The following is a 466,746-nucleotide window of genomic DNA, read 5'->3' as shown; positions in this document are numbered from 1 at the left end:
GTCAAGATATAAAATGACCACATAACAAGGCAATGTTTTATATAGCTAGTAAAAGAAAAAAAAAAGAAAGAAAAATACAGGGCAAGTATGCTCAGAAGTTCAAACAGGGTAAAAACAATGTGGTTGTAGCAGATTAAAAATGAATAGGTACATGAGTGAAAAGCATAAATTTACACTAGCTAACAATTAAAGCATTTACAATCAAATATAACAAGATCAGAGATGAGGGCTTTGAACTGCCTCAGTGGCAGTAAATAGTTTAAGTTTACACCTCATATATATGCAGCTTATGATCCTGACAGCTGCCTTTTATATTTTTGGAATTCTGGACATGTTTTATGTGTTAACGTTTATATTTATCATATTTACCACTGCGTATTTTATAGTATTTTATGACTATTTTATTCTTAGATTGTCACACATATTCTTCTCATTATGGACAGCTTAAAAGCAAATGATCAAAGTTAAAACAGCAGAACTAGAGGTATCGCCTTACTTGATCCACACATTTACACACATCTTTTGCTTTAAAATGTGGTGCTTACGTTAACCTAAATGTATTCATTTATTTATAATTAGATAGCTGAACATGTTTGGTAAAAAAATAAATAAATAAGTGAACATAAAAATACATCAGATTCAAATTCAGTCTTTCTGCCAGTCGAAAGATAATTAGCTTCCATCTACTTTGATAAGCTATGGAGCTATGGTTTCAGTCATTTTTCAAGGAAAGATTTTAAAGCATTGCTGGTTCTCAGCTTCCTAAATGTAAGAATTTGCAGCTTTTCTCTGTCAAATATGACAGTAAATGAAGGGTCTTTGGATTTTGGACTGGCATGCATTTTCCAATTTTTTTTATTTGTTGACATTTTTAGACTAAAATGTCAAATGAATTGGCAGATTGAAAAATAAGTATGAGGCCTAGTCTGTGTCTTAAAATGTGTACTGTTACAGGTAGTATCATAAAAAATAAATTTTCAAACACCAAATGTACAAGTACTGATGATGATGCAGCAGATAAATGGGCTATCAACAATTAAATATATATATTTTAACACTGGACTTTCATCACTGATACATCCATGTGTGACAGCTAAGATGTAGTGGAGAAGCATATTGACGTAACTCATAATTGAGGATGCACAGCACTAGAATGAACTGTACAATCCCTTAGCAGCATTTCATCAATAGTGTCAATAGGAACTTGTGTGTACACTCCTTTTTTAAACCCTTCATTAGTCATGAGCTTTTATTTTCAAAGCGTCACCCCACAGTTTCCGGTTTGGTGCAGCTGTCACCGTGTGTCTTGCCGCAGCTGAGAACGGTTCAGCTCATCCCGCTCTGCACTGTGGACCAGCCGCAGCAGCAACAGCAGCAGCAGGGACATTTTGGCTCAAACCGGGCTGAAGGTGGTGTGCTGAGCCCCGGGGCGGGTCCGCAGCTCCGTCCCGCTCCCGGCACGACACCCTTGAGCCAAAATGGCACACTCATCCCGGGTAACCTTGTCAGAGCTCCCTCTCTGCGGCTCAGACTGACAGCTGCGGCCCATTGATCCGCACGATGCAGCAGAGCAGCGTCAGAGGTGATCAATGCAACGGGATGTTACAGTGATGTGTACAACCCACCCAACCAGCTAACCCATCCTTATCCTCACACGCCAAATTGTTACTGATGAAAATCAAGCCGATACCAACCTTTATTTCAAGATTTATTCATAAGTGCTGTATAAATAATTCACAAAAACCCTTGAACTTACCTGAACCAAAGGTGATGTAATGAAATAACTCAATATTACTGTGACCAACAGATACAAACTAATTATTAAATCAAAGATAACATACAATAGACAGCAATCCATCACCTTAGTGAGGTTGGAACTTCACATTCTGTCATTTGTATTTATTCAATTAAGTATTTAAAATAATCCCCCTTCTACCAGATGCATCACAATGACACTTACTTTTTGAAGGGGCACTGTTTAATTTTGGAGAAGAAATTCTAACTCTAATTCTAACTTATATTCACAATATGAATGAGGTTGTAACACAAACCCAGATTTTGTTTTCTATAACTAAATGAACAAGCTGTTCTCAGGGGAAAATAAGGTCCCCTGAACACTGTTTGAGGCTAGAAAGCTGGCAGGGTCCGCTGCTTACAAAGTAAAACAGTGTGTAAGATACATATAGCCCTGTTCAGAAAAGTTTTCCATCTGATACCTGTAAATAGTTGTCGTTTTAATTAAATTCAGTGTAGTTTTAAAATGTAACTGTGGTTGTCTGCAGTGAAAATCTATTATTATTTACCCCCCAGACTTAAGTTACACAACAGCTCAGATATCTATGAATTCAAGGAAGTGTAGAGGAAGAGGCCCTCTGTCGGGCTCCTCATAAGCTGTTTAGTTCTATTTATAAAATGTGCATCACTTACAAACTTTACATATAAAAAGGAAACACAAGACTGCTGACTTTGTTTCCTCATTAGCTGTGGATATTAACTCTTCTAGAGCCCAAAACAATAAACAAATCTGAGGAACCAAGTAGACAAAAAGGACAAACATTAATAGCCCAAAAATGTTTTATTAAATTCATAAATCACCACTATACTGTAAAGTGAATTCTTTATTCACTTTCATATACAATCTCTTAAATACTAGCCATGTTTAACCATGTAGAAAGCTTAGTTGAGTCCTCGTTTCTCGGCGTGTCCACAGCCTACTGAAATCAAAACCTTCTGTATCTGCGCGCTGTTGTTGAGTTGTTGTGGCAGGCTAAACCCGAAGTGGTTCACGTCTCCGGAGATGATGCATCGCACCTTTAACAACCGTTTCCCCACAAGAGGAAATGCCCTTTGTGAGTCCAGTATGGAGGTAACAAAAAAATTGAAACGGTTGACAGAGAAAAAACAGGCTTCGTCAGTTTGCTTCATTCTTTGAGGCTTCATCAAAGTTCTCCACAAGATCTGCGAGAGAGAAAACAACAAAGTAGATCAAGGTTTTGTTCTGAGAGCAGACGCAGGGTTTGATCAAAGTGACACAGACAATTTGTCAAACAATTAGAGATTGAATTAATTTCAAACAACGTCTTTATATCTAACATTCTGAAGCTGAAGAGTTGCTATAAACCTGTTGAAAAAAAATGATGCAGTGCAAAGTCCTTATTGGCTTGGCTGGAAAAAAAAGAGAAACCAGCTGTAACAGATGAAGTGTTTAATATATTTCAGAAATAAATCCTTTATTTAATCTACAAGGTGACGTGTTCCAGAAGCATTAGCATTGTTTTATTAAAAGCCCCATAAAGCCTGAGGAGAACATCTTTAAATTGTCTCTGTAAATTAAGGCAATGATCATCTACCTGGTACATCGTCGTCCTCTTCTTCTGCAATTTCCTCCTTGACTGCTTTCATGTCCATGGCTGCAAAATATATAAAGAGAATCAGGAGTGAATTAGAAGTCGAGATGAAAATTGGCATAAGAAAGTTTTGTGATAATAACTGCAGGCTTTAGTTAACATAACATGTCCCAAATACATGAACATGACATTTTATTATCTTTGGTAGTTGCTCATCAGTCTGTACTCTACAGCCATATCACAAGATCAGTTGTTTTGCCAGGTGGAAAAACTTGTCATTTTTCCTGTGTGTTCTTTAGTGACTTCATATCCATCTACATGCAAATCCCAAGGTCAACTGCTTCATAGTCAGTTATCTAGATTCTCAAAAAGTGTGCTGGATAGCTGAGAGGACGCTTTAACTGGTTCACATCTCAAAGTCCGGCTTCAGCGCTAGATTTCATATCAGGACTGAAGCTGGGTTCATGTCCAAACTGGAAACCTTGATGAAAATCATTTAGAGTAGTTGTTAACTTTCCAGGTCTGGATTTTCAAGTTTAATAATCACATAAAAAAGGAGACGCCAGGGCATCATAATACCGACAGAAGGGCTATAAAACAGGTAAACCACGGTAAACTGTTTTTGATTTCTGTTTACCACATTTTATAGCCTTTGCCAACGCTACAGTGGTGAATAAAATAAGGACTGCAAATTCAGTTTGCGATCATCATAATGCGAACAAATACTTCACCCCTTTAAGTTACAGGCTTCATAAGTTGCCATTATATACATAAAAAAAACTTCTGATAATTTTCTGGCAGATTTTTTACTCTTTCCTCAAAGGCTTATGGTTCTCTTCAGATTTCATCGCTGTGAAACCTTTTCCTCCAAGTCATATTTACAGACTTAATCTCCACTGGTTCTCCAGTGATTCTAAACAAACAAAGGGCTGCTGCACAGAGCCGTCAAACAGATCTGCTCAAGTTCACTGATACGTTGATGGCAGCATATTCAACTGTGTGTCTGTTTGAAGCAAGCAGAACCATGACTACCTTCTTTTGATGCACAGGTCATTTATATGTCAGTAGGGTGTATCGTTTGTCCACATGGAGCCCTGAACTCTGGTTGAAAGCATTCATAAAATCTACTGACTTTTCTAAAAGCCCACAGAATACGATGATGATCGCTGATATAAGACGAGGATCCTGACATTGTGACAGTGAGTATTTATGCACATGTTGTTGTAAGTGTACTCACATTGCCGTGGGAACTGCTCGGCCAGCTTGCGCAGGCTGGTGAGGCTGTCGGCTCCCAGCTGGCTCAGGATGCCTGGCAGCATCTCTGTCAGCTGTTTGGTCTCAGCGTGGCCCGTGATGGCGAAGGTATTGGCAGAGAGAGACGCCTGCACTTTGGGATTGTTGAAGTGGATCACTGTCCCATCATCTTTTATCATATTCACCTGAAAAATACAAGCAAAAACTATACCATCAGAATTAAAGCCACTAAAACCTGACAGTATGTATGTTTGGACACCTAATTAAGTTGTGGCATATTTAAGGGTATATAGCATCAGACACACTGTCTTTAGAGTCTTTGATTGGATAAAATAAACCATTAACAGTTTGAGACAAATTAAATACTGTGCATCAGGTTAGTATCTTTGCCTTTAGTGCTTTGATTTAACTGAAAACTTTGTGGGAGCTTTTTGAATAAAAGCTCTCTAAAAATGAACTAGATGACATGAGAACGCTGTCATTAGGCTCTCCCAGTCTTTTATCTCTTCTCATCAGGACTCCCGACAAGTCAAAGCAGTACAGCTACAGTCAAACAAAATGACATTAGTGTTCCTTTGATGGCTCACCTCTTCTATCCCTGCAATGTTGTTCACTGCCAGTTTCTTCAGTGAGCCCTGGAGTTTTTTGTCATCAGCTGTCGCTGTCTTGTGAACAACCTTTTTCTTCCTGCGGGCAGTTCCCTGAGGGAAGAAGGAACAGGTGTGGTTGTCAAAAAGGAGTAGATAGCTGAATTGGGCAGAATGTCAAACACATTGTAATACCACTGGGTCACATTATTTTTTCAAAATGCAAATGGTTCAGTTTTTCCATTCTATCTTGGAGACAATATTTACTCATTTCTAGCTGTTGACAGTGACGCATTTTCAAACACAAGATTATAAATAGTTAAGACAACATGTAAGGAAAGGGTGGCTGTTTACTTAGGTTTTAAAGTGTTTGAAGGTTTAGTAATTTGACTTACACCAGCTTTTACGAAAGCCGTTTGTTTGTTTTTTTTTAACCCAAAACAATGCTGATACTAAGCTGTATGAATGCCATACATTTATATACTTAATAATGCTGTCTAAATAAGTTGAATCAACCTGAATGCCTCCAGTGAACCACATTTAGTGAAGCTCTACATCAAAAAGAAGGTGCTCCTGATGTATTAGTGAGCAAAATGCTGTAAACAATAAAGGGAAGTGATTACCTAAAAGTCCACATAACACATGCTTATTTAAAGTCCATAAACTTAGAAAACTGTTATCATCATGGCTACATAATTAGATACAGAGTCTCTGTATGAAAAGGGGTCTTTTACAACTACATTTCCTCTAGTTTGAACACAAGTATGAACATATTAATGTCTTCCTTCCTTTGCATGAAATAACTTTCCATAATGTTGGCTGTGACTAAAAATAGGCATATTTACAAAGATCTTAAAAACCATACATTCTTACTGATAAACTGATCCAGGCTCAAAAATGAATGTTTGAGGAGTAACTCTCTTTGTGACTGCGAGTTACCAACAGTGTGTAGGATCCTCTTATTGGTTTTGGTGAAATTCAAATTGAGTAAATGTATGTCAATGTGGGTGCAGTCTGGAAAATGGCAAAATGCTTCAATCAGGGCAAAAATAACAAATAACGCCACCTAGTGTGAGGCTGATCACCACACAAAACACTTGAACAAAGCCATGGAGGCCACAGATGGATGCCCCTCATAAAGGGAATGCTGAGGTCAGGGGGGGACAGTGCTGACAGATGCTGAATGCCATCACACTCCTTAAAGTAAGCAACAACTGAACTAGCAACACTAGACATATAACAGTGTGAAACATTATTGCACTAATAGTGTGAAAAGATATTCATTAGTATGTCCAAATAAATAAAAAAAATTAAAAAATAGCAGACTGTACCTTTCCACCTATCCGGACCTGTGCCTGAAGTTTGGCGAGCTTCTCTTGGTTCATAGTGTTCTGCTGGAAGAAAAGAATAACACGTTATGATCATATTACCAGGCTTAATATATATAAAAGCAATGGACAAACAGAAATTACAGGTTTCACGGGTGAGAAACCAGCATATATTTTTTATTGCGCACGTGATTTCAAGTTGAAACGCGATAGACAGTACAAGTTGGGCAATCAGAGCTATATTAATCCACATTTCCACACATCGGTACTAAGAGCTAGCAGACAGCTAACAGATCAAATGACAACTATACTGAAGCCATACTGACGGTAGACCAACATAAATTAAGTAAAGTGATAAAGAAAAGTATCTGGAACCAAATTCCAAAATGTAATTTAGCTACGACTAACGGAGCTAACTGCTAACTAGTTGGGTGCCGTTAGGTAACTAGCAAAAAGGCTAATTTAGCATAGTGGCTAAAGGAACAAGATAAACGAACTGGAATTCTAGTTCCTGGCGAGGAAAACAGCGGACGTCGATTACAAATCAAACGATGAAACAAAACAACTCAGATGTAAACCACAAAATGAAATCGTTTTTTACCTTTTAAAAGGAATTAACTGACAATCGGTTGGACTGTTCTTGCTACTAATGAGACTGGAGCAGCGCAGCTTAAACCCGCGTCAAGCAGCAGCAATAAAACACACTTCCTTCAAAGAATGTCAGAATAAAATCAGCATGTCTCACAAACGGTATATTTATGACTTATAAATAGAATGTGTTAACTCGTAAGGTGGTAACATATATATCTTATTAAATTCATTTGGGAATGACACGTTAAATACCTGATTGAGTATGCTTGTGAACTATTTTTCTGGCTTTTAAACGTTTGTTTTCATGATAGTTTCCGGTTGTTCTCTTACTTTTCGTTGTCTAACTTGACCATTAAAGCCGCAGACAGGAGCACGCGGTTATCTGGATATGACGTAATGCGAACAGCCGTGCTGACCAATCGGAAGAGGAGGAGGGAGGGGCACACACGCGACCTTATTGGACATTACTTTTACTGTGAAATTCCACTAGTTGCACATCCGGGTCTCCGATTAACCCGAACAGTCACTGCAGCTACCTTGTAACCAATAGCTGTGTGGAAAAGGCCAGTCAAAATGCAAACGTTTCTTGTAAACATCGCATTATTTTCGTCTCTGCAGGTTTTGTTGTCTTTGACGTGTTTTCAACAGGTTGTCGACGCAGCCAGCGGGAAAGGTGAGTTCATATTTTGAGTTGATTTACATTCAGGAGCTAGCATGAGCCGGCTAGCTCCCCGCTAGAGAAGAGCTAGTTGTCTTTGTATCAGCATCCTGGATCACAAACCTGTATCCTGGAAAGGTAATTTAATAAGGGAGACGAAGCGTCCATTAATAATGATAATAATGATAATAATTTAATAATAACTAATACATCGATTATTAATCTCCACCTTTTCAGATGCCGCCAATACTACTTTACAGTCATGCCATCTTATTAGTTGAACGTTAAAGTTAAATGTTATCATTTTGAGATTGCATTAAGATCTTTACTCAGCCACAAGCATTTATAAAAACATAATTTTCCCCCTATTATATTCAGAATATAATCAATATGCGTATATTGAATAAACAACTTAAGATGTAAATGCATTAGACACATATGAATTAATGTGCAAGAGTACAAGTTGTAATCATTTACAAGCCATAAAAACAACTTTACAGGAAGGTGCATCAGTGTCACTATTTTACAAATTACAAGCATAGAAGTATGACTGGACAATATGACTGGAAAACAAATGTATTACAGATGCAACAGACTATTCCTTTATTTATTATTGGTGATGTTTTTGGTTATTTTCAAGATGAATCGATTAGTTAAACTTTTTAAAGTGGGGAAAAAAGATCATCCTAGTTTCTTAAAGCTCAGGTTAATGTCTTTAAATGCCTTGCTTTGCCAGAAACAAAACCCATACATTTTTAGAATAATTATGTATCATGTGTCAGAATTTTCTGCCATTTTTACATTGAAAATGACTATAATGATTAACTAGTTATCAGTTATCAGTATTTTTCTATTGATCAACTAATCGATCGGTTGTCAACCATCGCAGCTCATAATTGTATTAACTGTATCAAGGGTTGAATCCCATTGCAAGGAGAAAATGAAGTGCACTACTCAAAATTAGTAAGGGCTATGCCTGCATATGTGCATGTGCAATAAAAGTCATTTTGAATATGGTGCATTATTCATTCACAAAACACAAAAGAAAAATTCCAATATGTCACAGGAGTGTTCACACAAGAGTTCTTATCTCCCTTCATATTAAATTACCACCATTCATTTGTGTTTGTCACAGTTTGCTCACAGTTCTTTGTATTGATGTGTATTCAGGGCAGACCCACCCTGTTGTAGAAACATAATACTAGCTACACAATGCGAGTGTGCTCAATAATCCTTTCTCCCCACAGGGTTTGGAGATAACATCCACTGGAGGACGCTGGATGATGGCAAGAAGGAAGCAGAGGCCAGGTCAGTTCACACTTCCTGTCACCTTTTGTGCAAACATTCACCTCGAGGGAGGCCTAAATCCTCCACGTCTGCATTTCCACTCCAGACAGACATGTTGATACCAGTCGCTTGTTGTTGATGATTTTTCATCACGAGGGTTTAATTATTTTTTACTTAAGTGTCAGTCATGACAATCAAAGTAGTTTTCAGTGTTCCCTTGCTCACATATGATCTTGACTCATTTTTCTTTACGTGTGTCTGCAATGACAGTGGGCTGCCAATCATGCTCATCATCCACAAGAGCTGGTGTGGAGCCTGCAAAGGTAAAAGATTTTTTCCCCTTTCTTTATACAAACACGAGGTCAGGAACTTTACTGTTACGTCTCAAAAAACCTGTTATGTGCCCACTCTATCTGTGTGTAAATGACAAAAAGCCATTACTGAAACAAATAGTTAATAGATAGATAATAAGCAAACAATAATTTGTTTGTTAAAATAATGACATTTTTTATCAAGACACAGGACCAGCACTGTATTGTGCTGATATCCATTATGATTATGACAGGATTTGATGTAAATAGAAGAAACTGTAAATGATAATTGCATTGTGTTGCCTCCACAACAGCACTGAAGCCCAAATTCGCCGAGTCCAAGGAAATCTCCGAGCTTGCACACAACTTTGTCATGATCAACCTGGAGGTGAGGACATGTTTAATGTATTTCTAAGTTAATCGGATTATTATTTTAAATCAGTTGTAATTTGGGGATGATTGTGCTAAACTGAATATACATGTACGTTATCAGGGGGATGAGATTTGTTCCCAGGCTTGTAGATGATAAGTTATCTCCTATTTGAACAGGATGAGGAGGAGCCAAAGGATGACGCCTTCAGCCCCGATGGTGGATACATTCCTCGGATTCTTTTCCTGGGTACGGAGGGGGTTGAGTCACGCTTCATGTAAACAGTTTGTGGGATTCCTTTGGACAGACTAATTGCACAGTTACCCCCGAAAAATATGCTGTGCCCGATAAGAGTTTCAGTCGGCTGGACTTGAGTTTCACCGGCATGTTTTTGTCTTGATGACAGTACAGTTAAAAGGCCAAGATGTTGCACTTTTTTTCAGAATTTCTCAGAGCAATTGGAGGCAAACCACCTCAATGATTTGGAAAGTAACTGTAATTCCTAGTGGAGAACACATAGATAAAGATATTGAAACAAGAACATTTCAAACGTGTGTAAAATAATTAATAAAAGGTAGAAATAATCAAGCTTTGATTGGAGGAATGCAAAATCAAGCATCAAATATCACCTGTTTGTTGTGTTAAATACAACATGGGTGTAGTGTGTAAATATTAAAGAAACACATCACAGGAATATTGTGCCTCAGTGTAGAAATGTAATATTAAAGTACTTGAGAAATGAATGTAACATCAGGCTTAAACTAAATTACTTCCCAGATTCGATGGTTCCTTTAGTGAAAAAAGCTTGTTGTGTGTTGTTTATCTGATCTTCCTTTTCCAGTTAACTGAATATAATATCTTTTATTGAAAAAGGACCCTCCCACCAATAACCAATTATTTGATAGACGAAAGTGAATCGGCAGCAAAACATGCACAAAATGTTCTGCTTCCAGATTGTCAAATGCCAATATTAGCCGGTTTTCTTGGTCCTCATTGATAATAATTGATTTTGGACTAAAAGCTGGACAAAACAAGCAATTTGAAGATGTTAGATTGGGCTGAGAGTTGCTAGGAGCATTTTTTGAACCAGAATAATTAATCACCCCTGAAATAATTATTGAGATACTTTTATTAAAATAGCAATAGGTAGCCCTGTATTGTTTGGATTGCTTCAGATTTTAAGAGGCTGGGCTTTGTTGGCTATTTGAATACTTCAGTTTCAACTTCAGGGAGTTGTTTAATTATTTTCTAACATTTCATTGACATGAATAATTTATGAAATAATCCAACCATAACCCAAATATTTTGGAGAATTGATTAAGAAAACAATGACTAGTTGCAGCCCTGTATTGTTTTGTTTGAGTCAGCCAGTCATTTGCTGGTTTTCTTAGTCTTCTATAATAATAAGTTGATGGCTTTCTAATTGGACTTTGGGGAGTTTTTGCAAAGAAATGTAATTATTGACGATAACACTTGTCAGATGAATTTGTAAAGAGTTTGGATTTCAGCTGTGTTTTGCCTTGACCAAACCCTTTATTCGACCCTTGCAGATCCCAGCGGCAAAGTCCATCCTGAAATCACCAACAAGAATGGAAATCCAAACTACAAGTATTTCTACAGCAATGCAGATCAAGGTAACATCCAGATTATCATCATTTACCTGGAAAATCGGATTTTATGATGCAATACAGCTGCCTTGAGCTCAATGAATATGTAAGTTCCCTTTTTTAAAAGTAGCTGATGATGATGTTTTTTTGTTTTTGTTTTTCTCATCTTCCTCTTGCTAAGTTGTGTCTGGTATGAAAGAGGCTCAGGAGAAGCTGACGGGCGACGCCTTCAAGCACGGTCACACTGGAGACGAGCTGTGAGGAGGTGGACGCGGTCAACAGGCAGTAAGGGCTACACTTCCTCCACCTGAGGCGGTGCTTCAAAACGCCCTGTAACATCCCCAAACAAACCTCCACCTCCCACCCACTAATGTGTGAGGGTCCGTCTCACTGACAGAACAAAGCCAATCATTAGAAAGGACCTCGATTCTCCAGTTCTGCTTTTTGTCCTGTGAAGTTTTTACCAACACTACAACTCAATTTCCTGTCACAGTCTGTGTTTTAAAACATGTATATTTGTAACTACTGTTAATTAAATGCCATGTACTGTACCAACTGTCTGTAGAGGATATAACCAACTCAAGCTAGCCAAGTTAACTGTTTCTAACTCGCACTTGATGTCTAGAAATTGCCAAGTTTTCAAGTAATTTGCCTTTTTTGTGTCACCGGGCAACCACGAAAGTGTTTATTTTAGACATCTTACACTGTAGACGACATGAAATTCATCTTAACCAGTAGAATCATGTTTCACCGCCAACAGCAATGACACTCAGTACTTCCTATTAGACAAGATAATATTTTAACACCCTCAGTGATGTGCTTCCAAAGATCCTCTACAGTATGTTCAATCTATCTGTGACTTTACCATGAACTACAACATGGACTCTGTACTTCTCTTTTTTCTTTAAGATATTATTCATTGAATCCTGCCAATGTATGTATACTTGCTGTAATAGCTGTATCTACATAATTGTTTTTTCTTTTCTTTTTTTTTCAGTTCTGAGTTCTGTTTAACTACTTGTGAAGTGACACCACCAGGGCTGCAATTAATGATTATTTTCTCGATAAATCGATTAGTTGCTTTTGATATAAAATAGCAGAAAAGGGATGATCAGTTGACCTTGAGGGTCTTGTGTTGTCCACAATGCAAATATATTCAGTTTACTGTGGTAGAGGAGTAAAGTAAACAAGAAACATTGACATTTGAGGAGCTAGAGTCAGAATTGGTTTTTTTTTCCCCTTAAAAATTACTCAAACTGATCAAGAGATTATCAAAATAGTTGGTGCTTCATTTTAGAGCGTAAACTAATCGATTAATCGTTGCAACTCTAGACACAATTCTTTTTTTCTTGTCAGCCTTGTTAAACTCTTTGAATGAGGGATGAAAATTGGTTAAGTGTCTTGATGTATTTTATACATGTACACAGCCAAGTGTGCAAATAAAGTTTGTTGTACTGAGTTGTTTGTGTTTATTGTTGTCCTGGCATATTTACAGTGGGATAGGATTTTTTTTTGCATTTTATGCATTTTTAATTGCTCAGGAAATAATCCATGCATGGACAAAACAAATCAGGCTTATTATTAATTTAAGGCTATATACTTAAAAACATAAAATAATAAGTCCAACAACCAACAAGTAAAATGTCACAGATTTGTCCCCCTTCTGTTTCTGCCATTACAGCCTCTTATAGCCAGGTGAAGTCAGAAAAGTCAGTGAGAGCTGAAGGCTTAATGCGACATTCCAACATTCCAGGGGTGTATTCATGTTGGAATGTGGAAGCAACTTGGATTTTTTGTCGTTCAGAACATTTTAAACATGTTGTTAGTCGTTTCTGGTAGTTGAGTGACAAGGAAGAGCACAATGTAGACTCAGCAACTCGTGCACCAAAATGTTCTCAGACTTGACAGGGTGTTCATGTGAATCTCTTTTCCGATTATTCCATCACAACGTGGATTATGGGCCTGTGAGTGAGTAGAAGTGGGGAATGTTGAGCCTTGGCAGAAGTGTACACTTTACCAAGTGCCAGTGTAGTTATGAGAGAGATGCATTCACGACACAGCTGTAAACAGTACATCAAATTTTATTGTCTATCCAACAACAGTGATCCCTTATGGTTTGTCAAACAATATGTGACTGCTGCGAGCAACAGTAGGTGGAGTCACCATTTAAACTCAGTTTGACAGTGATTTAAATAGTGCTGTTACATTAATGCGAGTGCATTTATTCATTTAAGACATTGAATTGCAATTGATCCCATTCCAGACACAGTCTTATAAATGGCTTATTCAGGAAAGACGCTTCTTTCATACCGAGCCACATCTCAGAGTAAAAATGTCTTACAGCATATGATTTTTCATGATAAAATAAATTACAAGAAAAAAATAAGCGTGCATTTCTAAAAAAAAAAAGCCTCATATCATGACATGCTAACAGCGCTAACAGACTAGAACAACTTGACAAACATAAGGAATGTTGGTGGAACGAGAGTCATCCTTTGCTAAAGGCATTGAAAGATAAAACTCTGCATTGCATGGATGAAAGGCTAGAGCACAAAGAAGAGTTTTGAGAAAAATCACAAGGTAAACAAACATGGATGTGAACGTGGCCAAAAGCTCTGACATCTTTCCACCGTGAGGTCATTTAAAAGATTTTAAAATACAGGAGGGAAATAAAATGAAGCCCGAGAGGGAAAGAAATATTGCTACAATCTCTATAATTACACTAATTACACAATGCTGCTGCTGCTGTAAAATCAGCAACACTTTCACATATAAAAAAAGCCTATAAAAAGCTGTGTGACACATCTGCATATTCAAAATGACACAGCAATAAAAGTGTGATTAAAACTCTGATTGAAAGTTTAAGTTGTGCACATTCAGAACCAGTGTTGACTAGGTTTACTGCTCAGACAGACAAGCAGCATCACGAGCTCGTAAGATGCAGCTACATCACGTGATCATTGCTCAAAGAGGGGGTACAAAAGGTTTACACAACATCTGGAATTAATCCCCAGCTCTTTAGCAAGCAGGAGGCCTCTCCGGTGTCAGAAACTACATTCCACATTTCATGGATATCTTTACAAGATTACACTGAAACGCTGACGTGCTTAATTCCATCTGTGAACCCGCTTGGCTGTCGATTTAAGAGGCTCTATCCATCCGCCCCCGTTTGTGCTGGTGTAAGTTTGTCCAGTTTGCTTCTGAGGATATGAAAAGGTGACTGGAGGAAGTGTGTATGTATGTGTGTGTGTGTGTGTGTGTGTTTGAGGGGGGCAGGAGGAACTTAAAACTTAAAATCTTCCCTGCTTGGCGTCTCCGATGGCCCCCCAGACGTCAAAGACAAACTCGTCGGGGAAGGCGAAGTCTCCGAGGGTCTCGTCCAACGCCATGGCGAATTCATCCGGGTTCTTCTTGTCGCGGCCAACCTCAACCATGGTAGCAGCTGGACGGAGAAAAGTAGAATACTTCAAGTTCAATTAAGAGCCAGGAAATCCTTTCACCCTCAGGAAAAGCTCTTCATTTTATCAGTGAAGTATTCCCATCTGCGCCATCAGCACAAATAACGTCCCCTGTACAAAGCTGTTATTTTTCTAATCTATTTGTATCTGTTTTCCAGCAGTGGGTTCCATCTCCAACAGTTGACTCATGATTTCACGGACGTCCTGAACATTAAAAGTTTGTCCATATCAAAACTAAGGATACGGCAAACAACCAATATGAAGGCTCAGCTACAGCAAGTAGCCTCGGCGACTGTTCTCACTCTCAGAAACGGGACATTATGGTACTTTATCTGTCTTTGAAAACTAAACAAATACTGAAAATTGCTGGTGCAACTGAAAGACTGCAGAAGTGAAGTTAAACAAGCTGTCGGGATAGCAACTTCACAAATTTGTGTTTGAGGGGCCACATTGGCTAAACAGAGACTGAGGGATTGTATAGAAGCATTTTGGATACACAAGGAATGACCAGGGGGTTGTTCAAGAAGACATATCAGCAAAACTTGCTAATAAAAAGTTGCTGTTATTCATTATTTTCTTCTGTATTATTAGATTACTGTTTTATCTCCGAAAGGCAGCAACTGTTGAAAACACAAGCCAAATAAGAAGTGTTGTGGGGACACAGTATTTCACAGTAAGAGTGCATAATATACATCAGGGTTAATACTTTCACACCACTCACCGAGTTCAGTGTCTCTGATGCCCATGTAGCTCTCCAGGAGGTCGTCCACTTTCTTCACCGCCTTCTCCTCAAATTCTGTTGGCTAGGAAAAAACACAAAACAATTCAGATTCAATCATTCAGTTTCTCAGCTTTAATGTGTTTTTGTTGCCGTTATGTTCTTGCACCGCAGTAATAATATAATTCGGAGATCAATCTCACTCTTTATTATCCAGATCTGGGGGACAAACAGTGCGTGTAGATTAGGTGATAATGTCAGGAGAAGTATACACCGCTTTTATCAATCTTAAATAACCTTAAAGATTATATCAGGAGCAAATAAGAGACAATCTCTGAACAGTCTTTATAATAGTGTCAACAGTTCCACATCCAAAATATAATATGTAAATGCACAATAAAGAGTGCCGACCTGATCCTTTCTATGGTATTTTAAGAAGTTACATCCATCTTCACTGCTATGTCATCTTGCTCAATGTCCTGCCAACAGATTGGCTCACAAGTTGTAGCCCATCAACGCTGAAGGCTACTGTGCTTGACGAGCATAACAGGATTCAGGCACGCTTGACGTCTATTATGACAACCATGACCAGTTCCCGTTAGGCCGCTGAAAATGCCCAAAGTCACAAATCAAAAACACAGCATCCATCTGCCTTGTCTGACTTGTCATTGCAACTGTGATGACATTCATAGAATTATTGCTTTAAAAAGCAGCAGCTTCATAAAAGATTGTACTTCACACTATGATCGTTGAATTTTCACATCAGTCCTCGCTTCACGCGCATTCTGAACGTACAGATCAAACACGTTCTGTTACGACCCTTTCTTCCACCGATTCCCTTGAGAGCCTCACCTCGTCCTCTACAGTAGCTGGGCCCTTGGAGCGAAGTCTCAGCGTCCCCCTCCCTGTGCCGATCTTGTTGTCACTGGCAGGTTTGGCACCCTTCGACCTGGGCTCAAGCATTTCTATTAATCAGAACAGAACACAATGTAACATAAAGTCAGGTTTATTATTATTTACAGTCATGTTGCTGAACGGACATCACACTCTTTGCTGCTTGATCGTTCGCTCGAGCTCTTTATCAGTCAAGCTAAGAATTGTGTAGAGTTCCCAGGCGACATGCATTACTGTTTTTTTTATCTACGTATATAATCACAAGTGAACATACTCTTGTCTTATAACATTTTACTGAGAGAAAAGCAGCACTGTCTCACCATAATTTTAAACAAAGGTAAGATTTGACCTTTTCAGAGCATATCTCAATGTTCAGTGTTTTCTGTTTTTCTCATCATGCAAATGAACTCATGCATCCTTGTGTCCTGGCCCCCATGCTGACAAACGCTGCAGCACAAGATTCTCCCTGGATGTGTCTACTGACTGAATGCTGAAGGTGAACGTGTTGTCCTTTTACCATCTGGGGCAGTTATGCAACATGTTGCCTCACCTACACTTTTTCTGCATCTTCTTTTTTTACTCACCAAAAGCCTTCATGGGCTCGACCAGTTTGAGGGTAAAGGACTTGTCTCTGGGCAGCTCCTTGAGCATGCGGGCGACCTCATAATGTCGCGTCCCGACGATGTTCCGTCCGTTAATGGACTCTACGTGGTCACCCACACAGATAACCTTCACTCCGTCCGCAACGCTGCCGTCTTTGATACGCTGCGGAGAAAAGATTGAAAGAGAAGAAATGTAATTAAAGTAGGAGAAACAGCACACAAGGCAAAAATACAGATCAAAATAGGAGAGGAAACAAACCAAGAATGGGTTTGACTGTTCATCTGTGCACAAAACATCCAAGGCAATACTTAACGACTCTACTGTATTTGCTCTTTCATCATGTTATACCAGAACCGCTTGCATGGCAGAGTACAAAAATAGTTATTAAATTAGCTCCCATGAAAAGTTAAATAGCACTGTTTGTTTCTGTTCCAGACTTCAAACACTTTAAAAAAGGAAACAAACATTTGTGATGCAAATATATCCTCCGTACCAGCTTAGGAGCATCTGCACTGCACAGCTTTGAGAGTTTATAAATATGAATAATACTTTCCTGGGCTTTTTCTCCACAGGAAGACAAAATGCTTTATAGGGAGGCATTTCATTTCTTTTGAATTAATTTCTTTTGAGATAAAGTTAAAAGTAGACCTGATAAATGCAACTTGATCTGCATTTTACTCCTCAATAGGTGACTTCATGAGATGGTGTAAAAACATCTTAGCTGCATCAGATGAGACTTTTTAGATTAAGACGATGGAAGACATGAAGCAGTTTAATCCTCCAGACATCAAAGGTTAAACATGAATACAACAGTGGAAGTTAGCCCAGCTTGTTTGATATTCTATTCAGAAGAAGAAGCAGCATCTTTAACAGTTCAAATACTATAACACCTATCTGAGCACCGACCTGAGGCTGCGGTGTCTCATAAACACTGGCATCTAATCTGGATGCAGTGCTGTACTGCATCACACGATGGCACATGTGAGCACTTTGTTATGGTGGAGTAAAATGACTGATACCAAATAAGCTCATTACAGGAGTCCACATCAACAGAAGGAACATACCAAGAAGAATTATGATTTCCACTCAGAAAGTGAAAGCCTTTGAATATGGTATGAAAACAAGTTGAGCTGAAGCAAAACATCCATTAACAAACTGTTGATTTGGACATGCTGTGATATCCACAGTAAGGTTATTGATCTTGAATCAAAATGCCCAGAAGGTTTCTCTTGAGCAAGAAACAGCTGTCTGAATGATGGAATTAATATTCGACTTCAAAGCTGCACTCTGTAGCTTTTGAGCTTGTATTACTATCTTAATAATATTGGAAATATGGCTTTTCTGTTTGAATTTCCTATCCTATAACTACACAGTGCACCCTTAATAAACCTGCATTTATTTACAGCTTCATTAAACAACAGAAAATCAAGCGCTGCCAAGTATAATAATCAGATCATCTTTTAGGAAAACTTTGAGAGACTGCTCATGTGTCGTGTCAACAAGCGATTCTGCCCTGGCAAGTGTTGGTGCCTCTGAAGTTCCTGTGATGTTGACCAAAAATGTCAGCTTTTGTTCTTAAAAATAAAACTTGAGTTGAGAGGCTTCTTTCTGCTGGCATGTGAATTTTTGTAGGCTATTATATTTTGTTTCATGTACACCATATGTTGATTTATTTAATGCTGAGTTAAATGAGTATAAGGAGTATACGTAGTTGCTAAAGCTACTTTTTTCGCAGTAGTTTGTTCACACTACTGCCAGGCTGAACCGCATGTAGTTTTACAAGCTACACTTGCAAAGTAGCTTCTCCAACACTGTACATTAATTACTTTGTTTACCTCACCTCATTTGTGCTTACACATTTTATGTAACCTGACACCACTGTGACTAATGAAGTGAAATCAAGGCCGACCAGTTTCTACTCACCTTTATGAAGGCGTATCCCGCTCCGTTGTCGGTGATGGTGAGGCCGAGAGCGTCTTCAGATTTATAGACCTCCACCTCCTTCTTGATCCCTTTAATGTGGGCGAAGATGAAATCCTCGAGACCGATCTGACCACCCAGCAGCTTGTCCATGTCGATCTTGTGGGTGTTTAGGGTGCAGAACAGGATCTGAAAACACACAGGCAGACATATAGCAGGCTGGTATACACTAAAATGTGCAAATATAAAGAAATACACAGGGGCTGGGCAATATATTGGTGTTATCTCAGTTTTGTGATATGAAACAAAAAAACATCAGTTTGTCTGGACAGGTGATCTGAGCAGAGGGGGAGTGAAACTATGAATCTACAGGGGATATCACACTATCGCCTCTTGGCAGTTCACAGCGATATTATTAAACACAGTGGCCAGGGCTTGCTGGTTAGCATGCTTACTCCAGTAAACACCTCTACAACACAATACATAGACGTCTTTGACATAATGTCAACACGAGTTTCTTCACGCTAAACAAAAATTCTGGCCTTACAAATCCTTTACATCACCTTACACTGAGCTAGAGCTAGTTTGACAGTCTAAAAACTTTCTATCAGGAACTGAATAAAATGAAAAAACACTGCTCATCATTTGTCTTTTAGAAAAAAAAGAGGATGAAAGAGGCCCTGCTGTGAAGGAAAACCCCAGAAACGCCTGCGCCTTTGATATACAATCAAAAAAAGAAAATCATTTTTAGCCACAGTTTGAAAACTGAGCCAGACTCAAAAATAAATGTGTTTGATTGCAGATGACAGAGCACTGCTTCAGTATGCTAAATACAGGAATCACCAGGGAGCTCCGTTTTTATCGCAGCAGCCAAGTAACGCAGTTATGCCCTCTGCCACCCCACTCGTTTCATCAGTGTGTGTTGTCAGAGCTGTGTTCTCAGTCCTGAGGCCGGGCCAGCCTGTGATGAAGCAAACGGGGAAGATGACCTTTCCTCCTGAGCCAGATCTGTTGAAATCTGGCTTCACACCTTGTGGCTGCCACGTCTTGGCAGGACGGAGGGAGGGAGGAAATATGATCTCCAGGAACACGATACACGGTTGGCCTGATTTAACAGCACTTTAAACAGAGACTGGACAGTGAAACCAGCAGCATGAGACCGGTGGATGTGAATCATTTATTCAACTCTAGAAGGACATGTAGTCTTACTTTTAGATTTACTGATATAAGTTATGCCCATATGCAATTTCTGCTCCAATTTTGGTTGTTGGATCAGCTTCCTGGTAGGGCCTTTTCAGAAATACCCACAGGATTTGCAGCTAACTTCCATTAGAGAGGGATTGATTCATGCTGGTTCATCAGGAGGATGACCTTTGTGCACCAATCAGGCTCTGGCAGCGAGGCCTGCCTTGTTTGGGCCTTGTTTTTTTTCCTGTGTACCAACAGGCGCTGTTCACTCACACATAGGCAGACATGGCCTCATGCGTTGCCTTGGGTTACCAGACTATAAAAGAATGAGATTATAATGGAGGGAGGCCGCGAGAGGAGAAAAGAGGAGAAGAGGAGGCGACGACTGAGGCGAGGGAGGGGTGTACTGTAGCTGAAATTCATGGCTCTCTCTCGTTCCTTTCTTTTTCCATAACAGTCTCCCCCTCTTGCCTCCCCCCTTTAGGCCAGGGCATTACCCAAGAGCGAGTGGGAGGAACAGCAGCGGACGCCTACACCCGGTTACCAAGGCTGCCGACTACATTAAGCACGTTCTCTGCGACAGGCAGCTCTCAGCACTCCTCTCCTCCTGCTGGGCTACCAGCCGCAGCGTGTTCACGCCGCCGGCCGGGTGCAGCTGGGATGCAGCGAGCAGTGTCACACTCTCTCTCTCTCTCTCACACACACACACACACACACACTGCAGTGTCAGTGACTGCTTCTCCTTCTAACAACCTGACTCACTAAAACAGACACTACACCTCCCACTGCCTGTGCCACGCTGACCAAAACCTTGATAACCACATTGAAAAGGGCAAGTGAAAGGAGATGCACTGCAATCTGTTTGGAGTCAAAGACAGCACTATTCATGGGTCAATGCCTTCATAAATTAATAAAGAGGCACAAGAGGAGAAAAAACAGACATAACAGACTTGAGTTTGGAGTAGAGCTCAACGACGTGCAAAAAAGGTCATATTTCGATTATTCTAACAGACCAATTTCAGAGGGAATGACACATTTTCCATTGCATTTTTACTGAAAAAAAAGAAGTGATGACATTTGTCTGTCACCAACAAACATGTTCCCCAACGTGTGCAGCACCAACAAACACTAAATTCATGAGGGTACGTTGCTACTCATTTTACTTTTATCAAAAAAATACCAGTTCCTTGCAATTTGGATTTGGATATATTGCACTTGGCCTTTTTGTGATTTTGATAATCTATTGATTAAATGTTCAATCCTAGTTTGGAGCTAATAATCACTAAGTAATTTGTATAGATGCAGCTTAGTTCCTCCATCCCCCTCCAGTTTTAGTTTTTGAACACATAAAAATGCTGTTAGTTTGTTCTTTATCCACAGAAAGTTATTATCAATATTTCCAGACAGAAGTGTTTGTGGTAGGGACCCATTCAGCTTGTGAAAAAATAATAACAGCTCTTTTCTCATGATCTGAAGCCCAAGGAGGAGCTGAAGGAAACACATTGTTCTTGTCAGTGTTAATAAAAGACTCGTGATGAATATATTACATATTGGTTGAGTGTGCAGTCTCTGCCACAAACACTTGTGATTTGTTTTTGTTCTGATTACGTGTTCATCTCAAAGTTGCCAGCACCGCCGTACATGCTGGGCACAAAGCTTTCTTTTCTTTCTCCTCACAAATATTTTTATTTCAAGTTGTTTGCTGGTGAACACAAGATGTCCTCTACTTCACTGTGAGGACCATTTTAAGCGGAGGAGGACTTTTGAGGAAAACAAGCCGTTACATCACACAGCAAAGGCTATGAATTTAATGTATGAGACAACAGTTTAAACAGTCAATCTACAATGAGATGAGATGCGTTAGGATCTTTCTGATTCAGCTCTGATTTGTACCTTACTTGATTACAACTCCACTATATTTTAGAGGTAAATATTGTACTTTTGACCTCAACACATCTATTTTCTAATTGAGGATTTTCCGCATGTATATCACACTGTAAATTCATACCACATACTACATCTTATATATGGGATAACATAACTTAATAAAAATAACACTTCTTTATAGATATACAATAGTAAAATTCTATAAAAACATGCAATAATAATAATAATAATAATGCTGTGCATTTGGGATGCGAAATATTGATTTTCTTTTTCCCCACCTAAACCAATAATAACCTGCTCCTAATAGCTAATACAGATAAGATAACCAATGGTTTCACATTTCTTTTAAAGCTAAACTAACCTGTAGTTCATGCACACCTATAGGTAAGAAAGGCTGAGATGTACTGTGCAAATATGGATGATTTAATACTCTATTGCTCTAATTGGGGCTGGGCGATATGGCCTTAAAATTCTAAATGACATGACAAATGACATCCCTTTACTGTAATGCAGCCTTTAAACCAGGAAAGACAAAGCTAAGTTATGTCATATGATGATATCTAACATCTAAGACAATCTACAGTCTCATGTCACAATACGTAATATTGATAAAAACGTTTACTAGTAATCGAGTATAATCAAACACTGGAGTATTTTTACTCATACAGGAAACAGGGTAAGAGAGGGGGGTCCCCTGCAGGGCCTCGGCACAGGGGTCGCGCGCTACTGACTGAGCTAAGCGGCGTCCCAAGCGACAAGTTGATTAATTGATAGGTGTATAACATAGATCAAGACAACTAATCATCTTTCTTTCATCTTAGACTGTTGGTCAGACAGAAATCATAAGTCATGAATAAAATAGCTGAAGATGTTACCTTGGGCTCTGGATAATTGTACAGGGTATTGTTTTTGCAAATTTATGGCATTTTATAATCTAAGTGACTGAATGGTTTTAAGTGTTCAAATGAGAACTCTATTATTATATGTAACATTTTGAGGCACTTTTGTTCTTTTAGCCTGTATTAATAGTTCCTCATCTGTAATAATATACTGCCATTTCACAAAATGAGGGGCTTTGTAAGGCAGACATGGTACAATATTTTAACAGTATAAGAACTGATAGTGAATCTCTGAAATCTCCGCCTACGTGTATTCTCTTCAGAGATCACTCCTCCTGCCTGTGTTTGAGGAAAGTAAAGGCAAGACAAATACAGACTTTAATTGGATATCCCTCTGACTGATGCCCTCCATTAAAGCAGTGTTGACCAAAAGCTTGGGAAACCTGTTTCGTTGGCAACTGAACCGCTGTCCATAAACAGCCTATTTTAACAGAGGAAAAGAAGGTTAGAAAGATTAAAGAGACTTATCATACTGTGGGGGATTACTCAGGTGTAACAGCAAAATAATGTTTTTTTTCCTCATTTTTTCCTGTCTTCATCTACTGTTATCTCTGTGTCAGATGTTTTTATTAGTTAACAGGGAGTGCTGATGTAAGCTGTGTGTGTTGTGGCGTGGCTCCGTTCTCAACAGGATATCACATTCATCAGCATTTCAGCGTGTGCAATCATTAACCTAAATGCGGATGTGAGAATGACGGCAGAGAGGTGTTTCATACAGGTGGCTCAGAAAAGTCACTAGTTATCATTTTCATTTGTGATGTCTTCAAACTGCTCCTTAAAAAAAAACAAAAAAAAACAAAACACAAAAACTCTTAAATTACCATCATAAATGACAAACAAAAGCAGCAAATCTCCATATTCAAGAATCTGTAACAAGCACATGTTGGACATTTTTCTTCTTGATAAATAATTTAAACAACTAATTGTTTATCAAAATAGTTGCAGATTAATGTTATTTTGATAGACTGATCAATTAATCAATTTATTAGTGCTGCTCTAAAGCAGAGCATATCATGAAAGCTTGTCTTGAATGAGCCTGACAGTCGACTGAGGTTAATGTGTTTCATTAAGAGTGAATGTGATCCTGTTTTTCATGACCTTGGACATTAACGCTAATTACATCAATTCTCACAGTGAAGGAAACCTGATATGTCACTCGGACATGTGACATAAATGCCTTCATGTGACAAGCAAAACCTTCAGAGTTTTTAATGGACAGATCTCTGGGTGTCTATTAGTTTCAAGTCACATTTAAAAAGGAAGAATGTGTGATGACATTCTGCTCACTATAAGGCTCCTGTTATATACCTGCCATCAACAAGCGTCTCAAAATGCATCTCGAGTGACCACGTCGCGATCAGACCTCACTTCCCTGCTCTATACGCAAATCAACACTTACACCAACAACAATTGCACACAATGTTTTCTCCAGTAAAGAAAGAACTAAACGTATAACTTTTGCTGAATGAACAAGAAGGCCCAAGTAATTGCAGTTCATAGTTGTGTAGTGTAGTTATAGTTTTACAGTTACAGTTTTATGTTTATAACGTTTCTCCTCAATACTTAGCTCACAAAATTCATGCATCATGTTAAATGCTGACGTTGACAGTTGGAGTTATTGCAGTTGTAACAGACGGTGTGTTCAAAAACACCTGGTAGGTAAGAGAGCCAAAACATGTAGTTTGCATGACAGTACACCAAAAGTAAATCACAATGTAGAATCCGTTCTGCTTGTTGTTTGACATAAGATGCCAGAGTAGGCTGTCCTTCAATGTGGCCCAAGACCAACGTCGGCATCCTGACACCTTAACAACCACTACTTTCTGCATTGATGCACTGATTAATAGCAGCTATAAACAGGCTCAAATATGTTTATTACCTTGCTTTAACTGCAGCTAATTTACCGAGCATACAGGCTGAACAACATAGATAGCTTTTATAATTAGTGGCTCATGTGAAGAGCAGCGGAGAGAAACTCTGCTGGATGATAGTAACACTGGTTCAGCCGGAGGTGAAGCTAAACCTGAAAACTAACCTGACCAGGACTAGGCTAGCCTGACAGGGTAAGTTTCAGGTCAGACTTACATGAAAAGATATTTATGATAATGATGCAGAATCACTGAAGTCAGTCAGACAGTTGTTGATAGAGATAAATTGAAACAAGAATGAAGTTTTAAGACCATTTCACACAATAAATCACATGTGACATCATCACACCAATCACAGACAAGTGATAACGAATATCAGTTTTCTTTTTTTTTATCCACGGTTGTCTTGTCTCCATTTGCCTCCACATCGATCCTCAAAGGGACCAATGGGAACCCGAACTCGCCTCTGAAAACCTGCCGTTGTTGTTCAGCTGTCGTCAGTGCCGGGACAACGCACTCCTCTGTATCGCTGCCGATAAACAACCAATTAAATCACTATAAAACCAGATCCGGACCAGTCAGTGGCTAGTACACACACACACACACATACACCTGGGGTCTGTTTCTGCTGCTTCACACTATCCTCGTTAGTGTATGTGCACAATCAGGCATGGAGAGTTCATGCTCATTTGCTTGTCACATGTGTAATGACTCACAATTACCAGTAAACCCATTCTCATTGGAATCATGTTGCAGGATAATCTTAGAACATGTTATTAGGCACTAAAACAAAGTATCTGTGATTCTTTATCATGCAATGGAGTAATGATGGGTTTAAGTGGTCAAAAAGACATTTAAAAAAAGAAAATCAAAGATTCAAAAGAATCAACTTGGAAAACAATTAGAAAGCTTTCCTTTCTAATACAATAAAATCCGCCCACACTAATCATTTACGTCCATTAGCATACCACTGGTTTGCATGTTTTTCCTCTCTTCAGCACATCATATTCTATACTTATACTTAGTATACTTACTATAATAGATGAGGCTATAAGCTGTGTAAAGGTAGAAAAAGAGGGCAGAGCCATTCTTCTGGATTAGAATGGAGGCCAGTCAGATAATTACATTCTCAATTTATTCTACGTATCTCATTTTACAAGTCTCAGCTACATATCAATTTATATACATGACGTCAATTGTTTCTGCTGATGTCATTACTACTGTGTAGTCATGCAATTTTTGTTTTATTCATGTTTTTTATTGAGTGGTTTCTTTATCTGTAAAATATATTCAGAATATTCTAATATTTTCTTAACATTCCAATTTAAAAGTCTGAATATCGAAGTTCATTGCTCTCTGAAAGGTTATCATCGTTCATTATCATCGTTCACCATCAGTGGCACAAATTTGCCTCAAAGTGACAATAATATTATTTATTACCGGTGACATGATCTGTGTACAATGCAAAATCAGATTAGTCTACATGAAGAGTTGAAAAAACAGATAAATTGAACACTAAGTTACTTGAATGATGATAAAAAAAATCTAAATAATCATTTTAATTGTAGTGCTCCACTGGCCCAACAAAATCCAACCCATACAGAGGCTCCTAAATGGCAAAAATGTAATAATATAAGTTTGAATAGATTGTTAATCTTAAAAAAAAAACAAAAAGACAAACAACTTGAATTTTAATTAACATTTTCTCATACCAGTATTCTGTATTTTATTTTTGATACATGATAAATTTGATGAGCAATTCTAAGATACTGTACTTTCTGATGTATTTTAGCTTTGTCAGTTAATACATTCTTAATTTGTTAAATTCTTACTTGTGGAATCATTAATGACTAATCATTAACACCTCTATGGTCCAGCCCAGAAATGACATGCCTTTAAGTGTTTGCTGGACTGATTTGGGCGTTGTTTCAGAGCTGAGATGGATTTGAGGCTCTTGCTGAGAAAAGTCCTCACTTCACATTCTCTTCATACCAACAGATTTAAAGATAAATCAACAATCCGCTAACTGAGACAAACTATTTAATCTCAAGTATGTGACATTTAACATCTAGGTCACCTTAACTGTAATTCACCCAGACGCTTGCTTGGTTTTTACCCCATCGAGGAAACATTTGCAGGAACTAATACAAACAACTCAACTCAAGCTCCATCAAATGAGATTGTTTCACCTAATCCCCCCCCCCGTAGGTAGCACAACTACCTACAAAACATAATCAAGACGTGTGGCTCTGTCACATGATGACGGCCACAGCCTAGAAATTCAAACTGTAGGCAAATGGACGTGCGCTTTCGAGCAGGGATCACGTTCGCTGCAGCAGGTGGACGAGAAGCAAAGTCACAGAACCACACCTCAAACTCTGCAGCTGCAGGGCCAATAACCAGACTTTGACCTGAGCTGAGAGCGCACATAAAAAAGGTCCTATTCTTCATCTTAAGGCTGCAACATTACATCCACTGCAATAACACACACACACAGTGTTCTGAATTTACATATTATATGTGCTTCTACTGGATTGTATTTGCTGTTATTATGACCAATGCTGAGCTGTACTGTAACATATGGACGTGTGTTGACACCCACGGATGACACATATTGCTTTAATGCAATGAGATGTCAGTTTGGACAGAGATTAGAAGTCTATTAGAGTAAACAATGCCATCGTTCATTACATAATTCATATCATGCTCAGCCAAGTAGTCAGCGTCGCAGAGCCACTGGTTCACAAACAACCACAGCTATGGCTTCTGGGTGGATACATGCAACTATTCTGTCCTCGCAATTTACTTTACTGTTAAATCAAAGAAGTAGAAGTGTGACAGAGCAGAAACAGAATAGCTGACATCTTGGATATTAAGAGAATATATTTGCTCTTCTCAGTTGTGTCAATTATCACGATTGGGACTGTAATCATCTTCAAATGTCTTGTTTTGACCACAACCCAAATATCAAGTTTTCTGTTGTAGAGGAGTTAAGAAACTAGAATATATTCACATTTAGAAGGCTGGAAACAAAGAATCTACGTTGATAACTTATTAAATCAATTAATCATTGCAGCTCTAATTACAATGTGTGGGTGGGCAGGAACTCTAAATGCTCACAAGCAAGGAAAAGGTGGTCTGTTTATTTGAATTTATTTGTGCTTTTGTTTTTATTATGCTTAAATGATCCATAAAATGTTCTCAAAGTCTTACTTTAAGCATTTTGAATCGCCTTGTGTCTGAACTGTGGTATACTGTGTCCCCCTTAAATTCACAATGATGAGCATAAACTGCAAAATGTGAAACTGAATCAATAATTTATACTGATAAAATGTGTAAAAACAAGTCAGTGGTGACTTACTTAGAGTGCTATTGAAAATTGAGAGTAAATTACTATGAAATTGAGAGTTGAGTTCGAGCTACCCTCGACTGAATCCTCTGTGGGACGTGCCAAACTAAAAGCAGTGTCTTGAAATGGAACTTTTCACTAGTTTACATTTTACCTAATTTCATTTACAGCAATTTGTGAGCTGAATTATTATGTAAATCACTATTTACAGCTTAGTTACCTACAGCAATTTTCTTATAAAGATGCAAGTCTATACAAGAGCTAAAACAGATGATGCATTCAACAAAATGTCTGACGCTCAGCTGGAAATCTTCTTTTCAGCACATTTTTGAGAACAGGCTGCGTTTGACAGTCATGTAATGAATAACACATCGGGCACTCGACCCTCCACACGCTCTTCACCAAACACTCAAAGGAAAGGCAGAGTAGCAACCTTCAATACAGACTGAAATGTGCCTGTAGCCTTGAGTATCAAAAACTATCATGTAATGAGATTTGGCACCAAATGCTTGAGCTTGTTACTGTCTTCAAATTGATTATTTTGTCCAAAACCCAAAGAAAATTAATTTTCAGTGACAGAAAAATTTGGAAACACTGAAACCTGAGAATAAATGACAGTTTAACTTTAAGAATTGCGGTTTAGCAAGTGCCATCACCTAAACCTAGAGTAGTCTAAGACAACAGTCCTGCAGTAAATCCTACCTGTATAATGGTCAGTTCTTGTTCCAACCGTTATAGCGACATGCTATTTCAACTTTGTGGACATATGGAGGCTTTAATTTGTGCTGCTTTTGACCTGTGTTGAGTCACATTTAGTCTGCCCTCACTGAAATACATTGAGTGGACAAAATACTCCCAGCAGGATGAGAAAAAAAATACAGTTTGGATATCCACAGCGAAACTAAGAAATCATACTGACACCAGTACCTAGTACCAACCCAATTAACACATAGAAATAACAAGTCTTTCGCTGACAGCGCTGTCGTCTTTTTGTGAGACACGGGTCACGTCGTGTCAGCATGGGCACCACAGTCGTATGGGCAGCAGAGTGAGGTCCGGTGGGTTTTCATGGAGGGAGGAGGCCCAGGGCAGAGCTGCTCCGCTGGGTCCTCCGGGACGCCCCTGGCTGTGGCCGGGACAAATTATGTAGTTTGATTTTAGGCTTTGCCCACTGAGCCGGACGTGAGGGACTTCCTGTGATAAAAATTGTGGAGACCCACGACTGACATTATCACATCAAACTCTGTCTTTCTGTCTGTCTGTCTGCATATATCTTTGCGACAGATTTCTGAATAGGTCCTCAATGGCACACTTTCTGGATCTCCACCAAACATTGCTACTGTGTTAACTATTATGACATCCCTTAAACATTTCAGTCATTGTTCAAGCAAACATGTCTGACGCTTGCTTATAGGCAAGTGTTTCTTTGCTTTTGTTTGTCATTTATGATAGTAAATCAAGAGTCTTGGTTTGACAAAATAAGCTATTTGAAGGCACCACTTCAGGTTTTGTGAAACTGTTATGTGTAGGGCTGAAGGATATGTTAAAAAAAAAAAAATCAAACTGTGATTATTTTTGCCAGATATTATGATCCATGATCATGATGTTGTGACATTTGTTGGGGTTTTTACCAAAAAAACATGTTTTATCTATTCATATCTCGAAAGCAAGATTTTTAGTCCAGGGCATCTCTGCAGTGATGAGTGATGAGCTTTTTTCACAATTGTCTGACATTTTACATCCGGATGATTAATCAATTCAGTAATAAAAAACATCATCAAGTGCAGCCTTGTACATATGTGTTGACATCTGGATCATTATTCTTATTTTGCTACCTGCTTGGGAGGCTCTGAAGCATCATTTCAGCAGGGACATTTTTCTTCTCATGAGGTGGCAACAACAAAAATAAACACCAGTGTGATCCCTCAAGTACTGATCCTCTTTTGTGTCCCTTCACCGAGGAGTCAGAGGTCAGCTATCGACCAGTTCTACTAGAGCTGGTACAAGATCAATGCTCAAAGATGCTTGAGCAGGGTAGTGGTGGCAGAGACGGGGGTTTGAATCCGGTTTACCAATGCAACCTGATGAAAAGAAGCTAAAACCCCAAATCTCTTGAGCCTCTCTAGTACTTGTCATTAGGAAAAGAACATGCTATAAGGCAGTTTCTGTACTAAAACAAGTCTAGACAGAGTCTGAGCAGTCCTAATTAGTGTTACTGATGGACGTGATGGAACAAATACCCATGGAAAAATGGGTGGGTGAGAGTTTGAGGCTCTAGTTTCACTGATCACATGGACATCAATACGTGAAGCTGTGCATGTGAGTTGACCACTACCACTAAGACAAATTCCTTTCCAATAATTGCTCCTGTTGAATGAAGTGATTGTATCTCTGAGTTTTAAAGCGGAAGGAAGTTCACGTCTTGCAGCTCTTACACCACATGGAGCTGATCACAGGCTGCCCCACCAGCCTATCAAGTCATATCAAAGCTGACAAAAGCCAAAACATGCCACTCACGCTTTCCTTTGAAAAGAAGAGCTTAAGTAGTCTGGGCTTACGAGGTCACAGAACCTGCTTTTGTTTACAGAGCGTCCTCGTACACATGCAGCTTTTTGCGCTTACTTGTTCGTAAACGGACTGCTTTACAAGCATGAAAAACCATCTCAAATCAGAGGCTGCATGAATTTGTCAGATGTGCAGTGACAGCGTAATGAAGATAAGACACAGACCTCTCATACTCCGGCGGGGCTGAAGGTGTGCTGGCTCATTCAGCGTTGGCAGGGCGTGTCACTGCAAACTCCAAATAGTTTTGGTTTAACTGAACCTTTACTGCTGCTGTTGATCTTGCAGTGTTGGAAGTATCAAAGATTTTTCTTTAATTATTTTATATTCAATCAAGTTTAGTCCATCAGTTCCAAATGTAGGGGTCATGCTCCCTCCTAAGGGTCACAACATAAATCTGAGGGGTTGTGAAATTGTTGATAGGGTAGAAATGACAAAATCAGGTTGAAAAAAGTAATATTTTGGTTGTGAACAGCTGATCATTTGATATTTTTTGGGCTCAATCAGTTATGAAGCCATCTGAGAGGTTTAACAGACAAATGTTATAGCTGGTATCAGGGGACCAAGCTAGAACCGGCTGACAATAGGTTGTATTTCATGAGGTTATTATAATTATGATCTGAAATTGAAAAGAAACTAGTTGACACAAATATCAGATAAATGTAGTGCGGTTAAAGGTGGCATAAAATGGAGATTATTTGTGAGATTATTACTAGGGTAGAAAAGGAGAAAATCAAATTACAAAAAGGAAGATTTCTGTAAATAGCTCATCAGATAATCTTAAACTGTTATGAAACCATTTAAAATGGCTTTTTCTATTTAGTGAAACTGCGGACAACTCAAGATCACCTGAAATGAGGTAAGGGAGCCAAACTAGACACTGTTTCACAATGGGTATCATTTGAAAATGAAAAGAAACTAGTTGGGTAAATGGAATGGTGGCATAAAATGGAAATACTCAAGCACAAGTACATTAAAGCTGTGCATAAGGTAGAAGTAAAAGTATAGAAACAAACATATCTGTGGGAATACTTCACTTCGGTCGGTAAAATTGAGCTTTGACACCACACTGAATCCCTTCCATGATTTTTTTTTTTTTTTTTTTTTTTTGCTTTAACAACAGGTGTGATCTTACCTCAGGTGGACTAATATTAAACGCCTCTGCTATTTTCGCGTACAACTCCTTCACGTTGGTAAATCCCTCGATCCTGCCGGTCGGGCTTCCGTGAGCCAGCTGCGTGTGGAAGACCAGTTTGGGCCGCAGGTTGGCAGGTGGAGGCGGCAGCCCCGCTCCGTTCACGGCGGATTTACTCAAGCTGCCGGCACCTGCGTGTCCGCCGCTGACCTCCTCGTTGTCCACCAAGTGCTCCTTCGTCGATTTGTTTTTCTTTCTCCATGGTCCCAGAGGCATTTTCTGTGTTTTCGGTTCACTTCTCGACGTGGGAAAAGAAAAAAAAAGTCCGAGCCGCTGCTATAACATTGAAGTAGCTAACCTGTTGCGTTCCAAGCCCAACCGTCGTGTTGTCCTTATTTACTTCCTACTTTTCCTCAAAATTCTTCCTTCCTTCCTTTCCTCACCTGTCTGCAGCTCGGATTTGACTTTGTTCTTCGACAGTGAAGTCGGCCCTTCGCTCGCCGGCGAGTTAATGTTGTGAATATTCAACAGGTAGGTGGTGGTGAGAAGGGGATAAACTCTGACACAACCTGCTGGCTGCTGGTCCTCCTCGGCTAACAATAGCTGCTCTGTTTGTCTCGCAGCGTGTCGTGGGACGCAGGCGCAGTGGGACGGGCCCGGGCTCAGCACGGCAGGAGGTTCAGTCCCGGAGCACCTGTGCACCCTCACAAGGGGGACCATCACTTTAAAACAATTATTCAGGTATTTTTTTAACAACCGCCGTAAGACAGTATCGGTCAAAGTGGCCGAAGAGTAAACCTAGACACAGAAAAAACTGGTTTCTCGGTCAGGACTTTGGCCAAGGCGAATAGCATCCACAGGTGCAGCTGCACATTTAAGGCCCCAGGTTAGACTACTGAGCTATTTCTAAAGAAAAGTACATACAAGTCATACTGAGTAAAAGTATAACTATCATGCTGAAATATAAGAAAGTCACCCAGAGGTTATTTTACATCTGACTGCTGCTAAACTAATACAATTTTTGTCATCTGAAAAATAACAGTTAAATAAATGTAGAGAATAAAAGTACAATTTTGAGGTACTTGCACTGACTTATAGTCTACCAGTTACTTTACTTTACTTTATGTTATGAAAAACACTGTTTACGACAATCCCAGGAATTTTGAATATCAGATGAGATAATCAATTGATTGATAGTAAACAATTTATACAGACATGTAAATATGCATAATTTGCTATTACTTTTGATACTGGAATACTTTATACATAAGTGCAATTAATTTCAATAGAAGTAGTTTGGTTAAGTGTTAAGTAACATAAAATGAAAGTACAAAGAGATAATTGCACTATTTAAGTAATGTACTTAAGTAATGTGTTTTTTTCCTCTCATAAAAACTGCTTCTCTTCTGTTTCAGATACCACACTTGAATCCAACACAGATTCACATTAGGCTGGCACACTCACACAATGAGGAGGAGCAGGTGTGTTTGCTTTCCTCCCTCCCCGGATAATAGTGACTCATCGCTTGCTCAGATCTCTTTTGCACATGTGATTTATACACATCTTCACTGGCAAAGGGAACAATTTGTGGAGCCTGAGGTCAACATCTTTCTTCTTTGTTTTTGTGCAGACATACAGATAGATAGATAGATAGATAGATAGATAGATAGATAGATAGATAGATAGATAGATATGTAGTGCAGCTTTGCAACAACAGCTTATATTTGGCTTTAATAGAGCCCAAACACGAATCACTACTGTCTTAAATCTTGCTCTCAACTCAAAAACTTATGGGTGCAGATGTCAGCAGCTCAAGTGGCCCTCTCAGTCTAACATGGACCCCGCGTCTGTGGGCCCCTGAGCCATGATGAGTGATGTGGCGTCCCCTTGTGGGAAAACGTAAAGGCCTCTGTGTTGGCAGCTGACAGCCAGCAGCTGAGACCAGGCAGCTATATTTACGCATAGTCATAGTTTTGCCATTTGTAAGAATTCAGTTCAGTCAAGGTGCTGATAATCTTTGCACGTCAGAAATTTGACTGCAAGTTATTACAACAATTATTCAAATATTCACATTTGGCTATAAAATATAACAATTTTCTGGTTTGTTTAAAGAACTCGATTTTTGCACTGATGATAACTATGGCAGAGCAGTGATCACTTTAAAGTGATTATTGTAAAAATGAGCGGTTCACCCAAAACCCTAACCCTGTTGGTAGATGCACCTCAATTTGACTGCAACATTCTTTGAAGGATGATAGCATGGCCTTCCTTTAGCATTGTAAAATTAGTCTGGTCCACAGGAATCTTCCTACATGCATCACCAGCTCCCTCTAATCGTACCCTTGTGTCAAAAAGCCCCGCTCCCCGCCAAGCAACCTTGACAACACTGGGGTTGGTTTTTCGTGGGGACGGCCTTGTCACGCCACTGTGACGTATTCGGTCTGCAACTGTGGGCTTCGAAAGATGCGGCCCACGAATTGAGATACAGTTATTATCCACTCAGCTCCATGCTGATGGAAAGTCAGGTTAAGTTTCAGTTCACAACATTTCTTGACCTTCACAGCAAAACAGCATTGCATCATCTTCCTAAATAACAAAAGTAGATGGGGACTTATTTTAGAATATACAAAACAGACAAAAAACTGAACTGAAAATAAGGAATGAAATGCAATCTAAGTCTAAGAAAACCAGAGATCCCACAATGATCGGAAAATACTTCATTTACACTGTCGATAAGTGTTCAATCTCATCTATCCACTTCATACATGGTGTGCACTATAAGGCTTTTAGCTCAGCAGCTACAGTGAAGATTCCACTTAAAAAAGAGTGTAAATATCATCTTTTCAAATCAGTTTGTTCTCTGGGCTTCCAGATACTTGGATTATGCTGGATGATCTGTTTGAAGCCATTATATGTTTTTTGTTGTTGCTGTATTTCATATTTAGTAGAATGCTGCAACAGTTTTGCTGTGCGGCTCCAAAATGTTTTTTCAACTAAAAATTCACCCCATTTTCCTTCAGCATTAAGACTAATTTTCCTACTTGAGTGAACTGCTCCTTTAATAAACTGATTATCTAATGGAGGAGGGTGCATCAAGGTTCTCCCCATAACTGAAACAGTTCAAGATCACTTCATGTGGAAATATTTATTTGAAAATTCAAGTTCAACATATTCACATGTCAGATTCTAAAATGCACACAGAACGATCCAGCTCATTCATCAGCCACTTTCCTCTTGAACAACCTGTACAGATTTTAAGACAGCCTTCTAAATCAAGGGCTCTTCTTTATCATGACAAAATAAACATGATTGACAGTTAAAAACATGTCAGTAACAAAGCATGTCAAATCTAAATAAGAGCAAGAAAATGTACTGTTGGCACTGCAATTCTTCCCAGGATCACTAGGATGTTTTTGGCAACTGAACTCATTTACTACCAAATATTTCTGACAAACAAAAAAGATAAAGTGATTGTGGCGAAGATCCACGTACATAAAATGTGTGACTTTCAGATATCGTCGACCCAGACAGTCTACCACTTCCATCTATTTGGCAGCATGCATGGCATTTATAAAAAAACACCACATAGCTCAAAAATAGAAACTGCACATTCGTGAGTAGGAGGTCCATCTGTGAACTGTCAGAACTGTCCTTGTACGTGTGTGTGTTTGTGCGAGTGTGTTTGGTAACAAGGGTGAGCGCTGTCATGCAGTTATCTCCCCCAGTCCTTCGTCCTAGGTGGGTAAATGCCGTTTCAGGACATCCTTGGCATTTCCGGGCAGCGTCTCGGGAAAGTTAACGTCGAACTCCACCACCAGATCCCCTCTCTGCTCGGGGTTTTTGGGGAAGGGGAGACCCTGTCCGGCTACAGTCTTTCTCATGCCAGGCTTGATGACATCCGTGATCTTCATGTTGCACGTCTTCCCGTCTATCGTGGACACTGTGACTGAGCATCCGCACAAGGACTGAAAAGACAGAAATATAAGAGTCAGAGGGAGAATGAGGAGAACAGCAACCCACACAGGATCTAATCTTGGCGGAGAGAACACATGAGTCTGTTCTCTGGCTCAGACTGGATTTATAGATGTGTAAACTAAAGCTGGTTGTATGGTTGGAATGAATAATATGTAGTTAGTAAGAATGTCATTAATTAATTTAATTACATGAGGTAAAGTTTAACCTGGAATCAACAAAAACATAATTTCCCTCTTATCTGAAGTGCTGTTTATCCATCTAGATTGTTTTGGTGTGAGTTGCTGGGTTTTGGACTAATTGGCTGTAGAGATGTCTGCCTTCTCTTGAATATAACGGAACCAGATGGAAAAATACAAATGCTCAACAGCGATGTTTCTTTCCAGCAATCATGACCCAATTATTCAAGATCACCCACAGACTTTGTTGAGAGTAATTTAATTTAGGAAGTCATTTTTTTATAACACAGCTACACCTGCCCACCATATCTTTGCACCAAAAGTCTGCTAATGGAAGAGAGGCTAGATAGTGAAGCTAACTAAGCTAGCTACCCTAACAGCTGTGGAGGTTACCATGAAGTCCCCCAGGAAGAGCTCCAGTGACGTGATGCACTGAGGCCCAAAAATACTTTTTTCCCATAAGCTTACATTGTAACTGGAGCCATTTGCTCATTCAATAATATGTGAAAAGCCTAGATGAGCAGCATGATTTAATCTATCTTATCCCCATTCAAGTTAGTCAGGCACTTGACTGGAAATAAGCCAGTTTGTTCGGGGAAAGCCTGTAGTGCACACACTCTACGGGCACAAAACTACATCTGCCAACTGTGTAATTGTGCAGAAGGAAGCGTGAATCTACTCATGGACAACATACAGGCTAGCTAACTGAGTTAACCAAGCTAGCTAAAGTAACAGCTCAACTGAGAAGAACAACAAGGCTGTCACAAGTACAACACAAGCCATGAGTGCTGTCTTGTTCCATTACATTCCAGAGGAGGCAGATACCGTATCTCTACAGCTGATACCTTCAGAAATCTGAAACTCACACAAAAACAATCTAGATGGATAAGTAGCTTTCAGATACGAGGATGTGGATGTGAACTGTTCCCTTTAATCTTTAATCTGCCAATACGTAATCTTTGCCATTTCTTTTGTAGCCAATATATTTTTTTTTACATGATAAGATAATGTTGAATATGTTGGCGCATATCTCGTAGATGGTGTGGAAGTTGCTCTAATTCTCACAAACTGATTTCCTCTCTTGATGCTCCCAAACTGCCTTAGAAATCTTCAGTTCTTCAGTTATAAATACTACTTGATGCTCCTGCTACCTACCTTGAATTGGGCGTACTGTACCATTAATCCAAACATGTTTGACATGCGTCGACATCGGATTACTAATTGGAATTCTCCCCAGTCCTCAACAGTGTCTGCTGTATTTTTATTTACAGACAAACACAGGACCGTTGATATTTGAACAATGAGCAAATGATACAGCTGTTTTGACAGAATAACTTTAACCGACAGCGTGTAATTATTTCCGCAGCTAGGGGTCTCTCAATCAAAACGGAAAACAAAAGGCTAGTTTGAGTTAGCGTGGGATCATGGGAGTTGTTGTCTTCATTGTTAAACAACCGCATTTGCTGATGAACATCTATCCGCTGTCAATCAAGCAGAGATGCTCATGGACAAAGTTTTAATCACATTACGTGAAGTCATATTTCAGCTTCCTCTCTCACTTTCTGTGCTTTCTGTTACTCAGGGTTTGAACATTGCTGGAGACATTTGGGATAATGTGATTACACATCTTATCAAAATACATAACAAAGGTCTAGTTGTTCTCAGACATTTCAATATTGTATACGAGGCCTTCATTTAATAGCTTTTCCAGAGCTTTTTAACCACTACCGATCACATCAATAGTGTTCAGTAGTGGATGGAGATTTCTCAGCCGTGGTGGAGATGACTCAGCTGTCATCAGGTGAGAACAGGTGGTGGTAATCTCTCTATTCAAAGATTGCCCGTGGTGCTGGATGCAATCCTAGATCCTTCTCTTGTTGATTTGATGAAGGAAGTGCAGTGGAAAGCTCTGGAAAAATCTCATGGTGTGGTGGTCCTTGCGTTAAGATTTTATCATACAACAAAGTCAATAACTAACTGTGAGATTATTTATTTATTTATTTTCAAATTGTCTGGCATCGTTTTCACACAAAAAATGAGTAATGTGCAACATTTGATATGATTAAATGTTTGATTTAAATATGAGATGATTCGGTGAGATCTCTCCTGAGAGTAGGAGGAACCATATAAGTACATCTCGCAGTGTGTGTGTGGGTGGGCGCTGCCTCTCAGCCCCCCCTCCGTGATACAGCTTCTATTTCTCAATGCTGATGATCTACATTACATAAGAGCACAGCAGAAGTGTGTGTGTGTGTGTGTGTGTGTGTGTGTACACTTCAGTACTATACCCATTCAGTATGCCTGTTCTTTCCAGGGAAACAACTGTTGAGGCTACCTACAGCTTATTGATTGTGACCAGGCTTTTAGGAGCATCCGCGCTTTAAAGCGGCACTCCAAAATAAATGTGAGCCTGTTCTGACTCTGCCCTGCATGTGACTAATCCATCTATCAGACTCTAATAATACTGCTACGCTCAGTCAGAGTGGATGCCGAAATAGAAAACCCCTCACCTGTCGTAAGCTCACTCGGACGGGATAGACAATGTTCGAGCCCTCCCGCCTAAAGTGAGGATGTGGCTTGTCCTTGATGACGAAAACAATGTCAGCAGGAATCGTGTTGGGCGACTCGTCTCCCTCCCGCGGGAACGTGATCTTTGTTCCCTCTTTCCAGCCCCGCTTGATCTCGATAGTGAGAATCTTATCCTCAGTTCGCATGGTCCTGCCATCTGGGTTTAGCCTTTTGCGAGAGATTTTCATCCTCTTGGTGCAGCCGTGGAAGACCTCCTCCAGGGAGACCCTCAGTTCGTGGATGATGGCCGGGTCCTGCTTCCGGCGTTGCTGCCCGCCGGGGCCGACGTGCCCATCCCGGGGGAATCCGTTCAGGTTGAAGCTGGTGAAGGAGCCAAAGGGATCGTTCCCATCCACCTCCATGTCCTCGTCGTCTCGGCCGTTGGCTTTACGCCCGAAGAAGATCTCAAAGGGGTTTGAGCCCCCAAAGAAGGTGGCGAAGGTGGCGTGAGGGTCACCATGGAAGGTGTAGGTGAAGTTGCTGCCTTGTCCGTCAGCCGTGGGCCCATTTCCTCCCTTTAAACCTGAAGGGCAACAGAAATGAGTCAGTCATCCAAAAATGGAAACTCAGCAGTAGGACAGAGTATGCCTATTGTCATGTCTATTTTGACAATAGGGAAGCATGATCCAATACACAGATTGGGTATCGGCCACAAAGTGATCACTCCACATTTAAAAAGTCCAATGTGTAGGACTTAGGAGAATCTAATGGCACATATGAAAAGAAAATTCTATATGTATTCAGTAGTGTTACAGAATTTGGCACAATCCCATTTCCAGTTTAACCCTACCCTTTGTTTTCGTGTACTCTCTCGCCACTCAGAGCAGAGTTACAAGGGGTGGTGGTTGAAACCTCCTTGTATGAAATGGGACAACCCTTCCAGACCCACATACATCATCACTTGTCATCGACAAGAGAAGCAACCAGACATTTCCAATATGCTGTCTTCAGCTGTGGTGATTCCTCTTGTGTTACTATGGGAAGCCTGGTATTATCACAATGCCATTTGCCATTTATCTGAAGGAGATAGAAAAGCACAGGCGCTCGCAATCCATTCACAGCTTCACACCATCGCTCTTGTCATCAAATAAAAAGGAACACTGCTTCATTATTGAACCACAAGCGGTGTTTTACAGGCTAACATTGGCAAGCCTCGCTTCTGTCCTGCCAGTCTGCACTGACATTAGAGGAGTAAGTGCAGCAAATCCGCTGCTGGACGTCAGTTACATTTCAGGTGTCACATGCCATCAAAGATAGGGATGCATCATTAGCTAGCTAGCTAACTGGCTACTGAGATATCAGCAAACTGGGAGCGATTGTTTTACACTTGTTATATAGAAAAGCGACTTCCCTTGACTTAGTTTGAAGCGGTTGTGTCTGCAAACACCCCACTAGATGCCACTAAATCCTCCAGACTGGACCTTTAAAAACAGTTCATTAGAGCTGGAACGATTATTGTTTCATCAATAAATCAATTATTTTGACAACTGAAGCAGAAATATCAAACATTAAATGGTTGCATCTTCTCACATGTCACACAGACTCGTCTTTACATTATTGTTTACAGAACATGCTTATGAGTGTTGGTCAGACATAAAAAGACTTCACCTTAAAGGGGCACTATGTAGTTTTGAAGAGGAAAATTCAAACATATTAATATTTACAATACTAATGAGGTGAAAGCATAAAACTATATATATAATATATATATAATACTATTTTTTTTCCATAACTGAATAAACAAACACTGTTTGAAGCTAGAGAGGTGGCGGGGTCCGCCAAATATAAATAAGTATTACTGTATAAAATTGTGTTGTCCATAGTTGATTGCTGACTCTTATTCCCTGGTAATGAAATACTGACACTTTGGCTGGTGGAAGGCCTGACCAACAAACCGAAAACAAAAGTGTCAGTATTTGACAACCTCATAATTTTTGGAAAAAAATCACAAGATGTTTTATTTGTCACTGTCATCAAAACATTCAGTGTTTAGTTTTAATTAATTCAGTCACGACAGCCTGATGCCTCAGTTTTTAGCACCATAGCAATCCTTATGTTCTGCATTATGTCGCCTTTCTAAAAAACTATCCCAATTATGAAATGTGATGTACAGATTTGGAAAAAAGAGCACTGGTATTGAGGTATTAACAGTCTTAAAAAAGTGGATCAACCCATGGTGTTTTTTTTGTTTTGTTTTTTAAATAAGAAAGTCAAGAACTTCAGTCTTTGGTGGACAAATTCTGAGACTATATACACTCAATATCTTTCATTTTTAGATATAGCAGTACATAATATCACCACCACCAGTACACTGTCACTAAAACAAAGCACACAGACGATCTGTTAGTTGCATAAACCTTTAAAGGAGCCATATTGCAACACATCTCCAGGTTTCATTTTGGGATTCTGTCACAAACACTCACTTTACCGGTGGAAATAAGAACACATTATTTCACTTTTCCATCTCTGATGATGTTCAGTATGTCAGCATTTGTTGAAGGGAATTCACCAAAAGACTGAACATTATCTTCAATCTTTTGAGATGTTGAGATGATTCTCTTCCTCACATCCAACATGTTTCCCCACCCATAACCATCTGGACTGAAAATGACACCTTTACTCTCATATTCTACAGTATAGGTGACTCATACTGCACATTAGGGACTTTCACATGACACAGATATCATTTGTATGCCACATTTCCATGAGAATCTGTGGGAGAATATGATGACAGGCCTTCAGCAGGTACTGTAGATGGCCCTCATAGCTAATCCTTATAACAAAAAGCACAGGACTATAATGTACTGAACAGCTGTTTTTTTTCTTATTCTTTTCAGGGCCTGCTGGCTGCAGTGAGTGACTTGAATTGAAGCCAGCTGTGTTTTGCATCCATGCAGGCTTTGTTAAAAAAAAAAAAAAAAGAAAGAAAGAAAGAAAAAAAGAAAAGAAGAAATGTAATTCAGTGAGAGACAAATCACACATTACCTTCCTCCCCGTACTGATCGTAAACTTCTCTCTTCTTCGGATCACTGAGGACTTCATATGCCTCCGCGATCTCCTTAAATTTCTCCTCGGCGGCTGCAGACTTGTTTTTGTCCGGGTGCCATTTCAGCGCTTGTTTTCTGTACGCTTTCTTAATATCCTCCTCGGTGGCTCCTTTGGAGATGCCCAGCGTTTTGTAGTAATCTTTACCCATTTTTTCCTCCTCGCCTATCCCCGACAGTGAAATGGGAAGATGAACAGGAGGAGACGAGCCCTCGATGGGGGGGGGAGAGAGAGAGAGAGAGAGAGGAGCTGGACCGGGTTCTGGTCGACGGATGGCTCGTCGGCGGCGGAGAGGCGGCCTCAGTCCGGACTGATGGACAGGGAGAAGCCGCAGACGGAGACACGGTGCGGGATGAAAACCATTTAGAGGCGGTTAGTCAACGCCGAAGACCTCCTGCTATTTGTCCGGGACTGGGTGACCCTCTTTAAATAGCTGCGGCTCCCTCTCCTGCATCCACAGCGCCAACGTCAAGTTCAACACGAGAACTGGATCTGGTTCCGGTGTGTGTGTGTGTGTGTGTGTGTGTGTGTGTGTGTGTGTGTGTGTGTGTGTGTGTGTGTGTGTGTGTGTGTGCGCGCGTATGTGTCAGCTGTCTGCCGGTGGTAGAGAGAATAAATAAATAGATATAGGAATAAAGGTGCTTAAAGAAAAATGTAGCTCATCCTAGTAGGTGCGTACAAGCTTGGATTTTAACATGATCATCACAGCCGGACTAACCTGTTGTGGGCGCCCCCCCATCACCACCACCAGTTCTGGGCAGGTCACTTTCAAAAATGAAATATTTTACATATTGCTAGTTACATTCACTTTAAGGTAATATTACATTACAATATTGCTGTATGTAGAGTAATAAATGACTCAATACACTGCCTTTTATTTACATAAATGTATGCACAACCTCTATTATAGAACGATGCAATAGCCCACTGGCCTTGGACACCTTGATGAGAAGGCAGACAAAGGATCAAAGTTGGATATATTATGAGATAGGAATAAATATTTTCATGCAGGCTCAGTCATATGAAACATAATATGCCTATACCTTCTATAATGTAGCCTATAATGACACAACAAGAGCAAAATCTCTTTCTCTATGCCTTTTTTTTTAAATTATTTTAGTCCACAGAACAAGCAGCACATTGGGCGTATGTGATTCAAAAATGTCTACTGAAGTTTGCTGGGAGGGTTAGGCTTCATCATTCGGCCGACGAAGCACGTCTCATTTCAGTCACACACTGACTTAACAACTCACACCGCTTTTGTCCACAGCGGACGCCATAATTAGCAAAAAAGAAAGCAGCTTTAAATTTAGGACAAAGGTGAGAAACTCACAAGTGCTATCTTTCTGTTAAACGTGTTAGACTGTGATGACAGGAGCAGCCTGGTTTACAGATGTTTTAACCTCTGTCAGGAAATTAAGACATTTTGAACACAATGGTAAAACACATACAAAGTAAAATATATATATTCTGTAGCCTATACAGTATACTATAGCCTGTATTTTCCCTTTGAATTGAATATTTTAGTGTTTTGGTTTTATCACACCTTCAAAATCAGTACATAAAAAGCTAACAAGTGAAAGCAGCTAATTTTGAATTAGTTAATGAATTAATTAACTGTAACTTCTGTAAAGTATGTGTGTGTGTTTCATTTTTTTGTTCTACTGAAACAATAGTACATTTTTCTTTCCTCATCACACTCAGTCTGTGTGTAAACCTCTGTCAGCAGGCCCTCATGTAGAGGAGAGGTCACTGATGGTGGTGATGCTGCAGTCTGCTCTCTTGCAGCCACAGCGCCACCTGCAGGGCCACAGAGGCGGTGAGTTCACGTTGAAACGCACTGACATTGAGCTCTGCCAATGGCTGTGAGTCAGCGCCGCTGCAGACCTGCGGTGCAATAATCTCTGATTGTTATCAATGCTGTGCTCCTCTCCCGTACAGGACCTGCAGCGGATCATTCAGGGTGCACTTTATAGATCCCAGTTCTTCGTCTGAGACTGATCTGTGTTCAGACGAGTCATGGATCAATTTCGTGGCTTGTTTGCCAAGCTGGACCAAAACGATGATGGATTCGTGTCTGTGGCGGAGCTCCACGACGAAATGAAGAGGCATGGGATCCTGTCGGCGGATGGCAAGGTCCAGGTAATAATCATGATAATCAAATCTGATTTAATCCATTCATTCATTAATGTGCTGTGAGTCACAACAAACCTGCTGATTGAAGAGGTGTCTGTCCCCTCCCAGACCATCATTGACTCTTATGACAAAGACAAAGATGGCCTGCTGGATTATAAAGAGTTCCTCAGATACTTGATGGACAGAGAGAAGAAATGGAAAATTCACTTCCATGACCTTGACAAGAACAAGTGTGGTGAGAGCCGTGCCTATGGAAAAATACTGCATGTATATCTACATTTGTCAAGGAAACACTTGTAAGAGAATGCTATGGTATACAATATTACACGATAAACAATGCATAATGATGATAGTTAGATGTGTTTTATTGAACATTACACCTCCTGTTCCGATATCCTTTTAAGGGGGTGTAGAGGATTAGTAGTCCTACTTGTGCAAAATCTTAATAAACTCCCATAAATGTCCATTCTTTGACAATCAAGTGCATTGCCAAGGTCACACAGGAAAGAAACTCGTGCATAGGACGTGTTTATTGTAAGCAACAATAGCTCAGTTTACTGCAGTGTGACCGTTGCACTCCTAGAGTTTACAGTATCCCATTTCAGGGAGCACAATCTACATGACAGGGTATAACTAGGAGGACAGTCTCAGTATCTGTTTGTAATTGTGTGCATTTCTTCTCTGATCAGGAGTGATTGACCAGGAGGACATCATATGTTTGTTTAAGGAGTTAGGAGTGGTCATATCAAAGCCGAATGCAAAACAAATTATTCAAATGTAAGATTTTTTTTTGCCCACTACCTCATGGATTCATTGTTGCACTAAAACAAACACTCACTGCTGCAGATTTCGCACACTCATAAACAGGTTTTGTATTTCCGTTTTATTAGTTATATATGTTTATATAAATGCTTAACTATCAGTTATACACATCATTTTGCCAGTAACTTTTATGGCTTACCACGTGCAACTTGACTTGACAGAGAATAAGTGACCTGAGACCCGACTTCAACACGTGACTTGACCTGATGATGGAATGTAACTGGGTACATTTACTCAAAGACTGTGCTTTAGGGGCTGGCACTCTACTTGAGCATTTCCCATTTCTGCTTCTTCACACTTTACATACCACTACATTTATATGATAGATAACTTTAGAACCAAAGTAGCACATTTTTGATGACATATCTTTTATCAGATTCAAATAAAACCCCATTGATTCTGATAATCAGGAAAAATTAAAAAAAATCCAGTGAACGCCCAGGCCAGCAATCGCTTGACTAGTTTATCAGTACAAATTGGATACATACATGTAAATATGTGTATAATTTACTTTTACTTGTACTCATAATACTAAAATTGCCTTGATACTTATGTATATGTAATATCAGATAGTTCAAGACTTTCACTCAAATACTCTTTGTATGGCCAACTTTGATTTTTATATTTAGATAATATTCTCACAGCACATCTGTACTTTTACTCAAGTATGACTTTGGGGTACTTTATACAGCACTGCACAAATTACTGTCTGTGTTCATTTTATGTTAAACTGCCATGATATAGATGCAAATATAGACGGTAATGGTGATATTTAAAAATAAAATATCGATATCGTCATGATAGCGTATAAATAGAATGTCGCCTCTGAAACCATTTTCAGTTTCTCCCTGTTCTCACTTTGTCATAGTGGGTGGCAGGTGTGCACCATAATGCTGGTTTCATTAAAGTGTTTGGTGTCATTGTTATTTTTTTATGCTTTTGTACTGTTACGGTTATATTCTCTCTCTCCACCTCCAGACACTTGTATTTTGAGTGTAATTCATTCAATATACAAAATGCTCAATAAACTAAGTTAAAGATGGATTTGACTCAGTATCACTATTATTTTCTTCAATTCTTCTATAGATACCCAGATGATATAAGTATGTGAATTCTTCAGGCCGTGTTAATCGTGGTGTGAAAAGCTTATATTGTGACAGCCCCACATGGGACTTGACTTGAACTTGAACTGTCAGAGATGAAATGACTCGACTTGCTCGAGACTTGGACCAAATGACTTGAGACATGTGTCTGACCAGCAATAAGCCATCAAGCCTGCAGTTACACAAGAATAAATGAATGGTTTGTGTCCTGCTCTGTCAAACATGAGTTACATAGAACTGAACAATAAACACAGCACCAGCAACACTTACAATCTTAGTGTGTCTCTTAGCAGACAAGGTTTGGTGACAAAATACACAGCTGGTCATTAAGAGTCTTCATGACAGTACGCCATGAAGTCAGTATTTGCTGTACCTGTTGTTTGTGTGAACACCAGGATGGATAAGGACAGCTCGATGACCGTGGACTGGGATGAATTCCTCCACCATATCATCCTCAACCCTGTGGACGACATCAGGGAGCTGGTGTCCTCCTGGAAACACAGTCTGGTAAGATCTGGTGGCCACATTACTCCAATCCTGTAACACTTCACTAAAGCAGAGGTTCACACAAACTGTGACACATTCACTGTCCACTTCAGCATGAGTAATAACACAGTGTTTAAAGGATGACGAATGTAATTTTTAATTTCTTCTGTCTGTAGGTTTTTGATGTGGGTGAGAGTCGTGCGATGCCCATCGAGTTCCCAGAGGGGGCGTCTGGTTTGGGTGCATGGAGGACATTTGTTCTCGCAGCAGGACTGGCCGATGTTGTCTCCCGAACTGTGACGGCTCCCATCGACCGACTGAAGACCCAACTTCAGGTCAGCTCCGCTGTCAAGAAGCACACGGGTGGATTTATTTGATTTTACATAATTTGACAAATTTATGGATGTTTGATTCGAAACAAATATCCAAAGATGTGTTCTCCAAACATCTGGTATTATGACGGTCATCAGTGGAAAAAGTAAATTACACTGAAAACACATACAGAAACACACCCAGGTATGCATGGGACTGGCTTAACTGTAACTTTCTTTTTTAAACATCACTTTGGTGGCAGTGGTTGAGTTTTGGTTCCACAGATTCCATGGAAGCATGATGAGTTTGGAGCTACAGTGTTTCTCACACTGAGCATGAGGTTTTGACTGGTTATGTGTTCTTTCTTGATCTAAAACATCACACAAAGTCTATTTATCTTAATAATTTAAGCTCAAAGTTGCACTGATGAGCTTTCAGGGCTTTCATTCAATTCTCAGAGTCTAACCGGTTTTATGATCAGAAAATAAGAGACCATCTTGTGAGGGGGTCACACCAGCCGACGCCCCTCAACATGTTGTCATTCCCACCCATGATGACTCCTGTAATGACTCCCACACAGTGGTCATTTTACATACATTATTACACAAATACCCTGTTGGGTCGGACCACACCTCATCTTCAAACTCTGCCCCCATTTGCATCTCAACTACAGACCCGTTAAGTCTTGAATGTGGGTCTGGCATGCATAGTGGGGGGCAAATGGCCCCTGCAGTACCCCCAGCTATTCCACCAGGTAACTAGTAGGTGATCCTTTGTGCTGAGATTCTTGCATTACATTTACTGTTGCAAAAGACGGAAATTACTCCCAACGATTAAACTCACGCACAAAGTAATTTCAAGGGTAATTTGGAGGAGCATTTCATATGTGATCTGATATTCTTTCATGTGGTCTGGATTCTGTTCTTACACCTCCTTGGTAGGTATTTTTATAAGCCAAAGAATGAACCAGAATCACCTTGATCGATGTAACAAATGAGCTGGTGTTTCACTATGAAATTGAGCGCTGACGCTGTTTTACATTTCTGTGTCGAGCTGTAAAGAAAGCTGTTATCAGCTAGACAAGCTTGCTTTACATAACTCGTCTTTCCCTGATAGTGGAACAGCGTTCAGTTTACGGCAGGTGATATATCAATAACCCATTCAATCTTCATCAACAATAATGTACAGGAGATGTACCAAGCAAAGAGTACAAAGTGATCCAAAGGTGAAAAGCAGCAAACATACAAACATTTAGAAGTACACTCAACTAGAAGTCCTGCATTCAAAATCTGTGACATATATTATCAGCCATATTTTCCAAAGGGTCATTGTCAGTGTTTTAATAATATGTGTGATGTTTTTGGTTTAATATTAGTGTTTATTTTGTATTTTACTGCTGTATATTGAAGGTTAAGATCATTGTAACAATTTTGTATACTGTCTGGTAATTTAATCTACAGATAATGCATAATTATGCATGAGGTCGTCATATGTTTTAGGGTCACTGTCCAGTGAGAAGCACATATTTCTATAGAAAAAGAATGATCATAAAAACAGACCGTTTTCAGCTTTGTGATGATGCATTAAATAGCTTATTCATCTTAATAGTGGTATCATTTCTCAGCCCATGAAGGAACATTCCCTCCGTGACTAGTGACTACAGCTTTCAAACAAAATATAACTGTGTATTTATGAATTGTTTATCAGAAGGCATAACATAGCTGCGCATTCACTGCATCTGTCTGTAAAAGTGATTCATATGACACTATATCCTGGGTGTTCTGTAGGTTCATGGATCCAAAGCCTTCTCTCAAGGCTTTCAGGAGATGAGGGCAGGCGGTCTGCGGTCGATGTGGCAAGGCAACGCCGTCAATGTGCTCAAAGGAACGCCACAGTCAACACTACAGTGTCTCATCTACGCCCAGGTGAGACAGCAGACAGACTCTCTGTATGAATTATAGACGCACCGGTTTCCTATTTCTACTTGACAAACACACTGAGAGCTTCTCCTCTCCATACAGATGAAGCTGTACACCCAGAGCAGAACACAGGAGACGCTGACGGTGCAGCAGCGCTTTGGACTGGGGTGTGTGTCCGGCGCCGTTGCTCACGCTGCCTTCTACCCTTTAGAGGTATCAGAGATCAGTGGCAGGTCTGAGTGCTTTAACGTTTCTGTCCTGTTCTGTTTTCTGTCGTAACAGCTGAACATAAAAAGTATTATCTCAGGTCACCCATGATAATAGAAGTTGAATAAAAATCTCAGGGAATCTTATATCATATGCACTTGATCAAAAGTACGAGTAGTTTATACATATATTTACATGTATTTATATATCGTCTACAATGATCCATTGATTATTGTGTTTTTCAGCATTTTTCTGATTGCTGGATATTTCTTTCTATCTTGTTGCCAATAAAATTAATTAATTGAAAAATGCAGTTCTTTGTCTCTGATGTAACAGGCAATCTAAACAAAGTCAGTTATAAAACTTAAGTTATAAAATAGATTTAGTGCAGTAAAAGTACAATTTTTGCCTCAAAAATGTTGTGGAAGTTTAAAGCAGCAGAAAAAGCAGCAGAAAATGGAAATGTAGAAGCATCTCAAAATTGAAGTTAAGTACAGGAATTGAGTACAGATGTATGTAGTTAAATGTCTTGACTGAATGTGTGTATATGTCATGTAAATTGATGGCGAAGCGCACATTTTGACTTTGATTGAGAAATTCTTTTAATCAGCGCCACATTTTTTTAAATAGTAAATGTTTAGAATGAGACATGTGCAATTTAATTGTTATCAATAATATGAACAGTGTGTCAGTTGTAAAATGTATCAATGGAGGTTTATTTTCATAATCTCATAATCTTTCCTCTTTTTTTCCCCTTCAGGTATTGAAGGTGAGGTTGAACCTGCAGCAAGCTGGTACTTATAACGGAGTCATGGCATGTGCCCGATCTATTTACAGACACGAGTCGATGTCGTCCTTTTACAGAGGATTCAAGCCGAGCATCCTCTGCATGATCCCCTACGCAGGTGTGGAGTGTGCAGTTCATCAGGTGAGACAGAACAACAGTCAAAAAGTCATACATATGGTTGTGAGGAAGATGCTTTCATTAACTGTTTGTTTTGTGATTTCAGTCTATCATGTGCTGGGCAAAAAGTGATCCAGCCTACAACAGTGACTCCAAACTGTTCCTCTTCAGTTTCGTGGCCTTTGCGTCAGGACAAATGACCAGTTACCCTCTGGCAGTGATCAGGACTCAGCAGCAAGCACAAGGTAAACATTTGCATTTTCCCTGACCCATTATTTTTTAGCAATTTGAGACGCTTTATGCATTTAATCTGTTTGCTTTGTTTTCCAGCTTTCAGCTCAGATTCACGTCCAGCTTCGGGTGTATTGCAAGGACTTGTAGGGATATATGAAAGACGTGGACTGAGAGGATATTATAATGGCATGGGAGCCAGCTTTGTCAGGGCGATCCCCTGTGCTCTGATAAACTACACTTTGACTAGAAAATTTGAAAATGTGTTTTCTTCAATGGAGTCTTGAATGTAGCAAAGGGGTTGCTTTCTTTAATGTAATGTCACTCTCGGTTCTGTTAACTTTTTTTTTCAGGGATTTGATGAGGAACACAGAAAACTAAAACTGTGAATTTCTAGTGTGTAATGATAACTGTAATCTTCACAAATGGCTGAAATTGTAATTCATGTCTGACAGATATGAATTATCATGTTATTCAACTGCAGCTTTTTTAAAGCTTGACTTAAGTGAATGGTTCACCATTGATCAGGAGATGTGGTGAAGTTTTTAAACACACAAAACACCTCACGAAATGCTGATGCATGGTTGACTTGAAACTTACGGTGTGATCAAGATGAAAGTGGGCTGTGTAAACAAGCATGTGTGGAAATGTGAGCTGTACAATAAAATTTTATTTCATAAAAGGAATCTTCTTTTCTATCATTTATCTTTCATTAACTTCATGTGAATATGTGTGGGGTAACCATTTTCTATAACAAAATTAAGACATTGAGGATTTTAAAGGAGACTTATTATTCTCTTGTTTTTTTCCCCTTTCCTTCCGTGTCTTATTTAAGTTGCTAGAGGTAAAAAAACATCAATGTCTGCAACAACAGAAGCCACTCTCTCCCACAGAAAACACTTCCTGAGACACCTCACCAGCAGTCCCGCTTTTAAATTTGCATTTACGTGCACATTTTAGTTGGATTACAGCCATAGTTCGACTATGTCACTCACTGAGCTGCATAGTCGAACTATGGCTGTAATCTGACTAAGATGTGCATGTGAGCACTCTGACAAATCAGTGCGTTTACATGCACAGCTTAGTCAGGTTACAGCCGTAGTAATCATAGTGTCATTTTCCGAACCAATGCCTTGTGGCTAGTTTAGCCTGTGGCTCAGCTGTTATGTTGTTGTAAGCAGTGCTGGCTCAGGCATGTGTGATCTGCCCAATCACAGGAGTCTGGGTATTCGGGAGAAGGGCTTTAAAGGCACAGGAGCTAAAACAGACAGAGGAGGAAGACAGTGCCGCAGCATCGGGCAGTGTGAGAAAACTGATGTGTTTTTTGAGCACTCAAGCATCAAAACTTTTTAAAGAGTTAGGAAAAGGTTGCTAACATTCCTATTTCACAAATCAAAACCATTGTTCAGCCAGGTTTGACAAACAATATGGAACTGTGGTAAGAAATTCAAATCAGTTTTGTATCTGTAATAACAAACATGAGAAAAGGGGATTGATGCAGTGACAGATACAACCAATTTCTTGTTGAACCAACCATAAAGGGTATTTTTCTTAGCTAAATATGATGAATTGCTGCACGATAATTCAATTGTAAGTAATAAATCTGACATTCTGTTCATCATGTATGATTACTTTGGCTTTTCTGTAGATTTTGAGTCTAATAAATATATACGCATTAATGATGTTTAATGACAAATGCAGCAATTTGGTCTTCATTAAAACCCCATGGAAGCTCCACCCGGCATGGCGAGAGACCAAACTGTTCCTTGTGGTGCGTAATCCCGCGAGAAATCCTTCAAGAGCGAATTTAAAATGACACGTCAAATTATTAGTAAACCCCGAACCTAAGTCCTACCCCTGTTTTAATAAAACATAGAAACATTACGGCTGGATTTGCAACTGAAATGCTGCAATTCTGGCGCAATCGTAGTTCTAAGGAAACTGTTTTGACAGTTATCGCGAGACGTAATTTGACCGCGAGTTTTCCCATCCACATCCTGCGAATGTAACCCGCCATCTTGTCGTACCGAGGAGGAGAACAGCAGAAGATATGGCTGACTACAGCAGCGTGGCTCCCCCGTCCTCTAACGCCGGTGGTGGTATGAACGACGCTTTTAAAGACGCTCTCCAGCGAGCACGACAGGTAAGAAGATTATTAGCGCAATTATTATGAAAATAATTTCGAAGTCGGGACCAAAAATCGAGTTTCTCTGCTTTCTACCGTAACATACGGAATCGCGGCAGGCTATGCTATGCTAAGCTAACGAAGAATGACTTGCTAACGTTACGCCACACTGCAAAAAGCGAAAGCAGATGTGATCACAGAAGCGATCCTTGCTGTGTGTGTTGATTCAATTGAACAAAACATCAGGTATTGTAAAACCAAAGCTTCGTATTGTTTGTGGATCAGTGTGGAAGTGGAAGTATTCGCCCTCCTTTGTTGGTCCCGACTTCCGGGCAGAAGTGCAGGCCGCAGACAGCGTGCATGCTAAAACGCAGCAAACCTGACCAGCCAAGAAAGCACCAGAGTCGATGTTTAAGTTTAATGTTGTGTGTTTCAGATTGCAGCGAAAATCGGTGGTGATGGCGTTGCGGCACCCCAAACAAATGAGTTTGGCTACGGAGGCCAGAAAAGGCCCCTGGAGGACGCTGGTGGGTATTTTCCCATGCCTAACCTGAATATCGGTCAGTGACTCAAATCGATTCAATGCAAGTCTTGATAGTTGATGCTTGCCTGTGTGTGTTAGCAGATACTAAAATGTATTTTCTTAAATTATCTTAACAAAATTAAATGTACAGTAACTATTTTCATGTAAACGTTAATTTTATCCAGTATGGAAACTAACCATACAATCAGTTAATTTGTACGTTATTTTGCTCAGTTACAGCCTGTGCAGATTGTTATTAGTGCATGTCTGTAGAAGTGAATGATATTTTCACTGTCTGTTGTCGAATATATAGCTATGAAAATGTATCAGTTGGCGTCGCGATATGTGATAACATGATTTAATGTATGTATATTACATACAATATATATATTGGGGAAGTGATAGGCATTTTGTCTCAATAGACAATCTTAATCAAGAAGATACAGACTGGGACAGGATTCAGTATAAACCAGGTGAGAGAATAAGATGAAATGAAACAAACAAGGCTAAAGGCAAAATAATTTGGATGCAGTTAATGTGTACGGTCTGTGATGAAAACTCATGCACCACGCTGAGAAGCTGATGTATAACCCCAACCCTAAACTTATCTGAGACCAGAACACATACAGAGACCACGATTTTCACAGTCACATCAATTACATGACAACAGTACATTAGATCATTTTAAGAAACCTCAGAGGCAGAAGGTCTTGATTGCATACCACTTACCACTGACTTTCCAGTGTAAAGAGGCAAATCTAGGCAGAAATCATGAAGGCCAAAACAGCAGTCCTACATTAAGTCACCCCTCCCCCATCATGTTTGGTCATGTTTAGAGTTTAGTTTGTGGTGCAGTTGAATTGAATTATGCAAAACGCAGAGCCTTGTCCCAGGTTCTGTATGCCTGAAAAGATTTGCACGGCAGCGAAGCAGTTATACTGCACCACAAACAACCTCAGCCTCTGAAGGCAAATAGACAAACCCCTTTTGAGCATTTTCAACAAAAACGACAATTATAATCTTAATGGAGGTAAGACTTGCTGTAGGCCTGTTGAGTTTGACTGCAATAAACTGGCAATTGAGAGTACATCTCAGCTCTGTATTTCAACACCATTTGCCTTAACCGTTTATATTTCAGGCATTGTTGATGATATATTTTAAGACTGAAGAACATTATTGCTAATGTGATTATCAGTATAATGACAGATACTTATGCTTGTTATTATGTTCTGTTGTTACAGACCAACCAGAGACAAAGAAAGTGGCTACAAATGATGGTACGTGACCTCATGAAATAGTTGGAGTTAAATATGTAATTTTTGATGATTCTCTACGGAAAGTAAAAAGCCCAAAGAGAAGCACGAATCACAGATTTGGTGCCTGGGTTTAACTTTTATTTGCTGTATACTTTCCCTCCTCATGCAATGTCTTTTCCCTGCTTCCCCAGCCTTTTCAGCGATGGGAGGAATGGGTGGCCCCCCAAGGTGAATACAGTCAATCAAGTTACATTGAGTATTTCTTCCTACCACTTTTGACTGTTTGAAAGAAAGCTGACCTTGATTTGTTATGTTGTTTTCAGGTCAATATCAGAGGAATTTAAGGTTCCAGATGGCATGGTTGGATTCAGTAAGTGGTTAGGGTTAGGGTTAACACTTAACAGTGAGAAATGGTTCAGTAATGTCTATATTAAACGCTTGGAGGTCACGCTTTTTTTTTTTTTTTTTTTTTTAATATAGTCATTGGAAGAGGAGGTGAACAAATATCACGCCTGCAACAGGAATCTGGTTGTAAAATACAGATTGCACCTGGTAAGATCTGTTGCTGATATTGTGGATGTCACTGATGCCAAGAAATTATCGTTCTTTATTGTTGAGGGATTGCAATAACAGTTTTTTTTCTGTGTTATAGACAGTGGAGGAATGCCAGATAGGTCAGTGACGCTAACAGGAGGACCAGAGTCCATCCAGTGAGTTTGTTTTTAATTTAAATCTCAGTTTTAAAGATTGTGTTTTCTGTTGGTTTTCAATCCTCAGTGATGATTTTTTTCACCCATCAGGAGTGCAAAGAGGCTACTAACAGAGATAGTTGAAAAGGGGCGACCGGCTCCAGCGTTCCATAACAACGACGGCCCAGGAATGACTGTCCAGGAGATTATGGTCCCTGCTTCTAAGGCTGGACTCGTCATTGGAAAGGGAGGAGAAACCATCAAAAGCCTTCAGGTCAGTGTCAATTAGTGTTAGTGAGTACCAGTGTTTCGTGGCCATTGGATGCAGGACCCATTTGGCCTATGCACATCTGATTGCATGTTTTTGGTTCTTACGTAATGCAAAGTAATGTTGATGCAGTTCATGTGTATGGTCTGTGATGAAAACTCATGCACCACGCTGAGAAGCTGATGTATAACCCCAACCCTAAACTTATCTGAGACCTGAACACGTACAAAGATGATAGAGAGACCAGTTTGTACAGTCATCGATTATGATGACTGTAAAACATGAGAATATTGATTATAGTTTGGTATTTGGTTTGTTTTAAACAACAGGAAAGAGCTGGAGTTAAGATGGTCATGATCCAAGATGGACCCCAAAACACAGGTGCAGACAAGCCACTCCGCATTTCGGGGGAGCCCTTCAAAGTTCAGGTGAGTCCTGTCCCATGTGACCGTTGCAATTGCAACATTATAGCAGTTCATGATGAAATAAAACATTCTGTGAGCTAGCTCTGCTTTCATTTCTTCCCCAGAGCCCAAATGCTCTCTTACATGCCTCATTATTTGTCTCCATGGAGATCAGTGGAGTAGTGCTCTGATTAAATGTGCGTTCTTTTCTCTTTAGCAAGCCAAAGAGATGGTGATGGAGCTGATCCGAGATCAAGGCTTCAGGGAGCAGAGGGGGGAATATGGTTCACGAGTTGGGGGAGGCGGAGGAGGAGATAGCTTGGATGTGAGCATTTGAGAAAAATGTAATTTATCAATTTAAATTCAAGGGTGTGAATTTGTTTAAACTTGGTGTGTGCTTTCTTTCATTTAGGTCCCTGTCCCCCGGTTTGCAGTAGGAATTGTGATTGGCAGAAATGGAGAGATGATCAAGAAAATACAGAATGACACAGGCGTCAGGATTCAGTTTAAACCAGGTGAGATATTATGAAGACAATCTGAGCAACGGCCATTGTTAAGCAAAGTAATGTGGATGTGGTTCATGTTTACGGTCTGTGATGAAAACACATGCACCACGCTGAGAAGCTGATGTATGACCCTAACCCTAAACTTATCTGAGACCTGAAAACGTACAAAGATGTTGGACAGACCATAGTTTAACAGTCATTAATTTCAAGACAATGGTGCATGGGTTTAATTTAATCCCAGCAAGAAGAAGTCTTAATAGTCTGTAATAGTCCTCTTTTCTCCCTACAGACGATGGCAGCACACCGGACAGGATAGCACAGATCATGGGTCCCCCTGACCAGGCGCAGCATGCAGCAGAAATTATTTCAGATTTGCTGAGGAGCGTCCAGGCCGGTGGGCCTCCAGGACATGGTGGTGGCAGAGGCCGTGGTCGTGGGCAGGGGAACTGGAACATGGGCCCCCCTGGTGGCCTGCAGGAGTTTACCTTCACTGTTCCGACCATGAAGACTGGCCTTATCATTGGAAAAGGTAAGTGACCCATCAGTAGCAGGATTCCAATTTGTTGAAGGCTGGGCAATATTCAAGCAAATCCAGAGTAGAAAACGACAGGAATCGGGGGCGAATGTCACTTTACAGAACACTGAGTGGGCAAAATGAGAAGCATTTGAGTAGATGTTTTTTCTGAACTCCTCAGGTGGTGAGACAATCAAGGGCATCAGCCAGCAGTCTGGAGCCAGGATCGAGCTGCAGAGGAACCCTCCTCCCAACGCTGATCCCAACATCAAGATGTTCACAGTCCGCGGTTCCCCTCAACAGATTGACTACGCCAGGCAGCTGGTGGAGGAGAAAATTGGGGTAAGAAGTCAGGAGGATTACATTTGATAAACACGTATGTATGCAGACTTAAGCTAGTTTACCAGGAGTGCTTATGTTTTTAGGGACCAGTCACTCCAATGGGTGGCCCACACGGACCCCCTGGTCCACATGGAGGTCCAGGCCCCCATGGTCCTCCTGGACCCCCTGGACCCCCTGGTGCTCCCATGGGCCCGTACAACCCTGGCCCATACAACCAGGGACCTCCAGGACCTCAGTAAGTGTAGTGTGTTATTTGTTATAACTCATTTGTAAAGCGATATGGTCTTAGGGTAACATGATAATATATCTCAATACTGAAAAAAGAAATCTTTAAAATCATTTATAAATGGTCATTGGTGCTTTTCTCAAAGAAATTATACAATGAGGTTATGGTTTACATAACCATCAGTAATGTAGATGTAATGACTAATAACTAAAGGCAAGTATCAAAACAAATAGAACAATCTGGTCAGTACTGACACAACATCAATTTACTGTAATGCAGCTTTTAAAACAAGGAGAAGACTTATTCTAATATTGTTATCCAAAGTCTAAGACGATGGATAGTCTTGTGATGCCAATATAATATCCACATTTGTCAAGCTCTGACTTTGACAAGTGTAAAGTTGCGCAAAGCTGATGGATTTTTTTTTTCTATTTTCTTTCATTAGTGGTCCACCTGCGCCTTACCAGCCTCAGGGATGGGGCAATGGTTACCCACACTGGCAACAGGGACAGCCTGATCCAAGTGAGTGTCTGCTACCATTTTGACAGAAAATTTAAAAGCTCTTCTAAAAGCATGATTTTTATGTTTGGGCCAAACTCTTTTTTTTCTCGGCCTTCGTTTGGTAACCAAACTTCTTGGTTGTGTCCAGATAAAGCAGTAGCTGATGCCAACGCGGCGGCGTGGGCAGCCTACTACGCTCAGTACAGCCAGCAGCCACAGGCTCCCATGACCCCGACGAGTGGAGCCCCCGGCACAACTCAAACCAACGGCCAAGGTAACTGAAGTGTTTCTGAATCAGTGCCCGCTGCAGGAACTGTTTAGGGGAGTGTAGTGCAGTGTAGCCTACTAGCTTAACTTTAGTAGACATGTCGTATGCTCATGTCTTTGTGGTGTCGGTAACAGGAAACAAGTTGGTTTCACCTTGAAAATGACTTTGCTTTTGCAGAGCACCTTCTTTTTTTTCTTTTTAAACTTTTTTATATTACTCCAGGGACAGGATAGTTTTCCTCCACCATCCCTAGGCTGACAGCTCGACCCAGGCAGGTGGAGGACAAACTGCTGAGAATGATTCACTAATTACAAGTACCGTTCTTTTTAACAGGTGACCCACAGGCTGCAGGTCAGAGTGGACAGGCAGATTACTCCAAGGCCTGGGAGGAATATTACAAGAAAATGGGTATATGAACGTAGCTTCAGTGTACACCTATTAACACAAGACAGTCTAAACAGCCACTGGGCATTCAATCGGCTTCTTTTTCAGGTCTGGGTATTTTTCAGTACTGCTGGCCTGCTGTGGATCGTTTTCAGTGTGCATCCACTTGGTTTCACATTTAACGCCCGTGCTGTTTAGACTGCAACACTTTTGACTATCTACAGGACTGAGCTGTCGACACAGAACCACCTTTTTTGAGCTTAGAGTAGTTTATTCTCTAGATTATGTCAGGGTCTTTCCATGTGCCATGAATGTCTTATTACTACTGAATGTGTGTAGAGTTAAATGATGCAATGAGTAGGGTCAGTAATGTCAGTTTGTTTCTAATTTCATTCAGCACTTGGATGCATTGACACATTTTCCCTTCTCTTTGCAGGTCAACAGAGTCAACAACCTCAGGACTACACAAAAGCCTGGGAGGAGTATTACAAAAAACAAGGTGGGTACTTGTCAGATCAGATTTTAAGCCAGGGTCGCACTTAATTCATTTTACTTCCTCATATCAAATTTTCTGTGTAAAACTACTGTGAAGGGTGTATTAGGTAATAACAGAGGTGGGGTATACATTTAAATTTTTCTGTGCATTTGTTAAAACATCAAATACATAAAACAGTTGATCATGTTCATGATGAAAACACAATCAGTAGTTGGAGCTGGAGCTATAGTTCATTTTGGAGCCTGTTAGATATATTTGTGGCCCGATATTATCGGCTGATATTGTGTTGTCTGATATGCGCCGATATTAAAACTTCCTTTTTTTTACAGAGCATAATGCAGAAAAAGATGCTTGGGATAATGGTAATTAAATTCCTAGTGAAGTTTATTGTTTCAATGCACTGTTACTTTGGTCAAAAATATCCTGCCTCCATTTCGAACACCTTTGTCACAAACAACCACATTTGCAATATTTGTCTTAACATCATGAAGTTTGAGTAAAAAAAAAAAATGTAAATAACATTGATGTGAGGCAAATGATTGCAGGAATGAAGTGTGATCCTGGTGTTAAGAACCCGGGGTATTTTGATTTTTTAGATTTGATTCATAACTGTCTAGACATTAGCTGGAAATGGGAATATCCCCACCAAATAGGCAAATTAGTTTTGGACAGTTTGTAAGCAGGGTCCAAAATTAGCACCTGTCACTTCCCAAACACTAGAGAGATCCATGTTGGCTGACAAAATAAACTAGGTTTGTCACCATTTATGGGTATTGAAAATTATCATATGTTTGACCATTTTCCTTATCAACTCGAAGTGTGATCCTGATGTTAAGAGCTGAGGGTGCTAGATATGTTGGTCAGTAATTGGTAGACTGGAGCAGGAATCAACCCAACTAGGAAAAAAGAACATGATGGAGGTATGTTCAAAAGAAGAGATGGGTGGTTTTATGGCAGTAATGAAACTATAATGAGTAGCTGTGTTTGCAGCAGGTTATTTTTAATTATTAATGACATACTTTGTATGTTAAGAGGCCTGTTTGTTTGCCTTTTTTAAGATGGGGTGTTACTGTGAGGGGCAGTCAAAATTGCAAGTCATTGTTTAAGCTTTTAATGTTAAATAATGTATCGCCTTTTCTTTGAGGAAAAAAAAATTATGAAGTTACCCATCTGACAAAAAAATATCTAGCATAAACTGGATGATAAACATTTTTATGTCTAATACAATAGAAAATATAAAGTTCATTAGATTCAGATCTGTATTTGGCTCTGTATCAGTGTACCCACCCACGGTAACCAGACACCTTAATACCTAACATGTTTTGGGTTTTGTTCATCCGTGAACATCCTCGCATTGCTCCCTACAAAATAGATGAAAATGCAAAAAATTCCCTACTTTGCAATATTTAAGAAAATGTGAAAGTATTGCAGAGCCGCACCAAAAGTAAATAGGGTCTATTATGGGCTGAGATCCATCCTCCATCCAGGTTTGGTGGAAATCTGTTTGGTAATTTTTATGTAAATGGACACTGGTGACAACATTACACCTTTGGTGCAGGTGCAAAATAAGGTTTCTGAGGTAGAGTGGTGTTCTGTGTACATGAATGTATTACATGTTGAAGGGCGGCTGTGCTCAACCAGCAGCCCTCTGTAGTAGAGAAGCTGCTCTCCCAGCTGCCCAACAGAAAGGCAGAAGGTTTCTGACCCGTCACCCAGAGAAAGTGGTGCTGGGTTCGTTCACCTTCTTATACCTGTCAATCACCAGCTCAGATTTTTAACTGAAATAACTGCTGAAACTTTGTGAATGTTTAATTAGTTGGGATATATGTATAGCTAGTTAATGGTCCACATTGAAGTAAACATCTGTAAACGTTTCCATAGAGGACTTGCCAGTGTACCAATAGACTCTCTCTGTTTTTCCCCTCCAGGTCAAGCGGCCCCTCAGGCCCCAGCAGCAGCTGCAGCCTCCCAGCCTGGAGGCCAGCCGGACTACAGCGCTGCCTGGGCGGAGTACTACCGCCAGCAGGCCGCTTACTACGGCACAGCCAACCCTCAACAGATGGGTGCAGCACCACAAGCCCCTCAGGTACACCCCTGCTAAGAATCTGCCCTCCACATCCACTGAATACTCAGTTGTTTTGTGTCCTAACCCGCTTTCACTCCGCAGGTTTTACAGGGTTCCAGTGACTGAAGCAGCTTTACACACTTAACCAAAACTGTTTTCTCCCTATACAGGATTTTAACTTTTTAATTTTGGGAAGCTGAGTCCACTGTTTCTGCTGTTAACATGCAATGTATCTTCTATGTATTTTTTTGCACAGGGCCAGTAATGTGAAGTGGACATAAAGTAAATGCTACATTGTCGAAACAAAATCCTTTGTTAAATGTTTGGATGCAGACGCCTTGATGAAGATCTTAAATTTCCTTGGTTTGAAAGTGTTTCACATAGATGGCAGATTTCCCGGCGAGCACGTCCTCTTTCATTTTTTTTCTTTTTGTTTTTGTTTTTCTTGTAAATGCTTTGTTTTTAGTGAGGTAATTATACATATGGTCATTCCAGCCCTGTATCTACATTAAATGTGGTTAGAACTCATGTTTATTAAACTGTAGACATTACCATGTAAATCATCTCAGTTTTAAAAATGCTATTGCCTGTTGTGTTTTTGCAATAAAACAAACTGAAACCTCCTGTGTTGGTAAGTTGGGGTGGTTTGAAACCAAAGGGGTTGAGATGAAATTCTGTATGTTTTTGTTTTACTGGGGGAAAAATTTAAAAACGCAGGCCATGTTTTGGTTTTATTGTCCAAAAAGGTTCACTCAAAGTTGTGCTGTCCTGTCTCTCTCCAACTGTCTATAAGGCTCTTAGAAACATTATGTGCGTGCGATGATCCCGAGTGATTTCAGACCAACAACCGTCCTTGTTGATAGACGTATATATTTTTCACACCTGTTTCCTGACATTGCTCTGACTGTAGCAGTAGACAGATTGTTTGTCATAAGAAAGCTGATAGGTATCTCTGTACCGTGCATTAACTGCGTTGCTGTGGCGCCCTTCTTAATTTTGCCTGGTTTGCTGACATTGTTGAGGTAGTATGCACTGTATTTTGCCTTGATAGACACTTCCTCCTCCACAGGCGAGTTTAGAAAAGTGGTAAGCAAGTATTTTTCTTAACGTGGTTGCAAGAAATGTTGCATATTTTTAGTGTTACATCTATATTTTTTTTTTGCTGTTCTTTCTCCAGGACAGTCAGGTAAAAATTGCCACTGTATCGAAAAATGCATTGAAAAGTTTGTCTTGCCCGTTTTGAAATTGCGAACTAACTCTCATGTATAAATTTGTTTTTTAAAAGAATGTTTTTTTAATATAAAAACATTGCAAAAGTCGTTTTGCTGTGCCCACTCTGTTAGTGTTTATCCAATATAAGAAGATAGATGTTGTAGGGTCGAGGGTGGCTAAGCAGTCGTCATCCATCAGTTGAGCCCTCCTATACTGTAAGTACAAAACTGTGACTGACTATGAGAGATACCCGCCTATTTTTGATGCATTATAAACTGCAAACGATGTAGTATTTTTGTCAAATATTGCCATTTCCCCCCCCTGTCTCTGGGTAAGTATGAAATGTTCTGAGGAGAGGAATAATAGTCCTTTAGTCACATGTTTCTGAGACTTGTCTTGACTTTGACTCCATAAAACTCAGTCTTTGAATCTTCACAGTATGTTGATGCTCTGTAGATTGTTTGTGTAGGTAGTTGGATTTTCTTAACTGAGGGTTTGAATGTCAGCACTCTGTTACACTGTTGGTAGGAACTGTGTAAGGATGTCCATGTGGGTTCTCTTTTGCGTTTTTTGAATTCCTTGATCTGCTAAGTGCCATTGTCTAGTCGAGACTGTTTTTTTTTTTGTTTTTTTAATGCCATTTATTGCAAAATATTGCTTAGAACAAGTCCTCCTGCATAACTCCAGTGTAGCATGCTTAGGTTTCTGCTGTTTATTACTTTAATGTCCTATATGAGCATGTGGAATGCTAGTAGTGGAAGTGCTTCTGACTAGTTCAGTATTGATTCTGACATTTTCTGAATGAGCACTGTTGTAAAAGGCTGTTAATTTCTAAGACTTAAAAAAAAAAAAGAATTATTTGACTGCATTGTTCACTGATGGCAAACAGTGCAATATATCTGATCTTTGCAGTGTCGTCCCAGACCTTGCACCTTAGGTTCTGCTGCAATAACACAGGTAAGCGAAACCTAAGGAAACCAGTGTTTTTGTCCAGTGACATGACCGATTGATTATACATGCAAACGAAATGCTTACCTGTGTCTTTAACATGCCTCAATGCATTCATGCCTAGTCGTAAAGCTATGTCCAGGATCTCTAAGCCCTTTAAGATGACCTGCTTTCATGAATGAACTGCATGATATGAGCTGTATGACTTGTTACCGAGAAAAAGTGGTTGAATAGGCTCACTGAGGAAATGTTGTCATTGTCGTATGTGCTCAATATTTGATACTAGCCTTAATTTTGCATCCTGGTAAGTCTGACTGACATGAAATCGATGCTCTAGACAACTCTGATTCTGGTTTATTCAACTGCATGCCATGCAAACTGCTGTCAGAAGTTAGCAATGTGCTCAACAGTTAGGTCAAAATGGTGAAATACATGAATATATTTCTTAATTTCTGTCGTGGTGTGAATCTGCCCTCAAGTGCAGTGCAAACCTACTATTGAAACGCTGCTGCCTTCACTTCTCGCTCACAGTGTTGGAGGATGCTGCAAGCTTAGGTCATAGAATCAGGCCCTGTCGTAGTTTGTCCCCAAAATGGAGGAATCCTTTGAGTCATTCCCACTGCTGAACGTAGACCGTTCAAGAGCTCCAGTGATAAGGTAAAAACAGCAACGCAATGAAATTTAAATTCTGTGATTGCAAACTGTTGGTCAGATACATGTTTTTCAGCTCGGACTGACTGTTTTTATTGTCTGATGGTTTATAATCGCTTCAATGCCTTTCATCAGTAACTGTTAGTCAGTCAGTAGGAATGTGCTTTAGAAAGTTGGATGAGGACAGGAACTAATGAACTTTCAATCACATATGCACTTTTATTGGCAGTAAATCTGGGGTTATCAGTTTAAAATCACATCTCTGTAGTTTTAAAGGGTCACTTATTGTTTGAGGCTGTTCACTCTGTACATGTAAGATGCTCAGTGTTTCAACACAGAGGTCGTGGGGGTGTAGAAGACTTAACAAGGAGCATGCCTTAGAGGTAAAAAGGTTTCATGTGTTGTGTATATTATCAAAGCTATTGGTTTTTGTTTTCTGAATTAACTGTTCTGATTTTTTGAAATGTTGCCATGTTCATTAATAAAGTTGTAACAAACAAACTAGACTAATATACACGAGTTTTATTTTAAACTGTAGAGGGTGACACAAACTTTATGCCTCTGCAATAGCCATGGCTGGAGGCATTGAGGATATTTCTTTAAACGTTGGTACATATGTGCACTGGAGGATGAACTGCTAACAGTTGGTCAATGTTGCTGTGACCTAATTGCATCCTGTTCTTTTGAACATGTCTAAAAAAAAAATGTGGAGTGACTGTCTTCAGATTTTTCCTTAGAATTCTGACTTAAATTCTCAGAAGCTGAAATCCTCCAAAAAAGGTTCTGGCCATTATTCAGTGCCATAGCTTAGGAGCAGCAACTCACCTGGTTCATGTGGGCATATGACCACAATGCTGTAAATCTAGTTTAAAAAGGAAAAACAAGTGCAGTAAGTCATTTTTTTTAAATTTTATTTGTACACAAAAACAAAGTGAACTCACAAATGTAAAACTTTCTTCCCTGTGTTGCCAAAATAAGATCTTAAAACAAGAAAAGACCATTACATGACTATGTAAGAAAAGGAGGGGACAAAATCCTGAACCTTTAGTCTGAAGCTAAAGTCTGAATGAGGATATTAAGTTCCAGTGCTCTTAACGCCGATGGATTTCAGAAGTTAAACAGGATCTTCTAAAAAACAATTCAGTATTGTCATTTTCAAGATTGATCATTCAATTTATACTGTATGTCTGCAAATGGCACAAAAAGCCCAGTGTCAGTTACTGGAGCCTACGGTGATGAGTTAAAATGTTTACCCAACAAGCTGATTATAACCCAGTTCTGACAAGTTATGTTGGATGATAAATTAAACAAGAGTCACATTTATTAAGCTTGAATCAGTCAGATAGGACTGGATTTTGTCCCCCATCAATCACATTAGGAAGATTTCAAGGTACACGTGGGCATGTTGGTGTTTTAAGAACGATAGCAAATAATCTGAACGTATCCTTCAAAGGGCAACTCCACCACTTTGAGTGCATTTACAGGTCTTAGAGTACTACTGCATATGTGTTGAGTATTAAAGTCTTGTTTAGCTCTGGAAGAAGCCGTATGCCATCTGATAAATGTTGCATTATGGGAAATTGGTGATCAGTTTTATCAAAAGCTGTCCACTGGTCCTACAACATTGTTAAATGCATTATGGACAGTTAAAAGAAATGGATCAAAAATTGATGCAGCAGCACTGGAGGTGACATGTTAATTTTACGTTGTCTTGAGCAGCATCCCATAAGCAATTTTATCAGCTTCCTCTGGAGCCACAACAGGCGCAGTAGTCCTCAATTAGACCTGTAAACACACTTTAAAAAATGGCTAAAATTGGTAGCAATGTCCTTTTTAAAAGGAACATCCTGCAGTAAATCATCTCTAAGGAGTTTTTATTTTTTATCTTTAACACATTCCAGTAGTAACTCCACTGCATAAAGCGTCAATGTTGTGCATGTTCTGTACATGGCAGTGACTGAGCAATACAACAATAAATGTGTCGCAGTCTTCCTCTTCAGACTGACATTCAGTGATGACCACGAGGTTTGAACGTGTGCGTCGACAGTAAGGCTTCCTGTGTGTTTGCCCATCATAAAAATCAGAGCGGTACAAGTTGTTTAACAGCTGTAGGATTACATAATATTGGTGTATAATCTTTTATTTCCTGTGGCTGATAGTACACTGGGATTAAGAGCCTCGTGGGCTGCAGGCTGCGTGTGCTGGACTTGAAATTATTGCATGAGGCTTTGTGAGTGCCAAAAAAACCACAACTTTCCCTTTTACAGCAAGTCTGAGTCATTTTACATTTCTCTGTGCAACATGTGCTGATAACAAAGAACATCTAATGGTTTTGCATTGCTGACGTTCAACAAGATGTGAAAATGCATTTAATAAATCTATATCTGGTAAACATCTATTATATAACATTTGTATTCATACTATTGCATGTTGGAAGCTGATCACAATCCACTGAAGCGAACAGGTAAGACTACAACTTCTAAAAAATAAATCCTGCATCATTTCGCTGTATAGTAAAATAAATAGTGTAAATATTTTCCTTTTTCACACAAATTGCTCTTAACAGCAATACATATGCCTTAATTCACACAGCGTAATATCTACAGCACGAGAATTAATGCCAGTCTCACAGCAAGTTTAAATTACAAATACTATTGCTATGATATTGAAAACTAACGTGCACTGCCATGGCACAGTGACAGGAGGAATGGGGAGAGGAGATGAAGTGAAGGCAGACAACTGGTACAGTTTGTATAGATCCACAGCAGTGAGAGCGCACAGCATGATGGGAGATGTGATGAGTGGATTTCAGACCTCTGTGACATTTTTACATTAAAGTTTTTGAGTGAGTGTTTGGTTTAACCAATTTTATGCACCAGGCGGGTGAAGAGTCAAGTCATTCAAACCTACCTACAGATAGGTTCTTTGGTCTGACTTCATCCTTGAATAACTGCTGAGATCTCCATGCGTGTAGTGTTTTACGACCCCAGGTCTGTTTGGGGGATGAGTTCTCATTTCTCATTGCACCTGTGCCTCCAGCAGGGCACTGGGCACCAGCTGTACCTGTGGAGGGTTGCAGCTGTTGACGGGACGCAGGGCGTCGGCTCCCAGGTAGGCCAACAACAGTTCAGAGCGCCGGTGCAGCAGGTGGAGCATGTCTTCTGCTAGACTCTCCACTGAGGAGTAACGCACTTTGTCCAGGTCGAAAATGTCCTTGAGGAAGTGTAGCACCTGATCCTGAGGAAGAAATAAACAATTTGTGTAGAAGCGTTTTCGGGGACAGGAACACTAAAAACGGCGGCCTCTGTGAAAGAGGACCTCCTCCCCTGAAGATAGCAAAGATTTCTCTGGTAACAAAAACACAATTATTCTCGGTTTCAGATGGTTTCCTAAAAATGAAAACATATTATATTTCACTCCTGCCAAAACATTCCCCTTAATCCAACACTGTACCTTTAAATGCTTTAAATTATTGAATCAGTTTAGATTTATTTTAAAATGAATACTTTTCGAGAAATAATCTACAAAACCTGAAATCTGTGTGTCCTACGTAGATACAATGCTAACCTCAGGAGTATGAAACAGGGAGCTTGCTTAGGTAGAAACATCAGTTGTGACATCAGCAAAAGTAAAAACCCTGTTAGAAGAGCATTCTGGCAGATATCACAATATTTTCCGGTGCTGAGACTGACCTTGAAGAAGCAGCAGAAGTCGTGCAGGGAGCTCTTGGGCCCCAGGAAACCCCAAGCGAGAACGGGGCTGATCTGTTCACACACGGCATAGAAATGGGCAATGAAGCCGTCCGCCACCTGCGAAACAACAGAGATTGCTCGAAATGTCCTGACAAAAACGGATTGGCAACTAATATATGCAGTAATTATTCAGTTGTCTGTGGAATCAGTAAAATGTAGGATTTGAGATAAAGGAGACAGAAGCAGTGAAGCACCGAGACTGATATCTTAAGTGTTTATCCAGCCGTCACAGGCCTGCTCTTGTTCATCAGAAAAATTTTGATGTACCTTCATGTGCTGTCTCTTCTGCTTCATCACTGACCAACAACTTGATGCCACTGCCTGTGAAATACATACAGATTTTTTATCTTAAAATTAAAACTCAGTATCTCAGAAAAGAATAAAAAGTAGTTTTGTAACCTTCGATTTGGCCTTTTCAAACCAACTCTACATTTTCCATACACCAACACAGCATTCTTATCTGGAAAGTTTTAGTATTATTCTTCTGTGGTATGATTATCATCATAGTGCTGCAATAAATCACTGAATTTGTTTTCAGAAGATTCATTTCCCGAAGAAATCTGACTCACTGTCTCCTTGAAGGAGCTGTTGAGCCAGCGGTTGTTGATCACGTTCTGGATGGAGATTGGTGGATTCTCCAGGTCCTCGAATGAGTCCATCAGGATGAAGTCTAGCACTATATCATAGAAGTTCAAGTGCTTCACCTGGAGAGGAAGAGTATGAGACATTATAAATGAGAAGAAGAGAGGTTGTTTATTCAAACTTGTCACCAGACAGACAGACATTACCCCTCGTGTTGCCAGCTCCACCTCTGTGTTCTCCCAGTGCTCTGTGTGCTCCAGGAAGGAAATCATCTCCTCAAACACTTCCTCGAATCGGTTCGGGTTCTGAAAACCAAACGATGACTGTTAGAAAGGGAAGCACTCGTTGAAGGTGTATCATCTTCATTAGTTGTGGCTTCAGTCGTACCTTCTGAGCTTTCACAATAATGGAAGACAGTATTTTCTTTCCCGTTTCGGCCAGAAACATCCTGGTCGTTCTCTCGCACAAAATGAGCTGGAGAAAAAAAACACTTTACTCCAAACAGATCCTTTATTTACTTTATGGGTACAAAAACAGTGAATACTAGAATTCTACACAAGTTTGTGCATTAAACGGCTGGTTTGCTGCTTTTCTGTCTATATATACATTTTGTTTATATGGTAAAAAACAACTGAAAACAACCATCCACTTTTTATCTATAAGATGTAAGGTTATACTGTACCTGACATGCCTGCCGCACACAGTGCAATTTTGCAAGGAAATCTACATCCCCAAAACAGTCCAGCATCTCAGTCCTGAAAAATAACACAAATTGCGTTATCACACAGCTCGTTCCAGGAATGTCAATTCTCTGTAATTCACGTCTATTAGAGTGATTAGTTTAAGTACCGCAGCACCCTGCAGGAGATCTTTCCATCCTCGGCCAGCTGCAGCGCTTCCTCGTAGAAAGGGTGATGACCCAGAGCCAAGACGCTCCTCAGCTCTCGGTGCTCAGACAGCTAATACAAAGACAGACAGAGATTATGGTTGACTGAATAATGATCATTCAATCCCATTCCTGGTAGAGAGATTAACAGTGAAATGAGATGCAGCCAAAGCTTCTTGTTCTTAATGCAGTATGTTCCTCTTAGTCTTGAACATTCATGTAAAAATAGTAAGCTTTCAGATTTTGATGGCTGACATCAGAACATTTGAAGACGTCAAAGAGGTACAAACATTTCCAAAATGTTTTTAACTGATGCTTTACAAAGAGATATCAGAATGTTTACATGCACAAATTACATTTTTTGGCCTTATTCATGATAAGGCAATAACTGTACAAAGCTGTGTACACGACTAAAGGAGATGAACGTTGCAGGAGCTGTGCTGTTCACATTCGTCACAGCTTCTGTCTTTCATTCGTTCAACCACCTTCTTGAAAAGGTGGGTGTTGCGATATTTGTGCCAATCCAAAAATATACTATCTTTGTTTTCCATAATATCTGAAAGTAGCTGTGTTTTTTTTTAATTACGACCAGACTATTTAATTCCCCCCGTATGTCACAAAATGTCACAAACTGCTGCAATAACCCCATTTAGGATCCTGAATGCGCTGTATTAGGACGGCACAATAAATCTTTTCAGCATCAACATCGCAATGCACGCTTCAGCAATAGTCACATCGCAGGACATTCAATGTCAAGTTTAGCTAATTAACTCAAATACATCCTTCTACCATTTTTTGCTGAATGATACACAAGAGCAAAAATCACAAAGTTCCCATTTTCCATGACTAATGTATATATCGCAGATAACCAAAATACTGCAATGTCAGTCTGGTCTGCTACTGTGCAGCACTTCACCTGAACAATACCAGCATTTTCCACGTCTCAATTGGAAAAATGCTGCATTTGAAGGACCAATTCAAAATATCCAAATGAAATATGCCCTGACCCTTAACAAATCCCAGATACATTTGGAATATTAGTGTGTATGTAAACAGTCACTGTCTGTATTTTCTTTGGACAGATAAACCTCATGTAATGTGCAGAGGTCATTTTTTGTTGTTTTGTTAAAGAACTACGAGGCGTCTCAACTTCACTAATAAAATCTGACGGTCATGTGACATGACATCACCAAAAAGAAAGTCACTTGCAAGCAAACCTTGACGAGGTTACTGGGAGCCGCAACATTATCTTTAAGACCATAGAGATATAATAGAGATGCCTTTAAGTTTATTTGCACTCTTATCAACATCCTTAATATTTGGGCTAACAGAATCCTTATGATGGGTCATGTCTGACATCTGTGCTTCTGCTGTTATTAGTTCTTCAATTGAGCTGTTTTGAACTCTGTTAGAAAACTGTCATCTCCATGTTGTCGTGCTTTGTGGAAACTATAGTGGAATGAGCTGCAGGGCTAGAGCTGCATAGATGCTGCATACTGAGGAATGCTGAAAGTCTATTTATAGTGACTCACTGAGTATAAGTGACCCAGTTTGACTGCAAGGAGCTCTGCCTGTTAAACATTTACTGGTTTGTGGACATGAATACATTAAATAACAATTTATTTTTTATCACTTTTAAACACATTTACTTGACTGTAGCTCCAAGTACATTTGATACCATTTACATCAAACAATGTCTTCTGTACATTCAACACCCAATCCTGGTAGACATAAATAGCACCTTCAGCTTTCAGCAGGGGGGCACATTAATACCTTTATATGAACATTTGGTCAACATTTCAGCTGCATTTCAAGAAATTTGGCTTCAGTGAAAAAATCAATGATTTGTACCCACCAGTTTATTTTAGTAAAATGTGGGTCAAGTACACCAGTGGCACCGGATACTCAGCTCGAGCCCCCACGCTGACTTAACGATTTAAGGAGATCAGCTGAGTCCTGGTAAACACCGGGTGGTGAACTTACAGGAGGATGAAAGCTATTTGAATCAAACTCCTGCTGTGAACTGGTTGTAGGTGTGAAGCTTGCGGTTTGAGATTTAGATGTTTGTTTCTCTTCCTCTGCCACTCTGGTGCTCAACTATGCGACTATGGAGCATGTTATTTATTATAGTACTGTTCACTTTAGTTTGAAGACTCTACACTAGTATTACAGTTTAAACATAAGGTCATGGTCAACATAAGTTGTTGCCATTTTATAGACTGAATTATTAATTGATTTATAGTATAAATAAGCCGCAGAATAGTATATAAGGAAAATAATCATAGCTGCAGCACTACAGACTGCTCCTCTCACCTCAGCAGCAGACACAAATGAGTCAGTGGAGGCGATGCTGATGCTGTCCCTCAGACAGGCGTCGTCCAGATCCTCTCTGCCCAAAATGTCTGCCATTTTATCTGTCATGGAGAATAATCCTTATGATGTGTTGCATAACACAGTGATGTACGGGTGCACATATCATTAAACCCAGTGGTTATCATGGATATTACATAATATTGTGAATAAATAGTGACTCACCCTGGCTGTTGCTGTGGGATGAAGGCTCTGACATGCACAACACTCCTTCAAACTCCTCCTGGAGGCTGTAAGCTCTTTGCAGCAGAGACTTCAGCCTGTGGATGAACTCCACACTGATGACATCCTGAACACAAAAACAGTCAAGTTCAACTATAGAAATATGACTCATAAAGCCCTGAAGCGGATCCTACTTTCATCCACCTTGGTGTTGTGGTGAAAACCGCCCCATTCCTTAACTTTGCAACATCGGACCAACTCTCTTCTTGAATTTGTCATGATGGTGAGGTCTGGGAACCGAAATACAGGGGTTTGAGGATTATTGGTTCTTCAGGATAGTATGAACTTAAAAGGGCTACACAGACTAAGACCAATCACTAATCATAACGTTCTGTAAACAGTGGCACCAGCTGTGTTAGCAGCTTAAGAAATTGGATGGTTTTATGTAATTCTTCAAAGACGCGAGGAGTTGCAAGAGTTTTCATCTTTTGAACACAAATTAGATTTATTATGGCATGAGTCAACATCAATTATCCTGAAGAGCATCATAGAAAACATCATTCAAATTGAAAGGAACTTCAGAGAGCCCATTAGTGCTAAAGTCTGTCTGCAGTATTTGATGAGCAATTTGCATCTAATATTACCCATTTAATACATTCTATAAAAAACAAAGACTGAGTTATTAGAGTAGACCATCTCAAAAGTCTTTCCTACATGCCATCAATTAGCAACATTATTTTGGAGAGAAATGCCCTAAAAATCAAATTTATTGAAGGCCCTGTGGATTCAGAAGGATTTTGATTCACTGTCAGTATTTATATGATTCATTGAATCTGTTTGAAAGTGATTCCAACTATATTGTTTGCCACTGTCGTAGCTGGGATGTAGACTCCGCTATTCACACATCACATCTATTGTTATTGGTGTGGACACCCCATAAAGCTTACTTTGTATGTTAGAGGGATTAATACTTTTTGTATTAAAAAATAAACAAAACAAAACACCACAAACAAAAACAAACAGTTACAACCTACACCACTCAAACCCTATTAAGTCTTTCAGGGGTTCCTTGAGAATCCCCCGTGACCTAATTATTAAGAAGCTTTCTAAAGAGGCACACCAGAGCAGGGGATGTCCTTTGCAGCAGAACTGTCATTATGTTTGGGTGCCTGAGCCTTACTATTTGACCCATGCTAATCCAAAACCTTTCCAACCAGTTTAGCTAGCTAATGAGTTAACTGTTATACAATCTAAACTCTGACACCAGTGGGTTGTCTGGTTATTCATGTATGTGACCTGTAGTGCAGCTTTGTGTGCAGTTTATTCCTCTGTACCTTCCTCTGGTATGAAAGGTAAGTACACAGATAAGAGAAGAGAAAAAGTTGGCAGAGCTTGAATCAATACACCGTCTCTGTGGACCCAGGATGAGGAAGATGCTGCCAATTATTTAATTAATTTATTTACTTAGATATTAATTTCCTCATGGGCCAGTTACAGTTTGAACACTATCAATTCTTACAAAATGCCTCCTGACAAACATCTGAAATGCATTATTTGGCTGACTCCTAATCATAAGTGTGATGGTGTGTTCACCTCCATGCCCTGCTCAGCGATGGTGTCTCCAGCACCAGTTTTGACGGATGCACAGCTGGCGTCGTCATCGGCCTGCCTGCTCCTAAATGTCAACGCTTCCTCCCACCGCCTCAGAGCCTCCTCAAATAAATCCATACCTGCAAACACACACAATCTCGTAAAACAATCGGAAGCTCAAAAGCTTCATATTGACACAAAACCTCAAAAAATTGAAATAAATAAATAAATTCTTCCATCATTTCAACAGATTTATAGTGAGGCTCATTGTCCTTCCCATTTACAAACACTGGGGTAACATAGCGTTAAAGTATCTTTACCCATAAGGTAGAGGTTTTCAGGTGTGGTCACAGGTAAGTTGACCACACTGCAGATGTCAGCTTCCCCTGCTCGGTCCCAACAGGTGGATTCATTTGCGCAGGTGCTGCTGCTGGAGGAGTTCATGCTTTTTACCTGCAAAGCCACAGCAGAAGAACACAGATCACTTTCAAGTAATGGAAGCAGCATCTCAACACAAACTCAAAGCAAGTCAACCCCGTCAACTCAGCATGTTCAGTGTGCTTTGACTAGGGTTGCACCACGCTTCATCGTTGACAGCTGAGGCTTCTATTGAGGTTTTTGAATGAAGCATCAAATGTCTGTATCTTATTAAATAATCACCCAAAAAATAATTACATAAAATGAAATTTAAAAAATGGTGTCAAAGCTGAAATAGATTCTCTTGCTGCCCTGTCAAAGATCGAGTTTAAGCAATTCTGAAGAAAGATGTCTTTGTACGAGTACCTGGAATTGATGGCCTGGGACTGAGACTCAACTTTCATGCTGCGCAGCTTTCAAACTTTGGTTTGGAACTCGAATAGCAAAGTAATGAATGAAGCTTAGAAATGAAATGAAACTATTCTGGACAGCCCAAGTGTTGCTGTAGGTCTACACGTAGTTTGTATGATTTTGTTTACTCATTAGTTCAGAAAATCCATGGTAAAACTGTCCAAGGATATTTTGGCCAATAATATCTAAAAAATATATACATAACCCACCATCTACAGTGCACATACCAAATATTAAATTCTTTTTGACCACTTAATTAATTCAACTCTCGACTGTGCTGTACCAGGTACATGACAGCAACAAAGAGGACTGGTTTGGACAGATGGAAGCCATCATTGGACTTAATTCTGCCCATATAAATATATGGTATTCTACTTTGTCTTTTCTTAACAGTTGTAGCTTGTTATTGCATTATTTTTCTGGGTTTGGAGATTTCACATGAAAAACTATCTTACTGAGGCCAGGCTCAGCAGAGACCCAGACAGCTTCCTGTAGTCCCCTGTCGTGAGAACCAGACCAGAGGAGCAACCATTCTTGGAGTTGAGGGTAAGAGTGATGTTTTGACTGGTGTTATCTGGGCAGAGAGTTCAGAGATAACTTTGATGAGACAGATGTGAAAACAGGCATCACACAGCATGAGCATGTAGCAGAGTTACACAATGAATAAACAATGTTTTCCAACTTCATGACTCAAGGTTCACATCACCTCTGCCCTGTTTTAATAATTTACCCTCTGGCTCACCTGCTGCCGAGAGCTGGTTTATAAAAACAGCTTCCAGTTCTGATTATTTCTTACAAAACAAATTCACACTCAAACTACATTGTAAAGTTGTATAGTTTGTATATTTACTTTATACAGCATCTTTTTGGAGAGATTTCCTTTGATTTGCTGAAATTCAGAGAGTGCATGGGGGCCAGCAAGGACACATTTTGATAAAAAAGCAACAGTAAAAAAACTCTGTAAACACACTGAACATCTAAAGAGCCTCAAGAAGTTACTGAGGCTGGGTGTCACACAGCACTTTGTTATGTTCTGAACACTGATTTCTGACTACCTCTATCCATGTTTATTATTCTGTTCATGCTGTATAATATGTTAATTCAAATGCAATTCCCTCCTGGGTCAAATTCCAGATGTATCAAATTTTTTCAAAATATTCAACTACTATACTACTATATTTGACTCCATCTGATTCTGCATTTCTGTAAATTTCTCTTTGGAACTCTAACCCCCGGGCACAAATCTTCCTAAGTGAGATTAAATGAGTTAAAGCATTCAGTTTATGTTGATACAGGAGCTGTCCAACATGCAAGTCTGATTACATCACAAACCATCAACTGAGCTAGCCTACCAAGAAGAGATCACAGGCCAGAAAGCCAGCTATGTGAGAAGAAAAAAATATCTGTGTCAGTGAGTTTTACCATTCTCTACTAAGGCTGGGAAGGAAAATTCAAAGCCAGCCTGCTCCCACTGAGGCGAGTGAGTCTTTTTTCTGCCCTTCCTCCTCTGGAAGTGACGTGCAAGGAAGAGTAGTGAGACAGCACCGAAGGCAGTGGCTGCCACCAGCTTCTTGGTGCCTGTGCTGACACTCACCTGGAGGACAAGTGGAGGGAGAAAAGGTTTGATTTAAAATATTTATGCATCTTAAAAAGAAGACTGAGCAGAAACTTGCTTTTCTTCTCGTTGGGGCAGGCCAAGAAAAAAGGAAGAAAAAATCTGATCAAACCAAAAATCATAATTTGTATTTTAACGTTCTTTAAGTTATCACATGCCTTTTTCCGACTGAGGGAGTCAGTCACAAGTTTTCACTGAAGAAAAATAAAAATGATGTGATTTTTGCTGGAGTCTGTACCAAACAAGCTTACTGCCTTACGTCTGGAGAATATGATTTATAGCGTCTCTATAGCATCACAATTTTTCATGTATAAATCTATGTGGTGCCACAATTTAACTCCCACAAAAGAACCACGGCTCCAGCAATATTGCACCTGGACATACTGCAATTTCAATACTATTTTAAATGCTTCTGGCGCCCTAACTCCAACTAAATAAAATAAGTAATGATTAAAAAACAAAGGCAAGACAAAACATTCCTTGATTGTGAAATTAAAGCCGTCTAATGTCTCCATTAAAGAAAGATAGTGATATGACGACTAGGGATGCATGATATTATGATAACGATGATGACTACGCATCTCGGCATGATCAGTAGCTAAAGGACCAAAAATGTCCCCATGAGGATTGGCATTTTTTTTACAGTTGTAAAAACATTTGTAAAAATAGTTTAACACATGTTCCACAAGTCTTAACAGAGCAAATTTTATTAGTGCTATGTAATCTTAAATCATCCATGTTAGCCCACTTCAACTTAGTTTTCAAACATTCAGATGTGCATAAACTACAGGTTAGGAACATTTTTAGTATAAAGTACAAAAATGTTAAATTATTGGATATCTGATCAGTATCGGCCATGAGAAACAGTTAATTATAGGTTATCAGTATCAGCTGAAAAAATGCGTATCATGCATCCCTAATAATGACCAGTGAAAAGGTTGGGAAAAAGAACAGGAGGGACTACATCACACACAACACAGAGTATATTTCCTGTCTAATGGGAGTTCATCTGAGGATGGATCACTCAAAATATTCTGGAAAGCAATGATGTAACAAACAGAGCTGAGAACCAGCTACCAGTCTGTCATTTAGATTTCAAAGAATCCATTTCAGATAGCGTGCATGGCCGGGGGGGCCCGCTATAGATAGAAACACTGAATGGCGAGGGAGATTATCCCCACAGACACACTGCTGCACATTCTCTACAACTGAAGATTACATAAACACCGATTTAGGAGCGATGACAACGGCCATAATATTGACTTTTTTGAAAATAGACTGGGATGACTGAATGGTGGTACAGGCCTGCAGTGTTTCCATGCTGTTTCCATTCCTGCTACTCATACATGTCAGGCATGCTCCTACCAGATCCAAATCTGCTACGTGACTGTGGCCACACACTGTCCTCATGCACTACTCATAAACACTGTAACATGAGGGTCCCTGAGAGAAAACATTGGCAACTATCCAGCAAAGGAAAGGTTAAGCTGAGTACAAACAGCATTCACTTTACTTATTGATAAAAAAAAACTGACATAGAGGTCAATGTGTAATAAAAAGTCTCAGATATTGGACTGTGTTTTCTAATTTCAAATCCCAATTTTGGAATGTGCCCTTTCAGAACGATCACATTCAACATTGTTCATTTAACATAAGTTTTAAATGAGCTTTTAATTGTGTTTTTAAAATAGTTGTGCTTCCAGTTTGGTTAAATATCCATAGACACATTATTACTCATGTATGATACTAACGTTTTATTACAACAGTATTCCAACCATGCAGTCAATATTCATGCTCATGGAAAGCCAGACCCTGACTTTTGGCTGTCTTCTATGCTTGTGTCAAATGAACCCTTTTACACATTCTTATCAGCAACAGTATCAAGCACAGCTGCTGGCCAATATCATTCTATAATACAAAGGTTGTAGCTGACTGCTCAAACATGCAGTAGTATCGTACATGTAAATAGACGCAGACAGAGACCTTCCTAACCAGCTTAGAGGGAGCACAGTGAATGGACTTGTACCAAATTCAGTCACATCTGACCTTCAGACAACTCACTCTGCCACATGCAGATGCATGTCTGATAACACTGTGATTACTTAAGAACAACAAGGACACAAGAAATGCATTGTGTAACATAACTGGTTAAAAGAAGGTCAGTAAAACTTTGGGTGGGCAGGTCTCTATGTTTGTTACACCTACAATTTGCCAGTGGCCATGTTGGAGACAGTGTGGCTCTTCTGACACAACTCACTCACATCATTTTGGCAGAATATTACTGTTTTGGGAAGTCCCTTCAAGTTTATTGATACTTGATACTATCTCTGTATTTCATTTAAAGAAGATGTAAGTAACTGATTTTAGTCCAGCTATTTGTTCAGGCTGACGATAGGGCCAAATATGTCAAACTGAAACAGAAACACAGTCAATGTTTGCAAAACAGTGTAAAAAAAAAAAAAGCAAGAGAACCTGAAAGTGTAACTGTGCCATCAACAATCTCCCCTCTTATTAATTCCCAAAAGAAAACTGTTGACCAATTCCTACACATTTCAAACACACCCTCACCTGTGCCAGGGAGCCGTACACGGACAGCGGTAAGTCAACCATGCGCAGGGCAGCAGCTTTGACAGACAGCTGGGAGCTTGTGAGGGTCTCATGTGTCATTGTGGCGATCTATCCATGACTTGGCAACTTTTGTATCCTCATCACCATTCTGCTGGACCTGAGGGGGATGACAGGAGCGAGTGACATGCAAGGATTAAACCTGGGCGGCTCAGGAGGGATATAATGACGATATTACATAAAGCCTCTGACATATGTGCAAATGCTTGACCTGTGTAGAGGTTGGCTGATCAGCCACTTAGATATTGTTAAAACATGTTCTGATTATATAATACATTTCATCAACTTCCCCAATTATTACTTGCACTAAAACTATCATGAAAGAATTGACCAACCCAGTAAGTCAAATGCATTAGTCATGGACAATTCATCAGTACACCCAGCAAAGGTATGGAGTGCAAAGGTACTTCAAACTGTACCTTACAATAAACCTGCCTGAACAGAATGGCAGTCTGAGTACAGAAGAAAATTAGAGGCTTCATCTTCGTGCAAACACGGTATTGCCTTCTCTAAACAGTCACACACGATAGTAGGGAGCCTATCCTCTAAGCTGCTAAATATCCACCTGACAAGACAACATGCAACATCCAATTAAGTTTACACAAGAGACTCAACGCATGGGTGATTAATACATGTGATGCGAATTATACATGTGATGTGAATTCACAACCTGACAAAATGTGGATTCTATGTCTCAAAAGCTCAAAACTGCTCATTAATGGTACACTGTGTAGGTTCAGGGAGGAAAACATCTTATTAAGACAGTTAATATTTACAATATTATGAGGTAATAATACAAATTCAGTTTATTGATGTATTCCGACAAGCCATCCTGGATGAGAATAAGGTCCCCATAACACTGTTTGATACTAGAAAATAAGCTTCTTAAAAGGGTCCTGCTAACATACACAAAATGCACCTCTAAGTAATGTTAGAGTTTTTGTGATTAATGTTATAAGCCAATGTATTTCAAGTTTGCATTTTGTTAAAAGAGCAAAATGTAGTTTTGGAGAATAAATTGAAATATCACACAAGGCTGGGGTCATAACACAAACTCGGAAATATTGAACTGAATAAACAATCTGTTCTCAGAGGTAACAAATACAGTCCCTGGAAGATTGTTTGAAACTAACTAGAAGGGTGGCAGGGTCTGCCACACATAAACAAAGTAAGGCAGTATGAAATTGTGTTGTCCTTTGTTTATTCAATGTATTCAGTCTCTAAAATGAGGAGAGATTGTTTATTCAGTTTGTCAGGGCTTTAAGAAATAATTAGTCAAGGAAGATCTTTCTCTTCTGGTTACACTTTCTTTCCAAAACTACATATCTCACTTTCAACGTAAACGACACATTACATCTCAACACTGGGTTTGCATTTGAATTAAGACAGGCTGTCTTAAACCATAGATATGCTACTGACAAGTAAACAATACAAAATAATTATTTTTTCCCTTTTTTCCTATTTTTTCCCTGAATTTCTGCATTAAACCAGTAACAATCCAGTACATCAAGATTCAAAACAGACATTTTTAACTTGCAAAAGGCACTATAATTTGACATTATTGAGAGTGCATTGAGTATTGAGCACGAATGTTACACCACAGTAGAAATACTGAACATTTATTTCCCTTATTCAAGTTATTTAATCTTGTTTCTAGAGCCTTATTTTCAGTCAACTTGTAAGTTATGCCATTTTATTTTACATCACTAGTCTAATATGACTGATAATATTTTCTACAGTGTCTATTTAATGATGTTTTTATACTTCTATATGCCTTATGTCACACACACACTGGATTCGCCTCTCTTGTATACAATAAACTTGCATTGTCTTGTCACAACAATGAGTGAAACATCCAAAGTTTCAGCTCTCATTCACAAGCACAATACCAAAACAACTCTCAGTAAATTAGCTGTTTGTTTCAAGGTTTTCAGAGGGTGTTTTCGGGGAGAAAAACCACCGACATGAACAAAAGCAGCACCCCTTCTCTACGACAGTCTGTCAGGTTCGTCTTATCAGCACATGGATAGAAAAATGATAGTACTCCACTGTTATTGGCCTGGCTGAGCAGCTAAACGGCTAACTTACCTAACGAGGCTAATAACGGTTAGCAGTGTTAGCTTACTTTGTCACAACGGCGTGAACTAAACAGTCTAACAAATAAACTCGCCAATTCATGTGAGTATTTTCTAACTGAATATGACAAGCTGAGTGTAAAGACGATATCACCGGTACATTTGAAGGTTTCCTCCACAGACTCTGCCCCCGGTGGATCCGCCGCTCCTCCCGCTGACCTCAGCTGCTGCCGAGTGAAGGACTTCGGCGGCGGCGCGCGCCCATCCAGCGTGGCTTTCAAAATAAAAGCATGCTCCCTGTCATCTTTGTGGAGCTTCTGCGCCTCCACTCGGCTTTCTCGGGTATTACAGTGGAGGCTTCCATCACAGAGATAATATCATAAACATGTAAAAGTCCAAGAGCATGCGCTTACATTTCGTCCTCTTCATTGTTTCAATAAAAATAGAAAAAGATGAGAAAATAATGAAGAACAGAGTTAGAGCTGATGATTTACTGTGGTAAGGAGACCGGGGTAAGTTGAGCCAAAGGGTAAGTTGAGCCATCCCTTGTTGCTAGGAAACGGTTAAAAAAAAAAAAAAAAAACATTGATCATGTGACCAAGTATTTAAAAGGAAGGCACCTTTTCATGGACTCTGTGAAGGTAAGAAACACATGGGTAAAGTGGTTAGACATCTATATCCAAAAAAATACTTTTCACTCTTCAAAGTGAATCATAAGTTTCATGAGAATTGCGTTTAGACCAAAATAGATCATTTTAAATTTGTTTTATACATCGATTGTGGTATCAATGAGCTATAACATGGGGTCATAAACCTAGCATAGAAGTGCAGCATTTTAGCTGCGGGGACTAATAAAGTCAAAATGGTAGCTTTGGTTTAAGTTGGGCCTCTGGGGTGTGTATTTTGGCTGTAGCCTGTATGTCTTAAATATTAATCAAGATTCTGCATTTGCATAATTACAGAGTGGACATCATGCCTCATGTACAAGCAGGGGAGCCACCACTGATGTTCTTGAAAGAGCCACCAGTGAAGTGAGAGAAGGGAAGTCTATTGGAGCAGCAGCAAAGGATGCCAAAATATACAGAATGACACTGACGAGGTACATTGACAAAAAAGAAAATGTACCTTTGAAAAAGACTACTAGGCTATGATGGAGTGGCAGAGGCTAAAAGGATTCTCTCAGATGGCATGGAGTCTGAACTTGCCAAACATATTAAGAATCTCGCAGACCAGTTTCATGGGCTTACAACCCTCAAATGCAGAGAACTTGCCTACGAGTTTGCAAAGCGAAACAACAAATAATTGTTGTAGTCTAATTCGAAATGAATGTGTCCTCAAAAATGTAAAATCTGTGCACTGTCTCTTTTCAGATACAAGTTCCCTCTAACCATGATCTATAGTATGGATGAGACAGGTGTAACAGCTGTACAGATGCCAAAGCAAATTGTGACACAGATGGAGAAAAAGCAAGTTGGCTCAGTCACATCTGGTGAAAGAGGAGAGCTTGTAATGGTAGTGTGTGCTGTCAATGCTACAGGGAGCACAATCCCTCCAATGTTCATATTCCCGCGTGTCAAATACCATGAGCACTTTATCAGAGGAGCGCCGACTGGATCGATCGTGACCGCAACAAAATCTGGTTGGATAAATGAGGAGGTGTTTTGCGTGTACCTGGAGCATGTTATCTAACAAACACACTGCTCCAAGGATCATCCACTACTACTGATCCTTGACAACCATTCGTCACACGTCTCACTCAAATCAGTGGAGATAGCGAGGGAGAATGGGATCGTGATGCTCACTTTGCCACCTCATACATCCCATAAAATGCAGCCCTTGGATGTATCGGTCTATGGGCCATTCAAGACATATTACAACAAGGCCATGGACAGTTGGATGCGAACCCACCCGGGACAAACTGCTTCCATTTATGCCATCCCAGAGATTGTGCATGAGACCTTCCTCTCAGTAATGACACCAAGAAACATCGTGTCAGGATTCAGGTCCACTGATATCTTTCCTTTCAACCGGGATATCTTCCCACAGGAAGCACCATCCATGGTCACAGACAGACCCAACCCTGACCGGCTATCTACCCCAGCTGACCTACCTGCACCAGCACCTAGTGTCACAGGACCTGAGTCAACCTGAGTTCACAAAGGTGAAGACACAAATCTTGACTGACACACCTCAGAAGTTGTTGTCGGAAACAAGTCACAAAGAAAAAGAAAAGCAGAAGACTTCTCACGAAACGGGTGCAAAAAAACAAAAAAAACAAAAAAACAGAGAGTGACACCAAGGCATAGCACGGAGCTCCCAGCAGTTTGTATTCCCCTGCAACCTCAACAGGTGGAATATTGAGTAAAGGCGGAGGTGGGATATGGCTCAACCCAAGTTGTGCCACAATACCACTATTTTATTCAATTATGTTTACACTCATTCTGTTTGTTTGAAGGGAAGCACAACATCCTGAAATATATGTAGATATATTAGTTAGCGACAAAACTATGATTGCCTTGATGTAGTAATCCTAAATATGAAAAATTGATCATCTTACCCGTCTCCCCTATGTATTTGCCCACATGCGAGGAAGTGGACCCTTGTACTTGACTGTTCTTACACAGGAATAAGACACAACAGCTAAGAAAAAGGACAATAAATCTGAACAAATAGGTCAAGAACAGACATGGCTATTATCTAATGAGCACAAATGACCAGCAACACAGGCATAAATGAAATGTCTATATACAGTGTTTCTGACAAAATTAATTGTTAAATAAACACTTGGTGAGTCATAAATATGCAGTGAAATCAGAATACTCACCTTGTAAGTAAAATGACGGGATACAATATAAATTGCACAATGGGTGAGTCACAATAAAAGCATCTTAAGTAATTTTGTGCTAAAAGTCCAAATGATGAGTCAAAGTCGGGACCCTCTCTCGCTACCACAGCATTCTTTCTTTTGATTTACCATCTCATAAAAATGACTTAGTAACATTTATTTTACTCACTAAGACAACATTTTTACGTATTGTGCCTTGATTTTGTCTTAGAAAGTCACAAATATGCTTTGCCATCACATAGTTTTTTTTTTGTTATTTCTTCCGTTTGGGACAGCCTGTCACAAAATGCTCGTACATCACGCTAGATGGCGCTTGGGACGGGTTTACTGTATATTGCCCTACTATTTTCATCACCAGGTGACCCTTTTTGTCCCAGCCCTGTTATCTTTAATTTAGGAGAGAACTATTCAACAGAAGCTATTATTATTATTATTATTATTATTATTATTATTATTATTATTATTATTACCATAGTCACAATACTATTGGTTATATCTGCCATCATTGTTGTAGCAGATTTATTATTCTTTTTAAGACAACCTAAGTAATGTCTACCGATAATAGTGCTCATAGTGCTAACACACAAACACCTTTTTGTAAAAGTAGAAAGGGCATAAACGTATAAATGTAGTGTAATGTTTACAGTAGGATGGGGAGGGTTTATGATTTTCTTTAACCGGAAAAGGGGCGGAGACAGCTGTAACGTTAGCAACCACGCTGGGGACAGGAACGGTTACCGTTAATGTGAAGGATTGCCCTTTGAAATATGCCTGTAAATACAAACTGAACCCGTGTCTTACACATCAAATACAACTGGATCTACCTGAGAGCCGTCGTTTCTCTTCATCGTGCAGGTAAGGATCGAGGATGCCGTTATTTATGGATGCTAGCTAGCTGCTGCTGACTCCGGTGTATAGTCACTGTGGGATCGTCGGTGATCATGTAATACGGAGACGATAGCTGGCTAACGTTAGCTAGCTAGCTAGCATGCTACCAGCGAGATGGTTATCAATAGCGAACAATCTCTGCTCTAACGTTATTAAATGTGGCTTAATCCACCCGACGCTTGCTTGTTACGCCAGTACACGTTTTGTAGCGAGCTTGCAAATCTAAAGATCAGTCTGATGACTAATTATTGGCGACAGGCTAATGCTAACAGCGAAAGGTTGCTAGTCAGCCCATGACGCTGTCAACGCCTCGCCTGTGTTTGACAGCTCACTTTGAGCAGTGGACAAGGCCAAAGCCTCGCACATCTGTAATTTACGCTGTCTTTATCTTCAGAAGTCTAAACTGGCTCAACTTAAGCTGAAAACCCGGCTGAAACAAATTGGCAGTTAGCTAGTGTATTTGAAATGTCGCACTCTGTACCTAGCTAACATTAGCTGCCAGGTAATGTTACACTTTCAATATGATGGCTGATTTGACTCTTCTGTGGAGGCTCTAGTTGTTAAACTGTGCTATTAACGCACTCAGGGTTGCTATTTGTGTGGTCTTGCAGCGTTAGTGCACCACTCTTTATCGTCCAAGTTGACTAAGCTAGAGGTTAAAACTCAATTTGGCAACATCGGGTTCATATGCACCGCCAGGTTCAAGTCAACGCCCCACCCTGACTGTACCTCCTCTTTGTGCAGAATTAAACCTCCTGGAGGATAATTACGGTGGTTGTGGAGACAGTATTGTGGTGAGGATACTTTGTGATTGTGAAGGAGTGAGGATAGAGATTTTCTTCTTCACCAATGCGTGGAGGGCTTGGCAGGAAAACCATCGGCTAAATCGATGTTCCTGGTGCTTACTTTGAGTTGTTATAGTGACTGTGCACTATTCGAGGTAAAGTGAATGTATGTGAATTTCAAACAAACTGAATTTCTTAAAGTCCAGGACATTATAGGGGCCTGTGTTGGAAACTAAATAAGCACTAGTTGATGTAAAGTTGTAACCTAGTTGTAAAGTGTAGATAGCATTGATTACTTGAGGAAACAGCTGTGTGGACTTCACGGGGATCAGCCTCTTCCAGTGCTCATGCTGATCTCTCCCCCTGGTGTGTCATCTGGATACATGTTGTGTATGCGAGCAGGCAGCAGCATATGTGAACCCCAGAATTTACACGAATAATCACTTAATCAATCACAAATGTGCTAAATATAAGGTGACGTGATGTCTCCTGTGCTTTTTCACACACATTTCCATATGTATTTGTCAGCAAAAGCTGTGCATCTCAGGTCTGAAGAAGCAAGAGGTTTTTGTGGGGAAATCCGCTGAATCACGTACAGTACAGGAGAGCGCTGCTGACACCACGCCACTGACATCACACCACCGACACTTGGAAACTCCTCGAAAACCCAAATGTGCAAGGGCCTCACATTAGCCTTACCACGGGCAAAGTGGTCACACATTCATGGATGGGGATACTTGTGAATGCAGACATCTTAAGATTATCAGATGGTTGTTATGATCAATCTGGTACACATTGACAGCACAGACAAAGAGTGAAATATTAACATCTGTATTACCTCCTGGAATGCATTTGCTGGTTGACAAATGGGTTATCAATACATGAGTGTGCATTTTATGCAGCTGAGTATATTGCTGATCAAAGCTGGCCAGCTCTGGAAGTGAGAGTCGGTTGCAGAGCCAGACCTTCCGGAGGAATAACCTCCCAGAGTCACATCACATTCTGCACTTATCCGGAGCCATTCACTGAAAGAAAGACAATTTAGAGATTATTTTGAGACTTTTGAGATTAAAAAGTTATTACTCTTTACTCTTGTTAATGAACCGGACTGCAGCAATGATCTGTTTAAGTGACTGCCATTGTCACGTGTTTATGCGCTGTAATTTTAATGGAGGGGAAATCAATGTTTCTACGTGAACAACATTACAGAGAGGAGAGGGGAAAGGAAGAGAGATAAAACTGGAGGCGCTTGTGTGTGCTGAATTTAGTGATAGACTGGAATTCATATACACAGATACGCACCAGCAGCGCCTGCCATTGCTCGCTAGCTTATGGGTAATGTGCTGTAAAGTAATGTGGATGGGGTGACTTAATGCTTCACTGGTGGTGCACACCATTCAGCACCCACCATTGCTGTGAAAATGTATCGGAAGCGACTCGGGGACAAATCAGCAAGGACGAGGCAGCCGAATGCTGCATTCAAGGACTTCATAGCAACAGGCTACAAAGTGAAACAGACCATTACCTTGAGAAAACTTTCGGTCTATTTCTCTGGGTTTGAACATTGTTGTAAACATTTGAGATAATGTAAGAGTGTAGCCCTTTTGCACATTTTAATGTAACATATATCTTTTAAGATATGTGATTTCTGCTTAGCTATAAGTGAATCCACTGCCCCTCTAAAGGCTACCCGAGGCAGTTTATGAGCTTCTGTCCGTTTGAGTAGGAGGCTGGGACTGCGGCATCCTCAAGCCTGATAATGGAAATCCCCTGTAGTTTCCTATCATCCCTCTATTCAGGGCTTGTATGTCTTGTCTAGCTTCCTCTTTTCATACACATTGGATAGTAGAACTACAGCGGGATTCTATCTGAAAGGTATAAAGTTATTAACAACAGGTTGGTTGGATTGTACACCGGATCACACAGAAAAACGACTGAACAGATTTCCACAAAACTTGGATGGAGGATGGGTCTCAGCACAGAATAGATTACCGTTGTCTGATGGTGTGGATCCTGGTGTTTTTTGTCAGTTTCTCAGGGAATACTGCTGGATAAAAAAAAAAAAATCAGGCGTATTACACAAGTACTCTGTAAGTGAGTACAATTTGACTGTCAGCATCTGGCAGATTTTCATATAGTTGATCTGATGTTGGACTAGGCTTGAGTGAATTCAAGAGGAATGTTGGAGGTTTGCACTAGTTATAAAAGTACAGCTGGCTTCTTGACTCATTATTTCCACCACTCATTGACTGAGTGTTGATTGCTGACTGGGTGTTGGTAACTATAATTTTAAGTTCACTGAATAACTGAAAAGTAACTTTGTTGATGTTGCACCTGCACACACGGCAGTCAGCGATCAGACACTTGGATAAGGTGTTTAGATTCAGTAATGCAGTTTCTTCCGGGGCTTTAGAGTACCCATGTAACGACAGTCAGTATTACTTCCTCATTTCTCCTCATTGTCTGTTTATAGATTCACTGGTTGAGCTTTGGCGATTAGCAGAATTGAATCATTGAGCAGTGTCTCCAGAAGATTTGTTGTAACTTGTTCATTGGCTCTGTTTCTTTCTGCACTGTCAGCACTCAAATCACTTATGATTCAGACGGCGCTTGTTCCACATGAGTTGTTGCTGTGGTGCTATGTGCTTCCTGGTGTGCCAGTGGCTGATAATAAGCGGAATTTGTCAGTCATCCAGGCATGGAAAAACTTTAGATTATGTGGTGACTCAGGTTATATTAACCTGACTGTTTTATTTCCTCTGTGAATGTAACTCCTTTTTTTTATCACACATGTGGTCGAGAAAAACATTCATATAAAACAAGATGCATTGTTTTCAGAACTCAAAGGTCACAGTCAACTTGTGAACTCATTTCGTGTTTCTTCCTCCATCCCTCTCATTCTCTCTCCGTCTCCCTCAGCCCTGTAGGTGAGTGATGCCGCCGGCGTCCAGCTGTGACTGCCCCCACCTGGACTGCGTGGGGGAGATCACTAAGGAGGAACTTATTCAGAAATCCCATGTAAGTGGCCCTCCATCACGACCCTTTCAACTGCCCGACTCACAACAAGCCACTCTTAAAGTCTTAGAGTCCGAAGTAGATGGGGAGCTTTTTTAAACATGTAAATAAACAACCAAAAAAAACCCCAAAACAGACTGTCATTACTGCCAGCTACAGGGGCTAGGAAGCTCACCGGCTCATAATCTGCAAGTGTTCATTTCAGCACAAACGTAAATAGATAAATCATTTAATATTATGTCAATCCTTCCATCAGTTTTATGCCAATTGTTAGGGTTCAGGCTGCATGAATTCATTTGAATAATTTCTATTTCTATTAAATCGCAATCTATGTGATATTTAAAGGGTTTTAAAAGTCCTAAAAACTTGGTCGACTTGGCAAAAACTTTTCAATAATGTTTTTTTTTATATATATATATATATCCTCGCCGTGTTTCTGCTGATTCATTTTACAACATGTGACTTTAACCTGAGCTTCTCTTTGTTTTTTTAGGGCCAATGCCAAGACTGTAAAGTTGGAGGACCAAATTTGTGGGCGTGTTTAGAGGTAAGACAGTTCTCACAAGGGGGGAAAAAAAAAATAATTGACAATAGATGTTTTATGCGATAACATGTTTTTACTGTTTAGTTTTTTAGCACCCTGGTGTCTACATCTTCTGTTTGTTTTTCTCTCTAGAATGGCTGCGCGTATGTAGGCTGTGGAGAATCTCACACTGACCACAGCACTGTGCACTCGCAGGTGAGAGAGGTCAGACCTGACCAAAGCCTTTCACCTGGGAAATATTAATTGATACATAGGAATGAGCGAGAAAGGGGTGAAGTCTTGAAACTTTGACTTTGATATTGGTTTAAAAAAAAAGAGAGGTTACAAAAATAGGAGTCAGTAGAGAAGCAGGAGTAGGAACAGATGAAAGGACAGGACAGGACTGGAATACCACTTTGGAGTCCCAGGAGGCATGACTTGGAATAAGACTGCCTCCAGCACTGCTTTATTTTTAACATTCTTCTCTAACAGCCAGCACGTGCATCTTGTAGCTTTTTGAAGTGCAAGAATTGTTAAAAGACATCAAGCCAACTCTGTCTTCCTACACCTCCACATTCGGTGCAATTTCAGCTGCGGATCATCCATTATTAATTGCCATTCCTCTGGGAAGTGGGGGAGAATCAGTAATACTGTCAGTTCCATGGTTACAGTATCTGCCCCTCCCGCCTGCTCTAAAGCTTTACTCAGCCTCTGGTGTTGACTAAGGCTTTTCTTCCAGCACGCCAGGGCCAAGTGGGGTTAGAAGACGAGGAGGAAGAATATGAAAGCAAACATGTAATTTTCTTGGCCTATTAGAATACGCATAGCTGATCTAACCATTGTCCAGGAAGGGTCTGTTTGAGGGCAAACGTCCTCCGAGGCAGAGCCCTCCACACAGATGAAAGACCGGTTTTGGACAGAGAGAGTGCTGCAAAAAAAAAAGAGATGTAATATTAGCTGACTGATCTATCAATCTGCTTATCCAGGACGTCTGTCTGTGCAGAACACTAGCCGCCTTTTCTGTTTGTTGAGAGGACGCCGTCTTTAAATCTTGTAAGAAAGAAGGCCATGCTTAATTAGTGCTTTGGAGGCCCTGGGGGGGGGGGGGGGGTGCATTTAATCTCTTGACTCTACAGTGAGAAACGCTGCTTCTGGATCAGCTCACATGCATTGTCCTAGGTTACTACACTAAGAGTAAACATGAGCGCCTGTTTTGAAGTTAGAAGTTGCTGCTAGATCAGCTAATATCAGAAGCTCGACCTCTCTATGTGCTTTTGAAAACCAAATGAGATGTGTAATTAGTATTTACATACAGATCATATTTCAAACATCATTATGCATCAGAGTGAACTTCTGAAGCAAATTCAGCCAATGGTAAACTTTGGAAATCATTCCTCATGTTGCAGATAGAGGTTTGGAATGTTACCACATCCTTAAAGTTGCTTTTAGGCCACCAGTTCTTGTCTCATAATAGCAGATTTGCTGGTCTGTTCTTGAGCTACCTGACAGTAATAGTGGCTGTTCACATTTCTCAAAGCAGAAGCATGATCCATGCAAGTATGCAAATGCAAGTGCCAACACCTTGCCCAACTGGCACAAATGTGCACCCCCCCAGTGAGCATATTCTACATGGGCGCTCAGGCACAAGTGGAGGTTACAAATGTTGGTCCTTCAAACGGGCAAATTTGAGCTAATCAGAGTGTTTTCTCTCAATTGGACCACCATGGGGCGAACAGCAGGAGACAAATAATTTTTCAATCCTGTGGAAATTGAAGTTTGTCTTTTTCAAAAATAATTTTTCAACTTGAGAAAGTTGCCATTTCACATAAGCATAATCAAGTATAAGACTACAAAAGAATGCAACTAAAACGACTACACACCAAACTGTCGTGTAAGTTTTATTATTGGTTTCAGGCAGTAATATCTTGAATGCTGATGGCTGGAGAGGAGACATGGTATGGTTTTGGAGGCAAAACCAAACCCAACATGCCTTTCATTAGGAGATCACACTCTGAAGCAGGTGCTGAGTCAAAGTTGGTGGTGCAACAACACAAGTGTTTTCCACTGCAGTGCCTTATTTAGTATTTGTGAGCACAGTATAAGTTGTTGACACGCTCAGACAGGTTTTATATCATCTTCATCTCCCAAGTTTTATTCTCCATGTGAGTGTGTGCAGAAAGGGTACTTAAGATTTGTTTTGCTTGGATACAATGTTTTTTTTTTTTTTTTTACAGTATCATGTTGAACCCTGTGAACCCTAAACCAGAAGTAAATCAACATAATAAATTATCCATACGAGATCTACAGAACATTATGTGGGCAGGTTTAACAACACCCTCTAAGCTCTATAAATCCAGCTTGTTATTAATGCCCTACCTAGTATACTTTCCTTCATAAATTATTTAAGCTGAGGAGTTTCATGGCCGCGCTCAGTCTGGTGTGTCCCCTCTGTCAGCTCTGCTCTGCCCCACTGTGTGAAGGCTAATGCAGCCCTGATGAATAATACAAAGTCTGTTGGTCGGCTGCCGCTCACGTTCAGTCTCCTGTCGACCTGCCAGACAGCCGGTGTTTGTCAGAGCAGCAGTGGGTCAGCAGAACTCGGCCATGTCTCAACAGCAGCAGAAATCTATGCTGCAACCTTCACCTCTACCTGAAGCTGAGACGTTCAGCTCAGAGCCACTGAGTCTACCATCTTGTTCATAGAATGCTAAACACAGGAGTGTTTTTTTTAAAATTTTTGTCTGTCTTTATATTTAGGAGGGTAAGGGAATTGATTTTGTTTACTTGTAAGAACTCTTATAGAGCAAGTGAGGACTAGTGATCAATGACCACTTCAGAATATACTTTAAATTAAAATGAAAATAAATTTACGAGCACAAGTACAAAAACTACTGTTGTTCCAGCTTCTCTGTTGTGTGGATTTGGAGATTTTCTTTGTCTTATGTGACAATAAACTGAATATCTTTGGGTTTTGGACATTTGGTGTGACAAAAGTAGGGCTGCAACTACCAATTAGTTTATTTGATAAGTGAATTATCAATTTATCGAGAATATTTTCATGATTAATGGATTGATTTAATATATAGAATGACAACAAAGTGTAAAAAGTTGTAAAGTAAAGACTTTATATTGCTTTATTTGTCCAACCAACAGTCTAAAAACCAAATACTCTTCATTCACTGTCATACATGACAGATAGGTGCAAATTATTACATATAGGAAACTTGAGCAGGCAAATGTTTGACATTTTTGCTTAAAATGTCACATTTCTGCCTAAAATGACTGAAGTGATGAATCGATTACCAAAATCTTACAACTAACTTTTTGAGTGATCCACTAATTCAGTGCAGCTCTAGAAATAAAAGGCAAATAGAAAATGTGTGCACCTGGCATATGTAATTGTAGATCAAAAATTTTTACCCAAAAAAAGAACTGTAATGGCTGGAAAAACAAATGTAAGGAAAATACTACTGGCAAGTATGCCGACTATGCACCTTATAGTCCATTCACATGGTGATAGACTAATAACCATGTGATTTATAAGCCCTGAAACAGGACCCTGCTACTTTCCAGCTGCATCCCAGGCACCTGTATGCAACTTAACAGAGTCTTTATTGACTGCATATGGCAAGCAACTTGGCACCAACTTAAAGCACATGTTAGTAAAATAACATTTATTTATATTGGTGTTCTTTTTCAGTTCTGACTGACACTGACGGTACAGCTTCATAATAATAGAAAGTCCCATGGCATTCTGTTAAACCCATTTAACAATAATGGCAGTCATATCAGGTCAGTACTCAGGTTCGGTCAGTTCACATGTTCAGGTATTGTAATTTATCAGGAAGGAGAAAAAAAATATTAAAACATTTCTATATTGTATGACATAGGTTTCCGTCTCATCAGCAATATACCAGACCATATACTGTAGATTGGTATTGGTGGAACAGAAAGTGGTAGCATGAGACATGATCTTATTTTGGCTGTCATCTTGCATGATGCTTGATAGAAATTGTCTTGTTTTGTTGCACTGTCAGCAGTGCCAAACTCCTCCATAAAAGTTCACTTTGTGCACTGTAGATTAGACTGATTGCACAGGCCTAGCTGCCAGCAGGCGCACCTGCACGTGTTCTATAAGAGCAGAAACCTGCTGATTGTCTAAAGATGTGTTGGTAGATTGTGTTGAAGATAAAGAAGCATCTCATTGATAAAAAGTGGGATAAGATGTGCTTTATCCGCTCTTCTTTTGATGAATGTTGACACTGTCGTCTTGGTTGATTTTGCTCAGACGGTCTGATGTGTCTATTTCGAAAATGACTTTTTTTTTTTCTTCAATAACTTTGTGTGCAGGAGACGAGGCACAACCTCACGGTGAACCTGACCACGCTTCGAGTGTGGTGCTACGCCTGTGGCAAGGAGGTTTTCCTGGAGCGTAAACTAGGTCCTCACTCTCCCCACGCAAACACCAAACCCCTCCCCTCTCCACAGAATGCTGGTCAGGTAAGAACCAGGTCCACTCAAACGCACATCATCATTTACTTTACGTGTTAGAGCTGTAGTTTAATCATAAACCAGGTTTAATGTAGAGTATAGATTAAATGCAGTATGTATGTTGTCTTGTTCACTGCATTATCTCTTGGTTACATAACTATGTGCTCTCATGTGTGATAACAACCCAGAGTAACAGTCGAACTGTCGAATTGTATACTGTTATTCATTTACTAGATGAGCCTTTGATAATGGGGTCTGTTTGTTCTGTGCTGTTGCTCCAGGATAACAGCAGGGCCCCTGGGAGCCCGACCTCTCTGAGAGTGCCCCCTAATGGAGGCTGCGAAGACCTGGACATGGAGACAGAGGAGGAGGATGAGCTGCGTGCGAGAGGTCAGATAACCACAAAATGAATGACACAAATGATTATTATCGATCACGAGAGACACATTATATTTGCAAGGAAATGCTGACTTTGTAAGATGATAGTTGTTCCCAAATGTCAGCTACAAAGTTAACAAACACTTCCTGAAACAAATGCCTGAATGCGGCGAATGAAGGCTGCTTAAATGTACCTGTACCTGAATGCAGCCATGCAGAACTGTCTAATCTACAGTTACAGTGCTGCTGCAGTAGACACACACATTTCATGCCCACATTATCATTAACTCATCATTTATAATATGAAGTCAGTGAGGTGTGTAAAATTTAATTAACTTTTATCAGCTTCTAATAAAAGTATGGAAAAAAAGAACCTTGCACAGATGATTTGAGGTGACACCTCAAGCACAGAAGCTCAGTGAGTTGGTTTAGTTCAGAGCACAGTTTACGATATCAATTAATAAGAGCAATAAATGGCAAGACGAGTGTTTTTGAAGAACCTGAGGCACCGAGCAGAATTTCAACTTCAAAGGCAGACGCGCAATGACTAAATGGTTTTCTTGCTCTGTCTCAGTTCCTTTGCTAAAAGTTGTATTTGAACAAACTACAACGACCATAGCCAAAACATTCAAAATATCATTTGAAAGACAAACAAAATAAACCAGTTGACGTTTCACTGTGATTCTGAAACAGGTTTGTCAGATGTTTCCTCTGATGAGACCAGAAGAGCCTTACTGCAAAAACAGGCAACAGAAAGTCACATGCTGCCTCTAAGCAGGACTGCAGGCAATATAGCTCTGCGGGTTGACCAAGCACTAACACTTCAGTGCTGAGTACCTCCGTCCCCTCTGGAGCCACCGATGCAAACAATGTTTTCACTCAGTGCTGTGAGATGCACACAGGCTCCACCAAATGACATATGTTATGTTGAACCTCATGCGGTGCAGCTCAGGCTTTGGCACCATCACCGCCTCGGTTATTTTTGTCACAAAATACAGATCATATGAGGTGGGTGGAGTAGGAGACAGGCTTTGCAAGACTAATAATGTTCTCCGCAAAGTAAGCTGGTCACGTGAAATTGGAGGTTTTTATACCGTGAAGCACGCCTCCACAAGAGGGTGAAGGAGAGCTGGCAGGTGGCATGCAGAGGGAGAGACATGAGGCAGAAATGCTGCATGAGGTGAAAGGGAAAGGTTCATGCTGGCAACATAAAAACAACAGGAAGTTAATTATTATGGCGCGGCTGATTGTAGCTGCTCATCAACACGTCCGACATGGGGGAAGTTAAGCCTCTTAGCCTCAATTGCCACAATTTGCAGAGTCATAGCTCAGTCAAATCTCAGCACTCTCATACACATATTTTTCAATTTGTTGTGAGTTACATTTCCCAAGGATATCACTGACGATGTAATAAATCGGTGTGGAAATCATTGCAGAGAAACCCTTTTAACTCTCCCGGTAACTCTAGAGCTCGCCTGCAAATTATCAAATTTTTTCATTTTCTTCCATGTGGACGTAATCCAGCGATAGCCGCCTGTACATCGATGGGTACCTTGCAAATAGAAACTGCTGATAGCTAATTCAACATACTTTTAACGGTACCATTTCCTAAAATTCGCAAATTGTAAGAATATCAACTAAAAATGTTTTTAAATTATCAAAAATTCCCCAACTAACCAACTAGTCATGGTCCAAAGCGCCCATGCTAGTGGTGAAACACTCCCCCCGATGCCCCAAGCTCAATATCTTGAGCGCTAGCTGTACAGTTTACTGTGCTAACTAACTAACAGCGGCTACAGTGTGCAGTAATTAGCAGTTAGTGTGGTGAAATGCAGTAGGTGAAATTGCACCTATACCCTTTAAATAAGATTGAAGATTGCACTTTTTCATATTGCTATTTCAATTATATCTCAATTAATCCTGCAGCCTTTCACAATATGTAGACAAATGTAGCCTCAAAACATAAAGTTATACTCTCTCTTCACATCCCCCTAAGCATTATAGCAACCAGTTTTAAAAGGTATAGCATGATTATACACTGACTGAAAGAATACTAGCTGGATTGACAGAATCGATTTATATGAACTGTTAAGTGGGGTTTTTGGGGCAATTTGGGACATTTTATCGTGTCTGAAGTGAACTTTAAAAATCTTTGTATGAGACGAATCAGCTGTCACTGCCTTGGTCAGAAAATTAATATTGGAGACCGCTGGCCGCAGTTGCTGATTTACAAGACAGCAGGTAGCCACTTTTCCTGCTCTAGCTGTAAAATATAAATCTTGGAAATGGAATTGGTCTCCTTAACAATATAGAGGCTCTGGTTGCCATCAAAATTTACAAGCATTTGATGAGTGGCTTGTTTTAATTTCCCCGGTGTGTTGTGTCTCCCTCAGGCCTGACAGGGCTGAAGAACATAGGCAACACCTGCTACATGAACGCTGCCCTCCAGGCCCTGTCCAACTGGTGAGACATCCGTTAACTTACATTCTGTCCCCTGCATTTACCCGTCTGCCCCGCATCACCTCTCTTTGCAGTTTTTTCCTGTAACTTTCCGCTGACTACCCACACTTTCAACACGCTCCTTTCTCATGAGCCATTTGCTGTTTTACTCACCGCCTGCCTGGTTCTTGTTGTCTGTGAGTAAAGGACCGAGGCTATGCTCATTTGGGAGAGTGACGGCTGAGCGAAAATTGCTGCAGTGCACCATTTGAGATGGCAGAAATGGCCTTTTGTAGATCCCTGTAGGGTCTTCAGTTACAAATGAACACCAACTCTTTCTTACATCTCCTCCTCCGTTGCTTTGCTCTTCCCGCTATGTCTTTTTATATGTCTCCCTTAGCTGTTTCTCTCCCAGTCTGCTGCATTTTTTACATTTTTTTATATTGAACTGCCAATCCTTCTGGCTCATTCTTTAAGATTGGATTTTTTGGTGTGGTCACTTAAATTATGGCTCAACTGCAGAGCCCTGGCCTGGGTTATTACTTACTCTGTACCTCTTACTTTTTATTTATTTTTCGTGAAACAGCTTCCTCCTTTTTTAATACTATCTACCCAGGGGCTGGTACGTTTTTTTGTTGTTTTTTTTAAAAATTAAACTGATGATGCTTCGTCTGGATACAAGTCAAAAAGGGGGAAAAGATGTGGGTCAAAATTTGCAATCTAAATCACATTCCAAAAATAGGAGGAAGTGAGTCACGCAGCTGTGGAAGGAGGGACATTTTCTGAAACTTTCTCTTTGATGTCTGTTTGTGTGAGCGCCGCTTCTTTCACTTACTGTCGGGTCATTATTCAGTTCCAAGGACTTTTCTCCTGCCAAGGGAAGGGAACACTCCATGCCTTATTCATTCTGCAGTTTGTCTCTTTCTTGCGAATTCCTGTCCGCTCCGTATCCATCAAATAAAATCCCCTCAGCTGTTTTTCTTTTCAGCTATTTCCGATGTCCCTCAACTTTCAGCTGCATGTGGATTTTTTTCAGTGGCCCTGGGAATTTGTGATATTACTCGGCGAGTGAAACATGGTTTTATGACGCTAAATGAATCAGAAACACGGGCAGAAGACGGCATTATGTAGAAATGCTGAGCTTAAACCTCTTGGATTTCCTTTCCTGTGTGTCATTTTCTGCCTTTGTGTGACCTTCATGAATGTAAAAGCAGAACCACACTGAAGCTAAGATGCTTAAAAAGTCATCTGCAAACACAACAGATTGTAATTACATTACACTATCTTGTACTTCTCTGAAATATATCTGCTTCTCTTTGCCTTTTTGAGGATTATATGCAGGTTTTTGAGAATTAGCCACTGCATTACAAACTTTTTAGTAATAATAATCAATCTCTTCAGGGACAGATGTTAAGTAAAAGCTAATTTGGTGCTCGCATATGATCTGTTTATGCCCCTTTTCTTTCCACTGCAGCCCGCCCTTGACACAGTTCTTTCTTGAATGTGGCGGCATGGTGAGGACGGACAAGAAGCCCGCGCTCTGCAAAAGCTACCAGAAGCTAGTGTCCGACCTGTGGCACAAGAACAGGTAGGTGATGTTGTTTAGATCACACAAACCTCTAAGTTTGCGCCCAAGCCACAGTTGGTTTCAGATGCAAATGCTGTGGGCACTTTCATTAATTCACCATGTTTAGAGTATGACGCTAAAGTGATGGTACTGTAGCTTTGCTGCTGAACTCCTTAGCCACAGTTTTTTTTTTTTTTTCAGCTAGTCTTGATTATAAACTCTGCATCCCACTAGACTTTTGATTGTGATATCCATGTATGACAAAACTCATTAAGCAGACTGTGTTTTGTCACTTTACAGAGTCTCCTACGTGGTCCCAACCAACTTGTTCCAGGGGATCAAAGCCATAAACCCCATGTTTAGAGGGTATTCTCAGCAGGTGGGTCACTGCAGATGGTGAAATGAATGTGCAATAAAAGTGCATCTGAGCACGTTGATAATATATTTATAAAACATGGAGACACTCTTCACACAGTTAGAGACGTGCTAGACAGCATGGTTGCAATTTCGTTTCATTTATGCGTTGGAGGATAATTAGCTGATGTGTTTTAAACGAGTGGGATTTTTGCTTTTACCTCTGTGGTTTGCAATTGAGTGAACATGAATGTAAAAGGTTGAAATGATTACACTGTTGCTGGAATGTCATCCTGTTTTGTAGTGATGAGTAGGTTCTCAAAATGTGTCAAAGACTTGTGGGTAGTGCCTTATTTTTTCAGCAATGATAAGGCCACTCAGTAGAGAGGATACCTCCGCAAACAGCCACCTGAATACACCTGATTTTGTTCATCGAGATTTATCCATTATTAGAATCTTTATTGGAATCTGTCTCTTTTTGTGGATTTGCACGAAAAATGAATGGGGTCTGTGTGTGGGCGGAAACTCATCCTCCATTTTTTGGTTTGGTGAGCTGCAATGATAACTTGATTAGTTGACTGAAAGAAAATGAATTGCCAACAAGTTTTGATAACTGATTAATTGTTTGAGAAATTATTCAAGCAAAAGTGTCAAAAATGTTGCCACCTGCAGTATGTTTAATGTAAGGATTTCCTGCTTTTCTGTCAGTGATGTCTTTGGGTTTTGGACTGTTTGTTGTCCAAATGAGGCGATTAAACCCCCCCCCCCCCCATTTAATCATGAAAATAACCAGCAGATTAATCAATAATGAAAATAACAGTTAATGCAGCCCTATCATTTTCCTGTCACTAAACTTATCCTTAATGATTCTGTGCTGAGCTGTAATTATGATGGGTCTGACGCTCAGCCATAAAGTTGTCCCAGATCTTATACAGTCTCTCCCTTTTCTCTTCCACTCCATATCCCTCCGTGCTCATTCCTTTATAGAAATTACATTACCTCCAACTCAAATCACTCGTCCAGATAAACTTAGTCCTCTACTTTGCAATTACAAGCTTCTGACTTTCATTCACACACAAATGCACACATTAATCGTTTGATTTGATTCCAGGTGGTGCTTAAAAGAAAAAAAGATTTACGTGTCATAGATATAAAGAAAGACTACTCTCTGGAGCACGTCTTGTCTTTTTCCACTGTCTGTAAATAAGGGATTTATAAGCCTGAGTGGTGAAATGATGAAAAGGCCTGTTTCCTCTTGGCTTGCCAGAGTTTGTTCAGAGGAGTTAGCTGAGGAATATTCATTTGTCACGCTATGCTGGGCTGCACAGCCTTGGAATTAGCATTGCTATGAATGAAGTTAACATTCCAGGTCCTGGGAGAGGAGCGTTCATTTGGCTGGAGAGGGAGATTGGATGCTGGGGCTCATTAAGTTTGATTACACATTCATGAGCATTTGGTTTCGGATTTTGTGATGCAGAATCAGGATAAACAAGGAGGTGAAGTGGTTGTTGTTTGTAAATTGGAAAAAAAAATAGCTTTGGGAAAGCTTGGCTGTGTCTGTCAAGCTCGATTATATTTAGGCAGAATTAGTGCTGTGCTACATTTCAATGTTCTTTTCAGGGTGAGGAAATTAAGTATTTTTTTCACAGGCTTCAGGAATCAAAATAGCTGCTAAGAACTCTAACATTTTCCCAGCTAGAACTAATTTGCTACCTCAACTAACATTTCTTGTGATTTTCCCCTCTTTGCCTCCAGGACTCCCAGGAGTTTCTCCGCTGCTTGATGGATCAACTTCACGAGGAGCTGAAGGAGCCGCTGCCCGAACCCTACGACCAGTCCAGCGGCATCACCGTGGACGACGGCCACGAGGAGGACAACCGCAGTCAGTCAGACAACGACTTCCAGTCATGCGAGTCGTGCGGTAGCAGCGACCGGGCCGATAACGAGGTGCAGGGCGGGAATGTGCTAATAGAAGACACCAATGAGGCCGAGATGCTTATTCCTGAGCAAGATGAGATCCAGGCCAACAGGGAGTGGCAGAAGGAGAAGAATATGATCAATGACTTTTACCGCTCCGGAGTTAATGGAGTTATGGGTGGTAGCACTGGAGTGGACATGGACAAAGATGTTGACACTACCACTGAAGCCACACCAATTATCAGCAGCCAGGGAGCCATCAAGGTTCAAGGCAGAACAACAGGTAATTGTGGACATTATGAAGCAGAATGTCGAGCTTTATTTTTCCGCTTACTTATTCTGCATCAAATTTGTACTTTTAAAACTCTAATATGTAGCCTGTTCTCAACAAGATTCCTTCCCAGACATCCAAATGTCAACCAACAACAGACCACAGAGTCCAGTCCCGATGGAGGGACACATTCCCAAAATGTCCAGCAGCCCGCCCAAGGCTGCCTCAGGCTGGCCCAGCCTAAACCCTGCACACAAGAAAGGTACTTCTGCCTGATCAGAGGCAGCCATACCAAGATTCAAAGCTATCTCGTGCAGATCTTTGCTGACATACTGTTAAGCACTACCCTCACATTTCTCCCTCTCTGCCTCTGCGGTCTCTCAGCAGTGACCACATTCTCCCCACCAAAGAACAAGCGGCAGAAGAAATACCGCAGCGTCATCTCAGATGTGTTCGATGGGACCATTGTGAGCTCGGTTCAGTGCCTCACCTGTGATCGGGTTAGTGCGGATGCTACGGTGAATTTTTTGGTCTTACATGAGATAATGGGTTTGCTGAGAGGGTAGGATGGACAGTAAGGGGTGCACTGGAGGATGGGGCTTAGCGTCAAGTTATTTCAAGGTCCTTAAAAATGAATTTTGGGAAAGAATCTACTTCAGTGCTTTAGTTTTCACAGCTGCATTACAGTGAATTGATGTAGTATTCTGAATTTACCAGCTTGTTGTACTTGTTCTAATGCTCATCTTGACCCACCTGATCATAATTTCCACATTACTGATGATTATTTCTTAAAGATCCTGTTGCGTTGATATTTGTGATAGTACCAATAGTTATCCTCAAAGTCAAGTTTTTTTTTAACATATTGATATCTATAAATATGTTGTATTGTGATATAGCCTAAAATATTGCAATATTATTTGAAGGCCACATCACACAGCTCAGCTTTACTGTGTGTGTGTTCTGTTGCTGTCAGGTGTCTGTGACCCTGGAGAACTTCCAGGATATCTCATTGCCCATCCCGGGGAAGGAAGACCTGGCCAAGCTCCACTCCTCCACCCACCAGACCTCCTTGGTTAAAGCCGGCTCCTGTGGGGAAGCTTATGCACCGCAGGGCTGGATTGCATTTGTCATGGAATACATAAAGAGGTGTGTTGACAACACGGACACTGTTGTTGTTGTTTACATGCACGTCAAGTGTTTGTGGCTTTGTACACTGCCCTTTTTATCAATACCAAACCGTCTGTTTGTTTTTATTCCTAGTTGGTTCTGGGGTCCAGTGGTTACACTACAAGACTGTCTTGCAGCTTTCTTTGCCAGAGATGAACTAAAGGGTGAGCAAGTGGGTGGAAATCTGTTCTGCCAGCACAAACATCAAGATTGATGTCTCAATAACTGTGTGTTTTTTGTTTTCTAGGAGACAACATGTACAGCTGTGAAAAATGCAAGAAGTGAGTTACTAATTCTGAACTGGACAATACACAACAACAGAGAAAATAAATATCTGCAGCTGTAATGATTGCCCTTTATTCTTCATCTTTTTTTCCTCTTAGATTACGAAATGGCGTCAAATTTTGTAAAATGCAAAGTTTGCCAGAGGTATGGCAACAATTCTTTTTACTTTTCATCATGAAGAAACAAAAATCTTTTCTCCTAATGTCTTGAACAATCAGATTTCTAAAATAGAACCTCTGTGTGCAATCTTCTGCTCCAGATCCTGTGTATCCACTTAAAGCGCTTCAGACACGAGCTGATGTTCTCCACCAAGATAAGCACCCACGTCTCCTTCCCGCTCGAGGGCCTGGACCTGCAGCCCTTCCTGGCCAAGGACAGCTCCGCCCAGACCTCCAACTATGACCTGCTGTCAGTCATCTGTCACCACGGCACTGCCAGCAGTGAGTGGGCAAATCTGCCTTCGATTGGCACGCACGAGTGTCCTGCATTCATTAGCCCACAGAAAAATTTCACATGTACTTGTTAGGTTTATGACTGCTGCCGCTCTAACACGTTCCCCCTGTCTGATCCCAGGTGGCCACTACATAGCGTACTGCAGGAATGATGTGAACAATCTGTGGTATGAATTTGATGACCAAAGTGTGACTGAGGTGTCTGAGTCCTGCGTCCAGAATGCTGAGGCTTATGTGCTCTTCTACAAGTAAACACACACCCACAAGACTGGACATTTTAACATTCACTGTGCTGCTTTGATTTTCATAACCTTACTTTTGATTATTCCGTTGCAGTAGTGATTAATCTTTGATCTGTTCCTGTTGCAGAAAGAGTAACGAGGATGCACTGAAAGAACGTAGGAGGGTGTCGGGTTTATTCAGCATGATGGAGCCCAGCCTCCTGCAGTTCTACATCTCCCGCCAGTGGCTAAACAAGTTCAAGACCTTTGCTGAACCGGGCCCCATCTCCAACGACGACTTCCTGTGTTCGCATGGAGGTGCGTGTGACTATGTTGTCGTCATACTGAAATCACTCGGAGGTCACCCTTTCTTCCTTTCCCTGCGCAAACGCGTTGCGCTCTGCCGTCTCTTAACACGGCTTCTGCTTTCATCCTTGCCGTGGATTTTCGTCTTTGACAAAGCAGAGTATTCCCTCCACAACACTGCAGACTTCAAAGGGGGGTTTTATGTCTCTTTGTGCAGATGATCCTTCTTTCTCGTTTTAGCAGGGAAGAGGGATGGGTTCTAAAAGGGTTTGTGCCAATCATGTTCCTTTCTTTTCTGCGCTCTGTTCAGGGAGTGGTGGAAAATATGAAATTGAAAATTAAGGAGGAAAGAATGAACATTTGTGCTAAAGCTGTTAGTATACATTGGCCGTGGGGAATGTGTACAGTTGTGTAAATAAGCATGTAAAGGTTGCCCGAACCATGATTGTTTTATTTATTGCAGTTTATTTCAGCTTTCTTTTTACGCTTGTAGAATAATAACTCATTTGAATATAAAGACTTAAAGACACTGAAGGACTAAAGCAGATAATTATTGGATATTCATTTTTCTTTCAAGCTTTGCCTTTCATTCTACGGTTCATTATCTTATCCCGCCACAGTTTTTCTGCTGTAGTAAATTGTTGCTGGTTTTCTGCACCCACACAATTTGACGCTGTGTAGTCTCTGCTGGTATAGAGTGTGAGCCTCAATGTTTGTTTCATATTTTTGCTTAACTGATGTTCTGCCTTGTAGAGCGAGCGCACCATGTCCAAGGCACCATGTCCTGTAATGCGGCGGCTGTTTCCAGTCATTCCTCAACTGACTTTATCTATATAAAGACATAATAATTCAGTTGAGCTGGCTGTACTTGTTGGGTTGGGGTCAGGTTAACATCACACAGGTTACTCATCTCTTGTTCCAGGTCAAGTTGACAACTAGAACTGCTAACCCAACAAATTAGTTTGAATAAACAGCAGGCTCTCCCAGGTTCATCTTAAAACTGAAGGTCCTTCCCCATCATAAACTTGAATTAAAATTAATTAACATTTAGTGATCCTGTGTAAATGATTATCAGAATATAATTTAAAGAATTGAGATTAGAGTAGATTAGCTTCACTGGTGAGGAAAGAGGAAAGGATAGAGACGAATATAGGATAAATTAGTCCTCTAATGTAATGTTTTTGTCATACAAACCCTTAAGATGAGAGATTTCCAGTCACAAATCATGTTCTTAGTGTCAGTTTGAGAGTTTCTTTTCCAGTTCTTTTATTGGAGGGATTTTTTAGAGGCTTGAAAAGGTGAACGGGCCAAAGATTAGAGAAAACTGAACTGTTTTGTGGTGCAGAAATATGTTTTATCATGATGATAAAATTCAGATTTATCTCTGGACCCCTTGGGCTGGCCTGACCCCCAGGTTGGATACCACTGATCTAATTATAGGGACTGAAGGCAGGAAAAAAGGGGAAAATATTAGATTAATATTAGAGATAAACACACATTTCCTGCAGTTTCCTGTGAAATGTGGTTATCAAACACTTGTGACAAATGCATGTAGTTAATCGAGGCAGGATATTTATAGTTTTAGCTTTAAAGGGGCACTGTGTACTTTTGCAGGATAAATTCAAACTCAGAGTTTTACTGTTTTACTATTTACAACTCAGAAATATATAGTTTTTTTTCACATGACTGAATAAACAAGCTGTTCTCACAGGGTTAATATGGTCCCCCAGAACACTGTTTGAAGCTAGAAAGTTGGCAGGGTCCTCCACATATAAAAAAAGTAAAACAGTATAAAACTATGTTGTCTTTTAAAGTCCATTTGTTTATTCAGTCATGAAAGCAAAGACTTTGTTCATTTAGTTTGTTTAGATATAAAAAAAATCAATTTCCCTCCTGATTAAAATTTCTTCCCCGAAACCACATAGCGCACCTTTAATGTCCTAAATGACACTGATCAAACTTTGCTGGTAATTCTATAATTATAAATTACTCAAAGGGTCTTTTCTGCATTATGTTTTTTTTTTTTTTTTTTTAAATAAAATCTGTGCTGTACTGCCCGATGTATCTGGTGGGCTCAATAGTAAGGTTGGAGCTATGACTTTAGTGTAGTTGAACACAACAGCAGTCACAATGTGTCACACTGTTAATGTCTGATGGATGTTTCAATGTGTCCCATCAGGCGTGCCACCCAACAAAGCAACATTCATCGACGACCTGGTGGTAATGCTGCCACAGAACGTGTGGGATCACCTTTACAGCAGGTACATACAGAGCACACGCCGACTGTGTGCGACTGGCTGGAGGCTGTAAACATTGTCACATCTCCCATTACTCAGTGTGCTCACAGTTGCAGTGTGGTTCCCTTTGTGGCGTTGATTTCATCTGTGTGAGTTAATGTGGACTGCTCCCTGCAGGTACGGAGGGGGACCAGCTGTCAACCACCTGTACGTTTGCCACACGTGCCAGATCGAGATAGAAAAACTGGAGAAACGACGCAAGTCAGAGCTGGACATGTTCGTCAGGGTAAGGCTTCTAACCATATGTTTACCGGCGAGGAAGATGAGAGCTGTAGCCATAGGTAAAAAAAAAAAAGATGGTGTGAGTGATAATGGATAGAGTGTGAGCGTGTGTCTCTGTGCAGCCCAGTTCACATGGGTGTGTAAAGGCCTATTCTCCTGTCTATTGAACCAATTGATAGGCTGCATGTGTTGGTGCTCTTCACCCCAGCAGGAGATGAGAGGTGTGAGCCTGATGAAAGCCTTATCATTAATGCATTGGGACAGATGCAGCTGTTATTGGCGGCTCAGGCTGCCCACTCACACAATGGCTGCTCAGAGGGTGTGTGTGTGAGTGCGTGTGTGTGTGTGTGTGTGTGTGTGTGTGTGTGTGTGTGTGTGTGTGTGCTCGTGCATGCACGTGTGTGTTTTAGAAAGAGCTTCAATAAGATAACAAGAGAAGCAGGGATTGTGTCGTTTCCAAGAGAGATGAAATTGGTGCAGTGTTCTGTTAAGTCTGTCTTCTAATTGGAATAACTACCAGAGAGAATTGATTAGGTTTTCCATCTCCTCTCCTCTCAATCCTTTCATCCTCACTTAATATATATTTCTTTTACCCCCCCCCCCCGTGTTTCTCTCCCCTCTTGTCTCTACTGCTCACTCCTCCCCCATTTCCTCTCTCCCCCCTCTCCCTCCCTCTGCTCTGTAGCTGAACAAGGCGTTCCAGGAGGAGGAGTCTCCAGTGGTCATATACTGCATCAGCATGCAGTGGTTTCGTGAGTGGGAGGGCTTTGTCAAAGGAAAAGACAATGGTAATTGGACAGAAGTCTTGCCTCTGCCTCTGAGTCCTGTTTAAATGTCTGATTAAAAGGCTGAACGTTTCCTCCTGTTCTGATATCAGCTGATGACGTATCAGGGAGAAGCTGCCTTGATTATCTTCAATGTTCTCTCGCAACAAACAGCATGTGTCAAATCAATACATTTTTATGGATCGGAGAATATGGCAAATTAATGTTTTTTATGAGGGACATCCTGATTCTCTCGTTCCCAAAAGCTGCTCATGTTCAAAAGAAACTGTGAAATCCCATTTCGTCTTTTGATTTATCTTCAAAGAGTTTGCTTCAGTCCCCCGAGTCAAGTTTCCCTTCTGCTACAGCAAAAATGAAGTGTCAAAATATATTTCGGTTGCTTGCACTCGCTCTAATTTTTTTATTTTTTTTTGCTCTGTATTGTCATATCTATTTATAACGGCTTACATCTGGCACTGCAGTGAACGTCTTTTTTTCTCTGACTTCTGCTCCTCTAATGTTTGTTTTCTGTCTGTAGCGAGTGGGGAGCAGAAATTGCTTTTCATGGTGTGACAAAAACATTTGACATTTTGACATCAGTGCCGTTTGAAACAATTAGGATTGATAAATAAGCGTGTGTATTACTTTTGGATGTAATTATGATGACTGATTGTCTTTCTTATCTCCTCTTTAAGATCCGCCGGGACCCATTGATAATTCCAAGATTACAGTGAACAAGAATGGCCATTTAACACTCAAACAAGGTATTATTATTATTATTATTATTATTATTATTATTATTATTATTATTATTGTTGTAGTATTGTGTTATTTCTCTTCTTTTATGCTGCAGAAAGATGTTTTGAATCTTTGTTGGAAGCATGAAAAAGAAAAATCGAAACTGATTAACTCAGGATGAATAAATAATATCCTAGAATTGGAGAAACATTTTTGTTAGAACAAGTCTTGAGGAGCCTCTGTGGAAAATTAACTGTGTTTGCGCCCTGCAGGCGCTGACTCAGGGCAGATCTCCGAAGAGACGTGGAACTTCCTCCACTCGATCTACGGTGGCGGTCCACTGGTGACGGTTCGGCCAAACATCAGCCACCAGGAAGCAGAATCGTCACAGTCGGAGGAGAAGATCGAGGTGGAGACACGCTCCATCTAATCAAGCACTCTACCGAAAAAGACAACGGAAAACATTTAATAAACGGAAAAAGCCTTTTATTTTGCACTTGACTTTTATTTCAAAAGCATTCGAGCAAAGGACCTCATCTTTACCGCAACGTGTCAGCCTAGGAGAGCTGACGGAGGGAACTAACATGTCTGAAAAGGGATTTGTCATGTTGTACAAATCTGTATAAAGAGCTCTTAAATTTCGATTAGCACTGTAGTATTCATGTGTCAGATTGTTTTCAGAACCAAGCATTTAAATTATGTGCAGCTAAAAAAAAAAATTCCACTGAATGCCATATTTCTTTTTTTCTTTTCTTGACCAAACGAGCACATACTGTTCTGTATGTCCATGTGTCATGTGTCGCTGATATTGATGAATCACAATACATCTTGCTGTAGATATATATCACACATTTTCCTGTTGTAAGAGAATAATGTTCAATGAGTGATGAGGAGAGCAAAATGTGACACTTAAAAGTGATGAAAATCATTAAGGTTATGAAGGGACTAATGACTGAGTAGTCTCAGGAATTAATTTTGTGTTTTGCACTGTTCTGTAGACGTACAAATAGGCATGCTCACACGAATGTCTGGTTTGTATTTGAATGTACCAGTACTGATAGTATGTTGGTCAAGACTCAGCACTTGGGTATTTATCACAGAAGGGAGTGATTTAATATGATGTTCATAGATCTTTTGTAGAAAATATGTGGCAGGCGGAGTCTGTTAAGAATGCATGCTTTAACACTCGATCACAGTTTTAACATCACATGTAACTGCATGTAAATGCAAAGCTGCTCATACAATGTTGCACGTTAATCACAATCTGGATCTATCTTCACTAAATTGTACAGCTACAGATGGCATATTACAGTATGTAATCAGCATCATCATCATCAGCAGCAGCAGAAATCTAATTAATTAAAGGCATTATTTTTGTGTATGGGCATGGTGTTGCTTCCTGTGTTGGCTGATAGGGGGCAAGCAGAATCCTGTACTGTGATTTTTTTTTTTTTTTGCATATGGATGTCACTTGAGTAAGATCCATCCTGACTTTTGCTGGCTGACACTATTAAAACTTGATGAAAACATGTCGAACATTGTGGGCATCTTGATTTGTGTCACCCTGCCATGATCTCTGCTGGCTGGAAAGGTTCTTATGAGAGAAACGAGGGGCAAATCAGAAAAGTCAATGACACAATTTATTGTCTAGCATAGAAAGTGTCAATTTATAAGCGTCAGTTAAGCGAGGTGACCCAAGAAGTATGTGACCGATTGCACTCTCGGCAGGGGCGAAAATGTACAGTATTGTGTTGCATTTTGATGAGCGCGGTTGAATCGGCTCACACACCCCGACTAGTTGACTGGATTGAAAACATGGCTGCGGCCGAACGTGCAGCAAATTTACGGAAGTGAGGTATGTGTAATTCTTGAGCTACAAACGTTATTTAGAAGTGTGCCTCCAGTTCGGTGCTTGTAGTACAGAATATGACAAAACTTTAATTTATTAGCCCACCAAAAACGTCCATGAGCGGCATTGTTGGAAGTACACAAATACATCGGCAAAGTTATGCGCGGAACAATCAGCTAGCTTGGCTAGCTAATATTAGGCTGCAGCGGCTAGCCGTAGCTGCTAACTGGTTACCAGCCACCGTTACACCGCTTGGTTGCTAACCATGCTTATTCTGCCCGTGCGCAGCAGCTGAAATGTAAACCTCGGCGAAATACAATGTTAGTAGCGATTCCGTCATTCAGTGTGTATTTTTGGTGTACTTAATGGCTGTATCAGTAGTCGAGCTAGTTTAGCTAGCATGTAAATAAGCTAACGTTACCAGAGAGGCTATAGCCGAATTCGCCACGATTCTTTTCTGCACGATGCAGTTAACAGGAAAACTAGCCGGGAAGAACTAGCGAAGGTAACGTTAGCCAACTTGGCTAACTAGTCGTTCGTAAGAAGATAAAAAAAGAAAATTATCTCGGATAGGTTGTTGTGTACTTGTTTGGCAGGTGTCTTGGGTAGCGTTAAAGATGATATTTAAATATCACGGGTGCAACAGTCTGTAATTCAGTGTCTCAAGCGTTAATGTTTTATATTTAGCCCTGAGAGCTAACGGTAAGTTAGTTTGCCATGGTTAGCCCGCTAAACAGCAAGCTAGGTCAAGTAACGTTTGCTTGGAAGTTGGTCCATGCTAACGTTTAGCATGCTCGCCAGCTCCATGGATCAATTTGGTTGTTTTGCCTGAACGTGTGATCGGAGTTTTAATCCTGAACTTTAGAGTTCACCTGCTGCAAACTAGTGTTAACTTAACAGGCAACACGTGCAGCTGCAACCTGGTGAGGTGTAGTTTAACATCACTGTCTAGCTTACAACTTAGTCCACATTGAGCTCCCGGCAGCTGATTAGCTGGGATGTAGGGATTTGAGCGATTCTCATCGGTATGTATACCAACACCACTCCGTGGATTTTTTGTTGCCAGTAGGCCCCGTGGAAGTGTTGAACTGCAGGTCAGCAACAGTGATGAACAGTCCAAAATGACGGTAAAACGAAGCTTTGATTGGTTTTCATAAAACACATTTCTGAGCCCAAACTCTGTTGCGGACTTTGGCTAAGCTGGTTTGCCAACAATAGCCTTCTCACTCAGCTTGCAAGATGTGTGTTTACTCATGTAGAGCTGGAGTTTACAGCCTTAATTGTCAATGAAACCAGTGTTTGCTTGTTATGGCATATGTCCCACATGTAAGACCTGGTCTGTCATGATGATAGTATTGTAATCAGCACGTGTTAACATAACCCCACAACCAAACACGCGCTTTAGTGAAGAACAGGAAGTGGCTTGATAGAGTCACTCATGGGTCATGTCTAGATATCTGCAAAGACTGATCACATATTCTGACTATGACACTTTCAATATGTATGGATAAATTGCCATCTTTTAGTATAAGTTGTTATGAGAGAATATTGCATTAGGACTATAAATGTACTAGGTCAAACCCTAGAACTACTGATTAACAGTACTTTAGTACATATAGAGTTATGTTATTTGAAAAAGCAGGGATGATTCTTGTATTTTCTTCAGTAGAAGTTATCACAATTAAGTGATATTTTGTATTTCATATAAACATCTGACATTTAACATCTAAACAGTAGCTGCTCAGTGTCCATTCTCAATATATGCTGGTGTGTGGTCGAAAGTTGTGGGTCCTGACCTTTTTGACACCATAAAACAAAGCAATGTTCACTTGCGACTCCTCATCAGACACTGTGGCCTGAGTGTTGACATGAGTTATGAACAGTTCAAACAATGAGTCGGTTGTCTGTATCAGATTTTTGTACCCATTTTTCTTTTTCAAGTTTTCAACCTTTGGCTTAACGTTTATAGTATCTATCCTTTTGGGAGCCTATGTTGTGACTTATGATTTCATCCTAATTCACTATACACTCCACAGCCTAAAAAGACCCCTGTCATTTCTAAAGTTTGTTAATAATTGGCCCTCAAACCGAAGATTTTTCGCATGTTAACTCGCTAACAGTGTGGACTGGAAAAAAAGAAGCAATCTATCCCACATGCTGTCTAACCACTGGCACTATTTTACGACATTCCTGTCATTGCACCTCCGTTGGGTATGTTTTAAATTAGCTGAGCCTATGCTAAAATAGGGTAGTCATTTTCAAAATAATAAGAACGTGCTTTAAATTGTTTATTCTGAGCGGAACTTTGATTCTAATATTTCCAACGGGCACCTAAAGGCAGCATTAAATGTTTATTGATTCATTATTTGTTGAGGCTTCCAGCTTTTTTAACAGCATGTTAATTATTGGGACATGGAAGTGTGCGCACATTTTTCACAGTTATTCAGCTAAACTGTAACCCTGATCATTTTGAAGTAGTGATTAGTGAGCTAGATTTTTGACAGTAGGTTAGATGTGTAAGCTTAATTAGTTTTGTCAATTTGAGTTTCAGGGTGAGTGCTCAGTCTAAATAACCTGCCCCCTGCTCCCCCATCTGTGTTTCTTTCTTTCTCTCTCTTATTTTATGCATGGACAAATCACATTAGCTTTCTCAGCTGGAGACTTTAACAGAGTGTGAGTAATATGTGCATGTGGTAGTGCTCATTTGAGGTGACCAGTACGTTAACTCCTGACAAAATACTCTCAAATATTTGTAGCTTTTGGTTTTGATATGGCTATGTATAAAAAAGGAAGGGATTGTCCCAAGAAAAGCAATGAGGAGCTTCTAAAACAGATTTGACAGAGATCATCTCATAGGTTGATGTACTTGGAATTAATGTAAATGGGCACCATGTCCACAATGCTAATTGATGCAATAATTCTCTCCTCTACAACAGGAGACTCTGACCATGTCTCATCTTTTTCAAAGGACACTGCGCGACATCATTTCCCCTGAATGTCACTTTAATATGACCTTTACTGTGTCTCGTTTTTATTGTCCTCTGTCGTTAGATTTATTATTTGGAGCTATCATCTAGAGGATACTTTACTGGTGAGAGAGCGAGAGAGAGACAGAGAGAGAGAGCTAGCTTAAGTTCCCCCTTCTTTCATTGACTGCATGTTAAGATGCACAGAGATAACTTTATAACTAATTACTGTATACTGAGACTAAAACTCAACGATGATTAGACTTGCAGTTAAAGACTTGCCCACTGAACTGTGGAGTTAATGTTTGTAAAATTTGTCTGACTTCTTTGTAGTTCTTCACACAGCAGCCTTAATGTAATCTCTATTACTTGAGGGGATATTTGTGATGTGAATGCTACTTCGCTATAGTGTTTTTATTCTTGAGTGACTGCCAACCATTGTGGTGCTTTCTGCTTCTTTTTCAAACACATTAAGACATTTCTGTGACCTTTGTCATTGTGTGTGTGTGTTAAATAAATTACATTGTAATCATAATTTTCTATCTATGTATATGAAAATAATTCCACTTGTATATTGATGAGTAGCCCCAGCTAGTGGCTCACCAACAACCTTAATGTCAGTGAGATAGAAATAAGGTAAAGATGTTCACAAGAGTAAAATTGGTAGCATTTGGATTGTGTCAATTTTCCAGTTCAGACCGTAAGCTAGGATTTCTGTTCTGATGCACAGTAATGTACTTCATCTGCGGGATACCTCTGGCAACACAGAGCCAGTTGTGGAAGCCTTTGTTATGCCTTAAATTGTGTCAGGAAGTGAATCGTCCTGTCCTAAGCCTCTATAGTTGTCCACACTCTAAGCCTGTAAGCCCAGTGTAGGATTGTTGTTGTTGGAGCATTTCAATTTTTTTGTGCGTTGTGATAAGTTGTGGACGGATTGCAGCCTGTTGGTCCTGTGGCACACCTGTCATAAAGAGATAAACAACCTGCAGTGTGTGATGACAAACCTATGTCTGCAGTGTTATCTCTGCTGAATAGGGTGTGAGAATTACTGTGTATCTTCTGTGTCAGAAATCAGTCAACCAGTACACCGTTTGTATTCTTTGTGTGACAGAATAAGCAGTAATCTCTTCAGGGAGGGAATAAATATGCCTCTCTGAAACACATGCGTTCTGCATCATGACTTGGTTATTTGATTATGTATGGTTTCAATGCAGATAGTTTGCCTTTTTCTAAATCAGCTGCTTGCCAGCTTTGGGAGCTTTTCATTACTTAAAGTGTTTGCTGCGCTGTAGTCACCTTTTATCTCTCGAGTTACAATGTACATACAGATGAGTATCACAGCTGTGACATTTGAAGTGTCAGAGGGAGACTTCTTCTGCCAGTGTAAGATCTCCACCTTTTGTAAATGTAGGTGGAGAGTGTGTAATTTGTACAGACCTGGTATGTGACATCAACTTCTGCCTGTGGACAGACGGTGTTGCTTAGCTACAATGACAGGGGAAATCAATACCCCTCTTGAGTGAGCTGAGAAATGACCCAAGCGGTATTTAACAAAGGCCTCTAGGTGAACACTTCAGTTTGAAACACCCTGGGGTACCATTCACGGGTTCATCGAAGCTTGGCTGACCAATCAAACCTATAGCCGTTGCATAGGTTGTGCGATGGTGTTACCATTGAGCTGTAAAGGTTTCAATGATTGTTTTGTCCTAATGAAGTGTATGTATCTGTCTGTATGTGTTCTGCAGGTGCCCACATTCTGCTGCAGAGGAGAGAGCACCAGGATGAGGAGACTGTAGGCACCCGCCGTAGTATGGCCGCGTCCCGTTCCTCGCGCGTCACAAGGTCGTCAGTGGGGCTCAATGGATTGGATGAGAACTTTTGTGGTCGAACCCTCAGGAACCGCAGCATCGCCCAGCCGGAGGAGACCTCTGTGTCTCCGCTACCTCGTGCCCGCTCCCCCAAGAAGAAGCAGGACTCGAAACAGGACTCGAAGCAGGACGTCAGGCAAAACTCGAAACAGGAGTCAAAGCAGGAGTCAAAGCAGGACACCAAGCAGGAGTCAAAGCAGGAGTCAAAGCAGGACACCAAGCAAGAGTCAAAGCAGGACACCAAGCAGGACACCAAGCAGGACACCAAGCAGGAGTCAAAGCAGGACACCAAGCAGGACACCAAGCAGGACACCAAGCAGGACACCAAGCAGGACACCAAGCAGGACACCAAGCAGGACACCAAGCAGGAGTCGAGGCAAGACTTTAAGCAGGATGCTAAGCAGGACACAAAGCAGGATGCTAAGCAGGACACAAAGCAGGACGCCAAGCATGATACAAATCAGGTTGCCAAGGAGGACAATCTGCAAGATGGTCAGCAGCAGGCCTCTTTGCAGGCAAAGGTAACTGACTCAAATGCTTTTCCTGCTGAGGTGGAGCAGTGGACCAGCTCCAGAAAGCGAGGCGTGTCCTGTTTAGAAAAAGACATTAGTCCTGAGAAATCAGAGAACTGTGATAGAGGGAAGGGGGCACAGGATGTCAGCCCTCAAATCAAAAGGGCCAAACGTTGCTCCCGCTCTGGAGAGTCTCTGGGACACGAGGAGGACTCTGAGCTTTCAAAACCCGAAGGTCCAGTCTCTGTCCCAGAGTCGAGCAAGGATAACAGTTGTGGAGAATTTCCCAGCCAAAACTCTGCTAATCCAGCTCCTGCTTCACCGGTCCTCAGGAAAGAGGATGGTGAGCTGATGGGGGGGTCGGCAGTGGATGGTCACATGGACTGTGACAGGCCAGCTCAGCCCCCAAATGCTCACAAGGCTTCTAATGGACTCAGAGAGAATAAACCGGAGAAACCTAGCACACTCACTGAAGAGCGTAGTGCAAATCCCACCTCTGCCACCAACTGCCCGTCGCTGCTCAATGGCAGTCAGACAGGGACTCCTTCATCCCCAGATTCCGCTGTGCCTTGTAGAAACTCTGTCCCTGTGCAGATGGAGGTCTCTGGCACAGGAGAATCGGCAGTCTCATCTGTGCTGACATTTGAGGCCGTTTCAGAGGATCCTGTCCCTGACTTGATAGTGGCCAAGGAGCAGGAGGTGGAGGAGGTCGAGGTTGATGTGGTGGGCGACTCACTGTGCCTGGCCCATGAGGAGCAGGTGATGGAGAGCGAGAACAATACCAATGGCCGGCCGCTAACACCGGTGCAGGAAGCTGCTGCCTCCGCCTCCACTTCTGTAACCAACTTGAACAGTAGTCCAATCATCAACAACAGCAACTCAGGAGAAACTACACCCCCACTAGTAACAACCCCCTCCCCCACAGAGCCAGGGTGCAACCCCTCAATATCCAGCACGCCCCCCTCCTTCACAGAGCTCTATGAACACAGATACACCCTGCGGACTTCACCCAGGAGGGCTGCCAATGGTGGCAAGGCCTCCTCCTCCAAGCTCAGCTCTCCTCCCAGAGACAATGGTCCCTTGAGGGAAGAGGGGGAGGAGGTGGTTGGACTGGAGGAGGACTGCCCTATGGTGGAGGAACCTGCTCCTTCAGACTCTGTTGGCCCCTCTATTGAGGAGCTGGTCTCCGTGGATCCAGGAGACAGGGCAGGTTATGGTGAAGGTTTGCCTGTGGAGCGCAGAGAGGCTCAGTCAAGCAAGGAGGTGACACGGAGCCAGGCTACAGAGGAGGAGGAGGAGGAAGAGGAAGAGGAGGAGGAGGAGCCAGATGTGTATTACTTTGAGTCAGACCACCTGGCTCTTAAACACAACAAAGAGTATGTGGGAGCTCCCTGGGGATTCTGCTCTCTCCTATTGTTGATGTACCTCTCACACATGTTGATCACTACATTCTGTGGTCATTGCATCTTCGGTTTTGAATGAACCACAGATGCATTTGAGTTGAGGAGGATTTATATGAATGTATTATATTTATGAGCTAGTTTCCTTTTTAGATTGTTTCATTAAGAGGCTTGAAAAGGTCAAACTTTACAGTATTTCTTAAGAAACAAAGATTAGAGAAAAAGGAGTCATAGTTTGGTGGCGGAATGACATTTCTCTTCTTTCTTGCACTTTTAGTTGTCTCATAGGTTCTCATATGTATTTATCAATTCTGTCATAAGTTGACTGTGTTAATTAAGAACATTTGGTTCATTGTGATGAATGCACAATTTAGCTACAAAAATCTTAATGTTACCATTATGGAAAAAAAAACCCCAACCTTTTTAGCCTTTTTGGTCAGCAGACATTTCTGATTTTTAGATATACATTTATCCCTACCCAACTCAGTTTGGGTCCAGGTAGTGCTCCTGTGTTTTGTTTTTGGTTTACATGAAAAGAAACACTGAATTGGCCTATAAATGTCTTGCTTTTTACACCACCAACGCATAGACAGAATGTGTAATTATCAGTTATTTTGGGAGTCTATCCTTACATGTTCACCGGTATTACTGTAAGCACCAACTATATCTCCTGTCTTGTTGTTCAGGTTTTGCATGTTTCAGGTAAATTTCCACCTTCAATCTGGGGCTGGAATTGTGTGAATTAGTCACCAATTGTCAGATTGGATGTTAAGATTGCTCTGCTGATTGCCTCTGTAGTGTCGTTTCTCAGAAAGATGAGTTGTTTTAGAGGAAAAGGATTTGTCAGTGTTGCGCTTTGTTCTTCATGTTGTTGTCTGTTGTCATGGGATGTTGATGTTGGTGGACAGGTCCCACGCTGCGCTCAGTCAGGCTCTACTAACTGCACTGTGGCAGGTCAGCTGATTCATGATGCATCTTCATAGGAGGAGGGGCAGAGGGCTGTGGGGGCTCCATCATAAGCTAAGGTCCTTTTGTCTTTGACACCAGTATTGGTGAGTGTTTTAAATTTGGAGAATGGCCTCAGAATAAGATTTCACTGCTCTCGTATTTCAGGGTAATCCGATCAAGTTTCTGTGACATGCCAAGTCTTAAGTTGTGCTGAGTAAGAAGAATTCTGAAGGCTCAGATCAATAAAGTGAGGAGTCATTTTTAGGCAGAATGACAAGGCATTTCTGGGTTGCTGAATATGGATAATTGACGTTGAAAAGATTAATGATGTCCATAAAAAATATCTTGCATTTTCAGCTTACTGCTCTGTGTATCTTGATACACTTCCTTCTAACTTTAGCATGTAAATATTTTAAAAAGTAAACCCCTATCTTTGATTATGTTGCATAAACAAAGCAACAATTTTCCCAGACAGTTTTTTTTATTTTGCACCAGTGTCAGTGGACCTCAGGCCCAGTAGGTGGCAATGGAACACCAGGCATGTCCCTGGACACCTGGTGGGAGCCCAGAGAGCTGAGATCCAAGCCAAGTTTTCCTTATTTTGCTAAAACAGATTAATGCACAGGTCATCTGAGAAAGTCAGAGTGCTTTCTTTTACAGAGATCTTACATTTGAATCAGAATCACTCCAGTATGGGAAATGATGTATGTTTCAGTGCCATTGTTGCAGAGACAGATTTACAGTTTGCAGGGTACTTAATGATCCTGTGCAAGGTCAACAGAGCTTCAAACAGTGCCAAAGGAATGGTCGTCTATAACTAATGAAGTGATATGAGGTTAAAAACAGTTGACTCGTTTGACCGTCTTGCTTGTAGGATTTTTAAACCACCGGCAGCTGTTGAATAAATTGTGTCCTGTGCATTGATTTTCGTTCATGTCCTGTTAGGCGAGATTGATCCACTATGCTTCACTGAGCTCCTGCATTAGGGTATAGCCATGTAGGGTGCTGCCACATTCGTGTCAATTCTTCCAGCTCTGCTCGCACTGTCAGGCCTCTGAGTCAGTACCACACTTAGTCATTGACAGCTCAGTTTGCAGATCTCCAGTTGCCCCAGAGGGTGTGAGTGGAAAGGTCAGACTTCTTCAGCGCAGAAGGCTCCTCAAGCGCCACAAAACCCAAGTGTTTTGTCATGCAAGGGTTTTGATAAAATAATGAAATCAGAGCATGTACAGGTACAGATCAGAAAGGGGATAACATGTTTAAAGTGTGTTTTGTCCTTTCCATCTGAATGTTCATTTACCATCTGTTACACTCTCTCTAAGCAACTCTAAAGGTGTCTGCCAAAGCAGCTGTTTTGAGATGCATAATTTCCAGCCACTGCCACACAAATGCCTGTAAACACAATAACTGCAAAATGGGTGGAAAGGATTGGAGAACAGTGCATGTCTTGAGCAAGCGTTTAGGCTCTCAGCACCGTGGTTGAATTATGCATGGTCTGTGGTCTAAAAGTTTGATGCACTGCAGCATTGCAAGTGTCAGGTTAAATAATGTAAGCAGTCCATTCCTTCTACCATTGTCTAACCTTGCCTCCCTCCGTGTCAGTTATCAGAGGCTGCTGCAGACCATTGGAGTTCTGGAGGCCCAGCGCACACAGGCCATCCTGGACCTGGAGACGTTGGCGCGTCAGCAGAGGGAGGCGCTCGCCAATCCCATCAGTTTTGTGGAGCAGCTGCAGAAACGGGTAACAGACCTGTGTCCTTGTGTTTTAACTACACTCACTGTCCTCTTGAATCAGTTTCTGTTGACACTGTTTCTGCTTAAAGGCCATTGCCTCCCACATTATGTAAATGGGAAGGACAACATTTTTTTAAATGCCTCTGTGTATAATGTAGTCAGTACAACACCATCTCTAACTCTGTGCGTAATAACAAGCATATAACTAAATTAACACATTTCTGTCAATTTCACAAAATGCTGAACTCATTTTTTATAAAGGTGGATGTTATGGCAAGGCTGTTATATTGGACTGCATCAGATTTTTACAGGTATAAATAGGTCAGTGAGTGAATGTTTTAATGTGTACAACAAACAATTTCTGCGCAGGAGCTGTATAAAATGTGCAAGTTGATATTTAGTCTCTCTGCATCAACCTCTCTTGGAGATATGGCACGTAATATCTTGTTCTTGGTTTTTGCCCAAGGAATACCTTGCTAGATGAGACATTGCTTGAATAAATATTTGGGAGCTTGTAAATTTCAGTGTGCAGGCTACCACTCCTTTCTCACTGTATGACTCAGATTTGTCTCTGCACCTGTTCACAACTGGGTCAGGATGTGCATGCTGTCCACACTTTATACTTGAGATATTTTGTGAGTGCTTAATGCAATACATTCAGAGCACCTGCTTTAGGCGTTAAAGCAAGCATTTTTTTTTATTTATCAAGCATTAGGTGTAGGTATATCAATACAGCAATATATGGTATCACTTCCTTCTGTGATACGAATAGCGTTATACATGGGCCAATTATCGTTGTTTTTGTTTATTATTATTATTATTATTATTATTAGTAGTAGTAGTAGTAGTAGTAGTAGTAGTAGTAGTAGTAGTAGTAGTAGTAGTAGTAGTAGTAGTAGTAGTAGTAGTAGTAGTACTTTTAATTCTGCTGCTTTGAACAGATTTCCCTGACAGATTCATTTCCCAGGGTCGCTACTTCATAAAACCATGTAGTGTAAGCTTCTGTAAACATAATTTAATTAGCATTTAAATTGCATCTTTGACTGATTTATGTCTATTTGTCATTGCAATGATGACACACACGATTCAGTCTGTGTGTGTGTGTGTGTGATACAGAGCCAGTAAACCAAGACTTTTGATAAACTGTACATTGTTCCATCTCAGTTCATGTCAGATTATGTGAAACTGACATCACAATGCAGTGAATAAATACAGAAGTCCTGCGCTTTGACTGAAGAATAAAAAATACCCCTAAAAAGGCAAACAGTTGTAGTGATGTTTCAGTAGATGTTTGGCTTTTAATGTATTGATGATCACAAAATCGTTACAATGTGATAGTGTTATTATCGGGCAATGTATCGCTTATCCTATCATATTGTATAGGTCAGTTTGTTTGCACTGAGAAAAAATATGTGAATTCAAAATGGGAAAATGAGGCTGCTAAATATGTGCTGAGACCTTAGTGTAAAGCTCAGTATGAAGATGAAGCACTTCTACAGCACAACAAACAAACTTAGAAAATGTCCTAAAACAACTAAGTTAGTTGTACAGTGCCTGTTGTTTTCTAACCTTGTTGGAGTCTGATTGGTAGACATGAAAAATGATTTTGTTAATGGCTTGTGACCTTCGGTTCTTGTGCCCCTCAGGTGAATTTGGGCTTGCCGTGTCCTCAGCGGGTGGTCCAGCTCCCTGACATTGCATGGGAGCAGTACACCTCAGGCCTCGGTGACTTTGAGAGAGAGTTCTGTGACAAGAAACGCAAAACCAGGCGGCTAAAGCTGATCTTTGACAAAGGCATGTATACATTTTATGCGTCTTATTCTTGATGTGTATATTTTGAAATCAGTAACAATAACTAAATCAATAACACAAGAGCAACTCTTCTGCCATTCAAAATACAAATTCTGCTCATTTTCGTCCCTCAGGTTTGCCTGATCGACCAAAAAGTCCTGTGGAACCCAAGAAGGAAGGCGAATCCTCCACCATGTACTCATCTCTGCCTACTAGTGATGCTCCAGAGAACAACAGGCAGACGCAGGTATGGCTCTTCCTCCTTACTAAAGTAATCTGTACAACACAGAGAGCTGTTGTCATCTCCGATGTGATTGTTTCCCAACATATCATTATTCCAGAAGCAGCTACATCTCTTCCTTACTCTAGCTGGTGAGTCACCAATATCCTGCAGGTTAGCCCACAAATCATCAGGTTACAACCATTTTTCACTACCTGGCTTCCTCTAACCTCATCTGCCCCATTCTAGCTCCTCGGCAGAGTTAGCATGCAGCACACGTGAGCACAAAAGATGGTATCTATGGAAACGTGAGGAGCCTGCCTCTCCCACATCTCTGATTATGTGTTATTCTTGGCCTCTGTTATGCATGTGGGTCCTTTCCCATATTAGATGGCCAGCCAGGTTTTGATTTTAATTGATTGTTGGGATTAGACCACACCAAGCAAACAAGTCCTTGATTATTTCTGTTGCTCCCTGTGTTTATTTGTGCAAACGCATTTGCATTCTCCGGGATTACTCCCCTGAATCCCACCAGGATTTTATTTGTCAGTCAAAAGTGTTTTTCTGTGTCTTCCTGATGACGCATCTCGTATCACATCTTTGCCTGTCAAATTTATGACAGAAGACAGATTCAGTATGCCAGGCAGTTCATGTGCACAGATCTCTTCAAATGGTGCAGTTCCCATTATTTTTGTATCGTCTTAGTCTTTTAACATGACTGTCACTTCATGTTTTCTTGACAGATGATCAGGGGGAGGATTTGTCACCCAAACAAGCCTGACACATTTAACCAGCTGTGGACTGTGGAGGAACAGGTAGGTAGTAAATGTTAAGATGTTGCACTATATTTTATCAGAATGACATTATTCACCAATAAATAGCCAAGTATGTGGAGGAATGCGTGATGACACAAGAATTGAAACATATTTAGGTTAAGGATGTGGATTTCTTTCATTACACCATTTCCTAGATAGTTTACCTTTGCCAAGGCTCCTGGATCCGTCTCTTTTCATGGAGCCACACCAAAAACTTTCTGTGGTGTATTCTGGGCTGAGACGCATCCTTGTTAAAATCTGTGCAGTAGTTTTTGTGTAATCTTGCTGACAAACCAACCAGCAAACAAACTGAATAGGGTGAAGACATGACATCCTTAGTGGAAGTAATAATGTTTGAAAATACATGTTTCTTGTCTGCAAAACTATTTTCAAATTGTGAAATTGAGGGCTTTGAAAATAAGGGCTAAAATAGTTTTTTGTTTTATAAACAACCCAAATGTGTTATAATTTGTGCTATCCACCTTTTTTCTTACGCTGTATAAGACTGGTATATAATCAGCATTGGTGACTAGATACGTTAAACATAGAATCGTTCATGCAGTAATTTATGTCCCTGTACTTGTTGGTAACCTGTTGTTTTGTACATCTTGATAGAAAAAACTGGAGCAGCTTCTTGTTAAGTTCCCTCCTGAGGAAGTTGAATCCAGAAGGTGGCAGAAGATTGCTGATGAGCTGGGCAATCGAACAGCAAAACAGGTGACAAAGAGTTCATCTATGCTTAGGACATTTGAAAATGATAAAAACACAACAAAACACAGAACTTGCTGGTTGTACCTGTCTGTCAGCATGTCCTGACATTAACAAACGTGTCTGTATTGTGGAAACATGCTGTTAAATTGCAGGAGCGCAGAGTGCACACTTTTCAGTGCTAAAAGGCAAGGAGTGATTTGTGTGATAACTGCACCCCCTACAAGTACCTGGATCACACATTGGCGTGACCTCAATTACTCCAAGCAGCTGTTCCTCGGTTGGAAACCATTAACACAGCCATTTTCCTGTTAAACATTCCAGGTTGCCAGTAGGGTTCAGAAGTACTTCATCAAACTGACAAAAGCTGGTATCCCTGTGCCTGGAAGAACACCCAACCTGTGCATGTACACTAAAAAGGTATTTACTGAGCCTCTTAACCAGAGTGAGTCACTGATGTCATGTAAACAAATGGTTTTCTTCTTTAATGTGGAGTGTCTTTAAGTAAGGACTGGGCCATTAGTTCAATATTGTTGCAGTGTTTCCCACAAATAGACTTCACTTGGGCAGGTTTCAGATGTGCACCTAGCTGGTGCTGATGTCATTTGGTACCATGTTGGTTTTGATCAGCTACATTATTATCAACAAGCCTCCTCCACATGTTGCTCATCTGTTGTTGCAAAAATGGAGTAACGAGGGAAAAGATCCAAACGAAAGGAAACATAGCAGACACAGGAGGACAGGGCGAGCAGGTGTGTGTGCGTTGAGAGTCCAAATGTGGTGTGTAGTGTGGGGGTGGGGAAAGGACTGAAGGGGAAAAAAACAAGGTAAGCAGAGAAAAGTAGCTGTTGGTGTAGAAAGATATTTGACTGTTGTCATTCCTGTTAGAATTTGTCTCAGGCTTTTCTTTCTGAATTCGATGAAGTCAACAGATGTTCATTTTCTTTTTAATTTTGATTGTCTGAACCCGACTCAAGCTTGACACATCAATCCAAGCAGAGGTGCTGACTTTGTAACACTGTCACACAGTGGTTACCATGGGTTACAGCTTGCCTGTTTATGTCACATTTAGATATTTTTATGCTATATTTTCGCCAAAGAACTTATGACTGAACTTGACTCAAACATGCACAGACAGAAAAATAAATAAAAACATGACACACAAGCTGACAGCATTGGTTCAGCAACATCGCCGACTGCTTACCGTTATTCACCCCCAAGTCCCACAGCAGACCATCCATGCATGCAATCGCCAATACATATTATCCAGAGATCTTTCACTCACCTACTCTATCTCTGACCCTCACTTGCCACACTACTGAGGACAGGTCAGACAGTATTGCAATTTTAATTGCATAGACCAAAAGGGAGAGATGAATTCTAATAAATAAAAAAGTAGGGTACATGTTAAATTCACGCACACACATCAAGATAAGTGAACAATACAAGTAAATTCTGATTAGAAATTGTTTTTAAAAAGATTGTAAGATTGATATTAGTTCCACATTACACATTTATTCGTTATTGTAAATGGAACTGAATCATGGTTATTATTTTGAGCTTGGCCTACAATAGTAATTGAAAGATTAAAATACAAAAATAATTTCTTCTTTGTTTGTTTTTAAAGGATTTGTGACCTAGATATGTACTGACTTTACTCAGTAAAAATATATAAAGTTACCAATGTGTGCTGATACAGACATATCCCTGATGAGATTAAAATTGATAGAAAAGCCGGTGGATTTGTTGGGCTTAGATATTGACATCATTTTGCAAACTGTAACGTGCAATTTGAGCTTTAGTTGTTTTTTTTAACAAAATCTGTTGCTATAGTTTTTGTTAAACATGTGGGAAGATATTTGAGAGAGTGCACAACAGTGGAAAACAGTTCATTGTATTGAGCAGTGTCATCAATTCTTATTTAGTCATGCATTTACCACATAAAGATACATCAGTATTGGAAAGCTTCTTTTTATTATCATGATATTGATTTCATCTGTGCAACCCAGCCCTACTGTAGAGCATCTGCGATGTGCTATACTTTTAACTATGTACTTATAGTAGCTTTTATATTAACTTTAAAGGAATTAAATAACAATCCATTTTTAATGAGACCTGTTTAAAATGGCCTGCTCTTGTAACTGCACTTGTTTAATTCCTCAGGCATCCAGTAAGAGGCAGCACCACCTCAACAAGCACCTGTACCGGCCATCTACTTTCCTCACCTCCTATGAACCTCCTGTCTTCATGGACGAAGATGATGAGCGCTCAGCATATTATGGCAGCGTGCAGGACCCCTCGGCTGATGACTCGGTAACTTGAAGCCTCAGTGCTCTTTCTTTTTGTTTTAAAAGCTATTTTTGGACTCACCCATCTCCAATGCATTTGTCCTGACAAGATTATTTTGTAACTGATCTGATTCTTCCGAATTTGTTGTGTCACCGATCATGAACCAGGTCTGTGCATTTGAGTTAATCATAAGCTCACATTTCCTCCTTTATCTCACTGTCATGTGACCCTTAAAAGAAAGACAAGGAGAAGCTGCATATTATGTGCTTTGGGGAGCTTGTTTTTAATACTTGACTGGTCTGTTAAATTCCATCCAGGAAGACAAAGAAAACAAACACTGCTCTCTGCTTTGTTACTTTCGTCTGCTTTCCTATGACAGACTCTCACTCTGAGCTCCACTTTAACACCTTTGGATAAAATAAGCTGTTTGTCCCTTGATCATGCACGTCTCTTCCCTTTTTTTTCTCCCCTTCAATCGTAGCAGCGTGTACTGTTGAAAATCAGAGCAGGGGACCCGGCCGGCCTTGCCTCTATTTCCATTTGAACTCTGCAACTCCTGATGCTCGCTTTTGCTCAAGCGCTGACATTTTCTTTCTCTCCTTTTGAAGTCGGTAACCTTTAAGTAAAACCAGGTCGCTGTGTCCTACTGTGAACACAGGCTGCCAGCTCCACCAGCGCGTTAACAAAACCTCTGCTGCTACTGGTATGAAGTGTTGTCTGCATGGGCCACAGTAATTTCTCACATCACCAGATTGTCCTGTAGGTTTCAGGAAGGAACAAAGGTCTCCTGAGGGCAAAAACTTCTGCAGCTTAGCAGGATTCTCACAAAGACGTTTCCTGTTTAAAACCGCAACAGTTAGTCAACTACTACTATCAACTAATTTTGATTAGTGATTCATCTTTTCAGTCATTTTTCAAAGCTCGTCAAACATTTGCTGGTTCCAGCTTCTTTAATGTAAGGCTTTGCTACTGTTCTTCTTCATTTATTGAACTATGAAGCAAGGAAACTCTGCCTCTCTGTTTGTTATTTTCCTCAAGACTTCATTAATCTGACCTTCTTCGCACCTGGCAAATCTGTTTGCTGAGGACCAAAGGAAATACAGTGTCGAATTAGATGAAATTGGGCCATGCAGCACATTCAATAATGATACATTTTGAATAAATTGTGCAGCAGCAGGAGCATAGCTTTGGTGCTCTGACTTCGGATATGTAAACAAAATGGAGATGAGCATTGTGCAACAACTTGCTGTAGTAACACTTGGCAGTGACAAAAAGAAACAAAAGCAAACGTTTTCATGCACCTGGATGAGTTCAATACAAGTTTTCTATTTTTCAGTGAGAAGTGATTTTAATGAGATTTTAAGTTTCTGTTGACAGTTGTAAGCTAACATTAGCCTCAAGGCCTAGAACATTTACTGTTGCTTGGCAGCACTGTCACCCACTGTCACTGTCACGATGCTCTCTTATTGGTTGTTTTGGTCCAGCTTGGAAAGTACCACTGTAATCATCCAGATTTTACATTGTTTACATCAAACATGCCTGTGACCGGTTCAGGAGGCTTAAAAACTCATATTACATGAAAATCTGTCCTGAGCAAGTTGCTACAATTTTGTAGACTACACAATGAATCAATTACTTAAAGAAAAGTTAAAATAATAGGCAGATTAATCAGTCATGAAAATAATTGTTAGTTGCAGCCCTCCTCCATGTCAAGTCGTAAAGAATTTTGTGTAAAATCAAATGTTGCACCTACGACATCTCCTCAAGAAGGTGGAGGTTATATTGTGGTGCAAGCCAATAGGTGTCTCTGAGAACCAGCTCAGAAGGTCTCTGCTTAGTGCAACATTGCCGCTCAGAAGAAGAAAATCAAGATTAGTGATTGTGTATATGTTGCTGCTGTTCAGTTTTAATTAGATTAATACTGGCAGCAAAATTGTTCACAGATCATTAAACATTTTGAGAATATCATTGTCATATTGGATCCTGGAGCCAAAAAGAAAAGTTTTGTCTGTCCTGTTGCCAGCCAGTCATCTGCTCTCTGTATCTGTCTTTCTGTCTGTGCACCATAATGTATGTGTGTGTGTCTTTCGTTTCCTTACACACCAGGACGAGGAGGCAATACCTGTGGAGTTGAGAAATTTGCCAGAGTACAAAGAGCTTTTAGAGCTGAAGCGTCTGAAAAAACAGACGCTCCAGGAGATCCGGGAGGACAAGGTCGGGATGCGGCACGTCGGCTTCAAGGTGAGGACACACTGTAGTACAACACGCTGACTACATTACAGTTACATATACATGAGATCTCAGTGTGTGTTAGAGTAATGAAATCACATGCAAGTCAAAGGGTTTATACTGTAATTTGGTCAACCAAGGTTTATGTCCAGGTTACATGCTATATGTCAATTTTAAGAGAGTGAGTTGCATGATTGCTCTGTAGAAGAGCAGATAACAACACAGACAAGTGGGAAATAATCTAAAACTTGGCTCTTGCTGCAGCAACTGAAATAAACTGCTAAATCATGGCAAATGCCCATTTTATTTTTATTTGTTACAATTCATAGCTTGAAATTGGCAGCTTGACTAACATTTAACATTATTAATACTTAAGTACTTTACTTTGTTTGTGTAGTATTCCCTTAACTGGATTCCTACCTTGTATGTGAGGTATATAGAATTGTGAGACTGTCAAATGTTATTCTAAGAAATCAAAATTTGCTGACGATGATCATTAATCACTTTCTCAAAGAAAGGTTTTAATAGTTTAATAATGTTCCAAAATTATGTGATAAAGATGTTTGTTTGTGTCTGTTTTGTGCAGTGTGATGTCTGTGGCATGGAGCCCATCCAGGGAGTGCGGTGGCACTGTCAGGACTGTCCGCCCGACAACTCCGTCGATTTCTGCTCCAACTGCTCCGACTGGTGAGATCCTCCACATTTGTCATGACACTAAATAACCACATAGGGAACGAATAGTTTGACATACATTTGACAAATGGATGATATAGATTATAAGACAATATATTTCTTTATTTTTGAGAATGACCAACGTGCATCAATCAACATTCAAAAAATGTAAATACACCTGAGCTAGCTAGATTTTCTAATTAGAAAGAGGGGCGATATAGCTGATTGTGAATTGAGTACATTTTTATATTTTGCATATGTCAATGTTTAAACCCAATTTGGTTAAACAAACAGTTTCTCACATCCACACTGTTATATTCACGGATGTAGCTTGAACTGTACAGCCTGGCTGTGGTAAATCAGAGAAGCGCTGCAACACCAGCAGGCCGAGGTGGGCAAAACACAGAAAACAAAAAAGAAAGAAAAGATCTGCATGTGGTCTGGTCAGATTAACAACTGAACAGATCTATATCTATACTGCAATATAGTTTTGTTCCCTTGAGTTGTAGTAATATTAAAACATGTGCTCTGTGCTCTGTTTTTTTTTTTTTTTTTAAATAGAGGAATAGATAGAAAAACATGGTAAACTTAGCAGGTATTGATCACACAGCACAGTTAAAGTGAAATCGTTAAGCTGCTCTTTAAGTGACATCTATTGTATCTTATTTTACAACAGGGTCATCAGACCAAACGTCCCCCACCAGACAGTTTCACTCACGCATTTTTCCTTTTTCCCAGCTTGTTCAAGACCGAGACCCACAAGCCTAACCATCGTTTGGAACCCGTGCACCAGTCTGACACCTTTCTGGACAGGGACTACTGCCTGCCGCAGAGCACAGGCTACAACTACCTGGACCCTAACTACTTTCCAGCCAACAGATGACAGGGTCCCAGGCGCCTCTAGCTCCAGGCTCTCTCCACATATCCCACAGGCCACTCTGTGCATGGCTCCATCCTCTAAGTCTAAGATAACCGCTTAACCCGCCGCCAGGCAGGAAGGCCAGCCGGCAGGCAGTCAGCCAGGGGCCTCAGAGCAGACCATGGTGCTGCTGGTGGGGGGGTGCTGTTGGTAAACTGGCCTCCCTGACTCAAGCAAAGGGGCTGCCACGTTGGTTCCTCAGAACAAGGGGGGCCCCGCTCCACCTCAGCCAGGTTAATCAATGGATCTGTGATTTGAAACGATACACTATTTTTAAAAAAACAAACAAAACAAACAGAAGGCACGCTGACATTCCCGAGCTCTGTGACTCCAGGAGGGCTGTCCCCTTCCCCCTCTCCCCCTCATCGCCCTCCAGTTACCTCCCTGTGCTGCTTCGAAACTGGAGAATTGACCATCGGTCTGGTGAAGCGCCACCTAATGGAGATTATATGGTCATAGTGGACTGTGAAGTCATCAACTGAGATACACATAGGTGGCTTGTATGTGTGTCTGTGGTCTCCGTGTTATGCAAGAGTGAAAAAACGTTCTAGCTAGGTATCCGTAGATGAGTATTTATGAGTCGCAGCTTCCTCAGTGGGAGTTGCGGCCGCTGCGAGAGAATTTAGGCGGCGTGGAACTTGATGTCGAGGTCGGCGTGTTTTCAGCTGCAGACTGTAGGAAGTTCTGCCGATCCACATGACGTTCTGCAAACAGACCTGTACTTTTAAACGGACCGGCACCATGTTTTCAGCGTGGTGCCTGTCCTACCACTGTCACAAAACGCTGCTCTCTATCCCCCCCCCCACCTCTCAAACACACACACACAGACACACACTTTGATCTGTATTTCCTTTCCCTTTGCTCTCTCCACTAAAACATGTCTAACAAGGAAGCACTACAGCACGGAGAGCAAATGATTTTGAAGGCAGGTGAATGGGAACGAATGGAAAGTCACACAGGACTGTGTTTTTGTTTTCATCTTTTTCTCCTTCCCTGATGTGTGCCGTTGTTGATCATGTTGAGTGTACAAGTATATGGTGAAAAGTAGCCAGCGCTAGTTGCTGTGTGCCATTTTTAAAAAAGAAATTAGTTTTTTGGGGGGTGGTGGGGGGGATTCCACCTCTGAACCTGGCCACAAGTTCTCCCTTCCTGTGTGGCACCATTGACCCACATTGTCCTACATTATTGATCCAGTCATCATGCCTCTAGATCTTCTTTAATTTTGCAGTACACTTTAAAAGGTCCATTTAAAAGATTGTATTTTTATTAATCTATTTAAAAAAAAAATAATTGAGGCAGAGGTTGGTGCCTCCACAGTGGAACAACCCACACAATTTTATACACATAGATTTTGTTGTGCTTGAGTAGACACCATTTTGTATGGTTTTCGTCTCCTTCCCTCACCCCCTTTGCCCTGCTTCAATATCTGTGTATAACAGTCTGTTCTTATGTAAAAAAAATAAAAAATAATAATGTAAAAAAAAATGCTAGAGGAGAATTGTGGAAATAAAAGTATGTGAAAATAGTGTTTCTACACCTGTGGTTCCTGTTTTATTATTAATCACAAAGCTCACTCAAATTTCAATATTTAGCACTGTACTGATTTGTTTAATTTATTTCAGCAAAGGTGTAGGTAAAAATGTCTGGTTTCACTTTCTCTGAGGAGCGTTTGGGCTGTTATTTCAATTTGGATGTCTCTGTTTTAGACCCTTAACACATTTTGTTAGTTTGAACAAGTAATGACCGATTGATGTTTTTATATGGAATCATTGTTTTCATCAAGACTAACAACGTAGGTTGAATCCAGAAGAGCTGCTGCTAAAATGTTGGTGATACATTTTCATATTAACATTTACACTATGATCACTGTTTAAAAGCAAAATTATATAGAAATGTAACGGTTGCTGAGTGCAACAACACTAGTAAACACAAACACCAGGTTTCAGACGAGCTAACTTTCTAACAGCAGCTACAGTAAGCTGTTGCTCTAGCAACAGCAAAAAATGCTGTAGTCACATAGAACAAAAGCGATCATAATGCATGGCTGGACTGAAAGACTCCATTCTCCCTATTACAAGACAGTGTGCAGTCACAATGATTTTGAATGTTATTTTAAGGTAACAGTGTTACTCTAGGTGACCTTGCTGCAATTTTAATGAGCGCCATGACTGTCCTTTTCAAGAAATGACCTATGACAAGTTTTAGAGCCAACGCACCTGTCACTATGACATTTTCTGCAGCTGTAATTATTCTCCGTAACTAAGGAAAAGACAAAAAAAATGTAAATATGCACACAAAGAATTATTTTCCTGGAATGTCAGACTGGTTCGAAGAGCCCGAGGAACGTATGGCTTTGTAGATATTGGCTAATACTGGCCTATCAAAGATCGCATTGATACCCGATTTTGCCAATATGGAATTGTGTTTTTTATAATTTAGGAGGCAGAAAAGGATGCTTGAGGTTATTATTATTATTATTATTACATTCCCAGTGATGTTTGCTGTTTCAGGACTTTGACATATTTGTTAAAACTGTAAAATATCCACCTTTGTTCTAGATCTTTGTCACAATCTTTGCTAAAATACTGTGAATGTCAGCTGATGTATCAATATTGGAGCTTTTTACCCTCTAAAAACAGGAGCAATGTTGGCCCCCAAAATCCATTTCTACTGCTTATCTTTAACTACCAAAGTATGTTCGTGACCAACAGCTCACTTAACCAACTTTTCTTCCCGATTAAAAAAGACTGGAATTCTGTTTTTCGGTGTCTGAAATAGTGTCAGTCTAAAAAGAAAAGAAAACATTGCATTCACGCTCTGATGTGAGTTGAACGTGTTGTACTTTATTTCAAATAGTGCTGAAAAGGAAAAGATGAATCAAATGAGAACTAAAATGGTTTAGAAACCAGGCGAGAAAAAGTTCTCTTTCCATATGTGCTCCATACTGGCGGCTCAGGTGCTGCAGTTAAAGGTCGTTTCGTTTGATCCACATCTTGTATCAGCTGAAAGGTGCACACACCCAGATTTTGTTCTCTTGCATTTTAAATGGGATGCTAAAAAATAAATTCTCAGCAACTTTTTTTCTTGTGATCTTCTCACCAGCAGATGGGGCTGTCAGATCAGCTGTGACCATCGCCTGTCCTCACACACACACACACACAAAACACCAAAGCACACACTTGGAAATCCTCCATTTAGCAAATGCACTGGCTTTATTGAATGTTAAATACCAGACTCAAACAAGCACCTGTACGATGAGCTTGAAAACATATAAATGCGATAATCTGTAATACTCTTGTCTGCTTTTTTTTTATTCAATGCAGTTCAAGTTAAGCTTGATTGATTCTTGCATGCTTGTTACAATGAAAAAACACAATGCTGTGCCTGAGAGCATGAGCGCACACACACACACACACACACACACGCTGACATTTCCACTTTCGAGCATGGCGGGAGCCCTCTCTCGGCTCCTCTGGGATTTTGGCAGGGTGGTGGGGGAATGGAAGGAGGGACTTCACATTTGACTAGAAACATGCTCTCAGTCACAGCAGGGGAATGCTTTTTTCTCAGTACAGTTATCTGACCCGGTCCGGCAGCTGGCAGCATATATTGAGTTCAATGCGCGCGAGAGGCAGAGAGGGAGAGAGAGAGAGAGAGAGAGAGAGAAGAGAGAGAGAAGAGAGAGAGAGAGAGAGACAATGCGAGTAGGTGAAGCAGAACGTGACAACCAGACGCTTCATCAGTGTCAAAGTAGCAGAAAAAGGTTTTCACTGATTTGCTTTTAAGGGGACATGCATACCACTGAAGCTCAGCGATGGAGTTCTGCTGCAGGTGTGTGTGTGTGTGTTGGAGGGGGACAAGAGTGAGTCCCTGTGGAGAGAGAAGATGTCTCCACATGTGGACCTGGCGGGTGGCAGAGTTTAGGGGGCGGGAGGAGATGCAGATCAGAAGGTCTCCATCACCTGGCAGATCTGGGCGAACACTTCTTCCGGCGACCTCTCGGCGTCGATCTGCAGACAGGGGGACACGGCGAAGCCTTTCAGAAAACATCAGCGTCTCAGCGTGCAGTCGAGGACATCAGTCTGCTGCAGTGCTGCCTCACAGCAGACTGATGACCTCTGTATCTACTGTGGCATTTAAACTCTCTCACTCACTCACTCACACACACACACACACACACACACACACACACACACACACACACACACACACACACACACACACTCAGCACCTGATGTGGCATTTAAATGTTCAAACAGCCCAGTTCAACCCCAAACAGAAACTCTATGATTATCTGCTGACCCCTCATGTCAGTGGAAACAGTTAAAGGCATCAAAGACACAGCGTGCTCCGCGCTCCTGAGCAATCTGCACGTGCGCGTTCATTAAAGCGACGATCGAAAATGAAAACCTACCATGTGCAGGAGCCTCTTGCCTTCGTAGTGAGATGCCACCGCCTGGCTGTCACTGCAGAAGCTCTCGACCCTCCTGAGCAGGACGTCGTCTCTGTCTGAGCCGGCGTGGAAGGTGGAGGTGGAGGCGGATCTGCCACGGCACCGCAGGCGACTGGACATGGTGTCGGCCGAGCAGCTCATCAGGAGCACCGCGCTGGGCTCCCCCACCTGGCAAGAGGGCGAGGAAAGTCAGCAACAGAGGCTACATCGTCCCCTGCTACTGTACGTCCCTGTGCCGTTTAATCTGCGTCCATCCACAAAGTGACATTTTGCCTCCACTCGTTGCCGTTTGTGCGAGGCTCGTCATTATCACAGTGCACACGTCACCTCTGTTTGTCTTGAACCCCCCATTTCCTGCCATTATGTCCACAATTTTTTCTCCTGTATTACTACATGAGTCACATCTAATTACACTTCCACTCTGATGTCGGTTCTGCTCGTTACACGTTTCAACAAGTTGAGTTTTGTTTGTCTCTGCGCTTTTTCCTGATTTCAGTGCTTTTCCTGAGCACTTGTCTGCCGTCTGGCCTCGACTAACAGTTGCTGTCATCGTCGATTAATCTGTCTGTGGGTTCCTCGATGGATCGATCAGTTTCTTGGTGTGTAAAATGTCAGAAAATGTGAATCATGGTCTTACAAATGTATTGTTTTGTCACATTTAAAGGGGCACTATGTGGTTTTGGAGATGAAATACAATATTTGTGAGGTAATGACACAAACTCTGAAATGATTATTTTTCTGCCATAACTGAATAAACAAGCTGTTCTCAGAGGAAAATAAGGTCCCCAGAACACTGTTTGAAGCTAGAAAGGTGGCAGGGTCTGCCACATGTAAACAAAGTATAACAGTATGAAGTTGTCTCGTCCTTTAAGGTCAATTGTTTTTTATTTAGTTTGTTAAGGCATCAACTCTTCCAACTGCTTTCCCAAAACTACACAGTGTACCTTTAAGAAGGTGGAATCAGAGAATTTTCCTTTTTCTATTCTTTGAAAATCACTTCAACTGATTCGTCATTCATCGAAACAGTTTGCAGATTGACAGTCTGGCGCTCTGACCTTGGCCTCATACTCCTCCACCCGTCTCAGGTCTCTGGGGAAGCCGCTGACCACCACACCTTTCCCCTGCCGCACCGACGACGCCACCGCCTCACACAGCAGCTCCAGAAGCGCGTCCTGGAGATTAAAACACACACGCACGCACACATACACACACATCAGCTATCATATAAACCACATTTGATGCTTCATGTGCGAATATGCAGGCGTTCGTGTGTGAGGCCCGGGGGCTCCTCCAGGGGGCCCTAAAGATTCAGACTGAAAAAGGAAAGCACAAACAAACAAAGTTGACTTCTGGCGAATGTGCAGAATCCTCTTCAAACATGCACAGGCAGCTGCAAATGATTTTATCTTTCATAGTAGTCATTTTCGTTATGGTTTCCTCGCTTCAACGTCAATCAGTCTTCCGCACATACAGTAAAACTGCAGGTTCAGGGGTTTTGGGTAAAGCATCTGCTACACGCTCATGTTATGAGAGACACATGATGGGTAATGAGTTTTAGGAATGAATGAGCAGCTAATTATTTCCCATGCAGAACCCTCCTGTGTGTTAATCAAGCGTGCAGACAGGTATGCACTGACATACGATCAGTCATTGAGCATAAATTCTTAGGTTAATTATTATCGATTAGGGTTGACCAGATATATAAAAAAAACGCTTCTCAGTCCTCACCAGCGGCACATGCTGCAGCCCCCACAACGACCGTAAAGCTGCATCAACACGCCTGTGAAACAGCCCAATCAAACTTGGAGTGTTAGGATGATCGCGGAGGGAGGACTTCATAACGGGACTGTTTTATTACACTGCAGCAGCTTTAGCCCACTCCGCCTCGTAATCTGGCAACTGAGGACAGGAAACATGGAGAGAGATGGAGGAGGGACTGTTTGATTGCTGTAACAAAGCCAAACGGGACGATGATCGGATATCTATCTGGGCGTTCTATCCTGTGTGGCGGTGTCAAAGAGTTGAGCCTGCAAACACTGCAGGCGCCTCACTCCACTCATCTACTCCGCCTGATGCTTTTAAAATTGTCTGACCGAACCCAAAACTAGACATCCTGATTCTGGCCACTTTCATCAAAGGTCAACTGGGAGATGCTCCGATCAATAAGCCCCCCGCTGACCAGTCGACCACCACTGATTTTTGATTGGTGTCGCTCAAGTTAAGCCCTTTACTGGCTTTTTCAAGTATTTTTTGTTTTACGTCGATCTCGGCCTTCTAAAGACAAAACCCACAGGAGTGGAAAGAAGAAGGAGAAGAAGAAGGAGGAGGGAAGTGGTTCCACTTGTTTATGTTTTGAGACGATGCGACCCTATTATTCATGACCAATCCCTCAACCCGGGCTGAGACCCTGAGCCGAGAGAGAGATCTATCAAATCATTCGGAGCGTCCGCCCGCAGGAAAATAAGCCACCGGCGTACACATGAAATATTAAAGGCTTTTGGCTTCAGCTCAAAACATGAAGGTGAGAGTGGATCCATTCCTCTGCAAACTCCATTTCTCTGTCTGTGCAAGTACATTTACAAAAGTACAAAAAGTACTCCATTACAAGTTAAAATGCATTTAAAATCCCACTCCAGAAGTATCATCAGTGTAAAAGTACTGCTAATGGAGCTTGTCGAGGCGGAAGTAGTTTTAACTACTTTGTATTATATCAAGTGCAGTAAAGTTTATCCAGTATCCAAAGCTTTATAATGTACATGTGAGGATAAATATGACTTCATGTGGCTGGAGAGAAGATGAGTAAGTTTCTCATACACAGCTTTTGGGGAGTTTTATTTCTCTGAGCCCCAAATATAAATAAATAAATACGCACATACATATTATTGGGCGAATGTCTCAAATGGCCCAAACCAGACATTTGTTTTTTTCTTACATTGTTTTCTATAAACAAATGTTTAGTTTTTTTGGTTTATATACAAAATGTTTTTCATGGAAGATCTTAATCTGATTTTTGTTATTGCAACAGTCAGATAAACGTAGTGCAGTAAAGAGTAGAATATTTGTTTGGAAGTGCCGTGCAGATTGGTATCTAAAGGGTCACATAAAGTGAAAGTAGTCGACTGTGACGTGTATCCTGGGTAAGTGGCTCTTGGCAGAACACAGTGCTGTTCTCTAAAAGGGTTAGAGCAGCCACATGTGAGGTCTAAAGACTCTATTTTACCTGTTTTTCCATGTGCTCTCTCTCTTTCTATCCCTCCTATTCTCTCGCTCTTTCGAGGAGGGTAAAGGAAAATTTTGTGCCCTCTTTGTTGTCTGAATGTCTCCCGGAAGTCACAGTAACAGGCGAAAAAAATGAAGAGTAGTTCGGTTTGAACGTTGGATTAATGTAATTAATGCAGAAATGTTACATAGGATATCATTAAATCAACAGCACAGAGTTTTACGGATGCTCGCCAGTGAGCCGGTGAGGTGTGATTTTTTTTCTTTTTTATTCCTCTATTTTTGTATTGTGTTGTTCTGTAAACCTGCCGGGGGTTAACTTCAGTAATCCCAGCAGGGGATTATTCGCTCCCTATCACTGATTCTCTCTCTCCATAACTAACTCTCTCACACATCATACAAATAAGCAGCGACGATGTTGGCGAACACACGGGACGCGACCTGAATGTGCTGTAAGGAGCTTAGACAGCCGAGCTTTGGCTTTCCTCCACTGAGACGACGGGAAGTTAGAAATCTGCTCTGGGGGTCTTTATGTTGCCTTTTCAAATCTGTTCCATGGATCCGTTTTTTTTTTTTTTTTTTCCTCACTCAATTACAGCGGTGTCTAGACAGTCAAATAGATTTGTCTAAGACTCAAACATGCAAAAAATACATTTGGGGAAAACAAACCACTGGTTTATTTCCAGAAACAGTATCCAGATTTTTGTAAATGATCCAGAGTCAAATCAAATGTTGTCTTTTGAAGTGCCAAAAATCCCGATTAAGGGGCAACCTTCATAACAAATATGAGTGATCTCATGAATCCAGCTGCTACAGTACAGTCGTTTTGTGCAGACTCACGTTTTTGTTTTCTTTTCGAGACTACAGCTGAGTTGCCAGAGATTCGTTGTCTTGGTAACTTATAGAGAACTCAGAGAACCTGTACAGAGGAAGCACCTGAGTAACAACCGCTGTCAGAGCGGCCTCGCAAAGGCATTAAATCATCTGTGACTTTTATTTACCTTTCCTGTGGACTAAGGAACTGAAGCAGTGACAGTTTTCTTTTTTTATTATTATAGAGAGGATAAAGAAATCCAGCAGAAGCCTCTAGAGGAGTAATACATCACACAGTCCTTCTGCGGCTCCAGAATTAAGTTTTTCAGTCCTAGTAGCAGAAACGTGTTGACGCCGTCTCCACTCGGCTCCACCGTCAAACAGGCAGCAGAAAACAGGAGACAGCGTAAATGACTCAAACTGACCTGAAAATCATAGTCGCACTGGGAGGCTTGTGACATGTGTGTAAATGTGATTGGCACAGTTTTTGGAAATATGGTTTTCCTAAAAAAAAAAAAAAGCCTGGCTGATTCAAATCTCTGGCTTTTTAATCAGCGATTCTCTCACAAAAATGTATCTTACAGACTTCAACTTATTAAGCAAAAATTGTAGCGCTGCAGTTTTCAGCCAATGTTCCACAAACAGGAGTTAATCGTGCTTTTGTTGGGGACTATTTTCAGAGGCGGATTCAGTCACATTTGGAGCTCTAGTGAGTGTTTCTGGCAGCAGAATGGTGTGTGTGGGACTGGAAATAAACAACATCGGTCACATTCACGATATTGAAGGAACATGTCACCAAGTGCAGCAGCGCGGCTCACTGACGTGTTCTTTTAACGGACGCAAGGGGGTAGGTTTGATTTTGACATTGGTGGGGACATAGCCACTTTATCACATTTATAAAGTTAATAATTACACATTTAATATTTTGTAAAAACATAAAAAACACATTTACATTTGAATTACATTACAGTGTTATAGCCTATGTTGAGGCCTCAGCTGTAACTCCACCTGGCCTCTCCCTGAACCAGGCCTGCAACCAGGCAAGACTGCTGCAGCACTCTAATGGAATAACACATGATGCCAGCCTGACATTAACTTTGTACGATGCATTACCTTCTGTAAATAAGAAGCAGTCAAACATATGCAGTAAAACATTTTATATAGCACCACGTCAAATGTATCCAGCCCTTCCTTGAGCTACAACCTGGCCGGGGGTCCTCTGTCACCTGATAAATTAAAAAAAAATATTGATGCTATGAGCAGTGACACGGCAGGACTCAAATCTTGAAGAAGATCAGTAGTCTTCACTAGACCTACTTTTAATATTACAACTAGCTAACACTGTGTCCTTATTCAAGTTCACCTGCTGCTGTGACCCTGCCACTCCACCGCTGTCTGATAAAGGGGACACGTCCATACCGTCCACAAGCAAGTGGAGCTCATCGATCGATTCATCGCTGGTTTTGGTCCTTTCACAAGATTTGTTGACAATAAGAAATAGATAATATTTGCCAGCCTTACCCTCGAGATAATAATTGTGGCTCTAGTGTTTGAAGGCTGCCGTGGCTTGTTGAACATAAAGACCGTGGATCAATAAATCCTTTTTGGACAGACAAAAGGCAAAAAAAAAATCCAGACAACAGTTAGTCGGGCGGAGTGAATACACAGGCTGCCAGAATAAATATTCTGTTTAAATCCGTTACATGTGCAGTCCAATCAATATTTGTGACTCACTCTGGCCGAAAGACGCTTAGGAGAGCAAACAACACACACATACACACCTTTGAACATCGTGGAGCAGGGGTGTGACAGCTGGCTCATGTGTTTTGACGTGAAATGTCAGAGTCTTACACCGCGCAAGTCAATTCAAAGTCTCCCAGACAGCCACAGGTTTGTTACTGAGGATTAATATTCACCTGGAGTTAAATACATCAGGCCAGGAAGATTAACCTCTACCTGCCACAGCGCAGTTATTATTATTATCATTCGATTTAAGTGCCATTTGGACAAATGCTATTATTATTATCATCATGATGTTTTTTTTTTTTTTTTGGCTAATTAACTTGTGTGGCCCGTCCTCCTCCAGGTCAGCACTGAGGAGGTGCCTCGAGCTGCTCTGATTTGATTTGATTTCCCACTGTTACGATGCTGATATGCTCATCCCAACACAGTTCGCTACAACACCTCCCTATGTATGCTGTATTTTTAGCTTTTTGTTCATTTACCTGAGATCTGATGCTCCAGCATGTGTTTGTTATGAGGTGATCAGATGTACAGAATAATTAATGGGGACTTGGATTGTTTGAAACCTCTGCCTGCTGCTCGCCAAGGGTGTTTCCGACTGAAACACCAATGTTAGTATGTCTTAACCATTATGCCAAGCTCAAAGTGCAGCTGTACAGTCAATAGTCCAGGTGTACATTCTGACCTGAAGTCAGAGACCAATCATTAGGAGTTATTCCTCGAGGGACTGTGAATGTCTGCAGGTATTCTCATGGGAATCTATTAGTCGTTGAGCTAATTGACGGCGGACTCAGAGACTGATGGTGCCATCCCAGGAGCTGCACTGTCACTGTGCTGAAAATGTGCAATTATGATAATGAATGCTGTACACAGCAGACCCACGTCAGCTGTGTATAGCTGGCTGCTGAATCCCATTACATAAATATTAAACTTCACTGTATTTCTGTCCCGATTATACATTTTTACTGTATAATCACTGCTCCTTCACTTGGATGTTTGACCTTCACTGTGCAGAATGATGTATGTGCAGAGCAAAGATTGACACTTGGAGGCTGTTTCTCTGTGCTTACATTAAACCTGAGTGAAAGCGATCTGGACGTGTGAGTGGGATTAAAACCTTCAGTGAAGATGCACTGAGAGTGGTGAGCACCATCTCATTACACAGGAGTAGATAGTTTTAATAATCTGTAAGATAACTAAAAAACTGCACTTTTTAAAAAACTTTTTGTGGAAATAATGCACTTACTTAAGTTATACTTAATGTTTCAGTTTCCTCCTACTCTACGCTTCAGTTCAGAGCAACATTTAGAACTTTCTACACCATCTCATTTGTCTGACAGCTGCAGTAAATAATAAAAATATTTGATCAATTTATGAAATCTTTGTTTGAGATTAAACTACCTTCAGTGTGCTCCAGCTAAGTCAGCTGTAGCAATAATCACCTGTTATACTTCTTCTGTTTTTTTTTTTACAGTTCACTATAGATTCTTGCTCATGTAAAAGATCTTGAAAGTTATTTCTGTCAAAGTCCGCACCAACAGAAGCTCATCTCTCCCACCTCGTCAGTAGCTCCATGACTTTGTGACATCACACTACGTTACAGAGTCAAACATTTGCATAGTTTACATGCGTAGCCTCTAGTTTGGCATGTAAAAATGGATTTAGCACTGCTGGTCCGTTGTTGTCAGCGGTGCTGGCTCAGGCATGTGTGTAATGGCCAATCAGAGGAGACCAGGAATTCAGGAGGGGGGCCTTAAAGAGACAGGAGCTAAAGCAGAGTGTTTCAGACAGAGGGGGGATACACTGCAGTACTGGACAGCACTGAACCTATTCTTGCAGTAACCCAAAAATAAAACTACAAACTTGAAAAGGAGAATAACATTTCTCCTTTGAAGTATCGGTGATGATGATGATAATTTGATAAAATAACTCTCTCGTAGGGACCATTTGACTGAACAAGTACTTTAGTTTTATGTTTTAAGTACACCCTGCTGGTAATGCGTAAATGTAATCATGAAAGCAGGACTTGTACTTGAAACGGTATTTTTAGAGAGTAGAATTACTACTTTTACTCAGGTAATTATGATAGGAGTAGTTTTTCCATCGCCAATGTCAAAAACTGCCATGTTAGTGTCTTGAACAGTCTGCTGGACTGAGGTCGACTTTCTGCCCTGATGAATATGTATATATGAAGATGAATATGTGTTTTCCTCTGAGAGTATTTGGAGTAGCAGATAGATTTATCTGGTTTACACACTCTGTCAGCAGCTGCTTCCAGCTCCAATATGGGCTCAGACAGCCATGCCAGCTCTGTCTGGCACACTATGTGCAGATGTGCAATCTCAGTAAAAAGCCATTTTGAGCACTCTTGACTGTATAATAATCAGCCGCAGCCCTCCGTCTTCTATTAGTTTCATTAGGCTCTTGGCAGAAAAACATGTTCTATAGCATCAGTATTTTCACAGCATGAGAGCTGCTGCGCTTTCAGGACTTCTCTGCCTGCACGTCCTCTTGATCTTCTTCACCTGTCTGTCTTGAAATAATAATTTGTAAGATCTTATTTATGAAAGGTGTTATTTTGTTGGCGGAGCCTGCTGCACTGTGCTCGCTGCTGTCATGTTGTTGCACCGATGCAGAAGAGATCACCTGCTAATCAGACAGCGTGGGTGGTTCTCTGACATCTTTATTGTTAGATTTCACGTACAAGCCAAAATACAGTCACTGAGCCCCTTCGTGAATACCGCAATGTAATGCTCCAACAGAAATGATTGGCGAAATGTACTACTTCTATAAACATACACATTTAAAAAAAACTCTCTTTCATTCCTGAAACATAACTATTGTTATCCTGCAAAAAAAAAAAAAATCTCAGAAGTGCACAATACATTTTCTTAGTGCTGTAAACTCAATTCCAGCTTAATTTTTCAAAACTGCTACCTGAGTGTTCCAGTTGGAGCTATTCTACACTTAGGATGGACATTGAACTCTCTCAGGTAAATCCCCAGAACAAAAGATGACGAGCTGTGTGAGAACAATATTGTTCTATGATTAAAAAAAAAAAAAAGTCGAGGCAACCCGACCTAACTACAACTCCCAGGGTGCGTTTCAGCGGGAAACACCCAGAAAGTTTAAAATACCGATGTATTTGCCACAGCTGATAAATTCATTCATTGGAGTTCAACAAGTGCATCGAAGAAGTGTTTGAAACTAACTGCCACTCTGATTGACACGATCATTCTCGATAGCAATGCCAACCCAAGGCTCATGGGTATTGTAGGATTTAGATCTGTCCACCAAAGTGACAGAAAGACTTTGAGTTTTGGCTACGCCTGGTGTATCTGATTATCGGCTACAGTGTCAAAGTTAGAAGCGTTGGGGCCACAGACCAGGCAGCTGTATTTGATGCGTTTGGTGTGTGAATGCACTGGTGTGTGTGTGTGTGTGTGTGTGTGTGTGTTTGTATGGAGGGACGGGATCAGCAACAACAGCTATATTCAAAATGTGAAAACAGGACAGGAGCCATCGCCCTCTTCGCGGCTCCGCAAGTGCAGCTGGTTGCATCGTTGATAGTGGAGTTAAAGAAGGACACCGACCTCTGGCAGCTGCTCTCCTCTCTCCAGGACGTCCCGCAGGTGACGCCCTCTGTCACTGTGAGACTGCAGCTCCGAACACAGCAGGTCACCGAGAGCGACGCGACGCAGGCCGAACCTCTCCTCCATCCGCTCGCACTGCAGAGATTTCCCTGAGGCTGGACCACCTGGGAACATTTAGCACGCATGCACACACGCACGCACACACACACACACACACACACACACACACACACAAACACAGGAGAAATGAGTCCATCCTCACAGACAAGTAATCACCAAGACAGAATAGAAGTCAGGTGATGGTGATGAGGAGGGAAATTGAGAGGTGAGACACGAGCATGAAAGAGGGAGGCAGGAGGAAATAGATGGCATGTATGTGTGTGTGTGTGTGTGTGTGTGTGTGTGTGTGTGTGTGTGTGTGTGTGTGTGTGTGTGTTTGCACATCGCAGGTATAAGTCATTGTGAGGGGTAGAAGGGCAGGTTATCACAGTTGAGTATATCTCACACATGTTCTAGAACATTTATACGTGTGAGGTCCTCTCATTAATATAACACTGTCCCGCACACCTCACCCAAACCTAATTAGTAATCATACTGAAATGATGAAATGATCTCTGGTTGAAATTAGGTTCTTTAACTTTACACCTAGTAGGTTGATCAGTATATAGAAAATGTGCATAGTAATTGTGTAGTGAGACGCCTAGTGGCAGGAACATGAGTCATGCAACTGAGATATAGTCTGTTTATAGCCTGACGTTAGCTTCTTACTTCCAGCGATTTCATTTTATGTGGTGTTCATCCGTAAAGATCAATGTAAGTATCATAAACGAGATTATTCTCGTCAAAGTTCAAAATCCAATAAAAAAAAAATCTTGTGAGCTTTTTTGTCGATGTAACCAGGGCGATGCTAGCTTCCGGGTTAGCCTACGAAAACACATCATCCCTACAGCGCTCTACGGCAGTGACCTGTTCTGGTGAATACTGTTTCTCTCTAGGCTTCTCTCTGTTCATGTCCGAGTGCTGCTTGAACAGAGGTGGTTGAAAATACTCTTAGTTATCCAACATCCACCATTGAGCAATAGGAAAAATAGCAAAGGAGCAAATAATACCGATAAATACCTGTGACTACTGCAGAGTCACTTGACCTTGGAACACACTGCTGATATGTCCCTTTCCCACTGAAGACAAAATCCAGATGTTGGTGGGGTTTTCATCCAGTGCAAGAAGGGTGAAGGACAAATCACTCGGCAACTGCCGTCCCCATTAGTTCTGCAAGTGACGCTTAATCAACAAAGACTAAAATCTTCAAGATCACTTCCTTTAACTGACTAATCAACAATGCAAATAATCATAATAATACTTGCAGCACTAAAATGTGCAGTTAGGTAACTTAACCTAAACTTGAGTGCAACCTAACCCTCAAGTGGGCCTTTGACAAAACAGGCCTTGGACAGAGCAGGAAGCAAAACACAGTTTCAATAATCACCCACCATTTAGTGATTCAGCTTTGGTCGATTTCCTTTAAAGAATTCAAAACTGTTTCAGCGACCTCAGCGGTGTGTCTACTCCGCTGCTGTTCCTGTGAGGTCTGTAGGTGTGTTATGGCGGGTTAGCTGTATTACATGGCCATGCAGCTGTGTAAAGCACTGGCGGGAAGTCGTGATCTATCATAACCAGCCCTGAGCCCAGTAATAAAACACAGCGCTCGCATTCATCAGTATCCTCCTCGAGTGTATGACCCTCTGACAGCATTCAGAAACAAATATCATTTCTTCTGAGAGAGCAGACAGATATGAGCTGGACTCGGTTCGCCCGGGGACGGCTGCGACCGCCGGAGAAGGTCCATAAGTAATCGAGGAGAAGAGGGCAGTTAAGGATTCATTCATTCAGCACAGATTCGCTGGACCCAAAACCGCCGCACAGCCTCCTCCATGCCTGCTCGTTAGAAGTATTCCTCTGCGGCCTGACGCCTTTGTCAGGAAGCAAAATAATGATCCACCACGACTAAAAGCCCAGAGAAGCTTGTTAGTGTAGTCTGTAAGGTCAGACTCCGCCGTCTGAACTGGATCTGTGGCTAGAGACGGTTTTCTCTCCCTGAAACCATTTGAAATTTAGATCAACCGGCAGGGAGAATAAAATCTTCAGACAAGATGATGTGTATTTTTGTCTTGTGCTCAGTGTTGAATGTGCTAAATGCAGTTACTGACTAGGATTTTTTTTGCAGGTTACTCAGGACATGAGGGATCGTTTCAGCTTCACTTAAAACTGAAACATCTGATTTAACTGCCTGTCTGCTGTGTGGTGCTGGGCAGGCCTCAAGGATTTTCTGAGCAGTTTATTCATCATTTCATTTAGCTGAAAACTGCTACTGAAACGAGATTGATGAGAACGGTTAGCATACTTTCCAACCCTCCCAGTTTTCTCGGAAGACTCACTCTTTTATTTTTTATTGCCCTCTCCTGGTTTCCTCCGGGGGTCACAAATCTCCCGTATTCCTCACGATTCATGGTAGATCTTTATACTTTTTCCTGCTTTCACTCATCTCGTTTTCAGGCATCTTGTCCTCCTCGGTGAGCGAGAGACAGACAGAGAATCAGAGAGGAGAATGTATATCCAAACAAATTTCAAAGGGGCTTGGAGAGAAGAATTCCTGTTTCTTATGCAAACTTTTAAAAAGACAGGGGCTGTGAACTGCCGCGGTGATTTTTCTGTCAATCATGGGCGTTTGTTGAGGACGGCAAGTACATAAAAGTCACATTAACCATTTAAGATGCGGAATTTGATTGTGATCTTCTGTATATTTTTCACTTCCAATGACCCCATCTACTCAACACATGGTTATATGAACCAATGTCAGTAAAAGCTCCTGAAAAATCGTATGTTCAAATTCATCGCAAGGGTCATAAAATCATGTATAGTCCCTTTATTTTCCTGTAGAAATGTTAAAATGAAACCATTAATCTAGCTTTACTTACAGTATCTTCAAAGTGTCTCGAGCACTTTGAAAACCCAGGTTACAAAGAGCTTCGTTACAAGGAACAACTGCAAGGACTAAATGATGTAGACTAAAACTGTCGCTGTCTGATGTGGTGAGCACAAACGGTGACTTAACTGTGACTCATCGTCTGGTGGAGAGGTGCACCGCGTCAAGTGAAATCCTGCCTGTGCGACCATGTTCGTGTCACCTCATGGGATAATTTTCTTTCGTTCCGGATGTGGTGCTGACTTTGAAAACACCGTCTCAAGAGTCCCTGACACAGCATGAAATAAAAAGTTAATGTCCTCCTCGACCAACCCCGTCGTCCCCTCATCCAAACCTGCTCCTTCTGCTGCTGACGCTGCTGATCTGTCAGACGCGGCTCTTTAGAGCTCAGAGTCACTCGCTGCTCGTCTACCTGCTCTCTGAAATGCTGATGAGAGGCATCTTAAAGGACTTAAGTAGTAATATGGAGAGGAAAAATAGCAGTTCATTTCGGGGCTCTGGAGTGACGGCTTAACATCAGGGGCCTTAAAGTCATTTTGGCTGAGGCACTGATTGTTGCCCAGTCTCCACCGTTGTCTGCAAACAATGGTAATGTTCAAGGTTGGCATTTGTACCCAATGGGCCATATTACATTCACATCATGTGCTTATCAGCCACCTGCCGGAAGTTGGCGACGTCATTACAAGGCAACAAGGCTGCAAAACAGGCGAGCGCAGTTCGAGTCACATATTTCACGGACGCCTGAAGAGATTTCCAGACGTTTTTGTGGCAACAAATCTTGTTGATTTCGATGCCTGATAGTCTGATTTTCATGGGAGGTCAGACTATCTCCTTCCGTGAGCGCGGAAACGTGATGTTTTCCAAACCCCAGCCGGGTGATTTTTGTGCGTATACCTCAACAGAGCACGAGCACAGAGCTGTGACAAAAGGGAGATGGACAATTCAACCTAAATAAGCATGAAGCTGCAACATAAAGAAGCGTCCATCTGTGGCTCTGCATGAACGTAACTTGGCTTACATTTATTGCACAATTTGGTGCAGGTTTTGGGGGTTGGTGCTGTTAAACTTCCCCAGCTGCCTCATTGTTCATCTTGCCAATCACCGAACACTTGCTGAACGACACGTTAGAACCAGTGAATGAATTAAAAGAAGTCTAAATTACGAGCTCTCGTTGACACCTCATAGTCACATTTCTGCTCTTGAAACTGTTTTCATTTAATAGATGGGCTCTAGGTGGTTTCACTTCATGTGGGTTTACCCATCCAAGACCTGTAATAAGTGTTGGAAAAGTTGGGAGCGGTGTTCTGTGGAGGTGGTTCAGAAAAAAACGATGGTGCCTGAGGGAAATGCTAATGTGAGGCTTCCCTGCTGCCTGCGCTTTCAGCCGTATCTCTTTTTCACCCCCTTCACGTCTCTTCCCAGCGCTCTCCCTCGAAAAAAAAAAACAAAAAACATTTTAGCCCTTTTAATCAGACTTGCATTTGAATCTTGAAAACCCTGCTGCCGGTGTGAAAAAAGTAATATCAGTTGTTTTATTGATGTTCTGGACTGATGCAGTCACAATTCGGCACTTCGGTGGTTTCTGAAGTGTCGGAGGCAGCCGCTGCAGTTCAGTGTGAAGGGGGGGAAAAAAAAGCTGGTGTTATTCTGTATTTTTCCTATTGTGCCATGGGAAAATACCATAAAATATGAATTAGTCCTTTTCTCAGTACTTTCTGACTACCTTACATGGTCTGGTGCTCTTAGCCTGAGGCCTATTGGTTCCCACAGGAGACAAGGCTCCTTTCAAACAGGAGTAAACAGACAGTTTATCAGGAACTACTTTCAGCAGTGGATTAATTCACATTTTCCGTCAGGTCGGATGCAAGCTGATGTGGAACCAACTGTGCTGATAATAATGAAGACAAACGTAACGCCAACTCAATCTTAAGAATAAATGCGGCACGTTAGGTTTTGGCAAAAAACAAAGATCAGTTCAAACTTTACGTTTCTGGAAGTTTAATATTCTACTTCTCTCTTGTCACAACTCTGTGCTTACGCTCCGCTTAGGCACAAAAAAACGCTTGTTTACGGTTGGAAAAACATCTTTTTCTGGTTTTAAAATACCTCTTCGTTGTTGATTGGCAGCCTCCTCACCTCTAACTCCACTGCCACCCCATCCACCTCCTGACAGTTAATAAAGATGAAATGATAAATCTCTATGGAAATGTCGCCTATGACACGTTCAAATATTGACATATAGGTGGTTTGCAGAACCACTGTGACTGTGGGCTGACTGTGGCTCATTAACATGCTTGTGGACAACCGAGGAGCTCTACGGCACAGAGTAATAACATATCAGGCTCGGGATACACAGACAGTAGCCTTCTAGTAGGATTCATTAATGTTGGATTTTGGTCTTATCAGGAAATTTATTGGCAACAGTAAAAAAAGAAATAAAGAAAAGTCATCAGTAAAGAACAGCCTCAGGAGTCCTCAGCTTCTTCGACTTAGTAAATGTTGGAAAAGCAAACTCTCTTCAAAGCAGAATCAGTCATCTCTACAGAATCCAGGCCTGAATCAACGCAGCCCTCGCTCGCTGCCATTTCAAAGAGCATTTTTGCATTTTCCCTTTTATGTTTATTCCACTGCCAGAGATAATGAGTAACGTCGGAAACCGACGACAATGATGACAAAAAATGAAGTATCTCAGTGAGTGGAGGCGAGAGCATTGCCTTGTCTGCAGTCCATTTGTCGTTTGGACTGATTCAATTTTTTTTTCTACATAAAAAGTATTATCTGCTATCAGTGAGGGAAAAGCTTTGTGTAACAGGAAATGATGCATAAATCAAATTACTCGAGAGATCTTTATTTCCACTACGGTTCTCTGCCCCCTCTTCCATGTTTCATTCCCGTCTCCTGCTCCAGCTCCGTCGAGCACAATCCATCTTACACTCACGCTCTTATTGAGGACGGCGCTGTGATGGAGCTGTTTGGACATGGTGGGACGGTTTTGGTCTCTTAAATCTGAGCTCCAACCTACCCGAGCGTCAGTAGAGAAACCAGAAGGTGAGCAGAGTGCAGACATCTGCCAGTGCACAAAAAGCAGCGCACAAAGTTGACGCTGTCAGATGAGCATTTAGCAGCTAAAGAGCTTTCCTCTGTTTCTCCCCGGGCTGCTCTCCCTCCACACCTGCGCCACATCACTGTTGTCCCCCCAGTGTTCCTCCCTATCGGCCCGTCAGCTCCCTCCCCGGCTCATCGTGTCTCTGTCCTGCCTTCCATTAGCAGACTGAACCACGCTGCCTCGCAGCATACTAACTGATCACATGAACACCACTAACTCTGCTTCCAGAGGACGGAAGTAATGCAGAACATTAACATTAACATCTGCTGCACCTGAGCCCGTGTGTTTTATGTGTCAATTTACTTTTATTTTTTACTTTTATTTTACTGTAAACCCATAAACAAAATGGCAATCGAAGCTAGCTAGCACAACATTTATCTGATGGCGTTTTCGTGGTTGTATGTTTGTATCAAAGGTGCAACATGTAAGAATTTTGGTTCAAAAAGTTGCGCAAATTATCAACAAGAAGAGAGAAGAAAGAAAAAATAACAGCGTTGACACCATGAAGTCTATATATTGTTTTGCAGAGATGGCTACTTGAGTTATCAGTGCTAGCTAGCTAGCTCCGCCCTGGCCCAATACTCCTATGAGAGCAGTGTCAACATTAACCCTGATTCCCAAGAGCCCAGCCCAGCCCTGCCCCGACCACTAGCTGCATGGCTAATTCAGCTAACTAGCTACAAGCAGCTACAGTTAGCAGCAGTTAGCTGTCAGTCTGGTAATAAGCTGCCCCCTGTTGGTTTGAACAACAGGTATCAACAGGTGGCCAACATATCACACCTTTAAGCTCAGTATTGGTGTTATTTGAAAATGTAAATAAATTGGTGCAAATACTGGTCACACATATTTTCGTGAGGCTGTTGCCATTATAATTAGATAATGCCAGTGGTGGAGACAAGGTCCCTAGTCTTAGTCTCGAGCACATCCAAGTTACTGGTGAGAGTCAACTAATTCAAGTCAGTTAAAAAAAAAAAATGTAACGTCAGCTCTGTAGTTAGAATAAAGTAAAAAATAAAATGACTCACCCACCAGCAGCAGCATGATACATTTTCACAATAAAATCGACAAAAAATGTGCGATTTTCAGCTGTGACTGAATGTATTTAGACTCCACTTAAATACTTGATTCTGTTATCATGAGTCGCCCTCACTGTATCATTGTGCACTGCAGCTCCCCTCTACAAATTATAATCAATGTCTTGTTTCTGGTGATGAACTGCTTTGAAACAAGCTGTGAATTTGTACAAGAAGTTTTATGTCATAATTTTTTTTAAATGTCTTAATCAAGTTTCCATCTGTTGACTGAAATGAGTGAGGCCCTCTGAGAACAGACCACTGTTGATTGCCCCCTCCGGCTATGCTCCTGTAGGCAGCTTTTTCATCAGAGCTGCAGTCTGAGTTCAGATAGCTTGAAACATGCAGAAAAATGTCAGAGTGGCTGATAAACAGATTGGTGTAATTCTGTCTTTTTCTGCTATTCTGTATGAGGCCAGCCCAGCAGTCAGCAGCTGCTCATTATTATCCAGTCTGTGTGTGTCTGTGTGCGCTTTCAACTCCATCTAATGAGGAAGACTTGAGTAGTGCTGAGGAGTGTGTGTGTGTGTGTGTGTGTGCGTGCGTGTGTGTACATACCTATTATGAAGATGACCTTTGGTTTCTTCTGTTCTGTACAATAACCTGTCAGGGGAAAGAATATCATGGTTTAACATGTGGTGAAGATCATTTGTTCCAATAGTGTACTGAAGTAGCAGATCACGGCATGGTTAAGCTAGATTTTTGATCAATATGTTTATAAATCTGGTAGTCAGAACAAAATACTTCCTACTCATATATCATTTTTTGGATATGAAGGAAACCTTATCCATATTTTAATTCTTGTTAACTAGGATATCTAGGATGTCTGCAGAATGTCTCTTGTATTACTTTTACTTCTGCAGACTTCCTCCAATGCTGTTGTTGAGGAACTAAAACGTAAACACAGTCACTGAAAAAAATGAATGCAAACACTTAAATCTTTATGAACCGATCAGTTTTTCTTTCAAGACCTGCACTACTGTGCCTCTGGCGTGTGTCTATTGTTTGTCCATTATGATACCTCACCCGCTTCAGTGTAACGAAAGCCGTGACAGCTTTGTGGTCGTGGTATATTACATGGTTGTCTACTGTTAATGGGCTGTTTCTATGTTTTTTTTGTCATTGGTTTTTAAAACAATCTGCAGGGGATTGTGAGCTTTAGTTTGCCTGGTAAACACACCGACCTCTTCGGCTGTCACAGCTGAAGTGTCTCTGGGCTCGTTAGGTAAAGCAGAAGAGGCCTGTTGTTCACAATGTGAACCTGCTCTGCCAACACGTTCCAACTCATCTCAGCTCATGAAATTCGGCAGCTTGGTCAGTGCCCTAAAGCTTGAAACTATGATGCTTTACCTGAGCACCCAGCATTAGTTTATCAAGGCTCCGCAGTCAACTTAACACTGTAACGTTTCCATTATGGTGGGTTAGACTTTAAAAATAAAGGCTCCGGGGTCAAGTTTGCAACAATGCATAACATAAAATGTCCGATGAGATTTTCAAAATGAAGTTTGCTGACAACTGCTTCGCGTTGTATGATGACATATTATTACTTTTGGAAAGATATTTACATAGTCATAAATACGCAGCCAAAAAAAACCCAGTTGGGGTCAGAAAAAAGATTGTATTTCAAATTAAAACAATTTAAGGCAGTTATTTCAGTTATGCAACTCTGAGTGACCCTGGGTGGAGCAGCAGGAGACCTGGCAGGAGGCTAAAGAAGTTGGTGTGTTTATCAGAGAAACTACATCTCATAAATGGCTATCAGCATCGCAACCAATCGAAGGCTTGAAAGAACAGCAGTGGGATCTGTAATGATGCTAAAATGATGGTAACTGGAGCATTCCCACAATTAGTAAAACAGCAGTAGGAACAGCAACAATGGATAATAATGGAACACGACATGAGTGTTGCAGATCGTGCTGAGAGTTTTGCTGTTTACAAAAAGTATTCATCCTTATAAACGCGGCTCATGCAAATTTTTCAGCCAGCGTGTGGACTTAAAAATGCAGTGTCTGTGTGCCTTTAATCAGGCGGGTGTCTTCCTCCTCCTCCTCCTCCTCCTCTCTGTCCGGTGCCTGTGGCAAGGTGACGTTAGCATAGTGACAGCTAGCTGACGAGATTAACATCAGGAGTAACAGTGAATCAACAGACGAGCCCTCCTCCATCTCCATTACACAATTGATACTGTTGATGTAAGGCAACTGTGATGAAAACACACACACACACACACACACGCGCACAACCACAGGACTGCCTGGAGAAGTTCATTCAGACATCTGGTTACATGACAGATGTGGCATTTACTGAAATGGAACAATATGCCTGTGATGAAATGCTGAATGAAGTCGGCTGCTGGTTTATGGAGGGAAGACAGAGAGCAGGTAACTGCTACTGTAATAAAACTCTGGTTGATTAGATGTGGCGTTGTGTTCTGTGGCTCATATGGGAAGGCAGGGAGCATGTTGATGTGTATGTGGTTTGACTGTTTACACTGTTTACACAGTCAAAATCAATCAGTCCATCGACTTACTTTCCGTGGTTCCTTCAGCATACCCAGTTTCTTCCTCCTCCTCAACCTGGATAGAGAGAAAGATTTAGAGGTTGTTCCATCATTTCTGGCTTATTCAAAAATTGAGAATAGAGGTGGAGTGGAGTTAAAGCGAGGCAGGGCAAGAACTCTGGTTGCTGACAGCTAGGTAGACAGCTATATATCATTTTAAAAGTCAGAGTGTATAAAAATTCACACCCCGGACAGTTGTCATGAACAGATTTAGCTGTAGAAACCAAAACATCATCATCAATATGTTTATTTTCTGCAGTAATTTTTACCTGGGTCCATGGCCACTATTCTCAAACTGTGGTATGTGTACCACTGGTAATACATGGAGATAACTGAAATTGGAATAAGTTCATTTAAAAACATAGAGTTAATACCATCAAAATATTGCAGTATTTCAAGTGTTTTCTTTCCCTCAGTGTTTCTGTTTCAGCCTGCTGCACAGTCGCATTGTGTGCATACATCACGCATGATTATTCAAAAGCTGTAAACTCAAACATTGATGACAGGATAGTTAGCAGAGGTAGAATGAAAGATTGAAAAGCAAGACAAACATGGGAACAGACGGGACCTGTCAGCGAGAGAAGTGCAAGCAGCGCTGTTGAAACGTTAGTTGATGAAGGTAAGCTGAGCCTAGTATTTTCTGAGGTGGTGCACAGAGTCAAAGGTTTGAGAGAAACAAGGGTCGTTGAGGATGGACTCACTTATGAAGCCGGCCTCGTGTGGCCATTAGAGAAACTGCAGTTTTTGGCTTTTGTTTATTTAGCCCCTAAGGTTGCCGCTCGATTAAGACCCAAAGCATGACGCGTCCTTATACTTTTGGCCACGAAATGCTGTGAAAATTGGGCAAGAGTAAATCGAACAACTGACACAGAGAAACTGTCTAAAGAAAGCGCAGAGCACTGAGTGAACCCTCAGTCTCCCTGGAGCAAACACACACACTGAGCCTGGAGGAAGCCTGAAACTCTCAGCAGCCTCATTCGCTGAATCGTCATTACATAGTTAGAAACACGTCCCAGAGTCAAACAGGGCACAAAACACTGGTTAAAAGACATTTATCTGTTTCGAAGGGAATTCTGATTCATTCGCCTTAAGAATCGTTCATATATTTGAGACCATTTTTAAAATCTCATTGCTGCAGCTTTCCATAGTTATCTCTTCAGCTTTGGCCATTTGTATAATTCTGGCACAAACAATCTGATGATGAATCTTGTGTTAGCATTCAAAAAATCAGGAATTCTTAAGATTTAACAGGCTGATAGCACACTGATATTAATAAAGGAGTAAAAGGTACAAACAGAACGATTACACTGAGATCACTGCTGAGTGTCCAGAGCAGGATATTATTCAGAGCCATGACAGAGATAAGAGCAGAAATAATTTTACCTTTTTTTTTTTTAATAAATGGAGATAAATTTTTCCCTGAGGGTGGAGATGGTTCAAAATTGAAATGTTCATGAATCAGTTAAAAGGCACACAGAAACAGATCAGTCATGAAAACACCAAGCTGTGAGAGAAGAGAGGGAAAGTCACGAATACAAATCAGGTTTTGTGTTTCGAGTTTGTTGCCAGGACGCACAACTTGAACGTCCCCTTTAAACGGTGATACTGATGTGTTTTTTTCAGTACAAACTGGGATACGGCGGCATTATCTAACACAATCTAACAGTGTTTGCTGGCAGTAGAAACTATCAAAATCGTGCCACACATTTACAAAAATCAGGCTGGGAACATATAATCTACTGTCTCTACTAGCCATGTCTCTCAGGCACGCCGCTACGTGCTTCATCACCTCAATGTTTCATGTCACTTCCCACCGAAAAAGCAATTGAATGTGTGAAAACGGAGCATCTGACTTCCTGTTTGAGGGAAAAACATCTAATATGCGCATAAATGCAGCATGAGATTACCGTCTGCCGACTTAGCGCTCATGGAAAAACATGTTATTATTCTCATTTTCATACTTTGTCCGAATAATTTGGGTAACAGGCAAGGACGCACATCCTGTCATTATATATCAGGTGCAAAAATAATACTGAGGAAAAAAAATACGTCTGCTCACTGAAAAGATAAAAAAAAGTTTAATACAGCCCTCATCAGATGGAATCAGCATGTTAATCCCTATCTTCATCTGCATAAGCATGAAGGCATGAGATTGACTTTCACAGCAGATATCAGTTACATATCGATCAACAAGATGTCACTGGTTTCCTGTTTCCTGTCTATTCTTGTAATGACAGATGTGCCTAACTGCCTTAACCCAAACTATGATCTCCCTCCAAACCTTCCCAAAAAGTTTTTGTGACCAAACCTAACCAGACTCTGACAACGGTGATTCCGTACCAAAAAGGTGCAAACAAATAATCATTCATCATTTCAGATACTTTGCTTACGTAAAAGTACTAACTAGGAAGATACAAAATTCTTTCACTCATTACCTACTTCAGTGTGAAAGTCCTACCAGCATCATACTTTTGTGACAAAACACCCCTGCATGATAGTAACAGAAACTCATTATTTTGTTTCCATATTGACCCAAACCTTGTCCATAAAACACTCAAAAACAAGTGCTAAAGTGGCAAGACTGCCTGCAGAATGAGCAGGTTTATTAGCTATGAATCAAGAGGTGGAGGTTGGCGGCCATATTATGAAGGCTCATATTACTTAATAGTGGCGTTGCGGAGTGTAATATAAGCCTTTTTTTTTTTTTAAAGATTGCTATTTCATGGCCATTTAATAATGGAACACTGTGTTTTGGACTAAACATTTTACTGGAACTGATCTACTGAATGGTTAGGAATAAGACACAACAATATCTGATGCATGAAATTTCGAGGCGCTTCATTAGTGAGTCGCCAAAAAAACCATTGTAAATGCTCATTTGAAATGCTTGGCATGAATAAAATCACAACAACCTCAGCTTTTTAACAATATATGGCATGAGTACACATTTTACCTGAGGAGTTGTGTACATCGTCTAGGTGTGGTTGTTTTGCCGTGCAGATGAGCTGGACAACCCAACTTATATTGTCTTGGAGCTGGAGGTGCATCAAATCAGTTAAAATGCTAAAAACTGTATTGGATGATTAAAGCGGGCCTCAGTTTCTTCATCCAGTAGCTACTCTATACCAGGCGGAGTGTTGGCGTAGCTCACTGAAATAATTCTGTGTGATTTTTAATTTTCTGTCTTCATTCTTAGACTGCAGCCAAATAATGAAACTGACTTTTTCTTGTATTTTACAAAACAATTTTCAGTGTAGGGCCGGCTGACTGTCAGTGCACTAACAGCTTGGTATCATGCAGACAGACGATTGCAGGCAAAAAAACAAAAAAACCCCCCCACAACCTCCCTTGACATTTCTATCTATTACTGGCTCCGACCTCATGCTGCTCTGAAAACTGACTTCTAATGGTTGTGATTTAGACGTGTGGCTGCTGGCAGAGGGGTCACAGTGAAGTGGAGACGCGGTTACACTCAGAGGAGACCCAGAGCGAAGTGAAGCGGAGCTCTGTTCGTGTTAAATAAATGCCGTCAGTGTGGGGGAGTGCTGGGTGCCAACGACGAGCCAGCTTGGCATGCGGGTACACCAACTGGTCGGATGAGTCAGAGAGAGGGAGGAACACATGCCCAGCACGCATTGCTTACACGTGACGGAGACTAGATAAGCGTATAAACACACACAAACACTAGTTTCTTTATTCCCCGGGGAGTCTATGTTCGTATGTGATACACACAACACATGTCATAAACACACGCTCCTACGCAAAAAATCCATAAAACAACGGCTAAAGTCCGTGTCCATGTTCGCAGCTCAGTGATGCTGCAACGCTCTTTACACACCGCGTGGAGCAAAACTGTTGAACGGATGCAGGCGAGACAGCGTTTCCTCTTTCTCGTCCAATTACTGCCGAGATATTTCCCTCAGGAACAAAGTAATGGACCAATGACTGACAGATCATCTTCTCCTCAGTTCCTCATTAGAATGCAACATTGTCAGATGCAGTCTAAAAAAAAAACTAGTAATATTAAAGAGGCAGCTATTTCCATTTTATGCTACGATATACTTCCAATCCTCTAAAAGACAAAACAAAAAGGAATGATATTGTTTTAAAATATCTATTTAGTAAAGGTGCAAGTCATCTATATAAATAGTAAATGAATAAAAGTTTTAAAGTATCTGATATTAAAAAATACTTCAGCATCAAAAGTAATTTTCCTTTTTTTTCCAAATCCCCTTGCTATTGACATATATTAATATAAAATATCCTACTTTGGCCATGCTGCAGAATGTAATCTGCAAAATAACTAGTAACTACAGTTTAGTTATATGTAGTGGATTAAATTACAACATTTGCCTGGTTAAAAGAGTGGAAGTATGAAGTAGCAGCAAATGATAAAATGATATTTGAGTAAATGTACTTAGTTACATTCCAGCACAGGGTTGTGTAAAGACATGTAGTTTGTACTCCACTTTATGTTGCTAATAAAATAGAAATGCATTTATGATAAATAAGTCCCCCAAATTATGTCTGTGATAACTTTAGTTAGAAGTCACTTTGCAGCCTCAGTTACTCATACATCAACTCAGCTAATGAACTAATAAATAACGATGCAGTCTAGATAATGTAAATACACAACTACTACTAAGAAGATGAACTGTTCGTCCACAGGGAAGAGTGAGTTTTCTCAGCAAACGTGGAGACTGTCTGGAATTTAAAAATAAAAAATAAAACCAAACGAGCAGGGCGGCGACATTATTTATCTCTCCAATATTCGCTCCTGCTATTATCCCCCCACATCAGACTCTGAGCGAGTCACCTGTGCGATCTAATCAAATAAGCTGCGGCTGTCGCCCTCGACTCATTAGATTCAAACCTCAGGACAAAAATATTGAACTGTCATGTCTGTCAAAATGAACCTGGAGACGCTCTGGGGTGCTGAAAAACTCATCATCATCAGGCAGCAGCTCCGTGACGTGCATCACATCTTGCTACCATGTAGCGAGACGAAACAACGTAAAAGACGTAACAGACAGAGAGGGAGACTGGAACAAGGACAAGAGGCGTGTTAGTGTCTCATATCTGCAATCATCGTAATCATCTCAATTGAATTATTTTTAATTTTTTCCATCCTAAATGTTGCTATTCCTTGTGGTGCGTTTAGGAACAGCTGGAACAAGTCCTACTGATTCTATCTTTAAGTTCAATAGTCTTTGAATTATATAATTATGATGTGAGGTTCAGTTAACTTTGACCAGAAATGGCTGCTAGAAAATGTCCTTCAACTTTTCATTTTTAATACTTTGAGTACATTTCAGAACCTGTACTTTATTACTTTTACTTAAGTAAACAGGTTGAATCAGTACTTTAAAAGAGTCTTTTTTAAATTTTTTTTTGTAAGTATCAACACTTCTGCTTGAGTAAAGAGTGTGTGTACTTTTGACTTTTTTTAAAGATGCATACTCGTAAATGCCACGTTTGTTAAACTGACACGTTTACATCGTTCACTTTTGGCCAGATATTAATGGAATAAGAAAAATATAATGTCAAATAATGACATGGACTCAGAACCACACAAGATGTTGTCTCATCGGGACTGAACTGGAAGCAGTAAAGAGCAGCATCTAATTGGAGGGAAATATTCATGAGACCTGACACCAGAAACCCAAAAATAGCCTCTCGGCCCTTCTGTCCCGCTCCTCCGCCACCTTCTGTGGATCAGCTCGCTAACGAAATCCGTCTCCTCCTCATATCTGAGGCCGCAAATACGGGATGACAAGGCTGCCTGCTGTCTTCGTTCCACTTCACAGAAAAGGGTGTCGCTGCTCGCCACAGGAAGTGCTGCGCAGTGACGTCGCTGCCTTCAACGAGCTGGCTGCTGTTTTTGTTTTGTTTGCACTCTCCTTGTCCTCGAGCAGCTCTGTCGCTCCCACTTACAACGACTGCCGCTGTATTTTATAGATAGACAGACCAGGCTTTATCCTGGCTCTGAATGTGTCTGGATGGGGGTTAGTAGGTGACACTGGTCATTAACAATCAACCAGTTCGGCTGTAATTTTATTAGGAAATTACAGCCCGGTCTAGGAGACCAGGAGACCTGCAGCAGGGCTGACAGGGCTGTTGGCTGACAGGTAACATCCAGCTGTGAGAGTAATTGTGAACAAGGCTGGTGAGTATTAAACACTGTGATGAGCTCCGTGGACAGTAAGAGAAGCATATTGAGGCTGAGGCTGAATAACCGCAGCCTTTGATATATTAAGTATGGGCAGCAATTTAAATTTCACTTTGAAAAAAATTCCATTTGTATTTGACAGATGTTTCCTAAGACTGGAACATGCAATATGGACAACAACCAGGGGCGGATAGTAGCTAAATGCATTTACTTGAACTGTACTTTTGCAATAGCTGTGGCTGATTGCTATTTTCAATTTTGGCCGATTAAGATTATTTTCTGTGCTTCTCCTTATCCTTCTGAAGCAAATACAGATTGCATTGCACTGCACCTCGAAACACTGTGGAGCAATAAAGAACCTGCGTCAGGCAGAAAGCCTCCAGATAAAAGAACAAATCCTTGAGCCGGAGACATTAAATGGAAGCTAAACAGAAAAGCTGAAGAGCACAAGGCCGAGAGAGCTGAGCACTTTGTTTGCAGACACTCGGAGGAGGACGGGAAATGAGACGGAGGGTCAGGGATGTGCTTCGCTGCAGCGTCGCGATCGTGTGGAGGAACGATGCTCGTCTGCACCCTCACCAAGTGTTACACAACAGCGTTCTCTAATTCCGGACATGTGCTTCGCTGAATCATAGAGCCTTTGAATTCACTTCACCACTAGCCATTTTAGAACATTTTGCAGACTGTCATTAATGTTTGGGAATTGGGAAAAAAAAGAGAAAAAGGGAAGGCAGGAGATGTGGAAGAGGAGTGTGTGCATGTTACTTTCAGTGATTCAAAAGAATGGGGTAGAAATGAAAAAAATAAAGGACAGTGAAAGGACGATAAGATTGTTATCAAATTACCGCGGATGAAAATAAACATGAGCACGGTTGTTATAAAGATGACTGAGGTGAATGGACAGAATTCAGATGACATTCAGCTCCTGCTCCAGCCTTAAACACATCACACTGAGGGAGTTTTTGGCTTCACTGCCTTGCTAACCACCGCTGAGGTGTGTTGGTGTGTAAAGTTGCTGTTGTTTGGATCAAACTACATAATGAAAAAAATGTCATTAATTCAATCGTGAATTCTTACCTCATCGTACTTGTAGGCAACATCTGCCAGGCTGCTGGTTTCCCCCAGTACACTGAGATCCAGCTCACTAGGACCTGAACACGGGAAAGCAGAGCAATCATCAGACTGTGATGGAACCAGAGATTCTGTTCAGTCACTTCTTATTGTGCTATATAGTTATTTTAAAGGAGGGCGCATGAGTGTCGGCCATTCCAAGATGCAACTGTGTAACTAAAGATTTTGAAACAGATACTTTAGTGACCTATATTCTGTAGTTATCACTCATGCAACATTGATCCTCATTTGTCTTATGGGCAATTTAGTTCCAGCCGTCACAAGTGCCACATTTAATTAGTCTCCATAATGTTTTATGTAACACTTGTCCTCTACATTCAAACTTTCAGCATTTCAACTAATGATGTCTTCTGACGTACTTCTGTATTTGGGTAGTTGTCTTGGAGCCCATTGTGATGTCTTCTAAATGTATTTGAACAGTTCAAACCCCAAAGACGTTTTGTATATAATGATGTGCCCCTAAATATGCGGCTTTACATTATATTGCTAACTTTGGGCCCAAGGCTGTAAACAAAGGTTGATTAAACACAAGACAAAAGAAAGGAGCAGATCTTCATATTTAAGAAGCGGACAGAATCTTCAGGATCTTTTAATAAATAATAACTCTTGAACTGTTTGGTGTACAGGTTTTGGGCTGTATTGACAGGTTATAAGCTGATTTTTTCCTCCAAGCTTACAGAGGTTCTGTAAACACTTCTGGCTTTAATCCAAAGAAGGCTGGACACAGTGAATTCATTATTTATTTTGCATACATTTTTTGTGCAAAAATGGGAGAGAGGACAAAGAAGAGAGAGTGGGTCACTTGTCTCGTTGGCTCTTGTAGGCTCTAGGGCAGGCTTACAAGATTTAGGACAGAGTTTGGACAGGTCAAAGCACGACAAAGCATGTTTTGTCACCATTTAATCATGGAATACTGTGTTTTTGACTTATATTACAGAAATGGACATTCTCTAGTAAGAGAGGAGTTTTTTTTGTTTGAGCTTGATTAACTACTTAAACACCCAGACACTTTAATGGTGAGCTGACAAATCTTTCTACATGCTCGTTTGTTAGCTTGTTTGTTTGTTTGTCGACTGTGGCTTGCTGATGTGGTTTTATCTTGAAATGATTTGTATGAACAGAATCACAAGAATCGAAGCGTCGCATGGCATGACTATACACTGAGAGTGAGGCGTTTGCCCATTCGCTTCGATGGGTTTTGTATTGCTTGGTGAACTAACTGATCATACTGGACATTTTGATTTTACAAACGTGGATTCATAGTTTTCAAAGGTCACACCTCATGTCTAGAAAATGTGATTATAATCATACTCAGAACAAGTCAGGTCTCGTTAAAGATCAATCATGAGTACAGCAAGAACATCTCTGAGGTCTTCATTTCACATGTGCTGTCAGCTGCCACATCACATCACAGTAAATGATAATCACTGATTTACTGTTCAGTCTGTGCAGCACAATTTAAAGAGGACCATAAAATATCTATGATCAAGGTTAATTTTGGCCTCATTGACTCCTGAACCTGAACTGAACTGGAACGTCCTGATGGCAGAGAGCTGCCGAGGGGTGATGCTGTGACAAATTCTAACACGTAGCATCTTCGTTCCCTCTGCCGGGTGGAAATGGGTCGTGAATAACACTTCCCCTCGGCAGATTTTGTTTCCTGCACGCCAGAGCCCCGCTGAATAGACAACTGGGTTAGCGTCTGCGAGGATGCAGCTTCAAACGATTCCAGAGAGGTGGCAGCTGTGAATTCCTTACATGCATTATGTCGGGAGACCTCAGAACGCACTGGATTTGCAGCGAAAATCAGCCAACAACAACAACAACAACAACAGCGGTTGGCACCCTAAGCATCAGCAGCATGTCACCTCTCCCCTTGGAAAGTGAGGGGCTGAGGTATGACGACGTGGACACTTTTGCTGAGGCCCGGTGATGTCAGGTGGCCGAGGCTGCAGTCGTCAGCAGCACTTCGGTATGTGCTGCTGCGATAATCGCCCTCTCTCCTGTGAAAATGCGCCACTGGAAGCAGCAGACGGACCTGGAGGCAAGAGTTTGCTCCGACCGCTGCCAATCTGTTTCTGTTTCCCACAGCTTTTTCTTTACACTCTTCTGTGCGAGCAGATTGATGCAATTTACCCTTCCTCTCTGAGAGGATTCAAGGGTTGAAGCTGCAAGATCGCACACATGTGGCCCAGATATCTGATTTTTCCCATGCGTGTTTCCAAGTTTGCGGGTGCAGAAATGGACCTCTTAATCGCCCTTTCAGAACGCACTCCACTCTGGGTGGAACACCTATTGAGAGGCTCCATTGTGCAGAAATCAAATGCAGAAGGACGTCTTGACAAATGCACAGATGTCACGCGGCTCTTGGATGCAAAGTGGGCTACGTAACTGCTGCATAGAAGTAGTGATTTACTGATTTCAATCTTCAGTAAATCACGACCTACATGAGGAAAAGATCTTCTGTAACAGCAAGTAACATGTTATCTTAAAAAAACAACATCATTCTCAAATTCTCCATTTTTGACATTTCTCGAGCTGTCTCGAGTGGTACAAGTACACCTGCGGCTATTTGGTGGTTCAGTGTCCTGTCACGACTGCACTCAAGCAGGCGGAGAGGAGCTGTGGGAGTGTGTCAGGTAGCTGTCAAGTAGCACAAGGCAATTCCGATGTCAAGGATCACTGGAAATCTTGTGGTCCAAACGTCTCATCATGATGATCCCGCGTGCAAACTGTCTTTAACCGTCCATTAACAGCTCCGTTTGGCCGCTCACTCACTGAGCCGGTCTTCTCGTTGGGCAGGAGTCCTCCTCTCGTCTCTGTCGGAACACGTTTTCTCCTCCTGAACTATTCTGGGGTGCCATATGTTCTCTCGTGGTGATTCTGCACCTCGTGACACGGACCTCAATTCCTTCCCGACTGAGTCTGTTTGGGCAAATCTGCTCCAAACTGTCCATCACAAAAAAAAAACAAAAAAACAACACAGGCGTCGCGTTGATTCGATACTAATAACCATCGTACATGACATATTCTTCCTACGCAGACTCCCGCTGTGCTGCAACTGTGCCTGAACATGGCGAACCATAAACATTAAACAGGCCAAGTAGATTTATGAAGCCCAAAAGCACAAGTTGTTCTGAGAGGGCTTTATGATCTGCACAAACATTAGACCATCAACACATAGAGGAAATGAAAAAAAAAAAAAAAAAAATACAATCTGGCAAAAAAGTAGAGGGACCTCGGGCAGTAAAGTCGCAAACCATCTTCTAAAATGATCAGATTTTCTAACATGTGGCACAGCATTTCATCAGTACGCCATGCTTCATCCACTGAGCTGAAGGGATGGTTTATTATATTCTAATAGACACACATTGAAGACACACACTGGTCGGCTGTGTGTGCAGCTCTTCATTTCAAATCCAATTGACATTTCTGACAGAGCTATAAACAAGAAACCCAGAGTCTTGGAACAGAGTCTAGAGCCTGATTTATGACAGCCCAGTTGCCAGGATAAAATGTTATCAAACGTATCATAGGGAGAAGAGGGGTGGTGGAGTTACAGATGAGAAGGCCAAATCAGTGACTGCAGTTTGGGACTGTGCATTGCAACATTCACAAGTGTGACACCGCTGGGTATTTTCAAGGAGCCTCGGGACATTTATAGATGTGTTTGTGTGTTGATGAAAACTGTCGAGACGTCTCCAGCCACTAACGAAGTGGTTTCTGTATGTTAACCTAACCCGAGCATAAACACATCGTAGTCACGAGAACTTGAAGAAAGGCACAGTGTCAACATATCTGTGGTTTGCAGTAATGTACCATTGCCAACATTCTGACAATTTAACAGGGTTTAACAGAGGGGACCCAAAATGCAAGACAGTGAGGCAGAAATAACCGAACAAAAGCTGAAAATCCGAACCCATAAAATCCAACAAAAGGCAAATCTCCAGAAATCCAAGAACGGAAAACAAGGACACTTGGAGAATTTTGTTTGGTGGTGCGCGTCGCCATATTTTGTTGCACAGTGTGATTCCCCCCGTCACACTGAGTCACACTAACGTCTCCATGCAGGCGCGTCGTTCAACACTGGTAGTCTGCTGGATAACTACAGTGTACTGACCGGGATCATATACTGTAACCAACGTGTCGCTGGAGGATAACGTCTGCTTGCAGACAGCTGAAACAGCTCAACAAAGCCTCACACTGCCTTTATTGATTTCTGTTGAGCAACATAGCGCTGCGTACCCCGCCATAAATGAAAATTTACTCAACAGTAGGTATCGCGGGTTACTACATGTGTGAAGTTAAGGTCTGCGTTTTTTGGAAAAATAATGAAGATCATTGTTTGCTTTTAGCTTCCTACTATAAAAAGTCCACCCACCTTCTAAATAACCTCCTGTAAAACAAGGAATACTTGTTTTGTGTTGATTAGTGAGCTTTAAATATGCTGGTGCGCAAATTTTTGTCACCTTTAGCTGGACTAGCTGCTTCACCGTGCCGGTCCAGTCTCAATGCTAAGCTACGCTAACAGGATTTATCAGAGAGACGTGAGGGATGTATTTATCTCCTCATATAGCACTCGTCAAGAAATCAAATAAGTGCGTTTCCCAGAATATAGAACTATTCCTCCACTAAACATTTAAAAAGGGAACTGTATCAAAAATATATCATGGAACTTTCAGGTATCTGTCACAAAATCACCCAAATCAATTAAAGATTTCAACCAGTCCTTTTCCAACTGATTGCCTACAAACGTTGAGCAGCATTTTATCAAACCGAAATGTGCTCCAGCGATACAAAGAGCGGCCTGTGCACCACAAAATACGTGGGATTTCTGTTCTCCCTTTGGAACGATTACACTCTACACCTACACTTGATTATCATGAAAATTATGACTGTTCTGCTACCAACAAAAACGGGCGTCCTTTGCCAGCTCAGCTCTGTGCCAGCGGTAACATTTTTCTAAAGCCTCTCTGATGTCTATCACTTATGAAATCGCAGCAGAAACACCTGCGGAGCGCTCACCAATCATATCTGTTAAACCAGCATTCAGTCGAAGAAGGTCAGGAATCCGTCTGGCATATTTTTCAAACGGTAAATCATCCGGTCTTACATTATTCATATAGTTTCCGTCTCGACCATCTGACTGAGCGAAGATTCATTCTGTCGAGCGTTTCTGGCAGAGCGTGGCTGACCCTGCTGCGCTGGTGGTAGGTGGGCGATGTTCATGGTTTCTCTCCTCTCGTGTGTGGATGTTTCTACACTGAACGCGTGTACCAGTAACTCTGAAGGAGCAGTAGAAAAAGCCCGGAGAGGATGTTCTTCACCCTTGACTGCTGGAGTTTTGGTGCACATCCGTTGCATCACGTTTCATCATCCTTTGGCCCAAAGATTGGCTTTCTTCCATGCCTGTCTCTGGCTTTGGATTCTGACTTATCCAGGTCAGGCAAGTCATGAAATTAAAACGATCTTTCATGGCGGAGTGCTGGGGATGAACTGAGGAGTCTCACAGCCTGAGGGAAGAAGCTGCTCTGAAATCTGGGGGCAATCACGGCAATAAAACAAATTTAACTTCGCCGTCGTTTCACCACAAATATAAATATAAATATAACAGTTATTAAAGCTACTACAAGGATTTTTCGTGGCAAAATCTCAGTTTATACTGAGGCAGGGACACTCCTTTATGGGGCCCTAAGCGGAATTTGATTTTGGGCCCCCCCGTCCCAGCTAAATGCACCGCCCACCCCTACACCGCCAGTATTAACTATATCTTGTGCCTGCTCCTGCGTTTGTCCATTGTACATCTAACACAACCATTATCAAGGCTTACAGGTGAGTTGGACAGTAACAAAAACCATCAGACAATGCATTCACTGTAAGCAGTGAGTTGGGGCTAATGAATTAATCAATTAATTATTATATATATTAATAAAATCACAGATCACTAAAGTCTTACCTTAGTATAAGCCACTGATACACTTATTTTTCAGATTTCTTATCTGACATATTGAAGTGGCAGATGGTAAATCTGGGACTGACCCGTTACCAAGGAACTCATTTTCCATGCACTTTTGATCCAGATCTGCAAGGCAACTTGTAACTGAAGTTATCAAATGAATGTAGAGGCAATAAATATCTTGTTGCACAGTTATTAAACCTCTCTGAACAACAACAAAAAAACAACAACTCCAGAGTTGTGTCAGTGTTTTATAAAAAGCTGTGATCATCTCACCGGCTGCAGGCTCTTTGGAGGGAAACAGCTTGTTGTCCAGCGTCATGCTGATGTCACAGAAGACCTCCTCTTCATCTCGGTCAGCATCCAACTGAGACGAGAAAGTGAAACAAAAATCAGCTTTGACGGCGGTGAGAGAAACACAGACGTACACAGGAGACATATGCTCAGTCTGTTCGGCCAGCGTGACCTCCAGAGTGAAACTCATTATAAAATCATGAGAAACGAGCTCTGATGCAAACTACGCGCTCGGGTCATTTCGCATTCGACTCACTCTCAAAAGCTTTCATGACACTGGATTAATTAGAATCCTTTCTGTGTCAATTGGTCTCGGACTTTATTCAAAGGGGCCGGCTGGTTGTCTTTTGCAAGTACAGTACTCGTAAATTGAGCATGAAGAATCTGCTCTGGGAGCAGACTGGAAGCTGATTGAAACCGACTTCTCCTCCTCCCTAATCTGCTCTTTGGCTGTCGCTCTGCTCTCCTCAGGGGCGACGACAGGCAGCTGAAAGGCGATCTTGTGCATACGAAAGCGGATAAAATACAAACAGACTGGACATAATGCGCCTTCAGGTGTGCGATTTCTCACCAGAGACAAGTAAAACCAAATAAAGACAATGAATGAGCGTCAGCTGTGGGAGTGGAGGTCAGGAGAAACGTAAGATAAGGATAACAGCGGCAACAACCAGCTTCCTCCTGGGGTTTCCATGGCAACAATCTGAAAAAAAAAAAAGACAGACCGGCGTCTGCCGTCGACTGCGTAGGAGAGTCCCCCACGTCTACCTAGTCCACCTACAGGAGAGGAGGAGAGGGGATCAGACTGAGGATTCCCCAGAGAGCGTGGCATTCGAAAAACCCATCAGAACCTCTCAGTCTCAGCTCAGCTCCGGCAACATGAGTGGAAAAGCTGTCACACTGCAGTGTCTTTAGAACCAAAATGTGTTCCTACTTCAACAGAGAGGCTCTGTATAATCCATTTACATTTTACAAGAAGCCTTTAGAGAGAAGTGTCACTTCTCAAGGACAGATTAACAGCTTTAACTTTTCAGAGGAAGCCTCGACCGTCCTCAGAGCGATTCCGTATCGCGACTGTTTCTTGGGGTCGAGGACAAAGACAGGGCCCGACTGTCTGAGTCAATGTAATCGACAAGATGTCTCTGTGCGACATTTGGGCCTATCCATCATGATAACTTCACCTGTAGCGCAGCAGAGCAGCGGGTCTTCGGGATGATAACCAAACGTACGCTGCATCCATCCATCTAAATTTGAAAATATGTCGGTCCTGTCAACCAGAACACCTGCATTAGAAACGTTACTTTACTAAATGTGATGACATCTAATAATTTACTGCGGTATAACAGTCAATTATTTCCCATGCATAAATGTTTGCCAACTTTTTTGTCTTGTAGTTGGTTGAGGTGGAGGTGATTATGGATTAATGGATTAATCTGATGAAAAAATGTCTATTTATTCTTATATCACAGTCACAATAGAACAGAGCTGGAACGTCCAACAGTCAGAGCCTCAAAATGATTTAGGTTAAGACAGAAAATCCTCATAACTGTGCTGCTACACTGCTCCGTGAACTCCGACACAGTGACCTACGATGTTGTACATATTGTAAATAACCTTCTAAAATAAACAGTCCTTGTATTTTGTTGAATATTATTTTGTATTTTTTGTTGATCCTCTTTTCTCCCTTCTTTTTAACTTCCCCACGCCTTTTCTGCAATTGATAGATCCACTGTGTTTGGGCTGCAGCTACACAGTTTTGTTTTTGTTGCAGGTTATTACCCAGTTTCCACTTGTAAATCTAAAAACATCTCGGTGGACTCTATAATCTTATGGATGCCGTTATACTGCGCTGTTAGAGGGATCCTGACCCCTGCGTACATCGGATGTGTGCACTGAAGTCCGGGCAGGGAGGACCGACTGGGTCACAGTGACTTTCCCCACGCACAGATTTGGCGAGTCTGCTGCCATTTTACTGCTGTTAGCTTTTTATGACATTCCCGTGTGGGTGGAAAGGCTTTTTATTTTGAGCGTTCATCCGGTAAAGAATCTTTTTTGCTGTCAGACTGTGAACGGGGAGAAATGTTGTGGATCACGTACTCGTCAAATTGAGCCGAAGTTACTTTCTTTCCTTAACGGGGATGTTTTTCTTTTCATTTTTCATTTTTAGTGAAAAATGTGTTGTTTTGTCTGTTTTCTTTTTTGTACTCTTATTTTTTCTGTTGAATCAAACTTGTGATTGTCAGCCTCCTCCTGTTTTTAGTGAACTCAGGGTTTAACCAGCTCTCGGTGATGGATCATCTTAAAACTGACAGGGGGACCATCAATCGTGTCTTCAGCCGTTTGCGTCAGAAGAGTCGCTTCACCCTCACGTACTGAACATTCACAGTAAAAAGTATAAAAAGATTTGCATTTTTGTGAGGACCACTGTCAGGCGGTAGCGAGGTAAAAGCCCTCATCCATTATCGAAGAGATGTCAAAGAGGGAGCCGGAGATTAAAGGAGCAGAGGAGTCTTACAGCTTTGAGACAACTTCACAGCAGCAGCGCCTTCTGGACTTTGCAACTGTTCTGAGGAGAGTGTCTGGTGATCCGTTTGATCATCTGAAGGACGTGAGCTGATGTTCTTTGAGAGCTTGAGGAGCGATTCTTACACTCCTAATCGATGTTACGTAAAGCTTCACGTCAAAAGATGTAAATATATCAGATTTTGCTGCTATTAAAGGCTTAAAAAGATCAATATCAGGTTGTTTCCAAAGCGAGCAACATCTTGATATTCAGAAGACAGTTCATACTTATTATTTACAAAGCCTGTATCTCATTTATCTTTCAGGAATAATGAACAAATAGCTCGTGAGCGCCCCTGGAAAAGATAAGACACTCGACCACGCGAGGTGTTGTTTGTTTGTTTATGTCTTCGAGTCATCCAGCAGCACTTTGGGAGGAAGCTGAACTCTGGCAGGTAAAGTTTAATTAGAACTGGACCTTTTTTTCTCCCCCCTAGAAATGCAGGACATCACCGACCGAGGCCACAGCAAGCTTTTATCTCTCACACACCGAGGCTTCATTGTGGACGTGTGTGTGTGTTTTGATAAGCTGAGTCATCCCACGTGAAAAAAACAAACAAACAAATAATAATAAAAAAAAACACTTTTGTTTTTGTCACTTTTTACACATACATCTTGTGTTTCAGATTTTCTCCTAATGACAGAAACAGGACGGATGAAATTAATGAAATATGAGTCACTGTGATTGGTCTTTTATAGAGTTACTCCCTCAGATATTAGACCTGACGTTTAAAATGAAACAGTTCCCTTCACAGAAAAGCCCTCTGCTGAGCGACAGAAATTAAGCCTCAGAGGTTATTGCATTCATTAGTCAGGAAGCTATTGAGTCCTTCTCTAGGGATAATTACTGAAGAGCAGGAGGAACTCCAGTTAGAGGGTAACAGTTCACCCATTTTACAGTGGTTGGTTTTGTTTTAGTTCATTAGAGGACGGTTGCTGTTCAGACAACAGAACTACGCAACTGAAAGAAAGTTGAAGACATTTTTGTAACGCATCTTTAATAAGACTATTTCTTTTTAACATTTATAGACTACATTACAAATCAATAATCAAAAATGGCTAGAGATGGCTTTCTGCAATAAGCTAATTTGTTTTTTTCCTTCTTAAGAAACCCATATTTCTGTGCAATGTAACCAGTTTTCCGATTGTGTTCTTCACATGTGGTGAGAATGACAAAGATTTCAGAGAGGAATAATAATAATAAAACTGCGAGAGCAGAGCCCAGTCTCTGAGTCTGTGTGCCATTTGCTGCTGAGCTGATAGTGTGCGATGAGTTTTTAGAAAACAGCTGCCTGCAGCGGCCAAAGAAACGCTGTGGGAACCAAAACTGTAAATGTTTTGGTCAGACAGATGAGACTCCCCACAACAGAGTGCAGCTGCAGTCTCAGGTGACAATTCTCTGTAGGTTCATCAATACGAGCGACGCCTTTCACATTCCAGATCATAAAAAGTGTGATTAAAACTATTTTAATGTTTAATTTACCAGCACTCCCTGATATTTCCCAAATAGACTCGCAAAGTAGCCAACAAAACAAACAAATGTGTTTCCCTGCAGGACCTGAAGCCCGGGTCGGACAGAGATCGATCACTTCAGGCACGGCCAATTCAAAAGTGAAGCAAAAGCATGTTTTGGGCAAAACAGCACAGTGTGCCTGTGAAGCAGGGACCAACATATGTAAATACAGTGACGGCAAAATCTGCGACTGTGCTTTGTGCTGAAAAGTTGAAAATATTCGAACGTCCTGCTTCCAGTAGCGCCTTCAAATGCCTCTTGGTGTGCTCACGGGCGGAGATGTCTTTATATTCATGACTGCTAAACGTTTTTGATGGTGCATGTTCATTCATCTTGCAGAAAGATGTTCCTTCCGTTTTTTTTATAGCACAGATGGACAAATGCGTCATTATCTCCAAATGGACAGAAATTAACCAATTACAGACACAATAGACCTCAAGGGGCGATTTATGACGAGTCATCCATTACACAGCTGTATGGTTTTATCCGTTAATGAACCACAGTGTTAATCTGTCCACTATACGGGATTTATCATCAGTGACAGCACTCCGATGTCTCAATCAATTTGTGCTAATGGAAGACAGACCGTTGAAGAAAATCCCACCGCTCAAGATTTAAGTGGACACAAGCCTTCCGTCGCTCCACCTGAGCAAAACTGATGTTTTCTCTGCCGGCTGTCGAACAGAGCACGCCGAGGTCTGTTCGCACCCGCGAAAACAAACACAAACACGATGCACGCCCAAGTTCAGTGGGATCAAATGTGGCATGAAACAACGTGCTGTTGTTTAGCAGCTCGACAGCTGCAGGTGCAAAACGGCAAGACACACTTCTACAGGTGTCAGCCGAAGGAAAGGAAGAAAGAGAAGTGTCAACGCACAGCCTCCGACTGGGAATCATCCACGCGGCTACTGTAAATGCGGCTGAAAATATACATATGAATACAGATCCTTTTACTCTCTGAAAGGCTCTCGTGATTTGTCGTAGAGTAATTGAGTTTTTTTTCCTCCGAGCCTGTGATTGCAGGGGTTTGACGAACAAGAAGGTACAGGGAGCGACGCTGCGCCTATTGATCTCCACTAGGAGGAGAGTGGCGACAGCAATTTACACGAGAGACAATCCGTCAATAAGCTCTCCGAGTGTTCAGATCACTGGGCGAGGACTGCAGACTTCCTTTGCTGAGACTCAGCCAAGTCAACCTTGTTTTTTCCTAAACCAGTAAAATAAATAATAATAAAAAAAAACTGTTATGGGCCTCAAAAAGTGGGTCTCTCAATTCACCTTATTCCTCACCCCCATGACGCCCCTTACTACCCAGTCACCTAATTAGAACTGGTGTTTCCCACGGTAACAGTAACATAAACAAAACAGAAGTATCTCTGGTGAAATAAGAATAAGGGAGAAAAAAAAACGAGGTTTTCAGTTTTCAGTTAATACAAAATAGATACGTCACACAAACTAGTTTCACTGGATGAAAACGGCCAAACGTGAACAGGAGAGCGTTTCTGCAGTCAAACGATGGCAGTTTTCTTGCGAACCCTAAAAGATGTTGCTGCAAAACTCCTCCATCACACTCATGATCTTAGAAGTCTGACGCGGTTGCATAACAGGTTACATCACTGACACGATTTCACAGCGAAAACAAAACACTGCTCTGCTGTGGGAGTTACTCAAACTCCTTCACTAAAGAGGCGAAGCGCCTCAGCGCCGCTCAGTCAGCGCGGCGGGTCGTGGTTGGTCGGCTCCGCTGGGAGCACAGAGAGGATGTGCGGAGATGTGCAAAAGGTAGCAGGCTGCAGGTACCTTACCTCGACTTTTAGTTTTACATCGGTTCAAGTGGGAATAACAGAACAGTTTTAATGCGCAATGTCAACAATAGTCCAGTCATTTTTGTTTATATGCTGTAGGTTTCTCCTCGCAGCGACCTGGTGGGACGCTCGGTGGAACTACAGACTTGGACCATCTGCTGTGGTGTCATCGTTGAAAAAACCCCCGTCTGAAGTTTTTCTTAGCACAACTGTCTGTTGCCTTTGTCGGAGTTCAGCTTCTTGCTGAGGTGACTCATTTCATCACTCTGTCGGGAAAAGGCTGACACAGAGGCCTGCTGGGTAATATTAACCTCTGTTGATTACGGCGATCCAGCGCGTGTTTGTCTGTGGGAAGAGAGCTTCACCAAACTGGGAAGAAAAGAACAAATCCAACGCTGACTTGACTTGACAACTTTATCTCGGGGAAATTATTTATTTTCAGTCAACAGCCGAGACTAAATAGCCGCTTTAACTTTCCTCTTCCTTTGTTTGTTTGGGGGTGTTATTGTTATTTAACTGGAAGAAAAAGCTGCTGAGAAACGTTCCATTTACAAAACTTTGACAGCCGACAGCTGATTTAACAAGCTGTCAAAAATAATGGATGAATTGATCTGAAAATGTACGCAAACTTCTCCTAAAACGCCGATCACAGTGTAGGCCAAAGTCAAGTCAAAGCTTTTCAACAGATAAGCATGGAAGAGCATTTATGATCTCAGTTCGTAGCTATTTTGTTGTCATTTATACCTGAATACTGTGTTTTGGAGACAACAGCTGTATTTTTTGCATTTTGTATTTTTGACACATCTGTGAGTTGTTCACACTTTTTGTTCGCTTGTTTGTATGTATGCAACATAAAAAGGCTTTCTAGCAATGGATTTAAATATACACTTGAATTGGCACGTTAGCATTTTTAGTAATCATCAGTTTCAATCGCTTAAGTAAAACTGCCCCAACTTCACTAAATAACAAATATAGCAGATAAAATAAACTTGATTTCTGATTCTAAAATATGAATGTTGTCTGGTTTCTTTCCCTCCTATGATTGTTAACTTACACTCTGGGCTTTGGACCGTCGCTTAGACAGTGCAAGATATTTTATACCATCTTGGGCGTGAAAATGTGTGATTTTCTGACATTTCCTGGACCAACAAATGAATTAATTAGTCAAGACTATAATAGTCATGATTAGGAGATAACCTATAGTGAAATAATTCCTAACAGGGTGGAAGAACTCATTAAAGCTACTCAAATGGCTTTAATTGAGTCATTTTTGTGTACTATGTGTATTTTACTAGTACATAAGCATGCATTACATTGCGTAGTCTACACATGATTGAGTACTGAGTACAGTTTGGATCAATATCTAAACCTTTCACCTGTATATTTATAGCAGACGAGGCTGTTTGATCAGAAACGAGCCAATGAAAACCTGATACATGAACAAAACCGTGCAGCAGGCGAGGGTTTGAAGAGGTGGCACTGAGCGCTGAGCAGAACAGAAGAGGAGTTGGGGGTAATTTAGAAACAGAAACCTCTTTGATTGAATGCTATTGATTAAGCATTAAACATCAACGCTAATAAAGTAACTTCGGTCTCTTTCCACCACTACAGAAAGCAGAAGAACTTTGTCTTAGATTTTGCAAAGTGACGATTTAAACCAAAAAAATCTGTTCAAGAATACCAGTATAGAGGAGCACCCACTATAATAGGATGCATCTTGGCCTGCGCGTGCACTTCTACAGAAAAAAAAACAAAAAAAACAGATGGAGGAGTGAACGTACATTGAGGCATATTTCAGAAAAACACTGAAAACACATCAGAGAGAGGCGAGACTCATGGACCGTGAACGGTGAAGAAGTGAGAGAGAGCGGGGCAGAGGGGGCAAGACACGAAGGAAAAGATAGAAGAAATTGGAAAAGATATCACACAGGTGAAAATGTGTGTTTGTGCAATAAAAATCCAGACGCAGATTTAAATCCAGTGTGTCCCAGACTTGTTAAGTGTTGTTTGCTTCACTGCAGCATCGACCAGAGGAGGCTGCAGACGGGGGAGCGAGCGCTGAAAACACAAACTGCGGGCTCAGACTTCTGGAGGGCATCTCATTATATCTTCACTCTTTCCAACTATAGTATGAGAGCCGCTGGAGATTGCGGCGAGCGTTTGATTTTGAGATGCCCCCCAGACAACAATCTTAAAGCCCGTCCTTCTCTCAGCAACACGGCAGAGGGGTTATTCACTATTCCCTCTGCTGCAAGAAGACGACGCTGCGCTGAGACTCAGACAGATCAATAAGACTCCTACAAGAAGAGTGAGCAGCCACTTCCTGCAGGAGCCGATAGCTCTATTAGCACCCGCTTCACACATACCGAGGGTGACTCGATGCCCCTCTGCAACAAAGCACACATAGTAATGAAGATCCCAGTGGTCTCCAATTAACACTCGGTCCTCTCGTCCAGCAGGGACACACTGAATTTGAGCTCACAAAACAAGAAGGACAAACGGGAGCCTGCTGGGGTCTCACTTTTGTGAGATGCAGGATAATGATCAGTGTTGATCTTAAAGGATAGATTCACCCATAACTAAAAATGATCATTATCTTCGCGCCCCTGCTTCCTGTGTCATTATACGTGACAAATCCAGTACCTCCTGCGCTGGCGGTTGCCACTGGATGGAAAGTCGAGCAGCGGGACAATGAAAAACACAGTGCATGCACACTATCCCGCAGGCCTTACCGTAACTATAAGGCCCCTCTCCTGGAAGTATTTGACCAGAGGAATGGTGTTCTGTTTGAAGTTGGTCAGGCGGCGGTCGATGGCCTTGGGGTTGTCGTCCGGTCGCCCCTGCTGCTCGGCTCGTTTCTGCAGCCGCTCCTTCAAACGGTGGTTGGTGCAGGCCAGGAACACCACCAGGTCAGGAGTGCAGATCTATGAGGAGAGAGGAGACGTGGCAGACATGACGGGCGAAGCGAAACGGCTCTGATTGACTCTCATTCATATGTGAAGTGCACAATGGTAGCCGGAGGGAGCTCGGTCTCAGAGCTGCGCCACAGTGGTGGAACTAGAGAAGCAGCTCGGGGTCAGTCTCTTTCTTTAAACTGAATGCACTCGGGTCAAAATGTCAAAACTGCCATTCACGCTAGTATAAAGACTTCCCTCTCAGTCAGCTCTGAAGAGACTGGATATTATATTTCTTTTTCATCAGTTTCTTTTTTTGTATTTTTAAGTGAGTCCACCACCTGAATTTCACTGCACTGAATCGGTGTGGCGACGACCTGAGATCATGGGAATGAAAATAGCTTGAAGAGGCTCCACCGCGGATGCAACTTTAACACGGTTGGGATTACGAGTCAAACAAAATGACACTGTACTTTCGCAACAGGAGATAAGAACACCATTAGCTGCCACACACACGCAGATTGTCTTTGTGTTGTCAAAGTCGTTTTTTTTTTTTTTTTTTTTTTGTGACACAACCAACAGCGAGTGACATTTTAAGGTGCGATCACACGTGCAGCCTTTCTCTGTAACCGTGACGGCAGTCTTCTATTTAGAGACCAGACGTGAGGAGGAGCGGAAGGAGTTATGAAGTGCAACTCGTCAGCTCAAGACGCAGCATTCCCTCAAATCGTCAGCGTGTGTGTGTGTGTGTGTGTGTGAATAACGCTGTGATTATGCACTGCTCTTTGTTGCTATGGCTGCCACAGCCTTAAAGCTTCAGCTTCGTGGTGCGATTCACCTCCTACTGTGCTGCACACGTTTAAACAGTTTGATCCTGAGTCTGACTGATGCGCACAGATCTCAGTATCGTCCCTCAAATGTGGTTATAGGATATTTTAGTTCCATTCCATTTTCTGTAACCACTTATCCTTTGCGGGCCGGACATAATCCCAGCTGACACTGCTACATTGGAAAAGTTGCTTGTTTATCACAGGACAACATTCACGCTCACATTCAAAACTACGGCCAATTTAGTCTGATTTACCTGACTTGCATGTCTTGTCTTTGGACTTTGGGAGGAAGCCGGAGTAGAGAGAACACTCAAACTCTGCAAAGGACCCCGCCCCACCCGGGTCTCCAACCCAGGACCTTCTTGCTGTGAGGAAACAGCACTAACCACTGCCCTCTGATTGATTTAACGCTTAAACATGAACATTTATTGCTCAAAATTATATCAGTGCGCTGAAACAGTAATAACTTATAACAATAACTTTTGCTGCTGGGCAGGTAATGCATAGTGGGTTTTCTCAGCTTTTATTGCAAAAATCAGCTGACCTTTGCTGGTGGAAACAATGTTGAGGTACGGCAGCCCTGAGGGTCAGAACGTAACAACATTTCAGAAATCACGACATTTCAGAGTTCGGACAGGGGGACATTTAATAGTTCGCAGAAGCAGCAGGAGGAAGGGTGTAGGAAGCTAAATAATGTTTTTCTGTGGATGGGGTCAGCAGCACAATGTGTTTGTGACACATACAAAAAGACAGTATCAGTTTAAGTGTGCGCTATCTTTAAAACAATTCCACCGCTTTCACTTGCAGTTCGACGGCCCTTCTAAAATCTAAATATTATATATATCCATCAAATGTTGTTCATTGCGGTGAACCTTTTGGAGAAGTTGACAGAATTTGACTCAACAATTCAGCAGGCTCTTATGTTTTTCATTTACTTCAGTTTTTTTCTTTTCAGCTCCCAAACGTCTTCAACCAGAGAGGGATAAATAGAGAGTGATTTTAATTATTCTAACAATTAGCGATCGGATTCTGAGCCAAGTTATCTTGTTCAGATAGGATTAACTACAACCGGCTTCAAGTGACTGTTGCCAAGGTATGACAACAGAAAACAAACAGTAACTATCCTAATTTGTAGGAAAAGGTCAGGCGGCAGCGACGGCGCTGACTGAGGCCTGAGAAATAGAGATTTAATCTATCACGCTCCAACGAGCTTCTGTTTCACAAAGCCCAGCACACAAAAACATTCCTTAGTAACCAACGCGTGCGTAAACTGAACAGGCTGACGCAAGCGCGGGGTATTTAAAGACCATTGAAGGATGCTGTTATCTAATGCGAAGCAGCATCACAGCAGAAACACCCTGGTTTCTATGGCTCTGACCTCTTCTGTGAGGCACCTCCAGATGTTTAGTGAAGTGTTGAATACGCTCCTCATCTTGAACCTGGCGACTACTCGGCGAGTTCACCACCGCCGGGAACTTTCCTCCATAAAAAAAACATCAAGAGCGGGTTATTCATATTCACCCACTGTCGTTTGTTGTCCTGCTTTGTTTGATGAAATGAGGTCCCCGGAGTCTGCATTTGATCTGGCGCACCGCCAGAGCCAAAAATAGCTCCATCGGTGTAGTTTACTGAGGTGAAAGCTTCTCAGTTTAAAGTCCTTTTTTAAAAGTTTTTTCTCCATCGCACTGTTCCTGTGGAGCAGCAACCATATACTACAGCTTTACAGGCTTATCATCGCTGAAATTACTCCGGAAGTGCGTTATCATCACATCACGTAAGACTATTTTCAAAAGCCCTTTCAGTACCGGTCGTTCTGCCGGTGATACCATCTCTCTTGCTTGAAAGCCAGGAAGGACTTGGTGGGCTTCCTCTCTAATCAACACACACAGATGCCTCAAAATGGTGCATGAGCAGGCAGATCTTCACCTGAACATGACAGCTAAAAAAGAAAAAAAAACTTTTTAAAGACGTTATGCTAATTGCACTCGATCAAAGACGAAAAAAAAAACATGACGGCAGCAGTTCAAACAATGCAATGCTAAAATGTGGCCTCCTGTTCTGATGCAGACGAACACCCTTCATGAGGCAAAATGTACTGTCGCCAGCAAATGTTAGCCTTTATTAACATCTTAAGGATGCCACATTCACGCATGCGATGTATTTTGTTTGATCGTAACCACTCTGTAAACTTTTCTGCATTGGGTTTTTGATAAGATTCGCGCAAAAATTGCTTAAAAAACGATCTTATTACTGCAGTTCAAACTTCATTTAATCACGACGGGCTCCTTCCAGACATTGCTCTTATTCATACCATTTAAGGTTGCTGTACATGAAGAAACAGCTGATTACAGGCATCCGTCCAGACTACTGTTTGCCTTCGGTTAATGTTATTTCTGCCCTGCCTCTCTAAGCATGCTGAGCTGCTGACGATCAGACGTCTCCATCCGTCTCCATCCGTCTCCATAAACCCGAGCGTTCTGGGGTCGTTTCCTCTTTATACGACATCTAGCAGTTCCCATGGAGGACTGCAGACTCTTCATCTTCAGACGTCTCTGGGTGGTTTGAGTGGCATTCATCTTACTTGTCCAAACGAATAGACAAGCAAACACATCATTTAAATCACTTTCTCTATCGGACCCAGTGGACGTTCATTATGTGTGGTGCAGGCAGCTCGGCTCACTGTGTGGCTGTAACGGCTGATTTCATTATCGATTCATCCGTAGATGAGTTTTCTCAATTCGATTCTCATTGTTTGGTTTGTAAAATGTGAGATTGTCCAATCCCTAAAACCCTACAGATTTTCAACTAAGGGTCTGTAGATATAAAAGGCTCATCAAAGATAATGAAAAAACAACAATTCTTGGTTACAGGTGGGCTGGCTAAAGAAGCAGCTATACAAACTCATAACAGAGTAAAATGCAACACAAGATATACAAAAATCGGAATAAAACAGAAGAGCAGGTGTTCAAACACAACATGTCAGCGTTAGTACTATCCTAATGATGCCATTCAAGTCAACAATGGATACAAATGTTCTCCATTAAAGCAGCCAGAGTGAAGTGACGCTGAAAAAAGGATGAACCTCACTCTTAACGTTTTTCTTGCTTATTCCAAGCGGACATGTGTCTGGTTGCAATGCCACAGAAAATGAAAGGAATTAAAACTTTCTCTCAATAATTAATAGGCTCTTTATAAGCTTGCTAAAAGCAGAATTACATAACATTACTGTCTTTGAAACTTTCTCCTTAAGCTTCTAGAAGTCTGTCTCGCAGGAAGAGGTGGCTGAAGCCATGTGCACTTGCAATATGCATTAATTAGTTCTTCTCAAAGCGTAATGTTTAATTTCTCTGGGGTGTTAGTGAGTGTGTCGGGAGAGTCCAGAGCGTCTGCTGCTGCTGTTTTGTCCTCTCCGCTACAACCATGGTTGATGAGCACTTACATCTGGCCTCACAACAATTTTCATGATCAATTACTGTCTTGATTTGTTTTTTTTATTGATGGGTACAAAATAGTGTTTTGTCTGACGAACAGTCCTTGGTGACAGTAACCAACGCTTGTTGGGCATTTTCCTTGATAAACCACTTTGTCTGATTGGCCAATTACCTACATTGATAGATAGATGTGCGTGTTGTGGATTTAGACACCTGCACAGAAGAAGATTGTGTGTGTGTGTGGCGGGGGAGAACAGACTGATGGACTGACACCATCGTAGTCGATAGAGGTGGAGGTAAAAAGGCTGCAGGGGAGGATCAAGGGATAGACGGTCTCTCCGGGCAGCTATAAAGAGGAGCAGGGCTGCTGTGCTGGCCCACAGGCGCGGCTCATAAATGGCTGCTGTGAAGTTGTAAAGGGCAAAGTAGCTGCATGGGGTGAGGGCGAGACTAATGAAAATGGATGCTGCGGGTCCCCAAGAGGATCACTCGGTCAACCCCAGAGCTCACACTGCGATGGGGAATATAGGAGCCCAAAATAAAGCGGTGGCGCTCCTCCAGCTTCAGATGCAGTGTCTTACTATTCCATCCATCTCCATCTGTTTCGGCCCCTCATCTTGAATTGCAGCAACTGCATCAGCATGTCTTCTTATGGTCTCTCTGTTAAGCTCCCCGCTTGGCCCGAGACCACAGAGGTGCCAAGAGAGTCCCAGTCTTAAAAGTTGCGCTGCTGCTAATGATGAAGAAAAACGTCTTCAAGAGCTCCACTGGGACTTTAACAACAGCATGACAGGTTAGCCTGGAGGAACATTTGTGATATAATTAGCTGGGGCTGTTTAGCGTCTGTCCACTATAAATAACATTGGTCTGTAGAGTTAGACAATCTATTGATGTCATTTTTCTAAGCATAAATGCCAAACCATTGCTTGTTTCTGTCTCTCAAATGTGAAGATTTCCTGCAATAATTTGTCTTCTATGAAAGATTCTGGTCTCTGGGTTTTAAATGGTTGTAAGGACAAACAAATCAATTGTAATACATCACCTTGAGCTTCTGCAACATTTTATAGACCAAATAATTATTTAATTCACCCAGAAAGTATTTGACAAATTAATCAGAAATAATCACTGATAAGAGCAACCTGCAACTATGAGTACAGTTTAGGCAAACCCCATCAAATCTTATTCAGTTAATGAATATTAATGTTCTCCCACTTTTCTTCCTAAGTCCATATGTTTCATTAATGTAACACCTTTTCGGTTCCTTGAGAGAAACTACCGCGACCTAGATGTAATGTGACATTACCAAGAGCAGATAACGTGGATTTGCACAAGATTTTATTCAGTCTTTGATAGGACAGCTGACTGGAGCTGGACGATCTTGTAAAGGACTGACACGAAGTTGTCAGAGCAAACACAAAGCTTTGTCTGTCAATCAATGTGGTAATCAAGGTCTTCCTTTCAAGATGAACAAAACCTGTGACCCTTGACCCCTTGTAATTTTAACACTTACCACTTACTATACAAAAAGTGGTTTCTATAAAAGTACATTAAGTACATACTCATTCATTGTCTGAGATCACGCTACCTTATTCTGCTCATTATGATACGAACCGCAGACTCTCACTGGCCGACAGCCACTACTGGTTTGTCAGGGGGCCATTAATCATCACTGTGTTGCCTCGTTCTGTGACAGATGTCAACATAATAGAAGACATAATAAGATATGATGTGTTAGTTGCTGAGCTTTAGACCGAACCAGGCTAGCTTTTGTTTGTGCTATGCTAAGATAGGCTAGTTGCCCCCTGACTCTGGCTTCATATTTAACACACACAAAGGCTCAGGTCACCCAAGAACGTTTAATTAGACTTCCAAATGTTTTCAGACCAAATTGATCAACTTACGATAGCATACGTTTTTCACAGGGGTTGTGATGCTCGAAAAATGTATCCACTGCTTTAGAGTTACTTCTTTTACAATGCAGGCAGTATAGGGAAAGTCCTTTTGGGTCCTTTTTTTCCCCTGGTAAAATTTTCTTCAAAGTGTTATGCTCTTCCTTGGGGCTTACCTTTACCAATAGGATAGTACATCCTGTATGAAGCCTGAGAGGTGAAAATAGGAAAAAAGTGGTGGAAAACCTGGTACATATAAATCTATATTTCCCCCTGAGTTCTGCCTCTCAGGCTATATATAGGTTGTTCTCGTAAATCTTATTGCTCTGAGGGATAATGCCACTGAAGGTGACTCGGATGAGCGTATCAATACTTTCATCAATTCACATCTTCTGTGGTGGCTGCACCGTAAGAGAATGGGGTTCAAAGAAAATCAGGCTGAGACAATAAGTGTGAATCCAAAAATAGGATTTTTTTGACTCGCAATAACTGCAACAAATGGTCTAATCCCCGACAACATGGCACCTAATTTGTCAAAGCATTCCACGGTTATTTTCTCTCGTTGCTCCTGAGCTGCACAGAAGCCCCTTTAATAACCAGTTGTCACTTAACTCCATTGTAAATCCCAAGGCTGCTGTATCCGTGCATTATTGGCTGAGAGGTCAGCAGCTCCTGTCCAATCATCAATGAGTGTATGAGCTGTTTTTGAAACTGTTGCTGGGACACGGTTATAAATACAACTGTATACACGTGTTATCTACATGATTTAATCACCAGTGAACTTCCTCCGATCCTTATCTAACCCCGGGGACACATTTGCAAACTGTCATCAGCTCCTTTTTGCAATCCTTTTACACAACAATTTAAATAACCTTGTGACAATAAAAACAACTATACTGCCCAATTTATGTGATTATCTTTTACGAAATGCAATTTACCAAATTACAAGATGAGAGATGGGACAACATTTTAATTATGAACAACAAGGATACTTTAATGGGAAAATTCCTGTCAGTGAGTCAGCCACAAACCGTTTATTTTTTTTCTATTTAAATTCTCAGCTGATGTGGGGGACGAAGAGGGTGGGTATGCTTAATCACATCAAATCTGCTACTTATTTGAAACAGCTGGAATTGCTGATAATAACCATAGTAATAGCTCAGTTGTGAGCTCTATCAATGAGGGGGGAGAGTGCGATTGTGTGGGTTTTGTATAGTTAGAAATCCCTCTCTCTGTACATGAGCCAGCCACATGTATCATTCGCTTTCTTTGTTTGGTCTCCCCGTGCAACTCTCAGACAGGGAACGTGCACTAAGTGGAATCTGCTGTCAGGCAACGTGGGCCGGGAGACAGCAGCAACCACATTACGGGCTCTCATTACGCCGAGACTTGGCTTCTCCACAAAAAGAGGGAGAGAATGTACAATTACCGGAGAGACGAGACACTATAACGAAGACATGAGAGGGGGTTAGCTTTCCACAGCGGTTAGTGTGATGAGCCTAAGAATCCATTCGCAATGCCTGCAACAGTTTGCTGTGCAATACATCAGGTTCAGCTGGCGATAGCAGCATGGACGGCTAGATGAACAACGTGGGGAATTTCCCCCTTGGTTACTGATGAAGGCAAATTAATAGCGATCTGAAGGTTTTTCTGATTTTACATGCTAGACATGGGTTACGACAGTAGCCAGAATAAATAATGGTGAAACAGAGAAAAAAAACTTAACCATCATCAACATGTGAGTGATAAACTACTGAGCAATATGCCGATATGACACTGTAAGATAAGAAACACAAAAATGTGAGGAGCTACTGAGGAGCAGGTAAGAAATGAACCGGGAACGACTTGATAGTTAATGATTCGTTAATGAGTAACTCCCCAGTAATTGTGATTTGAAGACTATTATGTAGCTACTAATGAGTTACTGGAGAGCAGACTGGGAGATCATATAGTAGTGAGTCATTACATAAAGATTAGTTCATTAATATCTGTGTATCAACATACTGACCACTTGTTTTTGATTAACCATGAACAAACCTCTGCGATCCATCTAGAAAATCATTAGCAGAAAAGTAAGTGAATATGCACAAAGACAGCAGCATTTAATTGCAGTCATCACAGAATGTAAATGTTAATGTCCCTCATATCTGCAGGCAATTATTCCGACTTAATTGTTTGAACCGTGACTCAAAATTTGACTCACGCTGGTTTATTATTTCACATTATTGTTTATAAAGAGCAAAGTCAGCGCGGCAATTAAAACCTTAACTGCAAACTGTGAAGCGAGATTCCCAAAGCAGACAGAGAGCATGAAGCAGTTATGGGCAATAATAGAGTGTGTGTTTCTATGTGCATGTGAGTGTGTCTCAGTTGTGTGTGTGTGTGTGTGTCTCTGTGTGCATTTTCTTGTGTTTGTGCTTTCCCCATAAATAAGTTTGTGCGACTCTATTCAGGAGTGTGCTTGTGCGCATGCTCTGCTATATAGTCACGCTGATCTCGATCTGTGTGTGAGGCTGTGTGCGCTTGTCTGTCTTTGTGCGTATGTAAGAACATAATTGATTGTGTGCATATGTTTGTGTGTGTATGTATGTGGACAAACTCAGTAAGTGGTGTGAAATGAGGACTGAGAAACGTGAAATGAGAGACAGATATTGCCCTCAGTGCCATTTGCTAACATTACTGACTGGAGCAGACGGACTCTATAGGGCCAGCTGATTGCCCGCGGCTGTCTGCGGTAACAAGCCATTTACATGTGTTAACTGGAAAGATGAGGAGATAAAGCAGCACCCCATCTTTTACTGAACGTTATCCCCTGAAGAGCCCTGCAGACTGTAATGCTGTTTGATAAATACATTCATGCTCCACTTCAATGCTTCCTACACGTGGCTGTTGATGGATACTCTCACTACAGGAGGACTTAAACCAGCTCTGTGCTGCAACTTTGGAATAGTGGCTATAACAGGAAGTGCAGGTCATGCCTGAAAGCCCTGAAGGCCTTTTCACACACTGAGGGGCACACAGGAGAAAATATTAAGCCATGAAAACCTGTTATTGCAGTACTGAGTATTGGAGCCGTATCGGCATCTGTGATTATTCTGTTAGATTGCTGATGGAATAAAAAATGTACCCACTGAGCAAAAACAGTGCAAAAGGTGTCTTTTCAACGTCTTTGACCACGTTGAAAAGCCGTCCAGTGACATTCAATATTGATGTCTCAGTGATGTCCTCACAGGATTCAAAATGAGAGTCTTTGCAATGTAGTTTGAGACATCTTTCCAACTTCAGTTCACAAACTTTTTGTGGCTCAAAATATATTTTTTATGAAGGCCAAACATTACTTCACAGAGCAAAAGATTCAGTGAGGATTCAAACCCCAAGCATCCTCCACAGTAGCTTGTTGAGGCACCCCGGTCAGCTCATCTTTATAATAGACCACATTTTGTCAACCAACCTTGGAACCTCTGCTTATGTGATCGATTGGATCACCAAAACCTGGCATTTTAATAAAGTGCATACCTCATGCAGCCTACTGAGGTTTAGGCTCAGGGTTCAAATCCACCCCATGGAACCCCAAAACAAAAGAATAGCTGAGCAGGTCAAATATCTTAGAATATAAATTAAGTTTGGATCAACACGTCATTTCATCTATAAAGTCAGAGCTCTCTCTGTCTCCTCCGACCTCCTGTTGCTGCTTTACAAAAAAGCAGAATTCAGCTGATCTTTGTCTCTCTGTGCTGTCCCGCCTGCTTCTTGACCATGTTGGCAATCTCCAACAAAAACCAACCCAACAACATCCTCATCATCTGCCTTCCTACACTCAATCCCTCAGACGTGAACCATCACGCCTTGAACTCACAATAGCAAATGACACTCCATCAATCAACACTTCACAGTTCTTCCATCTGGTCGGAGATACATGACTAGAAAAAAAAAGGGAAAGGAGGAGTTTTCTCCCTTTCTACCAGAAAAGCTTTGAACAAACTGTCACACTGTCACTTCTGTGATGAGATGTTCGAATGTAGACATGAAGATTTTATATGAATGCTTTAAATCTGTATCAGTCATTTGGGGTCAGGAGAAACTACAAAGAAAGTCAGATCCTGGAGGGACTGGACCATGAAGACAAATTCCAAATTTTCAGGCACACAAACCATTTTTATGATATTAAAGCCAACTGAACAATATACATTTTAAAAAACATTTTCACTTTTTCGGCAAATTACCCTCTTGAATTACAAAGCACCCCCTGTAATTTGGCAATGGCTAAAAGATCACTTTAAGCACTCTGGAATTCAAATACTGTGCAAACGAGACACTCGAGATTCTGACGTCCTTTCTGCTTCTCGATCTGTCTAATACTGCTAAAATTACCAGATTTAAAGGTCAGAATTTACTTGGACTGACCCAGATAGACCCCAACCACTCTGAAGGTCGCTGAGTGCCCATTTAAAAGTTGATAAATGTTAAGTGGGTTTAAATGTGATAGAAGATCGATCCTTTTAAAAGCAATCGACCGTCACGTCACAATTTGGCCACATGAATGTAAATGATGAATTTTACATTGAGGGTTCCTGCTTTGTGGAAAAAAAGCATGGCTATGAAATATACAGATTCTGTTTAGTCAGAACAACTGTTCAATCATTTTAAATTGGTTTAATGACTCTTTATAGAGAACGACTCTTTACAATACACTATCATCATGTCTTACACAACTGATCACTTATCACTTATCACGTGCTTTATTGATCCTCGGAAAATGGATCAAAACATCCCGAAAAGGGCCGGTGCAGGTATTTCAAGTCTCGTTCAAGGGCACATTGGTAGGACAGAAGCTCGACAACTCAAAGATTGTGAGCCAGTCGAAGTGTAGAAACCTTTCTGAGCATGCGAGTTTCAGTTCATTTCATGAATTTTGAGCAGTGACTGGGCCGCATAATGGACAACCAGCATTTCACTTGGCAATGTGAGCATGAACGGTGTGAAGACAAGGTCGACACGCATAAAATATGAAACTCTCAACAATTGTCGAACTGTCTCTTCCATTACATCATACTGTCAATGGAAAAATCTTTGCAAAAATGTGGGATAACGGGCGTTGGTGATGGCATTGTTGAACTGCCACCATTGCAAATCAAAATCCATCTGACGAGACTCTGGCAGAAAATGTTTACAGACGAGGTAATGTGTTGAGGTTTTGTTTGCTCACTTCCTTACTCACTCCCTGACTCCACCTCTCAGGTGACCAACTTAAAAGCATGATTACCTTGAATGAATTGCCTGTCGGTTTGAATATTGCTGGAAATGTTTGGGGTAATGGAAGGACACAAGTCAACAAAATACACACACTGGCCGGCAGGTCGAAAATGGAAGTCGAGCTTTAATGAGGTAAAGTCCAAAAGTGTGAAGAATAAAATGGCAGGTGGCAAAAGCTGGCAACAAATGGTGAGGCAAAGGAAAATACAAAAGTCATACAAAAACCTGAGGACGAGCCAGAAAACCACTGGGAAATCAGGAACACAGGGACAACGGATTGATGAGCGGGAGCACAGGAACACAGGAGGGGAACCAGAACACTAGGAGCAAAGGTGAGGAGGAAGTACAGGGAATATCCAACCAAAAAACCCGAACCATGACGCCATCTGCCTATGTAAACATGTGGACCCTACACCTTTTAGAAATAATAACATGCATAGCTGTCAACCTCGAGCACTGAAAGTGTTCATGTTCAACCAACACTGATGTAAAATAGCTGCAAAAATATTATAATTGGTTTCAATGTTAATTTGTCACAGTTGGGAAGATGGCACAGCCCTGACTGTAACCCCTCCATGCTGTGCAGCATCTCATTTCAAATACATCGAACCCTGTTGGTGTGACTCAAACCACGGAGCGACCGAAGCTGCCATCCTTAGATCTCATGCTATTGAACGTAAAAACTGAGGGATAGCAGCTCCAGCATATGGCGTGCGACCAAACCATTTACATATTTGGCCTCCAGCAGATGCCACTTGAATCGCTCTTTATGTGAACACAGATAAGAACTTTGACTGTGTCTACATCACACAACAACCTCAGTGACTGAAACTCGTTCGGATCCCAAAAAACTCCATGTTCCAGCTAGTGACACGTTAAATCTGTGTGTGGAGCGGTGAACGGAGAGAGGTGAATGGTAGTTAAATGTCCCATAATGAGGGGTACGGAATCTCGGTTCTAGATGCCACAATTAAACTACAAAATAGTTGCACTTTCACTTTCAGTCTTGGGGTGGTTTCACTCCTGAGTCAACTGGAGAAGCAGTCTATTTTTGGCACAATTCTGGTGAAGTGTGAAAGTCGTTACCTAAGGTCCTGATCCACGCGAGAGTCGTTACTACAGGCGTGGCTGCCTCAAGAACACCTTGTGAAAGCCAAACAGATTGTTGGCCTTGTGGGGAGAGGACATTTTATGAGCATCTGAAAACTGCTAGAGGAACACACAGCAGGGGGCATGCCAGGTACGCATGATCATATGAAAGCAATAGCAAGTGTATTTATTTACTGTGTTTTCAAATTGCTTTCCAGTCTTAGCGACCACTCAAGGCGCTTTACAACACTACTCAGCATTCACGTATTCACATACTCATCCATACACCGGTGTCAGAAGCTACCTTACAAGGCGCTACCTGCTCATCAGGAGCGACAACCATTCATACACACTCACACATCGATGGAAGAGCCTGTCGGAGTCAAACTCAGGTCAGGTCCAGGAAAGCGGCCTTGAATCCAGCGTAAAAAAGGTGGTATGGGATTTGCTTAGAGTTAACTCACATGTTGTCCTAAATATAATATAATATAATGTAGATATAAAAGACAGCTGTTCCACATGCTTTTCAGCAACTTTTTGTGGCTTAATAGAGTCATTAACAGTAGCAATTGGTCTAGGGCCCAATCCCATTGCAAGTTTTACCCCTACCCCTTGTTTTTGGGTGAACCACTTGTTCCTCAGAACAGGGTCACTATGGGTGGTTGAAGTCTGCCAAAGGGACAACCCTTCAAGATTCTCAAAAGTCAACAGTGGATTTCAACGGTGTTAACATGATGACTGGACTTTTTAAATGTGGTGTTTTCCGCTGTGATTTCTCGCGTCTCTGTGAATCCTGGTGTTATCACAGTGCCATTTTCTATTTCTCTGATGGAGCGCAGCCGCTCGCAATTCATTCAACCCGTCACGCTATCAATCAAGTCATCGATTAAAAAGAGCACTGCTTCATTAACCTGGCGGCTAACATTACATTGATATTAGAGGAGCAGCACCAAGTGCAGCAACTTACACTGCTGGGCTTGGGTAAAATGTCATGTGTCTTATATCATCAAAGGGGGTGATGTGATCCTGCACAAATCGGCAATAACAATGACCGTGACATTGGAAAACTAGCAGCGATTGTTTTATGCTTGTGACAAAGAAAAGGACCATAATACACCAAAATGACAGAGTTCTCATAAACCTCATGTCTTGTAGCCCTAATTTGCCGTACCCCTCCATCCCAACAAGAATAGGGACAACCCACCAATTGATGTGCAGATACAAAACAAAGAGGTAGGGCTTAGTGGAAGGGGTGTATTGGGATTGAACCAGTGTCTACCTTAACATTTGACTGAAGAAAATATTAAGATACCAAACTATTTTCAAATGTCAGCCAGCAACTGAGAGACCATTTCTATAGTCTGTATAATCTTAGGGAGATTCCCTCTGCTTCTGAATCCTCTGACAGGAACTCACCTGATCTTCGAAGGACAAAGCCTGCCCAACGTCTCGAGGGAACCCGTCTATGACGATGCCACTAGCCTCTGGGATCTTCATGATCTTCTGCTTGATCTCAGTTATTGTCGTTTCCTGGAAAACAGTGAACACAACATGATTCTTAACTATCATCCCCAAGCCTGTAAATATCAGAAGAGCAATAAGGAAAATTTCTACCGCCTATCAACAAACAATCACCATACCAGCAGGAGTTTGATGGATTTTTGATCAGCACAAATACCACAACTATTACCCAGACGCCTTCTAAATTCAGATTTCACATCGCACAAACATTAGGGCGACTGGTCAGTGTCAGAACATTTCGGCTTCAAATTATAAAGCATGAAGTTGTAATTATAGCAACAGTCTGCGTCTCCAGCAAGAGCATGAAGGAGGAGATTAGTTTTGTTAATGTTGTTGCAATTCCCAGCGTAGATTCACCGAGGCTATAAATTAGTTAGAACTCCTCGATAATGAATCATGAGCGCTGAATGTGAGTCATAAAATGGGAAGCTTTACAGCACATCGGAGAATTCCACATTAAAATCGTTCTGTTTATCCAATTATTCTTTCATATATCTGAATGCAGCAGAACAACTGTTTTGACTGTGCCCGTGGCCGCAGCGTGCCATCATCCTTTAGCATCAATTACTTCCTCGTGGCTGGAGGAGGTCAACGCGTTCGAATGTATTTCTCCAGGCAGAGTGCATCATGCGATATGGCAGAGATACGTGAGCAATCCTCAGATCTATAAATAACGTCCGTGGCCGTGCCCAAGACGCAGACGTTTAATTTCCCCCGACTAACATAATAAGAGCAGTGGCCCAACAGACCTCGCGGAGATTAAAACTAGTCGAGATACTATTGAACAGATTAATGCATACATGAGAGATAAAATGAGATAAGACGATCTAAGAAAGACTTATGATCCACTGCGTGACAATCATGTCCGATGATCCGTTACACTCGTACAGCAGACAGACAGCTGGAGAGGAGCGTCAGCAAAATTGCATTAGACACTCAACATTGTATGGTACATTGAGATGATGCAAAATGATGATTAATAAATGACAGAAACTGTGATAGTCTCACAAGCACATTTGCACAACTACTGTACTTAAAATTTTGAGGTCCATGCACTTCACTTGAGTGTTTCCATTTTCTACTCTTTCATACTTCCACTCACATTTTGGAGACAGATTTTATACCTTTACTCCACCACATTTATTCGATAACTTTAGTTACTAGTTGCTTTGCTTTCCATTTTTAATTCATTTTTATTTTACCGGCAAACGGACGAGAAAAAAGGGCACTGACCCGCAGTATACAGTGCATACATACATGCACAATTTAATCCTTTCTTTGTTCTTTTGTATTGCTCATTTAACATCAACTACTAAAAGACTTTTACTCAGTATTTGTATTTGTGACTTTTTTCTGTTACAAAAGTATCATTTTAACACAATATCTTTACTTTTGGTTACTTTTGACAACAATCTGTTAAGTTTTTTGCAAAAAATAATGTACATGTACAGAACGTTCACTCCATAGCATTTTCATTGCGCTATGTGGGGAATACAATTCACACTCTGACACTCAGAGTCCATTTTGGCAGCAGTCAAAACCCCAAACATAATCATTGTTATAAAATGCAATAAAATGTCAAAAAAAAGTCAACTTACTTTTGATACACTAACTGCTCCTGACAATTAGTATAAAGAGTATTTTGCGTTATATATTATCTAGCATTGTTTGGTACCAGCTTTGGTTTAACTGTGCAAAAAAGGGAAACTCACTTAGTCATATCATGTAAATGTATCTCTAACCAACTTTTTAAAATACTGAATCTCGCCAAACTGTCTGAACATTAATATGTTTCCACCATCTGAGTATATGAAAGCAAAAGTGCCGTCAGTCTTTAATTTTAGACTAGACTGCCTGTCAGACATTCATCCTCCTGTGAGGAGACCTGTGGGATTTCTGCTGGAACAAAAGTTCAGAAATATGCTGAGTCACATGACCTCACAGTGAGTTACAGACAAACAGCAACGACTTCACGTTGATTTGCCTGTTGGCAGAGAGTCGGTGAAGCGATGCTTAATGTCGTGCTGCGTTTTGAAACATTTGCAGCTAGAAGGACAAATGCATGGATGGATGGATTTTTTTTTCTCAGAATACTTACAGAGATAAAATGTCTAAATTATACTACGTCTTTAAAGCAATAGGTTGACATTTCGGGAAGTAAACTTATTTTTTTATAGGTTTAGAAAACAGATGGTAGAAAGGTGCAGGTAGGTGGATTTATTACCTTTGGATTCAGACAAATTTTCCCTCTGTCATTAAGTTGAGCTGAGCAACCTGTGGCTTGAAATTTACAAGAAAAATATGAGTGATATCAATCTTCTTATCTAACTCTGAAAGTACCTACAATTGACTAACAAATTAACACATTTTCTGATTTATCTTATTGACTTGAAGAAAGGCATCAATCATCCAACACTTTATTAAAGGGGCTATGTGTACAGATTAGCCACCAGTTGGAAATCGCTCCAAATAAGTGTGCAGTGTCTCACTAGAGTAACCGTCAATTGCCGACAGTTGCCAGGTAGAAATACAGTATGGAGGCGATTTACAGCAACTCCGATCTTAACTCTTAGGGTGCACTCGCACTTGGCAATCTGTACCATGCCCAAGCACGTTCAACGCGTACACTTTCTTGGCCCAGTCACTGTTGGAAGAGATGTGCTTTGGCATGAACACAAGCACGGGTGCGCAATGTGGACATGAAGTATAACCATGTGTATTACGGCACCTTGCATGATCAAGAAATCCAGGAATGTACACAACATGGCCAAAACGACACAAAATAAGTTACAAAAAAGTCAGTAACGTGATGTGTTGTTCTTGACTGTCCTGTAACCGCGATGTGAGGTGATGAAGTGGTATAAAAGAGTAAGATAAAACCTATGAAACCTTGGGCACCACTAAAAACAATCCATGACTCAGTGCTATGCCAGTCAATCGCTTTACTATACTGTATTTACAAAAACAATCTTATCAGCAAGGTTCATGCCCAGAAATACTTTGCCTCGTCCTCTCCTCATTACATACAGAATCATTAAGAAGCCAAATTCTAATCTGCTTTGCTAAACTAATCACAGCCGGAAATTAAATGCCTAACAGCCACGAGTCACTTTATCATATCTAATATTTCTGCAGCTCGGCCTCCGTCGCTGTTTATCTCACTGGTTCCTCGACTGGCATCTGGTAATCTCCCAAAAGGGAGAAGGCTGATCTCTTGCTAGGTATGCAGTGGAGGAATGGTAATTGATGAGGCAGGCAAGTTATTGAAGGTTATTCATCAGGGGACAGGAGCTTAGAGCTGTCAGTCACGAGACAGGCGTGGGCTCGCAGTCACAGACTTGAACCTCGCTGATCACTGATGCATCATGGTGCTCGTGTTGACAGCGCAGACGGCTCACTCAGGTGTTTTTCGTTATGTTAATCAAAGTAATTCCACGTTAAAGATTAGATAAATCCCTTGATAGATGTGTTTTTCCTTGTGGGGACTGTGTTTATTCGATAGTTTTGCAGCCCAAAACCACTAACCAAAGGAGCACTAATGACACACATTACCCATCAGTCTACACAGGGGACATTCTGGACACAGTTTGTTATAAAACTAAGGGCTGTGCTAAAGCCAGAAGAGGCTCACAGAGACTATGATTCAAGTGTGACTGACCAGGATGAAGATGGATGCATAAAAGATTGAATTAAGGGCTGTGCTGTGGTTTTGCATCTTCAAGTCAATTTGAAATCACTAATATGAGACATGATCACAGAAAGTGTCAGATCGTATTTTGAAATCGTCCATGATCATGAGCAGCAACAGCCATTTGTGAGTTTTGTGCCCATGAATACTGGTAACAGCCTCTGGTCTATTCTCAAGACCACAAGAGACTCTCTCTGCCGCTGGGCCCCCAAACTATAAAATACTCTTCTTGGATCGTTTTTGTGGATTGGACCTCATTACTCTTCTTCTTTGTTTTAACATTTTTTTTCTTTTTGTCAGTTGATCTCGGAAGAAATCTTGAACGTTATTTTGAAAAAGCGTATATCGACTAACTGGTATATGGTACTGGAACTTCGACATCACTGTGCTCAAAAGGGACATATTATATTTTTCACTCTGTTTACTACATTTATTTGATTACTTTAGTTACTGGTTACCTTGCAGAGCAATCAGATTAGAAAAAACACAGATTCCAATAATCAGAAAAATATGAAATATCGGATATAGTAATCAGCCAGGTGGGTAATCAATCCATCAGTGGTATACAGTATATTGGTACATACACGTAAATATATGTATAATTTTCTTCTACTTGTCCTTTAACGGTAAATGCAGTGCCAGAAAATTACTTTTGACACTTAAGTATGTTTAATATCAGATACTTTATGACTTTGAGTGTGGCAGACTTTCACATTACAAAGAGAATGTAATATTTTAACAGGATATATTCACTTTTACTCAAGTATGATTGTTGGGTAATTTTCACTGATGAAGAGTAAAGTCGATTTGTAGTTAATGGGCTTAAATTAAACAAAACCCCAAAACAGGGGCGGCAGGAGCTCAGTTTGTGTGGACTTTTATAGGATGCTGGAGGCGTGCAGGCTCAAGACAAGCAGGGACCAGTCTGTGCAGAGCGTGGTGGTGGCTAGAGAGGTGCCCCTTCACCTCCCGTTGAGCAAGGCACCAAAAACCTACCTGCTAGTGCGCCTGACTACATGGTAGCCCACCGCTCTGACACCTCTTCATAAATGAATGCATGAGTTTGGGTCCTGTTTGTGCACATGTGCGTAAATCAGGCTTGTGTGTGTGTCTGTAAAAAAAAAACAACAGAGTGAAGAAACTGAATCCCGCTGGGAGGATTATTAGAATACGTCTCCTTCTTCCCCTTTCTGGTTATTTATAGCTGTGGCTTCGTCCTCTCTCTGTCCTTGGATAGGCACAAAGTTGTAAATTTCGCCCATATTAAACTAGGGAAGGGCATCATATGTATTTTCTATACAGTGTTTGAATGAGTGGAGCACAAACAACCACAGGAGGTCTGTGCTCATTTTCCTCCCAGACGGAGTCATTATCTTGCAGAGAAGGATGCTAATAAGACGGATAAGCAGCCCTCTCTCCAACACGCTTGTTATTTGGATGCTGCTAATTAGTCCCTTATTACATTCATACTGTGATAATGACCTGCGAGTGACTGGACACACTCGCCGCTCATCCTTCCTCTAATGCCCTCCCTGTCTCACACACACTGTCCCCCCCATCACCCCCTCTTCGGTTTCTCTGCTACCTGTGGTGCCAGCTCTCCGTTGGTGATGATTTTAGCGATCAGGCTCCACTTTCTGTTGCTGGTGGCATTGTGTATCATCTTCTTCCTCAGCAGCTCGCCCACGGACACATACTGGAAGCCGTAGCGCTCGGCAATCTTCAGGCACTGCGTTCCTTTGCCGCTGCCAGGGCCACCTAGGCACAGAGGGGGAGAGCTGTTGATGTTTTGGGAGAGATTTTGTTGTGTGTGTGTGTGTGTGTGTGTGTGTGTGTGTGCGAAATGTGTCTGTGTGAGTGTGAAACATTTCGTGTGTGGGTGTGTTAGCGTGGGCACATTTATGTGTGTGTGAGCGTTAGTAAGAGAAACCCAGACTATGTGAGACTTGTGTGAATGTGCACGACTCCACTTGTGTTTGCACATTTATGTGTGTGTGTGTGTGTGTGTGTGTGTGTGACTGCGTTGTGTGTGTTTTGCAAGTGTATGCGGGGGAGAGGGACGTGGGGGGGGGAGATGACAGACACAGGTATGTGTGAACCTCCTACATTTGCAAAGAAATGGTCTCTTTTTTTCTCCCTTTATAAAGGCATGGAGAGGAGCGGCAGCAGGAGAAGACAGCTCTCTGCTTGATACTCGATAGTTTGGTAAACATCGTTTTGAACAGAGGGCATGTTACCCTTCGTTCTGACATTGTTTTAGTCTCAGCAGAGTGGAATTTAAGCAAAACATTATAAGAATTCCTTCGAATGCAAGAATCAAAGCCACAACAAGTCGATACGTCAGACCTAATCTGGTAATTAGCAATGTGCTAGGCGTGTATTAGCACCTGTGTAAGCTACGTGAATAGGCAACTGAATCTTTTACTCCACACATTCAAAGATGCTGCTGTTAACATAGAAATGTCAACTGCTTCAAAACTGCTCCTGGTTCGAAGCCTGGCAAGAGTTGAGAGGAATTAGCTGGAGTCTGAGCTGTGTGGGCAATGTGTTGCGATTATTCTCTTAGCGATGACAAGGACAGTGTGCAGCCCAGCACAAAAATCATTACAGATCAGTTATCACCATAAAACAGATAAATTATATGGTCAGATTGAATTAAGATAATTTTGAGTATCTGTTAAGTTACTGTAATGTGTACTTGAGGATCTTTAAAGTATTCCTACAGGTATTCAGTATCTGGGTTACAGATCATGTGTGAGGTTTACAGCTGGATAGGTTAGGATAAGTTCACCCAAAGGAAATTGTTTAAGACAGTCAACACACAGAAGATTTCAGCTTAAAACAGGGTTTAAATACTGTATTTTCTAATTAATTTGCAGTCTCTGGATATTTGGATTATGCTAGACGAGCTGTATGGAGTCATTTTGTGTGGTTTATTTTCTCAAGTGGCCATTTAATTCAGTTGTTTAGTAGAATGCTACACTGCTGTTTTGTTGTGAAGCTCAAGAAATATTTTGTGGACTATAAAACATCACATGACTTTCTATCAGCGTGGGGGTGAGTAGACAATGACTGAATTTTCGTTTCTGGGCAAACTGTTCCTTTAAGGCCTCAGTGTAAGTGATGCGTCGACTATGATCAAGTTGATCAAGTTCTATCGTGTCGGCTTCTTTAAGTGAATGACAGAATCTGGCTTGCAGCTGAGAGGTGACTTCATCTTTCTTTTTCTTGTAAATAAGTACAAGAAGAGCAACACAACGATCTTTTCACCACAGTTTTGAGAGACTGTAGCTGCCTTTGTTGTTTTCTATTTGATTAAACCATCTCATTTAGCATTTAGCACAAATAAACGAGCCAAGCTCACTGAGACTTTTGCATCTTGTACTGGTAACCGTCAAGTGCACAACTGTGCATGCTTTGCCATGAGGCACTAGACAAATGATGGGCAGAGATGAGGCGAACAGCAGAAAACAAGACGAGCGAAGTCCACGCGCGCGGAATGAACGGAGGAACTGAGCCATAACATCCAGCCATCCTCAAAGAGCCATGATTACCACCGCTGCTCCGTATGCCTGTCATATCATCAGATCCCCTGAAACCTCCTGCCCCCCGTCAAACTCGCCGGAAAACCCCAATCCAATGTCAGACATGCAGGTGCTTACATTTTTTTCAATCTTCTTAAAAAAAAATCTGTACATTATGCCCAAGTCAGCCAGGTGTGCAGAGGAGTGAACTCTGAATTACTGGTCTCAGCCTTCGCACAACTACTTCCGTCTTTTTCCATGTGTGTAATCAAGTGCAACACAATGAAAGCCTTCGAGTAGAGACGGTCCAGAAGTGTGCACCTTTATCCATATTCATGTGAACCATCATGTCACACCCCTTTCTCTGACAGCCCTGTTATGGTGGGACAACACATCACGCGACCTAGTTCTTTAGAAGCATAGTGAGGCCTGTAGAGAGACACTTTATTATTTATGGATACTTTGTGGAGAATTAATAAGAAGGGAGCTTAAACTGAATATCTACTGACCTTGTTATTTAGTGTTGCTGCTTAAAATAGTTACGGGGAATCAAGGGTGTTACCCATAATGCTGTGTGGACTTCAGTGGGATAGTCTGTTATTTTTGGAATTACACCTGTCGAGAGTTAGACGAAAAGATCAATATTACCCTGAGATAAATATGAAGCCACGACACTGTTGATCTTGCTTGGCATATAGGCTTTATATGAAGGAGAAAATACCCATCATTATTTTTTTTTTTTTTTAACGAATATTTTAATTTACAGGTTAGCTGCTCTCCCTTTTAAAGACGTTGGGTTATGCTAAGCTAACCATGTTGTTTCTGTGGCTTCAGATTTTGTAGACAGACATGAGTGGTAATGATCTTCTCATCTAACTCTCAGCAGGGGAGCGAAGTGAGTAAGTGCATTTTCCCTTTAAGATACATAAATAATCCAGCAGACTGAGCTTTACAGAAGTGATTATCATACCACTGTCACGCCCTACCTTTTGTTTTCTCTGATAATTGTATTTTCACATGTAAAGGAAATTAACAGGACACATTTTTCACTGCATTATTTCTTTGATTATCGCCCTGTTGACACAACAACAGCTGTTGTGGCTTAATGGGTTGAGAACAGGACTCTGATGATTCTGAGCCTGGCGTTCATATCCTGTTTTGCGCATAATATCACACTGATCAAGCTGGTGTTTGTGCGCTACATCCACTCAGTATTTTCCTCTCTGTCAGCCGTTAGTCGATGGTGAAGTTTAGACAACGAGAACGATATATGAATATGACATCACACAAACGCCGCAAGATGGTCATTGAGCGGCATTATTCGTGATGTTCCAGGAACGACACCAACACAGCGACATCATATCGTGGGTTCATTCCGCTCTTTATGACCCGTCACGGCGAGGAGGCGCAGGTGCAACCAATAATGTTAACGATGGCTCAGTTCAGTTTAGGGGCACGATGATCGCTATGAGGCGTCTGCAGTAATAGAACCCCCGAAGCTTAATATAAAACAGCCATGATTCATTACTTTGACTTTACTTTTCAGAGTTTTTCCTCTAAGATAATCATGTCTTGTGATCCCTGGGCATCCCTGGGCAGTCATGGAGATGCTGCGGTGTGAGGGGTATGCGTATGGGTATGAGTATTTTGTAATTTTCTATCCAGTCCACTCCCGACCTCCTCGTGACCACACAGGTCTTTGCGAGAGTGACTCTCTCTGCAGAGCTGACAGACGAAACATTTGCCTCGATCCTCCGAAGAGATGACAGCTGCTGCCATCCTGCTTTCCCTCTTTTAAAATAGGCCACAATGTGCTCACAAAGACGAGATAGGGACTGGCTTTGTGCTGCGAAGACAAATAACAATCATCCACACCATGGACATGTCCAGGTACGCACAAAGATGCACAACGCGCCGCAGCAGAAGGCTGTCAGAGGATTTTCTTTTTTAAAGAGCTTTTTAACAGGCCGGAAAGCCTTAAATAAACTGTTTTTCAAGAAGGTTTTTTAGACATCAGCCTTTTCCTATTCAGGCCAGCCAGTCCCATTACTCTGATTATGCGGCTGCCGAGCTTAATTTATAAGATTAATGAATGTATATGACAGGTTAATGCAGGCCCATCAAGGAAATCAGATTAGGAGAGCGTGAGTGTCTGACACAGTGAGTGACACGCAACAAGATCTGCTCCGCTGATAACGACAGAGAGAGAGAGAGAGAGGAGGGGCCACGTTCAAAATACCAGGAAAAAACATGCTGCGTGCAAACACACACACACACACACACACACTGACTCTGACAGTGACTCGTAGATTTCCCATTCAGGCCACCTATTTTTAGATCATCAGCGAGGCACATGTAAACTTCGTGTTTTTGCTGACATTTATATATAAATGGATAAAGCTCCCATCAGAAGCATTAAAGAGGCACTGATTACAGCGTTTTCCTGTGTTTACAAACACAGGGAACTTTAATACTCTGACCTTGGCCGTCTAATGGAAAACATGGGGTCAGCAGGAATCCAGATGAGCACTTCAAATCTAAAACATCGGATTAGTAAACAAACTGTGTCATTGTCGCACCGTGCAAAGGCGCACGTATTATTTATAGAAAGCCGAAGTCACTCCCCTTTCCCGTCGACCAAAAATATGTATGGTGGTGAATGGAGGGAGACAAAAAAAAAGTTTGCCCCCATTTGAACTGTGCCTTGAACTACACATTGATGGTAAGCAATTTAAGAGATTCCCACTGAGAAAGTCGCCGTTTGTTATTAAATTCATCACGTACGAGTCTGCGAAAGACATAAATAGGAAGACTACACACGCAGCAGTTGTGATCTTTGGTGTCATCTTGGCTGACACTCCATGAAGGATCAAACTGTCTCTCTCCTTTGACTACTGCACAAATCATAAGGTCCCGTGGTGCAATGTATGTGTGTGATTGTGTGTACTGGTCCGTTACCGATGACAAGGATGACTTTAGGTCGTGGTCTGGACGGATCGAACACCTCGTACTCCTCTATGAGCTCCGCTGTCTCTGACAGGTCCGAGTCGCTCTCGATGGAAAACTGGCTGATGGGAGGCAGGCGGTCATACCTTCTGTAGGGAAAATTGGGACTGTCGGGCAACACTGTCACACACACACACACACACACACACACACACACACACACACACACACACACACACACACAGATTTAGAACCAACTTGTCTGTCATATTGATGAAGATATTTTTAATCAGTAAATCTCTTAACATTTAGTGAATCATTCATGCTGTACGAGTTCGACGCTGTCAGTCACTTTATAAATGCAGATGTGACTTTATTCCAAATCAAGTTTCATAAAAATAAATAAATAAATAAATAAATAAATAAATAAATAAATAAATAAATAAATAGCTGTTTTATTAATCTGAGACGAAACTGAGATGTGAAAGTGTGATGAATTCAATGTGTCATTCAGTTTGGTAATTATACTGCTGTCTCTGGTGATCACAGGATTCAATGTAACACGTTTTCAAAAGAAAGAAAGCGTCACTGCGTGCTGCAGAGCTGCCATAATGCACATGTGGAACCATTATCATCTCTTGCTGATGGTGGTATTGATCACACAATTTTTGGTTGAATCCTAGGAGAAGAGATGCTTTTTTTTATGTGACTGATTTAGAAAAAGAAACTCTGATTTTGCTCTTGCTAGGATGAAAACATTTTTAAAAAACACTGCAAATTTCTCTTATGTTGTCCGGCCCGGCTGTATCTTTCTCTTGCCCTTTTTGACATTTCTGACACATTGGACAATCAATCGGGCAGAGATGAGAATAATTCACGAAGTGAGAGCAGCGGTCCGTCCAGCAAAAGCTTTCTGACGCAGCAGATTTGAGCATCAGCTAACAGCCGAGAGGGGAAACGCGGGTCACAGGAATCTCTATCCCTGATTAGGCTTCGGTTCCCAGCAGCTAAACCTTGCAGCTGGCAGAGCTTTCAGACATCTTCAACAACATATTAGGAGAAGTGGTTTAAATGTGAGTCTGCTCTCGACGCTCCTCGACTGTGAAGACTTCGCTTTTACAAAGTCTGTATGCTCTCGTATTTGTTGTATTATAGTAGGCCCTGTGCACATTACTGCCTCACTTCGCACAAATCATCAAACAAAGAAGTTAATGTTTGCCTTAAAATAGGCCCTAATAAAGCAATGCAAATGGGAAAATAAGCATATGTGTGACTGAAGTCGGCTGTGCACATACCAGCTATGTTTTGCATCTCTACTTCTTCCCGCACTGGTCAGACAGGCTGCTAAGCTATGAATGGAGAGCCTTTTGGTGTCGCGTAAATGATTAACCCCTGGGGTTTTACTGCGCTGTAACGTGCTGTCTACAAATCCACAGGTCAGTGAAGGCAGCACAGGCATGTTCAACGACGGAGACCAGCACTCTGAACTTTTGAACATCAGAAGCCTCCCAAACAACGGTTGGAAGCAGCAGTAGTTGGCGCTTTGGTGCCTTTGTGGGCGTCCTGGTATCTGAACAAGCGCTTCTGGCACATTTTGGAAACGCATCTGAGAGTGGTGACGCACGCGCAGAAAAAAAACAAACAAAAAAAAAAACTTCCCATCTCACCGCCCTCCAACTCTACTACCGCGAGTATTTTCAAAAGCGGCACGGCAGTTTTCACAAAGTATCGACAATGGGGCTCACGAGCGTACAGTACAAATGTCAACACCCTTTCCTGTTCAAACAGCGAGCCAGTTTGCGTGGGACAGGAAGACTCACTGCTGCCGGTGTTCTTAGAGAGTCCAGTGCCAGAAAATATAGATATTTTGGCTCTGAGCAGAAATACTTTTCTTAAAAAAGATAGACAGTGCTGTACAAAAGAAAAGACAAACCAGACATGGCAGATAAAATAACAATATGAAAGAGAAAGATCAAATACCACGGTATAAAAAAACGATATGAATAAGAACAAGATGTAACTACCAGAGAAGAACACGTCAGGGGAGAGAAGTAAGGTCTTATCTTATCTTGGGGCCTTTCACTGCTCACCGTTTCTGAAGAGGGACCTGCGTGATTGGCCACCGTTGAGAGGGGGAAGTGACTTCTTCTCCTGGCCTACAAAAGTATCCCACCGCACCTTGTCTGGTCCTCCGAGCTCCCTGACTTTCTTCAGACAGCCCTCAAGGTAGTCGATGGGGTCGTCGGGACGGTAGTACATCAAACCTGTCAGCAGGCTCTGGAGAAAAAAAACAACAGAGGAGAGGGATGTGACGAGGTAGACGGGGAGGATAAGAGAGAGGGAGGAGATGTTTGCTCGACATCTCTGTGTGATGTGCGGTTCTGTGACAGCGCGGCGTGCAGGGGAAACGTTTAATGAGTTGAAGATGTGAGGCGCAGATCTGGTTGCCTCGACTCGTTTCCACGAGGAGAACGAAAACATCTCATTTTGTCAGAAACCCGTGAAATTGAACTCAGCCTGGCAAATAAACACAGAGCCCACAATGATGACCTGTTATTGTCCTGGTAGAAGTACGGCGACGGAGATGAATGTGAGAACCAGGTCACAAAACACAAGTGGAGTGCGTGTTAGTGTGACATTTGACCCTGGGTGTTTTAAAACAATGCCTTCCTCTGGGACTTCCTTCTTCATCTCCACCCTCCCCACCAACAACTCAGTCAGCAGCATGAACACATCGAGCGATTCGATGTGTTCATGCTGCTGATTGGTGGTGAATACGCACTTTAAATGGGGAGCAGTCGTAAGCGGTAGAGTGAAGCCGTCGTTTTTGATGATGATGGTGTGTCACTTGGCTGCTCAGCGTAATTTGAACATGCTGTAAATAAACAAACAGTGATTGCTTGCATAGATTAGCTGCAGTGCACTTGGGAGCGAGTCTAATTAAATGGATCGGCCAATTAAAGATCCCCCTAAGGATCGTGATGGATACTTCATTAATATGTTTCTCCATGAGCTGTCTATATGATGTTTAGCCTCCTCTGACCGAGCACATCGCGAGCTCACAAAACATTCATTTTGAATTATTGTCCAGATCCGAAGAGTCCAAATAACCATATGAATGACGAAAGAAGATCTATTAGCCTTTTGATTATATTTCATGTGATAGTGAAGCCTTACGCAAACACAAATGTTTCACTCATGTGTTTGAAGAACTATGTCGTCATATGCCAGACTGTAGTTTACTGGATGCAAAACTTCAAGCTGATCTACTGATGAAAATGCAGCAAGATGCGATGTCAGTCTACTGCAAGGATGGCGTACCCCGCCACTAACAGAGATTCATAGAAAGGTCTTAAAAGCAACATTATATAACTTTTTTACCTTGAGAGAAGACAGTTGTTTTTAGAAAGATAATATGTATCATATTAATGAGGTAATAACTCAAAATATGAAGTATTACCTTTTTCCACAACTGAATAAACAAGCTGTTCTCAGAGGAAAACAAGGTCCCCAGAACACTGCTTGAAGCTAGAAAGGTGGCAGGGTCTGCCACATATAAATAAAGTGAAACAAGTTGTCTTGTGTTTAAAGTCAGTTTGTTTATTTAGTTTAGTTAAGGAATAAAAAAAAAGATATTTCTCTTCTGATTAAAATGTATTCCCCCAAAACTGCAGAGTGCACCTTTAAAATAACAGCTTCACAATCATGCTGATGCCACAGTGTCTTGTAGCAGGGTGAGTGGTGTCTCTGTCTCAGCCACTGTGCCTCCCATCACTTGTTTCTGCACTGTGTAGCTTCAGTGAGAGGGTCGGATCACAGCGTTACATACGTGTTCACTTCAACAGACAAGTTTTCAACACGTAACACTGATATGACGTAGTGAGTTTTGTCTGAAGTTAGCACCTACAAATCTGACAAACTGTTACAGACCCGAGATTTATGGTTACATAATGTTGTTTTAACGAATGTGGATAGAAGTACACGGCTATTATGAAATCACGAATAGCTTCCAAAACAAGGTTTCATTTCATGGATATTTGAGGAAACACTTGGACTGCGGTGGTCCTCACCCTATGAAGACTGTTACCGACTTTCAACTCACGTAACCCCAAAGTGCCACGATGAAAACAGAGGTTTTCTGTCTCTTTCCACTCAGAACTCATTTGAAGACACACTTCGCCTCTCGTAAACACACTCGACACAATCTATCTGAGGGCAGATTACATCACTGGTACAGGAAATGTGATGTAAAAACTATTCCCCAGTCTAAAATATTGTATTTTCTTTCCGACTCTTAGATATTTACTCATGGCCCTCTTGGGGCTCAGGACCCCCAGGTTGAGAAGCAAGGGTTTAATAGAGAGTTTAATCTGGAATAATTGTAAATTATGACCTGTTCTTCACTTTTATTGTATAATATTCCTGTGAAGACTTCATTTTAGACTAATTCTCATACTTAATATTATTTCCCTGCCTGTCTACCTGTATATTGCTAATCCTCGTTAGGTTAAGATGATATTTTTGGCACCATAATTTAATTTTTCAGACTGTGTCACGGTGCTCATTTTCATTAAACACGTTGAATTAATGCAGGTCTCCAGCTGAGGGCTTTCAGCCTCCTCGCGTCAATGACAAGCAAGTCATGCAAAGGAGAGGAGGGCGGTCTATTTTGTTTAATCACACTTTGACTAATTATGACTTGATGTTACTGTAAAAGCGCATAGTAGGGAGTTTGTAGCAATAATCCTCAATCGCCTGTTTATGTTAAACAGCAGTATAAATCCAGAAGTAGCGTCCAGCCAGACGCGCACACAGAACAAGATGCATTAGGCATTAAGAGGAGATCTTTGACGCGACTCTTAATGGCGTTTTTCCCAGCGCGTCGCAGACAAACATGAATGTTCGTGTCATAATCGCACCATCTGCACACAGCCCGACCATTCAGCGCACACCAGCTCTCACCTCAAACAGTTGAGGTATCTCCCGCCGCGCCAGATACTCCTTGGCATCGTTGGTATTCATCTCCAGTCGGATTTCCTTTTGAAATCACAACTTGTCCGGAGCGTTTTTCTTTTCTTTTTCTTAAAAAATAAAATAAATAATGTTCCCTCAGACGCCTCAGTGCCGCACGGTGATAATCTTCGGCGAACGAGCGAGCTCCGCACAGTTTCCTCCTCAGCGCATTTTTGCCTCGTGTGTGTGGACTTTACAACTGGATTCCTGCAGGCGATGCCACCTCGCCACCCTCCTCTGTGATGCGGATGCGTGGCTCGTCCGTCTTCCCTCCTACAGCGCTGCGCTCGCAGCACGCACCGTGTGTGCTTTGACGTTGGCACAGAGGTTGCGCGCTGTGCCAAAAAGCGCACGCAGCACCAGTCAACCTGGAAGCTGGGTGGGGAAATGTTTTAATGACATAGAACAGACAACAAGTTTTTATAAATGAGAGGAATAATCCTCTTGATGCTCATGGGCAGAGGTAGAAGAGGTACTCAGATCTTTAAAAACGAGAAGAGAAAGCGCACTAGCACTCTGTAGAATTACTAGAAATACAAAAATATCGCATCCAAATATAGTTTAAGCACCAAAAGTGAAAGTACTCATCATGCAAAATGACATATTCAAAAAGATGTTAATCACTTCAGTGCTGAAGCTGGCAAAGCCACTTTAAACAGTTTATCTGCTGATAGATAGATAGATAGATAGATAGATAGATAGATAGATAGATAGATAGATAGATAGATAGATAGATAGATGGATGGATTGCCTCTGAATTGTAGATGGGAGACACTGATTGAATGTAACTAAGTACATTTTCTGTAAAATTGTATTCTGATACAGTCTCTGATTACGTCTTACAAAATGTATTTAGTAACCTAATCCAAATATCACAATATTAAAGTGATGTAACTTGATTGCATTCCATTACATTTGGATTAGCTCAATACCAACATATGCAAATAAAGAGAGACAAGAAATTGACTTGAGACCGACTGGTGTGGTGTGAGACTCATCAAATGTTATCATGTGTGCACATTTGCATGGTTATACACTAGTATAACACTCTTTATTTTAAAATAGTAATCCTGTATTAATCCCCATTTTTTACTGATTGGAGCTATAATCTCGTTACATCTTTATTTCAGCTACCTTGTTTTTCAAACCTGATTATGTAACCCCATTACTTCCCAAGCTAGCATGTAAATATATGTATAAGGTAGACTTACTTGTACTATTGATACTTAATTACATACAACATCAGATACTTTTACTCAAGTGCTTTTAATATGAGTGACTTTAACTTCTGACAAACTAATATTTTAAGACAATGTCTGATTTGCACCTTAAAGGGGCACTATGTAGTTTTGGTGAAGAAATTCAAACTCAGGATTTGAACATTTATGATATGAATGAGACAATAATTCACCAAGATTTTTTTTCCATAACTGAATAAACAAGCTGTTCTCAGAAGAAAATGAGGTCCCCTGATCACTGTTTGAAGCTAGAGAGGTGGCAGGGTCCGCCACATATAATCAAAGTAACACGGCATGAAATAATGCTGTCCTTTAAGGTCAGTTTGTTTATTCAGTCAAGCAAACAAAATGTTTGTTCATTTAGTTTGTTTGGACATAAAAAAAAAAGTCAATGAAGATCTTCTCTGCTATTTGCAGTTATTCTCCAAAACTACAAAACTGCCCCTTCATCTGTTTTGGTGTCTGACAAAACTCTACGCATGTGGAACGCTCACTATGTATTTACAACTTATCTGACTGTATTTCATTCTCTTTTTTTGTCAAGCTGCTGTTTCAAAGATCAAGAATGGACTTTCAAGCACAAAATTTTGACACTATTTTAAGAAGTTTTGTTGCATCACAGATTGATACAAACCAAAACACTGACATTAAACACTGCAGCTTGATAAAGCAAGATGCTTTTTTTTCAGCTGCACGTCATCACTTAACTTGCATAACAATGTATATCTTTAGTTTGTGTTTTACATGGAAACAAAAGTTCAAGAGTTGAATTCCACTAGTCACATGATCAATGCTGTTTTAGGCAACAGGGGAGCAGGCCAGTTTGATTTCCTGGTTTGTCCCATAGGATTTGATTCTTATAGGTCAGTAATCCTCTTGACAACTGGACAGCTGACTCTGAGGCTCCTGGTTGGTTATATCACAGAACAACATCAGATTAGTTCTTAAGTGCGTTAGAAAGACAGGATGACCAAGGATGGCCACCACTGGGAGTCAAATTCTAATTTATGGAATCTAAAATGGAATAATCATTATATTTATACGACTGAGAGCTGTTTTGTTGGTGTACTATCCCTCCTATTTTCATTTTCTAATGTGATGTGTTCGGAAGAGGGCATTACTCTGATGAGCTCTGTGCAGGCAAAGAGACTGATGCTGCAGGTCAAACAGCAGCAGAAGGAGACGTACAAGGGATTAAATGGTTGGCAGGCCTTACATGTAACGGCACCCCGCTGTGTTTGTCAAAACTGATTTCAATGCTGCCTTTCCAGCAGACTGTCTGCTTGCTGTGCTTTTAATGTTACATTAGAATTGCGTGAAGCATATGGTTTTTTCATAACTTCACCTTGTGGCGCTGCTTTAGTGGTAGTATGGCAGTCAATTTGACATCTGTTGCTGATATCCATTTCACTTCTTATTATTAAGGCCTTTACCAATTAGCATTGTAATAGAAGGCTGTCAGTGTGATTTGGCATCTAATCTGTTTTCTTCTATCATCAGTGCATCAGTCTTATGACCAAAAAAATATTTCCTGAATTAGACATCCAGTCAAATGTGAACTGTATGTATCATGCTTAAAAATGATTTGCCAAATAACTGTAACCACTCAAAGAAACCACAACACCAGGACATATCATTATAATACCACACTGAAAAACACAAGAAATGTGTCCCTTAATTGGTCACAAAGAAAAAAATAAAGTAAAAGGAATATTTTTCCTTATGAACTTTGTTTGAACAGTTTACAAACAGAAATGTAACCAACAAAACTAGAGGGAGACGTGAGTCTATGGGGAACAATTAGCAAGATCCTTATAAAAAATGTTCCATTATAGCTCACTGATTAGTCCTCTGTACACAGACAGTCCATTCAACAATGTAATTCTAAGTTGGAAAACAATTAATGATTAATCAGAAAATGAAAAACTAGTCATGTTTTATGATCAATGACATTTATAGAAGCAAATTATTTAGGGGATTGTTTATTGTTTATATTGTTTTGGTATATGACCCTCAGATAGAGAAGCTTACTGAGATTTATTTTGAAAAGCCATTTTAAAAATTGATGTTTTTAAAATTACCGCCACATTTTCCCTACCGAAGCTTTTATTCTGAAATGTATCCTACCGGAAGCAGTTGCTGGGCAGAGTCGCCGGTTTTCACTTCCTTGTTGCTGACAGCTAACAGTGCTGCACAATGAAAATACTCACGTTATGGAGCCTTTTTTCCACATACTTATTAGCTAGCAGCCTTAACATCGAGGTGAGTGCAAATTTCATTCTCGCAAAGCCATGAATATCCCACAAATGTATTTGTCACATTTAGTCTTACCTGAAATGTCGTTCCCATGTTAGCCTCTGGTGCTGTCATGCTAGCTGTTTTGGTGATGGCTCTTGCTGCTTGTACAAGCCGAAACAGATTTTAGAATACATTTACTTATATTTCTCCACGCAGGATAATGCAGGACAGTTCTTCAGCAGTGGCCATACCAACAACTGGGCTGTTCTGGTGAGAATTCATTGATGTTTCATTTAACCGAGAGGCCAAATAGAGAGGCGAATTTATTGTCTGTATAACCGATGGCAGCTGCAGAAACATGCGCGTGCCTGATAAACCTTCCACAGACAACTTTTGCCTCATTTGCCTTATATTTTTTGATATACAGGTGTGTACTTCCAGATTCTGGTTCAACTACCGTCATGTGGCCAATACTCTGTCAGTCTACAGAAGTGTTAAGAGGCTGGGCATTCCTGACAGGTAACTGATCATTGTCAAGTCTTGTTATTCATTATTTTATTGTATCATATTTAGATGGTGGTGAAGGCATTGAGGTACTGGACAGAGTAAAAGCACTGCATGTCCATCAAAATGAATGAATTAGTTCATCAAGCTCTTCTTCAATATGCACATTTATTTGCACAATCATTTCTGGCTGCTCTTCCTTAAACGTGGTCGAGTTGCAGAGGGCAACAGGAAAAATGGAGAGAGACAGGTGGGTTCAAATGTGACCAAGATCCCTGCTGTACCTGAACTGGGGATGTTGAGGATACAATACAAGGGAGGCTCCTGTTGGAGTGTCCTTAGCTAGAAGTATGCATATGCACTAATCAGCCACAACATTAAAACCACCTGCCTGCTTGATATTGTGTGGATTCTGCTTGTAAAGCCAAAGCAGCTTTTAACTGCCAAGGCACGGCCATAATACCTCTAAGGGTGTCCTTTGGTGTGGTGTCTGGCACTGGGACATTTGTATTGGATCCTTTGGATCCTGTATGAGGCCAGATTGGGGGCTTGGGGCCCAATTGACACCTTGAGCTCTTGGTCATGTCCCTCAAGCTATTCCTGAGCAGTTTTTGTGTTGTGGCAGGGTGCATTGTCCTGCTGGGGGGGTCGCTGCCATTAGGGAGTGCCGTTGCCATGATGAGTTGTATTTGGTTCACAACAATGTTTGAATGGGTGTTGAGTGATTCGAGTGGTAATTAACAGAGATGCCAGGTCTAAGGCTTGTCAGTAGAACGCTGTTGTGGCGAGATCATCAATGTTACTCGCATCACCTGTCAACGGTTTTCATGTTGTGGCTGATGTGTATGTTTTTGATCGAACGCTTTATAATGATTTCACATATTAGTATGTCCTGAAAGACATGAAACTTGATATAAACTTGAAATGTATACATTTTTAGACAAAACTCATGCAGCAGAATTGAATACCATTGAATACCGCTGCATCTCTCGTCTGCACCAATACTGCTGTGTTACAGCTCGGTGGAAACGTGTTTTTCTTTTTCGTTTCGGTGGGTTCCTTGAGACAGCAAACTCACCAACTGTTGTCTGTAGCTCAAGTGGAGTGATTCAATCACTGGTTGTGACACACTGAAGTTGCAAGACACTTAACCCTGAATTGCTCCACCTGTGTGTGTGTGTGTGTGTGTGTGTCAAAGAAGAACTGTTAAATTGTCTGTACAGTGATAATGATACATAACTCGTCATCACACTAATGGTGTAACTTTTGCTCAACACTATCTTACACTAATGGTGTAAGATAGTGTTGAGCATAAGTGCATCATTGGTCATTCCACTTATCTTCTAATGTCCTCTGTCATTTTCTCTTTTTCCAGCCACATAGTGCTCATGCTGGCTGATGACATGGCTTGTAACCACAGAAACCCAAAACCTGCCACAGTGTTCAGCCATAAGAACATGGAGCTGAATGTGTATGGAGATGATGTGGAGGTGGACTACCGAGGATATGAGGTTGGTTCACTTTTACAGTCAGACAGCAACACTCTCAACTGTGGAAATATGTTTCTCAGCAGCTCAATGTGACTCTTTACAATCTGTATTGTATTGTATTTACCAGAGTCAACACACAGGCTCTTATAATTTATTGAATGTTTACCCTTATAGATTCATTGGTGTTTAATTTTGACTGTTAGACTGACTTTTAGTCATCTTGTCTATGTTTAAACTTTTGATAAACATCAGGAAAAGTAGTTTCTGGGAAAGTCCCTATTCTAATGTAGTGTTAAACTGCTTTGTAAATCTGAGAACTATATAATATCACTCATGTAGACAAGTATTTCACAGGTGTAGTAGAGAACTCGAGGGGGCTTTGATTGTCATTATTCGTCCAGTGTTTGCCTAGTCTATTTAGCAGGAAATGTGTAGGCAGCTTTATATCATATGCATTCTCAAATAGAGGATAGTGTTTTGTTTATTATGGCACGGAGAGCCCTTCTTGTGTATCCGCTCTTTATCGCTGTTTGTTTTAGATTATTTACTTTGCTTTGTGCTGGCTTTTTAAAATTGTATAAACACTGCGCTGCTAATTCATGTTTGCTGTCAAACTGTAATCATGTGCAAGAATATCTGATAAAGGTAAGAAGGAGTGCTGGAAGAAAATTATGCCACAAGTAATTGATTTCACTGTTTAATTAAACGATAAGTGAGGCAGTTACCTTAATCTCCTGACACCACTTTTTGAAATGAGTTAGTGTTTTGACTGGTGAGATTATGTTTACGTTATGTTTTTTTTTCATGGTCCAATCTGCTAAGTTTCTGTGCGTTGAATTACAAATTGCGCATAGTTTTGATATGCCTTTATGTTATCTGTCCATGTTTCAGGTGACTGTGGAGAACTTCCTGCGTGTTTTGACTGGAAGGCTGCCACCCAGCACTCCGCGCTCCAAACGCCTCCTCTCTGATGACCGCAGCAACATCCTCATATACCTGACCGGTACAGCACAAATGCACAAACTCTCCACTGAATCTGTTCTCTCTGTTTACAGTGGAAACAGACAACTTTCACTCTCCCCTGAGTGGTTCCAAGTGGTATTATCATTGGTGCTGTGTTTTTGCGAAAGTGGCTTTCCACAGACTGCAACCACCAACAACACAGGACAAATTCATGTAATCAATAATGGAGACCTGAAAGCAAATAGAAATGGTGCTAGGCTTCCAGTATGTCCAGTGGCAGATAAAACTGCATCTCTGAGGTTTATAAGGATGATGCGATGCTGATGGTCTTTTTCTATAAGCATTACATTGTAAATCATAATTTTCTTATTTTTTTTCTTATGTTCTTAACCTATTTTGCTAGGAGCTAATTTAATTTTGAAGCATTTTTTTCTTCTGTACTCACTTTTCCTACAGTGACCAAACCTCTGCTTAAGTGAAAGACTTTGATTTGAATTTCAATTACTCACAGAGACTCAAACACACTCTATTCCTTTCAATTATACATGTAGGTGAAAGGAGCAAGACTGTAGGAAGTTTCATTTAGTCTTTTAATCAATCATCTCATCAATTCATTTAATAGATGGTCTGAACAATAGCTGCAGTCATTTCCCTAAAGGTTAATGTTTAATTGATTAACGTTAAAATAGAGTTGGTCTTTGTTCAAAGTGTGGTATCCCACCTCCTTTATAAGACACTACACTCTACTAAGTAAGAGCACGAGGTTTCCTTATTAAGAAACTGTAACAGTTGTATGGCACTTCTCAGACAGAAGCTGTCTTTGTCTTTGTCTCTGTTGATTTTGAAGCCGCACTGAAAATATAGCATCTTATCTTATTTGATTTGATCCTGTATAGGAAAGGGAAACATCTGTGCAGAACAATTAAGTTGGTCCAGAAGTTAAACTCATACAGACATTGACAGAATTATAATGTGTTATGATGAGATTTTTGTTTGAATTGAAATCCAAATGCCGGAAAATGCTGCCACAAACCACATATTCATTAGTATTTTACATTATGTCTTTCAAGTTAAGTCTGTTTTTACCCTCTAGTGATGTATTTTAAAGACGTATAGTTGAAAAAGTGCATTTTATCTAACCCTCTCTTCATCTCGTGCATCTGTGGCAGAATGTACTGTTCTCTGCTGTAACAGAGTTTCAGTCATTTCTCCCACACAGTACGCTCTGTTGCACTTCCCTTTTCATGTTTTCATCTTGTTATTTTCCTTTCTATATCATGTTTTGCATTGTGAATCAGAGAAGAATGAATTATTTATGATGTGTGTCTGTTTAACAGGCCACGGCGGGAATGGTTTCCTAAAGTTCCAGGACTCTGAGGAGATTAGTAACGTGGAACTAGCGGATGCGTTTGAACAGATGTGGCAGAAAAGGAGGTAAATAAACTGGAAATATACATAGATGTTGGATTGAACAGGTCCTTGTGACATAACATCAAATACTGTGTCTCTCCTTGTCAAGTCCACTTCACTTCTTTCCCCTGAGGGCCAATTAGCTGTGCAGCATGTCAACAACAAATTGAGGGCATGAAACTTCTGGATATGAGCATCTTCTCTGGAAGCTTCTTTGGAAAATGTTCATGTTCATGTTGTTCTTTAGGGAATTAAAATATAGGTTGCAACAGTGCTTTGGTGCTAAAAGGTGCCGTTTCAAGAGGTAATTTAAGACTTTTTCTAAAAATGTAGTCTTTGCTTGACATTCTGTTATTGCTCCAGTGATGAAGAATTGTACTTACTTCACACTTCGATTTGACTTCAACAGCAACAGAGCACACATCGTTATCACTGTTGTTTCCACCTGAAAAGGTCAATGAACAGTAGCATTCTGGGATTTAAATTAAAGTCAGTGTATTTACGTTGAAATGTACTCGTATTCCTTATGCAGGGCTGTTACAGAGTACCTTAACACCAGATTTGAAGGCTGTGTTTCATCCCATCATCTCAGATGGAACATTTCTAGTGAGTTGAATATCTACACACTGAGCATCACCGAGGAGCTCTGATGCACTTGTAACATAACGCAGCGTTTGCAAAGGCTGGAATTTGCAAAAAGTGTTATGCATGTCCAACATGGCTGGAAACACATTGATTTGAAAAGACATAATTTATACCCTTTCTAAGGCTCAAATCTTCACTGTACTTGCTAAGTTAAGTGGACAGAGTAGGTACAGAGATCGACAGCACGTCAAGGGTATGTCCTTTTAAAGCAATTTGGAATCTCTGGGAGCGGTATGGAGCCAATTTTAAGTTTTTTTTCTTGGTTACCTTAAAACAAGTCTGCAGCTACTTCAGTTGTTCAGTAGAATTCAGCAGCGCTATTTTGCTGTGAAGCTCCAGACATTTTTTGCGGACTGTAAAACTTAACCCAACTTTCCATTGAATTGGAGGTGTGTACATGCACAGGGAATTTTCATTTTTCTGGGGAACTTTTCCTTGAATATAAAAGACATCAGTTTTATCAGCTTTTATAAACTTTATTTGACAAAATTCTGCCAGTTGTTTAAACTGCTTTGTTTCACTTATCAAATTAATCAAACACATCTCCTAATGCTACAATAGAGAATAAATTACTGCTATACATATATTCACACAACCTCTTGTTAGGGAGAGACGTTTTCTTTTCATAAATGGATCGGTTGCTTTTTCAGGTGTTTCATTGTTCAATTGGTGAATAGCGAGACACCAAATGAACAAAAAACAGCTTTCTGCTCTCAGCACCTCTATTGTCCTCCAAACCCATCAATAGAGAGTGTCTGGGTTACAGTCAGTTACCCCAGGCTGCTAGATAAAAGCTTAGTGACGCCAGCTTTGATGCTGATGTGATAATTGCAGGCTTGAACTGCCAAATTACAGTCACCATAGAGACTTGGCCACCTTCCTCCATCGTTCACAAACCACCTCAGTTCAGTCAACTGGATATAAAAGTGTCATCATGCATCATGCCTAAACAAGGGGAAGAAGTTAAAGTGAAATGTCTCCTTATTAGAGGGAGAAAGGGAGGAAGGGGGGGAGAAGCTGAGTGTGTGGGCGTGTTGGAGGGACTGAATGAAGCTGTTCTGGGTCACCATGGCAACTGCAGTATGAAAAATGGTTGGAAGGTTTGTCTGACACCAGGTTTTATTGGAACAAATACATGAGTGATATGCCAGCTGTGCCTTTTCTCATTAGTCCGGTTAGAGAATGTAGGTATATTATCCCTTGTGTATGTGTTTGTGTGTGTTTATGTCCAGGTACAATGAACTGCTCTTCATCATTGACACCTGTCAGGGCGCCTCCATGTACGAGAGGTTCTACTCTCCAAACCTCATGGCTCTGGCCAGCAGTCAAGTCGGAGAGGACTCCCTGTCGGTGAGTTGCGTACCCTCAGCCTAAGGAGATGAATTAGAAGCCAGTCTGTCAGGTTGTCTAAGAAGCAGTGTGGTTTGAAACTGAAGACGAAGCTTTGTTCACGTGTACTCCCACCATAGTACAAATTCTCCCACTCTAAACATTTAGTCTCAAATTTCTGCATTTTTTTTGTCCTGTCTTTAATGGATTTGGGGGAAGTCTTAGCTTAAGCTAATCCAGTGTTACCCAAGATGGTTTTAGTTAACGTTTTCTCAATATATTAGTTTCCTTCCTGAAATCTTCTTTTGAAAGAATAAAACTGAAGACATAGTCACCAATAAAAGCAAAGAAACCAGGCAGCATAATGTTTGAATCAAATAACAGAGACAGGGTCATGTAGCTTCAGTCTCAGTATTTTAGCTCAATATCATGAATGAAGCCGACAAGTGCACTTGAAGGATCTATTTTCTTTTAGTGGAGATTAATTACTGTTGTATTCCATGTACTATTTACTGTTTATTCCATTGCAACACAATCTCTGAGTAAAAAAGCAGCATAGTTCCTCAACCCATGTCTGCAAAGCACGAGACATTAAAACCTCTGTACATGTTGTGGTGATGGCAGTTGCTCATTATGACACCCTCACTGATTTAATTCCTCCCACACATTAAAAACAAAGCGCCGTCACAATTCTTGGACTGTTTCTGTTTGATCGGCAGCTGGAGGTTGGCCCGTGTATTCATTTGTGTGTCAGTCACAATGTCAGAATTCACAGGAATTATTCTTTAGTGATGACATACAAGAAGAAAACACAAGAAGATAAAAAAAAACCAAAAAACTGGTTCTGACTGTTAAAGAAATACCACCAAAGCATCTGTGCTGATTGAGTTCTGCTGGATATTGAATATTTATATTCTTGTATTTCTGTCCTCCTGTGATTTTGTAGCACCAGCCAGATTTGGCCATAGGAGTCCATTTGATGGATCGCTACACCTTCTACCTTCTGGAGTTCCTGGAGGACATCCATCCTGCAAGCAAAACCAACATGAATGACCTGGTGAGGATGTTCTTGCCTTTTACCCAACATCAGAGAGTGTACTTGTATTTTTAGAGTGGCGCCCGTATCCTATCACGTTCACATTACATATTTATGTCCTGACTGTCATATTGGGAGGTGGAGGGGGTGATGGTGAAGCTACAGGCTTGATGTGGGCTCTACAATGCGGCCAATTTAGTCCTTTTGTCTAAAAGAAAGACAAAGTTAAAATATGAGATTATTATTGAATGAGGTAGATAAGGGGGATGAGCATATCCTAATGGAGATAAAAACAAACCTTTAACCTGTGTCTTAAATTGTGCAGGTGCTAAATTAAAACAATGAGATGGCAGAGTGTTCCCGATCCCTGAGCCTCTGTTAATTAAACCCAGCTCTAATCAAGATGTTCTACAGATAGGAGGCCTGATGTTCTAGTTATTTTGAGTGATTTAATTTGTTAGCAAATGTCAGATGTGTGATTCTTATAGGTTTTATTTATAGGGTTCTGAGAAATTGTTGATGGGCCTTTTTCTTGTGGAAGACTTATTAAGTAACCCCCAAGAATTGTTTGAATTTATTGATGTATACTAACTGTTGGTTGTAGCCCAAAAATAGAGCAGAAATTATTGCTGTGGCAGAGTGACTCAGTTCCTGTAAAATCTTCTGGAGTTTGGTACCTACAGTAGATGTGAGATAATGGTTGTCCTACACTGTTCTCCTAGTCTAGTGTCAGGTATAAAGTTTCTGGCCAGATGAAAGTCACACAGGGCTCAGAGCACTTGAAGCAGAATGTCTGACACTGTGTTAAGGTTCTGGGCCTTTGACACATGACGGTGGTGAGTACATGCTGCTCCAGGCCATGGCTCAATCTCAACAGCACCTCCTTTTTCATCTTTTACACTTCTGCAGTGATCCACTTGCCCCGGGAGAGCACTCCTCATCCCCACCACCTTCCCTACCTTACTTCACCCAGAGTTAGAATCAAAATACTTGAAATCCTGCCTGTGGCACTCAGTCCGAACTCAATCAATTGCGCTGTGACTAAAGCTTATTATCCTTTCCAATTTTCCTGTTTCTGAAGATGCACTCTTTGTTCTTGTACCATTTTTGTCGAATTAAGGATTAATTCCATGGATTCCCCAGATGAGCCCACCAAGTTTTCTTTCTCTTTTTAAAATCCAGTCTACAAAATCTTCCCCTTTGTTGAAACAGAAATTGCCTCACCTCCCCATTAAAATCCCCCACCAGTCTTGTGTTTTTTCTTAAGTCCTGTTTGGCTGATAGAGATAACGTTCATTTCACTTTAATGATTTTATTTTCCTTTCAAATTGAGAGCCCAGTCAGAAACCTCACTGGTGAATCACACCCTTAAGAGGATTAACCCACAAGTGGTAACATACCAGGCTCTGAAAGATTTGTAATTGACGACGACATGCACAAATGTCGGGCTCCGTGCCTCTAATCTCCTCCGCACACTGTCACATATTTTAACACCTCCCACTGCAGCTTGAGCGATGTTTGACTACAGCTGGCTGCAAGATGCAGTCTGCTATCCGTGGAATGAAAAGTAGGAGACACAAACTCTTAAACACTCCTCTGTAGCCTGGTAAAGTGACTTACGACATATAATCAATGCTTTGAGCTAAAGCTTTGGACCGCAACACCAGAGTGGATATTATTATTGTTTTAGTTTTGTCGTCTGAGTGGCTCCAAAGGGAGTAGAGGCTGTTTGACTGTGAATGCTCCAGATATGCAGTAATTCAGAGATTTGTTGTCAGCTATTAAACTGATTGCTGGTTATTTTGCTAATTGACTGATAGATTTGCACACTTTAAGGGGAAAACGAGTCTCAATTCTGATTAAAGCTTCTTACATGTGAGTATTTTCTAGTGTCTTTGCTACTCTGTGATAATAAACTAAATACTTTTGGGTTCCAAGATTTAAACAAGCCTTTTGAGGACATCATCCTGGGCTTTGGTGTTATCCAAATTGTTCACCATTTTCTGATCATTTATAGACAATGAGAATGAAAATATTTGTCGGTTGCAGCCCTACAATATGCTGTCAGTTGCTCTGAGTCACGTATTTGTTTTGTCTGCTTCCGCAGTTCAAAGTATGTCCCAAGAGTCAGTGTGTGTCCACTCCAGGCCACCGTACTGACCTTTTCCTGAGGGATCCAGGAAGTGTACTCATCACAGATTTCTTTGGTAGCGTGCGCAAAGTGGAGATCACCATGGAAACTATTGACTTGACCGACCCCATCGAGCAGGTGGAGCAGAGGTAAGCTGAGTTTGTTTGTTTGTCTTCTACCTTCTAACGTGTCCGTATGGCAGCTGGTGCACATGGCAGTGCAGCGGCCGGTAGCTTCTTTACATTCCATTTTTGTTTCCATTTATCGATTTCCTTACACTTATCTGCACTGGAGAAGAAAGTGTGGGTTTTGGATTAAGAGCAGAGAACTATAAAAATGTAATTTTTTTTCATTTGTTTTGCACCCCTGTGCTGTGTGATGATGATTAAATCACCTTGGGCCATTCATATAAAACAGATAACAGCTATTTGAAGAAACCCACATTGTTCAAACTGTATTTTGCAGTCATGAATTTTATAGATGTTTTTATTTAACGTGGAAACCATCAAACTCCCTTCCAGTGTTTAGTTTATTCATTCATTTAGTGTAAAAATGGTTAACATGAAAGCAGATATAAATGGTGCGAGGAACCCAACTATATTTTCTCAGGAGATTTTATGCCTAGTGGCAAACAAAATTGCTTAGTGAAAAGGGAAGTTTATAGGAAATCTAGTTACTTCATAAGTTAAACCAAAAACCTTGTGTATTAATAGTTTTTGCAGAGTTGCTAAGCTTTTCAACATGAGAAATGTTGAAAAACACACTTTGATACGCTTATTATTATATTAAACCCTGAATGAAGATAGATAAACCTTTTCATTGCAGTACTCTTCTATTCCCCTCAAAACAAATCAGTGTCTACCTTGAAATATCTTCTAACAGCCTTCTCTTTCAGTGAATGTTTTACTTGATTTATACCATTTATTAACTTTTTTTAAAGGCCAAATACATGAGGAACTGAAAGTAACACAAAGATATTAAAATGCTCTGCTAATATCATTGCAGTGCAAATACTTACAGTAATTCGGGTAATTTAGCTGTACAGTACAGTAATGTTTGAGGTGGATTAGTGACAACCTGGACGTAAAAGCCTTAATTGAGGTCAGTTTCTGTTTGTTTTAAGTGAAGTGCTTTGGGCGAAACTCATTCTCTCTTTGGTTCCCAACTAACTAGACTTCGATTTCTATTTAGAACTCGTCACATTAGTGATATTGATTTCTCCATTAATGATTTGTTGAGTGGCCTGTTTCAGGGAGAGTAGACCACACATTGGGCTTTGCTATGGCTACCCTGTAAGGCTGACCAATAAATGATTATTTAAGGTGACAATAAAGCTAATTTAGATGGTGTTCCTTGTTTTTTAATCAGTACCAGCACTTCTTGTTCAATTTCACAGTAAAATGATTAATTGATCCCCATCTAGCCTCATCAGGCTGCTGTTCTGTAATTCTTTGTAAGCGGTGTTAAGCAAGCAGCAGCATTTCTGATGGATTATCTGTGGCACCATCCTGCGGTAAACTGGCAAAGTGCATTCAAGTTGTATTAAGCACATTCCTTCATTGCATCAGGTTGACACGTGCTGTGATAAATACATTTGGTCACTAGATGGCTGCAGAGAGCCGTCAAACTATTACAAATCATCCCCTCAGAATCCTCTGTAACTGGGGACATATTGTTTGCTTTCTGGTATTGGCCTGCTCACCGACACACTAATCCCATAATAAGGACGATCACCAGGCGTTTCAGGAAACACACAGATGACGCACCGCTATGTAAACAGCCATCCATATTGACTCAGATTGCGGTGCTGTACAAACAGATGTGATGGAAATTAAAACTTTATTCACGATTACGCTCCCTCTACTTCTATTAATTTCATTAAGCTGGGATTTAATTGTGCCACCGGGAGGTATTATAGTTGAAGAATCTTATGTGGTTGGCTGCTAATTAGTAATTAGAGGTAATCGCCACACCGATTTTACTCTTTGGCTGTTTTGGCCTCAGGCTACTTGAGTAATTTCACACAACTTCCCCCATTACTTTATTATTGATTGCCCAACACATTAGGCCTACTGATCCCGAATGCAACAGAGAAACACAGCCCTGGTGTTATCGAGCGGCTGTTGGCCTAAATCAGTCCTAGAGAGAGTCGTTTTATCTCCAATTCTGATGTAAGAAACCAGCAACCCCTTGATTCATTTGATGTTTAATGGAGTTAAGTTTATTCCTAGAGCTCCAATAGCATCTTTTTCTTTTTTTTTAAGGGATGATCGATAACAATATTATGAATGTTCAAAGATATTAGAGAGGCTAAGTACACTTTCAGTAATTGTGTATGTTTCCATAGAATTGCTGGATAATGTCACACTTGTATTCACTGCTAATTTGAAAGGGAGGTTTGGTATGCAAGGACATTAGGCAGAGAAACCAAGGCTGTTGTCATGCTCTTGAAATAATTTCATTCTGTAATGTGTTGCCAGAAGAATTGAAGAACTGGTGTTTTCAAGGTGACTGTGGAACCAGTGTGAAATATGTGTAGTTCAATACACATAATGATGGTTAGGCAGTGTCCCTTGTGAAGCGAAATTAGAATAGACCACTTGATAATCCTACAAGGTCCTCCTCTGCAGGTTCTATTTCTCTCATCCAAGAAATTGACTGAATGTTGTTGTCAACAAGCTTGCATCTGTCAGGTTAGCTCAAAAGCAAAACTCCTCGTCTTCAGCTGTTGCACAGAACTGAAACTCTGTGCTGAGCTGATGAAATTCAGTGACAGAAGAATCCAATGTCATGCACAAAAATGTGTGTCTCTCTGGACTTAAACCCTGGGAAAGACCAGCAGCATTGCTAGAAACAGTGTAACTAAATGGGGCTGCAATTATGACTGAAATGTGGCTAGTGAGCGGTGAAAGCAGAATTGAAATACTTAGACAATTAATGGATTGGTCTATCCACAGACAATGATCTTTGAATTGGTTAATCAGTGGGTTGTGTTTCAAGAACTCTTAAACACTGCCAAAAATGTGAGGATTTTCTGCTTTGTCATATTTTATATGAGCTATTTCTAAGTTGTCACCTCAGGCTCTAATTATAATCGGCTTTTCTCCACTTTGTTTTTTTTTTTTTTTTTTAACAATCAATTAATTGGGAGAATAATCTTCAAATTAACAGTCATGACAGTAGCTGTTGTTTGTATCCCACTCACAGTCATCATTCCACCTCCTTTAAAGAAATAAAAATAAAAATTAGTCAGGCTTTTGTGTGCAAATTCAGATCTGAACTTGGTTAAACCCCAAGCCAACTAATCTGGATCTTCAAAAACACAATCGCTGATAAACTACAGAAGCCGGATCTTTATTAGACCCCTGTCTGGGCACTACTGGTACAACTTTACCAGTGCTATTATTTAACTCGAATAGCGTTTCATAAGACCTGAAAAATGGGTTGTAGTGAGCTCTGTGAGTTCCCGCAGAGAAGAGATCACAGATGCCCTCTGAAACAAGCTGTTATTTAATATAGCACTGCTTTAATCCACTTTTGTCAGCTTGTTCGGCCACTCAGACAAGTGGAGGAGGATTTTTAGAGAAGATGAGAATGTGTTCTAGTGTGTACGTCGGTCTCTTTCTCATTCCCTTTCTTGCCTTCCCCTCGTCACTCTCATGCCTCTCTTATTCTCTCTTCTCCTCTCACCCATTTGTAAACGGCCGGTTTTTTTCCTCAGAACAGGCTCTTCCATTAAGTGAATTGCACTTGATGGAGAGGACATTTTAATGGACCCCCTCAATCCTCTTCATTATACATAGGCTTAACAGTGTAATGACATCGTCTGGTTACTCACTTCCAGCCATAGGTGCTTGTTGACCGAAAAGGGACTTCCTGTGGGTTACAAGGCTCCCAGTATGATATAATAACAGCTATCAAATTAAAGGTGAATTCATATCCCATCAAGCTGTGCAGTAAATTAAGTCTGATTTGTGACCTGCAGCACTGTGTAGAGCCTACAAAAACTACTTGGGTCATTAGTAGAGCAGATGTTAAAAGGAAATTTATTTGACCTAAAGATGGCAGCTGGAGACAGCAGTGATATCAGAGCTGGAGGTGGGGAATGTGGGGAGGGGCAGCCACATCCATTAGAATCAGCTAAGTGGATTAAAAAATCCTCTTCAAAAAAAGAATCTCTTTATGGAAAATAAAGTGGAAAGTGGTTTGAATTGAATTAGAGCTCATCTCTTGTGCTAAGTGAAAAGAGGGGGAATCGGCGGTGAGACATCGCTGCTCTCACCGACATGTTTCCAGCAGCAGAACGAGCTGGGAGCTCATGGGGGGCTCAGCGGGAGATCGTCTCCAGGCCTGTTTTCTTCTGTCTCTGTTCCAGTCCGTCAAAGCAACTTCTGCCCTCCCGCACAGACATGGTGAGAAGAGGGAAGGGGCAGAGAAATGGAGTTGAATGGAAAGGGATAAAGACAGGAAAATAAAGAAGGAAGGGCAAGAGAGTGTAAGCCCCGGAGAAAAATGTGATGTAGCTCAGTGAGAAGAAAGAGACAGGAAGAAAAAGGAGAACAGGTTCGCTTCACACAGTGAGTGGTTGGAGGAGAGCCATGGTGGTTCACTCGAGGATATATGGCCCCAGTTTGTCAGCTGCTGCCTGACCTGAACTTTCTTTGATTAGCTGAAGACAGCCACTCAGTTGAGCCTCCTCTCAACAGTGAACTTTAGCTGAGACTCCTTGATCAGATTGTGATGTTGAGGTAATTCAGTCTTTCAGAAAACAGAGAGAGAGAGAGAGAGAGAGAGAGGGAGAGAGAGAGACTGTTAGTGTTCACAGAGTTGACAACATTTCCCAAGAGGACACAGAACGAGGGTTGCAATCAATCGTAGTTTAAAATGTCAGTTTTGTAAACGTGACGACCTAACTACATTTATTGTTTCGGATCTCGCTGTAAAAAGGAACATTATGGAGTCTATTATGAATAAAGGTTGTACAGCGAGGAAAATTAAACACACCAAAGCAACTGGCCGACCGCAGGTGTAACAAAGAAACATGGCGTGGCAGCTGATGTCACATAGCAACAAGTTCTGGCAAAGTTACACATGCTGTTACAGTATAACACCTACGCAAGAGAGATTTTCAATTTCTTTCATCTTTGATCTGAGTTCATGTGTATTTTTTTGTACCGTTTCTATTTACTGTTTTATTTTCGTGCCAAAAGGCAGCAAATGTTAATAACAAAAGTCAAAAAATGCTCTTTGTGACTAAATGCATCCATAATGTTGTGAAATCAATGCTTTATGATCGTGAAATCCTAAACTCAGCTGTCAAACATATGCGTCCAAAGCGTCCGATTGATGACTGCAAAGGCCATAGCTTATAAAAACCATTTTCATACTCCTCAAACCATTCACTGACCCCTTGTTCCCTGTGAATGAGGGCATTGCCATCCTAGAAGAGCCCAATCCCATTAGCATAGAAATGTGTCATCAGAGGATAAACGTGATCATCACTCAGAACAACTTTATATGGATTTGCAGTGACCCTTCCCTCTAAGGGGATCAGTAGACCCGAACCGTGCCAGTAAAATGTCCCACACAGCATAACAATGCCACTGTTTGCTTTTTTCTCCACCCATTTTTTTCAGGGTTTTTCTTTTCATTTATCACCCGTCTTCCGGTAACATAGTTTGGAGCGTACAAGTTTGGAAAACAAAGAAAATCAAAAGAAAAACACATAAATTACGTAATATCTGGACGCTTCCTCTAAGAGCTATCAGGCAGCAGAGCTATCATACACTTATCATTGTAATAGGTATGGAGTTGTTCCAGAAAAGACATTAATTCTTTCCAAATTCCTCAGGTTTGTCTTTCAGAGCAAATTCTATTTTTCTTGGGTGGATGGTACCCGGAGAGTCATTAAACTAATAGTGCACTGAAGGTGGCTTCTTTTGTTTTTCTCCGCTGTAGTTGTAATTCATCTTAGTTGCAGATATTGCTAAAACTGAAGAAAGCTGACACCAAAGAATCATGATGTAATCAAGATGAGTGAATCAGCCAGTTGTAGCCAGAATGGGAACTATTTCTGGACTTTTAATGTGAAAAACCCAATTTATGATTTCTGCTGACAAGAGAAACTTTGACAATATAGCTTCACAGGATACATACAGTTTCGGTTTAAATTTAAAAATAAAGATGTCTTACTCCCAATAAATACCAATAAAAGACCAAATCAGTAATGGTCTTGTCGGCTTCTGAATACTTTCTTATTTTTAGACTGTCTGTTGCGCTCATTCTCATGCCGATTTGTTTGATTTCTAAACAGTAAGTAAGGATGAAACAGCTGAACACTGTAGTGTTAAGCAAAATAAATTGCCTTTTTGTTTGGGATACTATTCTCAGATGTAGATTTGGTGCTCTAGTTGGTATTAACAGCAGAAGGATGGTGTTTGTGGGATTGACTCATAATGAGCCACAGTGTTCATGTGTGTCATTTATGCTTATTTAATCAGTTGTTGGGTATCACTGGAAGAAGGAGAGCCCTGTGTGTTCTGTATCAGAAAGGTCACAGGTTTAATACATCCTGCCCCACATTAACCAATGTCCATCTATCAGCTGCCATGGGAAGACCTTTTTCACTGTCCTGAAGCCAGGCACTTAACCTCAGCGTACTCCATTAATATAAAGTTGCTGTAGCTAAGAGCATTACTTCAGTGCTTCAAATCTAAATTGATTTATTCCTAACACACAACTCGCACGTTTTGTGGCCAGGTTTCATTGGGTAATGAAAGGCCCAGAGTAGCCCATCTTTCATTTTGAAAACTGAGCCGTGTTCTTGTTACATCAGGTTATTCTTCTTTGTATACAGGCCTCTGATACAAGGACACACACACACACACACACACACACACACACACACACACACACACACACACACTCCAGAGAAACATGAAGCCTTAAACAGTGAACTACAATATAAGGTGACAACACAACACATTTCAATTAAATGAATGCACTAAAGTACTTCAGCGGAGTACACTTTGAAGGTTAAAATACTTAAAAAAAAATATAATGAAACAATTTGGGGATGATTCAGGCCAGAGGTGAAAAAGGTTAGCCTGGAGCCCTGCCTCATTTCTCTGAGCTTCTCCAGCCTTTACGAGGTTACCAATAGCAGCTTTTATCATGATACATCAAAATTTCTCATTGAACTGTTGCTATCGAATTGCAGTTTGGCAAATGTTGCTGCCTTGTTTTGACAAGGAGTAAGAATGCCTAGAAAAAGACAATATTTCTGCAGCTGCTCATTGATTTTGATACTTCATTTAAACGTCATCATGAGTCTGGCATTGTTTCTTGACTGAAATCCTAAATTGATGGAGGTTTAGAGAAGAGTCCTAGATTTTAGAGAAAATTACCTTAATTTGAAATGCATTACAATCAAAAGTAGACCCGTCCAAGTGTTTTTTTTGACTCTTTGTCATTGAGCACCAGGGTCTGTGTAAATACTGAGTACATTAAAGTCTCTCACTTCTCGGCATGCTTTCTGACTGACCCACTCTGGAAGCCCTTTTTCTGTAGTTTTTGTGGATTAAGCTAATTCAGTGCCTCACTGCTCATGCCACACTAAAAGCTGAACCAGAATTTTGTATTTACTTTAACTGGCAAAGAGCTGCCAAGATGAAGCGCCGTCAGAGTAAATCAGAGAATTCTTAGAGGATGAGGCACCGTGGAGAGCTGATGTTTGCTGTGTAGCATCAACAACAAACATTGGCTGCATTTACTTGTTTACCTGTTCAACAAATATAACACCAACCCTGTGTGAGTATCAGAGCTGACTGTGAAGCTCACTCTTACTGCACTGATTGGTTTTTCTAAAATCCAACTGAACGTCAAAGTGCACTGTGGGAAGTAAAGGGTGCCAACGAGGTTAGAGGTCTACTAACACGTCTAAAATGGTAAAACTCTGGTTAGTAAGTTGCCTAAAATGTAGATTTTGTGTGTAGTATCACTCCATTTGTCTTTTCCTGAAGGCTTTTGTGATATACACAAGATCCATTCTGCTCACATCCATTATTATTGAGATGGTTTTGACTCTCATGGTTCCACAGGATGATTATTTTTTCATTTATCAAGAGAAAGAAAAGTGGATTCATTTGCATCAATTTGCGCTGCATATCATTGACTCGGCTCTGAAACGTTCTGTCAATCACACACACCTCGGCTACACGCTCACTGCCAACAGAAACACTGGAGTCTGTTCCTCTTCCTGACAGCTTCTCTTCATCACTGAATGACGGCAGCCCACATGACAAAAGCTCAATCTTTCCAAAGTGCAGTTTACTTAGTTCAGGTAAATGCCAATGAGTTCTGTTTTGTGTGTGATTTGTCTTACAGTCCTGTGAATGAAGAGCTGCAAAAGGAGAAGAACTCGTATGTGGACCAGCTGCCACTGTCTGAGATCATCCATCAGGTAAGAGACACACAGCAGGGTCTGTTGGGGATACTCGAAACACATCAACAGGCCGGCGCAGACATTCTTAACATCCATTTTACGAGTGATTAAATGTTTAATATTCGTGTTTGTAATCTTTATACCTTGTGCGTAGGCAGCCATTTATTAGTGCTCCTGTGTTTCTGTAATTTGAAGTGTGTCCATGCTTGTCCTTAATTTGGACGCGGAAGAGAAAGTTATATGCAACATCCACCAACTGATTCTTTGTGTCGTTTCCATGGTGACAGCTCTAAGTGTGAAATGTAAGTGCCTCCTGGTCTCAGTGTGGAGGGGCCACCGTGAAATTCAGCAGAATGGATAGGCAGGATTGTGGCGAGAAATTGTGCATTCACCTCATTCCCAAATGGATTGTGGCTTTCAGTCGGCCCGACCTTCACAAATGAACACCTATTCCTCCTCATTGCACCTTTAGTACATGTGCTCTGCATTCAAAACAGACATTCTCGGGTCCTGTGTCGTTCTTGTAAGATTTTCCATTATGAACCTATTAAAAATACCATTTCTGTGCTTCCTCTTCAACTTGTGCTTCTGAAAGTAAAGAAGTCACATTAATCTTTGCCACAGGCAGGAGCACACACAAGTGTTGCTTACATTTGGGGTTCAGATGCCTCTGAGAAAAATACTTGGAGATTAATTTGATGTGGATGTAAAAACATGACCTTACACAGTATTATACAGTGCAAAATCCCTTGAATGCTGCGATTATTTAGTCGATCAAAAGAAAATTAATCACCAACTGTTCTGACAATCAGTTGATTGTTTCAGTCATTTTTCAGCTTTTCTTTCAAAACTATGACAGTAAATGAAGACTATCAGGATACTGGACCATAGGTCGGGCGCAAGAAACTATTTGAAGATTTAATTTTCCACATTTTGTTCATTATATTTGATAGAGTGAAGAATTAAACAATGCTGAAAATGATCAGAACAAAAATGAATAAGGAAAATAACTGTGAGTCTGTCAGAATTTATGCTGTAGTAGTATTGGATTTCACTTTGACAGTTTCAACAAAAACAATCACATTTAAGGTCAAACATTGGAAGTATTTTTCAGAGCTTTTTAATGAATTGCATTTAATTGCATAAGTGTTTCTGTTCTGTGGTTCGGCCACCGCTTACATTCAAACAGTACTAATCAATCATAGTTAGCCACTAGCTGGTAAACATATCATGCGGCATTTAGCAGGTAAAGAGCCACATATTTCCCACAGGAGTTGTCAGGGATAAAAATCAAGCAAAAAAAAAAAAAAGTTGGGCTTTCATTCGCCAGGTGTACAAAAACACAACCCCATGTCTGTTTGATGTGCTGACATGCTAGCACATTAGGCATAACCACTTTATACGGATACTGCTGTGAATGGTAGGTGATGCAAGTTTGAGCATGTTTGTTTCAGTTTATGTTGTTTTTCTACAAATGCTGTAAGCTTACACCAGATGCAAAGATGTATTCAGCGTTTTTACTGTTTTAAGCAGTTCAGATACCTTGAAAAAGTGATCTGATTACTGATTATTCCTTTAAAAAGTAACATAGTTACTTTACTGATTACTTGTAACTAAGTTACTTTATCAACACCCCCACCGCCTCAACATAAAAATGACAGCCGGTTTTGCCAATACTCGCTTTATTGGAAGTGCATTTCTAACAGTAACTCCAAGCATTGATAGTAGCAGGGATCTTGTTTATTATGGCGTGAAACGAGGGCAAGTCAAACATGTTTAAGGGCAGAATTTCCTCTAGAACATACCGCCCGACCAACTTCTACAACTCTCCCACTCTTACTTGTTTTGCACCGAAGTCAAGCTTTTGTTGTTTGGGTAGTTCCTTCATGCAGAAGTCGACGCCGTGGCTCGCAGCTCTCTGCTTAACACCACCTGCTGCGACTCCAAATGTTTCTTCAAATTTGATGTTGTGTTTTGAAGCTTGGTGGTACTTTGTCGCCAGCACAGAGTGTACAACAAGCCTTAATATTCTCATCTTCAGCTGACACAAATATATATTTTTACTGAGGAAAATGACAAAAATAATAGTAATGCACAGTTACTTGAATAAGTAACCTTAATTCAATTACCGGTTTGGAAATATTAATATTAGATTACTCGTTACTGAAAAAAAGTGGTCAGATTAGAGTAACGTGCTACTAAGTAACATGTTACCGGCATCACTGGTTTTAAGCCCAGAAAAGGACAATTTGTTTTTCAGAGCTGAATCTACACTAACTCCAGGATAGCTGTGTACCAGAAATTTTTCTATCTATATTCAAGTTTAATGGGTATCTACCACTAAAGTTTGTAGTGCAATCTCAGCGTCCTGTCAACAAATACAACTTTTTTTTAAATAGTTAAGTAGTTACATCTTCCACAAAGTCTTGGCCATAAGCATGCTGTCTAAATTTTATCGGATATCATCTTACAGATACTCTGATACCTGAACTTTGCCCATTTGCCCTTTGCCCATATTTGACAATAATGTCTGTCTCCACTATGAAGACAGATACTGTACTATTGGTGTTGATGCCAAAGGTCAGATCCAGAGTGAGTGATAACAAAAACAATGTGAATTCTGAAAAAGAAATAAAAATAAAAACACAGCCCTGCTGTTGGAAGCATCTCTGGCTGACACTGACATTGGTGAGAACAAAGGAGTCACAGTCAGTCGGCCCAGAGAAATGAAGCTGACCACCAGCCTGCGCTTGGTCAGACGCTTATTGAGTATCGTGATGGGAAATGGGAGGGGTCTCCACACCCAGCGGCACTCTGGGAAATTGATCGCCGAGGATTGCCTCAAAATCCTGGCAAACAACGGTCCAGTTTTAGATCTGATGCCCGCTGCTCACATAAGAGTGCCCATAAAGTGTGACTGTAATTTTCAATTCACTAAAGCAATCGCACTTTTGAAAGCTCACTTGCTCGCTCACAAACAAACACACCCCATTAGGCCTACACCGTCTGCCACTTGGCTTCATATCTTGGCTTACTCTGTCTTTTGTCTCTTTCCCCCCCTCCTGTCTTTTTATCTTTATCCATCTTTCTCTATTTTTCTGTCTACCCCCCTACTCTTTTTAAATGCACCCACACGTACAACACACAAACACACTCGTCAACCTGATGACCCCTGCCAGAGATTTCGATTATCGGCTCGCACTCCTGCTGGGTTGAAGATGGGAGTCCTGAAAGACTGACTCATCTCTCTCCCCCTCACCGTAATCCATCTGCACTGCAGCAGAATGACCAATGTCCGTAAAGCCTATTGACAGCTCTCCTCTTTTTGATTAGCTGTCATATGGTGCGCACAACTCTCTGAGATATCTTCATGCCGCTGTGGCAGCGCCTTTTGTTGTCCGCTGATCAGATGCACTCATCTGAAGAACTAGATGTGATTGAATCTCATAAGATCCGATGTCTAAAATATTCCCAAGTGGTCGGTGGTTGGTTTCAATCCTGCCACCCGCAAAAAAAAAAACAAATCTTCCCTCTGTGTTTATCTTCTAAGAAAAACATTTTTCCATTTGCCAGCAGACCATGCGACAGCTTGTAAATAGAAAAGTCATCAGAGTGACTGACAGTGTGTATATAAGGCTACGCTGTATGCCGTCTGTACACAAACTTCCCCTCATTGTGTGCATGGGTGTGTGTATGTGAGGCGTTGATTAATGCCCTGCCTGTCACCATTGGCAGTTGTCTTGCTAGTGGTGACAGGGTGACTCCCCTCTTCCCGCCACCTTCTCCTCCCAGCCTCACACATCTCATCACGTTGCCAGCGCCTAATCACAATATGTTCAGTTCTGGAAATAACTAGAAGGAGCTCCTTTTTTCCCCCCACTCTCTTGTGTATTCTGCTTTTTTTCCTATCTCGCTGCTCTGAGTTCTAGTCTCTGGCGTCAAATTGTTATTTGTTCTTTTGCCAGCTTGAAGCCACACCATATGGCTCTGGAGAATTGAAAATGGATGAACTGAAAATGAATGCCTTACCTCCTTCCCGTGCTCTCGCCAGATCCCCCTTTTCCTCACTCAGCCTGCAACACTGACACTTTTCAAAAGTGGGTATTGGAGTTGTGAGGCCAAACCCTCTCAGACAAGCTCCTTAATTAAATTAAATATCATTTAGGTCATGCCAAGTCATTACAAATAACATCGTCTCAAAAAGCAAATCGTGCTTTATGAGAGAATAATGCACCCTGAGCAGTGATTGCCCCGGCGCGCTCGCCATGGTTTTAAATGTCCCGGCAATACAGTGGAGTGTCCTGGCAGTGCACAATGGCTGCTGTTCTGTCACGCAGCCTCGCACAACATAAATTTGCAGCAGTTTTGACCTTGGCGTGCTGGTGTTTGGCAGGGCGTCTCAGACCTCCCTCAACGAACATTAGCATCCTGCGTGGCCATATTAATTAGCTCCAATCAATCAGGTGGGTAGCCGTTAATTGATTTTACTTGTGAATTGAATTCGCAACACAAAGCGCGTGTAATGGGGGGCTGGCTGCTTCAGTCCCCGTCCTTGGCAGTAGGATGTGAATGTTTCTGTCAGTGAAGGTCAGCGAACACTCGGCTCTTCCCTGCTCCTTGCTCTCGTTTCTGTGCATATTTTTTTTCCCCTTTCCCTCCCTCGTGTCTGCTTTTCTTTTTTCTCGTCAAAACATGTAGATGATCAAAGTAGTTAATTAATTCAAGACTGTATCAGTCATTTATGTATTAGGCTAACAGATAAAAAACCAAAACAAAACAATTTTAACAGATTATTTGTTTGAGTAATTTATCAAGCAGACATTCCAAAGGTTTGCTGGTTCCAGCATCACAAATGGTTGGTGGTTCCTGGTTTTCTCTAGTGCTTTAGTGTCTGTAAATTAAATATTTTGGGTTTCAGTCGACTGGTCAGACAAAAGAATCAGTGTGAAGAAGTCACCTTTGTCTGTGGAAACTTGTCATAGAGACTTTTAACAATTTTTTCTTTCTTTTTATATTTTTTCTTTGCATTGCCTGTTCAGAATACTTTTTAAAAAAAAATGTAGTATAGTTATCATTATTATCAAACAAAAAGTATAATTTGACAGCACAACACTAGTTTATGCATAAGCAGCCAGTCTGGCAATTTAATAGATCCATCAAGTGAACATAACATGATATTAGGATTATATATACATATTGTTATATTCTTTAATTATATATTGCAATCCCATCTGATGAAAAAGAAAAAAAAAAAAATTTTTAGTTATATCATTTTCAAGAGGTGTTGGAATAGAAATGCCAAAGTTGTGTTTGATGTCGGGTCAAAAATGGCTTGAGAATCACTTGTTGATCTTTTAATCTGCTGGCTGAAAAATCTGAAATATGGCTGTAAATAAAGTCTTTTTCCTCTAGAGCAGCAGTGTTTTTAGTGGCCTGCTCAGTGCGTATGTTCAGTGGCCACTTTATTTAATAAACCTGTAGAAAAACAAAGCTCGTCCATGAATTCTACAGTTACCTTTACTTTTCATTGACTCTATCAGAGAAGTTTTAACAGGAAGTTGTTTATTATTGAGCTCGTAGTTTGCATAGGTGTTAAACCTCTACTGCATTATATTGAGAGCACTTTCCAATGTTTCTGCAGAAAGTTTCACCACTGTTCAACACCACCACCCCTCATGACCTCAGGTATGAGCATATTGTTGAACTTTGGGAGGGCCGAGGTTCAGGATGTGGAGAGGGCCATCTGCTGATCGAAAGGTCAAAGGTTTGATCTCTGGTTTAAGCTCCATGTCGGAGTGTCCTCGGGCAAGATGTAACTAAAATTGCCCTGGATGTGCAATTCTGGATCTGTCCCATTATGAGCCAAGACCCATCCATTATTGAAAATCAGTGCAGTGGGTTTTGTGCAATCATGCTGATGGAAAAAAAACAACCAACCAACTGACACTGACAAAAACATAACCTCCTTGTCAGAGTTAATAACTAAATTTAAGGGATCCTCATCAATAAGATGTGTTTTACAAAATGTACATTCTATACAGTAAACAAATGACTATTTTATATATATAAAAAAAAACCAATAATTGTCAAATTACAGTATTTGATAGTTATAATGGTCATAAGTTGTTTAATTAGAATGGTTATCACCCTTTTCCTCGGATTTTATGTCGCCAGCTTCTCCTCTATTGTCTCTCTCTCTCCCCCTCTTGACATATGCTTCTCGATCTGCCGACTGTGCTGACGTGGCTTCCTGTCACAGTCAATCCGTCTCTCTCTGCTCTACCTCACCCAAGGGGTTCACACTTTCTCGCACGCATGCACGCGCACACACACACACACACACACACACCTCTGCCTACAATTGTCACGGAGGTCAACTGCCCTCAATGGCCTCTCGCTCCCGGTCGTCCCTTGTGAACAGCACAGCTTCGTCCTCCAGGTGTTTAACCCTCAGGTCCTCTACTCGTCTTCCTGTCGGCAACTTTGTCACCAAGGCTGTAGCTGAAAAGATCCCAGCTCAGATTTTGTTATGCAACACAGATCTGATGCATGTAGAGTCGTGGAAGCAGGGAATAAAACCACATTGAATATGTGATTTAGAACACATTTGTGCTGTCTGAAATCAGTGGCAGTGTGATGGCAGCCCGAACTGTCAGCTCAGTATTCATCTGATTATGTCAATGTCTCAGTGGGACAGATCACTGTTGTCATGCCACTGTGTGCGCTTGACCGGATAACATGGAGGACAGCAGCTCAAGCATGCTGGCAAATTTAATTGGGATTTGGGGAGATGCCTCTGTTTCAGCTAAACTAGAACAGACGGGTCAAAATCGACCAGCGTACCAAACTGTGACAGGATTCAGCTAACTGTGTCAGGAAAAAAAATAAAGCCAATCTGCATTTGTTGCTACACAATGTGCAACTTACGGTGAGCAAAGCCATGATTTGGGTAATTTATAGTTTTATCGTTCATCTGGTCTGTTGAGTTATTGCAGTTTTAAGTTACAGTTACCGCAGTTTTCACGAAAAGGAAATTAAAGTTACTGTTGCACATTGACAGAAACTAATTTAAAGGTAAAAACTGTTTGCTAGCCTAACCCAGGTTATCTCAGAGCCAAGACTTTGTTGCTTGTTGCCAACTTTGTGATGTTGAGTTATGTACTTTTAGTTTTACTTAATCAAAACAATAAAAACTAAAGCGACCCAATTGCATACCATGTGTTAACATTTAAAAATAGTTGAATTAACTCTCTTTAGAATACAGACCAATCCATATTTTGCCTCTGACCTTAAGTACTGTTTATCCATGTAGGTGGTTTTGGTTTGAGTTTCTGAGTGTTGGAGATTTTGGCCGTGGAGATGGCCGCCTTCTCTGAATGATATATACCTAGATGGCGCTTGGCTTGTGGAGTTTAAAAAAAAAAAAACATTTGAAAAACTCAATAGCAGTGTCTCTTTCTCAAAAGCCCTTGTTGTGAGCAGTTTTATGTTGGAGCTCTTTTCTCTATGTATCAACCCCCAGAGAGACAAGTGCATCTACTCATGAACGGGCTAATGTTACATCGCAGCTGAAAATGATGCAGTTAATTTCTACATCCAGTGCTGTCTAGTGCATAAGCTTCTCATCCAAGCAGGGGCAGACTAGGGATATTTCAGAGACAAGGTAAAAATCAAGTACCTCAGCTAAATGTAGTCTGACAACAGTGCGCAGAAAGTGGTGACACATATATTGATGTCACTTTATCTACCATAGGTGTATCTAAGAGGGCCCTTTTCTGGCCATGGGAGGCAATTGCCTACCATGAACCCCAACCTCCACCCCCTGAGTCCATCAGTGTGTGGAAGAGTAGATGCATGCTTCCTTCTGTGGGGTGTTTCAGTTGGTGGTTGTAGTTATGTAGAAAGAAAACATTTCCAACAAACCGTGAAACCGCTCACAACATGGTCTGTAGATAACTTGGTCAAGATTTCTGGAAAGAGACATTGCTACTGAGTTTTTCCAAGTGTATTTTTTGGGGGGGCTCTTTGAGCACCACAAGCCACACAGTGTCATTTAGTTCTGTTATGTTCAAGAGGAGGCAGACGGTTCTATGGCTGAAACAATTAAAATTGATAAAAACACCACAGGCGAGAGGGAAAGTCATGTATTTCTGACTGTCCTTTTTAGCAGAAAATGGTACGTTCACGTTGCCTTCATCCATGATAAGAAGTTGATTGTGACAATAAAGCTTGTAACTCAGAGCTATTTTAGGACTGAACACACTTTGACACGCGTTAGTGAGATGTTCCCTTTAGTTTCTCGCACTTTGTCACAAAAGCGCCATTGAATGAGACGCTGGAAACATCCCATTATGCTTTGAGCCTTATTGTCTCTGCTGCTCACTGAATGACTGTTGAAGCTTTTCCCATCACCTGCAGCTCGGGCTCTGTCAGGCATTTTCTACTGTAGATATTGTGTCTGTGGGAAAGGTGCCTGTAACCGCCTGGAGGTTTCACAACATGATTGATGTGCCACAGTTCCTATTGAGGTCTGAATTTGGCTTCAGTCTTCCTTTTTTTCTGATTTTATTTCAAATGTGGTTATCGCCTCACATTGCTGGCCAATACAAAAGTGAATATAAGCAGAATAACTAGCTCCAGTACTATCAGCAGTGTGAATGCAGCTTCATATCAGAACCTAGGACCTTCAGCCCCGACTCTGTCAAACAACATGCCTGTAACTCAGAGTGCAAACGTCTCGCTGTCTCTGCTTTTGCATCCTGGATGGCAATGAGGCTCTATTGATTTGACTTGATTGAGCTGTTAAATAAATTCAGAGTCAGACGTAATCCAATTTTTTGTCTTTCCATGTTTGGGTTCCAGAAGTTGGAAGCGTTGTTGTGTAACCTTGGATTCGGACTGAAAAGGCAGCATTGAGATGACTGTACCCGACACAGCCACGCAGTTCCTGAAATTGACTTTTCGCCTCACTTACCAAGAATTATAAAACTAATAGGAAATTACAATAATGTTCACTGGCAGAAGTAATTAATATTCATTATTCTCAGGAACATGTAATCATGTCTGTTCTAAATGCTATTTCATGAATAGAATCGGGTGCGGTGTGTAACAGCGTGTGTTATGCAACAGGTCAAGTTCATCATCATAACCCTTCTCCACGAGTTGAGATAATTCTGCATTGTGAAGCGGGAGTGTTACAGTCAGCATTTGAGAAGCCTCTTTGGTTTCATTGGCTGATGGATACAGAGTGTGCGGTGGTCAGAGAGAGGGGGAGAATTTGACAAACAGAAAAAAACTGAATATAGCTGAGGTGTTTTAAATGTCAAGGTCTCAGCCGGCGCTCAGGATTTTAGCTGCCAAAGATGCATTTTACTGGCAATTTGAGCTTGTGGGTGGTAACTTCCGACACTGCACATATTTGACCAGACTCTGCAGTGTGTGCCAGTCTCTTACTTGTTCTGCAAGGAAGTCCACTGGTACATATGCCCATACAGCAGTTCTCATTGGAAAGGATATACAGCAAAATATGAAAAAATTAGATGCCAGCATGGGTTGGATAGAATCAATTTACATATCAATTGCAAGACAGTTTGACAGTTTCAACACTAAATGCCACCAGTCATTAAAATTATAGTATTACATTTATTATATTAGTTAAATAGTGCCCACAGTACCAGAACAGTTCCTCCCCTCCAAAGTTTTCTTCCATCTTTCTGTTGCTGTTCTGAAACAGCTGAACCGTGCAGAAGTTTGAGATATTTTTGTCTGCTATCATAAACTGTATTAATTCATATTTAGCCACTTCAGGGTAGAAAAACCTGTGAACAAATGTTAGCAAATTGCCTTCTAATCATACAGTTTTGGCATCTGTCACCAAGCAGACATGGAATTATGAATCATCCTTCACAAGTGAGGAAAGAGCTTGCCACAAACAAAAAGAAAAATGAAACCGAAAAAAACAAACACAGAACTTCTTGGTATTAAAGGTACAACATGTAAGAATTTTAGTTTAAAAGATGCAAAAGTGAATGAAAATCAAAGCCAGAATGTGCTGCCCCCCATTTGTATCTTTTTATTTTTGTATTGTCTGCACCAGCATCTGATATAAGAATACTGAATGGACAGAGGACTTTTTTTTCTTTTGTTTCTATTTTATATTATTTGTTCTGTGTTGTATTTCTTTCCACCTGATGAATATAATTGCAGGGCTGGATGTCATGAGACATTTTTTAGATTACGGGTTCAACCAGAGTTTTAAGAACTGATGGCGGAACCCCCCCTTTCTTTCTCAGTACTTTGAGGAATATGGCCGTTCCATGTAAAAAGTAAAGAATAGTAATTATGTAAAAATATCTCTGGAAAAATGTGTTTTTATATTTAAGTGGTAGATTTTTAAGCAAAAGAAATTGAACATTTTCTAACAATATCAAACATGAATATGCAAGAAAAAAATGAAGATTTTTTAGATAAGAGTGGTAAATTTACAAGGAAAAAAAATCAGACATCATCTGGGATCACTAAATAATACATTTGCAAGAAGAAGAACAGAAAAAATGATGTGTTTGTGTATGTATTCATTGTATAACATCCCCTCATTTTTTAAACTCGTCACACAAACGGCAAGTGTCACACTCACAGCTTAGTGACAGTATTGAACACGGCTCATGCTGTATCTCTTCACAGACCAGATGCTTAAGATAACATAATGAATGCTGGCTAAAAACTATTTTCTTACTGTTGAATCAGATTGCAAAGTGTAACTTGATTTGTTCCTCCACTACAGGAATAATACATCACAAGCAGTGGTGTCTGTTGTGTGAGGGAAATATCTCAGAATATTACTCCCATTCTCAGGCTCTGCATTTATGTTTTTGCTTGCTAACACGCTGTCAGAGAGGAGTATCAAGGTGTTTTAAGTAAACGCTTTGTACATTTAACCAATGAAATTGAGCCTCTTAAATGCTCTCTTATCATAAATGACTGCCCAGCAACTTTAAAATATACCTGAGACTGGCAAATGAAAAGTCAGCATAAAACACCCATTTTTCAGTAATTCCAGTTGTTCTGATGTTACCTGGGGGTAGCGAGTTTATAGGGAACTGTCTATTGCCCAATAAAATGATAGTACTCCATTAAAGTAACTCAGAGCATCATCACTGTGTAAAATGCTGTTTAGCACTGGATTAATTGATCCGCATGCTGTAAGACTGTGTAACTTATCCGGTGGCCGTCGTCAGAGTTTAGGGATAATAGTCAAACCCTGACCCCTGACCCTGGACCGAGCTGTCACACCACCGTCTAATCCTCCAGGATCCGTCAGTCTGCTGTCAGCCCGGCTCCGACTCCTACTGCAGTGTAAGAGTGTGTGCATTAAGCCGATATTGATGTAACTCTGAAAGTGTCAATGTACATTGGCCGCTGTGGCTAGAGAAACCCAGTTCTCGTTAGTGTTTGTGTAGCTTTACTGCGCTGAGCGTCGTCCTTACGTTGTGTGTACAGTTTGTGACTCAGGCCGACTCGAGTGCGCTCTGTGTGTTCATCCTCTCTGCCAAGTCTTGGGGGTTTTTGGCTTTGGGGGACGCCTTTTCTGACTGGTTATTTCTTGACTGGATAATGGCAGCTTGTGTAGCGAGGGATAACAGAAATCTCTTAAGTGCGTCTTCACAGCCTATCTATAGCTTTGTCGCCAGCGGAGGAGTTAGGAAGATTTTTTAGAGGTTAAATCTCATCTCTCCGCAGAATATTGCCGGTGCATTAGCATATAAATGTGCTCCTTGTGAGATGCATGTTTAATATGGGAGAGATTTAAAAGTATAATCATACACAAAGTGATGATGTGGCAGTGAATGGGACAAACACAAGACAGGGGAGGTGTACTGATGAGCTTTACCACCCGCTTTTTGTGTGAACCTTTTGTGTTTGTGTGCGTGAGACAGCAGATAGCGCGCATAAAGTGTGCGTAGAGATAAAGTGAGTGTATATGTGATTCTACGCTCGCCTGCCTGTGTGAATGACAGAACAATCAGCGGTGGCCTCAACAGGCCCCCCCAATCCCCACCTCACATCACCTTAACTCGCCTCACCCCCCTTCTTTTCTCTACTTAGAAACCGAAGCAGAAGGACTGGCACCCCCCTGATGGCTTCATCCTGGGCCTGTGGACTCTAATCCTTCTGGTGTTTTTCAAGACGTACGGCATGAAGCACCTCAAACATATCTTCTAAAGGCCTCGCACGCTGGATGTCTGAGGACATGAAGCTGCAGACGGGGAGCTTTCACTGACGGGATATTAGAGGCAAGGTGCAGCTTGTGACAGGCTTATTTTCCTTAAAAGGGAAAGAAGATGTATGGCCCCCCGCACCTGCTGGGCCAGAAAGTGTGCGATGCAATTTGGTGCCTTTAGATTCTTTTGAATGATTGTGTATTACCCCAGATGTGATGTGAGAAGGGACAAATACTCAAGTAATGCATCAGATATGTGAAGGCTGTTTTTTTTAAAAAACCATTTTGTGTCAGTTTTTGCTTTTGACAAGGACTCATATTTATCGCTTTTGGTGTCAAAAGTTCTGTTTCTGTCAAGCCATTCCATAATTGTGTTGATTTGGTTAAAAAATGCACTGAATTGAGTCAGCAGATAAGAATTTAATTTATTTTCGAGAGCATGCCGCTCTGCATATTTTAGCAGCAGCTTTTTTTTTTCTCGTTTAAGTGCTACTCAGAACGTCTGCTCGGTCACAAAGAGAGAATGTGGGACGAGGGCTGGCTGATTGTGAGTGGGCTGTAGAGAGATTACTATTTAATGTCTCCCTTGTCCATATACATTACACCCCTTGACCGTCATATCACGCTTGTGAAGGATAACAATCACACATAATCCCATCTTGCATGATGGACCCATCCACTCTTCCCATTCACCAAATTGCCCTCCCTGTGGAAACATCCATTAGCTCTCCAGCCATGTACTCCACTGATTGTATTCCGGGTGATGGACAGCTATTTCCCCGGCCATTCCACGTCTCGCACTACAGCAGCGATAAGTGAGTGATAACCTAGTAAGCCGCTGGCCGTCCCACATGAATCTCCTCTGTGCCGGGACGCGTTTTCCTCCCTTTTTCCGTCCCTTTCCCTCCATGTGTAAACCACTTCGCATTAGGCTTATTGTTGTGGGGGGGAGTGACTGATGCTCAAAGCATATGGATTGAACCTGCGGTAGTTTATCTTTGCTCCATGGCGTGAGGATCCGCCCATTGGGTGCCCGCTGACACTCTCCCTCGTGGCTGAAGGGGAAAATAGATGGAGTTGGAAATTGAACCATGTGTATTGGGAAGGCGGCTGCTGCGTCAGCCACCAAGTACCTTTTCTTATGCATTATTTATGCAATGCTTATTTCTTCCTCCTTCTCCTCCCGGTGTCTTATTTCCTGTAATCTTATTCTTCTCTCAGAGAAAGCAAGCTCATTTTATTTCCTCAGTTGGTCGGATTTTGATACCCTGAATAAAGATGAAACACTGGATCACAGAGGAATGTTTCCACCTGTTTTATTATCATATATTGAGTTTCCTTAATTACTGTTTCAAACACAAGATCTCTTTTTTCCTGTAACAGACCCTTGAAGATATGGCTGGCAGAGCTCAGGCTAAGCTTATTTTATTCCACAAAGACATCCTTGAATTCGGTGCTGCTTGAGTTGACTTACACATCTGCTCTGTTGTTTTTCTTTCTGGAAACATTTCAAACGATCCGGGGAGGTTTTTAAATGTTGTTTTCTTTCTGTTCCAGTCTTGCGTTTCAAGAGACAGCCGTTGGATCCGAGCCTCCATATAGAGTACAATCGGTGTACACCAGCCTGGCAGCAGGTACGATAGAAATTAAAGCAAGCCGATCTCAGGGGGATTTGTTTATTCGTAAACCCACTTCAAAATTGACTCTACCTCCTCTGTCCCCCTCGTTCCTACTTCAGCACTCGCAGATGGAATTGAATATACTCAACCTTGCAGTGCGGCGATGTACTCTCCCGACTCCTCTGTCACTATGGTTTCCCTATGCTAATAAAGATCAGTGTCTGTCTTCCTTCACACCTGACTTGGTGGAGAGAAACCAGTGACAGGACAATATTAGAGCAGCCATCCCCACAGAGGCAGAGAGATTTCAGGCGGAGGAGTCGGGCAAGATGCTCTGAATGTGTCACACAGGTTGTTGAAACAACCAACGGCGTCGGGATTCACCAGCAAACACACACACACACACACACACACACACACACACACACACACACACACACACACACACGTACGTTCGTCGTCTTTTAGAATTGTAACAACGTCGACATTAGTCGCATGTGGCAGCCTGCTAAATTTAATGATTTAAGCAAAAACAAACACAAGCACACACATGCTGTTCCAGAGACAGTGCGTGTGTGTATTTGTGTGCGCGCGCCTGACATGTTGTTCAATTTCCATGGAAACTCTGGATTTCCCACTGCTTGCCTGTCAGTGAGCCTTTGTAATGTCAATCATTCCCAGCAACGATAACAGTAATTTTAGCAGTCAGATTTTTTTTTTTTTATTCTCATCTGGAACAAAAGCTTTGGTATAAAGCATGCTCAGTGGTGTGCTCACTTACCGAGTTTCTACATTTGAAATGCAGATTTTTCTTTAAGTTTGAGTAAGAACACAACAGACGCGGAGAGACTGTCACACTCTGAGCGCTCCGACAGACAGGAAGCCCTATGTTATGAACAGCCTTCTCTTCTGTGTCCAGATTGAGCTGTTTAAAATTCATGCACTTCTGCAAAGTTATTTTAAATGAAGCATGAACTAAGAAAGCAAAGAGAATGTAAATGAAGGACTGCAGAAACAAATAATTTTGATATGTTGAACCAAGTGATGCATATTAAAACTTAGAGACAGTGGTACATCATTTAATCCACGGCTGTTTCCAAGGTCGAGAATGGACTTGAATGACTTCTTGTTGTGACTGGAAGTGCTTGGAAATGCTCATTCCATGAACAGAAAATGTGATCCTTTGCTCATGGATTGAGTCAAGTTAGTGTCAACCAAACATTTTCTGGCTCTGTGTTAGGGTGAAATGGAAATGGTTGGATTTTTAGACTCGTTACCTACCTACACGAGATATTTTAAGACCTGACCTTGGTAAATGGGGTTTTTCACCAGTTTTCATTTTCAAGTGTCTGCAGGTCTGCAAAGGTATTGATTTCAGTGTCCTTTTCAGTTTCCTTTACAAAAGTCCCTTCAGCCAAAAATGAATATTTGTAGTATATATAGTAAAGATTTGTAATCCACAAAAGATTTATTTATAACAATTACATTAAAGCGTTCTCCTTAACGACTGAAGTAGATGGGGACTTGTTATGATTTGTTAGAAAACAGCCGACTGAACACATAAAATGAAAAACTGCGGTCGAGCCTGTGCAGCCGCTTCAGACGGGGTGCATAGCCGAGCAGGTAAAGTGAAGATTCCAGCTGAAACGTGAAGAATAAATAACAATGTTTGGAAATCAAAGTGACAAATCTCAGAGCTCTCAGAATCAGATTGTGCCCAGACAAGTTGTATGGAGCCTTTTCATGTTTTTTTTTAACATTGGTTTGTCCCCATGTACTTCAGATGTTACCCACCATTCTGGCATTAATGACAAAATTTACATTTTTGGGTGTCCTCATCCTCTCATTATTTTCTCTCTTCCTCTTTATGTGTGACATTGGCTATAAAACATTGGATCTGTATCCGATTGCGAGTTGTCAGGGGACAGTAATAAACTAAAGATGGGATTACTGTCACAGTGGTTTCTACATTAAACACACAGGAGGCTGTTTAATCCTTGTGTGTGTGTGTGTGTGTGTGTGTGTGTGTGTGTGTGTGTGTGTGTGTGTGTGTGTGTGTGTGTGTAGTTTCAGTCCAAACCAGTGACCGTAGCAAACAGTGTTACCACCAGGAAGCTCATTTACTCAAAATAGGCAGGTTTTATTTTAGCATTGTCTCCAGTGAACTGAAAATATTTGAAGTCGGTTAATCCATCTGTCCAGTTTTGCAGCTCTTAAAATTCGACTTGAATTAAAGACCTTGTTCCCAGACCAAATAATTTAAATGTGAATTAAAAACATGATGATTAATAACGAAAGCCCTTGTTGGTTTCAGTCCTGGTATTGTGATATCTGTTGGTATTACTGTACTTCATCAGGCGAAGATAAAGAGAGAAACATTTAGCTGCCCTGTTCATAGTTTTTGACACAATAGCCGACCTTCAATCATCCTGAGTGCACATTAAGTTATGCACATTTTATTGAACTCACTTGTCTAATAATTGAAGTGTTCATGACACCCTGTGTTTCACTCGGTTTCCTCTCATCATCCTTCAGTGTTGCCTTGATTTATGTGCCTTACCTTCAGGTGATGTAACAGTACTTTTTGTTGGTTCCACCGCTCTGTTATGAATGCGGTCAGGGATCTGTTTTTTTTTTGTTTTTTTTTGCTCTGGGGAGTAATGGCCTTGTAGCTCGGCCTGTCTTTCATGATTATTTCAGTATGACACAGCCTGTTGTCACAGCCAGATGGGAAGAAAAAGATTGAGAAGTAAAGATGGCAGCCGTCGCCAGTGGAGGGTGAAGGTGAGTCACCGGCCTCCCATCCTTCAGAAAACCTGTTCTGGCTTCATTTCTAGGGGCTATATATAGAGAGACTGCATTCAAATTTTACTTCTTACATTTATACCGTCTCTTCACTGTTACATACTCTACAGAAACTGCAGAATGCACAACTATTTATAAAACATACTTTATTGAGTGGAATGATACATTTTCATTATGTGCAAAAGGAAAAAAAAAATCAACATCAGAGCCGAAATGATTCAATCAACGGCGAATTAAATGACAAAAATTGATAGCTGATCAATTAATTAAAGGAAAAGTTTGATATTTTCGGAAATGCATTTTTTTATGCAGAGAATACAATGTTCAGACTGAAATCCTGAAATCAAGAAATAGTCCAACACACAACCCCTATTCAAATACTGAATTTATCTGTTTTCACTTCATGCTAAGCTAAGCTAAGCTAACCAGCTGCAGCTCCATTTTTATCTAGTAGTCTTTTTTCATATTTGTTCTATTTTGCTTCCTGACTTGTGCTACTTACTGCTTTATCTAGTTTCTCATTTCTACATTAATTTTACTACTACAAAACGCTAACGTGTATTCTTTGTATGTGAAAACCTACTTGGCAATAGACCCGATTCTGATTCTCACCCTTCAAGAAAAGGTATTATTCATATTCCCCAAAATTTCAAACTGTTCCTTTAAGTCATTTATAAAGCAAATTTCAACATTTCACCTTGTCAAATGTGAGGATTTGCTGCTTTTCTCTGTTTTGTATCTCCTGAATTGAATACCTTCAGGCTTTGGACTGTTGTTTTTACCAAATAATCGATCTGAAAATGTCACCTTGGGCTCTAGGAAGTTGTGATTGGCAGTTCTTACTATTTTCTGACATTTTCAGGACTAAACAATTAATCAAACAAGAACAGTCTGTCCTTGCAGCCCCGAAAAAGGATTCAGTTAATTAGGAAAAAAAAATGTAAGTAAAAGTGCTTATCACTTTGCTAATACAGACCATTGTGCACAACCATTGCAGATGAGTCAACATCTCAAGAAAACAAACACGCATCTTTGTCTCTGTGTCAGCAGCAGGACTCGGACCTGGACAACACACAGAAAAGTTTTATATGGTATCTTCATGTTGGTGAATCATAAAGAATGTTGCTCTGGGACCATCACTTTTACACGTCTTCAACAAATTCTGCTTCAGATCGAATGTTGTGACTGAATGTTTAGGTACAGGAATCTCTAAGACAAGAGATCAGGATTCGTATCACATTTGGAACATACTTGTTCTTCTGTTCACATGTTAATTTTACACCAAGTTCACTCATTATTTTCTGCTGTCTGCTACTGTTTGGTTTAGGACAATGAAAATACTTGACTAGGTTTAGGGAAACATGGTTTGACAGGACTACTGACAAACGTTTTCACTGGTTGCACTGGTGCGCCAAACTTGTAAATTAGGTGCATCCAACAATAATAAATAATATTTTTTTTCAAAAACAAAAATCAGACCTGCTAAAGCTCAGCTCACCATCATCATGTTACAGCACAGTATCTCCTCTCCTGCAGCTGTCTGTGATGCACCTATGTGTCTGACCCACGGCACCTCCCTACTCATTACTCACATTACAGAGATGAGGGACTTAGCACCTGGATGTGTCATTAAGACAACCATCCGTCTCTTCGCTTTCACCAACCTGACAACCTGATTCTTATTCATGGAGTAGGGACAAGAAGGGAAAATAGAGGATCTGAGAGAGAGGAAGGGGCAGTCTACAAGTACAATATACTCCATCAAATGAGAGAAGAGTGCACATGAAACACAATCTGGAGCGAGAGAGGAGAAGAGTGACAGATCACATACTCATCAGTTCAACAAAAAAAAAAAAAGAAAAGAAAAGGAAAAAGGTGTAATTCTCCCGCTAGGCGATTCAGGCTCACGGAAGCAGCAGCAGCAGAACAATATAGTAGGATGGATGCCGCTGATGCATCCCTGCACTCGATCTTAATCTCCCACTTGTCTTGTGTGACACAGCTGTGCATTTACATGGAAATCCAGCTTGTAGCTATATAAATCGCGCTATTAACTGGTGACAGGAGCCGACAAAGCTTTATGATACATACGCGCGGGGCAGGGGGGAGGCGCACACACATAATGTTAACACACTTGTCGTTCAGCCAGCAGGCGCTGCGTTTCAAAGTTTGACATGGGCGACACTTCAGTGAGCGCACACACCTGAAGGGCAGCGGAAACTAGAGTCGAGAAAGCTCTGAAGGCGTTTGAGCCGAGAGACGTGGGTCTAATGAAACTTATCCGACTTGACCTCTTCACTTAAAACCGCAGAAGAATATTTAATATTTTAGCATTCTACAAGGAACTTTTAACTTTTAATCTCCATTTAATACTGATGCCTCTGTATGACGAGGGTGTGGTACTTGGACCCTGACTATGGAACAGATACCAGTACTGGATTCAATTCCTTTTTTTGGTACTTCACTCTCCTCTGTGGTGACAAAATTGTCATTTCAGTTGTTAAAAAAATAAGTTGCCAAATAAGAGTTTGAAGACCTTGAAGTAGCTTACCAGCTTTTTGTCCTGGTACCAACCACATGTTGTAGTTAAATAGTTACATTATGTTATCACCATGCATCCTGCAAATAAGTTGTGTTTAAAAAAGCAATATGGCTTTAAAAATATCAAGCATCTTTCTTTTCATTTCCCGTGAAAAACAAACATACCCAGATTAAGGTCTTTGACACAATGCTGTGGTGATTTCTCCTCTTTTGTCCACAATGGGCACCAGAATCAACTGAAAATTAAAGTTCCTTGTAGCAGCTTTACCTCTAGCTGGAGTGTTATTAGTATTCACCGTGCACCGTCTCCAGCACTACATTGTTAAAATGAGCATTGGAATGGCATTTTTCTTTCAGTGAACTGTGAAGAACGAGTCCTGCACAGATCTTCGAACCAACAGAAGCTTTTGTGACGAGCCCAAACTCAAGTTTGGATCCTCAGTGATCCCTCTGGTAAACAAATGCACACTCACACACGTACGCACAAAGACCAGGAGGATCCACAGTTAAGACACTGCATGCATGCATTGAGAGCGTGTCATGATGTCGCCCCCTCGTACGAGCCTCACAAAACAACTGAAAAAAGTGGTTCACCTCCGTAAACCAAACGCACCGCCGGAGCTGCAGCGGTGGAGCTGGAGAAATGTTCACCGAACCCAGACTTCATGTGTGTTTACTATTTTGTGGCCTACTTCATGTTTTTTCACCTTTTTTTTTTTTTTTTCCAAAGGGTCCACTAGCCCTCACTGCAACTGTTCCCTATCCTCAGGCTTTTCTGAGATGAATCTCTAAAAGCAGTTTCTTCGCCCCAGATGCCGGTCACGTCTTCTGAGGCACCAGGGGCGCCGATGTGACTGCCCCCTCCAGCGTCCGGTTGGCCGGGAGCGGCGGGGGGCTCCAGTCCGGCTGGTAGAAGTGGATGTCAAAAGTCCGTGCCCAGTTGGCGAAGACCCTCTTCTCTGTGATGAAGCGGTGGTGGCTGCCCCGCCGCCCGCGCTCGTGAGAAATGTACATGGCGCACTCGTCCGGCCCACGTGGCTCGTAGTAGTGGTAGGGGACGGAGTGGTGCTGAGGCTCCCTGCAGTGGTGGTGACAGAGAGCAGACAGTTGACATTTAAAAACGCTTTAATGAGTCACTTGAGTTTCATGTGACACCACAGAGAGTTTTTCCATTTTTGAGGTGCAGGAGGGGGATTTGATCTGCATTCACTTGTTTGCCTTTGGAGGGCTGACGGCGCTAAATTTAGCTTGCTTTAATAACATTCAAATGCCACCTGCAGCCGAACACAATGAAGAAGACAAATGGAGACGCGTCGCTTCAAAAAGTGGCTCAGTGATGTTTCAGCATGAATAATAAAAGTTCATACAAAACTGGAGTTCAGGCAGGAATTGAAGCCATTTTGTAGTTGCATGTTCCACACAGGCATATGTCAAAATGAAGGCGGTCCATATTAAAGCAACATTATGTAGAAATTGGTTCGTTGTGCAATGTGGCGCCCCCCTCAGTCTATCCGTGCAGCACCACTGTCGCAAACACAGACATAATGTAGGCGCTAACTACAAAGAAAACTTGTGACATCATAACAATGTTACGTGATGAAAACTTGTATTTTGAAGTTAACGTGCACGTAACGCTGTGATCCGCCGCGCCCACTGAAGCTACATAGTGCAGAAACAAGTGATGGGAGGCGGAGTGGCTGAGACAGAGCTGCCATTCCCTCCACTACAAGACATCAACCTGATTGTAAAGCTGTTAGTAAGATTAAAAAAATGTTACATAATGCTGCTTTAACATCCAGTCTCATACAACACTGAGCTCTAAATCCTCAAAGAGAAATGTAATCTTCCAGCGTTCTCCTGTCTCCAGCTTTGTCTTAGCTGGTACATTTCGAATGTTTGGTTTTCTTTGATTCTGTGATAGAACAACCGAAACACCAAACACAACTTTCCTTGTATTCACTGAAAAAAAACAAACAAGCACACAGATTCAATATGTTGTAAAATATCGACACAGAACAAACGAAACACTATTAACGTAAAACAAACAAAATATGTTCCGTGTGTATTCTCCTGTTTGTTTTTCGTGTCTTTCTTCTTTTTACTGTATTTGGGGGGGGGGGGAGCGTTTCAGTTGACAGGTGTATAAACGCTGAAGTGCAGCGCACCTGGAGCTTGTACCTGATCGAATGCTGCAGCACCAATATGACTCTGATGTCCAGGTCAACCCAATACAGTAAACTCAACTCAACTCATGCATAGAAACTAATCATGAAAACATATTTTTGCTGTGTGGCTGCTACAGCACTGACTGAAAGTTTTGACACATTATAAAAAGATGACTTAATTACTGAACACATCAGCCGCCTGCCCTCTTTCCATTTGTTTAAATTAAAGATTTATATGTAATAACATTATTTGACTGCCTCCCATAGAGTCATTCGTCTTCATAGATTTTTAATTTCCCAGTATCTGTACATTTTTCCACTTCCGTTTCCATTAGTTTAATCTGTCGGCCAATTCTGGTTGTGTGGCCAGTCAGCCAGACCTTCACACCTTCAGACATCAACTGCATGTGCTCCGGACTTGATTAAATGTTCCCTCTTATCTTGTAGCAAAAATCAAAATAATCCAGCTAAGGGAGTAAGTTATGTTGTATTTTCTCTCCTCTTTAAATGCTTCAGTAGCATAAATGAATAAATGATAGTTAATCATAGGAAAGGGGGATATTTTTATCTCAGGACAAGTGGTGTTCTCTCTCGTATGCATGGTTTTCTTTCAAATGCAGACCGCCCTGTTTATTTATTGAAACCTTCAGAGACTTCTGATTTTCCTTGAAGCCTCGGGTTCAACTTAATGTTGTGCTGCTTTTGAAATATGGAAGATCATATAGCAAGATCTTCCATTTGTCTCTTCGTCTTCATGTTGTGCGTGACAGACCTCGTTTTCTTGAAACTTTTGTGACCATAAATCCATATCAAATAATACAATGTCATGAAAATCTGACAGGGATCGTCTCACATCATTCCCTGGCCTCTCTGCATGCATTGGTAGAGAAATGAACAGCCAAAGAGGTGGCCCACTGTGTATCAACATGTTCAACTTGCAGTAACTAAGGCTTTAGACACAGGGCCTCTAAAAGGAGAATTACAGGTGCAAAGAAGTGAACTAGCTCTCTGTGAGAAGTAATGAACACAATTTCCTTCACGGGTCAACATGTTTTTCAAATGTGTTGCTCTGTAGGAAATAAAAAAAGGGAAGGATGGTACTTTCAAAAATCAGCCAGCAGCTTCACAACATGGAGAACCATTCAAGGAGGTGAATTTAAAAAGAAGCAGAAAAGAGGAACCTCAGTTTGATCGCATCCAGTAAAATCTACAGTCCTCAGTCATCAGCAGAACTAAAATGATTGCCGAGTATCAGCCTAAGCCGAGTTTGTTCAAAGAGACGAAGCGGCCCGTCCCTCTTCATTATCGCCAAGTTTGAATTTGTGTTTGAAAAACCCAAAATAATAAAAAAAAAAAAAAAAAAAAAAAAGATTCTGTGAATCAGTCAGGGCCGAGAGCAAAGATATACGGACAATTTTACAGTTTGTTCTTTTTATTGAGAGCTCTAATAAGATTTGTTCCTCGTCCAATAAACTCCTCCAATTAAAAAGTTCTGGCGGGGACGGATGAGACGCGCGCCGTAATTCAAACCATTAACTTCTGCTAATGAGGCCGGGTGAGTTTGTTGCAAGGAGCAAGACAGAGTCACAACCGGCTGCGTATCTCGTAATTCTTTGCCTTTCCATGGCGTCTCTCTGCCAGAACTCAGTGTAAAGAAATCTCAGCACCGCCAGCCAACTACAAAATGTGGAATCCTAAAGAGGACAATGTACAGGGAATATAGGGGGAGAAGTCTTCAACGCAAGAACAAAAAAAATCCTTTCGCCTAATACTCAATTGCCATGGCAACAAGAAGTCAGTCTGACCTGGATGCTTTCTTCTGCATTTTGGTATTTCTTTTTTTTTTTGTGGTTACACAGAAAGTTAGCGTCACTCTGTGGTGAATTATTTGGTGATTTTTTTGAAGTGACATGTCAGTGTCAGCCATGAAAGTCCCTGCGACTAATGAGGACACTTGGAGAAACTTTATCTCAGTTATCATTGCTGCCAAGTTTTAAAAAAATGTGTCTCAAAATTTAACAAGGTCTTTTTTTTGTTCCAAAAACGGAAGGATTAGATCATTAATGGCTTGAGGAAAATGTTCGCCTTGGGCTCAGTGGTTGAAAATGTTGGTTCACTGTTCCTCTGTGACATTAAATATCAGAAACCAATCAAGTTTTAAAGCTCATATAATCTGTGTCTTTGAGTTTTTGGTGGTTTGGATTGTTCAGGCAACCAGACAATGGTACTGAGTCTCTGATTCAAATGTTTCTGTATCCTGATCGGTGCAAAGAAATAAACATTTTCCTTCTTTTCCACTTCAAACCAGTGGTTAACACCATTAGCACGCTAAAATGAGTGCCTATATGCTGGAGTTTTTTTATTCTTATTATTTTTAATGGTGGAAACCATCAATTAGCTGACTAGTTGTATCTGTTCACATTACCAGTACACAGATTTGTCTTTCTGTTTTAGTTTTTCTGTCAACTTCTGATCAGATCTGGAAATTCATGTAAAGTAGGTGGGAATTTGAAAATGAAACTGCTTCAACTGATTTCAATGTAGTTGCTTGATGAGGTGAAGTTCAGTCTTGATTGACTCACAGTAAAAGTAATCTCATGTTGCTTTCAAACTCAGTCAGGTCTGGACGATACTCCTTGACTAATTTGTTTATAGGGACCCAGCATTTCCTGCATGTGCAATCACTTGGTAACAAAAAAGGCAGAAATCTCGTGTAGAACCGAATTCTATAGTTGGCACCATAGGCCATCTGTCTCGACCGGAATTAGACGGAAAGCTAGAAGTCTGACAGAAACTAGCTGGAAATTAAACGGCATCATCAGCAGAAGTTAAGCACAACCCAGCTGGGAGTTTTCTGGTCATGGGTTTAAAACTTGTTTTTTGGAAAATAGCTTAATATTATTATAATATTGGGGTAATTTTCAATAAATTTTGAGGCACTTATTTTGGTAATTGGAGGTCATTTTCAAATGTGCTACTTGATAATTATCCTCAGCTTACCCGTGAAATTTGCAGAGCGAGTTACCTACATCGTCATGCAGCTGAAAAGCAAAGCTGGATTTCTCAAAGAGTTAACATTTAAGACGCAAAGGAAAACATTTTGACTTTACTTCATTAGCCAGTCAACATCAGTAATGTTCCCACTACCAATACAACTAATACTGCAGCAGTTTATTAGCAAACAAACGTTGTATGGAGGAACAAACCTGTACATGCGAAACCTTCAGTATGACCTCTGTGCGCCGAATGATAAACATTCAGTGACGTTCATTCTTGTAGCCAAACACACATTTTACTCCTGAAGTGATCTGACAACAGGAAGATAAACTGCCTGTGATGTGATGGAACCCCGACATAAAAAAATAAACGGTCAGTCAGTTGAAGGTGAAGCAGAATGTCGTCTTTATCGAGTTTGTATTAGCTTTAGAGTAGATGTGTCAAGAGGAGTCGCTCCAGTAAAATAACGTGTTGTTATCCCTCATGCAAGTACACCTCTCTCACATAAGTTGCGTTCCAGTTCATGGGCAGGATCTTCAGAGGTCCGCATTTCCATTCTGAATAATACAGAGAGCGAACAAAGCCCGTCTTATCCAAGAAATACAGCTTTCTTTGGCCGGCTGAAACTTTAGAGAATACGACTTCTCAATTGTTAGAGGTTGTTTGTCGGGGTCTGCAGAGGACGAGGGACTGAAAATTGGGCTGTGGGGATGCTGTGTAAGTGTGACGGACAAATTAATTTAACCAAACAGAAAAGGGTGGATGGAGCCATGGGGAACACAGAGGCAACTCTTAGAAGTGTAGCCATGGATTAGAGCAGGTGAGCTGATGTAAAATTCGCCTCCCAGGCTCCTGCAGACAGAGGCCTTATCCAAACATACGCATATTTTTCCAAACAGGTATAAAAGGCGAGACTGCATATGGGGTTGAAAAGCATGTCGGGTCAGCAGGAGGCAATAAAAAGTCTACTTCGGTGATACGTCGAACAGCAGAGAGAAGAAAAATGATCCAAAACTCTAGAAAAAAACTCTAAGTTAAAGGATAAGTTCAGCCAAAAAATGTAAAATCAGTTATTATCGGTTTACTGCCTTATTTTTCGTCTCACATTCAGCCAATTTAAGCATTCCCCAAACATCTCCAGCCACACTGAGATTCAATTTATCAGCCTGCCTGAATATATTTACAATTTTAATCTTTCTCATCAGGCAGCGGGGCTGCTCTGGTTTTGTATACACTTGAAGCAGCAGAAACCTTTAATGATGGTACTTGCGGTCGAGCCGGCGATGATGTTTTTACTTTCAGCCTCACTGTCTCACCTGCAGAAGTCCGGGGCGACCATGCCGTAGACGTTGATCCTATCGCACAGCTCCAGGGCGATGGTCATAGTGAACCAGCCGGTGCTCAGCCAGGAGTTTGATATCCTCCTGCAGAGAGGAGAAGGAGAGAGAGATGACAGCTGGGTGGATTTCATGCGTGGGAGACCACGAGGATGAAAGATGTTCCGTATTTGATTTTTTCTGAATGTGATTAACTGGGAAGATAATCAGAAAATCTCACATCCATGTATGATGGCAGAATAAAGATTTGTCTAAATCCGGAGGTCGATTTTGCCTGACTGCGAGATCGTTCAAGTTCCCTCACAGCTTCATTAAAATACAGATCCATCCTACGTATCGACTGATACAAATGAACCCTGTCAAATAATCAAACCCCTAATCAGAAAGTCGCCCGGGTCTGCATGTGGAGCAGATAGCTGAAAATGACTCAAGCTTCAGCTGCTTTCGGATTGCAGTGTTTTCAGACATGCCCTCAAAGAAATGAGCACTAATCACAGCTTTCAGAGATATGAAATAAATTTTCCTTGCATTAGAAAATCTCTCTAAATCTCGATGTCTGTCAGCGTACTGTCTCTCACAGGGCCTCTGTCAGATGAACAAACAGTCCAATCCAGACATCCATACAGTTTTTAAGGAATTCCTTGTTGGTTTTAAATTGATTCAATGGAGCTCTGGAGTCATAAAACTTTCACCACTTTCAAAGGACCTTTAAAAGTTTCAGTTTAAAGTGAAAATAACAGAACTAAACACAAATTAGTAAAGCTTCGATTCTGGAGGGTTAAATGAATAAATAATAATGCAGCTGAAACACACCGTAAGTGGAACACTATAAAAAATATGTTGTGTATATAAATATGTAAATCACACAATGCCAAGTTGGTCGGTGAAACTGGATCATACTTATGAATAAAATGTCCTCTGACTGCTCTGACCAAACTCTCGGCTATTTCCTGAGTTTCCTGATGGACACATAGCTTTACATGCTGCTGGAGTAACCACAAATTGCTGCTAATTGCAGCAGTTGTTAGCGAGTTTGAAACCTGGGATTTGTATTACGACAGTGTTGCACTTTAACCAAAGTATCTTTACATCTATTGAATGGATTGCTGATATTTGTCTATAGATATTCTAAAACTTAAAGTCCTGTAGTTTGCAGATGACATGACTGTCATTGGCTTGATCTGGGATAGTGATCATTCTGTAGACAGATGTGAGGTCAAACAGCTGCAGATTTATGATTTATGCACCGTGCATAGTCTTTACATTGTGATGAGATCAAAACCTCCATGGATCGACACTTCACAATAGTCACAATTAGTCATAATTGACCCTCTATTGTGGTTTGAGGGGTTGACAGTCTGTCCTGTCAACAGTTTTACAGACATCTCTAGTACAATGGTGGGCTGCAGAGGAATTTCTCACTACAATACCTCAAGTGTCCAACTGGAATAATTGGAAGCGAGGCTGAGCAGCGCCAAAGTATCTCGGTTTAAGTAAGACATTCATGCTATGCAGTCAAAAGGCTGCACAGAGGGTGTATGTCCTGCGCCTGCTCAATAAGTTCGACCTGCACCACGATCTGATGATCCAGTTCAGCCGAAAAATCCAGTCCGGTCCCTGCACATCCATCACTGCCTTGTTTGGTTCAGCCACCAGAGAGGACAGTAACAGACCACAACACGCTTTCCTCCTCTGGTAGGAGCTTCAGAACACTTGTAAGCCAAAACAACCGGACACAAGAAGGTTTCTCCCCACAGGCCATCATTCTGACAAACACACAGTCCAACTGAGTGGAAAGTGTTTCGGAGATGTTGAACTTTTGACGTGAATGTGCCGAACACATCATCATCATCATCATCACCACCATCTTGTTTCTGCTGTTTACAATCACCTCAACACAAACCCAAAGGACGCACCACGTGTTTATGTATATTTGTATATAAATAAATGTACATATATCCTTTAATTTATGTAGCATGAAGGACTCATTATGTAACCCTGTGTTGTATAATGACAGTTAAATTACCTTGTGCCTTGTACGCACACACACACACACGCACACACACACACACCTTTTTTCCCCATTTAGTACTGCCATCAGGTCAAACTTTACAGCTAGCCGACACTTTGGTTTACAACCAAATACCTGCTAAATGTGTCCCATCAGCCTAAGCTGTACTTTGTTTTTTGCAAATATTAACTCTGATGGCTAACACTGTAAATATGAACTGCTCAATGTAAGCCAGATAGAATTGTCCCCATGAACATGCTGTTGATAACATTTAGCTCAAAGTGCGACTCTGCCAAAGTGCAGCCTCACAGAGCTGACAGAATGGCTACTGGCTCTTATTTTCACAATGCGGTAATGACAGAAAACTTCCTGATGTGGCCACGGCTGTAATCGCTGCCAAACACAGCCAAGCGGGAGGTTTAGCTGTTGTGGTCCAAAGCACTCCTGGAACAATCAGTATTCATCAAACCAATTTATAAATTAGTTTGAGTGAGAAAATGCATCACAACTCGGCTGGTTCCCTCACACAGTGTGAAAATATCCAAGTGTGAGCTGATGTAAAAAATTCAGCAGGGATAAATTTGAGTCCTTCGGCTGAATCGGGCACAGCTGTGCATCTCGTCACGCTCCCCCTGGTGCACAGCTGAACCTTGTCTTGACTGGGATTGTGACTGGTGACCAGTGGATGTAACCATGCATCATTTATCAGGTGTATTTTCAGATGGCCCCGCTGGAAATATTGAAAAAAACGGTGGTGAGGTTTATAAGATATAAATAACCCCTGCAGACTTGATTATAATTCATCCAACAGAGTCATTCCCCAAGTGTGACTGTAAAGTTGCAGTTCGCCAGCAACAAGCTGCTCACCATATGGGATTAAACTAAGAGTGACGGAAGAAAACAAAATGAGTTTTACTTAACCAACTGTGTTTACACCAAATTAACTTCTTCATTCATTCAACCACATATAGTGGTGCCATCTCAGTCGTCAGTAAATCACTGCCGCATTAATTTTGATGCGTTAGTACAAAATTGGCCTACATGCTGCAGTTTATTTTTGGACGATGAACATTTAGCAGAAAATGTGCTGAGACAAAGGGCACAAAGAGAATGGAGAGGGATTCACTTCATGAGCCATAACAGTGATTCCAGTCCAGACAGTGCGTCAAATCATTTTGATTTCTGTGCTCTGTAGGATGCTTTGACCTCAGCGCTAACACTGTCATGCCAGCATGCTTACAATGCTGATGTTAAGCAGATCGCCTAACCCAAAACCTTTTTAACATGATCCCATTCTCAGTTTAGATTTCTAACATTTGCAAATTAGCAGTTAAATGTTTTATATATTTAGTATGTTGTCATTCAAAAAAAAATATTACATGAATTACTTTGATAAAGTAAGGTGAGTCCATCCTGAAGGCTATCTGTGTGCAACATTTGAGGAAAGTTTGGAATTAAAACAAAGGGGTTGCCTTTCCTGTCATATTTATGTTTTATCCTGCTATGCAGTCATGCTAATGCATGTTGCATGTTAGCACAGTGAATTATGAGCTAAATTCAAACTGTGATGGCAAGATTGAAAGCACAGGTAGAATTGAAGTTTAAAAAAGCACTAGGAACGTGGCTCCAAACAGAAACTGAAATGTCACCTGCTTGGCCTGCTTGTGGCGGTACCATGAATGTGTTTACCAAACTTCATTGCAGTCCATCCAGGAGTTTCTGAGGTATCTCAATCTGGACCAAAGTAACATCAGCTAACAGAAAGACCAACCGTGTTTGTTGGCGGAAAAACAATTAGACTTAGTAAACAGTGCTGAAAATACAACTAAATAAGTCAGAACCTGCGCTGGTTCTTGGCTATAACTCATCGAATTGTTAAACTTATGTGATATGAAGAGGCAGAGGTTCAGACCCTTGCTTAAGAGCTGTTTGACAGAATGAGTTCCTGATCCCTCGACCACCTTGTCACACTGCTGCTTTCAGAAAGCTTGTTCTCGTCTGTTCCCACACATAAACACTAGCCTCCACAGCAGCTGAGGTTTTGACTCGGCAAGACAGAGAAACAAAGCTGCAGCCTGATAAGAAAAGTCTTGACAAGAACAACCAGGCAGGCATCTCGACACCGTGCTCGCCTCTGGTTGATGAGGGTGACACATTTGGGGAGTGGAGGATTTACCTGGTAGTTTAGAAATGTGTTCAGAATTTCTCTCTTTTAGTTTCTCACAGATAGAACAGTGTAGGGAGGACACATGGCAGGCAAGAATCCGTCGAATAAAAACCTTGTTTAGCATTTGTGTTTTGAACATTTCCCCTGCTATGGGATGCTGGAATAGAAACACATCTACCTGGGAAGCTGTAGGGGAGTGAGGAAATGTTCCCATAGTATTGAAAGGATTCCAGGTGACGTTATAGACAGGACCACAGAGTGTGAGATAAGCTCTCTCGTCTTGGGCTGGCAAGGATTCGTGTCCACACCTCCGTTCATTTTTTCAATATGCTAGTGAAGTGCTGCAATGTTGGGCAGCCTGTCAGTCTAACACAGGCAGTCCCCAGGACTATGAGCGTAAGCCTTGGTGGTTCTGAGTCCCGCTCTGCTCCGCTGTCATATGGGGTTCCACAGGGTTCAATTTTAGGGCCCCTGCTTTTCTCACTGTACTTGCTGCCCCTGGGTTCCATCCTGAGAAAACATGGTATCTCTTTTCATTGTTACGCTGATGATACCCAGATTTATATGCCACTGAAGAAGAAGGACGGGTTTTCCTTGAAACCACTTCTGTTATGTCTTGAAGACATTAAAGCCTGGATGTCTTTGAACTTTTTAAAATTTAATGAAAATAAAACAGAAGTGATGGTGTTCAGTCCCAGTGGCTCTTGTGAACCACTTCCTGTTGACTTGGGCCCCTTGCTGCCTTACAGGAAGCAAACAGTTACAAACCTGGGTTTTAAGATGGACAGTGATTTTAAACTTGACCGGCAAATCGGTGCAATAGTTAAGTCCAGCTTCTTTCACCTTAGGCAGCTGGCAAAGGTGAAGCCCTTCCTTGCACAAAAGCACTTTGAAACAGTAATCCACGCCTTCATTACATCGCGGCTGGATTACTGTAACGCACTTTATCTTGGAGTCAGCCAGTCCTCCCTGGCGCGTCTCCAGTTAGTTCAAAATGCTGCTGCTCGCCTCCTGACTGGAACGCGTAAGAGGGAGCACATTACTCCCATTTTAGCCTCTCTCCACTGGCTGCCTGTGCACTTTAGAGTCCATTTTAAGATTCTTTTATTTGTTTTTAAATCCTTAAATGGTCTCGCCCCGCCTTACCTCTCTGAGCTGCTCCGCCCATACACTCCTGCCCGGTGCCTCAGGTCAGCTGATCAGCTGCTCCTGGAGTTACCAAGGGCCAAACGGAAGCTCAGAGGGGATAGAGCCTTCTCTGTTGCTGGTCCTAAATTGTGGAATGACCTCCCGTTATGTATTAGACAAGCCCCTTCACTGTCCGTTTTTAAAAAACGTCTTAAGACCCATTTTTATTCCTTGGCTTTTAATCCAGCATGAGACTCTGTTTCTGTTTTTGTTTTAATATTATTTTAACATTGTTTTATCGTTTATTATTGTTTTTATATTGTTCTTTGTTTTATATGTCTTATTTTATGTACAGCACTTTGTGTCAGCTGCAGCTGTTTTTAAAGGGCTTTATAAATAAAATTGAGTTGAGTTGAGTTGAGTCCTCATCAGAAAACGACTGCAGGTTGACAGTGAAAGCAGCATATTACGACCCATAGTTATGTTTCTTTCGGTGGTGACCTCTAGTGTCCATAGTTATTATTGAGGCAGCAAAGGAGGAAGTCAAACAAAGTAGTACAAAGAGCGACGAGTCTGTATATATAGAGAGATTTAAACTAACAGGACTTTAGAGCACTGTTCCTGTCCAATGTGAAGAGTCAGCGGTGAATCATTATAACTTACTGACATTGTGAAGTTACGTCACATAACTGAAGTTACATAAATATCATACTCATTTCAAGCCAAACCATGATGTTTTCCTGAACTTCACTGAGTGCTGTTTGTGCCTAAATCTAACCAAACTGAGCACACGACGAAGGTCCTGTACACCTGTTGCAGGTACGCTGCAAGGGTCAAGCTGTTTCAGAAACAGTGATGCATGCTGTTCTGGTAGTCATCAGCAATCAACCTATTCAGTCGTTCAGGGTACGAGTTTGTGTCAGTCTAACACTGGTGCTGACCTTGAAAAACGAAGAAATCGATCGCCATGAAATTGCACAACATTTGCAACAACTCTGGTGTCACATCACTGGTTAAAATATTAACCAAATCTACACAAAACAAACGTCAGAGTCAACTAGGATGCTAACGTGTTATTGGTGTAGATTTATACTACTAATAGTTTACTACATAGTTATGGATCAGAATTTTGTATGGGTTTAGAGTTGCACAAAATTACCACGTCTATAAAAAAAAAAAAAGGGAAAAATAAGGTATTGTGTGCCAAAAGTAGTTTACATGTCGTGGCCACGGTTCCACTGAGGAGTTGCTGTCCTGGGGAGGTCACTGGGGAAGTGATTATGGAAGTGCTCAGTGCGCGGTGCTCAACATAGTCCCTAAATCTTTTATTTCTAGCCATTCCTGTCTTGCTGAGAGGATTAGCGTCCTGTTATCATGGGAAATGACAGTTCCAGTTGAGTGCCTCGACACGCCAGAAGTATTCACGGCAAAAATTCGTGCAAGGTATCATGGAGGCTAGGAATACAGTGGATATAACATGGAGTGGGATTTCAGATCAGGCCCTGGAGGGTGCCGCTTTCCACAACAACTTTCCTCCTCAATCCCTCCGTTATTTCACCCCAGTCCGACCTTTAACACAAAACTGTGTTTGCTGGAAAAAAATGTCCACAAGCAGTCATTTCCTGTTGTTTTACTGTCTGCAAGAGCTGAGCGACAGCGTGATGAAAAGCATCAGAGCACTTTCCTCCAACCATCGTATTTATTAGAGTCTGTCCATGCACGAAAAAAAAACCAAGAAGTGACGTAATCGCAGCCGAAGCACAGAATTCTCATTTTCATTTAATTAAGACAGGACCCAGGTTGTCTGGAACATGCTGATTTGTTGTGACGTGCAAACACAGCCACTGCGCTTTTAATATGACAACAGCCTGCTACCTCACTCACACACACACACACACACACACACACACACACACACACACACACACACACACACACACACACACACACACACACACACACACACACACAATCCCTTTCCAAATTAGAAAACTTCCAAAGTTCAAAGCAACAGCATTTTGTCACCAAGCAATCTGTGGTGGATGCGCGGAGGTCTTAGTCAAGAGGCATGCAACTAATCTCACTTAAGAAGTCTTGCTCATTTCCTTGTTTATGAACATGCTGATGAATAATGTGGTGTGAAATGTCAACCTCTCAGCTTCAATGGCTGTCTTTAAAAGGACTGGAAGCAAGCTGTGAGTGCCAAGACGGATTCATCCCTGTGAAGGAGAACACCGCCGTTCCTCATGTTTGCACAGTTTGGTGCTGCGAGTCTGGCAAAAGCACCCATGTAATGAGTGTCTTAATTGTTTGTTGATCCTTGACTCTTCACATTTTTATTTCTATTAAAAAACAAAAAAAAAGTGAGATCATTTTTCAAACAGCTCATTTTCCATAGAGATGACTGTACTTGATACGACTGAAATTACTTTGAAAAGACATCATCTCAGCTTGGAAGGCAGAGTGCTCCAGTTTTCTTCTTTTTGAGAAAATCTCACCATAGATTCGGCGTTTGAGCAAACAAATCAAGACTTTTACTGTAAAACAGGAGCTGATAAGAGAGCGAGAACTGTGCTGCTCGGGTTTTTTTGATGTTGTTTTGTACCGATTTCTAAAGAGGTCGGTGTGTACTGACAATGAGCTCATTTTAATGACTGCTACGCAACTGCAGAAGAGGTGAAGGCCGCGGGAGGGCTGGATGAGGCGTAATTAGTAAAAGCTCAAACACATGCTGAACGTCATTACCAGCTACTCTTGTGAGGACATGTCGCTGAAGCGTATTAGTGAGAAGGAAAAAAAAACCAACAACATGTGAATCATTACTTGAAGTGAAGGTCCAGGCTTTCCTTTCTTTTGCTTGTCAAACTAAGAACACCAGCGGGCACTTAAAGCGTGAGGTTTATTCATATGCGACACCTTCAACCTCAGTGGCTACAGTGATTATATGTTGCTTGATGTTTATTTATTTATTATTTTTAAAGGCATCTTACTTCCATCTGTATCTACAGCCTCCTAAAATGCGAGAAAGCCAAACATAAAGCCGCCGTTTCTTTTGTTTGAATCCTGTTTCCATGCGTGCTTTCTGCATAATTTCACCCCATTATGTCTTTTCTGATGTTCCTGTTTTCCGTTTGAGCAGCAGGGCTGAGTACCAAACTCGGGACTTTTAAGTGTACCGACGGAATTATGTCAGTGCTACAGACTAGTGATTCATGATAACTCTACTGGTGCTAAATTACTTGAGAGCACATCTTTACAGTAACATTATAGAGAGAAAGACGGTGGGAGCCGTCTCCAGAAAACTCACATTCCTGACCCACATGCTGTTTAGATTAGATCTAATTATTAGATTAGATGAACTAGGTATTAGATTAACTATTATTTTTTGAAGAATTTACTTTTTTAGAATGTTGGTATGAAACCAATATTATGTGAACGGCATTCTGTGGAAACATTACAGCAGGCTTTCTTTGATTCCAGAATCGATTTTATATTACAAGCACTCAGCCCGCTAGCTCGATGCTAACACATAATGGGAATTCCCATTAACATTGAGGTTGCCGTAAAAGTATATTTAAAAATAATACATTTTAATTGACATTAATTCACACCCAAAACAATGTGTGTGTGCTCATATTCACAGCCATATACTGTATTCAATGTGTTTTGGAAACAAAATTATAACTGCTGACTTCACATGATTGATTCAATCTGCTGCTGTAGCTTCAACACTGAGTTGCTACAGTCAGCTCAGGGGGTCAAAATGTGAACTCAAAGTTTTCCAATCAATTTAAAATACAGTCATCACCAGTGGAGACACGGTGTGCCAGGAGAGGACAGCATCTTCAACTTTTCTCTTAGATTCATTCTTATAGCACTGGGTTGATGAGCAGGAACAGCCGAGTGCAGCAGTTTGCTTCATAAAGTACTTCATTTTACAGATTTATGAACGGTGCATCAAGATGCCACTGAAATAAAACTAACTGAGTGACTGACATGTGATGTGCATCGTTAATGGAAATAAGACTTGATATATCAAGTCTAGAAGTGAATGATCCAACTGGTTAGAATGGATAGAACTTTTTCTGCTACTACAAAGTACCGCAAAAAGGTACCACTGGGGAATCGGTTGAAATGTAAGCGGTAGCCAAAATGATGGCGCAGCAGACTCTCTTCTGCTTAGATTTGTTTCCATTTTCTTTTTTCTTTTATTTGACAGTAGATGGGCCAAGATATGCAGATATATATTACTTACTCTGAACAAGATTGTTGACCATTTCTGGCTCATTTCAAGCATTTAATAACCACAGGAGATACAAAAACCAGCAGGCTTTTGCTGTCTGGTCTGAGCACAAAATAAAAAGCACTGGTGAAGCACATTTCGCTAATGATAGCTCAGTTCCATCAAATGCCCCAGTAAGCCTCTGCAATGAGTCAGCATGCACAATACAACCTCGTCTACTTTTTATACAGCCCAGGGCGTCGCTTTGTGTCGGAAAGCGGTGGGAATATGAGGGCTCAGACAAAAAGACATTTTCAAAATGGTCCTCAGCGTATGGAACTTTTATGCACTGTATGAAGTACAAGGTTTGGGTTGATGATACTGACACTGTTTTATGAAGTACCATAAAAAAATAAGGCACAATGATCAATACTTTTGTAACACTTGCCCATCTAATGTATTATTATCTGATTTACAGTGTGAACTAATCATATCATTACTATCATCATCTAGAGAAAAATGAAAAAAAACTTTGATCATTTTGCATCACAATCAACAGCAACCAGTCACAACTGCAGGTGCTGATGGAGAGCAAACCATTTCCTGGTGCAAGCTACTTTTCAGAACAAATTATGCCGTGATGATGATGATACAGTGATGGGGACAGAACTGGTCATTTGTGAAATGTTGCCACTATTCAGTTGCCACTAAAATAGCAGATCTTGTGATACAATATCCCGTCACAGCGACTGCAGCATGATGCCACTTTTTTTATGGTTAAATCCAGTGTTGCCACAGTTACCTTGAAAAAGTAATCGATTACTGATTACTGATTACCCCTTTACAAAGTAACATAGTAACTTTACTGATTACTTGTTTTAGGCTTTTAATTAGGTTACAAGTTACTTTATTAGTTACATTCAGTAGGGGCTGAATGTAACTAATAATATAACCCCCTGCCACCTCAGCATAAACATTCAGCGTGGCCTTCAGATTCCTCTCCATCTCTGCATACTCCTTCTCCAGGTAGGAAGAAAAAGATGTTCTGTGAGACAGCACGGCATTGATAGTAGCAGGGATCTTGTTTATTATGGCACGAAACGAGGGTGAGTCAATTGTGTTTAAATGCAGCATTTCCTCTAGAACATGCCGCCCGACCAAATTCTACAACTCTCCCCCTCTTACTTAGTTTTGCACCGAAGTCCAGCTTTTGTTGTTTGGGTGGTTCCTTCATGCAGAAGTCGAGGCCGTGGCTTTGCTCGCAGCTCTCTGCTTAACACCACCTGGTGGGACTTGCTCTGTAACTTACCTGTGCTGCGACTCCAAATTTGACGTTGTGTTTTTGAAGCTGATAGTGCTTTGCCGCCAGCACAGAGTGTACAACGAACCTTGACATTGTCATCTTTAGCTGACACGAACTCAAAATAATGACTGTATTTCCAGCTAGAAAACGCACGTCTCTCTCCTCCCTCCATTGCTGTTTGTGTTTGTGTCGCTGCGTGGTGTAACATGTGAGTTGTCCTCATGCTGAAAATGTGACTTGTCACATACGTGACATCACCCCTCGAGATGCAAGAAGAAAGCAAAAATATACATTTTTACAGAGGAAAATGACAAAAATAATAGTAACGCAAGTAAGTCACTTTAATCTGATTACTGGTTTGGAAATCTTAACGCTTTAGATTACTTGTTAAATTTATCAGATTAGAGTAACGCGTTACCGGCATCACTGGTTAAATCACACCAGAGCTTTTCCTGCAATGACAAACCAAAATGTCTGCTGTGATGGTGGTCTGTTCGCCGGTGCTGCTTTTGCCCCTGCACACCTCTGGTCCACCTACACAGGTGATTTCACTTTGGCTCATTAGTCATTAGTCTGTGTGGGTGTCCACAGTCAAATCCACAAGTTTTAACTGGATTTCTGTCGGGTGATTATGAGGAGATGGTACATCAAGATAAAACAGCAGCCGGCACCGATTCTCCAGTCTGGTGTCATAAAAAATTGTTGCAGAAATATGATGATGCAGTTAAAAGAGCTCCAGTCAAACCTTAAATGATGGCTGATGGATGAAAATATGACACCTCTCATAAATTTGAGGGGAACGTTCTCGCTACTCTCAGTTCTGATGTTTGGCTTGACGCTGTCTATTTAACGGATGTGTCATGCATGAACGTCATTCATTTGTTCTGTTTCCATTCCATTTCCATTCCTTTTATATATTTTTCCAACTCAGACAAAGTTTCTTAAATTTTCATTTCTCAATCTGAAAATACTTGGAAATTCTTTTTTCCTGTGTGAAACCAAATGTTACTGTTTTTTCAGGAGAAATAAAACTTTCAACAGAGTGAATTGTTTTGTTTTTTTCCCCCGGAAGAATTTTTATTTTTCATGTGGCAAACTGGGTGAAAAAAATGTTTTTCCAGGAGAGAATTTTCTGTATTTTCTCTCCAACCAAAACTTTCTCTTTCACACAAAAGAATTGTCTTTTTTTGCCCCACCATTCTGAGAGCTATCAACACAGGTTTGCAACGATAATCTTTCCAAGTTTCCCTAATTTCTGTGAGGAAAAATTACAGGAGAAACATTTTTATTTCCTGTGTGAACCCGAGTGAAGGAGAACTTTTCTTTTTTCTCTCGCCAAAACCTTTTTCACTCTATTTCGCACATGGAGGAAAAACTGTTTCTTCTGTATGTTATCACAGACGGATGGATGGATGGATGGATGGATAAATAAATAAATAAATAAATGAATGAATGAATGAATGAATGAATGAATGAATGAATGAATGAATGAATGAATGAATGAATGAATGAATGAGGAACTTAGAATGATGAGCCTGGCAAACTTTTTCCCAGCAGTTCTCCAGCTTTAAAACACAGGAGAGAAAAACTTTAGCTCAGACTCAGAAATGGAGAATTAGATTTAGAATGGATCACCAGAAAAGAAAAAAAAAAAAAACAGTCAAACAAAAAAAATCCATTTTCACCTGCCCTTCAGGGCTTCTGTAGACAGCTCTTTGACCTTTTGTGATTTGTATTAGCTTCATGAGTTGGAATTTGGTGACATCTTGTATGTCCCAGCAGAGATTTGACCTTGAAGCTGAGCAGCAGCTGAAATAACAATAACACATGCATGGGCGTGCATGGCCTTTAAAGGTTACTCTTACACTGCGCTGTGGGAGGGAATTTCTCGGTAAATGTGTCTTCACTTTTTGTGAGGTGTGTTTCTTAATTGGCTCTTCAGAGTATTCGTATATGTCATCGTAGGAACAGATAAATAGAGGCTTGGGTCTGTATCTAATCCCTTCAGATCCATTTTCAGGCTCCTGTTGTGGCCGCTCGTTCTCCGCTGCTGCAGCTGTTGCATCGCGCTCTGCTGCACCGCGAGCGTCTCTTTTCCTCTTTCTGACCTTTTTCTCGCCACAGAATCGTTTTCCAGGCTCGAGCTGGCATTCCCCTCTTTCTTTTCTTTCCAACAGCAGGTACATTTGCTTTTTAAAAAAGGGATCAAACCTGTGATCTTTTGGTAACCGAACGATCTCTCGCCTGCAACCCACACACTTTGCTCCAGCGAGGCACACCGCTGCTCGGCCCAAAAGCATCTAATATAATCCTGACAGTGCAACACAGCAGGGCTGTTAGCGGTTACAATAAAGCATTACAGGCACATAAAACACTGAATTGAAAAAAATGGTCATTTGAAAAGCTAATTTGCCTTTAATCACCGGTTGAGGCTCACTCTGGTTTAGCAATTTAACACAGAGGATGCAGAGGGACACCTGTTTTTTTCATCGCTCCTCTGCTGGTGTTATTAAAATGGGTGGATGTGACAACATCCCACACCATCTTAATTACCTTCACTGAAATGGCTTAACCCATAATCACAATTGCAGGCTTGCAGGGTGCGCGATTGTGCAGCTGATTACCCAGAAACTCTGCTGTTAACGGGGCTCGAAGACAGGAGGATTCATTTTATATAAAAGGTAAAACATATTCCCATTTTTTACACTGATCCACTCCCCTTTAAACTTTTCTTTAATATTAGCTAGAACTTCCAGGCTTTCTGTCTTTCTCTTACCGTGCTCCACAGGGCAGAAATGACCTCAAACAATCACAGATATGAACGCTCACTGCTATAAAGGGGAACAGCGTAACTCAAGCTGCTCGCTCACTGTTACTATTGACCATGATTGTCGACAGAGATCCTGAGGAATGGATGTTTGACTGCAGGATACAGTAGATGTCAGGGGGGAATTGTCGACTTGAGGGCTCAGGTTGAATAGCGCAGTTCTCAGCTGATGAGGGCTCAGACAAAAAGGGAAAGTGTTTGGTGTGCTTTCATGAAGCATTAATGGCCACAGGACTGAGAACTTAGCATGGACTTGTTCAACTGGATTCCTTTTATCACTGTTCAGCTTGAGAGAAGGTGCCGCAGAGAAAAACGCTGTTTTCTAACCCATTTGCACATCACATGTTCCTTTTCTGTTCGATATGTTCATGTTGAGCTTTGAAATATTTCTTTTGGTGATGCATTCAAACAGTTGCAGGAAACTGTAACATCTGGGACAGGAGTCATCTTACTGATGTCTTTCTGGCTTGATTGATCAAAGAGCAACACAGACTGTTAGAAGAAACGGTGTTTTTTCGACAGCCAACCCTCATATCTTTGATTTTTGGGACTCCCTGAAAGCGCTGAAAATACCATATTACTAACTGCTATGGCTGTGTTTCTATGGAATAACATTTAAAAAACGACAAACTACATGTTTATAGCTGCACACTGAAGTTAATTGGTTACCTAGTTTAACCTCTCTCTGCAAAACTAAGAAGTCTATCATATAAGCAAGGATCTCAAAATCATAAGCAACTTATCAGCTACAATTATGCAAAATGAGAAGCTTCTAAGTTCTCTGTTATTATCTCATTAATATTGTAAACATTAAAATTTAGAGTTTGAATTTCTCCTAAAAAAACAAAAAACAAACAAACATTTAAGAACATTAGCTCAAGAACTGCAACAGGAACTGAAGAATAAGTTGTTGTGTGTACTGTGTTGCAGAATCAACCTCTCTACTGAAGTTAACATGCTAGCCAGCTAGCAGGGAGTGCAGGCAGGAAGTCCCTCCTCCCAGGGCCTTAAAAACTTGTCTTCCTGGTCGTCCATTGCTGACTGACAGCCCGACTCAACCACTCGCAGCACAGATGAATTTGTTTGAGTATTAATTAGACAGCCAATTCTCAAATATTGCACCTTTAAAACCAGGAAGAGACAACAATCAAATTGAAATATACACAAATTCTAAGACGACATCTGGACATTTGGACTGTTTTGTAATTATTAAAAGTACCCTCTCTCTGTTGTTATTCAATAAACAAACAGTTAACGTTTTTTAATCATCTCTACAAGCTGATTTTCATAATGTTTTGAAATTAGAGACACAGCTGCCTTTAAACGTGAGTCAGAGCTGGAAGTGGATTCCAAAGGCATTGAGGTGCATGAACTGTGCACAAGAATGAATCACTTGAGGTGCAAATGACTTATTTGTAGCACAAAACACCACAGAGGAGCTTACTGAAAGCACTGTGAATATTGATGAACTGCATGTTGCTGTACATGTTGAAGAAGCCATGAAGCTTTAACAGAGTGAAAAAAAAAAGTCTCGCCCGTGTTTCTCTGAAGGTCGTGATGTTGACACAAAGAACTGGCAGGAAATCTTCCTTTGCTTTCACAGTTCTATGTTAGACGGCATGTTGCACTTGTTTGTGTTTTTCATGTCCTTGAGCGCAAATAAAATGAATACACTCGTACGCTGGAGTTTGACCGGACAGTGTTTCATTCTATTTGCACAAATTCTCAAAAAGAACACTGAAAGAAATCCACCAAGAACCCTACGCTCTTATCCACCACTCTGAACCAGGCTTCAAGTGTTCCTCATGGTGCAGCTCGTATGAACAGGACCAGGTGCCTAGTTTGTCCAATCCTTAAAAATAACTGCATGTGTAATAAGTAAAAGACACTCACAAAATTCAGAGCACGACTATAATACAATAACATCACCAGGGTCATTAAATATCAACTAACCGAAAACACCCCAGTTCATGTCATGGACTTAAAACTGACAGTTTGAGATCATTATTCTTCAGAGCTCACGGTGAAGCTGTCTAGTTGCACATATCGTCTGACCAATAGTGTGAATTGTAAAGATATCCAGCTGACAATGATGTAAAACTGAATAAAAGCAGTACGTTCTCACATCTGAGAACCTTGAAGCAACAAATGATGATTGTATCAGTGGCGCTGGCGAAACATGCTGTCCTCACATGACTTTGTATTTTGTACAATGTGATCGTGACACCCCGCCATCATCCCCTCACCTGTCCTTTCCCGTCTCCTTCTTGAAGAGCTCGTCGAACTGCAGCATCTTCTGCCAGGAGATGATGTAGACTTTGAGTTTGGGCAGCACCTGGTTCATCAGCCTCAGGTTGTTGTACACCAGGCCCTTCCCGTCGCGTCTCATGTAGCTGCTGGGGCCCCAGAAGATGAACACGGTGTCCTGGCTGGCGTTGAGCAGCTCGTGGCGACTCCGCAGGACCCGCTGCATGCTGGAGTGAGCGATGACGCGCAGGGAGGTGCGGCGGCCGACGTCGCGGGCGTAACCCCTGGCGGTGGGGGCATCGTTCATGCGGATGACGCACTCAGCCCGGTCGATCTCTTCACCCCGGCCGCCTCCAATGAGGTGACCCGAGCTGGTCACCAGGGCGCAGGTCTGGCAGTGCATCCTGAGAGGCTGATTGAATGAAGCGAAACAGTGGGGAAAAAAAAAAAAATGAAGTAAACAGTGAAAAATAAACATCCTTGTACAAATACACACCGTGCATCAAAACATTTGGCCTCCTCCCTCCCTGTGGAAGCACCTGCAGCACCACGAGCAGAATTTTTATGGCACGTTGGTTTTGCAGCATATTTGTTATAAACTCTACAAAGTCTGCTTTTTAGAAGTCAGAAATGCTCTGAAAGTTCTGTTTAGCCCAGGTTTATACAGAAATATGCAAAGCAGACAGAAATGCACACCTAGGGGAACTTTGGTATAAAGCTTCGCTGTGTGTTTGAGGCAGAAAATGCTCCATTGACAAATGGGTAGCGACAGAGCCTCCGGGGGATATGTAGCTTGTCATATTGCTTCGCGATTGGTGGAAACCCCAGGGTCTTACAAAGGATTCACCTTAAATCTGTCTCCCACTCGCACACAACAAAGGAACGTGTGTTTACCTCCAAAACAACAGCTCAGATGCAAAACAGTCATATTGAATTCTAATCAAGTACGATTCAATAAAGTATTCAGCACGTTATATGTTTATTCTAGGACAGATGCTGCTGATAACTACATAGTACACATGACGAGTATGACTTAAATAACCAACCATATCAGCTGAGTGCTTTATCTTTACTTCGTAAGAGTAACCAAACATGTTGTTGTTGTTGGTTATTGCAAACAAATCATCTAAACAGCAAGAAAAGAAATGTTGCTCCTTTGCCTTTGACGTTTATTTTTGTTGCATCTCTCCTAAAGATTTCATTGTTGTCTTTATTTTTCCAGCTCCTGTTCTTTGTTTGTTTCTTTGCGCTTGATTGCTCCAAGTTGTAATCTCATCTTTGTGGTCCTCTTTTATCTTGTATTTTTTAAAATCTTCAGGAATAAATTCTGGACGAAACACTAACAAATCTTTGCCATATGTTGCGTGACAAAACCCAGAACAGAGGTTGAGATAAGTCTATCAAAGTTGAGCTGAAATGATTATTTATAATCAAAATATCGCGTTGCAGCTTCTCACTTTTGAACGTTAACCTGTTTTCTATTCTTCTACAATACCTCAATAAATCAGATATCTTTGGGTTCTGGACTTTCATGACTCGTGACAATCTGTTTCTCACATTTTACAGACCAAATTGATTAAAGGCACCGTATGTAACTTCTGCCGCTTGGGGTCCTTAATTTAAAACAATGAAAACAAACATAATTTGATGACATTGTGAAGTGGTTTGGGATCATGGGAGTTGTTGTCATCATTGTTTAACAACCACTATCACAGATGGAAATATATCTAATGTTTAAAAATTGTATTCATGTTGCGTTTAGTCTCGTTTGCCGACTTCCTTCCTCGTGCTCTGACAAATCACCTGATATTTCCCTGGAAGTTTTGGCCATAAATGACCAAAGTAAACACAAAGTTAACTACGGAGGACTGAAACTGCCCAAATGTGTCAAGAAATGTAACAAGAAAATGCATAAGTTTGTGGAAATAAATAGGGGGACATGCAAAGGGAAGATGGCAGAGAAATAATAAATACATTTCTAAATTGTTGTGTGTCACATACTGCAAATGAACCAATGTCTACATTTATTTTCTATATCACTTTTGGGTGCATCATTTTAACTCAGCTGTTTTTTCCTGAACATCACTCAGGCGTCCTCTGTGGCTCTCAGAGACGCAGCCACTGGTTGAAGCCACAGTGTACAGTGAACATGTATAGTTCATCAAGTGTGTAGCCTCCTCCTCTCAACAATACGCTCATGTGAGGATGTACATGCACATGAATCATTAACTTTGGACCTCTCTGTGTATGTTAGGCTGCTCTATATGTTGCTGGTGTGTGTCTGCCACACATCTTTTTATGTATGCATGCATGTGGGTGTGTCGGATTTTTTCCTTGCTGCCACAGAGACCCCTGCACTGAAAATCAATGATATGCAAAACCAGGCCTGCAGAGCCCTCTAATGTGCCCTGAAATATCTCCCCAGCAGAAATATGTTGGTTATTTACATTCCTATAGCCGTGACAAATTTGCATTTTTGTGGCATTAACGAGAACAAATGATTATAACGGAACGTGTGTGTGTGTGTGTGTGTGTGTGTGTGTGTGTGTGTGTGTGTGTGTGTGTGTGTGTGTGTGTGCACGCGCGTGTCTGTGTGTGCGCCTGTGCGTGTGTATTTGAGGGGGGAGGAGATGTGTCATCATCATCCTCATCTGCTGACTTTGACTTAGCGGCAGATTACCGACAGAGGAGACTCATCTGGTTAATGAGACCTCGAGGAGCAGTGGGAGACAGATGGGGAGGGAGGAGGAGAAAGAGGAGGAGACGGAGAGAAGAAAGGGTGAGAAAGTGGTTACAACAAGGGAGGAAGAAAAATGGCGAAAGAGAAAGAGATATATGGAGGCAGGGGGAGCCACCCCGGTGCCAAAGTGTTTGATGAAATGTTGAGCTAATGAGGTCCTGGCGGTCTACGCCATCAACAGCAACAGCATCCCAGCCCCTCCCTTCTCCCCCTGCCCGACCCTCTCCCACCTGGCAGCGCCTTGACAGCCAATCTGACTGTCGAGCTGCGGCACCAGTGGAGCAGGTCAGAAATCCCATTTTCACCCAGAGGCTTTTAAGTGGCTCCACAGACCCTATTCTCTCTCTTCCTCTGTCTCACTGAGAATTTAAGTGGGGCCTTGCTGGCCAGAATTGGCCTCTTCAGGGAGCACGGTCAGGCTATTACCAAGAAATAGGCTGGATGGTCCGTACAAGGCTCTCCATTTGAGCTGGAATTACGCGACCCGTCCGACGTGGTGTTTTGGGTTTGAGGCAATGGAGTCGAGGTAGTTTAAGTCTCCTGACTCCTAAAAAACAAAACAATTCATTTTAAAAACTGGATTTATCCCCCCACGAAACTCCAGTGGAAACCGCGCTCTGCTCATCGATTCATAGAAATAAATGCTTCATAAATCAAAACACATCTATTTTTAATGTACTTGAAATCGCTGGCTTTGTTCTTTCTAACACAACAAAACACCTTTGATCATAATTAAAGGATTGACTGTGTCGTAACAGCGGGTGTTACAGTTCTGTAAAAGTGTACTCCATCAGTGTCTCTTCCCATCAGCTGATCAAAGCTGCAGTCACTGATGTAACCCACATGAATATACAGATAAATAACGCATTGTGATTAACATAAGTTGGTTTTTTTTTGTCTTACTGGAGGCATAAGAAGAGACCAGAAAGTCAGAAAGCAACACATTTTAGGAAATGTTTTTCAGGTTTTCACTTAAAAAAAAAAAAAACACTAATCTCTCACTCTACGGTGGAGCCGAAAAAAGGGACTTTTCTGAGAAGCGACCCTAAGACAGTTTTTGAGAATACAAAACTATTCCTGGAATCTGTTCCATTGTTAAATTCACAATGAAGCAACAAGAGTCCTTGATTCTGTGAAGTCTGGTTACAAATGAATTAGAGCCATGTGCCGACTTTGGCAGGCGTCACGTCCATTCTGCCAATTAAATAAGAAACCACACTGAACTGTGTGTGTGTGTGTGTGTTTGTGTGTGTGCGTGCGTGAATGTGTGCGTATATGCGTGTGTGTATAATTCTGAAGTATTTGTCTGACACTTGAGTAGTCAAATGTCATGCTACTTTGAACACATCAATCTACAGCTACTTTTCAAACTTAAAGTTTGTGTGCTTTCCTTGTTTCCCTCGAGGCTTAATAGTGCTTACCTGATGTCAAGCTTTTTATATGAAGTTGCTGCTGATCATTATCACCACCACCTTATTGCTACCTTTACATTCAGACACAAGCTTTACAAAATGTCTTTGTATATGGATGTACAGAAATAACTGAATATGCTCTATGTTTGTGCAGCATTAAAAATAACTACAAAGTCTCCTTTTATCATGCAACCCTGTGTTGTATAATGACAAATACATTATCTTGTCACTCAAGTTTAGTCGGGGCCCCCAACACATTTAGACGTCTGTGAGGGAATTAAATCATCCAATATTTCACCGTAAAGTAAGGATAAGAGAAAAGTCTCAAAAATAAACACATACAGAACTTTTTCTTCATATTTCCTCTTCTATTAATCTTGAGAGGAGCCGTGTAGATTTATCATCTGATAAGAGAGGCCCGACACCTTGGTTGGGAACCGCCCGACCAAAGACACCGACTGTATATGAATAAGTTAAACTCCCTCCACCTCAACCAGCTACAACAGTAACATTCTGTTCACACATTAATGCATCAGCACACTAACGTTGTGTTGTGTGTTGTGTATATAATCATATAACAGTTTAACATATACAGCTGCTGTAACATTAATACACAACATATATCTCATGTGAGACATGAACAGGTGCATGCTTTGGAAACAAATGTCCCATTTCCCATTGACAGTAAAGACCGATCAATCTTTTATTTGACTGCCAGAAGAGTGATGTTTATAGAATATGTGACAGTTGTAGGGCTGCCATCGAACGCTTATTGTTAATCAATCTGCCAGTTATGTTCTTGGTGAGGTGGTATATGGTAATACGATAAAAAACAGAAGAGAAAACAGACTAGAGATATAAAAACATAAAATACAACACAAAGAGAGTACAACTGATTAAAATGACATAAAAAAAATCCTGGATCTGTCGCTTATCATTATCAGAACCAAAGTAAGTGGGGTCTATTCTGGGCTGAGGCCCATTGTTCATGCAAGGTTCATGTAAATCTGTTCAGCAGTTTTTGTGTAATCCAGCTGATGAACCAACCAACAAACAAATGGACACGGGTGACAACATAACCTCGTTGGTGAGTCCAAAGAGAAGAAAATGAACTGAAAGCCGTAAAAAACACAACGCATAATAAAACACAAAACAATGTAAAATAGGCAAAAAATGTCCTCAAACAGATTTAATCATCAAAAAGCAATTTAAAAAAGTGTTTTTTTAATGGAGATGGCAGAGTTTTGCAGCCCTGATCTCCTCAGATACGCAGCTCTCGGAGCTCTGACTGCAAAAGCGCGACCATTTTATTTATTAATCTCGACATTTAAATAACCAGTTGGATTAATCTTTTGGTCTCTAAATATCTAAAAATAATGAAAATGCCCATCACAGTTTCTCAGGAAAAAAAAGAGTCCTAAAGCCAAAGAAATTCAATTCAATTCAATATCGAGAAAAGCAGCAAATCTTCACATCTGAGCGGCTGGACAGCGGTAAGCTGACTATTTACTTACTTATTATCGCACACGAAAAAAAAAAAAATCATTTTCTATTTCATGGTGTGATTTCCAGCCTAAGAGGGATGAAGGGTAACCTTGTCCCACTTGTGGAGCATACCTGGAGCCTGCCCTGCTTTCATTAAGCCCATCCATCCATCCACGGTGGCCTAGTAAAAACTACAACAACGCCGGCCTGCTGACAGGCAACAGCCAGTCACATCTCTGCCGCGCCCGCAGGAGCCAGAACCGAGACAGCGTGGGCCGCCCTCCTCTGCTTCCTCATTCTGTCGGCATCCGAACCCTTCCCCTGCTAGCAGCGCGCCCGTCCTTCACAGGGCTCTATGAACCGTCACTGTCTGCCCAAACGCTCACCCTGCCTGACATCCTAACCCCTGGAAAACACGCCTGTCAGCGCTGCAGGGGTTAACCTTGAGAGACCACCCGGGGGAAGCAGTGGGTGAGTGTTTGGCCGAGACAGTTCTAGAGAGTGCCTGGGTGTTGATTCGAACAAATAACTCTCGACACTTTAGAATATGTTTCCGGTGTTATTAAGGCCGGTTTGGGCATCATGTGTGAGTCAGAGGACTGCAGTTATCGAGTGGCATTTGAAGACGGAGTACAAGGGGGTGTGATTAGGGAACAGAGAGGAGCGAAAGCCTCATTGAATCACACATTATTACTTTGCGATTGTAGCCGGAAAAGATGGTGCAGTTCGTTTGGCCTGATTGGCTTTGCAGTAGGCGCTCCGAGCCCTTCGCCGCCCATGGGTAACACAGGAAATAATTGGTGGTTAAAACTCACATGGGTCTTAAGGGGGCATGAAATCAGCTTTAATTTCTCACCCTCCTCCCCCCTCCTCCCCCCCGGGTCCCTTGAGGAAAAGGCATACTTACACTGCAGCGAACCATTACGCTTGACGTATGCCATGCCCCCTCGGAGCGGAGAAATAGCATTCGAGTGTTGTTATTGATTTCATGAGGCTGAATGCAGGAGGGGAAGGGGGATCGAGCGAGGGCTTAGCGAGGGTGCCGGATCTTCAAGGATGCGAAGGATATGGCCGGTAAATGTGAGCGCTGAGAAGCGGCAATCATCCGACCCAGCAGGATGCAGTCTGGTTGTCTGGCATCGCCCAGAAATACCACAACAAAAAAATGGGAGCATTTTCAACCTCCTCCGGGCTGACCTTTAGGCTCGTCAAAGACGCCTTTGTTTTCTGTAGCGTCCTCAGAGAGAGGACTTTTATACATAGGCAGAAATGAATGCTGGCCCGAAGCAAGTCCTGAGAAAATAAAAGAAAAGGGGAAACACTGACCTCAATCTACACATGAACATCTTTGATTGCGTGTCAGCTCGATCATGGGTTGCTCACAGGGTCTGAATGCGACACTTGTCCTCCTTATACCTGATGGTCACGCGGTCCAGCACCGTATGTGTGAGGGAAAACAAAGCAGCAAAGCATGTTTTGATCAGATGATGCTCAAAGGCACTCCCTGCAGCAGCACAGCAATGTTCGCTACACGTGACCAAAGAATAGAAACAAGATTAACGCTGGATTTATGCTCAGGGAGGGGAAGCCAAAGCACACAATGTGGTTTGATTCTGAGGGCAATGGCAAGATTATAAAATGAGTACTGATTACTTTCTATACATATTTTAAAGACTTAGATTGTTATTACGTCCAGCAAGATTGTGGGTCAACAGCAACACAGTGTGTAACTGTTTTGTGAGACCTGATGACGGGCAACCCGCAAAGTGCATCACACCCTCTCTGTGGTGAATACGAGTTGCTGAAATGAGGACGCTACCACCTTTGCCAGCTTCTCGTGCCCTGAGATCCTTCACACCTTCCAGTAAATCTCTGTGAAACAACCTGTGATATGAGGTGTGTCACTTGCATCGTGGGGTATTTACATTCCTCATTGTTGGCAACTTTGTTGTCCAACGTCTTTCACTCTAGTTGTTGTGAAAGAAAGGAAAACTAGCCACTTCTTCTCACTGTGATGATTCGCTTACACTGAATTAACATAAAGAACAGATTCATTTACTTCCATTATTTCATGTCTTCCACGGTCAAATTTAAGCATTTTTCAGCACCTTAGGACGTAACACAACATTCCTGCAATGTAAACTTGCATTTTTAACAGAAACGTATGGCAGCGCGAGGTCATGCCTGTCTGGCATCCGCTTTTATTTCTTTATCTAAAACTTGAACTACTCACCGACCTTGAGCTACCACTCGCGATTTTTCACAAAAGCCATTCGGCTACAATTTCAAGCTCTTTCAAGTGCCTCATCCGAAAATCTTTTCAGACCGTGAAAACATCACATCACCCAACACTGGTAGAGCGATCCAGGGTGGTGGCAGCGTAACACGTCTGTTGTGTTCCTATTGTGGAGAATCGGCTCCGAACTATGGATTCACTGTTGCTCAGATCATAAAGGTAGACTTTTAATGCATTTTCTAAGTGGTACAAACCTGTGTGTATGACTGGATGCGACAAACTTTTTTTTAAGAAACAGGCTAACACCAAGGTGCTCAAAGCCTGACTTAGAAGAAACACATAATAATGTCAAGATCTGAGTTTTAAAAATGATAACTGACTGATCTGTGATGCGTCTGAGAAACAGTTTTCCCGCCCATTATTAATTCATGCTTGATGTGAGTGTTTAACTGGAGTCCCACCGTAGACACAAACAGCACAGTGTAGGTTCTCATTCACACAACACTACAGCGAGTGTTTACCGTATGAAATCCAGCTCTATCCTGCTTTAATCACACTCCAACAGTAACGGTATTGACATTTTAATTTAAACGGGGATATGAGGGAGGGTGGAAAGGTCGGCCTTGTTTCATTACTGAATACGAGAATAATTTGAGTGGTCACTGTATTTACGATGAGTCATTCAAGAGTCGGGGTTGTGGAGAGAAGTCAGTGTGAGGGAAATGGCTTTTAAAATGAGTGAATACCAGAGACACACTGAGTCTATCACAGCTGTTCAGTAAGAAGGGGAATTCAAGTGTATTTTCACTTGGGCCTTATGTTTACATATTTTTGTGCATATATGACTAATAGGTAAAAAAAAAAAAAAAAAGTAAATCAAGTGGATTGCCTCAGCCGTCAGATGCTCAGGTGATGGTTGTTGTGAGTTTATTCTGATCATGTCAGGTTTGAATCAGGTGTGTTTTACAGTGATAAAATGACTGTTTCTATAAATGCAGTCTGGTAGGTTAGATGTGAGCCAAAAGGTCAGTCTCTCTCTGTAGAGATCCATTCTGTAATGTTGTTAGATATTTAGAAACATCAATCTGAAGTTTTCAGTGAGTTGCAAGTGAAGAAATGTGTTTTTTCTGGTGATCAATTTACCTAAATATGACCTAAACCATCTTCTCTCCTATTTAATTAGTTCCTTGAATGTTTTTATTCCATCTGCCGGATTTTCACAGATGGAGAAAAAAAACATATCAGGAAAAAAGATTCTAAAATCAAGTGTGAAACTGAGTTACACAAGAAAAGTATTTTGTTAACCTTAGATTTTTTTCTCTCAGTTTCACACTTTTTTTTTCTCTCCTAAAAAATGCTGAAATGTTGCTGTGAGAACGTGTTAAAAACGATCATCAGGAGGTTATCTCTTTTTAAAACTGAATAAAAGATTTCAGGCGTGAAACTGAGTGAAAAACAGTTTGGGCAGGAGAAAAATTTTTTTTGTAATTACTCGGTTTCACACGTGACATTTTCTTTCTTCTCTGAAAATGCTGTGTCACACACAAATACAAAATATTTTGAAAATCTTTGAAAAAGAAAGTCACGTGTGACAAAAAAAGATCACTGTGAACATCTTTTAACATCACTTGGTTTCACACATTGCATTGTCTTTTTCTCCCTAAAAAGGTTTTTGCCATGCGTTTTCACAAATGGAAATAATAATCAAGGAACTAAGATAAAGACAAAGATACAGGAGAGAAAAAAACTATGTAGATCACACTTGAGAAATAGATCACCAGTAAATAAAAGTCTTCACTTGACCCTCTGGGCTTCTGTCAGCAGCTCTGTGGGACCTTATGGTGCCACTACACGGAAAAAGTCACTGGGAATGTCAAATTATAACATAACAGCTATCATCTATTCCACAGGATAAAAATGTGTTGAAGTAAACAAATGACCAACATTAGACAGAAAAAAAGACTGCAGCAGCAACAATTAAAAACAACCAACATCATCCGACACCCTCAAACAGAATCAACATCAACAGAGCGAAGTGGAGGACAGACTTGTTTGGGGGGAAGTGGCACCAGAGGCTTGTGTAAAGCCAGCGGTTCGCGACAGCGGAGTAAAGTTGGAACAAATCTCACTGGGCTGAGTCGAGTGGATATTTGCAATGCTAATGGATTATTTCATCATTTAGCAAAATTGCCTGTGAAAAAAGGGCACCAAAAAAAAATGCTCAAAAAATCTGATAAAAAGCGACAAAAATGCCCTCAAAAATAAGTTAATTTCTTATGCCCGCTCCTGCTGTGAGAGCCAAAATGTGCAATTTACGATATGAGATGATGAAAAGAAGAGGAAGGAGGAGAGAGGGGGGGCTGGAAGGGGAAATGCAATGATAAAGAAATGAAATGGACGGGGTGATTCAGCCTCTCTTCTTCCATCTCCCTCTCTTGGTTTATTTTCCTCCATGTGTGCGAACGGTTTGGTTAGCTCCAGCTTTGCCTCTTGACGTATATATGACGGGATCATGCTACTCAGGTCTGTGCGACCCCTGAAGCTGCTCGATGCCCTCCTGTCCTCGTGATCTGCTCTATATTTACAATCCATAAATTTGCCCGCCTGATTGTCTGCATCGAATTCTGCACACACAACATCGATTACACATCTAACAATATCACAGCTGTGGACTTGGGTACAAAAGCACCATAATTATGCTTTTTATAGATTGAATTTAAATCACATTTTCACAGACTGGTGTGATTCAGGGTCGACACATCTGTCCGTCCTGGGAGAAAGATTCCCTCCTCTGCTCTCCTGAGGTTTCTCCTATTTTGCCCATGTTTTTAACCTTATCTGAATCAAGGGTGTAAGAATAGCGGGTGTACTGGTTAAAAAGGCCCCTTGAGTCAAATGTGTGATTTGTGCCATTGGGCTGTGCAAACAAAATCTACAGGGATATAAAGAGCGCCATTTATAGTCAATGGCAGCGAGGAGGGAGAGGCGGCGCGAGCGCAGTCACCAATTAGAGTAAAATCTCAACAGCTGGAGGCAACAGCAGAGAGAAAAGAAGTGAATTCAGTTATGGCGGTTAAGGTGCTCTACTTCTATTGTGCTGATGAGTGAGAGGATGCGCGCGCACACACGCACACACACACACGCACAGACACTGGCAGGCTGAGTGCTGCAGGGCAGAGTCGATGGAGGAGGGCTTATTTGGAGCGGTTTGTCCAGCATGCACGTTTGACCAGTCATTAGGGAGAGCTGAGGTGAGGAGCGAGCGCTGCTGAGAACTAATGAAGACGAGGAAGAGGAGGAGGGACTCGGAGTAGAGAGTGTGTATCGAAAACAGGGGCAATTAGGGATTCCAGCGGTCAGCAGTTGAACTCCAGGTTGACAACTCCTGCTGCTCTGACGCTCCGGTCTTAATTAGGCCGGAGTTTTCGGAGAGCACCGTGAAAACAAGACATGTTTGATGGAGGGCAATTATCTACTTCAGAAAGAAAACTAGCATCTGGCCTAAAAAGAAGACTAATGAAAATTCATCAACAGAGGTTGAGAGTGGTGTTTTTCGGAGAAGTGACATGGCTGATGATGTTGTTGGGGGGAGGGGTCGGGGGGGAGACTGATATCATCAGGAGCATCTCGGTGACTGAGCTCTGATCTTCAAAGCGAGCAGGAGTGTAAAGAGGGCTCTTCACTGTGTGTGTGTGTGTGTGTGTTTGTGTGTGTGAGTGAGTGAGAGAGAATTATGCGGCACAGGCAGCGCCACAGAGCGAGGACTTAATGTGCGCCTGTGTGCACATGTTTGCGATCAAAGTAAAAAGTGTACGGCCGTTGGAGAGGGATTCAACAGTTTAGAGGACATCAAAAAATGAGGCAATCTCACTATCACACACACACACAGAGAAGAAAAAAAGAAAACATGCATACACACACCACACGAAAATACATCTAACGCTTTCACGAAGACTGTGTCCTATGTTGAGCTCACAATTCAGACAGGCAGCCTGACAAGAGCGAACCACAGCCTCCTGCTGTTTTTGTTAGTTTTTAAAAAGGGGCAGATAACAGAAGACTGCTATAGCCTGAGTGGGAGACAAAAACATTAATTAGGATAAAGTGTAATTATTATGCGAAAAACAAAAGCAGTTCTGATGCAGCCCTCAACGGCTGCTCAGACATGATGGATAAATGGGTGGTTACCTGCCGTCAAATAACCAGTTGCGTTAAAGTGACATCACACAAAGGATTCACATCACTCTGGTGCACAGCTCTCTCCGGAGCGGAAAGTGTTTGCCATCCGTGGTTTTATCTTTCAGCAGAGGAGGGGAGACACAGCGGAGCTCCGAGTCCGTCCTCGTCGGCAGAACTCAACCATTTGTTGTTTGCTAAAATATTAAAAAAAACAACCTGTGGTTATGTTTTCCCCCTAATTTATCTAATTTATGACTGTCCTCAGGAGGAAAAACAACAGCTTTGATTCATTTGCTCAAATTTAACACATTTTGGGTTCAGGGGCAAAAAGTCAGCAAGAAGCGTTCATCCAGCAGCAAGCTCTCTCCAGGTACAGCGATACGCAACCCGCGAGCATCCACCCCGTCTTTTATTCGTGCTCACTGAAGCCCACACAACGCACACGTTCAACCTCGAGGGTCCTGTTGCTGTGTGATCTCCAGGAGGCTCCAGCAGACTTACAGCAGAGTTCAGCTTTGTTCCACTGTGCAAATGTGTGGTGAAAAAACACTGACGCACTGAGCTTGCAAGAGGGTATCGTACAAAAACCCCGTGCTTCCATTTCTAGGTATCAACCGGCAGCTCAGTTCTAGTTCACCATTTACCTGATCAGAACTGTTGACGTACGTCCTTTTCTGGGGCTGAGTTTTGAGTGGACAGAAAGGACCAACACTCCACTCTGGTTTGTTTAGACTATGAGGATTATAGTCTAATCTTTCCAATCAGTCAAAAAAGAAAAAAAAACAAAAAACATTCACATCAAAACTTCCCCACAGCGGAATAACGTCTTCAAGTTGCTTCTCCACACATTTAAGAAGCTGGAACCAGAAAATGTCGGACATTTTTTTGCTTGAAAAATGACTAATAGTTGGTCATTAATTTCCTTTTCTTCCACTTATTGTAGCAGCACTAATGAAGATAATCTTCCCCTAACCAAACTACAAGGAGTCACGAGATGGTTCATTTTTCAGTCATTTCTCTAATCTTTGCATCGGTTCCTGCTAAATAATTTACCCCAGATCATCATCTACTCACCGCTACTACAAATCAAAACAGTGGTGCAGCATTCTCCTGAACTTGCTTTAAAATAACTGAAAAAATAAAATAAATAAAAATATCTTATGGTATAATCCACAAGCCTCGAGATCATAAATTGATTTGAAAAGATGTTATTTTCACCTGTTTTGAAGCCCAAGCCTTCTTTTTGGTCGCTAAGCTAAAAGCATTAGCGCGCATCCCATCTGCATTGGGTGAGCAGCGCTGGGTGTAAATAATGTCTTTTGAAATCCGGTGTTCAACACCCAATAAGCTGTATGGAGCTATTTATGTGTTAGAACTGGTGTTTTTTTTGTTTTTTTTTACTTTTCAAAACAAGTCTCCATCTACTTCAGTTGTTTAGGAGAATGCTGCAGCACAGTTTTGCCGTGAAGCTCCAGAAAATGATCTGTGGACTACGAAATGTCCCCCGACTTGGATAGATTACGACTGACTTTTCAATTTTGGGTGAATTTATCCTCTAATAATTGTTAGGGGACATGAAGTCAAACTAAATTATACCTCTGTATGTTTTAAACACACTGTAGAAGTGACAATAAAATAAAGAAACTTGACCAGACCTCCCATTGGTGCGGGGATGAATATATGATGACTGAATTTTTATTTGTGGGTAAATGTATCCTGTAACTTACCCCGAATTAGTCTGCTCAGAGGTCTCACAAGACGACAATGCCTCATATTAATGAGTCACAAGCAAAGACGGATTTGGAGCCCCTGTTTAAGGGTGTCACACGAAGGAGGTTGACCCAACAAGACACATGGAATCTAACAAAGTCCTTAAAACACCCAAATGTACATGCTCAAAATGGACCACAGTGACATCATCTCCGAGTCACCGTCTCAACCCGCCTGACTGCAGCGCATCGGTCACATTCTATTAGACGGGATCTGGTATGATTGTGTCTACCCGCACCGAGTCCACAGCTTCATTTCTGTCTCGCAGTCCTCCTCTCTCACACTGCCTCCCCAATCAAAAATGCCCTTGTATCCCAAACACCAAACGCCTCTGCAGCCCATGTGCAGGCCGACTCTGCCCTGAAGGCACGACTCCGTGTCATTAAACCTTAACTCTCCTCACCACCCGCATGGAAAAGGTGAAGAGCTGAGCGCTGCACCTTGTTTCTTTCTCACAGATAAAACATGAACCTCCTCCTCCTCTTCTTCCTCCTCACCCCGTCCGGTGTGGATAAACCGGGGAGGCGAACACTTGCCAAAGGGCCTCTATTAGTATGAGCTGCTGGAAAGGCCGGACCCAGCCATGTCAAGCCAGTGGGAGGGTGGAGAGAATCGGGTTGCGCCGCGTTACAACACACACTCCTTTTGCCTTAATTGGCTCCATATCAGCCTTGCTAGCCGCTGGTGCAGACTGTACAATGATGCAGCCATTGCTTGTCCCTATAACCTCCACCCAGATAGAGGAGGAGAGGGCTACTGCTGTGAAGACCACACAGACGGACACATCCCTGTAGGAATGATTGCCTTGGCATGAATACAAAAGATGAGGCACAATTTACCAGGTCAAAGAATCTCTCTCTCCCCCTCCTCCTCCTCCCCCCTCTCTTAGTTCTAAAATTGCAGCAGGAGGTGGCGAGCGGTGAAGACAGAGGAGGAAAAAAGCAGGGAGGAAATGACAGAGGGACATTAGGAAGAGAGACGGAGGCAGAAAGATGGAGAGAGAGAGAAAGAGAAGGGGGGGCTGGGTGTGACAGACAGAGGCGGGCCGAGGAGGGGAGGAAAATGAAAGGCAATCTGATGGATGAAAAAGAGGAGCAAGAAAAAGGAGTGGCTGTCAGGAAGAAGCACTTTGGAGACCAAGGAATGTAGGGCAAGGCCTACGGAGAGACACGCAGGGATTTCAGGGGCATCCTTTGATGAGGGAAAGTTAGTAATCACACCCGCTCGCTTCACAGGCGCCCAAGTTATGACATCTGATGAGGTCATTACGCAAGGCATGAAGGGGCAGCCATTCAAACATCATTAAAACATCGGCGGGATTCAGCCAGACACCTGAAGTCAAACCCGTGTGAGGAGATTTCACATTTGCAGCTGAGCTCACGGGCCTCCGTCATCATCGCGCCGTTGTATTGATGTGTCCGGCTGATATGTCCCCACAATCCTCCAAGATCAGTTTTTTGGGGGCAGATGGCGACGGTTATCACCCAGCGTGGGAAACAATGGGCCCGAATCGATGACGAGAAGATGATCTCGTTAAGAGAAGCTAAGTGAGCGTAATGACTCGGAGGAGGCGCCCGAGCACGAGGTGGGCGCCGCCACTTCACGTTCACGTCACGTTCTGCCGCGCGCTGCAAAAGTCCCTTTTTCTACACAAGACACAGCGAGTTACTGGAAGATAAAAGGTGCAGTATAATCCTAGCGTGAAGCCGAATATATGCATGGATAGGGACGGCAGGAGGAAAATTTGAATATGGCACTCAGGCGAACTGTTAACCGTCAAACTCAAGATGACAAGTTTGTTGTGAACAAGGGCAAACAGGCAATTTTCACACCAATGCAAAAGAAAAAAAAAAAAAAAAAAAAAAACTTCTTCCAGTCTGGCGACTGGCTGTTACATCTTGGAGTGCAATAAATCCCGTCGAGCTCGATCCCAGCGGAGCAATTACTGTTGTGTTCTTGCGATATAACAACAAGCCCGAGAAAAGCAAAAGGAAGACATCAATGATACATCGCCAATACTACAGTCCCAAAGTGGGGGAGAAGCTCCCTCTGAAAACACTTTCAATACTAAATATTCTAGTTGGAGTCTGTCCATTATGTGCTGGAACAGAGGATAATGAGAGACAGTGACTAAAAAGGGTGTGCGTGGGTATGTGTGTGTGTGTGTGTGTGTGTGTGTGTATGAGTGAATAAAACACCAGCTGCCAGTGACAACACTCGTCAAGCAGGAAGGATCTCCTGGGAGGCGACAGATTTCATATTGGCAAGCAGGACACGTGAGTGTGTCTCACTCTCTGCGTGTGTGTGTGTGTGTGGGGCTCTTCGGTATGTCTGTGGCGTAAAGTAACTAAGACGTACTTGTACTTTTACTTGAGTATTTCTCTTCAATGCAACTATGTACTTCTACTCTATTGCATTTTTAAAAAAAGAGAGATATATTTACAGTTACACCAAGTATAATTTACAGTCAACCCAGTCTCCGGAATTCATCTCGGCTAGGTATTTCTGCAAAATACAGATGATATGTTGAATCTTCACACTTATGTTTTGGGCTGCTTTAGGTTAAATTTTCGATTTTATGTTGTGACAACACTGTGGGTAAAGATCATGTTTTCGCTTGGCATGGCTGGAAATTGTCTCGAGTTGCAGTCACTGGCTTGGCAGCCTTCCCCGCTGTAACTCCACCACCACCACCCTTCACCTTCTGATATAAAAATCAGGTCATGAACATATAATGCGACATGACGCCTACAGCAGAAATGTCAGTATGGTACGTATAAGTGGATGGCAGAAACTATAAATGCCCAGATTTTATCCCGACGTCCGAGTTGTGTCTACCTGGGGCTCGTCGTCATTATATTTTAGATATCAATAATTGTGTCTTTCCATTCACCTGTGAGTGAGGGGTGATGCTGGACATGTTAGAAATTTGCACAAAGACAGATTTTCTGGATATTCGATTCTCGGTTCTGTACATTAGCTCTACACTGAGGTGGAAACTTGAACTCCTCAAAATTCCATCACAAAATCAAATATCCGGATATTTTTAACCGGATACCTCAATATCAGCCCACCCTCAGGTTTATAGGGCCAGAGTGAGGCATCAGTATTAACAACCTAATCATTTCATACCTGATAATGAATCTGTTACAATCGCCAATCATGCTGCATATCAGACAGTTTTACTTTTTGATACTTCAAGTATTTTTTTTTACTGATAATAATGCAGAACTTTTACTTGCATGGCTGTATTCGTTCCACTCCTGAGTGTGCAGACTCAAATGACTCACATTAATAATAATAATAACGATGAGCCCCGTCTGCATGAAAAAGCTTAACTTCCCAGTGTGGCGGAGTGGAACTTGGAGAAGAGCTTGTTTATGAGACGCAGACTTTTAATAGGAAAACGCTGATGGAATGAATCACAACGTTAATGTTTATTGCTGAGGTAATGCCTATTCATTTACTTAATGGACACACACCTGAGATGCAATAATAGCCAAACTGGTGATTAGGAACGAGCCAATGAGTGAGAGTTACATTCACACAAGTTGATTTTTCGCAATGAGAGAAATAATTCCCTCCAGCGGCTCCAGCGCTGAGTCACATCAGTAAATGGCTGTTTGGAGGGTTTTATTTGTCCCTGTTTTTCACCAAGGTGATGAGCCTCATTAGTCTAATCCTCGGAGTATTGTGCCTACCAGGAATTCAGAAAAACACAAACAATGTACGCATGCATTGCGTACTGTCCCAGCCTTCTGTCTGGGGATGTGTAGGGGGGATTCTCCCTCACTGTTTTATCCCTTAATGAGCCCTGATGAGCGATTTCATCATTATAGCACCATGAAAGAAAGACAGAAAGAAAGAAAGAAAGAAAGAAAGAAAGAGCATCACATAAGTACAGTCGAGAAGAAAGAAGGTACTCAAACTATATTTAGTGCTTTATTTTGAATATATTAACACTGACACATCAATGTGTAAGCAGCATGAAGCAGCATTAGGGAGTTTAATGTAGTGGTTTCCAACATGGAGTCTGGTCCCCTCCAATGGGTGAATGTGAAAGGCTGTCACACAATAAAAACAAAAAAACTTATACTTACAGTATATGTCGAACTGTTTATCTGAGATGCTGAGTTCGGATAAATTGGCTGTTGAACTGTCAGTGGCAGTGCCTCTTTCCAGAAACTATGACCTGGTTTCAAAACCTTCCAAAGGTGGTCTTGAGACCAAGACTGGTCTATAGCAGCACAACACTGATGCAGTGGAACAAAAAAGGACTCACCCTTTCATTCCTTTCTACCTGAAACTACATTTCAGAGGGAAATGCAGTGAAGTGGCACAAAATTAGAAAAATCTGAGAATACAGATCTTTTGTGTGGAAACTTTCTTGCTTCCCACCACCGCACAGCCGTCTGGCTGCAGTTTGTAACAGTGTCAGAAGCATTATAACTGATATTAATGCCTGTGCAGTCCATACTGTTCCTCTCGGTTATTAGTGAGCATCTGATGCTATCATCATCATCAAGGCTTTCGTTGCATTATTAATGAGATGATGATGGAGGGTGGAATTAACACTGATTACGAGTCGAGGATATGGAGTCATCTTCAGCTCATAAATAGACAGATAGTCTTTTGCATCGCAGAAAATGAGTCTCCGCATCTGTTAAATTCATTAGCTGTGGCCAGCTGTCTTTATATCCTTCAGTGTAAAATGATGATTAAGGGTGTTATCTAGTGTTAAAAAGTTTTCTTTTCTCGTTCCAAAACTTTCTTCCCTGCTCAGTGTCGATGTTTTGACACCGAACTTTGTCGAGTTTCAAAGCATCAGCGCTGATCTTGGAGGAAATTTGGGTATTTGGGGACCACTTCTGAACTTCTATTAACCAAAGCAGGGCGCTTTGATTTGAAGATCTAAAGTATAACAAGTGCTGAGCTTCACTCGCGGTTCGATTTATTTATCATGACTGCAAATAAGACGAGTCAGAGGTTTCAAAAGATTACTTGACTTGAAACAAGTCGGGTTCCTTGATAAATGAAAGGTTAATCCCTGCTGACATGATCAGAAAGACACACAAGTGCTGCTCCAAATGTTCATTTTCACTTTTTATAAGACTGTTTTTGTACCGTGGGCAAACAATGCATTTCATTTAATTACAAAAGTAAGAGGAACCTATTTTTAAGAGGTAACCTGCCTGCTGGCTCCTAATGAACACGAATCCCACTTGATTTTGAGCTTATTATCTCAAAGAACGAGCATCCATTGATTCTACAAAATAGCTGTCAGGCTATAATTTGGTCTATTTGTTATTTGTGTTTTATTTCAGCGCAGGTTAATTTTGCTGTGCAGTAGCAGAGAGGAAAGAATAATAAAGACTCAACAACAATAGCACGGCTGATTTAAAATGTTTCTGAATCACCTGTTAAAAGCTGACTGAGTTAAAACGTAGATAATGAAAAGCACCACAACTGTTCTGTGTCCCCTGACAGTGGAAAGTATTAATATTCATGATTCTTTTTATAGCACATCATCCAAGAAGTGTGTGTTGTGTGTGTGTGTGTTCAGTGCAATCTCGATTTTGATTAAGGCTACTGGTTTCATGAAACCTTTAACGTGACTTCATACAATTAACCATAGAGAAGCAGCAAAGTAGAATGACTTATAAGTAAAAGTCCCATTATTTTTTCCCCATATACACAATGTTATGTTGCTGACAGATGAAGCTCTTGGCTCTTTTTCCTCCCACACCCTCTGTAATCTAGATATTAAAGAATATTGTTGAATTTCAGCATTTTCTTTTTTTTTCCCCCGTCTTAGCAAAACGACCCGGAACCACTAACAAATGTCTCAAAATGCTGCTGCCACATTTCTGACCAAGCCGTCCATAAGGTCTCATGTCATCAGCCCAGTGAACAGGATATAATGTTAGCCGTCAATGTTTCTTCCAACCATCGATATGTTCAAGGTTGACATGTGTACCAAACACGGCATATCATGTTCTCATTATATACTTATTAGCTGCCCGTCTCAGCAGGAAGTTGACGTTACAGAGCTGGTGTTAATGCAACGAACAAGGGTCACATCACTGAATATTTAAATTGACACCTGGAGATTTTTACTGATTTTTTTTTTTTTTTTTGTGGACATTTTTATGGAAAGTTGGAACAATTTCACCCGTGAGCATGGCGACCAATGCGGTAATTTAGGGTAAACCCTGACATTTTTCCCCAAAAGTGTTCTTTGTGCATTAACATTAACAGAGCATATGCACTGCAGCGTTGTGACATAACAAGAAATGGTTAATTCAACCTAGATAAATGTAAAGTTGCAGCACAAAGAAACCAACTTAGCCAACATTAATTCTGGCTTCCCATCAAATACAGAGTCCAGTTCAAGAGTCTTGCACGGTTACACATCCGCCTACATTCAGGAGCTGCTGCTGCCATGTAATCCAAGTTCTCCGAGATCGTCTGTTGAGGGTTTGTTGGTTGTTCCTCGCTCCCAGCTCAAGACAAAAGGCGACCTTGATTTTTTAACTCCTACAAGTCTGACTCTCTCCCACTGAGCTTTAAACAGCAGCTCAAGGACCCCTTGTTTGGAGACTTGTTTTGGTTTAGTTTGTTTAGTTCCATTTTACCTTAGCTCGTAGCTTGATTCCAGAACATAATGTCTGTCTGCTGCATCTCTCTCATTTGCTTTACACTTTGCATATGTACTCAGTCTTTTACGGCTTGTATCATCATTAAACCATCTTATGTGGATCATCTGTCCAAAAGCTAAACAGATGCATGTTAGAATATCTGGCTCTATGATATGAAAAGTCATTTGGTGCATTTCACCATTACACACCCAATCACAGAGCAACTGCGTGACGACAGCAACTATCTTCAGCTTTTGTTCACAAATGAAGCGTTCTGAATTTGTTACAGCTCCGACTCACATCTCTGCCTTCCTCTTCAGGCTTACTGGTATTAAAGTATTTAAATCCATCCACGATAACTAAACAAGAGACAGAAATATTTCAAAGTTACGTCCTTAAAGTCGGTCGGTGGTTGTTATATTACCTGGGAGCACATTTTCATGCAAAGTAACAATGAGGATATTGTTGAAACAGAAAGACATAAATGGGGAAAAACACTTCTGCATCCAGCATCTCGCCCCGCTTCACATGTCTATACTCTGTTTTTTTTTTTTTAACTGCAGGAAATTGAGTCTTTTGATGAGATTGTATTGAGCCTGTGAGGGTTGGACCACATCAACACCCTCTGCCTCCCCGTCTAAAATCAATTTAGCCGTCCTGACAATCATGGAAACTTCCACTGTTGACCTAAATGTCAGTGTGACCCACTTGCGACTGCTGAGGCTTGTCCAAGATCTCAATAGAGTTAAAATCTGAGGTGAACACTGCAGTTTACAAACTTCCCCTCAACCCTCGAGGATGGCGGGGGGTAAAGAGGTTCAGTGTCTACGGGCCAAAGTATATTTTTCTCAGGCTGTTTGGACAGTCATGCAGCGGTGAAGTGCTCCAATTTTTATGACTTTCTGGAACAAACAAATCAACAGTCACACCTGCTCTCCACAATGTCTGACACGGTGTGAGCAAGTGTGAAAACGACAGAGCTGTGAGGACAAATTCTGACCTCCACACATTTTTTTGTTTTTTTTAAACGACTCTGCCGGCCATTTCCACTGCAGAAACACACCAACACCTCTGCTTCTGCATCTGTGCAGTGCAACCGCACTTCATTATAATGCAGTACTTTCACAGATTTTACCTTTATCAAATAATTGCAGCTTCAAGTGATTTGGATATTGCACTCAGGCACATTACAATTTTGATTATATTTTAATTGATTTTGCAGCCCTAATCTTTCCCTAACCTTTACCGAGCGCTGACGGAGCCTAAACACAACCATAAAAAGTGTAATATTGCTGTTGTCACAGCCAGTGGACAGAGTGTTGCTGGAACGCTTATTTTGGTGGTTAATGAACGAAATTTCCTTATTATGTAAATAGAACACATAATTCCTGTGGCATTACATTTCCACTAAAATGTATTTTTTGTCGCAAATTGTGTGTCCATGTCTTCATATCATTCCTAGGAGACAGCACTGAATAGCGAGAGTGTGTTATGTCGCCTTCATGTAAGCCAAAAGTAATACGGATGTCTCACATCAGCCAAAGTCCACTGCTCGATGATAATAAACCCACACTTAATGGATATTGTCACTGCACAGCATTTTAATCCTCCCACAACTAAGACTGTAATTATAAAACCGGGGAGGCTTGAAAGTCGTTAACATTGGAATCTTTCCTATCTCTGCCACATTTTCACTCTCCATTTAATCTACATATATACATACACACATACTGTACGTCTCTGTAAGCTAGATCACAAATCAAGTGTTTCCCATACATATGTTTTTCTTGGGCTTAGCTATATCAAAGGCCACCCAAGCATATCTGGTAACCCATTTTAGCACTCAACAGTTTTTTTTTCCAATACTTTTTCTACCCTTTTTTTTTTAATCCATCCGAGAGAACGATGCCATCAGCCATCAATTCAACATGTGATAACCGGCGGTCGCTCTTCCCCTCCCATCGACTGTTAATCACACTTGCTGTGCATATCACATCCCTCCTGTAAATGCACCGATCCGGATGCAACTCCTGCAATTTAACATCGGCCTACAAATGCTGCGGTGTTTCGTACGAACTTGTAAGTGCACCTGGTAGTTACATTGTAATTTGTGGATGTGTTTTTGATGGATACATAATCAACAACGAGCTTCCTCCACAGGTGGCTCACCTGCTGTTATGACAACGGAATGAAAAAAAATCCCAAACGCAAGCTTTGTTTCGTCGGGCGACTTTATAGAAAACTTACTGCTGATGAAAAAAGCAGATAACAATGTAGAGAGAAAAAGAAAAAGATAGAACAGAATGAATGTTGATGTTTGAGTCTCGCTCTCAGGTTGTCAAATACCGATCCCTGCACGCCACAAGTACACAGCCATTCTGTGGGAAAACAATGAAATCTGATTGCAATCTGTCTCAGTTTTTCCCGGGCTACATGCAAATCAGGGTCAGCTCAACTCCAACGCTGTTTGGCAACTGACAGAAAGGCCCGAATAAGAAAGTCTTGTGGAACCAAGCGGTTCAGGTTCACCAACGGAGAGACAAAGATTTTTCCTGCTTCTATAGACTCTATACACTCACTCCATGTCCCTTCAGCTGATATAACAACAGACTTCCTCTATGGTGTCGTGAGTAATGATTATGAATGCATCTTGAGGGGACAGATGTGTTTACATCTTACATTTGCAGTCTATCACCTGCAGAGGTGGTTTGAACAACCAGATTTCAGACCATCTCAAATTTGGATGCATTTACACTTTTTGGGCCTCCCGAGCAGCTGATACGCTCCCGTTACCTCGTCTGGTGCTGCGATGATGGTGGGCAGAGAGCTGTCACGCTAAAATGTCTCATAGGTGGACAACTGGGCTGAGACCTGGTGATTAAGAAAGGACAAAGCATATGACTCACATGATTTTCATACTGCACCATTTAGAATATGGACATGGTTCTGGGCTATTTTGAAAGGTTGTAGGCTGATAAGAAATACGAGGATCTAAGCTCTCTAACGATGTGGTGGTTCAGTCAGTCCTCATTTCCTCATTTCCTATGGAAGCATCTGCACTTGTTTCAACACACATCTATTCAGATTTCCTCTTCAATCCGTTACAAAACATCAAATCTACATCAAATTTGACTTTGTCAGTGCAGGGGACGATGCACCATCGAGAGTTTGGACCATCTATGGAATCTGTTTAACACTACAGAGAATTGGGGTCCTATGGAAGACCCTGCTGTTGATATAACCTGAATTAATGCGGAGTCCCTCCAGCAGAGAGGAAGGAAGACGGTGGCGGAAGCCGCTCTGTGTGAGCCCAGGAAAAAATGCTTACTCCTCACCAGCAGTGAAAGTGCAATCAGTTGGTTCTTGGAGTGAGAGCGTGAGACCAAAGAACCTTCGATTGAACAATCATGACACCATCTCCTCAATGAGGGGGGGGGGGTGATGGGATATACATCAAACTCCACTCTGTAATTGGGACCTTCTCGACTGAAGACAGAGATCACGGATTTTATGTCACATCAGCAAAACACTGCAAGGCTACAGGGGATTTGATTCTTTCTTCACTCACAGTTTCCTCTACAGCTTCTGCTTTTGTCATATCTTGGCGTACAAAAAAAAAAAACTTCCCCAACTTTAATGAAGTCCTGCACCTTTACTTTATTTTTAGCCAAGAAGTTCACCGTTTTGGCAAACCCCAGGGTCTCCATAATTAATAACCTCGGTATCCAATATGTTTCTAATCTGGGAGGGTTAATGCTCAAGGCATACAAAAAGAGATTACGCCAAAATACAAGTAACAGTTTCATCATTCCTCTCTCCCACCATGGAGGACATGCTCATTAATCATGCCTAAAGAGCTGAGTAATGTAGCCGGCCTCATGCGTCTGTGGAGCCAGAGGATGGAAAAGCAAAGAAATTAAGTTTTATTGCAATTCTTCCTGCCAGCCGTCTCTTTGCATTCGCTCTCAACGATGGTGGAGGGCGGCGGCAGCCTATCATCCATCTCCTGATGTTGTGCCAAAAGGTATCATCCATTTATCACAATTTAACCTTTTCAGATCCTTCACAGGTCTCTCAGGGGCCGAACAAGGAGAGTGCTCCACGGGCATCAGCTTCCCCGAGCAACAAAGGTTAAAACACGGAGATGCATGAAATCATCATTCTGCTCATGACTCGTGCCTCAAGAAATTTACCTCCACTTCCTTTATGTTAAAAAAAACGACTTCACCGGTGATTCCCTAACCACTGAATGCCAAAAGGCACCAAGTGTGAGATTACTGCGTCGAGGGAATGCTTATCGAGAGGCAGCGCGCCCTCCCCCTTCCCACTCTTCATCCATAATTGCTTTCCAGGCCTGCACTGGAAAGAGCCTGGAGCTGTGTTATGTTTGGCGGGAGCAGAATGCACTGGAGATAAGTTGAAATCCAAGACTATGCCCCAATTGGGACCACTGTGGCATAACGAAACCGCTATTCTCTTCTTTTCAGTTGAAACGGAGCATTTTTAGTATTCCAACAAGGTTTGTGCATAAAAATAGTGGTTATCTGTTGCTAATGTTTCGTGCAGTTTGCATTGTAATTTAAAACTCAAAATGGGACAAAAACACTGAGGCCACACATGCACAAGTTTATGCACATACACACACAGACCTGCAGATCTCACAAACACTGTTAGTTTGCATAAAATGACTACGGAGTCCTTGGCCATAACAGCCTAATTGGGGAGTTTTCTGTTTCGCTATCCAGCTGGCTGATTGCATCGCAAAATCCTAATGAACGGTGAAAAATGGCTTTGTTGCTCAGAGAGAACTATCGAAGATGTGACTGCCTGAGATGAAATATTAAACATCTCACTTCTCCAGCTGTCACAAAAGCTGTGGTCGGGAGAGGGATGCCTTGTCATGTCTCCTTGGCACAGATGGCTCAGTTCTCCTTGGCTCATGCCTCAAGGCAAAGTGTACCTACACAGTTAGTATTTCCAGCTCAGAGATGTCTAAAACCAACTCCGTCCAAAGTTTGTGCTTTGTAGATTTCATGTTTCTGGCTTTTTTCTTTTTTTTTCCCTTTCCCTTTTATTTTTTTCTGCCATGCAAGCAGGGAAGCTGTAGGGTTGGAAATGTAGGTCTATTGTCTGGGCCAGTCAGTCAGTGCAAAACTTTTTTTTGGCAAACTGAAATATCTCAACAAACATTCGATGCATTGCAATAAAATTTGGGTCAAACATCCACTTTTCCTCAAGGATGAATCATGCAAACTTTGGTGATCATCTAACTTTACTTAACACCATCAGCAAGTCAAGGCTTTCACTTATTCAGTGAAATATCTCAACATTCACTCAATAGTTTGGCACAAAATTAAGTTTAAATGATCAGACTTCTTTTCCTCTAGCACCACCACAAGATTGACATTTGTATTTTTGTGTCAATTGTCTCAACAACTATACAACTATTGGATAAATTACCCTGAAATCTGGCACAGACATTCATGTTCCCCTCAGGATGAACTAAGGCCACACAATATATACTGCCTCAGCACTGACACTGTGATGTGTTTATGCGCAACAGTCACCTCACAGACAAAAAAGGCAAATGTGGCAAGCGGCCAGCAGGGTTCAGCCGTGGTCATACTGCGGTTAACACCATTATTACCTGGTACACCAGCTTTTTACAAGAGAAGATGCTCGCTATCTCAGGAGTGCTGTGTTAGTTAACTTACTCCTAATGCAAACTGAATATTTCCTACTGCCGCAATTTCACATTAAAAGCATTTAACCAGTGAAATAAGCACTGACTTTATTATGAAGAAGGCTAGTTACAGGAAATGCCATTTCTGACAGCTGATCAGCTTTATACTACATGTAAAGGAGTAGATGTGTAAGATTATAAACTGAAATGTGACTCTTGCTACAAATCTGCTGCTGATCCTGCTGTACCGAGTAGACGCCTTCAGCTTAGAATGTAGTATATATAGATTAAAAAAAAAAAAAAAAAGCTAAATGTATGAACTGTAATCAATGTTCACTCAAACAGATACAAGATATAAATTCATCTTAAAGTCAAGAGTGTGCAGATCGACTCCATACCAGATGTGTTATGATCCACTACAGTTATGTTTGAGCCGAGATCAATGAATCCCGCGTTCACGTCTGGTGGGGGCTGGGGGCGTAGTCGAGTGCCATTCAAGTGAGTTACGAAGGTTTCGACCGATCAGTAAACCCTCAATGTTTACGCCAATTTAAAATTAAAACATGTAACTTTTTAAATTTTAACCAGCACTGGGATTACAGGAATAAACACTCTGAGGCAAAACAGAGTATTTTGATTCATCCGGTGAACTTGAGTAATTCAGTATCAAACATACCTCAAAACTAATGACATTCCCATGAGACTTATACTGCAGCATCACTTTGTCTTTAGTGCTGATTAGCAGATGTTAAACAAAACCATGCCAAACCAAAATGGTGAACTTGGTTAATACTTCTAATACCTCATATGAGCATGTAAGCATTGTTACAGTAGAAGAAGAATGTGCTGAACAACAAGGCCAAATCTCTCTCATTATGCATCATCAGTTTTGATCCTTTTTTCTGAATGGTCCAACAATGTTTCAGGAGAGCAATGCTAAATCTGTTAAGTGCAGTCTCACAGAGCTGTTGGCGTGGCCCCTAATACCCTTCGCCTTGTTTGCTAAGAAGCAAAAAGTTTGACTTTTCATCATATAAAAACATCTTGTGTCTTGTTAGAGAGCAAGAGTCAGCCCCGTTCATCCCTTTCCAGCGTGACATCAGGGTGCCCCTCATCTGTGATAAGACTCATTGGTCTCGTCTGCATCGAAATCTCCTCCATTACTTCGCCTCCACCTGTCTTGCAGGACATTAGTTAGAAATCCTACTGATGCTGGTGTCAGAGAGGCAATCAGAGGGAGATTGTTATGCCGTCTCGTTCTTCCATCTCCATGGAGAGACAGGCGGGAGTGGTTTCCTGTCCTCTTCTTCCTCTTATTTCTTCCTCCTCGCTCACAAAATAAAACGGAGCACACTGCCAAAAGAAAGGAAACCCCTTGGGTTTTCACTCTCTATCTTTCACTTATGTGTCAGTTTCTGCCTCCTCCTTCACTCCCTCGTCTCATTCTCTCGGGCTGAACCTTTCCCGGGTCCTATATTCTCTTTTATCACACTCACCCTTTCCTAGTCTTGTCCTCTTCTCTCACTCTCTTTGCCCTTACTCCACAAGAGTTTCTCTCCCTTTTCATCTCCTTCCCAAGTTTCTTTCTTTGCTTCCTTATCTCGTCTCTCTCCTCCGCACTCTTCACAGCACATGTGCGGGCCAACCAGTGCTGCTGCATTGCTAGAAATAAATTACCCTTCTTTCTGACCTAAATCAAACATGTTGCATTGAAAGGGTTTGAATGGATTGCTGATGCATAAATACTGACTGTAAAATACAAAGAAAAATATCCTCATATTTTAGTTCATAACCCAGCGAGACGAGGACAAAAATTCAATGTTGGCAAATGTTTTGGCATCTTGGCCAAATGTCTGCAGAAAAATTATAAGCTCTGAAATCTTTTCTGGGATGTGATGAGTTTGTGGAAAATAAAGTGAACTGGTCATAGGCTGACTGGCACTGCACCCTCCGTGCCAGCTAGCTGATATCTTGGAAAGATCAATATAGCAGAAGGGTCAGCAAGCAAAGATGAAGAAGACAAATGTTCATGTCGGTGTGTCTTTTTTTCCCAAACATAGATCATTCAGCGCTGCAGGAGAACAAATGTGATAGCCAAAAACATTTTCCCTTCTCGATATATATAGAGGAAGCTCCTCTGTGTTGTCAAACCGCAGGCAGGTCGCCAATCGTTCAGAAAACTAAATGCAAAGTATGTGAAGGCTGTTCTGCATTATGCACTGCCACATGCTGTAGTAGCAAAGTGCATTCAAATCATAAAGTATTGATCACAGCTTGCAGTGGCGGAATGTGAAGGGTGACATAATAGCAGGTCTGAAGAAGTATAAATGATGTTCAGTGGAGCCATGGCCCTAATTGATGTCCCTTGTCACCAAAACGTCAATAAGTTTATCGGCGAGAGAAAAAAAATAAATTGGCGGTTTACTTATGATGCCCGACTGCCTCCGTCAGTGGGGGAAAATCAATTCTCATCCATAGCTGGGCTCACTGACGCATTACAGACAAATCCTCATCAAATCAAAACATACACGGTCACTGAATATCGGCATTTCAGGCAGTGAGAAAAAAGATGCTGATGCGTGTCCCATCAGCCGTCTTAAAATTTGACATACTCGTTGAATATGAGCTCCACCTCTGAGAGAACTGCGTGACTTAGCTGTGAAATTACTCTGGTTTGAAGACCACAAGTGAAAATGCCTCCGGTGTATTGACCACAACTCTACAAACTGGATTTTAAAGTTTGGTACCACACAAGATCATCAGACCATCATCTACATCCCAATTATAAAGAGAGTTAAAAAGGTTAGGGAAAGCTTAAGAAAAAGACAAAATTCAAAAGGTGACTCTAAAACTACGGGGAGGGGCAGCATAACCATTAGGTGCTGCTCACTATACTCTCTGCAGTAGCTGCAGGTAGCTCAGTTAGCTGTGGAGCTAAGTGGCTAACAACCTCAGATGATGGGGGGAGTTGCCAGCAGCATCAGGGCTCAGTCAACCAGTTTCCCAGTGAACCAGAGGTCAGTTACAGATGCAGTATGGAGGCGATTTACTCTTAGGACAACAAGACCCAACGAGGGAAGGGAAAACAGGACAGAAATGAAGCAGCGGAGGACTGAGATAGGGTTAGATTTAGGATTTACTTTAAAACCAGAGGGGACTGGGGAAAGAAAAATCTGCTTGGCTTTGTTATCTTTTCTTCATGTCTGTTCAAATGAAGTTGGTTTTAAGATGAGTTATCAAGGCAATTACGCTCATCCAAGCTCGGTAAAAGAGGGAAACTTGAATCCAGACTGTGTATCATATCACAATATTGAGGATAATCTTGATATCTCTTTTCTTGAGATTATGTGAGTTTATTTTCTTTACTTATCAGAGTAAGAAGCAAACTTGCTGCTTTTTGGACATGGCTCTCAGTTGTTTTTATAAAAATCTTACTAAACTAACTAAATTACTGAGATCTGGAGACAGCAAACTGCACTGCACACAGCACACAGAGTCCATTAATGCAACTCAAGTGACAAAGATGCTGTGCAAAAACCTCATCAGAAACTAATTATCTAAACCAGATTATCCAGAAGCAAAAACAAAGATGAAGGCATGTGAAATGTTCGTTGTAGTCCTCAGGACGATAAAGAGGCCGGATGTACCTCAAAATGGATGCAGACATCATCAGCTTGTTCTGTTTAAGCTGCACTGGGAGTCTCAATAAGGAGACGTGCTCACACATATTAGTCGCTGGCACAGACTGATGATTAATTTCAAAAAGCATGCGAGACATGCACATGCCGTATGGCCGTGCAGACACATGAAGTATCATTTGCTCTGAAACAGGAACTTTGTATCACTATAATGTTTTAATTAGATGAAGAATGTTAGACTGCTCTCTGATCCCAGAGCCTCCAACTTTGTGTTTTCACATTTTTGTGTGTGAACATCCACAGACACAAGGAGTTTAGTCGGATCGAGAGAGGGGAGTCTCTCTCTCTCTCTCTCTCTCTCTCTCTCTCTCTCTCTCTCTCTCTCTCTCTCTCTCTCTCTGTTTTCTGAACAGTTTCAAGACATATATTACAATAGACTCTCTACTGCACGGACAGCCCCGCGGCCTTTTATGCAACAGCTTTTCGAACAGTGAAATACGTCACATGGCTCACCCAAACCAAACTCTACATTTAACACAAAAACCTCAGCCTCGAACACAATTGAGGAACTGAGGATTACATACCCTCCATACTTTGGGAGTTATGCCAGCAGACTAGTGACCTTTGTTGCATGTCATTCCCCATCTATCTCTTCCTCTCCTCATTTCCTTCCACCCATCTACCTTCATTTCCAAAAACATCTTCAATCTCAAGTTCTAAAACCCAACTAACAGAGAGATAAAAGGTACAAGAGCAACTACTCAACTGTGACTCAAAGAAGTTCTGCAAAATCTAATTAAATGTTTGAGAGTTTAAGAGTTTCAGTAGTATTTATTCACTTTTGTTTCAAAGTCATTTAGATAATATGGGGAAAATGTGGATTTGACTACAATGTGTTTAACTGTCTGACTACCTGAGTCACTCCTCGACTGTTCCCCGTTAAAGTGACATCGCCGAATCCCCCCCGAGTGCAGCTTGAAAACTAATTCATCATTTGTGATAAAATCAGGGTTTAAATTACAAAAATAACATAAATGTAACATACAGTTTGGATATACCCCCCTTGCTGTTTCTGAATAAGCACAGTCTGTAATGTAAAGAGAAGTGTGAGTTCACTGTGTGCATACGAAAAGCCTCTAATATACATTTCCTGCAGAACTGGGTGGAAACTGAAGTGGACAGACAAACAGTATTTCTCCCGAGTAAACTCTGCCAGCTGAACTTTCCACAGTCATCAACATTAAAGGTTTCCGCACTTGTTGGTTTCTGCCCCAATGAGGTTTCTCGTAATGAAAAATACCTCTGCCGTCTGTTGCCAACCTGCATTACTTTCTCACAAGATTAAGAGACTCTTCAGAGCCCCTGGTGTTTAATTTAGAAAAAAAGATCATTAACCAGCCAGGCTGCTTCTTCTGACGTTCAGCAACAATGTGTTGACTTTAATCTGTTCAGCGGATGCAAGTTCATGCTGCTTATACTCATACTTTGAAACCAAAAAGGCAGACGCTCCCCCCCCCTTTGCCAGCCTCACGACTGTGACCATCACGGTGGGAGCCCTGTGATCAACAGAAAAATCAATGTCCCTTGTTTTGTGTTCCTCAAAAAGGAATTCTTCTTTCCAAGATGTCTGAAACACATTAATTCCTTTCAGTTCTCCTTTTATCAGTCCTGAGGAGGACAAGGCTGAACAGTACAGCACACTACATGCTGTAAAGTGTGTAAAGCTGTAAAGTCGTAAAGCTGTAAAGTTGTCATAAATCGGGAGGAATACCGGAGAATTGCAACCCCAGGAAGAAACCGAGAGAAGGCAATGAAAAACAAGTTCTCCCGGGAGAATCAGGAGGGTTTGGCAAGTATGAAGCAGGTAGGAGGCAGCCAAATTACTCATATGCAAATCAGCCCATGACATAATCTGATGATATAAAACATGTTCCAAGCTTCCGACAGATACTTTCCAAGAAGGAGACACAGCAGCGCTGATGAGCCCGGCCATTCAATTCAAAGCAGACTGTTTACATTTCCAGTCAGAAAGTCAATCAAAGGATGACAAAGAGACTCAAAAATGACTAAAGAGAAACACAAAACTCCTTCAAAGACAAGAAAAACTTCTATAAAGAGACACAAAATAACTATGAAGAGGCACAAAATACAGAGAAATACAAAACGACTTTGAGAAACAACGAGAAAGAAATGGCTTCAAAGAGACACGATAACTACAAGAAGATGCAAAATTCATATAAAAAAAGAGACACAAAATACAATGAAGAGACAAAACATGTCCGCAGAGACACACAATGCCTTCAAAGAAAAACAACATGACTACAAGGAGAAAGAAAACAGCTATGAGGAGACAAAAAATGCCTACAGAGAAACTCAAAACACCTTCTGAGTGAAGCAAAACAACTACCAAGAGACAGAATGACACAGTAGACCCACAAAGAAAACCCAAATGTCTAGAAAGACACAGAAAACAACCACAGAGAGGCAAACGAGTACTAAAGGAGACTCAAGAGGACAACAGAAAAACAAATAAACACAACGAGACAAAAAACAAAGAGACATAAAATGCATTTGTAAAGAACCACAACGACTAACAAGAGATGCAAACAAGACCACAAGAAGACGCGAAACAAAATGCCAACAAAGAAATCGAAAAACAGCAGCAGAGACACAAAGCGGCTGCTGACAAAGGCAATGTTGCAAATAAGAACAATGAAAAGGTGAGATACAAACTGATTCTATTAAAACGGAGTACTTCGCACATCATCCACGGCATCATGGAGCTGAATGAGGTGCCTCTCAGTTCAGGGACAGCACATTTTTAAAAAAAAAAAAAAAAAAAAAAAGAAGAGGAAAAAGGGCCGGGCACACTGTTGGATTAAATTCTGCAAACAGACTACTGTGTCAGAGTCATGCGGAGAAAAAGTGACTCTGACGGCTGCCATTCAATCAGCGGGCTCCTGTCCCCCCTTTCCCTCAGGAGTACAAACACATAACGTATCCGTTCCAGTCTGCTCGTCTTGCAGAAGGGTGGGGGAGCCGTTTAACAAGGGGCCCATTGTCTTATAATCTATGAGTGCGGCCAAAAGCATTTCTCTACACTGTAAGCATCTTAAATCCAACAGCTGCAGAACTGTTGCATCCATCATTTGGCTCAGTGGTGCAGACTGCTTCACACACACACACACACACACACACACACACACACACACACACACACACACACACCGCCCAACAGCATATCAACCAGATTGCCTGCAAAAGACGCAGCTCTGTCTTGTATGTTGCCTAAATAAATAAATAAATAAATAAATAAAAAGAGAAACCTTTTACGAGGTGATTAGGTCTGCTTTACTTGCAGCGCCTCTCACTCCCTGGTACTCACATTGATTGTTTTCTCCTGGCTTAGTAAATAGATGGAAGTCAATACAGCCCCCCTCCCTACAGTGACGTCAGGGTTCACCTAGCTCCAGGTCTCCAGGTCTGATCAATTAAGAGCGCGAGAATGCAGCCAAGGATTTCATTTGTAGCCTAAGCTGTTATTAGTGAGGACAGGTGGGTATTGAGTGTGGCGCAACGCCGTGCTGGAGAAAATTGTGATAAATGACAAGAGGGAGGCTCCTGCTCTCTCTAAAGAGCTGCGAGGATAGATGCCTGCTGGTCATTAGACAGGAGGGGAAGAGGGTGCGTGTGTGTGTGTGTCTGTGTGTGTGTAAAGATGCAGAGCAGAGAGACACGCAAGGAAGCACACCTGGCGTCACCTTCAAGGGGCCACATAGGAACCCCCCCCCCTGCATTAAGCCACATCTGTTTACCTTATGGTCGATGATGCCGCTGTATCCCTGAAGGGCCGGGGGGTGAGGCTTGGCCACCCTGACGGAGGCTTCAGTGGGCCGCCGCAGCTGTTCATGCTGCCGGATGCGCGTGTCGTTGGCGTCCCTGGAAGCGCCGGTGAAGCTGCCGTTGTACACGAGGAACAAGCTGGCGCACAGCAGGAGCACGAGAAGCACCGCAACCCCATGACGCTACACGAGCACAAAGACACAAGCAACACGCAAGAACAAATTGAGCCCTGTTGCACTGGAGCACCAGCCACCATCACCCTCTTCATCCTCATCCTCCCAACTTCCTGCGTTTCACGTCACGTGCGATCAAAACTTAAAAAAAGAAAAAGGGTGGGGGGGACCCCCCCAGCAATTATCGATTTCACTTAAGGGCGCAGGCCTGATCACGACATTGGCAAGATGTCACGCTGTTAATGATGATCCTGAATTAATTTGCATGCATGCATTTTAAGCACATCTGCATCGGTTATACAGATGTGAAGTGAGAGCGCTTATTGAGTTCCTGACCTTGTGAGTGAAAAGGTGTGAGATTTAACGATAAGAATCGATATTTAAACGACAGGTAAGCAGCACGAGGCACTTTTGATCTGTTTGGATGTGTGGATCTGTTTAATGATTTTTTTTTAAATTTATTTATTTTTATTTCGCGAAAGTAAAAAAAATTAAAAAAATAAAAAAATAAAAAACAAATTCTCATGCACTTTCTTTTCTTTCTTCTTCTATTTTTTATGTTTTATTTTGTAATGCCTGCATCCGCATTCAACGCGAGGAAAACAAACAGCCAGCTCCGTGCTCCACGCTGTCTGTAGTATTTATTGTTAGAGGGAGCCGGAGCTTAGTTGCCAAACAGCTGGATGCGCTTTGTTCACGTCCTAATCTTTTGATCCGGCGGACTAGACACAGCGGCAGCGTTACGGCGATCTGAGCGCACTTCAGAGAACAATGCTGGATTATAAAAAAAAATTTTTAAAAAAGCGAGCAGAAACAGTTTCCTACAGGGCTACATGGCAGAGACCTTTACCATAGGTGTCTTCATTTTGCGGCGCGCTGTCTTCTCAATGCGGCTCAGTGCGTCCGGCTCCACTTTCTCTCATGGTCCAGCGGCATCTGCCCGCGTCCCGGATCCACTCCAGTCCGTCCGCACTGTGCCTGCCTGCCTGCCTGCCTGCCTGCCCGCCGCTGCCTGTGTGTCTTCAGACCGGAGCCCAGGCGCAATTCATACTGTGGAGACCGAGGCGACAGATGTTCACTCTCGTACCTCTGCTGGGTCTTAAAACCCCCCGAGTTCACGGGGCTGGCGAGCGGAGGAAAGCGCGGCGCAGTTAATTAAAGACACTACCTGCAAGAGGGCGATAAGGCCGTTTTGTTTAATGGTTATTTTCCCGCCGAGCAATATTTGATGGGGATCTGTGCTCGGATTACTCTGGAGTGCGGTGGATACACGCGCCAAATCGTCCTCTGACGTCGCCTGCATGAAATATGAGGTGGTGGATTATGAATGCACGAGAGGTTACTGATTGTATCCCTTGATGGACACACACACACACACACACACATAATCAGTGGTGGGATGTTTGGTCTAAGTACTGTCATGCAGTAAAAGTTTGAGGTACTTGAACTTCAACTGAGTAACAACTCAGTTTCATGCCACTCTGCCCAGGATGGAATGTAACTAAGTACTTTTACTCACTCCAATACTTAAGTGCAATTCTGACATACAGCATATTTTGTTCGAGTCAGTTTTTTGTTACTTTATACTTCAGCTCCACTACTTTTTTGAGGGGAATGTTGAGTGAAGGTTACTCCTTGTGAATAATGAGCTGGTAGGATGACGTGTTTTTGTTTTTTTTTTAGGCCAAACTGGAAATTAGTATCGCCCTGGTTCCCTCAACAACAAGCCTATGAGAGTTTTGAATTTGATTTGGGATTATCGCTGAAAAGAATCTCTGTGGCAGAGACTCACGCGTTTTGTTCAGCAAGATAATCCTCACAGATGATCATCACTTTTGTGATTTTCGAAGCGTAAAATACATCACAAGAAGTAAAAAGCTAGTGTCAGGCTATAAACAGACTGAACTGCAGTTGGATGACTTAAACGTCACCACCACTGAGCGTCTTACCACACTATTACTAGACACGTTTCCTTTAAATTGATAAATCTTGTAAAGTAACTGCTGGTCAGCCTCCACAGACGGACTAGTGAGTGGATGTGTCTCCTTGTTCCCTGTGACGACTCTTAATGTCCGTGACAGCTGTAGTCTCTTTAAACCACTTGTTAGCAACCATGTTTTTTAAGACACATACAAGCTTTATAATTCAGTTGTGGAACACTTAATGATGCATTTTATGTGGTAAAACAAAATGCTTGAATATCTTATCTTATTTCAGGCATTTAACCAAAACCTATTGACTTTGAGGCGAGGGAACTGGAAGTGCAAAAAAGCTGACTGATTTCATAGTCTACAGTACTAAATAGCACTCTTAATCTTAAAGTATCTGATACTAGATGAGCTTCAGTATCAAAGGAACATGCACAAGTGATCTAAACATATATTTACATGTGAGTGTATAAGGTATAGTTGGGGTCAACCCATCGTCCTCGGTCTTACATGCATTTTTTTTGCAAATAAAATAAATCAATTTAAAGATTTTGATAATCAGAAAAATTCTGAATATGGGATCCAGTAATCAATTGGCCCATAGTCTGCAGTATATACAGTACATGCAGTACATGCAAATATATCTATAGTGTATTTTTACTTGTACTTTTTTACTTACTTTTGGTGCTTGGGTACATTTAATATCAATTTCTTCACGACTTTAACTCAACTTCTGTTCATAGTCACAGATGATGTTCTGTTGCTTAAGTTTGCTTTTACTCAAGTAGGACTTTTATGTACCTTTTACAACACTTTATACTTTGTTTGTAATATAAGTATGTTCATACTAAGTATGTTTTAAATGGTGGTATTTTTAAATGTTGTTAATGCATCAGAACACATCAGTTCAACATCTCTTTTATCCAGGTAGAACCTCTTTCAAGGTTTGCCCGCTTGCGGTACTGGAACCACTAGACCTCAAAACCCTCGAGGTAAATTGTCCTGATACCTTTATGAGCCTTCCTCTTCACCTCATGCGCCTTCTTATGATTGAGTTAATCCAAAAGGAAAATTCAGTCATTGTCTTCTCACCTTCATGCCACGTTGGAGTGTTGCAGCATGTTCCTAAACAACTGAAGCAGATGAGGACTTGTTTTAAAACGAAAACACAACCAAAATGGAAACATAAAATGGCTCCATGAAGCTTGTCCGATGTAATCGAGGTCCCTGCAGGCCCCAGATCCCAAACTGATCATTGGGATGCATTTTTACACCGTCCCACTGACGTGGGTGCACAAACTTGACCACCCATCAAAGGCTTAAATAACATAATTTACTGAATCAATGAGGAATCTGGGGACTTCAGGAGGCCTGGATTATGCCGAACAAGCTGTGTGGAGCCATTTAATGTTTGTTTAGGGAGAATTATTCAGCACTGCCTTGCTGTGAAGTTCCAGAAATGTTTTGCGGGCTGCAAAATTTCACTGACTTTCCATTAGCATGGTGGTAATAATGACTACATTTTCATCCTTGGGTGAACTTTTCCTCTCATAGCTAAGCTAAAAATGTCCTCTTTTTTTTTTAGCTTAGCTGGCTGCAGCAGCCCCATTAGCCTTTAAATGAGACGATACAGTACATTATCTAAACAAACATAATGGACCTCAGCTTTGAAACTAATCATTTGCAGCGATTGGACGATGCAGCCTGCAGCTGTGGAGCTGAATCTGAGCTACACCTCCTTTATTGTTTTTATTAGCGTGCACATCCACGCTGTGTGCCTGTGTGTTAAAGTCCTCTACAACACATATTCATATTCACAGTAGTTCAATAAATAACCTTTTTTTTTGCCCAACTGAAACAACAAATAGCTACGACTTAAAAGCTTTTCGCAGCTCTAAACTTTGTGTGATGTCCTGAAGTGATGCCTTTTATGTTTCATGCCATAGGAACAGCAGCTTAGCATTAATGTGAATAAACTTTACTGAGTAAAGAAGTCCAAAGGGCTTCAGAGAGCAGCAGAGAGAAACAGGAGCGCCACAAAATCACACATTTGCATAGCTTGTTTTTTTTTTTGTCTTTTTTTTTTTTTTTTTTTAGATATAACTTGTTTTCATTACTTCACTACATGTAGTACACTGCAGCAGGTTTCGTGGCTGATAATTATGACGATAGAGGCACTTTTAAGATTTGCCATATTTTCGTTTTCGGGCAAGCTCATTTTCAGTGGGAGTTCAATGGGCACTTGTAGGCTAGCATCAAAATCACTATTTTTAAAACACTAAGAAGGCTCGACACCACATGAATCTTTGCTCATAATGTCACCAGGGTCTCTACACATGAACACGAGCATTTAGAACATTATTTGTGTACACAGAGTTTGCTAAAAAGAAAGTTTTTGAACAACTCACATTAGCAGTAGCTTGTTCCGCTAGCTGCCATCATGGCAGTGTTGAGCCTTCTTAGTGTTTTAAAAATAGCGAAAAAAACGAAAATATGGTAAATCTTAAAAGTGTAATTATGCTTTTACACGAAGATTTGACTCATATACATTCATAAATAAAGCCTAGGTTGCATTTTGGTGAGAGTTTCACTTTAAATGCAGTTGTTTTATTGAGGACGTTCCTTGAAAGAACTGCTCCACTGAAACCCAAGCAAGCAGGAATGAATTATTCATTTATGTGTTATTGTAAATTTTCATACATGTGGAAATGTATGCGTGCCTGTAGACAAATAGACATTTTTGCATGTGCAAAGCATTTTCCATACCTGCTGGGTGCTGGCTGAACAATTCATTAATGCAGATTTGCAATATGAACATAATAAGTGCCAAATGGTTTTTTTCAGGACACTGAACACACAGGAAATTATGATTCATTTATGTACTAGCTAAAGTAATTGTAGAGAGATTGATCATTTAATTAAGATTAGATTTTACAACAGCTAAGGTCAGGTGCAAGTTTACATTAAATACATGTTTTATTAAGCATTTTATTATTTTTTAATAGTAAAATAGCCATAAACTTAAGTTGAATTAACTACACATTAATTTACAATTTTTGAAAAATGAACAACAAAATAATGAATGATCGTTATTCTTAAGTCTTATTAGTATTTTTACAATTTTACACTAACACAATAGGTAATCAAGAGAAATAAATACTATATTTATATACATAAACTCAGATATACATGCTTAAATAGACACACGTGTACATTCGTACATATGGTACAAATACACACATACAGTAAACAAAAACATGCATACATAAGAATAAATGTAAAGTATATTATTTTTTATTATATACAATTCAGTGAGAATGTAGACATAAAGTGACAAATAAGACAAGGAGAGAAGAACAATGAAGAAGTTATTTAGAAGGAGAGATTTAAAATGAGACAACGAGCCTCTCAGCTCCGTCCATACTGCTGCTGTACAGAGGAGGTCAGATGGCTCCATTTACAGCCGGGCTGAGGATGAACTAAAGCACCCTGCACTGCCAGAGGGCCTCCCTTTGGGATCTGACTCATAAGTTATTAACAGGTCAGAGATGTTTTCACAAGATGTCCGGCACAAGACTTGAAAGGTGATCAATAAAATGTTAAAGATGATGATTCTCACATTTACAGTCGACCAGCGCAGCGAGGCCAAAAACAGAGGCAACGCGGTCACTTTTTATAGATTCAAGCTGAAGTCTTGCTGCTGCAGTCTGGAGAGGCACTGACTCAGACTGTACAGATGGAGATCTACATTTCATTTAAAAAAAAACAAAAAAAAAACAGATGATAACAATTATGTTTAACCTTTCCCATGTGAGTGAAGGATGGGGAAAAAAAGTACTTTAGAAATAGTCATCTGGGTCATGGATGAAGAATGAATATAAAGGAAATGTGTTAATGCGAGCAGCTTTGACACAAGACAAGACCTCAATCTTAAGTGAGAAGTCTCAGGATTTAGCTGAATATTGGATTTAAAATTATCAATGGCCTCACGATAACTCCAAATGAAGGATAGCGTTGCTCCTTTGTGTGAGATGTGTCAACTGTTTCGTATTCCAAGTCCTATTTATAAGACTGCAACTGATGATTAAGGGTCAGTCTGCTGATTAATTAAATTTCAGAAGATAATGAGAAATGCCATCACAACCGCTCAGAGTCCAAAGTGACACCTTCACAGAAATGGTTTTGTGTAATTAATAGTCCAAACCAAAGATTACTCATTGTGATTTCAGATTTTTGAGCAAATAAAAAGGAAAGGCAGCACTTGCATGCCTGAGAGGACTAATTGTTTGTTCCTACAGTCTGATTTATGACAAAACGTCATATCTTATAAGCTCTTCATATGTTTTGTATGCATACATCTTCATTTGTAAAGTAATAAGCAACTAAAGCATCAGATAATTGAAGAAATAGAAGTATGTGGTATGAAAAGATAAGACAGTTGACTGTGTGAGACAATAAAATACAAAAAAAATATACGTATAACAATGTCAGTAAATAATATCTACACACTTGTGCGTTAAAAGGTTTGTACAATGACATAATTTCCAGGTTTCTCCTCTGGTCACCATCACTGCAGCTTCCGCATGTTAATCCTCTGCACAATGGACATCTACACCACGTATAACAATGCATTAAATCTGCAGGCGAGCTGCTGCGTGTTTCATCCCCATTTGTCAGTGATTGTATATAATCTGCTTATGAAAATAAATTAATAAATAAAAAAAATAAAAAAAACAGGTCGTCATGGGAGATGCAAGAGAGACTTCCCAGAAGCAATAATCCACATCAGTGTCGCCATCAGAGTCACAGGGGAATAATGTGTGATAACACAGCATAAAGGTTGGAGGGCTCAGCAGCTGCAGCAGCAACAACAACAACACCTGAGGAAAACAGTTTAAAGGAAAGGACGTCTTTGAAGTGTGCACTTACTGAAGGGCAGTGAAAGGGCACGAGGATCCCTGAGCTTTAAAGGTCCCGCGTGCGGGATAGAAGGAGTTTAGGGGGCAGATATGGAATATGATATTCATAATAATGTTTTTTGTTTGTGTATAATCACCTGGCATGAAGAATTGTTGTGTTTTTGCTACCAATGAGCCATTTAAATCTGCAGAGGGAGTGGGAATTTTTCACAGAGTCTACCATAATCCACCACTATGTTTCTACAGTAGCCCAGAAGGGACACACCAAACATTTGCTCCAGAGAGGGCCTTTTGTGTTTTTAAATAGCAACTGAAGGGGATGCTGAGACGAGGGGTATTTAGTTGGTTGCAATCTGCAACTTCACTGCCAAATGTCTACAGGGGGACACGTGCTGGCTTGGCTTGACTTGGTTTGATGCAGCAAGTCAGCCCTGAGCGGCAGGGATTTGCATTTCCATTACAACAGGGCTACCTGGCTGAAGCACATGACTGAAGAATTCATACTCAATCAAAGGTGACTACTTATTGTATAACCCATAACTGCTGACTGCTAAACTAAAACTAAAATGATCTTCCTCCCCCAAGATATCATCAAAGAATTGCATAATTTGTGTGATTTAGGTTCTTTAAAATTAAAGTCCCGCCTTATTTGGCAATTTTAAAAGATTTTACTGTGATGCAGCCAAAACAGGAAAAGTTTGGGTTTTGCACAACACAAGCTGACAGCTAACATGATAAAAAAGTTTAAAACATAAAAATTGGATATCAGAATGTACAAATGGATAGGAGAGAAACTAAACATCAAAACTCACGCTTCAGTAAGAAGTTACAAAAGCGCTGAACACGCAGACACTTCTTTGAACATCTGTTGGATCTTCCCTGTGTTTGAGGAAAAGAAGAGGGCTTGCAAGACGTCATCACAGCCAGCTTTGAGGTGGGATAGGTCCATCCCACGCATGGCTCGCTGTGGCTCGGCTCAACTCGGTACTAGTTATTTATGTATTTTTATCCTAGTATTAATGTTTTTATGTTTTTATCCATAAGTTGCACTAATAAGGAGTTGCATCTCAATTTCGCTGTACAATGTACAGTGACAATAAAGATCTATCTATCCATCTAAAATGAGTGGAACCATAAATCAGCCAAAATTGGCCAGAAGTGCAGATTGAAAAGCCGTGACAGGCAAGTTCAGAAAAATATGGCAAAAGAATTTGAGTTGAACTGCAGTCGTGTTGAATTTAGCACTGAAGAGTGAAATCCCACGTTGTATTGGTAGCATCAAACTGCAAAGACCAAACCTCTCAGTGTAACTTCTAAGAGCTTAAAAGGGAACACAGCCTGCTTTAATGTCCATATGGCTCTCTCTGGGGAAACAGAACTACGGTGTACTAAAAGTTCAACAAGCACTTATCAGGAAACAGGACTTCTACATGGCAACACCTGCACTCTAATTCCCCTAGAGTTAGTAAACTACTGGGTTTTATCTACAGTCCCTGGAGAGGAGTAAAGAATGAAATGGGAAACTGGAAATGAATCCAAATATTCAATTTAATATGAAAATGAGGGAGCTGTGCATCCTCGCGGAGAACGAGTTTATATTCTCGTGATTAGTGTGGTTTATTGTGCTATTTAATACTTCAAAAAGGATTTTTTTTCACTCTGGTGTCGGCATGAAAATGTTCTGATTACAGCTGGAATGTTATGCCGGTGTTTATACATTATCCATGACTCTGTTGTTAGATAAAAGGATCAAACCTCCAGTGTGAGCTTGTGTAAAGCCACAGACAGAGAAGTCAGCGGCTGCAGTTGCAGCCAGTTAAAGCGAGAACTCTGCTTCTGCCTCTCTTCCCTGAGCTATTAAAAGTCTGGGCTTGTAATTCTGCTGGAGTAATCTCTCTTTTTACCACTGCTTTTCTAATACCCAACACCCAAGGGGAAACATTCAGAAATTGTGCACAAAATAACTCCAGTTATAGTGAACTCTAACTCAAGTCATTTTCAACTCTCTGAGTATTCATGAGGGGGCCGGTTGCAGATCGCTGCTGCGTGGGCGGCTGGGCGGCTCTGTGCTCCATACTCTTCCCGTGATCATCGGGTCGTGAGCAGTCATACAGATTTGATATTTAATCACCATGCGAGCAGCCTGACATGCAACAGCGTCGTCAGCATGTTGATCGATGTTAATGGTCCTGTTACACTGGGGTAATGGAGGCGTCTGATCGTCAGTGTCAGCTCGACGATGACGACGATGATGTTGAGGTGACTGTGAAAGATGGCCGCCGAGTGCGCGGACGGTGGCAGTTGCTGATCAGCAGGTGTTTACGATGCCTGTAACGCGCAGGAGAGCTCAGGCACATACTTATTGCCCGTCGCGGCCATTACATGGCTGATTGTCAAAGGTCCGCACGGTGCTATATTTCTCCCTTTTATGTGCTCCCTAATCCGCTGCAGATCTGTTTCCCACCTCTGATTTATGACTGAGAGCTGCTCCCTGTGGTGCTGCAGGAGGGGGACCTTGACAAGGGAATCTGACTGGCTTTTTGTCCTTTCCATAATTAGAGAGTAGTATCCAATTCACCCCGTTCATTACCCCTGGGCCCGGAGACAAATGATGAGGAGGCCTGCTTTAATGCAGGCTCACTGGCTGGTCCGTTTGGGGTGAATGAGCAACAGTGACATGCATGAGGATAGGCGTCGCATTCACAAGGTGGTTCAGCTATTATGTGATATAAAATGTAAGTGGGAATTCTTTTCTTTTTTTTTCCATTCACACACCCCTCTCTGAAAATATCTGCACGATTCACCAGAGGACTGAACTAACAGTGAGAATTAAAGGACCGCAGGAGTGACATTGAGTGTTTTAGCGCCGCGGTAGGAAGAATTAATCAGGTGCAGAGAAATGCATGCGACTCTGTATTGTTGTGGTTAGCCTTCACACTTTGCCAACTGTGTGAGGAGGATCGAGCCTTAAAGATTAAAAGGACCTTGAAGATGTTACATCCTCCCTTGATATGCAGAGGAAGAGAATTGGTTCCGGCTGGTGACTGTGGACATTGTGACTGCCTCTCCTTGGGATGTGATTTTACATTGTAAGCCTTTTTTTTTTCTTTCAGAATTTGGTGAGATAAAAAGCATCCCTGTGAGCACCTATTTAACTTTTATTTGTCACAATGAAGACTGACCTGAAAAGGGCTAGTTTTCTTTGACAAGTACGTTTATTACTCATAGCCAATTTGCAAATAATTTTGTTTAAAAAAAAAAAAAAAAAAGGTTTTCTTCCTTCTAGACAGCCACTGTGCTCCAACCCAATCACCAATACTTTAAATGTTAAACCAAGTAAGTGTCTACAAAACCACAGTTAAGTTAAAAACAAGAAGCTTCTTTATGTTGCATCTTTCCATTTGTTTTCTATTTCTGTCTTATCACGACGCTGCGCCAACCAACATTTGGTTAGAGTGAGGAAAGCATCGCAGTTTGCAGTCATGGTCCAACTTCCTGTGAAGAATAGCTGGTTTTGTCGGCACTAAAGCAGCTGTAAATGTCTCCCGGCATCTTAAAAATATCAAGCGGTGTGACTCAAACTCAGGTGGCCTGTTCAGCAGCCTCATTGGCGTGTAATAACATCTTAACTCAGCATTTATTTATAAACCAATTCCATTGGCAGAATGGAAAATGAATGAAAAAGTTCGTAATGTACGTATCTGCAAAAGACAGATAAGCTGAAACCTCACATTTCTTTATGTTGCAACTTTCCATGTTTAAGTCTAAGTCTCTGTTTCTCTCTTGTCAGATTGCTTTTGTTACGCTCTGGTTAGGTTAAGCCACATACAAACACTTGTTTGGGGTGAGTAAAAATGTCATGGTTTGGCTTGAAATACCTCTTTTAGTCACCACAAACAACTGTAAATGTGCGGTGGTCTTCTTGAAAACACCTGTTTTTTTTGCCACAAACACAGCTGAAGATGGCCCGACGTCATGTGAAAAATATCCCATTTTGGTTGCCGCAAACATACCTGGAAACTTCCCAAGGTCTCCTTAAAAATATCTAGTGGTGTTACACTTCTAAATGCAGAAAATCAGACTTGGACTGCTGTCACCCGTTTGGCAGTATTTGTAGCATGAAGCTTTGCTCTAACACTGTCTGACTCACAACGGTGCAGAATCACTGCGGCAGAACCAAATATATTGTCTTCTTTTAAACACACAGTCCTCGTCATTGTCGGCACAAGTCAACCACCAAAGGTCAAAGATTTGTGATGAAGCCTCGAGCCCCTACGGTCTCAAGAAGAGAAGAGGAGTCTGGTAAACTCACATCTCTCTACCTCCACACCAGTTTTCATTTCCAAAGCCTGTCACAGGCGTTGCCTTGAGTTTTGTCTCTTATACACTTTTTTCACATATGCACTTATACTCTCCAAGACCTGTTGAGTAATTTTAGCATAGTTAATATCTCAGGAACTAAAACTCCATTGTCCTCTTAACAGATTGGACACAGTGTCTACTGCAGTAGATAAAACTAAGACATAATTTGACCTTTTTTAATCTCATCAATCTGATGGAACATGGGGGTCAGCTCCTTGCGTGATAAACACATTGTTAACATCGTAAGAACGCCTGACAGGTCATTATGGTGGAAATTAATGGATTGCATTATGAGATGAGACAAAAAATGAAGCTCGTCCAAGTTGCACTGCGAGTCAATTAAAAAACACATTTCCCAGACCCGATTCAATCATATAACATCAATCATCAGGCCCGTTCCCATTTAAACAACTCAAAGCCCAAACAATATTTAGTCCTACCCCTTTGCCCTGTAAATAACAGACAGTTTGCTCACTTGTTGTGTATTGACAATGACTGTAGCAGCGCCCGGGACAATGTCCACTAGAGGATTTATTTGCTCTCCATGTCCGTTGACTGTGGATCGTCAAGAATAGGGTGATGGGCTTCCTTTGCTCTGAGCTGTCCTTTAATTAAATTGTTCCCTGAGGCATGATGGAAGAGAGAATCTAGTTTCAGGGGTGACTGGGCCTCGAGTACAGTGGGAGACCTGGCACTTTGTGAGGGCCCCGCTTTGTTGTGTGTCTCTGCTGGAGGTGAAGCAAGCACTGAGGGTCTGACTTTGGCAAACATGAAAACAGCTTGTGGTGATGCATCAGTGTATCCGCCCCCCCATCTCCCCCCCCCCCAACCTATGAGCCACACACATGGTTTAGATGCTGCTCTATAGGAGAGCTTATGAGATATGCAGTATTTCTATACTTGTATCATGTACTTTATCTGTGAAAAAAAAAGACACTTCAGCTCTTCAGGCTAAAAAATATCATTAACAATGAGGGCATAAAACAGGAGTTCCTCTGGGGTTTGTCTTTGCTCCACTCTCCTGTGCATGTACAGATGCTTATTGTTTGTTGTTTTCCGCAGCAGTTCTATCTATGTATATACATTTAAATTATTGTGCAGTCTCTTGCTAAAAAGCAGTTTTTACAGTTATCAAATCTACTTAAGCACAACACGATTTCATATTGCACTTGGAGGACTCACAAGAGACAGATTAAAAGATAATGGAAGCAGCAGGTGCCAAGATATTCCGACTTTTAGTTCCTAGTGTTGGTCTAGCTCCAAAAACATATAAAGCTTCTTTCATTAGACCCAAGACTTCATCATAAATGACCACTGCTCCACTGCTATGGTGCCAAATAAGGATCAAAAATATGTCATAAATGTCTATTTCATACATTTTAAAATGAAATAAAATCTTGATACTGATACATCGGCCAACGATGCCTCAAATGTGGTTAGTTTGATTTGACCAGGCATGACATTTAACAGTTAAACAAAGAACGTTATTGTCTATAAATGTCTAATGCTGACTTTGTGTTAAGAATCTTTCACCTCAAGCCCAGTCTGAGATGAAGTGAAGATGCTGAGAAGAGAATATTATACAACTGTGTTCAAAGGCTGAGTAGTAATATCCATGATGAGTGATCCAATCTTGTCAGCTCAGTGGAGTGTTTTGCTGAATGATCTCAAATACATGTACATTGTACTACACTATAACTACAGTGTAGATACAGATAGAAACGGTACACTGAAAAAGAAGTGATGTTGACTATACTGAATTTCTTTATGTGATGCGGTTGCACAAGATATATGCATCTGTAACTATATATATCATTAAGGTGAGTGCACTCATTGTCTTTTTAGTGCTTTCTGCTCAACTATTTTGAGTAATAGTTACTCATTTTTTGCAATGGTTTAAATTGGCACTGCATAACAATGATAGTTGTCTTCCAAACTTGATAATTACCTTGATCTACAGTGTACTGTGACTCTGTTACATCAACTTTATCACAGCAGTTATCAGCTTTAAGATGAAGCAATGTTTTTGAACAACAACTGTGTGAGGGGGTAGAGGACCCAGCCTGTGATGAGTGGTCACACGCCCGACATGTCGGCAGCTGCTGCTCTATATTATCGACGTTCTTTTTCTTTTCTGCTTTAGAAGGGATTTTCCTGCTTTTTGCTGTTTGAGCACCATTGTGAGGTGTATTAAACACTTACGGTGCTCCTTTTATTGCTTATTTCAGCTGTAGCGTGCAGCACATTTTTAACCCAATTCGGCTGAAGAGCCACGTTCGCCCTCCTTTATGCTACCTCAAATGTGGATGTAATGCAACCCTTCCCACAATGTTGCTGCGCTCGCTGCCATTAACGTGTCCATCCTCCGTTCCCACTAATGGAAATTCACATTTGGTGTACCTAAGTGCCTCTCTCCAAGTGCCATTCTAATGTCCCATTCCCGGCCCCCTCCATTTGAATCTCTATTGAAAGTCATGCCGGAATCTAAAGAAAATTCCCTCTTGATGGTCAGTGGTTAGGAGGCAGATTACATTTTGTGTCCAAGGTAATTTCCCTCCACCCTAATTTCCCCATGAATGTAACAACCTGGTGTCCTCGCCACCTAAGCCAAGATATCCAAGGCCAGACTCCCTTTAATGAAGCCGTCCCCTCTCCTCTCTAATTCTTTCCCTTAGCTAGAGCCGACCGAGGCACAGGCCAGGACTCTGCCTCCCTCTTTGGCTGACAAATGGCTTGGCTGAATGAGTAATGGCTAATTAACGCTCTGAATATGACTGTTTATCTGACTTTATGATCTGACTGTGTGCCAGTTTGTTTGCCTGCCTGTCCGTCGTCGGTGAGTCTGTGTGAAGGCGTACCGAGCCGCTACAGACGTTAGTGGAAAAAACCCACCAGATGCTCGGGCTGCACACTCTGCGCTCCGGTCCTGGCAGCGTGCCACTGCTCCTGCTTCACTAGGCTAATGTAAATGCACTGTCTCATCATCTGGGCCCGGAGGGAGGCACGCTCGTCTGCCCCGACATGCTCGCTCTCATGGGGGGAGCAAGTGGGCCAGATGCTGGGGAAAAGCTTCCTTGGTGACGAGGGAGCTATCGGAGGTCAGGAGTGAAGGACTGCGAAACAGGGAGTCTGAAATAATTTGTGAAGCTGTCGGAGACTGCAGAAGCCAAGGTAGTGCTGCTTTATGAAACTGCACTTGTTCTCTCAGGAAGGCACAGCACTGAATGTCATTCAACTATTTCCAAAACGCAACATGTTCTTTGTGAATAAGTTTAATGAAAAGAAGTTTGGGTTTGATTGTGAAGGCTTTCATCACACAAAATTCCTGCAATTTGAATTTGTATACAAGTTCAAGGCTAATTTCTTCTTCTTCGTGGCAACCTTGCCGGGATAGAGTCCTCACGAGCTGATGCTTAGGAGGCTGCTTTCTATTTGTCGGCAGTGATCAAGCTGGGGAAAAAGCAATTTGATTTGTCCCTGATTTTCGCATTAAAATCAAGGTTGGTTCAACCAAATTACATAAAAACCTATTTCCTAACATATCAGTAGTGTAGACCTCTTCACCTGATGGCCCTTGGGCTGAATGCGGTCCTTTAACAACCTCCTTCCAGTCCTTGGATCATTTTGTCAATAAGCTAGTCCATTTTTTAGTTATATCTGTTGCTAAGAAACAAAAATATTCTTATTCTAACCAATTATAAAGTTTTAACCCAGGCTGTGTGAGCATTGGGAATCTACGAAAATCAAATTGACAACATACCAACAAGATTTTTCCTGTATATACAGAATGTTTCTCTTTTAGTCGTGAAACTACTAAATACAGCAGAGAAAAATAATTTAAGAAGTGAATCTTGATGCATTTCTGAGCTTTACAGCTCAGACACAGGAAATATTAAAGTCCCGTCCCTTCTAGACTGGCCCTCAGAGGTGGGAAGTAACACATACAAATATTTTGTTACTGTACGTGTCCTGGAGGAGATTTTTCAGGTATTTGTATTTTACAACTTGACAACTTCTACTTTTCCTCCCTGCGTCTGAACACAAATGTGGGTTCAAGCATTAAAAAGAGAGGAAAAAAAAGAAAAGAGAGAGTCCCCTCAATGACAAATGTTTAAATCAGAAAATGCAGTGCAGCTGAAAATTATGTATTCTTACGTTTAATTAGGAGGCCTTGTTGGATAACTGTTGGTCCTTGCAGTCAGGGAATGAGAGAGGAAATTGAAGTGTCGATCAAGCCTGCCAATGTAAGACCTAATTCTTGTTTGGATCTACTCGGTGGCAGGGGAGTCCTGTCTGTTAATGAAACACAGCTGAGGAGGTTCTGGCAGGGATTTATGGTCAAAGTAGTATCAGGGCAATTTGTGAGAGTGTCACAAAATATAATCCACAGGATTTGCGTACATGGACACACATTGTTTTCCTGACTCTCAGCATGACTGTCTTTCCAGACATTTGTTACTACTCACCAGAATCCAGGGTATGCTTCAACCCTGGCTCAGTTTAGGCACTGAAAGCACTTCGGTGAAGGTTTTAGGTTCCAATGGAAATGACCCAAACGCAAGACTGTGGGCGAAAAAAAACAAAAAGCAGCTTTAATAATGTACAGCTGACATCTAGACAACTAAAAAACAGCAGGCAATGAAACCAGAAAAAGGAGGCACAGAGGACAAAAGCTCTGACAGGAGGCATAAACACAGGACTGAGGGGGAGAGGGAATAACACACAGACTTTAAAGTAAAACTCTCACCAAAATGCAACCAAGGCTTTTTTTTGTGAATGTGTGTGAGTCAAACCTTCGTGTAAAAGCATAATTACGACGAAAGAGGCACTTTTTAGATTGACCATATTTTTGTTTTCGGCTCAAACTCATTTTCAATGGGAGTGCATGGGGCGTTTTTCGCTATTTCTAAAACACTAAGAAGGCTCGACACAACATGAAACTTTGCGCGTAGCATCACCAGGGTCTCTACACATGAACACGAGCATTGAGAACTGTGTTTGTGTACACAGAGTTTGCTAAAAAGAAAGTTTTTGAACAACTCATGTTAGCAGTAGCTTCTTCCTCATGCCATCGTCATGGCAGCCCAGACGTACTCGGGGATTGACACGTCTGGGTAGAGTGTATGTGGTTCAGTTGAGCTGTGTGTAGAGACCCTGGTGATACTACGAGCAAAGTGTCACGTTGAGTCGAGCCTTCTTAGTGTTAAAAATAGCAATTTTGATGCTAGCGTAAAAGCGCCCCAAGCACTCCCATTGAAAATGAGTTTGAGCCGAAAAAGAAAAAACGGTCAAAAAATCTCAAAAGTGCCTCTCTCATCGTAATTATGCTTTTACACAAAGGTTTGACTCATATACATTCACAAAAAAAAGCCTCAGTTGCATTTTGGCGAGAGAGTCACTTTAACACACCAGGGAAGCAAGACTAAATAGGGACAGGTGAAACTAATTGGGGCAATCAAAAAAGGCAGAAAAACAAAACAAAAAAACCCCACAAAGAACATCACATGAGGATAAACCTGACAAAATAAAAAACAGGAACCGGCTCAACTGAAACACAAATCCACGTCATAAAGTGCGGTAAAGCTTATTGTTCGCATTATATGTTAGTAAAACTCTATTATAACTCTATTTGTTAGGATTCGTAATGCAGCCACTGTACTTCTAATTAAGACAGTGAACTCTTCTCAAACGTCTGCACCACTGCATTTAAAAACCTGTCCTGGGCTGTGCTGTGCAGGATCACAGATCAGATTAACCACAGGCGTCTCGTGAATGTTCCCATGTCTGCACGGAGCAGCGGGACGGATAGACAGTTGAGGGGCCCTGAAACCTTTCATCTAGTATTTTTTTTTTTTTTTTTTTCGTGTGATTGGTTTGGACAGATCTAATTTTCACGAGGCTTCTGAAGGCTCCCCTGTCTCTGTAGTGTGAGAGTCCCCAGAGAGCGCAGCGCTGCCTCCAAGGATTGGACAGACAGGCAGACTGCTCGACACAGACACTGGGTATCTACGGCAGGAATGATAACCGTGCTCATATAATGTTTGGTTGGAAGGGAGAACAACGGCTGCGCGATGCTGTACTTTGCAATTTCACTTTGCTCCGGGGCTAAAAAAGCTGCTGTAGTTGGTAGTGTATCACCAGCAGAGTGAAGATTAATCAAACTGTCAGTGAATTTGAAAAATCTCACCAAGTTGGCAAGCGCAGCCAGTGAAATCTTTCATGTCTTCAGCTGCCTGGCATGGCTGCAAATGCACAATGAACATCTCTCACTGCCTGTAAAATCCCACTTATCGCTCCGATGATTGGAGACGGTTCTTTGCCGATTTCGGATTGACCGTGGCCGAGCATGGCTGCTCTGTAAAGTCGGAGCATCGCCAGTGAATGAACTATGAGAAATGGTCTTCGCTGCCTAGGCCAGGGTGAGAAACGTATTTACATCCTCAACATATATAAGTGTCAGAATGTCAAAGTCAGCCATTGCAAATAAAAGTCTTTCATGAAAGAAAGAGAAACACTGAAATCAACTAAACCCCAAAAATAGAGCTGGGGCAGCCCTCCACTATTGGAAGGTCGCTGGTTTAATCCTCAGATCTACCAGCTGCATGTGAGAATGACCTTGGGCAAAATACTAAATTGCTCCCGATGGCTGTGAGTGTGTGTGTGTGTGAATGGCTGAGCATGGATTGGTAGGGTTCTTTGGATTGGAAGTGCTGTCTCACTGCTGATGAGCAAGCCTTTCAGTGAATCAGTGTATGAATGTGGAAAGTGCTGTAAAGTGCTCTGAAGGGTCCGTAGACTCGAAAAGCGCCACTGTACATATAATGTGGGTCCATTCATCATTGTATGTACTGTATTCAAAGTCAAGACTCTTCACCAAGGCCAAACAGCTCCCTCTTACTCAATCAAGCCTCGTCCAATATCAAATAAAACGTGCTTGATTCCGCTAGATCTGGATTTTGATTCAGCTCTGCATGACATTGTTATCGTGTCACCTAAATTCACCCGATTTGCTTTAATCAAGGTCCCTGCATTCATGCATTCCCTGAAAAAATGTGCGAAAATGTCAGAGATCACCCTGTCTCGCAATGTTTAAGAAAATGAGAGAGAATTATGGATCCGCATGAAACGTTCAAGCGGTCGATTCTGGGCCGTGATTCATCCTCCATTTTGTGGAGTTTTGTGGAAATCTGTTGAGTAGTTTTTTGTGTAATCCTGCCGACAAACCAACAAACACATTGACGGACACAAGCGAAACATAACCTCCTTGGCGGGGTGATTGTATTCAGCCCAGGGAACTGAAATGATGAATATGAAACGACCTTTGAGCTTTCTGCCATTTTCAATGTCATTCAGTGCCAAGATTTAGTCTTTTGAGCTTGCTACCAATAAAAAGTGTTGATCAGTTCTTCCTTATATTGGGGGGGAAGTTACACAGTAAGGTCACAGAATCTGTTTGTGTTATAGTTTTTTGTGTTTTCTTTTCTAATTCATGCACATCTTGCATTCAGTGTTGTGTGTGAAATATGTTTTGTTTATTATCCCAGTTACACCCACAAGTGAATGGCACATCTTGTTCACCAGGGTATGATGTTAGCAATTACATTCCTGCCAACTACCGATACACCCAAGTTTATACGTGGCAGAGGCTACAGTATGTACAGTATCTGACTTCCACACTGGGCAGTGAAGGTGACAGCAGTGCACTTACAGGCGAAGAGGCGGCGAAACAGGTGACCGTTGTTTGAATGTCCATGTTTGTAAGCGTGGAAATACTGGATTTTTTTTTTTTAAGGAAAACTGACCTTTCTTGTCGGGACCAAGACCGGATATTTTTCATGCACATTTAGACCGTCTCCAGCATTGTGTGGCAACAAAACCAGGTGTTTTTAAGCAGACCCGGAGACATTTCCAGCTGCGATTGTGGTGACCAAAACAGGTACTTTAAGCCAAACCATGATGTTTTCCTAACCCTAACCAAGGTGTTTTTGTTCCTTAACCTATTCTGGTGGGTGGCGGGTCACCAAATGAAACACAGTGTCATGTGTATTAAACTTATGGAGTTTTCTAGCTGTGAACATTGTTGGAAACATTTGGGGTAGTGAAGTACACGACTTGACTGATATACAACAATTGTGGAACTAATATGATACATTTCAATGCAGAAATGTTACACATTATATCTTTAAATGAATAAGAGTTTCACTTTAATATTTTTTTTTTCTGTTTCTGACTCTGTGTAACTATGAATTTAAAGCAGCGTTTTTTGTTTTGTTGGCAGGAAACTTTTTTTCCGGTCGCTGAGAGCTTCTCCTTGATCCTCATGGACCTTGAATGCAGCTGACACCTCGCAGCCACGTTCCTGACAGAGCAGTCAATCACTTCTGTCTGCTGCCACACAAACCAGGACGTCATCTGCATAAAAGTGAAAGATGCGCCGGACATGAATAAAGAAAACCTGTGGCTAATGTACTTGAAGGAATATAAATAGACATCAGAGGGGATGACTGATTGTGATGAGCAACGGGAGGCTTTCCAGGGATGAGACCTTTTAGAGCAATTCAATTACCTTCAGGCGCACAGGAAATGTTGGATGTTATAAAGTTTGATTACATCAAGGCTGACGAAAGGATGGGAGGAGACGGCTGTAAACAGGAACATTAACCTAGGCATTATTTAGATTGTGGCTGTATATTTCACAATTCCAGCTTGAGTTAACGCGGAGCACATTTCTGCTTGAATTATTGCAGAAATTATCCAAGAGAATATACTGTAGCTTCATCTGTCCGTGACAGCGGAGAGAGATTTCTGCGTCGACGCAATTAGTCACGGCTGAATGTTTTCCGTTGCCTCGGATAATCTGAAAATTGTTGACATTTAGTGCCAGCCCCTTTGACCACTCTTGATTCCTGACAAGCTCGATATGCTCGCGGAAAGTGAAGATGGGAGGATGAGTGACTGCTGCAGGAGCGGGTTGGTGGGGGTGGGGGGCATAATCAATACAAACATGAGGCAATTAGTGTAGCACTCATATTTCTTCAGGGAGGTGGGTGTTAAAAAAAAAAAACAACAACGTGGCGATCAAAGTGATGTCTGCGCCATGCAAGTCATTAATGAGGCACCAGAGCGACTACAGGGATATATTGTTAAAGAGCCTTTAACAAACCTGCAAGGAATTAATTAAAACACAGTACACCCCTCCGTCTGTCACACAGCGTTATAGATCATGTGAAAAGGGAGCAGACAGGGAGGAAAAACAGGCCTGGCGGCTCCCTCCCACATGCATCCTCTGATTTTCATTTTCTGCCACAAACTGAGAGCGGACGCCATGTCTGGACTGGGCGGCCACTTTGAAAACCGGCGGAATACGCCAATTAACAGGATCTGGCAGGAGACACAAGTGTCGTGCCAAGTGGACAGGACCGAGTCCAGGAAGCGTGATGTCAGTGCTCATTTTGTCCACGGTCCTCATGAAACATGCAAATGACAGGAAACGGGGACGCAAAACATTCAGAGGCGCAAATAAACAAACACAAATACAAACACCGTGTTTGAGCCTCGTACGCAGCTGGAAATCACCGCTCGGGGGAAGGTGATGTGATGTGTTTGGACTTGATCTATCCAACACACACACACACACACACACACACACACACACACACACACACACACACACACACACACACACACACCTAATAGGCCGCAGCTGTCAACAAACGAGAAAGTGGTCATTAGTGCAACAGATCAGTGAGACACACAGGAGACATGAGAGGAGCCCTCATTTAAGAGCAAGGACTTGGACATGATCAGAAAAAGTACGACACGGGGATAATTAGGTTCAATCTTTTATTAAAACAACTTTCTAAATCAAGGTACAAAAGCCATGCGATGCAAATGGAGATCTGTGAAGGTGTAACCAGGCAACCTGTGGACTGGAAAATGATCTGAATGACAGAACTACACAGAAAGCAGCACACTGAGGGAGAAAACTACAGCTTCAGCCAAATACAAGCACATGAATACAAGTCAGTCCTCCTAAATAAGTCAGCATTCCTGTACGGCTGGTTACCTCGTCAATAGTCTTGAAGTCAGTAGGTTTTTTTGAATGGGTTTTTGGTTAAATGTCTGAAATAAATAAATGTCTGTGGCCATGGAAAACCCCACATTGGAATTAAAAAGCATAGAGTGCTGCTGGGATGACTTATTTTTCTGGGCTAACCCAGTTAGCACTCTCCCCCCCAGTTCCCTCTACATAAAGCCTGTATAGTTTTTGACTTGTATTTTGGCATTAATTAAATCCTTAGAAGTATAAAGCTACTTTTATAGCTATAAACAGACTACACTAAACAACAACCCCACTGAGCATCTTACTTAAAGTTACAATACACGTTCTCTGTAAATGGATAAATCTACAAGTTGAAAAGTTAGAACAGTTTGTAACTAAAGTCAGCCTGACGGCCAAAGACGGACTAATGAGTAGATGAGTCTCCTTGTTCGGTGTGATGACAGTTAACATCTCATTTAGCCACTTGATGGCAACCGCCTTTTTAAAGATGTTTTAGTGTTTTAAAATACAATTTGGGGACATTTGATTACATATTTTATGTTGAAGAACAAAATGTGTAAATATCTCAAGCCTGTGGTGACAAGAGATCATATTTCAGATCATATTTTTATTGCATTTAATGCAAAACAATAGAAAAAAACCCCACTGACACTGAGACAGGGGAACCAGATGTGCACAAATGTTGACTGACTTCCTGGTTTTAGGGCTCAATACTACAATGCTATTGAAATCTCCTAAAAGGCGGCGCACACAAGTGGCTAAATGAGACAACAGAAGTTGCCAGAGACTGTTTTCCCTCCAAATCTTTTTATAGTACACTGGGGGTCAATGATGTACCATAGCCTGAAAAAACAGTCAAAAATAAGCATTTTTAGACTCTTGATGGTTTATTTTATTACTAATATAAGACATGGCAATCAAATCTGATCCACATACTTTTAATTTTATGTTGTTGTCTTGTCATGTCCTTCATGCTGCTTTTTCACCCTGTCTAGATCTCACTTGAAAAGATTTTAATCTTAATGTTACTTCCTAGTTATATAACATTTATAGAACTTTGTAACTATTTCATTGTTAACTGTTTAGAAATAGAGTCTGTGGGATTGTTTAAAAAAAAAAACATGAAAGATATGTCAGATGCTTTGAGAAGTTACAGAGATGTGAGAGTGTAGAGACGGCAGAAAAAAGGCACTTTCATCTAGTCATTTTTGTCTTCCCATCTTTTATCTCTTATTTTTCATAATTACCTACGCAAGTGTCCCTGAGCTACGATAATACCACATATTGTGGCACCATCTGGCCCGGAGAGCACACCCTCCTGCAAATATTTTCCAGAGGTCAAACGCTGCGCAAGAGCAAATTTGCAAACACTGAATTGAAAATAGTCCAGTTGTCTCATTGACCTTCCTCACTTCAGCTGCGCACACAACAAAGCAAACACTGCCGTGTGCCAATGGATGGCAAAACAAGTGAAAGGAAGGAAGATAAAATCAAATGAATATGGGATCAAGGTAACAGAAGTGAACATGGAAGAATGTTTTTCTCCCTCTTCAAGGTAATGTCGATAGGAAGCCCCCCTCCATCTACCCAACGGCTCATTAGTTTCTCTGTTGTTGTAAGATTGGGCAAATTACATCATGTCCATTACTCTCGCTGTGTGGCTCCATCCAGCACATCTGAGAAATGAATGGGCTTAGAGCTATTTCATTTTTATTATGAAGTGCCTGTTGACTTGATATGGTCTGCTCAGTACATGGATGCCCGACACCTCGGTTTATGATCTCATGAGATATTGTGAGACTGAGATGAATGCAGCAGAAGAACACGGACTAACTCGAAGCGTCAATTAATCAGACTGAAGCCAAAGGGAAGTCATAACAACATCATCCAACTTACTTTGTGGCGCTGGGGAACTTTTTGATAAATACCATAAAAGCCACGACTCGGGATCACCCTGGGAACTACATGACGGTTGGAGATTAGTATTTATCTAAATGAGCTATTGAAATAAAACCCCGCCCGCCCACTTCTACAAGTCCCGAAACTGGAAATGTCCAGCATCCGTGCTCAGCTACCCACATTTGAAGGGGAACGCCACTGTTCAGTTAACTAATCATGACAAGTATTTTTTAACCTTTAAAAACTGTTGTTAAAATGTCTTCTGCAGCTCTGGAGGAGAAGTCAAGTGTGTGTGTGTGCTCGGAGACTACCAGCCCGGACTCCTCTCTGCTCCTCGTCCCCGTCTAGTCTAGGTGTGCTGAAGTGCCCCTTTAATTTTCCACCCTGATACTTTATTTATAACTGTAGCATAAAAACCAGGAATGTGGGCATTATTATTTCACGCTGCTCTTCATTTATGCAGAGGTTCCATAAAAAAAAAAAGAAGAAAAAAAAAACGTCTTACTCACTGAAACTCCAGAGAACTGTCTGAACTCAGCACATCTTTGCTCCTTCGCCGATGTTTCAAGATGTCTCATGAGACGCCAGGATTAAGACGACAGCTCAGCTCGGGCTCCATTCATATAACATGAACACATTTCACCGGGTTTCTCACATTGTGCTGCTTACTGTGTGTGGTTTAGAAAGGAATCTAATCACATAACAGGGTTTTTTTTTTTTCTTTAATCCCCACGGAGAATAAAAGACACAGAGGACAGAAATGTTGGTAAAAAATAAGAACACTCACAATATATATAATTTTAGCTAATACGTAGATGGCAAATGACAGAATAATACATATAATCACTACTTGCTTCATAACAAAATGTACAGTTCAATCACCGGCAACAATCCATGCAGCATTTGGATGTTATTCACCATCAATAAAAGGAATGTGTTAGCTTTGTTAGCGGGAAAAACAAAACAAACCCTCTCAGTATAACAACCTCAGTGTTATATTACATTCTATGTATGTCACTCAACATACACTCAAAGTTACACATTTCACAAGGACACTTGACCTTAAAATGAAGAAGGAAAGTGCTTTACGACACAGAAATGATAGTAAGACATGCACGCTGGAAAAAAAAGAAATAAGATGTATTGTTCAATGTAAGAAAGCACTTGAGGCATTTGAGAAAATGGCAACAAGTACAACAGTCAGGAGAGAACCAGTAAATTGCTACAGCTAGTGAACTGAAGAGTTTTTCGACTTGGGAGTCAGACAATCAAAAAGGTCTTTAAAATCTGAACTCTGTACTCCGAAACAGACAGTAATTACCTCGACTGATCGCAGCAAAACAAAACAAAAAATAATGACAGCATTTTAAATGGAATCATGAAAATAATGAAATTCACATCTTTGTTCAGCGGACCGCGACAGCCAGACGTTTTAATCAGGAGTGTTTGTCAAAGCCTGCTCTGTTCAGGAGGAGGTGACCTTCAGTTTTGCTTTTTAACTTTGTGCTGTACAACAACGAATAATCGGACCTCATTCCAATGCCACTTCTGTTTCAGAGCAGCTGAGGGCAAGCGATGCTTTCACTGTGTGTGTGTGTGTGTGTGTGTGTGTGTGTGACTTTTTTGCAGATATACCGTGAGGTGCAAAGGGACTACTTCAGGTTTTAAGGATAGACAAAAACATTTCCAAGCAGATTTCTCTGCTCAGAACATGAAATTAGGCCAAATTAAATGATCGGTTCAAGCTGTGGATGAAAACAAAGGAGCGAGGATCTGAAACTAATAAGAATTATTAAAGGAACAGGTCAACATTTTGGGAGGTGGGCTTAGCTGCTTTCTTTTTGGCTGATAGTTATATGTTTGCATCTCACAGCGAGCTGCTGGGGAGCTTACCTGGGCACAAAGACTAGCTAGCTAGTTAGCTACTGAGACGTCTGCAAACTAGCTGAGGTTGGTTTATGCTTGTTATAAGGTAAAGGACCATAGTAGACTGAAACAACAGAGTTCTTGCGACCTTTCGATTGTACCACTAAACAGAATCAGGACATCCCTACCCCGATGACGTGAACACGCAGAAAGAAGGGACAGGGCAACTAAGGGCATGGCAAGACGTGTACTGGGATTGGGCTTTTGCGAGTTTAAGAGCTACGAGTATATACATTTTTTTCCCTTCGGTCGGAGATGCTTCTTTCTTCTCCCAGTCTTTGTGCTGATCTAACCAGCCTCTGGATGTAGCCTCATATGTACCACACAGATATGAAAGTGTTATCCATCTCATTGAACCTCAAACAAATAAGCTTTTTTCCCAAAGTCAAAAGTTAAACAAAACTCCTTCTAAATAGAAAAAAAAAACAAAAAACATTTTAAAGTATCCAGTATTTTGCCTCCCACTCTGCTCACACATTCACTCACGGTGTTACTAATTCACAGCCAATGTGTCCACAGTCGCCCTCCTGTGAGCCACAGATGATTCATGGGGGCCCATAAAAGGGCGTATTCTCCATAATATACTGTATAATACATCCTGGGGTATTCTTCCAGTGTGTTCTAGTGCAGAACAATGGGAGTGTTTGTCGAGAGCACAGCCTGAAGCAGCAGAAATCGTTGGCAACATGCAACCTGCAGCCGAAAAAAAAACAAAAAAAAAACGCCGCAGACAAACAACTGCATCAACTAAACGATAAAACACAAAAATAACACAAAGGAGGACGGAAAATGAACACAGGGAACACGGTGCTCTTCTTCCGGCTGTGAGCGTTTAAACAAATCTTCGAATAATGCACCACGACACACCTCAGACATGTCTCCCAGCACAGACACATAATTCCTTGCCTTGTTGCGAGGCGCTTTACACTTCACGGTGGATTTACCGTACAGCAGGGGTAAAGCTGATTGGTGGAGAGCTGCCAGATGACGGCACAATCACGGGCTGAGGAACAACTTAGAAAAGATATACTGTACGTTAATCATGTAACATGCACGGCATACCGCATGAATTCCCGCCTCAAGTATCAAGGGCACATTTCTCCAAGGAATAGAAGGAAGTGAAATTTTGAACTCTTCCCGAGGCCCTGAAATTATCTCCAGGTTTTCCGAAGAGGACGAATCATAATGTAAGATGTTTCTGCTTTACATACATAGCGCAGTGGACACTTTGATCCGCAGCCGCTCGGAGCGCCGGGCTGCAGCGTACCTCTCGAGCACATGTTGTCCCAGAGGACATCGGAGCCATGACCCTGCCCGTGTTGCGGACGCCTCCTATCCGCTGGGCTATACTGGGAGGAATTTAAAGCAGGGCGTTTTTACATTTCGATGATGCTCTTGTCAGCTAGGTTGACTTACAATGAGTTTGGAGTTGTAAGTCTTTGTAGGCGCTGAGGGTACGCTTTTCAGATCAGAATTTCCCGTTCCTCACGCAATCCAAGCTACAAACAGGAACACAGAGGGCAGAGTTTGGGATATCTGCAGGTCAAACGGCCGGACGTCTGACTAAAACTGGGATCAATCTGAAGAACATTCCTCCGTACATCTGCTATTTCTTGGGCTTTCAACTATCCCAGAGAATCTACATCAGGGGGGAGACATTGAGTTATAATGGAGATCGGAAGCTACGTCTCGTACGTATTATGTTTGTTACTACTTCGTCATAAAAACATTGAAGGTTAAAACTGGACTGATGGAGGGACCAACAATCCATGACTTTGACACAAAAATCAAGTTGTTATTTTTAAGTTGCATTAGGAAATGGTACATTCTGAACTGATGTTTGAAGACTAACACCAACAAACATTTGAAGACATTTTCACTTCTAGTCTTCATATCATCACTGGTGGAGAGCAGTGTTTGCTTGCTTCCTGTCATATGAATGTTGTACACAAGTTTCAGTCTCGTCAGTCAACAGCCTAATCGTTCCCGGGCTACCCACAGAATAGGGACACTTTTGGGGGGCATGAACTCAACATGGACTATGGTTCCTATGACTGAAATGCAGAAAGAATGAATTCAGAATTTATTCAGTCAAAGCAGCTACACCAATTTTAATTTCTCCTTAATTTCGAGCACCCCCTGTGGACAAAAACACCTACTTATACAAAAATATTAAACTGGCTAGCACGCACCTTCGTTTTGGAAGCAAGTAAAAAAAAAAAAAAGAAGCACATTTTAAAGCTATGTTTTGTTTTTTCAACAGCCGTTTGCAGGATGTTAACAAATGGTGATCTTATGATGAAGATCAGTAATTTGTGTTATTTAGGGGGTGACAGGCAACTGACCTGTTCAGTTGTTTAGATATGACGTGTTGAGACACAATGAAAACTTTGTTTCTGTGCCATTCATACACTTAGGTTGACAAGTTCTGTTGCTCATTAAGTTAATGTTATCAACATTCCCTCATGATGTTATGATTTTGCTATATAACTATAATAACTGTACTGAAAAAGGCATTATTATTTCAGTCAGAAGGACGCATCAGTATTAAACTGAGACTGTTAAAAAGTCCTTGTGGTACATTTAACTGTTCAGCTATATTTTCTGCAAAATTTCCATCTTAAAATGAAGATCTAAAGTTCACTGTGAAGCCTTCGCCACACTGCCATGAACGTCGACTCTGGGGAACAGATGCTGAATATTGGCTTGACGTAGTGAAATGTGCTCAAATGTTGTAATATACTTCTACAATCCTCGCCACACTATAATATGTAAACTCCCACACTGTGAAAATACACAGGACACGACCTCACAGTCCTCAGTGGGACACTAGTTACAGCCAAGACATCCGGCACCCAGCCACTTTTAACCTACGCGTCGTTTGACCCGTAAATCACCAATTCACTGCCCGCTGAAAAATAGCCCCAAATGTAATGTGATAGTAAACATTATTCTGCAGGATGAGTGAGATTGTGCAGCTTAGCTGCAGTACATTACAGTCGTCAGGGCCCTGTGCATTAAGGCGCCTAAATTAGAAGTCTTTGAATCCTTCCAGTCCTTCCCTCCGGGCCGCCGCTCTGGCCGGGACACTAATCACAGCCTGGGGAGGGGAGTCACGGTCACAGTCAGAGTGTCTCAGCCCTCCGGAGCAACGAGCCAACCTCCACACCTCAGCACTTCGCTGATTATTCTTCACTGCCCTGGAACAGATGCATTCAAATGTAATGGCCCAAACCAGGAGACACACACACTGCGCTCAAAGACAAATGGGAAGATGTGTTCACACAGTGATACTGTACACAAAGAGGCACAAAGCTGGATGAGAGCATGAGCGAGGGAGACAGAGCATCTTCCTCCGTCTCCATACAATGAACTGCAGAGTATATCGCAGGCACAAAATGATAATAGAATACAATTAACTTCAAATGGTTTCACTGCACACATAAATCTCTCCCTCTGCGGGGTCACAAATGATTTAACTCCTTCCGTAAGGATGGAGTTTATAATTGCACATTGCTCTATGTGCTGTGATGCTCACATTGTCAATGGCACACTGTTCAAGAGCGTTAGGAACTTCTCTCTGCAGAATAAATTAGCAATCCATCCGGACATCACGCCAATGGCAAAACACGTCTCCTAAAATGCAATTTCACAGCATTACAAAAGAAAAAAGAAAAAAAAAAAAAGCTGACATCTTTAAGTTGTGTGAGTAACCTCACACAACAGAGCGTGACGTTAGAAAATCTGATTCGCATCGACACATCTGGTTCACCTTCCAGTTTGACTGAAATCTGTTTTGTACTCGCCTGTAGTGTTTCGTTTTTTTAAAAGACCTTGTTCGTTGCAGCTTCCTTAATCAGACCAGAGTGAATTGAAAGCTGCCTTCAATACTCCCTCCATTTGAGATGAAGGCTTAGTGATACTTGTTATAGATTAATTACAGCCTGACAGAAGAAGACGAGACACCCAGAGGAAACAGAGTAGGCGAGCTCATCAGATGTCCATGGCAACGTGGCTCCTGTCTTCGACTTCACTCCTGTAAAAAAAAAAAAAAAAAAAATTGAATGCAGCCTTTTCCGATGCACGGCGCCTGCGGAAACATGAGCTGCTGAGGTCACTGCAAGTTGATGGATGTTTTTTTTTTTCTTCCTCATGTTGTTTTCTCCAGTTATATTTCTTTTAGTCTTCGAGACATCCTTTGCTTAACTCACAGAGCAGCAAACAGATCGAACAGTCAGTGGGGAGTGGCGTGCCGTTTGCTTTCCTTCAGCTCTCAGATTCAGGAGAAAAGACTTAATTTTCACAAAGTAGGAGATATGTTTTTGCTGTACGGTTCGGTCAAACCTTAACTGGAAGTCAGCCTGACTTAGTGGCAAATGTCAGAAGACTGGATATGAGTCATCCAGGATGTGCCGAGCAACCCCCCCCAAACTACGCTCTTCTTACTGATATGGAGTGAAACTTGTGCCAAAATGGATGGTCACTTCAGGGAACACGCTTTCTGTCTATGCTGAGATTCAGCTGTTTCCCAGATGGTGATGACGATGACGATGATGATGATGACAATGATGATGGTGTAGCATTTCCGCGTTGGTTCAGCCAGGGTCACGACAGCTGCCAGGACGGGTTGAAGAACTTGATGGCGTGAGACTTGGCCCACTTGGCGAACACAGACTTCTCCGTGATGAAGCGGTGCCCGCCGTAGGGGGCGCTCTCGTGGAGCAGGTACTCCGCACACTCGTCGCGACTGCCCGCCTCGTAGTAGTGGTAGGGAACCCTTCTGTAACCCTCCGTCCTGAGGAGCAGACAAGAAGACAAAAAAAGATGTGACTTTTGATTGCCGATTTAGTTCAAACCAGGACACCATTTTTATATCTTTCAGGTCCAATTTTGTATAATCCTGATTCCGAAAAACAAGCTGGGACTCATAAATAAAACCAAATGTGCTACATATAACTGAAAACATTACAAAGCCAACATATTTAGTGTTTTCATAGACTTTTGTAAACATGCTTATTCTGCAGTTGATGCCAGCAAGGCGTTTTAAAGAAGGAGTGGGGACAGGAGCAACAAAAGACTGGGACGGATCAATAAACACCTGTCTAGACAAAGGCTAAAACATTTGTGTTACTATTTCTTTAAATATTTTTTTTCTTACCGTCAATAGCAAGTCTTAAACATCTTCAAAATAAATGACTACGTTTGCTATTTTGAATCTTTTTGTTTTTTCTTGGCCAAGTAGGTTTCTGCAAAAATTTTTAAAACTGGACGTTTCTTTATGTTGTAACTTCACTATGTTGAGGTTGAGGTCTTTTCTCGTCACGTGCTGTGCTTTTGGTCTGTTTTGGTTTACGCACAAAAACCCACTTGGTACGGGTCTGAAAAACATCCTCGTACGGTGTGAAATATCTGTTTTGGTCGCTACTTTCACAAATGGTGATGGTCAGATCCTGGGAAAAATGGCTGTATTTGAAATACAGATGGAGACGTCTCCACAGCTCCTTGAAAAAAAACCCCACCTAGATTTGTCGCCATAAAAACCTGGTTCAAAATGTCTCTAGGTGTCCTTAAAATATCCAGCTGTATGACTCAGCTTTGCTGTAGTAACGCCGCCACCTCCCCCTCTGCCTCCTGCTGGCGGCCAATAAGCACATAATGTGACTGTGATATGCCATGTTTGGTACACATGTACACCTCGGAGGTTACTGATTGCAGGAACGTTAACTGTTAACATTATTTCATTCATTTTAGACGACTGAGCTGGAGGTACAAACCAAACTTTGAGTCTTGTGGACATCTCTTAGTGTTTTGTGGCTTCCTGCCCTGAATGAAATGAAGTGTGCCTCCATTAACATCAGAATATAATAATATCACACAAACGAGTGAAGTAAATTGAGGAAAGTGATACAAGTTGACTGAGATGCGACAGGATGCATTTGATTCAGCTCAGCAGGTGACAGACTGATCAGTACGTTACATTACAGCATCACAGTACGGGCACAAAGACGAGTTTTGCTGCAGTTATTTCATGATCAGCTGAATCATATACTTGACTGTGCAATATGAGTTTCAAGTGTGTCTCTTACTGCGTTTACTTTTGTTGTGCACATAAACAACAGATTTAATAGTACATTGTTTTAATGTCGTTTTGCTTGCGAGACACAATTTAGAGCCAGCGCACCTCTGTGCCCGTTGGGACGAATTCCAGTCAGCACAAGTCCTTGGATTTAATTGGTTCAGCCTTTAAAACTATTATCTGAAATAATAATCAAACTAAATTATTTAAACTACTAAAATGAAGATCCTTCAGGACTGTGTTCAGCAGTTTGAAGTGATGTCGCCTCGGGCAGAATTTTACACTCAGCAGGTCTACCTCGTTCAGAGAAACAGGAGCCGCTGTTTGGCGGCCAAGTGTTTTCCAATAAATACTCTTCTGACTGAGCTGCAGTTATCTGGGCAACATCACCACGAGAGTCATTCTTACTCCATCTGAAAACATCACACGTTAATAGGTAGGAATGTGTAGCCATTCTGAGCTGAACTGTGTGATGAGTCACTCTGTTTACAGTCATCTTCAAATGATTCGAATGAACGAGGAATCAATGAGGAGCAGCAGAATCGCATCATTGTGCAATCTGCAGTTGATTTCTAATTGAAAGTGACGGCTTTATGAGAGGACGAGTTGTCGAACAATTTCATTTGGAGACGGAACACAGGCGGAAGAGAAACAGCCAGTGGGTCCACGGCGAGCAGAGAAAAAAAATAATAAATCTATGGCGGTCTGCCAGCTTACAGTAACAAACGGCCCAATCACTGCCTCTCCTCTCTCCGTGTCACACCGGAGTTAACACATAAAATCAATTTCACTCTCTCTGCAGCACCTGTTGAGGCGCCATTACCGCACAACTGGTGAGGTCAGTTTTGACTAAAAGCTTTGAACGCCGTCACACAAAACATCACTTCTTCCCTTTGCACCGGGTCGTTCGGCTGCCAACAGTACTTTGTGTGACACTAAATTGTCCATTTGGAAAGTCAGTGGAATATCCTCGTGTCTCATGCAGGAAGGGAAGGAAACAAGTGAGAGACAGGCAGGAGGAGAGAGAGAGAGAGAGAGAGAGAGAGAGAGAGAGAGAGAGAGAGCATCCCCCTAACTGCCTCACTGAATCATAAAATCCTCCGTGCTGGTTGAATTATCACTCCTCTCCGCCGTGTGTCTGGGGCTGTTTATATTCCAACTCCTGCTGTGCACAGGGAACGCGGAGAGGATAAAAGGCAGGTTTTTCACCGTGCATTAGGTAAGAGTGTTTGATTTGAGGGGATAGAGGGAGCTCAGGTTGAGCTGAGTGGAAGGGAGACGTAAGGAGGAGAGAGGCGGCGGGCCCATCGAGGCTGACATCACTCGAGACCGAGCAGTCACGCCCGGGGCAACCGCATCTAGTTTGTCATCCCTCCTATGGCCTCGCAGTCTGACAGTAATCACTCACCCTAGAGTCAGAGAGGAGACGACAGGCCTGTATACAAATAAAACCTTAAGCAGAGGAGAAACTGGGCGCTGCAGCCCAGCCGCCCGCCTCCGCGGAGACACCGCAGCCTGCTGGGTATTCTAGGCAGGAAAACATAATGGTATTCACGGCACAGAGAGCCCAATATGGATTTCAGCATAGAAATTCAGCCATTAAATCCAAACTGAGGCATTGGAAATGAATTCCAACAGGCAGTCCGCAGTTATGGGAGGCTGCGATTGGCCGGCGCCGCTGTGAATGTGAATCTAGTTTTCAAAGTTTTTGCAGGGACGTGGGCATTTTTCATCCCAGCATGGAGGGGGGGGAAAAGGGGGGGGGGGTGCTGATAGTTGGTGTCTTACTTGCAGTAGGTGTCATTTATCATGCCGTAGATATGGATCTCTTTGCACATGTCCATGGCGAGGATGAGCGTGAACCAGCCAGTGCTGAGGTAGGAGCCGGACTGGATCCTGCAAAACACACACAAAGACAGCTCTTTGACTCGAACAATCATTTGAATAAAACAACAATTAAAATACATTTGTATCAAGATACAAACATCCGTAGCGTGTGCAGGACTTGCGTGACCTTTGTACTCTCGTCTCTTTTGCGCTTGTAATGCGGTTGATCTGAGGGTTAAAATTATTCAAACAGCTGTTCTTAGTGTAGGCTGCTCTGGATACAAATCTCAGCTTGGGATCAAAAATGCAAATTTAAATGTAAATGCATCTCCAGCACAGCGAGACAGCCCTCAGGTACGAATCATTTGTCTGTCTGACTGTAAGATCCACATGAGTCGCTTCTCTGATATTAAAAAACCCACTTGCAGTCTTAAAGGACAATTTCACCTGATATTTAAATCTCTGTCTTTTTCTCCTCACCCCGATGCTTAAAGTTGAAAGTAAAGTTCATTCAAATCACTTGCCTCGCCATTTCCTCCCAATGTATACAGAAAATACTGCCACGTTGGCAAGCTGGTGTTCGTACATTAAAGTAACGTATGCATACAGCTTCATCGGGCGGATTGAGCTGAAGTCATCACCCAAGCACTGATGCACATTGCCTCCAACAGCTCCGTGTGCATTTTCTTTTCAAAGTTATAGCCTGAAGATGCCGTAAGATGCCATTCACTATTCAACATTGTTCAACAGCCCATGCTTATTTAAAATGTTTTAAAATCCCAGAAGAAACAGAAAAGGGCTCTATTGAGCTTGTGCAGCATGATCTAATTCTCTTGAAGCCTTGAGATCCCAAATTGATTTGAAAATAGGTTATTTACACCCTTTAGAAAACCAAACTCTTCGCTGTAGCTGTTAAATTAAAACAGGTGGGTGAGTCGAGGGTGTAGATAACCTCTTCTCAAATCAATTTGGGATCTCAAGGCTTCCGGAGACTTTGATAAGGATTCAACATTATTTAAGTCTGCTGCTGCTTCAGCTACTTCAGAGAACGCTGCAACCTTGTTCTGTTGTGAAGCTCCAGAAAGGTTTTTGTGGACTCCGAAACTAACTTTCCATCGGCATGAAAGTGAGTAGATGATGACTGAACTTATCCTTTAGTCAATTAAACAGGTTGTAGAAATCCAGTATACAAAAGGTTCAAAGGCCGAGTGCAGAAACTCACTTCACTGGGTTGTTGAACATCTCACAACAACAAGCCGGCAGCAGAACACATGTTGTCCCCTGGGAGCGATGCAGGAACCCCCGTGGGCTAATCAATAACAACCTGCACAATCCTTTCATCAGCGTCAGACCCGTGGTGTATGAGTGATGATCTTTCAAAGTTTAAAAAGCTTTGATCATTCTCAAACACAGAGCGCACAGCCGAGATGCATCTTCACTCAAGGTTTTGTCGAAAGCAGCACATTAAAACTCAGAAGTGGGTCACGAAAGGTAGACCCGCTGCCCCCGCAGGGCAGGTGGCCCCGCACTCCCGGAGGCCCTCCCCCGCCTTTCAGCAATGCATAACACTACAAGGAGTCTTTGACCTTGAATAAATTAAACAGAGTGCACAGTGTGATACTGATGATGAGGAAAAAATAGTCGCATCACCACAGCTTGAAACAGTATCAGCACAGAGATTATGGAGGGCCACAGGTGTCAACGCTACTCGTCAACTACGTGAACCACAAACACAGAAATTAATAAATACTAAAATATGTATATAAAGAATAAACCAATAAATGGCACTATTTTATTATTTCATCCTAAAATGGAGGATAAGAAGGAGGATTTTTAAAAGACCTTTCAAAAATTGGTCAAATAAAAAGAGATTCATGAAGAGAATGACATCAATCAATAATAACATCAATACAAACATATAAGTGAATACCCCAAAGAAATACATTCTCAATTAAGTCAAAAATAAAGGGTTTGATCCAGAAATAGGTGCTGTTCCATTTATCCAATCTCAGATCAATTACTGTAACGCTTTTAAACCAATTTTAATATTCTGGCTCCCAGCAGATGTAAATAACAAAAAGTGGTCCCCAGAAACAGCAAATCACAGTCAAAAGTCCAGCAGAATTCACTGGAATACATATAACAAGTATTTGGAAAAGCAAACCCTGTTGGCTGATCAGCATCCAGTCATTGTTCTCAGCAGGTACATTGGACAGCTCCGGAGTCACTAGCTGTTCCAGGATCAGGACCCTGGACAGCGCTCAACACAAAGGCTGGTTCACAATCTTCTAAATCTGTTTCCTGACATTTCGGCCTCATGATTCCTTAAAAACTGACTGTATTCTGAGTAGAACGGCACTCAGTACAGCTACAGAGTTTCAGAGAGAAATTGACGAAAATGTCACAAAACAACAAAATCTCGCCATATGTTAAAGCATCAAAAGTTAATGGGGTTTAGTCTGGGTCGAGACCCATTGTCCATATGAGTTTTGTGAAAATCTGATCAGTAGTTTTTGTGTTATCCTGCTGACAAACCAACTAACCCAACCAAACAACAAACAAATGTGCACGGGTGAAAACCTTAACCACAATGCAGCAATTAGAGGAGGAAATCTTTGTCGCAGCAGAGAAATGTTTTCTCTTCCATCCTATCCTGTTATTCATCACTTGACCCATGAAATTTGTTTTGCGACTCCTATTTTGGGAACCACTGTTCTAAATGACCTCTACGGCAAAGCATGCGGATGCTTTAGGCTGTTGCTGATCTACTTATAGTCATAACGCCTTGGAACAGCGGAACAGGTTATTTCAGATGAGTAAATTTTAGTTCTCCAAACAAAACTGGAACCGTATCACCAACTAAGAACCCACACAAAGCTCTTCAACTCAGCTCATTGAAATCATTCAATTTCCACAGCGTTGTGTGGTAAACACATTTTATTTTGTTGTGAATCAGACGTAATTAGATATAAAAAAAAAATACTCCTTTCCCTCATATTGTTGCGCTGTGAACGCAGCTGGGACACGACTGATGCAGGTCTGAATGATAACTAGAGGGTTATTTTCCAAACAATTCACGGAGCGGAAACGTAATTTCTTGCCTCTTCTCTAATGTCAGTTGAAAACAGGCAGAGAACGCTGTTTTCAAATTACAGAAAATAATGACTTGTGATTACGAGCTAATATTAACATCGACCTTATTAAAGCAGAAAAGGGGACATGGCAGGGGTGGATGACGGCACTGAGATGGGTCAGGATAAAAAAAGAAAGATTTGCATTGCAGGGGAGAGAAAATTTTGCAGTTGAGTTTTAAATCCTGACCTTTAATCTGAGTGACCTCATAAGGCCGGTGGCTGTGATCTGTCAGGTTTGTGTAGCAGTTTCTGAGTCGAACCGAAAGCGGCGACATTAGAACTAGGCGACGATTTGATCATTTTCAACACGTTGGCTGGCTCGATTTGATGACCGAGGATCCAATGTGACAAAAGTGAAAACATCGATCCATATTATCATTTTCAAGACACATCTTTATTTTTTAAATTCCCCTGGCCCGTCATGTGCCACCTCATCTGTCCAGGCTCACCTCCTTCCTAAAAAAAGTGCATGCAGGCTGAAATTCAGCCAGGTTGTTCCGTCGCGAGGTACGGTGACTTAATCTGCCAGCAAAAAAAGGAAAGTTATAAAAAGACATGAATATGTAATTAGTTAAGCTACCGGCAGAAGAGAAGGGCTAATTTATGCAATGCAAAAGACAATGTTTTGTTTCCTTGTTAAAAATGTTTCATGTGTGTTGGTGGAGTCATTTTAAAGTCAGCTTTACTGATAATTATCAAATGAACCTTACAGATAAGTGATGTAATTCTGTTTTGTAATGAAACTTGTGGTGGTAGTATGAGTCATTTACACACAACATGCAAATAAAGGGACCAGGTTTAAAAATACCGTGATTCCCCTCAAACAACCTCTCTGTGCCTGCACTATTTCTGCCACAGTGGGCTGGGGGTGGAGGGTTCAGGTCTACTTGGGGATGATTATAACCTGATGATACACTTTGACATTCTAATACTTTCTATTCGGTTTGATTTATTGGTGGCAGCTCCGCAGTGAAGACTTTCTTCTAAAAAGGTCTGAAATGATGGCTGCAATAATTCATGAGCATTTGTCACATCCATGTATTTGTCCCAATAATCTGTGGTGTACGGTGAAATGCTGCATATATCGTATTGCCCTTTATGTTTCCAAACAGCACGACTAGGAAATCTTGCTTGGGGTAAATTCTAATTATTACTATTCCCATTGAGCTGGACTGTATCAGTGCATCAGTGTCTGATGTGCTGCTTCTTGTACATATTGGCCAACATATAGATATCACAGTTGTGCGACCTCATATTATTTGCATTAGAATCAGTCCCAAATGTCAAGTATCTGTGGGGCTCTAAATGTGAACGCTCCTCTTGACGTCTGTGTCCTTGATGAAGTTTGAGATTCTCGAGGTGAGCTCTTATCATTGTCAGTTCAGCTGTGTTCCTCCTTTTATCACAAATTAACCTCCGTTGCTGCTGATTAACAAGTAAAACGTGTCGTACCCTCCTGTGCTCATGAGGATTTGTTCTTAAGATGACAGTGTGAGTAGTACAGAAAATGATAAAGGTTTCATGAGCTAGATCATGGTTCAGTTACTTGTTTTTTTCCACATGGCCAGAAAATATGCTCCTCGACTTCTTAACAAAAAAAAGTCCAATCTTTTTTATTTATTTGGAATTGGAATTTTGTCTGGTGGAGAGATGGAAGTGTTCATATCTGAAATAACTCAACAACTATTGGATGGAGTGCCGCTGAATTTTGTCTAGATGTTCATGGTCCCCAGAGGATGAATCCTTACTTTGGTAACTCTTCAGGTGAAAATTCTAATTTGTCTGAAAAGTTACTGTCTCCACTCTGAGATATATTCACGGGACCTGTTCTGGCCATCTGTCCCACAAGTCCATCCTGAGTTACAAAAACATGTGCATGTCAGGCTACAGACCAAATAACCACTGCAACATGTGATGTTGATTTACAGAACTGTGAACACAGTTCATGGCTCATCTCATATTCCTGCTCTGTGATATACAACACAATCAGCAGAATTAATTTTGGCAGTGTATGTTTCTTTGTGTTGCAACTTCTTTAGGTTCCAGTTTCACTTTTATGTCGACACAAGACTGTGTTTGTGCTCTGGTGAGGTTTCAGCACAAAAACCACCCAGTCATCCTTAGGAAGAGATCCTGTGTAGGCTCAAAATACCAGTTTTGGTCGTCACAAATGTGCCAGTAAATTGTCCTGCGGTCTCCTTGAAAATATCAAGCTGTGTCACTCTTACATCATTAAAACGTTGTCACTGGCTTGGCTGCTGGTTTGCCCATGGCTCCATCACTATTCCCTTCACCTCCTGATATGAGAGTCAGGTCACAAGCATGCAATGTGAACGTGATATGACACGTTCTGTAGAAATATCAATATGGCACACAGTCTTCGACACGTGCAAATGTGAGCAGATCAGTGGCTGGCAGAAATGTTAAGTGCCTTCATTTTATCTGGCGACTGGGCTGTAATATAGTATAATACAGTTTCTTGGCTTATAGATAGTCATTCAAAAACATTAAAGAAACCTTAAAAACTATGTTAAACTGACAATTATAAAAAAAAAAAAAAAAACAGTTTCAGTGGATTACAACAAAAGTGCAGAGAGCACCAGCAGCTGTGCCCCTAATCGGCCATAGAGGAGCTGCACACAACTCACATCTGTTTATCTTTGGCTTTAGAATGATCATTTATTGGATAAGTAAAGACGGCAACTCTGTGCGACCACATCAAAGGCAAACCACTCAGCCAACTAAACTAAAACATTTTCAAACATCCACACTGCTAAGATGTGCGTTTACGGCCCCAAGTGCACAATGTAGCTAGGCTTTTAGTTTTGATAGCCCACCAAACTGTCGCTCACACGCAGGCACTGGGGTTGTCGGGAGGTGAAATTAAAAAAGAAACACAACAATTTGTCGTAATAAGGGATCGGAGGAGCACAGACGGGAAATGGCACATTATCACTGATACACAGCTCTGCAGCTCGCAGCCGTCAGAGCTGTCAACACATCACTATTAGCCTGCATTATTCATTAGCCATTTGCCACTCTAGTAGTAGGCACACAGACTCGTACACACATATACATATATTCACGCACACACACACACACACACATACACAGCATCCCCAGCCGAGCGCTGAATGTCCTGGAGCAAAAAACCTTGCTGGAATAAATAAAAGGGGGTGGGATCTGCTGACCTGATAACTAACATTTCAAAGCAGGTGTATGGGAGTGGAGACGCAGAGCGGGCGGCTGATAGAATTCAAGGTCTACAGCAGCCACTGCGTTTACCTGTGGCAATTATAATGGGACAACTTTGCAGAGAGGACGCTCTCATTGTGAGGCCAATTTAAAAAAAGAGATAAGACGCGGAGTGAAGCTGCTTTGGCAGGCGACAAATAACATACAGAGCCGGAGGACAGAGAGAATGCAATTTGCTTGTTGTTTTTCTTTTTTAAAAGCACTAAAACACAGCCTTTAAGTCCAAGATGGAAAATAAAGGTGTCATGAGGTCTGACTCAACGCTGTCTGGCTTTATACCCAGTCTCTTTCAGTCCCCGCTGCTGTGGCGTTCCTGAAAAATGAAACATAATAAATTGTGTTTGGGCACGAACAGAGGTGGGTGAAGAAAGACAAAAATGAGAAAGCTCAGTTTAATCTGTCCTTGCTCTCTCCCACACACAGCTGAGACAAGTGAGGCGGGAGTGATTGGGGCTGACGTGCTAGGACGCTGCGGCGCTACCAGCACTTGGAAATGAAGGGTGTTTGAGAAATGAAGTCAGACACCCTGAGCAGGGTCTAAGTAAATAATCCCCCAAGTCTGACTGAGTTGGAGCTTATTGTGCTTTACCTGCCGAGCGCCAGGGGCTAAGAGCGGTGGAGAACTGCCCAGGATCAGTAAGAGTCTCCTCCAACGCCGACTCTGTTCAATAACTCGCACTTGACATTCACAGCAGGGGAGCTGTCCACGTGTGCGAGAAAATCCGCACTGACGACCGGTTGAATCGAACCGTGCCTTATAGTGCCTCTGCAGCTGCACAAATATGATATGACACCTGTCAAAAATACTTAGTGGGATATAACTCAACTCCATTGTAAGAAGTCGATCCTTAATCCGGAAGGAGCTCACTCTGACTTTAAAAACTGTTGCACATCAGACAAAATCAATTATGATACGATATGAGACAAACACTCACGAAAGCAGTCACCTGCTGGAGGAGCACCGGTTCTCATATGGACAGTTCAGCTTGAACTGTGATGTGAAGGATTAAACACTACACCACACAGGCAGAGTTTGACATTTTCGAAATACACTCATTTGCTTTCTCAATGAGGAGTAGATGAGAGGACTGACACCACTCTTGCATCTGTATTAGAAATACGAGGGCACCGCCCACACCTGGTTCACTTAGCTTAGCACAAAGACTGGAAACAGTTGGAAACACCTAGCCTTTTCCAACGGTGATAAAATCTGCTCACCAGTTGGTGTTCATTCCATTATTGGGAATTGGGAATGCATGAAAGAATTTGGCAGCTATTTACTATTAAAACAGCACATTATTCACATCAGATATGTTGAGGTAAATGTTGAGTTAATTTGAAAGAAATGTCGTGATTTTTTTGCATTACATCTTTCAACCTGTGTTTTACATAAGATACTAAGAAGACTAAATAAAACAACAGAAATACTTAAAATGATAAGGAGGTAACAGGAGTAAACGACAAAATGAACACCACTACCAACACTTCTAAAGTTCACAAATTAACACATGCATGGTTTTTACAAAAACCAAAAGAGTGCAAAACAAGAACGTGTTGTCGTGTGCCGTACTTTTTTTCTTGGCCACACGCTGTGGCTTGAAACTTCATAGATATAATGTGTTAATTAGTGAGCTTTAGAGGGGCTGGCAGGCGGATTCTGGTACCGCTAAATGAATGCTAATGTAGCTCTGTGTCTGCTGGATATGTTAATAAGCCGCTGTTTGCTAGCACATTCACCATATCAACATTTACCAGCTGATAATATGTTAATATTGTGTTCACAGCTCATTGCACTGGCCCCAAGTGACTCCGAAAGGTCAATTAATACTCAGTTTTTATTTTCTACCCTTTTTATACATCATGCAGACTCGTCATTTTTCACAGTTAGTATTCATTGGCTGATTTGCGAGATAGTGACTCCCTTCATTTTTACTTTCATTACATTTAATTTAATTTAATCTGAAAGTCTCTTGAGACACATTCTCCTTTACACTAGAGTTACAAAAATTAATTCATTAATTCAAATTAAATAACTCCTAGACCTCTCTTTAATTTCAACTGATTAATATGTATTTAGAATCAGCCTGTTAAAGGAAGTCACTACATTTTTAAACCCGGGGCTCTGTATTCATATGACATAGTCAGTGAATGATGGGTGATGATGGATACATTTATCTATATATATTGTCGGTTAGTTTATATTTATTGTAGAGACTCCCACAGAGCTACCGGCAACCTTCCTGTTTAGCCTCCAGCTAACACCAATAGAGATAAAATGATTTAATCTTGAAACAAATCATTTTATACAATATATGCACTGTTTTACAGCCATGTCTTTTACAATTCAAGTTGATGGGAAAAAGTATTTTTTGGGCCTCACATAATGTTTAAATTACACAGTTTGGCCACTATGGATGTTGGCTTCACAGCATGACGCTCTTCCTGGGGGCTTGCAAGGGAAGTGTAATTTCCCTGAAATTACTTTCCTTACAGTTTGTAAATTTGAATTTTGTACGAACGTAGCCTATAAAAATGCTTAACGGGTTACTAAATGGGCATCTGGGACCTGGTGGCTCGTATGTGTGGGAAACACTGCAGGGCCACGTCAACATTTTGACCAGTTTTAACTTGGAAGTCTACATTAAAAAACAGTAAATGATGCTCTCAACTGTGTTCTATTGAGCAGGATAACAATTTTTAAACTTTACGGTCTGATTTTCTTTGGCTGCGCATCACTTTGTATGTCACATTTGAAAGCGCTGTATAAGTAATGTTCTATTTTTAACACTGTGCCGAGAAGCTGTGAGCACTCTGTGCTTTTCAGCCAGGTCACTTGTGTGCTTGATGTGGAGAGACTCGGACCCTCCTACACATCCAGCCTTTCATCGTGTTACTTCAGTCACCTGTAGAGAACATTTCATCGGGCCAAACCAAGTCTACCCTCTCTCACAGGTGCAGGTTGAGCATTATTTCATCTATTTCTCTCTTAATCTCTTCATCCATCCCCTCTGTTCTGCCTCAAAGAAACTGCCACTCGAGCAGAGCTTTAGTTCTATAGTTCTTTCTTCTACCACCTAACCGTTGAGTGCGAGAGCTTCTTTACCTGCGGTTTTAGAATTGATCCACGAAACATGAAAATCAGACTTGCCTGCATCACCTCTGCTCCTCCTTCTCCCGGCAGGATGTAGCTTGATGCAAATGACTGTTTGTTATTAATTGATTACTTCATACAACAATAGGCTGCGAGACGAGCCGTTGTGTTTGCCCATGGGCGAATTCTGTATGGAGGAACAACATGCCGTGACTTTCTGTGTCTCTGAAGCAGCTGAGGAGCCCCTGGGACAACAGAGTGACAAAATCCTGAGCAGAGCTGCAGGGTGAAAACGGGGCTTTTGTGTAACATTTTTCTTTTACAGACCACGAAGCACAGCAATTTATTTTAATGATGTGAATGAGCAATGCAGCCGTGTTGGCTTGCTGAGGCGTTACTTAATTCTGCCGGGAGGCAATATGTGGCATCGGGGGTGACCTCCACAACCTGCATTATGAAAAAGACAATTTGCTTTCTTCAAGTCTAGTTTTGTTTACTTTTGTACCAGTATGTGATGCTAATAATAACCAGGAGGAGTGCATTACCCCTTGAAGAACAGACGCCTGTTGATGCAGAGATGCTCTGCATCCAAACATCACCCGCATGTTTTGATGATGTAAGGTCAGAAAGAGAGACAGAAAGTTTTCCCTCCAGTGACTCGCTTGAAAATCATCTCTTAGGTTTAAGGCTACATTTTTGGCCCAACATGTTTTTGTTTTGTTTTCTTTGTTTTTTTAGTAAGTGATGCAACACTAGACAAGTGAGAGACATGATGGGAAAGACACCAAGTGTGACATAAAAACAAAAGACATTGCAAAGCTGGAGACAGTAAGAAAAGACTACACTCACACACAAAAAACGTTTGCGTTTGCGTGTGTGTGTGTGTGTGTGTGTGTGTGTGAATTAACTGGTATGACTGAAAGGGAAAGTGCAAAAATAATAAAGAGATAAAGCTAAAAAGAGAATCGCCATTCTTCTCCCTAACTCTCCTCTCTTCCTCTGGCATGGACATTCAAGATGGCCAAAGACGGAAATGAGAAGACTTCTCTTTTTAAAGCCTTGCTTTAATCCTTCATCTGGTGCCACCACCATTAATTTGTTCAACACTTTATCAGCCTTGGCTGAACTTGTGAACGGAGATGAGTAGCAGCTGTTGCATACTTGAGCTCAGGTACAGACTAAATATTCAGGATGAAACTACAAAGTCTGAGGATGTTTCAGGTAAAGGTTGCAGTGGTTTCAGCTTGCAAACACAATGACAGAAGTATGACAGTTCACTGTGTTATAGATAGATAAACGATTGTAGAAATGTACCTCAATGACTGGTCTAACTGCATTTGTTGTAAAGTTACAGTTTAACATAACATCATGGCCAATAATGTATGTATGAAAAAAAAAAAAACATGTTTCTCCTCCATCTCAAACCTGCACTACTTTTGTCTTCAGACCCTGGCAGGGTTATGAGTCCTTTAAGACATCCCATCAACGCTTTGGAAATATTTTGCTGTCAAGGTATCAAATCCAGCACAAAAAATGTTGTTTCAGCTCCGTGTGAAATGCAGCGTTGGTTGCATACACAAGGTTCTCTGTTTGTTGTCTTCATTATGAAACAGCGTCCCCTTGATCTCAAGTTCATAGCTTACAGACTCACTGTACGGTTCAGTCCTCCTCTGTTCAGTTTGAAGTGCTCACACTGTTCCATTCCAACTTCAATGTGACTGCACACAAAAGAATCTGGTGCTGCCCGATTCACCTTCCGATGATATAACCTCCAAGGATGATCCAAGAAAAGATGACTGGACTAAAATGTAACGTCTGTTTTTTAAAGTTGCTGCTGCACACATGGACCATTTTGGTCACTTTTAGGACAAATTAAGCACAAATTACAAGTGTAATCTGTTTTCAGCCCAGCTGCCAGGATGAAATGCTGGCAGTTACTTTTCTGCAAACCAGGTTCACATTTGTAAGTGTCACAGGCTGCGTACCATGTTGATGTTTCTACAGAACATGTCACGTTCACATGACATGTTTAAGACCTGACTGTCATCTCGGGAGGTGGAAGTCATGGTGGTGGAAAGACGGGTGAAAAGGCAGCAAAAGTCAGTGATCATTGTTTGAGATTGCATTCCAACATTTGTGAGCATGACATCACAGGACTGAGTGATGAAGTTACATATTGGTCCTGGCAGGAGTCGTAGCATTTCCCCACTGGCTGTTGCACTCTCAGAATTTACGGCGTAAGTTGTTGCACGCTGACAAAAAGAAATACTCTGCCCTCCTTGGATACTGCTGACAACATAATTGTTTGACCAGACCATTTTATCTGCCTGTCAGTGGTAAGTTGAAAGTTTTGTTTGAATTACTGTGCTTTAGTTTAACGTTACAATGTTGCTGCACTGATGTTGACAGAACTTCGACATCTCCACGATGTAACTTTTGCTGTCCAACACTGCATGATGTCATGTGATCTGTTTCTTCAGTGCACGCTAACAAGAAATATTACTGGGACCAAACAAAACACTGCACATGAGTGTCCAATATACAGAAATTCAAATCATAAACTCTACCACCCTGTTGTGATGGAACTGCAAAATCCCGGCTGTAATAGAAAAATGGTATTTGTGCCTAAACCTAACCGGATCATAATCACAGAGCTGTCACAGCATATAATATCAAATCTAACATAAAAATGCACTTGCTACATGAAGAAACATAGTTGCAGCGTAAAGAAATGCAAAATTGCAACATTTCAACGGTCTGCAGAGAAGTATATTTCCAACATTTAATCTGATGATTGGGTTGTTCTTTTTTTATTTTCCCATTCAGGGAGTGTTTTATCCTCATTCGCAAATCATTTCCCTCATTTCACTTTCATCCACAGAGTATAATTACGCATCCACTTCACAAAAACAGATGATGGTTTTAAGTGGTTTAAAAATGTAACTGAGGGATTAAATAACAGGAAAAGCAAAAGTAAAACTTCCATCTTCTTCAAACTTTTCTCTATACAGGAGTTGAACAACAATCAGCAGGCGCAATCTTAAAGGATCGAGCACCTTCCAGCCAAACACACCTACCATTTATAGAGAGAACAACATTGTTCCAATCAACACAAGTGTGAGTCCTTAAACTAATGCAATCAGACTGAACAAAAAAAAAAGAAGCTGCACTACAGAACCAAAAGTCACAGAAAAGAAGATAATTGAGGCCTAACCGTAACAAAAACAAGTGTGTTCGATAAACTGTTTTCTCAGCAGAATGATCGCAGGAGCAGCTGTCGCCCAAATTTCTACCCGAGGTTCTCCTGACGTTTTCTCTCCATCAGGGTCTACTGTGTTTATGTACTTTTCACCGCAGTAAAACTCACTGCACACTCGCAAAAATAAAACAGGTTTGTATCTTTACTGTGTCTCTCACAGTAAAGATACATACAGTGTAGCTACTTCTATCTTCCTGGGATCAGATTTCCTCTGGAACGCTATAAAACTGTCACTGCCCATTTGTCTCCGACTGTACTGCCCAGTGACTTTGAAAGATAAGCCTGCCACATTCTAGATTTTTTTCTTATTGTCCACAAATCCCACGAAAAAGACCAGAATCGACTGTGATTCGGAGTATTGTCTGTAGAGTCAAGATAGATAAACTACAGACTGATTTATATTTTTCCTTTGTGCTACACGCCTACAGTGTTAAACTGTTTAAAAAAAAACCACCAATGTTCCTCCCATTGTAATGAACATGAGCAGTGTGATGATTAATTTTGGGTCAATCCCACATACGCCGTACTGCTTGGTAAATAACACCAACCTACACTGGAAAAGGACAACCTTTTGTCTCAATTTATCATTCTGAAGTAAACACTGATCGCACAGTGTGACGGCTACAAAGAATGACATCATCCACGCATACATTGGTTCCCTATAAGCTTCTTTTTCAGAGGCTATTCGGTTCAACACCAAGCAGGATTTAACCAGGAACAATTAAGGTCTAATCTCAACATCAAGTTGCATTTTTCCCATTCCATCTGCCTGCCGGGCTCCATTCGGTTTGAATCGGCCCATCATGGCAGGGATTAGCATTTCCATTACGGGGCTACCTGACTTGTCTCGTCTCCCCACAGAACTGTGGAAACATGTACTCAGAAAGCTCTTCTAATTCAGTGGCAACCAGGTTAATTTTCTATACATTTTGCACAATAAAAGACCTACATTATTTTTTTCATTATCTAAAAGCCCTTATTAGGAAGCAACACAATCAGGAAATGTCTGGTTTCTACCACCAGTATCTTAAAACAACAGGTAAGATTTGAAAGGTAGAGCAACAGCGAGTGAGCGAGCAGAGAGTGTGTGATATTTTACAGCTGGTGGTCTGGAGAAAGAAGGCATTTAGCAGTAAATGTGCAGTTTAGCAGCAACATAACTGTACAGTAAAGGCCTCAGTTGTCGATGAATAAACGCTGCAGCTTCTCAAGACCGATCTGAGGTCTCCGCAGAGTTGTTTCATTACTGCTGGTAAAAGTGAAGGGGTTAAGCACAAAGAGCTTCCGCCCGGGTGGAAAACACACATCTCCTCTGTTCTCTGACTACGGCCTCGACTCAGAGCAGAAGGCTGACACACAAAGATTCAGCGTGGAGCTAGAAAAACTACTGAGAGCTGAGCACATGGCCTTTTAAAAGTGCTTTTCTCTCAGGTCTCCCGCGCACACATGAGTTGCGTCACCCAACGCACGCTTGTTTGAGGGAGAGACAGGGAGGGGCGGGTGCCCTTTGGCGATACTCCAGAGAAGGTCCATCATGGGCACGGCTCGACGCAGCCAAAAGCGCCAGTGGAAAAAACCCAAAGGTAGGGTGTCTGCCGTTTGCATAACCAAAACAGGATGAGGCACTGTTTTCCTCAGTCACCGTCCACAGGTTATGGTGGAACAACTGGATTAACTGTTGACACTCTACATTGCAACAAGAGTGAACAGATGGGCGTTTACTCAATGGAGAGCGCTCCGGCGTTGTGTAAAACGCTGTTCCCTTGCTGATATGTGTTTCCTGTTACCAGCGGTACCTCCGACAGACCAACATTCCTTCTACTAGATCAGTAAGAAACAAAACCTGCCTACTAATATTACAACCGAATGTTTTCTCAGTCAGTCGGTCGGACTGGGATTGTTAGAGTTGCTGTTTTGCTTTGGACAGTAGCCAGGCTGCTACCTGTCACTTTGCTGCTAACACTGTCTTTGTGACAGCGGCACTAACAGAAATACCACAGGAAAACTCTGGAAAGGGGGTCCTTATGCTATCACTCCTCCCTCAGTACATGCCACGCTACATTGTGAATCTTTCTCTTTGTCTCAGTTTATCTTATATTGCCTTTTATTCAAAACAAATCCCAAAAGACAGTTTGTACGATTGCTTTCTCTATATCTTCTGATATGTAAAACCGTCTTTTCATGGGAATAAGTCATTTGTACTATAGTCCTTCAGGGCCTGATGATATTGGATTTTAGTCCCTTGAGGACGTCTTTGTTTCCGCTTCAGTGGCTGTTTCTGAATTTTCTCTCTCTCTTTCTCTCTCTCTCTCTGTCTCTCTCTTTCTGTCCAATGACCCCTTTTCCTTATTTCCTGTTCACGCTCGGCCTCTGCTCCTCTGTGTTTTTATCACCTCTATCCACAATTTCTCTCTCTGACCCTTTCAACTCTCCTCTTCCGCGCTCAATCTGTTCATCCCCTCTCTCTGTCCTGACCCTCTGTTCCCTGCGATCTCCTCTCCCCTGAGTTAATGGCCATGTTGTCCTCCTAAACCAGATGTCGATATGAGCGCAGGGAGAGGACGGAGAATGGAGGGCTGGTTAAAAAAAAAGAGGACAGGGAGGCTCTGAACTCCCCGTGTGGAGGCTGATGTCGCGTCAAAACAGACGTGTACTCTGACATTTTGCACAGAGCATTTTGTAGAGTGAAGTGCCCACTGAATACACTCAGTACACTGAGCTTACCGCCACAGGAGTCAAACTGTGCACCGGTCTTCTGAGTCCGGGAGGGAGAGGGACTGAGGACGCCGACAAAACCACAACATGATGACAGACTGGAGTGGAGAGACCTTCCCTGAAGTGTCCCAGAAAAATGTCAGAGCATCAAAGCTGCTGATGGTGATAATACATTTACTCAGCTGCACTGTCGTCACACTCCTCAGCCTGTTCTGAAGTGAGAGCTCACTTAGCCTGAGCAGCACGATATCAGCGTGTTTGAGCTTGTTACTGACCCAACAGACTCCAGCATTGTAACCGAACGCTTTGTGACCGTTTTGTGACACTGCCTGCAAAACATATCCAAGATTTATGTCAAAAATGATCAGCCGTTGACCGCTTTGTGAAACTAAAATTCTCCAGTTTGGAGCCAGCTATTGCCACATTAGACTGTCAATCTGATTAGGCTTTAATTCGCTGTATTCAGTTGAAGTATGTCGATTGATGGAAGTTAACGCTGGGTGGGCTGTGAGTTTGTTTTTTTTTTTTGCAATGCTTAAGTGGTCGTAGGTCTAAAAAAGTTTTGAGAAACAGTTCCAGAGTAAAATGCAACTTGAATCAGCCAACAGGACAAAAACGGGGGGTCTATCAGTAAAATGTGCCTCATTAACATCAGAAAATTCCACAGTCTGGTCTGTTGGATTCTCCGCCGATCAGCACTGGACTTTTTAAAGAAGCAACAGCCGGTGATAAAGCACAGATGAAGCATCATGTGGAACACGTAGGTCACCCCTTGCTGTTTTAAAGTGACTGATGATAAAATAGTGTCAGTCGGATCCTGGCGAGCGCCAGAATATCAATTCCATTTCTGCACGCTTAACAAGTCAGTTCACATTTGAGATAACTAATGGTATGATGATAACTAACTGATATGATGTTACTCATAATGAGTGATGTGATGTCCTTATGCACATCTTACTTCACTCATGCTTACTTTATATCCAGGATATCTTGTTTGCTTTATTCTACGAGCAGCTAACGTCTCAAAGTTAATTGCATTTTGATGGTTTTCATGTTGATCTATTTTTTAAAAACACCACAGAGGAGAGAAGAGAGACTCAGATGATACAGAATGATAGTCAGGCGAGGTGGAGAGCTGCTGCATCTTCTCCCCCCCCCACAGAGTCTCTGTGCTGTTGGCATGATCCGAGGCTGCAGTGTTCACCGACTCCCTGCATGCGGAGAACATCCGTCAGTCCAACCTGACCCACAATCTCTACATTTGTCACTGTAGCATGTACAAAAACCCCTACAAACACCCAAATGATCGACAGGAGGTGCAAATAAAGAAAGCCAGAGAGCAACATATTTCCCCCTCCTCTCGGCCTCGCTCCTGCATCCTCGCAGCCATCCCTCGCCTCTCCTAACACGCATGGAGCTCACGGCGAGGGGTTCCCACTGATCTCCTCATCTCCGCCTGGCAACCAGCACTTTAATAATTCTCTCAGTGCAGAAGAAGGCATCTGATGCTTTTATGCCGACCACCACCCCAGCAGTTTTCTCTCATTAATTTCGCAGCACCCCAGTGAGTCTGAGGCAAAGACTTGGAGAAGACAACACACTTACATCTAAATCTTTTCTCTTTTTTTTTTCATTTGGCTCTAGGAGAATGTGTCTGAGCTGTTTGCTTTACAAGAAACATGTCTCCCTCTATTTGGGCAAAACAAATGCACGATAACGCCTGACCTACCTCTTGGACAGCATTAAATGCTTTTTTATAAATTCAGTGTTAGATTCTATGTATTACCGGGCTGCATATTGCTTTGATAATATATAACAATTAACTCAGCTGCCAGGTACCATTACCTTTGAGGAAAAGATCCAAAGTCTAACTTTTTTGAAAACATTACATTCTTATAATTTTCTATAGCCCTTAGGAGAGTAAGATAATATTTTTACCATGGGATAAAAATAACGTGTGTGATGTTTAATAGCTTTTCCATTCATTCTTTTAATTGAGGTCAACAGATTGCACTCGAAAAACCTCAAAAGTGAGTCAAAGTCAAAAGCAGTCGGCCTACACTGATGGTAGTTTTACACAATTACCGCCCACAGATAATTTCTCTGTCTCAGTCACACTCCGGCTAAAGCTTCAAAGCTAATTTCTCTCCCCGTTTCGTCTGCAACAACTGGGCAGATCAGATTCAAACAGATTATATAACCTTGTTTCTCATTTCAAAAGACAAAACCAGATTAATCAACGAGAGCTCAGCCCTGATTCAAAGTGTGCCGCACACGCTAAGCATATTTTCTGTATCATTTTAGGGCATTTAGCTGACGTGATAATCCCTCACCAATGCACAATTACTAGAACAGCAAATTCCTACTTTGGTTCCGACTGATTTCAGTATTTTTAGTTGGTAATAGCTCCTGTTTTGTGCTTGTACTCTGTGTATTTTCAGTATTCAGTGCCCTAAATTCTCTTATTGTCTACAGGAGGAGGCCTCCAGAACACCACGATGAGACACTTAATCTCTCCAGTAAAATGTGCACTAACGATTTTTTTTCAAAAAACAGATCATCTATGCTGTGTCGGCAGGAGGACCACCTACACACTGCGAGATCTCAATTAAATAAAGTACAAATGTTGAAGTAAAAAATACTGAGAGTCTATAAACATGCGAGCAGCTCCAGGAGACGTGTCTTTGGCACAGAAGAGCTTTGAGCAAAATGGTAACGTAACAGCATGCTAACATGCTCACACTGTCCTTTCTGTCTTTCTTATTTGTATTCTGTTATCTTTTCATCCCACCAATTAAAATATGACTCTCACAGTGACAGTGCTGTCAGGTGCAACATCTAGCAAATTTACCATCTAAGTTTAATGTTTTAGCAGGAGGTAATCTGAGGGGGAGCAAGGCAAGAAACCATCCCCTATCCCTGTCAAACCCCCTTCAGATCACTGATAGATGATCTGGAGTGAGTCTATTTGAACTGGCGCAACTTTTCTAGCCTTTTCTCCACTAGCAGTCAACAAAACTGGGCATGCTTTAATAATTACTCATGTGGCGCAACACACCCGATCAAATCTGTGTTGTGATTCGGGTCAGTAAGAAACACACACAGACAGGAGACTGGATGAAAGACCACAGTCGGAGAAAAACAGACGGCAAAAAAACAGAGTTTTAAACCCAGAATGGAGTCCTGTTGGTTCTTCCCACAGCCAGTTGCAAGTCAGTCTCATATAATAATCCATCTTAGAGCTTAGAGAATGTTTTGAGCAAACATACCACTTAAATCAGAAGGGAGTACTCAGGAAATAAAACATTCCATATAGCAATGTACCATAACACCTTGGTTGAGGATACTTTCTCTGATCAATAACCTTGGATCAATAACATTTTCATTTTCACAAATGTCAGCCTCATGATGGCATTACAGTAAAAGTCAGCACATCACCAGAAGTCTATAGGTTTCATTATACAATTAACATAAACTTCAGGCCCAAATTTACAATCCTATAAGATGGACAGAGTGACCAACCGACCGATATTTACATTTACTTTTCCATCAACATGGCCATTCCACAAGCTAGACTAAATATCAAAAATCACATCAGTTGTTTTCGCGGCCAAGTCAGAGAAGGAGGCAGCATGTTGTCCGATACCTGACATGAAATAAACAGCCGCGATTCTGATGTTTTACTCACACAAAAACAAAAAACTCCCTTCAAAAAAAAAAAAAAAAAGTGTGAGATTCACAGCAACTTAGCAGCCGAACATCACGTGTGCTCGCTGCTTCATAATTGAGTCGTGGGTTGGTAATGAGTATGTGCTGTGGAGTCATGGAAACAGGCCACCTGCCGACCGGCAGCCTTCCCACAACCCACCTGTGTCCAGCCATTTCTAAAGGGGGGGCGGGGGATTGAGGTGGACATGGTGAATGGCAGGTCTGAATTTTAATTGACTCTGAGAGAAACAGAAAAAAGCTGCCACAACAATAACAAAAGGAATTTTAAAAAGCCTCCACTGCTGCAACAAACCCAAATTGAATATGAAGTACCTCAAACAGGTCAGATATTGGCATAATTCGGTTTTTCATTTCCCATTTCTTTGCCTGTAAGGCTCAATAACATCAAATTTTCAGTATGCATTTTATTCCCTATAGTCAGTACTGTACCGTTTCTGTTATCTCTATTCTTACCCTTCACAATAAAGTGGCTTAAAAAGCAGCAGGAACTGAACTGGAGTCTGACGTGATTGCATTTGTTTGTGGGCAGACTGTCTGACAACCTTAGAGCAAAATATTACAGTAGCGGTTCATCTTGAGTTCAAATTACAGCTTTTGCAGCGTCTGTTGGCTTGATAAAACAACCTGAGTGAATAAACAAGTCTAAATAAAAAAACAAAAAACTGCCTAAAACTGAAACACATACACACTGAACACCACAAATAGTCTTATTTCTCTGGAGTGTTTTTTTTTTCTTTACAAGTTGCCAATAACTGAAATGAATACCAGTGAATTCAAAGTGCTGAAAAGAGGCAGTAACCAAAAATGATCAACAACAATTTATGATCATTGAACTAATCTGTGAAGAAACGAGACTGACAGTCTACAGCAAAGCCAGCACCTCCCGAGGCTGTGCTGAATCACAGCCCAGCTTTGACTTGATGGTTTAAAAGTGACAATGCTAACATGCTAATGGTATGAAGGTGTCCTGTTAACCATGCCCACCATCTTAATATATTGTGTTGGCATGTGATCATTTGCTCATCAGTACAAAACACAGAATACAGCTGAGGCTGATGTACACAGACATTGTCCTGAGGGGACCATCAATGTCTGTATCAAATTTCAAGGCAATGCAAAACTGAGGGTTATCAGAACTTGTTGTTGCTGATCTGTGCTTGATAGTCCTGCATTTTGACGCATTTCTCTCTTTTTATACAATCGTCAGTAGCACTGATGGCTGGTCAATGAAGGATGCCAGGCATCAACCCACCGCTCCCCAAATAAAGCTATGTTTATGATCTGGTTATGTTTAGGCACAACAGCCATTTGGTCAGGATGAGGTTGAGGGAAAATGAGGCGACACTCATGTTTTGGCAAGTAATTTTGTGTGTAGCCTGTAGGCACGTAGAAGTTTGAACGAGTGAGTGGTTTACAGAAATATTAACTGCAGTCTTCTCCTGGCGACCCGGCTGATCAGACCAAGCATTAAATTCAGAGAGGTATGACTGATTCAAGCTATTTCTCAGAAACGTTCATCAGTAGAGGGCTGTGTTGTGATTTCATGAAGGTGACAGATTAATCAAAAGGTAAAATAATTATTATGCAGCTCTCGCTCAGACCTGAGGATACATTATTTTATACTCAAGTTAGTAAAGCTATTCACTCTAAGTGTAAGTTGAGTTACATGTCATTAATGCAACATTTCATTGAGCAACATCCTGATAAAAAGACACCCTGATTTAATTGTTTATAAGCCTATTAGCTCCATTCATAACAACACTGTCAAACAGCCTTGAAGAAAGAATCCCGTCATTAAAAATGACCCGAGCCGAGAGCTAAACACACCTCAGAGAAAACAGCATTTGTTTTGCTGAGGGAACGGAGTGTGATGTATGTATTATTCAAAGTGCGTATAAAGTGTCTTGGAAATGAAAGCCTCATGCAGATTGAGAGTATTTACCCATTTTATACAGCAGCGGAAAGAAAAGACTTTACTACATAACACCTTTAAGTCTTTGCCCTCAAAGACAGTCAAAACATCAGCCCTGGCAGTGTGATAGCCATTAACCATTTATGAAGATTTATTTGGCATAAAAAGAAGAATAACAAACGGTGGACTGTCAGGAGAGGCAAGGATACGTTTGGTTAAAGTGGCCGTATTTACCACCTCAAAAATCACACAAAAACAAAAGGGATTGAAACAGTCTGAGGATAGTGGCAGAGTGTGAAAGCTCCGCAGCCTATTCAACATGTTAATGGGAAGCCTGTCCAAGACCAGGGGAGTAAAACCCGAGGATTAGCAAACCAGATGAGGACCAACTTAAGAGATTTCTCCGGGGACAGAGATCAAGACGGACCGCAGATCCTGAATTACACACAGAACTACTGAAAATCATTGATCTAAAGCCCAATAATCAATTAATCTCAGTAGGACTGTTGAATAATTTAAAGCCTATCCCCCCCCCCGAGTCACACCTTAGAAAGCTTCACAATAGGGAGTAATCCCATGCAAAAGTCCAATAACTGTGCCACTTTTAAGCTCTCCCCTGACTGTTCAGGCTGCTCTTAAGCCACACCAGGTCCCCCTCTCTTACAGTAAAGAAGATTTATGGCTGCTCATGTGTTACGACCTTAATATGCAAAACCCCCTCGCTCCGACAAAGCAGCAGCGCTCCTGGTTTTACAGGAGGCTTACAGCTCACGCTGTCGTGATTTTACATTTTCATATTCGTCACAGCACATTATGACGATGGTAAATGATGCCGCGCACAAATCAGAAATCTGAAAGGTGTGACAGGCGGAATAATGAAGTGATTACTCTTCCGGTAACGTGTAATGTATTCGGTAATTCAGATCATTTAAACACTGACACATCTCTTATGGATTTAGGCTCCGTATCGAGTACGTTCTTTCACATGAAATACTTCAGCTCATCTTTTTCGGACAGAGCTTTTTAAGCTGAGAAAGGAGCTCATGGCGCTGCACACTACAGGCAAAGATACAATCAAAAACAATAGGAAGTTAGATATTGTAGTGGGCTGCTGATCTGGCAGCTCCCCAACACGGTCAGCAGACGCAGCAGCAGCGGCAGTTGCTGCAACACGCAGCTCATGAAGGCAATTAAAGGTTCTCCATTGAGTTGTACACCTAACTTTCTTTCTGTCAGTGGGTCTGAGTTTTGTTGGTTGTAAGGAAACTTAACATTGTACTTTTAAACCCTTGTGTCAACAATGTCTAAGCTCTGGGGCAGAACTTGGTCAAACCTAGACACACAGACATTATCCACCAAGGATATCATTAGTTCTGGGTCTGTCCCAGGGTCTCCTTCTGGTTGATTATTCCAGGAAAATCTCAACAAGAATGCGTCCATGAGGCATTCTGATCAGACGCCTAAACCACATCAGCTGGCTCCTTTCTACTCGAGGAGCAGCGGCTGCAGATGTCCGAGCTCTTCACCCGTTCTCTGAGGTTGAGCCCAGCCACCCTACAGAGGAAACTCATTTCGGTCGCTTGTATCCGCGGTCTCATTCTTTCGGCTGCCACCCAGAGCTCATGACCACAGGTGAGGACTGGAACATAAATCAACTGGTAGAGCGAAAAACTTCTACTTTCAGCTCAACTTCCTCTTAACGACAATGGTCTGCAACAAGGCACGTCTTACTGCGAGGGCCGCAACAAACCACCTGTAGTTTTCACACACATTTTCCCTTCACTTGAGAACAAGTACCCATGATACTTAGGGGAACAGCCCCAAGCTAGAGGCTGCAATCCTTTGTTTTCAGACAGAGGACAATGGCTTATGATCCCACACCTGACTCTCTCCTCACCACTGCTGCGCCTTAAGATCCTGTCCATGAACATCACAGAAAACTCTGGTGTTGTCCCAAAGCATTGTGGGAACTGCAGATCCAAGATTTTGTCTTTACTAATTAGTGTACAGATTCAGACATTCCTAACATTCATCATGAATACTTTACAGTGTATGAAGTCGATAAAATTTGGCCATTAAATGCTGCTGAATCACTGCAAGAAAATATTTGTTTTACATGTATCATTTCCTAAGCTTGACTGCCAAGTTTCAGTTTCTTAAAACTTGAATATTTGCTGTTTTTTCAAATGACATTTATCACTGATTTTTTTTTTTTTTTTTTTTACAATTAATTGACTGAAAGATTCAGTGCTTGACAACGAAAAGTAATAAAAAGATGAGCAGATGAGTCAAGAAAATTCAAATGGCATCATTTTATTCTTAGGTACGTTATGAAGAGAACATGCTGTTCTTTGACTTTATTGAATTTTTACATAGTTCCATTTGTGTGTGAGCGCTTCCTCCAGTGCTGCGTATTAGGTTTAAATACGAAAATAAGATAGTAGACATTTTGTAACAAAATGAACCCTGGAATGTGAGCAAGCTGAACAGAATTTACATTTTAGACCGAAACTTCATATTGGATACATTTCAGAGATTTTAGCTACAGAGCTATATTTTGCAGAGTACAATGTGGTATAAATTTAAGTATGACATACATCAACATTAGCGAGACCTGCAAGGCTCCAAATCTTTGAGAGCTGCATTGAAAGCTCACCAGAAAGTAAACCACCTAATTTCACACAGCTCTGCAGACAAGTAATAAAATGTGATACTAGAAGTGTCTCACCGGGATTACTATGATTTGTGTGTCAGTGCTTTTAAAAATTGAAAACAAAATGTGGAGCAGTAATGCGCTGCCTTAGCTGATTGAAAAGAGCCCGGAAAGCCGGTGTTTGTCAGGCAAAGCAAACTGCAGCATTATTATTTGTCTGAGAAACTCTTGAGGACCGGCGTCGCTCTGTTTGGGGAGATGAGATGAGATGAGAGTCTGACAATTTTACAAGCAGATTTTAATGCTGCTGCCAAGAGGTGATTGGTTCCCTTTTCACACAGCGCTGTGCAAGTATAATCTGAAGTGACTGGTTCACATCCAATTTAGAGCTGAACGTATAACAGAGCATCACTGACAGGATGCATTACAGCTGATGCAGCACGGGGCATCATGGCTGCACTCATTCTTCTTTCTTAGGACACTGATAGGACATCCATCTTTGTCCTGCTCACACCAGTAGAAGCATTACTTGACATCACAGGGTGGGTGTTGTCTCAAATTATGCAGCAGGCTGCTCGTCTTGCATTTTATGTTTTGGCCTGTTTTGCAGATTATGTGATTGTGATCCCACAGCGCAGCGAGCATAAAGAAACAAGTCTTTAAGCAGCCTGAAACATCAGAGGAAAGCTTGTTTAAGTCAGAAGGTGTTAAGAGGATCTATGAGACATGTAGCAGAACAAGTTATCTGCTCTGTCGGGAGACTTTGAATTCTGTACCTGCTGCTGTTAAAATGTCAAATGGCGGCTAGGGAAAAGAAGAAGAAGAGGGGGAGAAACTGAAACAGAGACTGGGAGGAGGAGGAGGAGGAGGAGAGCGAGGCCATCTGGAGATCTGATTAATGTGAACAACTCGTTTTGCGGGAAATTCACATGACTGATCTGTTTGCTTTTCTTTCTGTTGTATTATACTTTGCACTGCACACACCAGTTGACTTTAATAACATTCATCAGTTGATTTATGTTATTCTTTTGCATTTTTATGCTATTCTTTTTATACTTTCACACTTTAGAAATGAAACAATGACTGTCATGATTTTAGTCTTTAAAATGTTGGACGTGAACAATTTTGAAATCAAAATCAAATCAGATTTTTTTGGCCAGGCCATTCAGGCCATTTTGTTACTGATTCCGAGCAATGAAGCAGTGCACTTAAATGCCATTTTTTTAAAGTACATTACAAATTTTTGGGACAGTTCTGTCCTTGGAGCGAAGACAATATCTTCCCCTACTTTTTTAAAGGATGTAGTTCTGTAGGTAGGATGGAACAAGAGCAAGTAAAGCCTTGTAATTAAGAATATGACAATGATCGGATGAGTCTAATGGGAATCGAAATATCAATACATATAGATACTGAATGTTAAAATTGTTTACTTTTTAATTTTTTTTACTTTATTTGTCCCTGGCACGTGGAGTAGTTGCTCTCAGACACAAACAGGTCAGCATGTTAAAACAAGGCAGTACTTGTAAAAAGATAAATACGAATCAAATAAAGATCAAAGATAAAATAGACTAAATAAACTAAATAAGATATCTACAGTATTTACATGAGGTGAGGTAGGTTGGGTCGTGTATGAAGAAGCAGCAGCAACAAGTCATGCCTCCAATGTTTAATTTCTTTCCATTTCAATTCTCATTTTTTTCATACTTCAGTGTGAGCTGGGTTTTTTTGTTCTGCTCTCCACTTCAACAGCATGACGACACATGCACAGCCGTAGCGCCCACTCACCTCCTCCAGAAATAAATTAACTCAGATGCTGTTGTTATTAACACACATTACACAATTACGCCTTGTCACATTCATCTTTTCATAAAAATCTGATTTCATTTTGTGCCTCCAATGTTTAATTTTTTCCCCTTTGGTATCGAAAATGGTATCAAACATGCATCAAAGTTAAACAGTTTCGTGACGGACCGGCTAACTTTCATACAAAGACTAATGGTGAGCGAGTCCGTTGTGCGTGGGCACTGCGAAGACGCATTCATTTATATAAGATCACCAGAGCCCCACACAGACATAAAGATGGCCTCAAAGAGAAAAGCAGGACTTGATTCTAAAATAGAAAACCAATTTCAGCATCAGTCTTTTTCATCAGTGAAGCTGAAATGAGAGACAGAGAGAGAATCATCCATATTTGTACTGAGACACACTCGGTCTCAGATCCCTTGAAAGTGGTCGTGGACTGAAGGTTAAGTGACTATATACTTATACATTAGAAAACATCATGAGTTTTTGTTTTGTCAGCATTCAAAACAAGTTTTAAACCACACAGAGTACGTTGTTCGGTATTAAATGCAAGTTGTGGCTGACAAACAGCCTGATTTTATGTGGGCCCGGAGCTGTACATCACAGTAAAATGTGTGCCTGTGAACCATTTTACTGAATAAAGATGGTGCAAAATTTCAGTATAAACAAATGCACCCATTTAGTTGTAAATGATTACTATTCTTGTTGTTTAAGCTGTTCTTAATAGCCTAGTTTATGTTCTAATGCATCTATTCAGTATCTTTTCTCCATCTAATCCATATTACTGTTTGCCACTGCCACCACATAATTTCCCAACAGAGCCAAATAAAGTTTCATCTTGTCCTTCTCGTGTCTTTAAGGACAATATAGTCCTTTAAAGGACGAACGTTACTCTTGTTAACAGCATAAACAGGCAAGAAATGATCTTTGTGACGGTGGTGCAGAGACATATTCTTAACACACTCTGACACACCACGGAGCCTGGAGTTATGAGGCTATTTCATCTCTTTAGACTGTTATTTTTCTGAGGCCACAGAGGCATTTGATCTAATAAGGCTTATTAGATGGGCTTGGGTTGCTACATGACTAGCGAAGCAGGTGTGTGTTTGGGAGATTTCGCCCAGTGGAGCTTATTCAATCAGGTGCTGCAAAGCAGAACAGAAAATGCATTTACTGCTTTTGTGGCTGCAGGCTAACCATCGTGTCTACCTGCAACATTGTCCAGCGGGTAGAAACACCGTGATTCTGTTAGCTTCCACCGCATAGACCAGACTTGATTCAGATATGCCACAGAGCAGAGACGGCATCATAAATGAGGGGATGACTCAAGGTATCATCTTGCCGCTGGTTGATTTTCATAACACAGAGCTTTTATTGAGCAATTATTAATTTCAGCAACAAAAAAGGCTAAGAAACAAAAATATGAGAAGAAAGTATGTAAAATTATTAAGATATGTGGACTCAGTTGTGTTGACTGTATAGTTGTTTACATTTTTTAACTGGGCCATACTACATAGCAGTGTGGCTACAAGCAGGTAACCTCAATAACCTTGATGTAAACAATTTTTTTCAGCACTGATGACTATGCCATTGACTGGATTTGTAAAGATCAACAGGTCATCCGCAGTATGCCAATAGAACTGTCATTTATATTTTCAAACTCTTTTTTAATAAACAGGTATTTTACTACAACAGCTTCCCTTTATCTTTGTGGCTTCTCTGCAGGTAAGGGTAAACCTCATATTCACCAGAGATGAAGAGTTCAACAACAATACCTCCGACTCAACAATACACAAGAAAAAAATTCAAAATCAGTAGTGCGGCTCTGCTGGTTTGCAGAAATGTTAACTGCTGATGTAATATCCAGGCAATTGGGCTATGTGTTCCTCAACCTAACCAAACTGCAACTGTACAAAATTAAGTTGTTTTGGTGTGAGGATGTGTTGCTTATTTCCTTGATTAAAAGTCCTGTGTCTCGATAGTTTTTATAATTACAAAGTGATTTCAAGCCGTTCTTTTGTTTTAAGATGTACAATTATAATACACAGAGCCAGGGAAGAAAAATATACCCTCTCGCACAGATGGAAGATAAAAGGATTTTTGCCTTTTTGAAATTCCAAATGGAAACCCAACACCCCTCCTCCGCTGATGGTTTTGCCACATCTTCAGAGTGTCATTACACCATTAGGACATAAATGCAAATGGACTTTAAGGAAGACTGCACTTCGCCTTCAGCTTGACAATTTGCTTCGCTCCCTCTGACTACCGCCTCGCTTCTCTCTCAGACGGGGTCACGAGAACACAGAAAATGACGGGCCGCTGATCCCCTCCTCCTTTGAGAGCGAACACTGTGATGACTTCCTCGTTCTTCTGAATTGACCAGTTTTGACCTGACGAACAGCCGCCCAGAACGCCGGCTTATTTGTGTTCCGGCGTTTCCAGTGGCTTCATTTAATAAGATAATTTCACAGCAATTACAAGCTTTCAACACAGAAATGTAATGTCATTACACGCTTGCTCAGTGACAAATTCTTGGTTTGGATGGAGAGCAACACGCTCATGCTGATTTTCTTTAGTGCGTGTACAGAGGGAATCACTGCTTCATGTGCAGAGATACACAATGAATTCTCCCGCTGTCTTTTCTCTTTAAACGGCTCGTCGTGATAAGCATGAAATTACAGTTCTGTGGTGATGCTGCAAACATTGTGTTTCAATCTCCCACATGAGCCGAGAGCAACAATCCCTCTATCTTTTTCCTTCTTCTCGTCACATCCAATACGCGAAGCAATTACAGATACAGTCACGTACCGCACGCCCTGTAAACAAAAGCTGTGCACTGGCGGGGAGTCATTTGACATTGAAGCTCTCCATCACATCAGGACGCAGATTGCATCAACAGAAGTTCAAGAATCAAGCTCTCTGTCACATTCCTTTACTTTGTGTTGCCAGCGTTTCACCGTCAGACAGCTATTTTCAGCTGCTTTGTCTGGACTATCAGGCACTTTGAGGCCGAACGAAAAAAAATCTGAAAAAATCTATGACAAAATCAGTAAATCTTTTTTAAGCTCATTTCCGCCAGTTAAAGAAAAAAAAAAATAGATGAAAACTAAGCTTGATAAAAAAAAAAAGTGGTAGGTCGTAATCATAAGATGAGATAAAAACTCAAAATGTATCTCATAATTTTGACTTTTTTTTACTTCATCAATGACTTTCCGTCTTGTAATTTAATGAATTTAATCTAAATAATCATAACTTGCTCTCATAATTTTTTAATTTTTTTTTCTCACATAATTGTGATTTAACATGGATTCTTTTCTTTTTATGAAGGCCAATTTTTTTTTATCTTTTTTTTTCTTCAGCTGAAATGGCTTCCATTGTAATCTCAATCGAAGTATTTTGAATCAGCAGAATGTCATATGATTTCCACCTTGCCTCAAAAAACATTAGGTCCGTCTCAGTAATTTGAGTAATAGTAGTCTCAGTAAGTTTTCAGGGTAGAGACTGAATTCAATAGTAAGCGTCATCTGTTTTCATTATTATCAAAAGAAACAACCTTGAGCTTAAAAAGGCATGAAGCACATTTCTAATGTACTACACAACAGAGTTTAAACTGTCAAGCATTGCATGCTGGGAGGTCTAAATACTAAAATGATGATTGTCTTTAAAAACTCAGTTTAGTAGTTTTTCACGCACAGTACATTAATGTGAGTCGTTATTTCACGTCAAACAAAACAACTCAACCCTGTCTTGGTGCTGCTGCCACCAAGACAGCATTAGCAACGTGGCTACTGCTAACAGCCCGACTACTGTCCAAAGCAAGATCTCATCACTCTGTAAAGAAATGGTAAGTAGGCAGGTTTTGTCACTAGATGATCTAATCAAAAACAACAAAAAAAATGGTGGTTTTGAACTGGATCACACTTCCTCTTCAATTTCTTGCCTCCTCCATCAGCGGGATCTTTTTCTTTAGCAATGCAGACTTTGTGCATTAATTGCAGTTGTTCCCCCGTTACCTTGAGATAGTGACCAGAGAAAACAATGTCTCTGCCTGCTTTTGTTGCATGACGCCCTCATCCCAAGACAATCCCTATGGGTGCTCCTCCAAATCATTCTCTGTAGAGCACCTCCAGGCTCGCCTAACGTCTCAGGTCTGCGACACTTGACTCTTGTATAGAATCTGTTCACATTCACAAATATTGAACAGTCTCTTGAGCTGCTGAACTGAATGGTGTTTTCATTTTTCAGATCCAAAACTATTTTAGGATGAGTAAGCGCTGCTGACTGCCAGAGGTACTTATACTCATATGAAGTGGACAGCCGGAGATTATGAAGCATGATTACACAGCCATGACATTCACGCTAATATAACAGATTAAAATAAAATTCGCCACATATTTGGCGAGTGGAGCATCTGCTATTAGGTTCATCTACGATTAGAGTGACTCACCCCTGATGATGAATTGCAGATGAAATATCCATTTTTGGTTCTTTCGTCAGACTGTTACTCAACCCCGGAGCACTAGCAAGCCCTTTGAGGATAATTTGCGTTTGTGTCACTTTTCTGACGTCCGGTTTGTTCTGGTCCAGTCTGAAAACAAATTTCCTCAGAGTACTATTGCTCAAATTAAATTTGATTCAAATTCGGTCACAGTCCGCCCCATTCCATCCACAATTAATGTACCAGAGTTAAGAGTTTCCATCAAACAGGTATTTCACATCATGCTCTGCCTAAACTCATCTTCATCATCTTCATTACAAAAAAGAAGCTCTTAAAAACACGTCACTTTACAGATATTGCTGCCACATTTATGACTTCTTATTTCCGACTTCTCAACAGGAGTTAATTTAGAGACAGATGTGACGCCATAAAAAATTGTACGTAACAACTGGTAATCTAATTTCATGCTGGCTGCATCTGAGAACGACAGAGTAATGTGAGCTGGAGTACACAGAGGTAAATGAGCCATGTCTAACTGGCACCTGTGTTCTCCTCAAGTGAAAGGTCACATGTGGAGTTTCTGACATCAAGTCATTCCTTGAAGTGAAGTTTTGTATCTTGCGCTCAACTGTGCATCGTAATCTACGACCACCGACACATCGATTTCTTATAAAATCAAAGTAACGGTAGAAATAAAATGAGTCTGTAGGGTAGGAAAAGACCACATGAGTGGGTACTCACAGGTATGAGAAAAAAAAAATTGCCCTCACTTACTCACACTATCAGAAACAGGACTGTGAAAACACACACACAAACACACACAAACCCGAGTACACACACACACACACACACACACACACACACACACGCTACGGAGAAGCAGCTGGCTGGGAAGCAGAGAGCCGGGTCACGCAGGCCCAGGTGGCAACGCTGTAAAGTGACACTGTGATTTAAGTCCTGTGTCGTCGTGAGGCCCGTTATCTACCGCCGGTAACAGGGCCACGCCGATACGGTCCGACAGCCAACGACTGCAGCTCAGGAGGTAGCACTGATGACGGATCGGTTCAGCCTGTGCAACTTCCAGCCGCAGTGCGCAATTACATGAATCATATGTTTAAGCGGCTGCCAAATGCATTTACATCCAAGGCTGTGGTCAGACTTTGTTTCGGCTCGTGTTGGCTGTTGCTTTGAAAATGTCCTGCCTGTTTCTTATAGATTACTTCTTTGCTTTTTGTTTGCGCGGCTCATTGAAGAGGAGATGGATGGATGGGGTGAAACAGGAGGATGACAAGCTTCGAACGTCCTCGTCCGCGTTTGAACCCTGGAAGTCACTGTGGTGTTGTGCCTTAAACAGCTGAGTCATCACGACACACCATCTCGTTGTTTGAAAAATACATAAACATGGACGTTCATTCCTGACAGTAGACAAACACAACTTTGACCCACAGTATCCTGAGTATATACTGAAATTGAGTCTGTGACTATCAAGAGGACCCTCTCAACGCTTGTTCCATGTGGCACAATAACAATGTATAGTGTGTAGTGTATGCAAATATTCATAGTGTTCTTGTTGGTAATGAGTCCACCAGTTATAGGAGAATGCTAAGAAAAACTGAACTTAATGAACCAAAACCATGGGAGGCCTGGCAACAAATTAACAAAATAATGGAGGAAGGCTGAGCCAGACACACAGTGGGCCAGTGATCCAGAACTTCCCTCCTTAAACTAAGAAAAAACTACATAACAAGAAAGAAAGCCCTGAAAACAAGACTACCAAACCTTCGTCCTCAATTGGAAAGAAATATGTGGCAGGGCCTAAACGCTTGATTAGGAGTTACATTACTGGAGGCAGTTAATCAGATTACATGCATCTTCCTCCAGATCCACAAACGCCTTTACACTCCTTTGTTTGAAACACACTTTAAGTTACCTTCTAAATGAAATGTCCCCACCTCCGTCCAGAGATGGCCGCGCCTCCTGGCAGACCCTTTATATCTGCTTTTAAATTACAGGAGAGACGGTCACTCGGTCGACTGCCGAGTCATTCAGTCAGCGCTTCACTGCGCCTGATCAGCAAGTCGAAGCTGAGGCGGTGCATCTCCTAGGCTGCTCGAGGCAATCTGGATAATTAGAGTTGTGTTCGATCACTGCTCCATCTCCACCGAGCTGATGATTATCCCCAGCACTATGCAGCAAGCACTCGCGGTAAGCCAGTGAACAAACACACACAAATGACAGGGTAAAGGCGGACAAGCTGCTCCAGCAAGAGCGTTTTAAGTGTGTGAGGTTGTCGTTGACTTTGAGACATTAATAAGTGTAGTTTTCATGGATAAGCTGAGAAAATGAAATGTACATTTTAAGATTTCTGAAAGTGTTGCATCACTGCAGCCAAGTGCCAGAAAAACACAATTATGGACAGGCAGCCAAACAGACATACGGACAAACCACACAGCGCTCATCACACATGCATTAGATGCAGTTCATTGTTCACACCTCGACTTTGGTCCCAGTTACCAATCAGTAATGATTGAGGCACCGCATCGCTCCCAGGAGCAATATGTCCTGTAATGAGATTCTTCTCCCCGAGCATACCTCCCTAATCCCATGTCTCTATCTGTTCTTTGCGGGCCTTTGGAACAGCTGAGCCCGGCTGAACACGGACGCTCGACATGAAATTCGTTGTTAACCCTGCCATCCTGAATAAGAGCGAGACAATGGAGCTGAAATGGAATGGATGCTGTGCCTATTACAGAACATGTTAATCCTCTTAAGAAGTTAAGAGAGGTCTTGATGACATGTGGGAGAGGCAGGAGTGTACAGCTCGGTGGAAATGAGCAGAGGCTAGTCTGAAAAATGAGGTTCATCCGGAACAATAGCGAGCCTGGAGCCCGGTTCTCATAGTCATTAACCTGCAACTCTCTTTGGGGGAATTGATGGAGCGAGGAACTGTTCGGCTGCTCTGTCTCTGAATAACAGAGAGCAATTTTAGCATACGTTGTTGGCAAACATCTCAGGCAAACACAACATTCCAACGTTCCAGGTTATCTTTTACTGATCTCTAGCTTGAATAATTTTACCGGTTTTGCACATTTAAAATGCGCCAAGACGCTGTCAAAGAAGTTGTGAGACTGGCTGCAACTCGGGTGTTTAGAAAGGCAGCCAGCATCATGCTACCTCATTAACCAGACTTTCCCCAGAACGGCGTTTGGCCAACGTCTATAACCCAGGCAGCGCATGCTTCTGAGGCTCCTCATAAAAGCTTCTCTTTAGAGAATGGCCTCCAGTGCCATGTAGAGCCTCTTCAGAGAGAAAGTTAAGTAACTCGCTTTGATAAAGCCTCATGAAAGGAGGGATTTGAGATGAGGAAAGCACAGAGCATTGAGCAGACCATCAGCGTCGATAAAGTCGATATTATAGCGGCAACGAGGAAAGTGAATGTCAAAGTGCTGAGTGGTGAAATTATCTGAGAGGAAAAACTGGAGGTCCGCTGTGAAACGTAGGGATGCTGTTGCAAACAAATGACTCACCTGTCTTTCCCTGTCTCCTTCTTGAAGACCATGTCACAGTAGTTCATCCTGTCCTCCGTGGTGACATAGATACGTGCATGAGGGTAGTTCTCCGCCGCCTGCCGCAGCATGTTGTACACAATGCCCTTCCCATCCTTCCTCATGTTTCGTAGCGGCCCCCACACAACGTAGACGGTGTCGTTGCCCTGGCCGAAGAAGTACTGGGGCTTCTGCAGCAGAAGGGGGACGCTGGTGTGCGAGACGACTCTCAGCGTGGTCCGCTGGCCCACGTCGCGCTCAAAGCCCCGCGTGGGCGCATTGTTCATCCGCCAGATGCAGGGAGAGCGGTCGATCTGCGGGCCGGCAGCCTGGCCCAACATCTGTCCAGAGCTGGACACAATGCTGCAGAGCTCACAGTGCAGCTTGAGAGGCTGGAGGAGAGGACGACAGTCAGATGCAACAATTAGTCATGATTGTAATCATTGATCACATCTCCAGTCAATAGAGGCAAGTTTAAGCTATGTGTCACAATGTCAGGGAGAGTCTCAAGTTAAGTCTAAAACTGGCAGAAACAGGTCCAACTCAAGTTTCAGGTGAAAGTCAAGAGTCCAACCCAAGTGTTGGGTCCAAGTAAAGCCTCGGGTCAAAGTCAACAAAGACAAATTCAAATCAAGTCTCAAGTTAAAGTGAATCAAGTCATATTCCTTCAAATCTCAGGTCCACATCAATGCTCAAGAAAACTACAACCAATCCAAGTCAAGTCTCATATAGATGTCCATCAAGACAAGTTCAAATCAAATCTCAAATGTATGGCAACAGGACAGAGTCAGGTCTAGGTTCAAAGTTGATAAAGAAGAGAGGGAGGGAGAAAGTCAAGTCTTGGATAGAAGTCAATAAAAACAAGTTCAACTCAAGTTAAAAATTGATGCCAATTCAGGTCAATTTCATGACAAGTTTCAGGTTAAAAGTCAATTAAAAGTTGGCTCAGGCAGGAATCATGTTCACAGACGAGGTAAAGTTTTATGTTCAGTCACGTTCACTGACTTCCTTCCTCATTCTCTGACGAGTCATCTGGTGTTTACACAGAAATTATAGCGACATAGTTAAAACCACAACTCAACAAAATATACACAACACAGTCATCTCTAGACATTCTGATGCAGAAATGTTACAAATTATATGTTTAATTTAACTCAGTTCAGATCAATACTGAACGTCAACCTCTGAGTTTATTTTTCTTCCTCACTATACTGCATCTTGTGTTGTTTCATCTTATGATTTTTATAGTTTGTGATTTACCTTATACGTGTAAAATAATAACATGAAAGTGAGGTTTTGGCAAGGGGCCTTGTGTGATCAGAGCATAAAATGAAATGCATTTGGTAATTATTTAGAAAAACAATTCATCAAGGTTTTTACGGCCCATAACTTTCATTTCTTTTCTAAGATTAATGTCACTGAGCCCAGGACCAACACTGATTAAGTTAATTGAATGCGGGAACTCAGAGGTTACACCAGAGTCTGACTGTGACAATGCAGACTAAAGAAGCCGGGGAGTTGCATCATTTATCTTACTATATATTTTTTATACGTCTTATTATACTTTACTGGAGGGAGAGGATTTGTAATGATTTGTAATGTAATCTTCAATAATAGCTCTTAGCCACGCTTTGCCAAAAGAGGAGGAAAGCCCTCTCTGAATCCGAAATGGGAGATTTAACTAATTGAAGCTAATATGCTTGGTTTGTTTTGATGAGATTAAGCTTACTTAAGTGAATGAATGCAAGAGAAAGTTAGAAAAGAAAAACCATTGTATCATGACTAAGCCCTGTTTGATCATTTGCTTAATGGAGAATAACTGTATTGCCACTGGTCTGCATGCAAATTGCATTTGCGCTGCTTTTCCAGGCGACTGTTTAGGCGGCGAACATGAAACTCTCCCTCGCATGTTCGCCATCTAATCAACAAACGAGAGATTTAGTGTGCAAACACAATCCCACGAGTAAATTATATTATGAAAACCTGGCTTATCGCCACTCGTATGACTCACTGTTGTGCATACACAAGATCGACTGCTTGGAGAGGAAATTAAAAACAGTGTTGGTTTTATTTCTTATGAGACATAATTATTCCATGAATCTCTCCGACAGAGCTACCTGCTATTGCTTTTTCTCTGGTGTATGGAGTCAGTCATGTGTTGAGAAATGATCTCTGGACGTGAGCTGGTAGCTCTACATTTACTGGCTGGTGGAGACACACATCAGCGTAGCCTTGAGCTGTCAGCAGCTCGTCCATCATCGCCCGCTCCCTTCAGTCCAGCTCATAACTCCATCACGCCTTTCAGCACACACAGATTGGTTGAACTCTGTGGGGAACACTGGCTTGCTAAATGCATGTGAGACACATAGGCTGTAAACCTACCAGCGACCAGCCCCTGAGCAAGGCATGACAATGACGGGAAGGTTGTACTTCCGGCATTAATTAAGGTTATTTTAACAACAAAAATTTAAATTGCTTTGCACATTACACGCTTAAAAAGAAAAACACCTAATCACATTTACATGCACATACACCTTGTCTAACAACTAAAAACCCTGCTGGACAATTTTCATTTACGATACCGGACTGGAAATCTAGCTCTTAACAAATCTCTGAGCGTTGCATCCTGTAAATCAATAAAATGTTATGGCCTCTTCATCCTCTCAGCTGTGATTTATGCTTCGGTTTAACGGTCATGATGTGTCAGTGTAGCATCCTGTAATCGCAAACAGAGTGCACTTTTATAATCCCAATAATTTTGGCACCCAGTGGTGGGCACAAAATCTACTCAAAGCCTCAGATTTTAATGCACAAGTGTGTTAAAAATAAAGTGGGTTATTTACAAAAGCAGGCTTAATGCGGGGAAGACGGTCATCATTGAATTATAGCACTGGGATGTGAACTTAACCTTGATATTCATTAAAATGCTCTAAACACGATTAATTAAGAAGCAATAATTATTACATTAACGTGCCAAGTCCCAGTGTAAGGAGCCTCCCTGGCTCTTTGAAATTCATTGATTAGCTGTGGCTGTCTGCACGGGAGAAAGTGATTAATTCCAAACGCTCGTCTTGGGGCATGCACATTATACTTAAGAAGAAAAACGTTTATGTCTGAAACCAAATATTGGAAAATAAATTGAAAGATATCTTTAACTCAATAAGATGGCGCACACGCTTCGTTTTCTAGCCATGCTAGTGGCGTGGCTCTAGATGCTGCCTGTTGGTCGATTCATCACTTTAGCCCAGACTGAGGCATTATCTGTAGTGCAATCATCGGTTAAATTTCCCTTTTGGTCAGTATTTCGGTTTTTGACAAAATGACTTCAAAACCATTGACAGAGGGCTGCAAGGATGGTGATGATGGTGATTTGTGACGATGTATTTTCTGTAGGCTAATCCAGAAGTTAGTTTCACACGGGTACATGTGACAAGAACTTTTCCCAAAGCTGTTAGCATTGGCTGTAGCTCTTAGTTTTGTTCTCGTTTCACTGTTTCAACTATTACAGCATTCTGTAGCAGGAGCTGCTTGACTCACTCTTATGGTCAAGCTTTCCAAGTGAGAAAACACTAGATTCTGATCACGTAGTTCTGGTGACACTGTCTGTTTACTGTTCTAAATTAACAGGCTATGGCCTGTATCTACAATGATCGGCATCAGCTGGCTGCAGACACCTCCATGCTTGAAATAAATGCAAGGGAAAAAGAAAAATCTGAATATCTGTACAACACAAAATCTAGTCCTCGTCCCTCTGGCTGAACTCATAAATGAGGTGAGTAACCCTGTCTGATTTTAAAAAGCTGGGGAAGCTGACCTCATGTGCGTTCACTCCCCACTACAGCCTGCTTCACTGTCCGATTTATTCCTTACATAACATTTGCATTACACACCACTTGAGTAAAGTTTGTACCATAGAAATCAGATTTTCGCCATGGAGATCGTTTACGCCCGGTCGCAGACACGCGTAACTGTTGCGGAGCTAACTGAGCCAACAGTCTGTTAGCCTGCTAATCCATTCAGATGAAGATGAAGGTGAAGTATGGTTGACGTATCTGACCTGATGATCTTCATTATCAGACTAGTAATAATTATGTAATCTGGGAAGAAACAACATTTCAATAAATGCAAAATTAAGTTCAAGGCGATGATCAACAAACACCAGTTGTGTCGGAATAATCCTCCTTATTTCTCGCTCTGTTTAATCCGTATGAGTGCTCCTACTACAGTAACTCTGAGGCTGTGTCTAAGACCTTTACTTCACTCACTCATTCACTGCTCGTGGGGAGGCGAGCCCTGGCATTAGAAGAGCCAAACCCCCGCTACAGCTAAACTGGTGGGGCTTTTCCACACACACGTGCCGGCTGGGTTGGGCATGGTTTTGCGCAGCGCAGTAACAGGCCTACTTGCTTGAGGGATTTTAACTAATGAAGCACTTCTCTTGAAAAGCAGCAGTGAACACTTTTCCCCCCTGCTGTATTAGAAAGAAAAATTAAATCAAACATGTTGCTCATTAGTTCTTCACAATGAAAGTCCCCCGTTATTTATTTGATTATTTAAAATTTTTTGCTATGAAGCAGCAAAATCAGCAAATGTTTGGTTTTCATCAGCAGTAACTTAACACAGTTCCCAGAACAGCTGAAAGCGAACATGATGAAACAGTGAAATAAAGCAGAAATCGGGAAGTACACACAGGGACACAGGAGAGGAACAGAAGAGATATCGTCGAGAAGCTACAAAAGTCGTGAGAGCTTAACACAGAGAGACTTTTAAAAGACTACTTTCTCTCTGGTCTTCTGCATGAGACATGAGTCTCACAATCGCAACAAATGCTTGTTTGCTCGGGGGTCGTCGCGGGTTGGCTGTGGTCACGAGACGTCAGTGCTCTGGTCCCACTCTGGAGAGGGCCTATTTGGATGCTCCTCAGCTTAACTCGGCTCATTTAAAGTAGTAACGGATAAGCCAATCAGTGCAACATGACTCGTCCGGGCGCTGCCAAATGTGCCACTGGAGAAGCCCTGTAAGAGCTCTCAGCTTTGACGTTTTAGGTTGCTGGCTCAGAGGTGGTTGTTGTTGTTTTGTAGAGGCAGGGATGGTTTGAAATGCATATTTGGGAAGTTACATTGCAGCTTGTGAAGCTAAGGTGACTCTCTTTTGACACAGTTTATTGCTTCTGATAGGACGGCTCTGCGGTTTCCTACCAACTGATTTACACATCACGAAAGTCTTTATTAGCTTTAGTTTCATTGTGTGAAAGCAGCTGATTGTTATACTAAAGACTTACATTCACAGACCCACGAATCAATCTAAAAATAGAAGCAATTTTCCCCTCCTGCTGGCTATTGTTTACGTTTCAAAGGGCTGGGATTTAACATGTTCAGGTCTAAATGAAAATATTGAGTTTGTGTTTCAGTGTGTGATAGGCAAGGGGCATGAATGGAAAGTGCCACAAGACAAATGTTTTCTATTTCCCCTGAAAAAAGCAGAGCGGGGGACGATTTATCACACCTGGAGGCAGACTCAATCAAATGAGGAAAATAAGTCCGGCCAGTCCCATGCTACCAGGGTTATGCATTATACATGCTTGCGAGAGGTTTATAACACCTCAAATGACACCTCACTGTGGATCATGTAGGATTGCCTCACCGTCCAGGAGAAATATGGCGCTTCTTACGGTGTTGCTGTGTGCTTAACGGAGGCTGACAGCTCACACAGCGGGGCGTTCACTCCGGACCTAATCACTTATGACAACCAGCGCTGGAGAATCACCTTGACCAGCCCTCCACAATTCTGTCCATCCTTTGTCAGAAACATCCGGGGAGCGTACAGAACACTTTTGACGCTCAGGCCGAACACCGCCCCTTCTGATTTGCCACAGAGAGTTCCCAGGTTGGGGCATTTGATCTGAAAAGAGGCCTAATTCTGCTGAAGCTGCCAGTCTTGCCTATGATTTGCATAAATCTCCTTGGGGAGAGGGCAGCGATTTAAGCAGGCTCGTCTGGAGGCAAAAGGAGGTGCAGAATGTAGAGATTGGTGTTAGATGTGATTGCCTCTGGGCCTGTGTTGTGCGGAATCAAACCCTCCGGAGGCAGAGGATGACGCTCCACATTAATCTGCCAATATCAGCCGGCTGAATATAAGGCATCCACTTCTCATGAAGGAGCAACTCCTCCATCGCTGCTCCGAATCTAGACGTATTGCACACCAAACTGAAGGCACCGTTCTCATTACCCGTCGGCCGGAAACGCTGCATGCGTCTCATGTGAGCAAATTACACAATTTTCCTGCGTGACTACCCAATATTCACCAGTATGAGCACAATTTCCGCTTTTCGTCAGCTGCCTCCCTAAACAACAAACACACAGCTTGCTTTTTTACATTTTGATGTGGTGGGAATTAAAAGGCTTTGATATTTCAATTTCCATAAATTGTGCGGGGAATATACAGCGCAGAGCTGTTTGAAGGCACAAGAATAGGATCATGGACACGGGCGTTTGAAATTACAAAGAAATAATGCACGCAGGAGACATCAAAAAGGCGTTTTCGGATCCATCACAGAGAACCTGATATAATGAATTAAGAAAGTCCTCAAGGAGGTGCTGCGCGTCTTGCATGAGTGCATCCGACTACAGCGTCATTATCGAGCTGCCGCGTGATGGCAGGTTAATGTGACTGCAGGTTAGAGAATCTGAAAGCACCATAAAAGAAAAGATAACCTGCGTGTGACGTACATCATGACACGGTGAGGTGACGACTGTACAAAGGTTAATTCAGGATGTCTACAGGTATCAGACACATTTCATGCTTTTTAAGACCCGTTTAATATTTTTAACCACATTTAAGACTGAGACCTCTTCTTATTTAAGCACTGCAGGTAAGTATTGAGGCATGAAGTACACGAGGCATGGACCTGCATTTTATGTAGGAATGTGATTATCAGAGTGAGTTGACTTAATCCACATTTTGCTAACAGGTTAGTACAAGTAAGTAGACAGTACGAGGTTCAGTGGAGGGTTTTAAGACAGATTTTGACTAAATGAAATTAATTAAAGGATGGATAAAACAAATGTGTTAAGGACTAATTGAATAATTAAGAAGACTTAAGAATAATTAATTAAGACTTATTTAAGAATGCGTCAGTGCGGTGCAACAAAGCCTTCCCATTTCAAAGGCTCCTTAAAAGGCGGCCAGGGAAAGTGAACTTCCTCTCTCGTGCCATAGAGGATTCGACCATTTCTTTATAGCCAACTATATGGCAAGATTCAATGTGCGTGGTGGATTTGTTACTCCAGAAGACAACAATGGTGAACTCACAGAGCAAAACAGCAGCCAAATACACCTTTAAATGTAAGTATGGGGTTTCAAGTCACTCCAATAGCTAACGATACTAAAACAGAAGGGATCCCAACACTGTCAAGGTCACAAAGGTAAAATAAAGGGGAAATGTTGACATATACAGGAACGTCCGCGTAGACCGGAACATCTCATTTAACATGATCAGTTCGGCCTTTGTGGTCTACATGCTTCGAAGGATGCATAGTTTTGGAACCACTGTTAAAATGAAAATATGGATTTCAACATTTTTTAGCTTGAAGACATTATTAAGTTTAGTAGCTAGAAAGAATCAAAAGACGCGACCTGAATGCTACCTGAAGACAGCAGCTCATATCCAAAGAATTCAAACGTTGACAGATGTTGACAGAAAATATCAAATATCACTGAATGAAGTTTCTGCCTGCTGGTGTGTGTCAGTGTGTTCTGCTCCTTTGTGTTGCTCACCTCCTGTTTTGGGATGCTCACGTAGCCCAGGTGAGGCTTGAAGGCCTTGTATGGCTGCTTGGAGAACATCCAGTGGCTGCTGAACGTCTGACCGAACACCGGCTGCAGCAGGAAGTACGGCTTCTCCGAGTAGCTCACCACGACCACGAAGAGCGACACCGCCACGATCAGACTGGTGGCGATCAGCGACTTCCTCTGTGGAGGGGGAGGAAGAGCAGCGATCAGAAACTAAAGCTCTCGAAATCTTGATTTTCACGTCAGCAGCAACTACTACACTACATGACCATAGAAACGTTTGCTGGATACACTGTATAGAATATGTAACATAAACTATAGAATACACACATTTTACACATTAAGGTAACGAGATGGAGTCATCTCTAAATAAATATAACACTGCATTACACCGTGTAATACTGGGCTTTTGGCAGTGATGTAATGCGCATAAAACTCTATGAGAAGATCAAAAAGGACATCCTTAACTTTTAGCACTGCTGAGCCAAAAGGAGGCAGAGGTAAAATTACTTAGTGCAGCAACTTCTTTCAGCAAAATTATATATGTCTGAACAAAATTTCAAAAAGCTGAATTAAATGTTTAATTTTTAATGTACATCTCAGTATTGCATTTTAAAGCCCATCATATAATTTAAAGCCGCAAAGCTGCCAAAATCATTCACACTGCAACAACAGAAATACAGAAAACATGGAGAAATATATTTAGTGTGTCAGCATGGAGTGTGGTAATGCATCATCCGAGTACAAATCTCTTGGGGATAAATGAGTCTGCATAAAAGTGCATCTTACTCGAGGCTCATTGATAGTGTCTGGCCGGCGAGACAGAGGGACGAGAGCACTTTTATGGTGACAAGACATTTCTGAAGTGGCGGAGATGCTTTAAAGCGTCGAGAGAAGAACGAGTTTAATTCAATCACCGATGCTTTTGATTGAGACCCAGCGCGGCTGACTCACTGTAACCTCTTTTCTTCACTTCAGATGCGTTCAAGTGAGGACAGATCTCTCAGAAGTCCACTTTCTTCTAAGAAAGTCAATAAGCAGAGATTAACACTTAAACTCTGTTTATTGACACACAGAATTTCTAATTTTAACTCTTTCTAATGCGATTGACTCACAAAGTCATGACGACAAATGACTGCAAAGCAATCATTACTTTTTTTTGCCATGCTAGCGGCATGGCTCCAGGGAAGGCAATTTCTGTCTGCCTCCTACTTTGATCCAGGCTGAAATATCTCTACATCTATTGGATGGATCGTCATGAAAGTTTGCTCAGACGTTCATGTTTGCTGGATGGTGATTCGTTCAGCCAGAGCCACCAGCAGTTCCATTACCTTGTGAGGCAGCTAGATTGCGGGATCATGTGATCTCGTAAATTGATCTTGCCAGGTAGCTTGAGGCCGAACGCACAGGCAGAGACGGCAACTCCCGGTGAGGTTTATGTGTGACAGCCATCAAGAGAAGCGACTGTTCCTTTGAAAACAACCACGCCGGCTTCTGAAGAGTAGAGGTGCGGACATTTCATGAATATAAGACGCATCGGGATGCAGACGTGGAAGATTGTGCATCGGTGCAGAGACAGAGACATAACTGAGAGATCGCAGCCGGTGTTGACTGTTGATTTTACATTTTGCTGAAGTAACATCGCAACGTCACTCTCATGCTTTGAATTCTGGGCGAACATTATTAGGCCAGGGTTACTTTTTGATGAACTTGTGAGTGAATTCTGCCTCACAACAATTACTAAACTCATTAGACGTTTTCCCAAAACTAACAAGATGTAAGGAGAATCACCTTCAAATCATTGACAGCTGAATTGGAATCGAATTGAATCCTGTGGCAAGTGAAGATTCACACCGCTACTCACTTGGTTAGCATAGAAACTGCTAGCATAGTCATATCAGAACTGAAGAATTTATTTCATTGAATAGCAAAGGCACTCTCCCAACTGGCTTCGTTAAGATAAAGGAAGGCGTTTAATGCGCCTCACTCGCTTCACATGGAGCTGGAAGCCTGTCCAGTGCTCTGGGTGCAGGGCACTGTGGTGACAGGAGAAAAGCTGTGGCATCGAAATGTCGAAAAGAATTTGTGCTCTCTATCCAAAATTTTCCTAGCTTCATTCAGAGTTTGATTTAACAGCAGGCTCCTCTGGTGGTGGTGCTCTCGCACTGTTGATCAGATTGTTTAAAGTTAGCCTGCGATAGACAAATGGTTCATCCAATCACCATTTTTTAGGGTGCCTGCCCTTTTTCCAAACAGTTTCTAGCAGCGCCTTCCCAGAACCATCCACCATTAGCAGACTGACAAGCCTGGAAGTTTACTATAAACATTTAAACGTCCTTAGTCTACTGACTTTGGTGATTGTCTTGACCTGCTGGTAACGCTAGAGGAAAAGTCACTGTTTTCCCCGTTACTGTAAAACAGCAGTGTTTTGTTATCCCATGCCTGAGGGGCCAGATGATTGGCATGACGCAGCAATAAAAATAATGTCTTTCTTGACCTGATTTGCCAAAATTTGATAAAGACTATGATTTGTTTTTATGACTTTCATGACCTTTGCCCAGTACTTTTCTTTATGATCAAATACTTGAAAACCAATGACATTCCCATCGACCCCAGCTGTACTCTGTGCTTGGTGATGTAAGAACGGCCTCACACACCCACGAGCTTGTTGGTCTTGTGTTATCAAAGTCAGAGGATTGAAGTCATTGTCCCCTGTGCAATGATATTGAAATCTACTTTTCCGTTTCAACATCTGCACTAAGAAAGCAACAGCCGGGGTGTCATTGTTTCATACATTGCAAAACAGCAAAATCTGGCTCGTCTGGAGGTATGAGGTATTATGGCTTGGCAGGAAGAGCTGAGAGTGATGAATAATGGATAAGAGATGGAGGATGAGGAAAGGTCTCACAGAGGAGAATCTATTGGCAGAGCTGGAGATCAATGTGCGGCGGAGAAAGAAACAGAGATGAAAAAAAAAAAAAATCTCGGGTGTGCTACGACGTCTTGCAGCCAGAGGTGATGATATATTTCAGCAAATTCAGAGAAGTTTCCCTTTTTTTTATCCTGGGAAACTTCAATAACATGCTGCTAATCTAACAGACAACACCGATGGGAAACGCTGGATATTTTAGGATGGTGGTGTTTCGAAGGTTCTTTGAAGTTATCTGATGGTGAGAAGATTGGATGTGGCGCCCAGTAATGGCGATGCCCCCACCGCCAGAGTGCCCGCACCACCATGAGCTCTGATCTTCAACATCAAACGTCCCCAGGGAGGCGCCGAAGGCCTCGCATCTCAGCGCCGAGATCAAACATGGGGAGGGGAGGGGGTGGGATGAAAAAGACGGTCACCATTTGCTGCCCTGACAAGTCTATCACATTTTGCCAATTGCATGTATATTACATCATGCATCATTTCGTGGCATTAGGGCTCATCTTTGATCACAAACAGTGGGGCCCCGTCTGTGATCTTTTATCTAACAGCACAAAGAGGACAAATGGGAAATTCTCGATTGCCACTCTGAACTTAAGGTGTTTAACAAAATAATGGATACTTTCCTGGATGGACAGTCAGTCTGTTCCATCCCAAATGTAACAAAACTGGCAGGTCTGGTCAGGCTTTTTCTCAAAATGTGCTGTAATAACTAGTCATCATGAGCCCATTATGAAACCAATCCCTTATAAACCAGGAGGGTTTGTCAGGAAGGAAAAAAACTCTGAGCTCAGTCTGCAGTTCTGCAACATCCATCTGTTCTCATGAGGACAGAAAATTTCCTTGTCTCCTTCAACCTCAATCTGGCCACAAATCACAGGGGAAATGATGTGTCAAAGTCTGGAGGATATTGGACTGCTTGGCGCTGGCGGAGAAGGGGCGCTGAACCCCGACTGGCTCGAGTGTGAGACTCATGACTCCTCTCCTGGTTCGCTCATCCATCAGGGCGATCAGGAGTCGGCCTGTTGAGCCGTTTGACAGGGACGTTGGAAGGCCTGATGCCGGGGAAGGAGTACAGTAGGGGAGTAAAGGAGCGCCAGCCGAAAATGGGGACCATTAACACCAGTGGCGAGGCAGCAGAACGGCTATAAAGTTTCAACATTAGAGCTTTCGGTCAATGTTAAAACATTTTGCTTGAGGAATATGACTCCATATGCAGCTGCAACGACCTTGTTTGCCAACATCAAATCAGACAGTGATGGCCCTTAACTGCAGTGCCACTTATGGTCATAGCCCCGGGATGTTTCGTTTAACACCTCCCCACCACCACCACCAACCCCCACAGAAAGCTTTGAGGGGGCTATTTTTAAAGGTGCTAAAACCTCCTCTGAGGGGGTATTGATCTCAGTTTGCAGACAGACTGCGTGGGATCATTGGGACTCCAGACACGAGAGAGCCATAATTTTCCACCAGTCTCTCCTGCAGTCAGCCTGTGTGACCAGATTACATATAGAGGAGGGAGAATTTGCAGGAAGGCATCGATGGACACTTTGTCCACTCGTGGCAATGACTTAACTAAAGCGCCAGTTGTGCCAAAATCGAGCGATACAATGGTGAAATGTTACTAATTTAATCTGTACAGTAACTGAACTTTTCTGTTGCTTTTGGCCACCTAGAGGACAGGAGCTGTGAACACACTACTGGCAGACTACTTTTTAGTTGATTGTTAGCAAGCAGCTCCTTATTTACACATCCAGCAGTTAGCAACAGTGTTGTACATTTGAACAGTTGTGGAAGAAGTATTCCAATTCTTTACTTCAGTATTGTGAAAAATACTCCAGTCCAAGTACAAGTCTTTAATTCAAAACAGGCACGTCGCAACATCGCTGTTGTCACAATAACCGTGATGCGAAAAAAAAAAAGAATATTGATATTGTATTAATAACAAATATCATAATATCGTCTGAATAATCCAACACAGATGTTCAACCAAAGAGTTCATCTTGTTTCCTTTTCAATACTAATTGAGTAGTTGATAGTAGTTGTTCTTTTTGTATACTTTCTTTTTACACAAAAAAAAAACACAGTAGGCAAAATAAAAGATAGTAAAAGATTTGATTGCTGCCATTTTCTCACCCAAGGTTCTGTGGGCATTGCTACATTCATAGATTACTGTTAATTTGTCTGGCCACAATGATCGAGTGGTGAAAGTTTGATATTGTGACAGTCCTAATAGAAAACCACACCTTAAGCAAAAACTCTCCATCCACCTCTAGCGTTTCCCATTTCCCACTTCGACAAAATTAACACAACAACATTTTTGATAAATAGTCATCAGTATTGTGGATGTAATGAGGCAAGTATTAAAATGAACAGAACTGTCTGGTATGTTCACAAAATGGTATCACTTAATCACTGTAATAAAGCCTTTCAAACTACGATATAATGTTATCCAAAATCGAAGATGATATGCTGTATAGCCTCATATAATGATAACTACATATATTGTGTATATTACCCAGTCCTAGTCTCTACCAATCCTTCGGGATGTATCGAGCTCTTGTCACGTCAGGTTTTAGCAAACAGGACCCAAATCTGACAGACCAAGGCAGGTTGAAACCACATAAAGCGAGCTTTAATAAAATAACGCTGAAATGCAAAGAAATAATACTTTCAGGATAAAGAAAAAAAACCTGAAGAGAACTACAAAGAAATTAGAACAAAACTCTAAAGAAACAGGCAACAAAAGCAGGAACACTGATGAGACACAGGAGTGGGAAACAGATGTTGACAACCTGACAACTGAAGGAGGGAAAACACACCTACTACATACACAGGGACTAATTACCTCATGACACAGGTGAACACAGAGGGGCAGGAAAAGACAAAGACAGGAAGCGTGGAAGTCTTTTTCAACATAAAACAGGAAATAACTCAATTTAAGCCCAGGACCAGGCCAGCTAAATGCTCCACTCACTGTGCCTGACATCTGTTTGGTGTTGAGCAGGTAGTGCAGACTGACATTTTAAAGCATTATTTACAGGTAATTAGGTGTCCACAGGTGAAAGCAAATGTCCAAACATTTCTTTCTGTATCAATCACTCCAGCTAAATGTACACCGACTAGGAAATAAATCTGTAAATCACAGAATAATCAACAAGTAGTGCTTCATCCCGGTGCGAAATGAATGAAACTCAAGGCACATTCCCTGTAAATATTGTGCAATCAAAGTTTTACCCCCATCGCTCTATATCTGGGCATGAAGAGAATACAATTTCCCACAAAGACTCACACGGCAGCTCGGTGAACAACAGAACCACACTGTAGATCAATCCAAAAAGCTAATCACAGTGGGTATTGGAATAATGAGAGGCTCAACCTGAAGAAAATGGCTCATGAAAAAACATATCTGCCAGCTATTTCGAGTTCCTCCTGGGCAATGGGCAAAAAAAAAAACAGAAAATTACATTTGCAATGCAAAAGCGCTACCTCCCTGGCACCTGATTCTTGCCACCACGGTCTAGTGAGCAGTTAAAATCCAATTTCAATTAAGGCGTTTGAGAAAATATTTAGAGTTTTTCTCTCACTCTTCCTCCGCTCTGTTAAAGTCTCAGCGTTGCTCTCCGGAGAAAGGGGACGGGAGCATAAACAAAGAGCTACACTTGAGATTGAGGTCCAGACACATTACTTTATTCCTGTCATATTTCCAGCAAAGGTCTCGCTTTTAAAGTCGTCAGAGTACAAGATAACAAACTATTTTTTACCCAGGAGGAGGGGGAAGGAGGAGGAGGAGGGGAAGGAGGTTGACTCTTTGCTGCTGGTAACACGGTCACGCACAACTTCCCCTCCAAATTTCACCCATAGGAGCTGTGACTGCCACAGGAGCAGTGGTGGAGAAATAATGTGATTTCTAGATGTTATTGCACATATATTAGGGTTTATGACAATATGATTAATTTCATTCATGAGCTGTTGACATGAGTCTTTTGGGGTTTTCACCCATGGTCACATGGTATCTCTCTATCTAGAGTCACAAGTAGAAGGAGCCAATTTTATCCACTTTAAAGAGTGTTCGGATGTTTATTCTGCAAAAAAAAAAAAAATCTTTCTGTTGGCAGTTGAGTCCCCCCAAACAATATTTTGCCACCTAATTTAATTTCAACATACAATATGTGCATTCGCTACTAAGGTCTTTCATTCAAGACAATTAAAACAAAAGTAGTTTGATGATGTTGATGATGAAGTGGTGCGGTATCAATGGAATTGTTGTCTTCAGTGTCAAACAATGATGGTTACAGATGAAAATCTTTCTTCATGGCTCAGGCAGAAATGTTTTAAATAAGCATTACCAACATTTAGTCACATTCGCTGACTTGCTTCCTCACTCTCTGATGAATCATATGATGTCTCAATGTCCAGAACTTATAGGATAATAAGGATAGTCAGTGCACAACTCACATAACAATGATAATAAAATCGAGTTTTTAGATATTTAAAATGCAGAAATTTTACAAATTGTGTCTTTGAACCAAAACTGATGATGTTCAAAAAAAGACTGGAAAAAGTGAAAGAACTGATTCAGCTTCTTTACTCAAGTAAAAGTAATAAAGTATCGATTCTGAAATGCACTTTTTGTTTGTAGAATAAAAGAAAAAAGCCATTTATCTACCAGCCATTTCTGCGCAAAGCTAACTGAACAGTTGAAAGTGTTAAAGTTAAAGGTAGGATCAGTGGGATTTGTCCAAACTGTTAACACACCACAAAGATAGTTGATTATTGAGTCACACTCCCAGAACGTCAATAGCCACATTTTGTTTTGGTGAAGCGCCGCAAGCAGCAACAAAAGGAGAAAATAAGAAAATCCAGGCAGGGGGCTGCAGGATCTCTGCAGATATATGACGCACTGACACACCTTTTCTCCCCACAGAAACGCAAAATGTTGCACTCCACCACTCTGTTTGATTTTTCTATTTTTCTATTATTGACTTATTTAAAAGCAGTAAATAAGTCTCTGTCATGCATTAATTCAGACCCTGTAAATGCTGAAGTTGCCGCAGTATGAGTGAGCGAAGGGCAGCAGACTTCACCGCGCCTCTGGGAGGTTCAGAGCCTGCTGGTGCTGTCAGAGCCCAGCAGAGGGGGCAGTCACCTCACACAGTCGCCATGTGGAACCCAGATGGGACCGCAGGAGCACCAGCTGCCTCTCACATCTTTTAAAAAATAAAAAATAAAAAAGGAACCGAGGAGTTCCTTTGATTATCTCTCTGCTCTGAAGAACCCTTCCACACATTCACTCCCTTTTTAACTGAGTTACAGTGTGTTAATCAGTCACATTTCAGCAGCAGGAGGTTTATTTAATTCCAAGTGTTCCCAGCAACACCAGAGCAGCCTCATGTGAAGACTGAAGAGTGTTTACTCTGCAAATGCAATCCAGCTCGTTCATTTACATTCTGCTTCCCAGAGTGTTTGTAGAAAGTCTGGTTCAGCCAATAACAGATTTCTCATAATCCATCATCTCGATGAAAATCCCTTTTTTGTTGTCGGGTGTTGAAATAGCCCGATTCAAATGACAGCAAGAGCTTTTTAACCTAAATACGAGAACCAGACAAGAACCACTTTGTTTCTACGTGCTGCGACTCTGCAGGGGGGCAACAATACATTTAAAACCTCTGTATCCATATATTTTTCAGAGACATAAATAGATGCAAATCCTCAATAACAACATGTAAACACCCCTAAGCTTTCCACACACACAACACTTCTTCATGACATGAGCAACAGTCCAAAAAAAAAGAACCAGAATTCCTTCACATTGACGGTCTGTTGACTACAAGTGCAGACAATGTGTGTAGATTTCTGATTCCTTTAACCTAAAGGCGAATTCTGGAGAAAGACGCTTTGGGCTGGCCATCGTCCCAGCGCTTCGGTCTGAATAACAACCCAGAGCCTCAACAATCGGCTGCTTATTCTTCAGAATTGTCTACTTCTGTCAGAAGTACTTCTGACAGAAACAGACCCAAAAGCGAGACACACGATCCGGCAGGTGAGGAACAAAAAGTGAGGTTAAATAAAAAATAAAGCTCCAGATCCCAAATAAACAAAGGTCGAACAACAATAGCTAAACAAAGTACCAACCAAAGCACCAAGTCAGAAGGCAGTTGTATGAACCAGGAATGAGACAGAAACATATCAGAACAGGAAACTGAAGAGGTGAACTGACAGCACACAGACGATACACATAGGGGCTGATTAGCTAATAGGACACAAGTGAACGCAGAAAAATGAGGGGAAATCATACAAAGGGAGGAAATGAAAAGCAAAACATGACACAGGGGGGCAGAACTTCAAAATAAAAGGAAATAACAAAACTACAAACTTTAACTATAACAACTTCACCTTTAAATACCAGACGGTACTGAACTACAGATGACAAACACTGGAGCTGGTTCGTGGGCTATCAAGTGTCAAACTGTGGGATGACCGGTTGGTTTGCTGATTTTCCCGTTTGATTTTGTGGCAACCACTCGTTATACGGTCTATCATTTTTACATTAAAATCCTTGCTGAGAGCTGAGCAGATAAAATTTTAATCACCCCTGATGTGAACTGTGTCTCCTTCCTCCAGTTCAATGACAAATATCCTGATGCTGATGCTCTTGGCACGCGCTACTTCTGTTGTATCACCCTCATCAGCGGTGACATATGAAAAGAAAATCCTTCAATCCAGGTCAAATGAACACTAATCTGCTCTGTTGGCATGATACGGCATCATTATAGTGCAGAGCATCACAGAGAATCTTAATAAATAACTCTTAATCCAGCCCCAAAAAAGAATCGTTTTGTTTTTTTTATGTGGATGAGACTCTGCAGGCGGCAACAATAAGGAGGAAACACCCTTTTTACCTACTTATCATGACCCACAAGCATCACTGCTGCAAATCCCCGCATCCGGATGAAGTGTGTGTATGTGCATATGTGTGTATGTGTCTGTGTGTCTCTGCACATGTGTACTTGTGTGCGTGACTGCGAATGGAAAGCATTCAAAACCCATTTGACTAATGCATATCTGATATCAAATGGAGCTTAATCCCCACAAATATAAAGGATTAAACACTCTACAATATTCACTTCCCGTCTGGATCCGGCAAACTTTTGGGACTGGCGGGGGGGGGGGGGGGGTGAACACCACCATATGCTCACAGAAAGTGTTTGGAGATGCTCTGAGCTCGGCTGCGTAGGTTGACGCTCGCACGCTTGAGAAAGTGCGGAATTTTGTCAAAGGGGAAAAAAGAGAAAAATCCGCTTTGTGCTGCACTTCGAAAAAGCTGAGAAGCCGCGTATCTGTGTGAGTAGAATGAGTCTACCTGTCAGACACAAATCACATTGAGATTTTTACACTTGACTGTAAATTATCTGCTGCCATAAAGACTCCCACTGACATCAGTGTCTATTTCTCCCTCTCAGCGCTTCAAACTTTTGTTTTTCCGCCTGGAGAGAGCTCATTTTTGTTTCATTTGATAACATGTAGCCCTTTTGTTCCAGAAATGTCAAACTGGGGATTCTTTTCTAAGTTGCATTTATATGACACATTTATCATCCTAATGCTATAGTATTAATTGATAGTATTTTTATGTTAAGAGGTCGCCTGTAGTGAGAAACCCACAGTAATGAATTCCCCCAGCTCTATGGAGCATTTAGAATCTTTTAGCTCATTTTTTGTTGTTGTTGTTTTATTTCCTCTTGTTTCAGTACGAGCAGGCAGTGTCAATGTCATATGAACATTTCCATGTACCTGTCTTCTGCTCTAATCCCTCTTTGTTGTGTGTATGCCTGTGGTTGGCTGCAGGTGCATTTGCTTAATTGAGTGACTGTCTTGAGTGCTGGTTGTCCACGGAGCTGATTGGTCCAGTCTCCAAACCAGCTCCTCCCAGCTCCCTGTGAGCTCCTCCTCCCACCACATCAGCCAGAATACCAGCATTTCAAGTTTCAGTGTTTTTAAATAAAACCTTCAAAATGGCAGTTAAATCTTTTGTTGCTGGTGGTTTTTGGGAGCTGGTAAGAGGGGATCCCTAATCTGGGGACATGGGGTGTCATATCTTGAAAACAATCCTCAGAGAAACAATGACATCATCGATAATTCCCTTAAAATACATTAAAAAGTAACAAGCCTATTGTGAAAATTTCAGGAGTAGAAGGTACAGATATATGTCTTTAAACTTAGTGAGGAAACGTAAAAAGTTGTCAGAAAAATAAATACTCAAGTAAGTAAAGATACCTGAAAAATGTTCTTGAGCCCAATAAAAGTCAAGTATTTTGTATTTATACTTGTACTTTGTTACTTCCCACATCTGGTGACAATGCTTTATGCTGTAAAAAGATCACAGAGTTCTTCTGCTGAAAAAACAAATGTAGAAATTCAAACCCTGCATTGGTAACAATGCAAAAGCTCATCTACATGTACAGCGTGTGTCTTGGTTTGTACAGAACGTCCATTGTCTGTGTAATGGTAATTTCCTAGTTTCCTAATTTCCTAGTTTCAGTTATTGTGCCGAGCGGCTTCACATATGGTTGTTGAACATTGTTAAAACTAACAAACTGTCAACAAAACAATGAAAAATTGCATAAACAGAGCGTGAAGACAGGGACAGCCTGGCTATAAAGATACATGGCTCCATGTATCAGACCACCTGCTCCACTCACTTGTCTTTTACGGGCAAATGGAGACTGAGGACGCTCCCTCTTCTGTAATGTCTATAACTTCAATTGTCAAGGGTTATATTTAGGGAGAACATCAAGCCAGAATGTCGTGTGGCGTTCGGCCAATCACAGAAAACGACTTTTGCCACTCACTTACGACATTTTAGCTTTATTCTCCTGTAATATTCGAGTTTTTTAAGTGCCGGCTCTTATTGTCACAGATGGCCAACCGCACTGCCGGCCAAGGACACACGCTACTGTAGTCATGAATCTGCTGCTTAACCATTCGCCACAGATGTCCTAGCTTTAAGTCTACAGACACTCAGTTTGCAAGAAAAACTTCAGAAAGTTCAAAAAAGCAATTAACGGCAACAGCAAATGAACTACTATGGAGTGCTTTACAGCAGATAGCCATTATTGTCCCTGTCTCTTTGTGTTTGAAGGGCACACGCAGGGGGGAATCTGGCTGTTGAGAAAAAACATCGACCAGAGAAAATCCATTTCAATTTGCCAAATGCCAGTGCAGGATTACTGACATTTAGCAACTGATATTTTCCCCGAAACTCAGTATTATCCCTCCATAACTCCATAATAGAGCCTCTCATTGATAGTGATTACACACAGCATGACTGCTCACACAGAGAAATGTGAGTATATATATCAGCAGAGAAATACATGCAAGGATCTGAGAGGATTAGACAGCAGACAGATGCAGTACATCATCTGCAGGACGAGGGGAACAAACAGCGCCGCCAATTTTCCTCTCCACTTGACTAAACAGACGTCCGGCCTCTGCAGACATTTTCCTAAAGGTGTTATTTGTTAAATAAAATGTGTCTGACAAGAAAACTTCTCTTCAAGTCTGCCGGAGATGGAAAACAGCAATGCACACTGAATTTTCAAGTATCTCCGCAATAAGAGGAATTTGTCCTGTTTTTAGAGCTCAGACCCTCAGAGGGATGATGACGAAGGTACTTTGAGGTTACAAATGCTCTGTTCTAACTGGTGAGGTTATTCAAGTTTTGTGAAAGGTTTTTACAACTAAAACATCACTCATCAGTGTCGAGGAGACAAAAGAAAGAAGCAGTAGAAGAAGACAACAATAAACAGTGGGGGTGTACAGATTCATCAATAAGAATCGGCATCTGTTCTTAACATGACAGATGCGGCTACATCGTTACACAGCTAAATTGACCATTAACCGGTCGATGGTCCGATTCTAAAGTTATGTATCAGTTGATAGAAGCTTTGCTGCTGATTCTGCAGAGCGTCTCTCAACTCTCATAAAAGGTTAAAGGTCAACGCAAGATTCTCGCAAGACTAACGTTAGCATATCTGAGGGAAAACCCATGAGAACAACAACAACAACAGCATGTACAACAACTCCATCACTAGCCGTTGTTAAACTGGACAGCAAGCCGCCAATTTGGCCAACATTTTTGCGGCTAGGTCAGTGGATTTAGAGGCCGTCCACACGAAAACGCTGTTTTGCGTTTTCATGCGAAAACGCACATGTATTGCATCGTTTTGACCGACCATCCACACGGATCCCGAAAACGCAGCAACTGAAAACACACTTTTTTGAAAACGGGTCTCAGGGTGGAAAAATCTGAATGTGCAGCCCTCCCTTTCTTGTGTGGACAGCGAATCCACATACTATCTGAAATGATGATGCCATCGCCCCACCAACAAATCTGAAAACTCACCTGGTGATACGGCATGCAGAAAACTACGCAGGCAAAGAGGAGTCTGTGGATGCTAACGTTAGTAACGTTACAGCTAGCACAAGCAAGAACATGCAAGACAACAACATGTCTATGAAAGACTTTTTCCAGCCACAACTCGGCAAGGTCCAATGTAATCACGGCATCTCTAGCCTGTTTTATCGTGAAGGACTTACTACCTTACAGTGTGCTTGGGAGAGATGGCTTTCGAGACATGGTAAGGTAAGCAATGCCACTTTTATAGAATTGCCTTCAATTTATAATGTAAAATGAATGTCTACATTAAACAAATGTTAAGAACTGCATCAGACTGCATCAAATTGCACCAAATCATTCAGTATTTAAAATGTATCGTCCCTGAATCGTATTGTAGCTCATGTATCTAGATACGTATCGAATCCTCTTATGAGGGAGAGATGCACACCCCTAATAAACAGCGTGAAAATATTCCAAATTATTAAATCACATCGTTGATGTGATGAAATATCTTTTGTTTTAGCATTGTTGATTGGACAAAACAAGCAGGGCAGCAACTAATGATTAATTTCATTACCGATTGATCCATTTATTATGTTCTTAATCATCTGATTAGTTGGTTGGTTTATAAAACTCATGCCCAAGATGATGTCGTCAAATGTCTTGCTTTGTCCTCTACCCAAGATATTCAGTTTATGTCACAGAGGAGTAAATCCAAGATTCTTTCAGTGAAGCTACAAAGAGAGAATTGTGTCAAGTTTGTATTATAAAACTGCCCAGACTGATTGATCAACTGTCAAAACATTTGCAGTTTCATTTAGTAATTGTCAACTACATGATTAATCATTGCTGCTCTTAAAACTAGGAGGACGTCACCATTGACTTTTGGAACTTGTGACCGGACCAAGCCAAATCATGACCCGATTGAAAACAATAATTGCAAACAAATTGCTGCAGATTCAATGGTGCAACATTTAAGAACTGGCATCTTGTCCAATTTATACTCACAACAAATAGAGGAAGAAAATCCCCAGAGTAACCGTTAACTGCTGCCAACTGATCAAGCTACATGCCGTTAGCTAGTTTGGAGGAGGAGGGCCGAAAAAGAGATCTCCATGTACAATGTATGTATAATGTCAAATCTAAAATTCTCACACGTTGCTCTTTTAACTGGCTCCTATTTTAATAATTGATGCAACAATGCCAACAATTCCAGCTGCTTCATCAGTTATAACAAATGTAATATATCCGAGGTAGAGAATGACGAGAGAACAGGGTGAGAGAACCAGTGATTGTTTTTCACCGTTCTTTCATGTTTCATGAACTAAACAATCAATCGACTAATTAAGAAAATAATCTGCAAGCTAATTGGTAATGAAAATAATTGTCAGCTACACCACCATACTGGATGCCTGGCTAATTATGATTCCCAGGACATAAGACACAAACACTCTCTTAGCGTCTGTCAGGGTGAGATTACATGACAATCAGAGCCAAAGAAAGACAGAAAAGACAAACATTTAGGGAATTTAATCTTATCTTCCTGAGCAGCAGAGAAAGATATGATACATTGGATAGGATGAAGGAAATCTCGAATTTGAGACATATTTTGGGTAATTTCTCACACTGACAATCAACGGTCTGCCTTTTTAGTGAGGGAGAGAAAATCCTCTTTGTTCTTAGCAGCAGACATTTCTCAAATTTCTGACTGTGAAAGCATTCAAATGATTTGCCAGCTCAGGTTTTGGCTTCTCCTTAATCCTCTTAGATTGAGAAAGTTCTACGAGAGCTCATGAGAACAAAAGCGTTATGAAATCGGGAAACGGCCAGGTGACTCGAAAGGGCGCCAAACCACAGCACTTTCATGCTGGCGAGTCAAAGCCTCTGTGGTGGGTGCTGCAGAAGTGAGGGGTGGAAGAGTGTCTGACATTCAACATGATCGTGTGGGTTAAGGTTGGTGGTCGGTGGCGGTGTCTGAGTCAATAGCAAAACACAAAAACAGCAACAAACACCTGCAGTCGTCAGCGAGATCGATATGAAGCCAGAACACGAATCCGGCGGACGAAAGAATCGCGATCACAAAACCCCCCGTGAAACCTCGGACACAACGGTGTGACTCGACAAACAAGCAGCGCAGGTTCCTCACAGAGCAACAGCGGGTCCAGAGAGCAGATGCAACATCACCCGCAGGCACATCACTGTGGCATTTTCTCTTTCTCACAACCCCAGCAACGAACACAAAGTTCCAGGGTACAGGTGGCCATAAAAGCAGATGGGGGGATTAAATTTCACAAAAAAATAAAAATAATAATAAATTGACTGCACTTTATTTAATGCCCTCACTTAACCGCCAGGCTCTATTTGTGTCTGTCAACCTTTCCAATACACAGAGGCAATCAGACTCCCGGTGCTGGCGCCCGGAGCACTGCCAGGCTTCCACTGGGGATAATAACAGTGGCACTGAAACCTTTTATTAGCTGGCTTGGTCAAGAGCCCTCAGGAAGGGGCCTACACCATGACCAGACCTGGCTCCCACTGAGCACATCACCGGCTTCATAGCACAACCTGACACTTCAATGAGAGAGAGAAAAAAGAGAGGAACGAATCAAAGCCTGGACACTTGTCAAGGATATCTGATGTTGTCCGCAGTTTTGCAACAGGATGAAAATAAATCCTAACATGTCAAAGCAATAAATCAAGCTAAAACGTCGGTCTGGAGGGAACGGGCGTGGCGCGCAGTGCACAGTTGGACAACACTAATGCAATTACAGGGATTTTCTGCTTGCTCAGAGGCTCGGTTCAAGGGCGGAGCGCAGGAAGCTCGAGGCGAGCTGCACAAACCCAGCCGCTACCCAGGGTAACAGCCAAGACTGATCTTGCCACCTCACTGTCTGGAAAAGCTGCTGAGAAAATACACACAGGATTACGGCAGCATGGCTCTGAGTTCAAAGGCAGTCGAGCCGAGATCAGCTGAGCTGGTCCAGATTCTTGAATTTTGTGGGGCAGCAATTCATTGGTGAACTACCAAGACGGCTAAAAAAGTTGGAGGGCGTCATTACATCGCTGAATTTGGTGCTGTATTGAAGTCTGTGGGAGATGCCAGGAGAAACACAATAAAACCCAGCGTATCTACGGCGTCTGACTTTTGATGAAGAAATGCCTCCAGAAAATGAAAGAACACACTTCAGAGAGGAGGTTAACCACAGATGTTGTCCTTCCTTCAAATTTGTTTGGGAGAGGCTCCTGTTCACAGTCTCATCAGTGACATTTTGGTTGAACTTGCCCCGTTTGGTCACGATATCATGAGCCCTGTCAATCATTTGTGTAAAGAAATTCAGTGATGAACTGAGTGAAGTGTGAAGTGTGTTCTTTCATTTTCTGGAGGCATTTCTTCATCAGACATCATACATTCATTGATCTGGCCAAAAGATCAAAAGATGTATTTATCATTTTCAACACTCCAACTCAAATGTTTAGTCTTTTAAAACCTTGCTATTTAAAAAAATGACAAAAAAAAAATAATCACCCTATACCTTGTCTAAAGACTACTCATTAAAATGTCATCTCATGACACTTTCCATGTTGAGCAGATCTGGACCATACGCCATTATAAATCTATTTACAGAGGTCAAACATTTGACCCGCGAGCAAGCACTTGGCAGCAGTGGCGACAAACAACTTCCTTTTAACAGGCAGAAACCTCGAGCAGGACCAGCTGGCTTGAGACTAATTAATTCAAATGTCTAAAAGTACTAGACTTTTGTTATACATTTTGTTTTGCAGTTACATTATCCCAAATGGTTCCAACAATGTTCAAACTCAGGGAAATCAATGAAGTTAACAGTGCGTTTCATTCAGTCGAATGTTGCTAAAACCTCCAGGAGCAAGTCGGCAAATGGGACTTAACCTTCTAAAATCTTAAATGATTGCTGTAACCATTCAGCAGTTACTATACAAGTTAAATCATTCTGCCAAGTTTTCTCAGGGTCTCCATGATGTTGAGGCCAAATTTCAGCCCAATCCAGTGAAAATTAAGCAATTGGTGCAGCCAAGAACACACATACAAAAAACCACAAAGAGGTTTACATTTAGCTCAGAGAGCCAAACCTCCAAAAAGATCATGTCTTCGATTATTTAGAGGACAGCTATAGGATTGTTCAAGTTCCGGAGAACATAACAGAAGTTTCATTTTTTAAGTCAAGAATCTCAACTGAGAAATAGATTGTGGTCATCTTCAAAATCAATCGGGAAATTGCAGCATCTCCCAGCTCTACTGCTTCCTTCAACTAAACTGGTGCTCAAAGAGGGATTGCACTTGGCCCCTCTCCTAAAGCAGCTCAAAGGTCAGTGTCAGGTACATATAAGTAACTAAATAGTAGGGGTGTCACGATTCTCCAAATCCTCAATTCGATGTGATTTTCGATTTTAGGGTCACGATTCGATTCGATTCTCGATTTTTTTCTTTTTCTTACAGCACAGAGGCCTATGCCATTTTCAGACTATTCTAGTCTACGATCATTGGTTTTATTCATCAAATTTTGTATAGTAAACCTTATTTCAAAAGATGGGCTACATATAAGTGATGCAATTTCCATAATGTATCACATTAGGCACTAATGGTCAAATTTAAATAATTTATTTACAATATAAGGGTAACAATCTTGTTCTCAGTCAAGTGGAAAAACAACAAAGACAAATATAACAATAATAATAATAATAACAAAAATGGGAGGTCACAGGGGGTGCCTGGCAACAAATGTGCTACAAAAATAAATAAATAGATAGATAGATAGATAGATAGATAGATAGATAGATAGATAGATAGATAGATAGATAGATAGATAGATAGATAGTATAACAGTCATGTCCAGAGTCATGGAACAATGAGAGCCTTAACAAACTATATCCTAACAGAAAAAAATAATTAAAAAAATAAGTAGTTTGGACTTTTTTGTCCCCTGACAATGACAACTGTCATTTTTACATTGTTCTTTCAAGTTTTTTTCTTTTTCCACCACCGAATAAGGCTGCTATAAAAAGTCCTATAGCGTTAGATATAGCTTTTGCGCGAGCTGAGCTCTGTGGAAGTTTTATTGCAAACGAGGATGGAATTGTTGGCTGGACCAGTGATGGTGTTTTCCCAGTTGTCAAATCTACATCCTTGTGATGCCGGCGAATGTGTCCTGCCATGTTTGTAGTGTTTCCCGTGGCCGAGTATGGTACACGCACATAGCATATCTTACACACAGTGGTCTTCTTGTCGACAACGCAAACGTTGTCGACATAACTCACCGGGAACGCAAAATACTTTCATACTGGTGATTTAAGAGAAGCAGGAGCGGCTTCAAGCTCCGGTGCCGTTGCTCCTTTATCTGCACTTGCCATGGTGTCATGATCTGCAGGTTAGCTAACTAGCGGCGTCAGCTACAATGTGCGTAATTTGCGTAGCGTGCGTGCGTAGCTTCGCACACCTCCCTGGGGGGTGATCGTCAATCCTCTCTTTGACTTCGATGCTCGAGACCATGACGTAATTTCGATCGATTTCAATAAAAAATCGAAATCGCGACACCCCTACTAAATAGGATTCAGCACTTTGCACTTGAGGTGTCTGCACAGTTTTCCTTACGGTGGGTTAAGAGATGTGGCCGGGGTTGTCTTTATATGTCCAGGGGCCTCAGGAGAATTAACCAGCTCTGTGTGTGCCTTTAAGTTTAGCTTAAGCTGAATAACTAAAACAGAATTCATCTCTCATGCCAGGGGTTCTGGAGCTGACTTAATGTATAAATTTCCATATAAGCATAGAGAGGCAATCCGGTCAACTTCAGGCTGTAAGCTCTAAATCTCTCACCAGCTGAGTAATGTACAGAAGATGAGCTATTCCAGATGGAGAGGAGACAGATCAACTCCTCTTTTCTCCCATTGGACCCTCAATCCACCAAAGTGACCAATAAGAAGAAGTAGGTCGGTGCGGGCAAAAGGACTCTAAAAAGGCCAGCATAGGCAGCAATAGGGGGGTGGTTACTTGTAGATTTCCGAGATCGAAGGCTTGAGAGGATTTCTGACAGAGCAGAAGGCAAAGCATTGGGCATAATTTAGGGAATACCAGAATGCCACACTGGTTCGGACGCAGGCTTGAGATCTGTTTCAGTAAAGACTGCTCTATCATTCCACCCAGCCTTGCCTTCGCAGATTCTCTCACTATCAAACTCCACACCAGCATCTCTGAAGAACACAGCCCAGAAACAACACACTTGAACAAGACTAACAACTCCTTTACACTTACTTGCAATCATCTCTCTCTCAGTCTGATACTAATTGTTCCCCCATTTCATTCTATACGGCTTCTGCCTGTGTTATTTGGACAGCACTTCAGAGCCGCGTTCAAGACTACAGAGAGCACACTCCTTATCAAACATGGCCTCTGCTGATCCGTCTCTTCTGGGGCTTTGGATCGCCCCTGTGCCAGCGGGCAGTTCGGCCTTGCCAAGAGTACAATGTGCAGGGGGGGACTTGCCAAATGTAATCCAGCAATGGTTCAACAGGCTCAAATGAATCCAACTGGCTGCACGTTGTGTGACTCTGTAACTGCTTCATGTTAGGAAGTCAACAGAGAACCAGGACATAAATGTTCCTTGAGGTCCATCACATGTGTGATCAAGAGCTCTGAGAGTGCAACAACGGAGAAAAACACGGGAGGTTTTGTTTGACTTTAAAACAGTAGTTGCTGAATCAGTTTTTCTTGCCCTGCTACAACGCAAACTGACAAATGGACTACAGTGATTAGTTCAATTAACTGATAAGTAAACAACAAATTAATTAAAGCAATCTACCAATTACACCAGATTAATCACTCGCTCCTCTAGCCTAACAAAAAGCAGAAAAGCCAAGAAAAAAGTCCTTGAATTGCTTTTTTGTCTCATCAACAGTCAAAATGTTTTCATTTTAATCTAAGGCATGTTTGATTGAAATTGCATTTATTAAAATCAATCAAAATGGTTGCATATTTATTTTTTGGTGAATTTAGTTATTATTATTAATGAAATAACAATATCAGGTCTAATTTTAATGAATAATAAATCACAAGTCATTTATCAAGCAAAACTGGAGAGCAGCTGCAGGATTCAGCGAGTCAAATGTGAGAATGTTCTTTCTGTTTTACATTCATTTAATCACTTTTGGAGTCAGATCTAATGACATATTTGAAGACACCCTTGGGCTCTGAGACTTTCTATTTTGTTGTTTGTGTTTCATGTTCATATTTCATTGACTAAATTATTTCTAAATTAATAGGAAAAATAGGGAAATGGCAAATAGTGGAAAAATCATCAACAGCTGCATGTGCATATGGCCATCATACGTAATCGACGCAAAAAGGTGACACAACCACCACTTGTTTGGAAATTCAACCTCTAAAACCTGCTGGACAAATGTGATGTGTAGCATAGAGGAAGAGTCCCGCATCCTAAAAAAAAACAATGATTTCGCTGGTGACACTTATCTAACAATGTGTCTCAGTGTCTCTAAGATGTCTCTTTGGGCAGTCACTCACTTCTCGGTAGAAGTTGGTTTGCATTACGGAGATGTGTGACATCAGCAAAACATGATTCCTTCTGTTTTCATGTTCATCTGTAACTCCTAAGAATATATAGTTGAACAAGCTGGTCCGTCTTTGATATCTTAAACAGTCACATCTCAGACTAACTGCTACTTTTGTGTAAACTCAAGCTGTCATTTCCTTTATGCTGCAATTAGGTCTCCAACCTAAGCATGTTAGTGAAAGCTTTAATATCAATGAGATATGAAAGCTGAAACATTAATTTTAGATTCATTAGATGTATGCACTTGAAATAACATCGAGAAAAAAGGCTATTAAATTGTATGTGAGCTACTGGTTGATGCAGTGATGATAGCCATCACATGTCGTTTCCTGATGTTCGATCATCCGGGTCATTAAGAAAATAACCACTGGACTGATCAACCATGAAAAGCCCAAACAGATTTTACACTGCACCAATAAAAGCTTATAAATGTAAACACCCTCCTCTAGGGCAAACACGACACTCCTGGACACTCATTGGACATTGCTTACACACACATACACAATTTGAAGTCCATCTGGTGTTTGTTATTTCCTCGCAGCAGTCAGTTGGTAAATCACTTCTTGCATCATGTTCTAACCCAGAACTCCAGAGTTTGTCCAGGAAGCCGTCGGGGCCGGATGATGCCATCTGACCACCGACGACCTGCTGTCTTGGCACCCTCATCAGTGACTCACAGACTGCACTGATAGCTCTCAGTCAGTCAATCTGCCTTTATTTACAAGTGCTGGTTCACAACGGACGAAGGAGGTGTTAAGGGGGCAGTCTCAATCCTAAAATAGTGTGTCACCCTTTAATCCCTGAAGACCCCGAGGTCCGAGGGAACGTGTGCGGTGCTGCTGGGGGATCAGACAAGTTAGCTGGAAATTGTCCTGACACCACCAAGATAAACACTGACGTTAATCCAAGAAGCAGGAGAACACATTACTGAAAGAAAATCAAACAATATTTCAAGATGTCCTAGCCCAAGATAGAGTCATGGGATTATTTAGGAGAAGCTTGAAATGGTTGAAGAGATCTGATAATACAGCTTTTCTCAGTAACACTGAAACTAGACCTGAAACAATTACTTGATGAGCAGACGGATTACGACACCGACTCCTTGCAAATCCAGTTGTTCTTTCAATCGAGTTGTGCTGACAAACATGATGGCTGTCTGGATTATGGCAGCATGTTTTGAAGTGAATCAAACTCTTTGTTAATGAACCGCACCAGAGTTGCAGCGAGGTGGTCGGGAAGTATCAGACACAGGACTTTGAGACACCAGAGACCAGAGTTCATATCCTGTCTGAGTCCCATCTTCAAAGCAATTGAAAGATTATGATTAAATGTTGATTAATAGTCTATGCCATGCCTTCTGCCTCATCACGTCACCAGAGACATTTTCTATATTAGAAGGTCTAATTTGTAAGATTGATGATTCTCATTCCCAACACCAGCAAAGCATCAGTTGGGCATGAGCCTCAGCCTAGATCATGATCTCTCTGCAGGATTTGATATTTTGGCGAGAAAACAACAACCGTAATAGAGAGCATAATCCAGCTGGCATTACGTTTCCTTCAAAAACGTATCTATTTTTGCAAATGTGTCGTACAAATAAGTCATTTCAAGGATAAATGGTTGGAAAATGCACATTCAAGCAAAAATAGTAAACATCTTTGAATCAAATTTTTCGCAAAATGTGCTGCTTGGGGATTTTATCCCCTGCCTGCTTCTTAAATGTGTTGCAGCCTGCCTCTATATTTCTTGCATTTTGACTTTTGGATTTTGTGTGTTTGAGTTCAGACTTAGGCTTTAAGTTTTACGTAAAAAAAAAAAGTTTTCCCTTTGTCATAAATTACATTAATTGAGTATCTTTAGGTTTTCGATGGTTGGTCGGACAAAATAAGCTAAATGACACCATCGCTGTGGGCTCAATCATGGAAATAATCATCATTTGCAGCCCTACCGTTCACCTATATGCTTTTTATCCAAAGCAAGGGATCATGTGGAGGCATTTCATCAGTTTTGGGGAGACAAAAAACCTTTCACAACATCACTAAAAATCACTTCACTAAAAATTTAGACTTAGCTCCATTGAAAGTAGGGTTTTCAATTGTTTGGATTCAAAAAACCCCAAGAGTGTAGACGGATTATCTGGGAGCATCTTGAAATTATTAAGAAAACTACTGCTGGCATAAATCAATACATTAGTCTAATCTCTGGGTTTAAAACGGCTTTTCTCAGGATATAAATCTGCAGCATTTAATTTAAGTATCATAAAAGGAAAAATGATCATTTTTGCTACCAAAGTTCACTTACAGTATCTTTTTCACCTGATGGAATGAAGTCAAAACTTATTGAGGATAGGCAGGGTCTCTGCTCTTTTCAAACTCTAGACTTCATTTAAGTCAACGAGAGCAACTTTTAAATGAAAGTGTATCTTAACGTTCAACTGTATTGATTACAATGCACTTTCCTCCGGTGTCAGGAAGAACAAAAGGCAGATTAATAACTGCACTTAATTCTTTTCAACATTGACAGTGGCTCTGTCCTCTTGTTTTAGGGTAATTAAAGTACAGAACTTCAACCTTGACATTAAAGCCTCAGAGAGCTCCTTTGTGAAGGCATGTACAGTAATAATAGGGGTTATGGCCCAGAGGTTCTTTGTGAGTAACATGTAATTTTACGCTGCTGACCGTGACTGCAATTACAGAGTAGAATTTAATTTGTAGGCTGCCATATCACCTCCTTCGTTAAACTCTGGGTGTCTTTTCTTTGTATTTTGACAAAATCGTGGTAAAGAGGGAAGAGCGACATAAAAAAAAAAAAAAAAAAAGACAGCTCTGGCAGCAGAGTTCAAGCATCCTGAACTGGCCAAGTGGCACATGATTAAACGCCCCGGGATTATAAACTACCTGAGCAACACGACCAACGATGCATTCTGAGATCAAGTAAAGCTTTAAGTCTTCCCAGATGTTGATCAGATTTCTTGTGTGAGCAAAGGCTCAGCCCGCTGGCCCAGTTACTACCACTATGACTGCTGCAGTGTGGATTAATGCCGGATCTGGAGGGAGGTTATCACCCTTGGTTACCACTGTGAATAAGCTAACCCTTGGACTAGCTTCTGCAGCGGTGTGTGTGTTTGCACAACAGATGTAGGTTACATTACCATGATAATGAAGCAACACGCTTAAATGGTACCCTGTTGGCTGAAAAGGGTCAGACAAAGACTTTCTTTAAGGTCATTCAGTCAGGACAGGGTTCAGAGAGAGTCAAACTCAAATTTGAATTCTCCTCATTCTTAATAAGAAACTACGATTATATGGAAATTATGTTGATACTGAGCATATTTTTTCCATTTTTCAAACAACATACAACATTTTTTTTTTAATTAAATGAAAAAAAAACCATCTCATGAAGGATTACCTCCACTGTTAACATCATTTAAATTGCTCGATTTAGTAACTTTACAGTTTTTTTGGAACACTTCCATAAACGTGAAACCAGCTGCTAACTAGAATGACTGTCTTGCAGTTGTACGCCTCTGCAGACCCGTTAGGTTGCTACTCCAGAGTCGCGCTGTTGAATAATAACCAGACCATTTTTTGCAGAATATCATGATCACACAGTGCATTTAACCTCTGAACTGTTGGATATAAGATATCATGACTTCATTATTCTATCCTATTACACATAGATTTAAAGAAATTCTCTCAGTGCGTTTCTGAGATATCGCATCCACGAGAGTGGGGAACCATGAGGTGAGAATGGCCTTGATCTTTCACCTTTCGCCCCCAAAAACTAATCAGTTCATCCTTGAGTCCAGTTGAACATTTGTACCAATTTTTAGGAAATTCACTAAAGGTGATCTTGAGATAACGCATTCACAAGACAGATGGATGGACAACAACATGATAAATAGCTGTATAGCTCATTTAAAACAGGCTGAATCAATAGTGTACGTGTCGATTTAGCATATTATTTCAATGAGGCAGCAACTGAGTCTTTGTTGCCACTTTACAATCAGTTTGTTGACACCAGATAGGAGACATTGCTGCTGTTTCCTAATCCTGTTAAACTGCTGTTATCTCTGACTTGCAGTTACAACTCAGAGGCTGACTGAAACCGTGTTTCTGGCTCGATAAATTCATAATTCTAAACAATGCTGTGAACATGGATTAACTTTCTTCCAGACCTCTGAGTAGGCGTTATTTAATGGCTCACTTCTGAATGCCGGTGTTGTTAGGAGACAGGGCTGTAACTGGTGATCTTGTTCACTGTTGATTCATCTGTCAAATGTTGTCTTGATAAATCGATAAGTTGTTTGGTCTATAAAATGTCAGAAAATGATGGAAAAGTCTAAGATGATGTCCTCAAATGTCTTGTTTTTCACTAACTTTCAGTTCACTTTGGAAGTTTTGATACTGGAGTGCAACAATAAGGGTTTTTACATTTCACATGAAACTTGCAATCATGGTTTTCGGTCCCTGTTGTATGGATTTTCATTCTGCATTGATTCATATTTAGCATATTTATGAGTAAAATTTAACTTCTGCTCAAAAAGCAACTTTTAAAAGTATAATGACTTTGAGTATCATTATTAAATTAAGCAATTTATTAAACCATCAGTAATTTATCTGTCTGCTGTAGGATTAAGAAATGAACGTCCTTAAGGGCTCTGTGCAGCCAGATTGCAAACTTTCCAAACATCTCATGTAAACTTCATACTCGACACAAAGGCTCAAAGGGGAAATCTCAGCACGGATTTGATCAAACTTTGAATATAAACCGGAGACTCAGCCTCATTCAACATCCTGCCGGTGCCCCGTGCTTTCTCTAAAACTGTGGCAGGGCACTTTTTATCAGCCTGCCTTCTGCTGTAACACAATCACATGGGACCAGGGGGACTCAGAGAAGTGCCATTCATCCCTGAAACTCTTAGGAACTGGGACACTCACTGCATTCCCCAGAGCTGTTCCAACACCTCTCGACACACACAAAAGACTGCGTGTGTGTGTGTAGTCATTACTTAATTCTAAATCTCTTTTTCTGTGTTTGTGTTTTCTTTGTGCTTGTGTGTGCCGGCATGAACCCGTCAGAAAAAGCTTGCCCTGCAGGCCCTGATCTGCCACATGTAGTTAGGAGCAACGGCGACATCACCGTTTTATGGATGAGACGCGATGGAGGGTTCGTCCTGAACTGTTACGATGGAGGACAGCAGCCGCAGCATTTCGCAGCTCAAGCACAGTTCCTCACGGATGAACTCACTCCAATTAGGACACAATCCGACAAAGGGGGAACCCTGCGTGTAAGAGCTCTCTCCCCAGGCCTCTCTCACCAATTATAAACATGAAGTAAGTAGCACAGTGTGGGTCAAACGGCTCCCAGTGTCGTGACGCATATACTAGGACAGCCAGGTGAGGTGAGAAATGCATCCTCTCGTGCACCTAAACACACCGTCAGACATGCACTGTGCACGCTGAAGAATTATGTAGGGTTGGCTTAAGAGTTAGAGACTTAAAAATGGCAAATCAAACACTTCATTTGGCTTCTAAATCTGTTAATTCCTCCAATAGAAACTGTCTTTGTGACTGAGATTTGATTAGAAATTACAGGCTGTCCTCATCAGAAAAATGACCACATTGGTCAACTGGGAAAGCAGATTATTATGACCCATGTCTAAAAGTATCATATCTTCAAAGTGATTTGTTGGATGAGAAGAAAATTAAAGACAACTAGCAGTTTTCAAAAGACCACATTTATAACCCAAACATTGGGAAACACCCGAAAGTAGAGCAGGGTACAGCTGAGTAGATCAATGTCTAATATCACAATACAAGCTACAACTCGCAGCAGCTGCCAACATGAAGACTCTAGAATAACTCACTGTAAATTACAACAGACTAATGTTGAGCTACTTTTCAATTAAGCTGACAGGAAACAAGAACACTGGTGTCATTTAATTCAAAGTTACAGCTCATTTACTTCCATCCACTCCCAGTTTACATTCCCTTCAATCACTCTGCAATTGATACCATGTAATTACACTTTCCTTTCTTGTTAAAATATATCAGTGTCAAATCTAGTGTGAAATTATCTCCTGTCTCAGATAACAAAACCGGCCCAAACGAGTTTGTGAAGCGACATGCTGTTGACAGCGACTCTCGTTTCTTCCTGTGGGCGTTGGAGGATTGACAGGAACCAAAAGTGGCTCTAAATGAATGAAAACTCTCAACTTAAGCACAATGACACAAAAATAAAAACACAACACGTGTGGCTTTACTCAAGGGAGAGAAATGATGCTTAATACCTTCAACACCGACAGGATGAATGAAGAGGATAACAATCTTTTTCATTGTAGTAACAACAAGCGATGAGGGGTCAGCAAAAATATATCACATATCAATATTTCAATTTCAAAATGAGCCACACTTTTAGTGGGAATGGTAATTTTTGCAGTTAAACTTCACTGGAAAAAGTCATTTTTGTAGCAAAAAATCCCATTCCCTTGCTAAGAAATGCTAAGGACAAGATTTGCATCTCTGTAGGTAATTCTACTTAATAATAGTAGTCTGGGACATATTCTAAATCTTGCAGCTCATGCAGTTTGGATATTACACTTAGCAATTTCAATTATAAATAGTTTAAACCTCAATTAAAGCCACATCACACACTACTGTTCTTTAAAGTTCCCATTAAACAGCTAATGGAGGGCTATTTGTTTCAGCATAGTTAGGTGTTTCCTATTAAAACAAGCAGCAGCCAATTGCCCTGGCATGACGGTCATGCCCCATCGCAGCACCTAAATACCACGTCGCTGATGCTGCCTCTCCCCAGACTGGCAGCTTCAAGGGAAGACATGGCCGAGTTAACCAGCTAACGGCAGGTAACTATATTTATCAGCAGCTGGCGCTTAGTTTAGCAACAAAGTTACTGGTATCTGTCTACCAGAAGACTCCAGGAATCACCGCAGTTCTGTAACTGTCCTTCGTTGTCAGTAGTTGAGGCTGCTTAGATCCCTGGTCCATAGACTGAAAAGCTGCTGATTATAAGGTTTGTTAGCAGTTACCTTAGCAACAAGTAAAATCTACCAGCACAGGGTTGCTCCAGGCAGAGGGGCTCGAGGGCTGCAGAGGGGAAAACCAGCAAATATTTTCTCCATGAACATGACCCAGTTCCACCCACAACACTGAATGAAGATTTAATGGTGGGTTTCTGTTTTGCTCAGGTTATGTTTTTGTTCACTAATACACGAAGTCCAGTCACGAGCAACACACTCCTCCCGTGACATTCTTTTATATACATCCATGGCAGCATCATAAAATAAAGAGGACGAAAAGTTAACATAGGTCCCCGAGTGCAAGGTGAGTCATCAACTTTCCAGGAAATTACAAACTTCAGCTTTTATTGGAATAATGTACAACTCAACAAAACATCAAGGGTGTCACAATTTTTAGACTAATTTAGACTACGGATATAACTCAAAAGCAAAATTCAATTTCCATAAGAAAATTCAAATGCAGTATCGACAATAACCCTCTTTATTGATGAGAAGAGGGTTCACTCTTAGAGGAAAAACTGGCCTGAACTTTACTGATAACATTGCCAAAGATCCTCAATTACTTTACTTCAGCGGATGGTTTACTCTGGACAAGTTTAGGACACCAAACTTTGTAACAAACTGAGTTTCTATCTTTTGTTGTTTATTTTTAAATCACTGAAGGCTGGTATGCATTGTGTGTGTGTGTGTGTGTGTGTGTGTGTGTGTGTGTGTGTGTGTTATGCGGTAAGTCTTCTAACCCTAACCTGCGAATAGCACAAAGACAAAGTCAAGCTATATTTTCAAAGAAGAATTTAAAAATGTAATTGACATTTGACAGGGCATGAAAGTTTAATTGAATCCAAATGTGGGAATCGTGACCCCCCTACAAAATACAGAACAGATGAAGATTTCTTACATATAATATCTTTAAGTACCTTACCACAAAAATGTTAATCATTGCATGATCCCAGTTTAGTGGGAGTAAAGATTATCTGCTTCCCTGCACTTTATATCATTGTTAGCTTTCTATCTTTGGGTTTAGATGTTGTTCAGACGAAGAATGTATGAGTCTGTCACCCTGAACTTTAGGAATCTGTGATGAATAGTTTTCACTGCATTCTGACATTTTGAGAGACTAATTCAGGAACTAATCACTTAAACAACAACTTCACATGGAGCACTTAAGGCTAAACCTCAACCTCTCAGGATTGTGGTGTCAACATTTGTAAAACTAGTGATATTAACCAAAATAAACTGAAATTAAAAGAGTGAAACAAAGAGGCAGAAAGTGAGAGTCACTGAGGAACTTTATGTTAACTTCCTCATTTGTTGAGAGATCTTCCTCAGCTCCTCAGACCCCTGAACGCCTCATGAAGGATGTTGTGAACACAGCTGGCTGGCCTGCAATGTGCCTGATTTAAGTCCCTTATTTAAACAGTGTCAATCGTTACATGGTCAGGTTTAGTAAAGGGGAAGATTATCTGCTTCTCTCCACTTTATCATTGTTAGCTTCATATATTTGTTTTCAATGGGAGTGTTTTAGGCTAAACCTAAACCTCTCAGAGTAGTTGTGTCCACATTTATAAACTACGGATTTTAACTGAAATAAACTAAAATGTTAATGTTGAAACGTGAGGCCGAAAGTGAGAGTCACTGAGGAACTTTGTGTTAACATCTTCCTCATCTGTCGAGGCATCTTCCTCAGCTCCTCAGACACCTGAACGCCTCATGAAGGATGTTGTGAACACAGCTGGCTGGCCTGCATGTGCCTGTTTTGTTTTGTTTTTTTGTTTTTTTTCTACAACAAGCAACACACACGGACCGAGTGCCTCAAAAACAAACAGAAACACACACACACACACACACACACACACACACACACACACACACACACACACTTAACGGGCCTGGTTTTCTTCATGTGCAGGATCGAAAAAACCTAAATTCAGAGCCTCTCTCCCCGCCTCCAAAAGAAAAATAATAAAAAAAAAAAAAAACCCAGCGAGCAGAGAGAAACCAGAGGAGGCTTGACTACCTCCACGGAGCATCAGCAGCAGCAGCAGCACAGCTCTCATTTCACCCCACATCTGCTACAACGCACACGGACGTAAAGCCAGCCACACCAGCTGTCTTTGTACACGCTCTGCCCTCCGTCTGACTGTCATGTATGAGAGAGAAGCCCCCACTTACCTTCCACATCCAGGCCATTCTTATTTCTACGCAGACAATGGTGGACTGCTTGTTTTTCGCCAGCCCCCAAAACGCCGCTCACCGCGTCCGCTTCCGAAGGCTTTAATTCATAAGTGCATCAGAGGTGGAGACACAGATGCGGTGCGGTTATGTGCGGGGGTCGGCTCCATAAATATTGGAGAGTACCGTTATTCGTCTCCTCTCTCTGGGGTTTTTTTCTTTTTTTTTCTTTTTTTTTCCCCCATGGAGCTGCCGGGACCTGGACCGACGCTGCGCTGCTACTGGCCGCCGCAGACGCATAGCCCCGCCCCGGACTGCGTCACGTGACCGCCGCTGATTTCCTGACTTGTGCTTTCAGTGCAGGCCAGGCTGAGGAGAGTAGAGGCTGGAGGATGTGCAGCAGTTCATGTGAGAGTCTCAAGGCTCAGGACAAGTGACAAATACTGTGAGGATCTCAGGTGGTTACTCAGATATTTCAAATGTTAATGGAGCGGGAGAATTAACTCACTCAGTTACAAATTCAAGGGGCACTATGTGGTCCTGCAGAAGAAATTCAAACTCAGGATTTAGATATCTACAAATTCGGAAAAATGTATTTTTTCCTCAACCAAATAAACAGGCTGTTGTCAGAGGAAAATAAGGTTAAAGGGGGGGCACATATAAACAAAGTAAAACAGTATGAAGTGTTGTTCTTTAAGGTCAGTCGGTTTATTCAGTTTGTTTAGGCAGGGTTAGGGTTAGGGTTAGATCAGTCAATGGAGATCTTTCTCTTCTGATTAAGATTTATCCCAAACACACTCAACAAAATCTATTTTAAGATGCATGCAGGCATTATAATGTAAAAACCAATACCCAGTTTAAAATATGTGGGTTTTTTTTGTTTGTTTGTTTTCTTTTAATTTGCCACAGAAATTAGACCTCCCCCGGAAATTTACTTTGACTTCCTGACCCTCAGGTTGAGAAACAATGTAATAGATGAATGTCGTGGGACGAACCTATGAAAGGTATTTTAATCGTAATTATATAACACAGGGTTGCATCACTAAATCAAAGTTTGTAAACTACGTCATGCTACAGAAATTACAACAACATATAGACAGCCATGAGGATACAGATATTATTAACAGATAGTGAAACTTTTGAATCTGCGTCAGGGTGTATGTCAACAGCAGCAACTCGACAGTGATGATTATGAGGTCGGCGTCTTCACATCAAAAGTTCAGCATCTCGGAAACACTGTTCACTTTGATGTCACCAACATAGAGTCCACCACTCCTCGTCCAGCTGTTGTCCTGAGCTCTGTCGGCTCAAGAACACGGTCCTTCTTTGGAGTGAAACATCTTGAACCAAAATGTTGTAAAGCTGTGGGTCTCTGAACAGTCTCTGATTTCACAACGGAACAAGATCTACAATATGAGCGGTACTACAAGACAGGACGGGCCAGGGCTAGCTGGTTAGCATGCTAACCTCACATTCATTTTTTGAATTCTGGCCGTAGCTTACAGATTGCACCTTTATTGCCGTGCACATGGTGAAGCAGTAAACAAAATAAAGTGTCAGGTGTTACTTTAGTTCCCAGAGCAACTTCATCAAGCTTTTAACATTCTGCACCATGCAGGTTGTTCCAGACCCATCACTCCGCTAAAACATCAACATCATTACACCAAGTTATCAGATTTTATTTTACGACAGGTACAAATATTCACTGGTCATAATTTAAAAGGTTCTGACACAGCTAAAAACTGGCCATGACAGCAGCAGTTATCTGCATCGTAAGTGTCTACTTTCACCTATCCCTGACATTTTAAAGACACAGTTCACCCCAAAATCAATCGTATCTTATCTGCAGTGTTGTTTATCCATCTAGATTGTTTTGGTGGGAGTTGCTGAGTTTTAGAGATATCAGCTGCAGTCTGCCTCTGTTAAATATAATGGATGGAGATGGCACTCAGCGCCAAACACGTACATTTGGGGAACTCAACTGCAGTGTCTCTTTCCAGAAATCATGGCAATTGAGAGTGACGCTACTGAAGTGAATAGAGAATGCTTCCTCCTCTGCTGGCAGTTTGGTGGGAAGAAAACAGTTGCAACATGAAACTGCTCACAACATGGTCTAATATCTTCAAAACACAGCACCTCACACCAAAACAATCCTGACTGATAAAAACTAACGACAGGTAAGAAGAAAGATATTTAGTTTTCTTTTCGGGGTGAACTGTCCCTTTAAATACATGAACCAGTTCAGAGAAAAAGTTTTGGTCTTATAACTTTATGTAATTCAACAAATAAACTTATAACAGTGATAGCCATTCACTTAAGATTTCATCAGCTAATTTAGTTTGATGAAGCGCCTCTGCTCCTGCAGAGGCAGCAAACAGCTGATCCTGCCAGCTGGATTCCTCCTGTGTGGTGTGTGAGTGTTCTCACATTGTCGGCTCCTGTTTCCTCTGAGCGCTCCGGTTTCCTCGCGAAAGGGTGGAGCAGATACCCTTAAACTGCCAGCGGTGTGAATGTGTTTCTTCCACTGTGTGACAGACAGCAACTTGACCCAGGGCATGCTGAGGAAACCTCCAGCCCACGTGTGACCCTGAATAAACCAGATGCAGAGAACAGGAGCATGACCACAATCATGTCTGTTTGTCGTAATTTTGTAATGACTGCGCTCATGATGTAATTCAGAAGGGCTTCCACCTTTTCAGAAAAAGGTTTCCAACTGAATGCAACTCATGGAGGGAAATAATCTCATTGAGTATAGTGCAGTTTCCATCAAGAACCTGAAAGGTTCATCTGTCTTGTTCACTGCAACACATTCGCATTCAGGGGAATCCTGCACTGGAAGAAAATATCTCTTATATCTGCAGAGCTGAGGTTATCTCATTCTATACCGTCTCCCCACAAGAGCAGATAAAAATTATTCTAGAGAGGGATCCTTTAAAAACACACAGCTCACAAAATTGTTTCTATAATTCAGCAGATAAAATATTTTTTAATCCGGACAGTCTGAAGAGTCTTTGGGGATTCTGGAAATACTTCCGCTGAGTGTTTTTAAATGTACTTCTGAGCTCAAGCATGGCCACTTAATTATCTTTTAAAGAAGCCGGTGGTTACATCTGTGACCCAGATAAGCTGCACAGAATGGGATGTTTTAACAAACCATCAGGCTGGCAAATGGGCCACCACAGCTCGAGTCAGCCTTTCAGCATTTCTAAGGGTGACACCACTGGATGTTTGTGAGGACAACACAAGGTATTTTAAGGAGACCTGGGGACATCTCCATGTTTGTGGAGACCAAAGCCTGATATACTTCGCAATAAGTTGGTTCATCCACAGCCATGTTTGTAGCAACAAACTATCGCCATCCATTGTTTTGTTTGTTTGTTTGTTTTTTTACAGTTGCTGAAATCATACGGAATCCAAGCTCAAGTTTAATCAGGAAGACTTTTCATCTTTTCATTCAGCTCTCTCCCAGGTTCAACTCACCAGAATCAGCTCCCCTGTTCATTCTTCCTCATCACCAACACCGGTGTCCAGACTCCATCGGGGGGATGTCCTGGTCCATGCACAGCTCCACCATCTCCGCAAATGTTCCTTCATCACGATGGAGTCCAACCACTAAACTTTCGGGAACACAGCAGTGCCACAGTTGAGCTTCCCACCCTCACCTCGATGTCAGAGGAAAATGGCCACAGTGTGAATATGGAAGGCTGTTTGAAAGTTGGCAAAATGGATTTGGAAAATCAGACGATCACATGATCGAGCAAATCCAGCCGCCTCACGAGTCAACATCATGAAGACGGGGCTTCCTGGCGCCTCAGTTATCCGAGGTCCCTTGTGAAGATGCCCTCTGGTAAAATCCAGGACCTTCGTTTCATGTAGTCTTCCCGTCTTGCTTCCTGTTGCTCTTTACCATCAACTGTATGAAGTAGGAGATTTAGGGGGACGGTTACAGAAAATGGACAGCATTTATATACTGCTTTCCTTGTCTTACCAACCACTCAAAGCAATTACCAGCACAGGTCACACCACCACCTCTACCTGCTTATCATGCAGTCTCACACTGATGGACAGGGTTCAGTATCTTGCCCAAGGTTTGGATTAAGTCTTGGATTGAATCACTGATCCTTGGTTGGTGGACATCCTGCTTCTGAGCCACAGCTGCCGTCAATAGACCCTGATATGTTGACAGTCAGTCCAAAAGCTCAAACCATATGAATGCTGAAGGACTCATGTGAAAGGATGAGAAAGAAAAACAGCATTTCTATGAGGGGAGAGAAGAAGGCTTGAATTAATGGTTTGAGCCCACTGAAAGATACCAAGGACACAAATGCGACGGTTCGGCCACGCAACCAGCCAGGCAACACATCTCAAGTTAAACTTCTTTGAGCGGATGTATTTTGGGAACGATTTGGTTTGCGATAGTGACTTTTCCGTGTCCGTCCACAGAAATTGTTTAAAATGATAAGAATGAGCGATAGCAAGTCGGCAAACATGCCGTCTGTCTTCTCCATCGTGTTATTCAGATGCTGCCGCACTGTTGTGCCTGCCTGTATGGGAGCCTGTAATTGAGTTCAGCTGCAGTCTGCCTCCTGTCAGATGACATGACACCTTGAGTAAATAGAAATTCTCCAAGATGTCAGTCTTGTTTGCAAATGAAAGAAACCAATCTAAGTTTTGTTTTTTGTTTTTTTCTTCAGGAGAACATATTTGATATACACCTTCTGTAATTACTGGCACACAACAAACGAGCATGAATCCACAGAGGTACAAACACTTGCTTGAGGAAAGAGGAACAAACACACTCACACACACACACACAAAGCCTGTAAGCAGGTATCCACAGGCAGCTGGTACACCTCACTTCTTCTGATTAGCTGTCGGCATATTAATTAACTTCTTGCCAGGTGTGAAGCAGGTCCTCTCACCAAATCAATACCTCCATTGGGGTTATCACCAAATCTCCCCCTCCATGTTTCTCTCTCTCTCTCTCTCTCTCTCTCTCTCTCTCTCTCTCTCTATCTGCCTCTCCTCTTTTAAAGCTTTTCAAACAGAGCATGAAAAAAGTAATCCTAAAACTCTTAATCAGGGATTAAATTCTCAGGAGTGCACACCTGGCTCAAAAAGAGAAAGTCAAGGTCATCTGCAGACCACGCATGTGAAATTACCTCTGGATGATTAAGAGACTGTGGATGATACCCCGTCACCTTCTCTGGAGGTGATAAAGAGTTTTCAGGCTCTGCGAAGTCTGCAAGATGAAAATATATCTCTCCCACTCTCCAGTCGCCAGATGGCTGTGGACGGTAGATACTGACGGACTGGTTTTACACGTGTGAACCATGGGAAGTTTACTCACGACTCCCATCTGGACTCTGCATCTCAGTTTATTGCTAGATGCTGTAAAAATGACTACTGGTTAATTTGATGGGAAATCATAGGCTGATAATGAATGTGAATTCATAGTAATATGTTGTGATTGTTTTACAGTAATAAAGATGAAAATCACAGTAATTGTTTTTCTACATATTGTGTTTCTACAGCAACCCAGACACAATTTAATGGCAAAAAACAGTATTGTTATGTTATAAATAGCATCTGTTGTTATTAAAGATATACAGATCTAGTTTACAGTACAACTGCATAAATGTAGTGTGTCTTCACATGATCCAGCAACACTGCCTTTCGAAAGCGTGTTAGCCTGACAGCTTGTTAGCCTTTTAGCATGTGTCACTTGTTAGCCCCCTTGCAGGCCTTTCGCCATGCTGGCATGAATACCTTGTTGTAAAACTACACTGTTTTATTATACACGTAAAATTTAAAAAAAATCACACAGCATGCCCTCATCAGGAAAACAAGCATATAGGTCAACTGTAAAGTGCAGCATGTTTAGTCCCATGTTTGTTTTCTACGTGGTGACCTTGAGTGGCCATAGTCATTGTTACAGCAGCAAAGGAGGAAGTCAGGCATAGTAGCACAAAGACAGCAACTGAAAACAATCGCCCACAGGCTTGTATAGACAACCAAGAGAGACGGGGAGGTCTCATTTTTCACATTACATTATAATCTGCTCACATACGGACAATAAAAAACAGTGACAAAATACATGTTCCAAATTGTTACATCGAGCCCCTTTGAATTCTGTACAAAGCATTGGTATTTTACATAATTCACATAAGTAACACAGCTATTTTAACTCAAATGACAGTGTTTTCCTAAAACTCACCAAGTAGCTTTCTTGCCTAAAACCAGCCAAGCGAACGACAAATGTCCAGTACACCCCATGGACACGGGAAGTAGGGTTGCTGAGGCATAAAGGCTGAAGCTAAAAAGGACAAAACAAGGTATGAAAATCATCAACTGATGTCCACAGGATATTAAATCTTTCTTTGATCAAGAAACACTGATGTTATTTGACAATATCCTGGTTAAGTGTATGAATTCCGCTGCAGACTGGAGTCTCTGTTCACAGAGACAAACAAGAAGATCTGTGTTATACTGTATATGCTCCTCTCCTCCTATGTGCAACATTTGCTGAATTAACAAGAAGATAACTAAGAATTTGTCATTGCCAGCATTTTTTCATTACCAAGTTTAAGATTCTCCAAACTCAACAACTCACAAAGTTGAGAGATTTTTTTATGGATGTCTGGGGAACTGTCAGTGGTAAGCTGCTGTACTGCAATTTTCACAGTGAACAGTGAAAATTGTCTGGACATGAGGGTGTGTTGTTTTCACAGGTAACGTGGTGCCTTGACAATTTAACGTTGCTTTGTCTACATTTCACCAGACTTTAAAAAAAAATGTAACTTTTTTCTCATCAGTGAAGAATATGTGAAACTGTGCGCAGTGCAGATGTTTGAGCTAAAAGACTGTTTCTCTCTGAGCTTTTGTCTAAAAATACAGGACACCACGCTGTGAAGCAGCCGGGCTCTGGTTTCACTTCCAGAGTATCTGAGCTCATTTTGCTTGATGAGAATGGTCATCGTCGCTCTGGTTCCCAGGCTTTAGTCCAGTGAGCCCAGTAAGAGGATGCCTGATTGATGATGCCCTCGCTGCTCCCTGAAACCCTCCTCCTCTGCTGACAGACGCACACAAAGACGCCGGTGGAGGTTTCCAGCTGACGGAGACGGGTCGCTCTTCACAGTCTGGTTGAAGACAAAGAGATGGACAGAGAGGGAAGTTTAGTGGAATTCAAATAAAACATTTCAACATTTTTTTTAACATCACTGCAAGTTTCACTGTCTCACATACACGTAAATATAGTTTCCATATATGTAGGTCTAACTCATCAACATTTTAGGTGTTTCTTCATGGTTTCTGTCAATTAAACAGCGTTTTAACGATATTTTCACCATGTAAATACATTTCGCTGAATTGAAGAGTTCACAAAGGTTGTTTGTAATGAAGTAGTTATTATATCAAACTGAGTAAACCAATAACCTCAGAATAGCTAATACTTATTTTAAGTTGGTACAGTTATGAGCTCAACAAAGCTTGGGTGGCCCTCGGTTGTAGTCTTCGCGATGTGTTCAGGTGCAGCTTTTTGGCTGGAGACTTTAAAACGGTGTGTCTGCACTGTCAAATTTTGTTGACCCAAATGAAGTGGATGTGTAGGAGCTAAAAAGTTTCGACAACTTAAAATTAGTAGTTTTTTTCACATGACAATCTTGAAGAAATCAGTTTCCTTATTTAAGTCACTTTGTCAGATTTTAGAGTGTGGGCCCTTAATATTGTTTTTTTGTGCCTAAACCAGATCAGAACATAAGCACAGTGCACAACAGAAAAATGTAATCTGAAGAAATGTAAAGTATCAACATATCTGTGGTTTGCAGAAATATGAATAACCAACAAGTATCCTCATGATTGTGTTGGAACCATCAATGATTGATCTGAACAAACAAGTTGGTAATAAATGTGTGACATAGTACACACTTCAAGTATGACATCCGTATCTCACACATAACAAAAAAAACTATTCTAAACTCGAGAAAACAATGAATTCACCTGCAGGGATCGAAATGAAAACAACTAATCCAGAAATGATTTGACATTGACAGTTCTCATTATCACTCTTCCTTGACTAACCTCTTCATCAGCTTTTAATGAATCATTTAAAATGCAGGAGTAATCTAATAGTCGCTTTCTAGAACAGGTGTAGCGTCACTGCAGCCTGGATCAGAGCGTAACTCAAGCTGCACTTTCACACAAGTGGAGCTTTTCGGACTGTGGCTCTTCATGGACGACGCTCTGGCGCATCACATCACCTCCACCTACAGACTCAGCGGACAGGCTCCCGGCCCGTGTGCCTCTCCGCTTCCAAGACGGATTACCAGGATGAGTCATTTTGACTCAATATGACAGATTTGTCGCTGCTGCCACCGAACACAAGCATACATTGAAATCTAATTACCACATGTCCTTCTGCGCGCTGTCATTCTGTTAACGTGTGTAACGGTTCATAATAAAACACAAGATTCATTTATATTCATGTTGTGAGATGATCTGTGACTGAAGTAAATAACCTGAGGGGATTAAAGTCCTAACCCTCCTTTAAGATGCTCTTAAGAAGCGTTTACGGTCATTTAAATGTGTCTTTTCGACTGCTTAGAAAAAACAAACCTCTGATAAATGTCACCGTCGCTACAAACCGTACAGTAGGTCAGTGCAACATTTGTGCTTTGCTGCCTCCCAGTGATTTTTCACAGGATGTTGATGGCAGTGAGAGAAATGTTGTCTCATGTACGAAACTTAAACTCTCCAGATGTGAAAATATTCCCCCAAATTTAAGCTTATTTGGAGTTGAGCTTTTTTTAAAAGGTACAATTTGTATGAATTGCAGTTCAGAACTTTCAGTAATTAACTACAGTATATGTAATTCTTACATATTGCAGCTTTAAGGTGGATTTTATTTGCGGAGACTGAGACAAACTTTGTTTACATGTTCAGTTCAGGTCTGTGTGTTACTTTATTATGGACAGGTAATGTGTAATGTGATACTAACAGAATTTTAGTTTTAACAGAGTGTGAATCCTCTGAGTTGATCCTCAGAGGCATCTATGTGTGCACGCTATTTGTGGTATATCTAGAACCAGGAAGTCAAGCTTTTTTTTTGGGTTTAATACCCCAACATGGGGGCTCCACCTCTGACACTGTCTCCAGACTTTCCTTGTCAGATCTTGTTAGGTCTTTTGGCCTAACCTCCACCAGATTCCAACCAACTGAATACCCCTCTACTGTTGTTGCTTAAAACTCAGAAGTCCCTTTCTCATGGCAGTTTTCTTAAGTTAGCCTGTTCTTGGCTTTTGTAGAAACATGGCGGACATGATCTGGTCTGATCCTATGTGGATGGAAAAGGCTCACTCTAACACCACGAAAACACAATTATTCTTAGTTTCAGGTGATTCTACGCTAACGAAAACCTATTTGAGAACATTATATTGCATTTCTGCTCACCAACGACCCTAAATCCCTCACACCGGACCTTTAAGATGAGACATAAAATAGTATTCATCCTTGACATGATCCAGTAGATTATATAAACTAATTCTCCTACAGACAGATCACACAGATCTCAGAGGTCATTTCATTTTTTTATGGCAGTATAGGAGGTTGTCCCTGCTCAGACAGCTGCCCCTGCGACCCAGCCCTGGATAAGCGGAAGAAGATGGATGGATGGATGGTATAGGAGGTTTTATTTTTTCCTCAGCTTGGCTCTCACTGTGCCTTTGGTCGAGGCGGTTTCGTTGTGAGATTCAGCTGACATTTCCCCCCTCATACCCGAAGCACTGTACATCTATATTTACGCCTGGATGTGTGACAGGTGTGTCAGAGGAGAGCAGAACTTTGACCAGCAACATCTGCTCTGTCAGCAGAAACTGCAGTATAACCTGGTGGGTAAAAACAACTCCTCGGTGACACAAGGTAAATTATGAATCCAGCGGAAAAAGAAACTTTTTCCAGACAAAACTCCACGCCAGAGATACAAAATCATACTTGGCCAGAGCCGTGGAGGGCAGGATAATAACACGTCACACTGCGTCCTGGATAACAAGCACAAACTGGGTGAAAGGTTTAACATGAAGCTCATGTGGAGACTTTTCCAAAAGCACCTCCACCAAACTCATGAGTCATCTCTACATTCACATACAACACTGCAGTGGTTTAATTAAACATTTATAAGTGATTGTCTGCTGTGTCGGTGGTTCAGCAGCATTTGGCTGCAGCCCCTGTGGCCCGGACTAATCCTCAGTATTTTGTGCTGAGAGATAACAAGAGGGTGACAGCGCCGAGGAAAGGAGAGGGAGGGAAAAAATGGGCTGCGGCTTTCCCCCCGCAAACAAACAAGACAGAGAGGTGAAGGCTGTGATCCATCCATCTGCCTTTCTGCCTCTGTCTCTCCCTCTGCTTTTCCCCGCTCTCTGCATCTATCTCTCAGTCACACTTCTGTTTTTTTTTTTTTTTTCTGCCCCTCTCTCCCACCTTCTGTTTTTTTCTCTTCATCTCTCTCTTCCTCACTAATGAGAGCCGGTGGGGTTTCTCAGTAGCCTAACAACCAGCATGTTTGTCTCTGCCCAGACACCAGGGGCCCACTGCTTACTGCTCCCCCATCGACTTAGTAAATAGACAAATAAATACAAAACTCACAGGGCTTCCACTACATTTTTGCAGGTCCGCGCTGCTCTGGCAATACGTGATGAAAAATGCATGGAGCAGGAGCAGGAGCAGGGGCAGGGAGAGAGGGCCGGCCAGGGGTGGCACGAGCCCACTACCAAGAAGCTGATGCCCCCTTTGATTGATTTGCGAATGGGCCTGCTGGGAACAGGCATAGCCTCTTTATGAAATGAAACATTTTTGTGGAAAAGTCATCGAAATGACGACAAATTGATGCGAAACAACTAAAAAAGAGCTTCAAAATGGCCACAGGTGGATTCAAAACGACACTAAGATGGAAAACCACGAAGCATCACATGGGATTACACAGATATAAAACAACTAACAGAAACAAAACTGTAAAGATTCAAAACAACCACCGAGATACATTAGACAACTGCTAAGCAATACATAACAACTCGAAAGAGGTGACTACAAATATACACAAAAAGACTACAGAGGTGCTAAATGACCACAAGCCTTTGTGGTTAAAACAACCACTGAGATATGTAAAAAGAACTGCGAAGGAGATGCAAAACTGACTGCGAATGAGGAAAACAATCAGAAAGAGAAGACAAAGTGGCTCCAGGGAGACGAGAAACAACTGTGTAGAGACACAAGGTGACGGCTAGTGGACTCAAAACATCTACGCACTGATGCAAAACAACTTGAAGCGACGCAAACCAGCCACCAAGAGACACAAAACGTCTATGAGACACAAAACAACCACAAAGTGAAGCAAAACAGCTGAAGGAGAGATGCTACGTGACTGGAAATAGAAGGAAAATGAAAATAAGGGATACGAAAAGATGCAAAACTACCACAGCGACCACACAGCTTAGAGACCTGGGGGCCCCTGAACCAATGCAACACACCTGAAAGTCCATCAAATTACAAAGACCAGGAGAAAAAAAAAAAAAGATGCAAAAAATACCATGTAGAGATGCAAAAACACTCATTCTTACTACTTTATCCAAGAACATCCCTGAGCAGGAACCCAGGAGTGCACCAGAATATTAAAGTGAACCTCGTCTCTCTCGCTCTCATGACGCAGTAATTAGTGCATTGGGAAGATAATGTTTCACAATGTGTTATCGCTAGATCATTATTTGAAATCTTACGAAAGCCATTGTTGAAAATTGTTCCGGGTAAAGTGTCTTTTTGCTCATCAGGCAGTACATTGCAGCGGGAGTCTTTATCTTTATTACATGGAGGAAAACAGGTAGGAGGGAATTACCCACCTTTAATTACTCAGGCGGAGTAAATCAATCTTTACGCTGCTCCATTATTGCAATCTGCCACCGCTCTGAAACATAATATCTCATACACAATGAGTTGTGGCATTTCTGGGGTGCCGGCGTTATTACCCCAGCCTCCCCAGAATTAATCAGCATGGGCTGTGATGTGCATGAGGAAAGTATGGAAATAACTCAGTTACACTTTCTACACAGCTCTTACATCAGATTCCAACGCATTGTGTTTAATAAATGAGGCGTTGATTACAAAGACTTAAACCTGCGATCCACATTTGGTTTGCAATCATTCAACTAACAGCCCATAATTTAAGTTTCTTACCAGGATCCTGAGTGAGACGTTAAAACACATGTAGTTTGTCTGAATGGTAAGGCTGCCACCTAGTGGCACTTACACGAACCAGCCACAGAGGCAAGTTTAAGTGGATTTTGCGGAAAGGATGCCTCCATGGACATTATAACGTTGTATCTGCATACACAAGTATAATACATAGGCTACATGTGTATATGCAAAAACAGATGAAAGCAACTCTTGAAATGTGTTTGTGAAAATGAAAAATCAAAAAATCCTTTAAAGCAAACAGCTTTATCCAATCTGATTACCAGCTGGGCAAAGGCTTTTTTTTTTATCCATTTTGTCCTGCAGAAAACGAGACTAAAGGATGAATTGACTCAAAAATGAAAATCCAGTCATTGTGTACTCAGCCTCATGTCGATGGAAAAGTCAGGTGAAGTTTCTTAGTTCGCAAAACATTTCTGGAGCTCACAGCAAAACAGTGTTGCAGCATCCTGCACAGCTCAACACAAGCCTAAAACTAAAAAAATAAATAAATAAGCATTCCATATAAAATGTTGTGGGAAAAAAAACTGGATTGTGTATTTCTACTTCAGTTGCTTAGGAGATTGTTGGAACACGGTTTCGCTGCAAAACTCCAGAAATGTTTTGTGGATTATTAAACTAAAGCAAATTCCCTGTATGTGAACACGTAGGTGGCAATGAACAGAGTTCTGATTCTGATCGAGTTTGACAAAAAAAAAGAACTCACTGAACAGACCCTAACATGCTCATTAAACTCATTTAGTGCAAAAACAAGCGGAGTCACAGCTGGAGGGAAACATTTATTGCCAACCAAGATAACAAATAAGTTAGATGAATATACACACGTACAGGCGTGAAGCAGCGAGCAGCCGTTCGGATCAGAGCCGCCACAGCAACACAAACATGAGCTCTTGTTTTAACAAGTTGTTCAGGACGTAGTTAAGCTTTTGTGTTGTTGTTCAGATTTGAATCATCTTTGAGCAGCGCAACTCTTTGAGAACTTTGATTTTAAACCCTATATTGACACTACAGGCTTTTGTTTGACTAACGACTTTGCATAACAATGTCCAATGAACTCATTTATCAGTTATCAGCCATTTAGATCGGGTACAGCCTCGGAACTAGCAAATGTCAACGTGATTTGCTTAACTTCTGTAACAATGTCAACACTGAACTGTTATATAACAACAGATAAAATGTGTATTCAGTAAGACAAGAGTGCAGAAACAAAGATCCTGAAAGACAAGAAAAAATATGTGTTTTAACCCATTAGTAGATGTAATTAAAAAAAAAAAAAAAAGACTCTTGAAAATCATAAGACTGGAAAAATATGTCATGCTTTTACACACAGTGTGTCTGCCCGCAGCTGGACTGAGTAACCAGGGTTTAAATAAACAGTGTAGCTGAGCCTGTGGATAAGAAATTAAACATGCTTGGCATGAGAAGATGACTCCTCTGGGTGTCTCCAGTCACCAAAATAACATCTCCTCCTCTGTTACGATTTATGTTATGAATAAAATCTAGGGATCGAATTTTTATTTGTTTTTTGTTTTTTTTACAGGGACCATATCAATTATTAATAATCAAGGAGACTGTTAACTGATATTGATGTTGATATTGAGTAAAAATGAAATTCTTAGCGTCATCACTCAAAACAGCCAGTGATTGAACCCAACTAAGAACAAATTACTCAAGTACTGTAAAAGTTGGAGGTACTTTACTAGTATTTCCAGTTCCTGCATTTATTTGATAATTTCAGTTACTTTGCAGATCCAAATTAGTCAGGATTAAAAGGCTCCTCCCAGTTATGTGTAAGCAGACAGTTAGTTTAGTGAGAGGAACATTTATCAAGACCGCAGAGAGGTGACCTGAGCCTTTGAGTAGAGAGTTGCATCATCTTCCTTTACTCCAGTGGACCTTGTTTTAAAAAAAAAAAAAAAAAAAACATTAACGGATTGTGGAACCTCTCAATAGGTCCTGGAAGTTTGCTGCAAATACGAGCACTGTAGCTCGGTCTCTCTGTATTCATGCATTTAAATGGCCCAATAAGAACCTTCTGGAACTGTCAGATGTCTCCCTGAATCACGTGACGATTGGCACTTGAACATCTGTTGTCAATACTCTCTCTACATAAGGGCTCTGGAGAGGTCTTCGGACAGAGAGGCGGCTGCATCAGAGCCAAAGAAGCTCATTTTTAAAACAATTAATTTTACCAGCAGTTGGACAAAAAAGCCCTCACAGATCATCAGCCCCGATCATCAGCCCATCACTAATAAAATCAGCTTTGTTTGCAACAAGTCCTGTGTTGCATCCATACAGCGAGTACATCAAAAATAATGAAGGATGAATATTGTTTACTTATTTCTGGGTATTAGCAACAATGGTTACACTTCAAAACATCTCCAAGTCGTTCTCTTGCAGTAAAACCAACATATGCGACTTGGTAACATAATGAGTGTTTGAGGGTTTGAAGACAGAAAAGGCTCAGAGGAATCGAGTCAGAACTGTGTGACTGGGTTTGTCCTCAGCGGGTTGAGAGCAAAGCCTAAAAATGTGTCTGTTGACTTCAGCTAATGTGGAGATGTGTGGTGGTCCTCGCTCTGCTCCCAACATCCGGCCGTGATAGTCGGGGTGCAGCCTAACAGGGCAGCTGTGTGTGTGTGTCTGTGAGAGTAGTGTGATGGTGTGTGTCGGATGGTTAGCTGAGGAGGTCCGGCTGCAGGCCGACCCTCTGCAGGACGTCCTCGGGCATGCACAGGACTGGATTCACCGGCTTGATCTGTTCGTCTCCGAGTAGGGAGAGACCTGCGACTCCGAAAAGTGTGTGGAAAGGATCCACCTGCAGGGAAGGAGGGAGCGGGAGAGGTAATGAGAATCAGAGAGATGCTTCTCGAGTCACTGGGGTTGTACTGACACACTAGCCGAGCAGCGGCTCGGCTCGGCGTTTAGCAACAGAAAATTATGACAGTGTGTGTGAGATTAAGGACTTTAATCTTGCTGTGGTGCAAAGAACAACTTCCTGCAGCGAGTATGGAGGGGGCTTACACTACAGGAGAGCTTGTTCGATCCGCAAGCTCTCTGCCGATTATCTGGTAACTTGAGGGGCGCACAGATCAAATCTTTAACCTCCCGAAGTGAACCAGGCTTATCTGGGCCACCCTGATAAATATCAAACTGATCTACGGCTGAAAATCTGGACAACCACGACTGTCATTCCAACAGTAGTTTCACGATAGTCAATGAGAGCGACATCCCATAGCAGCTGGTGGTGTTGCCGAGCAACAGTGACCAACCCTTGTCTTTGTTACAGACATTAGCGAGCACACTACTGTTGACAGATGATAAAAGATTCCTCCTTTCCATTGCAGCATGCACGAGTGAGTTATGATTGACAGCTCACCATGTCTCCCGGTCTATCAGCAAAACCTCCGGTCTCTTCGTCTTGACTGGCAAGAATAAACGTTCGCAGCTTGGTCTTATCGATCCAGTGGATCCTACCGATGATTTTAAGTGACGCCAAAACCCACCACGAGTAGCACACGTCTGGAAGCTGAATGAGACAAAAAAAAAAAAATCAAACACAATGGGTCAGTAAAGTTATCTAAATAAAGTCTTGGCTGTTATTCTTTGTCGCAGTAAATATACCATCTTATTTTATAAATAAATGTGAATATTTAATAACTGAGTCTAAATTACAACATTTGCTGCAGTTAAAACTCTTCCAATATGAAGAAACATGTATGTGGAACCTTTTCATAAAGAATTCATGATGATAAAGAAATAGCAGGGCAGCAGAACAAATTCAGGAAACACTGTGCCCTGATTTGGTAAAAGTTCAACAAAGACATGATGGTATTTGATTTTCTCAGCACAGCATCGGGAAAGCACAAACCTTCTCCGGCCGTCCATTGAGGCCTCCAGACGGCAGCTGCCTCTCGCAGAGCCACCAGCCCAGCAGGTCAGCGTTCACCTGGTGCAGTTGACCGGTGAGTGATAGGAAACCAGTGCAGCAGTAAATCTGTGAGATGGGGGGGATTAATACGTCACTGGTGTAAGTGTGATCCCAGACACCTTCTAGAGTGAGAACATTTCATCCTGTTAGTCTTGGGGATTGACAATCTCTCAGTTATGAGTCAGACTCCCTCCCACGAGACCAACCGACAGCCTCACATTTGTGATGAGTGACTTCTACTAGGGAGCGAGCAATTTAACACCTACTTTCCTCACCGTGGGATTATTTTTTAACTCTGAAAAGAGATTAAATTAAGTGAAGCTCACACAGAAATACATCAATTGACTCACCTGACCAGCATGAGACTCTGAACCTGGTCTGCAGCCAAAACCTCCGTCAAAGTTCATACAGGACAAGACGAATTCTACAGCTTTGTCAACATTTATTGTGTCCATCTTGCCCTTGGATAGAGGAAAAGACAGGAAGTCCTCTTCAAATATTGTCATTTTAATTAAAAAGTGTTACGGCATTAAGTGAAGACAAATACTTGAGAAGACGTGTACATGACATACATACCACTAATGCAAGTGTAGCAACCGCACAGAAAGAAAATCTTGTGTCTATTTCTCCTGTAAAGTTATAACAACAGAGAAGGTAACTATTCTGTTATTATTATCATTATGATAAATAAACTACAACAAGAAAATCTCACACAGGCACATATCGGCCAACATTTGCATTGGTATTAATATATCTGTTAAAGGTCTGGCTGGTAACATCACCCAGAACTGAAACATCATTTGGACTCTAGGCTTAACACATGTGTGGAGGGGATCTTTCAGTTAAATATTTGTACAAGTTATACGTCAGTAAATGTCAAAAGAGTTAAACACAAAAGTCCCCCTCACCCCATTTGTCTCCTGCGAATGAGCCGTCTTCCTGCTGCAGCCCTTTGATGTATTCCACCACTTTGTCCACATCGATCGCGTCCACATTGTCATACAAGCACAAGATCTGAGGATGAGACATTTCAAAATACAGAACTCAAAACAAAAAAAAAAAACAAGGATTGCAGAGCATTCAATCTAGAGCTGGGCAATACATGGATATTATATCATATGATGGGACTGTGAATCATCTCAGATTTTGGATGTGGTTACATTGCTATACAACCATGACTTGTCTGTTCTTGGTTTTAGTACTTAACCAATTCAGTTATTAAGTGCACCTAACTCATGCTTATCTAAATACATCTCTGAAGGATGGATTGTCTTTCCTTACAGCAACGATTCCAACCTCTTACAGCATACGTAGATAATGACAAGTCTGTCAATCTGTCACATTTCACGCTGGCTGTCTTAGGAGTCACCTGGACTGCGCTGAGGGTGTAGAGCAGGTGGGGGTCGTGTCCGATACTGGCGCTGATGCCTCCACACTCGTGCTGGCAGGCTTTGATGAAGTCTATGATCTCCTGCCGGTTCATCCGGGGCAGCTGCCCCATCAGGTCCATGACTGTCAGCCCCCAGTAGATACCGCTCATCCTCAGGTACTCTGACAGCGTGTACTCCTGGACAAACACAGGCATGAACAAACAGAAGAATAAGAACCTGTTTACTGAACAGCCCACTGGCATGCCAAAAGAGAAAGGGGACAACAAAAAGCACACTTTGATCCAGACTTCAGCTAAAGTTTCTCTCTGATCACAAAAAGACCCAGCCCTGAAGAACACAGCAGTAAGTAGATAGTAGATCAGAGGTGTCAAGTTAAGACAACAGACATCCAGAGAGCCCATGATATTTAATTTACTCACATAGTCGTCCTTCTTGGAGCCATATGCAGCGATGTAGTCTGCATGTTTGTCCAGCAGCAGCGTGTTGGGGGCGTCAGGCTTAATGATGACATCTTTTATTTGGGTACCCTGACATTAAACACATCACATTACTTAGGACATGGCACAAATTCCAACTGATCTTGTTTCAGCAGCATACATTTGAAACCCCCCATCATTTCGCCGTCACACCTAGCGCGTAATTATGTGACTAGGTGACCGAAAATGAGAACAGGACACGAGTAGTTGACAGTTTAAGCTATCAACGAGCTACGTGCTAACACCGATGCTAGCTAACTGTACATTATAGCTGCTTTTACACATTAGCGGTAAATGTCGGGCTACAGTTGCATTTAACTGAGCTGAGTGGATATTACCACCCACTTCGGCTATAATGTTATCTTAAATTACACCAATTCACTAACGTTATAACATGCAAAACATGAAGCCGGTTACCATTCTGAAATGTTTAGCATGATCAGGCTTCTCCTTCTTCCTGTTTACGGCCGTTGGTTGGAGGCGCATGACCGCCACCTTCTGCTGCGGAGTGGTTACTGCAGTTATAACACACATCCCATAAATTGATGTCAAGTATGTAAATGTCATATAGAAAAAATATAAGAAATAAAAAAACAATACATGCATAAATACAATTTTGATCAGAAAGTCATGTTTTGTATGTCATTTTTTAAAGTTGACTCTTAACATTTATACAAGTTAAGTAGTTTTGCAGGTTTATTTAAGGCATCAAGTCCATTAATTTTTTGCATGAACATTCACCATTTGGAAAAGTGTTGCCATTAAATGTTTTGATAGTTTTCTTGGTATTCAGATAGATATTTCATGGTAAACTCTTAAAAATACAGAACATGCGTGTAAAAAACAAGTTGAGGAGTAAACCCGTGTTGCAGCACAATTACTCAGCTTGTTTTTAAATAGCATTTTCTACCCTTCACCAGGAAAAAGCCATCTGAATAAAGGCTTTTAAACTTTTTTCCTCAGGAGTACCTTAGGATCTTTCTTAATAATCATAATCACAATAACAATACTACATTGTACTTATTTCTGGAGCTTTTCTGAATACTCAAAGACACTTAACAAAGACAGCCAACAAAATAATACACGTCTTATTTTGTTTAGTTTGTGTTCCCTACAGATTTCTAAGAAATGATCAGTTTCACAGTATCACTGTATAATATTTAGTTTTACACAGTATTACATATTTATAATGATCACTTCTAATGACGCTTTACAGAATGAAGACAGAGGGATTTTGGTTGAACAGACATAAAAGTTGATATTAACTTGATACATATTGAGTATGTTTTTTTTTTTTTTCAAGAACAATAATATGGTAGAATTTAATATGTTGTGTACGGAAATCTCAGGGTCATCAGCAGAAAGGAGAATCATATATTTTCACAATGATTACATCTCTAGACAACATGATGACATAATGTGTGACTATTTTGGTTGTGGGTTTAATACACTTAAATTGACTAACCATCCATAATAAGATCTTATCAGATGGTCTTTGCGGTCTAATTTGTTTATCAGTTTATCATGACATAAAAGAGCTTCAGAACCTCTCCTCTGCTCTCAGGTGCCCTACATGCTAGGTAATTCAAAGTATTTAAGTGGGTCATCCTATTCCATCTTTAATGTACTGCTGTATATTAATCTCTGCAGAGGAAAACATTGTTTTTCTATAAACCCATCTTTATGTAATATAAAAGCTATCCTCTGAAATCACATATATTCTGGACAAACTGTTTCAGGGATTTGGTTTTCTTGGTTCACCCAAATTTTTATCTCAGTAGGTCAACGAAAAACAAGAGGAAAATCATGATCAGTTGTAGATCAAGTGAAATAATTTAATAAATGGATGATATACAGTCGTCAAAGCTTAGAATTTAACATAGGTCAAAAGTGTAGTCACAAAGTGAATGGCATGTTATCTTGACAGCTGAACCATTACCTGCATATTACATCCATGGTTAATGCAGTGGGTAACTGTGGACATTGGGTAGTAATGTACAACAAATGGCATCAAAAGTAGCACTGATTTAAATAAATCAGACAGAAAACCATTTTCAGACTTTTTTTTTTTACAGCTGTTAAAACAAATCAATAGACACTGTTTAACACATTCAGGTGAAAAATGGATTTGTAAAAACCAGAAATGGAATTGCCTTTACAGTGTGGAAACTTTGCATTGCATCCACAAAGTTTGTTCATATCCAAGTTCACAGCCTGCTGAGGCAGGAGCCTGGCAGGACAAGGTCATGTGATCTTTTGCCTAAAAGTGGTGATCCTTATCATCGCATTAAGTCACAAAGTAAGGCCACAGTTCTGAGCTGCATTTTGAGAAACCTTTCAATAAAAGATGACAGGTTTTGCGGACGGGTTTTAATGTTCTTTGATGAGAAACCAACTCAGGGTCTGGATGAGTTCAAAAAAAGCAAGGCAGGATGAAATATTGTTAAGGCAAACAACATTCTACAACTAGATCCTGAGTTTAGATGACTACATCTATTTTCCCAGAAAGACCCTTGTATAGAAAAGTTACAACAAAGTAAGTTTGAATGTGGATCAATCAGGTGTGCAGTGTTCATTTCTTGAATCTTCCCAGGTGTTCTCGGGCAATGATGAGTCTTTGGATTTGAGCTGTCCCTTCGTAGATCTACAAGGAAAATCAGACAATTAATGAATATCAAGCTTTGCCAAAAACATCTTCTACCAGCGATTAGGTGCACAACTTCATTACCCACCTGGTAGATCTTGGCATCTCTCATCAGCTTCTCTACTGGGTAGTCACTGTTGAAGCCGTTGCCTCCAAATACCTGGACGGCATCACTGGCCACCTGGTTGGCGATGTCTCCAGCGAAAGCCTTGGCGATGGAGGCGTAGTAGGTGTTTCTGCGGCCCTGGTCCACTTCCCAGGCGGACCGCTGGTATGCCATTCTGGCCAGCTCCACCTTCATCGCCATTTCAGCCAAGAGGAAGGAAACAGCCTGGTGCTATAAAATGAGGAGAGAAAGAGGAGACTGTTGATTCAGTATTCAACTTGGTACTTTTAAAACACTGTAATGCTGTGTTCCCACCTCAGAGTTATTATGGTAGAGCTTTTCTGCTGATTATCTTTAAGTAAATTAAGTGAACAAACCTCAGCAATAACTTTGCCAAAGGTCTTCCTCTCCAGTGCATAATTGGTAGCTTCATCAAGTGCCCTCTGTGCCAGGCCTGTTGCTCCTGCTGCCACCTGCATTACATTCATTTCAATAGTAAACATCATCTTCAAGACACAAATCTTCTAAATACAATTGAAAACATGGGTTTATATTGTTTGAATGCATGAAATTATTTGTTATTGTTATGGAGTATCAGCTGCAGTCTTGACTTAAGTCAAACCAAACTTTACATTTATTTGTTAGGTTTTCTGGCTGATATTGACACATATTTTTGGTGTTCTGATCCATTTAAAATTGTTGAAATAAACTCTGATAAAAAAAATAATTTAAAAAGTCTTCCCCGTATTATTCTTAACAACAAAAAATAAATGTTGAGCCATCTTTGGAGTAACAGGAAAGACAATTATATGTGGTGTTTTAGATATTCATTCCAGACTTACCGGTGGCCGAGTGTTGTCGAAAGCACCCATGGCGATTTTGAAGCCAGCTCCCTCTGTGATCAGGACGTTCTCCTTCGGTATCCTCACATCCTCAAAGGTGATGCCTCTGGTGTCAGAGCACCTCTGACCCATGTTCATCTCCTACAAGCACGGAACAGTTACAGGAACATTTTATCTTGTGGAATGACAAATTATTTGACTGCACACCAGAGGTAAATATGTGACCATCCTGCAGAGGTTTCCTTATTGATTATAATCTAATTTGCTCCGATGATAATCAATACAATACTTAGATGAAAGACTTTGTATTTCACTTTGCAGGGAGACAAGTCTTTAAAGTTGGCATTCACTTGGCTGCACTGCAAGATTTTAAGATAAAAATCTTAATTTTGTAGCTTTGATGTTTCCATTTCTGTAAATATAAATGTGGAACAGCTGCTTTGAAAACCACATTTCTTTCTTGGTCTATTGGGACAAAAGAAACGTTTTCAAGTTTCTCTCAGCTTTGCGGTTCATTAATTCATCTCTCCCAGCTCTGATTAAATGCTACCCATAAGGATAATTCTGATCTGAAAACAAAACCAGTTCATGAATTAAAGATAATCTTACCTTTCTTCCTACTTGAATTCCTGGAGTGTCTGCGTCCACAATAAAGCCAGTAAAAGCTTTGCCGGTTGGACATTTAGGATCTGGGTTGGTGCGGGCCAGCAGGAAGTACCTAGAAATATAAAAAGGTGTATAAAACATTCTTACAACCACAAGAACAGACATTTTTTTGTAGTTAGCAGGGCTCAACAATAAGGACTGCATAAATGTCTGGGCCAAATAAACTAGCCACTCCGGGCTTGCAAAGCTAGCAACTCACTGTCCCAACTGGGAAGTCTTAAAATGCAATTAAACCCATATTCTTTCTTTCTTTGTCTGGTGAGGAAAGTAACTAAGAAAGGAGCTATCTTGCTTCCTTTCACATGTTACTTATATGTGCAGTAATAATTGGGGACTCTTGACAAAATGGCGGCAGATAAAGATGTTCGTTAGTTGAAGAGGAAGCGAACATTTCAGTTATCCTGAAACAGTTTAGTCATCTTTCAAATTCATTCCTTCAACAGCACTACAAACTGCAGCCTCCAGAAAATGATCATTAAGTTCAATCAATATAAAGTGAGACTGAGTGGATATTCTATTTATATACTCTATTGAGTGTACAGTAAGAGTAGTGCTAGTGAGTACACACCAGTTAGCTTTCCCACCATTGGTGATCCACATCTTCTGCCCGTTCACAACATACTCATCGCCCATCTTCACAGCTCGGGTCTTGAGACCAGCCACATCAGAGCCCGCCCCCGGTTCTGTCACACAGTACGCCTGCCGAAAACACACCACACAGTAGTTTACATCATCTGAGCTCATGCAAGATAGAGCAGTACCATTTTTCTAAATATTTCTGCTGCTGGTGCCAACAGATAATATTAAATGTAGTGCCTTTATAAGGCATGCCCACCCTTTGCAAGAGGACATTTGCTCCTGTTGTTTAAAGGGTGTCAGAAATAAAAGTACAACTAAAAATGGACCCAAGCAGGTGAAGTCCTGCAGAAAATCCTTCCTCTGATTCTACATAATTGAATACTTACACACATGAGAGGCTCCTCAGCCATCCTTCCCAGATATTTTCTCTTCTGTGCGTCACTGCCAGCTATAATGACAGGCATTTGCTGTGTGGGAGAAACAGATATAATTCAATCCCTACCGAGCTACAAGCACGGTTATTGATCACTGCTGAGTCTAATCTGGTGTTGAAACCAGAAGACTGCAGCATTCTGGTAATGAAAAAAAGAAGAACATTTCTGTTGCCTTTCTCAAGAAATAATTAATAATGAAGATAGTTCTCAGATATTCACTGATTTCATTAAGAGGTGGTGGCAGAAGTCTCGGTGTTGGATAAGGCTGGGTATCATTTGGATTGTACTAATAAGATAGAGAATCCTTTACTGACTGATCTGGTGTTATATATATCTACTCTCATCAATCTGGTCAATCCTGATTGGCATTTAGTTGAAATCCGATTTTGTTTCAGGGAGGTAACCCTTCAACTAGGATTACCTAAAAAGACTTTCATTTGAATAAAATGAGCCTCTAAAACTGGCAAAGAGTTTGTGATAAACAACAACTTACTCCCAGAGAGTTTGCTTCGATAGCAGTCTGTACTCCTGTGCACCCATAAGCCAGCTCTTCTGTGATGAGGCAGTTGTCAAAGATAGACAAACCCATTCCACCTAAACACAAAGGGACCAAGACACAACAGGGTTGATTTTTAAACAGAAGTCAGCCAGTTTGCAATAGAAAATAAACACTGAAGCGCCTCAGCAGTGGTGGGCTTCGGATCAGAGTAGCAAGATTGTGACTTGTTCAAAACCAGGACAAGCAGGGTAAATCTGGATGGGGAAATTAAAAGGCAGCACTTGCACCTCATTTATTACTACTGCTGAAGTGCCCTTAAGCAGGGTCCTTAATCATTATGTGTGGCTGTTTAGGATTTCAATTAGAAACTGAATTGATGGAGAAAACATTATGTGAGGTTCTGTGTAGCCTACCCCAAAAAGGGAAGTCAACCTAATGTTCCACAAAGGTCTAAATGGACTCAAGTCATTGATGAGCATCAAAACAACATACCATATTCCTGAGGAATGTGACCGTTCATCAGGCCAAGCTCCCATGCTTTCTTGATGATGGGGACAGGATACTGTAAAATGACAATATTTCATCATTTAATTATTCAAAGGTATCCTTTACAGTAAGGTATGGCAGATAAGCGTGGTTGTGCCGCTTATTTGCCATACCTTACTGTCATGTGTTATTAATCATAAAGATATTGTTCACTCTATGCAGCAGCCTAGTCTCTGGGCTATACTCACCTCACCACTCCTGTCATAAGCAGGTGCAGCAGGGACAATCTCTTCACGTGCAAACCTCCTCGCCAGCTGCTGGAACTCCCTTTGCTGCTCTGTCAGCTCTGCGGGTCAAAGCAGCAAGAAGACAATCGATGAAGTAATTTCAATGTAATTAGGACAGACAGAATCAAAGGTTCCTGATGTTTACAGTTGATGCTAATATTGGGTTTCAGAAATCTTGAGTTTGTCAAATCAGGTTGGTAAAAAGTCTTTGACAATAACACTTGCAAAAGGAAAAGAATGTTGGGATTTTACCCTGTAAACACTGTTATTTTGGGAGAAACCTACTGAGCTGTCTGACTCTGCAAAGTCAGGAAAACATTTTTGCGCAGATGAGGTTGGTGAATTTTGTCCAACAGTATTTACTTTGTAGACATTTCATGAAGTGGTACTTTACAGCCAGTACAGGTGCGAGGGGCAATTACACTGACTAATAGTCTTTCAGTGTGCATTTTGGCATGGGATTAATGCTTTATGGCAGGTATGTTCAAATTGTGAACATGTCCTTTAAATTAAATGTAAAGTCTCCACATTCTGCTTACCAAATGAGAAGCCAATTCCTGCTGGCTGGCTGCTGTGAGATGCTGTAGCAGCAGCTGCACTGGAGCTCTGCAGCCGTATCCCAGACCGCACACTGGCTTTGAGAACCTGCACATGAGAGGGGAAATCAACATCATAAAACAAGGTTAAAAAGGTAGTAAATCTGAGGGCACCTCCACAACTTTTTTTGTAACCTTTGTTACCATTACATTTGAGTCAGAGCTTAAAAATCTATTTTCCAGAAAAATAAATATCCTTACAATTATAGAGATATATAAATCACAATATGACTATGTGCAATATCCACATCGCAAGAAGCTGCAAGTATTTGATAAAAGTAAAATGTGTGACATAACAGCCCTATTTCAAGAGGGGCTAAAGGAACAGAGTTCAAAGTACACTGGAGCACTTTCTACTTGTTCTAATATCTGCTTTTACCCACTTAGACATTATAGTACTGATGATTATTTGCCAAACATGTTTTCAGTACATATAGTAATCTCTACAATATTTTTGCAGGACTGATATCCAAGTAAGGCTTATTTGGTATAAACATACTGTCATGTTTGATTTTGTCACCTGATCCTACCATTAATGAAGTGCCTTTTTGGAGATTTAAAATGTTGAGGTATCATTTCAAGGTCATATATGCCAGTTAAAAAACCCAGAGATCATCTACATTTGACATTTACAGTAGTGACAGTATTTCCAGTCCTGAAGGACTCCTATAACCATTTGCTGTTCAAAAATACTGTTTACTGCAAAATAAAAAAAAAAGAGATTAACCTATTTTTCAAACTACTATGGTATTTCCCATTTAGATATCCATCAGAAAATGACATGCAATCTCTTTGGTCTTTTGAGCAACACACGAGAAAAGGATGAATGCAATACGGTGTATGATAATGAATATCCTAGACAAATTGATCTGTTAACAAACTTTTTGGTAAAAATTAAAAATTTGGTTCAAGCTGTAAAAAAATTAAATGCTCTCTGGCCCCTTCAGTAAGTACATCTGCACAATCAATCAATCAGTCCAGTCAAACAAGCTGAGGCTCAGCAATTTGTCGACATCGTCAAAAAACATATACACAATTACGTGTCGATTTTTCTGTCTACTATGTATAAAATCTCCCAGGCTCCGTAGTCCATGTTGCCTTGCATAAGCGCTATGTTTTGTTTAACGACCTTCTGGGTTTTATCAAAGGTACCAGCTAGTTATTTACTATTCAGTATCAGATGCCAGACATTACCTCTGAGACTTGAATGTAAGCGGTAAAAATGTAAGAGCGTTACTCTTAAACGTTTATAACCGTGAATCCTGTGAGAATACATATGTAACGTTAGCTGCTTGCTAGCTAGCGTTAGCAGGTGACGTAGTTTGCATTTCTTCACTCGATTGACTCGAAACAGGGAACATGTAGGTCAGGGGGACAACAACCTGCGGTTACAGTCATTTAATCGACTAAAGCTATGTATACATGCTGCTGCATTTATTATAACTAATGTAAAGACACGTACCTTGGTGAACAGCATCGTTACAACACCAGTGGACAGGCGACGCTACATAAACAGACTTAAACGCTACCTTTGCCCCACATATAAATTGCCGCCTTCTCAACCAATCACAGCAGCGGGATTGATCACGTGTCAGGTCTCGGCATCCGGAACGTGACTTTTCCCCCAGTTTGTTACCTAACCTAACCTAACCTAACCTACGAGTTTTATACAAGTACAATATGGCAAGCCGAAAATGAAAAACTACTTCAGATATCCAGAGAGTAATTCTGAATACCCCAAAATACATTGTGACTAGTAAAAATGTCATTATGGATATCCACAATACATATACAGATGCCCACAATTGCATTTTTACTAGTCATAATACGAAGTGTGGATATCTGTAAAGACATTTTTACTAATGAAAATTACATTCTGGATATCTGTAATGAAAATTATGACTAGTAGCAATTAGACTGAAGATATCTGAAATGGGAGTTTTTCCTGGTAAGAATTCTATTGCAAATATCCAGAATGTTTATTCCAGACATCCAGAATGTAATTGTGGATATCTAAAATTGAAAGCCAAATACACAGGAATAGCAAAAGTGACGTCATTTGTACTAGGAAGAATTTCATTGTGGATATCTGAAATGTTATTTTTGACTAGGAAGAATTGAACTACAGATATCTGCAATATATATCCTCTCGTAGCTCTGCTTCTGGCGCTACCGCTCGCTCCTCCTCTCGCCCTACCTTGGGCTCTTCTTCAACCTCCTCTTCTCACCCTTCTTCGACCTCTTCCACTCTGCCTTCTTTTAGCTCCTCCTCTCACCCTACCCTGGGCCCTTCTTCAAGCTGTTCCTCCATCATTTTCTTCCCTGCATGGCACTTCTGCCTCTTTGGTGTCCAGTGTTCATGCCCGGACCACTTCACGAAAGCGGCAGAAGGCGTTCACTTCTATCTGGCCTATACCTAAGGGGCCGTGTAGGCCTCAGCCTCCATGGAGCGGCCCTAAGCCAAAGTTAGTCCAGAACCAGCAGCTGTGGAGCGGCCCTGAACCGGAGTGGGTGAGGAATGTAAGGCTGGACATGGAGGTGAGGGATCAATATTTTAACAGGTGGTTCAAGAGGAGCGCAGAACCTGAAGGTGAGCCTGTTGGTGAGCCTCCAGGTAAGCGCCTCTGTCCCTCGAATGAAATTTCAATTCAGTTTATTTCTCTCATTGAATTGAACTAAAATCGGTGACAGATTTATTTGATTGAACTAAATAGAATTAGTTCCAATGGGCTGAACCACTTTTTAAAATTTCTTTGTCAAGGTTCAAGAGAAGATTCACCCAGGGTGTGAGGATGCAAGGAAAGCAATTTATTTGAATTTATTTGAGTTGCCTTGTATTTAATTCCTTTGAATCTGTTTAAATTGATAGCTACAATGTAAGAAGCGAAGGAGAAATAAGGAAAGCAATTTCTTTGCATTTATTTGAGTTGCCTTGTTTTCACCTTCTTTGAATCAGATTTATTTGAATCTTTTATGTATTTGAGTTGAATTGCCTTGTGTTGCATCGTGTCACATTGTGGGATTGAAGGACCACATTTGTGAGAATTGTGTCCTTGAAGAAGAAGAAAAGAGGAAGAAGAAGAACATGAAGAAGAGAAGAAACAAAAGAAGTAGAGAAGAGACAGGACAGGAAGTCACGACCAAAGAGGAGAAGAGGGGAGAAAAAGAGAACAAACCAGAAGAAACACAAGAAGAGATGCTGAGGAACAGATGGGAAATTAACGATTTAAAGAAATGGAATAAACAAGAGAACGTGTGATTGGGAATTAGACTTGGTCAAGAAGAGAAGAGAAGAAACGCAGTGATATGTGAAGAGAGAAGAAAAGAAGAAAGAACAGGGAGCATGAATCTTCTCATGTAAAAGGTAATTATTACATGTTCATATCAGATTTCATGCAGTGTTTAATTATGACTCTGTACGTGATATGTAAACAACCATCATTGTCTTTCATCTGTCTTCTAGAAAGGAAAGGAGAGACTGAAAGGACGGGGAGGGACGGTGGGCAATATCAAGTGTGAACCCCCATACAAAAGGTAAATCAATTTTAAAATATTGTTTCATCAATTGTGTCAAAATGTATAATCAGCTGATCTGGTTGATGATATATTCTACTTTAATTCGCCCTGTCTCTTATTTGTCCTTAAGACAGAGGAGAGGAGGTGGAGGAGGAGAGGAGAGGAGAGGAGAGGAGAGGAGAGGAGAGGAGAGGAGAGGAGAGGAGAGGAGGAGGGAGGGCAACAGCAAGTGTGAACTCTCATTGAAAAGGTAAATCACTTTTTAGATAATTCTGTAATTATGTTATCACAATTCATGTCATAAATCTGATTTGGCCTCTGAAATGTTTCACTGCAACTCTATTTGTCTTTATTTGTCTTTAAGACAGAGGAGAGGAGGGGAGAGGAGGTGGGAGGGCGTTATTAAGTTTGAACATTCATCTGGAAAATGAAAGTATCACTTTTTATCTTAATTTCACACTTCATGTAGTGATTAACAAATAATAAAATAACTTTTTTTTTTTAACTACATCTCCGTCTGTCATCTATTTGTCTTTTAGTGAGAGGAGAGGAGAGGAGAGGAGAGGAGGGAAGGCCAAAGCAAGCGTGAGCTCTCATTCAAAAGTTAAATCCATTTTTAGAACACATTTCTGTAATTATGTTATCATTTAATCAGTCTTGTCATAAGTAAATGAACTGTTGATCTTGTCACTGATATTTTTAATTGTAACTCCTCTTGTCTCTTGTTTGTCTTTAAGAGAGAGGAGACGAGGAGTAGAGGAGGTGAGGAGGAGAGGAGAGGATGCCAGAGGTCAACAGGAAGTCTCTCTGATGCAAATGGTAAATATTCATTTCTTTAATGGGTCTCACAGTTAATTTAATAAAGAAATGATGTGCTGACCTGGTTTCAGATATTTTTAACTCTACTAACTTTATCTTTCCTTTGTCTTCTAGAGGAGAGCAGAGGAAAGGCAGTCGAGAGGAGAAGAGAAGGGACGTAAAACCGCCATATAAAGGTGGAAATCAACTCATTTAATAATATGGTCAGAACTCATCTAGTGTGCAGTCATCCAACTAAGTAACCAAACTTACTCAGTTATGTCATCAAACTGAACCTGCCAGATAAAATGACTGAACCAGATTGCAGAAAGATGAATTCAATAAGTCAGGAACTCAACAATCATCTATGTGTTAAACTTGAGAAAAATCTGTCCTGAAGTGTTTTTTTAAAAAAAAAACTTTTTCTTTACAGCTGGACCAAACTTCAGAAGCTGCCAGAAGGGAAACTCATCTCACCACAATGACTTTTGACACAGTCAAACAGTAAACATGTGTTTCCAATGAAAAGTCAAAACAAGAGGAAATGTTTCAGTTTGGTTTCTGAGGTTTAGGTCTTACCTCATGTTTTTAATGGCTTTGTATGTTGGGGAATCAAAATAGTCTGTGTTTATATTGTGTTGTACTAATGATTGGATATCCTGCCAGCCCCCCCAAAATATTTTTTTCTTAAAGAAAAGCTTTTGGTCCATGAGTAGATAGACTCTTCCTTTGTAATCTAGCAGAAATAAAATAGTCCTACATGAAACTCTTAACAAGGTCTGTGGATTATTCTGAGTATCTGGGTCATGACTTCTGGAAAGAGACGATACTGTTCAACATGGTTTTTCTAAGCTTTGAAGACCACGAGACAAATATCATCTAATTCCAATATATTCAAGAGAAGGCAGACAAAATGATGGCTGAAATCTCCCAAACTCTGCATCTTACATCAAAACTATGAAGATAGATAAATTACTCTACAAATTAGAGGAAACGATGACTTTTTAATTTTGGAGTGAACTGTCCCTTTAATCTCTAGCACAGGAAAGCCAAAGATGCGTTTGTGGAGTGATTCGAGTGCAGGTGTTCTGTCACTAGGCAGTATGAGCCTGAGCACGCTCCTCTCAGCATCAGTGGAGAGAGTGGAGAACATCAAGTTCCTCAGAGTGCAGAATCAGATCTCGCACAACCTGAGCTGGAATAAAAACACCTCAGGGATCACGAAACAGGCCCAGCAGAGCCTGTCTTTGCTGAGGAAGCTGAAACAAGCCTCGCTCCCCATCAGCATCCTCAGGACCTTCTACGGTGGTGTGGTGGAGAGCGTTATTCTCGCACTGTATCTCAACATGGTACTCCAACAGTCACATTAACAGCTTCTTTTCACAAACTGTTAGACTGATGAGCTGCTGATCTGGAGCATGTGCACTGATGCACTTCATGAGCCCTTAGTCACAGTTTTAGTTTTAAATGATTATATTGATATATTGTGTGTTATTAATTGTCTTGTGTTATTGATCCTGGAGAAACATACTCTAATTTTTGTTGTACTACTTTGTTGGTACAACAAAATGACAATAAAGCTTTGACTGATTTTTATAACTGTTCCATTGTTTTGATTATTGTCAAACAGCTGCAGAATAACAAGCCCATCAGGCTCAGCAGTACATTGCATATAGTGCTAATTAGCAAATGTTGCCATGCTAACACGCCAAGTTCTGGTGAAGTCTTAAAATGTGCTTCTTTGGCTTTACAGTGTAGAACTTCAGCAAAAGCACTTTACGTTCCATCACTGATCATGATTATTCTCTATAGTACAGCAAGAATTAATTGATTAGTCAGTTGAGTAACCATGTTCTTACATAATCCTCTCAATGTTTAATGTTATCTGTAGTAGATTAAAAGTAGGTTTTCTACATACAAGGAATTAGCCTCAGTGACTTGGTGGGTCATGCTTAAAGTGATGTCGCTCAGTGAACAAGTTGCATTGTGACTAATGTAGGCACCGGGTTTTTAAAAGCCGTCAACTAGTTTACTGCTGCATTCTGTAGAATGTTGGACTCAGTAATGGGCAGTTAAACAACTATCAACTAACAAATTGAGCAGAATCAGAAATGTTTTTTTTTTAAAGCATTCTTCCACCCAAATATTTCTAATCACCATTTTACAGTAAAATTCAAAATAAAATATTCTAATATAAACTGCTCTTCAAGACTACATTGTACATATATAGACTATCTCTATTGTGTTTGAGATTCTGGATGTTGTCAATGTTTGTACTCAGTTATGTACTTCATCTTCTATTCTTAGAAGAGTCTGTAAATGCGCGATTATCTTTACACAATACTGTTTAAGCATTGCTGGAGTTACACAAAAAATAAAATCAGAATCTCATTGTCAGTAGCTGCTTCACTGCAATTGTCCACAGGATTAAGTTCAATTGGTTTTATACTAGAACTTAACTACCTTTTACTGCAACTTGTAATTTCACCCATGAAAAAAAGCTCTTAATATGACAAGCTTCAGACTTCTACACAAGTCAAATTCAAATATTTCAATATTCTGACAAGCAGGCCAAGTTCTCAGCTCATAAATGACCTTCATCTCAATAACCTTGGATGTTACATTTGACTAGATTGAAAATAGCAAGTGAGGTGACCATTTTAACCTCTGTTAGTAAGATTCAGTTTCTCAATCTTCACAACACCATTAAAATGAGAAAGAATGAAGCAATGACAGCAGGCAGTTGTGGGGGTGTTTGGATTTTATTGACGTATCAAACAGCTGTACATCTATTTGCCTTTCTTGGCCTTGATCTTCCTCAGGTAGAACTCGAGCTCCTTTCCCTCCAGGATGTAGCCGTCTGCCCTGCCGCACTGGCCTGGTCTGGAGGCAATGCAAGCTGTAGGGGGACAAGGAAACAAAATTGGTCAAGAAGCTGGGTAAACTCAACCCAAACATGGTTTGAGTAATAATGTCAAAAATGGTCAAGATCAGCCTTTAGGTGACAGAAATGCTCAAAGAGCTTGTTATGTGCACAGCATCACTCCCTGCTATACAAATGACAATTTAAGCATTCTATTGTAAAAACCTATGTTTAAGCAGAACTGCAAAAAGGTCAAAAGGACAGGTGCTAATTTTTAACTTCCCACACTTCAACCCCAGATTGGGCAACTTTGATAAGCTTAACTGTGAGTTAACCCTGCAGCAGATTTCAGATCAGGTCTTTCTCAGGTGTCTTCATTATCAGCACTTACATTCAGTAGCAGAACTGACAAAGTTTATCATCATAGAAAGACATCAGATCATAGCACTTTATCATAGTTTCCATGAAAAGAATGGCTTTCTATTGTGTTATCTTGCATGAAGAGACCACCCTTGAATATAGACTAATTTAAACAATTTAATGTTGTACAATATCTTGTCTATATGTATATACACAAGTTTATTTATATTCTATTTTTAAAAATTCTATTGTTATTTTTTGTAATGTTCTGTCCATTGGCTGCTGTGGCACACAGATTTCCCTGTTTGTGGGAGATTAGAATACTGATTCTGAAGTAGAAAATTCAGCCTTATAAAGTTGTACTGAACTTTCACCGGGCAAATTATCTCAGGATAAGCCAAATGCCACATACCTAGAAGCATGCATTCATCATGATAATAGAGAGCTGTACTTAAAAGCTAATTACAGATATTCTGAACTCAACCTTGTCTTCCAAATTGGTCAAATGAAATCAATTCACCCATGGAGACAAATTTGTAAAAGCAGATGACATTCATTAGAAGAAAAGAAAACTTTTGCAAAATGTAATGGATGGGTATAGCAAATCACGGATCAAATCTTTCAAAATGTGACGCAATTAAGAACCGACTTCAATGTCTGACAGCTATTAAGATGGAATACACATTTTAACTCACCAAGCAGTTTTCCCTGCTGGAACTGCTCCTCCAAGAGGGTGCTGATCTTAGCTGTCTTTTTACGCTCATCGTACTTCTTCTGGGTCCTCTTTGACCTCTTCTTGTTCAGAACCTCTTCCTCCTCAGGAGTCTACAAAAGAACAGAACTCATTAGATCAACACGACACACCCGAGCAAAGTTCACACTGTTGGACAACAGGGGGTTTAAATGTGTAAAACTGGAACCAGGTCTTTCTCAGGAGTCAACATTTTCAGCACATTCATTCAGTAGCAGAACTGACAAAGTTTATCATCATGGAAAGACGTGAACCAGATCCAACAGCTGCTGTAAAAAGAAAAAGTCTTTCAATTTTGTTTTGACCCTTGTTGCAACTTTGTCCTTATACACAGTTGGCAACCCTTACAAGAGGCCTTTCCCACAATGCGTAGAGAAGTAAAAACTAAAAGTTGGACTTTCTAGACAGAAAGATGTTGTTAATACCAATTAGATTGTTTATGACATTTTGACTGTAATGCTTTACTGATCACACCATTTAGGCGATGACATGGGAAATGTCCAGTTATTTAAATCTTAGCATTTCAACCCAGTTGCCATTATGGCAGCACCTTAGTCTATTGAAGAATATAACAGTGTTCCACAGGGGTATTCTTCACAATAAGGTAGAGGAGACACTTGTATTTTCACCACATACCAGTTTGGCTCCCTTCTTGCGTCCCAGAGGAGTGGCGTAGTGAGCCTCATACCACTGCCTGTAAGGAAGGCTGTCGACAAGCACAATGCAGTTCTTCACCAGGGTCTTGGTTCTAACCAGCTCGTTGTTGGAGGCATTGTAGACCACGTCGATGATCCTGGTCTTCCGTGTGCAGCCTGTGTACACAAGAAAAATTCAGGTGCCATTAGCAAAGGAAAATTTAATTGTGAACTACTAATATTGTTTTATTAAATCTTTAACACATGTCAGTTGAGGAAACAATCTTTCTCAGATGTCTCTATTATCAGCACTCACATTCAGTAGCAGAACTGACAAAGTTTATCATCATGGAAAGAAGTATGCAACACCTATTTGAAATCAAAGTGTAATTTTGAATAAACTTACATTCAGAGCCCCATGAGAAGTTGCCAACGTCGAGCCTCAGAGCACGGTACTTCTTGTTCCCACCACGGACCCTCACTGTGTGGATACGACGAGGTCCAATCTTGGGAAATAAGACATTTCATTTTAGCTTTGATACAATCGGCATGAACAAGATTCAGGTTAATCGTGTGTAAAGGTTGTGTTCTTGCTTGAATTGATGGCTTGTGAAAAAACACACTATTAGCAAGTTTTAAAGCGTGTCAGTGTAACTATGACAAGTCCTATCATGGGTAAGCCCAGAGCTTTGAACCAAGACGGCCCAAAAAGACCTACCTAAGGTCATGTTTTCATCACCCACGCTACAGCACATTGAGTCCAGTTATAATTTAGCTGCAGGCTTTATTTACCTTTGTGTTTGCAGGAGGGCGACCGAGCTCATACTTCCTTTTCTTGTGGTAGGGCTTGCGTTTGCCGCCAGTCTTGCGGCGTTTATGCCAGTTGTCCCTTGAGATACCTGAATAAATGGAAAAGCAGTAAAAACCACAAGTTAGATTTCTGAAAAACTCACAAGAGTTACCAAAGTGAGTGTCTGTGCTTGAATGATCAGTTCTCCAAGGTAAGTTTCCACAATTTAATTTGGATTCCGCTTAAGAGTTTCATCATGTCACTCAAGCATCTATAAGCCCCTTCATGGGCAATCAGTCCACACATTGCTTGACTTTTTGAATCAAATGTTTAAACTAGATTAAGAACGCAACCTCATTCAGATGACTGCCCAACACAACTGGATAAGTGTTTAGGTGATGCACGTAAGCTCATGGCATTGCTGTAAATTAGTTTAAGTTCCTTCAATCACAACGTGGCCTTGTGGAAGCACCATGCATCTCCAATGTCTAGCGTACACCCGTGTAAACTTATTTACAGAAATTTCTTTAAAAAATAAGACAAATCCAAGTCAGTGCGCCCAGCTACCCTGTAAAACCCTGTAATCACTACTCACGGTATTCTACATTGTGCTTCCGTACAGAAGCATGACACGTTCGAGACCATCCTAGCTAATGCTAGCATCCTCTCCCCATTAGATTAAGACTAACCCCGCTGTACGTAACACTCAGTTTAACTCCTGACAAGGAAACATGCTCAATACACAATGCTGAAACCCAATAAAATATTATAAATCCTCCAGGGCAGCTACGTGGCCCGTTCGAGCATACTTTAACATCTGCAGCTAGCTACATGGCCAATGAGAGCAGCCATCTTGGGGCATATCAGACACCCACTGCTATATTTTTCAATAAAATACATTAGTCTGACATTAGTTCCTTAAGTTAAAGCCAATTCTATGCAAATAACATTTAGCTATAATATGGCAAACCATTATAGGTATATTCCTTCGTTAAAACACCAGATGGACAAGGATTCTCCCTCCGACCCGTGCATGAAAACACGTACCCATTCTCAGGCGCCGGCTAGAAAGAGGAATCGCAAAGGCTCATGGGGAGGTTTGAAGCCGCGTGTTCTCGCGAGAATTCACTCAGCAGCGAACGGTATTTCCCATGAAAGTACTGTTGGGTGTGTTTTCTCCGGGTGAGGTTTTGGGTCATCGCTGTCTTTCTACGCCCGGAATTCTTTAATCATATTATTATTATATCTTCCGGGTCCATAATTCTTTCCACATTTGTTTGACATATTCACTCCATTCAAACACCAATATATTAATCTCAATTGGGAATTGACCAAGTCAATTTTTCTCATTGGTATCATCCATAATTTCAGAGATATTTGACGTTTTCAATGTGATAATACCATTTTAATCAGGACATCAAATCAAGAAATGGTACTTTGAATCATACTGTCAGGTAAAAGGCACATTCCACTATCAAATTGGTTTCTAGTGCAGCAACAAAACAATGTATCACTTTTATATGAATGAAAACAAATCTAATTTGTTATGCCAGTACAGAAAAACAAATATTCAGACAATTAAATTCTAAAAATATGGCAAATTAAAACCCTAACCCTAACCCTGTACAACAAAAAATGTAATAGAAATGGAAAGATAGACAAAGTAGAATAACAGCAACAAAAGTTTTTTGGGGTTTGCTAAACAACTGCAGTAAATTTTAAATGTTTAAATTATCCTATACTTGTAGCCAATTTCTGAATTATGAGTTTCAACTTTTCAAATGTAATCAAATAAGTTTTTAAATACTGTCAAAAATATAAAAAGAGGGGAGTCTTTTAAAGCCATGTCATTTTGTGGATAGCATTATTTGCTAAGATATTAAGTAAGTTAACTGTGCACATTTCATTTGACCAGAAGACCAGAAGAGTTTGTTGATAAGTAGCCTCACATCTCAATATTTGCTAGTACTTTTCAAAAATACCTTTTCATGCAAACTTTTCCCCCTCACAATCACAAAAAGTACAAGTGTTGTTTACAGGTGGGAATACACTACAGATAGATTTCAGAATAGAAACTCTCCCTCTTACATCTCTACCCAGGAGTCACATAGCAGATTTGTTTTGTTCCTACAGCCACAGTAATGACTCAAAAAATAAATCATAATGGTTTACAACACTCATTACATCACCACGATTGGACATCTTAAGTGTCGCCCTTTTCTTGTCTCTTTCAGTGGTGTTCTTCGGGATTGTTTGTTGATCAGTAAGTAAGTATAAGAAGTAGAAGTTCAACAGAGCAGTTATTCACATGTATTTTTCAAGTATCAATATGATTCACATGAAAACTGATTGGTACCACAGCAACCGTGGCTGCCTTGTTTTCAGTTGTAGTGAAAGGGAGAAAGTGGAGAAATCAACAGGCATCCGTAACAACTTCTCATTAAAGAGTAGACTTCACTGTCTGGTGCTTGTTTTATCAGGTTGTGAGCCGTGTAGCCATGAGCTGCAGAAGTACACGGCGTGAGTTGGGGATGTAGTGGTGTTGACTGTTAAATCTGTTACCTGGTTACTATCACTGTGGCAACTGAGATCAACTGGGCCAACACAGAGAAAGAGACAGATTTATAAGTGAGTCTGTTTAATACACACACACACACACACACAAATGGAGTCAAATATTCTCGTGTAAGCACGCACACACACACACACACACAGCCCTTCTTAAGCGCGCACTCAAATGCACACAAACACACAGTGTATTTCCCAACATTTTAATTATATTTAACTATTATATTTTCATACAATCAAGCCAGGAATTCCATCTGAAATTTGAAAAGTTCCAAATCATTGACACATCGAGATTCACTGAATTTTTCAGTCTGATTCAGAGTGTTTGATTCATTCTCACAGAAACATCTCTTCATACTCCATCAGCTACTTTTTCAACACAGTTTTAAGTCAGCATTGCAGTTTTGCTCAAAGCTTACATTCAATTTTCAATGCTTCATTCTCACCCAACTATTAGGAAGCTTAATTCTTTTCAGACGTGACTTCAAATAAATTAAAGACAATTCAGTTTTGCCTTAGCTTTTCAACAAACCCTAAATTATTTCACAGTTTTGAGTCTTTAGATATTTTACTGAACCCTTTACTTATTATCTTTTTAAAAATATATATATATATATTCCTTCTATCTATCTTCCTCCCTTCAGAATAAGACAATATAAATACATTTTAAAAATGTCGACAGATGTTCTTTTTTTATGATAATGTTAATACACTTTCTGCAGGCAAATGATTAATGATAAATAACCTTACAAAGAGAGCACAAGCATTCTGAATGCAGTGATTTCACATTCATGAACTTTTCTGATATGCCGCTTTCAACTTTATTTGTAGAACACTGCTCATAATGACACTTTTCCAACAGTCAGACATCTTCTTATAACCTCCCACTGAAATGGACAAGCCTGCCACAACCCATTTAAAACAAATTTAAACACGTGTATTAATTTAATGTTTCATTGAAAAAAAAAACAGCAAAGTTTCCATGTTTCCATATAGTTCTTTATTATATACAGCTAGGATTAATTGGCAGTTGTGATATATGATATTGTGATAAACTTGGCAAAGTTTCTCCATTCCACAGTGGTTTGTAAAGTTTGTTCAGTGAGCAGCAAAGGATCATTCTTCCCAGGGGCTCATGTCTGTGTCAATGGCCACACAGTTGTACGCAGCGTAACGCAGCTTCTCCTCACAAACTTTAGCGCTGCAGGACCGAACAAATGAGGAGAGGAAAGGACATGATGCAACAAATGTGATAAAAACAGTTTTTTCCAAATGTTATCTGCTTTATAAGATCTCAGAGTACATGTGAGAACTAATTAGTATATAGTAAAAGATTGTCTACATACACAAACATGAAACTTTAGTTTACCTTGGGTAGTTGGGTAAATAAAGAGTACTGGAACACGTGGAGGACTGAGGAAGCGCATCCGTTGTTTCAGAGCTAAAATTAGGAAACAAACAACATTTCAAAGTAGAGAATGAATGATTAGCTATCGTGCTATTCATTTTTCTGTGATCGCTTTTATTTAACAATGCACTTGTACTGACCCTTGTTTGTCAGGGAAGACGTAGATGGGCGCAGGAAGACGACTTCTCCCAGTTACAAACCTCAGAAATCTGCTGCGATCCTCTGAAAACAAAATTCAATATTACCCAGTCAGTCAGTCACTGCCATTAATATCAGTTCACAGTCCTGATCTCATCTCTATTACAGAGGTGTTCTGTACACTTTCAGCACAACAAATACACCTCAACAGTGAACTGACCATTGGTAAAGTTCGTCAGTGCTTCCCATAAGTATTGCACTCTAACGTCACTTTGTTCCAGGTCCTCATAGTGTGCTGGTAGGGAGACAGAAACAACATTGATGCATTAAGATAAAATGATGTAGAGCCCGTTACTAGTGTTTAATTGAAGAAAATCTACAATCAAGCACCTACAGGTCTTTGCCTCTGACATATCTCCAAACAAACATAGGGGCATCTATTCAATCAATAAAGAAAACGTGCGTTTATAGTCGAAGGTAAATTCTTGGCTGCACACTCACTGAGTCGTTTCAGGGCTTCCACAGTGATCTCAGGGTCTCCACACACTTTCTTTTCCACTTCCTGCCAGGTGAGCAGGTCCAGCACTGCTTGAGGGACCACCTTCAACATCCCCGCCTGCAAGGCTGCAATCTGTAACACACGTGCAGTTCATCAGGTGCTTTGTCCAGCAGCTCCATACGCACCATAATTACTGGATGAGTTAGTACTGAAAAATAAAGGCAAGAAACCAAGGTGTGATAAAAACTGAAATCCCACCTGCTGCTTGCTCTCCTCCAGCCGAGCCTTCTGCACCAGGCGGATGAACTCACTGCGGTCCTCGTAACGCACGGCCACGTTACTGCCACCTGGGATGAGATCCATCATCTGGCCGTCGCTCAGCAGGGTGGTGTACACCAGCTCCTCACCAAACCTGAACTCAAACGTCTCCCGGTCCATGTTCTCTATGGCTTCCAACAGGTTTACCTGAGCACAAATCCAATTTAAGTTCAGGCAATGACAAGAATAAGACATTTTAAATGCAGAAGAACCTATAACACTGATAGAAAAGAAGAAAGGCAGAAAAAACAAAAGAAAAAGCATAATAGGTCTTGTTAAAGCAGTTGTAATTGTTTCAATGTCCTCACCAGCACAGAGTCAACAGCAGGGAAATCTTTACTCCAGCTGACAGCCTCCCCAGTCAGCTGCTTCCATACCAGCCCGGGCAGAGCCAAGACCTGCAGGATCACACAGAAGAAGCCAGAAAATCAGGTCCATCAACTCCATCTACTCCGTCTTACTTTATAGCGAAGTTACTGACTAGGTGTATTGTGAGCATCACTCACCAAGAAGTCTTTTCCTCTGAGAGCAGCTCCCATGAGCTGACCGATCCACTCATATTTCTGGAACTCTTTACAGGACGGGTTAGGGACGTAGTAATCTCTGGCCTCTAGGGACCCCTGAGAGGTGAACAAAAGTCAGGTGAAGAAAAAGCCACAACCTCTGAAAACACTGAAGTGCAACTGAATCTCAACCACGTGGTGATTACCTGGTTGGACGTACGGGTGAAGAACGGTAGAGGCATGGGACACTCAGCTGAGCTGGGGCAAAGCTCCTCAGACATGTCAGCCAGGCTGTCCCGAAATCCACCTCCCTGATCAATGATTCCTTCTGCGATGAACTTACATTCCCACCACTGGTCATACCGAGCAGGCCATCTAAAAAATATATTATAGCACCCTTGAGTTACTGTAAAATTCATGCAAGAAATATTAGACACATGAGTCTGAGATGCAAGCCTACAAAAGCTCACCTGTAATCCAAAGTTTTCTCAAATTTATCAGATGGCTTCAGACCTTCATACACCTGCAAGGAGACAAATAAAAAGCATAAGACAACAGTAACCGCAAACAAAAGTCATCACAGAGTCTGGCAGATGTTAAACTGACACGTCTAGTCTGAGGAAGGGACGTCACCATAATTTAAGTGTTTTATACCTGATTGAGCACAGCGTTCTTGCAGGTGGGGTCCAGAGAGGGGTTGTCTCTGTGCTCCATGGCCAGACGTCTGTTGATGTAGAGTCGGGGCATGAAGTTTGGCTTACTGGTTTCTGAGTCCTTCAGGCACTGTGTGATGAGGGCTGAGCGACGTTTGGACAGCAGCAGGAACTGCTTTATGCTCTAGTGAGTGCAGAAGAACACGTAAGTAAATAAAAAGACTGTTGATGGGATTTTCACTATTTTTTTTTTTTAGATTGTGTTTCAATTGTTACTCTGTACCAGTATCATATATTCAAAAGTTTCACTGTGACTCACTTTGATCTGGTTGAAGGTACCCAGACTGTAGTCCCAGGCTGGGATCAAGTGTGGTAGAACACTGTCCAGGAGACTTATGAACCTGCAGAGAGCAAAACAGAAGAAATTTACCTCCACAAACACAATATTTAAAAGTTTAAATACAATAAAGACAATTAGAGAATTGGTTTAAATGACTGCTTGAGATGGTTCCCTCTTGATTCCTTCTTGGATCCCTCTTTGTTTCCTCTTGGTTCCCTCCTGCTTCCCTCCTGTTTCCCACCTGGTTTCCTCCTGATTTCCTCTCGTCTCCCTATCGGTTCCCTACCATTCACCTCTCAATTTCCCACTGGTTCCCTTCTACTTCCCTCCTTTTTCCTGCCTAATTCCCCCCTGTTTCACCCCTAGTTCCCTCTTATGTCCCTCCCAGTTTTCTCCTTGTTCCCCCTAGTTCCCTCTAGACTGCCTGCAGGAAGGCCATGTGTTTATGTTCATGGCGGGGACACATTTTTCTTACAAGAAACACAGAGTTGGTGCCAAAAATGTAAGTCCACAATGATTCTCACAGCTTAAAGAACCCTGGCAGTAGACGAATATTGATCTACCTCTGGATGACGAGCGCTCTGCGGTACAGGACGTCAGATGTGTTGCCCTGCAGACGAGGGTAGCGCACAAGGTTAGAGGACTGGAAAACATCAGCATTCAGTCCCAAGTCTCTTTCGCACGACGACTTGATCTTCAAGCCTCGGATCCGGACGTCTATCCCCTCATCTATGAAATCAAAAGGAGAGAAAAAATACATAGTTAAGCTTCATGACATCAATATAGAAGCTTTTTAGCCAAATCAAATGTATTGGCATGTTTCAATAGTTCAAAATAAATAGAGAAACATGCTTACAAGCCTTACCTCTACATTCCTCAATCCTAATCTCAATTACAGGCAGGTGAGACGTCATATCTTCCAGCACACATACCTCTCCAATCAGGTTGCTGGCGGCAAAAAAGGGCAGAAATGTGTAAATTCTTGGTCAACTTCCTACAGATGAAAAGGCTCAATACAGCAAGCAGATAGGCTTCATAAAAGACATTACACTTTTATTTGTCTACTTCTATCAAGAGAAAATACATTCTGATTCTTTAGCAGAGCATTATATCATTAACTGAGCATTGATTATTTTCACCTAGACCTGCTTTATAATCCCCAATGATCCTCATTTTTTTCAAGACATGGGACCTTTATGTACTGAAAAAAGCATGGTCTCTTAATTCAAAATTAGAGGTATAAGGTATAAGTCTTCCCCTCTAAAGCTTGTGTACTATAATCTGAAGCATATCCGTCACACTTAGGGTATTTGGTGAATTATGTTGAAAAAATTCTCTCTAAAAAATGCTCACTCGTCTATAGTGACATCACTCAGCTTCTTCAGGTTATCGCCCTCTCCTCCATAAACTGTGACTCGCTTGGGCATGTAGTTGTCATCTGTAGAGTCCACCGTCAAAATCAGCTTACTGAGGAGCAAAGAGGCTTTTCATCATATAGAATACAGACATGTCCGAGATTTATCAGCAAGATAAAAGATCAAATGAGGAACATGACGTTGAAGCAAACATGACATGTATCATGGCTTACTGCATGTATTCTTTATTACAATGAAGATTGTTGAAAAGACAATTTGAGTGTTGTTGTTTTTTTTTTTAAACCTGGGCCTTATGTTTACATATTTCTACATGTAAATGACTATTAAGCACAAAAGGTTTAATCTAGTAGAACGCCTCTGCCAGTATCTGCATCCGCAGAGCTGCAATATTATCCATGAGGGCAACTTTGACCACCAAAGTATGTTCACTTAGTGCTCGTCTTTGCCCCTTGACAGCTTGAGACTGTTATCTGTCTGACAACATTATAGAAGGGATTACTATCGAAACACATTTTTTGTTGAAGAGTAAATTCCTTTTTGTTTAACCAGAAACAGCTGTTTTATCATTCGCAACTCTATTTAGAAAACCTGTAATTTCATCATCATCAAAACTTGATAGAAACTAAATAAAACTCACCAAATCCTTTCCATTATGTTGTCAGACATTCCGAAAAACAATCCAGAAGAAGAACTTTCAGCAGACATACTTTGACAGTCAAACTTGTCCACAAGGATCGCGTTGCAGCAGCTGGTTGAGGTGATTTGCTGCATCGATAGGGCCCAGGTTTAAAAACACTGTAATTCCCCTTTAACACCTTGAAGCTGTGATTATTATTTTGTTTTTTTCTGAACTGTGTTGCTCAGATCCTTACTTCACCACAGTGCCCCTCTTCATGTGCAGGCGTATCCAGTGTTGTCCCTGCATGCCGTCGCTCTCCCAGTAAGTTTCAGTGTCGCCGTCTGTCAGACAGCTCACCCCTCCACTGGGATCATCCTGTAATGAAATGTCAGAAGTGATTTGACATAGGACATACCACTCAATGTAAAATCAACAAAACGTACTATCTCTGTCAAATTCTGTCAAAACGACAAAGGTTATTATTCAAATAACTATTTTTGACTGCAAAATGTCTCAACTGCAGACTTTAAATCAGACTCAAACTCCTAAATCCCTGCTTTTGTGGCAGGGCAGACTGCTCTAGACTGAGTGCATGTGACTCACCGAATATGAAGAAACATCGATGCTGGTCACGCACTGTTTCACACTGCCCAGGTTCTCATCCTCTTTCCCTATGTGGTCATAGAAGTAGTGCACCAGGTCCTCATCACATTCATAGGTCCATGTGGGAGGAACATACCTAGAGGAGTTAAACAACAGCTTCAATTGATGTTCTGCTGCTATCTTGAACCTCTAGTTTGACTTAACACAAACAGACTCACCTTAGCTTCTGGACGGCAGCGTCGTCCCTCTCAGCAATTTTGGGTTTGGAGCCGATGTAAAGCGCATTCTCCACATTCACCACCTGCTCCCACCTGTTGCAGGGCTTGTGGTCGTAGCCGAAGAGCTGCTCTTGTCTGTTGGCGGTCTCAGGCGACTCCACCGGGACCAGCCTGTCACCTCCCTCTGTGTGTTTACACACCAGGATCCAGCCTTCCTCCAGCTCCATGCCTGGACGGTGCTCCTCCATCTGCTCCTGGATACAGACATGGATCATTGAATCAACATGTGTAACTGTAGAGCACATTTAAAAACACACATAAAAAGTGACCCCAGCATAAGAAGGCCTCAAGACACCACACGAAGGTTTGGCGACCCCTAGTTTGGATTGTGAACCAATGCGTGAAGGCATTAAAAATGACATGAGAAGTTGTGGAGTTGTGTGTAACTTGACAGGAGGAACAACAGGTCATCAATTCATTTGAGGGCTGGTGGTCTGATTTCTGGCTTCACTTGTAAATATGTTGAAGTATACTGGAGGAAGACTTTATTATTTCAGATATCATTATAAGGTGAGTCTGACTTCACCATGCTTATTGGCTTTCGCCTACATTTGATTTGCTGTATTATGGAACTGATTTAAATGAAACCTACTGACACTGGAAGTTTGCTTTAATGTGGACTGTAGAGCAAGATTAACAACTTAAGTTGCATTTCTTCATGCTCATAACTGTCGCATTATCAACTTGCTCCTGCACTTTTATTTTATTATCAAGAGTTCACAGTACATCCAACCAACCCAGTTAGTGTCTGTAACAATATGTCTTTTGGAAGGTTGCCACTTAACCTCTCCCATATAACTTTGGACTGTGGAGAGAACGTGCGAAGCCACCACTACAGACAAATGCTCGTCAGTTGTGGATTCAAACCCAGAACCTTCTTGCTGTGACATGAACTGTACTATTTAAAATAAATTCCACAACATTTTCTACAATTTGGAAATAGCTTGCCAAAGCATGTCTGTCCTTTCTGTCTATTTAAATAAAATGGAAACCCCAGTCTTTGGACAAGATAATTTAGATATCGTGATGTAAACTTGATGTGAAGACAATTATGAAGGTAAGTGTGTCTCAGGGCTGCAACTAACAATTATTTTCATTGTTTATTAATCAGTTAGTTGTTTGTTCCAGATAAACTGTAAGAAAAGGGAGAAAAATGTCAATCAGTATTTACCAAAACCCAAGATGACATCCTCAGATGTCTTGCTTTGTCCAAAACCAGAAGACATGCACATTTAATAAAAGAACTTTGAGTTCTGTTTCTCAAAAAACTGATTAATCCCTTATCATAATGGTTGGTGATTAATTTAACAGTTGACAACTAATCAGCATCCAAGAATAAATTATTTTGATGTAGTGCAATTAGTAGATTTTTTATTGCCACTAAGGCAGTATATGAATTGTGGCCCATGATTTGGGCCAGTTCTGGTTTATTCTGTTCTCAGATGACATGGGGCCATGGTGTGGTCTGCTTGTGGCTCACATCTGGCAAACAGGAGTGGACCCCCAATGTGCCAGTGTGCCATCATTCCATGCTGTACATGTGCCAGGTGAACGTATCTGATGTGGGTTAGATCTGGGCCACAGCAATTTTGCTGTCTTGGGTAAAACCGTAAAATGAATTGCATCTGTTACACATCTTTGTCACTTTGTGTTTGATAACGACATTATTTGAGGGAGCGCTGCAAAAATATGTGTGTTTATCAACCGATATTGATATCGGAATCTGTTACTTCACTAATATCAGTGTTGGTCCCAAAAATCAGGTATCACCCGGGGTCTAGTTTGAGGAGTGTGCTCATCATCATTGTTCACAGTAGACCTCCTTTATTGCTAACGTGTCTTTGGAGAGAGACAGGAGCTTACCTTAATGATTTTGACCCAAAGGCCCTGGCTGTTGCGGTATTCTTCCCCTGTTGTCCGGATGCATGTCCCTTTCTTTGGTTCAATGTTGTACTTGCATAATTTCTTTATATGGGGGGTTTGGTGTGGATTCTCAAAGACGGAGACGAGCGTTTTTCCGACGGTGGAGCCTCCTGCTGATGGTCCGGAGGAGGCTGAGGAGGTGGACGACGAATCCTTACAGATTTTGTAGCACACCTCTCTGGGGACGTAACACAGGCACTCCGGCACCGGCTCGCTCCTCTTAAAACACTCGATACACTTGTTCAAGAAGCGGATCCTGCCGAGCAGCAGGTGAGGGTTGTCGCCCAGAGCCATGGTGGTGATGGAGGTGACAGTCAGCAGCTCAGCAGCAGGGGGGCGTCAGCTGACATTACACCACTGTCTCCTGCCTTTGTTTTCTGCCTGGTGCAGAGGGGATGCTCCTGTCAAACAAACCAAACAAAACCGAATATTCGTGAATAACAGAGGCTCCAATGAACAGCAGCCAAATCCAATGGGTTGGTGTAATTTCCAGCTTTTTTTAATTGGGAGTGTAAGGGTACGGTGTGGAAAAGGTCAACAAATCCGACCAAAGTTCGCTGACAGTGAGAAAACGATCAACTCCTTCCTTAATCCATTACAGTGAGTAAGCTAACATTAGCAGCTAGCTAGGTTTTAGGTAAATAAGCGTAACCTGCGGCGTTTACGATAGCTCATATCTTATTCAGAAAGTGTACAGAGAAATGTATCACAGGCTACAAGTCAGAGTTATGTCTAAAACGTTCTTTTTTATGTACCTTTACCGCCAACAAGTATTTAAAATGTGAAACTCATCTACCGTTGAGGGTTTCTTGGACTTCTGACAACGCGGAAGCGCAGAAGATGCCTTTTGACCCTCTCGCACTTCCGTCATTTCTACTTCAAAATAAAAGTCATACCACTAAAATTCAAGATTTTCTCTGTACATACACATGTATAAAACAGTACATTGTTGTATACTCAGCCACGTTTGCACACAGCTGGACCGTGTACAATATAAGATCCAACGTCTGTTGTGTATTTTATTTTATTTTATTTTATTTTATTTTATTTTTAACTCTTTTTAGTGTACAGGTAGACCACGTGGATTCAAGAAAAAGCATGCAGTGACTCTTTGTAGACTGTATGCTGTTTTTTATGCAGAAGTGCTGGACGTTGACCACATTTATTCTCTTTCTTACATAGAGTTTTGGTGAATTTGTGTTTCTGTTTTATGCTGCTTGACATTAATGCTTTCCCTGCTAAAAAACAACCTAGACCAGCACCGAAACCAGCACCAAAACACAACATATGCTTGTGTTCTGAAGCTGTTCTGTGTTGTTTTTTCCCAGCAGGGTTACTACCCTTCAAAGGGGGGAAAAAAACTATACCTCTAAATGCATACAGTTATTTTACAGCCATAGTTTCTTGCAGTTAAAACTTTACTTTACTAACATATGATCATCTTTTAATTTGATGTATCTTTGTAGATTGAGGGACACGATAGTATATAAAGAACTCCAAATTAGCTCAACCTCAACCAGCTACAGCAGGAAAATGCTGCTTATATATGATGTATCAACAATGGTTACCCAAGAATATAATACTAAACATACTAAGAGGGGCCCTTTTAAACACATATTTTGATCAATTCGTACACCATTTTTCTGCAGACTATATATAAAACCAATGACTGGTCCCATGCACCAATGCATCTGCTGTTATGTCTGTGGACAATGCCATGTTTATGATATGTACTTGGCTGATAAATTTGAATATAGAATGATTCAAATCACAGAAGATAGATGTGGGTGACTGAATCATTCTGAAGTAATTTTAAATCATTCAAAATGTGAATGTCCTCAAATATAAATCAAGATCAACTATATCGTAAATGAAAAATGAAAGCATTGAATATTCGCAATAATTTTCATATACACGCACAGTTCATAATAAGAGCATGTGTTTTATTTCACAACATATTTAAGTTGTCTTCAATCAAAAAACATTTTTATACAATAAGAACAATGGTTCAATCACACGGAGTGAAACAGTAGTTTCCACTAGATGTGTTCCACTACAACTTGAATGAAGGCCTTTTCTTGTTCATCGCAGTTGTTAGCATCAGTGTCATCCTCAGCATCAGCATCATCTTCCTCATTTGGGTGTGACGAGACGTCCATCAGAGAAGGGAGGCTCCCACCACGCAGGATACCTTTGCCTCTCTGCAGAAGACCGTTGAGACCATCGCCCAGAGAGCCCTTCAGAGGTAAATACTGTTTCTTTCCAGGAATGTCTGCAGGCTGGTGAATCTCAAGATCCTCTGCACTCATCCTGGAGATATGACGGACATTTTAAACTCAGGTTATTGTAGTGGTGGTGATTTTACTGGACTGTGCAGCAGCAAAGAAAAGGCACTGAAACTAGGTCACCTCATGTCAAAGGTGGAGCCTTTGAAGGCCGGCCTGAGAGACTCTGCTGCTGTCGACAGAGTGTACGGGATGGAAAAATGTCTCTGCGTCCAGTGCTTGTCCTTCACAATTGGAGCCAAGTTCTGATACATATCATCTACTGCCAGCATTGACACCTGCAGGACAGAGAGACAGATTTAAAATGACTACAGTTTAAAATGACTGACAGGCTTTTCGAGGGCTCATATTGTAGAGATATCTTGAAGGGACAACCTCAATGTTTCGGTCAATCAGCTGATTGGTTTCAAAGTCGTCATCATCCTCACCAAACGGGTTGATGATCAGCTCCCCCACCTATAGAGTGGAAACGGAGCGCTCTTTCGGGACAAAATCGAAAAGAAAATATATTTTGCACAAGTGAAACATGGATCTGTCTCACCTTCAGCCAGCCGGCATAGAAGAAGAACTGCAGTAGGGTGAAAACAGGGACATACATGTCCAGATTGTGACCCTTGTATCCCTTCTCAGGGTTCAGAAATTGACGGCCAATCACGCAGAAGGCAAAGAAAGAGTAAACTGCAACTGTGACCACCTGAAGAAGAAACGAGGTATTGATCAAGACTTTTTTTTTTTTTTTTTTTATCAAAGTGTGAAAGATAAAGAAGATAAATGGCCATGAAATTACATAAAAAATAAATGTTGCTGATTTTGTCTTGTACTGCCCCTCATGCAGGGAATGTACATTTAATGTCGTACTTAAGCGCAAAATATTAAGTTGCTTGTACTTTACTTGTTCACTACTTGTTCATTTACTTTATTCAATTCCAGCTATTTTGTGCTTTTACTCTGCTACATTTATTTGCTAACTTTGGTTACTTGTGACTTTTTTAATGAACAATCAGATTTTAAAAAAACAATACTGATTTCAACTATCAGAAAAAATTCGAAATATTGGATCTGATAATCGACCAGGCCAATAATTGATTGGCCTCTAATATACAGTATATACAGTACATGCATGCAAATATTCATATAATTTACTTATACATAAAAATTACTTTTCATACTCAAGTACATTTAGTTTCAGATGCTTTCAGACTCAATTACTACACTATTAAATACTACTTGTATGGGTGACTTTCACCTTTAACAAAATAAAGTAAGCAATATCTTTACTTTTACTCAAGTATAGCTCTTGAGTACATTTTACAACACTGCCCTCAAGCGCCTACCTGAGTGTAGACCAGAGGGATGCTTATCCAGTCATAGTGGAACAGCAGGCTGCACTTGGCTCTGTATTTATTCAGCTCCTGAAGGTTAAAATCCATATAATCCTTTTATAAATACAAATTAAACAGAATGTGTATATAATGCGTATATTTCTCTTTCTCATGTATAGTATAGTAAGTGACAAAGAAACTCTCACGTCCATCAGTAGTCTCAAAGCGATGTCATCCCTCACCCGACCCTCCTCTCTCGCTCTGGACGCCAGGTTTGAGAACCAAGTCAGAGGCATCCAGTACTTGTTGAAATCAGAGTGAAGCAACTCGAAAAGTTTAAGCTCGTGCGTCGTCATGAATCCTGCACAGAGAAGAGACAGTTTGGTACCACTTGGATGGATGTAATATATCAATATTGCTGAATTGCTGTCAACTGTCAACCAGAGTGCAGCCTGTTTACGGTGACTGGACTTTTATAGTCAGGGCCTCTCAGTTCTGAACTTCCTGTCTGAAGATTGGAGGCAGAGTCAGTAACATCTTTTAAGTCAATCTTCTTACAATGCTAGCACAGTTTTACTTCCAACATGTCTTATCTCTTTCATCATTTGGACTGCTGAGGAGGTTGTGTTTTCACCCGTGTCCCTTTGTTGGTTTGTCAGCAGGATCACACAAAAAGTACCCGATGGATTTTGCCCAGACACGGAGGGAGGACGGGTCTCAATCCAGAATAGACCCCATTAACTTTTTGTGTGGATCCTGATTACAGGATGGATCCAGGAACTGCAGATAGGGCGTCTTCTAGTCTGATAAAATATATGATCTACTGCTTTCAACTGTTTCCTGTTTTTCTGGTGCCGTTCATGATGACACACACACACAAAAAAACAGACAGGCCAATTTGTCTCCAGGTAGTGTGAAAAAGTCAAATGCCATGTTAAAAAACCCTGCAAAGACAGACACAATTTTGGTGTAAATGTGGTATCACATGACTCAACTCATCAATCATTATCTTTCTCCTGAAAACTGCAAACTGTTGCTTCAAATCAGTCAGTTAAAGAGCACCCCCACTGTGTGTTTTCTTAAACGGTCTTGGAAATTCTCCTTTAAAATGAAACCGAGAAGTTTAATTTCTCTCCTTACCAGCCTCGACTATGTGCTCCAGAGTTGGGAAACGCTTGAGGACTCGTGTGCTAATGGATCGCAGAATAAGAACTGAGGATAAGTTGGCGTATCTCATGAGCGTCCGTCGCAGCAGGCGACCCCTCTCGTCCGTCCCGTGGACGTTCCCAGACACCACCATCATCAGGTTGTCAGGCAGCGGGAAGCTGGTGTACTGACCCCACCAGCGATTAAAGGCCATGGTCACATAGAAACCTGCGTCACAAAAGCATTAACTATGGTGACTGATCTTCAGATTTTGCCAGGACAGAGTTCACTCAGACTCACCCAGCACGAACAGGACTGGGATGAAGCTGGTGTTGGTGAACTGATCACAGTAAAGGGCGACACGCTCAAACAGATCCTGCTGCCTTGGTGAGAGCATGAACCTGCAGAGAGGAAAATACAACTTTAACTGATGGCTGCAATCGCAATCAGACTGCGGCAAACTGGAGGATTAAAACCATTTACCTGTAGAACAGACTGACAAACAGGTAAACCCCACAAAACACCAGAAGCTCTTTGTACAACAGCCTGTAGATGCTTCCCTTCCACCTGAACAGAAGCTTGGAGAAGCCGCCAAATCTCGCATTGGCCACTTCAAGGGTGTAAGAAACTGTCATGTCTGCGTTTGATCTGCGCCCAAACAGCAGAAATACCTGTAAAATGTAGAGAAGAATGTAGAAATCTGAAGGAAGGAATTTCTGTTGATACATACATTTTATTACAACCATCTCAAAACAAATATCTAAAGATGTGTCTTACCTGTGAGGGCAGGTGTGTCACCTGGTTCCAGTGTCGAGTCCTGCTGACCTGAGAAGAAAAGTTCCTCGTCTGGGTCTCAATTTAAACCTCTCTGCTGTGCTGCCATAAATGAACATCTTAGATTTATGACCTGGGAACCTGAAGCCCGGGAGATACACACCTACAGTTACACAGTGCCTGAAACAACCTGTCAGCAAAGTATGCCGATTTTTTTTTTTTATTTCACTCACATGTTAATAAGTATTGATTATTGTTCAGTAAATTCTTTGGAGATGGTAACATATGATTAGGTAGTTTGTGTGTTCCCTCACAAAACTGATTGGTCCAAAGTCTTTAATTTATTTAAAATTATTCTTTTACGTTATTGACAAATCAGCATTTCATTTTCAGAAATTATACAATGAATCATTTGGTACAAAGTGTCAGAAACAATATGTAGCAAACTGAATAATAATAATAATTATTATTATTATTATTATTAGTGTTAGTGTCTATGTCTATTATTAGTGTTAATGTCTATTTCATATACAAACACATATATACACATAGATGCACCTACATACAAATTTACCCCAATTTTTTACCGCTAACTGTAACTGCCATTAGCTACTTAGCTTAATTAGCCATGCAGCTAGCATAATGCCTAAGAAGACAGTCTGATTTAAAATATGAAGCTAAGAAGTCAGTCACAGTCAGGGGCGCTAAGAGGACAGTCACAACGACAGTACATGAATTTATTAACTTTTTGTGTAAAAATGGACATATTTATTTGCATATAAAGGAGGAAGTGAGCGTTTAAGCAGCCCTACTTCCTGTGATGTTATGTTGTTGTTGTTGTTTACGTTTTAAAACAAGGCCCCATCTTCAGTGGTTTAGGAGAATGCTGCAACGCTGTTTCATTGTAAAGTTTCGTAAATGTTTTGCAGACTATAAAACTTTACCCGACTTTTCTGTTGGCATGAAAGTGTTCAATGTCTGAATTTGCTTTTTTTTTTCCTTCTTCTTGTTCTTCTTGTTCTTCTTTTTCTTTTTTTTTTTCACTTATTCTTAAACTTGTGGAACTTATTCTTAAACTTATGTAGATCTGTAGAAGAAGTCTTGTGTCACCCTCTTTAGTCTGTGTTATAAATTTATTATGTTTTATGATTTGTTGACGTGGTGCTGCCGTCTTGGTGAAGACTCTGTCTCATACTGCACTAATCTCTGTTGACAAGACCTTTCTAGATGCTACGGAAATCGACAAAGTACTTGGAACCTGCTATGTAAATCTAATGCCCCTGCCGTAGATAATCAAATAAAACACACACAGGTTGATTGCCCGGCAGAGGCTCCTCGCTGTGATTTACTGTTCTGGCCATCAGAGACTGTGATAACAGCGGCCCAGACATCTTTACAGTGTGATGCTGACGGGTTCACTGTCTGATGGGTCCACCCCACCCACCTCTCAGTCTTTGTCATTGGCTGCCTTGCTCTTCTCACTTGTTTGTTTTTCACATCGTTACAGCAGCACATTGTAAATCAAACTCTCCTTTGCCAGCCGTGTTTTACCCTCTGACTCTGTTTGCTCTCCCCAGACGGGATATTTATGAGGCCATCAATCCTCCATCAGCGCCCGGACATCAGTGACCACTGTGGACTTCCCCATTCTTTTATCTGAATCTAACTTTAGCTTATTTCATGTATTACTAATAAGATTAATGTGTTCATCAAAATAACATGTTCTCAGTGTCTTTTAATGGTAGTATCCATTCCTGTCACTAGATGGTGCCCAGTTGAAGAGCAGCGGGGCTCTCAGCCTCAGCCCCGAGGCTTCCAAGTCTGTATTTACCTCATAAACAAAGACACCCAAAGACTCCTTTATTGACAGAAAACAGTAAAAGAACACCTGACATCTCTAATAGCTTGTGAGACTGTCCATGTGTGATGCCAATCACATATCTAGATGTTAGTACAGCACACTTTTTTCTGAGATTTCTTCTGTTTATCTGTCATGTTTTCATTTAACCCTGCTTTCAGTTCTTATGTTTGTGCTCAAATCAAGTGATGCAATCTCTCTTTTTGACCTTGTTACAAGGATTTTCCCCTGTTATGTGTGTGTGTCTCTGTGCTGTGTAAGTCAGTGGTGGATCTGTCATCTAGATTTAGATGAGATAAACTCCCAGATTAGCATCCATGGTCGCCCCAGCAACTGTTCCCGCCCAGTCATTTCCTGTCCTCAGCTACTGGATCTACTGGTCGGGGCTCAGACCTCTGAGAACAGGACAGAGTGAGCAGCTCAGCGATGATCGTTTGGGTAACCTAATGCGGTAATTACAACTTCCCACGGTGAGTGAAATTAGAGCTCAAAAGAAAAGTGGGATTTCAGGTAGCTGGGGCTGGCCTGGGTCATTGTCGGGGCAGAAAGAGCCGAGAGGCCGCGGAGAAAGAATGAATGAAAAGATCTGGAGCATGTTCTCAAAAAAATGCAGCGAGCTAATAACACAGTTTGTTTTTTTCTTAGTTTGTGGTGCAAGTCTTCATCACGATACATGATCCAGAGGCAGAAATCATGAAAAAAACAATATTTATTTCCACAATATTCAAACATTTTGCATGTAAAAACAATCAAGATAGTGCGTCTGCCACAACAAACATTTGATGAAAATCAGTGCTTTCTTTAAAAGTATCACATCAGTATACTCATTTTGTTTCAGCAGTGATTATTTATGATACTTTATTTAGTAAATGCAGCAGTTTTTTTTTTTCATTTGTGATAAGATAGAAAGCCATCAAACACTCCACAAGGCCTAAATTCACTTCAAATTGCACAATCACAGCTGTAACCAGGATGTTAGAAATACTGAGGTCAGATCCTCTCAGAGTATATCGACCATAAACCACACACAGTCTTATTTTGAATGATTTGGATTTTTCATATTTTCTGTCTTCCATTAAATGTCAAACATAGGCTTTCTTTATGTATAAAACATTTTCTGTTGCTGCCAGGAATTCAATTTGGGGTGAGAAGCTGTGAAATATGTCTATGAATTTGAGTAGATTATCAATAGAATGTGAAGAAGTAACACTTTTGACCTGGTCAATAACCAAAGCTCTAAGCTAATGTTAGCTGCACTGTCCTGTTCTTTTATGGGTTTTTTTTGGAACATAACCTGAGATGTAATGTTTGCCAAAAATATTAGTTTGTCCTCATCCTAAAAAACTTTTCTCTTGTGCTTGTAAAAGTGGAAACATACTGTTTGAAAATGTGGACACGTGTTTAAGCTAAAGTTGACCTTTGACATTTTGAGCTATAGCATCTTCTTTTGCATTATTATTATTATCAAGTGCATATTCAAGACCCATTTTCCTGATTCTCATTTTAAAAACTCAGCTTGAAACATTAAAAGGTCAGCCTGAGAGTGTTTTCAGTCAAGTAAAGGAGCTATTGTTAGCTTTATTAGCTAACCTAGATAGCTAAAGCTGATAAAGTCTAAAATCTATGGTTGCCAGCTAGAGAAAAAGCTGCCGGGCTTGTCAACCAGTTGTTTAAAAATCTGAATTAACTATTGCCACAATTAACGTGTAAACTGTTAATGTGTCTGAAATCTGACAGGCATAGTAACAATAAGCTAATCATCAAATAAAGCTACCCACAGGTAAAATGTTTGCCTAAAAGAAAGGGGGAAAAAAGAAGACATGAAAACATGATGTTGTTTCTCTGTGAAGAAACTGTACAAAATTACAAAATGCAACATTTACTCATTTGTCTGTCGGGCTTTTTTTGCATTTTGAATGCAGTCAACCGCACAATCTCGATAAACAAAGCTTTGATGGAAAATATGTGAAAAGCCGTCTGGAAAATACACCACAGTTTTTTAAATTCCAGGAAGTCCCACACCCTTCGCTGCACCCACTCTCTCTCTTTCTCTCTGTGTCTCTCTCTAACTGAACATAAACCAATTAGCATTCAAAACCAGCATGTGTGAGAGCGTGACGTCTGCCCATTTTTCCCACATCTTCGATAACGATCGAGTGTTTGCATCCTGCGCCTCCGTGATGACCCTGATGTTCAGCGCCGTCTTTTGTGTAGGTGATGTCCTCTCCAGTGTCGTCATGTTGGGTTTCAGCGCTCTGCATCTCAGTTTACTGAACCGGCACTACAGAGATCTTAATCTTAAACCAGCATTCGCCTGCATTTAGATCTGACAAGCCAGACATTTTCCAACCTTTATGCACACTTTAGTAAGTGGTTCAAAGCATGAGCAAGCGTCCTCTTTAGCGTTCCTTCTTTAACAATGACATTTATAAATTTAGACTTCACGTCTAAGCTTTACATTCCACAATTCACATTGAATTAACTGTGAGCATTGCAATGGGATTAGTCATTGTTCAGCACCTACATTTCTGGATGTGCAGCTTGAGGTGAAGGAGTTTGAACATCCTGCGTGCAGCATTATATGTCAAACTGGAATGCATTTAACAATTACACTTGGGTGAGGTAAAGGAGTACAAGCTTGCTTGACCTATGTAAGCACAGTGATTAAAAACATGTCCTGTTCTTTCTCACATGTCTGATGACAACATGAAGAGTGGACTGTAATATTAAAAAAGAATAAATGACTTTATGTCTTGGTGTCTTTGAGATCACTATATTTTTTTTCCAGAGAGAAAACAGGGGGCCTCCCTTTCACACCGTCACTGCGTTCTTCAGGCAGGTCCCACAGGAAAAGCTCCGGATTAAATCACTTCCTCTTACATTGTGATACCACAGTGGTCGGACCAGGCTGTCTCTGCGTCAATAGATAACTCACTTTTTCTGTAACACTCACACTCACACACACACACACACACACACACACACACACACACACACACACACTGTCTTTCTTGTTTTAAAGGAACAATCTGACATTTTGGGAAATACGCTGGTTCACTTTCTTTCCGAGAGTTAGATGAGAAGATAGCACAGCTAAGTTAAGCTAAGCTAGGCTAGGCTGACTGCCCCATAAAAATGCATTGATAACTTAAAGGTGCAATCTTTTCTGATTTTTGTTTGCACATTTAAAAAAAACAAACAAACTAAGATCATCCACAGAATGTAAAGAAATAGCAGTTTTGCATTGCTCAGCATTGGGTTGCAGAGATACCTACTGGAGTTAGCATGCTAACCAGCTAGCCTCAGGCCTGAAAATCTCTTTCTCCCATCAATCCAAAGCACCCAGCCTAGTCATCAGGACAAAATGTTTCCTGTTCATGTTCCTGTGAACAGATGCGTCCAAGATTGACCTAAACTCGGCATATCATGCTCACATGCAATGCTTATTAACTTTCACATTGTGAGGTGGAGGGGAAGGCAGTTGGCAATAGGACAGTCAAACGCCCTCCTGGCTCCAGGTCCACACTTGAAGCCCTTGTGTAACTTGGTTTGGTAACTTATGTATCACTATACCATTTAATGTTCATAAATACATAAGAAACAATTAATTATTGTGTAGTTATCTTGTATTTTAACAGCCAGAAACTCATCAACAAATCTGCAGTTAATCTAATTAGTTAACCTTCATTGAGTAAATAAGCTAAAATGGAAGGCAGATGGATATTTGCCTCCATATATTTACAACTTTCCTTTAACAAAGGTCAGGTGGTCACTTATCATTGTAGCCAATAGCCAGAGTGTGAGTTTGCTGAAGATCTTCTCATCTAATTCTCTTAAAAAACAAAAAACAAACAAAGCGTATATCCCAAAATACTGAACTCTTCCTTTATGATGGTGTCACGAGAGGTTGACGTTCTCATACTCGCCGTGGTCTGAGTCCTCCAGCTCGATGCCCGGCACCAGGCTGTAGTATTCAGTCGACTGGGTCAGGTAAGCCTTCTCCCTGTCAGCTGAGTCCTTCATCACTTCCGTCACGCTGACTGTGTCCAGCTCGGCCTTGCTGGCCCCGTTGGGCTCCTGGGAGCCCTGCCTCCCCTCTGTGGAGCTGGAACAGCGGGAGGAGACTCTGGGAATAGACTCCACCGAGCCCAGCTTGATCTCCACCTCTTCGTAGATGTCTCTGGTGCTGCCCAGGAGGGTGGACGCCGGGCGCAGCAGCAGCTGGTTCTTCAGGATCCCCTCGTCGACACAGTGTCCAGCTTTCTTCTGCTCGGCGGCCACTTGTTGCTGCTTTTTGCGATTCTTTTGGCCATTGCAGCTGGAGCTTGAAGCTCTCTTTTTTGAGGTGCTTATGGGCGTCTCTTTCTTCTTCCGCTTCCTCCCGCAGCACCAGCAGAGCACCAAGGCGGAGAGGATGATGAGAGGAAGCACGATGAAGAGGGCTGTGAGTCCGGCTGGGCGGCACACATCGCTGAGCCGCACCGACAACACAGTCCTGCCGGCCAGGTGCCTGGGAGAGATGCAGGTCATGTTCCCCACCAGGTTCTGCAGCCCAGCAGTTCTGTTAACCCTCCTGCCTTCCTCCAGTCCTTCCAGTTGCAAACAGGAGCAGTCCCAGGGGTTTCCATCCAGCTCCAGGCTTTGCAGACTTGGCTTCTGCAACACAGAGCCCGGCAGGAAGCGTAGCCGGTTTCCCTGCAGATAAAGCTTCTGGAGGCCATCTGAGTCCTGAAGAAAACCCTCGGGCAGCGCCTGAATCAGGTTCCCGCTCAGATCCACCTCCGTCAGGCCGGGCTGTCGGGCCAGAAACCCCTTTGGCAGTGTCGTTATTCTGTTATGACGTAGGTAAACCTGCTGCAGTGTGGAGGCCTCTTTGCCCCTCATGTGAACAGAAGTGATATTGCAGAAGGAGAGATCCAATATCTCTATGTTTGACTCGTTGGTAAACACAGACCAGTGTACGTGGCTGAAGGCCGAGCCAGAGTAGTTCAAGCAGCAGGCGTCAGCAGGAACCTCAGAGGGAAACTGGGACAACATGGTGGCGGCTGGACACACACATCCAGCCACAAGCCCCGTTTGCACCAGCAACGTGAAAATGAGCAGGGCACCTCGCTGGCAAATCATTTCTGAAAGAGAAAAGAAACAGTAAAAGAGACTTCATCGTGTCATGCAGCCGTAAAACAATGCCATCTGCTTCTTTCTCAGACGCCTACCTCTCTCTCTCTCTCAGATCCACTTCACACTGTAGGCTCACACGGATGTAAACGGGCTTGTAAGCCTAACAACTTCTCTGAGGACTCCCGGTTGCTGTGAGGATCCTGGGAGTTGGCATGGCGACGCGGGTCACTAGGGATCAGGAGTCCAGTGTTTGGCTGCTGGAGAGGAAACAGATGCTGCCATGACTTTCGCGTGAAGGCTGCGCCGTTTATTGGCAGACGAGGACTCGTACAAACATTACTCTGAAGGTAAAGCCGGGGCCACGTTCAACACAACTGGAAACCTCCTCAAATCTGGTGTGCAAAGCTCCGGATTATTCAATAAACCTGCGTCTCGGAAAGTCTTTTAACAGCTTCATCCACTCTATATTTCAGACATCTCAAGTCTACCCTTTTTTCCCCTTTGTCATTGGTGCTTGTGTATGTTTTCTTGTTTTTGTCGAACACTTTGACCTGCTTTAACATGATTTTGCCCCAAAAGTCGGAGTAAGTGATCTAACACACAGCCATCAAGGTATAAATTACAGAAGCTGTTTCAAACTGTAGGAACAAAATCTTTAGAAAAAAGAAAAATAGAATAATATACTTTCTACACTTTTGGTACTGCACTCTGGAAAATGAAACAGTTCAAGGCTCAAGATTCAAGGGGTCATTTATCTGTCATGCTACAACACAGGGTTATAAATAAAAAAGTTGCAGTCCCTTGACATTTTCGACAGATTAATCTTAATGCAACTTAGCTGCCGTTAGCCAGTTAGCTCTGGTAGCTCTGGTAGCTCTGGTAGCTCTGCAGCTCACCAGGGGTGAGGTTCTCTCTGTAACGCAATACAGGAACGTCATTGTCATTGTTAGTTGTCGTTATTTTGTCGCATTCCCCTTGATAACTTTCCTTCATTTTTGGCAGTGAACTCTTTATAGTATTGTATTTCCATGTTTTACATATACACAGATTGTTGCATGGATCTTTAAAAAAAACATACAAAAAAACACATTTCCTTTGTTTATCAGGAACACGAAAACGTGCCATATATAACTACAAAGCTGACTTTCGTTGATACAATTAAAGGGAACACACACACACACACACACAACAAAAAAGCAGACATCAAAACGCGTACAGTAGAGCACAGCATAAATTACGAGGTTCACGGTGGTACCTATAACTGTTTAAATTCACTGTAATTTAGTAGAAATGACCACTCTATGACTATTATAAACTCAGGTTTCACTCCTACCGTGTGTCCCGTTGGGAGACCGTGGCATGACAACATTTGGGAAACCCTGCTCTTGGAGACATACGAAAACTAAATTGCCGGTCACTTCCCTGAAACTCCTGTGTACTTGGTGACGCTGCCTGAACTTAAAAGCATATGTGGTCGACATAAACAAGGCCTGTTTTTATTTTTATTTTCATTTTTATTTTTATTTTTTTTCAAAAGAGTTACACGTGAAGCAGGCGGGAAGAGACAGAAAGACAGAGAGTGTGTTTGGTCGTGACATCAGACTTCCTCACCCGCCACAATAGAGCTGAAAGCTGCCTCTACAGAGAGGAGGCAGGAATGTGCTAACTCCCCAACAACAGGGCCGATTCATCGCCAGAGGAGGGTTTAAGCGGGACCACCGTCGTCAGCTGGAGGCCTGTTTGAGTGCATGTGTGATCATCTAGACCTCCTGATCAAACAGAAACCTGTGTTCGAGTGGTTGTTACATTTTCTGTTTTTCTTGGTCATCTGTTACAGGAAGGTGAATGGCTTTAGATTATGGACCGATATTAAGTTTAAGATATAAAGTTTGAAGAGATCAATAACAGACAACAATAATAGTTTTCTGACATTTTCTGACAAATTAACTGATTCACCGAGAGATTTAACTTGACATAATGATGTAGTTGCTACAGTATTTTATTCTGGACTGGATTGGTCTATGGTGTAATCCCATCAATCCAATCAAATCTTCTCATAGAAATCCCCAAACAAACAATGAAATGCCAAAAATAAGTGCATTTTCTTGACTTAAAAATCTGCAGTGCTGCAAGTCCCTGAAACAAATGCATGAAGTGTGTGTTGTTGCTTGTACAGATGATCTATAATATACTAAAGGGATATTCCCCCCCCCGCCCCAGCATTATTTGTGGCTTGTTGATGGCGGTTTCTTGTTGAAGGCTTATACTGCTATTGTTATCTTGAGATCATTTCTGAGGTTGCTAAAGTTTACTACTAAACTGGCGGTCTGGAAACTTGGTCTCTCGAGTGGGGGTCTTACTCTGTGTGTTTGACCATGGATTAAATTTACACCGGAATATCCCTTTAACTCATCCAGAAAAAGCGAGAGAAAAAAAAGTCTGTTTGCTCGTCAACAGGTCATGCTGGGTGAAACATACTTACAAAGCACCTTCAGCGATCACTCAGAATAGAAATCGACATTGTTGAGTGTGTGATAAAAAAACAATACAGAATCTTTCAGGTAAGAGGTTTTGTGATTGTGCCTTTGTTAACCTCAAACTCGAATCTTACATTTGGCCATGTCAAGTGCGTTTATTCACACCACACAGCATTTTATGTCCATTCACTCTGTGATTATTTGCATGCTGCACCGTAAAAAACCTTTTGTTCCTGCTGATAGCCATCGACATATGATATATTCAAAGCTTGATCTCTCTGTAGAGGAAAAGGGACACAGACAGCGGTTTCATGAAATAATTTGCTTAAATTTGGATGTAATTTTCACACCTTCCTTGGAGCAAGAAAAGGATGAAGACAGACTTTTGTATGTTTTGCTAATTCCATGCATTCACTGGGTCAGATAACATGATGCCTGAAGAGTCAAACTCCCATCTCGGCCTGATAACACACAGTCTAAAGGTTGGAGTCCGACTCACTGCTGAGCTTTCTGCAGACTTGTGTCAAGTAAGCACTCTAAATATTGCGCTCATGATGAGTTGATCTTTGGATGTTGGAGTTACACAAAGCAGGCATGGTTTGACCTTTGCAGAGAGTGATGGCTCTTCATCCAAACAGGAGGATTTCATGCAATCGTCTCCTCTCTGGGTGTGAGAGCCCAGCGAGAGGAGCTCGGTTTAAATCTGGAGAACACGGATGATCTCACTCGCGAACAATGTGTGCTGCTACATCCTCTCTGGCAGCAGAGCTTCCTCTGAAATAACGCTCTCCATTCTCCTTTCATACGATTCTTCATCATAAAACACGCGCGCATTAAACCAGGGCTGCAGCTGCACTTAACAGGAGGACACGGAGGGGAATTTGGTGAAGCTGTTTCGTGTAGGTTGTGGTGTTGCAAAGGCCGATTCTGTTCTTCTTCATACCCAACATCATTAAAAATGTGCAGATTTAAGGTAAAGAAGATTCAAATAATCCAGTGGTTAATTGAGTTTGCTCTTGAGGGGAGGTGCTTCAGACAAGATTTCAGGAGATAAATGTAGGAAAAACCCAGAGGATACGATGATTTCGTGCATCGTTGTAACGAGCACAAAAGTCACACTTGTTAAAATATTAATTCAGTGAGTGGGTTTTTTTTGTATTTTGACTAAGGTAACCAAATAAATGCAGTGAGTTAAAAGAACAATATCTGCTCCATATATCCAATGTCGTGGAAGAGAAGTCCTAAGTACTAAAAAATGGAAATATTCAAGCACAGAGCAAGTACCTCAAGATTAGAAACACGAGTAAAGAACAAGTACCTCAAAGTTACACTTAATTACAGAGCTTGAGTAATTGCAGTGTTGGTAAAAGTACCCAATAGTCATATTTGTGTTAAAAAACAGAGATCAAATATAAAATTGGTAAAAGTGAGTCATCCAAACTAAATGTATCGAATAAATGTAGTTGAGTACAATGTTTGCCTCCAAAATGCAGTGAAGTGGAGGGAAAATGGAAATGTTCCAGTAAAATTTACGTACCTTAAAATCGTGCTGAGGTACAGTAGCCTACTTGAGTAAATGTACTTAGTTACACTCCACTCACTTACTGTGTTTACATTTTTGCTGTCTGGTGTCATTTTCTTAGATGGGTGGGGTTACACAGGGGGGTCCTGTTGTGCTGTGTATGTATGTATTGACATATTCGTGTATTGATCGGTGTCTGTCTAGGTCCCTGCACAAACACACACACACACACACACACACACACACACACACACACACACACACACACACACACACCATAATATCATACTTTCATGATACAGACTAACATGACTCAAACACCCTGTGTGGATGATTACATGAGTGTCTGAGCTGTGAGACAGATGTAGTCAGATTTAGATGTCAGATGTAGATGAGATGTGTTGTCTTACCTCCTGCTGCTCTCGGAGACTCTGGTCGGGGATCCAAACATCACACAGCGGCGGCTGCGGTGCGTCTCTCCTCTCTGCATCCCATCAACTGTCAGGACGAGGCTCTCCTCCTCCGGATCAGAGGAGAGGGTGTGTCTCCCTCCCTCCCAGAGGAATGTGGAAGTTCGACTTCCACTGTGTGTGTGTGTGTGTGTGTGTGTGTGTGTGTGTGTGTGTGTGTGTGTGTGTGTGTGTGTGTGTGTGCGCCCGCGCGTGTGTGTCTGTACGAGGGTGTTAATGCGGTTTACTAACACACAGAGTTCAGTTAAAGCGTGTGTGTCTGCGGCTGAACACAGATTAAATCCTCACACAACTCAGGACTGAGGTGACCTGACCTGCAGCGCTGTGGCCGCAGAGCGCCCCCTGGTGGCCGCAGGAGCTCTGCACCAAACCGTGCTCTGAGTAAACGAGTGCTGGAGTAAACTATATCGTGTTCATCTACTACTTTGTTAGCATCTGAAGTTAAATGCTGCATGTAATATTCAAGGTAACTATTATCTAAGGTAATCAAATATGTGTAGTGGAGTAAAAAGTACAACATTTGCCTCCAAAATGTGGCAGAGAGAAAGAATAAAAAAGGAGAAAATTAAAATACTCAAGTAAAGTACAAGCTCCTCAAAACTGCAGTGAAGTTCAATAGTTGAGTAAATCTATTTAGTTACATTCCACCAGTGGAAACAGCAAACAGAAACTAAACAACTAACTTAACAATATTGTTTGTGTAATTGAGATGATTAGAAAACACTTCCCCTGTATTTTACTTGCTATTGATGACATTATCCTCATTTATCAGTGTATTTGACATGGAAAGCAACTGAGTACAGTCTACAAGTAACTAGTAACTAAAGTTATCAAACAAGTGTTGTGGAGTTTTAAAAAATACAGTGTTTGTCACCGAAATGTAGTGGAGTAGTGGAAAAAATAAATGGTAAAGTTTTAATACCTAAAT

The 466,746-nt window shown here is 41.2% G+C and overlaps 19 protein-coding genes, 7 long non-coding RNA genes and 4 other non-coding genes across 56 annotated transcripts; 11 read left to right on the top strand and 19 right to left on the bottom strand.

Moving 5' to 3' along the window:
- Positions 1 to 2,556: 2,556 nt before the first annotated feature.
- Positions 2,557 to 7,218, bottom strand: LOC119011459 (transcription factor BTF3 homolog 4-like). Of its 2 annotated transcripts, none has more exons than XM_037084600.1 (6): positions 7,118 to 7,218; positions 6,520 to 6,579; positions 5,189 to 5,302; positions 4,585 to 4,786; positions 3,351 to 3,410; positions 2,557 to 2,958 (listed from the first exon to the last, which is right to left on the bottom strand). In XM_037084600.1, the coding sequence occupies exons 2-6, from the start codon at positions 6,571 to 6,573 to the stop codon at positions 2,912 to 2,914; spliced, it is 477 nt and encodes a 158-aa protein (XP_036940495.1). In that variant the 5' UTR covers positions 6,574 to 6,579; positions 7,118 to 7,218; the 3' UTR covers positions 2,557 to 2,911. The 2 variants fall into 2 exon arrangements, with proteins under 2 accessions (XP_036940495.1, XP_036940494.1); XM_037084599.1 differs by having other exon boundaries at positions 6,520 to 6,582; positions 7,118 to 7,216.
- A 367-nt stretch (positions 7,219 to 7,585) lies between these two features.
- txndc12 (thioredoxin domain containing 12 (endoplasmic reticulum)) lies at positions 7,586 to 12,798 on the top strand. The gene is made up of 7 exons (XM_037084598.1): positions 7,586 to 7,780; positions 9,013 to 9,073; positions 9,323 to 9,375; positions 9,678 to 9,751; positions 9,913 to 9,982; positions 11,284 to 11,367; positions 11,522 to 12,798. Exons 1-7 carry the CDS (start codon positions 7,681 to 7,683, stop codon positions 11,599 to 11,601), a joined length of 522 nt encoding a protein of 173 aa, XP_036940493.1. The 5' UTR covers positions 7,586 to 7,680; the 3' UTR covers positions 11,602 to 12,798.
- Positions 12,799 to 13,403: 605 nt separating this feature from the next.
- On the bottom strand, positions 13,404 to 32,431 carry gipc2 (GIPC PDZ domain containing family, member 2). The gene is made up of 6 exons (XM_037083704.1): positions 31,822 to 32,431; positions 18,937 to 19,122; positions 16,995 to 17,175; positions 16,369 to 16,481; positions 15,520 to 15,601; positions 13,404 to 14,782 (listed from the first exon to the last, which is right to left on the bottom strand). Exons 1-6 carry the CDS (start codon positions 32,095 to 32,097, stop codon positions 14,631 to 14,633), a joined length of 990 nt encoding a protein of 329 aa, XP_036939599.1. The 5' UTR covers positions 32,098 to 32,431; the 3' UTR covers positions 13,404 to 14,630.
- LOC119010991 lies at positions 32,213 to 35,676 on the top strand. Its single transcript, XR_005072104.1, has 4 exons — positions 32,213 to 32,352; positions 32,445 to 32,562; positions 33,237 to 33,302; positions 35,547 to 35,676. It is a non-coding gene; the product is annotated as an uncharacterized LOC119010991 (long non-coding RNA).
- On the bottom strand, positions 34,947 to 41,768 carry dnajb4 (DnaJ heat shock protein family (Hsp40) member B4). The gene is made up of 3 exons (XM_037083703.1): positions 41,526 to 41,768; positions 38,483 to 39,063; positions 34,947 to 35,786 (listed from the first exon to the last, which is right to left on the bottom strand). Exons 1-3 carry the CDS (start codon positions 41,734 to 41,736, stop codon positions 35,556 to 35,558), a joined length of 1,023 nt encoding a protein of 340 aa, XP_036939598.1. The 5' UTR covers positions 41,737 to 41,768; the 3' UTR covers positions 34,947 to 35,555.
- Positions 41,769 to 41,963: 195 nt separating this feature from the next.
- On the top strand, positions 41,964 to 50,382 carry slc25a24l (solute carrier family 25 member 24, like). 2 transcript variants are annotated; one of them, XM_037083701.1, is made up of 12 exons: positions 41,964 to 42,086; positions 43,315 to 43,404; positions 43,527 to 43,727; positions 43,830 to 43,956; positions 44,411 to 44,498; positions 46,042 to 46,153; positions 46,309 to 46,467; positions 48,232 to 48,369; positions 48,466 to 48,576; positions 49,331 to 49,498; positions 49,581 to 49,719; positions 49,805 to 49,992. In XM_037083701.1, exons 3-12 carry the CDS (start codon positions 43,605 to 43,607, stop codon positions 49,990 to 49,992), a joined length of 1,353 nt encoding a protein of 450 aa, XP_036939596.1. In that variant the 5' UTR covers positions 41,964 to 42,086; positions 43,315 to 43,404; positions 43,527 to 43,604. The 2 variants fall into 2 exon arrangements, with proteins under 2 accessions (XP_036939596.1, XP_036939597.1); XM_037083702.1 differs by lacking the exons at positions 41,964 to 42,086; positions 43,315 to 43,404 and having other exon boundaries at positions 43,605 to 43,727; positions 49,805 to 50,382.
- A 1,304-nt stretch (positions 50,383 to 51,686) lies between these two features.
- Positions 51,687 to 63,589, top strand: fubp1 (far upstream element (FUSE) binding protein 1). 11 transcript variants are annotated; one of them, XR_005072088.1, is made up of 23 exons: positions 51,690 to 51,848; positions 52,267 to 52,390; positions 52,776 to 52,826; positions 53,595 to 53,630; positions 53,801 to 53,837; positions 53,933 to 53,979; positions 54,090 to 54,161; positions 54,262 to 54,319; positions 54,410 to 54,572; positions 54,896 to 54,994; positions 55,188 to 55,295; positions 55,383 to 55,485; positions 55,766 to 56,005; positions 56,172 to 56,332; positions 56,416 to 56,567; positions 57,004 to 57,080; positions 57,208 to 57,333; positions 57,661 to 57,735; positions 58,148 to 58,210; positions 58,537 to 58,569; positions 60,136 to 60,293; positions 60,529 to 62,441; positions 62,964 to 63,589. XR_005072088.1 is itself a non-coding variant. In XM_037083532.1 (22 exons), exons 1-22 carry the CDS (start codon positions 51,756 to 51,758, stop codon positions 60,396 to 60,398), a joined length of 2,067 nt encoding a protein of 688 aa, XP_036939427.1. In that variant the 5' UTR covers positions 51,688 to 51,755; the 3' UTR covers positions 60,399 to 60,522. The 11 variants fall into 11 exon arrangements, 10 of the variants coding, with proteins under 10 accessions (XP_036939429.1, XP_036939427.1, XP_036939424.1 ...); XM_037083532.1 differs by lacking the exons at positions 60,529 to 62,441; positions 62,964 to 63,589 and adding an exon at positions 60,375 to 60,522 and having other exon boundaries at positions 51,688 to 51,848; positions 52,267 to 52,357; XM_037083529.1 differs by lacking the exons at positions 60,529 to 62,441; positions 62,964 to 63,589 and adding an exon at positions 60,375 to 60,522 and having other exon boundaries at positions 51,688 to 51,848.
- Positions 63,590 to 63,977: 388 nt separating this feature from the next.
- miga1 (mitoguardin 1) lies at positions 63,978 to 80,049 on the bottom strand. Of its 2 annotated transcripts, none has more exons than XM_037084750.1 (16): positions 79,723 to 80,049; positions 77,437 to 77,593; positions 74,676 to 74,847; positions 73,709 to 73,827; positions 72,746 to 72,878; positions 72,429 to 72,565; positions 70,839 to 70,962; positions 70,617 to 70,717; positions 68,267 to 68,376; positions 68,100 to 68,172; positions 67,805 to 67,891; positions 67,624 to 67,722; positions 67,405 to 67,539; positions 67,103 to 67,156; positions 66,776 to 66,892; positions 63,978 to 66,320 (listed from the first exon to the last, which is right to left on the bottom strand). In XM_037084750.1, exons 2-16 carry the CDS (start codon positions 77,533 to 77,535, stop codon positions 66,102 to 66,104), a joined length of 1,779 nt encoding a protein of 592 aa, XP_036940645.1. In that variant the 5' UTR covers positions 77,536 to 77,593; positions 79,723 to 80,049; the 3' UTR covers positions 63,978 to 66,101. The 2 variants fall into 2 exon arrangements, with proteins under 2 accessions (XP_036940645.1, XP_036940643.1); XM_037084748.1 differs by having other exon boundaries at positions 79,729 to 80,049.
- A 102-nt stretch (positions 80,050 to 80,151) lies between these two features.
- On the top strand, positions 80,152 to 105,987 carry usp33 (ubiquitin specific peptidase 33). 3 transcript variants are annotated; one of them, XM_037084746.1, is made up of 25 exons: positions 80,152 to 80,209; positions 80,531 to 80,667; positions 87,006 to 87,104; positions 87,595 to 87,648; positions 87,778 to 87,840; positions 91,975 to 92,124; positions 92,397 to 92,505; positions 94,887 to 94,956; positions 96,407 to 96,520; positions 96,800 to 96,878; positions 98,609 to 99,053; positions 99,163 to 99,303; positions 99,426 to 99,541; positions 100,015 to 100,187; positions 100,302 to 100,372; positions 100,456 to 100,489; positions 100,592 to 100,637; positions 100,753 to 100,933; positions 101,067 to 101,193; positions 101,315 to 101,484; positions 103,652 to 103,733; positions 103,887 to 103,995; positions 104,677 to 104,779; positions 105,451 to 105,519; positions 105,766 to 105,923. In XM_037084746.1, the coding sequence occupies exons 3-25, from the start codon at positions 87,021 to 87,023 to the stop codon at positions 105,921 to 105,923; spliced, it is 2,748 nt and encodes a 915-aa protein (XP_036940641.1). In that variant the 5' UTR covers positions 80,152 to 80,209; positions 80,531 to 80,667; positions 87,006 to 87,020. The 3 variants fall into 3 exon arrangements, with proteins under 3 accessions (XP_036940641.1, XP_036940640.1, XP_036940642.1); XM_037084745.1 differs by lacking the exons at positions 80,152 to 80,209; positions 80,531 to 80,667 and adding an exon at positions 83,107 to 83,268; XM_037084747.1 differs by lacking the exons at positions 80,152 to 80,209; positions 80,531 to 80,667 and having other exon boundaries at positions 87,021 to 87,104; positions 105,766 to 105,987.
- A 1,174-nt stretch (positions 105,988 to 107,161) lies between these two features.
- Positions 107,162 to 127,949, top strand: zzz3 (zinc finger, ZZ-type containing 3). Of its 5 annotated transcripts, none has more exons than XM_037084740.1 (12): positions 107,162 to 107,348; positions 112,054 to 114,064; positions 116,639 to 116,777; positions 118,417 to 118,564; positions 118,696 to 118,808; positions 119,525 to 119,596; positions 120,212 to 120,313; positions 120,629 to 120,724; positions 122,468 to 122,617; positions 124,700 to 124,834; positions 125,409 to 125,509; positions 126,233 to 127,949. In XM_037084740.1, exons 2-12 carry the CDS (start codon positions 112,119 to 112,121, stop codon positions 126,375 to 126,377), a joined length of 3,147 nt encoding a protein of 1,048 aa, XP_036940635.1. In that variant the 5' UTR covers positions 107,162 to 107,348; positions 112,054 to 112,118; the 3' UTR covers positions 126,378 to 127,949. The 5 variants fall into 5 exon arrangements, with proteins under 5 accessions (XP_036940635.1, XP_036940636.1, XP_036940637.1 ...); XM_037084741.1 differs by lacking the exon at positions 107,162 to 107,348 and adding an exon at positions 107,435 to 107,662; XM_037084742.1 differs by lacking the exon at positions 107,162 to 107,348 and adding an exon at positions 107,704 to 107,847.
- Positions 127,950 to 129,602: 1,653 nt separating this feature from the next.
- On the bottom strand, positions 129,603 to 205,049 carry ak5 (adenylate kinase 5). 2 transcript variants are annotated; one of them, XM_037083245.1, is made up of 14 exons: positions 205,028 to 205,049; positions 198,536 to 198,722; positions 196,458 to 196,625; positions 191,561 to 191,733; positions 186,183 to 186,296; positions 172,113 to 172,304; positions 163,486 to 163,576; positions 157,200 to 157,273; positions 149,924 to 149,969; positions 147,955 to 147,999; positions 140,235 to 140,398; positions 131,922 to 132,038; positions 130,828 to 131,034; positions 129,603 to 130,423 (listed from the first exon to the last, which is right to left on the bottom strand). In XM_037083245.1, exons 1-14 carry the CDS (start codon positions 205,043 to 205,045, stop codon positions 130,358 to 130,360), a joined length of 1,662 nt encoding a protein of 553 aa, XP_036939140.1. In that variant the 5' UTR covers positions 205,046 to 205,049; the 3' UTR covers positions 129,603 to 130,357. The 2 variants fall into 2 exon arrangements, with proteins under 2 accessions (XP_036939140.1, XP_036939139.1); XM_037083244.1 differs by lacking the exon at positions 205,028 to 205,049 and adding an exon at positions 201,408 to 201,741.
- LOC119010788 lies at positions 130,948 to 132,022 on the top strand. The gene is made up of 3 exons (XR_005072057.1): positions 130,948 to 131,088; positions 131,363 to 131,465; positions 131,893 to 132,022. It is a non-coding gene; the product is annotated as an uncharacterized LOC119010788 (long non-coding RNA).
- LOC119010789 lies at positions 169,305 to 170,187 on the top strand. The gene is made up of 2 exons (XR_005072058.1): positions 169,305 to 169,371; positions 169,480 to 170,187. It is a non-coding gene; the product is annotated as an uncharacterized LOC119010789 (long non-coding RNA).
- pigk (phosphatidylinositol glycan anchor biosynthesis, class K) lies at positions 204,814 to 236,403 on the top strand. The gene is made up of 11 exons (XM_037083246.1): positions 204,814 to 204,958; positions 205,151 to 205,204; positions 205,362 to 205,453; positions 206,814 to 206,949; positions 207,820 to 207,931; positions 209,229 to 209,325; positions 211,179 to 211,296; positions 212,222 to 212,332; positions 214,419 to 214,591; positions 222,828 to 222,903; positions 234,991 to 236,403. The coding sequence occupies exons 1-11, from the start codon at positions 204,893 to 204,895 to the stop codon at positions 235,105 to 235,107; spliced, it is 1,152 nt and encodes a 383-aa protein (XP_036939141.1). The 5' UTR covers positions 204,814 to 204,892; the 3' UTR covers positions 235,108 to 236,403.
- Positions 236,404 to 239,659: 3,256 nt separating this feature from the next.
- Positions 239,660 to 299,291, bottom strand: st6galnac5a (ST6 (alpha-N-acetyl-neuraminyl-2,3-beta-galactosyl-1,3)-N-acetylgalactosaminide alpha-2,6-sialyltransferase 5a). Its single transcript, XM_037083247.1, has 5 exons — positions 299,122 to 299,291; positions 298,071 to 298,280; positions 264,474 to 264,886; positions 248,549 to 248,656; positions 239,660 to 243,148 (listed from the first exon to the last, which is right to left on the bottom strand). Exons 1-5 carry the CDS (start codon positions 299,134 to 299,136, stop codon positions 242,890 to 242,892), a joined length of 1,005 nt encoding a protein of 334 aa, XP_036939142.1. The 5' UTR covers positions 299,137 to 299,291; the 3' UTR covers positions 239,660 to 242,889.
- A 22,872-nt stretch (positions 299,292 to 322,163) lies between these two features.
- Positions 322,164 to 403,290, bottom strand: st6galnac3 (ST6 (alpha-N-acetyl-neuraminyl-2,3-beta-galactosyl-1,3)-N-acetylgalactosaminide alpha-2,6-sialyltransferase 3). Its single transcript, XM_037085103.1, has 5 exons — positions 402,734 to 403,290; positions 372,582 to 372,776; positions 364,788 to 365,197; positions 331,233 to 331,340; positions 322,164 to 328,163 (listed from the first exon to the last, which is right to left on the bottom strand). Exons 1-5 carry the CDS (start codon positions 402,749 to 402,751, stop codon positions 327,974 to 327,976), a joined length of 921 nt encoding a protein of 306 aa, XP_036940998.1. The 5' UTR covers positions 402,752 to 403,290; the 3' UTR covers positions 322,164 to 327,973.
- Positions 403,291 to 403,728: 438 nt separating this feature from the next.
- Positions 403,729 to 408,149, bottom strand: LOC119011760. Of its 2 annotated transcripts, XR_005072268.1 has the most exons (3): positions 406,769 to 408,149; positions 406,214 to 406,646; positions 403,729 to 405,320 (listed from the first exon to the last, which is right to left on the bottom strand). It is a non-coding gene; the product is annotated as an uncharacterized LOC119011760 (long non-coding RNA). The 2 variants fall into 2 exon arrangements; XR_005072267.1 differs by having other exon boundaries at positions 406,214 to 408,149.
- A 616-nt stretch (positions 408,150 to 408,765) lies between these two features.
- LOC119011761 lies at positions 408,766 to 414,992 on the bottom strand. 2 transcript variants are annotated; one of them, XR_005072270.1, is made up of 3 exons: positions 414,953 to 414,992; positions 414,619 to 414,683; positions 408,766 to 409,872 (listed from the first exon to the last, which is right to left on the bottom strand). It is a non-coding gene; the product is annotated as an uncharacterized LOC119011761 (long non-coding RNA). The 2 variants fall into 2 exon arrangements; XR_005072269.1 differs by lacking the exon at positions 414,953 to 414,992 and having other exon boundaries at positions 414,619 to 414,827.
- Positions 414,993 to 415,729: 737 nt separating this feature from the next.
- Positions 415,730 to 421,274, bottom strand: rabggtb (Rab geranylgeranyltransferase subunit beta). The gene is made up of 9 exons (XM_037084998.1): positions 421,186 to 421,274; positions 420,712 to 420,819; positions 420,271 to 420,468; positions 419,810 to 419,915; positions 419,478 to 419,530; positions 419,252 to 419,362; positions 418,842 to 418,967; positions 418,350 to 418,499; positions 415,730 to 417,788 (listed from the first exon to the last, which is right to left on the bottom strand). Exons 1-9 carry the CDS (start codon positions 421,252 to 421,254, stop codon positions 417,648 to 417,650), a joined length of 1,062 nt encoding a protein of 353 aa, XP_036940893.1. The 5' UTR covers positions 421,255 to 421,274; the 3' UTR covers positions 415,730 to 417,647.
- A 1,304-nt stretch (positions 421,275 to 422,578) lies between these two features.
- acadm (acyl-CoA dehydrogenase medium chain) lies at positions 422,579 to 429,502 on the bottom strand. The gene is made up of 12 exons (XM_037084722.1): positions 429,370 to 429,502; positions 427,851 to 427,956; positions 427,273 to 427,370; positions 427,031 to 427,100; positions 426,533 to 426,633; positions 425,992 to 426,072; positions 425,595 to 425,725; positions 424,970 to 425,078; positions 424,361 to 424,501; positions 423,896 to 423,991; positions 423,501 to 423,749; positions 422,579 to 423,412 (listed from the first exon to the last, which is right to left on the bottom strand). Exons 1-12 carry the CDS (start codon positions 429,382 to 429,384, stop codon positions 423,341 to 423,343), a joined length of 1,269 nt encoding a protein of 422 aa, XP_036940617.1. The 5' UTR covers positions 429,385 to 429,502; the 3' UTR covers positions 422,579 to 423,340.
- A 2,340-nt stretch (positions 429,503 to 431,842) lies between these two features.
- Positions 431,843 to 433,736, top strand: LOC119011528. 3 transcript variants are annotated; one of them, XR_005072214.1, is made up of 4 exons: positions 431,843 to 432,026; positions 432,161 to 432,242; positions 432,357 to 432,418; positions 432,655 to 432,761. It is a non-coding gene; the product is annotated as an uncharacterized LOC119011528 (long non-coding RNA). The 3 variants fall into 3 exon arrangements; XR_005072213.1 differs by having other exon boundaries at positions 432,009 to 432,242; positions 432,357 to 432,445; positions 432,655 to 433,736; XR_005072212.1 differs by having other exon boundaries at positions 432,009 to 432,242.
- Positions 433,737 to 434,964: 1,228 nt separating this feature from the next.
- Positions 434,965 to 438,722, bottom strand: rps8a (ribosomal protein S8a). The gene is made up of 6 exons (XM_037085276.1): positions 438,668 to 438,722; positions 437,623 to 437,729; positions 437,237 to 437,336; positions 436,832 to 437,007; positions 436,140 to 436,269; positions 434,965 to 435,120 (listed from the first exon to the last, which is right to left on the bottom strand). The coding sequence occupies exons 1-6, from the start codon at positions 438,669 to 438,671 to the stop codon at positions 435,011 to 435,013; spliced, it is 627 nt and encodes a 208-aa protein (XP_036941171.1). The 5' UTR covers positions 438,672 to 438,722; the 3' UTR covers positions 434,965 to 435,010.
- On the bottom strand, positions 435,445 to 435,514 carry LOC119011939. The gene has a single exon (XR_005072306.1). It is a non-coding gene; the product is annotated as a small nucleolar RNA SNORD38 (small nucleolar RNA).
- On the bottom strand, positions 436,371 to 436,440 carry LOC119011932. Its single transcript, XR_005072298.1, has one exon. It is a non-coding gene; the product is annotated as a small nucleolar RNA SNORD38 (small nucleolar RNA).
- On the bottom strand, positions 437,116 to 437,185 carry LOC119011940. Its single transcript, XR_005072308.1, has one exon. It is a non-coding gene; the product is annotated as a small nucleolar RNA SNORD38 (small nucleolar RNA).
- Positions 437,470 to 437,576, bottom strand: LOC119011941. Its single transcript, XR_005072309.1, has one exon. It is a non-coding gene; the product is annotated as a small nucleolar RNA SNORD46 (small nucleolar RNA).
- Positions 438,723 to 441,165: 2,443 nt separating the features above from the next.
- hectd3 (HECT domain containing 3) lies at positions 441,166 to 449,715 on the bottom strand. 2 transcript variants are annotated; one of them, XM_037084953.1, is made up of 20 exons: positions 449,643 to 449,715; positions 448,787 to 449,247; positions 446,864 to 447,117; positions 446,646 to 446,781; positions 446,296 to 446,417; positions 445,401 to 445,514; positions 444,913 to 444,995; positions 444,611 to 444,776; positions 444,027 to 444,108; positions 443,709 to 443,891; positions 443,525 to 443,577; positions 443,261 to 443,429; positions 443,058 to 443,171; positions 442,860 to 442,949; positions 442,492 to 442,698; positions 442,236 to 442,365; positions 441,955 to 442,029; positions 441,737 to 441,818; positions 441,558 to 441,629; positions 441,166 to 441,389 (listed from the first exon to the last, which is right to left on the bottom strand). In XM_037084953.1, the coding sequence occupies exons 2-20, from the start codon at positions 449,138 to 449,140 to the stop codon at positions 441,305 to 441,307; spliced, it is 2,571 nt and encodes an 856-aa protein (XP_036940848.1). In that variant the 5' UTR covers positions 449,141 to 449,247; positions 449,643 to 449,715; the 3' UTR covers positions 441,166 to 441,304. The 2 variants fall into 2 exon arrangements, with proteins under 2 accessions (XP_036940848.1, XP_036940849.1); XM_037084954.1 differs by having other exon boundaries at positions 449,602 to 449,710.
- Positions 449,716 to 450,768: 1,053 nt separating this feature from the next.
- Positions 450,769 to 454,485, bottom strand: best4 (bestrophin 4). Its single transcript, XM_037082730.1, has 10 exons — positions 454,377 to 454,485; positions 454,083 to 454,270; positions 453,900 to 454,000; positions 453,594 to 453,827; positions 452,660 to 452,814; positions 452,466 to 452,543; positions 451,673 to 451,825; positions 451,507 to 451,587; positions 451,255 to 451,409; positions 450,769 to 451,156 (listed from the first exon to the last, which is right to left on the bottom strand). Exons 2-10 carry the CDS (start codon positions 454,232 to 454,234, stop codon positions 450,886 to 450,888), a joined length of 1,380 nt encoding a protein of 459 aa, XP_036938625.1. The 5' UTR covers positions 454,235 to 454,270; positions 454,377 to 454,485; the 3' UTR covers positions 450,769 to 450,885.
- Positions 450,954 to 456,035, top strand: LOC119010538. The gene is made up of 3 exons (XR_005071993.1): positions 450,954 to 451,091; positions 451,762 to 451,841; positions 455,951 to 456,035. It is a non-coding gene; the product is annotated as an uncharacterized LOC119010538 (long non-coding RNA).
- Positions 456,036 to 456,922: 887 nt separating this feature from the next.
- si:ch211-106k21.5 (leucine-rich repeat-containing protein 38) lies at positions 456,923 to 465,969 on the bottom strand. 2 transcript variants are annotated; one of them, XM_037085390.1, is made up of 3 exons: positions 465,759 to 465,969; positions 461,445 to 461,606; positions 456,923 to 461,357 (listed from the first exon to the last, which is right to left on the bottom strand). In XM_037085390.1, the coding sequence occupies exon 3, from the start codon at positions 461,353 to 461,355 to the stop codon at positions 460,129 to 460,131; it is 1,227 nt and encodes a 408-aa protein (XP_036941285.1). In that variant the 5' UTR covers positions 461,356 to 461,357; positions 461,445 to 461,606; positions 465,759 to 465,969; the 3' UTR covers positions 456,923 to 460,128. The 2 variants fall into 2 exon arrangements, with proteins under 2 accessions (XP_036941285.1, XP_036941286.1); XM_037085391.1 differs by having other exon boundaries at positions 461,445 to 461,603.
- Positions 465,970 to 466,746: the final 777 nt, after the last annotated feature.

Source organism: Acanthopagrus latus, chromosome 21 (assembly GCF_904848185.1).
Source record: "Acanthopagrus latus isolate v.2019 chromosome 21, fAcaLat1.1, whole genome shotgun sequence".
NCBI lineage: Eukaryota > Metazoa > Chordata > Actinopteri > Spariformes > Sparidae > Acanthopagrus > Acanthopagrus latus.
Note: the sequence above shows the minus strand (reverse complement) of the source record. Positions and strands in the feature narration are given on the sequence as shown.

Bases quoted from the DNA above. Each gene is read 5' to 3' on its own strand.
- hectd3 (XM_037084953.1), bottom strand. From the start codon at position 449,140: ATGGCTCTGGGCGACAACCCTCACCTGCTGCTCGGCAGGATCCGCTTC. The intron at 447,118-448,786 runs GTAAGCTCCTGT...GTCTGTATCCAG, and splicing joins TTTGGGTCAAAATCATTAAG to GAGCAGATGGAGGAGCACCG. The intron at 444,109-444,610 runs GTAGATCAATAT...TGCTCTCTGCAG, and splicing joins AGAGCGCTCGTCATCCAGAG to GTTCATAAGTCTCCTGGACA.
- dnajb4 (XM_037083703.1), bottom strand. From the start codon at position 41,736: ATGGGTAAAGATTACTACAAAACGCTGGGCATCTCCAAAGGAGCCACC. The intron at 39,064-41,525 runs GTAATGTGTGAT...GTTGCCCTTCAG, and splicing joins CGATCAGTACGGGGAGGAAG to GTTTAAAGGGAGGAAATGGG. The intron at 35,787-38,482 runs GTGAGGGGTTTT...CTGTCTTTTCAG, and splicing joins TCCGAGTGAGCTTACGACAG to TCCTTGTGCGGATGCTCAGT.
- zzz3 (XM_037084740.1), top strand. From the start codon at position 112,119: ATGGCCGCGTCCCGTTCCTCGCGCGTCACAAGGTCGTCAGTGGGGCTC. The intron at 116,778-118,416 runs GTAACAGACCTG...TGTGCCCCTCAG, and splicing joins TGGAGCAGCTGCAGAAACGG to GTGAATTTGGGCTTGCCGTG. The intron at 125,510-126,232 runs GTGAGATCCTCC...CCTTTTTCCCAG, and splicing joins TGCTCCAACTGCTCCGACTG to CTTGTTCAAGACCGAGACCC.
- fubp1 (XM_037083529.1), top strand. From the start codon at position 51,756: ATGGCTGACTACAGCAGCGTGGCTCCCCCGTCCTCTAACGCCGGTGGT. The intron at 54,320-54,409 runs GTGAGTTTGTTT...TTCACCCATCAG, and splicing joins GGAGGACCAGAGTCCATCCA to GAGTGCAAAGAGGCTACTAA. The intron at 57,736-58,147 runs GTATATGAACGT...TTCTCTTTGCAG, and splicing joins GGAATATTACAAGAAAATGG to GTCAACAGAGTCAACAACCT.
- rps8a (XM_037085276.1), bottom strand. The intron at 437,337-437,622 runs GTAAATAAAGCC...TTATTTCCCAAG, and splicing joins GCCCTCCTGCAAACACAAAG to ATTGGACCTCGTCGTATCCA. The intron at 437,008-437,236 runs GTAAGTTTATTC...TTGTGTACACAG, and splicing joins CTTCTCATGGGGCTCTGAAT to GCTGCACACGGAAGACCAGG.
- ak5 (XM_037083244.1), bottom strand. From the start codon at position 201,467: ATGAATACCAACGATGCCAAGGAGTATCTGGCGCGGCGGGAGATACCT. The intron at 198,723-201,407 runs GTGAGAGCTGGT...TTTTTTCTCCAG, and splicing joins AGATACCTCAACTGTTTGAG to AGCCTGCTGACAGGTTTGAT. The intron at 130,424-130,827 runs GTAGGTTTTCAT...CCCTGTCTGCAG, and splicing joins GCAAGAGGCTCCTGCACATG to ATCGACGCCGAGAGGTCGCC.
- usp33 (XM_037084747.1), top strand. From the start codon at position 87,021: ATGCCGCCGGCGTCCAGCTGTGACTGCCCCCACCTGGACTGCGTGGGG. The intron at 94,957-96,406 runs GTGAGACATCCG...TTTCCACTGCAG, and splicing joins CTCCAGGCCCTGTCCAACTG to CCCGCCCTTGACACAGTTCT. The intron at 103,996-104,676 runs GTAAGGCTTCTA...TCTGCTCTGTAG, and splicing joins AGCTGGACATGTTCGTCAGG to CTGAACAAGGCGTTCCAGGA.
- LOC119011459 (XM_037084600.1), bottom strand. From the start codon at position 6,573: ATGAACCAAGAGAAGCTCGCCAAACTTCAGGCACAGGTCCGGATAGGT. The intron at 4,787-5,188 runs GTGAGCCATCAA...TGTATTTTTCAG, and splicing joins ACATTGCAGGGATAGAAGAG to GTGAATATGATAAAAGATGA. The intron at 3,411-4,584 runs GTGAGTACACTT...TATATTTTGCAG, and splicing joins CGAGCAGTTCCCACGGCAAT to CCATGGACATGAAAGCAGTC.
- pigk (XM_037083246.1), top strand. From the start codon at position 204,893: ATGAAAATACTCACGTTATGGAGCCTTTTTTCCACATACTTATTAGCT. The intron at 205,205-205,361 runs GTGAGAATTCAT...TTTGATATACAG, and splicing joins CCAACAACTGGGCTGTTCTG to GTGTGTACTTCCAGATTCTG. The intron at 209,326-211,178 runs GTAAATAAACTG...GTTTATGTCCAG, and splicing joins CAGATGTGGCAGAAAAGGAG to GTACAATGAACTGCTCTTCA.
- slc25a24l (XM_037083702.1), top strand. From the start codon at position 43,605: ATGGATCAATTTCGTGGCTTGTTTGCCAAGCTGGACCAAAACGATGAT. The intron at 46,154-46,308 runs GTAAGATCTGGT...TTCTGTCTGTAG, and splicing joins CCTCCTGGAAACACAGTCTG to GTTTTTGATGTGGGTGAGAG. The intron at 49,720-49,804 runs GTAAACATTTGC...TTTGTTTTCCAG, and splicing joins GACTCAGCAGCAAGCACAAG to CTTTCAGCTCAGATTCACGT.
- rabggtb (XM_037084998.1), bottom strand. From the start codon at position 421,254: ATGCGCCTCCAACCAACGGCCGTAAACAGGAAGAAGGAGAAGCCTGAT. The intron at 418,500-418,841 runs GTTTGTGCTTTC...TGTCTCATTCAG, and splicing joins TCAATGGACGGCCGGAGAAG to CTTCCAGACGTGTGCTACTC. The intron at 417,789-418,349 runs GTGAGCTGTCAA...CCTTCCCTGCAG, and splicing joins CTGATAGACCGGGAGACATG to GTGGATCCTTTCCACACACT.
- txndc12 (XM_037084598.1), top strand. From the start codon at position 7,681: ATGCAAACGTTTCTTGTAAACATCGCATTATTTTCGTCTCTGCAGGTT. The intron at 9,752-9,912 runs GTGAGGACATGT...CTATTTGAACAG, and splicing joins TTGTCATGATCAACCTGGAG to GATGAGGAGGAGCCAAAGGA. The intron at 11,368-11,521 runs GTAACATCCAGA...CCTCTTGCTAAG, and splicing joins CTACAGCAATGCAGATCAAG to TTGTGTCTGGTATGAAAGAG.
- st6galnac5a (XM_037083247.1), bottom strand. The intron at 248,657-264,473 runs GTGAGGGGATGA...TCCTCTCTGCAG, and splicing joins AAGGAGACGGGAAAGGACAG to GAGGATATCAAACTCCTGGC. The intron at 243,149-248,548 runs GTGAGACAGTGA...CCACCACTGCAG, and splicing joins GTCGCCCCGGACTTCTGCAG to GGAGCCTCAGCACCACTCCG.
- si:ch211-106k21.5 (XM_037085390.1), bottom strand. From the start codon at position 461,355: ATGATTTGCCAGCGAGGTGCCCTGCTCATTTTCACGTTGCTGGTGCAA.
- st6galnac3 (XM_037085103.1), bottom strand. The intron at 365,198-372,581 runs GTGAGCAACACA...CCTCTCCTCCAG, and splicing joins TGAGCATCCCAAAACAGGAG to CCTCTCAAGCTGCACTGTGA. The intron at 331,341-364,787 runs GTGAGTCATTTG...TGTGTTTTGCAG, and splicing joins AAGGAGACAGGGAAAGACAG to GATCCAGTCCGGCTCCTACC.
- acadm (XM_037084722.1), bottom strand. The intron at 427,101-427,272 runs GTGAGTATAGCC...GTCATTTTACAG, and splicing joins CTTATGACAGGAGTGGTGAG to TATCCTGTCCCCATCATCAA. The intron at 426,634-427,030 runs GTATGTTGTTTT...CTTTGTGTTTAG, and splicing joins TCACATTCCTCAGGAATATG to GTGGAATGGGTTTGTCTATC.
- gipc2 (XM_037083704.1), bottom strand. From the start codon at position 32,097: ATGCCTCTGGGACCATGGAGAAAGAAAAACAAATCGACGAAGGAGCAC. The intron at 19,123-31,821 runs GTAAGATCACAC...GTGTGTTTTCAG, and splicing joins TTAATATTAGTCCACCTGAG to ATCCTGTTCTGCACCCTAAA. The intron at 16,482-16,994 runs GTGAGTAAAAAA...TCTGATTAATAG, and splicing joins CGAGCCCATGAAGGCTTTTG to AAATGCTTGAGCCCAGGTCG.
- miga1 (XM_037084750.1), bottom strand. From the start codon at position 77,535: ATGACACATGAGACCCTCACAAGCTCCCAGCTGTCTGTCAAAGCTGCT. The intron at 72,879-73,708 runs GTAAGATAGTTT...GTGGCTTTGCAG, and splicing joins CTCTGCTGAGCCTGGCCTCA to GTAAAAAGCATGAACTCCTC. The intron at 67,540-67,623 runs GTAATGTCTGTC...CTTCCTCTCCAG, and splicing joins TGGAGCTGGCAACACGAGGG to GTGAAGCACTTGAACTTCTA.
- best4 (XM_037082730.1), bottom strand. From the start codon at position 454,234: ATGACAGTTTCTTACACCCTTGAAGTGGCCAATGCGAGATTTGGCGGC. The intron at 451,588-451,672 runs GTGAGACAGATC...TCCACTCTATAG, and splicing joins TCTATGCCGGCTGGCTGAAG to GTGGGGGAGCTGATCATCAA. The intron at 451,410-451,506 runs GTTGTCCCTTCA...TCTGTCCTGCAG, and splicing joins TGATTGACCGAAACATTGAG to GTGTCAATGCTGGCAGTAGA.